Consider the following 556074-nt stretch of genomic DNA (forward strand, 5'->3'; position numbering starts at 1 on the left):
CACAAATAGGTATAAATGACTTTAATAAGCATATAAACCAATTTCGGGGAAAGAGTAGAAAAAATGGTCTTTGGCAACTTTGCAAGCTACTAAATAAAACGTAATCATTTTTGTCTTTGGAGGCATAATGGATATAAAAGTGTCTTCAAGCCTGTCAGTCTTATAAAACAAAAGAATATATTTTGAGCCCAATAAAGGAGCATTGCACATATATCTCTACTTGGCGCTAAATTATTTTACTTCTCACCTTTGCGTTACGAGTTTCTTGTTAAAACCTAGCTTTGGGTTGTAAATATAAATATCTGTAGTGGCTTTCAATTGTATTAGCATGTAAAAACAATGGTCTACATAAAAGCATCAAACTCTGATAAGACAACAACCAATGTATACAGCACCTCTTTCTAACTGGTCAGTAGACCTACAAAGATACGATTCAACATTGACCTTAGCGGACACCGTGGTTCCAGCTACTCAGAGGGGTAAGGCTGGAGGATCCCTTGAGCCTGGGAGTTCCAGCCTAGAGAACAATAGCGAGACTCCATCTCTTTAAAAAACTTTTGGTCTTCACGCTACTTTTGTTTTTTCAGATCTACAACACTAAATGATATGTATTATGTCTTGAAAAGAACCATGGGAAATGCCTGAAGAGAAGAACTCAAAATAATTACTCCTAATTTATTTTTTAATTGTGGAAAGAATAATTCTGTAAATTAAAAACCTTTTAGTTTAACATTCTGAAGATACTGTGTTAAGAACACTGGCTCCAGAATCAAGCGTGAGCTTGTACACAGGCTTTGAAACTTACTGGCAAGTCATTAATCTCTCTATAACTCAGTTTACTTATTTATAAAATCGATGTAAAAGTGTCTATACCACAGTATTATGGATAGTTAGATGAGATAATACATGTATACTTAGAACAACATCTGGTGCCTAGTAAGCACTCAGTAAATGTTAGCTCTTAGTATTGTTGGTGGCATTATTATTATCATTATTATTATTATTTTGAGACGGAGTCTCGCTCTGTCCCCCAGGTTCGAGGGAAGTGGTGCGATATCGGCTCACTGCAACTCCGTCTCCCAGCTTCAAGTGATTCTCCTGCCTCAGCCTCCCAAGTAGCTGGGATTACAGGCGCCCACCACCACACTCAGATAATTTTTGTATTTTTAGTAGAGACGGGGTTTCACCATGTTGGCCAGGCTGCTCTCGAACTCCTGACCTCAGGTGGTCCGCTCACCTGGGTTCCCAAAATGCTGGGATTACAGGCATGAGCCACAGTGCTGGCCTGTTATCATTATTATTGCCCTCAAATTTATTCCTCTGTTAACAGCAATTACTCGGGCTTCTCCTACAGTTTAGCCATTTTTAACTATCCAAGAATACCAATTATGTTAATATAAATCCACATATATTCTCTGTTTTCAACTTGGGAACTGCCCATCGTGTTCCCACCCTCATTTATGAGGATAGCTGCAGAGATCTTCAATCATTTCCCTTTTCATTATACTTATAGCAATTCTCTCTGGCCAGTGATTACAGTGTATAATGTTTGTGACATCAAAAGACAAGCATTTTGTAACAGTAACTCTAAGTCATTTAAAAATTTTTTGGATCATTTCAAAAGTTTAAAACACAGTGATAATTGGATCAGCAAAAAATATTTTTGAACATTCATTAAATTTGCCCTAAAGTTAATTTTCCTTTTCAAAAATGTATAAAATATATTTTTATGTATGTGTTCATATGTGTATACACAAATATAAATATGAAAATGGAAAGGAAAGTAGTATATGTGTATGTATATATGTGTATATACAAATATAAATATGAACATGGAAAGCAGTAATATTCAACCAACTAATTTTCATATAGTTACAAAGACACCAAATACTATCCCCTAATTCAAACAATCCTATTAAATAACAGACACCAAAAAGGAAAATTTCATATAGGATAAAATTTTAAATTCACCTGTTTACAACTACTTAACAAATGCATTTAGGTTATTACTATGTAAGTATATCTTAAACAGTCATTTAATCACTTTCTAACTGCAGAACTTTCTGAGTAGACTATAAGATTATTTGCAAATAACCCCATTGACCCATATTTAGTAGGAAATTGGGCAGTGAATCAGGAGGCTAGGTAAAACTTGAAATTTTGATTACTACTAAATAATATAGAGCATTGAGCCTTTTGAAAGTGAAATGCATCAGATGCACAGAGTTTATAGGGTATTAAACTCTGCAAGAAGACCTAGTATTCAGTAAATGATTCCTGGCCTATTATTACCCTTCGTTGTTTCTTTTTCTTTAAGCTATTCATAACAAGAACAATGGCAGCAAAAGGGTATTGTTTGGAAGGAAAGTGCTTAGACGATAAGAGGGATTAAAAATCTTTTTTTTTTTTTTCCTTTCAAGAATCAAAACACCAAGTATCTGTAATGCCAACACTTTGGGAGGCTGAGGCGGGAGGATCACTTGAGGCTAGGAGTTTGAGACCAGCCTGGGCAACAAAGTGAAACTCCCATCTCTACAAAAAATTTTAAGAGTTAGCTGGGCTTGGTGGTTAGTGCCTGTAGTCATAGCTACTCTGAAGGCTGAGGCGGGAGGATCACTTTCTCCCAGGAGTTCAAGGCTGCAGAGAGGTATGATTGTGCCACTGCACTCCACCCTTGACAGAGCAAGACCCTGTATCTTAAAAAACAACAACAACAAAACACACACATGCATGCAGACACACAAAATAAAATGTATATTTATCTGAGTTTAGGGGGAATATAAACAGACTGAAAATTTGATACTAGCACTTTTCAATTATGATAAATATTTCTAAGATGAGTTTACAAAGGAACACCAAGGGGCTTTCAGTTTCCTGTTCAACATGTAAAGAACTTGGAAGTTGTCGCTCCCATCCTCACAACAAGAAAAAAAAGCTAAACAAACTGAAATCAATAACTCTTCTTAGATCCACCAGAGAATTGAGGTCACAGGAAAAACTACTGCCCTAAAAACTAGAGAGACAGACAGATAGATACAGAGAATCCCAGCTTTTCAGAGAATCACAGTTTACCAGGAGCAAAGCCCAGGCACAGAAGCCAGAAGCTGAAGCTAGTTTCACAGCTGGAGCCAACATCAGTAGGAACACTTAACTGTAATTGGGAAATTGCTGGAGGCTCAGTGCAGACTAGCTTGAGAGTTAAAAACTCCAAGGGTTTTTAGAAGGGCTAAAGTCTGAGAGGGACCTTAATACTTACCTCAGTTTCACCTCTATGAATCCTGTCAGATTCTCACTATAAAGATCTGAGGAAAATCTGCTTTGCTTTTGCCAGGGAGAAGGGGTAAGTAACCATCGTGAAATACTCTCAGGACTCTCTGTTCTTCTTAACAAGACCTGGCCTCAAGGGAAACTCTCTATCAGAGCCTAACCAAGTGAATCTACCAAAGGCTAACCAATCTGGAGGAAGGGAAATTACCAACTCTAGTCAGCTGTAGCCTTCCACACGGGAGAAGGGAAATACTCAACTCAAGCTCACTAAAAGACTTGAGTCCTAATCATAGGACTGTAGAAAGCTCTCCTCTCCCCCTTACCTTACCACCACATCAGAAGAGCTCCTGTGTAACATCGGGGCATTACAGCTAAAAGAACTCAAACCTCAGACCCTATTTTAAGAGTCTCTGGGGACATCCAAAGACAACATAAGAAGCAAAAACAAGGACACAGTAGGAAATTTTAGCCTCTGACACCACGAACAGTAACAAAGCCTACCTCTTAGCCAGATAAACATGAAACCTCACACGAAAGGCCTAAGTTCCTTTTACCTGATACAGCATGTCTGGCTTTCAACAACAACAACGATGACAAAAACAATTACAAAATATGCTAAAAGGCAAAAAACACAGTCTGAAGAGACAAACCAAACATCAGAATCAGATTCACATATGGCAGAGATTTTTGAATTTGAGACCAAAAATTTTAAATAAATATGATTAATATGCCAAGGGTTCTAAGGAAACAGTGGGTAACATGCATGAACACATGGGTAATGTACACAGAGATATGGAAGCTCTAAGAAAGAATAAAAAGTTAATGCTAGAAATAAAAAACAATAGAACAAATGAAAAATGCCTTTAATGGGCTCATCAATAGACTGGATACAGCCAAGGAAAGAATAAGCAAGCTTGGAGATATGTCAGTATAAACTTCTAAAACTGAAATGCAAAGCAAAAAAAAGAAAAATGAAAAATATGGAACTGAATACCTATGTACTGTGGCTGCGAGACAATCACAAAAGTTATAACCTAACTGTAATGAAGGTAGCAAAAGAGAAGAGAGAGGGCAAGGAAAGAAGAAATAGTTAAATAATGACTGAGAATCTTCCAAAATCAATGACTAATACCGAACCACAGATCCAGGTATCTCAGAGAGCACTGACAGGATAAACGCAAAAAAAAATCTACACCTGGACTGGCCAGGGATGGTGACTTGTGCCTGTAATCCCAGTTCTTTTCAAGGCCAAAGTGGAAGGATCACTTGAGCCCAGGAGTTGGACAGTTAGAGACCAGCCTGGGCAACATAGGGATACTCTGTCTTTACAAAAAATAAAAAATTAGCCTGAGTGGGTGGCATGTGCCTGTAATCCCAGTTACTTGGGTGGCTGAGGCGGGAGGACTGCTTGAGCCCAGGAGTTCAAGGCTGCAGTGAGCTATGATGGCACCACTGTGCTCCAGCGTGGGCAGCAGAGCGGGACCCTGTCACTTGTGTGTGTGTGTGTGTGTGTGTGTGTGTGTGTGTGTGTGTGTGTGATGGAGTATGACTCTATCACCCAGGCTGGAGTGCAGTGGCACAATCTTGGCCCACTGCAACCTCCGCCTCCTGGTTTCAAGCGATTCTTCTGCCTCAGCCTCCCGAGTAGTTGGGATTACAGGTGCCTGCCACCAGGCCTGGCTAATTTTTGTATTTTTAGTACAGACGGGTTTCACCATGTTGGTCAGGCTGGTCTCGAACTCCTGACGTCAGGTGATCTGCTCGCCTTGGCATCCCAAAATGCTGGCATTACAGGCGTGAGCCACCGTGCCCAGCCTAACCCTGTCTCTTAAAGAAACAAATAAACAAAATCTTCAAAATCTACACTTAGGCATAGTATTTTCAAAACTGTGGAAAATCAAAGACAAAGAGAAAATCTTGAAAGAAGGGGCTAGGGGCAAGGGAGTATGGGAGTGAGAGAAAACACCTTACTTATAGAGGTGGAACAGTAAGAGTTACATCAAACTTCTTTTCAAAAACCATGCAAGCAAGAAAAGTGTGAGATGAAATACTTAAAGTGTTAAAAGAAAAAACTCACCAATCTAAAATTCTGTACTCAGTGAAATTAACCTTCCAAAGTATTGGAGTAAAAATTAAAGGAGTACATTATCCTTCTTTCTTCAAAAGAAAGTCTGACTTTCTCAGACAAATAAAATGGAGGAAATTTGTTGCCAGTTGAGCTGCCTTGCAAGAAATGTTAAAACAAGTTCCTCAGAAAGAAGAAAACTAATATAGATCAGAAAACTGAATCCACATAAGGAAAGGAAGAACATTATAAAAGGAATAAATAAAGGTAAAATAAAATATTTTCTTTTTCTTAATTGGTCTAACACATAATAGTTTGTTCAGAAAAAGAATAGTAAAAATGTATTCTGGATTATTTTATGGAAAATGGAAATGAATGACAGCATTGTTAAAAGGGATGGGACGGAGGAATTAAGAATACTGTTATAAGGTACTTGTACTACCAGTAAAGCTGTATAATCTTATTTGAAAGTGGATGTGGATTAGTCATAAATGTATATTTGCAAACTCTAGGGCAACCAGTAAAAATTTTTTTCTAAAGTATAATTGATATGCTAAGAGAGGAGAAAGAATGGAATTATGTAGACTGCTCAATTAAAACCAAAGAAGACAGAAAATGAGTGGAAGACAATACAGAAACAAAGGACAAGAGCAAAAAAGAGAATGCCAAAGAATTGACAAAACACAACCAAACAAAAAATCTCCTGAAACAAATAAGCTATTATAGCAAAGTTGCAGGATATAAGGTTAATGTACAAGAATCTATTTCTTTCCTGTATACAGCAAGGAACAGTTGGAATTTGAGTTAAAAACACAATACTGGCCGGGTGTGGTGGCTCATGCCTGTAATCTTAGCACTTTGGGAGGCCAAGACAGGAGGATCACCTCACGTTAGGAGTTCGAAACCAGCCTGGGCAACAAGGTGAAACCCCATCTCCACTAAAAAAACAAAAAAAACAAAAAAAAAAAAACAAAAATTAACCAGGTATGGTGGCAGGTACCTGTAATCCCAGCTACTCGGGAAGCTGAGGCAGGACAATTGCTTGAACCTGGGAGGCGGAGGTTTCAGTGAGCTGAGATCGCATCACTGCACTCCAGCCTGGATGACAAGAGCAAGACTCTGTCTCAAAAAAAAAAAAAAATTACCATTTATTTTAGCATCAAAAAACTGAAATACTTAGGTATAAATCTAAGAAAATGTGTATAAGATCTATATGAGGAAAACTATAAAACTCGAATGAAATAAAACAAAGGAATCTAAATAAATGGAGAAATAGTTCATGTTTATGGAAAGGAAGATTCAATACTAACAGGTCAGTTCTTTCTCCAGTTAACTTATAGATTTAATACAATCCAAATCAAAACCCCAGCAACTTATTTTGTGGATATCAACAAGCTGATTCTAATGTTTACATGGAAAGGCAAAACCAAATAACCAGAATGGTATTGAAGAAGAACAAATTCAGAGGACTGACACTACTACTACTTCAAGACTATAATATAAACCTACAGTAATCAAGACAGTGTAGTATTGGCAAAAGAATAGACAAACAGATCAGTGGAACAGAATTTAGAGCCCAGAAATAAGCCCACACAATAGCCACCAAAAATAGCCATTCATTTTTGACAGAGAAACAAAGGCAATTCAATAAAGAATTTTTTTTTTTTTTTAGCAAATAGTGCTGGAACAACTAGATATCCACATGCAAAGAAAATTAAATATAGACTCTGACCTTATTACACCTATCACAAAAATGAACTCAAAATGGATTCTAGACCTATATGTAAAATGGAAAACTGTAAAGTTTCTGGAAAATGACATAGGAAAATTTCTAGGTTGACCTTAAGTTTGTCAATGAATTTTTAGATACAACACCAAAATTACAATTCATGAAAGAAAAAATTGCTAAGTTGGACTTCATTAAATTTAGAAAACCTTTTCTCTGCAAAAGACACCACTAAGAGAATGAAAAGCCACACATTGGGAGAAAATATTTGCAAAACACATGTCTGATAAAGGATTTGTATCCAAAATATACAAAAAACTCTTAAAACTCAACAAAAGGAAAATAAATAACCAAGTTAAAAAGTGGGCATAAGATCTGAACAAACCTTGCTAAAGATGTACAGATGACAAACAAGCATACGTAAAGATGCTCTACATCATATGTCATTAGGGAATTGCAAATTTTAAATAACAATGAGATACCACTACATTCTTAAACTACTAAAATCCAAAACACTGGTAATACCATATGCTGATGAGGCTGTGGAGCAACTGGAACTCTCTTTTATTGCTGGTGAAATGCAAAATGGTACAGCCACTTTGAAAGACAGTTTGTTAGTTTATTACAATGCTAAACATAGTCTTACCATACAATCCAGCAATTGCACTCCTGGTTATTTGCCTGCATGGGTTGAAAACTCATATGTTACCTGAAAACAAATGTTATAGCAACTTTATTCATAATTGCCAAAAATTGTAGACAATCAAGATTTGCTAATAGGTGAATAGATAACAAATTGTGCTGCATCTATACAATGAAGTATTATTCAGCAATAAACAGAAATGAGCTATCAAGCCACCAAAAGACTTGGAGGAAATTTAGATGCTTATTGCTAAGTGAAAGAAGTCAATCCAGAAATCCTATATATTGTATGATTCCAACTTTATGGCATCCTGGAAAAGGCAAAACTATGGAGCTAGTAAAAAGATCAGTGGCTGCTAGAGATTAACAGGAAGAGGGGAGGGATGCATAGGTGGAACATAGGGGATTTTTTAGGACAGTGAAACTATTCTGTATAGTACTCTAATGGTAGATATGTGACATTATGCATTAGGCAAAACCCATAGAATTATACAGCATTAAGGGAGAACCTTAATACAAACTATGGACTTTAGTTAATAATCATGTATCAATATTGGTTCATAAATTGTAACAAGTGTACCAAACTAATGCAAGATGTCAATAATAGGGAAAACTATGAGTTTGGGGGTGGTGAGGAAAGAGAGAGTATATGGGAATTCTCTGTACCTCCTGTTCAATTTTTTCTTTAAACCTAAAACTGCTCTAAGAAATAAAGTCTATTAATTAAAAGGAAAAAAACCTGAATACTTTTTATTTTTTATTTTTTTTGAGACGGAGTCTCGCTCCATCACCAAGCTGGAGTGCAGTGGTGCGACCTCAGATCACTGCAACCTCCACCTCCTGGGTTCAAGCGATTCTCCTGCCCCAGCGTCCCAAGTAGCTGGGACTACAGGTGCATGCCACCATGCCCAGCTAATTTTTTTGTATTAGTAGAGATGGGGTTTCACCATGTTGGCCAGGATGATCTCTATCTCTTGTTGGCTGGAATGGTCTCTATCTCTCGACCTGGTGATCCACCCGCCTCGGCATCCCATAGTGCTGGGATTATAGGCGTGAGCCACTGAGCCACTGCGCCTGGCCTGAATACCTTTTTTAAAATTAATCCAAGACCACTTTAAAAATGAATACCCCCCTTTTTTTTTTTAACCAAAGTCATGTTTTCCTATCTTTCTGAATGAAGCAAAAGGGTTGATGTGTAAGAATAAACCTTAATAAAACATCCCATTCACTATATTCTGACTAGAAAGGAAAATGATATTAGGTATTTCTCCAACATCAAAGTCAATTGGAAGATTCTCAAAAGCCACAGTTCCATAAGATATTCCATTTCTAGAAAAAGAAGACATAACAGAGAACGGAGTTGCATTTTTGAAAATTAATGGTAATACTCTCCCCTGATTCAGACACTTACAGGATTTCAATATATTTCTTCACTCATAAAATTAATTTTAAATTGTTAAAATGATCAATATCAATAGCCAAACAGTAAATAGCATAGCTAGGTATAAGTTGGTATGTTAATAAATAGAAAAGGACAGGCATGGCGGGTCCTGCCTGTAATCTCAGCACTTTGGGAGGCCAAGGTGGGAGGATTGCTTGAGCCCAGGAGTTTGAAGCCAGTCTGGGCAACATAGTGCGACCCCATCTCTACAAAAAAATTTAAAAAATTAGTCAGGCATGGTAGTGTGTGCCTGTAGTCTCACCTATGTGGGAGGTTGAAGCAGGAGGATTGCTTGATCCCAGGAGGTTGAGGCTGCAGTGAGCCAGGCTCGTGCCACTTCACTCCAACCAGGGTGACAGAGTGAGACAGTGTCTCAAAATAAATAAATAAATAACCAGTAAAAGGATATTTATTAAGAATCTGCTTTGCAGGGCCGGGCACAATGGTTCATGGTTGTAATACCAGCACTTTGGGAGGCCGAGGCGGGTGGATCACGAGGTCAGGAGTTCAAGACGAGCCTGGCTAACATAGTGAAACCCCGTCTCTACTAAAAATACAAAAATTAGCCGGGCGTAGTGGCGTGTGCTTGTAATCCCAGCTACTTGGGAGGCTGAGGCAGGAGAATCGCTTGAATCTGGGAGGTAGAGGTTACAGTGAGCCGAGATCGCGCCACTGCACTCTAGTCTGGGCGACAGAGCAAGACTCCATCCTGAAAAAAAAAAAAAAAAAAAGAATCGGCTTTGCCTGCTTTCTATCTCCCATCCCAGACAATACAATGTGTAAACTTACTTAGATTATATCCTTTTATAATTCATTAATTCAATATATTGTGTCCATTCTACTGTGCGTCAGATATATATTTTGGTTTAATCTGTAGGTTTGTGTGCCACTGTAGATAGAGTGTGAGCTCCTTATGGCCTGGAACACTTTTATCTTGGCAGTCCCATAATCTAGGATCAGTGCCCAGCACACAAGGACAATCATTTCTTGAGCACCTGCTACATTCCAAACACTGTAATAAGCATTTTAGATACGCTCTTTCCTTTAAACGTCATGACAGCCCTATGAGGTAGGACTTCTAGTAATCACATTATGCATCAGTAAGTTAATGGTCAAAGAGGTATGGTCAAATACAAAGCCAGAAAGCTAGGAAGCAGTGGAAACAGGATTATAGACCATGTCGCTCCTTTATTCTACTCCAACTGCGATAATAGTGTGTAGGAAATGCTCACAGCCATGGAATGTGGAGGTGGGGGGAATTACTGCAGGGGAAAAAACATAGGTCATCTTCCTGGAGTGTCAATTTTAGAATGAGAGAAAATTGAGTGATAAAACTACATGTGTAATTTTTGGATATGTTTTACATTTTAGTTAAAAATTTTTCAAATACAGCAAATGAGCAAATACACAAAAGTTCTCCTGACTTCCTTAGACTCTTCCTTCTCTCTAGAGGTCACTGCTGCTATCAATTATTTGTGTACCTGTCTGGAGGTATTCATTTAGTATACCAAAATATCTGTGTTTAGTGTCCTTTCCTTTGTGTATAAATGATAGAATAGTATATGCTTTGTCTATCTGCTGAATGTATTTCATACTACAATATTGTTGGAGATTATTTCTTATAAATTCACACACATCTAATATTTTAAGTATTTTATATATCCTACATCTATTTATTTTTAAATGTTTATTTAAAGATTTTATATGTCATACATATCATATTAATAAACATAAAAGGACAGGCATAATGGCTCATGCCTGTAATCCCAGCAGTTTGGGAGACTGAGGTGGGAGGATTGCTGAAAACAAATGTTTAATGTTTTAAATATTATAAAATAAGCAGATGTATATGTAAAATATTTAAAATATTAAATATTTTAAATATAAATATTTTATATGATATAAAAATGTTTTTATAAAGTAAACAGATGTATGATAAAGTCAACAAAATCACAAGAACTTTAAAATTAATGTGGCATTAATATTTATAAACAAATATCTTTTAAATTTAATTGCAAATAAAATTAGGTTTCTCTAGGCAGATTAGCAAAGAGACATTTAATAGCTAGGAAGACAAACTTTTATAGAATGAGAACCTTAGATATTACGATTTGCTTCAGGAAAACCCCACCATATCAATTTCCTTATCTGTTTGTGAAAGCTATCAACCTTAAATGAGATGTAAATAGAGAAAATTACTTCCCACCTCTATTCACTATTCCAACCAGTTAGAAAATTAGGGGTTTTTTTTTCCTTTGTCCTTACTATCTACGGAGTGAGTACAATGATTCTGCATCTCATACATCATTTTTCAGCAGCAAGGACACTAAATCTCTTTATTCTAAATGACTAACAATTTCAAAATCCAGTTCAAACCAGCTTAGATGTATCTGATTTTTATGAAAGCGAAGGGTGAAAAATAGCCAATGAATCTAAGAATTCTTCTACTATGGAATTCACCTGCTAGATTTTGACCAAGCTACTGTGACATGAATTAATATTATATAGTTATGTTTGTATTTGGGGCAAAAATTTAAATGTATTTATATGTCTCTACAGGAGAAACATCTTCAAGTTCTATATACAGTCTGCTGAACTTCTGCCAAAACACTGCTGAACAATAACTCTTGTTAATTGGTGAATCTTCCAGAATTTTTGTGCATTTCCATCTGATTTTGTTTCAATGCTACGAAGAAAACTCTTTTTCTCATATAATAATAATACAGGCAGTCAGGTGATGGACAGTAGGTGAGAGAATCTCAAATAAATCTTAGGACACAAGTTTTTACTTCTATAAGCTATTGTGATACAGTCATTCTCCCCAAAACAACTGTGGTTTATATCAGGAAGAAAAACACTATCAAAACATTGAAAATGCCAGTGAACGTGGCATTTAAAAGTTATTTTTTTCCCCTAACTGTTAATTTTCACTACAAGTTGTATCTTTTTTATTTGGGGATTTTTACGATTTTAAAATGAAAAACTGTAATAGAAGACTTAAAGCAGAGAAGAAAGAAGGATCATACATAGCTTAATATTTATCCTAACTTGGTTTTCTTCCCATGTGCCCTAAGCCACTGGCAATTCATATTTTCCAAATTTTGGGTGGATAATGTTTTCCCTTTGATTTTTTTTTGTGGGTAATGAAGGAACATTAGCTCTTTGGCTCTTATATTGGAAAACTTATAAAATTTCCTTTGGTTAAGTGTGTCAGAACTTGTCTATGAAAAAGCAGAAGCAGTCACAAGAAGTTGATTAATTTTATACCTGGACTTGCAAAGACAGGTTAGCTACTCTCTTGTGTGAGTGTAAATTACATGGCAGTATCAAGTAAGTCAGAGCTTCGCAGGATTATCTTATTACAGGGATCATGATATTAAATACGTACTATGTGCCAAGTTTTGGGGTGGATCTTGGGAATTACAGACACCCTCTAACGTTACCTTGACCAACACTTTCTAGTCCTGACTATACCTCCATCTCTCACTTTTTGTCTGCTCTTCTAGGATCATAAGAGACAAAAGGAAGACCATCCAGTGGGTTGTATCTGTGTTTAGACAGAGAATCATCTGGATTCTTGAACTGACTGTCTCTACCACATCCCCCATGTGACCAGGCGAACAGAACATTTTCTGATTTTGCTGCACAGACATTCTCCAAACCCTGTTCCAGATCCTCTTAGCAAGATCTATCGCAACTAGGTTCAGGAACAAGAGTTTGCCTCAAGGTCTTGTTGCTATTGATATTTCATTGATACTTGTTGCTGGAGCAAAGACAAATCCCAGTGCTTGGCTATCTGAGGACCTGTGGGAGGAAATAAGCTGAGAAAACTATGTCTTGGAATAACAGAAGTCCACCCTAAAACACTATTATATTGGTGTAGTGGTGGATAGATGAATGTATGCGTATCTTAAAACAAATCAAGCTCACACAAAATGAGTTATTTTATTGTATGTAAATTATACCTCCATAAAGTTTGTTAGAAATGATACTGTCATAAAGAGGCTCACCACCTGTTCACTGTATTGCTCTTCTAATTTCTGTTCCTTTCCTTCGTGTGATCCTCACCAGACTACATTTCAACTGTCAATTGGTTGATCACCGGGATTTTATCTACACCTTAGCCTATGGTTGTTTATCTCGTCTCTGCCTGTGGCCTATTGACTCCTGGATCCCAGCTACATTTTTCAGTACTTTACACACTCTGCTTCCAGTACCCCAACTGGAAGAATATATATAGCAGTTAACTGTCATCTGGCAAAAGGGAGGAAAATTCAGGAGGGTAAAATAGCTGAATGAATTCTCCCTGCTCCAGAATGCAGAGGAAAAATGAAATGGCCAGACCCAGATGTTAAAAATTTGATCCTTGCTCTTCCCTGCCCCAGCAAGGGCTGTTCCATGTTTAGGGGATGAAATGCCACTGAGAGTATTAGCAAAAATACATGTGTCATTGAGTCTGAGGAAGATAACTGAGACATACATGTGTTTCTCATAATGCATGTGGGCATCCATAGACATATTCTTAAATGACTTAAGGACTTGGAAACTACCTCTAGGAAACCTGAAACTTGAATGTTGGTCCAATAGGGTGAAGAAATGTTCCATTGCCTTCCAACTAAAGAAATACACTATCAAGAAAAACATTAGCTGTGTGTTCTATAAGCTTGGGAGAATAACTTATTTTAATACATATGTTACTTTTAAGACCAGTATTTCAGTAAGATATATGCTCTATTATGGCAGTAATTTGTCTGTCTTATTACGTGCTATATCTGCAGTATCTTCTGTACATAACACAGCAAAGGAGCTCAATAAATATAATTTTGTTGCTGCCCTAAAAAGAGTTCCATGAGCACTGGTGTGTAGAAGCTCTGGAAATAAGGAATGGTGTGAATACATATCACATAGCTTACTTGGAAGCCCCGTGAAACCCATGTTGGATAATTGCTGTGTTAACTAATCCCAGAAAAGGGAGAATTAGTGTCCTTGAGAACACTCTTTTATGATGTGGTGAAGTGAATGCTAGTTATGGATCAAGACCTTGAGTTCTGTTCCTTGAGACCTTGAGTTCTGTTCCTTGAGTTCTGTTCCTCAACAGACCTTGAGATCTGTTCCACCATCCACAATTCTATAACATTTCCTTCTTTATGCCTCACTTTTTTCATCCTAAAAAAAGGGATTTGAGCATATGATCTCCAATTCTCTTCTAGCTCTAACATTTTATGACAAAGATCCTCTAAAATAATTTATTTACACAACCCTTAGAAAATTAAGACTGAGAGGCTAGGCATGGTGGCTCACATCTGTAATCCCAGCACTTTGGGAGGCTGAGGCGGGCGGATCACGAGGTCAGGAGATCAAGACCATCCTGGCTAACATGGTGAAACCCCGTTTCTACTAAAAATACAAAAAATTTGCCGGGCATGGTGGTGGACACCTGTAGTCCCAGCGACTCGGGACACTGAGGCAGGAGAATGGCGTGAACCCGGAAGGCGGAGCTTGCAGTGAGTCAAGATCGTGCCACTGCACTCCAGCCTGGGCAACAGAGCGAGACTCCACCTCAAAAAAAAAAAAAAAAAAAGGAAAAAGAAAATGAAGATTGAGAAACGTAGACTGAGTATCATAACGAAATAGGTGGACAATTAGAGTCAAACATGAAATTTTTGTTAAGTATTACAAAAATAAGAATTCTTCAGATTTGAATTGAACATTTAATATTTTCCAAGTGCATTTGCATCCATCAACTTATTTGATTTTCAAAGCCACCATGCAAAACTATTTAATACATGCACTAAGTAGGAGGTTTATGGCATGAGTTCACAAAGAAAATCAGTGATAGAGGTAAGACTAGGATTCAAATATCCAGAATCCTGTTTCAGTTTTTTTCCTTTTAAATATATATTAAGTTGCTGAGTAAATTATTTTACAAATATTTATTTTGAAAATGGAATAGGGCATTTCTGGGTTGGCTAAAGCTAAGATTCCAATACAGCTATGGGGACAGAAATAGGCACCTTCCTCTCCATGTACATCTATTCCATTTGATTTGATTTATAAGGTTGCTGATAAGCCTTTTCAGAAAATAATGGGGATAGCATCAATAATTGGATCTCAGGCATACATAGGAACTTATAGATTATGAAGAATCCAATGGGAGCAAAATATGATAAAAAAACAGCTGAATCTCACAGACAATTTGTCCTATGGGGAAAAAGCCTGGTGTGAACTGGATTTAGCAACAAAAGCTAAGGGATTGAAGAGCAGTTCTGGGTTTTTTGTTGGTTTTAAACACATTAAGTTTTAAGAAATGTTGCTTTGGAACCCTTTAGAGCAGTTTAATACAGAAGGGAGAAAACTTTCCTTTCTCACCTAGCAACTCACTGCTGCTGTGCTATTACAACTTAGCAAGGGTTGAGAGCACTGGTAGCTGGAGAGGCTAGTAAGGATCTGTACCTGGTATAAAACAGGAACATAGCAGAGGCCAGCAGGAGCATCTAAGCAGAGCTGCAACTGGCATTTAGCTGCACCAGAGCCCAAGCATGGCAGAGGCCAGCCACAGTTAGGAAAGTGAATGGCCTGGACTACTTAATTAATGCATGCAAGACATTCCTCCGGGATTCTCAAAAATCTTTAGGGAATTGGAATTTCTGCCTAAACAGGTGATGACTTCTACTAGCAAAATATCATGCAGGATTCCAAGACAATGAGTACTGTTTTCTGGATTTTGACTCCTCTCAAACCATGCTGTTCTGGCTTGCTTTGTGGTTAGAAGTTTGTCTTAAACTGTCTGAATAATTCTTTTTTTTTTTTTTTTGAGACAGGGTCTCACTCAGTCACCCAGGTTAGAGTGTGGTAGTGCAATCTTGGCTCACAGCAACCTCAGCCTTTTGGAACCAAGTGATCCTCTCACCTCAGCCTCCTGAGTAGTGTCAGGCCCACGCCACCACACATGGCTAATTTTTGTTCCTTTTTTGTAGAGACGTGTTTTCACCATGTTGCCCAGGCTGGTCTCCAACTCCTGAGCTCAAGTGATCACCCACCTTGGCCTCCCAAAGTGCTGGGATTACAGGCATGAGCCACCATGCCTGGCCTGTCTGAATAATTTCTAAGCTTATTCGTAGTGAGTGATCTTGATTTCAACTAACTCCTGTATACCATGCAATTATTTTTTCATTATATTGTTTTAAAATATTTCCAGTGAAGTCTGCTAATATGCAAATTAAACTTTGCCTGAAGTTGAAATGATACTTCATTAAGTTTCTGAAAAATCCAAACCATAAATAAAAGCTATTTTTTTGTGTTTGCAGATTTCCTTTGCTAAATTTGTGTCTCATTCACTTTCTAAAAAAAGAATTATATCAAAAAAGTTTACAAATTTTGTTGACAGTTTTCTTCAGAAAAATATCTGACTTTTGTACATAGAGACCTTATGTACATAAGTCAGAAAAGTCTGAAAAGGCAGAAAACGTGACTTACTATGTGACTATTTTATTGATGGTTTTAATTATTATAGTGAGAGAGTTATAAAGAACTGGGCTAACATTTTTGCAACTAGTTGATCTGGATGAACAATGCAGTTTAATGCAAGAGCATTAACGCATACTTCTTTTAGGTGAGCTATAAACCTTTGTGTCTTCCAGCCATGGAATTTGTGTCTTCCAGCCATGGAATTTGTGTCTTCCAGCCATGGAATTTGTGTCTTCCAGTCATGGAATTTGCTCCATCAGAAGCACAGGACACCTGATTCTCCAATGGCACTTGTCTTGTATCAAACAAAAACTTTATAGTAGCAAAAATCAATGTTCTAGTATAGTCAGTTTCCAAAGAACTTACGAACATACCTTCTTGTAATATACAATCATCATTGAGACAACAAACAATTGCCATTAGGAGTGTTTTATTGTCAGTAACTTTCATTAATCTGAATAGAAATTTTTTCTTGTTTTTAATGTGCCAATTAACTGCTTTTTAATGTTAACTAACAACTCATACACATGTCTTTGAATTGAATTATTGCCCAATGGCAGTTCTTTCAAAATACTGGATTTTGCTTCATCACTACTGAAATTGCAGTCTAGGCAAATGTATGAGCATGACCAGGTTTTATAAGGATTTCTGCATTTTTTTAAGGCCCATCGTCATTTGTTCATGTATTCTTAAGTAAGGAAGTAGCAGTGTTACATTGCTCAAAATTCTGTTTGAAACTTGTGAAATATCCTGTAAGTTTACCTTTTTTTTTTTTTTTAAGAATTATTACAATATAAGACACATAGACTGTCTTGAGTTTAAAGGGCTTTCAATAAATCATAGTCAGATATTCAGAAAGAGATTCTCAATATTTCTTTTCAGCAGTTGGCAAAATTAATGATGGGTTGAATGACTTTTGTAGAACTAAATAATAATGTATAAACTATTTTTACTTAATTCTCAAAGTCCAAGTCACACACAATAGCACTGAGGGTTGAACATAGACAATACCCACAAGGTAGCCAATGGTGGCCAATAAACACACACAGTCTCTCACCACACAACCTCAAGACAGAGGAATCTATCAGAAGAAAATCTGCCAATCACAGTCATCTATTCACCATAGTTTTGTAGCATTGATCTTTTTATATCTTTTGTGTATTTTCCATAAAGTCAATGTCAATATTGCTCATGTAATGCCCAAGAAAACCCAATAAGAGAAATGATAAAAGGAATAAGATATTGTCAGGTAGGATTGAGCTTTGGAGAACCACAAACCATTAAAATATTTAAGAGTTTTTTTCCACCCGAGAATCTATTTTTGCTCTTTTGTGGGCAATATTGCCACCATTCATGATGCATGTATTAGAGGTAGTTGTCATGGAAAAAAAATGTCATTTGAAGTTCATGGCAAGTCCCGAAAGGAAAATCACATTAGACCTCTGGAGGTTCTGGTACAAAGCCATGCTTTCTGCTGCAAAGAACTACAAACCATTTAAAAAGCAGCTCTGTGGGCTATTGGGCCGTGGTAGGGATACAGCATATGACTATGAGACATCAAGTAGCCACGTAGCTAGAGCTGCCCATTGTGAGCTGGACTCTTTCAGACTTTACCTAGGGATCCACTTTATAACAAAAGGGTGCAGCTGTGGCACAGGCCCATAGGGTCTGCTGGTTCTATCGTATACTATATCCCCAGAAGCCATCCAGCCTGATAGGATGGTGGAACAGACTCTTAAAAATGTATCTGAGGGCCGGGCGCGGTGGCTCAAGCCTGTAATCCCAGCACTTTGGGAGGCCGAGGCGGGCGGATCACAAGGTCAGGAGATCGAGACCACAGTGAAACCCCATCTCTACTAAAAATACAAAAAAATTAGCCGGGCGCGGTGGCGGGCGCCTGTAGTCCCAGCTACTCAGGAGGCTGAGGCAGGAGAATGGCGGGAACCCGGGAGGCGGAGCTTGCAGTGAGCCGAGATCGCGCCACTGCACTCCAGCCTGGGCAACAGCTTGAGACTCCGTCTCAAAAAAAAAAAAAAAAAAAAAAAAAAAAAAAAATATATATATATATATATATATATATATATATATATATGTATCTGAGCCTCTATCTTGGAGACGATACCCTGTGAGTTGGTACCACATCCCAGGATGTGAGATAACCCATTATATGGTACTTCTGTATCCCTAATAGAATACAAGGGTTTGGGAACCAAGGAATGGTATAGGAATGTCCCTTTATATCATCACTTCCAGGAAGCCATTTGAGAAATCTGTACTTTCCATCCTTGCTTTGGGTTTTGTGTGTCTGGAGGCCCTGTTACCAAAGCACATAATAAAAGTATTGCATTTCATGAGAACACATAGACACAGGGAGGGGCACAAGACATGCTGGGGCCTGTTGGGGTGAGGTGTAGTGGCAGGGGGAGGGAGAGCATCAGGATAAATAGCTAATGCATGCGGGGCTTAATACCTAGGTGATGGGTTGATAGGTGCATCAAACCACCATGCCATATGTTTACCTATGTAACAAACTTGCACATGTATCCTGGAACTTAATAAAATTTTTTAAAAAGTATTGCATTTTGAGCTCTAGCTGCTACCTGGTCACTTTGGGCTCCATTTTACAAGAGACTAGCAAGCAAGAAAAGGAATCACTATCCTGGCAAATGTAATTGTTCCTGATCATCAGAAGAAGGTAGGGCTACTGCTCCATAGTGGGGGCAGTAAAGAATGTGTTTGGCACTCAGGCGATCCATGGAGCCTCTCTTGGTTTTCCCATGCCCTTTTGTTACAAGTAAATGGATACCATCAACAGCCACCACCGGAGAAGGGTGATGGTAACTAGAGGCTCAGATTCTTCAGGAATGAAGGCTGGGGTTACCCCACCAGGCAAGCTGCCTAGACCAACAGAGGTGTTGAATGAGGGTGGACAGTGGAGGAGGATAATGAGTATCAGTTATGACCCTAAGATATTTTATGTCAGCCTCAGAGGCTGTACACCATCACACTAACCTTTTTAAGTTGTCCAGAAAACATGGGGGGTTTCCCAAACAAACTCCTGGAGAAGCTACTCCTAGATGGGACAAACTTGTAAGAAACAAGTGGAATTGTGAGGTGCAGTGGCAGGCTTTGGTGAATTCTGTGGTACTCGACAGAATCTCTTCAGGGTTGGATCATCTAACTCCAGCTGCTGGGCACATTAACTGATAGCTTACAGCTGTGTCTCTCTCTGCCCTTTGCCATAGAAAATAACCGTGCCAAACTCTATCTCCACCACGATGGGGTGACCTGCAACCAAAGCCCAGCTCATGTGCAGGTACAAACGCATAGCCAAATTACCTCAATCTGAGACAACTCAGAAGGGCCATCTCCATTCCAGAGCTCCCTGTTGAATTAGCTAAAGTCTCAGTTGCAAATGCACTGGGGACTGGCTTCTCCCTCTGCCCAATTTTGTTTTCCTTTCCTCTTTGCAAATTTATCTCCTTAGAGATCTCTCCAATAAATCCTCAGCATGCAACTTGGGGTTTCAAGTATGTTTCCAGGAAAGCCAATTGCAGACACTATACTAGAAAATAATTTAAAAATACCCCAACAAACCAACCGTAGTAACCTGGTTACCACCAACTGCAACCAGCTGGTTAAAATGGCAAACTTTTATGTTTATTATAGCACTATTTACAATAGCAAAGACTTGGAACCAACAGAAATGTCCATCAATGATAGACTTGATAAAGAAAATGTGACCTATATACTCCATGGAATACTATGCAGCTGTAAAAAAGAAGGAGTTCATGTCCTTTGCAGGGACATGGATGAAGCTGGAAACCATTATCGTCAGCAAACTAACACAAGAACAGAAAACCAAACACTTCATGTTCTCACTCGTAAGTGGGAATTGAACAGTGAGAACACATGAACACAGGGAGGGGAACATCACAGACTGGGGCCCGTCAGAAGGGTGGGGGGAAAGGAGCGGGAGAGCATTAGGACAAATACCTGATGCATGCGGGGCTTAAAACCTAGATGACGGCTTGATAAGTGCAGCAAATCACCATGGCACGTGTGTACCTATGTAACAAACCTACACGTTCTGCACATGTATCCCAGAACTTAAAGTAAAATAAAAATTTAAAAATGGCAAACTTTGCATATGACATTATTATTGTTAACTTCAGGTAAAATAAATGTTTGTTGTTGTTGTTGTTTTATTTGAGATGGAGTCTCACAATGTCCACCAAGGCTGGAGTGCAGTGGTGCGATCTCTGCTCACTGCAACTTCCACCTTCCCATTCAAACAATTCTCCTGCCTCAGCCTCTTGAGTAGTTGAGATTACAGGCATCCACCACCATACCTGGCTAATTTTTTTTTTTTTTTTTTTTTTGTCTTTTTAGCAGGGATGGGGTTTCACTATGTTGGCCAGGGTGGTCTTGAACTCCTGACTTCATTATCTGCCCGCCTCAGCCTCCCAAAGTGTTGGGATTACATGTGTGAGCCACCGTGCCTGGCCAATAAATGTTTACTGATTCATTCATGTCTTAATAAATCTCTTTTGTTTTTAAAAAATGTGGTTTGCGTGAACGAGCACAGCAAATATTTATAGTACAGTAGCAGAGATTTGCAGAAAAGTGTAATAAGTATTTATCACTAAGTAGAAAGTTGATGGAATTTTAGGGGAAATTAGGGTGAGGAGGTAGAGGTGAAAGGGCAGAAATCTGTTTTTTCTTCTGTTTATTTCATTTATTTTGTTTTAAAAATAAAACTTTGGTTGCTTATGGCTGAAGGTGTTCCTTGTGTAAGTCCTGTTAAAAAAAAAAAAAGAGAGAGATCTCCCTAGACTTACAGTAATCTTAAAACAATGTCGTCATTAAACACTTTTGCTAATGTTTAGATTTAAGGCTTATAGGTTTATTATTCATTCTCATAGAGTGAGCTTTTCAACTTTCTATCTCACAATTATTCATAAAATATAATTTATAGAAGAGACTGACCTAAATCCAATCTGACCTAAATTATATTCTGTGGTATTTTGGAGGAGATTACTGAAAGTCACATCGATGGATTCTTAGCCCAGGGAAACTTTGTGGCATCCTAAGTGGACGCTGTGCTAATTCAGGACATTCTTCGAATACTTCTTCAGAAAACATCCTCAAAAACACTGTTCTGAGACAAGAGCCTCCAGCACAATGCAACGGTGCCCTAAAGGCCCCTATCACACAGTAATCATAAGAATTGATAAGTGCTTTGGTTTGCACATGAGCATTTTGAGGCGTAGGAAGGTGTGACATAATAAAAATATATATATTTGGTCTCTGCTCTGGTTCCTGGCACAGAGCTCCTGACACCCTTGTAATTTCATGAGCCACTGGGGCACTACATGCATCTTTTGTTCTAATATTTGGTCACTGACCTGGTTCCTGACACAGAACTTCTAATCTCTTGGAATTCCTGGGTCATAGGAGCATCTTTTGCTCTACAAGGTGACACTTGGCAGGCTCCTGGGTGGGGACTGGCCACCAGAAAGACCAAGCCATGATTTGAAACTGGGAACTTTCAGCCCCACCTTCCAGCTTTTTGGAAGGAAACAGGAGCTGGAGATTCAGTTAATAATTAATCATATTTATGTGATGAAGCCTCCATAAAAACTATGGGCCAAGTGCGGTGGCTTGTGCCTGTAATCCCAGCACTGTGGGAGGCTAAGGTGGGCAGATCGCTTAAGCTCAGGAGTTTGAGACCAGGTCTAGCTAAAAATACAAAAATTAGCTAGGCGTGGTGGTGCACACCTGTAGTCCTAGCTACTTGGGAGGCTGAGGTGGAAGGATCAGTTGGTACAGGAGGTTGAGGCTGCAGTGAGCCAAGATCACACCACTGCACTCCACACTGAGTGACCCTGTCTCAAAAAGAAAAAAAAAAAAAAAAGAAAGAAACAAAAAAAACCTGAACTATGAGTTTGGAGAGCTTCTGGGTTGGTGAACACACGCACGTCATGATAGGGCAGCATACCCAAACTCCACAGGGACAGATGCTCCTGTCCTTGAGACCCTTCTGAACCTTGCCCTACATATCTTGTCATCTGGCTGTCCATTTGTGTGTGTGTGTGTGTGTGTGTGTGTGTGTGTATATGTACATATGTATATGTTATATATATATATATTTTTTTCTTTCTTTCTTTTGAGACAGAGTCTCACTCTGTTGCCCAGGCTGGAGTGCAGTGGCGTGATCTCAGCTCACTGCAACCTCCACCTCCCGGGTTCAAGGGATTCTTGTGCCCCAGCCTCCCGAGTAGCTGCGATGAGGTTTCTCTTCAAATAATCTGATCAATCTTTTATTCTTTAATTCATAGTACTCCTCCACCACCACCTTTTTTTCTCCTTTTTTCCTTTTTGCCTTTGTTAGATGCCCAAGCACACCACAGCACCAGGCATTATCAGTACCAGCTCACATTCCTTTCCTTATTTGGAAAGAGGACTCACTTTCTAGCTCATTACAGATACCCCTTCCCCTTCTTCTCCACTTTCTTTTACGTGCCCACCACCTTATCTAAAAAAATCAAATGTTTAGCCAACTGGGATTAGTTTAGATTGTACGACCTGACCCTGGCCAAGGGGGAAAGGGTACAGGGGCAGGACTTGCGTCAGGAATAAAGGTTATCGTGCCCCTGTTCGGGTGTGCTCTCATGGCAACTGGCCAAGGAGGCACCCCTCTGCCCAGAAGTAAAATTGTTTTGCTAAGAATCCTTTGTTCGAGTGTTCAATTTCCTCAGGATTTTGAGCGATATTCCTAACACTGGGGTTACAGGCGTGGGCCACCATGACCGGCTAATTTTTGTATTTTTAGTAGAGATGGAGTTTCGCCACTTTGGCCAGATTGGTCTCGTGATGGTCACTCCTGGCCTCAAGTGATCTGCCAGCCTCGGCCTCCCAAAGTGCTGGGATTACAGGCCTGAGCAACTGCCTCCATTTGTATATTTCAAAGCATCCTTTGAAATAAATAGGCAGTAGTAAGTAAACTGTTTTCCTGGGTTCTGTGAGCCACTACTGCAAATTATTGAACCCACGGAGGAAGTCAAAGGAACCTCCAATTTTTAGCCAAGTTGGACAGAAGTTGTGGGCAATCTGGAGACCTCTACTTGTGATTGGCATCTGAAGTGGGGGGCAGTCTTATGAGACTGAGCCCTTAACCTATGGGATCTGACACTATTTCCAGGTAAGTAGTGTCAGAATTGAGTTAAATTGAGTTAAATTCTGACACCAGCTGGTGTCAGAGAATTGGCTGGTATGGGAAAAACCCTACACATTTTGGTCACAGAAGTGTTCTGTAAAAGTGTGAGTACAGAGATGAAAAACTGTTTTCATTTTCCCTTACATGTGGTGTCAGAAATAGAGTTTTGAGAGTACAGTAGAAGAAAACAGTTTCTTTTTTTCCTATTATACAAGAGGATGTCTGTTTATGGTGAAACATTGTGAACTCTGTCAGCCAGAAGTTTCTATCAATCAGCACTTCCTCTCACACTTCTGTAAGCAGATTGTACTGTAATTATAATTGATATTTGTAAAAACAATCCTCAGGCAATGAAAACATTAAACAAAGATTAAATTATGTTGCATATAGTCTAGTGTAGTATTAATTACATTTTACCCTACAGTTCTCCAATCCCATGAAAATCGGTAAACTTGCACAGTATATATGGAAATTTTATTACCCTGGGGGTTCCATCCTCTTATCTTGCTGTTTGGATTGTCCCCTTCCCATTCCTATCAGCAACTATCCTGTCCAACATTTCATATAGAAACTGGAGGCAGTTGGACAAGAACTCACTTGACTTCCTGCATTCCTCTTAACAAATTTACCTGCATCTGCTCCCATCCTTATCTCTTTCGCTCTAGGAAGAGATGTCTCTCCTGCTGCCAGCAGCTCATCTCTGCTCTCGTCTCCCTTTCTTCAAGAACCCAGAACTCTCACTGATCTCCTCTCTCACCTGTATTACCAAAACTCCACTGATTCTTTCCCCTTTAGAGTACAAACAGGCTCGGATGGCTCCTATCTTAAAAAGAGGCTTTCAATTGGACAGTCCCCTCCAGGTGTCACTTTTTTTTTTTTTTTGAGGCAGTCTCATCCTGTCCTCTAGGCTGGAGTGCAGTGGTGTGATCATGGCTCACTGCAGCCTCGAATTCCTGGGCTAAGGAGATCCTCTCACCTCAGTCTCCTGAATAGCTAGGGCTGGGATTACAGGTATGAGCTACCCAGCCTCTCTGTCACTTAATACTGCCTTCCCTTCACAACTAAATCTCAAAAGAACAGCCTACACTCATTGCCTCTACTTTTTCACTTCCCAATCACTGCTTAGTCCCATTGTCTTTTTCCCATCACTCTAGGAAACTGCTTTTATCTAGGTTTTACTTTTTCTTTTCCTTTTTTTTTTTTTTTTTTTGAGATGGAGTCTTGCTCTGTCACCCAGGCTGGCGTATAGTGGCATGATCTGAGCTCACTGCAACCTCCACCTCCCAGGTTCAAGTGATCCTCCTGCCTCAGCCTCCCAAGTAGCTGGGACTACAGGCATGTGCCACCATGCCTGGCTACTTTTTTGTGTTTTAAATAAAGATGGGGTTTTGCTATGTTGGTCAGGCTGGTCTCAAACTCCTGACCTTAAGTGATCTGCCTGCCTTGGCCTCCCAAAGTGCTGGGATTACAGGTGTGAGCCACCACGCTTGGCCTAACTAGGTTTTAAATTGCTTAATTCACAACATGCTCTTATTTCACTTTAGCGATCTGCAAAATTTGACAATTTATTCTTCCTTGAAACACCTCCCTTGATTTCTAGGATACCATCCTTGGCTAGTTTTCCATATGCCTCCCGAATTGCTTCTTCTTAATTTTCTCCCTAGGCTTTTGGTACTTAGTATTTCATCATTAGCCTCTTCTCAACTTTTCCCTCTCAACATTTTATTATAAAAAAATCAAATTAGAGAATAGTTGGAAGACTTGTGTAGTGAACATCCATACACTTGCCCCTTTGTCACTTTACCTTATCACTCTCATTGTCACTCCTACCCCATGTATCTAGTTTAGAACATTTCTGGGTTCATACCTGTCTAGTTCAAATGGATATTTCTACCTGGACTCTGGTCCAGCACCAGAGGCCTTTCAAACTCAATATGGTGAAATTGACATCATAATTCTAGAGTCACCCTTTATTTTTCCCTTTCCCTTATCAGAGACTAAGTCCTGTCAATTCCATTTCTTTAACACCTCTTCCCTCTGACCAAGTTCAGGCCCTGATGATTTCTTGTCTCAACTGCTCTTCCTGCAGCCCGGCCTGCTCATCTCTAATTCACCCACCAGCAGCTGCCAGAGTGTTGTTTGCAGGTGCAAGTGTGATCATTTCAATTCCTTGTTTCATCTTTCAGGAATTTCAGGTTAAGCTCCTAACCTTTAGCACAGTCCTGCATGATCCCTAACGAGCTTCATCTTTCACCATCCTTTCTCTTGGACTTTAGGAACTAGCTATAGAAAGCTACTTAAAATTCTTGGAAAAATCCTCTGTGTTGGTATTATGCTAACTCTTCTCACTGGTGTGTTTTCCTTTACCTTTTCACCTAATTTTTGTCCTTCTAACTTCCAACAACTTTTCCAAGTTGCCCTTCAAAAAACAGTTTAGACACCACCTTCTCTGGGAAGACTCTGGGAAGAAACTTTCGTTCCTACCATTCTATCACCCCTAAGTGTGGGTGAGATGTCCCTCATAGGGCACCTTCCCATAGCATCTTGTGCTTATTAGTTAATTAATTGAGTAATTTAATAAATATTTGAAGGGTTACAATGTGCTCGACACTGTGTTAGGTGATGGGAATACAACAGTAAATAAAATAGGGCTGCTGGTCCCAAAGAATTTACACACTAGTTGGGGAGTTAGACCAGCAAAAGAAATAACTGTAATAAAGTGTGGCTAGCTCATGAAAAAAGTATCCACAAGGCACTCTGGGAACACTTAGAAGGGGCATAAGTAAGTCCAGGCTTGAAGAGCAAGGGATGGCTGCTTGGAGGAAGTCATCTAAGATATGAAGGAAGAAAAGGAGGAAGCTAGGGGATGGGATTGGGTAAAGGAGGAAGTGACTGGAAAAGATGAATAGAGAGGGAGTGTGGCTCAGACTGCTGGTTAGTGAGAGACTGACTCATTCAGGGTAAGGTGTGTCCCCAGTGTTTGGTCCAGTACTTGACATAGTGTAGGCATTCAACAAACACTTATTGAATGAAACAATGAGTGAGTGAATGAACAAGAAAATGAGGCTGAAGAAGGGGTGATATTAGAAGGACCTCATATGAAAAGAAGTTTGGATTTTATTTTGAGGACACTCTACTGGTACTCCATGAAAGAAAGACTTTAAGCAAGAGGTTGACATAATCAGATGTGTACTTTGTAAAGATTACTCTGGGTAAGATGAATTGAAAAAGAGTGAGAGGCAAGTCTAACAGCAGGAGATCAGTTAGGAGGCTGGTGTGGTAATCGATGTCAGAGGTGACGGTGACTTGAAAGCAGGTCATGTGGTTGAGATGGAGAACAGTGGACTGGTCTGAGAGATTAAGGAGACAGAGCTCAAAGGATTGATCATCAGAATGATGATGAGAAAGGCATTGAGGATGCTATAGAAGTTTCTGATTTGGACAATTGTTGGCAGCACTCATTGGGATAGGAAAAAAAGGCAGAGGTTTCTGGAGCTAGGGGTGGGCTGTGAGGGAGGTGAAAAGTACAGTTTTAGGCTGGGTGTGGTAGTTCACGCCTGTAATCCCACCTACTCAGGAGGCTGAGGTAGGAGGATCACCTGAGCCCAAGAAGTCAAGGCTGCAGCAAACCATGATAGCACCACTGCACTCCAGCCTGGGCAACAGAGTCAGACCCTGTCTCAGAAAAAAAAAAAAAAATTAAAAAAAGTCCAGTTTTGAACATTTTGAGTGAGTTTGAGTTTGAGGCACATAGTAGTCTGATGCATTTTTCTTATTCTTTCCTTCCTCTGTCATGCATGACTGGGAGATGATTTGCTGGCTAGAACTCCTAGGCTCCCATGTCAGTGGGCTTCTGGTGTGGTTTGGGCAATGGGAGGCACTGGTCAGGGATTAGAGGACAAGAGCAGGGGAAAAGTGAAATATTACTCCTCTTCTCTTTCCACCTCAGACAGGGTCTACAGTCATGGATGCATCTTCTCTGCAGCCCCAGCTCCCTCCCGACAGGCTCGCTCCAGCCTTCTTCAGCAATACCTAGCCTTGTGCTCTAGTGACACAGAGGCTTTCCTTTGTCCCTCAAGTCTAGGGGTGATAGTGGCTTCCTGCTGATGCCAGATTCGGGGATCCCCCAGAGTTTTCTGTTTGGCTTCTCAGTGCTCTGTCTTCCCTGTGCAGCATTAAACTTTCTCTTTTAAATATTCAGGGTGGTTTCTGACTTGCTGAGGAACATCCAAGTGGAGGTATCCAGAAAGATCCTGAGTATGTGAGACAAAGTTATAGGCTGAGAGTTATCAATACATAGATAGCTGGAGTTTCTACCATGGCACTTACTTCCCTGGAGGACAATTGTCTCCTTACCCGACCGTGTCTGGTACCAGTCTGGGAAATCCTTAAGTGCAGAAACAGTGTTTTATTTCCTTGTTCTTTTTTTTTGAAATGGAGTCTCGCTCTGTTGCCCAGGCTAGAGTGCAGTAGTGTGATCTTGGCTCACCACAACCTCTGCCTCCCAGGTTCAAGCGATTCTCCTGCCCCAGCCTCCAGAGTAGCTGGGACTATAAGCACTCGCCACCATGCCTGGCTAATTTTTGTATTTTTAGTAGAGACAGGTTTTCACTATGTTGGCCAGGCTGTTCTCGACTTCCTGACCTCATGATCCGCCTACTTTGGCCTCCCAAAGTGCTGGGATTACAGGCGTGAGCCACCTCGCCTGGCCATAGCATTTTATTTCTATCCATTTGCCTAGAGTCCACTCAGCACCTGGCACAAAGTAGGTGCTTGACAGTGTTTATTCACTGAAGAAATCAATGTATAAACTCTAAGCATTATTTTTAGGTGATATTAATTGGTGGATGCATTTTCACAATAAAACCGAACTCAATCAACCAGGGGAGTGCCCAATCTGAATTAAAACAAAATCCAAATCACTGGATATTTGCTAACATACGCAGTTTTACTACCTTCAGGATTGTCGTAATACAAATAAATGGACAGCAATAAGTCGCTCTCGTTATTAATTCACTTATTGAGTAGATAAGAGTAATTAGAAATTATTGCAGTTGTGAATATAACTGTGTATATAAAGGGCACTGCTAAATAAACTGAAGATAGCGGGCTTATTTAAATGGGTTAAACATTCCTCTGACTCTCCTGTCTTGGATACACAATGAATTTCCCTAGAAATGATCTGCAGAGGTAACCTCTGGCAAGGGCCTAGATTATTAAATCTGAGCTATGGCTAAATAAATCAGGTGGTACACACAGGGCATTAAGAAGTGTAGATGCTGGCCTTGGCCCAGAGGAGAATCATCAGTTCTGTTCCTGAGAGCTACAGATCATATATTTTGCTTCTGTCAGCAAGGTGAGGGGCCATGCTGGTTTCTAGGGTATCTGTATATGTTGGGTGGTGCTGACTCTATGGGTGGGAGGGAAAAATGAAGCTAATGATAGCTTCAGTTTGTCTTTTGTCTTCTGGTGGTTGAGAACCCATGAGAAACATATCCTTCTGTTCCCTACATCAAAAATGGAAATGGCATCAGGAAGGTGGAGAGAGGGAGTCCTTGATACCTTTCTTTGAATAGCAGTGACAAATGTTGTGTTTTAGAAACAATTTAACTTTGCAAAGAACAAACAAACATGGATTTGTCACAAAACTAAAAAATACATATAAGAAAAAAGGAAAACAACAAAATGAAATAACTGCAAATTCCACTATGTAGAGGCAATCTCCTTTCACAATTTGGAATAAATCCTTCTAAAACCATTCCCATGCAAATATGTATACTTAAAAGTATCTTCATATTAGACATATTGCTCTGTAACTCACCTTTTTAATGCAAAAAATATGTCATGAGGCCGGGTGCGGTGGCTCACGCCTGTAATCCCAGCACTTTGGGAGGCAAGGTGGGGGCAACATGAGGTCAAGAGATAGAGACCTTCTTGGCCAGCCTGGTGAAACCCCGTTTCTACTAAAAATACAAAAATTAGCTGGGCATGGTGGTGCGCACCTATAGTCCCAGCTACTCGGGATGCTGAGGCAGGAGAATCGCTTGAACCTGGGAGGCGGATGTTGCGGTGAGCTGAGATTGCGCCACAGCACTCCAGCCTGGTGACAGAGGGAGACTCCATCTCAAAAAAAAAAAAAAAAAAAAAAAAAACAGCCATGATCAACCTTCCATGTCAATAAATGGTTGCACTGTTAATAGTTGTATGGCATTCCATTTAATAAACCCACCGCAATTTATTTAATCAGTCTCCCACTGAGAAACATTTGGATCAGCTCAAATTTTTCACAATTTGCATACATCTGATGACCTGATTTTTAAGGTGACTCTTCAAGCATTTGTAAAAGATATTTTAGGGCAGACTGTGGGAAGAGTAGAGTAGGGATATGAGGGAGCCCCAGGGAGGGAAATATTTTATGAATTAATATTGTTGTTAGTACATAAAGGACATCAGTTAACAGGAATGAGGTGGGGAAGGGATAGTATGTAGCAAGAGAAAGTCAGAGAGGGTAAAATGACAGGCATGGATAAAGAAAGAGGAACCCAGAAAGACAAACAGAAGGAGAGAGAGGGAATGTGACAAGAACAGATATAGAGATTCAAATAATCCTCAAGGATGCTCAAAATAATAAAAAATAGTTTTGTGATGATTGCCAAAAAGGCCAGTAGCATTTACAGCATTCAGGTGATGATACATCATTGAAAGAAAGAAAAGGAGATTTTTATGTGAGACAAATTGCCCAAAACCTGAGGGGGAGTTTTGTCATCAGGATAGATAAGGAGTAACCTTTTAAAAATTCTGAAACAAAGAGCAAACAATATAAAGAAATCTCGGCCAAGCAAGGCGGTTCATGCTTATAATTCTAGCGCATTGAAAGTCTGAGGCAGGAGGATCGCTTGAGGCCAGGAGTTCAAGACCAGCCTGGGCAACATAGTAAGACTCCCCTCTAAAAAGCAAAAATAAAAAAATTAACTGGATGTAGGGGTGGGTGCCTATACTCCCAGCTACTCGGGAGGCTGAGGCAGGAGGATCACTTGAGTCCAGAAGTTTGAGGTTGCAGTGAGCCATGATCGTACCACTACACTCCAGCCTGGGTGACAGACTGACAGAGTGGGATGCTGTCTCAGAAAATAAAATTAAAAAAAAAAAAGAAAAGAAAAAGTAAAGAAATCTCATTCTACTTTACTTACCACACACATATGTTCATATCATGTGTTAAACATTGTCTTTTAAAAAATAGCTTAGGGCCACATGTGTTGTCTCAGGCCTGTAATCCCAGTACTTTGGGAGGCCAAGGTGGAAGAATTGCTTGAGATCAAGAGTTGGAGACCAGCCTGGACAACATAGCGAGACTCTGTCTCTATTTCGAAATAAGCCAACAGCTCAGAAAATCATTTTCTTTAACTCTTACCTGTGATACTTTTAATTATGTGTTCTCTTATGGTGATTGGCTGGGGTTAAAATATTCTGAAGCATTGCTTTGCATCACAGCCCCAGAGAAAATGAAAGGGGAAGGCGTTAGCTTCCCTTTTCCCCGCTGTTCTGCCTGCTTCCTGTTTTAGAAAAATTAAAATAAGGTGTGAGCAGTCACTTTCTCTTGAACATATTCTTCCATATATTCTGGGGTAGGGTGAAGTATGTATTTTTGGGGGCTGGAGTATGGCCTCTGTCACAAATTTTCCTCCCTTATCTACACTAGTGGGGAATAATGAAAATTACTTGTACAATGAACATCACTTATACAGGACACATATTATGGTATATTCCAATTTTTAAAAATATCAACTCATATAAAGAGGAGGCCAACCCTGACTTATCTCATGGGCAAGCTGTGTGGCACAAATGAAATTACTAATGTGAAAGCGTTTGGTCAACTCTAAAGGTCCTTACAAGTTTGCGCGTGTTTTTTTTTTTTTCTTCCAGACGGAGTTTCGCTCTTGTTGCCCAGGCTGGAATGTGATGGCATGATCTCGGCTCACCGCAACCTCCGCCTCCTGGGTTCAAGCGATTCTCCTGCCTCATCCTCCCAAGAAGCTGGGATTACAGACGACCACCACCACGCCCAGCTAATTTTGTATTTTTAGTGGAGACGGGGTTTCTCCATATTGGTCAGGGCGGTTTCGAACTCCTAACCTCAGGTGATCCGCCCACCTCGGCCTCCCAAAGTGCTGGAATTACAGGCATGAGCCACCGCACCTGGCCAAGTTTGAGGTCTTTTTAACAATTAGAAATTTATTCTACTCAGGGATCTGTAGAATCCATTCAAAGCCAGAAATTTCTGCTTCTTTCCCACACCTGGTGGGAGAAATGGAGGAATAGGCCCACAAATCGCCTTGGCTTTTGCGGTCTCCCAGTATGCACTTTTGCATGGACAGAAAAATGAGAGAAATGCTTTTACCTTCACCAAACCTGTTGGAAATGGTTAAGTTTCCCTTCTTTTGACTAAAACAAAACTAAAAACCACAAGAAACCTACTCGAGATTGGCTCATATGAATCACATCCTGTGTGGAACCCCGTCCTGTGTCAATGACATTGAGACACAGAACAAAGAAGGGAGAGGGCAGGTCAGTGCTTCTAAATGCAACTAAGGGCACTTTCATTAAAGAACTAAGGCTACAGGCTGAACAGGTTTAGCATGACTCAGCAAGGTGGGTCACTGAACACCATCCACCCAGGGGCAAATGAGCTTGTCCAATCACATGACCTACAAGATCAGAGGATAGCAAACCAGACCTTTGGTTTCCTGAACCGCATGCGCAAGTCAGTCCCGTTACACACAGAACAGTCAGAGGAGGAGGTCACCGCCAGGACAGTGGAGACCACTGTAGATCCTCTTCTCGACACTGCTCTACCATGTTACCTTGTGTCTGGTTGTGTGTGTGCCAACCACTTCTACAGCGGGTGCTGAGGCAAACCTCCTCAAGGGTTCTGATTTGGATCTTCCATTTGGAGAAGACTTTGATTCTGTCCATATTCATGGCTTTTCTTTCTTGCATTAGGGACTGATGCATTGCACACACAAATGAGCCCAATGTATTTTAAGTGAGAAAAAGTTCCAACCCTCACCACCAATTACACCCTATTTTGTCATTTTTTTCGTTCTAGTACCTACGTGTAATTTAGTACTTTCGAAGTCTTCCATTCTTTCTGAAAGCATGAGCACTAATATGTGTAATTTGCTTTCTTGTGATTCTGAAATCTTTTAATGCATACAGTTCAGACATCCTGTTTGTTTAATATGAGCAATGCCAACTTTATTTACTGTAATAAATATACTTCTTTATTCTTCTGGAAAAAAAGGGAAATTAATTGAAAAAGATACATTTAAGCTATTCCAGTGTGTAATACAGAGGCTGCTGCTGAAATACAATATAATATCAGGGAATTCCACAATCTTGTTTGCTTTTTGATTCATTTTCATATTTTTCTTAAATATGGCATTGCTGCAGTACAAAGTAGAACATATTTTAGTGTCTGATTCACAGTCTCTTTACTAACTTTGGAACTTTAAAAGTTGGCCAAATCTGATAGTGAGAGGGTTCAAGAAAATTGATATATGTGGTGAAATGTAGTTTTGTGGCCTAGCTTTGTGTTTCAGAGCTGTTACACAGTCAGATTGTTTTTAAAGGAATATCTGCAACTGTTCCAGCAATTCTGGTATAAGAAAATGTTGCTGGTTTTGCATGGGAACTTCATAACCTGTATGATATTACTCATGGGTATTTGTGGGTTTTGTTTTAGATGTAGAAAGGATGCCTCTTGGCAAAAATATTTTTTTCTTTTGCTTCTTAGAGGTTTTGTATTCAGCTCAAAAATCCCTAGTATCTGTTTCCTTAGGTTCATGGGCTCCTTTAAACTTTACATTTGTATTTCTTTTTTTTTTTTTTTTTTTCCAGTCAACTTCATGGACGTTTTGGAATGTCCTTTGTGCAAATTCACTTCCCAATGTTGCAAAGAGATTTTGCTTCCCTTTACCCTCTTCCAGTTGATTTTCTTCTCTTTTTTTTTTTTACCTTTTTTTTTCTTTTTTTCTTTGACAGAGTCTCACTGTCATCCAGGCTGGAGTGCAGTGACACGATCTCAGCTCACTGCAACCTCCGCCTCCCGAGTTCAAGCGATTCTCCTGCCTCAGTCTCCTGAGTAGCTGAGATTACAGGCATGCGCCACCACCATGCCCGGCTTATTTTTGGATTTTTAGTAGAGACGGGGTTTCACCATGTTGGCTAGGCTGATGTCGAACGTCTGACCTCAAGTGATTCGCCTGCCTTGGCCTCTGGAAGTTCTGGGATTACAGGCATGAGCCACCATGCCTGGCCGCTGATTTTCTTTAAACAGTCTAACAACTTTTCCTGTGACATGTTTAGGCCTCTGAGTGTAATCCCTGTGGTAGGCGGTACAGTGTCTGAAATTCTATTGACTTCTGACCTCTTTGAAAATGTGATCTGTAAGAAGGCCAAACAGGCTTTCAAATGCAAGATGATTTCAGATTCAACATGGTTTCCTTTGAGGTTGTTACTAGGAAATAATTTGAGCAACAAGGGTAGTCATCACCATATCCTGATATGCCAGTAGAAAGATAAATTACTGCCTGTAAGTTACAACATTTCACCTCCACCCATGGCAGTTTTTTTTATATTACCCATTTGTCCTCTCAGTAAATGATGTCTGTAAAAATAGTTGAAATAGTTGAAAGGAATTTAATTTAAAATATACTCACATGTATTCACCTAAGTACAAAGACACACAGCATTTAAAAATAAGTAAACGCAGCCTTTTCTCCCTTGAAATGTATCAAATACTAAAGCTTTTTATAACATCTTGATCCTAAAAAGAACTGCAGAAAGCCATTTAATCCATTCTCAGACATCTGGCCAGACTAGCCAGCATTATGCTAGTCTTCAACAAATGTGACCAAGGCTTCTTGTTCCAGTTTTGCTTTATTTGTAATACAGTTTCTTTTCTCTCTCAGGTGAATATATTGGTTCAGAGTATTGGGTCAAAGACAGGTCCCACTTAAAGGAGCAGTAAAAAGAAAGATTTGTCAGGATACATGGCGGCTCACACCTGTAATCCCAGCACTTTGGGAGGGTAAGGCAGGAGGGTCACTTGAGCCTAGGAGTTCAAGACCAGCCTGGGCAACATAATAAGATCTTATCTCAAAAAAAAAAAAAATTAGCTAGGTGTGGTGGCACATGCCTATAGTCCCAGCTACTCATGAGGCTGAGGGGGAAGGATCACTTGAGTCTAGGATATTGAGTCTGCAATGAACCCTGATTGTGCCACCACTGCATCTGGGTGACAGATCAAGATCTTGTCCCCCACCCCCCCCCCAAAAAAAAGAAGATCTGTCAGGATAAACTTAATGGGAACAATTACAATATTTTAATTTGGAAATTGTTCTTAGATCACACAATATACAAGCAGACAATAACATGTAAGTTATTATGAAATGATATAAGCATGGACCTATAAATACTTCCTAATGGTTTCATAAACTGGCTGTTGTTCTCTCTCCACCCTTCCAGAAGAAGAGCTCAGAGCTGGAGATTTCACAATTCCCTTCTAACAGCTATGCATTGATCCCATTTGCGAGAACCTGGCATTATATTCATATCACAATGATCCAGACAGTTGTGCATATTTTAGGAATGGAAAAGACAAATCATTTATTATATAGTAATTTTTTTCCTTCTTTGGTCCAACAAGTTGGGCAGGCCTATGGCTACATCACAACTGTTGTGTGCTTCTTATTTCATATATTTTATTTTTGTCTGCCTGAATCATTTCATGGCTTTTCAATGTCCAAATGTAATTTAGCACTTTCCTATAATTACACTTTTTCTAACAAGTGTATTTGTTTGTGCTTGCAGTTTTCTATAATTTAATTGCTTGGTCATTCAGAAAATCCTTTACATTTTTAATGCAGATATCCTATTTATGTAGTGCCAATTTATTAACTTTGGTAATTTTTTCTGTTGATGCTATTTTGTGAAAACACTGCATTTTTGTTTTGTTTTGTTTTGTTTTGTTTTGAGACAGAGTCTTGCTCTGTCCCCCAAGCTGCAGTGCAGTGGTGCGATCTCAGCTTACTGCAACCTCTACCTCCTGGGTTCAAGTGATTCTGCTGCCTCAGCCTCCCAAGTAGATGGGATTACAGTCGTGCACCACCATGCCCAGCCAATTTTTGTATTTTTAGTGGAGATGGGGTTTCGCCATGTTGGCCAGGCTGGTCTCGAACATCTGGCCTCAAGTAATTCACCTGCCTCAGCCTCGCAAAGTGCTGGGATTACAGATTCGTAAGCCACCGTACCAGGCCAAAACACTGCATTTTTATCCCAAAGGGAGTCTAATGTATTCCTCTCATTCTAGAGTTAAAAAATCTGAGCCTGCAGAAACTAAGTAGCTCTTCAAGGTTAATAGGTACTGGAGTAGTTGACAGAGTTGAGGCTAGACCTGGATCCTCCAGGGCTTTTTCTTTTCTTTCTGCGGGGGAAGAATTTTTCATCACTTCATGTGTTTTGTCACAGGGCTTACAAAAATCTTACCAGTAATTTAAATGAGTAACCAACTTCTCTTCTGATTGTTAAGATTATATCAACAGTTTTGTAATGATTGCAAATTTGGTACAAGGGAGGCTTTCTCCCATTTGAATGTAGGGGCAGTATTTTCCAGAATCACTCTTCTACAAGTCACTGAAAAACAAGCAAAATATTTACATTTAGATGAATATGGTGTTGGGCCATCTAACTTGCTAGTAATCAGTCTGCACCTGTACTTGCAACAGCTGTGTTCAGATTCAATTTTCTTTTTTCTGAGAACATCAGTAATACAAAGCAACTTCCATCCATCTCCTTGCTTAAATCTCATTAGAACTTTGGAAGGCCAAGATGGGAGGATTGCTTGAGTTCAGGAGTTTGAGACCAGCCTGGGTAACATAGTGAGACTTTGTCTCTACAAAAAAATAAAAGATTAGCTGGGTGGTGGCACTTACCTGTAGTCCCAGGTACTCAGGAGGCTGAGGCAGGAGGCTGAGGTGGGAGGCTGAGGCAAGAGGATCACTTGAGCCCAGGAATTTGAGGCTGCAGAGAGCCATGATTGTGCCACTGCACTCCAGGGTAGGCAACAGTGAGACATTGTCTCAAAAAAAAAAAAAAAAATCCACAAAAATCTCATTAGAAAGAATTTCAGGAAAAAGAAATCCAAATATTTCGTATTGAAGAATTCAAATTGCATCTGCAAAGTAGGTATTATAGAACACACTCTTGTAAGCCATCACTGCCAAAACTAATGTTTTTGTTTATGAAAGAAGTTCATTTAAGGACTTCCATTTCGATTAGTATCATATCAAAAACAAACTAGCAGGCAAATTAAGAAACAACTGAGGGCCGGGCGTGGTAGCTCAGGCCTGTAATCCCAGCACTTTGGGAGGCTGAGGTGGGTGGATTACCTGAGGTCAGAAGTTTGAGACCAGCCTGGCCAACGTGGTAAAACCCCGTCTCTGCTAAAAATACAAAAAATTAGCCAGATGTAGCCAGATGTGGTGGCAGGTGCCTGTAATCCCAGCTTCTCTGGAGGCTGAGGCAGGAGAATAGCTTGAACCCAGGAGGCGGAGGTTGCGGTGAGCTGAAGTCGCACCATTGCACTCCAGCCTGGGTGACAGAGTGGTACTCTGTCTAAAAAAAAACACAAACAAACAAAAAAAAAAGAGAAACAACTAGGGGAACAACCAGTAAAACCACCTAGATGATATAAATGGGAAATCATTGCCAGAATCTATGTGGTTAACAGGCAAGATATAGCTCTCTGACCAATCCTGGTACTAACCATTATACCTGTTATTTCTTCTAAACAGAATCTGAATTAAAGCTCTCAAAAAGCAGCCATTTTACTTGAGGGCGGGAGTATCACTGACTAGTGATCCAGATTAATTTATAACTAGATTAACTAGGTTGTGATCATCTTAGAAAGCAGGAATAAGTCTCTAATAGGTTTGGATTCGTCTTTAGGGTGTCCAGGTATAGGTGGGATGGATTAGAACTGTGTTTCCCAAACTTAAGTCATTTGCCAATTACTTTTAGGATTTTTGCCACTTCTGATCATGTACCACTTTTTTACATTTCTTATGTCATATTTTTCTTTAAGATGATTTAATTTGAAACTTAAATACATTTGTTTTAAAAAAGACTTTATCACTCCTGTAAATAGGAAACCAGCATCACTCGCTATAAACAGATAGTAATTGTGTGCTGATTGTGGTGGATCGTGTCTGTAATACCAGCACTTTGGGAAGCCAAGGTGGGAGGATCACTTGAGCCCAGAAGTATGAGACCAGCCTGGGCAACACAGCAAGACCCCATCTCTACAAAAAATAAAAAATTAGCCGATGTGGTGCTGTATGCCTACAGTCCCAGCTACTTGAGGAGCTGACGGGGGAGGATCCCACCTCCTGAGTCCAGGAGTTAGAGGCTGTACTGAGCTGTGATAGCGCCACTGCACTCAGCCTGGGCAACAGAGTGAGACACTACATCAAAAAAGAAAAGACAGTAATTGTGAAAATAAAGAAAATAAAGATCAATGCTATTATATTTTAGTTAAATACCATCATCTCAGAAGGCTGTGATCCCAAAATCTGCTATCTTTTTGTTGAAAAATAGAGTAGTGAACACCCGAAGTGTTAAATATGTGCTAACATCAAACTAAGACTTTTCTCCTGAGGCAATCAGAAGAACTGAAGAAAACTGGAAAAGGAAAAACCTGCCTCTGCCATGTCCCCTCCTGCCGTTCTCCATTGCCTCATCCTGTGTTAGCTCCCGGGGCCTCCATGCTGTTCTGTTCCACCAGTTCACTGAGTTCACTCCTGTCTCAGTACCTTCACACTTGCGGTTCCCTCCAACCGGATAGATAAGTTTTCCCCAGATCCTTACAGAGTTCCATTGCTCACTGGCCTCTACTCAAAGGCTGTTTTTCCTTTTCTTTTCTTTTCTTTCTTTCTTTCTTTCTCTCTCTCTCTCTCTCTCTCTCCTTCCTTCCTTCCTTCCTTCTTTCTTTTCTTTCTTTCTTTCTTTCTTTCTCTTTTCTTTTCTTTTCTTTTCTCTTTTCTTTTCTTTTCTTTTCTTTTCTTTTCTCTTCCTTCCTTCCTTCCTTCCTTCCTTCCTTCCTTCCTTCCTTCCTTCCTTCCTTCCTTCCTTCCTTCCTTCCTTCCTTCCTTTCTTTCTTTCTTTCTTTCTTTCTTTCTTTCTTTCTTTCTTTCTTTCTTTCTTTCTTTCCTTCCTTCCTTCCTTCCTTCCTTCCTTCCTTCTTTCTTTCTTTCTTTTTGAGACGGAGTCTGGCTCTGTTGACCAGGCTGGAGTGCAATGGTGCAATCTCACCTCACTGCAACCTCTGCCTCCTGGGTTCAAGCAATTCTCCTGCCTCAGCCTCTGGAGTAGCTGGGATTACAGGTGTGTGCCACCATACCTGGCTAATTTTTGTATTTTTAGTAGAGACGGGGTTTCACCATGTTGGCCAGGCTGGTCTCGAACTCCTGACCTCAGGTGATCTGCCCGCCTCAGCCTCCCAAAATGCTGGGATTACAGGTGTGAGCCACTGCGCCTGGCCAAATGCTGCTTTTTCTAATAGGTGTTCCCTGACTGACCACAGTCAGTAAAATAGCTCCTCATTCATTCATTCATTCATTCATTCATTCATTCATTCATTCTGGGTGAACTTCCATTGCAGCCCATCTATTTGGCTTCCTTCCTTGTCTTACCCTGTTTTTTTCTGAATGGCTGGATTCTCTTTGTTATATAGCCAACCAAAAATATAATTTATTCTTCTCTTGTTAGTTAAATAATATTGTTTGGTTTATAGGTAGGGTTAATTTTTATTTAAAAACATATATGTGTAAAAATTACAGAAGAATATATGAAACACTTTAACCATATAATCTTCGGGTAGTAGGAGTTGTGGTGATTTTTATTTCCTTTGTTATACTTTTCTGTATTGACTGATTTTATTCCCAGTAAATTCAGTTTAAGATGACAAAATCTCTGTTTTTTGTAGTCATAAACTTGTACTAGTCATAAACATGTGCTAGCTCCATGTGAAAAAATTAGTGCTGTTCAACATAAATTCTCAGGATATTATACTCGAAGGCAAGTAAGAATAAGGGCAAAGAAACAAGCGTTAAGGTGAATAAATTAGATGACGAGAGAAAACCTAGTCTACAAAGTTACCATTTAAATCCTTAACTCCAGGCAGCTATTTCATAAATGGTTTTGTTTGGTCATACAAGGTGACCATGGGTCACATAAGGTAATGTTAAAATCACAAGTCAGGGTTTCTGTCTGACTGCTGGTGGGCCAGATATCTTCCCCTCCCATGAAAGAAAAATCATTCTGTAGTGTTAAGAATCTTGTCAAGTCTGTAGTAATGAGCACTTCCTCTTCCCCCACCAAGACCCTCACCCCAAATTCTGCTTGGGGCATTATACTGCAGGCTAATGATCTAAACAAAATTAAGATTGGTTAAATTAATAATTCCATGTTCCCAATTAAGAATTTATTTTGCACTTAAGATATTGATCCATAGTCCTGTGTATATTTTTAATGCAAGCAAATATTAGTGAAGCAAATTTGTCATTTTCATTTGTGTATTTTGGACAAAGGTTTGTTTATACTCAGTGAAATGTTAATTTGTCTGGTTATTTCTCCTTTTCCCAGCAAAGAATATTTAATCTCCTTTCTGAAAATGATTCGATTTGGGCAGCAAATCTTATGCTGAGAATTCTTCCCAGATCTCAAGTTACATAACTGAACAGATGGCATTCGCATGGCTTTGACAGGTCAGGCTGCGATCACAGGACATCCTGAGGAAGCAGCTCGGAAGCCTTCCCAAGGAGAGTGGGAAGATCCCGTGAGTGAGCAGGCATGTGTGGCTGTGGGATTGGGTGAAGAAATGCACTCTGACTCAGCTTCCCATCTTCACGGCCCAGGAGCAAATTCTTCAGGATCCTGAAAGAGGTACAAATAATCCTGCAGAAACTAGTGGTACATTTGATTGAATCAGAAAAATAAACAAATCTTTCCTGTGGGAGAAAACAAAGTTTCTCAGGGAATGTGATACAGGGAGAGTGATTTGGTTTGTGGTCATGGTTGAAATGCCACAGGTAGATGGACAGTGAATTGGATGTGTTCTAATTGTATCTTGGGCTTGCAGCATGATGGGGCAAAAATGGGAAAAATATCCCTGTCTTCACAGAGTTTGCAGCTTACTGGGAGAGAAAAAAAATCAGTCGCTCAGTCAATAAATACATGAACAAATACACACATGACTGTGATAAGGGCCAAGGAGAAAACAAAATATGCCGGGAAGGGGGATACAGAGATGTGTGTATAAAATTTTAGATAGAAATCCTCTTTTAAAAAGTATGTCATTTGAGTAAAGAAAGACCTGACAGAAATGAGAGAGAAAACCATGTGTATAGCAGGGAAAGAGAACTCCAGTGAGCGGAGACAGCCAATGCAAATGCCCTGAGCCAAGGGAAATGCCCGGAGTGTCCAGGGACCCATAAAAATCCCAGTGCGGCAAAAGCAGAGTACACCGGGAAAGAAGTGTGCAAGATGAGGTTTGAAAGCCAATGTGAGGTCAGATCATACAGAGTCTTAAAGTTCACAGCCTGGAACTGCCATTTCTTCTGAGTGAGATGGAAAATATTAGAAGGGTTTGTAGCAGACAAATGACATGATTTGGATTATTGTTTACTGGGATCACTCTTTGGAGGAAATAGATTGTGGGGCAGCAAGGGCAGAGGCAAGGGGCAGAGCAGTGAGGGGCAGGGAAGAAGCATCTAGAAGGTTATTGAGATAACCCAGGCAAGAGAGGAAGGTGGATTGGACCAGGATGGTGGCAATCTAAGCAGCAAGAAGTGGGTAAATTCTGGATATATTTTGAAGGTAGAATCAACAGGTCTGGTTAATGGATTAGATGCATTGTATGAGAAAAAAAAAAGAGGAGTTCAGAGTTATTCCAAGGTTTGGGTGCTACACAACTGGAAAGACGGAGTAGATGTGAGAAGCTTAATAAGAAGGAGGAGAATGTGGGAAGGGCAGGTTTGGAGGATATCAGGACATCTGTTTGGAATATATTATGTTTGAGATGTTGAGTGGGCAATTTAATGCACAAGTCTGATGTGCTAAGGAGAGATTTGGGCTGAAAATATAAATGAGACAGTCATCAGTACAGACATGGCATTTAAAGCCGTGAGGCTCCGTGAGTTCACCTAGTGATGGATAGTGCGTACAGAAACTAAGAGAATATGCAGACAGTGATAGTCTGTATGGAATGCTGCTGGTAAGTCCAATGAGGCAAGCTGACCATTGAGTTTAGCCATATGCAAGTCATCACTGATCTTTATAAGACCAGCTTTTTAGAATCTAGAGCGAAAGGTTTGCTGGACTGGGTTCAAGAGAGAATGCAGACATTGGACACAGCAAACAAAGACACTCCATTCAAAAACATTTGCTTTACAGGGAAGAGGAGAGATAGTGGTAGTTGGATGGGAAGATGGGATCAAGAGAGGATTTTTAAATTTTTTTAATTGAAATACTATATATATGGTAAAGATGCTTACTGCTTGTGTATCGCTCCGTAATTTCCACAACCAAACACACCCAAGTAACTAGTACTCATTTCAAGAAAAATAATATTGCTAGTCCCCAAAGTCTCCTGCCTGCTCCCTCTCAATCACTGTCCCCACCCAAGGGCAACAACTATCTTGAACTGACTTCTAAAACCCAATTCATTTTCCTACTTTTGTACTTTGCATAAATGAAATCATACAGTTCATGCTTTTCTGCATCTGGTTTCTTTGCCTGTATGTTACATTTGTCATATTCATCTATATTGTTGCCTGTAGTGATGGTTTGATCATTCTTATTGCTATATAATAATCTATTGTGTGAGTATACCAAGATTTATTGATCCCTTCTACTGCTGCTGGACACATGGGTATTTTCCAGTTTTACAAATAGTGCTCCTATGAGCATTCTAGTACATGTCGTTTGGTGAGCGACATTTTATTGGGTATATTGCATACACATTTTATTGGGTATATTTCTGTGAGTGGAATTGCTGGGGCATAGAGAATGCGTATGTTCAGGTTTAGTTTTCCAAAATAGATATATCGATTTATGCTCCCACCAGCACTGTAAGAGAGACTTTATCAGTAATAGGGGTGATATTATAATATCTTCATCTGTTACTCCTTTGTCTTATATCTTAATTTTTTGAGAATGAAGGGGGTGAAGAGGGGTAGTGATTACTGGGCCCCCTCAAAATCTTAAGAAAGAGACTGCTGCTCATAGGGTTGTTGTGAGGAGTGACCCACTGTAAAATACCTGGCATCATCCGGGCCCAGGCGCATATGTTAGTTGTCACTCTAATTTTGTAGTCACCCTCTCAGCCTTGTCTCCAGGCAGAGGTCAAGGTAAAGCAGTGATAACTGCAGTTTCCTTCTCCTACAAATCACACTCATCCATCCAATTTGCTTTATAGCCCTGGGAAAGGGTGAGCGCTCAGGGTGCTTCACTGACCATATTGCAGGACCAAGAATAAGTAGCACAGAAGCTCACATACCCCTCTTCATAACTTTCTCTGCCTCCTTCTGTTAGACCAGGCGTTTCATCAGGTTCCTGAAGGGGTTAAAGAAGAGTCCTGTGTTCGATTTCATTGCAAGTCATCTAATAAACCATCTATAGAAAAAGCATACTCTAGAGATGGTTTATACCACCATTGAACTCTAATAGTAGCAATCCTAAGGAGGGCTGGTTAAATTATAGCTGGACATAATTCCTTGCCATTTGTCGCTATCTGGAGATGTTCATTGTTTATTAACGAATAAATTTAATATACTTCTGCATTAAAAAAAATTCTTTCCTTATAGCTATGTCCATCCAAAAGGAGCATATGTGATTAAAATCATCACCAAGGAGATGAATTGATTTTTACAGGATTGTGTCTGATTATATCTTTTATTCCCACATCAAAACATCTTTCAGTGATGTAATCTAGGTAAAACCAAAATCTTCTCTATAGTGTATTTATATATACTAAAAGGATATATATATACACTTTAATTTTTAGAACAGTTTGGACTTGCAAAAAATTATAAAGATAGTAAAGAGAGTTCCTATGTGCTCCATATCCAGTTTCTCCTATTATTAACAACTTATATTTGTATAGTACATTTGTTATAATTAGTGAATCACTACCTGTATATTATTAACAAGTCAATACTTTATTCAGATTTCCTTTGTATTTATCTAATGTCCTTCTTTATTTTTGTTTGAAACAGAGTTTTGCTCTTGTCACCCAGGCTGGAGTGCAATGGTGTGATCTTGGCTCCCTGCAACCTCTGCCTCCCGGGTTCAAGCGATTCTCCTGCCTCAGCCTCCCGAGTAGCTGGGATTACAGGTGCCCGCCACCATGCCCAGCCAATTTTTAAATTTTTAGTAGAGACGGGGTTTCACCCTGTTGACTAGGCTGGTCTCGAACTTCTGACCTCTGGTGATCCACCTGTCTTGACCTCCCAAAGTGCTGGGATTACAGGCATGAGCCACTGCACTCGGCCCCTAATGTCCTTCTATTTCAGAATCCCATCCAGGATACCATATTACATTAGTTGTTGTGTCTCCTTAGGCTCCTCTTGGCTGTGATGATTTTTCAGATTTACCTTGTTTTGGGGAATGAGTACTTTGAGGAATACTCATCAAATATTTTGTAGATTGCTCCTTAATTGGTATTTATTTGATTTTTTTTTTTGCATGATTAGACTGGATTATGGGTTTTTGGGTAGAAAACCACAAAGATAAAGAGGCTTTTTGTTGCATTGTATCATGGGTACATTCCATCAACATGACTTAGTACTGTTGATATTGATCTTGATTGCTCGGCTCAGGTAATTTGTCATGTTCTTCACCGTAAAGTTAAACCATGTCTATGCTGCACCCTTTGGAAAGAAGTTACTACATACAGCCCACATCAAAGGAGTAGGGGGTTATGTTCTACCTCTTTGAGTGTAGAATATCTACAGAAATTATTTGGAATTCTTCTGCATGGGAGATTTGTCATTTTCCTTGATTTATTTATTCAATTATTCATTTATAATAGTGTGAACTCATAGTTATTTAATACTTTCAGTTATAGTTTAATATTGCATTATTTTGTGGTTCAAATTGCTTCAGGTTTGGCCATGAGGAGCTCTTGTTGAAGCTGGCTCCTCTATCCCTTTGAGATCCTCCTATCATTTCGTGTGTGTGTGTGTGTGTGTGTGTGTGTGTGTGTGTGTGTGTTAGATACTTACTTTCCGGCACTACAAGATGCTCCAGGGCCAACTTGTATATATGCTAACTCAATCTTAGAATCAGCAGTTTCTCCAAGGAGCTCTAGTTTCTTTTACTGGAGAACAGTATTAAAGCCAATATCTGGGCACTAGAAGTTCTCCTTGCTACTGGGGTGTCATTGCTTTCTAGGCTCTCTTAGCTGACACAACAAGGAAATATGTACAGTAAACTCTGTATATATGTACAAATATCTGTAAATATTTCTATATGTAACCATAGGTATCTATGTTAAGCTAAACATGAGTGAATTCATACTGATAGCCCCAACTCTAATTCATTACCACATGGACCAACCCAGCCTATTCCCATTGCTTATCTGTGAACTCCATGAGAAATCTGGCTCCCACCATCTGCCATGCATTTACTTAATTGCTAATTCTTGTAAAAGTGCACAGCTGTATTAGAACCGTTAACTTGAAACCTTATGGGAAACAACTTTATTAAGTACAGTTTTATGGACATTTTCTTTCGCCTTTAGTCTTACAGACTCCTCTCATTTCCAAAATCACTTAGGTCAGCATCTTTTCCTCCCACCTCCTTCAGTGAAGCTGCTTTACAGATTTTTAATATAGTTAGATTGTTTTGTCACTGCAGTCCATTCTAGGACCCTTGACCTTCTAAATGATCTTGAAAATGTGCATACACTAATGTTTACTCTTTGTTCTATAAAGTTCCATGGGTTTTGATATATGCAGTGTCATATATCCATAACTACAGTATTACATAGACAGTTTTACCACTCTAAGAAATTTCTCCTGCTTAACCTATTTAATCCTTCCTCCCCTCTCCCTGAGCCCCTGGAAATCAATGCATTTTTTTTTTTTTTACTGTCTCCATAGTTTTGCCTTTTCCAGAATGTGATATAATTGTAAACATACAGTATGTAGCCTTTCAGATTGGGTTGTTTCACTCAAAACTATGCATTTAAGATTCATTCATGTCTTTTTGTGATTCGACAGCTCATTTATTTTTATCATCAAATAATATCCCATCAACTGGCTGTACCACAGTTTATTTATCCATTCACCTATTGAAGGATATCTTAGTTGCTCCCAGTTTTTGGTCATTATGAATACAGCTGCTATAAATATTTGTTTGCAGGGTTTTGTGTGGATATATATCTCAAATCAGTTGCATAAACACCTAAAGGTTCCAATGCTGAATCATATGGTAAGACTGTGTTTAGCTTCTCTGCCCTGTTTAGCTAGCACGTGCCACTCCTCAAAGCCAGGTGGTGACCACCCTACAATCATCAACAGTCATCATCACCAGTTATTTCACTATTTCTTCCAGCCTCATTCCAATTTTCAGTACATAAATACGTCTATTGAGTGTACCTCCTGTGTAAGAATAATCATTCTTTATACTTTTCAAAGTCCTTTCACATGCATTATCACAATACCTCTAAAATAGCAGTATAGGAGCCAACCTGTTCCAGGCAGAATCCTGGCTCTGATCCTAACCTATGGCCTGACACAGGGAAAGTATCTGAATCTTTTCACCTGTAAAAGGGGATACTGCAGCACCTATCTAAACTTACCTGTCCATGTTGTAAAGATTTAATGAGTGTTTAGGGTAGCACCACTTCTTGGACCATGTCACACACTGTTTGAAGGCTCAGCCAAGATTAGAATGCGAATCTTTTGATTCCTATTCCTATGCTTCTTATCCTAGAAATGAGATTATTCCCCCAACCTCTTTTCCCTGCAACTTCGGCCAATATGGGGGCCTCGGTGGCATCAAAGCAATTGACCTAACAATCAATTTAGGAAAGGCTCTGGTATTTTTTGTGCACATGCATGGTAGGTGAAGGATCTGTTTATAGTCAAGTAGGATGATCCAATAACCATTGACAGAAATAGTCTTTTCTTATCTTTAATGAATAAAAAGAATAGCAGACTTCATTTTAATATCTAGGCTGTTAGATCAATCAATGGGCTAAGTACTGAAATAGTTTAAAAATCCAGGAATTGAACTGCATGAACATGAATCTGTGCATTAAATTCTATGGACATAAAATGAATCTGTTCAAAAACAAGTTTGGGCAGTTCACATCTGGTATGTAGTGTTTTCAGAGTAAGGTTTAATTATTTTAAGAGGTTTTAAAACTCTGTATCCCAGCCAGAGAATGCTTATCTGCTTTATGCTAGTTTTTACCTGCAGAGTTTTTGTCTCTGTGACATCATATATTTATTTGCTGCTATATTTTAGAATGCATTGCACAACAGTGGGAACTGATCTAAGAAAGTTAATCATATTCTGGCAGTCGCTGAGCAGGCTGGCAATTAATGAGAAAGTCTGAAGAAAAATGTTATTTCAGAATACACCACAGCCTATTCTATATGGTCAAGTTGACTTTTTATGATCAGTTGGTTGCTTATGTTAACAGTGAAAGTGCAAAAATCCTCAAGGACTGACAAGCAAAGATTAATATTGTGTTTACAAAATAAGCAAACACAAAATATCCACAATGCTTTCACAGACACACAGACACACACGCACACACATATGCACATACATGCATGCACAAACACATCTTTGTTACAACCTGTTCGTCTTGGGCTAGAGGTATGTGTGGGACGTGACTAGAACTATCAGTGAGGATCATCAGGATTTCAAATAACTTGCAATGATTGATATCAGTTATAAAGACACTGAATTATCCAACTGATCATGGCTAGATTATAGTTTGGAAACCATTTATAAATAAAATTATATTCTAGTCACAACAATTTAACAATATAAATATATAGAGAAACTTAAACATACAAACATTTCAAGTAAATGCTAATTGTGACCTAATGCCTTTAGTAGAGAAGAATAATAAGAAAAGTCATCTAGTGTTCTGTTTATAACTCTAATGCAAAAGATAGTTCTCTATCAGTTGAGTCAAATGTTTGTATCTTGATTATGGGCGTCAGAATTTTGAGATCTTTACTGACCTACACTCCTACCAAGAAAAAAAAAAAAGGAAGAAGTGTGGCATTTATTTGTCCATTAGTTCACTTCATTCATTCATTCTGCAAATATTCAGCATTTACCATGTATGTGGCATTGAACTTGGCCTGAAGAACAGACAACCTAATGGTGTTTGGAGAATTGAAATAGTTATACTGCAAGTAATCTAATTGATTAAATGTTCTTATTTAAAGTTGAAGACTGAGGCAAATTAAAACAGCCAAACAATTCTGGCTAGTTTTACCTATGCACTCTTGTTATGTCCATACCCATCTTCCACTAAACTTCTCTTGTCATTCTTCCCTATTTTCTAACCACTATTAAAACTCTGACAGATATATTGTTATTCACATTAATATACAATTAAGTTGGTTAATGATCCTAATCCATTCACTTCAACTACGTAAGTACAATGTAAGTGAAATAAACACGTCATTTAAAAATGAGGTCTGATCAGTACCATAAGACAGGGCAAAAAGGAAAATAAAGAAAATGAGGTCTGAGATTAAAATTTTTCATTTAAAAACATCAAAACTGAACCCAGAAATGATCACAATAGAAGCAGACAGACATTCCTTAGAACCTCTTTCTACTTTCTATTTCCTAAAATGGTTTTTCTCTGTTTTATTTCATTTTGTATCACAGATGACTATTTGGTTTAGTGTGTCTAATTCCTCTGCAATTAGATTTGCAGAACATATTATTTAATTTTAATATAAAAGTTTTTGAATCACAGCCAAATTGCTGTAGGACAAGCAGATTTTGTTTTCTTACAATTTCATTAGTAAAAAAAATGAGGATACCAATATTGAAATGTCACAGATATGGAATTTTAAGTCAAACATCTGTGTTCCCTTAAAGGAGAATATATTTTCTGAAGCTTGGGAGCCTCTATTAGTGAACAAATTAGTTAAACAGACATTTGCAATGAAAAAAAAAAACCCCATCAGTTTTGTTGAATTATTTTTGTTTTATTATGGGTTTATTTCATTATTAAAAGTAGAAAAAAATACATAAAATAATAGAAGAATAAGAAATAAAACAATTACTTGAGGCTCTACTAGGCAAATGGTTCTGACGTGCTTCACTGAACACATGATGTAACCTGAGCCCCTGTCTCTGGCTTGACAGAGCATCTGTTTCTCACAGATGCCTGAAAAACACCCTGCTCCTCTGGATGCTGGGGCGCATTTCTGAGCATTGCACTACCTTTAGCAAAGAGTGCAAACACGTATTCTGTTTGTGAGCGATGGAAGAATGTAGACAGTTGTGTTGTGCATAACGTCTACCTCTTTCTATGTATATATGCTCCTGTACCCAAAAGAAAAGTCACACTTAATTCATGGTCCATGGCTGTAGAAACAATAAGAAGTACCACATCTCATACTGCAAAAAAGCAGGTAGAAGAACCAATATCTCTTATTTAGATATATTGTAGTAGTAAAAGAGCACATGCCCAGTACAAAGGAAGGGGCGTCTGCTTTTCTTAGTTCTGGGGATGGCTATGTTTAATAACTTCAGAGGAACACTGATGAGGTGGAAGACACGTGCATGTCTCCTTTTTCCCCCTATTGCAAAAAGAGCCCTGGTACAGAGCACTCAGTGGATACTCATAAATATTTGTTGAGTGAATGAAAAGAGAACAACGAGAACTGTGATGCATTTCTAAAACAGGACTAAAACAGGCCACATGGTTAAAGTTAATGAAGATACTTAGCCAGAGAGGAGGAGACTCAGGGAGCACAATAGTTCTCTTTGTATTTGAAATAAATTTTCACGTAGAGGAAGAGCTAGATTCAACCTGAGTGACCTAGGGAACAAAATAAGTGACTGTATAAAGAGGAACATGCAATTAGAGCTGCCCCAAATGGAAGAGTAACCACTGGAATAACTCTTGTTAAGTCTTGACCATTCTAATTCTTACCCAGTTTCTACAACTTTCTGTTACCAAAGTTGCTCATTCATTCACCCATTCATTCAAAAACACATAGTTACATGGGTGAACACTTATCTCCAAACTCATCAAATTGTATACATTAAATATGTACAGTGTTTTGTGTGACAATCATACCTCAAAAAAGTAGTTTTAAAAACAGCCACCATCACCAAAAATCCCCCACAAAAATACATCTTGAGCACCTTCAGCATACAGGTACTCTATCAGGTTCTGGGGAAATAACTGTGAACTCAACAAACATGGCCTCTTTTCTCATTCAGTTTAGAAGCTGGTGAAGGAAACAGACAAGGTAGTCAGACAAATCCCTTACCAATGATCATGCAACTTTGGTTTCAGTAAAGTCAGTTGCTTAAATCAGAGTTGCATGATCACTTGTAAAGGATAACAAAAAGGGAAATCCTGAATCATGTAAGGTCTAGATAGGATGATCTCACTAGTCTTTCCAACTTTTGAGATTCCTAGAATACTGTGCTTTCTCCCTGCATTCTCATCTCAGTAAATTGTCCCGTGATGACACCCAGAAGTCATTATGTTCACTGTCATCCTCCTCATCTCTACTGTGAAGTCACTACTGACTCTTGACCATTCTAATTCTAGTTCCCACACTCATCACAAGGGTGTCCTCAGGGTAGCTGGCTGACACCTCCTGAGTCCACATCTCCGGTCCAGCAGCGTGCGAATGATAAAGTACAGCATCCCATGAGATCCTAATGAGGTTGGTTTGCTGATAATAGGTTGAGAAATAAGATTCTTCTGTCTGACGGGTTGAATGGTGGTCCCCATAAAGATATATCCACGTCCAAATCCCTGGAAACTGTGAATGTTACCTTACTTGGAAAAAGTCTTTGCAGATGTAATTAAGTTAAGGATCTTGAGATGAGATCTTCCTGGATTCCCCAGTGGGCCTTAACTCCAGTCCCAAGTGTCCTTCTAAGAGACAGAAGAGGACACAACAAACACACAGAGAAGGAGGTAATATGAAGATGGAGTCAGAGAATGAATGGATGTGGCCACGAGCCAAGGAAGCCAAGGACTGGCAACAGTCACCAGAGGCTTGAAGAGGCAAGGAAGGATTCTCCCCTGTAGCCTCCAGGAGTGTGATGACACCTTTATTTCAGACTTCTGGCCTCTATAATGATGAGAAAATAATTCTTCTGTTGTTTTAAGCCACTTAGTTTGTGGCAATTTGTTTAGAAGCCCTAAAAACTAACCCATTATGCCTCCCACCATCCAATACAAACAGTTCATCACAGTGCTATCAGGGGGATCTTGCTAAACGTGAATCTGACCAACATATACCCCTGCTTTAAACCCCTTGTTTCTCTGCAACCAGTAGGCAGCATGCCCTTTCCTTGCTATGATGCCATGAAAGACTGTTCACTTGTATGACACACTTCCCTGGGGGGACACAGGTGATGCTCAACTCATAGCATGATGAAGTCAATGCCTCTGTCCCTCCCACTCAAGAATTCATATGAGAATAAAACTGATGAAACTTTTACAGGGATAGACACTCTAATTTAATTTAAACAAAATAAAAACAGAAAAGAAACCATCTTCAATCTGCTCCTGCTGTTAGGTGACTTGGAACACACCTCCACGGATCGTGCTCCGCTGATTGCTGCCTGCCTTCCTCTCCAGCTGCCTCCCGGAACACGTTTTGCTTCAGCAAACTGACTCGCATTCAGTGCCTAGGACACATGGCAGTCACTTGTGCCTCTTTGCCTTTGCACATCCTTTTCCCTTTGCTTGGAATGCCCTTACCACACATAGCCACCTCACAAACTCCTATTCATCTCATAAAGTCAAATTTGTAATCCATTTACTCCAGAAAGCCTCTCTGCCCACTTACAGTTTCATCATTCCCTTTCTTATGCAACGATCTTACTGTTTATAAAATATAACGTTTTATTTTATTACACCATATTGTAATTCTTTGTTTATGTATCCATTTCTTTGAAAGCCAGGCTATATTAAACTCATTTTATTCAGCCTTAATGAAAAGAAAAAAAGAAGATCCTGCCATTTGCCACAACATGGATGGGTGTGGAGGACATGCTGAGTGAAATATGCCAGACACAGAAAGAAAAATATTGCATGATCTCACGTATATGTGGATTATTTTTAAAAAGAGTCTTATATACAGAAAGAGTGAGTACAATAGCGGTTACTATGGGCAAGGGGAGGGGAGGAAATGCAGTGACATAGGTCAAAGGATACAAAGTAGCAGACACAAACAAGTCTAGAGATCTAATGTATAACATGGGGATTATAGTTAATAAAACTTGCATTGGGGTCAGGTGCGGAGCTCACCCAGCACTTTGGGAGGCCGAGGTGGGCGGATACTTCAGGCCAGGAGATTGAGACCAGCCTGGCCAACATGGTGAAACCCAGCCTCTACTAAAAATACAAAAATTAGCTTGGCTTAATCCCAGCTACTTGAGAGACTGAGGCACAAGAATCATTTGAACCCAGGAAGTGAGGTTGTAGTGAGCTGAGATCGCACTATTGCACTCCAGGCTGGGCGATGGCGTGAGACTCTGTCTCAACAAACAACAAACAAATAAACAAACAAAAAGCTCGTATTAGGGATTTTTGTTAAATAAGTGTATTTTAGCTGCTGTTGTCACACACACACAAAAGTAACTCTGTGAGATGATAGATATGTTAATCTGCTTTATCATAGTAACGACTTTCCCGTCTATGTGTAGCATAACATCATGTTATAAACCTCAAATGTACACAAGAAAATTTATTTTTAAAAAGATGAATAAATTCATCTTGGTATTCTGAGTGCTTAGCATATAGAGGAAACCCACCACCATTCTACTGAATGATATTGATCCAGAATTTATGCTCTGGAATTGGTGAGCACGTTTGAGGGCTGTGATACTTCTTTTGCAATAAACATAACATGAATATTAATATTTAATGAAAATTTTCATGATTTTAGGAGAGAGGCTTGTGAGAGGTTGGTAAAGAAGGTGAAAAAAATGCATTCATTTTTTAGGGAACTCAATTATTAGGCAGCCACACTGGGTTTCATAGAATCGATTTGAGAACTGGGAACATAATGATCTTCATCCAGTTCTGGTGATAAAATTGAAAGGGGATACTTTTATTCTCCACAAGGAGAAATACAGGTAGTTTCAAGAACAAGACAGCATTTCGTCTTCACTTTCACCTGCAGATATGTCCCGGGCCCTGGTCCTTCTAAGTTGTCACCTGCCAATGCCTCTTCACACAGCTTTCTCAGCCCTGCCAGCACAGTCCCTCTTCTTCAGCAACAGAGAAGGGCACTGTGGCTCAGGGTTCCTTTGGGAATGGATGTTTGGAATAAAAATAACGCCACAATACCATTTCCACAAGTGCTCTACATGGCTTTAAAGAAAGCCTCTTGGTAAAAGTGTTTCCATCCCTGTCCTGAAGCTGGGATTCTGCCTGAGCTATTTTCAGCCTTGTTTCCAGTTGCCGCTGGCCAGTGGCAGGATTTCACACTCGGCTGCCACATCTCATTACTGCCCATTGCGCCCTTTTTCGGGAAAGCTTCTCCTCCCAGGCTGACACACGTGGGAGGCAGGCGGGCGAGACACTGCCCCTCCTTGCTCCTGCTGGATGCTATGGCCCTCTGGTGTATTTGCCTTTGGCAAGGCAGGACCTGCGCCTCGTTTTCCTGAAAGATAGTCCCTTCTCTCCCTAGGCTGTGAGCACAAATTTAACCACTTTCTTGGGAAGTTGCAGTCAGAAATGTATCCAGATGAATCCAAATGTGGGAGACTTCTCTACCTTGCTCTCTGCCCTGGAAAGCTGAGCTGCAGGACAACATGGAGAGGTTTCCTTGCACACTGGCTTCTGGAGGGACTCAGCCAATGAGGAGCCCCAGGAGGACACTGAAGGGAGGGGACTGAGGTCAGGTTATATTCCCCTGACTTCCTCCCTGTGATGCTGCCTCTGTGAGGCTGTGGTCCTTGACTTCGGTCACTGCCCCTGTCAAGGCAGTATATATATCTCTGCACAGGACCCTTTCCTTCTGACTTCCAGTAACTACAGTTGAGTCTTGAACAATGCAGGGGTTAGAAGTGCTGAGCCCTATGGAGTCAAAAATCCATGTATAACTTTTGACTCTCCCAAAACTTAACCATGAATAGTCCACTGTTGACCGGAAGCCTTATCAATAACATAAACAGCCAATTAACACATATTTTGTATGGATTACATATTGCAAGTAAGCCAGAGAAAAGAAAATGTTAAGAAAATCATAAGGAAGGGAAAATACATTTATAGTACTGAACTGTATTCACTGACATGTAAGTTTATGTTGCCTGTTTTCAAGATGGACAACTGTCTGGAATGGTGAGGAACTGCAGCTGCAAACCTTGATGTATGGTGCATATCGAGCAATTAAACTTTTTCCTTTTTTTTTTGAGATGGAGTCTCACTGTCGCCCAGTCTGGAGTGCAGTGGCGTGATCTCGGCTCACTGCGAGCTCCACCTCCCAGGTTCATGCCATTCTCCTGCCTCAGCCTCCCAAGTAGCTGGGACTACAGGCGCCTGCCACCCCACCTGGCTAATTTTTTGTATTTTTAGTAGAGACGGGGTTTCACCGTGTTAGCCAAGATGGTCTCGATCTACTGACCTCGTGATCCACCTGCCTCAGCCTCCCAAAGTGCTGGGATTACAGGCGTGAGCCACTGCGCCTGGCCTAAACTTTTTCTTGTAATGTCATGACTTTTCTCTGCCTCTTGGGAGAACTTCCAGCATCACTAGTGGTACTTTGTTTGGGTACCACGGTGTTATTCAAGGTTTACAGTATTGCACTAAACAGGATGAAAGATACAGGAGAACCGCAAGATAACTTTTTACAACAAGAAATTTAGTAGAGAGATAAATTGCTTACTTGTAGACGATTAGCAACACATGCGTTTTAAGTGGATACTTGCAACACTTGAGCTCACCACAATGGCAACAGGAGATGGCTATAAAATGATGACAGTAGTACAGTATGTACTGCAGTTAATTTGATGCAGTTAGCAGTTACGATTAATGCTGCATTTTTATGTTTGTTTACATTTCTCAACTGGGAACAGAGCCATGTGTGGTCTGTAAGTGTGTACGTTTTGACACATTTTAACTTTGTATAATAGACTTGTGTATATTTTATGGTAGTAAATGATGAAATAGGCTAGTATCTATAGTATCTACATTTTTTTTTTGCATTCATGACATACCTTACTTTTTCTTTATTTTTTCCCTATTTCTAGTCTAAGTGATCTCTTTTTCAAATTGTTACAAATCTCCAAAATATTTGCATATAAATGGAACTGCTCAGTTCAAACATCTTGTTCAAGGGTCAACTGTATTACTTCCCTTTATCCTTTCAGGGCAAGGTGTGGTAACCTCTCTGCAGTTACTAACTTGGGTTATTGCACTGTTCCTGTGGCTCTATTGTATCTCACCCACACCTTTATAAACAGTACCATTGTAAATCTTATCCAAAGTTGAGTGTGCCAACTATTTGCTGTTGGAGCTTTTACTTTTAGATTCTAGACTGGAGAGACACAAAAGTTTAACTAACAGGGATCTTATAGATTTTGATAGATTATTTGGTTTCAAGGAACCAACTCAGACTTTCATTGAAGTGAGGGTCGACTGAAAGGACACAGTGGATTAAAAACACAAATGAAGTCCAATAAGAGTACATCAACCCCTTTGAGAACTCGAAAGACTATTTTTTGATTTCAGGTCTTGCAGTTTCTTATCTATATCAACTGTTCCGTTTCCTCTACAGAGCTTGTTCCCCTGTTTCTCTTGATTCTTCCTTCATATCTATACCTCACAACTTCAGCTGGTGTGTGATTTTGACTTGCCAAGACACAGACTTCCTTCTTCACCTCTGACCTGGTAGTTGCCCTTACTAATTAAGTAGATGTTGTTGGAGCATAAAGCAAATTAATAAGCAAACTAACAAGATTGTAGTTATCAATGAGGAGATAAAAACCAACTGAAATTCTTTTTGGAAGAGACAGTGTTTGTAAGTGTTTGTAAACGAGGTTTGTAAACGAGGTTCATTGCTTAAGAGATGTACCTACCTATTTCTATAGAATCAAAAATCATGATGTATGTCTATTTATGTACCCATATTTCTCAGAAGTAAGAATCAAGTCTTCTAGAGAGTTGAAGAGAACACTTTTGTTCTCAAACATGATACTTAGGGACAACCTGGGATGAGAGGCCCGAGTTTTTGGTACACAGCAGTTTAGTGGCTTTGCCTCCCTCAAGCTGGTCTGAATCTCTCTGGAACAGACTTGTTTAAAACTACAAATAGGGATAAAGAATCCACAGCAGCTTCAGTCATGAGTTCAGCCACTCACAATGGTTGAGTTTATTAGACTTCAAGAGATGCTTTGAGTAGGCCATGAGAGGACATCTGACCCTTCATTCTGGTATGCCCAAGCTCTAAACAGAACCTACTGACCAGGACTTTCTTGTCTCAGAGAAATCTGTTCCATAGGAGTGAACTGGTGAAAAGGGTAGAAGGTTAAACCTGGATTTATGTCAGCCAAAATGATATTTGTTGTTAAAAAGATCATTTACTTTAAAGTATGTGTTTTACATGAGGAAACAGAGACCCAGGAAATATAAGTGGCCTAATCCTGGTCACACAGAGAGTTGATGTATGCTATACCAACTGCTCATCTTTAATTGATTGCCTATAATACTGAAAGTATTTTCAAATCTAGGATGACCAGGATAGAGGAATAGTTCAGTGTTCATAGAAAACCCCTGGGAGAGTGACTTCCATAATAGGTTGATAAGAGGTGAGGGTAACCATATAACTTATTGTTCAAACTGAGACCGCAGTCAGAGTGAAAAGGAGTGTTGTTAATAATGAGGCTAGAACATCAGGCATAGTGTGGAAGTGTCTGCCTAAATAATAGGCCATTGCCAAGAAGTGGTAAAGAGGAATCTCTAGGCTAATCCAAGAACTCAGGGAGGCTGGGGAAATAGATGTCCATGTGACAAGGTCCTTGTCAGTGATATTTGCCAAGGTTCTGAGCCTCTGGCTACTGAAATATATAGATGATGAATTCCTCTAAAACATGGAGCCTTAGGCTGAGGTTCTTCATGTAATTGGAGGTTTACTGTTCCCTTTAACGGGAAAGGGGAACCATTTATCTCTCAAATTATAGACCACTGGTCTGTTGGACCGCTCTGACTTCTCAAATTATAGGGTCAAGTTTTTCAGTCTAGTACCTTGTATGAGGAACAAAGAAGTTGTGGTGTCAATTCCATACTTGCTCTGTTCTCTTTTATTTCATAAAAAAATAGGTAAGAGAAATGAGAAATGAAAGTTCTCTTAGAGTGCATATCAATGTCCTCATCTATCTTACTCCATAAGCAAGGGACCAAACTGTATAATCTGTTTCCAGATCACTGGCCATTAATGCTTCTTCTGTGTTTGTTATGGCACCACTGTCAAAATTTCGTGTTAATTAAAACTCCAACCCTAAATTGTAGGAAATAGGGTTGTGTTTAAGTTCTCTATCTCCTCTTTCCAAAATACATTTAAATAACTTGTTCCTGTTATGCAAAAAATAGGATCCATGCCTTCCAGTCAGAGCAAAAACAAAGGCAAGTTTTTACTGAGGATTTGTTTTTTTTTTAACAAAAGCAAATGAACCTACTGACTAATAATTTCCAGTAACAGCATTATGGCTAAAGCATAGCAAAACTAAAATCTCTCAATTGATAGTTACTCTTCCTTAATAAATTGAAACATGAAACAACTCCATCAAATAGATAATTTACTCATTCACCTGTTATTTCCTTCTATCAAGGACCCTTAATTTCCTGGCATCTGGCCCTGAACTTGATATTAGGGGTTAGGTTAATTTATGATGTTCATTTTGGATATTTTCTTCTTCTTCTTCCACTTCCTCTTCTTCTCCTTCTCCTCCATTTTCTTTCTTCTTTCTTTCTGGTGTTTTTTTTTTTGTTTTTTTTTTGTTTTTGAGACAGAGTCTGGCTCTGTCATCCAAGCTGGAGTGCAGTGGTGTGATCTCAGGATCTCAGCTCACTGCATCCTCCTCCTCCTGGGCTTAAGCCATCCTCCTACCTCAGCCTCATGAGTAGCTAGGACTACAGGCACATGGCACCATGCCCAGCTAACTTTTTCATTTTTTGTTGAGATGGGGTTTCACCATGTTGCCCAGGCCGGTCATGAACTTCTGGGCTCCAGTGATCCTCCTGCCTCAGCCTCCCAAATTGCTGGAATTACAGGCATGAGCCACCATGGTTGGCGTATATTTTTCTTCTAACCCATCCTTCCTAATCTAAAAAAGAATAGTATTATGGAAAATTAGATATTTTCTGGAAGACTTAGTGAAGTTCTTTCATAATCAAGACAGTCAATTGTTAACACCTATTCTTAATATTTTTTCATGTTGAAACCATATTTTCCATGTTGGCACAGAAATCTATATTGTCAACCAGATACTGATCTACATGCATGGATATACTCAAAAGTTGATTTTTGGAAAACTTTACCCTAACTACTAGGCACCCTCTAACTTATGCCAACATTCAAGGGGAATGACTTGTTCTCTGGCCAGCTCTGAAGGATAATTCTTCTTCCCTCATTCCCACTTTCTCAAGTGCCTGGCTAGATTTCCTTTCAGTCAAAAATGGTGTCTTTCCACTTTTCGGTGTCAGAAAATGTCCTCTGATATTTTCCAAGGCTTTCCCTTAGACGTCTGATATGTGAAAGCCACAAACCAAGAGATGTTACTTGGTTATTCTTGTGGCTTCCCTAAGTTTTCTCCCTGTGTTGAGTTGGAGCAGCTTCTCAGCCACAGTGTCTACCTATACCTATATGCCCTTTGAGAAACTCTCAGAATTATTCTGAGAGTCTGCATTTTTAATGACCTTATTTGATAATGCATGCTATAGACAGATGAAATTTAATGTTTAAATACAGAATCACGTTTATGCACAATGTTATATCCTCTATGTGAGAAAAGGAATCATATTTCTGTCATTTGCTTTTCTACTTAAGAAAAAGGCTTTACTCCCTCCTAATCCTCCCAAGTCTGACATGAAGTCAGGCTGTTTCATATTTGACACCACTGGGAAAATATCAGGAAGGTGGAAATCATGGTGAAGCCATGGATTTAGGATTTTTGGTCTGTGACTTTTGGTAAGTAAATTGTAGTATGTCTGAGTCATTCTCTCAAATCTTCTGAGTTTGGGGGAATGGGGCTATTGTTGGGCCACTGTTTGTGACTTAACCCCTAGAAAATTCAAGTAGAGGATTCTATAAATCTGTGATCTGCTATCAACTCTGCTGTTTATAGAGGATCAGGTACAGTTTAAGAAAAGAACATAATCAAGGTATGGAGTTTCTTGGAGATAACACTTTTCTATTTCCTTTTATGAGAAAACATAAGGGTTGTACTAAGAAATTAATATATTTTGAAACTTATGAATAGTAAAATTTCCCATTAAGTACATGTTCATTACTTAAAAATTAAATATGGACCCTTTAAATAATTCAATATTTAAGTTGAGAGGGATCATAAAAATAGAGGAAAGGAGAAGGACCATTTTGGCAGAGAGCCCATAGTGCAAATAATTTGATATTAATACTAGTTAGATGATTGAATTCTGTCAATGATTTACTTTATTTTCTAAATTAAAGCAGTTTTAAGATTATACACATACTAATGTCCCCTTGATTTGCATTCAGATGTGCTTTCTTGAATGGGAAAGAAGAGACATAACTGTGGAATTTTAGTGGCAATTTGTTAAACTTTTGAGCATACATGTATTTGTTTTGCTGAAACCACAGAATCGGATCATGAACAAATAAATTTCTTATACAATTTCACATAATGTCACCAATAAAATACCTTTACTGAGTTATAATTTTATACTTTCAGGCTTTATATAGGATCAACATAGAAAAGTTACCCAGAATACCTTCATAATTTTACAAAATTGCAGTTGAAGACATTGTTTTCCATTTTCTAAAGATCTTGTAGCAATTCATCCTTGAAACCAGATTGAAAATTTTTCATTTTAGAAAAATTTAGAAAAATTATAGTTTAGAAAAACTAAAAAATTAGAAAAATTGTATTTGCTCCGTCTAATTAGGCAAGAAGTCAAATATAACTTAATATATAGCCCAATATGTTTCTATTTTTGTCAAAGTCACTAAAAAAACTCAAATTAGATTCGCTGCCTTGCTGCACTAATTCATTTAGTTCAAGTACTTGGTGATTTTAGTTTTTCTTTTCTTCTTTTTTTTTTTTTTTTTTGAGATGGAGTCTCATTCTGTGGCCCAGGCTGAGTGCGTGGCACGGCTCACTGCAACCTCCACCTCCTGGGTTCAAGCGATTCTCCTACCTCAGCCTCCCTAGTAGCTGGGACTACAGGCACATGCCACCATACCTGGCCAATTTTTGTATTTTTAGTAGAGATGGGGTTTCACCATGTTGGCAAGGCTGGTCTTAAACTCCTGACCTCAAGTGATCCGCCCGTCTCGGCCTCCCAAAATGCTGGGATTACAGGCGTGGGCCACTGCACCTGGCCTATTTTTCTTATTTTAAAAATTAATCATTTATTTGTAAATGGCATATAACCATACTGAAATAAAAAAGGTATAAACATGAAATAGATTAAAGCAGGCATTTATATGCATAAATTCTGTGTGGTTGCTTTTTAAACATTCTCATTATCCAGAGTCATCTGTTTTTGTTTTGTTTTTGACAACATGGACATTATTTATAAGGTTGAAATATAACTTCATTGATTTTATAAATAGGGATGATTATAAATAGCAACTTTGTGAGAAGTATACATATACTTTTTTGACACAACAATTAGAGGTGATCATAAAATTAATTTCTAATCCTTTGCCAAATTGGCCAATGGTCAGGAATAAATATTGGCTGCTTTGTTAATGTGTTTATTTTCAGGTCTTTAACAGTATGATCTGCCTGGCCATTGGTCTCAAAAATAATTATGGATGTAGGTTTTGTTCCACACTTCAGAGTTCACCTTGGTAAATGAATATATTCTTTCCTTATCATGTCTTGTGGGGAAAATGAATATATTTACATGAAGCAAGTAGCATATTGCCTGGGGAGAGATGAGCCTTGGCTGAAAAGATGGAATTAGATTTATGTGACAGCAGCTGTTCTGCAATATGTGTAGCAATATCAACCAATTTCGATTCTTGAAATAAGTATGCTCATATTTCCTCCTAACTTCCAACCAAAGTTATGCTTAGGTAGGAACTATGGTTAATAAGGATACTCCATCAATATTAAATGTAATAATTACAACTAAAATATATGTGCTACTTTATGGTTTATAATATAAATGGATAGGCAGGGAGCCAAAAATGTCAAATTCTGCATCCGTTACGATTATATTTGGCTATGTAGACAAGAATAAGAAAAGAAAACACACACACATACACACGCACACATACACACAGTGCAAATATAGAAACAAAACACCCCTGGCTTAAACAGGTGGAAAAGCAGTTCTCTCTTATCTACAAAAAGAGCTGAGACAGGTTATCTCTGGTCCTTGTGGTGGCTCCACAATGTCTTGCTGCTCTGTCATCCTTAGTATTATCAATTTATGGGTCCACAGTAGCTACCTGCGCTCCAGCCTTCATGTCTATGTTCCAGGTAAGAGAAAGGAGGAGCAAGAGAAGGGCCCACCTCCTACCATTTTAAGAAAACCCCCTAGAAGTACCACCTAACAGTTCCACTCATACATAATTGGTCAAAACTGAGTCATGTAATCACATCTAACTGCAAGGGAGTTCTGAGAGCTGTAGTCATTTAGCTGGGTACGTTGCTACCTGAAATAAATGAGGGGTTCTGTTACTATGGAGGAGAGAAAGAATGGATGTTGTGCCAGGCACTGTTTTGTTCACTGAAGAGTACCATGTAATGGTTAAGGGCATAGGTTCGGAGTCAGACTGCCTGGTTCCCAATTCTGTTTCCTCATGTATTAGTTTTGCTACCTTGAACAAGTCATCTGGTTTGGTGCCTCAGTCTGTAAAATGAAGAAGACAATGGAACCTACCTCACAGGGTTATTGATTCTAAAAACATAAATCCCTCAATACAGTGCCCAACACATAGAAAATTATCAGTGATCTCTACTAATGTGCTTTTTGTGTATATTTTCCCATTGAATCTTCATAACAATTCTATGAAGTGCTTATTCTTACCCCCATTTTACAGATGAAGAATCTGAAAGTCATAGAGGTTAAATATTTTTTTCTATGGGCATTCAGTCAGTAAATGGCAGCGACTAGATCGAGCCCAAGTCCTTTGACTAAAAATCCTTACTCTTTTCCCATACAGAATGCTTCATTACTAGACGTCTGTTATATGATATCTTAGCCCGAGTTTTCCAGAAAGCAGAACCCAAGGCAAAATGTAGGCACCTCTAGGTATCAAATGCAATGGATTCCTTAATCCCCAAGACTGTCTTAAGAAAAGTCATATAAACTACTGCATCTCAGGACAGTCAGTGTTAGGGGAGGAAGAGAAAAACTATTCACCAGCTCCTGTCCCCCACTGATGAAAATTTTGCCCCATGTGTGGGGCGGCAAGTGGGCCTCACAGCATCACATGTCAGCAGCAGGAAAAAAGCTCCAGGGTGAACGGTGAGGTGGGTGTATTTTGGACACAAGGCAGGGCATTGTCAAGTTGTTCCTGTGCAAAACTGATTGAAGTGCATACAGAGTTGGTTCCATCGAAATAGCTGAAGCAGAAATAGTGTCCATGGGCCCTGAAAAGAGGTGAAGCCAAGAGGATATTAAGAGGGCATAAGAAGAGTTTAACAAATAAGGCAACTGATACTCCTTTAATAAATCTTTTATTGCCCTTAGCTTGCAGCAAGGTCAAACAGGATATTGCTTAGAGTAATTGTCTAGTTTATGTTTGCCCTTTTGGGTTTAATAGCAATTAAGTATAAACAACTGTAAAAGCACCATTGACTAAGGCACCATGTTGCTGGAGTTGCCAGGTAAAACAGTGACCACTCAGCTAAATTTGAACCTCAGAAAAACAATGTGTAAGTAAGTCTCAAATATTTCATGGGCATCATGTTAAGTTTGACTTTGCAGTAAACCACCGATAATTCTTTTAGTACAAATATGTCCTAAATATTGCATAGGACACATTTATATTTAAAAAGATGTTCATTATTTATCTGAAATTCAAATTAAACTGGATGTCCTTTATTTTTTTCCCTCAATCTGGCAACCCTAATGTTAGCTCATGTGGTCATTTAGTATTCTGGCTAAGCACCCAGAATTGGCTCTACACGAAAGTAAGCAGACACACACTAAATGAGATTGAAGTGATAACAGACATTTTCTACTTAAAAAATATTCCCCAGTGGGTTTGCAGTTATAGGAGCTGACATTTTATCACTTGAATCATTTATTTGTATTATGACATTTTATCTTCAGAGGTTTTAATTGAAATGCAAATAAAGTAACTCAGAAGGGTGCCTCGCATCTTACCTACTACCAAGTTAGAATGCCTTAGTTACTATCCTGTAGCTGTGCTGTCTGGAGCACGTGGACTTGTTGGGTGCTGTGCTTGGGGATGAGGGGCTAGAGAATCACGCCTAGGTTTTGCACTGCTTTTAGCTACAAGTCAGGTGGCCCCACAGAGGGAGGCAAAGCAGTACAGTCTTCCCGTGTCCAGGAGAGGAGAACTGGATATTTGTGAACACAATATAATGTCTTTTCATAGAGCCCTAAAGGATTAGGGAAAACCTTGAATTGTTAGATTTTGAGTAGAGAAAATACCAGTGACAATAATAATAAGCTTTTATATCATATGGCTCCATATTATATAATATTTTATTTGGTCATTGAAAAATCCTAGAAGTTATACAGATATAAGTAGCCTCATTTTACAGATTAAAAATTTGAGATTAAAATATTAGGAGACTTGCTTGAGGTCATAAAGCTGCCTAGAAACAGAATAGAGACTGAACATATATTTAGTGACTTGAGATTTTCTGCATGTTTTCCATCAATGGGGCTCAAATTTATTCAAATGACAGAGCCTCTAAGTGTTATGGTGTCCCTTGTGAAACATCTAACTAATTCATTAGGCTATAATATATGTATACAATATCAGAATCATATGTCCATGTCAAAAACTGTCTGCTAAAATAAATATGAGTTATTTATAAGTTTTTCCATGAATATAAATATAGGAACAACTTTGTGAGACAGACACTCGCATTACCTTCATTTTGCAGATAAGAAAATGTCATAAAGAAGTTAAGTCACTGGCCCAGTGTCACAGCAAGAAGTAAAAATTAGCCTCCAACCCAGACTGTCTGACTCCAGAACTCATGTTCTTTAAGCATTATGCCATCATTTTGCTAATGCAGAGGAACAAAACTATAAGAGGGATTCAAGATGAAAAGATTTTAAATGGAGCAAAGATTACACATTAATTCATGTGTGTGTCTGTGTGTGGCAAGAGGTCTTGCAGGACTCCGGTTTATTTGTGCTCATGTAGCTTTGGCAGGTTTTAGAGTTCAAACCATCCTAGAACATCACCCATTCATTTCTTCATTCATTCAACAAGCATCTCCTATCAGTAGGCACAGTTTTATGAAATCCTTAGGGATAGAGAGAAGACTAAGATCCAGTTCTTGCCTTGAGAAGAGAGACAGGCAAATAAATAATCACAGTACAGTGTGATCAGAGCTACTCCAGGAAAATGCAACAGTGCCACTAGCACACAGAGGGGTGGCAGGCACCTCACCTAATTTGGGGTCAGTGAAGAATAACTGAGGGAAGGTGACACCTGGCCAGGAGTTTGAGAGATGAACAGAAATTAGTTCTGTGAGGTAGGGGTCACTGGTGGAGGAACAGGACATTCCAAGTGTGCAGGATGGCATCTATAAGAACAAAGCATGACAATACAAAATGGTCCATCAGAGAGTGCCATTTCACTCAGCCGTGTTTAAACAATCGTATTAACCTGTAAAACCACTGTTTGCTACCAAAAAGTGTATGCAACATCCCCGACTCTTACGTCCATCCCCAGACCTCTCCCTCCCCAGCCCCTTGCTATCTAACCCCATAACCGAACATCTCCCATCACTGACTCCAATCCCTGGGGTCTGTATCAGACATGGAGTAAGTTTACATGTGTGTGAATTAGGTAAGGTTAACGTTATTCAGTTTTAGTGGTAAAACATATTAATCCTCCAGTGGTGCCCAGTGTTTAGAGGAAGGCTATTTTGGTCATTTTTGCATTGGAATACGGGAGAAAGGCATCTGATGAGGTCTGAGTGTAGAGAGTGCACTGGGATCTGCAGCAACGGCTTTTATTATCAAATATACTCCCAACGTTGTCTAAGGCTCTTCCCAAGCCTTCACAAAGAAGCAGAACCCTATTGCCCTGATGTGGGACACATATACCAAAAGCCCAGAAGCCAAGGGACACAGATAACATTTTGTTTAGCAAATGATGGGCAGAAATTCAGGGGTTGGTCGAGCTGCATGGGGAAATGATTACAAAAGAGAGTCAATGAGGCCATTTCAAACTTTCTACCTTTTCCTTCAAGAACAATTTCACTCCAGCTCTGACCCAAGAACACACATGTAGCCCAAGCAAATCTCCCAAGTTAGCGCAACCCACTCTCCTTAGAAACCAGTCTATCAAGCCACCTGCTATTACCATAGCATGGCTTTTGGAGTGGGAGGATGTCTCTCATCCTTTTTCCTCTCTCCATCCTACTTCAAATGACTCATCGAAATTCTTCTACCAACACATACAATGTTCGTCCTGCAAAGATTACTAGGTAATACTGTTTTCTCTGTCTTGTTGCATTTTCTGCCATGTTTGCTCTAGCCCAGTGATGTATCAATGCACCTTATTGATTGGCATCTGCCCCAGGGGCCCTTTCATCCAGCTTTAACCAGTTCCAAAGCATGTAACTGCCCACCTCTTAGGTAGTTGAGAACCATTATATTAGAATTACACAAACAGAGAGAGAACCAAAATTCTGCAGATGACCACCCCAAAATATTGTTGTGTTACTATAATTGGGAACTTTTCTGCCCATGGTGGATGAGGTTTGAGCAAACAAAGATGAAAGTTGTGGGCGATGGAGTAAATAGATTAATGCTTTTTGTCATCTCCCTAAGCATCCTGAGCATGTGTATTTGTTAGGGTCCCAGCAGGAAACATGTGGCACTCAAAGTGCATGATTAGAGAAAGGTTAATGAAGAGAATATATACAAGTGTAAGGGTAGAGTTGAGGGAAACCAAGAGAGGATAGTGAAACCCTCCTATGCTAGCACCAGCAGAGACTGTTACTACCTCTATGACCTCCAGGCCTAAGAGGCAAGAGGATGGAGAGGTTACAGGAACCTGGAGAATTTCACCCAACAGGAGCTGTGGCATTTGGCTGGGGAATGCAGCCATTGTCAAACCATGAACTGACAAGGAAGAAGTAACCTCTCTCTCTCTTCCCTTCTTCTAATCTTTTGCTGGTGGTGCTCACAGCCCAATCCCAATCAGAAACCCAGGAGATGGGCAGCCTAACTGATGTGGTCCATAAAGGTCAACCTCTTGGGGCACAGAACAGGGTACAGAATAGATCTGAATCAAGTAAATGCAGAAGAGTGAGTGCAACATCTACTTCAGTCAATGATTACCACATTTTAAAAATGGCTGGATCTGCTCACATTATGTTAAACACAGTGTGTACACTGAGCCTAACAATGATGGCTAGCAACTTATAACTGGATATCAGGGGCGCAGCATGACTAAAACCATCTCTCATGTCTATACATGTTGCAGATGCATTCCATAAAATTTCTGAATTCATCTCTTAAGAAAAACTATGCTTTTTACACAAGTTCCTTAAAAGAATCATAACTATATGAAAAACACTACAGTATGCTCACTAAAGGCTATAATTAATTTTGGACAACTTATAGACTTTGAAATGCCTTGTTGAAATGCCAAAATTTCTGACATTTTCTGAAAGAAAATTTGCCCAACAGGCAAGACAGTGGATTTTATTGTGGACTAATAGCTGTCCATGCAGCGTGATTCACCACAGTGCCTCCTCACTGGGTCCTGAGGTGGGACATCAAATAATTAGAAATTCCTTTTCATGGCTTAGTAGTTTTGTTGTTTTATTTTTGTAAAACGTAAATACCCTGAGAATTAAAACATCATTCATTCATTCACTTAATTCTTTCTTCTTGAAATGTTTATTGCTACTATCTGTTAGACTTGGAGTAAAAACATGAACGAGACAGTCTCTGTCCTCAAGGCGATCAGAGTCGAATGGAGATTGGACAATGTAGTCAAGGATTCCAGAATTGGTTGATACATGCTATGGTAGAGGCATGCACAAGATCCTATGGGGGGACTATCTAAGTCTTTCACGATGGATGGAGAAAGGGAAGGACGGTGATGAGAATAAAGAAAGACTCTTCACAGCTGACATAATGCCTCAACCAAAGATAAATGGGAGTGCGCCAGGTAGATTAAGTAGAGACAGTGTAGAAAGGAGATTGCAGGAAAAATAGACCCTTCCTCACTTGGCTTCAGATGATATGAAGCTAGAAGGAGACTCTAAAGTGTAATGAGGAAGGGACTTGAATGTTATTCTAAGGAATCGGTGAAAGGTTAAGTAGAGGAAAGGCCCTCTAATATTTGACTACAGAAAAATCATCTTGAGGCAATGCAAAGGATTGGATGAAGGAGTCAAAACTGGAAAATGAGTCAGTTAAGAAGGCCTTGCAATGGTTTTAGCACAAGGCAAAAAAGTGTAAACTAATGAGTAAGAGGAGAAAGAATGGAGAGATTCCAAAAAAATTTTAGTAGGTTACTGAGCATGACTATTTAATCAATTCACTGTGATAAAGACTAGGAGAGGGTGTGGATAATTAAAGGAGAAAGATTATTATGATGCCTGTGTTTTTGTCTTGGGAGACTGGGTAGAGAAGTTAGCATCGAATAAGATGAAGCATACAGGCAGAGGGGCATGTTCACAAAGGAAAGTGGTTGAGTTTTATCTCACATATCTTGAGAAAAAGCATAGGAGAGAAGTCCGAGAGGTGTGAATATGAGTGATAACTAAAGCAGTGGGCCAGGAAGAGCCCTCTTAGGAACTATGGGGGGCAAGCAGAGAAGAGGTTGGAAGGCTAGTCTTTCAGGAAGCACCCATATTTGAGGGTCATATTAAGGAAGCGTACATAGAGCACATAGAGATGAGAGTCAGAGATTTTAATGAAGCAGTGGTCTACAATATCACGTGCTACACAGACAGATCATTCTAATCAGGATGCATTTGGCTGCAAGTAACAGAATAAAAGTGGCTTCAGTCATTATAAATGACTCATCAAGTAGTCTGAGGTAGGTGGTGTCTTTCTGGGCTCTGTGACCCAGTGATGTCATGGAGGATCCACACATTTTCCATTCTTCTTCTCTGCCCACCTTCAGGGTATAAAAAATTTCACCTTCAGGGTCACAGGCTAGATATTACAAGCAAAAAGTTTGCATGTGAGAACTTGCCAAACAGAAATCAAGGGGAGTAGAGACAATAAGGCTTTCTCCTTGTGTGCCTCATTCTTTTTCAAGGAAGAAAATATTTTCCAGGGGATGGCATCAGATTTCCCCTTATGTCTCACTGATCAAGGGTCCTTGCCCTTCCTAGGTCAATAACTGACAAAATGAAAGGCGTTGCCATGACTGCCTGAGCTCAATCATGACTCATCTCTGAGGGCTGGGCAAATAAAATGGAGTCCTGTTAGCAATGTCTCTCTCCTACAGGAGCCCAGTTAGTATAAGGACCGGGGAGTGTCCACTGGATTTGGCAATTAGGAGCTTACGGGTGGCCGCAGTGAGAGAAGTTTTAATGGGGGCTGAGTTAGGAAGTGGCACTGAAACCAAATTATAGTAGGTTGAAGACTGCATAGTAGTAGGCTGTAGGCTGTTCTTCGACTAAATGGGAGTACGTTTATTAGCCCTTTGCTGAAAACAGATTTTTATGAATGGAGAGATAGCAAAGGTTATCTAAGAGTTCAGGGAAAGAAAAACCAAGAAAGAAGAAGTTGAAAGATGGAAGACAAACTGCCCAATTCATCATTTGAAAAAAAGTCCTCCTTTTGGCAAGGAGGAGGATTTTCTCCAAATTTTTCCAAATTTGAATTTCTTTTCATTGCTAGTCTCAGCCACAAATGTAATTTTTAGAAGTCTGAGTCAGCAACAAGAAAGGAAGGCTATTCTGAACTCTGAATAGAGCCTTACTATTCCACAGCTGTATACAACTAGGGGAGAAATGTGATTAGAATGTTTCTACAAAGAACCTAAATTAAATTAGCTCAGAAGAGATTCAATTTTGAACTCCTTCTAGGATTTTTGATAGATTATAGATTTCATTTTTAAAATAAGGATAAGGTGGAGAGTAGGGTGATACATCCCATTGAATAAGAGAATAGATTTTCTATTAAAGGCATGCACTGTACATTTTTCTTTGGCACTTAAGAATAGTCTGTGGGCTGGGTGCAGTGGCTTATGCCTGTAATCCCACACTTCGGGAGGCCAAGGTGGGATTACAGGTGAGGAGATCGCTTCAGTTCAAGACCAGTGTGGGCAACATGGTAAAACCCTGTCTGTACCAAAAAAAATTAGCTGGGCGTGGTGGTGCACACCTATAGTCCCATCTACTCACACTCACAAGGCTGAGGTGAGAGGATCACTTGAACCCACGAGGCAGAGGTTCCAGTTTGCTGAGATCATGTCACTGCACTCCAGCCTGGGCAATTTGGTAGGGCCCTGTCTCAAAAAAAAAAAAAAAAAAAAAAAAAAAGAACAGTTTGTGTGTGCCTCTATGAGCCTCAAAACGCATCTTTTCCTCTGTCCACCCATTACTGAGTAGAGTGGTAGATAGCCTCCTCTTCATATCGATAAACTCAAGAACAGACATTATCAGTAAGCTTTTTGTTGTTGTTGTTGATGAGTTGTCTCTTATGCAGCTGAGGTCATTGGAGTCTTAACTTTTGAGGTTAAGAAAATGTAAAGCAGCAGGAGAAAGGTTGTGTCTCGTACATAAATTTACTGATCAGAGTACACAGAGGACAGCTGATGATCTCTTTTCCTGGTTGTACAGCACTATCTCTAAACATGCATTTTACAGAAAGAGTCTTAAGTACAGGGAAGTTAAATACAGGGTAAGCCAGTCTGTATCTGCTGGCGCCTTTTTGAATTGCTTTAACCAATTTGGAACAAAATTCACTCTGGGTTTTACCAACTTAGAAGCACACAGTATCAGAGATGAAGGATTTAAGCAGTCCTCTGATTAATATGAGAAAACAGAGGTCTGGTAATCTCTGTCACATACAGCCCCAAACCAGAATCTGCAGCCTTTGCTCTGCTCTACCTGGTGGCCTCACTTTTACAATATCATATTTAATTAAGAGAAAATCCTAGGAAAATCCTAAAATCTCAATCATTGCCAAGCTCTCTTTAATTTTCAGGCATAAAAAGGCCTGTAGCTCTTCTTCTAGGCAGTGACCAGCAGCAAGCTCGGAAATGCTTTGTATGTGTGGAATTGCTAAAGGAACTTAAACTGCAATTTGCCTATTTATCCAATTCCTTGAATTTTGTTTTTTTATGGAAAGTTAAAGAGTGTTTCATCTAGTTCCTATACTTATACTTTCTTTTCTTTTCTTTCCTGTTTTTTTTCGAGACAGAGTTTTGCTCTTGTTGCCCAGGCTGGAGTGCAACAGTGCAATCTCGGCTCACTGCAACCACCGCCTCCCGGGTTCAAGCGATTCTCCTGTCTCAGCCTCCCAAGTAGCTGGGACTACAGGCTCCTGCCACCATGCCCAGCTAACTTTTTTTTGTATTTTTAGTAGAGACAGGGTTTCAGCATGTTGACCAGGTTGGTCTCAAACTCCTGACCTCAAGTGATCCACCCGCATCAGCCTCCAAAAGCCCTGGGATTACTGGCATGAGCCACTGCACCCGGCCCTATACTTATACTTTCTTTTAATAACAGGACAAAAACTTGTTAGGGTTCTTAGCTGTAAGCAACAGATACCAAACTCTGGCTAATTTAGGCAGGAAATGGAATTTAATGAAAGGATATTGGATAGTTCCTACACTCTCTGGAAGGGATAGGAATCAGGTTTAGAGGATACGCTGTCACACAGTGCTGAAATCATGCCATGGAACTAGTTCTATGAGCACCCACTGCTGCTACTGCTGCTGCATGATGGTCACTGCAGATGGCACTCCCAGCATGGCCAGTGTTGGCCCCTGGGCATGGCTGCTTTCCCTACTGACTCTGAAAATTGGACGTAGCTGTCACTCCGTTACCAGAAAGGATATGGTTTAGTCCCCTCTTGGATCTCTAGTTTCCAATTTCAAGTCTGGGGCAAGTGCATCTGATTGGCAGAATCTTGGTCATATGCCAATGTGCTAGCAGCAAAGGAGGCAGGAAAAGCAAATTTCTGGCATATTCAATTTCCTACAGTGGGAGGTTCAACTCTTCCTTATAATGTGAGTGGTTCAGACGCTACACAGCCAGTACAAAAGCCAAATGTGGATAATATCCTATCCAATGTACTGTGTATCACAGTAGTTTCATCTTATTGTTCTTACTATTATTTATTGTTTTGAGTAGGTAATATATTCATACATTGCAAGGTTCAAAAGATAAGAAAAGACAGTATATAAAAAAAAAACTTTCCTCTCTCCTGGCTCTGAGACATCCACATAGACTCCCTTGTATAATGAATTGGTTACTGTCACCAATATTCACTTTTGCTCCCTGGAGAAGCACTATTTTCCTCCACCCTTTCTAGGCAGACTTGATCATGTGATTTGACAATGAATTATAAGCATAGGTGATCTTATCACTTCTGGGCAGAAGTTTTAAAAGCCAATTTAGATTTTTGCCTCGTTCTCTTTCCTTCTGCCTTGTTGACTGGCAATGTTCCAGATGGTGCCAGACTGAGTTCCAGAGTGCACTATTTGATATTTTGCACCCTTTCCATGATGCTTTGTGGCCAGAGGGGCTGCCTTTCATGGACAACATCAACAAGTTTCCTTGTCCTCTGGCTTCTGTTTGGGTTCAACTAACGAGAGGTGCTGGTTAGATATCAGGGGGCAGAGGAGGGCGATGTTGAGATATTGATTCTCCTGCTCCCTCCCTTTCAGGTCTCCATGGGCTGGTTGCATTCCCGTACCAAAGATCTCCATCTTCTGTTCGGTGACATCTACTCTCTTTAGGTTCTGGTCACTGCTGTTGCTGGGCCTGGATGCTGTGCCATTTTTGTTGACTTCCGTGAACCTTACCCTCATCTTTACAAAGAGTACCTTTACTAAGCTCTCCTAAATTACTTGAGTATGTCATTTGTTTCCTACCAGGATCCTGACTAATACACAGAATGAAGACCAACTATCATGAGAAGACCTTTCCCCAACCTGCACCGGGCACACATCACAAACACTGAGATTTCAGAGTCATTTTTTACCACCACAAATCCTCGCCTATCCTGACTAACGTGCAACATTTCTAGTGTCTTATAATACAGTTATATTTTAACCAAGAATTGGTGTCCCAATCAGTATGAAGCTTTAATAAAAATATACCTACTCTGGTTCTATTCCTGGAGAGTCTAATTCGGTAAGACTTAGGTGGAACTCATAGTTTCTATTTTTAATAGGCTCCAAACCAAGGGTTTTGAGGATTTCCAATATGTAGAATATTCTTGTATTAGCCTATGTTTTTCAGATATGTTTTATGACTTGCAGAATATGGGGGTATATTACTCAGGGTTCTCCAGAGAAACAGAACCAATAGGGTGTGTGTGTGTGTGTGTGTGTGTGTATGTGTATAGACACACATGCATGTGTACACACACACACACACACACACACACACACACACACACACACAGATTTTAAAGAATTGGCTCATGTGATTATGGAGTTTGGCAAGTCCAAAATCTGCAGTTCAAGTTTGAAGGCAGTCTGCTAGCAGAATTTCTTCTTGCTTGGGGGAGGTCAGTCTTTTTCTGTTCAGACATTCAACTGATTAGAAGAGACCCACCCACATTATAGAGGACAGTCAGTTTTGCTCAAAGTCCACTGATGTAAATGTTAGTCTCATCTAAAAACACCCTCACAGAAACATGTTTGATCACATATCTAGGCACCATGACCCAGCCAAGTTGACACATACAAAAATTAACCATCGCAAGGGATTGTGCGGACCATGGGTAGGATTAAATGCAAAGTATGGAAGGGAATGGTAACATTCTTCCATTGACAGAAATGTAAAAAAAAAATCATATATATGTCAGTATCTGTATCTGTCAATGTCAGTCAGATTGACATCAGCTAAAATCTAAGTAAAATTCCTAGGTTCATTAGAGATATATATATAATATCCTTTATAATCCACATAGAATAATTATAACTGTATAGTTAAAATATGGGCTTTGGAATCAGATAGGCCCAGTTTTGAGCCCAATTTCCACCCCTTACTTGCTGTGTGAATTTAGACAAGCTCCTTGAATCCTTTGGTTTTCCTAACTATAAAATGTTTTCTTTAATGTTGGGATTCAATTTTAAAATGTATATGAAGCAGTTAGTACTTATTACATAGTAGATGTTCAATATGGTTATTAGTAAATGTATATCTTCAAAAATACTGTGTGTGCAAAATTGCATTTCAGTTCATAATAATATGAAAAGGGACCAACCACTGTGAAATCTTTTAGATATTTTTTTCTTCAAAGAATTGAGAAATAGTGGTAATGTAATTCATCACTTTCAGACTTTTATCTCACATGCATGTACCAGGAGAGGATGCCTGGAAGTGAGGCAGAACCAGGGGCTTGGCTAAGTGGAGGGAGAACAGCTCAGATGTCTTAGCACTCATAAACATTATGTCTGGGAACAGTTTCAGATTCAGAATAGTTGCATGGATATATTGGCAGAGAACCCTTCTCTTCTTTAACTAAGTACAAATGACTCATTTCTAACCTTAATGAGAAAAATGAGAAAGGAAGTGTGAGTCCCAGCATTGGCAGGAAAATCTACATACATCGTCTTCCACCCTTTGGCAATCAAACCTGGGATGTATTGTTCATATCTAAGCTTCTCCTTGAAGAGCAGAGAAAAATGCTGCTGTTGAACCAAGCATATATCCTGTCTAACCCGAGAAAGGGGCAGAGAGCTTAGCAGCAATCTTGTAGCTAACCAGAGCTATCCACAGGCCTCCCTGGATGCTGTTCTTGACCTTTGTTTCACCATTTTAGTTATTTGCAACATTTCCTCTGGGCAGCTACAAATACTTTGAGATCATTAGTCTGTAATTGTCACAAACTACATCTTTGTTAAATTGATTTAATCCCATACTGCTTAAAAGGTGATGGATCCAGAATAGCAGTCTTGAAACTTTTGGAGTAAAATTCCATAGCTTCCTACAATGCTCTGCTGCACCCAATAAACCTGTCTCCCATTGTGTAATGCTCTTTTTCTCTACATATCCCATTCTGCTTTGTTCTGCTTTATTACCTAAGTCCTGGGTTATGATATCAAAAGGTTCTAGTGAGAACTACTTTAGATCTTTTGAGTGTCTGGTAGTCTTCTAAACGGACCTACAAAAAGCAGGATTTTTCAGAAAACACTCCCGTTTCATGTCGTGCTATTCTTAAAAGTAAATACACAATACAATGATCACATGAATTTGGTGTAAGAGATGTCAGTTGGTTGTAAATATTTCACAACTGTATAATATTCTATTGTATTTTCAGAACTTAGCGTTATATTTTGAGAGAACTTCCTTCTAGAAGCCTCAACACTTCGTTTGCTCTTATCGTTTTCTGGGGTCTTCCTTCTGCTCCTTTGTTTTTTCCGCTATCCACTCCTTCAGCAAAGATAATATGGTGCAGAAAAAGGAAACACTGGTGGATGAATTATGAGGACAAGGAAATCAGTAGGACTCAGCTGTCATCACTCTCATGGTGTAACATTTGGACTCTGTTAACTATGGCGGACTCCGTGAGACACAACAGACTGGAAGTAGGTCATCTTTAAGTCTCTCAAGCTGTATGACTCTAAGAACTCCATGGAGTATGTAAACAAGGATGTTATCCTCTTCAAACGAGGACATGCCAGGATTATATAAAATACTGTTTCATCCAAGGTTTAGGGCTATCCCTTGGTGGAACATAATTATATCCTTATTTTGGATAACTGGGTATTTATTGACATTTTAAAAGCAAAGACTTTTAAAATATGTAAAAAATGTAACTGGTTAATTTCTTCTAGAGTCATCTTTTCTGCATTGTTTGTTGTAGTAAAAAATACGTAAAATTTACCATCTTAACCATTTTCCATAGTGTTAGGTAAATTCATGTTGTTGTGAACCAAATCTCCAGAACATTTTCATCTTGCAAAACTGAACCTCTATCCTCGTTAAATAACAACTCTTCTTTTCCCCTTCACTCATCCCCTGGCAACCACCATTCTACTTTTTGTTTTAATGGATTTGTCTACTTTTGATGCTTCTTATAAGTGGAATTATACAGTATTTGTCTTTTTCATGACTGGCTTATTTCACTTCACATAACTGCCTCAAGGTTCATCCATGGTGTAGCATGTGACCGGATTTCCTTTCTTTCTAAGGCTGAATAATATTCCATTGTCTGTGTATACTCCTTTTTTTTTTTTTTTTTTCATTCATCTGATGATGGACTTTTGGGTTGCTTCTACCTCTTGACTATTGTCATAGCCCCATTTAAAAAATATTGCAATTTAATTTAACAATTTAACTCTTACCTTCTCATTCCCTCTGGTGGATTTAATAAATGCAATATCATCTGTAAGGCACATGTTCCAATAAGGGACAGAACGTAGCATGAGAAGAGAGTTGAAGGCAGAATCCTAAGGAACCCAGTTCCTTTAAGATGCCAGGAAACTAACAAGAAGGAGGATGATAAGGAAGGATCAGTGGGAAAGAACAAGCCCCAGGGATGGGAGTGCTTCCAAGAGGAAGAAGACAAATGTCAGGAAGTATAAGGAGGCCAAGTAAGGTAAGTACAAAAGGGTGTTCACAATAGCAAGGCTGTTCGGATGGTTTGCAGTTTCAGAAGAGGCTGGAAGGCTGATTAAAGTGAATGAAGGAGTGAGTGGGAGGTGAGAAGGTATAGGACTCTGTTGGAGACCTCTCAAGAAGTTTAGATGTGACAAGAGGAAAGAGACTGGGTGGTAACTAGAGGAGGATGTAGTATTTTTGTTTTGTTATTGTTTCTTAACCTGAGAGAGACTTCAGGATGTTTAAATGTTTGTTTCAGTTTAACTACTGTTATATAAAAAACTACCCCAGCCAGGTGTGGTGGCTCACGCCTCTAGTCCAAACACTTTGGGAGGCCGAGGCAGGTGGATCACTTGAGGTCAGGAGTTCAAGACCAGCCTGGCCAACATGGTGAGACCCTGTCTCTAGTAAAAAATACAAAAATTAGCTGGGCATGGTGAAACTCTGTCTCAAAAACAGAACAACAAAACAAAAACTATCCCCAAACCAGATGGCTTAAAAGAAAACATTTTATTTTGCCCCATGATTTTGTGGGTCAGAAATTGAAAAAGGGCTTAGCTGGGTGGTTTGGCTTTGATCCACGTGGTGTCAGCAGCAGCGGTTGAGACTGGAGGGTCTGCTCTCCCAATGGCTGCTTCACCAGCACATGGGGTGCTTTGGTGCTCCTTGGCATCTCTCTCCTCTCCCAGGCTTCTTACAGAATGGCAGTCTCAGGATAATCACACTCATTCCATGGCAACTGACTTCCAAGAGACCCAGGTAGGAGCGGCAAGGTTTCTTTTGACCTAAACTTGAAAGCCAGAGAATATCACTTCTGTGGCTTTCTTTTGGTCATGCAAGTCATTAAGGCCTGCACTGATGGATTCAAAAGGAGTGAAGGAATAGACTCTATCGCTTGATGAGGGATGGCATGAAGCCAGAGGGAGGGAGGGACTTGATGGCAGCCATCTTGGAGACAAATAGAGCGAGAGATTGAAGTTGCTCAGGTAGCTGAGGTGGCAGGAGTTGATGAGACATTTGAGATTTGAAACCACAGATAGGTAGACTGAAAAATCTGTGGCAAGAGGAGGGAGCTCTTTTTATGACGCTACAACCCTCTATAAACCACATACTCGAAGGTAACCTGAGGACACTTTACAGAATGCTGCAAAGTCACAGAGCTCTACCTACTTTCTTCATGCACTTAGTACTCTCTAGGAGGAAATTAAGGGAGTTAGGGGACCGTTGCCAAGCCAAAGGGTACTATGGTTTCACAGATAAATACGCTAAGCTAAAGGGCCTACTACTGTTATATACTGGTCTTTAACTCTCCCATCTTAAGTACGAGCTGAGGCAATCACTGCAGTCAAAGGTCTCTCTTGTTATCTTTACCCACCTATCTTTACGAGTAATCAGTGATTAACACTTCCAATAAAACAATTGTTCTGCCACTTTGAGAGGAAGTGCAGTGAACAGCCCCTGGACTTAAGCTAACTACTCCAAACTACTCCATCTTCTAGCTATGTGACCCTGAAGGCCAGTTACTTGAGTTGAACATCAGTTTTCCCATCTGTAAAATAGGCACCAATAACCACGCAATAACCTCAAAGGGTTGTTGCAATAATAAAATAATTATCATAAAGTGGCACTTAGCAAGCTCTCAGTAAAGTTAAGGTATTTTTATTCTTAAAGCTGTTATATCTTCAAATGAGCTCCTCAGTTTCATCTTTGGGCAGGAAGCAGTTTAGACCCTTAACATCCATAAGCATTTGCTAGACACACTGGAAATCATCGTGACTCACTCTCCACAAATGAGGCCCTTTGTGCAGGAGTGGAATTTTACCTTGCGTGCTATCCAAACTTTATAAGCTTCTCCAAGGGCTAGCTAACAGGGAGAAAGTGTCTTGGCCACTTAAACAAGAAAATGAAGCTCACTGAATCAGAGGGCTAAGAAAGAGACTTTGAGCCTCTTTCTAGTTTGCTCCCACCTATACCATCCACACGTGAGAATCTGCCTTTCTGCAAACAGCCCATGGATCTTACCAATTCCATCTCCAGTTACCTTCTCTCCCAGTCAGCCCTGCCCTCCCTCCACCCAGCCAGGCTCCTGGAGCCCAGGCTGGCCGAAGTCAGAGCCCTGGGCCTCTTTCTTGCCCGGGAGCCAAGTTGGAACAATGGCATTTATCAGTCTTGTGCCGTATTTTAAAATGAGCTATGATAACAGAGCACTTTGACTAGCATTTTTATAAATACCATAAAAAAAATCTTCCTTGGGCCAGTTTCAAGAATGTGGGGCATTAGGTCAGTGAACAATGAAGCAGAACGGACTTGATCTCTTTGTTTGGCCAGCCGGATACCCATGACTGGTTATAATCACCTTAATGGTTTCTCAGCATTCCCCTTGCTCTTCACAATATTCAGCTTTCTGCAGAGAGGGTCATTTATACATATGACACTCTGAGCACTCCCATATCCCACCATAATACTCTGGATTCCAGGCTAAATAGAGTTTGACCACGAAGTTTCACCTGTGGCCTGCTCTCAACTCCTGCCCTTGATGTGCAAGTGCAAGTGGATCCTGGATGTCCTCCCTCCAGCCTGTGCAGGAGGTCTCTTCCTTGCCTACATGCTAGGAAGCATTTCCTGACCGATTCTTCATTCTCACACTCTCCACTCCCCACAGCACCTGCCCTCCCTTTTCCAGTTAACTCACTCTCATAGTAACTGAGTTCCCGTGTACCATTTACGGATTTTAACAATGGAGTTCTATGTAGGCTTAGAGTTTTCTGACTTTTTTTTCTCACTGAAAAAAGAAATGAAGGAACCCTGATACTAGCTCTTAATCCAAAATGATTCTACCCAGGGTATCAGGAAACAAAAGTGAAATGACGGTGGGGAGTCAGGGGTGAGGTGGGGAGAAGTGTGTAGGTGACTCTGGTAGCGGCGATGAAGTCGTGGGGACTCCATAATCAAGACATTGATGTTAGGTGTTTGTCTCGGGGCCAGAAATATCTTAGGGGCTGGGTCCATATCTGTTTTTTAAATTATTATTTTATTATTCTTGTACATACCACATAACTGAGGTAAAAAACTAGAGGTCAAAGTTCCTATTTGATCAGTCATTCTAACAGAGAAACTGCTTATATTTGTCTTACTTTGGGTTCTTTCGGGTTCACAGTGTTTTTCAACAGTTTTTTAAAAAAGCATGATTTCCCCTCCTAAGGACCCTTGGTAGATATTTTCTCCTAAATGAACCCCCATGAATTTTTAATCCCTCAGGTATACTGTAAATTTGTATAATATATGCATAGCTGTGCTTTATACATGAAAAGAGCAATATTGTTTTGTCACCCACGTAAGCAGTCCCCAATCTTTCTGGCACCAGGGACTGGTTTCATGGAAGACAATTTTTCCACAGACCATGGGGGAATGGTTTCAGGATGAAACTGTTCTACATCAGATCATCAGGCATCTGTTAGATTCTTATAAGGAGCGTGAAACCTACATCCTTCTCATGTGCGATTCACAATAGGTTTCGTCCTCCTACGAGAATCTAGTGCTGCTGTGGATCTGACAGGAGGCGGAGCTCAGGCGGTAACGTTTGCTCGCCTGCCGCTCACCTCCTGCTGTGCGGCCCAGTCCCTAACAGGCCACGGACTATACTGCTCCCTGGCCGGGGAGGGGTGGGGAAGGAACCCCTGCTCTATGTAACCAATTTTAGCCCCTTGGCGGCTATATCACCCCTGTTGAGAATATATGGCCCAGAACCAAAGCAAGACAAGGCAAGTAGTTTATGAAGAAAATGCTGGAAGAGGAGTGGGAAAGTGAGACAGGGATAGAAAGGAAGCCAAGATAGAGGAATTTGAGCAGGTTGCCACTGTAGGCAGCTGGAGTTCAGTCACACTGGGGTTCACTGGGAACCAGGATGAAACACCCACCTCCAGGACATCTTGCCTGAGGGGTCAGGTATCTACCCAGAAATTCCCATCAGTCATTGGGTGAGGGTTGTTCCCAGGGGAACAGGCATTCTCCAACCATTTTATTTTGTCCATGCTTGGGCAGAATGGGCCATAGAGGACAGAGAAAGCCCTCAGGCAGGGTCATGGGGGCTGGCAGCAGCCTGAGCTGTTAACTCCGGCACAAACAACGCTAAGTGCTGGAGATGTGGTGGGGGGCACTGACACTTGCTGCGCTATTTTTAATGTTTCCTTCCATTGCATGGCCCCGTGATATGCTGTTTTTACATAGCTATAATCACAACTATTACAGATAGGATTTTGTACTGTACTTTTTCACTTCAAGCATTTTTTCAGGTTGATCCAGTTTTCATAATTGTAAGTTTTAAAGGCTGCATAATTTCACCTCATATGCACATACCATAATTCCCATAACTATTTCCCCATTGCTAAACATTTTGTTAATTTCCATCTTTCCTGCTGTTATAAATAAATTGCTAGCGGAAAAAACCCTGGAAGGCACAAATTAAAATACAGCAAATTGTCTTTAAGTGATAGAATTATAGGTATTTTTTTTGTTCTGTCTACTTTCCTATAATTGCTTTTGCAGCAGGAAAAATAACAGTTTTATGCACTAATTTGGCTAGCCTAAATAGTACCCAGTTGTTCAATCAAACACCAATCTAGATGTTGCTGTGAAGGTATTTTATAGTTGTGATTAATGTCTACAATCAGTTAACTTTATGTAAAAGAGATTATCCTTGATAATGTGGGTGGGTTTGATCTAATCAGTTGAAAGGCTTTAAAAACAGAACTGAGGTTTACTTGAAGGAGAAGAAATTCCACCTTTGACTACAGCCTCAGATCTGACTTGAGCTTCCAGCCTGTCCTTCCTGATGACCTGCTTTATGAATTTTGGGCTTACCTAGCCATCTCCCACAATCACATAAGTGACCCTTGCAGTAAATCTTTTTTTATATATTATCTGGCAGAACACTTAATGATTCCATAAGTTCTCACTGCTCTCCATCAAGATACTGCAAAAAACATCTTAAAGCATACAGATGTTGTTTCTTATTTTGCATTTTTTTTTCTTTCCAGGATTGAGATTTCTAGAAGTGGCATGAACATATTTAATTAACATGTACATTCCTTATTATAAACCCCAAAGAGTTGATACAGGGAACCCAGAGCCAAATTAAAAGGTGAGCCAGATGGGGATGAAATGAGGTATCAATCTAAAATGGGTCTTGGAACATCTCTGAAGATATTTCAAGAAGATAGAGAAAACTGAGTTCAACAGGAGCCCTCTTAGAGAGAGTACTGTTTGTGATTAGAAGGATAATTTAGTAAATTCCTTGGGCTGGGGCAACGAGACTTCCAAAGAGAATACTTAAAAACAAACAAACAAACAAAAAGTTTCTGACTGGGTGTGGTGGCTCATACTTGTAATCCCAGCACTTTGGGAGGCCAAGGCGGGTGGATCACCAGAGGTCAGGAGTCCGAGACCAGCCTGGCCAACATGCTGAAACTCCGTCTCTACTAAAAACACAAAAATTAGCTGGGCGTGGTGGCACACTCCTGTAATCCCAGCTACTCGGGAGGCTGAGGCAGGAGAATTGCTTGAACCTGGGAGGTGGAGGTTGTAGTGAGCCGAGATTGTGCCACGGCACTCCAGCCTGAGCAACAGAGTAAGATTCTATCTTAAAAAAAAAAAAAAGGGGGGGGTGTTTCTAAACTCCCCTCTAAAAGTGGTGAATCCAATTAACTATAGGAGCTTTTTCTTGGTTGGAATGTTCCAGTTTGGGACCAGAGCTGAACTTCGAGGAACAACCAAGGAGAGGCAAACCTCTACTACAATGGTCAGTTTATCCCCATGAAGCCCTTTGCCTCCCCTCTAAGAAAAACTTTAAAAAATATTTAAACAAATGTCTGTTGAATGAAGTGTCAAAATAGTAATCTAGCTGGGTTGCCCACTTACCTAGGTCATGCCCACGGACCGCAAATTGATATCTGAATTAAATTTATTAACCACGTGAAGTGTATGTTTACTGTCTTGAAACAGTAAGGGGCAAATCTTATGACATTTTTAGAGTTTGGAGTAGAGACAGTTTGCATAATGGTGGGAATATGAGATGCCTAAATCCCAGAAGGTCCCATAAATGGTGTAGGGTTTCAAGAGCTGTTTTCCAATTATTCAAGCAATGTATTTTGAGTTCCAGGCATTATACCAAGTGCTATGGGTACAGAAGTGAGACAGTATAGACGGTCCTCCTGAGAGAGACTGGGGGAAAGTCAGCAGTAATCACATAGTGAGTACATGTATAATTACCTAATTATAAGCACAGTAAAGGAAACATATATGCTGCTATGAGGACATACAATAGAATGAATAGACTTAGACATGTCAGAATGGTAGAAGCAGCTTTGTAGAAGCAGGAGGTGCTCTGGTGGGACTGATGATGAAGCTGCCTTACCTAAGCTGTATGTGAGTCCCTGAATTAGGTTGGGCGTGTGTTTGTGAGCATGTGAGTAAGTGTGTGTGTGTGGAGGGGGTGGGAGGGAAGAGCAGATAGGAGATAGGCTGAAGAAGTTAGTGCCTGTGGCTATTCATCTTGGTATTTAGAGAGACGATCTAATCATCTCTTAGCAAAATAGCAGAAGGAAGACACAGCAAATACACTAAAAATATGAGTAGCTTTCCAGTGCCTCAAATAGTCCTGGGTCCTCAGTAGGTGCTTACTGAAGACTAAGTGAGGGAAAAATTGCCCAGGTGCTGCAGTATGTGCCAGGCACTATCATAAGGTGCTTTACACAAACTTGATCTTCCCATGATAAAGTCATTATCCCAGTAGAAATATGGGGAAGCCCCAGTCTAGAGATTTTGAAAAGCTGGCTCTAAGTCATAGAACCTAACATAAAAGCTAGATGTTTGCTAGAGCTACAATGGACATAAGAATGAAATCAGGCTGGGTGCAGTGGCTCATGCCTGTAATCCCAGCACTTTGGGAGGCTCAGGTGGGGGGATCACTTAAGGCTAGGAGTTCGAGACCAGCACAGATCACTGGAAGCCAGGAGTTTGAGATCAGCCTGGCCAACAGAGTGAAACCCTGTCTCTACCAAAAAAAATACAAAAATTAGCTGGGCGTGGTGGTGCACCCCTGTAGTCCCAGCTACTTGGGAGGCTGAGGCAGGAGAATGAATCACCTGAACCTGGGAGGTGGAGGCTGCAGTGAGCTGAGATCATACCACTACACCCCAGCCTGGGCAACAGAGTGAAACTCTGTCTCAAAACAAAAACAAAAACAAAACAAAGAGATCCTCTGGTTTTTGTCTTGCTGGATCTACTAAGATCTGGCCAGGCTGGTCATGACAGGTTAGTATGACATATGCTTTGACAAATTAGAAGATACGCTTGACATTTCCAGTAAGGCTGCGGTGCTACATGTTTAGTGCTTTTATTTGTCTGTGGTACACAATTATCTTGGGTTTCAGAATTCATCCTCAAAGTATTCCTCTGAATTAGGAATTCCAGTAAGAGTTACTGGCCGCAAATGACAGACACTGACTCTGGTTAACTTCAGCAGAGAAATTCACTAGAAGGATATCTGGGAGCCCAGATAATCAATGTCAAGCCCAGAGAATCAGGCTTGACAAATAGAAAACCAAGGTGGCTTGGTTTCCAACTTCCAGCCAAAATCACAGTACAGGAAGGGTCTGGTTAAACAATGCTGCTGCTGAACATCATAGAGCACTCCTGGCACCATCACCAGTCCCACAAGAATGGATTCCAAGATATCCTTGCACCTTCAAGTCACCTACTCCAGACTCACAATTCCAGGTGGAATTCTGCTGTGCCTGGTGGGCCACACTTAGGTCACCTGCTGGTGCTCTAGCTGTTCCTGCTTCCCAAGTAATAGGCACAGCTGGGAGTAGGGGAAGGCATAAAATGGAAAGAGGCACTCACTCTCAGGAACTTCTGTTTTTAAACAATGAACAATTGTTGTAAGAATAAATTTCAATTTTAAAGATATTCAAATTCAGTAAATATTTCATGTATGAACTAAAATTTACACACAACCAACAAAAATGTGACACCGTGCGGTTTGCAATCTGTTTCATTGTTTTAAATTTTACAATCAAATTAAAAACTCCTTATGGTCAAATAGGATGGAAATAACTCACATTTTGTGTACAAGAAGCAACAGTCCAGCTATTAAAGCATAGGCCATAGCATTGCTATGTTATTATTGCTTGTTTCGAAACTGTTTACGTGCAGGAATGTGTAGCATCCCACAGGATGGAAATAAAAAATGTGCTGAAGGGAGCTTGGATGAATCCCACCTGTCTCAAACTTACTTTCCAGAGGAATGCCTGTGGCTGGGTCCACCTATGTCAGTGGCAACAGCAACTTCAGCAATTGTTTAGAGCTTGCAGGGAAGAGTGTTTTATCAGTGACATTGTTTAAATTGTCAGCACTTGATGATAATAAGCAGCAGACTGACTTGGAGTCAGTTTTATTACTGTCTTTAAATTTTCACCCCATTACTGCCTGCACTCGCTCTCTCTCATCTCCCTGCCCATTATACAGCACTGTGGGTGCACCATTACAGGGGAAGCTGGTGATACACACTGACTCCAGGGACACTGTACCGGAGACACAGCAGAGGGAAGGGCGCGCGGGTATTATCTATCCAAAAGATCAATAAAGACGAAACAAGACAGCTTCCTACTAGGGAAGTCTTAGTGTGGCTCATTGTTATGCCAAAGTCCCGTGTTCAGGATCCAGCAGGAAGGTTGTGAGCCCAGGGCCCTGTGGCCCAGTTAATTGTCCCCGGCTCAGCCCTGGCCAGCTGCCTCGGAAGTGAACGCCTTTGGCCATGCTGGCAAGAGGGACAGGAGAGTCATCAGTTCAGATCACATTCATTGCTCTTGTGAGAAAGACAAGAAAAAATACACAGTCTGCCCATGATGTGTCCTCATCTCGTGAAAGATGGGACACTACTGACTAAAATCAGATTCCCATCCGAAAAGCACATCTTCCGCTAATTAGGCACATTAGCTTTGTGCAAAGTCGGGTGTAAAATAACTTTCATTTCACTCATTTCAGAAGACAGGGCAGATGAGGGCAAGAGGATATGCCCCACATAACAAGATCTATTGTTCGGTTTTTCAGGAAGCCGTGGCCTGAACAAGGCAGTGGGGTTTTCACAGCTGGACTCACCCCCAAAAGATGATTTTATAAATAGTGTTTTTGTTTTTCACCTTTTCAACTTCATTCAAAAATACAAGGTTTACCTAACCCTAACTCCCAGATGACAGACATAACGAATTCCCAGACATATAGACTTGGCAGTGACTGCTTCACCCCTGAACGGTTGCTTTGCACTAAGCGCTTCTGACACTAATGTTCATGCTTAAGCAAACACATAGGAGAGAAGAATAGCTCTGTCAGCCTGCCCGGGCCACTCAGCACAATGGGAGCTGCAGCTGTCCTGGATCTCATTAAAACAGGGGCAGGGAGACACGGTCCTGTAGACACACATGAGGATTCTCAGATTCACAGACCTTTGCTTACATATCACACACCATCAGCATCAAACAGCTGACGTCAAGAAGTTTCTAAGAAAGAAAACTTTACTGGTTATTAATAAGCCTGAAATATTTGTGTCTCTGGATTCTCTGCCATTCTTCTTTTTCTCTTTGGTTCTTTTCTCTTTACATGAAAATACTCACTTTTGCAAAATGAGGCGTGTTAGAGAATCAGATGATTTCTAGAGAGAGCTATGCTTGGGACCATTTCTTAATCTTTTCCATCATTGCTGGTCCCTTGGAGTGTCTGTGTTCACATTAGCATTTCTGTCTGGAGCTATGAATTATGCTGTCAAAAAGAATTTCAAACTAGGTTTGTTACCTGGATACCCACAAATATGCAAGGTCTGTTTGTATAAATCTGAAAAACCTTCCTTGTCCTTAGGAAACCAGGCCATTCTGCATATTAGGAAGCGGACAGTGAATCCAGGCTTCCGTTAGTTCTCTGGGCCAGTTGGGGAACAGTGCCTGGATAAATAACAGTAGAAGGAGTCCAGAGTCCGTTCTTGACTGGGGTGGCTGTAATCCATTCACAGGGAGGGAGACGTCTCTGGCTGGAGATGCAGGGCTGAGCATGCCATCAGACATCCCTAAAGGCAAGCTTAAGACCACATCCCATCTGCCTACAATCACAGCAGTCACTATCCCCTCCACATGGTGCACAATATGCCTCAGAACAGTCCAGCTGTTAAAGCACAGGCCAGAGGCAGGGACCAATGGAAGCAAGAGCAATGCAGACACTGGAGGGATGATGGGGTTCTGTGGGTCCTGAACCATCTGCACCCAGAGTCCACCAGATCTGCTAGGAGAAGGCTCAGCCGTGCTTCTCTCATCGGAACGGACTCAAGCATTGGCATCTGACAATGTCCCCCATATGTCATTCTCACTCTTTTCATAGCCCACCTACCCCCAACCCATAGCCCAACCTGGAGAAGCCCACTGTGAGTCAGGATGATCATGTCAAGCTTAGGACCCCTGGTGGCACTACGCCCAGCAGCATCCTCATGAAGAAAAAGCCCCCCAGTGGCTTCCTGTCTCCAGACACACTGCCCAGACGGCCGTTGTCAGTTTCCATCACCCAAATCCCTTCAGGCCAAGCCCACTGAGATTGGCTCACGAAAAAAGGGAGGGGAGAGAGGCAGCTGATGCTGACAGGGCCAGCTGCTTCAGCGTCATTTCCTTGCTGCCGGTGCTGGGCAGATGTTCTACTGTCATTTCCCTTGCTTCTCACTTCTGATCACTCTCCTGGTAACTTGACTTTACCTAGTTGAAGGTGTCTCCAAGTGCAGTCTGTGGTCCACTTATAGGAGAATCACCTGGGATGCACCTTTAAAGTGCAGGTTCAGAATCTGTGTGTGTGACCCTCAAATTTGTTCTTTTAACAGATACCTCAGATGACTCTCATGCACATAAAAATTTCAGAGCCACTGAAGTTCTTTGACCACTGGCTCTATGTATTTATATTTTATTTAATTTGGACCTCAGGAGAATAGAGTAAATCACTCAGTTCATGCACCATGGCCATCATCAATATGCTTTGGTGACCCATCCATGCTGCTATATGTAAATCTCCTTTCCTGCTTCTGGCTTGAATAGTGGCTCATCTTGTGTTTGTTTATGTTTAACTAAACCATTGCTTTATTAACAAACATCAGTCCTTGTTTACACGCACACACACACACACACGTGCGTGCGCCATGATGGACAGCTTTGCATGTATTCTTATGATCTGCACATTAGTGTTTTCTTGGGCACATACTCAGGGCCAAGATTGCATCCTTGATTTCTCTAGGGACTCCTAGATTGCTCTGCAGGATGGCTTCATTTATTTCCACCCCTCTAGCAGTGTGTCTTTTCTCTACTTGATTTTATCCAACTTTCTGTAAAGTAATCTCTCATCGATGTTTTAATTTGTATTTCTCTGATTGCTAGTAATGTTTGGCATCTTTGCATACACTTATTGGCCATTAAGCATTTTCCTCTTGTATATTTTGCCTGTTTTCCCTTTTTATTACTGTTTTGCAGGATTTTCTAGATCTACATCCTTTGGTTTGGGATGTCAATAACATCTTCTTCCAGTTTACCTGTTGACTTTGTAGTATTTGTTGGAACAAATCTTTAATTTTGTTTTGTAGACAAATCCGTATTTTTTTTCCTCCTTCTGGTTTGTACTTTTGGGTTTTCCTTAAGAAATGTCTCCACTCAAAAGTCACAGAGATATGCACGCATATTGTTTCCTATCACTATACACTTTTATATTAAACATTTGGGCCTTTAATCCATTGGGGTTTCTTTTAAAATTGTCTAAGGTGGGGCTGAATGGAGTCAATTTTTCCAACACCATGTACTACTTAATCTATTGCTTCTGTAGTGATTTGTGATGCCCCCCTCTATCATATAACATGTTCTCCTCTATAGCTGGGTCTAATTCTGGGTTCTCTATCTTGGTCAACTTGACTTTTTCCCCCTTTTCTTAATCATGGCTTTGTGATGTGCCTTAATACCTAGCAAGGCAAATTTCCTTTTTGCCTACATTTTAAAAATTAGCTGTCTGTGGATATTTATTCTTCATATGAATTTTAAAATTGTTTTTCAAAGTCCCAAAAACTTGGGGTGGGCATTTTACTTGAATTGCATTGGATCTACAGCTTCAGTTTGGGAAGAACTGATACTCTTAAAATGTTAAATTGTCCCACACAATCAGCATATCACTCCATTTATTCAAGTCTTTGCTTGTATCTATTATTGGAATTAAAATTTTCTCCAAAAAGTCTTGTGCATTATTGTCAGATTATTTCCTAGATTTAAATTTTTCCTTTCCCATTTCTTTTCTGGATCGCTCTATTGATGACTATTTGCTTGGACCTTTCCTCCACTCCAGTCTTGTTTTCCCTTGAGTTCTGATACCCTTTTGGGTCCTCTTTGCTTTCCTGGCTTCAGCCCTCACTACTCTGTCTTTACAGTTCTGCCTCCTCATCCCATTCCCTTGATCTGTAACTACCTGGTCACTAGGTGTGACCATTTAGATCTTCATTATTCAGAGTGCTTCAGAGATGTCACCTAAAGCCATATCTGACATGAAGCCCAGGATGTTAATGAGGCTTATGTCTGAGCATAGACTATAACTTATATGGAAGTAAAAACAGAACTAATGATCTGTGGCCCAGCTTTAGGTCATAAAATGCATGCAAAATTGGATTTGTTCCAAAGGATATCAGAAAAAAAAATGGCTCCTGGCAATATAAAGCTCAAATAACAGTAGCATAGATGATAAAGGCATCCGTGATCTCACATAACAAGAAAGCTGGGGTATAGTTCCAGGGTTGGTACAGGAGCTCAATGAGATCATTTTGGCATTTCTTCAGGTCTTTCCCTCATGGTTGCAAGATGGCTACTGTAGCTCCAAACATAATATCCTCATTCCACCACATTTTAAAAGTGAGGGGTTGAGGGCAGAGAAGACTGAAGAGAGCTCTACTTATATTCTTTATTTTCCATCAAGGACAAAAATCACCCCCCTCGACTTTTCTTTCTAGCTCATTAGATAGAAAAACATGGCATAACTACTCTGATCTATTGCTGGTATAGGGAACAGGATCGCCTGTTCATGGCAAATTCATGATTTATAAAGTCCCTGGGCTGGACATTTTGTCAACCAAACAAAATCAGTCTTCTGATAGGAAAGAACACAGGCAAATGGTGTTGAGTAGAAAACTAACAAGATTCCTGGTATGGATGGGAAAAGATTTAAGGCAAGTTCATCTGTGTTCTGAAATATCAGGGCCCTGAAGTTAAGAGTTTCTTATTTATTTATTTAGCAGTATTGATTGATCTAGGCACTGGGAACACAATAAAGAACGAAACTGGACAGGATTCCTAGCACCACCAAGATTGCAATGCTGTATGGGAGAAAATATCAAATTAATGTTCTTATACAAAAAAATAAAGTTACTAATTTAGTAAAGTGTTATAAAGGACAACAACAGGAAATTAGGGAAGTATATGATGAGGGTAACTGTCCTGAAGCAGTGTGAGTTCTTTCACATCCCTGGAAGGTGCTGAGAAGGTTGATGGTCCAGCAGAAGCCTGAAGCTGCCATGAAAGTCTATGGGACTAGGAGCAAGTGGCTGGGGCTCTGGAATCTAGTGGAATCTGTCCATTGAGCTCAAACAGACCAATGGGACCAAGTACACACACCTGTCTCCCAGGCCAAGGAGCAGAATTGTCCAGCTACTCCACAGCAGAGAGGAGAAAGGCTCAAGAGGACACTGGATGGGTTTAAGGATTCCATCTCTCCTCTGCTGCCACAGGGTCACTGACCCATAGACCTTCCCTCAAACCCCCAGATACCATCTTGGAGGAAAGAAGCAAAGGCCATCTTGAAGACTTAACATTTTTCCCCAGAGATCTTATATCCCTATAGAAATATTACAAGTATTACATCAGTATGAAATGAGTGCACTGGACAAAAATTAAGGTTGTTTCTGTACTACTCAGCAGATGGAGTTCGTGAGGAAAACTAGAGAAAAAATTCATTTTTATTGCAACTGAATGTTGTATGAATATATTTGAATTCTTCACAACAACCTTATGAGGAAAGTACTATATTGACTCTGTAAAAAGATAAACGTAGGCACATTAAAATATTAAAGAGTTAAGTTGATCAGACAGGGCTCACAAATTGAGCAGCTGCAAGCCACAGGTTATTTGGGGCTCCACTGAAGAGCATAAAGGGAAGGCCTTTTTATAGAGTGAATGCAGAAGCAAGGCAAATAAAATATTTGGTTAAAATGAAGCAATAGTCTTATTTAGATCATTCCAGTGAAAAGTCCCTAGCGAGAGGTTAGTTGGTGGTTTTTGATTGGCTAATCTTAGGTTTCATTTTACCTTTTACACTGAGCTGGATTTCAGTCTGTTTACCTAGGAACCCAAGGCACTGAATTATTTTAACAACTCCATTTTTTTTTTTTTTGAGTCAGAGTCTCACTGTCACCCAGGCTGGAGTGCAATGGCGTGATCTCAGCTCACTGCAACCTTCGCCTCCCAGATTCAAGTGATTCTCCTGCCTCAGCCTCCTGAGTAGCTGTGATTACAGGCTCATGCCACCACACCCAGCTAATTTTTGTATTTTTAGTAGAGATGGGGTTTCACCATGTTGGCCAGGCTGGTCTCAAACTCCTGACCTTGTGATCTGCCCACCTCAGCATCCCAAAGTGCTGAGATGCTGAGCTATCACACCCAGCCAACTACTCCATTTTATAGACAAGGAAATTGAGGCTCAGAGAAGATAAGTGACTTATCTAAGGTCACAAAGTTAACAGGTGGCTGGTCTTGAATTTTAACCCAATGTGACTTTAAAACCTCCATGCTTTTGATCACCGCAAGATACTACTTTCTACAGTGGTACATGCAATAAGAAGTATAGATACATTTTCAGGATAATATGGAGAAGGAAAAGATGATTTCTAGAAAGGGAGAACCAAAGAAAGCTCCTTGGAAGAGGTAACAATTGATTTTATCTTTCCACCAATGTTGTTCATCTTTTCCTCTTTAACATACAGTGGTAGGCAATTGTCGGTTTTGTCAACTAACTTGAACATCTGGATCACCTGTTTGTTTCTACTGTCTTCTTTCTCTCAGTTTTTCAGTTATGTGAGCCTGTCTTTTGTCGTACCTCGTACATTTTAATGGCAGGCCAGACATTACCTACGCAAAATTGTAGAGACTTCAGATGATAGCTTCTTTCAGAGAGGGGATACCCTCCCCCTGCTGTACAGACAGAATGGTGGCTGATCATGTTAATCCAATTAGTGATTTGCTGAGTCAAGGTTGAATTATAGCTCTCGTAAGTCTCAGCGCTCCACAGGTTCATCTCTGACCTCCTGGATTTCCAACAAAGGCCCTTTTGTATTCTGCAAGAACCCTCCCCCAGCCAGTAGTAAACTCTAATCTTAGTCTTACAAGAATGCTGAAAAACTGCACTCTGCTCTTTAGAGGCAGGTTTTCCACTTGCATTTTAGAATCCCTGCTCTGAAGCAACCCAGTAGGCAGCAACATTCCTCAGGTCAAAACAGGCTGTCTTGTTTGAGGCCCTTTCAAATCTTCCACTAACACTCTTATTTTCTCTATTCTGAGCAGTCTTTTGCCAGCCTTTGCACTGCATTTCGCACTGGGTTCTCAGCCTCCTGCAAAAGGCCCTACTGGTAAAAGCAGCTGCAGAAGCCAGCTCATTCTCCTCAAGTTTCTCTCTCCAGTGCATTAGCCCTTCCAGTGTTCCCTGTCTCAGCAGCTCTCACCTTCCCTCAAATAGGTAATTTCTGCATTGTATTTGGCTTTTCTAATTATTCTAGTTGAGGGTGCTGGTCTGCTGACCATTTACCCAGAAGAGGAAGTAAGTATAACTGGAAGGGTAGAGGGATAGGAATATGTCAAGTGACCTGCTTTAAGAAGCACCAGTGATCTCCCTGTCACCAAATCCAGTGGTGTTTTGCTTATCCTTAACCTCCCTGGTCTTTCTGTATTATCTGGTTTCTCTTCAGGGGCTCTGCATTCTTTATCTTTCTTTCTTCCAGAACTTTGCCCCTAGTTTCTCCTCTAGCTCCTCTTTCATGCATATTGTTACTGGTGTAACTTGAGACTCAGTGTCCATCACTCTTCTTCTACACATCCTTCCTTGTAAATCTCCAGTCGCTGGGCTTTAGCAGTCTCCCTGTGTGGATAATCCTGGCTCCTCTGCTAAGAGCCTGGAAACTCTAATCTCACACTGATAGCCATTTATATTTGCCCATCTGGACGGAAGCAATTTGCAATCTCTTCCTAAAGAGAAAGAAGAGGCACAGGTGATTCTACAAGTAGGGGTAATCTCTGAGAAAGCAGAAATGCTGATGCTAAGAATGGGAGAGAGGTTTAGAGGAGGCACTGGCCTGCAGGAGATAACACTTTACAAGCAAACGAGAGGGAAGAAAATTATGAAAATACGATTTTCCAGGGAATGTAAGAGACTTATATATAATCATTATGAGATGTGTAAAGAGGCTGGGTGCGGTGGCTCAGCCTGCAATCCCAGCACTTTGGAAGGCTGAGGTGGGTGGATCATGAGGTCAGGACTTTAAGACTAGCCTGGCCAAGATGGTAAAACCCTGTGTCTACTAAAAATACAAAAATTAGCCAGGCATGGTGGTGTGTGCCTGTAATCCTAGCTACTTGGGAGACTGAGGCAGATAATTGCTTGAACCCAGGAGGCAGAGGTTGCAGTGAGCTGAGATTGTGCCATTGCACTCCAGCCTGGGCAACAGAGCGAGACTCCATCTCAAAAAAAAAAAAAAAAAAAAGGAAAAATGAATATGTGTAAAGATTCTTGGAAATAGATGTTACAAGGTGAAAAAGTTTCATTATAAATTATAATATGCAAGTACCTTAATATGTAGACATTATATAGATAGTATTTCAAATTAGTAGGGAAAATAAAGATTATTTAATAAATAGTTTTGGAAATAACTGGTAAGCCATTTGGAAAAAAATAAAATTGTATCCAAACCTAAAACTTTAAACTTTAAATTAGAATAAATTTCAGACAGATTAAATATATAAAAGTAAAAAATAAACCTGGCTGGGTGCGGTGGCGCACACCTGTAATCCCAGCACTTGGGGAGGCCAAGGCGGGTGGATCACCTGAGGTCAGGAGTTTGAGACCAGCCTGGCCAACATGGCAAAACCCCATCTCTACTAAAACCACAAAAATTAGTTGGGCATGGTGGTGCCTGCCTGTAGTCCCAGCTACTCAGGAGGCTGAGGGACGAGAATTGCTTGACCAGGGAGGTGGAGGCTGCAGTGAGCCAAGATTGCACCATTGCACTCCAGCCTGGATGACAGAGCGAGACTCTGTTTCAAAACAAAACAAAACCCTAAATGAGTAAAAAGGAAGCCATAGGATAGATTTTTTTTATAATCTTAGACTGAGAAAGTCCTGACTGAAAACACAGAAGCCATAATAATAAATTTATTTTTTAAGACAGGTTCTGGTTCGGTCACCCAGGCTGGAGTGCAATGGTGTGATCATAGCTCACTGTAACCTTGAGAATTCCTGGGCTCGAGCAATCCTCTTACCTCAGCCTCCTGAGTAGCTAGGACTACAGGTGCACGCCACCACACCTGGCTTTTTTTTTTTTTTTTTTTTTGTAGAGATGAAATCTAACTATGTTGCCCAGGCTGACCTTAAACTCCTGGGCTCAAGAGATCCTTCTGCCTTGGCCTTCCAAAGTGCTGGGATTACAAGCACAAATAAATAAATAAATAAATAAATAAATAAGAATTTTAAAAATGCTAATAGTAAAGTTACAAGATTGGGAAAATATGTGCAACTGAAGTCACAGATAAATCACTAATTTTCCTCTTGTCTATGGAGCCCTTATGAAGCAATAAGGAAAAGACCAATAACATGCTCAATAAGAAAGACTAAGAGTTCAAACACTTTACAGAAATACAAATTACCTTCAAATATATGAATAGATTCTGAATCTCACTCGTAATACAAGAAATACAAATTAAAACTACACTGAGATACTATTATTTACCTAACACATTAAGGTAACAAAGGTTTACAAAAAAAGGTTGGCAACACACTGGATCAGCAAAGGTGTGAGGAAATTCGTACTTTCCACATTACTGAGAGGGTTTTAAATTGGTACAATCTCTAAGAGGGGAAATGTAGCAATTTCTGACAAAATTGCAAATGTTCATATCCTTGTATCCAGCATTTCCCATTCTAGGACTTTATTTTTGATGTAAATTTGCTGATATATAAAATAATACATTAATTGTAGCATTATTTGTAATAGCAAAATTTGGAACAACATGAATGTCCATCTATAGGGGAACTGGATAAATAAGGTATGCTTTATTCATGCAATAGAGTGTAGTGCAGTCATAACAAAGAATAAGGTAGTTCTTTATGTACGGATACAGAACATTCTTCAGATATTAAGTAAAAATATCAAGATGCAGAACAGTGTGTGTAGTATGCTACCCCTTCTGTAAAAATTTTCACAAAAGAATATCTGTATGTACTTATATATTTTAATATGTCTAAATAACTCTGGATGGGTTAATAAGAATGTAGAACTTGGTTTTCCCCAGGATGGGGAACTTGGTCACTGAGCACTGGATGGAAGGAAGTTTCCTTATCATATATCCTTTTGTACATCTGAATTTTAAACCATGTGACGATATTTTCTAATAAAAATGAATTAAACTATAAAATATCTTTAGGAAACTAAACATATTTTTAAAACGTCGGTGCCCTCAGATGGAAGGTTGTTTGCTAGCGAATGACTTTCCACGAGGTGGGAAAGATAAGAGAGAGCCTGGTTAGCTTTTAAAGAACGTAATTGGAGAGTTTTCCCAATAAAGAAAAGAAAACACACAACCCTTCTCCGATTATCAGTGCTTCCTCCCATGCCTTGGCTATAAAAAGCTTTTCTCCTTTGCTTTGCTCACAGAGCTACACATTTCCTGCCTCTCAGCTGTCTGTGCTTGCTGATGTCTGACCTAAATGACCTTAACATAGCCAACCAGGGTGACAGTGACACTACTGAGAAACGCCTGAAACTTTTTTTTGAAAGCTCAATGCTGGGTAAGCTACTACTACTGAAGCACATGTGCACTTGTGTGCTATTTAGTGTGTCTGTGCTCTTTCCTTTTTGTGAGTTTTCTGAGGACTCAGTCAGTTAACATCAAAGGGCTCCTGTACCTTTAACTTCCCTCTCAAACTGGTGCTCCAGAAACTGCTCATTTTCCCTTAAAGAAGTCAGATGCTGGAGATCTAGAACAGAGAGGACCATCCTTTTACTAATCCTGTGTTTGCCATCTTTGACAAACTCTCACTGTGACCATCTTCCTCCAGCATGGTTTTAGGGGTATATACCTTTGTTCTAGTCTCAGTTCTCTACTAAATAGTTTTGGTCTAGTCTTGGCTTAGTCTCAGCTCTGCTAGCTATGTTAACATTGAACAAGTCAATTTACACTTTTGGAACTCATCTGTGAAATTAGGAGATTAAAATAGAAAATGTGTAGGTCTATCCACATCTGAAACTCTAGGAGTTGGTGGGTGGGGGTGGGAGAATTCCCTTCTCTAGCACATCTCCAAAGTAAATAAAATGACATTGCTCTTTCTATTGAAAGTGGCAGTCATTATTCTAAAAACTTGAGGAGTCTTTGGAATGAGAACTTTCAATCTGCATAGTCAAAATAATACATAGTTCTAAAAGACTGACATATAAGGCTACAGTAAAAAGACAAGTGACAGAAGAGCTCAAGGATCTGTAAAAATTTAGAGTATGGCAAAGAAGGCATTTCAAATCATTAGAAAGACTATGTGGACTATCCAGTCCAAAGGTTATTGGGACAACTTGTTGACAAGTTAAGAAAAAGCTAGATTCCCTACCTCACTCCACACATCAAATAAATTCCAAATGGTTTAAAAATATAAATGTAGAAAACAAAAGATGATAAAAAAGTACAGATAAAAAAATTATATCATTTTGGAATTAGGAATTCCTTTCTAAGCATGATTTAGTAGTAAGAAATATTAAGGAAATCATTGAATACTGGCCACTTAAAACTTCTATGTGTCTAAACTACATACCATAAGTTATGAAAAACTGAAAAAAGAATTCACAACATATGACAGCAAAAGGTTAACATTTTTGAATTGTGAAGAACTCTTGGAAATCAATGAAAAGGTAAGATACAGTTAAAACATGGTCAGACGAGTTACACAAAAAAGGAGAAATGCAAATGGCCAACATGAAAGCTATTTCACCTCACTAGTATAAAGAAAATGCCAATAAAAATAAAAATGAAAATGCCTTTTAACCTATAAAACTGAAAAAGGTTTAAAAGAATGATAATAACTAGTGCTGACGAAGGCATGAGATAATAGGTACTTTCATACACTTTAAAGGGAATGTAAATTGAGTCACGCTTTCTGGAGGGCAATTTAGCAAATTTAAATAGTATTTTTAAATGTATATACTCACATTTAAATGTTCGACTCTAATAACTTATCCTAAGGAAATAGCAGGATAAATGCATAAAAATGCCTGTACAAGAATGTTCGTTAGCACATCATTTATCATAATAAAACATTGGCAAACCTAAAGATTTGTCAAACAGGAACAGAAAGCTATGAAATAATTTTAAAAGATGGACAGAGATGTCTTCAATATATTAAGTGAAACAAGAGATTACGTAATGAAATATACAGTATGATCATATTTACATATATTTTATGAAAACCAAATGTTAATAACTATGATCTCTGGATGTTCTGAATAATAGGCATTATTACTTTACTTTAGGCTTATGCTTACTTTTATTTTCTGATTAATCAAAAATAATGAGCATGTATTATTTTTATCATTAGGAGAAGCAATAAAACCATAACCCTCCTTCCAAAACTCATGAATGAGCCTTAGAGATGAAAAGAAAACAATTGTAAATGAGCAATGCAAATATTTCCATGACACAGTCACCATAGCAAAGTGACCATAGGAATAATGTTTAATACTAATCATCAGTGTCTGTCAAATGTCTCGGCAAGATTTGCTTCCTCTACTGCAGATGGAAAGCTGAATTTTCCAGTGACTGTCCCATGAAGTTGCCACTTCACAAGGTGGGTTCCAGCAATAATATTTTGAACAAGATCTGACATGGTCTTTGGTCTCCATTTTCCACAGAGAAAAGACACCCAAGTCAGAAGCAGCCTACGGTTGTCTTTCTGTCTATCTCACTCTCTTTATCCACCCACCTCCAATCTCATTCCCTCCTTTTCTTCCTTTACCTTTTTCTCTTTTTCTTCTCTCTTCACCCTCCTTCTTCTCTGCCTTTCTTTCTTTCTTTTCACGCGTTCTTTCATCAGACATTTCCTGAGAGCTTTTTAGGATAGCAAGCACTGTTCTGGGCACAGAAAGCAAGTTCAGGACCATCATGGGAGCGTGGGAAATAGTACTTTTCAAGGTCAAATAGTACCAGGATTTGGGGATTTACTTTACTTAATACTGAAATGCTTGGATTGATATTGTTATTACAGTTTTAAACATTCAGAATTCATAAACTTTAAAGCTTCATTAAAATGATATGTACAGTACTTTTCAAGAGCACACATTTATAGCACACATTAAAACCTGTTTCAAAACATGAAGCAAATGTGTGTGTTTATAAAGGTATAAGCATAACCATACAGTCTTATGCTATTACAAATCAGCAGACAAATGAAAAAGATAATATGAAAAATAGTACTCATAAAATGAAATTTTGATTAATTTGAAAAAAGCCATCATTGAAATACTAGAGTAGCAATATACATTTGACTGTTTTTAACAGCACAATTTTTAAAGCAAAGTGCTTCAGTGTATTGCCAGTGTAGTTTTATGCAAATTGTTCCAACTGTTGAAAATCCTCTTTCCAACTCTGTGCTAGTGAGTGAACAGTGAAGAGATAGTAAGGATTAACTGCAAATTATTTCCCTCTGGCTGGGCATGGTGGCTCACGCCCATAATCCCAGCACTTTGGGAGGCTGAGGAGAGTGGATCACCTGAGGTCAGGAGTTTGAGACCAGCCTGTCTAACGTGGTGAAACCCTGTCTCTACTAAAAATACAAAAATTAGCTGGGCATGGTGGAGGGGTGCCTGTAATCCCAGCTACTCGGGAGGCTGAGGCAGGAGAATCACTTGAACCTGGGAGGTGGAGGTTGCAGTGAGCCGAGATCACACCACTGCACTCCAGCCTGGGCGACAGAGTGAGTCAAAAAAAAAAAAAAAAAAAAAAAAAAAAGTATTTCCCTCTGACTCATTCACCTTCAAATTATGATTTCTTGCTTTATACCACAGGAGTTGTGGGGATTCTCAGGAGTTGTGTATGTGTGTGTGTTGTGGTATGTGTGTAGTGTATGGTGAGTGTGTGCGTATATGCATATAAGTGTGTGTGTGTGTAAAGTGTCTATGTGTATGTATGTACACATGGTATGGGTGAGGGTATTGACGTGGATAACTGTGTGGTATGTGTGAATGTTGAGGGAGCTGTGTATGTGTTTGTACATGGCATGTGTGGTGAGTAGGCGTGGATTACCATGTGTGGTCTATGTGCATGGGTGAGGCGTGTGTGGTCTTGGGTGGGATTCTTGCAGGGAATGGCCAAGCTCTCAAACTCTGCAGCTGGACTCTGAATGTGGATCTTTCTCCACCTAATTTTGGCTAACTGTGATCAGAAGGCTGAGTTCAGTGCTTTGTTTACACTTGCAGGGGCGAATTGCCCTAAGACCAACAGCACTAGTTGGTGAGGCCCAAGGACTGATAAAGAGGGTCTCCAAGTCACTCTTGCAGCTGCAGAAGGGGACCTGCCTTGCTGGAAAGAGGCCTCCAGGAGACTCTGGGAAGCCCCAGGGGATGTCAGAGAACCAGGACTGGAGGGTGCCTCAGAGAGTATCCAGACTAGCATTTGTCAATCTGAGGACTTTACATTTTAGTGGGTAGTAAAATCCATTTACTGGATATCTAAGAGCTATTTGGAAGAACAGAATGAAATGCAATAGAACAGACTAGAATGAAAATAGTGTACATTGTACTACTAAGAATAAGTATAGATTCTTGGAACTTCTGTTTCAATACTCTCTCTCTCACTTGTGTGTGTGTGTGTGTGCTGGGTTATGATGTAAGATGAATTTGTCATCATTGGTTGTAGTTATTTTACATTTTTATTTTACAGTGAGAAAACAGAGGGTACCTGAGGTAAAGTGACCTGCCTTCTAAGGTCACAGTGAATTACAGGAAGAGTCTTTCCATGACAGCACATGTTCCAAGAGCCAAAAATGAGTCACTAGAAAGGACCAGAATAAAGACTTCTCTTTCTACTAAAGAAAGAGTCTTTTTGAGGGAAATAGTATTGCTTCTCAAAATATTTAAACTTGTTGCAATTTCCAAAGGAGGGAATTAAATAAGTTGAGTGATGTTTAAAGTCCCCTTTGAGTTTGATCATTCTAAGTTCTATTATTTTAAGGAGGTCAGAGAGAGAGAGAGAGAAATAAAGAATGTAGGTGACTCAGTTGTGGTCTATGGGAAAAACCATTTTTATCTAGAAACAGTCAATATGAGTTCAAGGTTTCCCTTTGTCACTGTGGGTGCTGGGGCAAGTCATTGGCGATCTCCCCACAACTACTACATTCTTCCCATTTCACAGATGTCTTGCAGGAGTCCAATGTGCTCATGCATGTGAAATCCTTGGAAAAGCACAACAGTGAGGCAAGAACTGCTGTCAGTGATTCCCTCATGACCTGTTCTGGTCTTTGCATGCCACCTTGGAGCCAGTCTTTGCAGTGCCAGGTATGGACACCTAAGACCCACCTGGGCACCCTTCATTGACCTACACAGGGTGACTTAATGTGCTTCTTACCCAGGTGAGAATTTGAGTTAATTATTACATATTTAAGGGTTTTTTTTTCCGGTTAGAAACATGCAATGATAAGATTCTTCTAGGAGCATTAAAATCAAAACAAAACCTTGGGCTGAGTGAAACCTTATATCCTGACTTTGTCAGCCACTGTATCTGCCCACATAATGACGCCTGTAGCCAGAACTCCCCTGTCCATCTCTCCAGTCTATATCTTGACCACTGCCCCCATCACTCTGAGTCCAGATCCAGACACACTGGGCTTCTCAGAGGTCTTCCAATATTCCATGCTTCCTCTTTGCCTTTGCACACGCTGTTCCCTCAGCCTGGAAAGCTCTTCCCTCCTCCTCTTCCCTCTTAATACACGTGCTCAGCCATCAGATCTCAGCTGAATTGTTACCTCTCAGAGGCCAAGTTCTAAGCCCTGTGATAAGCTTCATAGCACGGTGCCTTTGAAGAGTTATAAATACAATTTTACATTCATTTGTGGATTGTTTGATTTCTGTTCATCTCCTCAATTAGACAATAAGCTCTATGAGGGCAGGGAGGTTTTCTGTGTTTATCTCCTGCTGTATCCCCAGAAGCAGGACAGTGTCTATCACGTTGTTAGGTGCTCAAAAACGGTATGCTGAATAATTAACATGTCTGTAGGTCTATAGCTCACACTCAGAAGGCACATATTTCCTGCCCATTTCTGCTCAAGTTACATGATAGGCACTGAATAAACAAGGCTGTTCTTGAGCAATTTATTTGAATGTCGTAAATATGACTACAGATGCTTCTTCTGGAGAAGGTCTGCCTCAATCTCAACCTCTTTATTGCAGGAAGATTCTGTATTCTCAGTAGGTATACTCTGCATTTTTCTGACTAACCAACCATTTGAGATGCTGCAGGCTCTTCCTGCTGCTCTGTAACCCCTCAGTAGCTGAGAGGGGAGGGAATGGGAGTGAACCCTGGTTTACTATCTTCTTTTCATTTCTCACTCACTGTATACAGTGGAGATTCCAAAACGGTTGGCATTGGTCTGATAGGTATCACCCTGTTACTTGGATTCATTAAGCATCTATCTAGGAAGAAGTGTTTGGGCACCTGGCTATGCAATATTTAATAAAGAACATTTGTGTAGCATTTCACACAGCACCCCAGCCTGTATTACTTGATTTTAACTTCACAATACTATTGTGAGAAGATAGCATTTTCCAAATTTTACACACAAAATCCAAAGACTTTTTAAGTTACTTGTCTAAGGTCACACAGCAAGTATTTTTAAGAGCAAACCTGGTTCTTTCAATTTCAGTGTTTTATGTTAATATATAACATGCCCTTGGTACCTATGTTTGGCAGGCTCCATAACACATCATAATTATTCCTTATATTTTACAGCATTTCTTTTTTTCCAAATGTGCTATGTTAATTCATGTGATACAATAACTTCCTGAGGTAGGTGGGGCAAGTACTCATCTCATTTTTACAGATAAGTGAGTAGGTTTCCAGTGGCTAAATGACACATCTCATTAGTAGAATGGCTCAAGATAAATTTCGGTTCTCTGCTGTCCAGGTGACTACCTGTGGTAGACAGAATGGCTCCCCAAAGATGTCCAAATCCTAACCCCCAAAACCTGTGAATATGTTACCTTACATGGCAAAAGGGACTTTGAAGATGTGGCTAATTTAAGAGCCTTGAGATAGGGAGATTATCCTGAATTATCTGGGCGGGGTCAATGTAATCACAAGCGTTCTTATAAGAAGGAGGCAGGTGGGTCAGAGTTGGGGAATGAGCTATGATGATGGAAGCAGGGGTCATAGTCAGAGAGAGAGTGGGCGAGCTTTGAAGATGCTATGCTACCAGCTTTGAAGGTGGAGGAAGGAGCCACAAGCCAAGGGATGGAGGTGGCCTCTAGAAGCTAGGAAAGGCAAGGAAACAGGTTCTTCCCTGCAACCTCTAGAAGGCAAAGGCCTCGCAGACGTCTTGATGCTAGAATTTCTGAGTTCCAGAACTATAAGATAGTACATTTGTGTTGCTTTAAGCTACTAAGTTGTGGTAATTTGTTACAACAGAAATAGGGATCTAATACACCACTCTGAACAATGACTGACCTCAGCAGGGAAGATAGTACATTTGTGTTGTTTTAAGCTACTAAGTTGTGGTAATTTGTTACAGCAGAAATAGGGATCTAATACACCACTCTGAACAATGACTGACCTCAGCAGGGAAGGAGACAATCAGACTACTTCCCGTTAACCCAAAACCCCAGGCCTGGAGGGAGGAGGGCAGGTCAGACCCGGGGCAGGTCAGAGACAGGCCTTGGGATGCTGAGAGGCCAGTACTCTGCAAGCCTCTGCTGTCACACAGGGAGATGTGGGCCTGCTGTTCTTCTTGCTAAAGTCTTCCAGTGGCCTCCCAGGGCATGGGGAGTAAACCCCAAACCCCCTAACACAGCCCACCTCTCTAGCCTCATCTCAGCCCATCTCTCCCTCAGTCACCACACTGCAGATGTTCCTGCCTTCTTCCTGTTGCTAGTCTTGCCTTAGAATCTCACAGGGAACCTTCTGATCACCTCCTCAGGGAGCATGTACCTGACCACTTCTCCAAAGTGTCCCCCAGTCATTCTCTGACAACTACTTTTGTTTTCTTTATAATGCCCGGTAATACCCGTGACTTTATTTTTTAATATATTTTTTAATTTTTAGTTCTGGGGTACATGTGCAGGATGTGCAGGTTTGTTACATAGGTAAACGTGCGCCATAGTGGTTTGCTGCACCTATCAACCCATCACCTAGGTATTAAGCCCAGCATTCATTACCTATCTTTTCTAATACTCTCCCTCCCCCTACCCCATCCCCCAACAGGCCCCAGTGTTGTTCACTCATATTGTCTGTGTCCCTCACTAAAATGTATACCCATGAGAACTATCCATGTCACAGCTCTGTCCCAAGTGCCTGAGTATGTTTCCCATTCAAAAAGTATTTGTTGAATGGATGAATAGACCTGAGGCAGCCTTCCAACAGGAGCACCTTTCTTCCAGCATCGTCTCTAGCCCTGCAAGAGGAGTTTCTGCTTAGATAATATGAATGCCGAGAACCATCAGAATCTTTTTCTCTGCAGGATTCCTGGCTGCCTTTAGACATAAGCCTGGCACTCACGTCTGGGCCATGGTGTGCTCTTGTTGAACATAATTTCCATAGAACAGCAACATCAGATACAGCCACTCTGTGACTGTAATGGAGCAAAAGAAAACAAGATGACCCTATAATCTGTCTAGACCCAGACAAAAATAAGAACATTGTCCAAACCACAAGAATGACCAAAGATGCTCCTTTCCTGGCTAATATGAGCCACTTCTGCTTCTTTATTAATTATACCTTTAGCCTCATCCCATTCCTTCTACCTTCTAGGTAAGAATTATTAAAAATCCCAGTCCTAAGATACCCAGTCCTAGAATTACCTCTGCTTCCTGATAACATCCAAAATCCAGAGCAATCTCTCCCTTCCCTGAATCCTCCCCAGTATCACCTAACCCAAGCCCAAATCCCCCAAGAAGTCCTTGATCACATCCTCTTACTGAGCTGCCTCATGGCTACCCATGCTATCTGTGTGTTATCCCTCATTGCAACAAGTCCATAAACCCAACATCGTCTGACTTCAGTTCTGTAGCGGGAGGACATTGGCAAAGTGGACTGGAAGGCAGGCCCAACTTTTTTGCTATCTGTGAGGGAGAAATTCTAGTTGGGCCAACAGGTCAGCTAGAAAAGCCTGAACTGCTTTGCCAATGAAACAATAATACTGGATGCATCTGGGTGCACATTACCCAACTGGCACAAGACAGAGGCTGGTGGGGTTCCTGGTGGAGCTGCTTCCTTACAGGTGCATGGCAGGAAGGGGCCCAGCAGGGGCAGATGTGGCCTGCCTGGCTGGCCTCAGAGGTGCCTCTGCCCAAGCCACAGCTGCTCCACACTGCTAACCTATCCAAGTCAATCTCCTCAACACAGTGCAAAAGCCCCTCCCGCTTCCACTGTTTTCCCTGCCCCATTTCCTGTGCTTCTACATTCCCCCTCAGACTCTTCTCCCTGCCTGAGCTAATCTTGTTGATTCCCCCACCGCCTCCCTCCTCCACGCCACCCCACAGCTGCACCTCTGTCACAGGTCTGTGCATCTGCACCAGCGGGGGTCTGGCCTCTGGCCTCCTTCTGCTTTTAAAGCCCTGCTTAATGATTAACTCACATCTTCCCCAAAGGCTTCTTGGTTGAGCCCAGTTGGCTGCCCAAGCTGATAGCAGCTGCTCTCAACATTTACAAAGGGAGCTCCAGTGATGGTAGCTGACCGGAGTGATTTACGGGGTTTGGCTGTGGTGGGAGTGGGGTTCACATAATTCAGCTCCATACCTAAAGCCTCAACTTCCCCAGGGCAGAGGTTTTTTTTTCCCCCTGGGTTTTTGACCACTTCCTCCCCAGTACCCAGAAGCTGACTAGCCAGTGCTCAGCACTCCGGAGGCTCAGTGCCCTATGAGAAGGTCAGTCAAGAGACCGTCTCCTACAGGACTGGGGAATGATCCTGCTTCTCAGGTGATCAATGCCTGCAGCTGGCAGGAATTTTCAGGGATTCTAGAAGCACGTCCATTATCTTGATGGGCCCAAGTTGTTCCTAACTCTGAGCTTCATGGCTTTCTATCCACAAAACCTTGATCCTGGGATATTTTTACTTCTCAATCTAGACATCTGCCAACCTGTCTGACTACCACAGGGCCCAGCTCAGTTTAGTGAGGGGTAGAGTTAATCTCTGATGTCTTTCTCATCAACCTCCTCAGGTAAACACTGATGACTCTTTAGAGAGCAAGGTTAAAATTACATCCAAACAAATTTGTATTAAAGGGGGGTATTGGGATAAAGGATGCTCTGCTACCTTACAGAAAACCAGGTTAATCTAAATGCACAGATGTGGGGAAATGCACAAGATAGGATGTTAAGTGAAAAAAGCAAAGGTTACAAAATAATATACACATCATGAGCTCATATTTATACTCATATAAATATGAGTATTTAAATATGAGTATAAGTATATAAATATGAGTATTTTTATGTACAGAAAGAGTTAAAAGGATATTTACCAAACTGTTCCATAGCAGGAGTTATGAAAGGGCTTTCAATATCTAACCTTTCTAAATAATTTCAATTCTTTTACAAAGTTATATTTGTTATTTTACAATGATTCAAAAATAATTTTTTAAAACAGATTTGGGATAGCAGCTCTTTCATCCCATTTAATTATATTTTTTGAATCTACAAAAAATACATAATTTTGCTTCACCATTTAAAACATACTGCTTAAATGAGGCTTTATGTATACCTTCTCTGTTTAAATTTTTATCATTTCCAATTTATTCTTTACTTTTTAAATATCTCAAAGCACTTTGGATTTGCCACAAGCTTCGTATTGATGCTGTCCTGTGGAAATTCGAGAAGGGATCATTCTGAACCCCTCAGAAAAACAGCTCCTTGGGGAAATGGTTGAGCGGCAGTTTTTCATTGTATTCTTTCAACATACATTATTGAGTGCTACTGAGTACCAGGCTGCGTGCTTGATGCCAGGGCCTAAATAGTTGACACAAAAGGAATTGCAATTTAAAGGAAACACTGTAGGCTCTTCTGGTGCCCTGGAGCCACAGGCTTGCCCCAACAGTGTAGGGTAATGAGAACCCAGTACCTCTGCCTAATGGCCTCAGGGGCTTATGCCAGTTAGGGATTGGGTCAGATGCTAATAACAATTGCCAAAAATAACACAGGCTTAAGTAAGATAGTTTATGTTTCTTTCATTTAAACAAGCAAGTCTGGAGCTCAGCAGTCCAAGGTTGCTACAGCAAGTCACGGTCACCAGGGACCAGACTCCCTTTGCCTTTCTCAAGGTCACAAGTTGGTGCTAGAGCCTTAGCCATCTTGTCTTCATTTCAGGCAAGAACCAGAAAGAAGAGGAAATAGCTAGAAACACCAAGTAAACATATATACCCCTTTTAAGAAGCTTTTCTGGAAGTCTGACCCAATGATCTCTGCTTCCATCTTATGGGCCATAGCTGCCTGCCAGGGAGGCTGGAAAATAGAGACTTTAAGCCAGCCACACTGCCTCGCCATATAAAGTAAAAAAGTGGCTTTTAAATACTGGGTGGGCAACCAGCAGTTCCTGCCCCAGGGTGATAGGTGAAAAGGTGACTTTTCAAAGATGGAGGCCTCAGACCTGGAGGGTATTTAGATTTGGAAGTAAAATGGCTCAAGTAGTGACATAAAGAAAGGAGGAGAGAGAAATTATTCAACAAAGACTGATTTGGAGTCTAGGGTCTTCAGGTACTCCAGGTAACAAAGGGAAAGAAGGCCCCACTCTTGGCCTCAAAGTCCAGTGGGGGTGGACATCTCACCAAATACTAAGGAATTAAATAAGATAATACTTGTAAAGCCTTCAGATGTCACCTCTCTTTTGAAGTCTTCCTCAAAGTTAGTCATTTTTTTTTTTTTTTTTTTTTTTTGCTTAAGAATTCAATAGCATAGTTTTCATACCTAAATCCTAACAACTGGCTGGGGTTCCTTGTAATTTTGTATGACTGTCACCCCCATTTCCCTTTGCTACCTGGAGTACCTGCACACTCTAGACTCTCAATCAGTCTTTGTTGAATAAATTTCTCTCTCCTTGTTTCTTTATGTCACTTCCTGAACAATTTTACTCCCAAATCTAAATACCCTCCAGGTCTGAGGCCTTCATCTTTGAAAAGTCACTTTCAGGCTCAGGTCTTCTCAGGCCCGAGACAGAGTGAAAAGAGCACATAGGACTGGCCTCAAGTAATCTGCTTCGTGCCTTATCTGCTGTGTGGTACTACAGTAATTGCTTACCCTCTCTGAACTGCAGTTTTCTTCTCTGGGAAGTGGGGATACTATTAGTGACTGTGTGTGTGATGTGAGGATTGAATGAATGATTTCAGCATGTATCTGGCATGGAGCAGCACTGAGTAGACAGTAGCATCTTTGGTTTTCTTTTCTTGTTATAGCTTCCTTCCTACTCTAATAGAGCACGTCCAGGCAAGTCAGAAGTAGCTAGCAATCTTTTGAGCTCTTCCTATGTGCCAGTCTTCTTCTTCATTTAGTCCTAGTAGTAGGACCTGAGGTAGTAGTACCTGAGGTAGGTACTACTATAACCGTCCCCATTCTACAGATGAGGATACTGAGGCTCAGAGAATCACCCAGCTAGAGGACAGAGGCAGGGCCGTAGTCTTCTGGCCACAGAGGTCATGCTTCTAACTGCTACACCACACTGCTTTTCATGTTGCACTTGGCAACTGTTAGCCTCTGCTTGTCTACAATTGCTTCTTCCACTGTCCGGTCATTGACAATTTCCCTGGGTGCTCCAGAGCCCACAACACTCCAGGGATAAGCCAGGAGGATTCTGGGTCAGTGTGAGAGCTTAAAATCCCCCACAGAACCCTGGCAGCTACATACTCCCCAGAGAACGTTATAAAAAGTTCAGCTTCTGAGTATGAGAACAACTGTGACCTCAGACCAGTTGTCATCATAAGAGGCGCCCCTACCTTATGAGAATCTAGCCTCTGAAAAATTCAAAATTTATATACATATATATATATATAATCAATGTGTGTGGGGGGAGGATGATGTACATTACATAAAGATAATTCACTTTATAAAGTGAGCCAGACTTCCTTTATTTAGCCATCTTTCCTTGTGCACTTACAGTGATTTAATTTTTTAAACATTCCATTTATATGAAACTTTACAGGAACATGTCTATTAAGCTAAGTGAGATACACCCATATAATTTCACGAGCTTTATATTGCAAGGAAACTGCTACAAACCCTGTCTGAGACGACCCTTTCCCTTTATTTTTCTCTTCCAAATTTCCCCCTGAGGAAAACTTTTTGAATCCTGTTATAGGAAGAACATCATTGAAAATCATTCAATTATCACGAAAGAAAGAAGTTAATTTTAGCTGTGCTGGGAGCTTCCACCAACCATTCCCATCCTTTTTTAGCACTGGAAAAGTACAGTTTCTTTTCCTAGAATTTTCAAACGTGGAGAGATCTGGGAATCAGTAGTTAAGGATCTGGCCGCCAGCCAGGGGCAGAATGCTGATGACATCATGGAACTTAGAGGCCAGTAAAGGAAGCGACTGTTCAGAGAGTTGGCCTCCCAAGCAAGGTTGGCCTTGGCTGTTCTGGGCACACTCTCCCAGTGGGTGGATTAATGAGGTGCCTTCCTGACCAGGCTGCCAGTGATAGGGCAGAAAATTGCCAGCAAGGCGAGGGCAGAAGGCAGAGAGGGAGGAAGGAGAGAAGGGGTGAGAGTCTTTAAAACCTTGGAGAGAAGAGTGAAACCTATACTTTCATTACATCTTGTAGTAATTTAAAATCATACTTGAATGTGAAACAGAATCTATAGGATGCCAATGATTAGAAGCTCCTCAATCACCAGCCTGAACTGAAAAAGAACAAGGAACCCAAGCATTTAAAGCTTTTTAGGAGTGGTCTTCTAGAGGAAACCAGAGCCTGCTGTAAGTTTACATTTCAGGAAAACCTGGCCTGGTGAAGCCTGCCCTGACTCATGCTTATGAGCTGGAGCTGATGTTCATTGCTGGGAAAGGTCGATTTTCCTTCTAAAGCAATGAAACACAGAGCTGGGACCCAGGACTGCTCAGAAATGTCCCGCAAGCTCTTCTGCACAACCCTGTACCTACCTACATCTGTTTCTTTAACTTATTTTTTTTTTCTTTTAGAGATGGGTCTCCTTACGTTGTCTAGGCTGGATTCAGATTCCTGGACTCAAGCAATCCCATCTTCCTCATAGTAGGGACTACAGGTGTGCTGGCTTACCTACGTCTTTAAATAGGGCCTTACTAGGGTGAGGCCAGCAGGTGTATAGGGCACAAGATTTAAGGAGGTTCTCACTCTCTAGGCTGCGCAAGTGCGGGGTTGGCTCCTGAGAGTGGCTGCCTCCTTAAATTTGCGTGCTATGCACTTGCCTCTCCTCACTCTCCCTGCCCTGCCTTTCTAACTCCCCATTCAGTAACCCCCAAATTCTAAGTTAATCGGTTAGGGATGGGGTATGGACATTTTAAAATGCTCCTCAGACAATTCTAACGGGTAGTCAGGATGGGGAGCCACTGCTTTAAGTGAACAAGGGTTGGTGGTAAATTGAAAGAATCCAATTGAAAGCCAAGAATCAATCTTGACTTTATCTTTTTCTATTGTGTTAACTGGGGGAAACAATTCTTATCAAATTCATTTTGGTTCCGTCTGTTCAATAGAAGTCACAAAGGGTCCTGTACAGGGTTGCCAGATAAAAAACAGGACACCCAGTTGAACTGAATTTCAGATAAACAACAAATAACTTTTTAGACTTATCTGAAATTCAAATTTAACTGGGGATCCTGTATTCTTGTTTGCTAAATCTGGCGACCCTCGTTTCTCATGACAAGTCAGACATGTGGATTTAACTGCATAGGGCAGCATTTCCTAGTTTGTAGTACGGAACACATGCTAAAGTAGATGTAATGTATATTATACCAAGAAAAAAAATTTGAGTTTGGCAAACATTGGGTGAAACAAAGTTAACTGGGATTTTTGACTGCAAAACTTCTCAGAGTGTTTGATATGCAAATATGCAAATGTTCAGTGACCCCTCAAGTTGGAGACTTGTGGAGTTCCCAAACTTACATAATGGGGGGCATCTTACATAACTAATGTTCCAGTAAACTTACTGCCGAAAACACTACTGGGAGAGGAGGGGGTGCTATTGAAGGGTTTTAAACAGGCAAGTGACAAGATCAGACTAATGATTGAGGTAGATAATTCCACCTTCAGAAGTACCAACTTGAAAGGAACAAGCACAGAGCCCAGGCAGAAGGCTGTGTTATTTTAAGAGGGCTGCCATGACTAAGTGCCACAGACTGGAGCTTGAACAACAGAAATGGATTGTCTCACAATCCTGGAGTCTGGACTTCTGAGATCAACGTTTGTCACAAGGGGTGGTTTCATTCTGAGGACTCCTTCCTAGGTTTGCAGATGGCCGGTTCCTCCCTGTCTTCACATGGTCTTCCCTCTGTGTGCATCTGTGTCCTACTTTCTTCTTATAAGGACATTGCGGTGGCTCATGCCTGTAATCCTAGCACTTTGGGAGGCTGAGGCGGGCGGATCACGAGGTCAAGAGACTCAGACCATCCTGGCCAACATGGTGAAACCCCGTCTTCACTAAAAATACAAAAATTAGCTGGATGTGGTGGCACATGCCTGTAGTCTCAGCTACTCGGGAGGCTGAGGCAAGAGAATCCAGGAGGTGGAGGTTGCAGTGAGCCGAGATTGTGCCACTGCACTCCAGCCTGGCGACAGAGCGAGACTCTGTCTCAGCAATAACAAAAAAGGACATCAGTCATATCAGATTAGGGCCCAGTCATATGACCTCATTTTGCCTTAAAGGCCCTGTCTCCCAAAACAGTCATATTCTAAGGTGTGGAGAGGTTGTTGAGGGGATATAATTCAGCCCATAACTGAGAGCTATTATAATAAATCTACTGAAAGATGATGGAGGTGGTGAATTAAGGCAGTGGGGATGGGGAGAAAGATTGAATCCCAGAAATATTAAAGAACTAGTAATGAAAGGACAGGGGAATTGATTAGACATGGTGAATGAGCAAAAGTAAAGCATAGTTTTGAGCAAAGAGTAGCACTCAAATATTTTTGTTTCCATCTCTTTGCTGTTTCCCAAGTCTAGAATAGAATCATATAACACAAATTCATGCTCATAATGCAGTGTTTGATTGAATTCATTTCTGGGATAGATGCATGAACAACACAATTATTAAATATTTCCTGGCTGGGTGTGGTGACTCATGCCTCTAATCCCAGAACTTTGGAAGGCGGAGGTGGGAGGATCAGTCGAACCTAGGAGTTCGAGACCAGCCTGAGGAACATAGTGAGACCTGTCTCTATTAAAAATGCAAAAAATTAACTGGGTGTGGTGGCACACACCTGTAGTCCCAGCTACTTGGGAAACTGAGGTGGGAGGATCACCTGAGCCCAGGAGGTTGAGGCTGCAGTGAGCCATGATCATGCCATTGCACTCCACCCTGGGTGACCGAGTGAGACTGTGTCTCAAAAAAAAAAAAAAACAAACAAAAACACCACATTTCCTATTTGCCAATATGTCCACTAATTTTTATATTGGGATGATTGACTAATCTCTGCATCATCTCTCTTCACTCTTGGAAAGAGATGTTGAGCATCATGGGTTTGCTGATCTGTGCCAGATTAATGCTGCTCCATTAGTCTCCAAGGAGAAAAAAGGCTTGGTGAAGAGTCTCTGACTTGGAAGCAATGCCTTGAACAGACCTGGCTCCCTTGGGGGCTGTGGTTTTCAGGGCCTAGTCCCTGTCTTCAATCTAAGAATTAGCCAGAATGCAGCCAATAACTTTTAGAAGTGGAAATCTTAGGCAAGTTTTGATAGTATTAAATCACTGGGTGGTTTTGATAGTAAAAAATCACTGGGTGGTTTAGACAAATGGAAATGTAGCCATAGGACATTTTGAGCAGCAGCCTTCAGTTTTACATATTCTACAAAACAAAAAGAAACTTTTGTTATCACTAGAGTTAGGACCAAAGACCCACAGGTCAAAATACCCTCCAAGCACCAGTCTTTGGGCTCTCTTTCTGGCCTCCTTTGACCTGGCACCAAGAACGTCAACAGCTGGACCGCCATGGTATGAAGCGGGTATATTGGTAACACTCTAAAAATCTGCCAAAACTACCACAAGGACCTATCTTTGCTGAAGTGGCCAGAATTCTTGTTGATACAAGTGTTCTTTCAGTTAAAAGCCATAAATTCCTTCTGGTTTAACTAAGGACAAAAAAATTAGTTGGGAGAACTTGGTTCTTTTCCTTTTTGTCTCCTGAGGATTGATGCATTGCTCAGCCTTTTGGCCTCTCCAACAAGTAAGGAAGGATGCTGGCCAAAGTGCAACCATTGTCTGTCATCTTTGACTCTTTGGAGTCTGTAATCTTCCATGGTTTCTTCCTCTCGGCCTACACTTGAAGTCTATCTCCTTCCAAAGAATTTCCCTTAACCAGTTATCTCATAGCACTTAGTATTTTGCCTCATTGTAGAACTGGAGGCTTGCCCTGAACTCCCTGTTCAAATACTATCTCCTTGAAAGGCAGAAAGGAATTCCTCTGTGATCTCCCGTGGCTCCTAGTACATTCCTTGATAATGGCGGACAGCACTGAACTGGTCCTGAATCGGATGCAGCATCTCTGCTCCAGCTGGGCCTGGTCTTAAAAACTACCCCTGGTATACACAATGCTCAAAAATTACAAACGTGCTCTAGAGTTGACATCTTTTCTCCTTCAATCTAATTTAAATTTATCCCATAACAATTTAAGTCCATTTCATACATTGTTTGCAAAAATGTCCAAAAATCATTCTCTTCCTTGCATCCATGCCCCTTTGCAATGTGGTTTTCTAGCTTGTCTCATCAAAGATAATTCTCCACCCCTTGAATGTGGGCTAACCATGATATCAGCTTTGATCATACATCGAAGCAGGAGTGATGTTGTGCCATTCCAAAGCCTAGGCCATAAGAGGCCTTGTGATTTTTCTGTTATCTCTATCAGAAATCTGCCCACTACCTACCATGTAAACAAGCTTAAGCTAGCCTGCTAGATAGTAAAGGACCACACAACCAAGTCAACCCTGTAACCCCTGTGGCCTCAGCCAACAGCCAGTTAATCCTCAGAAGCAGTGGTCCTTAGCTGGACTGTAGTTGACAATGGATGCATGAAAGCGCCCAGGATACCAGAAGAATGTGCAGCTGATCCACCCCAAGTTGCTGATTTGCAGAATCATGAGCTAAATAAATAGCTGCTGTTTTAAGCCACTAGTTATAGGGTTGTTTGTTCTGCAGCAATAGTTAACTAACACACCATCCGAAATGTTCAGATACTTGAAGAATGTAAGAAACTTCTAGTCAATTCACAGGCTTCTCAAATTTATGCTTTGGTGCTCTAAACTCACGGCAATAAGAGAGAAAATAGGAAAAAAAATAGTATGGATAAACACCTCTACAAACCAGAAATCTCCCGTGTTCCAAGATAAAAACAGGAAGGAATCAGTGGGAGTTTAGTCTCTGTAAAGGGAATGAAAGAGTTCCACCTGAGGCAGAGTATGAACGCCAATTACCACTTGAAGCCAAAGGTTGTGGGAATGGATGACATCCCCACTTTGCCAGCTCATGAAAAGAAGGCTTAAAAATCATTGTCAAGTATTACCACTCCAACCAGGCATTCTCCCCGACCTGACTGCTAAAACCGAAAATCAGTTCTCCGCCCTCATTTTACTAAGCAGAATTTGATAGTTGATCCTCTCAGATTTTCTTCTTTTCTGCATGGGGATACATAATGCTTTCCTGGTTTCCCTGCTACCTCACAAACCCCTTTTCTCAGTTTCCTTTTTAATGCTTTTTCCTTTTCATTACAAACTCTTAATGTTGGAGGACACATGGATCCAGTTCTCAGTTCTTTATCCATATGCACTCTTTTGGTGATCTTATCTATGCTCATGGTTTTAAATATTATCCAATTCCTACTTCCAATTTAAATCTTCAACTCAGACCTCTCTCCAAGCTCCAGGCCTCCTTTTTTTTTTTTTTTTTTTTAAAGAGGAAGATATGAAACACAAATAGGCTGAAATGAAATAATACTGTATAAATATGAAAATATACAATTTGAAATCTTTGAAATCAAAATTATAGTTATTTAGAAGTTCCATAGAACAAACTCTAGACTCATAGCAATTACACAGGGAATTAATGAATTGGAAAAGAGTACTGAGGAATTATCCTTACATAGCCAAAGACAGAGGGAGATTGAAAAATACGAAACAAGATAAGGAACATAATTTGAATAGCTACAATAAATGTTGAATGGGATTTCTGAAGAAGAAAATAAGGAAGAACAGTATTTGAAGAGACAAGTAGTAGAGACTTCCATGATTGAAAAGTGAGAGATGTCCTTGGGCTAAAGGAGCACTCTGGGGACTTAAGTTGAATAAATAAAGAAAACCCACACCTACCATACACACTGAAGTCAGATTGCAAGGCATCAACATGAAAGCGCTGAGAAATCTCCAGAGAGAATGACGTTGTTTATAAGGAAGTCATAATTGCACTGACAACAGATTTCTGATCACAAGTAACAGAGTTGGAAACTCTACTAAAAGAACTATTATAGGATGTTATTTATTAGGAAGAAAAGTGAGTCTAAGGCATGAACTATATATAAGAAATAATGATGCATGTAGAAAGTGGTAACATTTAACTTGCTAATTAACATTAAATTACTCAGATTAGTTTAATTAATTACTGACCATAAGGACATACATATCGACCACATGTTTAATAACTTTTTTTGTATTTAAAAGATGGTAAAATTAAAGCTCTGTACAGCAATAAGATTGGGGGAAAGGAGCATCACGTTCAATCTCTGAGGCATATGTGATATTAAACAGGACAGAAACTGAATAACTCTGGCCTTTGGTAGAAAAGTTTACGATTAAGTGTACATGTTTTAAAAATTAAGGGGAATTGGCCGGGTGCGGTGGCTCACGCCTGTAATCCCAGCACTCTGGGAGACTGAGGCAGGTGGCTCATCTGAGGTCAGGAGTTTGAGACCAGCCTGACCAACATGGAGAAACCCTGTTTCCACTTAAAAATACAAAAATTAGCCATGCATGGTAGTGGGCACCTGTAATCCCAGCTACTCAGGAGGCTGAGGCAGGAGAATCGCTTGAACTGGGAGGCGGAGGTTGCAGTAAGCCAAGATCGCGCCATTGCACTCCAGCCTGGGTGACAGAACAAGACACCATCTCATTAAAAAAAAAAGGTGGGGGGGAATCACTGAAATCAACAAATTTATATTTATTAAAATACTACATATGGAACTTTATTAATTCAGTGGAAGGCAGAAAAGGAGAAATTTACAAAGCAAGAAAAAATTATGGTAAGGAGAAAACCCAAAATAAGAAGGCATAAGTTCAAATAAAATAAATATAAGGAGATTATATTGATCTTCTAAAAATAGTATCGATTTGTTTTTTAAAAAAGTCCAGGTATATGTGCTTCTTATAAGACACACAATGAAAACAAAACCAAAGAGAAAATCTGAATGTAAAAAAATAAAAATAAAAAAGGGGTTTCATGCAAATAATAATAAAGAAGAATCTGGTATATCAATATTCATATCAGGCTAAATATAATTTAAGGCAAAAGCCTCTACATAATAATAGAAGCAACAATCCACCAAGACGTAATATTCATGAACTTGTCTGCAGCTAATAGCATAACTCTGAAAACCACAAAGTCAAAGCTGAGAGAATTAGGAGAAATCGCCAAACCTCCAATCGTAGTGTAGATTACTGAGATCAACTAAAATGAAAGTTTAGCAAGAACTTAAAAGGTTTAAACACAACAAATCTACCAGATATATATAAAAAAAAATTCCTTATACCCAACAGTAGATTCAAATACATTTTTACCTCTTACCTCCTATTAAAATCACAAAAGAAGTCTCCACAAGAGTGAAAGAACTGTCATAGAGACCATTGTTTTTTGACTACAGTGCAATGAAATTTGAAATCAACAATGAAAAGAAGTTAAAAATAATAATTACAACATGTTTGGAAACTAGTAAAAACAAAAATCCTTCTAAAACATGGATTAAAGAGGAATTCACAAAAGAAATGATAAAATATTTAGAAGTAAATGACAATGAGAGTTCCTCATATCACAACCTGCAAGATCTGGTCCAGAAAACAAAACAAAAAATGCTGTTAAGAGTATTTTTGAGGTAACTAACAAAATTTGAACAAGATCTGTAGATTAGATAATAGTATTATATTACATTTCCTGATTTTGGTAATTATATTTTATAGTAACAGAATGTCTTGTTCTTAGAAAATATACACAAAATATTTAGGGATAAATATTTTGAAACTTACTCTGAAATGGATCAGATGATGATGATGATGATGATGATGATGGTGATCATATCCAGAGAGAAGCAAAGTGAATGTGGTAAAAGTTATCCCAGAAATGGTGAATCTGGGTGAAGGGTATACAGGAGTTTTTCTTATACTATTTTTGTAATTTTTTCATAAGTTTGAAATTACTTCAAAATTAGAAGTTTAAAAACCTGTAAGGTGTAGTTAGTGCTAAAAGATTTTATTTTAAAATCTAAATAGTTCTGACCTTTAAAAGGATGCTGATTTACCAGTCATAATTTCCCTTCTGAAGGTTCTCTGTCTCACTGATTAGATAAAACAAAATCTGTAGTCTGAGAAAACGGGATGTTCTGCAAATTAGCACAGTTGACCATGATACCTGTTGTATACAAAACAGCGTCTTACAGTTGCCAGCACCATTCATTAGCAATTGCCTTGGGGATAAACATAGGCCAAGGACTAAACAGTGATGTCACACAATTGTTTTAAACAAATGAACCAAAAAGACAACTTGTGCCACATTCCAACTAGGTCACAAAAGCATATTTAAGGAGCTTCAGTCCTGGGATTTCTCTAAGCCTATTATAATACTCTGTTTTGACTTTTCTTTCCATGTGCCATAATTCAAAACAGAGACACTCAATCTCCTTTTAAATGTTTCCTGAGAAATCTGCCTCTTGACTTCATGAGAGTGCTAAAGTGACAACACATTACTGAGAGATTGTTTCCAGGCGCTCAGCATTATGTAGAAAGATTCTGTGATGGAGGATGAGAGCAGACATAGGGACAAACATTGTGGGATCACCAAAGAGGAAGAGAGAGGGTGGAGGGAGAAACAGAGAGATGAGAAAAGAGACAGAGTATCAACACGTGGTCTCGAGAAGAGCTTTAAGGATAGGTTCAGAAAAACCTACTAGTCCCAATGTGTTCACAAGATCTCTCTGTTGGACAAACCTTTTGAGTTTGGAGAGAGTTTTAGACTGGGGGCCTTAGGAGGGTTGCATGGTAGGGAATAATTGCTGGAGATGGAAGAAGTGAACATGGATTCTAGATGTGTGATGTCCCCACTTTCCCAGCAGACAATGGTGGGCAGAGTGGGGTAGGCCAGGGGGATTGTTTGAGGACCTTACCCATTTTGCAGCAGATTTCCTTTGGGGGCCTCCTATGGGATGCCACTCTCCCTGGCCCACCAAATTTAGTCTTGGTCCTTTGTTACCTGGCAAAGACACAGCAACATTTGGGTCAATGGCACTCACAGCTTATTGACAGCCAGAAGACTAAGCAAATTATGCCACTTTTAGAAGATAGGAGTTTAGGTTTTTAATGAATTGTCCATCTCTTCATTTATGTTGGTCTATTTTAATCAAGATTACTTCGGAAGACAGAACATAGGACCCATCCTAGAAGTACACATTTCATTACTGGCTAGTATAGAGGCTCAGGAGTTACTTGCAATTTTCTATCTTCTGCCTGTACTCTTTGGGAAGATGGCCAGGCTATGAGGGTTCCAGTCCTGGTTCCTATTTAACGTGACCAAAGCCCTCTTGTCACCACTTCCTATAGAAAATCTTGCCAGACTGAGTGGATCAAGTCGAGAATCCCTGATCTACCAGACATCAGGGCCATAACCTCTTTTTTTTCTTTTCTCCTTTTTCTTCTCCCCTCCCCTCCCCTCCCCTCCCCTCCCCTCCCCTCCCCTCCCCTCCCCTCCCCTCCCCTCCCCTTCTCTTCTCTTCTCTCTTTTTTTGAGGCAGAGTCCCGCTCTGTCGCCCAGGCTGGAGTGCAGTGGCGCGATCTCTGCTCACTGCAAGCTCCGCCTCCCGGGTTCACGCCATTCTCCTGCCTCAGCCTCCTGAGTAGCTGGGACTACAGGCGCCCACCACCACGCCCAGCTAATTTTTTTGTACTTTTAGTAGACACGGGGTTTCACTGTGTTAGCCAGGATGGTGGTGATCTCCTGACCTCGTGATCTGCGTGCCTTGGCCTCCCAAAGTGCTGGGATCACAGGCGTGAGCCACCGCGCCCGTCCGCCATAATCTCTTTCTAACCACTATTCCCCCACATTTATTAGCTTTTAAGGAAAAAGAAGAAAAATTTGGACTGGATGAAAATAAATATCTCATAAAGCAATCAGTGGGGGTTCTGGTAGAATTTTTGGAGCATTAGAGGATTAGTGCTGAAAGCAGCAGTGTTTAAACTTTTTCTATTAGCTCAAATTTATACAGATGCCAAAAATGCAAAAAATAAGAATAATAATAATACCTCTACCAAAGGGTTTCACCAAATGGTATTTGAATACCTCCAACTTAGAAAAATGAGGTCCAGAGAAATGGAGAACCACACCCCAGACATGCCAGCTATTTGGTGACAGCTGTGTAACCATAGCCCTTTGCCCTTAGAAGCATTTACTCACGTCTGGAAATCACTGCATCATTAAAAAAGAATGGCAGGGACTGGTTTCTGTCTTCAGTAATTTACAGTGTAAGAAAGACACTGTGCGAGTCAGTGCACACACAAAACTGTTTTTCAAGCCCTCCAAAAATTGGCAGCCAGGCCAAAATGTTTGGTGGAATTTATGCCAATATTCAACAGACTATGCCTCCAGGAATTGGTACTCCCCTATCCCCAACCTGAGGTACAGGCCATGGAGACAGTGCAAGGAAGCAAACACAAGGCAGAGATGCAGAGTGTGTTTATTCTTAGGGACCAGGGGATGCATCTCACGATAGTGCCAGCATTCTCCACTCTGGACAAGACGTAAATTAGGCCTGCCATCACAAATGCTTAGTTTGGCACGACTTTTGTTTGTTTGTCTTCCAGGGAGAATAGAGAGAATGGGTTGGAGAACACTATTTCACATAATAACATGATTATACTTCTATACTATATTTAAACTTTGCAAAGTTCATCCACATACTGCACATTAAAAATGTTTCACCAGAACTCTGTGAGCACATAAGAGTAGTATTATCATTTTCCTGCAAACAAAGAAAGTGAGGACAGAGCAGTCAGGTGGTTTGTCCAGGGCCACCGCATCAGTTGGTGACAGATGGGATGATCAGTCAGTAACTGAGGGAGGAGCACATCATTTTATTCCCATCAGACTCTAGACTGGATTTAGATTCTGCTTTTTGGCCAACATGGTCTTAGACCCAAACAGAGGGACTGGTCCAATTTGGAGGAATAAAACAGAAAAGATATTCCGATATGCATGGGTCAGAAAGAAAATTGCACAGCAAGGTGACTACAATTAATAATAATGTATATGTCAAAATTGCTAAAAGAATGGATTCTAATGTTTTCACTACAAGGAATTGAGAAGTATGTGAGGTGATGGATATGTGAAGAGCCTGATATGATCATTTCATAATGTATACATATATCCAAACATCACATTGTATGTTATAAGTATATACAATGATTGTCATTTTAAAATAAAACAAAATTTGAAAAATTACAGAAAGACGGTAACAGGCATCATGGAATTGCTTCTGACATCTGTGTTCTTCAGAATTGTTTACAGAACACTTATATCCAAATACAGATTTGAATTGGGTGGGGAAGTTCTAGCACCATAATTTACATATTCTTTGGAACCTATTTGCTGGTTGAAACTGTGCTTTTCTATGAAAAATTTTAAGGCCGTTTATTTCACCCCTGAAGTAAGGCTGAGCAACATTTTAAATGAAGAGTGGACTTTGAAAGAAGCATTCGTGAGAGTGCCAAAGCGAGCTCCAGGAATGAGAGGACTAATTTGGCAGCTGTCAGGACAGATCAGTTCATAGAGTGAGAAGTGGGTTGAAGGAGGAGCTCTGCCTGCAAGGACAAAGCTGGGCATGTAGGTCCAATTTTTCCAGCAGCCTCTCTTTCGGGGAGCCACCCCAACAACCCTGCGTGCCTTGCCACCTCACCTGATGGAAGTAGAATGCTACCTCTGGCACAAGGGCCATTTCTATTTTCATGGCATTACTGGGGCCTGAAACATCCATGCTCAGAAGTTGTCAAATAACAACAGTTTTTTTTTTTTTTTCAGCAGCTTGTCTGAGCACTCCTGGAATTCCTTTAAAATACAGAAGGATGAGTAATCCTGGTTCTCATTTCTGCAGAGGGGGCTGGGAAAGGCCCAGGCACAACCTGCCAATGTTGCAAAATTCATAAAGCAAATCAAGTGAACAAACCGCTCCTTTTCAGATCAAAACCTGTTAAGGATTGCGGTGTCTTTTTGGCAACCCAGGGGTTATTCATATGCCTGTTTCAACTGTTCCAGTAGCTTCAGGAAATAGCAAGGTGGAGCAGCCCGCAAGAAAGCCAGCATCATCCTCAAAGGATGCTCATAGCTATGGAAGAACCAACTTGGCTAAAAACACTTTTCAAGTAAGGAACCATTTCCCCCTCAAAGAGATTTTCTGATCACCCCAGAAAATGATCCTGGGAACTTCTGAGTCACAGAATAAACATGAATAGCAAAGAATAAGTTTACATGTTTTGGGAACATGGAACACTTTCTTTTTCTAAGCCTCTGACAGCCGTCCTGAGGAGTGCATCTGCCTTGAGTGCAGGGAATTGAAAATCTGTCCTTGGTGTGGCAGCTGACTAGCTCATTGACCTTGGGTTAATCATTTAATTTGGGATCGGCAATTCATAGTCAAAACCATGATTACTGTGATCCAACAGAAGCGAGCCTGCCTGGGCATGGGGACCCAAAGGTTATAATTTTAAGGATTTATTCCTTGGGAGTGGAGGCAAAATGCTGATAGTAATGAAGTGGCCCAGATTCAAAAGCCTGAACAGTGAGTTTTACCAGGGCCCCCATGCCATTCAGTAAGCTCTCTGGGATTTTCAGTGGGCCTGGGGAGGTATAACTCACTTTGGCTCAGAGCTATGAAAGCAGAACTTGGGTGGTTTATTAGAATATACAATGGAAGAGTTGGATGAGACCTGAGTAATGATGTTTTTGTTCACCGCTTGTCTCATCAGAGCAATCTCTGGACACATAAATTTAATGTTCTCATCCTCTGCTTAAAACGGCCTTCCACTGTTCCAAAATAAAAGCCAAAGTCCTCAATACTGTGTATGCATGTGATCCAGCCCCTGCCTACCTCTGTATATCTTGGTTTTCCCTGTTCCCTTTAATCCAGCCACAAGGACTTTACTCCACTTCCTCCAATGAACTAACTGTTTATATCCTGAGCACTCTCTAACTCCTCTTCACTTTTTTTTTTTTTGAGACAGAGTTTCACTGTTGCCTAGGCTGGAGTGCAGTGGTGCGATCTTGGCTCACTGAAACCTCCGCCTCCCGGGTTCAAGCAGTTATCCTGCCTCAGCCTCTCAAGTAGCTGGGATTACAGGCACCTGCCACCACACCCAGATAATTTTTCTGTATTTTTCGTAGAGATGGTGTTTCACCATTTTGGCCAGGATGGTTTCGAACTCCTGACCTCAAGTGATCCATCTGCCTCGGCCTCCCAAAGTGCTAGGATTACAGGTGTGAGCCACCGCACCTGGCCCCCTCTTTACTTTTTAATTTTTATTCTTCTTTCAATGCTCAGCTCAAATGTCACTTCCCCTGAGAAGCATTCCCTGAGGCTTCCCCTCCCCGTACACATTAGATCAGATAAAGCTCTTGAAATATTATTGCAGAACATCCTATTCTTTTGCTTCAGGGCCTTTATCACAATTGATAATTATATACTTACTTTTACTTATGGAATTAATTCCCAGTCTCTCTCAGTAGATTACATGCTGTGTCTGTTTCACTTGCCATTGTATCTCTAATGCCTACTACAAGTGCCTGGCAGGCGGCAGACATGACTGCTTGTGAATGAATGAATGTTCTCAGTGATTCTGTAAGGATGAAGGTGATGTAGAGTAGTAGATAGTAGCTCTGCTCTGGAAGTCCAGAGTCTGATTCACACCTGCAAGCCTTATTGGTCAATGACTACTGATATTCCAGCCACCCAAACAACTGCTTTCAGAGAAGCATTAATACCTGTGAATAAAACAAATCTACTCTTTTCGTATGTTTGGTTCAGAACACTAGGGGAATTTGAGAAGAAATGAGCCAGCCCCAAGCTGTCCTGGTTTCTTTTATTAAGAATAGGCCATGATTTGAGCACATTCTACTACTTGCCTCACTTCTGCCTATTGCTGGGGATTGCACAGGGAAAAGTGAGAGTCTGTGTGTTGGGACTCTGACTTGGTGTGAGATTTAACACAGAAAGACCCTGAAGAAATATGCTGACAGTGGGGTTTTATCTCTTCAATGCACTGGAGACAAAACCCCTGCTTTTAAAAACAACATTCATACAGAGCCAAGGATGTCCCAGTGTCAACAGTCCTAACCCTTTCTCAGTCTGCCTAAGAGGTCGTTGGTTTCAGATGGATGAACCAAGGACCTGCTACTTAGAGACTACTGTCTAGGTCAACCCAACTGGCATAAGTAAAGCACCTACTGTTTATAGTAGGAGGCTGCAAGATAACAGGAGATGCAGACTATTGAAGGCTACTGATCTATCTGTGTAGACAGGCAAGAAAAAAACAACTGGAGAAGAATTCCATGACTATACAAAAAGAAGAGTGTGATGGTATGGAGACTATTCCTGAACAGTGAATTTCCCCTGCATTAAGGATGAGATCCCTATGAACTGGGATCATTCAGGAAGTCTTCTTGGAGAAGAAAAGTGTGAGCATTTTGGGAAAAAAAGTTGGATTGGCAAAGAGAGCTGAGCTGTCAGTAGCTGGGCCCATAGTAAGTAGGCTGCCTGGAGCTGGGAGTTATGCTAAAGGAGTTGTAATTTGGGATGCCTCTAATTAACCATTTTGGGAAAAACATAATAAATCCCTTTGTAGCATCTATAATAAACTGCCCAATATCTAGGTCGTGGGGAAAAAGTTTTATTCTGCATTTCACGTGGATGGTGATAACACTAGACAATCTCAGCATCTTTCTGATTCTCTTGCTAATCCAGGATTCTAAGTAATAATCACTTTGTTCTACAACCTGAATCTAGCCCTTGTACTGTGCAGTTTTTTTTTTACAGTTATTTTTCCTGTTCTCTGAATCAATCTCCATGGAAACATAAGTTTTAACCAGCTGTGTCCACTGAGGTAAAGATGCAATAAAAGGCACAGGGCATACATACCACAGCAGCAGTTACTTCCCACAAGGAACCAGAGATTGGAAGTGAAGCTAAAACATTTTCACTTACAAGAGCATCTCTTTCAAGGTGAACCATTTCCCCAGGGAGAGTTTCCAGCTCTGAGCAAAGGCAGAACAATAAAACATCAAGGATGTCTTTCTAAGGCTACAAACAGAGTAGCTAACACCTTGAAGTTGATCTGCTTCTGAGTCCTTTAAAAGCCAGGACAGCAACAAAGTGCCCACATTACATTTTCTATAAGCTTGCTAAGCATCTCTTTTCTTAAACCACAAAACCCTAGGTATTTGTACAGAACAGGCAGAAAGGGAAGTCCTAGGAGATCAGGACCCTGTCTCAGCAGGCATCACTCCAGCCTATCTTTTCCTGAGTGGTTTTCTGTACTTGTCTTCTATCTTTTCCCTTCTGTCCCACTCTGGAAGTCACTAGTCTGTGCCTTCCTTACCTCCCATGGTTTCTGCACCTTCATTTCCAAAGGCAAGTGAAAACAGTGCCAGGCTGTGCACATGGGTAACTCCAGGGACTTCTCCTCCTCCCATTTCCCCTAAAGCATTTGACAGTTAGACCTTGGAACTGAGTCCAGCAGCACTAGGTCAGAGTGATGGCTAAAGCTAAAGGCAAACTGGATTCTGTTCAGGAGGTTCTCCTTTGTCATTTTCATCTCCAGATAGAAGACCTCTGTCTTCCCAGAAGATTAAATAATAGAAAAGAATAATAGCCCAAGGCGGGTGACTCTGCAAACAGGTGGGTGAGGTCTCTAGTTGAGTGAGGGGGTGTCTGTGGGTTGTGGGTTCTTCTTATGAGCAGGGCTTGGAGGAATTTGGTCTATTTGTTGTGGTTTTCCCAGGGGGAAGTGGGGAATGGCTGGGACTCTAATGATCATTATCAGAAGACTTTGGATTAGGCCTCTGAAACATTAAGATGTGAATCCTCTGGCAATCCTGCTAAAATGCAGATCTCCTTTCAATAGGTCTGGGACAGAGCCTGCCTTTCTATCAAGCTTCTGGTGATGGGATGTCGCTTGTCTCATCCACAATTTGAGTAGCAAGAGGTTAGCTTTTCTATTTACTGCCTTTATATCCGCAGTTGGGCTATGTCATTTTATCAAAACAATGTGGTAAGAGTGAGCGCCAATTACTAGCCTGTTGAATCATCTATTGTTAGAGCTGTTTCTTTTGGGTACATTTAAGAGTCCCCTCCCTGTGGTTTCCCATTGCACAAGAAGCCCATTTGCCAGGCAATACCTTGGGCAAGCAAGCTACTGTGCAAAATGGCATTGCCTCTTCCTGCTGCCAGCCAGGCGGCTGCTGGTTGACAGTGGAGTTGTACAGTTTATGTGATAGTGATGACAGCGCTGACTCTGAAGGGTACTGAAGATTCTGAAGGGGCACTTCGCTGCAGCAGCTTCACCTCCCACTTTGTTTTACCCACCCCCCAGGCTTGTGGGAGAGAAGGATCAGGCAGAGCTCTGCACATGCCACGCCAGGGGTGGGGGAATTATTTTTTTTGTTTTTTGCTTTCTCTGCTACAGGACATACCATGCCTTTTACAGATATTTATAGGACAATTTCCCCCCTGAGCATGCCCAAGCATGGGGGATGGTGAGGAAGATGACTGAAGGGAGGAAGCAGGAAAAGGGGGTGCCTGCAGGTATGAGGATTGGAAGGTGGGGAAAACCCTTCATGCTTGGTTCAGCCTTCAAGGAAAAAGAGGGGTTGACTAGATTACAGATGTTAAACCAGGGGTCTGTGGTTCAGACCAGCAGCTCTCTGCACTTGTAAGCTATATTTGGCTGGTGTGTTCATTTGTCTAGGGTAAGAGCCCCTAGATTTCAACAGATTCTCACAGAGTCAATGATAACACAAAAGGTTAATCAGCTCCATTTCCAATCAGGATCACCTGCAAGTTCCTCCCAGAGCAGATATTTGGAGCACTAGGCTTCTAGAAGCAGCAGACATCAAGTTCGGGCCATGGGATTAGGGTGGACAGGGCAGCCATTTGGAATCATTTTATACCAGAGGCAGAAGAGGCTCAGCCAACAACAGCCCCATTTTACATGGCAGAAGCCGAGCTGCAGTCAATTCAGTGATTCCTCCTAAAGTAGGGAGTCAGAAGCTGAGCCTGGACTGGAACCTAGGCCTCCTAGCAGACAGAGCGGAGGTCTACACTGGGGAAAACCCTTTAATTCTGGCAGTTGCCTGGAAAGAGCAAGACATTTATGGCCAGAGCGCCAGGAGCCCAGCTGGTTATTTCTAGCTTGCTGAATGTCAAAAATCCAGGCCGCTTCTCAAAGCAGCCTCTACTTGTCAGACCAAATCAAGGCATCAGCGCGTCAAGCAGGCGAATCCTCTGCCCCCGGCACCAGCCTGGGGGCGCACGCCCTGCCTCCGCCCCGCCCCGCACGGCGCACCTGACCGGTTCCCGCGGTGCGCCTGACCGCGGGCGGGCGAGCGCTGCACCCACGCATCCGGACGCCACTCCCACCTGCACCCCGGCGTCACGCCTGAGTGCAACCTGCAGCCTTCACCCACCTGGGCGGCTGCCTGGCTTTGCTCAGGGTTGGAGCCAGCTCGGCAGCCTGCCTTGGCCAAGTGTGACCAGGGAGCTGGTCTTTGACCCTAGCGGCAGATTGGGCATGACAATCTGGTCTCTTGTGGAATCTCCCACTTTCACCTTCTTTTCTTCTTAGCAAAACTCCCACCCCAGCCTCTACCCCAATTCCTCGATAGATCTAAATCAACGGGCATGTTGGTACCTCTGCAGAATCAATCCAGTTTTACAGGAACAAAAACGAACCCCAGTCCTGAGTGTCTGTTGGTTTCCCGTCCCAACTTCTGTTCATTCAGCAAACATGGGAGCATCTACTGGCTGGGTTTGGACACAACAGACTGACCTTTACCCCAGGGAACTGGCAGCCCCCGGGGAAAAGAGAAGCGGATGCTTTTAGGCTGTAATGTAATGGTCGCATGGGAATTTGCTAGGGGACATGGGGGCAGGGAATGAGCATTGTAGGCAGAGAGGACAGAGGCTGGTGACAGAACATGGCAGGCAGTAGGATCTGCAGGAAGGCAAGGTGGCCGGTGGGCACAGACAGATGAGGGCAAGTAGCAGTGATGGGCTGAGGAGGAGCCAGGACTCAGCCAGAGAAAGGAGCATTGACTTCATCCTGAGAACAATGCAGGGCCTTGGAAGGTCTAAACAGGGAAGTGACGGATCCAATTTGCTTTCTTAGGTGGGACTGGAGAGCAGAAGTCCTGTAAGTCCCAGCACAGGGGCAGCAAGCGGCAGCATCGCTGAAAGTAGCAGCATTTTCAAGGACATGGGTCATGTTCTCCCACTTGGGGATCAAATTAACTAAGTTTTCTTCTATTTCCACCCGCACACTGCTGCCTTATTCCTATCCCTGGCCCCACTGTGAGTGGTTTGGCCTTCTGCCTCCATTGGCCCTTAACTAGCCTTTAGGTAAGATGCTAGGTTGACCAGGGGTCCAGAAACAAATGACTGGATAAAGAAAACATGGGGGGTGTGTGTGTGTATTTAACAATGGAATACGACTCAGCCATAAAAAAGAATCAAATTCTATCATGCGGTTCTGTGCAGCAACATGGGTAGAATGGAGGGACACTATGTTGAATGAAATAACCAGGAAGGCAAAGTTAACCACTATATGTTCTTACATGTGGAAGCTAATAAAACCAGTTGATCTCATAGAAGTAAACAGTAGCACAGAGGACACTGGAGGCTGGGAAGGGATGAATAGGGAGAGATTTGTTAAAGTCAACACAATTACAGCTAGATAGGAAGAATAAGCTGTACTGTTCTATACCACTGTGGGATGATTATCTATATATTTGAATATAATTTCAAATAGCTAGGAGGAGGATATTGAACGTTTCCAACACAAAGAAATGATAAATGTTTGAGATAATGGATATGCCAATTACCCTGACCTACTGTACATGATACATATCAAAACTTCACTATGTACCCCATAAGTGTGTACAATTATTATTTGTCAATTTAAAAATTATTTTAAAAGATGCTAGGTTGACTGTACTCCCAATCCACCAACCTATTTTCAACCATCCATTTGCTCATTGACTCAATAACAATTTCTAAAGTGTTGCTGTGTGCCAGGTGCTGAGTTAGTCATTGTGGAATACAGAATGCGATACTCATACGTTTCCTGATCTCAGAGAGCTTAGAATTTATCCAATGTCCAAACTTGCCAGTGCATCAGAATCATCTATAAAGATTTAGAAAAAGATAGCCAATTGAGCTTCACCCCAGTCTGACTGAATCAGAATGTTTCCGGGTAAGTTCCAGGAAGCCATATTATTAAAATTCTCCTCCAGGTAATTTTGTTGAGCAGTCAGAATCTCTGATCCCTACAGGAATGCCAAACTGGAATTTCTCTGGTGACCTTTCCTCTACATAGTTGAACAGACCCAGAGTCTGGCTCCTGACCATAAGACAGAGAAATCACCAGAGAAGACGGGGCAACCGCAGTCCAACTGAGCTGTAAGCCTGGGAACTGCTCGCTCACCTTCAAAAAAGCAGGAGGGGCAGGTGGGATGGGTAAATGTAAGGAAAGAGAAGAATGTACTGGGACGGCAGGCTGGGTTGTGCATGCCTAGAGTGGAAGATGCCTCTCTATGTAAATTATATAAATTGTCCATTTAGAAAGCAGAAGACCAGTTCTCTGGCTTGTTGAAACACACATTCCTTCTTTCTCAGCCACGCCTTGATTACTATGGCCAAGTAGGGATGACTGTGCTGGCCAATTTCAAATGGTGGCCCTGATGAATAATAACAAATATTTCCAAGCGCTTTATACACAGACCCATGTCCCCACCAACTAAGTCTGAGTACTAGGGCAAATTGAAGCAAAGGGTGGTGGGGGGTGATCCTGTTAGCTTGCTGTCCTCAGAAATAACCTCTCCAAGGGACTCTAAAAAGCAGAGATTCTGTTGGATCATGCCTGGGAAACAGGTCTTCTTGGAGTTTGAGAGGATTAAAATTTTAGTTCCAGTTAACTTTCTGTCTCTTGGTGAAGACGGCTCCAAGAAATCTAATGGTGAAGTATTTACTTGTTGACAGCTAATGATGAGCCAGCTACTGTGATGCCTTAAACATAAATATACTTCCAATCTTCCTGGGAAGATAAGATACAGTTATATGTAAAAGTAAATAAACGTAAGACTTATTTCCAGACAACACTAGGAGAGACAGTTTTGTGGGTATCTGAGGTTCTGTATCCTGAAAGCTTATCTGAGCAGTACGTATTTGAGAGCAAAATACTCTGGGTGCCATACACACATGTAAGACATCATCTTTGTCCTCAGGAAGCTTACCATCTGATAGAAAAGACAGGACACATAAGTACATAATATAAAGAAAATAGTATAGGCTAGGCCAGGCACAGTGGCTCCTGCCTATAATCCAGCACTTTGGGAGGCTGAGGTGGTGGATCACTTGAGGTTAGGAATTCAAGGCCAGCCTGGCCAACATGGCGAAACCCTGTCTCTACCAAAAAATACAAAAATTAGCTGGATGTTGTGGTGGGTGCCTGTAGTCCTAGCTACTCGGGAGGCTGAGGTGGGAGAATCGCTTGAACCCAGGAGGCAGAGGTTTCAGTGAGTCAAGATCATGCCACTCCATCAACCCTGGGTGACAGGGTAAGACGCTGTCTGAAAAAATTAAAAAATAAAAAAAAAAAGTATAGGCTGGGATAAGTGAGTGATTCAGTGGTAGCTTTAGTGTCAATAGAACTTGCACTGAAATATTCAACTTTTTTCCCACAGCCCTGGACAACTTTCAGGAAGACAGTTCTGATCTGTAGCAATTAACACATGGTCATCCTCAGAAAAAGGCTAAGGAGGGTGCCACTTGACCTAACAGAATCTTACATGTGCCAATAATGTGAAGGCTCGATGGGTGTTTGTACTTAGTCCTCTCTATTATTTCCCAGAGATACCCAGAGCTTAAAATGCAGACACCAAGAGCTTTGAGCCTAGACATTTGGATGAAAAGTGATTTCCACCTGGAGAAAGTCATTGCCCTTCTGTGCAGAGGTAGGTGCCCTGATACTTGCCTGACAGCTGGAAAGGGTGGCTCAGAAGAGGTAGGCGGGAGAAGAGGCCACATAGTATCTCCCTGGGCCTCCTGGTGAAAAACTTGTGTGTGTTTTTTCAGGCCTGACCATAAACTCAGGGAAAGTTGACCCCTACACCAGACCTGGGGCGCAGCCCATGCGTGGCAGTCTCTGGAGGGAGCTTTCAAGGTCTCAGGTCTCTCTGGCTGGTCATAGTCATCACATGTTTGCATTCCTAGCCCCTGAGCCTTCATTCCTGGGTTCATTAGAAGCCTTGGGGAGAGGTGTTCTTTAGGCGCCTCTGCTGAGGCCTCCTTTGGGTGGGGCAGGGAAGGGAGAGAAACTTTGAAGTCACTTTTCCCCACAATGACTCAGAACCTAGTACTTCCACTCCTAGCCTTCCCGGTCCCTTGCTCTTGGCCCCAGAGTCCATACAACTTCCAGAGCCTTTTGTTCAGGGCCCTGTCAGCAGTGAGACCACCCCAAGCCCACATTCCCGCTGACCTGCTTGACCCTGGGCCCCTGTGTGTTCCACGGAGGAAATGGAACGGGGAGAGGCCACGCTTTCTCTGGTTTCAGATACTTGCTTATACCATTGCAGGACATGATTGAAAGCTTGATTCTTTTGTTTTGGGCTTGTTGCCTTAATTGACTATTGTGACACCTGGCAGCTCCCTCTCCCAGTTCAACTGAGTTCCTGACAGAGGGACTCCGCCTTCAACCCGCCAGGGGCAAACACTCAAAGGATGGGCTTCATTACTGTTGCGGGCTCTGGCTTCTCCTCCTATGTTTCTAATTCATTTCTAGATTCAATCTCTCCCTCTCCATATCGCACATTCACAAACATTAACTGCCCGAGGACCAGGAGAAGCACAGGGCCTGCCTCGTTATTCCTCCCTTGCATGCTGACTCTTCCACGGGGGCTGGGCAGAGTCAGCACACGCAGGAGGGGAATCATGAGCCAGGCCCTGGCCGGATCCAGATTTCTAGACATGAGAACTACCCAAATCCCAGAGACCCAGTTCTTCCATCTACTTTACTGAGGAGGAACCGGGGAGTCTGAGAAGTGACTTGGCCAAGGTCACCCAACTGGAACCCAGGTCCTAAGCCTTGGGTTTGAACTCTGATCATGACCAGACTGCCTCCTTGAATCTTCTTTCTACTTTCCTGGTACAGTTTCTGTGCAGAGCTGAGTCCTTGGGTGCCCAGGACTACACTAAGCCCTCTCAAGTCAGTACTTTCTAGGAGGCGGTAGCCTAACTGGAGAGAGAGGTGAGGCCAGGGGTTCCCAGACTTGAGCAGGCATTGGAATCAGCTGGTGGGCTAGTTAAAACACAGATCTGCTGGCCCCATCCGAGGGCTGCTGATTCAGTAGGCCCGGGATGGGGTCTGAGAATTTATACTTCTAACAAGTTTCCAGGTGTGGCTGATGAGAACCACTGGGCTTAACCATAAACAACCCAAAGTAACAGAGGCAGTGAATGGAAACTGAGCAAAGGCAGGCAGAGAAAGGAGAGGAATGAGGGTGACATTGTTTCTCAGGGGAGGAAATGAGCTCCAGGGGCTGGTCCCTGGGAGGTCCTTCTCTTCCCTCTACCTTCATTTACCCTGACTTCGGGTTTATCTAGAAGTTTCACAGTAGCATATAAATTCCCCCTCTCTGCTGGAGGGCTCTGGCCAACAGGTGAAGCCAAAACCATCACCTGTAGGAGGTTGCTTAGAGCTGGCTCCTGTCCCAACACCCTCCTCTCGGCTTCCCTGTTCACATTGCTGCAGCCTGCACAGCTGCCTGCCTCCCATGGAGCCTGGGGGCACCTGTCCTAAAGGCCTCGAGGATGAAGAGTCGAGGAGGGTGGTTGTGGTGATCTCACCCACCTCTCCCTTGATTCCTCCATGTACTCACACAAGCCCTGGAAGGCCAAGGACACTGACGCTCAGAGAAAGCTAAGGGAGTGGGTACATTACAAAAGGATTGGGAGAGGGGGAGTGGTAAAAACTCCACAGCTCACATTCATTGACTCAGCTCATCTTTCAAGGCCCCAGTTCTCCTGAGTCATCAGTGAGCATGGACTTGCTTCAGAGTCACTAAGGCTGAATGTGGGTCATTGGGATCTAAACTGGTGTTTAAACGTAACCGCACAGAGGTGAGTCAGACACACACACACACAGAAAAAGAGCAAAAGAGAGAAAGAAGAAAGAAGGAGATTTAGCTCTCTCTCAAGTGGGGGTGAAAATCCAGGAGCGAATCTGAAATGATCCACCTCTCCAAATCCATCCACTGTTTAATTAGCTCCATGTAGCTATAGGGAAATTGAGGCATAACTGCTGTGTCCAGTAGCCCAAAGTCGTTCCAGGGACAGCAGCAACCTCAGGAGGAAGCCAGAGATTGGCCAATGGAAAGGCAGAAAGCAGAGACTCTCCACCCAGGCGGAGGCACCAGAGGGCCCATGGAGGGAATGGACAGCTGGCGTTATGGTCCCCCTACGTTTTCCCAAGACTCTTCCAGCTGTCTAATGGCCTACTGAGGCTGCTCCTTGACCTTGAGTACAAATGGCCCTCATACCCAAACAGCCACCTGACCAGAGCCAACCGACAACCTCCGTGAGCTTCTCAGCCCCAGGCTGGCTCTGCAGGTAAGAGACAGATGTTATGTTGAGGCCAATGTAAGCCGTGCCAACCAGCATGTAGAGATTTCTACCTAGTTTTATTGTTGTGAACTCCAGACAAGAGACTTAGAAACGATGTATGATTTTCTACATCAAAAGCCTGAGTCTGAGGCTTAGGGGTCTGTCTTCCCTTTTCCAATTCCCTTTGTGTGGTGCGGGGCGTGGGGTGGGGCAGAATGGAGAATCGGCTATGGAGTTCCCATCTCTAGTCCCTTCCAGAACAGCCTGTATATGGCTAGTGGGCATTTCCCTTCCTGGAGGGGAGGTGGGGGAGGCCCTAGACGTGCTTCCTGGAGCCACAAGGAAAGGGGAGGCTGCTGATTCACCAGCAGCTGCTTCCTGGAATGGCAGTTCCGGGCTGGCAGGCGAACAGTATTTTTCCAAGGTGATCTAGGGCTGTTACAACATTCCCGCTCTGCCCCCATCAGACCTTCCTGTAAGTCAAACCAGAAAGTTACCCAGACCACACATTCCTGAGCAGTCAAGCACAAGATTCCAGAAACAGTGTTTCCAACATGTCTCGCTATCTCTCCTGGGACCTGGGATCCAGTCATCCCCGCAGAACTTGTGCTTCCTCAGCCAAGGCCATGCGTTTGTCGCGCTGGCCATGGAATCTGGAAGCTGCTGTGTGGCTCCAAGTCAGCTGGGACGGGAAGGCCTGCCCTGATTCCCCTGACGGATGGCCAGCTGAGAAAGAGCAGAGCCCTGAGCTAGCTTTGTCCCCACATTTCACAAAGCCACTTTCTCTGGTCCTGCCCAGCTTTCTGAGACAGAAAGCTACCATATCCCAGATTGAATCAGTGTTTTTTCTTTTTTCTCCCCAGAAATAAGGCACAGGTTTGGAAGTGTCTCTGTTTGACTCTGGTGTTTGGTTCTCTCCCTCACATACAGGGAACATGAAGGAGAACCCATCTCTGCTACTTTTGAAGTGCAGTGGCTTTCACTTGGAATGGAAATCTTTACAGGTGGCACCGGGGGCTGTGCAGAGACGACCAGGGAGAAATTCCGGACTTCTCATGTTCTGCCTCTGAGACAGACTGTGGTGGGAAACACAAACAATACAAATCCTTGGTTCCATTTTCCTCATCCCTTCCTGGCAAATGAAATCAAATGAGGGTGAGGGTGAGGGTGACTGGGGAATAAAGCAGGGGGAGTGAAGAGATGGGGGCCTGCTCTTAGAAGCAGGGTCTGAACTCCACCTGCTCTGGGATGAACTGGAAAGTGCTTCTTCTCCTCCCTTCCTTGTCTGATGGCTATGGGAACTTTAGATGGGGAAATACTGATACACTGATCTCTCAACCAAATATAATTTGTATTAAGAATTAAGAGTTCACAAGTTATTCTCTGTCTTTCTCTTTTTTTTTTTTTTTAAAGAAACAGCCTTGCCCTGCCGCCCGGGCTGGAGTGCAATGGTGTTATCATAGCTCACTGCAGCCTCAAAATCCTGGGCTTAAGTGATCCTCCCACCTCAGCCTCCCAAGTAGCTAGTACTACAGGCGCACACCACCATACCTGACCAGTTTTTCTATTTTCTGAAGAGATGAGGTTTTGCTGTGTTGACTAGGCTGATGTCAAATTCTTGGCCTAACACGATTTTCTCCCTGGGCCTCCCAAAGTGCTGGGATTAAAAGGAGTGTGAACCAATGCACCCAGCCAACTTATCCTTTTTTATCTTCATCACAATCTTATGAGGTGGGTATGGTTATTAGTATTGTCATTTAATAGAGGTAGAGAACAAGGATTGGGAGTGTTTAACAGCCGGCCCAGGATGAATGCATCAAGTTTCAAATCCATGTCTCCTGATTCCAAGTCCGTATTTCTCACAGTCCACATTATATACTCAGCAGATGGTGTTGACAAGTTCTCCGAATCCAGGAGGCAGCTCTGAGCCTCAGGAAATAAGCTGCTAGAATCCCAGTTAGGGTCCTAATATTCTAAGAGATACAGACCTAACAGAGAAGTGTGCTGTGCCTGTGGCTTTGTGGCAGGGTTTGTCTACAATAAGCACATGTGGTGTTCACAGGGCTTAACTCACGGCTGTAACAGGAGCTTCAGAACGGACAGGGCAAACAGTCCTCTTCAGTAAGTACTGCTGGCCATGTCTTACCCTCTCAGATAAATTGCAAAAGCTTTTTAAACTCTCTCCCTCCCACCCCTTATTATAGAACCATTTCTCAAAGCTTAATTCAATACTTTATTTCTGCTTTCCAACAGTTATACACCTTATCTCTAAGAATAACCATTTTTAATGCCTTTGATTTTTCCCACTGAGCTCTTTGCCCCACGATTGTCCAGTAGCTGGGAATGGAGACTGAGTCTGCACTTTCCATTACCTGGTAAACAGCGATCCTTCCTCCTCCCCGACCCCACACTCCCGGAACCCTGACTTGGTTCTCTATCCTTGTCCTTCAGGAGAGAATGAACCTCTCTCCAGCCCCCGGGGGCTAGGGTTTTGTCCGAGACTTCGACTCTCAGCCATTGGTTTGGTATTCTGACTGCGCACTGGAACCATCTAGGGGGCTTTAAAAATCCCACTAAGGCCAACAGGGGCTCCAGGGCTCCCTCAGGAGCTGTGGCTTGGCTCTCATTTTTCCCTTGCCAAGTGATTGGCGTTAGGGATGGTCATGTGACGCTAAACTGGCCAATAGCGTATGAGGACGCGAGGCTGTGAAGCGTCTGGGAATATTTTCCACAGCTAAAAGCAAAAAGCTGAAATTCAGGCCTGTTTTCTTTTTCTCCCTGGAAGTTGTTCTCTATGTGCCCCAAGGGAAGGAGCTTAATTTAGTTAGCAATCTACGGACATCACCTCATTTGATCCTCACACTACCCTTTGAGGTAGTTAATATTTTGGTTTTAGTTATTAATTTACCAACAAGGAAACTAAAATTTCTTACTTTTACAGACAAGGAAACTAAGGTTCACAGAAGTTTCAGTATCTCCAAAATATATCCCTTTCAATGATAACAGCTGAGCAGAGTCAGGGTGAACTTGGTCCTGCCTGGTTCCAAAGACCATGATTTTCTCACTATCTCCCTATTTGCAAGGTTGTGCTGGTAAGCTGTCTAAATAATAAAACTAATAAAAGGCATGGCCAGCTGCAGTGGCTCATGCCTGTAATCCCAGCACTTTGGGAGGCCCAGGTAAGAAGGATCGCTTGAGGCTAAGAGTTCAAGACCAGCCTAAGTTGATAGCAATAACTCATCTCTACAAAAGTTGAAAAAAAAAAATTAGCTGGGCATAGTGCGGGAGCCTGTAGTCCCAGCTACTCAGGAGGCTGAGGTGTGAGGATCACTTGAGTCCAGGAAATCCGGGACTTTGAGGCTACATTGAGCTAGGCTCACACCACTGCACTCCAGCCTAGGCAACACAGTGAGACCCAGTCTCAAAAAAAAAAAAAAAAAAAAAAAAAGTCCTAACTTTTAGCACTTACCAATTTCCATGGTGTAAATATTCCCACAATAACCAATAACCAATTTTAAGCTACCATTGTGAGCTCTCCAAGCACTAACTTGAAAGAGATGTGCACAATCAGCTCTCATAAGCCAGTGTGATCCAGCTCCAGCCAACAACTGGAAAAGGGGGCAAGTGCTCAAACCTGGTCTTTGACGCTAAAACCATGTTTTCCTTCATCCCCTTACCAGGGCTTTCTCTGAACACACACCTCCCCAGAGCAGATCTTTACACTGGCATTCTGCATTGTTAAGAAAGGTGCTTAGCTCTAGTTCCTAGAAGGCAGAATAAGGATAATGAGGGACAAATCAGTAGGGGTGAACTTCAGAGGCTTCCTAATGCCTCCAGGATGCTAATGATGCAAGCAGGAGCCCCAGAGGACTACTTATCATTCTGCATGAAAGCGGGCCAAAAGAACCCTTGCCATTCGTTTGATCTTGTTGCCATCTGAGCTGCTGTGCCTTTTGTACACCCTGCTGAGCCCCTAGCAATGCTGTGCACAGATTCATGACTGTGTGGTACAGTGAGAGCAGCAGGGGCCTGGGCATGTGGCCAGTGGAAACATGATGGTGAGCCAACTCAGGACTGCCCCAGTGGGCCCCCTAGGGCAAACACCACAATAATAGTGTGCTTGCTAAGCCCATTCCACACTGTGGTACGCCAGCCTCTCAGGGTTGGGAGAGCCCTCAGGTCCAGGTCCATCATCCCCACCGAGGGTTGTAGACTGAAGATGTCCAGTGATCTTCCCTCCGAAGGAAGTCTATTACATATTTAGGGACCTTGGTGGAAAAGTTCATATTTATGCTATTCCGTAACAAATTCAGTAACTCCTGCTGCAGCCTGAGGTGCTCCTAGTTCTAACCCTGGGAGCCATATGTTGCCAGACTAGTCCCTCCATACATGGCACACATATCAGTCAGGATAGGCTAGGTTATGCTGCAGGGACAAACACCGATCATAATCTCAATGGCATGAAACAGCAGTAATAAAAACCATAACAGCAACTAGTATTTCTTGCTCATTCAAAATGTCCATTGAGGGTAAGCTAAGGATCCTATTCATGTTAATCACTCAGGGGCCCAGGCTGTCAGAGCCCAGCCACCACCTCTCATCATTGCCGTTCACTGGAAGAGAAAGAGTGTCTCACCAGCACTGAAATGTTCTGGCTTGCAAGTACTATACACCATTCTGCGCTGGACTTGTTAGCTAGAATTATTCATATGACCTCACCTGTCTGTGCTCAGGAGGCAGAGAGCTGGAAATAGTTGGGAAGCAAAAATACTAACTATCACATTAGCTTTTCACATATTTGAAGGTGGTTATGCTGCCCACTTGCCTTTTCTCCAGAGACTCACCCATTACCTCCTCACTTGCTGTGCTACATGTTTCTGCTCCCTTCATCACTCAGTTCACTCTCCCCTGAACATGATCCAGCTTTGTATCTCTCTGTGGTGGTATCTAGAGCTGAGTTCAGTTTTCTAGGCATAGCCTAACCATGGCAAAGCTCAGTGGAGTTCATCCTTCCCCATATCTGAGACATCACACTCATAATCCTTGAGGCTAAGATTGCATTTTATATTTTTTTGGCAGCCACAGCACCATTGTGTATTTGCTAGATTCTAAGCCCCAGAATGGTAGGCGCTATGACTTCCTTGCTCATTGTTCTGGCCCTATCACTTGGAAAAAGGTCTGATAAATCCTAATATTTGTCAGATGAATAACTATATTGAATTTATTCTCTTTGCCTCTGCCTAATTTTCACTCATGCTGTCAAGACCTATTGTCTCCATCTCATCCCGATATAATGAGCTTTTTCAGACCCAAGTACAGTTTATTTCTTCAATTTGTTCTGGCATACAGCTATGAAAGAGTGTTATCTTTGGAGTCAAAAAGTGTGTGTGTGACACCCAGCTCTGATTTTATCATTCAACAACATATATGTCTTAAGCACCTACAATATGCCAGGTGCCATGGATACAGTTATGAAGAAGACAGACCACAGGGCTGCCTTACCACTTGGTTAATTTGGGTAAACAATATAACATGTCTTGATTAGGATGTAAATTCCATGAATGCAGGGATCTTTGGCTGTCTTTTTCACTCTAGTTTTTCCAGCAACCACAATATGCCTGAAATATAATAGGTGCTCAATAAATATTAGTTTAATGAATGACTGACTCTCTAAACTCATGTGCTCTTCTATATCGGAATCTTCTGGGAGGGCACGAGTAGCCTGAAAACAAAGTAGCCCTTTGTCCCTGTTTGATTTTTGTGTTTAGTCATAATGTTGATGGTATGAAATCTCAAATAGGATTAATGTAAGACTTGAAATTTGTCTGTTAATCCAATGGGAACAGGGGTTATGCAAGGTTGCAGAACCACTATTCCAGACGGACACTTAATCTATTAATCGCCACATTTTCGGTATCATTGTGTCTTGAATACAGCTTGGCCACAAGGAAATGGGGTGAGACTTTGTCATGTATGTCACTGAAGTTCAGCTATGCAAAAACGTTCACCTATCCTTGATCGACCAGTCCAGGAACCATCAGAGAAGAAAATGAGATTTGACTGTAAGACCTGTTCTTTATAAACCCCTGCACAGCCCTAATGATCAACACCACTTCCAGTGCTCATAAATTACTGCTTCAATAATTGTTCTGCAATTCTGCCTATTCTCATTGAATGCTTTGTATAATCCCTTTATCTACTTTGGGCTACAATTCATTTTTATCAGTGAGTATTGTACTTGTTTCATCTCAAAAATCATTCTCCTTGAGAAAAAAAAAAGAACGGAGTTGAGGAATCCTGCTTTCTCTTTCATCCACATATCCTCTATTATCAGAAGGGGGCTTATACTTCTTGTGAACTTCTTGTGCTGATTTTAACTTTAGAAAGCTCTCCTGTTTTCCATGTATGAACAAGCATGAGAAATGTGAAGGGCAATCAGGTATGAGATATTGTCAAGTATGTGACGTGAGGGACAAGTGATCTATGTGAGCCTGAAGGGAATCCTGGGATTGAGAGAGCACGCAGAGAAGGCACATAGGTGTGCTAGGGCATGGAGGTTGTACAGAGATGGATAGGGAGAAAATTTGAGTGATAGAGGTTTTCTATATGGTGGGAGTAGTGTGGGTTGGCGTCTATCAGGGGAGACCAACTGACCATATCCCCCTGTTCACTTTTAGCCACAAGTACAAGGCTATAAGAACTCAAGAGGTCATCTAAGTTATTTCTGGCTCTGTCAGGTCAAATGACTACTAGACTATCCTGGTTTCTAATTTGAAATGTATCCAAAGAAGATTCCTGTCTCACCCTCTGCAATCCACTTGCATGTCTGACCACACTCAATACCTACACAATCTTCACTTTGTCTAGCCTAAATTCTTCTAACTGTGGTCTAAGGCCTTGGAAGAATGACGCCTCTGTGGGGTAAGAACTGCCTTGGTGGCATGAGAAAGGCAGCCCTGAGCAATCTGGAAGGGCTGTTGCAAGGGGATAGGAGTACTGAGACCTTTTCCAGTAAGAATACACAGGACTATGGAGACTCTTGTTTTACTAGAAACCTTCTTCACAGATACCTTAATCTAGGAAGAAAATGCCTTTGGTTCTTGGTTCTACTATTGGCTTCAAATTCTTGGGCATGCCAGACCCTACTGAACATCTTGACACATGTCCTTTCTTCTCTGAACTGGCCCACAGGCATGATGAGTAACCAGAGGGGGCCCAGCAGGTACTGATGATGGGTGTGGTCCCTGTGTTATTCGGTCAAAGCAGCAGAATCTCAAACTTAAGACTGATCCTGCATGCCAGTTGGGGCAGGATGAACTCAAAACATCCTAGGAGAAGAAGAAGGTCTCCTGAGGAGGTTCTGCAACCAGTTAGAAAAGTGAAATCCCTCCAAATTAGAGTGGCACGGCGTTGGCATCCAAAGGAATGGGCATCATGGAGAGCACAAGTGTCCCACTCTGTCCATTTTCAGATGGACATCACAAGCAACCCTCCCTTAGCCCTCTGTGGGAGAGCTGACAATAATAGCCAACATCGATTGAGCATTTCTGTGTCCCAGTCCTGTAGCGAATGCTTGACATACATTATCACAGTTAATCCCTGCAGTATTAACAGAAGGCAGGCAGGCGCTATTCTCACTCCCATTTCACAAATGAGAAAGTTGAAATGGAGAAAGAACTACCTTTTCTCAGGAACATTCAGTAAGTGTGGATTCAGCCCCCAGGGCTGCCCACTACTCTTACCAGCCAGGGCTCTTACCCATGTGACATCTTGCCCCCTAGACGGCATGGGCAGCATAGGGTAGGGTGGCTCACCTAGGCACTCAGTGCTGCTGACACAGGGTGATGCCAAAGACGCAGAAACACATGGGAAAAGTGACTGCCATTTCTAGGCTCTAAAAGAGCCTATAAAATAAATAGGCAAATCAAAATTGTATGCCATCTTCGTGGTCAGAAAACCTTGCTATATAACAATTGGGCTCTAAGAATCAAGTGGTGCAGGGAGAGAGTGCAGAACCAATTTACTCCACTAGGGAGTAAAGGGTCAGGAAGCAGGAGGAGGGAAAGAACAGTTGGCAGGGCAATGGAGGTAAAGAGACAGGGATAAAGCCCAGGGTGGTTCCCTTAGCTTTGGTTCCAATTCAACACAGGAACAGAAGGAGACTACAAAGCTCCCTTTACAGCTGCACTCTGGCCAGCTTTGACCAACTTGCAACTCAATTCAGAGGAACATCTCAGCAAAGGGCTCATTTTCATCGCAAACATCTACTACGGTTGTACTGGAGTCTTATCCTTGGATGACGTAAAATGAGAAGTTACAGGGCCCAGTGTGACCCTGAGCCAGGGGCAATCACTGTGGGCTGTCTAGTCATTTTAAGTCAACATTGCTAGATTAAGCAACCAGGATGACCAAACCTGGGAACAATGAACAGCTTTATCATGTTGGCATGTGAAATGGTCAAATCTGTGGCTGGAATATTTTCAAGGCAATCTGCACTCAATTAAGATCCGGGGTGTGGTGGCTCATGCCTGTAATCCCAGCACTTTGGGAAGCCGAGGCGGGCAGATCATCTTATGTCAGGATTCGATTAAGATCAATAAATGATAAATGAGATACTTTTATTTTTGCTTTTATTTATTTTTTTGAGACAGGGTCTCCCTCTGTCGCCCAGGCTGGAGTGCAGTGGCGCAATCTCAGCTCACACTGCAGCCTCCACCTCCAGGGTTCAAACTATTCTCCTGTCTCAGCCTCCTGAGTAGTAGGGATTACAGGCGCCCACCACCATGCCCGGCTAACTTTTGTTATTTTTTAGTAGAGATGGGGTTTCACCACGTTGGCCAGGCTGGTCTTGAGCTCCCGACCTCAAGTGATCCACCTACCTCGGCCTCCCAAAGTACTGAGATTCCAGGTGTGAGCCACCATGCCTGGCCTATTTTTGCTCTTTTCTTTGCTAACAAGTTACACCAGCTCAGCTCCATAGCTGTAAACATGCAGCTGCCAAGGTAGGTTCCAGGCCGCGCACCTTCTTCTTGATGCTGCTTCATGAGCCGGTGGGGTGGGTGATGAAGAGTTACTAAAACATGAAGTGGCTCCTCTAGGAGGGAGAAAGGACTGGAAACTCCACCAAGGCTCAGGAGTGACCTTAAGGGTTCAGATGGGACTCACGGGCTTCAGAGCAAGCCAGACTATTTCCTCTTCCCCTGCCTCAGGGAGGTTGAAGGCCCCATTGCATCACCCTGGCCTGCCCCAGTTCCAAGAACTGGGGTTAGCAGCTCCAGCCCCTTGATATGCAAATCATACAGTCCCATTGCTGATAAACTCTTCTACCCATAGGAAGACTAATATTGTCCTGCCCAGCTGGCAGTTTATCTTGGTGCTTCCTGCCAACCCCACAAAGGTGGAAAAATAGAATTTGCTTTCATAGAAAAACTCCACTGAAGTGGGCTAAAAGTAGGGACCCTGGAGTTAAACTGCTTGATCCAAATTCTGCTTTAGTTGTGTGACTTTAGACAAGTGACTTAATCTCTTTGTACTTCACTTTCCCCCATATGTACAATGAAACTGAGAGTACCCACCTCATGGGGGGTACTGAATAAGTGAATACATTTAAAGTATTTAGAACAGGGCTTCACATATCATACACATGCAACATGTTAGCCATTAAGTGAAAGCACCTTTTGCAGTCAAAGCCTGATCCACATCCCAAAGCAAAGGCTTGAAGTTATTGTCCTTTCAAACACTGAAGACCATGTGTCTAATTCAGTTAGGTCAGTGTGGAATAGCTTGGGAGAGTAGGAGCAAATGGATGAGGACTGGCTGGGAAGGACAGTGGGATGATAAGGCCTGAGGATGTCTTAAGATGGACCTGAGGGAGTGAAAGTTCCCAATGTGACCTCGTCTTGACCTCCATGCTGCCCACTGTGCTGAGGGAAGCCAGCAGCCCCAGCGGACTCTGGCCCAGCTGCTTGAAAGGCTCACTACCCGTTCCGTGCCAGCCTTCTTCAGGAAGTGTGGGCAAGACAGCCTTGTGATCCCTTGGAAGTGGATGCCAGGTCTAGCAGAACGGAAGAAAGATGTGAAGTAGAATTATAACCAGGAATTGAAGACTCGTTTGAGCTTTAGGTAAATATCCTGTATATCTTCTCTCTTCTCAGATATAAACATTAGCTGTTGAATAACCTGATAGGCATGGAATGAATAGCCTCAAAAGAATGGACTCAACTCAACTGGGGAACCCAGGTAGTGGGCTTGAGAATCAATTATGAAGAAGGAAGTTGCTGAGTGATCACAGACTTACCAAAGACAGTGTTTTGGCTCTGTGTGGCTATGATAATGAGTTTTGTGAATGAAACAGGAGGCATGCTTTATTTTTTGTGGTTCTTTACTAGAGTGGAGTTAACCATACCAAAAAGCTAATCAATCCCACAGAGCAATAGAAGAGCCAAAGTAGAGGAGCTCTGAAGGCCAAAAACGTCCCAAAGTCAGAGTGATCTCTCCCTTTCCCAGACTAGAGCATCAAAGATTTAGACCCTAGACCTGGGTCTACTCTTTATCAAGCCCGAACCCTTTGGGAAACCAATGAACTCAACTTCTCTGAGCCTTTCTTCCCATTTGTAGTATGTACTGCAGTACTCACACTATCATCAGTGGGAATAGTGGGCATGTCATGAAGATCTAGTGGCATGATGTGGGTGAGAGTGATGACTATGAGTGCTAAGTGCTACACAAATGGAAAGGGAAACTCCTAGCTACTCTATTCATTCAAAAGTAAGTGTTCACATTGGAATGCAAAAAAAGAACCTATGACAGAGAAGAGACTGTCGGTACTAGCCAGCTACTCCTCAGCTGCTCTGTAATTCCCCATCCTATCTGTAGTTAGAGGGAAGCCGTGTTTTAGCCAGTCAGTGTGAGAAGAGGTGAGGTGTGTCCCTCCTAGGAGAGGTAGGCAGGCAGCTGGTGCCCCCTCCATGTCTCTTCCTTGCTCTGGAGACTTTGGAAAGCTACATTTTCCAGATGGTGTAGTTATAAGATGGAGGAGGATTGTTGAACTTACATGCTACTTTATGTGAATGAGGAATCAACATTTATGATGTCTAGCCCTGAGATCTTGAAGGTTGGTCTGTTACAGCTATGCCTAGCAGTCATCACCCTCATTCAGGACAGAAATTTTGGTAAGAGACAGGCCACATCTACTTCAGAGAATCACAGAAGCTTACATCATTCTCTCCTCTCAGGAATTTTCTGTGAGTTGAGTTCTACCCATTCTGCTCGAGGTTTTATTTTGATTGGAAATCTACTGTCTTAGTGGGAAGGAGACAAATCATTCTAGTCAAAAAACTGCCTTTTGCTACAAAATGCATTTATTTCCAGTCAGACAAAATTCTTGAACTGTATATTCGGGTACATATTATAAGGTCATCTTTGATATATGCCCTGTTTACAAGATCCATTTCTAATTATTAAAGTGAATATCAAACACACATCTTTGCATCTTAAAACATAAATAAACTGCTAATGTTTATAAGCCATAAATCTGGTCACTGACATGAGTGGCCTGCAATTCTTCAGTGATGAGCACACAGTGATACAGACATGATCAGATTCCCCAGGTAGGCAGGCAGCAGGCACCTGTAATTCGCCCGCTGACTGTGCTGCTGTGGCAGTGACCCTTCTTGTGAAAAAAGAGTTATGTGCAGACAAAAGTGTGACATATGCAATGTGGAGAGGCATTTCACAGAATGCAAACACCATTCAGGTAAATTAGTAGATTCCAGAATGAATGAAAGCTTAATGAATGCAAACCTGTTGTTTACAATACTGGGTATTGTGGCACCTTTTCACTGGACACTTTAATAAATATCTATTAAAGAAAGTAAGGATAAGAGAAGAAGCTGAAGCAGTTGTCTTGGTGCACAACATATTTTCAAGATTGGGCTTTAGGTTGTGAGTTTCAGAGATACCATTTTTTCTTTCTTCAGAGTAAATCATTCTATTTGGAAAGCCCTTCATTTTCTTAAAAAGACCTTTAAATTCTTCATTAGCATTAAGAGACTTCTTGTAGACTGCCAGGAATTGGGGTTCATTGGCTTAAAGAAGAGCACAGCACAGTTGACAGAAAGTCTTGGTTTGTGTCTTGAATTAAGAAGCCTGATTGGCTCAGAATTTCTCAGATCTACTTTATTCTTCACACTTTCCCTCCTTTTGGCTCCTGTTAACATCCCAAGCCCATAGCCACAGATGCTCATAGGTGGAGCAGTATACTTCATAAAATCTCATTTCAGTATCAACGATTTCTACTGCCACGGCTCCCTCTGGACTCGAAATAGTTGATATCTTAAAGTTCCATCCTTCACAGAGTTCTCCACTTGCTCCTTGAAGGTAAGGTTCTTGTTCTAAGGCTGATGCTGGGAAGGTCCCATAGAGGAAATTCCTAGAAAATCTCTATTCCCTTCGGGTTCTTGTGCCCTCTCTCTCACTCCCCATAAGGCTACGGTTGCAATTCTGAAGACACGTAGGAAAAGTTTCTAAACTCATCCTGGTTAATCATTGGAAGATGTCCCTCATCAATTGGAGTTAAAACTGGCTCTTCCTTTATGAAGTCAGGGTCAAAATTACTGACATCTTCTCGGGATTTCTGCCAAAAAAAGGGAAACAAGGGTCAGATTTTATGCGCTTGAGGCTTACTCATCTTGCATGGGACATAGCCCATTCCAGTGAGTTCAGAGGAGTGCTCTGTAGCTTGTTCAGTAGCATTATTTACACTTATTGTTATGATTAAACCGTGCTTTACAGCAAGTCTACTGCATGGTGCATTATTATGGCATTTGGCAACCACCAATTCACTAATTCCATGAAAATCTTGCTGAGCAGGCCTGTCTTAATAGGAGGCTAAGGATTAATTTGGTCATCCAAAAGCAGCTGGCTCACTCACCCTTTATTCTCATTTCACCAAGGTGGCGTTTCCCAGCAGGTCTCGCTGAGGGGTGTGCAGCTGTATTTGTCAACAGAGGTTGGTAGGTTCACATTTGTCCTACCTATTGTTTGCACAGAGTTCTATACATTTGAAGAGATCTTCCCAAAAGGCTTCTTGGAAGTGCTGAGCTTAGGGAGTAACTGTCGGTCGTTTTACTCTCTAGGTAGATGCGTTACGCCCTGCTGGACCAGCTGTGCAGTCAGGACTACAGGCTCCAGGCTCTGAAGGCCATGCTCTCCCTAATCCCAGGGGGGCTGGCAGAGGGCTGACCACTGAAGGAACGGCTTTACCTCTGGGTGCCTGGCATCCAACAGCCTAGTAGGCTGTTAGTGATTAAGTGCACTGTATGTTTTTAAAAGTTGAGTATTTTATATTTGTATAAACAAATGCTGCAAAGATCATTTCTAAGTGAGTATTACACATTTCACTGCTCTTACCTGGATCAATGATATTTCTTTATCACTCTTTTTTTTTTCTTTTGAGACAAAGTCTCACTCAGTTACCCAGGCTGGAGTGCATGACGCAATCTCGGCTCACTGCAATCTCCACCTCCTAGGTTCAAGCAATCCTTCTACTTCAGTTTCCTGAGTAGCAGCGATTAGAGGCGTGCATCACCACACCAGGCTTTTTTCTTTCTTTTTTTTTTTTTTTTTTTTGTATTTTTAGTAGAGACGGGGTTTTGCCATGTTGGCCAGGCTAGTCTCAAACTCCTGACCTCAAGTGATCCGCCTGCCTCGGCCTCCCAAAGTGCTGGGATTATAGGCGTGAGCCACCATGCCAGGCCTCCCAATCACTCTTGATCTATCGCTAGCCTGGCTTCTCTGCCTTCCCACTGTGGAGCTCCTGACCCACAGATGAGCACGAGCTCAGCTCTCAGACCACAAGCGGGACCACCCTCTGGAAGCCCACCCCCTCAGCTGCAGAGCTTGGAGAGGAGCCCCTGGAGCTCCCAGTATTTCTTTGGTCAAAGGGAGCCTGGCCTGGGTTCTGCGCTGCAGCAGCTATTCCAGACCCAGGCTCTCCCAAGCCAACAGGCCAGGCTCAGTGAAGTAAGCAACATCTCACACCCTCTCTGCTTTCTCAGGGGCTTAGAAAAGGCATAAAAAGTGCCCCAAGGAGCATGAGGAAATTGGCTAGAAAATGACTTTCTCAATTAGCCAAACTCTTTTGGGGAAACCTGCAAAGTTTCAGGCCTCTTCTACCCTACAAGATTTTAATTTAGGTTAAGGGAAGTTGGAGATTGGGTAAACGAGAGGTGAAACTTCGTAAGAATTAACCTGGGCACATGAAGACATGTTGTCCCATGGACAAGGAGCCCAGGTTCCCCCCAGGGGAGGCTGCCCTGTGCAGTGACCGGCTGAATTTCTGGTCTGTCACCCACAGGGGCTATCTAGCTCTTCTATGGACTTTGGTGGAATGCTGTGACATCTGAAGAAAGGAAAATCTCTGTGACAGCCTGGGACACTTACGATTCTGGGTCTGAAAGGTGGTTCCAGTTGGCGATGGTTCAGCTGGGCCCAGTCGATTTCCTTAAAAAACGGATGTCTCAAGATGGCGTGCTCACCTCCCTGAGTCAGGCTGCCCAAGCGCATGGTGGGGTTCTTGGTCATGAACTGAGTGAGAGAGACAGAAAGTGTCAATCATTCATTCACATACAACCAGCATGTCACAAGACAGCAGGCATCAGCCATGGCAGAGGAGCTGTGCGAGACTTTCTGGCAGGTCTTGCTTAACTAGCTGGGTTTTCCATCACAGGCAGCACAGTCAGTATGAATCATGCCTTAAAGGCGCGATTGCCTGTGTGGATTTATGGCTTTTCCCACTTCCATTTCAGACATGGCCACTAAAAGAAAGCAGGAGGGGCCAGTTTTCTTTTCTGTAAACACCATGTATTTTTCTTTCCTCTTTAAAGAAAAGAAGCTCTTTATAACAGTGTGCCTTTCCCCAGCACTGCAGTTGTGGGCAGCAGACATCTTCTGAATGGGGCTACTTTCAGAAACAGCTGTGCCATTTTTCTGAGTGACCTGACCAGCTGGCCAGCATTCCCGCTCTCTGACGAGACCACAGAGAGGAGAGAGAGTCGTTATTTTTGAAGATCTGTGTGCAGAAGCAGCAAAGGTGACATACTGAAAAGGTCTGTGTCCTGGCTCTAGAAAAAACCAAGTTGGCCACTTTTCTTTATGCAGTGAAGATATCATAGCTCTAGATGAAAGGCTTTTCTTCAAGATGCTCCCCCCACCGCCGCTGTTTTCAAGTAGGTTCAATGACTGAGATTCCATTGCTCCATAGACCAAAAACTAAAATGAGCACTGCCACACAGCTAAGCAATGTGTGCATACAGCTTCTCCGTATTTCCATCAGTTGGGAAACTTCCTTACTGCCGGGTTCCTATCAAAATATGCTGGGCTAAATCTGCTTTCACAAAATAGCCAGGAAAGATGTTCTGATCACTTCCTGAGCAAGGACTAGTACAGGATAATTCACTTTTCATGGCCGGAGTGTGGTTCTCAATTTCAAAGACATTGAAACTAATTTCCCATATTGAAAGAAAATTGTCTTGGATAAAAAGTTTTGTTTTTGTTTTTATTTAAATCAAGCTATCTTTAAATAGACTTATGACAGTCCCCAAGCACCTCTTTCCAAATCTGATTTGTGAACAAGACAAAAGTAATGCTGTGTTTATAGAAATTGTTTTGGAGCAGAATTTACAGAGAAAATCTTGTTGAAGGTGCAGACACGGAAAGACGGTATTTGGAGGTGGCCCCACCTGCCATGCCAGGTGTCCAGAGGTGTCAAGCTGCCAGTGTCAATTCAAATGAAAATGATAATGTTGAAGGAGGCTGCAAAAGTTCCTAAGCAACCTGATGGGATATAACCTTGTAAAATGCTTTCAAAAAAGCTTCAAAGGGCAGCTAATAAATGAATATACTGACAGGGTTCAATTGCTTCTCCTCTCTCCTAGTAACAGGGATTAAAGGCCACAGGTGGTTCTGGGTTGAAGGCAGGACCCAAAAGTAAAAGCAGCATTCAGAGCGGCACAGGCCCAATCAGAGCAGCTGCCATTCGAGGCACTTACAGTGGTCACTGGGGATTCAGGAGATGCATATCTTATAAGTAACTCAGTTCTGTAAGAGATAGTAGTTAGTTCACACTACGTGGGCTCTCACTGAGTAAGCCTGTGCAACGCAGGCAGGAAGGGGGAAAATGCTTACAAAAAAGAAATGAGCAGATTCTTGTGTTAGGAAAGTCAACGGGATACAATTCCTGATGGAAGAGCAGTTGCTATTCTAAGAGCCAGTTAACAAAAAATAATGCTGCAAAAAACTCGGGAGACAGGACGGCAGAACACACCCAGATGGCCTGTGGGAAATTCCCAGGCCTGCCAATGATGTGAGAGAGGACATCTTGTGAATGGGTGGGTACAGCTTGTTCTTCTGGGCAAGACAAACAGTGCGGGACTCTATATGCCAGGGTGGCTGAAGCCCCAGTGTCCAAGAGGCTTGCCCATTCCTCCCTGCCCCTGGCACTGAACCCAAGCTTCCATGGGGCACTGTGGAAGAGGCCTTGCCTGATGACAAGTAGACCAAACACGACCGTCCGTCCTCTAAAAATTGCACCCTTGGAATTGGGGAAAGGCAGAATAACCCTTTCACTAGCTTGATACTTAGCCTCTTGGGCTTCTGATAAATCCTTTTGAATAACCAAGCAGTTTTGTTTTTATTTTTAATACCTTGGCCTGAGCCCTTTAGATGCAGCCATTCTCAACTTACAAACACACACACACACACACACACACACACACACTCTTTGATTCAATTGACAAAGGTTTTTAGGGAGTCTACTATATGTAAGGCAGCACACTAGGGGTTTCTTGGGGACATGCGGATGACAAAGACAGTGTCTCTCCACCCAGGAGCTAATCGAGAGAAGGGGAAGAGTCAAGCAAACTTCATAATACGCAGCCGGATGAAATGAAAAGAGACTTAGATCAAGTGCTGTGAGAGTTTGGAAGAGGGACGGGGCAAACAACATTGGGGCTGGTGGTGGGAAGGCAAGTGACAGCCTCATGGAAGAGGTGGCATTTGACCAGAGATGAGGATGAACAGAATTAACATAGTAGGCATGAAGGAAGAAAATGTGCCTGAGGACACAGCCAGCACAAATGCAGAGGCATACAAGTGCCTGGTACAGCTGGCATGCAGGGATGGCTGAGGAACCGCGGGGGCAGCCAGTGGGATCCATCAGAGCTGAGTGATGAGAGCTGCACGGCAATTTAGGGGATGACTCTAGCCACAGTGTGATGAGTAAATCTTAAATGGAGAGGCAGCGCCTGGTGCTAGCAGTTCGAGGCTGAGACAATAGCTGAGAACACACGAGAAGTTCAGCAACTAGGAGAGTTTCTAGTTAATCGGAAGGAAGAGTTGGAAGCACATTCTAGAAGGCTGTGGAAGAATGAACACAATCCACCAACTGCCTGGAAGGGGAGTGAAGAGTCCAAGATCATAGGTTCTCCCTGGCTGCCTGATGGGGCAGTGGTGTTGAGTAACAGAAACAGGGAACAAAAGAGGAACAAGAGATTATTCTTTGTAGCATGAGTATTAGTAGCAGTGTTAGTAGTAGTAGTAGTTTTGTTAGTGGAACAAAGACAAAAACAGCTCACACTTAATGAGATCCTATAGTCTGCCAAATCTGGGAGGTTGATGGGCTCAGCTTTGCATTGGAGGTGTGTGGGCACCCATGTGCAGATGAATTCTAGGGTAAATCTGGGGTGCAGGCCAGGGCTGGCCATCTAACGCTCAGAGACATTGAAATTTGAGTAACCACTAAAGCTGGGAGGATAGGTTAGAGTGGAAAGGGACAGAGACAGACCAGAACTGAGACCAGCCCTAGGTCTCAGACACATTTTATTCGGTCTACATAATGCATTTTGAAATAATTTTAATTACTTCTCAAACATTTAAACACCAGGAAATGTCATATCACATGAAAAGTCAGGTTTTCCAGCTTCTCATGGAAAATGAGATGCTCAGGAACACGGCGCCTGCACTCCTCTTCCATAGAAATGGCCTGGAGTGGAGCAGGGGCTGCTGCTTCTCATGGGGCATCAGAGGCCCAGTCAGCCACATGCTCCACCACTCCCTATCGCCTCCCACCTGGCTGGCATCACTCATGGACTTTCATGGCTCCTGACCCCTGGCATAGAGTGGGAAGCAGCCAGGGTGGCAGCTGGAGGAGCTCATGAAGAGGCCAGAGGAGGATGAATACCATGAAACAGAAACCAGGACTGGAAGGAGAAGGGTCCGGGGTGATGCTAAGGGGGTGGAAGCTTTGTGTGTCATGGTGGTGGTGGGGTGGCCCTTCTACCACTACCCCCCTCCAATGATGTGAAGATGAGCAGGTAAGGGAACACTCAACATTAGTCCCAGGGCTGAAATCTTTCACAGTTCACGTTGGTGCAGATGTGTGGAGTTGGAGGTGGATAGCTTCCCATCCTAGGCTGGGCACGGGCCTTTCCCTAAACACTCTGTTTCTACTGCTGTCGATGGTGACAGCATAATCCTTTTGCAGAAAACTTTCATTATTTGCTTATGTCCCTAATGGGACCCAAAGGCCAGTAAGTTAACAACTGTGCTGCTCAGGGCCATCACTTTCATCCACATCTAAGGTCACACTGAAAAGTTGCCTCACCTCAGCTGACCTTCTCCCTGACTGTGATCCAAGAGGGAAAGTCGGCCAAAGAGGAAAATAATGTGACTTCATGAAATATTCTGCACACGTTTACTGAAGGAAGCAGAATGTTTTCCAGGGCCAAGAAAAGCACTTTACAGGCTGCAGAGAGTGAGGGGACCAGGGTGGAAAATCTGGATTCTCCCCCAAATGTAAGTCTCAGACTCACCGCAGAGCAGCAGAAAGAGAAGGGTCAAGAACTCGGGGAGTCATTGTGTGCTCCCCTTCCTGCTGTGGCCCTCATTACAGTGGAACTGAACTAGAGGATGCTCAACGACTCAGAGGCACACCTGGCCCTGAGAATGAGACACTTAACAGTTTTTTTCCCAGACTACAGAGTAGGTGTGGCTGCAGGGGAAAGCAAGCAGACATGCTCCCTCCTGAGGCTAGCTCTAACGGGACACGTAAGGGATTGGGGCCAGGTTTGTATAAGAATGTCCTGGGAGGCCTCCTGCAAGCCAGGGAAGGCTGAAAGATATAACAGCTTCTCTGACATGGAGGGTTGGTCAGGATCTGCAGCATCACTGCTTGTGTTTGTGTAATTTTTCACCACTGAGTTACTGTGTGACCTTGGACAAATTTCTTAGCTTCTCTGGGCCTCAGATTTCTCAACTCTAAGATGAAGACTTTCCTATATTTCAAAAAGTTATGATGAGTCCATGAGAGAATTAACATAAAGCGCCTGGCACAAAGAAAGCCCTCAAGAAATGCTAGTATTGTGACTATCTTGTTGCTGTCCTATGCTCGAATACACTGTCCCTAAACACTCTGTTCCCACTGCTGTGAACAGTGGCAGCACAATTCTTTTGCGGAAAACTTCCGTGATTTGCTTATGTCCCTAATGGGACCCAAATGCCAAACTCGTAAGTCCATCCTGTTCTACTTAAAGGCAGCGGCACAGATAGAAAGCTGCCGAAAGACCATACTCTTTGGTCAGCCTTGACCCTGAGGCTCAACTGGCTCTCCCTGTTCCTCGACAGCCAGGAAAGAGAGAACAAGTTCTCTTTCTGCCTTCACTGTCCTAGGCTCCAGTAGTGCAGTGGGAGGAATGGTTTTTGGAAAACAATGTTTTTTTTCTTGCTTTTTAAAAAATTTTCTGAAATAGGATCTTCCTATGTTGTTCAGGCTGGTCTCAAACTCTTAAGCTCAAGTGATTCTCCTGCCTCAGCCTCCTGAGTAGCTGGGATTATAGGTGCGCGTCACCACGCCCAGCTAATTTTTGTATTTTTGGTAGAGACGAAGTTTCACCATGTTGGCCAGCTTAGTTTCGAACTCCTGACCTCAAGTGATTCGCCTGCCTTGGCCTCCCAAAGTGCTGGGATTACAGGTGTGAGCCACTGAACCCGGCCTACAAACAATAGTTTTAATGTGCAACTGTATCTGTATTAACAACAGAACAGAGATACTAAATGCAGCAAGATGGGTGCAATGGAGCAGCTTCTTTACAAATCTGGTGTCAGGTATGGTGCTTATCACATCTTGTGGGCTGTGCTACACATGAGGCAGCTTCAGTTTTGAGTTGTTGGTTGTTCCAGATTATAGAGTTTAAACTAATGCTGTGTCATTATGAGTCTTGAAATAACCGGGCCTAAATGTACTTTGAAACTCACTAAAATATAAGAAATGGCTAAAAGTATTTTTTTTCTCTTTCAAAATCTGTCTGATTTCATAGGAAGAGGACAAGTTATATAAATAAAGCAATTAGTCTAATAAGATTTTCTTCCAGGAGCCAGAGAACACTGTATTTTCTACCCAATGGCTGGATTTGGCTGTTGGGCAAACAAAATGACCTTCTCCATTCATTCAATTTCAGACCTTAAACAAAGGGCAGAGAGAGAGAGAGTTAGCAGCTAATGCTGGCAAGTTAGAAGGGAAGGAAATCATGCCACAGAACCTTCCTGCCAATATTCCAGAGCGATGATCCTAAATGGGGAAAAGGCATTTTATGGCTCTAAAGAGGGTCCTGGGGAGAAAGGGCAGAGAAAGAGCACAGGACACAGAATAGAGTATGGCTCACAGCCATGACGCCCTACCTCGCTATGGCCATAGACCCTAATGGCCACCTGGGGCTGGCGAGAAGCATATCATGCATGCGTGTTGCAGGCGCGTGTCCGTCTGAAGGATGCTGCTGGCACACACAGAGTCCGACCCAGTTATGAAGACCAACCTTCTCCTTTCATACCCATCCTGCCGGCTGTTGGGGAGATCTGGAGACACCCCTGTGCTAGCAGCACCCTCCAGTTCAGGGCAGTGGTCATTCAGGAATGTGGCTGCACAGTATAAGAAAGACACCAGGCTTGGACCTGGCATTGATAAGTCACTTTTCCATAGGAGAAGGCAGTGACAGACATTTAAATGTAAGATGGGGCTGATGCCAGTCCACTGGGGGTGGGATGGGGCTTGATAGGGTGGAAAGGACAGACAAGAGACTTCCGGAATCACTCTGGGGAAACTGTGATCTTCCCAAGTTCAGGTTCTTATACAGAATGGTGCTGCTATGGAATACTGGACGAGCCAAGAGAAGGAGAAGTGCTCTAGCCTGCTCAGATTGGAACTGGATGGAATTTGCTGGGGAGGGCTGGAACTAGTAACCTGCACACTCATAGCAATGGCCCACCCTGCCAGGTATCCAGACTAGTTTGAGAAAGGGGAAGCTACAGGAGTGGAGAGAGTAGAGAATGATACAATTTGATACAAGTTACCGCTTAAGAAGTGGTAGCCATTACTACTATATATGTATGCTGCATACTCTTTTGTTGCACTAGGCATTACGTATTCCAAATTTGTTGGATTTAATCCTTACAGCAACTGTGGTTATTACTCCCATTTTAAAGATTAGGAAACTGAGAAACGGACCCATCTGTAACCTGTCACATAGTTTGGAAGTGCTACAGTCAGGATTTGAACTCAGACCTTTGCTCTCAGTCCCTGTGCTAGACTTCCTCTCAAGGCTACCAATCTTCTTATTTGGATTCTGGGTTAAGATACTTGGACCTACAGGTGAGGAGAATCACTACACAGTTTACTTTATTTTCTCCTAATAAATGACACTCAGGACTTCGCCGGATGAGAATTCACAGCACTCTGTGTGTTTCCTTATGTTGTACTTTTTGCTGGCTCATGTGACATTCTTTTTCCTCTGATTCTATGGAAGGAGAAGGGCTGAGAAGTACATACAGTGCAGGTGCTAAGTGAAGGAAGAGAAAAGTACCAGGGCTGGAAAAAATCCCAGGCATCCTTCCGCCTGAACACCTGGTTTTATTTCAAACTACTGAGGGTCTTTATGCTGGAAAAGATAGAAGGACACTTAAAATTTTCAATACTCAAAGAGCTGTTGGCCAGAAGAGGGGTTAGACGAGAAGTAATTTCAGGGAGAAATAAGTTCAGGGAGTGGAAGTTAAAGGAAGCATATCTAAGCATATCATAAGAAAAATGAAAACACATAATGTGGTTGTAATACTCAATACCATTAAGTGATGAGAGGGCTTCCTGGCAGGAACAGGATTGTGTCATTGAAAACATCTGAAGCAGAGCCGGACTGGCCTGTCCGGCGTCAGGTCGGTGGCCACACCAGCGGCCTCCACAGTCTGTGCCCATATCAAGGGACTCTTTTCTTTCTTCTCTTTTTGCATTTATCACTAAAAACTCTGGGAGGAGAAAAAAAGCTGGCATTTTGAAGACTGTCCTTCCCTCAGCTACAGATGCTTTGTTTTCCTTGAGTCTGAAATAGGCTTTTCTTTATAAAAAATAAAGTGAAATAAACTTGCTCAAGCTGATCTCCCTGAGCCAGTGAAGGAGGAAGTGGGCATGCTTGTATATTTGAGAATGCCGGCGGGTCAGTGCCTTACCTGGCAGGTTGTAACTGACCGGCATCAGAATATTCTGTGCGATATCTCCAGAGACACACTACACAGTGTACATTATTTTCTCTTGATGAAACTCAGTACGGTAAATGCCCTATACCATTCCTGCAGCGGGGCAGGGGCAGTGCTCAGATCTGTGGTGGGCTTGCTGGCTGTGTTTTCCATGCTGTCTGTGACTGGAATCCAGCAGCCCTTCATGAGCACGTACTCAATTCCTTTCCAAGGCTCCCAACACCCCACCTTTCCTGTGTTTTATAATCATGATTGCTTCCCTGTATCTTCATTCCTGTCATGGGACAATGCTGATTAACGGTAGGTAAAGGTTAGAGGCGAGTCTCGGAGATGGAAACCCAAGGCCATGCGGTTGCGCCAATGCCCACTGTTAGACAACATGCTTTTATTCCTGACAAACCAGTCTCAAGCAGCTCTGACTGATGGGGCGGATTTCACTGCTCTCCAATGACTTCCAAGTGTTAAGAAAAAGCTGCTGCTACCCTACATGCCCAAGCTATACAAACTACTTTTTTCCAGGTATGATTCCCCAAATGTAGCTACTGAAGAGAAGTGAGTGCTAAACAAAGATTCCCTAGTGGGGACTATACAATATCCTTTATTCTTCTCTGATGAAATCGAGGCCAGTACCCTCCTTTATGCTGGATATACATTATCTTTGGCATCCAAACCAAATCTAATGATCAACTGCCCAAAATTATTGACCTTTGATAGTTGGCAAGGACAAACAAACAAAAAACAACAAAGTCAAATACTTTTGTTTGCAAGAGGTTTTCTAACTTGAAACAAAAAGCTTTTCTGACCCACAGACACTGGTTAGCAAATCTCCACACAGGAAAAGTTTCCAGGGTCATTTTACAAAAGCTTTGACATCTTTATCTTCCTGCCAGAGATGGAGAGAAATGAGACATGCAGCATGAGTACTCTATTTAAAATAAAGAAAAAAAATCCTTCACACAGCTATCAAAATGTAAGGACCTCCCACCTTAGGAAACTTACAATCTAATGAGGGAAAAAGAAGTAGAGAACAAGAACTTAAACAAAATTATATGACTTAAAAAGACCCAAATACAAAATCTCTGGGAAGAGCAGTGTTTTTCTGTTTTCTGCAGACACTGGCCTTGATCTGTAAGCAAATGGTTCCTTTTCTGAAGGGTGTTAACCTCACTAGGGGTTTCGGTAAGAGGCCTGTGGGGCAGCTTCCTTTCCTCAGACAGGCATTCCAGTCCTGACTGCCAGGCTGCATGTTAACCACTCCTCTTCCTCAAGGATCTTTTGATAACTTTCTTTTGGATTTCACCTAACAGTGTTTGAAAAACCAGCCCTAATGATCCGGGATTGGATCCTCTGCGTTATTCAGGTCCCATTTTTCCTTCCTCTTCCCCAGCCTTCTCCTGGCTGACCACCTTTGCTGGCTTCCTTGAGCATTCCAGCCTCTCCCAGGAGGGGAGTAGGGAAATGGAGAGGAAGACAGTCAATGCTCCTGGAATTCACTGCCTGGCGACAGATGTGGGACACACTCAGGGCTAAAAGAGGATCCCTGAATTAACTGTGGTTCCCCCTCCTTTGTGCATAGAGGCAAGCAGGATTCCTGCAGACAATGCTCGGATGACGAAATCTGAGAGGCTGGATGACAGAGAAATCCACACGCATACATACACACTTTAATTTCTATAAAGCTTAGGAACAAAAGCACTTTATAATCTCCTTCTGAGGCCAAGTTTACAGTGCTTCCAGAGTCGACAAAGGTGACTCAGGAGAATGCACCCAGCTCCTTTCAGCACTTGTTTAGCCCAGGCACCTGTGTGAGCTCAAAGACAAAGGTGCCGATTTCACCTGAGTGGAGCCTGAGCCACGTGATTTCTTCCTGGCGATGATTCAGCAAAGGAGTACTAACCTCTGAGACAAGGCTTCGGCTTCCTGAGCTCTGCTGACTCGCCTGGGACTTCCCTAAACCTTTCTGGACCTAGACGAGGGCAAACCTCAGCGGAACCTCAGAAGCCCTAAGTAAATGACAGACTTTCTTTTGCCTCATCATTATCAGCATTTTGGTATAATTTACTGCCAGCCTAAGAAACCTGATGGCATGGTGACACCAGAAAACAGGTAGTGTATATTCCCAAACCAAGTAAAAAAAAGAAAAAAAAAAGGAAATAACAGCTGGAATGCCCTTTATTTTTTCTTTACACAAATGTGTGTGTCATCATATGCCTTTGTTCTGTTAGCTTCTGAGGACCCTGCCAGTGTGAATACTCCATTCTCTGCGAGTCGCAGGCGAGGCTGCTTTTGAGGCACGCACATGTTAAGTATTAAACAGAAACATTTGAAACAAAGATGAGAAAAACAGAAGTGGAAGCAAGAAAAATAGTCTTTCCAGTGTGCTTATTTGGGTGCATATAAAATTACTTTTAGATGTGCGATTACTGGTTAATGATTTAGGGAATTCTTTTCAAGTAGAAATCCTGGGCTAAAAACTGTGTGTGCTCTAACTAACCCCGTGCCCACTGATTCTGCACTCCATGGGAAAAGTTCTCACAAGCAAGTCCTTTGTCCACTACCCACATCTATAGGAAATGTTTGAACAGCTACACACAAAGAACTCACAAGTCCACAACCTTGGGGGTGTTGTGGGTGGAGAGGGCAGTGGTAAAGGTGATGACAGGGAGGGCCTGTTGGGACATTAATATTAGATTAGGGGTGAAGAAGATGCTGGACCCTGCCTTGCCAATCACACAGTTTTAGAGGAATGCTGGACAGTACACACCCTCCCCAATCCTGAATGTAGGCACTCGCTGACATCACGCCACATGAAGCCCTGAGGTCTTTAACATCTGTAACTCTATGGTATGTAACATAAACAGGTGTCTGAACAGTTTCCCCAGATACAGAAAAACAATAATACCTTTCATTTAAAAAGGTAAGAGGGAGTTCAACAAGCTTTCCTTCTTAAATAAATCTCCATCTCAGGAAGCCATGGAAAGATGCCCCTCCCACACTGAGATGGCAGAGAGAGGCACTGTGAAGGGTGGCTTGGAGATCTCAGCTCTTCCTGCCTCCCAGTGGGAAAGGGCAGATCCAGCCGGGAAAGGATCTCCCAGGGCCCCAAGGAGGCAGCATGGGGCAAAGTCCAACAATGAGGATTCTCTCCTCCTCTGGTCTCTTTTCTGTTACAAATGCTTCTTTGGGGTACCCTTTGTTACTACCCTGGGGGTTGAAGGACACTTCTTGAGAAGGCATAGAGTTTCTCAAGGGATGCTGAAGAAATGAGTCGTGCTAAAACCACCAGGTGGTTTTGTCTGTGGCAAAAAATCATCAGGGTGACATAGACTCCCAGGCCAGGAACCTGAGACTCTTACATGGATTTAAGAGATGTGGCCAGGATCCACAGGGCAGCTTGTATGTGGCTCACATCATCTGCTCTTTCTGTATATTTGTATTGTAAACCATTTCCCCTCATTTGTGAAGATGGAGATCACTTTTTCTATACAGGTTAGAAATGTTTCTTCATACACACATGCTGAGCTTGTTTGTATAAGATATTCATTTATGTGGTGGTTTTAAAAACTTTTCCATTGTGGAAATTTTAGACAACAGTAACACAGACCCTCATGTATACTCATCACTCAGTCTTGATGGTTACTGACACATGCCCAGTCTTGTTTCATCTGTTCCTCCCCACAACTCTTGAATTATTTTGAAAGAAATCCTGGAAGTCACTTAATCAGTAAATACTTCAGTCTGTTGGTCCACTCTTTATACAATAGCCAGGGTGATCTTTTGCACATGAAGTAGTGATTGCATCATTCATGCTTGCTTGGAATTCTTCAAAGACTTACGTTGGCACTTCAGATAAAGTCCAGTCTCCTTCGTGTGGCCTAGGATATCCTTTGGGCTCTCACTGTTCCCTCAGCCTCCTTCCCTGAAGCTCTCACTGCCCCACCCCTTCGCTCATCACACTCTAACCAGCCTACCACTGAGCTACTCAAATGGACTGCTCCTTTCTCAAGACCTCTGCACACTTTCAAGCCTAACTTCTCTTCAGTCTTTTTTAAATGTCACATCCTCCAGATGGCCTCCTTTGGTGGCCCAGGTCATGTTAGATCTGCCTGTTAAATAAATGCTTTCAAAGAACTTTGGATTTTAATTTTTTTTCTCATTCAATTGTAAGTATACAGTTAAGGTACAATTGCTCTTTAAAATTTCTTTCTCCCTCCCCACCCCAACTGGACTGTGAATTCCACAAGAGCAGGATCATATTTGCCTTGCTCATCACTGGATTTCTAGCACCTCGCACAGAACCTGAGTATTGCAGAACCCATGCCTGCTATGCACGTATACGTTGATATAAGCCTATTATATAAATAAACAGATCAATATCTATTTGGCTATTTACACCCCACCTATGCGTCTTTGGTCAAGATTTAAAAGCTCCTGGAAAAACAAAAATACAATTTCCTTAGGAATAAAAGCCTACCGCAGCCTTGTGTAAAATAAAGCACGTAATAACCTTGATGATGTTGCTGAATTGTTCAAGGAGAAGATGAGGATAATAACACCTCAAAGTGTGTTGTGAAATTACTACTCACAAGTTAGCAATACTAATCACTTACTCTTGTATTGTGCATTCCACTTGGAAAACGCTTTCATGTATACTGAGTTATTTGAAGTGCGCACCGTAGGTGTTATTATCACACCTTTACAGACTGAAAACCAGTGGCAGGAGTCAAATGAGGTCTAGGGTGTGTTCTTTCCGTTCTAATATGTAAAGTCCCTTCATCTCTCTGGGCCTCAGTTTCCTAATCCACAGATGAGGAAATGTGGACAAAATATTTTTAAACTATTTCTAGCTCTACAATTCTGTGTTTATGCTTCTAATGATCACACAAAACTATAAAATTAAGGGCAAAGACAAATAATTACAGTTCACAACTTAGCACTCATGATTTCCCTACTGTTTTTAGAACTATGCAAAACACCATCCGATGGATTCAACTATTCACATCAGGAACTCTTGAAGTCACCAGGCTTCCAGAATGTCTGATCTTAGGTGGACACAAAATTCTGGAAAAAGGCGTCAAGTCAATAGTGGTAAAGAACACAGTATACCTTGATCTGGCCCTGTGCAACCAAATGAATGCTTGTTCAGAGTGCACGTACCACATCTTATTATCTATTCATCTGTTGATGGACACTTGGGTTGCTTCTACCTTTGGGCTATTGTACGTAATGCTGCTATGAACATGGGTGTACAAATACCTATTAGAATTCCCACTTTCAATTCTTTTGAGCAAATACCCAGAAGTAGAAGTGCTAGATCATATGGTAATTCTGTTTAATTTTCTGAAGAACCTCCCACCATACCATTATCCACGCCAGTTTACATCCTCATCAGCAGTGCACAAAGGCCCCAACTGATTTAAGTAATGTGTTAAATGGCCTTTGATGAGTCACAATTTCTCAGTGCTTCATGGTTTCCTCCTCTATAAAACGAGGGGGTGGGAATGGACAATCTCTAAGTTTTCTTCTGGTAGTAAAATAACTATATTGGCCTAATTAAATCAAGTTGCAATTAGAGCCAGAAAGCAGCCTGAGTGGTTGGCATAGCACGCCTTGCTATCTCAAACCCTCCTCCTAATATGACAAATACTTTTGCAGAGATAAGGACAGAGTGTAAAAAACTCATTTCATGCATGCAGCTCTCAGCGGTAACAGTGCAGGACACTTTCTGGTAGGTACCCTGTGCCAAGCACTGCTTCAGGCACCCATACATGTTACCTCATGCCAACCACGCAGTAGCCCTGTGGGCTGGATACCCCACCTGCTGAGGCATGGAAGAATTATGCCATTTGCCCAAGGAAATGGAGAGGAAACTAAGGCATGCAAGACTTATGCCATTTGCCCAATGTCACACAGCCTATTAGTCAAAGGGCCAAGATCTGCCCCCAGGCAGCTCTGCTCTGGAGGCAGGTTCTTAACCAACCCAATTCTGATGCCTTTCCCTCCTCAGTGTGTCTCCTCAAGTCTAGTCTTGAGTGCTCTGAATATTTCTTTCTTCTCTTTGATCACATTTCTATTTAAATGTCTCAGTCCCCTGCAAAGACTAGCTGAATGTTCTCATCTATACCATTTAAGCTTCTTGTTTTTAGGCATGGAGAGTAAAATGTACAAAAAAAAAAAAAAAAAAAAAAGAAAGAAAAAGAAAAAGAAAAAAAAATCCCAGAAATCCTCTTAGTGATTTTTTTTTTTTTTTTTTTTTTTAGTAATTTTATCTGACAATATTTAAGTGTTTTTAAGAAAATTACATTGAAGGTACATGCCTTGAAGGAGGAAAACACGGAATGCTTATTGTGTGCCCGGGAAGTTTACCTATATTATTTCATATAATCCGGACAATCACCCTTTGGTATGGATTTTATTACCTCTATTTTACAAGCAAGGACGCTAAGATTCAGAGAGGCACAGAGGCTCGCCAAGGTCACTCAGTCGGAAGGTAACAGGAGTGGGAGGCAGGGCTTGCGCTGTGAGCCCAGAGCCCCTGCTCCTTCCTATGTGGAAGACGCCCAGAGAGAGTGTCAAGTGTCACTTAGGAAAATGAGTGCTAGACACATGATATTTAACAGTCGCAGCTGCTGCCTCCATCAGTGGAGCAGCTGGCATGAGAAAGGAGCTGAAATAAAGAGAAGTGAAGGGACTTGTAATTTCCCAAAAGTGAACCTGCAAGGAGAGAGAACAACTCAGTCTCCACTGTATGCGATTCTTCTTAGGCACCAGAGGCTGTTTCCTCTTGGAGGAAAGACCATGAGGCTATTACTGGATAATATATTTGCTCGTTACCAAAAATATCCATATTTACATAAAAGATATAGCTTGAAGTAACTGAGCTCACCTGGTTAAAAAGAAACAGTCTTAGAAATTCCATATGAATCTTAACCTTGCTTAGTACTTGTCCTAGGTTCTAGGCTAAGGGAATGATACCTAATTTCATATTTAGTTGGAAAGAACTCTCTCAAGAGGACTCTGAAACACGAGAATAAGGTTGAGGACTTCTAAAAATGTAAAGACAAAAAATTAGGAATATCCAACCCAAATGGTGATGTGGCCTCTTAAGATTTCTACTAGACCTAGATTCAAAAGGCATATGGTATCTATCAGAGAAACACTGATCTGGATTGCTAATCCAGTGTTTATACCACATTAGTTGAGTTCTAAATACAAAAATTTCTTGAGGCATGGACTGACTTTTATTTCCTACCCTTCATGGTACCAAGCCTAGTGACCAATGCTGACAACAGGCATTTCTTTATGGCTTGAACCAGTATTTTCATGTGAATTATGAACTCTGGGATCCTTCATCTAAATATTAAAAACTACTAAATCAGCTACAGTAATTGGACTAAATATGTGGGGTATGGAAAACCGTTAGCATGATGAAGGTGGCTGTTGCCGGCCACAGAAGGCTGGCATGCTTTTTCGCAGAAAGCCCGGTTCTGGGCCATGGAAGTAGGAAAATGATCATGCAAAGTCCGCCTCCCTCTGCAGCATGATGAGGCTGTGTTATTGTGGTTTACGTTATCAAAATTGGCTGCAGCCAACCCAGGTGAGTACATTTCCCTTCAGGAAGTTAAGAAACTTCATGGCACAAATCCACGAAGACAAGCCTTTCTCTATGACTTTTTTTTTTTCATAAAATTACAAAAGCCATGTTTATGGTTTCCTCTAAAATTTCCACTAATATAAAAATGAACTGTTCTTACAAAAACATGTTAGATAGGAGACATTTGGTAGAATCCCAAAGTACTGTGAGATTTTTATTTCTGTGAGATTAATGCTTTCTCAATTTCAGGAGGGTACTGGCACCTCAGCTTGAGAATCGAGCCATGTGTTATGATTCACTTCGGTAATATTTGCCTCAGAAGGATTTCTGTGATTATTCCTCTTTTAGTGATGTAGAGAATTCTCAGGGACAATCAAGCCTTCAGCCCCAGTACACAGTGACCCACATAAAAAATGTCCTTGAAATGGCACTGATTATAGGGCTAGAAGTTTCTAAAGAGAAACAAGTCTTTCAACATGATAGCAAATACTTCTCACATTTCGCTTTTGCCTCAAATTACTGAAAGGATATAACTTAAGGATAGTAATTCTTATGCCATAGATACTATCCAACAAAATATAGATTGTTCTGATTTATCCCTTCTCGAACAACTGATCTTTTATTTGCCTTTATATCCCCCCTCTGCATATAGTAGGTGAAAAAACATGATTTTAGAACTCAACTAATGTGGTTACAGAATTGATCCAAATTACATGTACTTTATTTTCAACATAAAGGCGTCCAATACATGTTTTTCCTCAATTCAAAGGCGTCCAGCACGTGCCTTAAATGCACACACAGAAAAGACTTTCTCAACATGATCCATTACAACACTGCACCTGCAGGCTGGGCGTGGCACCTGGCTTGCCTAAGAATAATTTGGAGGCAAAAGAGATCTGCAGAGGTTTGGAAAACCTTCCTTCTCCTCTCCCAGCCCTAAGAGAAAGGCCCTTCATCCTGCTCCTTGAAGATGCCAACAGAAACACAACTGATATAATAACAGGCTGGGAATGGCATTCGCTTGACCCAAAACTCTGGCGTGGCCTGACTGTATGAAGGGGAAACATCACCTCCCCTCAACTAAAGTTTGAAGTGCTAGAAATACTTGCTATTTGGCAAACAAAGTTATCAAGGACTATCAAAATTGGCCCCAAAATAACTATTGCATAAGAGAGGGTGTATTGCATAAGAGAGGGTAACAGCCTGAGAGAACTCTGGTTCTTTGCTTCTTTAGATTAGAACACAAATTTTAGTTAGAGCTAGTGGTTTACTGGTGGGAGGCACTGAAAAGACACCAGAAGCACATAAAACAAGCTGGTCTGCAATAGATCAGAAGCTAGCTGGGTAAGCCAAACTTACAGATTTGAGGATCCCTGTGGCATCTTCATGGAGCCAGGTAGGGTAGACCACCTCGTCATTCAGTATGGCCTCAAAGAGGTCATCTTCGTTCTCTGCCTCAAAGGGCGCGTGACCGCAGAGCATCTCATAGAGCAACACGCCCATTGCCCACCAGTCTACTGCAGGCCCGTACAGCATTTCCTGGAGGATCTGTGCAAAGGGGGCAGCGGGAGAAGGTGGTTCATACATCAGATTAACAAATGTGTTCTTCATAACTAGGGAAATTGATGCACTAGGAAATATCAAAGTTTTTTTTTTTTTTTTTTTTTTTTTTTAAAGTCTCCTGTGCTAGCATGCATATTTCATTCCACTTCTACAGAGTGGTCTGTTTTCCCTGTGGTCAACTCAGAGATGCCTTCTCTGGTATGGTGAGCAAATATTTATGATTGGGCCACAGTGATGGGCTCGTGCAGATCCCGAACAGAAAGGGTTCTGGAAATGTATCAGTGAGGAAAAAAAAGGAGACTGGGTTCACTCACTCATATGGGAAGGATTCAAGAGCCTTTCTTTAGTTCTGCCAAATGATGCTGAAATTAAATCACTAAGTAGAGACAAAGAGGAAAATAAATATAAATAGCCATGAGTGGCGTTCACTTTGTCTTCATTTAGTGCTAAAGCCCAAAGCAACTGCAAAATCTACAAATTTTTTTTTTTAAACTCAAATTCTTATTAGAGTGACTTAGGCCATTTTCAGCCATCATTCGCCCAATGAGCCATAAACGAGTCTAGAGGTGTCGGCTTTCAACACTGCCCCCAACGCTGCAGCACATAAAAGCAGCCAGTGGCATTTCTGGTCAGTTCCTGGAGAGCTCAGATTTCAGAGCTGCATCAAGCAGCTGCACTCACCTCTGGAGCGATATAGTCTGGCGTGCCACAGAATGTGGCCGTGGTGACGCCATTGCAAATCCCCTCCTTGCACATTCCGAAGTCTGCCAGTTTACAGTGACCCTCGTGGTCCAACAGGACGTTGTCCAGTTTCAGATCTCTGAAAGATACAAAGAGCAGCATGAGATAGGGCAGCCGGACCCCAAACCATCCACCTCTCAGAATGGGCACTCACACACACACACACCCCCCCCCCACCCACACACACACACACACAAGTGTGGCCACATGCGGCCATGTGAGCCTCTCTGTGCTATCTGGATGACAAATTTAGATCAAGTCTCAGAACTTGCCTCATGGCTCCAAGATGATGGGCCCATTAAGAATGGGCTAACCACAGGAAAATGTGGGCTGTCCTTTAAAAACGGAGGGCAGAATGTGGCTTTTCTAGGCTTTCCACTTACCTTGTACTCAGCCTATCCCCCACCCTCCACTCTAGCACCCATCTCTACCCATCAGAGTCAGAGTGAACACCCATAGGGGAGGTGGCCACTGTGTGCCAGGGGTGGTGACAGGCACTAGGAGCACAGCTGATCTTCATCTGCAAGGAACTCACAGTGTAATGGGAGACAAATATTTCCTAGGCTAGAAGCTCCATGACGGCCGGGATTGTGTTTATGTGGTTCGCCATTATGCGTGGCATAATGTACTTAAGAAATACTTGTCAGCCGGGTGCCTGTAATCCCAACACTTTGGGAGGCTGAGGCAGGTAGATTGCTTGAGTTCAGGAGTTTGAGATGAGCCTGGGCAACATGGTGAAATCCCATCTCTACAAAAAATACAAAAATTAGTTGCGCATGGTGGCATGCACCTGTAGTCCCACCTACTTGGGAGGCTGAGGTGGGAGGATCACTTGAGCCCAGGAGGTTGAGGCTGCAGTGAGCTGAGAGTGCACCACTGCACTCCAGCCTGGGCGACAGGGTGAGACCCTGTCTCCAAAATGAAAAGAGAGAAAAAGAAAGAAATGTGTGTGTGTGTGTGTGTGTGTGTGTAAAACAAATATATATCTTATATACAGACACACACACACACATATGGACAGGACAGACAGGGGAGGGGCAGGGGAGGGGCAACACACCAATTGCTGTATCATCCTAGTGGCATGATGAAGGTATGAACCAAGTGCTACGAGAGAAACATAAGAGAGAACAATTCCTTCCAGTGGGAGGAGAGAGAGACAGCCTCACAGCAGAAGTAGAAGTTGAGCTGGGTCTGAAAGCATGAGTCAGAGTCTCCCAGGCAGAGAAGGGGGAGTGAGAAGGCCGCCATGGAGAGGCGGATGGGGCGGGGACATGGCAACAAGCCCAGTGGTGTGGCTGTGCAGGTGGACTCAGAGAACCCTGGGTATGGTGGAGGAGGCTGAGGGGCGGGCAGCACAGGACACAGGAGTGCTGGGGCCATGAAAAATCTCAGGGCTACAAGGAAAGTTAAGTCCTTCAAACGATGAAGGGTCCTGAATGTCACACTAAGGAATTTTGATTTTCAGATATTAGGCAAAAAGAACTTCCTGATGCTCCCTAATTAAGGGAGTAACTGATTCCTGGCTGGACAAGAAAAGATCAGTTAGGGGAGGCTGAAACCGTCCAGGGAAGAGATGTTAAGACCTGAACCAGAACAGTGATGAATGGAATGGAAAATAAGGAGTCAGTCAGGAGAAAGGAAGCAGGGCTTTGGTGAAAGCAAAATCAGTAATAAGGCTTGATAATCACTTAGAGATGGGCAGAGAGAAGCAGCAGAAACGACTCCTGGGTTTCTGTCTTAAATCCAGTAGGTTTGTGGGGATGTTAACCAGGAAAAGGAAAACCAGAGTGAGAAGAGGGTTTGTTTGTGGGTACCCCAGGTGCACAAGAAGCCTAATAGATTATGGAGACTCTGGTTCAAGGCATTTTCCACTCCTCCTCCAATCCCTAAGAGCAAATTCACGTGGAAGGAAGTGAATACTCAGCAGCAGGATTGTTTAGTAAAGAGTCCTCAAGGTCAGCAGGAACATGGCCGTGTACTGATAAAGCTGTCTATAAATAAAAGGCAGTGCTCTCTTAAAACAACCCGCTTCCCAGCACAGGCACAGGGTTCTCCTGTTGCCAACCATTCCCCAGGGCACTGTTACAGAGGGAAGGTGGCACTGCTAGCCTCCCAGGCACAGTCTAGACCGGACAGAGCAGCAGCTTGGCCTTTTGGGTGAGACATTTACACTTTGGTTTTTAAAGGAACAATATGCTCAGAGGCAACCCACATAGGCTGATCAGTGACGAGGAGGCTGCAGGTCCCTAGGGTGGCCTGGAGCTTTGTGGTTAACTGCCATTGTGGGAGGCTGCCATGGCCTTGGGCCGCCTGGAGCCCCCCTCGCTGTGGCATCTTCACAGTGGCTGCAGCTGACTGCTCTTTCTGGAGTGTCACATTCACTGTGGGTTGTATCAGGGCACTTGAGGTTCTATTTTCCTGCCTCAGTGTGAGAATCAAGGTCTGTTGGCCTGCATGGCCCAAGGCAAAAGGTTGGTGTCTGTCCAGCCTGGATCACGTTGCTGGCTTGGAGGAGGTAGGTGATGACAGAACTGGCATGACTGGTTTCCACACAGTGTCCTGTGAGTTGATACAGCCTGGCCATGCAGGTCTTACAGAAAATGGCCACTAGAAAATGCCCAGGAATGGAAAGCAAGTCTGGTATTCCAGGAATCCCCAGTAAGTGTGGTTAAAGCAGCACAGCTTTCATGGCACAAATCAATGGAACGTAGAACAGACTTCTCTGCTCTTAGCAGCAGCCTCCTCAGGTGTCAGGGGCATAAGGCAAAGGCATGCTGAGTACCTGTGCACCCACTTCAGCGAAGCAAGCTTTCTGTGTCTCTAACCCAAACCCAGTCCTGGCTCCAAATCAGCCCTTCTCCATGCAGAATCCCATGTCCCATATAAGTGAGTGTTTTCAGTGGGCTGATTTGTGGAAGCCGCTTCCTCCCCTTGTCCCACCACACGCACACAATATGAGCACAGCCAATTTAACCTACAAGAGGTTGCGATCACAGCAGCGCAGGTCGGGAGCAGGGGTGAGGATGACTGGGGTCCTGTCCAGTAAAGGAGGCCAACACTCTCAGTTCTTCCACAAGTGTTTTCTGACTTGGGAGGCACTGTAAGGCCTGGGTGCCTGGCTCTTCTGGGGCTGAGGGCACACAGTAGAGAGGCACCTGGCTGAGGTTGGACACACTAGTCTGCAGCCCCAGGAGAGAGCACAGCCGGGGGGACAAAGCCCATGAGCCCAGCTTTATCGACACTGTGTCCTAGCCTGACAAGCCAGGCCTGTGTGGACCTGAGCCCAGAACACTCTCACTCACATTTCCAAACAAGGTCACTGAGTTTCAGAATTTTCCCGAAGCCAGTATGCCTGCTGAGGTCTTGGAAAGGATCTTCTTGGGCAACAGAAACAAGTGCTAACAGAAATCCACAATGGTCTCAACAGTTGACCCGCAGTTGCTTAAGAGTTTGTGACTAATGTCCCAGGTAAGAGGTCTGACTGCTTATTACTCAGCTGCTGTCATGGGCAGCAGGAATTGCGCAGGGAGGGAAAGTGCTGGGCCATCAGTTTTGTCCGTCAACTATTACAATCAGCTCTGCATGGGGAAGTCTTGGGACGCAGCTCTCAGAAGACACCAGTGGGCAAGACAAGAATGTGACTCATCCTGGTCACAGGATGCCCGAGGCCACAAAGGCAGGTTAGACACCTTAATCCTGATTTCAATCTAATTTTAGGCATTCTCAGAACTGTATGAGCCGTAAAGGAAACGCCATGGCTGTTCTCACACCAGGTGCTATCTAGTAAGACAGATCACTCAAACTGGGATCCCAAGAGGGTTCAATAAAGAGCATAATGTAATTCCCGGTTACCAGTTCTGCCTTCAGCAAAAGTATCTCATACCTGCTCTGTGAAGTCTGTTCTGATGTCCCCAGAGAGTCATAGTAATATCAACTCTGCTTCTAGGGTGCCCAGTTTATACTTCTATGACAGCACACCCTGCACTGTATTCCAGAAGGCTCTGTCTGTGCACCTGTCTTCCTTCTTAGCAGCTCCAGCATGGTCCTGGCAGGAGGTGCTGACCAAAGGGATACACAGAAGCATTTCAGGTGGACCCCAATATGACTGCCCTGGCTAACTCGGAGCCTATCTTATTTTTAGGGGATGGAAGGACACTCCATAAACTTTGCTCCAAAGTACTTAAACTTATAAAAAGCCACATGTTTTACCCCTTAGAGACAGACTCGAGAGGGAAAAGAAGAAACCTGAAATCAAAATTTAAATTCTTCTCTTTGGTGAAGCTGGAGAAAGAAAGAGATTTTGAAGGGTCAATTATTAAACAACGAGGATCAAGCAGAACGCTTATCCTTGTGCTGGCTTGCATCCAAACAGAAGAGCAGAACATGGAGGGGGTGACTCAAACAAAGCCAAAGATTACGGAGCCATTTACAGTCATGGTCAGCTTCCACTCTAAAGGGAAATCGTGCCTTTATTTTTTTTTTTAAAGCAAAAGAAGTCACCCTAAGCCTCCTGACTTTAGTTTGAAATATGCAGAGGTCAGTTTTTGGCTTAGGAGTGCCTCAGCTTCCTATGCCAACATGTAACTCAGCAGCTGAACTTAACAAGGCTACACAATGAAGATTACAAGTTCATACAGGGCAGAGGCTCAAATCCTAAAATGCCAAAACCACAATTACCGGCTCGCCATTCATTAGCTCATTGAGCACCGGTATTTAATAGCTACAGCTTTTGTCATGCAAGCATAGAAGGGTAGAAAGAGTTATTCTATCCTCTGTGCTTGTCTGAAAGCTACATTGTTCTTGCTGGGTAATCAGGGTTACTTAAAATGCCCACAGTAGTTTCAGAGAGAATTCCCAAGTGATTGAAGACAAAGGAGATTCAGAAATTGGATTTATTTTGTTTCCACCATAAGCTATCCCGAGAGTAATAAAACAGATTGACATGAGTCTTACTGCTTAGATCACTAGAATCAGTTACTCTTCCAAAAGAAATAAAGGAAAGCGAGCTGAGAGCTGGCTCCTTGAACAAGAATGAATCTAGGAGGCTATTTATATGAACTATTTTTAACATATTTTTCAACTTTTATCATGGGAAATTTCAAAATAGACAAAAGTAGGGAGAATGACACAACTCTCCTATCGATCAAACAGCCTCGGCGGCTGCCACTGCACATTCAAACATGTTCCCTCTCTACATCGACTCCCTCCCTCCCTGATCCATCTTTTATCAGATTATTCTGAAACAAATCCAAGACATGAACTATATCATCTATAAACATTTAAATATCTGAATCTAAAAGATAATATTTAATAAAGTACAACTTTGATACCCGTTATCATAAAATACACAGTCAATTTATGATTGTCAGCATACTGCCATTTGTCTGTTGCTCCTTTGGGGGTGGTGAGTCTGTGGGTCTGTCCAGAAAACCTGGAAAAAAGCTTTTGTGAATAACAACAATAACAGTGTCTTCAGTGGTGAACATACACTGAATGTTCATCAAATGCTAAGTGCTTTATCCATATTATTTTATCCTCAAAATAACCCTATGAAGTAGGCTCTATCTCAAGATCATATAGGTAGACAGGGGTAAAATCAGGATTCAGATTTACTTCTGCTCACCTCCAAGGCCTGGGCTTGTAACTTACTACACCAGGCCCAATCCCTTCTATGTAGTGGTGTCACTGGCCAATCCTCCTGACAGACTGTTTCCCGAAAGGACTTTAATTGAAACAAGAACCACCTGAGAGAATCAATAAATATCCTAAGATGGCACTATGATAAAGGGATGTTTTATGCATATTACTATGAAATGCATAATCGAAATACTGCAAAGCAAGGTTCTTTTCTTCTTCTTCTTCTTTTTTGCTTTGCTTCTTAGCTTGTGCATAAATAAATAGTTCAATGGATTTTACAGTCCTTGAGGATACAGGAATAGGGGAGTGCACAGCAAATCTCTCAAGTGGTCAAATGTGCAGATCATTTGCTGCCTTCCCCTGAGGAGGAGGAACTAGCATGTAGGTAAGTGTGAAAAGGGGGCATCTGCCAAGTGAGTGAATGTGGGTTATGATCTTTTTTTTTTTTTTTGAGACGGAGTCTCGCTCTGTCGCCCAGGCTGGAGTGCAGTGGCGCGATCTCGGCTCACTGCAAGCTCCGCCTCCCGGGTTCACGCCATTCTCCTGCCTCAGCCTCCCGAGTAGCTGGGACTACAGGCGCCCACAACCGCGCCCGGCTAATTTTTTGTATTTTTAGTAGAGACGGGGTTTCACCGTGGTCTCGATCTCCTGACCTTGTGATCCGCCCGCCTCGGACTCCCAAAGTGCTGGGATTACAGGCGTGAGCCACCGCGCCCGGCCGTGGGTTATGATCTTAATTTCAGAATAAAACTACTTAGGACTGGCTTGTGTTTCAAGTGTCTCGGTTTATACTTAAAATTGTTTCAAAGCAAGACTGATTGTATTAAATTGGCAAAAGACTTTTGAAAAGTCACGGAATTAGCAAAAGTGTAACATTTGGTTTCATTTTGAGTCAGACAGTAGTGCCATTCAAGTTTCACCTGACATGAGATATCCATCCCTTCACCCACCCAACCGTTCTTTGAGTATCGTCCATGAGCCTGCCATATGCCAGGATCTTGGGATACAATAGTAAGCAAAGGGGGCACCATCTCTACCCACAAAGGGGTTAATATATGGTGGGAGAAGCAGACAGATCACCATACAAGTAAATTTACAATTATCAACTGTGATGAGTGCAATGAGGAGAAAACATGGGAATAGATCAAGGGATAGCCTGACCTAGCACTGGGGGAAGATTTCCCAGGAAAGTGACATTTGAACTGAGCTGTGAAGATTATTAACCAAATGAAGAGAGAGAAAGAAGGGAAAGTGAGGGTAAGGAGAATTTCAGAAGGAAGGAACAGAGGTGAAGGGGTTCAGTCAAGAAATGAAGACTAGTGTGGTTGGAGTCCTGGGTGGCGAGAGAAGGGAGCATGGAGACAGGAGAGAGCAGGGACCAGATGAGGCAGGGGCCAGTGAGGATTTCAGTCTTTAGCCCAATAAACCATGGAAAACTCTGAGTCAGGAGAGGGGTGACATTAGATTTTCATTTTACAAGACTCCAGATCAGAGGAGTTGAGAATGAACACGAGGAGATCATTTGGGAAACTACTAGAGTATCCAGGAGATAAATGATGGTAGCCTGGTATAGGGAGGGCGGTAAGGTAAAGAGAACTAGATGTGTCAAGAACTATTGGGGGAAAGCAACGGAATTTAGTAATGGAAGGATGTAGGGGATAAAGGGAAGGAGGTATCAGCAGGTTCTCGATCACAGAATTTATTTTGGACAGATTGAGCTACTTTTTTTAGACATACAAGTGGAGACATTTAATAAGCAGCTGAATACACATGGCTAGATGTCAAAGGGAAGGCTGGATCAGAGCTACAAATCTGAGTCATTACCTGGGTGTGGATGAGTTCACCTCGGGAGAAGGAATGAAATGAGGAGAGAGCCTGGGACTGAGCCTTGGGAAGAGGATCTCCTGAGGCCAAGATCTCTGGTCTTCTTTACACTGAGACTACAAAAACTAGTGATGAATTATACTCACAGTAGGGTAGTGGAGCTGTGTACCTAGAGAGTGGGGCCCAAATCTTTTGCCTCCATATGGGCTATCTATAGTCCAGGTAAGCTTTAAAAAGATTAAGGCCGGGCACAGTGGCTTATGCCTGAATCCCAGCACTTTGGGAGGCCAAAGTGGGAAGATCACTTGAGCCTGGGAGGTCAAGGCTGCAGTCAGCCATGATCACACCACTGTACTCCAGCCTGGGTGACAGAGTGAAACTCTATCTTAAAAAAAAAGTAATTAATAAAATAAAAAGATTAGAAAAACATCAACCTTGTACATTCAGAATAACTCAATGAATTATTTTCAGGTTAAATTCTCAATCTCTGCTATGTGATGTGATACTCTTGTGAGTGTAAAATTAAGAATCTTATTTTACAAAGATATTGGCTGCTGCATCCTATGTAATTAGCAAAAAAGCTAAATTATGTATCAATCGTGGAATGGCTAAATTATGGTATTTCTATGACAGAATCTTATGAAAGCTGCCAAAATTTTATGAAGGACTAAAAATGTAAGGAAATTTTTATAACAGAATCTTTAAATGTTATTTGAAAATGTTTTTTTTATTATAAAAGGTAATATTTTCATTATATAAAATTGATCATTCCTGAAAAAAGTACAGAGAAAATGATGATGGGTTCAAAGTCTTCCAATCTTTTCTTCTCAATGCTACACTAACACAATATTATACAGCAACATACTTTTCTCACTTAACAATTGTCTTGGACATATTTATACCTCCTATGCCTCTGGCTCATTCTCTATAATGGTTACATACAATTCCATTATAAAAATGTACCACAATTTAACCAGTTCCTCTCCATAAACATTTGGGTTATTTTAAATTTTTTGCACCTTCAAACAATGGAGTAATGAACATGATTTGCACACTTGTAGGAGTGTTTATTTAGGATACATTTTTTTAGATGTGGAAATGCCACATCAAAGGGCATAAATATTTAAAATTTAAACAGATGTAGAGATATTGTCTTCCAAAAGGGTTGCATCAATTTATATTCCCACCAGTAGCACATGAAAGTGTCAATGTTTTGGCTTCCTTGTTCAGGCTAGATGGAATCATCCTTATAATTCTTGCCAAACTGCCAGTGAAAAATGAGCTCATTGTTTCAACTTCATTTTTTGACTATTAATGCAATTAAGCTTTAAGTAGAATATATGTTTAAGGGCCATTTGTATTTTTTCTTGCCTATTCACATGGTTTAACCATTTAAAAACTTGAGTTGTTTATCTTTTTGATTATTTTTTAAGAAGCTCATATTACGGAATAGTAATAATTTGTTATATTGGTTGTATGGGTTGCAAATATTATTGCCTGGTTGAAGTTTTGTTTTGATATAGTCCAGTTATCGATCTTTCCTTCATAGCTTCTGGGTTTCATGACTTACTTATATAGGCTGATACAATGCTAAGTGAAAGAACAGGATACAAAGTTATATTTTCAATATTCTCTTTTTGTTACAATTGTGAGGGAGAGGGATAAAGAAAAGGAGAAAAGACAGGAGGAAAAAGGAGATGAGGAAACACATAAATGTCTATTTCCAAGTGATATGCTTATGAGTGATTTTTGTTTTCTGTTTTGGATTTTCTAAATTTCCTACAGGAATCATGTGTTACTTTGTTAACCAGGAAAAAAATCATTAAAATGTGTTTACATATTCTAGCTTTAATCCTTTTTTTGTTTGTTTGTTTCTGTAGTATTTAAGGCCATAATTCCCAAGGAAGATGTGCAGGGAAAAGGACTCACTGGTCAGAGTGGAAAGGATTTCTTTTGGAACCCAGGCTCCAAGGGAATGTTGGAAAAAAACATCTTATTTGCTTAGAGAACCTGCACATTTGTAGACTTAGAATTGAACTTGTTGCCATCAGTTCATTTTTTTTTTTTTTTACCACAGAAATTACTTAGTGTCTACTAAGTGTCTATGATTGTTGTGGATGGCATTTATATTTTCAATAGCTCCACAATGTGTCCCTGAAGTCTGAATGAACTTAAGTATGAAAATGAATTTCCTACTAAAAGCAGCAGCATTCCTAATTATTAAATGAGGTCCCTATGCCATTTCTCCTCACAGACACTTAATCTGGTGTTCCTGAGACTGACCTATTGGAATATCTGCTGAAGACCATGTATATGAGATGTGAACACTCATCATTATGAGGCTGAATGCAAAATAATTCATTTTATAATGAAGCAAGTCAGTAAAACAATATCCAGCCAGTAAGTGTCACCAAGGCTCTTCTGAGGCTCTTCCCCACTACCCCCTCATACCTCCTCCCAGCAGCTACTTGGGATGAGAAATGACAAAAATGACTCTTATTTGAATCTGGTTATTTTACCCTCTTTAAAACAGAGCCAGGGCAGGAGAATTGCTTCAGTCTAGGAGATTGGGACCATCCTGGGCAACATAGTGAGACCCTGTCTCTACAAAAATTTTATTTATTTATTTATTTATTTATTTATTTATTTATTTATGTATTTATTTATTTATTTATAGTCTCATTCTGTAGCCCAGGCTACAGTGCAGAAGCGTGATCACAGCTCACTGTAACCAGGACCTTCTGGGCCCAAGCGATCCTCTCACCAGCTATCCGAGTAGCTGATATTCCACGCATATACCACCGGCTAATTTTTTAATTTTTTGGAGAGATAGGGTCTCGCTGTATTGCCCAGGCTAGTCCCAAACTCTTAGGCTCAAGTGATCTTCCCTCCTCAGTCTTCCAAAGTGCTGGGATTGCAGGTATGAGCCATTGTGCCCAGCTATACAAAATTTTTAAAAAAACTTAGCCAGGTATGGTGGCACACTCCTGTAGGTCCAGCTACTTGGGAGGCTGGGGTGAGAGGATTGCTTGAGCCCAGAGGTTGGAGGGTACACTGAGCTATAATTGTGCTACTGAACTCCAGCATGGGCAACAGAGCAAGATCCTGTCTCAAAAAACAATAATGAAACAAAGAAACAAACAGGGCACAGACTCACAAACTAATTCCCATAGACTAGGTGTTGGTCTTCATCCTGTTCTGAGTGTTCGATGCCCTTGACATGTAGGCAGTATGTTCCCACCGTCAGCACTGCAGATACACAGGACCAACTTAACTTGAGCAAAGGGACTGAGAGATTTCCCCTCACTTTGTCTCATGGTAGAAAAAATAGACCAAAAAACCCCCATTTGCTAACTCTCTGGACAAATACAAGAGGAAATGAGTTTGATAAACATCCTCAGTGTACCAAACATACATGTCCTTAGGACCATCAAACAAATGAGCCATCGAGCTGACAGCTGAGCCTCATAATTTTTTTTTTGTTTTTTTTTTTGCATTCCACATCCCCTATCACCATCCCACCCAGGAGAGCTGAAATTCCCTGGCTAAAGCGGTGCAAATTTATTTAGCAGCTCCTTACAGTACTTTTATTTTATGGTTGCCAAGAAAACCTCTCTCACGGACTCTCCTTGCCAAAATGCTCAGACATGATACCTGGCAGTGGGTCAGCTTATAGATGCACTCAATGATGAAAAGTAGGAAGGCCAGAGGACTTCAGGCAAAGACACCAGGAGACAACAGACCCTTGGCGGCTAAGGGTCTCCTGACCATAGGGCCTTGCTCTGATAACACAGACTGGATGCTGTGGCCAACGGTACACTTGGACCTGACAGTCCAAGGGGCATAAAACGGCCAACAAGCCAAATATCTTCCCCAGTGCAGACTGCCAAGTGCAGCTGACCCACAGAAACCACTGGGTCGGCTTTGCTTCCTGGAGGCAGAATCCAACAAGGAAATGAAGGTTTTCTGACAGCCAGTCACCCAAGGGCAGGAGGACAAACAGCATCCAAGAGCCATGGCAGATTCTGAGAGCCACCAGCCAGGAACAGGATAGGTATGAAGGACCCCTTACTGGCTGGCTGCCTGCAGGGCATGCGCATGAAGATGACAGAGTGGTTTGGAAGATGAGTAATCAGAACTCAGTTCCCTCTTTAACATTAATATCTTAATCACAACCAGGGGTGGTTGTGGCACAGAATAAGGATGGGCAAGGACAGATGGGTCCTGCTAGCCTTATGTTGGACACATGGCACCAAGACCAACAAACGAGTTCATAGAGTGAAACTATTAAATGTTCCAGGGCACACAGTGCTAGGTAAATGCTAGCCATTATCAGCACTGTCACTGTGGCTGTTATTAAATGGATAAAGCTATGGCTCTCATCCTCAGGAAGGTAAGCCAGACACCTGAGCTGTCATACAAATACACAGAGCAAAGAGTAATGAGACGTCTTAGCCTGTCTACCCATCCTGGTCCCCTCTAATGGAAACAGTGCTATTCTTACTAGAGGAATATAGACCCCTATCAGCACTGAGGCCAGTTCCCTGAAGACACTCAATTGTCAGAAAATAGCGATGTCCTTGCTTTGCCAGCATTGGAATTTTTCTTCGACTTGGGAAAAGCAAGCAGTGAAAGTTGCAGCCATTTGCTATCCCAATGCAAGGCTTTGCACAAAGTGTGAAAAGGGAGGTGATGATGAGGAATGCTTTACGACAGGAAAGAGTAGAATTTACGGGACCAACCTCAGGAGGGATGTGCAGGCTGCTTTTGGCAATTGGCTAAACGCAAACCGTTGCCAGCATCAGTAACGCCTCACGCAGTATCAGGGGGGAGGCAGCCTGCCCACTAGAATCAGAACTGTGGCCACCTCAGCAGGTCTCATCTGGTTCCCTGCTATCCCCAGGAGAGATTAAACCTGAGCCATCTAAACAGAAACCTCTGAAAAACCCAAGAAGACGCCTGTAGTTCAGAATCACTCACAGGCTCTTGGAATTAAAAACATACCTCACATTTTACTTCTGCATTACAGATGATATTGCTTGGTTCTCTAATTATGTTTTGCATAAAAAGCTTTGCTTCTCCCAGTTGGATTACAAACTCTAAGGTCAGGTCTGGAATATTTCTCATATCATCTCTAGAATATCAATCACGGGCTAAACACAAGATGGCAACACACACAGTAAAGTGCTGGGAACTTTACTGATTTCCTACCAATACTGGACTCACACCATAGTAACATGTGCAAAAGGCATCACATTTTCCCCTAAGAAATCTCCCTTGGGAGAACTCACTGGTACTTCTTCAGCACTTACTCTGGCCCCAGCACTTGGTTTTGCAACCAAAAGGCCCAGTTTTCCCAAATAGCCATTTAGTTGTTTTCTTTAAATATCTAAGTACTTACATGTGGAGACACTGTCTGAAGAATGTTTCTAATTTTGTGTCATAGCATTCTTAATAAAAGTCATTATTAAATGTGCAAGTGTGAGTCATTATAACTTCCTAAGATCTTAAAAGTAAACAGAATTCAAAAATCAGGGAAAATTTATTTTTTAGCCTATGTGTGTTATTTTTACTTTAGAAAGTGCCACCACCATACATGCTACCAAAAGTAGCAGATGACTGGACTAACATTCTTCTTGCCTAAATGCTGGACTAATCTTGACCCAATAAATAGTGGCTATTTCAGTTTGGAGCCCTGTGCCACATAGAGAGATGAGCCAAGGGCAACTTCCCAACCATGCTTTTACGGTGGCCTCCCTCAATCTGCTTACCTCCCCTACTCAGGTGGACTTGGGGAGGTTATACAACATCTCATCTGTCTGTCTGATTTCAATGGGCAGCATATTGTGAGTCTGTGCTATGGGCACAGACTTTGGAGCCTGATTAGCAGAATTTAGTTTTAGTTTTACCAGCTGTGTGATCTTGGGCAAGTTACTTAACCACTCTGGGCTTATTTCCTCATCAAGAAATGTAGATAACAACAGTTTCTGCCTCATAGAAATTATGAGTTATTTAATGCAAACGGCTTAGCATAGTGCCTGGAATGCATTAAGTGCTAAGGAGCCCTTGGCTATTATTTATTCATCAACAAGAAAGATAATATCTACATGGCCTATTGTCATGATTTTTATCAGAATCGATATTGATAAAGAGTAAAAACAAGCTTTGTAAATTCTAGATAACTACTGCAAGCTTTTGCATTTTGGGCAGGTAGGCCTACTATTAAGTGACACATCTGGCTTATAAACTACTTTCTGGGTAATAAAGCCAGGAGCCAAGGCCAGATGGGTCATACAGTGTCATGGTCTGTCACCAGGACCTTGGGGCAACAAGCAAAATGCCTCCAGAACTGGTTAAACCCCACCCGCCACAACACCCCTGTCTATTGACATCTCTGCTAAGACCAAATTCTGATGCATTAAGGTACAGGAATTAAGATCTCTGTTTAGTGTCAAATGCCTAGACCGGTACAATGACAAAAAGCAGGTTTAAGTTGAGGTTCATTTGGTTCATCCTAGACTATCAAATGCCACTGAGTTCACCACAGGTGACTGGTTCTGGCGGGTAGAATAAGTTGAAGGAGGATGAGGGAAGTCACTGAATCCTGTTGCTATCCATTCCACCACTGTGGCTGGAGAACTTTATTTCCATTCTGGAGAATTTCGAATCTCCAGAAATAAAACACAAAATTCCTAGGAAGTGAAACAGTATCTGTACTTCACAATGTAATCAAATAAAATTCAACTGTACAGCCAGTCCTTGTTCTTCACCCTCTCCCTGTCTAATTGCTTAGGACCTATACCCAATGGCAGATGCTGGTTTGACACACTCAGTGGTGTGATAACACCCAGATCATGCAAGGCTACCTGCAGACTTTTCTTTTAAAATGTTCACTGTTATAAACAATTCTGTGATAAATGAAGGAATCTTTTTGACATGTCTAAATCTATGAATATTTTTATCATGTATTTTCACAAATAAGCAATCAACTCCAAGTGCCGTGTTCACATTTAAGAATTTAAATCAATGCCACTGCACTGGTGTTTGCCTTCCTTGGTCATGGGGACCAAAGGAGGCAGGCAGAGAGAACAAATTTCAAAATCCTGCCTGGGCTGTTATATGACTTATTTCTCCACCTAAAATGTAGTCTCCATGAGGAGAGGTGACTCATTGCATTCATTTCTATATCTTCATATTTCGGAGTGACCTTCGGTGCCTAACACAGTGCTTTGCAAATAGCAGGCCCATAATAAACGGCTGTTAATCTGAACAGCAACTCCCTCCCCGAACATTGGGTTTGGCTAGGTTCCGAGGAGACCGCAGTGAGGAAGGATTAGGGAGGATGTGGGGGGACTAATTGGGAGCTGGGTGGATTCTGGTTTGTGCTGGGACCCTGGTACCCATCTGGGACCTCTAGGGCCAACATGAAGCTGCTATTGCCTGCAGAGGTCCCCTGTCTTGGGGATGACCTAAGACCAGGACAGCACACTTTGTGGCTCTGTGGCTCTCAAATCCACCCCAGACCAGGTGTCAATCCGTCAAGACCAGTCTAGAACCAAACCGATTCCAAGAGATAACAATGTGCCCTGCTTGGTGACTGCCACTCATGTTTGGCTTATAGATGAGAAAAACCTTTGTTCCTTTTTTTTTTTTTTTTTTTAAAGGAGAGGAGTACTAAAAATTCCACTGACTGCCCAAACAGGATTTACATGAATTTAACTGGCTACTGAAGGACACAGTGAACTCTTGGAGTGGCTTCTGTCATTAAGACAGGGTCTGTGAGCAGACAGGTCAGCCAGGTTGGGCAGCAGGCTGGTGTCCTGGTATCCCCAGCACTTTCTGATAGACACAGATTCTTCCCTTTCTTCAGAGGCAGTAGGCGTGGGTGAAGCGGGGCAGGCATGCTGGAACGCTCGTGCTATCTGGTGACTGTTCAGGTGAGTTAGTCAAAGGACAAGAAGAACTGTCTTGAGTTAGAAAGCACAGAGTCTGGTCTTAGTTCTGTCACCTTTCTGGGCCTCAGTTTCCTCATCTGTAAACTAATGGGATGGGACACGATGATATTCCCTCCATATTTCTCACATCAGTCAATCACTATATCCATATGTCCTCCTCTGCCCAGGGCAATGCTACTCAAAGTGTGGTCCACAAACTGCTGCTCATCTACAAACTGGCACTGACCCACGGTGAGGTAAGAGTAGAGGCACAGAGTTTTTAGGAACTTTTATAACTATTTGACAGTATGACAAACTATCATACTGTCATACTATATGACAATATATGTCTGCTGAATCTAATAATAAACATGTGGGCTTCAGATTTATATGTATTTTGAAATTTCATTTTTCTAGTAATTTACTTTTAATATATTTTATAAAAAGTATTGGTCCTAATTGGACGGAAAAAGGAAAAATTAAAACACATTGGTTTACCACCACAGATAAATGGAAGAGACCATTTCTCTCCTGGGCTGACTTCTGCACTCTCAACTGAAGCGTCTCTGTCTCCAAAGCCTCTGCATCCCTTCCTTGGCCAAGTTTGGTGTCTCTCTGCCTGTGCTCCAATGGTGTTCGGTACATACATCTAACGACAGCATTTCTCGCACTGACTGTATCTGTTGGTTTCCCTGCAGATCTTCTCCAGGCTTATTTCAGCTCTCTAGCCCCAGAACAAGGTATCTAGCACAAGGCTGGGTAGCCAATTAAGTACTAACTGAACTGAACAAACTCTGAGTTTCTTACCTTAAACTTTGGTTGTATTCCCTTTATCCATACACTCCTTGAGTGTAAAGTGTAAGGTTCTGTGCATGGTGGATGCTGAGGAAATGAGGAAGCAATGGTGAGAACTGCTTTCTGCATCTGGTGGTAAATCTTTTATGCTACCAATCCCATTGCGCTGTTCCTTTTCCAGCTCTCAGTCTGATTCTACTGTTACTGTAAGTGTCAGCTTGGGCAACACAGTGAGACCCTGTCTCCATAAATTTTTTTTTAAAACTAGCTGGGTGTGGTGGTGTGTACCCGTAGTCCCAGCTACTTGGGAGACTGAGGTGGAAGGATCACATGAACCCAGGAGTTTGAGGATATGATCATGCCGCTGCACTCCAGCCTGGGTGACAGAACAAGACCCTGTCTCCAAATAAATGAACAAACAAACTTATTTCAAAAAACCCAAAACCAAGAAAATTGGGCTTGTAGGTACAAAAGTCAGTGACTAATGTGTGTGGTTGGTAATTAAAAATCCTTACAAACCAGACAAGACAAATCACTCCTGTACATCTTGCATAAAATTAAAAGGTCGGTCAGGAAGAAAAGGAATGATGAAATTTCTTAAGTTCATCAAGCTGAAAAGCTCATTTGATGCTTTGGGTTTTTTAAAAAAGGCATTTCATGGAAAACTCCCAAACCAGAAGAGATGGAATATTACATAGGAAACCATTTAAAAGCTCAGAAAATCCTTTAAGCCCAAATCAAAGAATGCAATTCCCATCATATGGAACTCATTTCTTTTTGAAAGTCAGTAAGTCAAAATTTTTTTACCAGGAATCGGCTGGTTCCCTCTGCGTTTTTTCCAGAGAAGGCAGTTTGGGAACACAGTTCCAGAACCTCAGCCTCATGAGTTCTACTCCTGGATTTTCCTGGATTTTCTCTCTGAGGCTGTGGAAAAATTCTCTTTCCCTCTCTGCTTCTGAGCCCTACTTTAAACAACAAAAAAGAAACAAACAAGCAAAAAAAAAAAAAAAAAAGGGCATGTGATCATCTGCCCAGTTTCTGGATGTAGTGTATGAAATCTTGTCCCCCGAGCTCCCTGAGTGCTTCTGATCCCCAGAGCCAGACAGCCTATGCTCACGTAGAGTTTGTAAAACACAAGCAAGCACCACAGACACGACGAATTTTCCCATTAGAAAAGGAACTCTATTCCTCAAATTAAGAAACACAGAATCAACTGACGAAAAAAATTTACCAAGATTCAAGATCTGAAAAACATGAATTATTTGAAAGTAGAACATTTCAACTGTCTGATCTAGGTTTAAATAAGCTAGAGTGCCAGCCACTCTGATAAAAACTGCAGTTTCACTCTGAGTTTTACAGCCTTTCCATACAATGTTCTATCTGCCCACAGAGCCTGGATCCCGTCGACACAGAAGTGAACTTGAAGTTTTTGATCTGGGTTGCGTGACACGTTCCTGACTAGGAAGGTGGTGCTATCTCTCCTCCTGTAACTTTCCACTGATGCAAAGGAGGTCACAAGCGCCAGGAAGCAGCAATGACAAGTGTGTGTGGGCAGAGGATCATGTGCCAAGGTGGGGCACAAGCTTTCTCTTTCGCAAGAAGCATTTGTGCCATCTTATTGGCACACATTGGGGAGGCTGTGTGCCTTTGTAGTTTATGCCATAAAAGAGCCAAGCCTCCAAGCTATGGCTCTGGGAATGCCTTTTCTTTCTTATGTGGTTCAGGAGGCAAGGAGCTTCCTTCACCCTGCCAGGCCCTCAGAGGTGAGGACTTGGAGCCATCCGAGAGGCTCTGGCAGTTCTGGGTCGGGGGCTGCCTCTAGCAGGCTGGAGCCAGGTGTGACAGGTGAGTGGCCTGGAAGGGTGCCCTTTGCCCTCCTAGGAGCCCCCCAGGCAGGCTCTGCAGTGGGCCTTCTAAAGGAGGCTCTGCAACATGTATTCGCCCTGGACCACGGTCACCTGCCAGGCATTGGCTCTCAAGAGCAGAACCACAGGTTTAATAATTCTACATCCCAACCAAATGGAGACAGTTAATTATCCCACTTGCTAGTGCCAAGGAAAACTCACCGGCTATATGAAAAGGAAGAACTGATGGATAATACGAGCAGAGGCTCTACTTGAGTCATTAAACCAAAGTAAGATTAGAATTCACTGTGTGGTGACTCTATTTTCAGGCAAATTGGAGGCAACTACAAACTTAAATCCTACCTAAGTCTCTCACCACTCTTAAGTGTCTCCTCTGGAGGCTCCTCCTCCTCCACCCTCCCTAAGGATAGGTGGTTCCCTAAGGTTCTGTTCTTGGCTCCTGCCTGGGTTTAATTCCAGCATTCCTGCCACACCATATGGTACCTTTGTGCAATTAGAAAAAGGTGCCCCTTTCTCAAGACATCTGACTGCCATCTGCCAGAAAATTCATTGTCATTACACAAATCTACGATGACTAGGATGCAGTGGCACTCCCTAGAGTTGTTTAGGGCCCGATCTGCCCAGTTGTGCACAGTTGCCCTGCCTGGCACTCTACCTGTGCAGTTGAATCCCATGAGTTCAAGTATTCCCCTAGACAGATGGCTCCCCAATCTAAATCTCTATCCCGACACCTCTCTCTGGAGTGCCAGGCCTACATCTCTAACTGCTTTATGGGCAAAACTACCAGAAGTGTTTCTTCAAACACAAAAAAATAAAAACTAAACTGTACTCTGTTGCTGTCCCTACTCAGTTAAAAGTTCCTTCACTGGAAATCTTGGAGTCATCTTTAATGCCTACTCCTTGGTCCCCCATTCACATCACTGGACTCCCTTCGATGTGAATCGCTCCCCCTCTTTTCCTTTCTCTTCCCACCATTACTGGCTTGCCCCAAGCTGTGACTGTTTCTTGCCTGACCTATGAGAAGACCTCCTACTTGAACTTCTGGCTTCCAGGCTCACTCCTCTGTACTCTAACACACTGCATTTATTTCCTGTTAGTCTCTTTCTCAAAAACCTCTGATGGCTTCTGTTGAAAGGCAAATAAAGCCCACACTTCCTAGCCCAACATTCAAAACCTTCCAGGTTCTCACCCCCACCTAACTCAGTTGCCACCTCTGCCCTGCTCCTTCCCAGGCTCTGGCCCTCTGGTCATACGGAGTCCTCATGATTCCTTAGCACAGGATGCTTTTCTGCCTCCATGCCTCTGTCCCTATTGCTATGTCTACCTAGCATGGACTTCCCTGTTTCACTGTTAATGGAAAACTTGCATATCAGGCTCAAGTGTCATCTCTTCAAAGCCTCCACTGAATCTCTCCGTCAGCATCCATAGTTTGTTTTGTTTTCTTTTGTTTTGAGATGGAGCCTCACTCTGTCACCTAGGCTGGAGTGCAGTGACGCAAGCTTGGCTTACTGCAACCTCTGCCTGCCAGTTTCAAGTGATCCTCCTGCCTCAGCCTCCCAAGTAGCTGGGATTACAGGAACCCACCACCATGCCTGGCTAGTTTTTATTTCATTTATTTATTTTTGTATTTTTAGTAGAGACAGAGTCTCACCATGTTGGCTGGGCTGGTTTCGAACTCCTGACCTCAAGTGATCTGCCCACCTTGGCCTCCCAAAGTATTGGGATTACAGGCATGAGCCACCACTCCCATCAACATTCATAGTTGCCTTTTCTAAGCTCTCATTGTATTCTGTTTGCATTTCACTCTGAGCATTTATGGTACCATATCTTACACTGTCAATTTATATGTGTTTGGAATTACCAGTAGTCTAAATCCTGAGAGCAAAGATCCTGATTTATCTTTTGATCTTCAGAGGCAAACAGCACAAAGCAGGTGCTCAGGACCTGTTGAACCTGGTAACTTAATGGTGGAGAAATATCCCTCATGGTCAGACAAAGCCCATGGATGGCTTAACAATGGTCTCTGAGCCTGCATGTTTTCAAAGTGTCAGTCAACAAAGGGCTAATGAGTGTGTTGGAGTATGCCAGTCATAGGATGAAGGGCATTGTCCAAACTAAAAACGTCATTTAAGACACAAATACATATTTATGCTGTAATTTACAATCTGCATCAAATGCAATTCCTGGAAACTGCAAACTCTGGTACCTTGGAGAGGGAATGGCAGGATTCAGGGGCCTCTTTCTGGAGTCCACTTCTGTCTCTGCATAGCTCTCCAGACCTTGGACTGGCTCAGACCCAGCACTCAATGCTAATAATGCATTACAGGAATATGAACATTAATCAGAATAATGGTCACCTTGGGGAAAGTGAGAACATGGATGGGAATCAAGTGAGGACAAATGGGATGCATACAAATCTAATTGGTAGCATTGTCTTGAGAAAGTAACAGAAAAAAACTTGACTCTAGGTTCTGACCGAGTAAAACAGTGTCCTCATGTTTCACTCTTCAAGATACATCTACAGAGTCAAGAAAGTTAGCAAGGAAAGACCATTTACAACACATGGCCTCATATGCAAGATAAACTCAACCATCTTATTCATGTTTTTCATCTTTACCATTTGTGATATTGGGACATCCAAACCCACTCCTCTAATCTGAGACCATATCCCCCAGTTTCTGGGAAAGAAATGACCAGGAGCACAAAGATACCCAGACGGAAACTGGGGAGGGGTAGACTGACTGCTTTTCTGACACAGTGGACTTCATACATCCTCCTCCTGCAGACCAGAATATACAAAAGGAAGTACTTTCAAATTTAACTGATCATTTTACCCAACTATCAAGGCTCTGTCTTGTTTCCCTTTTGCTGTCAGTAAGATGGCCTTAATAATACTGTTAACAAAGCCACCCTCTGTCACTGTGCCTAGAGAGGAAACAATTCCTCTGTCACTACCTAGAGAGGAACACAACTCTAATCCCTGCATCGCTTTGATTCATGAGCTGTGCTGCTCCCTCCCCTTTGATGCTTCTGAAACAGGAATGTTCCTTAAAACTAATGGCCAAAAAAAAAAAAAAAAAAACACTTGCCAGCTGCTAGTATAGTCGTTTTAATCAAATCAGCAATCATGGGCATTTTGTGATCTGTGGTTTTTTTGAATCAAGGAAATACAGTAGCTTTTATCATGTCAACTGCCATGTCAATTGCCATGTTAAAGGTTGGGGGACCAAAAGGAAGAGGATTTTAAAAAATAACTGCTTTGACATACAAAAAGCTGTAGATATTTTATGAATGCAACTTGATGTGTTTGGAGAGGTGTATACCTCTAAAGTCATCACTACTGTCAGTGCAATAAACCTATACATCATCTTCAAAGGTTTCCTCCTGCCTCCTTTGTGTTTTTTCTTGGTGATAAAAGCACTTAAGACGTACTCTCTTAGCAAAATTTTAAGTATACAGTACAGCATTGTTAATCATAGGCCCTATGTGGTACATTAGATTTCCAGAGCTTATTTATCTTGCATAACTGAAATTTTGTACCCTTTGACCGACATCTTCCCATTTTTCTGTCCCCCAACCACCCTTGGCAACCACCATTCTACTCCCCGCTTCTATGAATTTGACTATTTTAGATTTCATACATGAGTGAGATCATGCAGTATCTGTCTTTCTGGGTCTGCCTTATTTCACTTGGCATAATCTCCTCCAGGCCCATCCACACTGTCTGGAATGATAGGATTTCCTTCTTTTTTTAAGGCTGAATAATATTCCATAGCAAGTTTTCTTTATCTATTTGTCTGCAGAAGGACATTTAGATTGTTGCCATATTTTGACTATCATCAATAACGCTGCAATGATCATGAGAGTGCAGAGATCTCTGAGATCCAGATTCCAGTTCCTTTGGTTATAGATTCAGGAGTGGGATTGCTGGGTCATATGATAGTTCTATTTGTAATTTTTTCGAGGAGCCTCCATATTTTTCTGCTTAGTGGCTGCACCAATTTACATTTCCACCAACAGTGCATAGGGTTTCCTTTTCTTCACACCCTTGCCAACACTTGTCCTCTGGTTTTTTGATAACCATCCTAACACGTATAAGGTGATATTTCATTGTGGTTTTCATTTGCATTTCCCAGATGGTTAGTGATGTTGAGCACCTTTTCATAAACCTACTGGCCATGTGCATATCTTCTTTGGAGAAATGTCTATTCAGGTCCTTTGTCCATTTTAATCAGGTTATTATTACTATTATTATTTTTTGCTATTGGGTTGTACAAGTTGCTTATATGCTAGGGATACTAATCCCTTATCAGATCTGCAACTATTTTCTCCTATTTCATAGCTTGCCTTTTCATTTTGTCAGGTGTTTCCTGTCCTATGCAGCAGCTTTTTAGTTTTATATACTCCCTCTCACTTATTTTTGCTTTTGTTGGCTGTGCTTTTGGTGTCCAAGTGAAGATGATTTTAGCAGGGAAGTTTAGGGCTTAGACATGTGCATTCACCTTCAGAGAAAACAGTCTGTGGTCGTTCCATTTGAAGACCCCACTGCCTTAGAAGAGGCTTCGTGGAGGGCCCCTGCCTGTAGGAGCTTTCTTACTGTTCCACACTATTTCATTAAATGCCGGTTCAGGAAGAGCCACTTTGTGACCATAGGGAAGATCAGGCAGCTGGGTCCCTGCTTCTTAGGGTTTTTTTCTCTACTTGGGAGCCTGAGAATAAAGAGCCCCAGGGCAGCTGGTTCAGGGCTGCTTCCATCCTTCATGGAAGTCTGAAGAGAAACTTTCTGGAAGAGTGGCAGGGGGAGGGGTTGGCTAAAGAAGAAGAGAAGATGAGCTTTCCAGAGAAACTCATGGGAGAGCCTGGGGGGTTCACATTTGGTTCAGGAAGGCCAGCACTGCACACTAGAAATAGCCCCCATCCCTGGACTGGCCGGGACACCACTTACCTACCCCCCGACTTCAATCAGAGCTGGGACGTGCAGCCCCACTGACGTGAGGCCTGCTTGGTGCACCGAAGTTCCTCCTGCTGACTCACACTGAAGTACTGCCGCAATACGGAGAAATTCCATGACCAAAGACAGTATTCCTGACATTTTCCCAAGCACTCAGATTTTCCAGTAGATTACACTGAGCACAGTAGTTCTGTCATCCAAACTGCGTAGGAATAGCTCAATGTTTCCAAAGTGAAGTGGAAAAACTCACCGTGGTAGTAAAATTCTAACGCTGCTCTCTTTTTCTCTGAGACCCACAAGGGGACCTATTGAAATGTAGGACTGAACCAGGCCTAGCAGGCGCTGATGTGGAACTAAAGTATACCTGAGGACTCTGGAAAAAGTGAATGCATGACCAGAGCCAAATGCAACCTGAGGACACTTCCTGCGGGTCTGGCCTGGGGCTCCTCACCTTTCTTAACTGAGCTTTAGGTGAATGGATATGCCAGTCCCCTCTGCTTAGAACCGTGAGACAGGAGTGTCCTCATTGGCCTCCACTCTGAAGGTATTTGAGTTTGAAACCCCAGAAAAAATACTGTTATAGATTGAATGTTTATGTATCCCCAAAATTGGTATGTTGAAACTTAACCTTCAATGTGACTGTATTTGGAGGTGGGTCCTTTGGGAGGTGGCTAGGTCATGAAAGTAAAGCCCTTGTGAATGGGATTAGTGCCCTTAGAAAAGAAATCCGGCTGGGTGAGGTGGCTCATGCTCGTAATCCCAGCACTTAAGGAGGCCGAGGTGGGTGGATCACCTGAGGTCAGGAGTTCGAGACCAGCCTGACCAACATGGAGAAACCCCGTCTCTACTAAAAATACAAAATTAGCCAGGCGTGGTGGCGCATGCCTGTAATCCCAGCTACTCAGGAGGCTGAGGCAGGAGAATCACTTGAACTTAGCAGGTGGAGGTTGCAGTGAGCCGAGATCATACCATTGCACTCCAACCTGGGTGACAGAGCAAGACTCTATCTCAGGAAAAAAAAAAAAAAAAAGAAAAGAAAAGAAATCAAATTCTAGGGAGCTCTCTCACTGCTTCCACCATGTGAAGACACAGCGAGAAGGCAGCTATCCACGAACCAAGAAGCAGGCCCTCACCTGACACCAAATCTGCTGGTACCTTGACCTTGCATTTTCCAGCCTCTAGAGCAGTGAGAAATAATCTTCTGTTGTTTACAAGCCACTCAATCTATAGTGTTCTGTCACAGTAGTCCAAATGGAGTAAGAAACACTTTAGACATTCAACAGTGAAAGAAGTGGGGAGAAAGGTATCTGTCTCTTCACTTCCTTCAGCTCTATGAAATAAAACCACAAATAAAAGCTCACTTATTTCCTTCCATGTAACTTTCACAATTGGTAATTACTTTTACTTGTTTATGTGCTTACGCTAGAATGCCTCCTTCCTGTGGGCAGTGAGCGGCCTATTGTGGTCACTGCTATATCCCTACGCAAAAAATAGGTCTCAATGAACATTTGTTGAATGAGTAAATAAATGACTGAATGCATGGATGGATTAATAAATGAATGCAAACCCATGAAGTTATGGCTACAGACAAATTTATACCTCATGTAAATATATTAATGTCATACATAAAGGACATAAAACAAGAGGCATAAAGGAAAGGCAATTTCCCCCAATGTGTCTTTGAAACTAAGGTAGTGACTGATGTTAAAAAAAAAAAATCTGTTCCTAATGCTTTAGTTACTAAATTTCCAATTTCTGAATGAGAGGAGAATACTCCATCAAAGGAAAATGCTGGAGAAATTCCCGTCCTACAGAGGGACCCCTCTCAATTTGTAAAAACACCCTTTTTGGTTTGGTTCTACCATCTTAAAGAAAAAAAAGTAGAAATGCAGATACCCCTTTGTAGGATGACCATGCAGTGTACCGTCCAAAATGGGCCTCAGATGGCCAGGTGCGGTGGCTCATGCCTCTACTCCCAGCACTTGCGAAGGCCGAGGTGAGTAGATGACTGGAATTCAGGAGTTTAAGACCAGCCTGGCCAAAACGGTGAGACCCCCCATCTCTACTAAAAATAACAAAAATTAGCCGGGCATGGTGGTGAGCACCTGTAATCCCAGCTACCTGGGAGGCTGAGGCAGGAAAATGGCTTGAACCCAGGAGGTGGAGGTTGCAGTGGAGTACCACTGCACTCCAGTCTGGGCAACAGAGCATGACTGTCTCAAGAAAAAAAAAAAACAAAACACCCCAATTAAAAAAAAGGGCCTCTGAGAGTAAAAGGGGTCATGAAGGGGGATTATGGGAGCAAATTTGGACTTTTCTGGGCAAATGATGACATGGGGTCTGACCTACCTCTGCACCAGGTAAGTTAATCTAAGCTCATTCAAAGTTAAAACAATTTTAAAAATAATTCTTCCATTTAAAATGTGTTGTTTATTGAACTCTTCTTATCTTGAACTCTGATGAGTTTTTATATTGAGAATTAATTCTTGCAAAGTAAAGTATCTTGAGCTTCTCCGGTAAGTTTTTGATTCTAGAGTTAAATCTTAAAACACAAAGTATAACACAGGTCACTTTCCCTGGATGATATATCAAGTGAGATATTGTGAAAATACTCTGCATGGTAAGCCCTCGACTCTACCTCCTTCTTTTTATGAAAACAGAATATATGGCACAAAGCACAGCTGCCCCTGAGCCATGCTTCAGAGGTAAAGCGCTTTGTAACAGACTCACTTCCTTTCCTAGCGCCACAGAACAAAGATTACACTCAGCCTTCCTGGCCATAAAACCTTCAGTTTTTCCCATTCCTGCTGCCAAAGCTGAAATGCCGAGAAATGCTGGGAACCTGGCCTGTGATTATACACACTTCATATTTTACATTCTGAAACCCCAAGGAATAAGCTGTCGAGAACAGAGTCCTATTTCTTAAATGGCAGTTGAACAGATACAACGCTCAAGCTCTGTTGAGTGCGGCTTAGTATTTGCACAGGCAGAAGCAGACAAAGACTGCACAGATTCTGCCAGTCTGTGGGCACCTTCCCGGCATATGTGGCAGACCTCAGTTAACTTTTCTCACTTATTTCTGTTTTGTTGTTTTTTAACCTTCTGAATTACTCAACCAGATTCTTACAGGAAAAAAAAAAAAAACCAAACCACTAACACACATACAAATCAGTCACAAGGAAACTCAGTTACGGCTTCTGACGAGTTTGAACCTGTCTGTTTGCAAATGAGAAAACAAAATTTCAGTGTTCTTTAGGCCAAAATAGTATCTACCCTGCTCCCTGGTGCAGCAATAAAATGGACAGCCCCACAGTAATCAGATTTTGGGTTTGCTTTTGTCAAAATTTTCCTCCTCAGTTTTGTAAGTTGATTTCACTGCCACAGTGTATTTTTCTCAATTCCATCTTCTGTGTAGGAGTCAAAAAAAATAAAATAAAATAAAATTAAAAAAAATAAAAATTTAAAAATAAATAAATAAATAAATGAATAAATACATAAAAGCCTGCTTCCCTTCCTCTCCTTCATTCATCCCTTTCCTTCAAGAATCAACCCAAGAGCCACAGATCCCCCAGGAAGGGCTCGAAAGGGTGAATTTCATGACTCGGTGTCACCTGCCTTCCTCTGCTGCTCGGCCCCATTTCTTTGTCAAAGGAATGTTAAAATCCTCACTGGGTGAACTTGGGAGAGGCAAGCTTCTAGCTGCTTGGATTAAAGACTGAATACCCCCTCTTGCTTCATTTGCAAGATTTGGGGCTGCTCCCACCTGCTCTTAGAGGGCAGGAGCTCATTTTTAATTTTTTCTCTCTTGACAGCATTTGGGACAGTGCCTATAGAGAAAGGTGTTTGAGAACTCCCTGGTGAATAAGCACTCCACTCTGCACAACAGAAGGCACTCTATAACCACGGTAGAAGTATGTGCTGCTACTCTTTAATCCAGTTATAAATAATGACCGGTGCAACTGCTCTACCTGGAGCAGTAGTACCGGAAAAAATCTTTCTTTGTAGCTTGTAACTGCAATAAACATTTATAAGACTGTTGCATGATCTGAAAAAACTAGCAGTTTCTCCAACAAGAGATAGCAGAATTATTTACAGGACTTGAACTGTCACCCACAGGCCCTTCTGATAAAAGAAAAGATTGGCTGGGCGTGGTGGCTCATGTCTGTAATTCCAGCACTTTGGAAGACTGAGGCATGCAGATCACGAGGTCAGGAGTTAGAGACTACCCTGGCCAACATAGTGAAACCCATCTCTACTAAAAATGCAAAAATTAGCCGGGTGTGGTGGCATGTGCCTGTAGTCCCAGCTACTCAGGAGGCTGAGGTAGGAGAATCACTTGAACCCGGGAGGCAGAGGTTGCAGTGAGTGAAGACCATGCCATTGCACTCCAGCCTGAGTGACAGAGTGAGACTCCATCTCAAAAAAAAAAAAAAAAGAAAAAGAAAAAGAAAAAAAGAAAAGATTGCCTACCTATTACTTTTTTTTAAGGGTTTAGATTTCATCTCTCTAAAGACTTAGGGAAAAAAATCTCTGTTCTTCAAGTAGATAATATACCACCATTTGTTTTTCAACAGGAGACATTCAAATGCAGAGCTTGCATATGCATAGACCATTTCTGGAAGGACATGTAAGGACATGTCTCGAGGAAGAGGAATTGAGAGGCTGGGTACAAGGGTATGAAGAGGATTTAGCATTCACTGTAATCATTTTAGAAGAGCTAAAAATGTCCTTTTTATGTATATGCATTAATTTACATTTTACAATTAAAGTGACATTGCTCTTTAGTCAATAAATGATACTGTGTTTCCACCCATCTTCTTATCATTTATCTCCCCACCATGAATTCCTGCAGACAAATGTTGGCTCAGTTGCTAGAAATAAAACAGAAATGAAGACAAGAAAAAAGAAATATTGCCATGCCCTGTGCCAGAAATTGAGGGATAACAAATGAAACGAACAAGAAGAGCTCAAGATATAAGCCCTTACGTAGCCGTGACAAATGAGGAAACGTATGAGATGCTTGGTGTTTAATGCTGTACTGTCCTGCATACGTCTCTTCCCTGCCCATCTACTGCCTCTCACACCTCGCTGGCTGATTTCTCTTCTTCCACGACCCACCACTCAGTCCTTTGGCTTATTTCCTTTTAAAAATTTTATCCTCAAAAAAGTTAACACATTCTCACCACAATCAGACAATATAAGATACATAATGAAAAATTAATAACCACTCAACCCATCTCAAACTTTTGTTTCTGTTCTACAACTTTCCCCACATACATGTCTTTGTTCAGATGGCTTTTGCTACTACTTTTAATGGGATTAAAATAAGCACACACCCCTCTTTCTTTTTTTCATTTATTTGTCTATCAGGGACAAACCATCCAGGTCAATATATGTAGATCTAATGTATTATTTCTTTTAATTGTTGCAAAATATTCCACAGTATGGGTATAACCATAATTTATTCAACAATTTCCTTATGGAATCTGTCTTTCAAGTAAATTCATTGTTTAATTTCCTCCCCTGGATCACTCTTCTTCTTAACAACTGATAATGTATATGGAGGATTCACTGATGTCAGACACTGGAATAAGCAAGCCACATGAATTAATTTTCACAGTAACCCCATGGAATAGATAGTACTGTCATCCTCATGTAGATGAAGAAACTGAGACTTAGAGAATTAAAGAGTTTGTACAGTATCACAGAATTATAGTACACTGTAGGGGTAAGTTTTAAATCTAAGCATGACTTCAAAGCCTTGTTCTTAACTGTAAGCCAATACTGTCTCATTTTCATGCTATTCCATGCAATCAACCTGAGTCTGTGGCCACAATCTTAAATATTAGCTGGGTATTTACAACTTTGAGATGGACCATTTGAAGGAGTTCCAGAGGTACCTCTACTTTGACATATCCAAAAGTGATGTCCTTGTCTCCCCCATTCCCACCCCTGTGCTCAGCCCGTGTTTCATCTTTGGTAATTCACCCTTGGGCAAGTCACAGATTGACCTGAGAGGAAAATATCCACTTTGCAGAGCGGGCTGTGCACAGAGATCCTTAGTTCCGGGATTTATGACTACCTTCTCTATTTTCATGTGCATGTAGAGGCTGAAGCTATACTCTCAGATAGATGCAGGGATTAAATTCCTGAAATCCTCACAACAGGAAACTTTAAATACGCTTTTTTGAGATCACCACACCAATTAACTTTCTACCATGCTTGCTATTCTATAGTCAGCATCAACAATATCCAATTAAAGACCAAGGACAGGCATGGTGGCTCACGCTGCAATCTCAGCACTTTAGGAGGCCCCTGTTGGAGGGGTGCTTGAGCCCAGGAGTTCCAGACCAGCCTGGGCAACACAGTGAGACCCCATCTCTAAAAATATTACAAAAATTAGCTGGATGTGCTGGCACGCACTTGTAGTCCCAGATACTTGGGAGGCTGAGGTGGGAGGATGGTTTGAGTCCAGGAGGTCCAGGCTGCAGTGAGCTGTGATTGCACCACTGCACTCCAGCCTGGGCAACAGAGGGAGACCCTGTCTCAAAAAAAAGACCAAGTCTTACCCAAAAGAAGTAACATGAGCTATAATAACATAACTCAGTTCAGTTAGCCAACTGCTAGTTCAGATAGTTCTGATTTCATAAGAGAAGAATGTGACAAGTCAACTGGATACTGACCCAAGCATCTAGAATGCATAACATGGATGGTTTATGGATTACTGAGAAAACAGTAATCCTGAAGAAACAGCCAGAATGAGCAACTATCAGGCTAATAGCATTTCCTTCGTTGACAGGTAAACTAGATTGGGAGGCCCAGACTGACGTCACGTATCTCCACAGCTTTCTTGTAAGAGAGTTGTATTTTTTAAGTCTACCCCTTATAGGTGGTCCAGAACCAGTGAACTGAAGCTACCGGGAAACACTGTTTGAGTCAACAGAAAGGTGAAATTTCCAAAAGTCGTAGATCCCTGAAAATGGAGGAAGCAAGTTCCTCTTTGCCCATAGGCATTTAAGTACAGAAAAAAAATGACTGTATGGCAGATGTTAGATATTCACGCTTTGAAAGAAGAGGGGTATACAACTTTGAACTCCATTCCAACTTCAAGATTCTAGAATTTTGTCAGTGGAACACAGTAAATTTTGATGCAAATGCCAAGAGCAGGGTAGACCAGCAACTCTGTACACGAAAGTGCAGGCTTACATGGCTACTCCAGAGGTCTGAGGAGCAGTAAAAACGGAGGAGCAAGATGCGAGAGGCCAGGCAGTCAAACCGCCACCTTCCCATTGCTGCACCAGCCACACATCTAGCAAACCAGACACCCCCAGGACACTGTTCTCCAGGGTGTGGGGTAGTTTGCCTGTCAGGTTTCACTAACTTCTCTTTGCAACTCAGCTGAGAAATTCATCATGTGGGAGCATTTTCACCAAAGAGCAACAGGGCACTTGTACCTCTTTACATTTGTACTTAGGAAGTTTACAGAAAAGTACAATTTGACATTTGCAAGACAAAGGAAAAAATTCCCCTTTCAGGGACATGCTGCAAACTATTTATTATCAAAAAGTACACTCTAAAACCACAGTGCACTCAGCTTTTTTTCCTGCCAGGCTTAAGTACTGGGATCTAGGAGAAGGATTTGGTCACAACACACCTCAAAATAGAGCTCCAAGACTAACATGCATGGCTTAATGAGCCAAATGCATGACAACGCCTCGGTCTAATCCGTGGCTCTTCTCTCGTGCCCGTCTACTGTGTGTTCCACTGTAGCAGGAGCAGTTTTCCTGAGGGCTAAAATCATTTCCAGGTAGATTTTGCACTATCAAACCAAATAGCTTCAAAACACATTGCTTAATGTAACAGAAAACACTGAACACATGTATGAATGAATGACTGTGATGGACTGAATGTTTTGTGTCCTGCCAGAATTCATATGTTGAAGCCCTAAGCTGTAATGTGATCGTATTTGGAGGTAGGGCCTTTGGGAAATAACTGGGGCTAGATGAGGCCACAAAGGTGAGGTCTCATGATGGAATTTGTGACCTTATAAGAAGAGACACCAGAAAGTTTGTACTCTCTCCATCCCCTCACCACATGAGAACACAGCAAGATGGCAGCCACCTAAAAGTTAGGAAGAGAGCCCTCACGAGGAACCAAATTGGCCAGCACCCAGATCTTGGAATTCCCAGTCTCCAGAGCTGTGAGAAATACATTTCTGTTCAAGGAATCCAGTCTATAGTATTTATTATGGCAGCCTGAGCAGACTAAAACAATGACTTTGTGACTTCCATAGAACTGGGTTTTACAGACAAGCAGTGGTCACAGCATGAGGTTGGGGCTTGACAGAACTTAACTGATAAAACAGCAGGTTACCAATTTCTGACATCATGTTGAAAAACATAGTATCACATGAGATCACTTCTAAAATAGCATTTTCGCCCAGGTGCAGTGGCTCACGCCTGTAACCCCAGCACTTTGTGAAGCCCAGGTAGGGGATCATTTAAGGTCAGGAGTTTAAGACTAGCCTGGCCAACATGGTGAAACCCCATCTCTACTAAAAATACAAAAATTAACTGAGTGTGGTGGTGCACACCTGCAATCCCAGGCACTTGGGAGGCTGAGGCAGGAGAATCGCTTGAGCCCAGGAGGAGAGGTTGCAGTGAGCTGAGATCAAGCCATTATACTCCAGCCTGGGTGACAGAGTGAGACTCCATCTCTAAACAAACAAACAAACAAACAAACAAATAAATAAGATAGCATTTTTTTTAATGATAAAAAGACAACATTTGTTCAATACAGAACATTTGAAAACCATCAAAAAGAAAATAAAAATCACCTATATTACCTCAGACAACCACTGTTGATGTGCTTGGTATTTATCCTCCTGTAATTATTTTTCTCTACAGAAAGTAAAACTGACTGATGGGATGAAATCTTTCTTTGGGTAGTCTCTTCTGATCACAACTGCCATTACACTCATGTAGTCAGTTTAAAGAACCCATCCTCTCATACTGAAAAGGACACTCCTGAGAACAATTCTACTTTCAAGACACTCAATAGTTCAATAGTTTCAATGTGGATATCCACAGTCTACAATATCAACACAGAATCACTGGGTGCCTATGGGGGTGTTTGGGGACTAACTGAAAGGGGTACTAAGAAACTTTCTAGGATGACAGAAATGTTCTGTATAGTATTTGGAGTATGGATTACACAATGTGTACATATGTCAAAATGTATCCAATTGTGCACTTAAGATCTATGAGGGGAACTAGAAAGACAGCACCAATACCTGTCACTGGAACATGTGTTTGATGCTTTTTCCAAAAGTGGTAGCAGACAGAATCTTTAAAAAGTGAACATCACTGAGCATGTACTACATACCAGGCCCTGGGCTAAAGGCTTTACATGCACCTCCACACCACAAACTTAATTCTAACAACTACTCTCAGGTATTTCCAGGACTTCCATTTTACCATTGAAGAAACTGAGGCTTAGAGAGGTAAAGTAACCTGATCAAGATCCCACAACTGAGAAGTGGCAGAACCAAGACTGAAAACACCAAGGTCCATTCTACTCAGGAGCCCCAGCTCTTATCCACAATGCCAGCTCTAAAAGTCATTAATGTGTGTGCCTTTCCAGGAATCTGTTCTAAGGAGAGAATCAAAGATGGATCCAAATAAATACATATGAGGATGCAAATGCATCACTACTACAGATGTGCAAACATGCTTTTCAGTCAATCAGAGAAACTTTTCAGAAGGCTTTATTTTAAAAAGACTGCTCTGAGTTCTGAGAAAATCATGGGTTTGGGCCAGAATAAGACAATCAATGGGCAGCTCTCCCCAAGCTGAGTGTCATGTCATAGCTCTGTCATGAGGAGCAGGTGGGTTAATGCAGAGAGCTCAGAACAGAGCCTGGCTCATAGTAGGTGCTCAATAAATGGTAGCAATCATAATGTACTCTCAGTCCTAACCTGTCATCTTAAAATAGAAAAAGCATAGACTTTGAGGCGTTGGTCAATTCCATGAACACCTAAGAACATCTAACACTCCTGTCATTGTCCTACGGGGTGGGCTTGGACAGTCACAGTCCCTGCCCTCATGAGCCCACGTGCTGAGGGGAACAGCCTATGGAAAGCACTAAGGGAAGGGTTCCACAGGATGCCATGGGGGCAGAGGGGGCACCTAACCTAGATGGAATCCGGAGGGTAGGGGAGTCCAGGAAAGGCTTCTCAGAGGAGGTGATGACTAAGCTGAGACTGCAAGGATTAGTAGCTGGAAGCTTGGCAAAGAGATGGGGCAGCATTCTAAGCAGAGGAAAATGCGTGGGGAAAGGCCTGATGGGTGAGGGCACTCAGCACCTGCATGGATTCAAAAGGATATCACGGAGTGGCATTGTAGATTCCACCACATACTGTGTTACCTTGAACAAGTCCTTTCATTTCCCAGAGCCTCAAATATAGGATAATGTCACTTACCTTTGTCTGTAAAATAAGGATACAGTTGTCATACAGAAGCTACAATTGAACAGAGGAATCTATCCTTACAGGACAAATGCTCAACACATGTGGTTAGCATTCTGTGTTGTGGAAAGGAAAAAAAAAAAGGTTTGGGCCCTCGACCCCCATGACACCCGAATTCATCTGCTCCAGCCCACTGGTTCCTCTGCTGCTCCTTGATCCCCCTGCACACTCTCCCTCCAAGGACTCGGCCTAGAACACTCTTCTCCCAGATGTTCACATGGAGCTGTCTCCTCCCATCCTTAGGTCTTTGTTCATCTGCTCAAATGTCCCTTATCAGAGAAGCTTTTAAAAATCTCTATGTCAAACAGTAAATCTTTGTTCCTGAATTTTATATTGCTCTTACCAAGCTTTTATCCACATGCTGAATCACCCTAACATTCAATATATTTTCTTCTTTTGTCCTACTTTTGTCTTCTTTCTATATTTTGTCCAACTACTTGTGCTAGAAGTTAAGCTCCCTGAGAGGAGGGGGTTTTGTCTGTTTTATTTCCTGTATTTTTCCAGAGCTCACAGCAGTGTCTGGCACACAGTGAGTGCCCAACAACAAAAAAAATGATTTGTTAACGGAAAGAACAAACACCCCAAGCTCGAGGGCAGGACCTGCCTTTATTTTTCTTTTACTCCCTGAGAGCCTGACAAAGCTTTGCGTTGGGTCGACTTTTCATAAACATTTGTTTAACTGTACAATTCAATTACTTTTTACAAATGGTTGTGTTCACTTAATATATAAAGATTAAATGACTGTATTTTTCTTGCTCAGCAAATAAATCCAAGATTGTCTGTAATTATAATGAAGCAATTCGTTGCTTGGTCAATTTGGTGGGAAGAAGAGGAAAACTGGTGGCCTGGTTTCATTAGCTGGTGAAAGCCACTAACACATTTATCAATTAGTTCCAAATAGCCTTCACTGATGAAAAGGCCAAACCCTGATGATGCCAAACCAGGATGAGCATTCTGGTTTAATATATGAAGTACAGAAAAATGATCAAGGTGTCCCAGGGCTTAAATTTCTCTCTGTTATAAAGTTGGGTCCTTTGAGAAACTGCATTACTGGGATTACACCCTCAGGATGTTCACCCCACTAATGGTCTGAAAAAGTTCTTGAATCTCCTCTTAAATTAACCATCAAACATCTGCTTTAATACCAGAAGGCGTAAACTCAAAATGAGGTCAACTGCTTCCCCTAAACATTAGAAACTGTTGAAATTGAAACAAAATGCCAGAGTCTAGTCTTCAGGTTGTACAAACTGTCACATATGCCCTAGGACTTCCTAAAAAAATTATCTCAAGGGTTTACGGTAAGTACGTGGTAAGTATATCAATCACTTGCCATTTCAAAATATTGTGGAAATACAGAGAAAATGATTTGGTTTCAAAGAAAAGCATGACCAGAGTTAGTTTACTACAGAGACTAGTCTTCAAAAGGTTGATTTTTACAAGCTAAAACTCCAATTTCTATGAAGAATTACCTGTTATTCAGGCAGTGTCTTGAGGATAATTGCTGCCTATGCCTATGGATACAAAGAAATCCCAAATCAGGTGACAGCACATATGCAAAGATAACCTCTTACATTGACATGGCATGTTCCAAAAAGCATTTGCATTTGCACTTCCATCTGATTTGAGTTTTACAAGGACCCTGCTGGGAAGCTATGTCAATGGCACCCCCACTGTACAGATGGGCCAAAGGGCTAGGGGCATTCAGCAACCTGTCCACATCCCCAGGACCAGGGCTGGGTCTAGCATGCCGGGCTTCTGAAAACCACGTCCAGCATTCTTTCAGTAGGAAGAATACATGCAGCATCACACACATACTTTAAAGTAAGTGATCTTTTTCTACACTTTTATGGAATTATATTTCTAATAGACTGGCACTTTGGGGATACTTACTCTAAATGATGAACATACCAATTGTTTCTATAACCCTGGAGCCAAATTTAGGCAGATTTCTAATGGAGTCTGGTTCCCCAGGGTTCTGTCCTTGACTCGCACTGTTCCATTTAAGAGACTCCTATTGGGTGATCTCATCCAGTCTCGTGGTCTCAACTAACAGCTATGTCCTGATGACTTACAAATATTTAATTTCAGTCCATCCTCTTCACTGAGCTTCAGACTCCTATCCCCCTGCCCACGGAGCATCTCCACTGGAGAATGCCTCAGGTAGCTGTCATACAACCTTTCTAAAACTTCTTCCTCTTTTGCCTAGACTTCTTCCCAGGCACATGATCTCTCCTAGCTAATGGTACTGCCATCCACTCAACCTTCTAGCTAAACACCTGGAAATGATTTCCGGTTTCTTTTTTACCCTGAATCCACCCAAATATTAAGTCCTATCAGCTTTACTTGCTATTATCTCTTATGCCTTTCTCATCAGCTGTACCATCACTGTCTTAGTTCAGGTCCTCATTATCTTGTTACTTGGAACACAGAAACTGCCTCAAAATGAACCTCTCGCCTGCAACCTGGCTGCTACTTACCATGCATATGTCCACACATGCCATGCCCCCTGCCCGCACATAAATGTAAAATATAAGCCCACTCATGTCATAAAACCTGCCGAGAATTCTTCAAAGGTTACCTGCTCCATAAAGCCCAGACTCCCTGGCATGGAATTTGTGTCTGACACGGCAAGTTTTCTATCAAATAATGATTCTCTCCCTTCTTAATAATGGAATGCTGATTTTTAGCTGGAACATGGCCACTTGCAATACTGTATTTCTTGGCCTTCACTGGAGCTAGATGCAGCCATATGATCAAGTTCTGGCCAATTCCATGGTCAGTACTGTGTGGAATTCCAGGAGACCCCTTAAAGGGAGCTGACTCAGTTAGGAGGAATGCCTCTGGCCCTTCTTACTACATGGAACTGGAATAGAGAGATGATTCCTAGTTCTTCAGCAACCATTTAGACAAGGAGGTGACCCTGTCTTCAGCAGAACAGAAAGCACAGAAATCTGGGTTGCAAAATGAATCCATGGAGCTTCCATGGCGGGGCTGGACTACCTACCTCCAGACTCTTCACATGAGAGAGTACTGTTCATCTGGCTTACGCCACTGTCATTTTTATGTTTCCTGTGATAGGCAACGGAGCCAAGTCCTAAGTGACCCAGAATTCAAACATCTCAAGAACAGTAAGTCTTAACACTTCATTTCTGCTGCCTCCTCTAGCCTGCCCTTTTCCCATGCCTCAAACTTCAGGCTCTAGTGCTACCAAAGTTCCTGCTGTTTTCCACTTTAACTACACATTCACCACACTTCTCTGCTTTGCTCAAACTGGCTCCCCTACCTAAACACCCTCCTTATCTTTGTTTAACTTTTAACTCTTCACACTCAGCTCAGGCCTCACCTCCTCCAGGAAGTTTGCCTGAACATCCATCTCAGGGCAAGTGGCCATTCTCTCTGCTCCTAAAATACCCTGGGCAAGCTCCAGTTTTGGAACCCAGCTGCCATGACTTATTAATGGTTATCTCTCTTACCCCACAGAAAGCGCCTCAAAGCGCAGACATCACATCTACTCATCTTGTATCTACACCTCCTAACGCAACATCTGGCACTAAGTGGCAGCTCAGGAGATACGTTCTGATCTCGACTGGATTTTCCTCACTGCAATGGAGTAAACAGGGTTGAATGCCTCAAAATGTCTTGATTCGCTCTTCATGTCAGCTCTAAGTTGAAGGCTGAAACAAAATTTTCTAGCCATACTTTTGTTTTCCTGGAGATGGAGAGCAAACAGCAGATGAGTCATCCGAAGAGAATATCCACTACGAGAAACAATTTTTGGACATTTCAGATCTGAAGTTCCTCATCTGTAAAAGAGAGCTTGGCCCTTAGCAACCTTTGAGGTCTCCTCTGGCTCTAATATTTTATAAACCCATTGTTGAGTATAAATGCACAGACCTAGACACAGGGAACTCACTGTAAATAGATGGCTCCTCCAGGGACTGGTAACATGACCGGCCTTACCTAACCTTCAAATAAATTATTTACAAGGAGTGTCTAATAAAATCTTGGAGTGATCAGCTGACTGAACACTGTAGGATAATAAAATGCCAAGTGAGGTAAGATGGGCTTCCTAGACTCCAGCCAGGCTGGCCTGCTCTAAAAACCCCTGACCTTGCCACACTCCTTCCTGTTACTGGGCATCTATCTGCGTTTGCTGTTTCTTCTGTCTCAAATGCTCCTTCCTTCCCTCTTTACTGTGACCTCAGCTCAAGAGTCACTTCCTTATAAAAATCTTCCGTCTTTCCCTAACTGGGTAGAATCACCCTATTCTACGTTCTCATTCATTGCATTGTATTTCTCCTCTTCATAGCACTGGTCATGGTTGCTACTTTTTATTGGTATAATCATTTGATCGACATCTTTCTCCCTCACTGGATCATACCCTCCACTGGCGAGTATTTTTGTTTTTGCTCATCAGTACATCCATATCCTTGGCAGAGGTTTGACGCTCAACAAATACTTGTTAAAAGATCTCCAGAGGCCGTGCAAGGGCGCAGAACAGTGGCGGATGAGTTTCACTATGGGGAAAGGGAAGACTCCATTTGAGGGAAACGCTGAGCTACTCTAATCAGCTGGAAAGCTCTGAGCTCTCCATCATACCCTTGAAGAAGGATCTTGGGAGTCAGGAATGGTGGTCACTTTCTGGTGAGAGTTGAAGAGCAGTCACTGAAGGAGGCCATCATGGCACAGCAAGGCATGACAAGCTAAGTAAGAGAGGAGACAAGCATATGACTAAAAAGCTCAAAGAGCCAGTATCAGTCCCAGGTGACGGCTCACAGCCAAAGTCTGATGTGAAAGTGACTAACATGCTGAGCATTCCCATGGCTGGCATGTACTGAATAAACAAGGACTGTACAAACGACAAATGACAATTTGTAGCAGTCTCTGCGGTATGCAGATCAACAGAGAAGAGACCTACTTCTTGCAGCAGAAGGAGTAACGTTAGCAGATGACAAAGGGAAACCAGAGTTGTTAAATTGTACTTTCATCTTTATCTAAAAAGATTTTCCTCACTGGAATGAGTAGAATGAATACAAATACAGAACTGAATTCCAACAGAGGTGAGGTGACAGTAAGAGCCCAAAATTTCAGGCTCAAATGAAAGACATCTGGGGGACTCAAAGTCTGCTGATAAGAAATACTGAGGAGTAAGAGAGGCCCCAGGAGGTGGGAATCAGAGAGAGATTGCCGCAGTTTTCCAGAGGGGAAGAAATGCAGAGAGAGAGAGAGAGAGAGCGTACACTAACTCGTGCATGTAAAATCCATCACTGGCCACAATTTTTTGTTTTGTTTGTTTGTTTTTTTGAGACAGGGTCTCACTCTGACACCCAGGCTGGAGTGCAATGGCGCAATTTCAGCTCACTGCAACCTACACCTCCTGGGCTCAAGTGATCCTCCCATCTTAGCCTCCCGAGTAGCTGGGACTACACAGGTGTGCACCACCACGCCCACCTAATTTTTGTATTTTTTATAGAGACAGGGTCTCCTCATGTTTCCCAGGCTGGTCTTGAACTCCTAGACTCAACAGATCTGCCCACCTTGGCCTCACAAAGTGCTGGGATTATAGGCATAGGCCACTGTGCCTGGCCCCAACACACAAATTCATTTGGAAACAGATCACTTGTGAATTCTTAGACCAGGAAGTGATGCTCAGAGACAAGGCCACTTGCCAAGCAAGGCTACGCCAAGCTGAGTTATCCGGAGTCAGCGAGGCACCTGTGGACCCTCATGAACCTTGAGAAACAAGAGCTAGATGATGTTGGCAATTGGTATATTCACCGATACCTCAACTATGTTCAGAGACTAGCTTAACAGGGCTTAATCTTGGGAATGAGATTGTTACTCTTCCCAAATTCTGAATTTTTAAAAGAGTCAAATTAAGTAGACATTTTTCTCTCAATTTGAGGAGAAATCAGCAGCTCAAAGTTGAAAAGTTAATGTGCCATGTAATCATGGGAGTAGAATGCAGCATGTTAGGGTTGGCAGTCAGCCTCTGTGGGGCAAAAGCTTCCTCTGTGGGCCACATCTGCAAAATGGGATGGCGAAATACCACGGGAAGCATTTGCAGCTTTTGGGGTAAACACTAATTACCACGAACCCAGCATGCCAACAACTGCATAAGGCACAAAGCAGTCAGACTCACGAGTTGAAAAGCCTGTGCTGGAAAGTGCTATGTGCCCAAGCATAACATGGTGAGGAGGAAGTGAAATTTAAACTGTGCCCTTCTATAAACTATTCCTCACCCAACATATTTCAGATACAGTATTCCACACTTCGTCAAAAACAGCAAATCAAATGTGTGCTGGCTGGCTTTAGGAGTTTGGGGTTGAAATGTCAATGACAGCTGAGTTTCCCTTTAATACAGTTGATGAAACACGCTGAAAGATGTTTGGTCAATGGGATGCATGCCCCTTTGTTTCTCTAACTTTTTTTTTTTTTTTTTTTTGAGGCGGAGTCTCACTCTGTCGCCCAGGCTGGAGTGCAGTGGCCGGATCTCAGCTCACTGCAAGCTCCACCTCCCGGGTTCACGCCATTCTCCTGCCTCAGACTCCCGAGTAGCTGGGACTATAGGTGCCCGCCACCTCGCCCGCCTAGTTTTTTGTATTTTTTAGTAGAGACGGGGTTTCACCGTGTTAGCCAGGATGGTCTCGATCTCCTGACCTCGTGATCCGCCCGTCTCGGCCTCCCAAAGTGCTGGGATTACAGGCTTGAGCCACCGCGCCCGGCCTGTTTCCCTAACTTTTCTGTAGGGCTTGACTCTGGAAAAAAGTCAACACCACGAGTAAATTATTCATGAGCGCTGTCTGGCCTCCCAATTGGCCAAGAAGCCCAGGACAAAAGAATGAATAGTCTTTTTTTCCCCTTAGGAGAACTGACTTGGTGACTGCCTCCTTCCCAGCCTACTCTTCTTGGTTTCTGGGCCACAGCAGGTTCCAGACCTTCCAACCAAAGGCAGAGGGGCAGGCCCTTCCCTTGCTGAGTCTCCCAGGAACTGGGCTTTTGTTCCTCCACAAGATACAAGTGAATACATCTGAGAATCAGGGTCACAACACAAGTCGGAACGCATGCAAACATTACTGGTCTGTGTCCTCTTGCATAGGCACAGGCAGCTAAAGAAGAAATTTATGTCAGAGGAGCCTAAGGTACTACCTTCTGAAGCCTTCTTTAACAGTGACTTGCACATAGTATTATCTTTTATTTGCTGGAAAATAAACACCTCTCTCCCTCCCTTCCCTCAAAGAACCCAAACAAACAAACAACAGCTCTATTTGGATAGGTCAGAGGCATCTTCTGAGGAGATTATTTTTTAGCTCTGATAAAGGGCTTTCTGGGACACGTATGATAAATGAGGCTGTCTGATACTCCCAGGTTTCTCACTGGGCTCTTGTATCAAATCCACACCCTCTGTGACCTAAATGTGCCCTTTACTGTGTGTAAAGCCAAGGACTTGGCTTTCAAAGTCTTATCCTTAAGACTGTGTTCCCAGCCAGTATACTGAATGGAATTAAATTATCCTGTGAAATAAATCCACGGGATAAAAATAGCATTTGAATCTATCCTAATTAAATGTGTTCCCTTCAAAGTCAACCATATCAGTTAGAGCCTGAACATGGGATTCCAGTCCAAGAGTAAATTAAAATCAATTCTCAGAATCGAATCCCAGATACCATGAATTGAAATAAAATTTGTCAAGATGGGGGCTGACACTGCTTCACCAGAAACCACATCAAGTTACAGTGTCTACCCACCCTATTTTGAGACAAATGAGACAAGGAGACTGAGGGGCAGTAACATCCAATGCAGGAAAGCAAGCTCGCTGCTCGGCCCAACTCAAAGCCTCTGAGGATTCAAGAAAACTTGAGATAAGACTGAATTGCTTTTGCCCCCTCTACCTTATTTTCAGGAACTGAAGTGGTCCTATCACCAAAAAGGACTAAGAGGCTGACTCTGTAGTGTACGCTAAATCCTCAAGTCTCCCCTGAGGAGACAGCGGAGCCCAGTGGTTAGGACGATGGTTTGAATTCTGACTTCACTACCAGTTACCAGTCTGGTGATGAAGTCTTTGGAAGACCTAACTATTCATCTGAACAATGTGGATACTATTACTGTTATAAAATAATATTGTTAGAAGAATTAACAGAGGAATGCAAGGGAAGAGCTGCTCCTGTAACAAGTGTTCGTTTTATTGATTTATTGATTGATCAACACACAGGGTCCGCTCTGTCACCCAGGCTGGAATGCAATGGCACAATTACAGCGCACTGCAGCCTCAACCTCCTGGGCTCAAGCAATTCTCCCACCTCAGCCTCCCAAGCAGCTACGACCACAGGTGCTTGCCACCATGCCTGGCTAATTTGTTTAATACATATGTGTATATATATATATTTTTTATAGAGATAGGGGTCTCCTCATGTTGCTCCGGCTGGCCTCAAACTTCCGGGCTCAAGTGATCCTCCCCACTCAGCGTTCCAAAGTGCTGGGACTAGAGGTGTGAGTCACCACACCCAGCCCAAGTGTTCAGTTTAGGTCTTGTTGTTAATATTATTTTGATCTGCAAGAGAAGTCCCTGTCAAGTAGGGGAGTCATTACTTATATGCAGTTTTTAAACTACATGTGGAAACGTCTCTCTTTGGGGCAAGCGGAGTGGAGATGGCTGGATTAGCCGCAGAGAGGAGCACAAAAATGGAACTCACTGCCCAGAGTCTGATAGCACAAGGAGGACGCTTAATTCCTTTCACCATCAGAGATCATACCAGCAACCTCCACAAATCATACACTGGGAAGAAAGTGGAGAGTGGGAAAAAAATGCTCTCATCTCCACAGCCTGGTCAAGAAAGCTCAAAACAGGCTGCCTAATCAACCTGCAGCAGCCCCGTGACCTAAGAACGAGCAGAGATCCTGGACTGCATTCAAACAGGTGGCTCCGACTGCCCTTATCCAGGCTGGTTCCCAGCTCTGCACCCTCCTCCCTCCTGCACGGTGCCATGAGGCTGTGATAAATGCACTGTACGAAGTTGAGGTCTGGGGGATCTGCACTGAGAATGAATTAGAGGAAGTGCCTCTGTGGTGCCTGCCACGCCTGCTGTGCAGTGCTTGCCTTCCCACTTCACTCCAGCACCAACCACCAGTCCTACTGCATTCTCTCTACAAGACTTACTACTTGTTCTCTTCCTGTTTTGACTCCCACAGTATTTAAGAATATTCACTGTTTTTAAAGCTCTTATAATTTAATAATGATGTTAATACTATCATGAGTTTATGAAAGGAACTGCATTTAACAAGGTTAATAAATAGCAAATTTCAATCAGGAAATCCTTTACTTTGGCATTAATGCCCCTAATATATGAAAATTTTTCTCTAAGGAAAGCAACAATTGCATCTTAAGAGAAAAAGAGTTTATGTGAGCTGGGTGCAGTGGCTCACACTTTAGGAGGCCAAGGTGGGAGGATTGCTTGAGGCCAGGAGTTCAAGACCGACCTAGCCAACATAGTGAGACCCTGTCTTAAAAAAAAAAAAAAAGAAAAAAAAATAAAACAATAAAAAAGAAAAAAAGAGCATATGTGGCAATTAGGTTATATGATTTAAAGAGTAGAAGGACACTGACAGCAGAAAAAAAAACCAGGAAAATTTAAGAATAAAAATTGTCTAACATTCACTATTACATTTCTCACTGTCTCTGACCTTCTCTCTGACTAAAGTTACATTTGATATCTGTTGAATTCTATGACTTAACAACATCAAGCAGATTTGGAGCCCATTCAAAGTATGGTATATTATGATCAAAAGATTGTGTGTCACAAAATGGAGAATCAAATAATATTTGGGAGGGGGCTACACACGGAAGATATTATCATGCAGGACACTGCTCACGAGCGGCTCACCTACTTCCTGACTGGTGAGCCATGCTCCACATGACTGTGATTCTTCTTATAGCAACTTAGAGCAGGTTAGCCACACCCTTTAGTTAAGGTGTAGATTCTTAAAATGGAATAGAATCATGGTTAAGGGATTCACTTCAAATCTTAAAATGAAAAAAAAGAGAACAACACTGTGTTTAGCATCTTGCAGGGCTTGGCTATGACAGGTCCTTAATAAACTCTGGCTGAACCAATTGATGAATAAATAGTCTCTTCTGAGCCTCTTGGGCCTATTTTATGAATACCAAGTGGGGCAAATTTTAGTTTGGAGGCAGTGTTTATTACTGTCATTCATTTATCCTAATGGATCCTTGGAACCTTTGTGAGGCCTGGGCAACATAGCAAGACCTCTGTCTCTACAAAAAAATTAAAAATTAGCCAGGTGTAGTGGTGCATGCCTGTAGTCCCAGCTATCTACTTGGGAGGCCAAGATGGGAGGACTGCTTAGCCCAGGAGGTCAAGGCTGCAGTGAACCATGATTGCGCCACTGCACTCCAGCTCAGGCTACGGAGTGAGACCTTGCCTCAAAAACAAAAACAAAAACAAAAACAAAACTTCTGTGAATTTAATTCCAAAAAAGGTTTCAACTGATTATCATGAGAAGTGGAAGGATGGATCATGCCAGGAGAGTGGAGGAGGCAGCGAATTAGAAGTGAGGGCAGCAACCAAAACTCACCTATAGATGATTCCTTTATCATGGAGGAACATGAGAGCCGAAATGATTTCTGCAGCATAGAAGCGAGCTCGTGCTTCATCAAAACGACGAGACTTCTGAATGTGGAACATCAAGTCACCCCCATTCACAAACTCCATCACAAAAAACAGACGATCCTGGATACAAACACAAGAGAGGGTCCAATGTGGTGTAGCAATTAACCTAGAGCTCCATCAGCATCATATTGCCCAGGGCTGTGGCACAGAGAGGAGACTGTCAAGTGGATGTATTCCAGGAAACATCCTGACCATGGGTCAGAGTGCAGTGCAACAGGTCTGGTGGGATTAGAGCCCTGGGGCGGAGCAGCACCTGGATATCCTGTAGTTAGTTCCACACAGCCTTGAATTGCTACATGAAATCAAAAGTACAGAAGGCATCAGAAACCTTTGATTCGAGTTCCAGCTCTGTTCCTTAAAGGTCAGGTACCTGGAGAGAGAATGCAAATCGAAAGGTATATGCCTTTAATCTGGAACATGTGGGGTTAATTATCCAAAGTAAAGGACACCTAGTAGGTGCTCTAGTTCTCACAAGTGGGCAGAGAACAATCGCAGAAAAACAACACCCCTTTAGACAAGTCAGTCAAACGGATGTGGAGGCCGGGTGCAGTGGCTCAGGCCTGTAATCCTAGCAATTTGGGAGTCCTATGTGGGTGGATCCCTTGAGCCCAGGGGTTCAAGACCAGCCTGGGCCACATAGTGAGACCTTGTCTGTAGGAAAAAAAAAAAAAAAATTAGGCAGGAGGATCACCTGAGCCTGGGAAGTAAAGGCTGCAATGAGCTGTGGTTGTGCCACGGCACTCCCACCTGGGCGACAGGGGTAAGACTCCTTCCTCCAAAAAAAAAAAAAAAAGGCAAATGACAGCCTCATGGTAGCATCCACATTGGAAATACCACTCAGTCCTTCAAAAGACTGAGTCAAGAGTGGGAGTGTAGAAATGAGCGAGATGCCATCTCCCCTTTAAGTGACTCTCAACCTAGCAGGTAAAGTGGACTCTTAAAATAAAAGTCACTATGGAGTGTACTAAGTACTATGCAAGTGGTGTGAATAAAGTGCTATGGAAATCACGACTGCTTCATGAAAGAAATGTGTAGGTCTCATTTAAAAAGTGATCCAAGATTTATCTAAGTGTAAAACGTTTTGCTTCAAGCACCTCTAAGATCAATGGGTTTCCTCACTCCTTCCTGTGACATTTATGAAATTCCTAATTAGCTGGTGCTGAGTTCAGATGCGAGATCCAATAGACAGTAGAGCAGACACAGCCTCTCCCCATACAGAGTTTGGTGTGAGAAACACATTACTCCAAAAAGAAAAAAAAAAAAAAGTGACACAAGCAAATCGACAAATTCTGGTAAATCCTGTGAAGGAAAAGTGGAGGAAGTGTGACATCTGGTCACCTGCCTGGGGGTCAGACAACGTCTCTGAGCAAGTGAAACGTGAGCTAAGGCCCACAGGATGAGTGCCATTGACTTGGGACCCGTGATACCATTTTGTGGGATTGGAGATTATTTTGTGAGGAAATTGGTATTTTACCAAAGGATGCAGATATGCATAACCTATCTTTATTTTGAGGGGAGACAGGGTCTTATTCTTTCACCCAAGCTGAAGTGCAGTGGCGCGATCTCGGCTCACTGCAGCCTTGACCTCCAGGACTCAAGCAATCCTCCCACCTCAGCCTCTTGAGTAGCTGGGACTACAGGCATGTGCCACCACGCCCAGCTCATTTTTTTGATTTTTAGTAGAGATGGGGTCTCACTACATTGCCCAGGCTGGGCTCGAACCCCTGAGCTCAAGCAATACTCCCACCTCAACCTCCCCAAGTGCTGGGATTACAGGCGTGAGCCACCACACCCAGTCTTGAACCTGTCTTTATTTGTGGTTGTCAGTGCCACTGGCTTTGCACAGGGTGTTTCCACACATTCACAGCTGAACAATGGGCAGAGCATGGTGCGTGCTCCTGCTTAGCTCCCACTGCATCCCTGGTGTAACCACGCAGATCCCTATCAGAAGGAAGCACGGCTTGTGACCTCATATGCCCTATTTTAACTAACGCTTTAATTAGAAGGAAAAAAAAATCCCCTGAATTTATTAAACACTTCTTTCTGCTAAAAGTGAAGCAAGAATTTAATAGTGAAGAAGGAATGGCAAGATTCACAAAACAAAAACCACCACCACCAAGACAACTCTTCAGGTTGGCCAATCTAAGCCAACAGGCAAACTATGTAAATACAGCAAGCCATCTGACTAAGCTGCTGGCATTCATTTGAGGGTGACTGACAAGGGGAGAGGCAGAATTGGGTGGGACAAGCTTTGATGAGCAATGGCTGTCCTGTATTTTCTAAATGGGAAGGATTAAGGTGGAATTAGCAGGTTAGCAATGGGGTGGGCAGGGGATATACACACACAGGAAACATCCCAAAAAGCTGCATCTGCATAGTAAGTTTTTATGCCAATGCTGTGGCTGTCCATTTGGAGGGATGGCCACAGACGGCCTGAGGTAAAAACTAAGGTGAAAAGCCACCCTGAACCATCTCTGGGCAAGGAGGTCAGTCTTACATGTTTTTGTTAACCAGCCTGTTCATCTTCCTCGTGGATCTGAGTGGCAGTCACATGAATTCCAATTGCTCTGAACACCTGGCTACTGGAACTGGGTCAGTGGGGGAAGTGGCCACTCCTTAGGCTGCTATAAGTGGTGCACTTGGCAAGAGTTTTAAGGCAGCCGGCATCGAAAGCCTAAAGTCTAAAAGCCAGGGTGTGGGCTAAATTCCAGATCTGGGGGGAAAAAATCCTGCCCTCTAGGCTTGCTTCAGCCCAGCCCCATCCACAATCCTGGAGGCAGATTCTCAGATAATACACAGACTCCGGCAGATTCACCTCTGCTACACAGTGAGGGACCATAAGCTTTAGAATTCCGGAAAGATGGGTTCTGCTGTACCTGTTTCTTTTCATTCAGAGTCTCATTTCTAACCTCCCGTCTGGCACCACCTGGAACACAGGGTGTAATTCACAGCCCTCAGGCTATGAGCAACTCTTGAAGCAGACAGGAGACATAGGCCAGCTGAGACACGACAACAACTTAATGCAGAGTACTGGTCCATCCTATCAAAGACCTCAAATAATGTCACCAGGCATAAAAACAAAGATATGTTTATCAACAAGCAAAATGTTTTTGCTGTGAGGAAACCCTATGTTGACCTGCACTTCTGTTCACTCCATTTTAAAATGTTTGCTGCAGAGAGGGAAAGATTTGGCAGCAATTTCTCCAAGATTACTTTTGAAGAGAAGGAGATAAATGACAAAAAATCTCTAGTGTTTAGAAAAGAAGATGCAGGCCAGGCGCGGTGGTTCATGCCTGTAATCCCAGCACTTTGGGAGGCTGAGGCGGGCGGATCACTTGAGGTCAGAAGTTCAAAACCAGCCTGGCCAATGTGGTGAAACCCTGTCTCTACTAAAAGCACAAAAAAATCAGCTGGGCGTGGTGGCATGCGCCTCTAATTCCAGTTACTCGGAGGCTGAGGCAGGAGAATCACTTGAACCCTGGATGCAGAGGTTGCAGTGAGCTAAGATTGCACCATGCACTCCAGCCTAGGAGACAGAGGAAGACTATCTCAAAAAAAAAAAAAAAAAAAAAAGGAAAGAAAAGAAGACCCATACATCATCAGGTGGTGATGGGGTGAGGAGTCATCATCAGAAATAAAATTATATTAAGTATGTCCTATTTTTATTTTTAGTAGAGACGAGGTCTCACTACATTGCCCAGGCTGATCTCGAACTCCCTTCGGGCAAGTGTGCAATAAGTGATAGCTGCTGCTGAAGCTGCCGATGCTTGTGCTCTCACGTAGGTATTTTTCAGTTTAAAAAAAGATCATAAATGTGAATGTGCAGAGTGATTTTAGTTATAGCCAAAAATGCAGATAGATGCATAGAAAGGACAAAAAAGATGGCTACAGAGTGACAGAAGTCAGTTTTTTGTTGTGGGATCGGGGGTGACATTTCTTCTTTATACTTTTCAGTATCTTTCAAGGTTTCTATGATGAGTGTGTATTACATGTGCTTCCTCCATGTGTTTCTTATTTTCATCTGAAAGACGGAAGATAAGACATGGGAAAGACACAGTTGTGAGGCTGTTTGAGAGAGCCCTTGTTTAGGCAATGGGAGTTGGAAAGCAGCTACAAAAAGAAACTGTTGCATCCCCGCTGCCCATTATAAGGGAAACGAGTAACCACCCATGTCCCATAATGGCCTTTCTGCTGCCTGAAGTAACCAGGCCATTGGGCTTGTTGGAACGGCATCCACATTGAGAATCGGCTGGCTCTGGTTCGGGTCCCAGCGGCTCCACTTGGAGCCTGGTGCGCAGGCTTTACAGCATATACTACAGATTGCAGAGATCGTCTGTGGTTCCTTTAAGGTTCTGAACAAGACAAATGTTTACTAAACACACACATGGTATGCTAGGGCCTGGGTAAGGACCCAGCCTCCTAAAACTAATACGACTCCACACTGCTCTCAGGAAGCTCACGGACATGCAGGCACAGCATATCACCACAGTGTGTTAAGTGCAGTGGAGGGGAACAGAAGGTGTTATGGGGACACCGAGCAGGGCATCTGAGCAGCCTGGAGGTGGAATTTGGCAGGTGGGGTTTGTGGGGGAAGCTTCTAAGAGGAGCCAATTCCCCAGCCTAGAAGGATGAGGGCATGCAAGTCAGGCTGGAGTGGGGACTGAGGCGGGAGGTGTCAGGAAGACTGTGCCGCTGAAGTGTAAGATGTCAGGCAGATGGGAGGGACTGCAAAGGCAGGCAGGTTGTCAAGCGCTGGAGTGCGTGAGTGTGAGGCTTCGCTGTAACTGTACTGCTATTTTCAAAATGAAATGCAGAAAAAGCAAAAAGCTACTTAGGGGTGCTTTGTTTCACTCCATCTCAGGTCACCCACAAATGAGACGTGCAGGGTCTCAGCTGCCATTAATAAACATGATCACTCACTACTGGTCTGTACTAGAATTATAAGCCCAGTGCCTGGAGTAAAACAGGTGCAGCTATGGTGCTTGGCTTGAAAAAGACTCCAGTAATGTTGGAGCTTGCCACATAGAATAAAACAACATCAGCCACAAAAGCAAATCACTCCAGCAAAATTTTACCCCTTTGGAATTAATTCCAAAGGAGTAAAACTTTTCACATTTAGTGAATGCCCTTTACAAAGCTAAGACCTGTATTTGAAGTTCTGAAAGGAGGCAAAAGAAAACCTCTCACCTCCAGCTCTACTCTCAGTCTGTGCTATTTAAGAATTAGTATCACTGATGACTCGACAAACACCAAATCATGCTTCACAAATTCAACTGTGAAGCAACTAGGTGAAGCATTTTTTGGAAATCCTGCATTTAGGGAGGTACTGGAAGATGGATTATGGTTGTAGTGAGTCACTCCTATGGCAGAGAGGAGTTTCCCAAATCCCACTCTAGACAGAGATGGCAAAGATGACTGTTTCAGTATTTAAATCTGTGCATAGAACCATTTTGGTTTTTCTAAAGTCCAATTTCCTAGAAACTGAGCCTGCACATCTGTACAGCCTTACCTGAGGCTTTTGGTTCTGTCAGGTAAAGTCTGCCCTGACTTGTGTGGTAGGAAATCTCAGGGTCAGGAAACCGGTTTAACATCACTTCTAAAACCCTTTGTCCCTGCTCCTCTCTTTTGTCCCTGATTCAGCCAACCACAAATACAAGTCATTAACATGGGGTGATGAACACCTGTGGGAGTGAAAGCAACTCAGAAATCCCTTTGTCCCATACCCAGTGTGGGAGGCCAAGGAGCTGCTGCCTGGTAAATACAGAATTCCTGTCATCACTTGCTCTGATGACACTGACCTGCTGCAGTCTGGGTCCACTCTCTGTCCTCGCTATCAGTTCAGAACTATTCCTTCCCCAGGCCCAAGGGGCTAAAAATATCCCCTGAATAATGGTTGTCAGTATAAGTAGGGTGCATTCCCTAAGGTTCCCTCATTAAGGGCTGTTGGATAGAAGTTAAAGCTGATGGGCAATTTGTATGAACCAGAGACATAATACCTGGGTGGATGAAAGTGCTATGCCAGGATGATACAAGTGACAAGATAATGCTACCTAAGGAAAGTGACTGGAGAGCAAGCATGGACCAGGGCAAGATCCTGCAGGGTCACTGGGGCAAACATCTTTGGAGGCATCTGTTCAGCTCATGGCGATCCCTTCCTCAGCATTTACCCACTCTCCAGCCCAGCCACATGGGTAAACGCAAGCATCTGTGCACAACCAGTTAGATAGAGCGGCGCCTGTCCAGAGTCTCTTTTCCAGAAAACTGAAACTGAGATAAAAAGCTTTTAATTTAGTCTGGGTTGTGTGCAGGAACTGAGGAAACACAGGTTAGGAAATGGAAACTGCTTTTGCAGTGTAAATGTGGGAAATGTCTAGGTATAACAGAGTGGAGAAAAACTGGGTGGATGGATGAATGGACAGGTGGATGCATGAAGGAGAAGAATGAAGCAGAAACATAGAGTGAGGCAGAGACAAGAGATCAGGGAGGGTGAGTGAGCCAAGAGCAAAACTGCCAGGGCTCCTCATGTCCTTCCGGTTTCAGATCAGCCGAGACCTGGCCAATTCCTGCCCTTGGGTTGCATGAGACATCCGTTGTACCTCCGAATCTTTATTTTTAGTTTTTTTTTTTTTTGCATAGCCTTAAGTAAGTTTTCTTACTACCTGAAGTAAATTTTCTGCTACCAGGAGAATTTCAGCTAAAATACAATTTTTGCTTTTCTTTTTGAGACAGGGTCTCACTCTGTCACCCAGGCTGGAGGGCAGTGGCAGGATCATGGCTCACTGCAGCGCTGAACTTCTGGGCTTAAGTGATCCTTCCAACCTCAGCCTCCTGTGCAGCTGGGACCACAGGTGTGTGCCACCACACCTGGCAAATTTTTTGTATAGACTGGGTATCTCTGTGTTGCACAGGCTGGTCTTGAACTCCTAGGCTCAATCAATCCTATCTCGGCCTCCCAAAGTGCTGGGATTACAGGTGTGAGCCACCATGCCTGGCACACACACCAATTTTTTTTTTTTTTTTTTATACTTTAAGTTCTAGGGTACATGTGCACAACATGCAGGCTTGTTACATATGTATGCATGTGCCATGTTGGTGTGCTGCACCCATTAACTCATCATTTACATTAGGTAGATCTCCTAAAGCTATCCCTCTCCCCTCCCCCTCCCCACAATAGGACCTGGTGTGTGATGTTCCCCTTCCTGTGTCCAAGTGATCTCATTGTTCAATTCCCACCTATGAGTGAGAACATGCAGTATTTGGTTTTCTGTTCTTGCGATAGTTTGCTGAGAATGATTGTTTCCAGCTGCATCCATGTCCCTACAAAGGACACGAACTCATCCTCTTTAATGGCTGCATAGTATTCCATGGTGTATATGTGCCACCTTTTCTTAATCCAGTCTGTCACTGATGGACATTTGGGTTGATTCTAAGTCTTTGCTATTGTGAATAGTGCCACAATAATGTGTGCATGTGTCTTTATAGCAGCATGACTTATAATCCTTTGGGTATATCCCCAGTAATGGGATGGCTGGGTCAAATGGTATTTCTAGTTCTAGATCCTTGAGGAATCACCACACTGTTTTCCACAATGGTTGAACTAGTTTACAGTCCCACCAACAGTGTAAAAGTGTTCCTATTTCTCCACATCCTCTCCAGCACCTGTTGTTTCCTGACTTTTTAATGATTGCCACTCTAACTGGTGTGAGATGGTATCTCATTGTGGTTTTGATCTGCATTTCTCTGATAGCGAGTGATGATGAGCATTTTTTCATGTCTGTTGGCTGCATAAATGTCTTCTTTTGAGAAGTGTCTGTTAATATCCTTTGCCCACTTTTTGATGGGGTTTTTTTTTTTCTTGTAAATTTGTTTGAGTTCTTTGTAGGTTCTGGATATTAGTCCTTTGTAAGATGAGTAGATTGCAAAAATTTTCTCCCATTCTGTAGGTTGCCTGTTCATTCTGATGGTAGTTTCTTTTGCTGTGCAGAAGTTCTTTAGTTTAATTAGATCCCATTTGTCAATTTTGGCTTTTACTGCTGTTGCTTTTGGTGTTTTAGACATGAAGTCCTTGCCCATGCCTATGTCCTGAATGGTATTACCTAGGTTTTCTTCTAGGATTTTTATGGTTTTAGGTCTAACATTTAAGTCTCTAACCCATCTTGAATTGATTTTCATATAAGGAGTAAGGAAAGGATCCAGTTTCAGCTTTCTACTTATGGCTAGCCAATTTTCCCAGCACCACTTATTAAATAGGGAATCCTTTCCCCATTTCTTGTTTTTGTCAGGTTTGTCAAAGATCAGATGGCTGTAGATGACACACACCAATTTTTAAGGTGTAAGAAGTTTCCTTATTTATTTCTAAATCTGGGATAATAACACCTATAGCTACAGTGATCATGTAAAGATTAAACCAGAAGCCAAGTGCCTCACACAGTGCCAAGCCCAGAAAAGGATCTCAATCAATAGAAGCTATTGGTACCACTACATTATATAAAGAGGAGACTTTGTGCCCAGTGCCCAAGTCCCGGTATGACTAAGAGGAAGCCCAGGGCAGCAGTGACACCTGGACTCTGGGGCCAGGATGCTTGAGGTCCAAGAGCAACTCCTGCTGTGCTATATTTAGCTTCTCTCTGACAAAACTCACATCTGCAAAATGGGGATAATAAGACAACCCAACTCACAGGTTTGTGAGGATTAAATGATTTAAGCTAAGAGCTTCGAATAGTGTCTGGCATACCATAAATGAAATGCTCAAGAGATGTTAGCAACTATTATTATCCTCATCATCATTAGTGCATCTGCTGCAGCTTCAGCCCCCATGGCCAACTGCTACCAGGGCTCCAAAGGGCCTGCTGTATGAGGCATAGGAAGGCCCCTTGGCTGTGGCTGTGGCACACGTGGCAGTGAGCTACATGCCCTGGGTCTAGAGGTGATGCCTCCCTCATGGACCTCCAAGACTGGCAGAGGTGCACACACACTCACAAGTGGACAGGAATGAAACAGCAGCCGAAACAGCAGCTGCAGTAGCTCCCCCAACCCTCAGTGTGGGACAGGGGTATAGCGGGTCGAAGGAGGTGGAAGGAGTCCTGGCCCAGCTGCTGGGACACAGGGACGTTTCCTGATGCTATATGGTAATGGCCTTGACCGGATAAGGACTTTTCTTTCTGGGAAATGCTTGCTGAGCAAGGGGTTACAAACCTAGATTTGATAACCAAAACATACTAACCAAGGTTTCAGTTCTGATAAGTTTTCTAACACTGATTGGTAATTCATATTTTCTATTTTAAGGGGTTTATAATAATTATTATTGCAAAACAAATGCCCTCCTATGTACTACAAACATATTACTGTAAGCAAGACTTTTTATAGTAGTTATTCTCCCTTTCTATAAAGTTGATTCAATCTCAGAACCAGATTGCAAAAGATTTTTCTCCATTTAAAGTAAAAATCTGTTGTCTCTATGATTTAAAGACTGCATTTGAAGATGTATTATTCCAGAAACCGAGGCAGCAGGAAAGAGTCACCATACTCAGAATTTTCGTGAGGATGCAGATTACCTTTTGGAAATAATTCAAAGATAGACATAACATGTAAGTTATGAAAAATGTAGCTATTGCTTTAAGGCAATGTGAAGCTGGGAGCCACATCTATTCTTACTTACCCAAGCTCTAAGAACTGCCTTGGAGTATATCTATATGAATAACAAGCCCATGCTGTGCGAAAAGCTGCAGAGTGCTACTGACGGCTGGGGGGAAGGAGAAGGAAATCTCCATAACAGATAGCAGTGTTGAACTTCTCCTAAATACCATTGCTTTATTATTTTTCTCAGACAAAGTCATCTACGGGGTGAGTAGGGAGTTCAAATCAACAGGAAACAGTTACTGACGTCAAAGAGGTCACAGTGGAAAAGCACCCTCATGAGGAAATCTGATTGCACCATGTCTGAACTGGAAACAACTTGAATTTAACCACATTAAGAAAGATTACACAGCCTTCAAGGAAGAAACAATGAGAAGGAGTCTAATGGCTGCATTTTTTTTTTGACTTATCATTTTGCACAGCCCAGAAGATGTCAAAGGTTAATTCAATCACCCAGCAACCCCTGTGTCAAGCCCACAGGCAAGACACATCCTGTCTGAGCTCAGAGACTAGTCTTTGGGAAGGTGAAATATGTCCTGAATACAACAAACCCTTAGGGCCTTGCATTTCAAACCTGGAAGGACACACAGCTCTTTTCAAAGACCAAGTGTTTTCCTGGTAATCTGGATGCATTATAGCCATCTCTCATAATGAAACCCGACAAGCCTTACTGGCATATATATACTAGACTACGGAAACAAAGAGGAAATCTAGCTTGCAGTTTAACACACTGTGAAACATCCAGGCCAGGATGTTCTTTAAAGCATAAATAAGCGGTAACATATGATAGGGGGCATAGCAGAGTCACAGCACAAGTCCACCCTTCCTGATGGAACCTCCTTTGGCATTTCTGGTCCACATACAGCTTTCCAGTACCATGGTGTAGGGCTGGGCTGGATCTGTGCACTTGGTCTTGTTCTCCACGGGGGACCTGAAACCCTTGAAGGCAGAGCCCAGATGCTAAGTGAAATATCTTTAATAGCACTAAGCACAGTGCCTTGCCAATTGTGAGGGTTAATAAATGCTTCAGGAGTGAATATAACAGGAACCATTTTTGTCTCCTGGTACAATTAAACTGGCACTTTAGAAGAGCTGGAACAAACTGACAAGATTAGTTTCACCCAACCATTTTACAGAAGCAAAGGGCAAAGAAGTGAAGTACCTTGCCCATAGTTAAAACAGTTTGTAGAAGAGTTAGGTAGGAGAACAAGGTCTGCTGATGCTGTATTTTCCTTTATAGAGCTTTTATTTTTCTACTTATAAAACTAATTATATATCCATAGTTCAAATGTAATTACAAAGTAAATAGATAGAAAATTGAGAAGAAAATAAAGAAAATGAAAATAAAATCACCCTAATCCTGACAATCAGATATAGAAGTCTCAAACTTTTAGCTTCAAAGAACTGGAGATTTCAGGGCAAATAAGAAATTTTCAAGGTAATGTTAACAATATTTAATTTTTCCTTTGTGTCCTAATCATACTTAACATTCTATAGCATGTTTTAAAAACAGAAAGGAAAAAGTAAAAAACATACGCTTCTCTTTTCATTTACATTGCATATTATTTCCTGATATAATTAGTCATCAAGAACATGATTTTTTTTAAACAGTTGCATACTATTCCCAATGCCAGTTCTATGAAGTCCTACAATTAGCTTGACTTCTAATTAGGTTAATGAATATATGAGGACATGATAGCCTTTATGCCATGATAAAGATCATTTTTTTTAGCCTGGTAAAGCAGGCATTTCTGAGTGGAGATGATTGCTAACTGGGCACGGTGTTTTAATTGATTGGGCAATCATTTAGACATCATTAATCTTTAGAGCACCCCCTAGTGGTTGACAAGAACGTCTGAACAAACCTCCTAGTCAAAACTACCCACATTTGAAATACACTAAGAGTCACAAAGAAGATATCCTGGAAGACTATCTACTTTTAAAAAAAGGTTTAGCAACTTAACAAAAGCATCCACAATAGGATTTCTTTAAGTCACCATTTCACATAGTGAAATTTTCTTTATAAAGATTTTGGTTTAAGCATCAAATAGGATATTTAAGGGCTTAGTTTGTTCTAAGGGCCTATAGGATAAAGAGTAAAAATACCATTTCATTTATTTAGATCATTTTTCATGACAGAGATCCCTAAACTGTAAACTTTTAAGACAACCACAATTTCACTTCTCCCTCTGATCTATGTATGAATTTGACACTTTTGCCATGTGGGAAGATACTAGGGTTATAGTTGATTAGACACTTTGTCCAGTTAGAGAAGTAGAGATTATGGCCAAGAATATGCCGTATCTGCCTCAAGGTGATGCCTGGGAATCTACTGGCTGAGAATTCATTTCCTCTCCCCATCTGCAGTGTTGATGCACGGGCTGAAGTTTCCGTGTGGAATGTGCCTTTCACGTGTTATTTTGAGTTTGATTCCTCCACCATAGCCATGACAAACTCTTCTCTGGTTCTCTTTTGTTGGGGAACAAAATCTGTTCAAGCAAATGACGTGCCCACGACCTCCTCCTAAACCATTAAAAATTTTTTTTTAAATTATAGTTTAAGTTCTAGGATATATGTACACAATGTGCAGGCTTGTTACATAGGTATATATGTGCCATGTGGTTTGCTGCCCCCATCAACTTGTCATCTACATTAGGTATTTCTCCTAATGCTATCCCTTCCCTAGTCCCCCACCTGCCAACAGGCCCCAGTGTGTGATGTTCCCCTCCCTGTGTCCATGTGTTCTCATTGTTCAACTCCCACCTATGAGTGAGAACATGCAGTGTTCCCAAACCATTTTTGCAATCTGGATTACATATTGATCTCCACTGTCCATTAAGGAAGAAAGTTGCAGACCTTACTCTAAAGATACAGAGGTTAAATTAAAAAGAGGTGGAGCTCTAACAGGAAGAGAAGTAGTCACCAGAAACAGCTTAAAAGGTTTATATGGGAGAAAGCACATTGTGTTAACTTTGAAGAGAAGCTTCAGTTGGCTAAGTGGAGTTCAGATGGGTTGTTAAAACCCCCAAAATGAGCAGATCCTAAGATGGTGACACCAAGAACCTCATGCCATATCCAATAGAACTCTGAGTCTGTTAGTGAACTGACTTCATCTCAGCACTTGATTTATCCTACTATGAAACCACTTCCTTCTGATTCTTCTTCTTTTTCCACTCAACCTTAACCCTTACTTAGAATTCCTTCTTCAAGTCTCCTCTCTTCACTCTCTCTATAAACATCTACTGAAAGATTTTTGATTTTTTTTTTTAAGACAGAGTCTCGCTCTGTTGCCCAGGCTGAAGTGCACTGGTGCAATCTTGATTCACTGCAGCCTTTGCCTCCCAGGTTCAAGCGATTCTCCTTGCTTCAGCCTCCCGAGTAGCTGGGATTATGGGTGTGCGCCACCATGCCTGGCTAAATTTTGTATTTTTAGTAGAGACGGGGTTTTGCCATGTTGACCACGCTGGTCTCGAACTCCTGACTTCAGGTGATCCACTCGCCTCAGCCTCCCAAAGTGCTGGGATTACAGGTGTGAGCCACTGTGCCTGGCCTGAAAGATTTTATATTATAGTTTCTAGTTACCAAGAGGACATGGATGACACCAAACTGATCTCCCATCTCAACTGTGTTTCTGACAAACGAGCATCTTACCACTAAATTTCCCCCAAACTGAACTCAGGCTCTTCCATTCTCTCCAGGCTTCCAACTGGCCAGAGCCCTGGCTATTCCCACTTAAAAAGTCCTATCAAGTCTACCTCCTTAGTGTTTCCTTGACTCCACTCTATGATTGCTTCCCTGGGGTAGGCAAGTCTCCAGGTTGCGGGCCCAGCATCCTCACCAGATCTGCTGCCATTAGCCTCCCTCTGTAGATAGCAGCCAGAGAGAGCCTTCTAACATGCAAATCTTATGTTACTTCCTCCCTTAAAGATTTTGCTGGCTCCTTTTACCTAAACATTTTAGTCTAAGCTCCTCAGCAAAGGACATCAGACACATTATGACTTTGCTGCTTCATCACCACCCTCCCCCCACCACCACCATTTCCCCTCTTACAAATCTGCCTCATCTAGTCATTTGGGGTTTCCTGGGCATGTCCTACAATTTTAAGCCTCTGTACCTTTGCACTGCTGTTACCTCTGTCTGGGAGTCTATGCCCTCCTCCTGTGACTACAGGGTTCCTATTCATCTTCAAAACACAGTTCAGACAGCCCCTCCTCTGGGAAGTCTTTCCAACCTCCACGAGGATCAACCATGACTTTCTTCTCTCTATCACATGGTGTTATCATGACCTTTGACTGTAAGCAATTAAAGGGCAGGTCCACATTTTGTTCTTTTGTCTTCATCCCTGGCACATAATGTATGCTCCATAAACATTTACAGAATTGAATTTAAAATGCAAGATAAGTACACTATTACCATTCATTATAGTACACAAACAGCTAATGTCTCTGTTGGCCAGGGTCCACCTTCAATATTTAGAGACCATTCAGCCTTAAGATAGCATTTAAGGTGTCTACTTTTTGTTTTGTTGTTTTTCTTTTTTTGTGGGTTGTAAAAAATTGAGACAGGGGTCTCACTTTGTCATCCAGGCTGGAATGCAGTGGTGCAATCCCAGTTCACTAATGTAGCCTCAACCTCCCGGGCTCAAGCAATCCTCTGGTAAGGTATCCACATTTCAAGTTGAAGTGGCATTTCCACGTACGGGAAACAGAACAAAAAAAGCCAGCAAGTGGCTCTCCCTCAAAGCACAATCATATTGCTTTCAGCACGTTTTTCCATGCTGGTTGGGAACCGTTTTGTAAAACTCTGATTATCTGTTTGTACAATTCAGCCACATGTACCACACACAGGATGGGAATCTGACTCACAAAGTTCAGGGTGGGGAGGATGCTTTTCATAAAACGCCACTGACTCAATGCCTTGATGGTAAAGTGAAAGTGTAATTATTAAATGCTAAAACAAGACAAGCTGCAGTATTTCTACTGCTTGCTTTTAAAAAATAACCCATTTTAGATATATGCTCAGTCAGCTAATCTTTTGCTCCCTAGATGCCCCCAGGCTCTGATAATAATGCCTTATCGAGCAGCAGGCTTCACTGTTGAGAGCTGCCAGCAGCATGCCAGCCCTCACTCACATTAAACAGACACTGCACGCTTCCGCTGTCTCCCCCGAGCTCAGAGGCTCCATCCCTAACAGTGCCACTGTCAGTGCAGGCACCGACAGCTGTAATGAGCCCCCGACAGGAACTCTGCCTTTCTACAAACTCAGACAAAAAATAATGCTTATATTTTCATAAAGAAGGTCTGACACAGTTGGGCGTTGGCCTCTATAAAAAGAAAAGTGATAACCCATTTGATTTTTCACATCAAGGCTAATCACCTTGACAGTCATGTAAGGGAGCCAGGGGAGATTCTTCCCCCTGGGAACCAATGTCTGGAGACATGTTTGGTTGTTACAACTGGAGAGGTGCTGCTGGTATTTGGTGAGCTGCTGGTATTCTGGGATGCTGCTCAACATCCACAATGAACAGGACAGCCCCCACCCCCAACAAAGTAGGCAAATGGCATTGCACTATGCAAATCAGTGATTTTTTTTTTTTTTATTGCAAAGGATGAAAACTTACCAGCCACTAGATTATTAAAACAACCTGACCTGTTGGTGAGGGTCAAGATGGTGAGAGCAAAGTTCTGAGCAACGTGGAAGGGCACTTTTTTTGTTTTAAATCACTTACGACTGGTGATAAAGATCATTGTTTTAGCCTGGTAAAGCAGACAGCTCCGAGAGGCGATGATGGCTAACTGGGCATGGTGTTTTAATTGCGATTGGCCACAGATGTGTCCTGAAGCCCAAATAAGAGGCACAAATCAAGTGAATGAGCAGATCCTATATCTATGAGCTTCCAGAAGAGAAACTAGAAACCAGTCTTACCACTGAACTTCCCCAAAACTGAACTCATGCCATTCCATTCTCTCCAGGCTCCCAACCGGCCAGAACCCTGGCCACTCCTCCTTAAAAAGTCCTATCAGGTCTACCTCCTTAGTGTTTCCTTGACCCCACTCCTATGATTGCTGCCTTGGGGCAGGCAGGTCCACGGGCCACTGGCCCAGCGTTCTCACCAGGTCTGCTGCTATTAGCCTCCTTCTGTAGACAGTAGCCAGAGAGGAGCTCTGCCATATTTGTTCCCTATTTTTCTTGGTCGTGTCCAACTCATCTTGAACCGACTTTCACCACTGGTAGACATGATTGTAGAAGGTCTGGGCTTGCTGCAGGCACAGGTTAGTTTCCACTTCACATGCCCTCAGAGCAAACCGTGCAGTCTGTGGCTTGGTGGTCCCTGGGGAGTAAGGAGCCAGGAGAACAAGGAAGCTGACTGACAAACACTTCCCAGGGTTCACTGCACAGTGATAGAAGAATGTGTATGGAGAGGAGGGAGGAATTTGGCTGGCAGGGCTCTCCTCTTTTGTTTTGGTTGGAAATTATATATTACATCATTTTAATGTTTAGAACGTCATATACCACAAGAATGGAATTAAGAGACTCTGGGAAGAGTTCCAGGACTCCCATTTGTAACACCTAAGCCATAAATCATTCTAGACCAGAAGTGGGCAGGAGTGAGCTAAAAAATACAGGCTCTTCTGCTGTAACTAAGAATTGGAAACCTCCCACAGAAAGGAAACAGGAACTCCCTGGGTGGCCCCAGAGAAGAGACAGGGCATGCCAAAGCCCTCCAGCAAAAAGGGGAGGGTCTGCTGGCAAGACTGAGCCAAGCTATTAGCTTAGAGGGAAGGAAGGAAAAGGAACCTTGCAAAGAAAGAGTCAGTCGCTTTTGATGGCACATGGGTTAGTATAGAGATGGAGACAGGAGGTAGACAGGGTGTCCTCATAGCCTGATGCAGGGGCTGCCGGTGAACAAACTAGTCTAGCCAGCGGGATGAGAAAGATCATGCAAGTGGCACTGGGAGCAAATGCAGCCTATTGGGGCTGCTACTCTTGCCATTCTGCCTCCTGCTTTAAACCTCCCAACCCCTATAGTGACCCAGAATCCACTGCTAACCAGAGACAGTACCAAGGACCAAGGACTTGAGCTAACCCTCTCCCCAGTAATTTCACTGCATCCTACAAAAAATATAAGGGAGCACTTGATCTGCAAATGTAGCTTCAGACAAACCCCCCAGACTCTTCAAGCAGATGACTGCTCTGAGCCTGCCTGAAAGGAAAATCCAGGAATTGCCACAGGGAGCAGCCTGCATAGAGGGTCACCAGCTGAGACTACAAGATGAACAACCTGTTCACGAGCTTCAGCCTTATAAGCTTCCCAAAGAATGTCAGTTTCATGAGGGCAGGGACTCTTTTCTGTTTTGCTCACTGCTTCGTCCTCAAGGCTTGAAGGCGAGCCCTACACCTCGCAGATACTCAGTGCATATCTGCTGAATGAATGAACACATTCCCCGCTAACCTGCCAGTGCACAACTCTACGTGACAAGTCTGCTAACTTTCTGTTGACAGGGCTGTTTCTGTTCATGAGACGCTGTGGATAATTCTGGACCTAGAAGAGATGGATGCAGCTGGGCTCTCAGCAGAGATTAAGTAATTAAGGAAAACCCAAGTAGTTAAAAACTAGAATATATTACAGGGTATGATTTTGATCCAAAGCAGTCAGGCTTTCAGACTGCATGATTTTCTCTTCACGGTGGGGTGGCAGCCCCTTGGCAGCTACTTCAGGTCCTACCTGGCAGTCCCAGCTGGTCACAGCAGGAGTCAACCCAGCTTCCTAGGGAACCATCTGCAGCCCACACCCGAGGGGCTGCTGAAAGCTATTAGTTGGCTTTAGTCTCACAGCCAATCAGGTTGTACTTCTGAGCAAAGACTGGCACATACTTAAGAGTTTCCCCTAGAACCCAATGTTCATTTTCAACTACCTTTCCTTTTGTAGCATAAAGACTATGTTTACTACATGCTATCTACTGTATACTTTTCTTTCATGTGTATTAGTCTTCTCTTCCCAACTAGAATGAGTTTTTAAAAAACTGTTTCTAGCCAGGCACGGTGGCTCATGCCTGTAATCCCAACACTTTGGGAGGCCAAGGCAGTAGGATTGCTTGAGGTCAGGAGTTCAAGACCAGTGTGGGCAACATAGTAAGACCTCCAACTCTGCAAAAAATGAAAACAAATAAAAGAACTGTTTCTTTTGCCTAGCATTCAGTCAGTGTGATCCTGGATTGACTGATTTTTCACTAAACTACCTGGCAGAACACCCATCTCATTTTCACCCTTGGAGCAGTCCTGGCACTTGGTATTTCAATAAAGGGCCCTACTGAAGCCAGAGTATCTATAACGTGGCAGGCTTTAAGGGTTCCAAGTTGGGTCCAGGAAAACCACAACCAAGCAATCACCACCCTAAAAGCTTTCGGTCATGATGAGACACAGGGACAAATTGTGACCTGAGTTGTGTTCTGGTTACATCAAATATTTTAATTACACAAAACTCCATATACCATCTTACCAGACATGGAGGTGGCGGTCTACTCAGTCTCTAGGTTGTCAACGATAATGTCGGCTACCAAAATCGAGACCAGTTACAACGGAACAACCTCAAACTGAAAAAACAAGCCGACTATTTCAAATCCTTTTGTCACACCAAGTATCTTGGCAGTCCCATCCAAAGAGACAGAGCCAAAGACACAGCTTGAACTTCAGGTTCTCTTATTCCTATTCATTTTTGTGGCCCTATTTAGCAACAGAAGGTTAGAAAGCCTGGTAGCCTGAGAGGACAGAAGCAAAGGTCCCAAATAATCCCCCCAAAATCCAGATCCTGGAGACAGCCTATGCACATTTGGTCTTCAGAGAATCTTCAGCAGAGAAGGAGGCGGGTCCAACATATGTTGGCCCCAAAGTCAGATCTTGTCTGACTATGGAAATAAATCCGCAATTAATAACCTAAAAGAAAGATGGAACACTATGAATAAGGTAGGAACATGCAGAGACAGGACACACCATGCTCTGGCTCATTTTCTATTTTGATCGGAGCCAAAGGCAAACTGCAACCAATGACCCGTAGCAGACCAGATTGTATGTGTAGCAGCCAGTGCTCAGGGAGAGGGGGAAACCTAGTTCCAAACAGATCAGAGGAAATATCCTCAGGTATTTCACAAAAGGCCAAAAACCACCTACTGTGGAAAACTGCCTCTATTCCTGTCTAATGACAGTATTCTCAGCTGTACATATTAGAGACTCAAAACTTCTATTTGTGATATAATGGAAATGGCTTGTATACTATTTAGCAGGACAGTCAGGTCAGGAATCCATGCACTGACTCTGGCTTGCTACGTGATCTGGGGCAAGTCGTTTAACTTCTCTGGATCTCAGTTGCTAGGCCTTTAAAATGAGGATGATACTCTTTCCTGGATGCTTTGGGTATTAAATGAGATATTTTGTTCAATGGATATTTATGGAATGCCAATGTGCAGTTCAGTTTCATAGACACTGGTAATGAATATGAGCACCTAGGACATATGCTAGGGTCTCATGAACTGCCCTTTCCTTCTTTGCTCATCCCCTCCTGCAAAGTGGGTACCATCCAGTCCCCAGGAATCAACCAACTACCCCAAGGCATGAATAGAGGCTTCTTCAGAATCCCCATGCCTGTGAAGGGGAAAGTCTCCCAGCCTTTCGGCTATACGTTCCCTTCTCGTCTAACCCTCTGTCACGGGGCCTCTTCCCCTTGCGCTGCGCGTCACAGTAACACAGAGCACACGCAGTAAAGCCACTGCAGGGGCCGAGCATGCCTCCTCCTCCCCACATCCAGCAGCTGGCAGGGGCTCAGCCAAATACTCAGTGAGCCCGCGGGAAGGGAAAGGTGAGCTGGAGGCGCTGGGAAGCATCACAGCTGGACAGCGCAGGCTGCAGCCCCGCTACATCCCCACATGTTGAAGCCAGCTGGAGAGGCACTCCCTAAAAGTACGCTGGCCAACAGGTCCAGGAGTAAGGAACACACCTTTAGGTGGAGAGGCTTATCTCAAAATAAAAGGCAGGGGACCTTCTTAAAGACAAGTGGGCCAGCTAAGCCAGAATTAGAACTCAGAGCTCTTGTGCTGAAGGTCACGGTGCAGTTGTCTGCCTGGGGAAAGATTAATTCCAGGGCCACATGACTGCCTTGCTGCCTGGCTGCTCTCTGCCTCTCCCACTTCTTTGCTAATATTTAATACAACAACAATGGAGAAAGTAATACAAAGAAAAGAATGTTCCTTTGTACTCATGCTGCCAGGTACACCGAGCACACTGAGATCATTTTGCACCAGCACGTATGCAGCGATGGCATTTATTTCACAAGATTCCAAGATATTCTGACCTTCAAACACCAGGATTTCAACTTTGTTGGCCATTTGTTGGTTTCTTATGGAAGGCTATGGTCCTGCCAGGAACTCCATCCTTGCAGGCTGATGTCGTCAGGACGCCCCAGCAGGCAGAGGAGCGGGAGGAGGCAAAAGTGCTGGGCATCAGAGCATCCTGTGGCCACCTGAAAGCGGTGGATCCTAAACATAAACTTAAGTCATTCCCAAAACAATGAGGGGTACTTGGCTCAGCCCTCTCACCCAGTCCCAGGGCCTGCTCGTGAGAGGCTGTTTTGGGCACTGGCCACAAAGTGTCTTCCGTTTTCCAAATGGAAACCTTTGCTTCCATAAACTGGGTCTCTGAACAAAGCCTGAAGCCTCAGACCAATATTTACTTTGTCGCTCCCCCTTCCTGTGATGGCTCCCCTCCACCCCCAACCCCCTAGTCTTTGTTCCTCTCTCTCCAGGAGGAGAACCGAAGGGGAGGCCCCTGGGAGCTGGGGATGGGGGATGGGAGGCCTGGATTCCAGGACATCCAAGCCAGGGACTCAGCTGCTGACACAACCCTCACTGATTCAGATAAAAGGAGTGTGATGTGAATTTCGCCAGAAATGGGTCAGGGAGGCAGCATGTACTAGGCTGTATCCCAGGTCCTGAGAGACCAGGAGTCTGGACCCTGACTTAATAACGGCTTATTCCTCCTACCCCCATTGTTAAAGAAATGTAATCCGATTACCAAATTTGGTAAATAGGAAAAAAAATCATTCATAATTCCACTACCTTAATCCAGTCCCTGATAGCTTATTGGCATAATTTCCTGGCAGTCTTTTTTGGGGCGGGGGAGGGGAACGGGTCTGCTAATTCACTACCTTGGGCAGAACCCGACATGGATACAGACTGTTCATCATCATAACCTCTGTATTATTTCCTGGATTCTAACCTCCTATTTTTACCATTTTCAGTGACAGATTTTAGGCAAATGACTTAACTCCTCAATGTCTCACTTCTCCATTTGACATAATGAAGATAATAATTGTACCTATCTTATAAGGCTGTTATAGGAATCATGTGCAATAAACAATACATGTTAGGTGCTTATGACAGTGCCTTGCAATTTAACTACTTAACATAAAATTATCTCTTGACTGGCTGAAAAATCTCATCAAATAGTATATTATTGAAGTGTACCCCCATTGCTAAATGCTGAAGTTGTTTCTAATATTTTCCTATTATAAATAATGCATGACACCAAAGCAATCTTGACCAAAAAGAAAAAGCTGGAGGCATTATACTATCTGATTTCAAAATCTACTACAAAGCTACAGTAATCAAAACACTATGGTACTGGCACAAAAACAGACATATAGACCAATGGAACAGAATACAGAGCTCAGAAATAAATCCACACTTTTACAATCAATTATCAACAAAGATCCCGAGGACACACAACAAAGGACTGTCTCTTCAAAAAATGATGTTGAAAAAACTGGATATCTACATAGAGAAGAATAAAAATAGACCCTCATCTCACATCACATAAAAAAATCACTGAAAAATGGACTAAAGACTTAAACGTAAGACCTGAAACTGTAAAATTACCAAATGACGACTTAGGGGAAGAAATCTGTGACACTGGCATAGGCAATGACTTTTTAAAATATGACCTTAAAAGCACAGGCAACAAAAGCAAAAACAGACAAATGGAATTATATCAAACTAAAAAGCTTCTGCAAAGTTTCTACAACCAACAGAATGAAGAGACAACCTGTGGAATGGGAGAAAATGTTTGCAAAACACGTATCTGGATAAGGAGTTAATATCCAAAATATAGAGGAAACTCAAACAACTTAATAGTAAGAAACAACCCAATCTTAAAATGGTTAATGGACCTGAATAGACATTTCTCAAAAGAAGACATACAAATGGACAACAGGTGGTGGGAGTGTAAATTAGTTCAACCATTGTGGAAAACCATGTGGCGACTCCTCAAGGATCTAGAACCAGAAATACCATTTGACCCAGCAATCCCATTACTGGGTACATACCCAAAGGATTATAAATCATTCTACTCTAAAGACACATGCACATGTATGTTTACTGCAGCACTATTTACAATACCAAAGACTTGGAACCAACACCATGGCCATCAATGATAGACTAGATAAAGAAAATGTGGCACATATACATCATGGAATACTATGCAGCCATAAAAAAGAATGAGTTCATGTCCTTTGCGGGGACATGGATGAAGCTGGAAACCATCATTCTCAGCAAACTAACACAGGAACAGAAAACCAAACATCACATGTTCTCACTCATAAGTTGAACAATGAGAACACAGGGAGGGGAACATCACACACCGGAAGCTGTTGGGTGGGAGGACAAGGGGAAGGAGAGCATTAGGACAAATACCTAATGCATTTGGGGCTTAAAACCTGGATGACCAGTTCATAGGTGCAGCAAACCACCATGGCACATGTGTACCTACGTAACAAACCTGCATGTTCAGCACATGTATCCCAGAACTTAAAGTAAAATAAAAATAAATAAAAAGTAAAAAAAAAAAAAAACAAAAAACACACCACACACGCAAATAGCCAACAGGTATATTAAAAATGCTCAACATCACTAATAATCGGGAATATGCAGATTAAAACCACAATGAGATATTCTGTCATACTTGTCAGAACAGCTATTATTGAAAAGATGAAAAACAGGTATTGGCAAGGATGTGGAGAAAAGGGAACCCCTGTATACTGTTGGTGGGAATGTAAATTAGTATAGCCATTTGGAAAATGGTATGGAGGCTTCTCAAAAAATTAAAATAGAACTACCATATGCTCCAGCAATTCCAATACTGGATATACATCCAAAGAAAATGAAATCAGCATGTCGAAAAGAGATGACTGCACTCTTATGGAATAAACCTAAGTGTTCACCAGTGGATGAATGGACAAAGAAACAATGGAATATATACACAATAGAATACTGTTCAGCTTTTAAAAAGAAAGATATCTTGTCATTTGCAACATGGATCAACCTGGAGGACACTGTATTATGTGAAATAAGCCAGGCACAGAAAGACAAATGCCGCTTAATCTCACTGATATGTGGAATCAAAAAAAGCCAAACTCATAGAAACAAAATACAATAGTGGTTACCAGAGGCTGAAGGATTAGAGAGATGTTGACCAAAAAAGAAAACATAAATAAAGCACTGAAAATTAAACATCTTTATGAATAACATTTTATTCATTACATTATTTTTATAGTCTAGATTATCAGAAAAACAGATCCAAGAGTAAACATTTTGTGAGTTTTAGTTCAGGTTATCAAATTAGTCACAAACTATTAGCATTTGCAGTGCTATCAGAAACATATAAGGATGCCCATTTATACACCTGTAAGCAGTGTATATGATTATTAAAAAATAGGGGAAATAATCTATGGGTTCATAAACCTTTGTAGCAACCTTGATAAATTATCAAATATTTGAAATTTGCTTACTATTTCCTTTTTGCCAAGAACAAAAGGACCTATAAAATACTTACTTTCTCAGTGTTTGCTGTCCCCTCCATGTGGGTGTCCGGGCTGGCCACTGGGAAGCCCTGGGACCTTTTTTCTTTGGTGTGAGGAGGGAGGGGGTCATCACCACAATTGAACTGACTCACTTTTGAACAGCAATTCACACTGTACAAAATATTCTGCATTCTCTCATTTGACCCTCACAGCGATCCTGTTTTCATTTTAACGACGAGAACTTTAAGGCTCAAAGGAGTTTTAGGACAGACTCAAGCCATTTAGATGGTGGAAAACAAAGCTAAAACAGAGTTCAGGTTTTCTGTTCCCAAGGGCGATGCCATTTCCATATTGTCAGCTTGGACGGGGGCCAAGACAGACAGGAGGTGTTTAAGCCCAGGCTGAATCAACCAACTAAATGCAGAATAAGACAACATATGGAGTCAGAGTCAGCCTGACCTAAACTTGAACCTTGTCTCTGCCACTTACAATCTAAGGGATCCTCGGCTAGTTACTGCCCTGCTCTGGGCTTCAGAGAGACTGAGTCCACGGGGCTGCATGAGGGAAGTGCTGTTTTTACAAAGGCCCTCACAATGAAATGCTCTGCAGATCGAGTGGCTCCAACACCTCCTCTCACTCCTAAATTCTCCAGGGGAGACTGTCACAGTTCAGCATTACGCACTGATTAGCATCTCACTTCAGAAGCCAGGGCCTGCAACAGTGGGCAGCTAAAAAGTAAGCATCTTTCTGCTGTAATTTCTCATAGCAAGTAACACTTTCTGTTCTTCATAGTTTTACAACAGTAAATGGGAATTGTCACTGAGGACTTCTGACAGATGAATGCACAGCGAACAAATGCCATGTGTATTGTGGAGTCCGATACCTTGCAAACCTCAAAGAAGGCATCAGCGAGAGCAAAATTAAAATTGTATACCTCTATCTCAGCATGAGAAAAACTCCCTTGCTGCTATTTTTTTTTTCTTCTTTTTCTTTTTTGAGACAAAGTCTCGCTCTGTCGCCCAGGCTGGAGTGCAGTGGCATGATCTCAGCTCACTGTAACCTCTGCCTACCAGGTTCCAGCGATCCTCCTGTCTCAGCCTCTGGAGTAGGTGGAATTGCAGGCATGCACCACCACACCAAGCTAATTTTTATATTTTTAGTAGACGGGGTTTCATCACGTTGGCCAGGCTGGTCTCAAACTCCTAGGCTCAAGTGATCGGCCCACCTCGGTCTCCCAAAGTGCTGCCTGCGCTCAGCCTCACTTGCTTCTTTGAAGTGGGTTCCCACTACTTCTTTATGATTTAGCCTAAAGCAGGGGAACATTTCCTTTATCCTTTGCTTTGGAGACATCTACTACAATACACACATCTTAAACCGCAATGGCAGTTCCATGCATTTGGTTTCTCTGGAGGAGAAATAAAAACTTTGCGGTAATGACTGCCACCTTGTGGTCAAACATAAAACTTCCACTAGGAAAAATAGACTTCAATTCTAGTAAAGGCTTCACCCGCTAAACACTGGGAATCCCGTGTGGCCGCTAAAATTTTGGTATATTGTATAATTTATATATTTTCCTGGAACATTTTGATTGTATATGCTATATTGATTGGGTTCGCAATCTGTTCCAGGTTAATTTCTCATTTTACTCTACCATAACATGATCTAATTGCTGATGAGATCTTTGCTTATACTCACCAGAATTTCCTTTTACAGATCAAATTCCCCTGAGTTAGGTATGAGATACTTCTTTATTTGCTTCGGCAGTAGTAACTTGGAACCACTGCTGCTGCAAGACCAGGCTAAGCTCACTAAATACCAGTTGACTGCTTGACTCAAAGGTTACCAGCTGGTGAAGATGACCTAACCTCATGTCATAGGAAACCATGTGATCTTTGGCTCAGGCCCTAGGAAGGAGATCTGAGCGGTCACCCGGCTCTGCGGCTTGACCCGTGGTGTTCATGGTGGTGTTCAGGAGGCTGGCACTTGAAACCTTGGCGGGCAACCAGTATCAGCTACCAGCTATTCCTCTCAAGCCTGTAGCTGTAACTCCACTCCTCTATTCCAAGAAAAGAGCCCAACAAGGGGGTGAGGGCAGGGGAGGGGCTGTATGCTGGCAAAGTGCCCAGCAAAGGAAGGGCTTCAAGGCTACCCCAGGGAGCAGTGTGGGGCAGGGAGAATGGAGCTCCAGGGGAACCAAGGACCGGCCCAGCAGAGGGAAAGAAGAGGATGGGGGCAGGAGCAGCATGGGCACCAGGGCCATCAGGAGTCACTGAGGACCAATGAGGAGCAGAGGGGAAGGGAGAGGAGTGCAGGGGAGTCGAGGCCCATGAAGCCATTAGCTGCCTCCCCAGTTTTTTTTCTCTTGATAACGCTGGAGTGGCGTGGGAGTCCACGCCATGTATCTCCTTCAGTGCATCCTGTCACCAAGCTCCCAGACTTCTCTGCTCCACCCATTCTCCAGGCTGCACGTGTCCCTCCCAACACAGATTTGAATACAAGTGATCCTAAAACACACGAAAACGCCCAGCTTCAGTCACAGCTAGAGGAATGCAAGTTAGAACTTCAAATATACCATTTTTCTAACCTCTCAGATGACCCAAATGACAGATAGCATGCCGTGATGGGAAGGCGGGGGAAATGCATCTTCTCACTCAAGCTTTGGGAGTGTGAATTTAGAGACACAGCCCAGCAAGTAGGGAAGAGCCTGCCTGTACTCTGCCGTCAGACCACCTGGCTTCAAACCCTCTCTGCCACTTCGGAACTAAGCTTCTTTGTACCTACGTTTTCTCCTTGTGAAATGGGGTGATAATAACAGAACTTATTTCAGAGGGTTACTGTAAGAATTAAATGAGATAACAGACATAAAGCACTTAGAACAATGTGTGGCATATGAACAATAAAATGTTCACTATCTTTAACCACAATGGAGGAGAGGGGCAATTGGACTCAATCAAAATGTGAAATGCATATACCCTTTGACCAAGCAATACTACTACTAATAACGTGTCATACAGAAACACCAGCATAAGCACACAAAGACAAAAGTATAAGGGGACTCACTGCAACAGTGACTGAAATAAAAGACTAGGAACATAATACATAGCAACAGAGGAGGACAAGTTAAATTAATTATGTCATGTTCTAAAATGGAGTACTATGCAACCATTAAAAATGAGGCAGCTTGGTATATAGAAATACAAAACAATTTCCAATGTATACTATTAATATTATGTCTTTAAAAAAAAAAAAGTGGCCAGGTACAGTGGCTCATGCCTGTAATCCCAGAACTTTGAGAGACTGAGGTGGATGGATTGCTTTAGCCCAGGAGTTTGAGAGCAGCCTGGGAAACATGGCAAAACCCCATCTCTACAAAAAATACAAAAATTAGCCAGGTGTGGTGGCATGTGCCTGTAAGTCCCAGTTTCTCAGGGGGATGAGGTGGGAGAATCGCTTTAGCCTGGGAGCTTGACGCTGCAGTGAGCCATAACCATCACAGCACTCCAGCCTGGGTGACGAAGTGAGACCCTGTCTCAAAAAATAGATTAATTAAATTTTAAAAATACAGAATCATGGGCAAAGTATACTATTATTTGTGTTTTTTAAAGATAAATATGTATGCATATTGTGCTGTTATATATGCTTTTGTGTACAGAAAATTCTCTCAAAGGCTATAAATAAAACAAGCAATAATTGTTTCTTTCAGAGAAAGGATATGAATATTTGGAGGATACTTATATTACCTATTGCAAGAAATTAGATTTTCATAATTAAAACATACAACCTGATATGTCATTCCTCTGCTTCAACTTCTTCCATGACTTTCCATTGCTCTCAGGACTAAACTTAAACCCCTTAACGCAGCCTGCAAGGATCTTCATGGCCTGGCCCTGGCCCAGGCCCACCTCGGCTGCCTCAGTTCTCACCAGGCCCCTCTTCAACCTCAATATGCTGCGTGTGCTGAGCCTCCTTCACACCGGATGCTCTGTCTCACCAGCAGACCTATGGCGTGCTGTTGACGCTGTATGACATATTCGCCTTCATTCTCTGCCTAACTAATTCTAACTCATTCACCTGGTCCCAGCATGGCTTTACCTTCCCTAGAGGTGTATTGCCAGCCTCCCTGACCGGGTCAGATGCCCCTATCCCGCTCCCATGGAATCCCCTACTTCCTTGATGGTGGCACAGGTCAGGAACATGCCCAGAATTCACTCTCCCAGAATGTTTTTTGACAGCAAGATTCTGACACCTCTGTACAGACCCTCCCTCTCCAAGACCATTTTCCCTCTTCATTGATACCAGAAGCCCAATTTTGAGCCTGATTCTAAATAGAAGCAGAATGTCCTGCGCCAGGGGCTGAATCAAGGTTTGCGTGAACCAGTCATGGTCTGCCAGCTTGTCTTGGCCTGGTATTTGCTCTTGCAGCCTCCTTGCTAAGGGCATGATATGGTTTGGCTGTGTGTCCCCACCCAAATCTCATGTTGAACTGGAATCTCTAATGTTGAGGGAAGGGCCTGGTGGCAGGTGACCGGATCACGAGGCAGATTTCCCTCTTGCTGTTCTCATGATAGCGAGGTCTCATGAGATCCGGCTGTTTAAAAGCGTGTAGCATTTCCCCTTTGCTCTCTCTCTCCTGCTGTCATGTGAAGCCCTGCTTGCTTCTCCTTCACCCTTCCGCTATGATTCCGTTTCTTGAGGCCTCCCCAGCCATGCCTCCTGTATGGCCTGTGGAACCGTGAGTCAATTAAACATTTTTTTCTTCATAAGTTACCCAGTCTCAGGTAGTTCTTTGTAGCAATGTGAGAACAGACATACAGGGCAGTTGACCCAAGTCTAGGAAAGATCTTCCCTCCCTGAAAAAAGGAGACTGGCCATGAAGCCCTTCGGCCCCTGCCCTTGTGCTTTCTGCTTTGCTATCATGCCAAGGTGTGGCATCTAGGGCTGCAACAAATACCTTGGGACCCCAAGGGAAAGACATGCCCAATGTCACTGAGCAACAAATCCAACCACAGTACTGTTATCATCAGACTTCTCATTATGTGAAACAAGTAAAAAGTTTACTAATGGACCAAACCCATCTTTTCTATTTATTGTTTAATCCACCGCTGGTCAAGTGTTCCATTAACTATAGCCAGAAACATTCCTAAATGCATACCCTTATAGGGCAGACAGATTCAATTCCTAAGACCAGTCCATGGTTTCAGGCAAAGGGACACTGCTAAAGCCAGGAGCAATGCCCTGGGATGTTCCTAATCAAGGTACCTCTCTGGGTCCTCTCAGACCCCTCTTCTAAACTCCTGTGCCCAGGTCAGAACCAGCCCAGCATTTAGGAGCAGAGTCACAGCCAAATTCATCAAGATAATCAGCCCATGGCATTTTCTCTGTTCTTAGATTTCTGTAACCTTCACTCACCTAGAGAAGATGTATGTATGACGACCTTTCCGATCCTGGGACACACAACCCTCACATGCTCCTTCCCCAGACAGCGCAAAGGAAGGGGTGAACTCATAAGCTTCCATTTTTCCTCCAGAGGTTGTCAGAAGCCACCAATACCTCCATATGACCCTGCCTTGGGAGCCCATCCCCCCAAATTTCTGATACTCAACTTTACGAAATCTCCAGTATCTTATTGGCTCAGCTCTTTAAGAAAAGAGGCTGTGGGTGCAGTGAATGTGATTCATACTTACAGGGGTCTGAAAGCAGCAGAACAACTGAGTGAGAAAGGGGTGATTGCGGGCCAGAGACAGGATCCTTTTCTCGGTCATGGTGCATTCCACATCATCATCCTGCAGAATCACGTCCTTCTTTAGCACCTTCACAGCATAGAGGTCTCCTGTTTCTTTTATTCTTGCAAGCATCACCTATGGCAAAGCAAAAGGAGGGAGCATGAGAGAGTCCTCTTGGGGATCTTAGGGTGTGTGCAAACAAGGGGAAGAAAGAATGGCACATGTGAAATGTGAGTATGTGTGTGTGCGTGCATACAGAACATGCTTACTTCAACCCAAACAGTTAAAGCCAAGACTCACCTTCCCAAAACTCCCCTTCCCCAACACTCGGATGAACTCAAAGTTGTCGATACCAAGTCGGCTGGAAGAATTAACCCCAATCCCATTTCCTTCTTTGCTGCTCTCCTTTCCCTGTCGTCTTAGGGTCGATCTGGAAACGAGTTTCTGAAAGAGTAAGAACACAAAATTGCAGCAGGAGCATGGAGCACCCATGCACAAAGAAGACCTTACTGGCTGGGAGCAGTCTCACCCCCAGTATAATGCGGGAGAAAGATCAATTCAGCTTGACGGATGATTGGTTCTGCCACTCGAAGCTCCCTCGGTATCAGCTTCTGAATCTGTGCTTACTGCTTTGTGTGAAAGGTCAATTAAAAATACATCTAAGCCATGGAGTTACAGTTAGCGCTCAAGTGGAAGTGCATGGGAACACCAATGCCTTGCGTGGTCCCTCGGGTGCGTTCTGCGGTGGCTTTCCATAGGAAGGTCCGATTCCATGAGCGCCACCTAGTGTCCACTTTTTACAGAGAGCAGTTTTCATGTCTGCTCAGAGATTCAAGCATCATTCAGCACCAGGACACGAATGAAGCAAGGTTTTTAATCAATATTTTAAATTATATAGGAGAAATAAAAGTTCAGTGTGAATAGAACAATGATCAAAAGCATGAAGAATAAAAATTTAAATACCTAAAATCTCACCAGCCCCCTGCCAAAGATATCTATATCTATGTATAAATAACACACACACACGTTTTTATACTTGGTTAATTTTTAAAAACGTAATAAAATTATTGTTTCATAACATACGTTTGTATTTAAAAATTTGTCATGGGTATTTTTCATGCCTTTAAATATCTTTCAAGCACATGAGTTCTAATGGCTATTCAATATCCATTTCATGGATATCTCACAATGTATTAATTCCTCTGCTATTAGAAAGATGAGGCATCTCCCATTTTTCACCATAATAAATAACACCGTAGTGAATACACTTCATGCAAATCTTCAAAACAGAGTAATTAAGGGTCTAGCTCTCAAGCAAGCTGCCTGGATTCAATAACAGCTCTGCAACCTAACCTGTGACCCTGAGCAAGTTACCTACCCAGCCTATCCCTGCCTCAGTTTCCTCTTCTGACAAAGAGAAGGTTAAAGCATCTGCCACATGAGTCATTAGGAGGCCTAAATGAACAAATGCATATAAAGCACTTAGATTGGTGCCTGGCACATTTAATAAACTTAAGCTGTACTGTCATTATCATCATCCAGTTTCTTAAGATAACTTCCTGCAAATGGAATTCCTTGTGCCAAAGTGCTAATTTTGAAGACTTCTGATACACAGCCAACTTGCCATCTACAAAGACTGAACAATCTACAGTCCTACCAGCATGAGAATTCTAGTTTCAACACAATGAATGGAAAGTAAGTGTGGCTGCCTCAGTTGGCTTTCCAATTCCATGCTACTGAGTACCTGAGGATGTTGCTACCTAAAGGCAAGGTGACTTTTGCAGGTGGCCCACCTTGAGACATTTATAAGATAAGCTACCACTAGACAACAGATCAAAAGTCTAACATCCAGCCAGGTGCCAGATATCATGGATTAAGGATAGTTGATTCAAATGACAAGTGCATTGTCCATTCCTGAAGATCGTGCTGCACGGCCTTATCTTATTCCGACTGTATCTTAGAAGCCCTAGTTCAGGCTGACATCTTTAATCTCTGCTCTTCAGGGATAACTGCGCCATGCATTAGCAATCCCCGCACAATACTGGCATCCTGCCTGCCTACCCACAAGACAGACAGACCAGATTTCAAATACATTTTTTTTTACCATGATTTGATGAAACTCATTCATCTAAATCACATGTAACAGTCATTGCTGACTTAGTATGATCTAATATAAAGATTAAAATGTTTATCATAGTGGCAATTTATAAATTGTCAATAAAAGTCCCTGATCTACCAGGCAGGAGTCTTTCAGTAAAAAGGAAATGAGGTGCTTGGTGCTGACATTTTCAGGATTACCAAGAATCTCACAGTGATGGCACTTCCCTTCCTCAGTACCCAGAGATTAGTTAGTTAAGTTGATAATTTTCCTGAACTGGACACCAAGCTACACCGTTCAGATGTTACAGCCATGGCTATCTCCCATCTCTAGACACTGACCAGGAAGGCAGCAGTAAGACATGGGCTTGGGAAGCAGCCAAGGCTCAACTGGATGACAGCAGGTGGAGGTCATTCAGGGAGAGTGCTGACAAAAACATGTGCACTGCAACTGACACAACTCCACCCACTCCTGAGAGTCCAGAGGGAGGGACTCCTGTCTCTTGCTGAATGTGAGTGATAAATTCATAATCCATAAACAAAACCTGCAGAACTGCTGGACTCCAGGGCTGTGCAGAGCCTCAGAGATCTTCAAGTTGAACCCCTTTAGAGGTGAGGATGCTGACGCCCATAGTTACTGGTCACCTGTCCTGCCTGGTCATCAGCCAAGAGCATAACCCAGGATCCTGCGTTTTAGGCTTTCACCAGACCACAGTGACAGGAAGCTGACTTTAAAAAAGAAAAGAGAGGCCAGGCGTGGCAGCTCATGCCTGTAATCCCAGCACTTTGGGAAGCCAAGGCGGGCGGATCACTTGAGATCAGAAGTTCGAGACCAGCCTGGTCAACATGGAGAAACCCCCTCTCTAGTAAAAATACAAAAATTAGCTGGGCGTGGTAGTGGGCACCTGTAATCCCAGCTACTCGGGAGGCTGAGGCAGAAGAATTGCTTGAACCTGGGAGGTGGAGGTTGCAGTGAGCCAAGATCACTGCACTCCAGGCTGGGTGACAAAGCGAGACTCTATCTCAAAGAATAAGTAGAAAAAAGAAAAAAGGGGAAAAAAAAGGAAAAGAAAGAAAAAAGTCCTCCTTCTACTTTCTATTACTTGTTGCCCATGCTCATTATTTCTTGTCATATAACTGTAACTACAATCTTATCTGTGAAACAAATTGCTATTAAAAATGTGATTTTAGCCAGACACAGTGGTTCACACCTGTGTAATCCCAACACTTTGGGAGGCCAAAGCGGGAGGATCACTTGAGCCCAGGAATTTGAGACCAGCCTGCACAATAAAGTGAAACTCCATCTCTACAAAAAAAAATTAAAAATTAGCCTGACATACTGGCGCACACCTGCAGTCCCAGCTACTCGGAAGGCTGAGGTAGAAGGATCACTTGAGCCTGGGCAGTCGAGGCTGCACAGAACCATAATTGTGCCACTGCACTGCAGTCTGGGTGACAGAGGAAGACCCCATCTCAAAAAGGAAGGAAGGCGGGCAGGAAGGCAGGAAGGCAGGAAGGCAGGAAGGCAGGAAGGAAGGAGGGAGGGAGGGAGGGAGGGAGGGAGAAAGGAGAGAGAGAGAGAGAGAGAGAAGAGGGGAGGGGAGGGGAGGGAAGGGGAGGGGAGAGGAGGGGAGGGGAGAGGAGAAGAGGGGAGGGGAGGGGAGGGAAGGGGAGGGGAGAGGAGAAGAGAGGAGAGGAGAGGAGAGAGAAAGAGGAGAGAGAAAGAAAGAGAGAGAGGGAAAGAGAGAAAAAGAAAGGGAGAGAGAAAGAAAGAAAGAAAGAAAAAGGAAAAGAAAAGAAAAGAAAGGAAAAGAAAAGAAAAGGAAAAGGAAAAGAAAAAGAAAGGCAGGCAGAAAGGCAGTAAGTCTGTTGATTGTATTTGCTTAGATTAGGAACTTTGATGAGACCACATGCTCTCATTTGGGCTCACCACATCTGAACAACTTCTAAATTACGATACATGGAAAAAAAGTCTCACCGAGGTTGGAGAAATATTTCCGGGTTGGAGACCCATCCCCGCCAGGGTCTTGGCGAGCTCCACCGCATTTACCCCACAGTTAGGGGCCACGTTCGCTTGACATCGAATGTGCACATTCATTTTACATACTAGAGGGAAGAGGAAAACAGAATCCATGTTCAGAAAGGAACCAAGTCAACACGTGCTGCAACAGAGAACTTTAATAGCCTGAAAGATTATGACAGAGGAATTATACCAGCTGAACAGTATCATTTTCTCATAAAATTAAGCTCACACTAATAACAGTTCCTGACGTTTTATCTGTTTCTGTTTTCTGGAGAAGCAGAAAGCCAGGCATACTAAAGAATAATAGATTTTAAATACATTTTTTTCACCATGATTTGATGAAACCCATTCATCTAAATCACATGTAACAGTCATTGCTGACTTAGTAAGTTCTAATATAAAGATTAAAATGTTTATCACAGCGTCAATTCGCAGGCAATTAAATAACAAAGAATCATGTCAACTGTATTTTTTTCTGTCTCTCAATAGTGAAATAAAAGGTAGCAGTTTGAATGCCACATGTAGATCACTGTTCAAACAGGATGGAAATGGTGTTTCTACCAGAAAAACCTCTATCTGCAGCTTTCTTTCTCAGTATTGTGGTTGGGCAGCCCTCACAGCACAGAGATGGGCATCCTGTGAGCCTGTGGTTCTCAGCATTTGCAGCGTGTGGTTCTAACTGCTTCACAGTGGGGAAACGCAACTTTTAAAACTTTTTGAAGGTCAGAGTACAAATGGCAGTTGAAGAGGCGAGCAAAGCAAGCTAAGCTCCCGGGGCACAGGAAGCTGCCTGGGGACGATGAAGGATCTGAGGCGTTGTCAGCTGGAATAAATTCTGAGACAGTTTTTTGACATGGGCCCCGCTGATGGGAGGTGAAACTGAAGCGACAAGCGACACATTCCTGTTTTATGGAGTCAGTCCATCTTGGAAGCAGAGCCAGGTTTTGTGGGGCCTGAATTTACGTAATTTAGGAAGCCCTCTTTAAGAAAAAGAACACCAAATCAAGTAGAGGGCTTTGGAAGGTGCCCTTGAGAGAGAGGAGCCCTGAGACTTCATTAGCTTCATGGGAAACCCCCCCGCTCAGGAAGACAGGTGTAAGACACACGAGCCCACAGAAGCCTTTCAAAACCACCACGTGACCATAAAAGCAAAAATCACAGGGGCCGGATCGCCGCAGGTGTGCTACCCTCAGGCCACCAGGGAAGAGGACAATGTAGACGAGCCCTGTGCGTGGCTCTGCATATTAGCAACAACCATGCAAGGCAGAGGGACTTCCCACTGGGCATCTAGACCCAGGTGAGATCATCACGCTAAGATCAAGCTGCACCTGGACCAACGCCCTACAAGTTATCCACGAGCTGGCTACTGTTTGGTTTTATGAGAAAAAAATTATTAAATGGTGTTCTCCAGAGATAGAAGAATGTACCCTTCTTAAAGACAAGTGACTGGTCCCTTTTTGTTGACAGAAGCAGGCTGCATAAGTCCAAGCAGTCAATGGAAGTTGTCTGGCTATACTCAATGCCAATTCTACCTCCCCATTGCTCTCCTCAACTGGCAACTTGGGGTGTGTCTGATAAGGAAGGCGTCAGGTGCACCCCACGGCAGACAGATCATTACATTTCCACGCGAGACGGCTCAAGGCCAACAGCTCCCTAACTCCTAGCAGGACAGGGATCAGCTCTCACCTGCTCAGAGCCTTTGCTAGGGCCAATGCTCCAAACTCTCACTCCACTGGGCACAGCTGGTCAGATCCAAGCTCACAAGCAAGGCTTTATCTTCCTTCATTCTACCCCTGTCTCCAATCTCTATCAGAGTCCTCTTTCACAAGACCCAGGGCAGCTCTTTTTATTCTGTGACAACTCAATTCCTGCTGATTTCTGGTGAGATCATCAGATCCATTCTCCTGCCATTTCTTACTCTTAATCCAACCTTCTCATCTGGCCATCTTACCTCCTTACCTCCTCCTACCTTCCATTTCTTTGAAATTTTTATTTATTTATTTTCTTTTTAGTGTCTCACCTCACTCAATCATCTTCCATTTCTGACTAAGATCCCATCTTTTTCTCTTCCAGACACCTACTAAAATACAGTGTCTGGCCTGTATTTGTCAGCTAGCGAGCTAGATCATTGAATGTAACATTTGACTTCATGTCCTGTGGTTAGAAAATGTTGGCATCATATGAAGTTCTCTTTACATGCCTGACAAGAAACATGTAAGTTTAAAATGACTAAGATGTTAATTTACAACATATCTAAAATCATCGGTTCTAGGACACATTCTGAGCCCACAGAATTCTGAAAGCTTGGGGCACAGTGTTCCCATGAAGAGGTGGGTACCCAGCACCTCAGCATCTCACTTTTACACTGAAGTCCTTGTCGCATTATTCCCCAGAGCAGTGAGCCACAGTGATCGCAGAATGTTGGCACTTTGTAGTTGTGGATGCTGAACTTGTGTGGGATGTTGATCCCAAACCTCTGTTCTGCAATCTGTAAAAAAGGAAATAAAGGGACAAGTGCTAAAATGTCATACCAACATCTTTTGTAAAAACTGTAATAGGAGCCCATCAAATGCAAAGTGTTACTATGACACCTGAGCTAGGTATATTATTTTACTGTACTCGGCCCTGATTAATTACTCAGGTCTTACTAACCAGACTAAACACATTTTCTGATGAACAGGACAAGACAGAAATGTGGGAAACACATTTTAGATCATTCGCCATTTTGAGAAATAGAAATTAATATTTTCACTTCATCTTTCATATTCAGGCCATATTTCTCTCCTTGCCAATTCCCTAACACCCCCATCTATTTTCCAGAACCCTTTAACTTCAGGATTAAATGGGTCTTTTACGCACTATATATACTTGCTATCACTATAAGTTCTTCCAGACATTGTGTCATGGGGGGAAAAATAAAGAGACTCAGAAGCCATGGAACCACAGAAGGAATTTATTCCAAAGTGACATTAAAGTAACTACTTATTCAGTCCTTCCAGCCTTTCTTTGCCTGGCATTTGCAATCTGACAATCTGAGTTAAATCTCAGTTTCCAGCAAATAATTCCACTAGGCATGTACTCTGCAGTTCATACCACAATTTGATGCTATAACAACAGACCCATGCATGACAAGGAGTAGGGTAATCATTACTCCTCTTGAAACTTCTCTGGCCTCTTTCTTGGAAAAGCTGTGGTTTATAGCTCTAGGTATACTCTTTAGCAATCCTATATGTGTACTGTAAAGAACCATTGTGTTCCAGAGTCATTCTTCCAATGCCTCTGCAAACCTACTGCTAAGTGTCAGCAACACTCCATTTGCTTTTACCTCCAGAATTTAAAATGTATGCCTGTTGCAGATGAATGCAATATGAGTGGCAAGAATGATGCTGAAGCTTAAACACACACACACACACACACACACACACACACACACACACACACACACAGAGAGAGAGAGAGAGAGACAGACATCTTCCCTGAAATTTCTTAAGAGGCTGGAGAAAGCCAGCAATCTTTTTACTTAAGAAGTGTAATTTACAGTTATTAACATATGTGTCACATCAATTTTATGTTGTTTAACTTACAAAAACTGTGTGAGGGTAACACTGATCCTGTTTTAAGACTGAGGCAAAGAGAGATTGTAGGCCTTGCCTCAGCTCATAGAGAAGATGGCTAACAGAGGCTGGATTCAGCATTCAAATCCAGGCTGTCAGATGCCAAGTTCAGGGCTCCTTTCACTCTGCCAAAAGTCTCTCTAAATGAGTAGAATCAATCCATATAGCTTATACCCAGCCAACCACTAATGGGGTCCTCGCAAAGGAGGGATGATGCCACATAAGTACAGAAATACAAATGCCATAATTTAAAAAAAGAGAGAGAGAGAAATTTCTATTCTAATACCACCCTTGGCTTCAAAGAAGGTGGAAGGGAAATGGCAGGGGGAGGAAAGCAGAGGCTGGGGGACGGGGAGAAGGAAAGAGGGGGAGGAAAGGAGGGAGGGAGGGAGGGAGATGGCGGCACACAGCACACACAATATACATACACACTTAATCAGCAAACTGCTATCCTCTTACCTTTGAATCCACTTTGTTAATATTGTTTTGGCAAGTACAGGCTGTAACAATTAGATGATGGCAGCGTTTATGGACGACACAGGTGCACACTAGGAAATTAAATCCAGCAATTATACATTGATCAGAAGCTCACAGTCCAGCCAGTTACAGCAGAGTCAACCAGGGTTGCACCGTGCCAACAAGACTAGACTCGTCTGGCCCACATGACAGCAGCTGGTATGCCCATCCTTCCTATCGCCTTTGCCACCATCCTAACACAGACCTTTGCTCAGGCTCAAACTATCCATTATCAAGTCCTGGACTTATTTCTTCCTTCCTGACTTTATTCCATCCTGCACCCACCACCAGAGGACTCTTCTAACACTCTAGTCCCGTCCCCATAATCAAAAACCTTCCATGGTAATTCACTGCTGATCAACAAAGTTCAAATATCCCACCCAGGTTCCAGGCCCTCCAGAGGCTGCCCCAAGCTGCCTGTCACCTTTCTTCTATGGGATCTACCTGTTCCAGTAAAAACGACATGGGTTGCTCTTCCTGGAGCACATCTGCACCCTTCCAACAAACTATCAATGCCCTTTCCTCTCCCTGGGATATCTTTTTTGCCTATCAACTAACTAAATCTTAAGTTTAGGACAAGATGTAACTCAAAAAATGTCTCTTCCATGAAAATACTCTACCCCTACCCGCACTTCTAGACTGAAACTACCTGCCCTCCTCTGATCTCCCACAACCCTTAGCCTGCCCCCTCATTTCAAACCTTCCACCCAGCCTTGTAATGCCCTCCGAATTCCCTGCATGATGCCTTGAACAGAGGAGGCATTCAGTAAATGTTTGCTGAATGGCTTAATCAACTGTTGAAATATTTAGAACTTTCTGAATAACGTTTTTTTCATTCACATCTAGGTAAGTGATACAGCACAGATAGTCGAGCTTGTCATCAAAGGATAAACACACGCAATGAAGCAGTATAAAAATATACATCATCTTAAGATCTTTCAAGACATGTGGAAGGTTTTAGGATTAACTACATAAGGAGAGGTGACATGTCAGCAAATAGCATTATACCTTAAAACAAATTTAGCTTTCATCAGATTCAGTTCTCAGGAGAACCAAATTGAAAGTGTCCAGAGAACTGGTTTTTTTATATGAGGGGATCTCAAAACCATCCTTTACACAGAAAGACTTTATTTTTTGAGGTATTTGGTTTTTTCCTGGTTAGCTTGGTAAAGGCTTACCAATTAATCTTTTCAAAGAATCAGCATTTGATTTCATGGATTTTTTTCTGTTGTTTTCCTATTTTCAACTTCACTGATGTCTGTTCTAATTGTATTATTTCTTTTCTTATGCTCACTTGAGGCTTAAATTTATCTTCCTTCTTTAGTTTCCTAAGTGGAAATTTCAAATCTTGGTTTTAGATCTTTCTTCTTTCCTACTTTATGCATTTAATGATATACATTCCCATCTGAGCACTGCTTTTGCTGTATCACACATATTTTTATAAGTTATATTTTCATTTTCACTTGACTCAAAATATTTTTTATGTTCTCTTGAGTCTTCTTCTTTGACCCATGTGTTACTTAGAATGTGACGTTTAACCTTCAAATATTTGGGGGTTTTCCAGCTATCTTACAGTTATTGATTTCTAGTTTAATTCCATTGTGGTCTAAGAAGATACTGTTTATGGTTTCTCTTGTTTTAAATTTGGTAAGGTATGTTTTATGGCCCAGAATGTGGTCTATGTTGGTAAATGTTCCTTGTGAGCCCGAGAAGAATGTGAAAACTGCTGTTTTTGGACGGAGTATTCTATAAATGTCAATTTCACCTAGTTGTGATAATGCTGTTTAGATCACCTATATCCCTATTGATTTTCTGCCTGCTGGATCTATCAGTTACTGAGATATCGAAGTCTCCAACTATAGAAGTGGATTTGTTCATGTCTCCTTGTGATTCTATCAGTTTGTCTCATGTATTTTGATGCCTGTTGTTAGGTACATACATACATGTTAAAAATTGTTATGTACTACTACACTGGTCTTTAAATAAAACAAAACTTAAATAAAAACATTAAGTTTTCTTGGAAAACTGACCCTTTTGTTGCTGCCCCCTCTTTATTCCTGATAATTTTCCTTGTTCTGAAGTCTGCTCTGTCTGAAATACCTATGCCAGTTTGCTTTTGATCAGCGTTAGAATGGCATACCTCTCTCCAACCAGGCATTTGGTTTTATATGCCTTAGGGAGATATCACCAAAGTAGTGTCTGCATGTCTCCTAACTAATAGTCTTTACTGCTCTTTACATAGCAGGTGACCCACTGAAAATCAGGCCATCAAATATCCAGGCACTATACGCCAAAGTGAAAAAGAAAATAACAATAGAGATGTATCATACATCCCATGTTTTAAACTCAAAACCATAATCTTGTTTATTCAGAGCTTCTCAACTTATCTTGGTGTGCATAAGATGGGCTACCACGCACTGCAGGGCATATTCCTGTGCTCACAGGCCCACGCCACAAAGGGATAGTGATTCCGGCTTGTGAACTGTCTTTTCACTTGGGACTGAGATTAACAGCATACAGGTCAATTACTGCTGTCATATTGATTATACATTTGTTTTTTTCCGAACTTTGAAAGTTCAGTGGAATTGTTCATACATAGTAAAGTCAAAATTAGATCCAACAGCATGTCTTATTCAGTTCATCCAAGGGAAGTAATGTTTTACCTCACCTCTTCCAGAAGAGAAGGTGAGATTTTCTTATCCACATGTAGGCTACTGCTCTAGGATATGTGGTGCCATTCTATCAATCATCCACATAGTGAAACGGGTCCCATGTGTATAAGCTATGTGATGATACTCATGCCAAAGGTTAAGGGGGACCCAAATGACAGGTAAGCCTGATTGGTCTGGCCACATCACCGGACTGAGGGCTCTTCATCCATTCCTGCCATTGTATTTCATTCCAATTATGCTAGAAACAGTAGTACATTGGTTTCGTCTTAGATTGTGAAAAATAAATGTAACATGTAGTAACTTACAAGATCACTGACAGCTTAACTTTGAACATTTCTTACTTTTTTTTTGAAATCATAAAATTTCAAAAAACAACTTGGAAAATAGCTTATGTTCCCGGAAAAAGAGAAAACAATCGTGTGCTACTTTTCACCCCTAACAATTATCAATAGGATTGTAAAAAACAAAAGTGTATCTTCAAAATTTAAGAGTATGCTCACAAAATCACATTACCGTTTAGTACTCTCATGTTATTGCAGAGACAAAACTTTAAACAATGAAACTTTATTAGGTAGCCTGGCTTTAGAAATAAAAACATCCTCTCTACATTGTATAAAATATGGCCAAGATCTAACCAAACTGTATCTACTAGGGGGCTTCCTTTGACCTACAGAGAGTTATTTATCACAAAACTAAGGGAAGAGACTCTGTTTTTTCTTGGTATAATCATTTTTTAAACACAGGAACAAAATGAAACATGGTTTTAAAAACGTTTCCTTACCTTGGCACTGATAACCCTGTTTCCCAAATACTCCCCTGTTGAAGAGAAGAAAACTACCATCAGTCAAATATTTCAGCAATAAGCCTCTTATAGTCCTTAAGGAAAACAAATTTCATCCTCTCCTCCTTTATGAAAACTACAATTTCAGGGAAGAAGCAAAGACGACGTGCTTTCTGAGCCATTGTTTGTTACTATGAGACACAAAGAAAAAATCATGTGATGGATTAGAATGTGCTGTATGATACAAATGGGTGGATCACAACCATTCCCATTCCATCTGCCTCCACGGCAATTTCCTAAGTCCTCAGTGGCAATAAATCCTCATCTGTACGTGTGATTAAGCCTTGGCCTGAGGAGTTCCCACCTTATTCTCTCTCACATAAAGATGTACAGATGCTGAAGTAAACAGACACAGATACACTGTGGAAATGCACAGATGAGTCTACTGCAGCTTCCTGTCCCAGGGGACCTGCCCTTGTCCCTGTGTCCATATCACCCCTGGAGTCCACAGGTGAGCAGAGGTGCCGCCACAATATACCCTTCAGGCTCACCACTTCCATCTTTGTCTCTCCTGAATATATTCTACGGGTGATGGTGATGGTAATATTGGGAGTATTATCATTCTCATGAACAAAGACCACAGTAACTAAGCCCATAGGATGTGCCAGGCACTGAGCCAAGCGGCTGATATATACTGTTTCATTTAATCCTCACAAAAAGCCATGGGAGGCAGCACACAAAATAACATGGTTAAGAGCACAGACTCTGAAGCCAGAAGGCCTGATCCTTTGAGCCACAGTTTCCTCATCCATAAATGGGACTAATGATAACAGTTCCTACTGCACAGGGCTCTAATGAAGATTAAAAGTTGTAATATAAAATGCTCAGAATAGTGCCTGGCCCTTTAAGTACTATATGAAAGTTTATTATACAAGTAAAATAAGATTGTTGTCTCTATTTTGCAAATGAAGAGACATTGACAGGCTACATAACTTGCCTAAGTCACACACCCAGTTGGTGATGAGACTGGATGTCAGAGTCCATACTCTTAACCATATATATTAATATATACACCAATATTTTAAGTGTATGTGAGAGAGAGAGTATGAGTGTGAGGGTGTGTGGGTATGGGGGAGGGAGGCGTTAAAGGTTAGTTGGGTGCAGTTAATGTTTCTTTGGTGGAAAAAAGTCAGTGAAATGATCAAATAAGTTTCCATTACAAATGTCAGTTCAGGTCAGGGGCCATCACCACTAATGCCGACAGGGGCCTAGCACGTCATGTAAAAGAAACAGAAAGGTGTGACATGAAATACACTGCAACACGCAAGCACCCTTAGGTCACAAGTGAGAGAACCATGGAGAGGTGGGGCTGCGGCTAAGTCGAGCGCAGCCTGATGCAAAGAGGAAACATGAGCTCAAAAACACCAGGGCTGCTAATTCCCCCCTCCCCCCCAAAAAAAGTAATAGAATTTTTTTCCTAAATACAATAAATGTTATGACACATTTGTTGGCTTCATATCTATAGCCAGTTTAGGGTCTCAAAACTTGTTTCTTGATTAAAAATGTCTGAAGTATTAACTAGCCCTAGGTTCTGACTGTTGAAGATACAAAATCCAAAGTAATCACAGAAACCAAAATACAAAGTAATTGATCAACATTCAGAAACTGCTCTGACCCAAGGGCTTCTGCCTTCATTAAACAAAATAATTAAAGCTGACAACAAAAACATACTTCTCCTTTCATGCTACCAAACTGTTTTCTCCTTCTGAGATGGGTGTCTGAGGGCATCTTGCTTTCTTCCCTTTCCAAATAAATATGCTTAATTTATCATTAAAGATAACTACTGCTTAAATTTATTTTACATTTGCCACTGCGACTGAGACTTAAGCTTCAGTTGCATATCTAGTAAGATATTGCCCCAAATCTCTAGAATTTCTTAATGTTGAATCATCTTAGTTACTAATTGCCAGGGATTAGATTATAGTATATGATCACTGAAGGCTATTATCTTCTGCTACATACCAAGAAGCTGAAGACTACTTTGTGTTTAGTTTTCTTGCAACCATGAATTTCCATAAGTCATTATGTGACTCATGCCTTCTTAAAGCAATACTGTTGATTATTCTTTGGTCCTTAGGGGCTGATTATCCAATTTACTGATTGTCTATTTATTGACTTATTAGCTTTTTTCTCTGATTTATGCTTTTTGACCAGTTTAGGATTCATTAGCATCTTTACCAAGATGATTTTAAAAAGAAATAATATCTAAAACTTGGATCTGTAAATTATTTAGATGTTTTTGCAATGGAGATTTAAATTACTGGATCAACATATTAGAGTAAGAGGCAAAAATCAGATCCCAAAAGAACTCTTAAATAATCATGCATTCTGCTGAAGTCATACATCATCAGAGGAAGCCTATTAGAGAGAAGCTCTGAGGAGGACGGAAGTCAGGGAACTCCTTACCAGATAAACTCCCTGCAGTGAGAGCAGTAGGTGGGCTGCCTCAGATAGGTGGCCATGAACTTGTGTCCATTGATCTGGTGGACTCGCCTTCGCATAGCCCTTTGGCGCTTCCTGGTAAAATGTTTGAAGATCCGGTCTCTCTGGAGAGTAGCTATATATTAAAAGGAAGGAAAAAAAGAATACGATGTAAGGAACCTAACGCACCTAATAGATGAGAAAGTTTGATAGTTCAAGTACTCCCCAAATTATTTTTTCTTTCTTCAAGATCTAAAACATACCCCCCAAAATCATTATGGTTTCCTAATAGGACTCTTGTTTTTGTTTTTTTTTAAGACAGGATCTCATATTGTCACCCAAGTTGGAGTGCAGTGGGGCTCAATCACGGCTTACTGCAGCCTCGAACTCTCAGGCCCAAGTGATGCTCCTACCTCAGCATCTCAAGGTGCTGGGACTTCAGGCATGCACCACCATACCCAGCTAATTAAAAAAAATCTTTTTTTATAGAGATGGAGGTCTCACTATGATGCCACAGCTGATCTACAACTCCCAGGTTCAGGTGATCCTTCTGTCTTGGCCTCCCAAAGTTCTGGGATTACAAGTCTGTGTCACCACACCCAGTCATGTGGCTTTTTAAGGTTAGACCTATGCAAACCCCTGAGATGCCCACTGCCGGGTTATAACTGGCTATCATGGGCCAATCTCTTGCAGCACAGACCAAGGGTTTCCCAGGGTTCTGACAGGGCAGTATGTGACATCAACATGGTCTCCTAGCTCCAGTCTGGCTGTCTGTGACCTCACGTCTATCTATGGGCTGTAAGCATTTCTCATTATTCTTCTTTAATTCTGGTATCCTCGCACACTGAATGGGGGAATCGCCCACAGCACAGACTATGAGAGCTCTGTCCAAAAGCCATTGGTAAAGGACCACCTCTGCTAACCTGGAATAGGTAGCAATTAGCCTGGAATAGGTGCAAAATTCTTTTTCTAACCTCATGCCTTTAAAACAGTGGTTTCTAATCTGAGGACTCTGAAACTGCATCATTATGTCTTCCAAATAATTATACTAGAAGTTTTATAGTGTATGCAGAGACTTGTGATTAATAAAATATAGCTTATTTCCTCAATAATGCTTTAATCATTGAAACAAAGGAAATTTAAGAAATCATGAAAGAATAATTTGCTAAAAAAATTTTAAACCCTGGAAGAGACAGAATATTTCAAAGATAATCTCAGATACCTGTTAAAAAGGAAATTATAGAACAATAAGAAAACACAGAAAAATATTATACTCCTAGGATAAGATAAGGATAATAAAATTTGGCCGGGTACAGTGGCTCATGTCTATAATACCAACACCTTGGGAGGCTGAGGCAGGAGGACTGCTTCAGTCCAGGAGTTCAAGGCCACCCTGGACAATATAGTGGCCTGTCTCTTAAAAAAAATTTAAAAAGGGATAATAAACTCTAAAGCCATCAAAAGTTCACAGATTTGCAATTTAAGAAATTTAAACTTCTATCTGGCAAAAAAATACAAAGCAGAAAGTTGAAAGAAATAAACTGAGGAGAGGACTTATAACACATGACAAAGGGTTACTATTTATAATACACAGACATCAATTAAAAAAAAGATGAACAATCCAGTAAAAATGGGGCAGAGGATGTGAAGCGGCAATTCCTAAAACTGTAAGTGCAAACAGCCAATAACCATGCCAAGATGTCCAATCCTACCCAAGACGGACACATAAGAACCAGAAACTAAATCACATTTTTACCTCTTAGGTTGGCAAATACTTAAAAGGATTGCTAAAGTGTCCTTTTTCACAAGGATGAAGTGAAACAGGCACCCCCATCCTGTTGGTAGGAGTATAAACCGGGCTCCAGTCCTGGCCCTACCACACCGGCTCTCTTTTTCTTGCTAAGCCTCAGGGTTCCCATCTAGAAACCAGGTGGCCCCTTCCTCCTAGGGTTTTCCCAAGGACTGAATCAGGTAACACATTCAAAGAGCTTAGCACAAAGCTAGGCACATCGCAGCATTCAAAAAAAAAAAAAAAAAAAAAATGCAGTTATTTAGGGCAAGCGCAGTGGCTTACATCTTTAATTCCAGAAATTTGGGAGGCTGAGGTGGGAGATCACTTGAGCCTAGGAGCTGGAGACCAGTCTGGGCAACATAGTGAAACTCTTTTTCTCCCAAAAAAAAAAAAAAGCCAGGTATGTGCCTGTGGTCTCAGCTACTAGGGAGAAGCACTTGAGCCCAGGAGGTTGAGGCTACAGTGAGCCATGATTGCACCTCTGCACTTCAGCTGGGCAACAGAGCAAGACCTTCTCTCAAAAAAAAAAAAAAAAAAAAAAGAAAAAAAGAAAAGAAAAGCAAGAAAAAAAGTAATTATTTCAATAATAATTTTTGTGGAGACCAATGTGACAACACCTGTCAAAGAAATTGGAGTCTACTCAATAGATCTCAAAGAGTGAAATGCAGAAAGAGTCAAAATGAATTTGGCTAAGACACCAACATCTTCAGAGATTTCAGCACAGTTAAAATCATACCTGCCTCACTTTTTGTTTGGAGGTAGGTGTAATCTTTGGCAAACGGCCTAGTTACTTTCCTTCTTAAGTTTCCCATATGTCTCAAGAAGATAAAGATGCCCCCGTCATCCACCCTGTGGGAACAGTGTCATAACCAATATCCTGACAGGTTCTAAGGACTGCATAAGAACAGAAGTTACTACACTACACTGCCTTCTTCCATGCACGATACTTCTAGAAGTCATTTAGAAACCACGAAGTGAACAGATTTTAACATTCCTTTGCTTGCAGATGACAAAATTAGGCTAATGGTATCACTCTCTCTCTAGCCTCTGTTTTCACCAGCCTGAGACCCAGCTCAATACTGGCCAAAGCAAAACTTGTATTGAATTATTAATAGTAAACACTTATCATACATAGATGCAAATTAAGTTCTCCCTGAGGATCTAATTACCAAGAATTAACTTTTTTAATCCCTTAATACTACAAAGATTCGTTAAAATGCCAGTTCACTTACATGTTTAATATTTCATGAATTGAATCCTATTTTTTTTCTTAACAGCTATTGCCACTGCAATTTTCCAGTTGATTCCTTATAACCAGAGGAGGATTCAGGAAAAAACTGCATGCCAATCATTTCTTGCTGCCTTCACTCCTGATTTTTCACCTTCTTAAACTGTCCTTCCCTCTTTTCTTCCAACCATTAAGAGTTAAATTAGACTTAACCTATCTGCCTCGGAGCTTGAGCAACCTCCCCCAAATCCTAAAGCTGGGTGACATGCTAACCCACTGTTCCCACAGCAGCCTGGGAGCGCACCTCAATCTGTTCTCTCACAACCTGGGGCCGTGTCTCTTTCACTCCTGCCCCAGGCACGTCCCATGCACTTTTATACAGCGACATGGACAAACTTCACTCTGCCCTTTTACATTATTTTGCACGTGTGCCTCTTTGTTTAGAAAACAAGCATACACACTCACGCACCTACACACACACCTGGGAGTTTGCAAGACATTTAGTCACATAAAGAAATCTGGGGCCCCCATGGCTTCCAATAACTTTCAGTCACCATGTTCTAGACTGCTGCCATGAACAAAAGGAAACAGCTCTCCTCTTGCACTCCTTCTGCCTACAGACTCCAACCCCACTTCACCATCGGAATGCAGAGGGAACTTCCTCATTGTTTGCACTGCCTCCTGTTTATTTAGGACTGAGTTAAAAGGACTCAAAACACGCTACTGAATACTATGGTGCTTAAATCAACCAGGGCTTTGAGAAATCTCTCAGATCATATTTTAGTTAGACACGTCAGGCAACCCTAACATGCTCTGCAGCAAAAACTTGCATCACAACTTCTGTTCGGCTCCTTAGGTGCTCAATGGCTCTAAATAAATAGGAAGCTGGCTCTGTGCCCCGGCACAAAAATTCACATTCCAGTCTCCAGAGGGGTGCTGGCCTGGAGCCCTGATCTGCCTCACCAGGAGTGGGTTTTGAAAAGCCACCCATCCACAGGGTACAGAGTAATTATGTCAAATATAATGAAGATTAACTATTCTAAACTGAAACTCCATCTCTTCTGAACTAAAATTATATTTCCTAAAACTGGACTGTCATCCCATGCTCGTTTTGAGAACTTTAGAAAGCGCAAGTGACAAGGAGTCTCCAAACAACCCCAGGGTAAGTTTTCATTTGCAAAAAGTTGCACTGGACTGAAACTTGTGTTGGTCATGTGAGGCCTCTGTGGAGGAGGAGTTTGTCTCTGAGAATTCCTATTCTCTTGCTGGGATTCTGTAAACTGTTTCAACTTTATCTCAAAAACAGTAAATACATCACACTCTTTGGCCTTTTGTTCTATCTGCCTGAATTTATGGTTTTATATTCCAGCAGCAGAAATATATATTTGAAAGTACTTCTAAAACATGCCAACATGGGGCAAACGCGTGGATCACAGCTCCTCATTTTTAAAATGATTGTAAGCAAATTAAATCAGAGAAAATTTCTGGCATGGCACTTTTCAGTTTCCAGAATTACTGGCATAAAATGCACAGAGAATATAACTTCAATTCAGTGTAAAATACGATTTAACTCAAGTTTAGTTTGCCTAATAGCAAAAGCGCTGTGGTTTACTAAGACCTGCGGCTTATCTTTAAGGGGGCTACACTGAGAAGACAGAACAGCCTTCTATATGACGACAGACAAGAGAGTTTGGTGGTTGAGTCTGTGGAATCTGGAGCCTGGGGTGTAAAGACTGCTTCTCCTCTTATAAGCTCGGTGGCCCTGGGCAAGTTGTTTAACATCCTATGCTTCAGTTTCCTCATCTATAGAACATAAACAGTGTGTTCCTCATAGGGCCACTGGAGGACTCGGTAAGTTAATAAGTACAGCATGATTAGAGAAGTACCCGACAGGTAGTAACTTACCCAGTATAACTGTGAAAACCCTTACTTCACACTACCCTAGAGTTGTAGGAATAGAAAGGATTTTTTTTTTTTTTTTTAAGAGACAGGGTCTTGCTATGTTGTTCAGGCTGGTGTCGAACTCCTGGGCTCAAGTGATCCTCCTGCTTCGGCCTCCCAAACTGCTGGGATTATAGGTGTGAGCCACTGCACCTGGCCGATAGAAAGGATTTTTAATTCAAGTGTCTATTGTCTAGAAGAAGAATGAATACCTAGGATTGAGGCCTAGAGAAGTTAATGTACCCGAGAGACATTTAGCTAGCTTGTGCTAGAACTGAAATTAAAATCTTCCACACACCCTGCACTGTGCCCTTTATTAACACCAGGTCTCCTGGTATCCCTGGAAAGTAATAAATTTTCTAGTGAGGAAACTGAAACTAACAGGAAGGTTAAGTGAGGTCAAGCAGTCAATGACAGAAGTGAGGATGCCAGACTCTGTTGACTATTGTTGAACTACTGGATATACTACCAAATGTCTTTTTTCTTCTTCCTGAGATATTTGTTTTATCATTTGTACATATGGGAGAAAACAACTGTGAGAAAAACAAACAGAAAAATCTTAGAGTTAACCAAAAGCTACTAATCAAGAAAGAACCAGAAAATATTATGCGGTTTATATCCCCGGAAGGTAATGAGGTAAGGTAGCAAGAGAATTTTGCTTAACATCATCAAAAAAACTGAATAAGCAACTACCTGCATAAAAAATGATGCATAAAAATGTAAACAGAGATGATGATGATACCTGAGACAATAATGACATAAACAGAGATTAGGACATGTGTTAAACAAATGCCTGACTTAAGTTAACTAACTTAAGTTGTAAATATCCATTTAAATGGGTATTTGCAACAAACACACACCACCAGTGGGTGACAGTGACATGGGCACTGAGCGAAGAAATTACAGGAGTTGCAGATCTAGTCCTCTAACTAATTAAGGAAGACTTCTAGGTTAGCAATCTTTGGAAAAGAGGAAGGAGAACTTGGTGAATTAGAACAGGGAGAAGGTACCAGGAATTTTGTGCCAGCACCTGTGATAAAGACTGCAACAAAAGGTTTTGGTATTTAAAAACAGCAGCAAGGCCGGGTGTGGTGGCTCATGCCTGTAATCCCAGCACTTTAGGAGGCTGAGGTGGGCAGACAACCTGAGGTCAGGAGTTCAAGACCATCTGGCTAACATGGTGAAACCCAATCTCTATTAAAACTACAAAAATTAGCCAGGCGTGGTTGCGGGCGCCTGTAATCCTAGCTACTCAGGAGGCTGAGGCAGGAGGACTGCTTGAACCTGGGAGGCAGAGGTTGCTATGAGCTGAGATCACACCATTACACTCCAACCTGGGCGACACAGTGAGACTCCATCTCAAAAAAATAAGTTGAAAAAAAAATGGCAGCAAAAGCCCCCTCAATGTCACTAGCAGTACAGAATCCTCTGTGTTTTTTGAAAACAGCTTAACTATGTAACTCATAGTTATTTCCAAACTCAGATAAAGTGATTGGCCTCACTGTATTAGACCCACATCTCACTGTGGAGACCCAAATCAACGGGTGCTACACATTTCTCGGGGCTTTGGTTCCCTCCGAGGAATCTCAGCCCACACAAACACCAACCATCCTGCAAACTAAATAGGATGGCAAAAGAAGGAGAGGAAAATAATTTGTTACTAGACTGACTCTCTTGAGTAGGACGTACAGCTCATAGCACCCACACAAGCTGAACCCATGCTCACTCATCACTCAGCCTCCTCTGCCAGCAGAACAGTGATTAGAACAGAATGTTGTATGTGAGCATCTGCAACAGGGCCCAAGTTCCATCCAGAACCACGAGAAAAGCCTCTCACCACATCAGGATGGGAGAAGAGTCCTGACCTCCCATTTTCCTCTCATCATCATCTTTCCTTTTTCATGTGTGTGATCTGTGCAAACTCCAAAGTATAAACTCTCCCCTTCTCAGTCCTTGAAGAAAGAGGACTTGGCTCCAATAACAGCTCTGGTTCCTTTCTCTACAATCCTCTTTCTTAGTCTCGTTCACTGGCTTTTCTCTTCCACCCCGTTTTTAAATATGTGTATGCCCCAAGGTTCCCTGCATACCATGCTTCTAGTCTTTCTGGATGTTCATTCATCAACTGCCTGTACACTGAGGATTCCCAAATATACAGCTATAACTCTGGTTTCATTCATTCATTCATTTATATTGAGATGAGGTTTGTTGATATATATATATATATAATGATATATATATATCAACAAATGATAGATCTATGATATATAGATCTACATCATATATGTGTGTGTGTGTGTGTGTGTGTGTATATATATATATATATATATATATATATAGAGAGAGAGAGAGAGAGAGAGAGAGAGAGAGAGAGAGAGAGAGATGAGGTCTCATTATATTGCCCAGGCTGACCTCAAACAGCTTCTGGACTCAAGCCATCCTCCCACCTGAGCCTCCAGAGTAGCTGGGACTACAGGTGCATACCACTGTGCCTGGCCAGCTCTGGCTTCTAGCTAATAACCTTATTTCTAAGCAGCTTCTCAGCATCTCTTCAAGGTATCCTCAAGCTACCTAAAACTTGGCATTTGTTGGGCTGAACCCTCTTCTCAGCCTCCTCCACCCTCTCTTTCTCCTAGCTAATTGTGCCACTATCCTTGGAGTCACCCAATCAACCTTAGAGATGTCTTCAGATCTCTCTCCTGCTTTGCTCATCCTTGTTCTACTCTGTCTGCACCTGTCCTCGTTTGGATTCCCCCAGGAGCAGAGTTGAAGATGGGGACTTAAGTTGCAAGTACTTTATTCAGGAATAAACCCCAGATGCACCAGGGGATTACAGAAGTGAGACAGGGAAGGGAAGGAAACCAACGATAAAGGTATTACTGAGCAGGTTTCCAGGGCAGGCAACTGAGGCTCGATTCCTGTCGAGAATTTCAAGGACCTGATTGAACACCCTCAGCGGGTGAGGAAGTTGGGTTATTTATCCTCTGGCTCCTATTCATCACTGGCTGATGGCTGCTTCAGGGCAGGGGGCTATTAATTTTTCAGCATTTCCAGCTTTCTTTTGTGCGATGAGAGGGACTATGGGTGGGGCATCCATATTTATTTATATGCTATAGTAATGTATTTATATTTACCCTGGTCCTGATTTCTCACTGAAATTTTACTGCTATATATGCTTTTTAAAAATCTTAAGTAGGGTTGGAGACTTACTATGTTGCCCCAGCTGGTCTCAAACTCCTGGGCTTAGGTGATCCTCTCCCTTTGGCCTTGCAAAGTGCTAGGATTACAGGCATGAGCCACTGTGCCCAGCTGTGCCATATATGCTTTCTGTAGACTTCTTCAAGGTGAAGTGAAGTAGAAAATGTTTACGATAATAATCTTCAACTTTCGGTGTCTACTCCTTTCTGCACACATAATGATGGAAATTCCCTCCTGTCCTATTATCAACTGCAAGAATCCTACAGTTCCCTTCTGCAAAAATGTTCAGAATTCCTATTCTCTTGCTGTGATTCTACAAATATTTCGTTTTCCTCTATTGATATTATCCATAAAATGGCTTTTAGCTGTCACCTCTTCACTTTTCCTTTTTGGTGTTATTTTTTTTTCATTAATAGTAGGTCAGACATTCTTCATGTTTTAATACATGAAAATTAAACATTCCTCAATGGATCATCGCCACTCGGTTTCAGGATGATGAGGAAAAATGTTTCTGTTCTATCACATTTGGGTTGCATAATGTGAAGGTGCAACCCCACTGTGACTCTCACTGTCATCCTATCTGAAAAACATCTCAAAATGGCATTCTTGTCAACTCCAAGCTTAAAAGAGATGATGTATCCTGGTTTTATATACTTGAAAATGTAAACATTTTCAAATTATCTGGAGATGTTTTCTCTGATTCTTCATTACTAAATTCAACTGGAGAGAACATGTCTCATTCACGAGCCTCTGTCCTCCTGATAACATTTTAAATGTAATGTAAATGCAATGTAAGGGAACAACGTAGCTATGATGTGGTCTCCGCTGTCAGAGAACAGGCACCACAGAAGATCTCTCTTTTTGATTTACTTTTGTCCTTGTTTATAAAGACAACATGATAATCACTGTGGAAAATGTAAGTGGTACAGAAAACTATCATGAAGAGTTTCTTTTTAAAAATCATAAATCTTATTACATTGATAATCACTGAAAATCCTGGTGTACATGCCAAATATATACTCTACATCTACAGTCTTAAATTAATGATGTATGTCATACTCTATGTGTTGCACAGCCAACTACTTTTCACCCAAAACATCTTTCCATATCTTTTTAAAAGTTGCTGTTTCTGTTCTTGTAGCCACTAATACTAAAGTTACCATTTAATCATATTTTGTAAAGTATGTACACATCATCACAACTTAAAAGTAACCTGATAGCATGATCATATGATCCCCATGAAAGCAGGGCTCGTCTGTTTAAAATCTATGTATTTTTCTCATTTACTTGAAGCTCAGGGACTGTTCTCTCTACCCCCACCCCAGCCTGCAAGCCCAGGTTGATCTTCCTTCCTCACAAAAAAGATTCTTATACAAACAACCTGTCCAACCAAAATCTTTTCCAGATAAACATATGTTTCCTGCTGAGAACTAAAAGAATCCTGCCCTTTAGTTTGGCTTATTCCATTTCCCTTTTGATTTTTTTTTTTTTCTCTCTTATCCACTGGTAGACTTCTAAAGTCGCTTTTAAGCTCTCAAGTTCTGGTTTCATGATTTTGGAGAAATCTTAAAGGATATTAGCCATGAGGAGTATGCTGCCGAGTCATTTCCTTCTCCAAGTGCATGGCGGAGAGAAAGCTCTGCTGCCTTCCTCGTGTTTCTGATTCAACATGATTTTTAAAACTGCTGTACTGTTGCTCACTGTAAACAGACTAATTTGAAATCCAACACCAAAGATTAACCACCTTTATTACAAAACCGAGGTGAGAGCTTTGAACCTCGGCCACCATTTTTTGATAGCTTTTTTTTTTTTTTAAAAAGAGGTAGGGGGAGGTGAGGGGACGGGAGGGAACTTAAAGGACAGGTCAATAGGTGCAGTAAACCACCATGGTACATGTATACTTATGTAACAAATCTGTACACTCTGCACATGTATCCCCCCCGCCCCCGTTTTTTCTTATTAAGGAGAAATAAAGGAAAAAAAAGAAAAAGGTAAAAGGGGTCATGGTGGCTCATGCCTATAATCTCAGGACTTTGAGAGGCTAAGGTGGGAGGATCGCTTGAGGCCAGGAGTACAAAACCAGTCTGGACAACGTAGTGAGACCTTGTCTCTGCAAATAATAAAAAAAATAGCCAGGTCTGATGGCACATGCCTGTGGTCTCAGCTACTTGGGAGACTGAAGTGGGAGAATCGCCTGAGCCCAGACAATCAAGATGGCAGTAAGCTGTGATCATGCCACTGCTCTCCAGCCTAGGTGACAGAACAGGACCCTGTCTCAGAAAGAAAAAAGAAGAAAAAAAGATTATTAAAATAATAATTAAAAAATTAAAATGCCAAGCATGGTAGCACACATCTGTAATCCCAGCACTTTGGGAGGTTGAGGTGGGAGAACTGCTTGAGGTCGGGAGTTTAAGACCAGCCTGGGCAACATAGCAAGACCACATCTTTAAAAACATCTTCGAAAAAATCAGCCAGACATGGTGGGATGCACCCGTAGTTCTGGCTACTAAGATGGCTGAGGCAAGAGGATCACTTGAGCCCAGGAATTCAAGGCTGCAGTGAGCCATGATCATGCCACTAGCCTGGGTGACAGAAGCAAAAAAAAAAAAAAAAAAAAAAAGATAGGCAAGAAGACAACTGCTTTAATCAAATGTCATTTACCTTATATGGTTACTCCTCGTCAGAAGCTAACAATTTAGAAGCATATTATCCTAGCTACTAGGTTGGTTTTACTTGTTTTTTCACAGTTCTATTATGCTTATAGAGGAACAAAATAAAACTTAAAAGAGATGGAAAAATTAACTTTGTTTTTAAAACAGTATAAACAAAGGTTTGGTAGTGATGGGGATTGAAACCTCTAATGAAAGCAGATTTTTGGATTTGCAATAAACTCCCTCCTCTATAATCCAGTGTTGTTATCTCTTTGCTACCAGAAAGAGAACATTCCACTAGACAAGGATAAATGGATTCTCTTTTCTTAAAATTCATTCAAAGGGTTTTTTCTCTATTACTGTAATAATCCAGTGTTATCCTTGGGTAAGTGTTTGTAATTTTCTAGGAAAAGTAAAAATGTATGTAAGAATATTTGAAATAGCTGGGTAAAAACCACGAACAATGCCTTCATCTTCTGGAAATTTTGGTACCAGTGCAATAAACCATATTATCATTAAGTCTGGATATTTCAGTTTCAATTCAGAGGCCTATCATAATCTAGTACACAGTCTAAATACACAACAGTTCAACAAACTGTGAGGGTTCCCACTGAAAAATAAGAAACAACAGACCTCTCAACCCTAGGTTGTCATTCAATTCACAAGCCACTTCTGGGGCAATCAGGTATTTTGCCCCATTTGGGGCACCAAGTGGCAGACCATCTTTTGCTATAACTGTGGTCTCAATATAGGCTGAAAGGACACCTAACCACTTCCTTCCATCTCCATCATATGCTTCTTCAATTGACGGTTTTTCAACACTGACTAAGTTCAGGATACTGGTGGGATGTAGGGGTACAATGGTGAACAAGATACAGTAATGCCTTCAACTGACCATCTGTCTAATGCTGGAGCTAGACTGTGCATGGCTATCACTATGTGCAGTAAACGTTTCCATGGGAGTGTGGAAGGGCAGAACCTTAACCAGATATGGGAGAATCAGAGGATAGCTTCTCTGAGGAATGACAATAAAACTATAAGCTAGTGAAGGTTTCAGAACAAGGCAAAGGGATCTGAAGCAGGAAAAATGGGGAAGGGTGTTGCAAGAAGAGTAAACATTATGCAACAATGTCCAGAGTTAAGAGAAAATAAAGTTCAAGGAATTCTTGATATTCACCTTCTGACCTAGTCACCTTAACACCTAGTACCTGTGTCATCAACCTCCAATATGGTACTTACAGAATGTCTACTATTATTAGGGCTAACACCACCAAGCAGTACAGGGAAGAGTACTCCAGGGTTCTCAGATCACTATGCTGGGCTGCAGAAAGAACTACTGGATCCATTTATTTGTTTCTCATCTTCTTCACTAAAATTTTGTGTATATTTTATGATGTTTATAACAGTACTATATAAATATAACATTTATAATGAAATATATTTGGAGTACATGCTCAACTATTGTTCACAGATGGGTGTGTGATCAAGAAGGTTTTGAAACTACTGATCTAGATGCACTGCATTCTACTTGGAGAAATAAGCTATAAAGAGATAAGCATCAAGCACCCAAGCTAAGTGCCATCTACAGGGTAAGAAGCAGGAAAAGACCCCCATCAGCTGGGGTAGTCAGGAAAGGCTCCACGACAGAAGAGGAGAGCTTATACTAAGGTAAGTAGAGAAGTTTGGAGAGGACCCTCTTCCTGGGAGGAATGACATAGCCCAGGGGAACTATGTTGGGGAACAACTAGAAAACCAACTTCTCTAAATACAAAGGGTTCTCACAGGGTAATGTGACAGATGTTGAAGATCCTAGCTTGGGGACAAAAGGAATCAGGACAAGGGGGTATCTTCAGTGTCAGGCTAAGAAATCATTATCAGCAGGGACTCTGGAAGTCATATATTCTTTCTGTGCCTGGTGGCAGGCTTTTCTGGAAATGGAAAAGGCTGAGTCAAAAATGAGTGAAGTTCCTTCTAGATCTTAACAGTCCATGATTTCAGTGAAACTAGGGTTATTGCTGGGCACAGTGGCTCGTGCCTGTAATCCCAGCACTTTGAGAAGTCAAGGCAGGAGGACCGCTTGAAGCCAGAGGTTTAAGACCAGACTGGGCAAGAAAGCAAGACCCTGTATCTATTAAAAAAATAAAATGAAGTAAGAAACTAGCTTTCCAGAATGAGGGCAAAATAAAGATATTTCAGAAAACTGAGATTGTTCACTACCAAATACCTTCACTAAAGAAAGAATGTACTTGAAGAGAATGTACTTGAAGAAGGAGGGAAATGTTCCTAAAGGGAACTATACAAGAAAATGGTATGTTAAAAAGTTATAAACATGTAGGTAAATATAAACAAAGAATGATGGAATAAGTAATAACATCTAGTTAATGGAGCTTCAAAAGAAACAAAAAGACATCGAAAATATCAAGGAATTGCACATAAGCCAGGAGTAAAGTGATTGGAGTTAAAAACATTCTAACATCCTTAGATTGCTCAGTAGGAGGGTAAAGTGGTAGGTAACTTCGTTACATAGACATGTTAAAATTCCAAGTATAATCACTTAAAAAAAAAAGATTCTATCTTCCAAACCAATAGAGGGTGGGAAAAAATGGAATTGGTAGAGACAGCGGTAGAGGGAGAATCTCAATAAACTTCTAAAAATAGGAAATCTAACCACCTGTTGTTTATAAGGCACAAACCTAAGACATGGGTAGAAAAAGTAGAAAGTAAATGAATGAAAGAAGATGCAAAGCAGGGCAAACACTAACCAAAAGACATGCAATGCAGCCACATTAATGTCAGATAAAATACACTGTAAGAGAAAGAATTGCTAGAAATAGAAAGAAGTGATTGTATAATAAAAGGTTTTACCAGGAAAATATAATAGTAAATCAGTAGCAGAGCTTTAAAATAAACTAACAAACAGCATTTACTCATTACTGCAGAGCTATATTGTTGCAGAGCTGAGTGGTGTGGTAGGATTACATTCCCTTCTCTAAGCATGCATTCTGGAACACTCTAAAAAAAAAAAAAAAAAAAAAATCCAAATGGCAACATTAGCAGCAGCGAATCCATATGGGTCTGCAACAACTCGATTCTTGCTTCCTTGCAGGAAAGAATTTGGCGAGAGAGGATAAGGTAGAATGAAACCAAGGCAAATTTTAGAGCAGAAGTTAAAGTTTATCAAAAAGTTTGAGAACAGGAATGAAAGGAAGCAAAGTACACATGGAAGAGGGCCAAGTGGGCAACTTGAGAGATCCAAGGACCCCGTCCAAAGCTTGACTTGGGATTTTTAGACAATGGCATGGTGCTGAGGTTTGCATCTCCTCTCTTGATTTTTCCTTGGGGTGGACTGTCCGCATGTGCAATGACCTGCCAGCACTTGGGAGGGGCCGCATGTGCAGTGTGTTTACTGAAGTTGTGCACATGCTCATTTTAGGCATTTTTCCCTTACCAATTAAGTGTTCCTAGAGGAAGGTCATACACCAGTTAAACTCCACCATTTTGTCTCTTAGCATGCAGTCTGAGTCCACTCATTCAACACCTGAGATCCTAATGAGGAAGCTGGATGATTTGCTGGGCGCGGTGGCTCATGCCTGTAATCCCAGCATTTTGGGAGGCTGAGGTGAGCGGATCACGAGGTCAGGAGATGAAGACCATCCTGGGCAACATGGCGAAACCCCACTCTACTAAAAATATAAAAAATTAGCCGGGCGTGGTGGCACGCGCCTGTAGTCCCAGCTACTCGGGGGGCTAAGGCAGGAGAATTGCTTGAACCCAGGAGGCAGCCGTTGCAGTGAGCTGAGATCGCGACACTGCATTCCAGCCTGGGCAACAGAGCAAGACTCCATCTCAAAAAAAAAAAAAAAAAAAAAAAAAAAGAAAGAAAGAAAGGAAGCTGCTGCTTAAGAGTTTAAGGTGTTTTCTATCTATTGGGAGTCTGCTTTCCCTGGTGCAAGCTGTGACCAACTAGTGTGTTAGAGAGACAGTTTAACAACCACCTGACCATCACCTGATGGTCGGCTGACATTCCTGTAGGGGTAGGGGGGCCTCTCCTGCCCTGCTCATATCTGCCTAACTACTCTAACAGCAACATCAGATACAGTCCCTATTCTTTTATTCCACTAGCTGTTCAAAATCATACCACAGCTGGCATCTGCTTTTCTATTCATGGACATATGCTTTGTTTCTCTTGGGTAAATGCCTAAGATAAGAACTGCTGGGTCACAGGGTAGTGATCTGTTTAGTTCTGTAAGAAACTGCTAGATCATTTTTCAAAGCAGTTGTACCATTTTGAACTCCCACTAAAAATATGAAAAGTTCTAGTGCTCCACAGTCTCACCAACATTTAGTGTTGTTGGTCTTTTTTATTTTAGCCTTTCTAGTGGTATCTCATTGGGGTCTTAATTTGCATTTCCCTAAAGCCTAAAATTGCTGAGCATGTTTTTATGTGTGTATTGCCCATTCACATTTCTTTTGAGAAAATGTCTGTTCAAATCTTTTGCTCATTTTTTAAAAATTGGGTTGTTTGCCTTTTCATTGAATCATGACTTTCTTGTATAGCTATTTATTTAGGGGGACACAGTCATGGCTTTTCCTATTGAGAAAAGCAACATATGCCTCTACTCTTGATTCCATGGAACGTACCTAAGAACTCTTTGCCTAAGACTGTGTATGTGTAGACTGAAGGTAAAGAAGGTTTCAGAAAGGTTAGGGATCATGTTTACTTTTTCTACATACATATTGGAAGACGGGGGGCGGGGGGAGGTAGAGAGAATGAAATCTACAAAATCCCATCTATATAGTATTATTCTGGCCAGCAGATAGACAAAAATCACACTTCTGCCAAGTTTTTATACCATCTCTAGCTGAGTAAGATAAACAAATTTTAATATTTTTAAATTTTAATAAGATAATTCAAATTACATTGTTTCTGCTTCCTCTCTATTTACAATTCCTAATACATATGGGCTTTTATTTTATTTTCCTGGCCTCTTTAGAATGAGTATGAGTCTTGTTACTTTCATTGTCAAGTTCTTTATTAATTGAAACAGATTTGATTTTAGTAACTACCACTGTAAGTAGCCAACTATGACACAGTCCACAGGACACACATTCTAGGATTCCCTGAGGCCCTGAAAACAATGAGTGTGACTATTCTCCATTATTTCAAAGTAACGTACTCAGTTACTGTACAGACTGATTTTTAAAAGAAATTCCTCAAATCCTTCTTTGATCACAAAGACAAAAAACAGTGGACAAGCACATGTTCTCTAACTGTAAAGCATTTATAAATGTTTCTTCACCATCTGTCTTTGAGAAACAGAAGGTTCTATAGTTTTCTATTTAAGCTGTTACCCAAAACTTATAAATTGGTTCCATAACATGAACATAGTAATCCTGATGAAAACGGTATAAAAATCTGTGCCCTTTCTGGTCTTCCAGTCTACTTTTTCTTGGTTTCATATTTGTATTGAAGAAGAGGGTAGAAGCCAGTTTCACCTGATTTGCAAGGAATGAAACCTTTCATGCTTCCTTCTGTTCTCCAGACCAACAAAAACTCATGTAAAATGCTAGTAGTCTCTAAAACAATTTAGAGGTAATTCCCTCTTGCTTTAATTTTGCTTCCTTTAAGAACTTATTTTTAACCTTTGGCCTTGACTATGGAACACAGGAAAATGGTGGAATGTCAACTATGGCATGCAGAATTCTTTAAACCATCTAAGCAAAAAAAGAAAAAACTATAGTTACACATATCTAGACCCACCTCTCCTCCAAAAAAAAAAAAGGGGGGGGGGTATTTTAAAGAGACAGAGTAAAAGCTAGCTAGAGGGGAAAAAAAAATGTTTTTAACTTTTATAAGGCAATGATTGAATTTCAGAATCAAACCAGTGGGGAATACTTTCTGTGACTGATAGACACAGAAATTTTTCATTTTCCCAAAACAAGAGCTCCCACTAAAGCATTTTTGGTGTTTAAGGGCCAGGTTACAGCTTTACTCAGACACAGAAGTAAAGAGGATCAATTATCAAAAAAACCTATTTTGATAAGGGCCTACAACAAACTGCCCCAGGCTCAAATAAGACAATAAGCAAGTTTAAGCTATTCTCAGCATCTGGTAGAGACTGGTTATACGGTGAGGACTTAAAGAGGAAAGCCTCTTCACTTTGTAAACCAAAAATAAAATTTTAAGCTCCCCCTACTGACTGAATGGACCCCTTCTCAACCAACGGGATTAAAAAATCCTGAAAAACTAGTTAAGGCCATGACGCAAAGAGGGAGTCAGACATGCCTCATTATATCCTCTTCCTTCTGGAGTTTAGACTCAACTGACCAGCATTAACATGAAAATAGAGATCCTAAAACCGACAGAACAGACCCTTATTGTTACGAAGGCTAGAGTGCAGAGCACCTATAATCCCAGCACTTTGGGAGGCTGAGGCAGGTAGATTGCTTGATCCCAGGAGTTTGAGACCAGCCTGGCCAACATGGTGAAACTCTGTCTCTACATAAATACCTACTCAACCTGACTCTGGTATAGCATCATGTGAGATACATATATATATATATTTGTGGAGATGAGGTTTCACCATGTTGCCCAGGTTGGTCTCAAATTCCTGGTTTTAAGTGATCCACCTGCCTCAGTCTCCCAAAGTGCTAGGATTATAGGTGTGAGTCACCACACCCGGCTAGCATCACATGATAGATAAAGGTAACAGCTGGGTGAAGTGGCTCATGCCTGTAATTGCAGCACTCTGGGAGGCTGAGGCAGGTGAATCACTTGAGTCCAGGAGTTTGAGACCAGCCTGGGTAACATGATGAAACCCTGTCTCTACAAAAATACAAAAATTAGCTGGGCATGGTGGTGCACGCCTGTAGTCCCAGCTACTCGGGCAGCTGAGGCAGAAGGATCACTTAAGCCCAGGAGATTGAAGCTGCAATGAGCCATCATCATGCCACTGCACTCCAGCCTGGAAGACAGAGTGAGACCCTGTCTCAAAAACAAACAAAACATCCAAAGAAGAAAATCAAAATATTTTATCCCAAAATATGTTTCTCTGCCATATTTTGAAATGACCCTGCAAAGACATCTTTTGTGGAGGAAAATTTGCATCTGTAAAGAATCTCTTTAACATAACTAGATCTTTCCTCTTCCAGGTCCTCCCAATCCTAAAGAGATTAACTGTTGAGTCTAGCACCTTTCCTAGGTCTATATAGGAAACATTTGCCATCTATTGTCTCTAAGGGCTGACACCTATGAGACTTCATCTATGTAATAAGAATCTCAGTCTCCACAACCTCTTAGCTTAACCCAGACACTCCTTTCTATTGATTCTAAGTCTTTGGGTAATAACTAATTTACCTCTTTCAACCAATTACCAATAAGAAAATCTTTGAATCCACCTGTAACCTGTAAGCACCCTCCCCCATACAACTCCCTGCCCCTTGTTTCAAGTTGTCCTGCCTTTCCAGACCAAACCAATGTATACCTCACATGTACTGATTGATGTCTTATGTTCCTCTGAAATGTATAAAATCAAGCTGTTACCCAAACACCCTAGGCACATGTTCTCAGGATCTCTTGAGACTGTGCCTTGGGCTGTGGTCACTCATATTTGGCTCAGAATAAACCTCTTTAAATATTTAAGAGTTTGACTTTTTGTCAACAACTGCTTTCAAAGAGTGCACGTATTTCCCCATTACAAACAGTTTCTAATCCACTTTGGTAAACTGAATTCCTGAAGCAGTAAATTACAAGAGATGAAAAAGCTGAATTCTCTCAGACAAAACTTTCCACATTTTCTTGTAGTTGTATGAGAAAATTCCTCTGTGAACACAAGGCAAGGCACTTTATACTATAATTGTAGGTGAAAATTTTTTGAACATAAACCATTTTAAAATAAGCCATAGCTTTCTAACATAAAGCTGTATAAATTACAGAAAACTTTCTCCTTCCAGTATTTGTGGCAAACTCTAAACAAAACAGAAATCTTCACATAAGACTGCCTGGACTTTCCTGGGGCAAAATTACCATCCAAAACTAAAGAGAAATTACCCTATATCAAAGCATTATTAAGAAGTAATACTTGTGATGAAAACATTCCTACCGAATTTTGTCCATACTTGTGAAAGAGCTAAGAGTCTTGCTTCAGCAATGACAAGCTCAGTGTGAACTGAAAACTTTATTCTGGATCATGTTTCTGGTGTCTGTGTTTGGGATTAATAACTAAGAAAATAATTCTGACATTTAAAAAATTGTTTTCATTGAAGGTGATGGCAAACACATTGCACAACAGGGAATGTGACAGCTTGGCAGTGTGTGTAGGCCATGGGTAGAAGGAACAAGCAGGGACATGTAAATACTCCTCTACATGAAAAAGCCAAATGAAAGTGTTCCAGGTTGCACCTTGGACTGCTTCCCACTGACCTAGAAGTCAAATGTGGCTGGGGATCTCCAGAAAGAAGAGAACATGGTTATTGTATTAGTCTGTTCTCACACTGCTATAAAGACATACCTGAGACTGGATAATTTATAAAGAAAAGAGGATTAATTGTCTCACAGTTCCACATGGCTGGGGAGGCCTCAAGAAACTTACAATCATGACAGAAGGGGAAGCAGGCATGTCTTACATGGCAGCAGGCAAGAGAGAGTGTGTGTGGAAGTGAAGGGGGAAGAGCCCCTTGTAAAACCAACAGATCTCATGAGAACTCAATATACAAGAAGAGCATGGGGGAAACCACCCACCATGATCTAATCACCTCCCACCAGGTCTCTAGTCAACACTTGGGGATTAGAATGCAAAATGAGGTTTAGGTGGGGACACAAAGCCTAATCACATCATTCCACCCAAATCTCATATCTTTTCACATTTCAAAACCAATCATGCCTTCCCAGTAGTCTGCCAAAGTCTTAACTCATTTCAGCATTAACTCAAAAGTCCACAGTTCAAAGTCTCATCTGAGACAAGGCAAGTCCCTTCTGCCTATAAGCCTGTAAAATCAAAATCAAGTTAGTTGCTTCCAAGATACAATGGTGGTACAGGCATTAGATAAGAACACCCATTCCAAATGGGAGAAATTGGTCAAAACAAAGGGGCTACAGGTTGATGCAAGTCAAAAATCCAGTGGGGCACAGTCATTAAATCTTAAAGCTCCAAAATGATCTCATTTGACTCCATGTCTCATATCCAGGTCATGTAAATACAAGGGGTGTGCTCCTACAGCCTTGGGCAGCTCCACCACTGTGGCTCTGCGGGTTATATCCCCCTCCTGGCTGCTTTCACAGGCTGGTGTTGAGTGCTTCTGGCTTCATCAGGTGCCCAGTGAAAGCTCTCAGTGGATTTATTACCTGCTGGGGTCTGGAGGATGGTGGCCCTCTTCTCACAGCTCCACTAGGCAGTGCCCCAGTGGGGTCTCTGTGTGGGGGCTCCAATCCCACACTTTCCCTTTGCACTGCCCTAATAGAGGTTCTCTATGAAGGCTTCGCCCCTGCGCAGACTTCTGCCTGGACATCCAAGTGTTTCCATACATCGTCTGAAATGTTGGCTGTTTCCCAAACCTCAATTCTTGACTTTTGTATACCCGCAGGCCCAACACCACGTGGAAGCTGCCAAGGATTGGGACTTGCACCCTCTGAAACAAACAGCCTGAGCTGACTTCTTAAAAATTTGCCCCTTTTAGCCATGATGGGAGTGGCCGGGAAGCAGGGCACTAAGTCCTAGGCTGCACAGAACAGCAGGCCCCTGGGCACAGCCCATGAAACCATTTTTTCCCTTCTAGGCCTCTGGGCCTATACTGGGAGGGGCTGCTGCAAAGGTCCTTCACATGCCCTGGGAACATTTTCCCCATTGTCTTGGTAATTAACGTTTGGCTCCTTGTTACTTACGCAAATTTCTGCAGCCAGCTTTAATTTCTCCCCAGAAAATGGGTTTTTCTTTTCTACTGCATTGTCAGGCTGCAAATTTTCCAGACTTCTATGTTCTGCTTCCCTTTTAAATAAGTTCCAATTTCAGATCATCTCTCTCAAGTTCAAAGTTCCATAGATCTCTAGGGTGTGGGCAAATTCTGTCAGTCTCTTTGCTAAAGCATAGCAAGAGTCACCTTTACTCCAGTTCCCAAGAAGTTCCTCATCTCCATCTGAAACTACTTCTCCCTGGACTCCATTGTCCATATCACTATGAGCATTTTCGTCAAAGCCATTCAACAAGTCTCTAGGAAGTTCCAAACTTTCCCACATCTTTCTACCTTCTTCTGAGCTCTCCAAACTGTTCCAACCTCTGCCTGTTATCCAGCTCCAAAGTTGCTTCCATATTTTGGGGTATCTTTACAGCAGTACCCCACTCTACCAGTACCAATTTACTGTATTAGTCCATTCTCACATTGCTATAAAGACATACTGAAACTGGGTAATCTATAAAGAAAACAGGTTTAACTGACTCACAGTTCCACATGGCTAGGGAGGCCTCAGGAAACTTACAATCATGGCATAAAGGGAAGCAGATATGTCTTACATGACAGCAGGTGAGAGAGAGTATATGGGAGAAGTGAAAGGGGAAGAGCCCCTTATAAATCCATCAGATCTCGTGAGAACTCCCTCACTATCACAAGAACGGCAAAGAGGAAACCACTCCCATGATCCAATCACCTCCCACCAGGTCTCCCCTCAACACTTGGGGATTATGATTCAAGATGAGATTCGGGTGGGGACACAAAACTTAGCCATATCAGTTATTATATTAAAAATTAATGACCTTCATTAGTAAGGTGAATGGATCTGGGGTCGAGGACAACAGACTTTTACATTGCTGAATGTGCCACACATCCCCAACAGTATTATAGCCCCACCTATCATTTAAGGCCCTCCCATTCCCGAACCAGCACTCCCTTCTAGGTATCAACCACCACTCCCCTACACAAACGAACCTATGTTCCTGTCAAACTAATGCCCTCACCATTCATGGCCCATCTGCTGCCAGGATTCTACTCATGTCACTCCTCCCGCTTGGAATGGCTTCTCACTTTTCTAAAGCCAAACCTCACAAAAGTGCTTCCTCACCTAAAGGTATCTGCAGACCACTCCAGCTAATGGTGTGCTCTTTCTTACTCAGTCACTGCATCATTCTATTGCCCTTCTGTGCATAGTACTTCAGGTAACCGTCACAATCTGACACATTCAACTCTCTGTGTATTTCTGCCTTTTACCCTCAAGTAGACCAAAAATTTCTTGGAGATCAGAGCTAGATTTTACAGTGTTGCATCCTCCAGGGTCTGTCATAATGAGTGTCCAATACCCATCCTATTAGTGTATCCTTGCAGATTACACTGATGTGCCACTGAAAATTACAAAATGCAAGTTAAAGATCTCTTGTCCCCATTTCTTAGTCTGTAGGATACTGTGGTTCAGTGGGACTGCCTGCTTTTCAAAGGCCATCTCAGTGTAGCAACCGTGGTGTAGGAGTGATGCTGTGAAAGGGCCTGGCCTCAGAATCACCTATGAATTTTAACTTAGGCTCCAACACATCTTCACATATAAATTTGGGCAACTTCATTCATTCATTCATTCAATCAAACATCTGTAGCATAGCAAATTTATACCAGACATTCTTAAGAAATACAGATATTTGAATGACAGGATCAAAGGAAACACACAAAAGAAAATAAAATAAAAGAAATACAGACATAAGCATGAATGAGATCAAGTATGTGGGTGTGTGTGCATGTGGGTGTGTGTGCATGCACACACGTAATATATAAACCAGGCCCTCAATAAGATTAGCCTACTGCAATGTTTCTGCTTGTTTTTTTTTTTTTTTTCTTTTAAATGGGGATGCCTAGACCCTATTCCAAAGTAAGTAGGAATATCTGGGGTGGGAACCAAGAATCTATACTTTTAAATCCTGAGAACCAGTGGTCTAGGAGGAAGGACACACAACTAGATAGTTAAAATACAAAAGCAATTGTATTTTAACTTTTTAAAATACAAATTGTTGCTTTATCTCCAGTATGCATGTCCAGGGTGCTATGGGACAGAGGGATCCCTGATGGTGCCTGGGGAATCTGGTGCACATATAGAGACGGTGATGCCTGAATTGGACCTAAAGCTTAAGCAGCAGAGTACTAGAGGAAGAATGAGGGGAACAGGGCATATACTAGAAAGTACTAGAGGGAGAATGAGGCGAACAGGATATATTCTAGAAAAGTGCTTTGTAGTAATCTGCACCCTGCTATGCTCCTACTTAAAAAGCATTTAATTGGCCGGGTGCTATGGCTCACGCCTATAATCCTAGCACTTTGGAAGGCCATGGCAGGAGGGGAGGGTCGCTTGAGGCCAGGAGTTCGAGGCCAGCCTGGGCAACACAGAAAGACCCTGTCTCTACAAACAACAAAACATTTAGCCGGGCATGGTAGTACATGCCTATAGCCCCAGCTACTTGTGAGGCTAAGGTGGGAGGATCACTTGAGCCCAGGAGTTCGAGGTTGCAGTGATCCATAATTGTGGCACCGCACTCCAGCCTGGGTGACAGAGTGAGACCCTGTCTCAAAAAAACAAAAAACAAAAAACAAAAACAAAAACGTTGAATGGCTCCCTTCAGGCCTTAGGGCAAAGTCCTTAAAACTATATACCTGCATCTGGCACTACCCACTACTAAGACCTTATCACTCATCCATCCCTGTCTAGCCTGGGATGCATACCTGCCCTAATCTCTTTCTTCCTCTCCTCTCCTAACTCTCCCATCCACCTCACACTAAAATGACTTACTTTGGAGGTGCCTTACCGGAGAAGCCTCCCTAATCCCTTCAAGTCAAGGCCTGGTGCCCTCCTTACAGCTCCTCTAGCACCAAGACCAAAGCTCTTATCATACAGCACCACCTTTGCCTGCTTAGACCGAGGACCAGGGGGTTAGAGGATGTCACCAGTGCCTAGCATGTAAGTAGCAGTGAATGAATGAATGGGTGGATTGGTGTTTTCATAAATTAGTAAGAAGTAGAAAAGAGCTTGCCACATTCAGGTACCTACAAGTAGTACACTACTGCTAGGACTATAATGAATATGAAGGACTGGTAGGAGATGAGATTTAAAAAACAGCCCAGGAAGGGAAGGAGGAGTATAGGCCTTCACAGATCATAGGAAGGCACTGAAAAGTTTTCCTGCGGCGCTGCAATGTTATCAGATTCCATAAATTCTCTCAAGATAAGGCCAAGAGAGAGCTTAAGTCACAAGGCTGACTTGTGATAATTATGCAAGAGTATGCACATAAGAGCAATTTGTACATTATAAAAGCTATGTATACATGTAGGAATATTTTCTGCAACTCCTAGCTATTAAGTCCATTCAATCTTACAGTGTTTAGTTTTCACATCCCTATCAATATTGCCTGAAACTGGTTGTATATATTGATGACAAAAGGTGACAAAACTGCAGAGAGCTCAGGAAATACAGTTACTTATAGGGGAACTATGGGGGACAAAAAGCATCCTGGGAACTCCACTCCTCTTTCAAAACAAACCAATTATACACCTGGGGCACTGATAAAAGCACTACTAGATAATGGCTACTATAAACTAACATTAGCAATGGCAACCTGTGTTGAGGCTGTTTTCAGTTCAATGGTCTGTGTATTTATCTGATAGCAATAATTCACACCAGAGATTTACATAAATCAAAATAATTTCAAATATTTAGCAAGGTTTTGTTTTATTCTTATAGCCTATCTAGAGCCAGAGTGGGTAGGGAGCTTCAGGTCCCTTACCCAAGTTCCTAAGCAAGTCACCCACTCCTCCAGCCCATGGCGGTGGCACTGGGGGAGAGCGGGGTGATAGAGGGATATTGCAACTGACGCTTAGCCTCTTCTGGGAACTCTAAGCAAACTTCTGCAGGACTCCTGAAACATTTCTGGAAGTGAGTTTCTTAGAAGGGCTGGAGATCTGCAGATAGATCAAATGAGTTGTGCTTACTCAATTTGTTCCCAAGGCTAACTGTAGTGGTCATGTGATCTTTTGGGAAAATAAAACATTGCTGTATGTGGCCAGAGATCTTCACAAGCAGCCAAACAAACAAAACACAGAGAGAGTCCTTTAGCTAGGCACAGGCTGCCTGCTGATTCACACTGCACTTGAGCTGTGGAATGAGGTTAGGATGAGTCTGCTGGGGAGACAGACTGAAGCTAAGACCCTCTGGCAGCAAATTCCCTCCCTGAGCCTGCGCGTCTCCCCGCAGGTGAGGGTGACTCACATAGTGGTATTGTTCTTGTGTATACTGATGCCCGCATAAATGAGGTACAGTTTCTGGCTGTGGGACAGGCTCCAACAACACTTTCATCATCCTAAGTGAGGGAGGAAAAAGTAGGAGTAGCATGTGCCAAGCTCCCAGCATCCCCCACACAACCAATGCTCAGAGTGGCCAGGCATAGAGTGGCTCTGGGCTTCAGAAAGGAGAAGAGCAGACACAGACGTGTACACATACACACACACACGTACAGAGGCACATGTGACCCGCTTAGTACAAAGGGCAGAAGGATAAAAATCTCCCTTGGAACAACCATGGTCCATGGTCCAAGGTCCAACCAGCCAGTCTGGTTGAAAGAGGCTGCAGGTGCTGGCCCACTCACCACGGAGTGCCCCTGAGCAGGGTCAGTGCCACTGAGTCCCACAGAAGCTGAGTATTTTGTACAGTGAGGGTGATTCTATCACTAGGCTGTGAGTCACAGGCCTTCAGCTGGCATCTCTGGCAAAACAGGGCAAATTGTGGTAGCCAAACCTCAACACATAAGGAGCAAGGCAGACACCACACTTTTACTCTTCCCTTATGCTACACATCCAAGTATACAATGTATACATAATACATAGAAATGTTTAGTGTACATGTGGGTTCAAAGTACTTGTCGATTTGTCTAATTTCAGCTCTTTTGGTTTGTTTATAACAAGTTCTCTATGTCCCAGGTTTTTAAAATGACAACTTACCCTCTAAGATAGTGCATCTATATAGCCCAGAACGCCCCACCAGGTCTCAAACTGCCAGTCAGAGACCCTGGGCAGAGTTCTGAAGGAGGAGCTTAATTAAACGTCTGTTTTCTATATTGTATTGCACTGATTCTCAATTGGAGGTGATCTTGCTCCCCAGTGGACATTTTGCAATGTCTGGAGACATTTTTGTTGTCACAACTAGAGAATGTGGGGTGCTGCTTATGTCATCTAGAGGGTAGAAGCCAGGGATGCTGCTAAACATCTTACAACACACACAGCAGCTTCTACAACAAGAATTATCTGGCCCAAAATAGCAAGCATGCCGGGGTTGAGAAATCCTTCAGTATTTGGATTCTGCAGGAGATTTCATTTGGGAAAGAAAGAATTTTGTTGCTTAAAAATAAATGAAAACTTCTGCTCTAGGACACCTGCCTGGACCCAAACTATTCAACAAAGTGATACTCTTTTGTGTTGTGCTTCAAAGTCCTAAAATAGCACAGATTCTCACATCAGACATTTGCTTTTAAATTCCTATAATAGGTCTTTGGGAGAACAACTAGCTGCCCTAAAGCGCTAAGACTCTGTCTTTATTTCTATTAAACATGGGTAGGGAATCAAGGGCCCTGTCACCACCTAGTAGGACATAACGGCAGGCAAGCCTCCTACTGAGCTAGTGTAGGATCTAAATAACTTCAACCCGAGAAGGAAATCAGATGGAAGCAGAGTGTTTCTCTTGATAGGAAGCCACGGGTGTTGGCTTCAGAGAGATCAACTCGCCATCAGTCGGCAAAGAGCCAGAAGTTAAATATATTGCTTCTTTTAGGAAGGAAAGTGAACAATGGCCTCTTCATTTGAAACCACAATGGGAATTTAGGAAGGGGCAGAGTATAATTCCCAGGATGGAAAATGGCCCAGGCTTCAGAATTAACATCCTTGCTCTCATGGGACAGACTCCAAGATGCTTTTCAGTCATTGCTGATGAACTATCTATTTACTAATTCCAACGCAAAACCCAGAGTCCAACCGGCACTTGTCGACGCTGAAGGGTCAGGGAAATAAAAATGGTGGCCGATCTATCACAAAGGCTTCCTGCTACTCTGAGGTTCTCTGAGACATTTCTCAGCAACAGAAACCAGCACCCACCCCATGCTTAGGCTAACCTTTCCAGGTATAAAGACAGATCCACATGATACATCTCTCTAAGTCTACTTCATCTTCCATCCCAACCTTCATCCAGAGGTTGTCAGGCCTTCTTCCTAGAGACTCCAAAGATCCTCTGTGCATTAATCATTACACATCATGCTAAAATTTATTTTGATGATCGCCTTCCTCTCCAGACTGTGAGTTTATTGAAAATAGGAATTCTGTCACATTCACCTCCTTATCACCAGGACACAGGCTAGAGCCTGGCCCACGAGGGACTTAATACTGAATGAATGAGCTCGACCTGTCAGATGCAAAACATGCTTCAGAGCATAATATAATATAGTTTTGATAAAACTCTACATGACAAGTACACTTACATTGTGCGTGCAGTTTGCAGTGCGTGAATGTAAGTGCAGAACTCACTGTAGTAAACACAGCCACAGAACAGGATAGGCCTGTGCAGATGTTAGATCTTTCTCCAGGAACTATTCCATATGTAAAACAACTGCAGGGTGGAGAAATTCAATAAACAGCTGGCCTTTCAGATGGCAAAAGACACACTCTCCCTTTTCAAGTTTAATCAGTGGGTCAGATGACCTGGCCCCTACCCTTTCAGCAGAGAAATAACCCGTGTGTGGCTTCCTCATCAGTCCTTGAAAACATCCACAAAAAACCCTCATACACAAATATACTGCAAACACAAACATGCTTTCAACCTAGATGTTTTCATTTAGACTGTTAAGTCTTGTCAGATAGAAATTCAATCACACTACAGGCTCTCCTTTTTTTTTTTTTTTTTTTAAAGGAAAACAGTCTACTAGGACCATTCCCAAGCTGTGGGTCTAGGACTTCAAAGACAGAGGGAGGACTCCCTAATAAGGCACCATAACATCTACAATGCACCAAGCACTGTCTCTGAATGAAAAATAAGTCTAACATATGCACAAGTACTGATATGCTTTCATAAATTAAAAATAAGCCCAATTAAAGGCTTCACTAATTTACCAAATTTTTGTCATTAAGTATATGATTAGTCAAGAGACACAAAGTACAATACTTATATGAGGCTCTGGGAAATTTAGCAGTGGCATTCGTAATCAAAAGGGTTAGAAACCACTAAGCCAGACCATTTAAAGAGCAGCCTCTGCTGTGCTGCACTGACAGCCCTAGAAACCAGGCGCTTTCAGTTAGACCAATAATGAAAGCTCAAAAAAGACTGCCAAAAAGAGGGAAAGTAAAGACAGTTCTATGCAGTAAAGCAATTGGGTCCAGACAACAGGAAGGAAGCCCTTTCAAAGATGTCTATCCTTAAGGAGCAGTCTCGCCTCTGGAAATAATGATTAATAAAGGGACTTTAAAACCCCATTCTATACTGGACCCCAACCCCTCCTCTTCAAGTATGAAGGATACTGAAAAAGGGATGAAGAGAGGAAGACAGAATTTCAGGGCCCCTGTGTACAGCCCTTACAAATATCAATCTAGGTCCCCTTTAATTTTTTAAGTGTTAAAACAACGTTGGGTGGCAATTTTTCTGTTGTCCCAGAATTTCACCTGAGGACAAAGACACAAAGTACCCCACAATCTAAGTTCCGAGAGCATCCTCCCATCAGGGCTTCCTGGAGACAGGACTGCTAAGCCCTTCCACCACTTCCTCAAAGTCAGAATGAGTCTGAGAAAGGAAGGGGGTGTTGGCCTTAGAGGGCAAACAGTGTTTCAGGTGAGAGACTATTCCCTCCCCAACAGAAAGCCAAGGGCAGGAGGCTCCAAGGGGTTTTGCCACAATGTGAGTTTACTTACTATCACTCTTGGGGGAGGGGGAAAGGGAGAGGAGAGAGAAGCAGGAGTGGGGAGAGGAAAAAGAGAGGAGGGAGAGCTGGGAAGAAGTTAGGAGGTGCTGTATCTCACGACAAGGCCTCATCATCTTCTTCACGCCCAGCAGCTGAGCCAAGCTGGGAGCTATATGCCAAGGAGATCTCAACTGAGTTTGAGACTAAAGGTTTCAACATAAACAAGATCCAATCTTAAATACTACAAGAGATTGTTTTAAAACTGAAGGTGAATAACCCAAGCACCCACTGATGGAAGAATAAACAAACAACATGTGATCTATTCTAACAATGGGATATTATTCAGCCTTTAAAAGGGAGGAAATTGACTGGGCATGGTGGCCCACACCTGTAATCCCCGCACTTTGGGAGGCAGAGGCCAGTGGATCACTTGAGCCCAGGAGTTCAAGACTAGCCTGAGGAAACAGCGAAATCCTGTCTCTACAAAAAATACAAAAATTAGTTGGGCTTGGTGGTGCACGCCTGTAATCCCAGCTACTCAGGAAGCTGGGTGGGAGGGTGGCTCGAGCCCGGGGCGGGGGTGGCGCAGAGGCTGCAGTGAGCCAAGATCATGCCACTGCACCAGCCAGGGTGACAGCGACACACTGTCTCAAAAAAAGAAAAAAGCAGCAAGGGTGGGGAATTTTGACACATGCTACAACACGGGTGAACCTTGAAGACATTATGCAAAGCAAAACAAGCCAATCACAAAAGGATAAAGACTGTATGATTCCACTTATAGGAGGTACTTAGAGTAGTGAAACCTATAGGACAGAAAGCAGAATGGTGGTTGCCAAGGGCTGGAGGGAGAGGGAATGGAGAATTAGTATTCAATGAGTATACAGTTTCAGTTTTGCAATATGAAAAGAATTCTGGAGATGGATGGTGGTGATGGTTTTACAACAATGTGAGTGTACCTAATACCACTGGACTATACACTTACAAATGGTTAAGACAGTAGATTTTTATGTTATGTGCATTTTATCACAATTTTTTAACAAACTGAAGGTGACAGGAAAGTTATGGAACCAGCCGAATATGGCATTAAGCGATCCACTACCCAAAGGAAAACAAAGATTCCACATAGTGTAGCCTAAAGTAAATGCTGTCAAAAAGTACTGTAAACAGCCCCAAATGACAGTCCTCATTAAACTGATGACATATCTTCATCCTTCAATGGCTAACCCTCTTCCTCAGCTCTCCTAAGGAAATGGAAGTGTGGGTGAAACCTCTTCCACAAATACCACCCCTGAAGTGATCACTTAATGTCAAAGTTGCTGTGGGAGATGGGGGGTAGGGGGGCCCTCTGCAACTCTTGTTAAAATGGGAAATGACAGGAACTTCTTCTTTTTGCCTTTTCTTTGCCTCACTTTATACCCTCACATATCACCATGTTGGGGAGGGAGAGGTGCAGAGGTACACAATAGAACACACACTTCAAATTGCTTTTAAGTCAGCAGGAAAGACAAAATGTGTAGGTGGGGAAAATGTGTGCATTCATGCTTCAGTGTTCAGAAGCAGGCAATGACAGAAATGGAGTGAAGAGAGTGCTGATATGGGAGGAAAATGACGACTGGGGTCTGAACCACAGGAGTTTGAAAGACAGCACAGAACCAGAGCTCACAGGAAAAATGGGGCTTGAAGGTAACCACTGAGAGTGTCCCTGCAGATGAAAGGCCCTATGAGGATGGGTGCCCACTTCTAAGATACTGAAGAACATAAACCCAGGAAGGAAACAGAGGAAGGACAAAGAGATAGAAACAGAATCAGGATAGTATGGTACTTGGCAGAGGGGGAATGCCTTTATTCATTATATTCAACATTTCATATTCAAGAATGTGAGGACAGAAGATGTATGTTTGCTATCCAAAAGATTAAACAGGCCAGGTGCAGTGGCTCAGGCCTGTAATCCCAGCACTTTGGGAGGCCAAGGCAGGTGGATCACAAGGTCAGGAGTTCGAGATCAGCCCAGCCAGCATGGTGAAACCCCGTCTCTACTAAATATACAAAAAAATTAGCCAGTCCAGCCTGGGCAACAGAGTGAGACTCCATCTAAAAAAAAAAAAAAAAAGGAAAAGAAAGATTAAATGAAGCCCAGGCCGGGTACAGTGGCTCATGCCTGTAATCCTAGCACTTTGGGAGGCTGAAGCAGGCAGATCACCTGGGGCCAGGAGTTTAAGACCAGCCTGACCAATCTGGTGAAACCTCAACTCTATCAAAAATACAAAAATTAGCTGGCCATGAGGGCAGGCACCTGTAATCGCAGCTACTAGGGAGGCTGAGACAAAAGAGTCGCTTGAACCTGGGAGGCGGAGGCTGCAGTGAGCCAAGGTTGTACCACTGCACTCCAGCCTGGGTGACAGAGTGAGACTCCATTTCAGGAAAAAAAAAAAAAAAAGATTAAATGAAGCCCATTGGGAGTGCCCAGCACATGACTGGACACAGGAAGCTGGAACTCAGGAGAGAGATCTGGGCTGCAGATATAGATAGAGGGGTTGAGAGCAACAGGCAGAGTGAAATCCCAGACTGAAACAGATGACCAGAGATGTGAATGGGGACAGCAGCGGGCTGAAGATGGATCCCTCAAGAATATAAACTGCAGAGGGTGGTAGAGAAGCCCAAAGATATGAGAAAGGAAGAGTCAGGGAAGAATAGGATGATCCACAGCCTTCAGAGTTGCAGAAGTCAAAAAGTGTGGGCTCTGAGGTGGAAGAGTGATGAGCAATGTCAAACACAACAGAGATGTCCAATAAGATGGGGCCTGGAAACTGCTGACTGGATTTGGCAATATTGATGCCCTCAGTGACCCTATCAAGTGCTACTTGAGCAGAATAGTGGTGAGGGAAGCCGGAGAGCTTAAGTAGCAGCTGGAGGAGAAAATAGAAGGCAATGAAGTAAAGAATTAGTATGTAATTCTGTACTCTCAACACATCTGGATGGAAAAGAGGAGACAAATTAGAAAGTAGCCAAGGAGATTTTTAGGAGGAGGAGGCACAGCCATGTTTATAGATCAGAGAAAGAAAACAAGAGAGAAGGAAATGGAGAAGTTAAAGAAAGGGAAGCAAAGTTCGTGAGGAAGCACAGGTCTTTAGCAAAAGCAAGGACAACTATCCTCTGGAACAGAGGCTAAGGACTGAGGATGGGTGGGAATGCAGATAAAGTCAGCGTAGTTGACGGAAGTCACACCTGATGAAATTTTCCTGATTAAGCAGGATCTAAGCCACCTGCTTAGAATATAGGCACATGGTACATGGGTGGCTTAAAAAGAATGATGAAGGTTGAGTCATCACTGAAGGGAATGGGAGAAAGAGCTGGGGGTGCTAGGGACCACCACTCAGAATAGAGGCCTAGGGTTTGTAGTCGTTTGAGGCGCCCAAAGGGAGAACATGAAACAGAACCAAATTCAGCAGCATGGTCACACGAAAGATTGCACAGAAAGGAGAGGTACATTTTGTAATTAGGAAGTGTCTGGGCAAGAGAGAAGCAGGGGCTGATTATAAAGTTGGTGGTGAGATGCAGATACAAAATGTTTGTCAAGATAGTTGGCTGTAAAGGGGAGAAAGAAATAGGATGGTAGCTAAGGATACTACAATCAGGTGAAGAATTTTTTTTTTTTTTTTTTTTTTCTGTCTTAAAATCACCACAGGAGAAGCAGCCAAAGGAGAGCAAGGGACTAAACAAAGTGTGGTCAGACCAGGTAAATGAACATGCAAGAAGGTGTTAAGAGGCCAGAGAGGATGGATCCACCCAGGAAAACGGGTAGCTTCTGTAGGAAGAGAGGTTCCCTGGCAGCCAGGAGAAAGGAAGAAAAGAGATGGCCACCCTGAGGGACTGCGGGCACATAAAGATGGCAGATCTTGCAGGATTTTCTCAGCGGAGTAAGAGAAAGAGAATGTGAGTGGGAAAAAAAGTGAGAAGGGGCATTCAGGTGTAAAAGTTTTGCTGAGAAACCAACACAAGAAGATTGCTTCCATTTTTGGTAAGTATCTGCTTAATACCAAGAATTTATATGCCATGGGTCCAGACAGCACCATCCAATCATCTGTGAGATGACTGCTCAGGTCAGGCATTGGCACAGCAGGCATGAAGGAAGATTAAAGGGTCAAGTGACCCCTGGGCATCACTGAGTTAGCACTGCAGGGATGACCCCACAGTCTGGGCTAGAGAGAGCACTGAGTAGATAAGTAGGAGCTTATGGTTCAGATAAATTAGCAGGGGCCAGGTTCAGGTCATATGGGTTTTATTGAAGTAACATAAGGATGGAGTCATAGAAAAGCAATCTATGTTTGAAATCCAATTTGGGTCTTTTTGTTTATTTTCTCTATTTTCATTTTTCTACTTGTCTTTTTAAAAATTTTCCATGTTTGTACTTAACATATGGAATATAGTTATAACAGTTTTAATGTCCTTATCTGCTAATTGTAACATCTGCGTTAGTTCTGGGTCAGTTTTGATTGCTTGATTTGCTCCCATTATGGGTTGTACTTTCTTGCTTCTTTGTACATCTGGTAATTTTTGCTTGGATGCCGGACATTGTGGTTTTTGCCTATTGAGTGATAGTGTTGTATTTCTATAAAATCAGCTTTAATCTTGGACACAGTTAAGTTGGTTGGAAATAGTTCCGCCCTATCAGATCTTGCTTTTTAGATTTAAAGCCAAGCTCAGTTGAGTTAGCTAGTCCCCACTAAGGAGGCAAGGCCCTTCTATGTACTCTACTCTACCCAATGCTCCATGACTCTTGAAGTCTTCCAGTCTGGTTGGTGGCAGAAGCACTATTCCTGGCCCCATGTGACCACTAGAAACAGTTATCTTTGCTCCTTTTGAATGGTGCTTTCCCCAGACTCAGGCAGCTTCTTTACACTGATCGGTTCTCAGAACTTTGTAAATCTCCAGAGTTATCTCTTGGTGCAGCTGTCTCTTCTCTAGTACTGTATCCCATGATCTCCAGTGGCCTTAGTCTCTCTGGACTCTCAGATCCATGTCTTCAACTCGGGGAGTCTGGTGGGCTCCACATGGTTCCCTTTTCCTGTACTATGGCTTGGAAACTCTTTTAAGTCAGTTTGAAAAAACTCATAGGTCTCACCTCATTTGTTTTCTCTCTCTCAGGAATCACTGGCCTTTGTTGTCTGATGTATCTAGTGTCTTACAAATCATTGTTTCATTTATTTTGTCTGTATTTCGTTTTTCACATGGGAAGACAAATCCAATACTTATTTCAGCATCTTGGCCAAAAGTCAAGTCTCCCTATAGATTTTAAACTGAAAAATCCGAACTATCCCATCTGTTTAAGGCCTAATAAATACACGTGTGGCTGACTGGAACAGGTGTCCTCAAGTGTTAGGTGCCTGCCCTGTCCACTCTTTTATGCGAAGAGTTACCCTATGTCACGCCATAATCATCCATTGACACCATTCCTATCTTGGTCACCGAGGACAAGGGACTGGGACATGAACCAAAGAGGCATGTAAAGGATGGGCATGAAGGTGGTGTCCTCTGAGGTGGCTCAAAGGTCTGCACAGTGAAGACAGCCTCTGTTGGACAGGATGGTCTCTTGGAAGTTGCCGGGGCTCAATCCTTGCTGAGTTCTGATGTACTTTCCCCAGAGGCCCACTGCATACCCAGGCTTGGAAGTCCTGACATTCAAATGACTGAAGGCGTAAAGAAAAGACAGCATCCACGACATCTCATACTTTCTGTCCCTTTGCAATCATCCTCATTTTCAAAATTCATCTGTGCACAGCTCTTCCTGGCAGGCTTCATGAGCCCAAGCGATACAGCTGTTGACATGGTTTGGAATTAGCCAGGCACACTGGTCAGTGTTGATAGTGAAAGGTCATCATAACAGTAGGAAATGTGACCAACCAAGGGACCTGGCCGTGATGGCTATGTTTATGTGTAGCTACCACAACAGGGATAGAGGTCGGGTGCGTTGCCTACAGGTAACGCTTATCTTTGAAATTAGAAGATAAGGAAAGCTCTGGGAGAGAGGAAAAGTGCATCCAATAATATGCTGGGTACTGCAGAAGGAGTAATTTAGCCACACCAGTGCTCTTTGCCTCACTCCATGGGCCACAATTGGTGCTGGAAGCAAGAAGCAAATACACAGTTAGACTCCATTCACCAGGATCACCCCAACACCCCTAGAATCTAGGGCCTAGAGAAAAAGAGCCATTAACAGGATGAAACCTGTCAGACTACCCAGAAGCAGCTGAGCCTAGCAACAGCCCATCAGATTTATATTACCCTACAGGCAGGCAGCATGGAGCAGAGTAAAAAGATTAACCAAAATCCACTCAAGTTAATCAACTGTTTGTCAACACATGTTCCCATTTCACATGCAATGACATTGTAATTTTACCTTCAAAACACATAAGATATATTTTAATTAATAATCAAATACTAGATTTAAAGTGGATTTAACATATTACCATTTTTAAGAACGGAGTGGTGGTGAAGTCCTAAGGGAAACAATCTAACGAGCAAACAAAACATGCTTACGGACTCAAGAGATGCCATCTGGTCATTCAAAGACAACCAAGCCAGTACAATTAAAACCGTAACAGTCAACACACACTTTAACTTATAACTGAGAAGCTAATTTAATAAACTAAGGCGAATATTTGGGAAAAGGCCAAATGTTGTGAAAATACACAGAGTGAACCAACTCAATTTATTGGTGAATAAATAAAACAAACAACCACAGCCACTCCAAGTTGATAGGCAGCATTTGATCAGGTCATGAGGCTGGTGACCAAACCTAACAAGCTCCTAGTAACAGGAGGAAAAGGCAGATGACAGGGGCCAACGCTGCCTGACAATGTACAATGCTGGCCCTGGCACTTACCATTCAATCTCTAGAGATAAGAAATTAATAACAAGTAGCATATACAATCTGCTTTTAAAACATTTCTTTTTCCTGGGACCTAGAAACACCTTATAAACATTAACTCATTTTTTTTTTTTTTTTGGAGACAGGGTCTCACTCTGTCACTCAGGTTGGAGCACAGTGCCACAATCATGGCTCACCGCAGCCTCAAACCTCAGGGTTCAGGCAATCCTCCTGCCTCCCAAGTAACTGAGAATACAGGGGCACACCACACACCACCATGCCTGGATATATATATATATAATTTTTTTTTTTTTGGTGGAAATGGCTGGCATCTCACTATGTTGCCCAGGCTGGTCTTGAACTCCTGGGCTCAAGCAATCCTCTTGCCTCAGCCTCCCAGAGTATTGGGATGACAGGTGTGAGCCACTACCACTCATTTATCTTAACAGAACTACAGGGAGAAGGTTCTCATTGCATTTCTATATCTGTACTAAAAGAATCAGCCAGAGTAGGGATGGGTTTCAAACATATCCCAAAGAGCAATTCCTTGAACCCATGGGTGGGTTGGGCTATACTGGAGAGTAGAACTCCTGATCTGTGTTCTGCTATCTACCAGCATTCCCATGGAGCACCCGTGGCAGTGTGCATGCCCATGAACAGGGCTGTCTACGCCCACAGCCACCACCCCCATGGCACAGTTGGTCTTCGCCAGGAGAGGCAATGTGGCGACATCAATTAGCTGGACCCTCAAGGAGTGGCTTGGGAAAAGGTATGACATTGGCTCTGGTGGGCGGATTCAGAAATAGGCCAACATATTCCCTGTGGCCCAGTGAACAGGAAACTGACAAAGCAGCACACACTCTCCTCAGAGTTAGTGAATCCCTCCCACACCTTCCCCATCCAGCCCTGGAATTCTCTCTTACCCACAGCTTTATGGATGATAGCTCCTACAAAAGGCATCTAGAAACACAGACCTGTAAGTACATGACACCCTCCTAGAATATGACATCTATTCAGTGACGTTCAATAGCTGTCTCGGATTTTTGAAGCAGTGGCTGAGAAAGGGGGCTTCTGTAATCACATTTTTCCAGTATCTTTTAGATGATTCACCACCAAGTACATGGAAGAAAATGGGGCACCAATTTCCTTCCCGAGTGGGTGGGAACATAGTCTGCATCAGGTCCTAATGCTATACTTTCTGGGAGTGTGCTTGTGTGTATAAGCTCATGTAACCTTCACAGCAACCCTGGGTGTAGGTGTCATTAGCCCCTTGTTTTACACATAAGGCAACCACTGCTTAAGGTCATGCAGCAAGGAAGGACAGGCAGCAGAACCAGGTCCATCTGATACAAAACTGATGGTCCTCCCCTACCCACGCCTCTATCTCCAGCACAGCTACAGATTCCCAACAGCAATTCCCAGGAAATTTTGACTGTAAGGACTAACACTGACACCAGAAATTAACTTTTGGGGGGCATTCAGGGAACTGCAGGCATCATTAAAAGTAGACCTATTACCTGAAAGTAGGCTAATCTTCTGATCCAAACAAATTGAAAAAATGAAGAGATTTCTCTCTCCACCATGCCCCCGAAAGCTCCCCAAAGCAGTGAGACTCTGTACTACCCAAAACCTAGAGTGGGAGTGCCACTGAGTAGGATGGGATGCTGAACAGTGCAAGAGAGACACCTGTACGGTATTCCACAAAGGGAAAGTATTTTCAGTTTTGACTCCAGTAAAGAAGTGATCTTTCTCACTAAAACATGTTTCCAAGTCCCCCCCCAAGGCACTGTACACTGCCCAGTAACCACATGGGACAAATGCTCAGATTCAGGATTGCAAACTGAGGCCAGAGAAGGAGGCAAAGAGGTGTGAAGTCAGAGGAAATTCAGACAACAGGAGATGTGGGACACTGGAGAACCCTGCCCTGTCTGAAGAGTTCAAGTTGGAAAACCTCAAAAGCATTATTCTATGCTGCATACAAAGCAAAACTGGTCTGCAGGCTGATTTCAGCCTATGGGCAGTCTGTAATCCCTGGTTAGAGAAAGACAGAGGCACAGACAGACAGACAGACACAGCCAGCATGCAGTCGATATTCTGCATATTGAACAAAAGGTTCTATAAAGGCTGTACTTAAGCATGTCCTTCAAGCATTCAGAAAGGCTAAGACCAAGCATGTAAGAATTAAAAGTCTCAAATGAGGACATCCAACACCTGAGCAAGAGGCATGGAAAAAGTAACAGCTCCCAGACACATTTGAGCAGGGCCCTGAAGCTGTTCCTTTCACACTCTGGCTGAGTGTCCCCACCAGTGAGGCTGAGTGTCCTCACTGAGGAGGGGCTGGAAGGGGACAGCAGAGTCTTACTGAATTGCCATTCCTTAATATGTTTAACAAAATCAATACGGTTCCCTCCCAGAGTTAAGCTTCGGTCTTTGTCGATGAATTCCTTCTGAAGTCCTACGTTAGAGCCCCTCCAAGCATTGTTATGTTCTCCTGTGCCTGGGTGGATCCCAAGGAACCTTTAGATAAGATGGTGGTATTAGACATGTGATCCCGCCTTCAGAATGGTAGGGTATTTGGACTTACATATAAGAGCTACTATACCTTTCATAATAAATGCATTATTCATTTTACAGAGACACCTGAACTCATCATCTGAGTATTAATTACTAAAATCCCTATAATCTTAAGATTTAGATAGGTAAACTAAATGGTCAGAGCATGAGAATAGTCTCTGATGAACAGAATGACCACTTTTAAATGAGTCCCTACTCTAACACCCCTCCTTGCTTAAAACTACCCTATTCCTGCCCACCATGTAAAGGGTGGTTGTTCTCCCTTTCTGAGTAGCAGATACATCCCATAGTACAAACTGTGCCATAAACATCAGCCCCAGATCAAAAAGTGAGATCTTGTAGTGGATGCAGAAGGTCATGAAATTGACTAATACACTGCTCCAATCACAGCAAACCCCTGACAGAGTAAATCTCGGATGTCGAGTTCATCACCAACAAAGAGGAGACCAACTCTGGTGGAGTCATGCCTGTCTACTGGAAAAACTGATGAAATCTTCAAATCTTTTTGCAAAAATAACCCTGCTCGGCACAATGCTGAGAAAGTCAGCATGAAGTGGAAGCTGTTATCATGCTTTCAAATCAGTCAGAGAAACACACACACACTGAGTTATGTGATCCATTCTTGGTTCTAAGAATTAGCACACAGGTGCCACTGGAACACAAACACTGATAAATATAAGATGAATGAAATTTCCTTTCACAATTGTTGTCATTTTAAGAACAGTATTAATCAAATCTTTTTAAAGATATACACTATGAAAAAAATTGTGGCTCCCATTTTAACTGGAACCACTTTCAATTGCCTTTTCCTGGTCTCAGTTACCCCACGAAAAAGGAAATGCCTGTAACTTGTCTCCAGTCTAACTGTTGATGGGCGGCAAAGCCAACATTCCCATCCTGATTTTATCACTTTCAAGCCTGGCTTGAGTCTCCACATTAGCACTGAGTGTTTGCAGACATTAACAAGGCCTGTAGCTGCTGAGTCTCATGTGCCCCCCTAACAATGCAAAAACTGTAACCTGACCCTTGTTACAGCATTTCAAAAGGTTCTTAAAATAATACATTTGGGGTTTTTGTCAACTCTTAAAAGACTACTCCAAAGCAATACACTCCCCTACACATTTTTTTTCCTATGTGTGTTTTTCAACTAGCAAATCTCCCAGCCACCAAAACTTTAACCAAATTAGGTATAATTTAGGACACAACAGGGGTATCCAAATTGGCCAACCACTGGAATCAGCCAAGGTGCTTATCTGAATCCTGTTTCCTTGGCCTCTTCCCCAGAGATTCTCATTCAGACTGGGTCCTGAGAATCTGTATTTTTCAAAATTCTCAAATAATTCCATTGCTTTAAAACAGATCCTCTTGGCATTTCATATTTTTTGAAGGTCCTATTCTCAGTACTTGGTAAATCCCAAATCTTAGGACTCATATAATGGAAGCATCCACATTTACATGAAACAAGAATTATCATCAAAATTCAGTAAGAATTAACCTTCCAAAAGCTATATACTAAGTCCCTATAAGGTACCCAGGATGGGCTCCAACCTACTTACCTCTCCAGTTATTTAGTAGAGATGTATCACTAACACTTATTAAAACTCCTCAACAAATGATAGTTCACCACAAGTTCAAGAACAGAAGATCTGGCCAGGCATGGTGGCTCACACCTGTAATCCCAGCACTCTGGGAGGCCAAGGGGTACGGATCACCTGAGGTCAGGAGTTCGAGACCAGCCTGGCCAACATGGTGAAGCCCCGTTTCTACTAAAACTAGAAAAATTAGCCAGGCGTGGTGCTGTGCGCCTGTAATCCCAGCTACTCAGAAGGCTGAGGCAGCAGAATCGCTTGAACCCAGGAGGTGGAGGTTGCAGTGAGCTGAGATCGCACCACTGAACTCCAGCCTGGGTGACAAGAGTGAGACTCTGCCTCCAAAAAAAAAAAAAAAAAAAAAAAGAACAGAAGATTCCAGCTGCACCTAAATTTTTTTACTTTATTTTTGATGGGTGAGGTGCTCAAATAAGAATAATTTCTTAATAACCCATAACTAGAACTGAATTACAGCTAATTATATTTAGCAGTGCATGGACTTGTTATAGATTCCCAGACAGTCAGTTTGAACTTTTAATGCTTATTAAGCTGGAGATTGGCTCCTAATTTAGCTTAGAACAAAAAGAAACCATGAGGGAATTCACAGAACTGGAGAAAGTCGTTATCATGAATTTGGAATGATTTCAGTATTAGCAAAATACATCAAGTCATAAATAGGTATGATGCTTTGCTCTTCAAGCCCCTAACCAATGGGGAAAAGATGCTCAGTGAGCCATATGGTAAGCCAGGACCAAACATAAGTGAACATCACTTAAGTGACAACGGTATGCTCTTGAAGAGGGAAGTGATATTAGCAGGGTACCAAAGTTGTGATAACAACCATGTGGGCACCTCCCCTGACCTCAAGGCCCAGCTACACTCCTCTCCCTGCTGTAACCCTTACAGTTTTTGTACTTCCTGTTCCCTATCCCAACAGACAGACTCAAGGTCCACTCCCTCCCTTTCTTTAGACCACTGGCTCAAATGATACCTCATCAGAGGGGCCTTCCCTGACCATCGTTTGAACAAAACAGCATACACATAGGACTCATCTCTGTCCCCTTACTCTGTTTTATTTTCTCCACAGGATGTACCACCTGTGGAGGTACATATTATGTTAACCTTTCGAATTGTTTATGTCTCCACATACACACCAAATTCTGAGTTCTGTGAAAATAAACCAGTGTCATTACTAAGTACATACATACACACATGCATGAATATATACATCCATTACATAGTTTTCCACATAAATACTCTGTTGATGGGCAGGTGGGTGGGTGGGTGGGTGGATGGATGGATGGATGGATGGATGGATGGATGGATGGATGAATGGATAGATCGATCCACTAAACCTAAGTAGTGATAACATACAAGTATTGCTTGACCCAGGACATTTTGTAAACAAATGAAAATTCCTAGAGGTGGCAACTGATTTTCTCCAAAATCCTATGAGAACTAAGTTTCCACTTACAAAATCTAAGGCAGTCTCTTACATATATAAAGAATGTATCTGCAACCTCAGACCACTGTTGTCCACGCCCCACACTCCCCGTCAACTTCACGCAGTGGGTCATCCACTGCTGACTTGAGACCAGAACAGAACTCTCAGACATCAGGATGAAAGAATGATGCTGAAGATGAGTATCATGGAAGAAGGGAAGAAACAGGTCTTCCTACCTCCTACCTGTCCACTGGAAATTAGGGAAAGCTTAGGAAAAGGGTTACCAATGCAAGTGGCCTGGAAAACAGAAACTCTACTGTCTTGTTCATTTGAAACAAAGAGAGCAGGGAGATAAGGGGTTGCTGGAAATAAAATGGAAGTATAATGAAAACAGACGCTTGAGCAATTAACTTTTCTATCAAAAAATTAAATCATTCTTGTTTTACCCAAACCTCAGTTCCACAGAGAGAATACCACATCACTACAATTTCAAGGAAAAAACAATAAAGCTTGAAAAAAATTAACAAACGAGTCAGCCTCTGTTTTTCAAGAACCTTGATTACAAAAGGAGAATGCTAGTCAGTAAGTGAGTGCCATAGAAATGTCTCCTGAGGTTCTGTCCATGGATCTTGAGCTGTTTTTGAGGTTCAGCTTTTAGTGCTTACAGCACTGACCACTTGCTCAGAAGTATCGTGACTACCTTGTTCAGCTCAAATCAAGCAAAGGTTTAGCATGAAGCTATTTGTGACCGGCAGCTCTAAAGTTAGAAACCACCATAGGCTTCTGAGTTGTTTTGGTGTCACTTACTGACCTTATTTTTATGAGAACAGGCGTATAACAAAAACTGGCTGAAAAAGTACAATGCACAGTAGAAATAATCAGAAACAAAAAGAAAGTTTCAAAAAAGTGACAATTCTGTCACCTGTATCACCTAATTGCATATATTTTTTCTGATTATAACATACACAACTATGTGTCAGTTCCTTCTCCCGGTGGTCATTAAAATTTAAAGCACTGGGCTTTTGAAAGAACATAAGAAAAAATTAACCTAGAAATTGTAAAATTTTTTGGTCTGAGTACCCCTTTATAGTCTTAAAAAATATTATGACTCAAAGAGTTTTGCTTTGAATGGATTCTATTGATATTTGTCAAATTAGAAATTTAAATGGAGAATTTAAAAATATTTATTAATTTATCAAAAACAATAACAATTCCATTACATATTAGTATAAATATTTTAATAAAAGATAACTACATTTTCAAATATTCCCCCAACGATGAAGAGAGGGGCATTATTTTACAATTTGCAAATCTCTTTAATGTCTGCCTTAAAAGAAGACGGCTAGATTTTTTTTGAGAGTGCAGTGGCGCGATCTTGGCTCACTGCAACCTCCGACTCCCTTGTCGAAGCGATTCTCCTGCCTCAGCCTCCCGAGTAACTGGGATTACAGGCACACACCACCACACCCAGCTAATTTTTTTTTTTGTATTTTTAGTAGAGACAGGGTTTCACCATGTTGGCCAGGATGGTCTCGATCTCCTGACCTTGTGATCTGCCCTTCTTGGCCTCCCAAAGTGCTGGGATTACAGGCGTGAGCCACCGCACCGGGCCTGACAACTAGATTCTCATATCTGCTCTGTATTCAGTCCATTGCAAAGTTGTTCTAGTTGAAGTGCATGAATACAGTCCAGCCTCACACCGAGTAATTTAAAAATATAATTTTAATAGATTTTTCAGATAATTGCAGATATTCTTCTTTAATACCACATAAAATTAAACAAGCAGTAGTTTCTCAAAAGTTGGTTGCAATGTAAAACTGTATCAATGAACTTTTCATACTTTAAATTAATATCCATTAGTCTACCTTATGCTTTCAAGAGATCCTTGACCCATACATGATTTTATAACATCTCGTACTGGCCATTGTGAAAACATGTGTTCACTGAATCATTGGAAGTCGTCTTCTAAATGTTAATATATCTCATAACACAATTTTTAAAAATTACAATTGTTAATAAACTCACGAGAAAAGAATAAGTACTGGGATGTTGTCAAGCTCACAATGGTGGATATAAACTTTCCAAAATTCTAATTATGTTTTGAAGGCTCTAATTTTATCACTGGCAGCAAATACTTGCAGTTGTTTTCCTTGAAGTAACAGGTGCAGTTCACTCGTTTTTTAGAAAACGTCTGACAAATTTGCCAGTTCCATAGTATGGTTTGTCTGTCTTTCTTTCAAAGGAAAAATGGTGTTCCATGCAAAAATTGGCTAGCTCAGCTAACAACTCAATCACACAACTGCTTTTCCTTGAGACACAACAGTATTTCGTATGAAGCAGGAATGCTTTTAGCATATTTCCCATTTTGTCACACACAATGTTACAAAGATATACAGTCAAGGATTGACCTTCAATAACATGAATAATGTTTACTGTTCCATCAAAGACATTCTTAAGTGAAACTAGATTTTTTCCTCCTGCAATTGTGTGGCCATCAAGAATACAATGATGACTTTATAGTTTGGTGCCATGGTTTTACCCACCATTTCTCTTTTGCACTATTGGGGCAAATGTCAACACAGTGTGGGGGAAAAAGGATGAATAAAATGTTCGTATTATAAGGAAAACAGTTTTGAACTGCAGACTTCCTGAAAATGCCTCTGGAACTCTCAGAAGTCTGCAGGATCACACTTTGAGAATGAATTTTAAAATTTCCAACAAAGCCACTACCTAGTTTTTTCATTCATAGTCAAAATAAGAGAAGTAGGTACGGTGAAGCCAATGATGACTGGGGTATAGAAAGGCAAATAGAGCTATCATACCTATGCTGAACTCACTGATTTTAATCTTCTGAGTTGTAGCTTAAGATGTACATTAAGAGAAGCTACTGACAACAAAACTTGAACAAATCTTAAACTCAATCTGCCTAGAGCTTTCTGGCCCATCCATGCCTGATGTCTGAGAACACTGCACCTTTCCTGGGTGAATGTCGGTCCTCAGGTTTAAGGAGGAGGAACCCAAGGGAAGCCTTGCAAAAAGACATCATCCCAAAAGACAAGACTCTCCAGAGGGTGGGACTTTGCTACCCTGAGGACAGTTTTCCTCTAAGATGGAATAAAGAAAAAAACTAAAATGCTGCCCCCCAATCCCCAACTCCCCAGATAGCTGGATGGTGTAGAAAGATCCTGGACCTCAGCATTGCAATCTGAGCTTGTGTCCGGGCTCTGACACTTACTATCCAGGAAAGACCATAGCAAATTAGCGTTTCTGAGTCTGGTTCACTATTTGCGTACTGAGAATTACATCAGCCTCAGAAATTTGTTATAGAGAGAAAATGGAATAATGTATAGCATGGTATGAACATGTAGAGGTACTCAATTACTAGGTAAGAGGCTATCCTGCTACCAGGAAATAAAATGAGGGCTCCTATTGCTATTTGCTAAATTACAAGCCAACTCCAGTGTTTGGTCCTCAGAAGGCATTCAACGAATGAGCTAGATATTATGGAGGAGAGAGCATCTATGACAAGGGACAATTAGTCTCGATTTAAAAATATCGTTCGTCCCTTTCCAGTTCCTATTCTTCCATTCACTCGATTCCTTTCTTTCTCTCCTACCCTGTCTTCAACCTGATAGCCACAACTGCTTAGACCAGCAAAAAACAAGCACAAAAACTAAAGTGGTCACTCATTCTTCAAGCTAATATGCCAAAAGAATAAATTTTTTAAAAGCAACATTTAAAAAAAATTAAATCAACAACTTGTCACCAGGCTTGAAACCTGAGAAAGGAATGCTATAAATCAACTACCACCAGAGATCACTTTTTCTCTTTAAAAATGACATGCATCTGAAGTGTTGATACAGTGGGTAACTGTGGGCTGCAGCTTCAAAACAGTAACACATGCTTTATCTGCCTTGTTGGTCCATGTGCCACAATGACTTAGCAGAGAACATAATTCTTTGTAAACCACTGGGCTTGAGACAAGAAATGTGAGCTGAAAACTGAGGCAATGGGACAAAAAGAAAAAGATCAGACTTATTCTGCACCATTGTGCACTGCCTTACTAGAGAGAAAAAGCAGATGCCAAACTTTAAGTGTCTTTCCATCGTCTCCCCAGGAGAAATGTGTATCTGTTCCGAGTTATGTATCAAATGTCTCAAATAAGGAACAATTCAAGGTTTTAGCAGAAGTAAAAGGTCTTTTTTATTTTTTCTAAACAAGCTTCAAATTCACAAATAACAGGTTTTTTGTCAGGGTTTTGTTTTTGAGGAAGTTTTTCTTCCCCCAAAACTGGTACAAAATAGAATACCTTTATGTTTGCTTTGGGAACTCTGGGGAAGAAACAAGTACACTAAGAACCTTTGTTGTACTATCTTTATAAAGATACTTCTACCATTAATCCTTCTGATTTACCTTATTCTTTCAGGAAACTATCTTAAAATTAAACTTTGCAACTGCAAAATGTTATGTAATTGTTAGGAGGAGATGATCTACTTGTCATTCACTGTGAGTGAGAACTTGACGATGGAACAAAAGGAATGATCTTCCTCACCTCTTCCTGCCTGCAGTTTTTGACTCACAGCTTATTATTTATTTAGCACTTAAAAAAACCTTTCTGAAGCACAGTACTTTAGTCATTTAGAATTTTTAACTTACCTTTTCATAATACACAAAAACTGAGAATTATGGATAAAATATATACATTAAAAAACCCTCCAGCTTTAATCTGTAAGTGAAAAGAGGTATCATGTTCAAGTACAAGCATCATTTTGATGTCATAACCCAGATTCTTGTTCTTGTTTAAGAGGCAGATATTCTTAAAATTTGTCATTTTATTTTACTTTTTAACTCATTAATGAGAATTTCAAATACATGCAAAAGTAGAATAGTATAATAAACCACATGCAACATATAATCATCACCCAGCTTCAGTAAACAACTCATGGCTAATGGGTTTCAATTCTATCCCATTTCCTCTGCCCACCTCTGCATTATTCTGAAGTAAAGCCCAGATGTCATATCATATCATCCATAAATATTTTTAAGTGTATTTCCAATGGATGTTCTTTTTGTTTTAAGCAACCACAATACCACAGTCACACCTAAATAACATAAACAATTCTGTAACATCCTCACAGATCCAGGCACTGTTTCCATTTCTTCACTTACCTCCTGGGAGTTAATGTTTCTTTTATAATTTGTGTTTGAATTGGGATAAAACGTGGCCCATATATTGCAAATGATTAATATGCCTCTCTCTTGTTATTTTGGTTCTCTTTCCTTTACTTTTTTCTTCCAATGTATGGTAGAAGAAACCAAGTCTCTTCTCCTGTAAAATTTTTCCACAGTCTGGATTTTGCTGATTACATCCCATGGTGTAATTCAAAATGCTCCTCTGTCCCCTGTATTTCCTCTTAACTGGTGGTTGGATCTGGAAGGCTGACTGGACTCAGGCTTGATTTTTGGGCAAAACTACCTCTACTTTTTGGTAAGATCACAGTGTTGTGTGGGCTTCCATCAGGAGACACATCATGTCTGGTTTTTGCTTTGTGGGCCAACCATTTAAGTTTGAGGTTCCCTGAGTCCAAACAAACTTCATTTACTGCACACTATGTTCTCTTCAAATCGTAAAATCTTACACCATATTTCTTAGGAGCATAATAATCCAGCTACATCTTTTTGTTCTCACATAAGATGATGTCATACTTTAATTTCTTTCTGTTGTTTCTCTTCCAATTAAAGCAGTTATGAATTTAGTTTAATGCATTTTCTTGTTTCCATCGTTTCAATCTATTCTTCTTTTTGCCACTCCACTCTTCCAGATAAAAATTAGTCCAACATAGTGACAATCATACAAATGGCAACAATGATGGCATCTAAAGGCTGTATTAAAAATCCAGGGCTGTTTCATCACTATAATAAATTTCAATTTGATCAGACTTCAGATCCAGTTCTTAGCTCCAGGAATGCTTAGTTAGAATACAGATTGACATTAGACAGCTTTTTCAAAATAATAAATCACTTCTACTTCTGCCTCAGTGCCTAGGGGAATTCTGCACACGATGGAGAGTGACCCCTTTAACAAGATGAACAACAGTGAGGGGTTTCTGATCCAGTTGATAACTTTACACCTTAGGCTCTGTCAGGACTTCCACAAAGCAATGATTGTAAAAGAGTTTTTCTTGTTCTATATAAGTTCAATGAAGACCCCTCACTGTAGGTTTTGAGTAGGTTCATCTGTTCTTTTTACCCCAGCATTAAGCGTAAACCTGAACACAGCACACTGTATCATCAAACTTGGAAGAAACCACTGTTACCACCAATGCAAACATTACTTTTCAAAGCCGTTTGTGTTCTGTTCTTTCTTCTAACTTCATTATCAAACAGTTTGGTGCCCATTTGGAAGACGGTAAACCATCTGGTGAAACAGTCCTGGCATACAGCAAGCACTCAGGTACTACTGCACATAATATCTTAGCAAAATGGGTGTTCATTAAGTAAACCTTCAACAGAGTTTGGTTGGTTTGATAAATTATAATCCATGAGCCAAAGTCCTTAAATGTTAATGCTCCACAGAGTTCTGCTGCTGGTAAGCTTTGCTTTTCTTGCTAAATCTTCTCATTGGGCCTCTTTATCCACGTGCCTGTCTTCCACCTGGCACTGGACCAACACCTCAGGCCCAGGCATCTTGCCAAACTCTGGAATCTTATTTCCAATTTCTCCTAGACATTGCAACTTAAATTTCCCACAAGCACCCCAAACTCCACTTGTCCAAAGCTGAATTCATCATCTTCTCCCAGTTTCTACCCTGGTAAATGACTCTGAGGCACCATCTGAGCATCACCTGAGACTTCTCTTTCCCCATCCCCCACATCCAGTGGATTGCTAATTCCTATTGATTTTACTACACAGACATCTCTCAAAGCTGTCCCCCTCCTCTCCACCCCTACATATTCCAACCTAATTCAGGCCCTAATAATCTTACCCTGAGACTATCTTTCAAGTCTTTATAATGGTTCTCCACACCTTAGATCTACTCTTATGAACTAACACCCCTTCTCCACCCTTGAACCTACGGCCACCAAATCAGATCTCTGCTTAAAACCTTTCACTGGTATCTTATCATTTCTATTAGCCTAGAAGTGGTGTGAACATGCAATCTGTTGTCTGACCTGGCACCCTTTTGAAAGGGAACAGTGGCATTGTTGTATAATCATTCTGGTATAACCAACAAACTGAGCCTGTCCTGGGCAAGCCCACACATAAGCCCCACCCCCAAATCTCTGGCCACATCCCCCCATCCCACTCCCCAATCTTTAGCACCTCCACACTCCCCACCTTTAGCACCTCCACACCCCTTTTCGTTTCTTGTACAAACTGTCTCCCTCTCTTGAACTCTGTTCCCCTCTAGGCACAGTCCTATTTATCATTCAGACTTGCTTTAAACATCACCTCCCCTGAAAAGCTTTCTCTAAACCCTCCTGGCCAAACTGATTACATAGTCCCATGTGCCAACACCGGGACATGAACTGGGCTTATTCCTGCCATGGTACCTGGCTCCCTGCAGTGCGTACATAATATGCATCTGCCTTCCCTCCTAGGAGCTCCTGTGAGAGTGTCTATGTCTTGTTCATCTTTATCTCTCCACCATCTATGATGTGATTACAGGTCTGCACCCAGCAGGTTTTTCTCATGTCATTTCTCAATCATGCCTTACATTTAACAAAAATGTTTTTGCCTGAGCTAATTCAGTATAATTAATGAAAAATTTAAAAATGAGACAGAATGAGGTAAGTAGCAGTCAGTAGCCCCAGTGCCAGTCCTGTATATCACAGACCACAGTCCAATTTAAGTACTTTCTTTTTAAAAGGAGAGCTTTGAGATTATAGAATCTGAGCTTATGGCAGAACCCCCATAGGAGATCATGAAAACAGGCATGGAGATAAACCAACATTATGCCAGTTCCACGAAATTCTTGAGGCTTCTTGTATAAAATAAAGTCTTTTTTTTTTTTTTTTTTTTTTTTTTTTTTCTGAGACAAGGTTTCACTCTGTCACCCAAGCTGGAGTGCAGTGGCATCATTTCAGCTCACTGCAACCTGCACTTCCCGGGCTCAGGCAATCCTCCCACCTCAGCCTCCCAAGTAGCTGACACTACAAGTGTGTGCCACCACACCTGGTTAAGTTTTGTATTTTTTGTAGAGATGATGTTTCACCATGTTAACCAGGCTGGTCTCAAACTCCTGAGCTCAAGTGATCAGCCTGCCTCAGCCTCCCAAATTGCTGGGATTACAGGTGTGAGACACCACGCCTGGCCATAAAATCAATGTTAAGATCAAACAAACCTGCTAAGTATATAAGATGGTCCTGGGGCAGGGGTAGGGGAAATGACTGGTATCTTCTTGCTGTGACAATAGGAACATGGAAATGAAAATCCCACTAACATACCTTCATATAGTACTTTATAGTTTGCAAAGTACTTCCCTATATATTATATCATCTGACCTTCAAGACAACCCCATGAGACAGACTGAGGATCAGCCAACATTTCCTGAGCTTTGACAATGCCTCCAGGATCCCAGGACAATGCCCTTTTCACAGTCCAAAACACACTGCGCAGGCCTGACCTTATGCCGCTTTTCCATGAAGGCTTTCAGCATCCAAGATGGGAACCAGAGCTCCAAATGTTCCACCAGCCAACCTGTCATTTTATGGCTGGGCATAATCTAACGTGGCTTCCAGGAGTGAGGCCAACCTAGGGACATGCTCGCAGTGCCAGGCCCAGGTTGCTGTCACAGCTGTGGCAGGCACATGGCGGGGGTGGTGGGGGGTGGTGGGGCGGCAGGCTCCATTTCCTTCTTTCTTATCACAAACAGAGAGGCAGCCATCACGTCCTCTGCATGTGACAAGGGAGCTGTGTTTTAAAGGCAGCAGCAACGTGCAAGCTCAAGCTGAGCCCTAGTCTAGGAGCCAAACTGAAAAAACAATGCACCCACAGAGACACAGAGAACAGATCTGGGGTTCCTAAAATATATCCCACCCATAGATTTCAACATTAAAATTTCAGCATTAAAAGTCTATTTCTCATGGATAAAGCAGCTCTTCCAGCATCTTTTAAAATATGCAAACACACCTAAGAGGAGTAGAGTACTATGACATCAATCTCTATCACTTTAGTGTGAATTAGCCTATGAATTCACTGTCTTCCTTATCAGCAACTCTTTCTGGACAGGGACCACTGGGCTTCTTGCTGCAGTAAGAGACAACTGTCAGCAGACAGAAAGGACTAGCTTAAAGCAAAGATGGAATTACCAAAGATAAACTCAATTCATCTCACAATTTCACCCAGGGTCAGCTCTGAAAGAAACAATTGCAATGACCTAGTAAGAACTCAGCCCCAGTATGACTTACCATTTCATTCTTCTTATCACTGAAACTAATAAATAAATACAATGAGAAAAACCAGATGTATTTGGTAAGCATTTAGTCCTAGAGAGTTGGCACGGCTCTAAAAAAAGTCATGTAATGATTATGGCACAATCCGACCTGGTCTAACATGCATCTCCTTACTTCACTGGCCCCTTGTAACTTAATGCAGAGAGGTGATTCAGCTCATTCAGAATCTTACCCACTCCTCCTCCTGGCCTCTTTCTCACTGTTGTGTTTCTTTCTACCATAGTTGATCCATGTTCTATGTGCATGATGAGAATGTTTTATCAACAATGTTCCATGATACTACATTCATTTTATTTGACTAGGCTAGGAACAAACTCATTTTTCTCTGTACATAAAAGATACCAAGCAAAGCAAAAAGACCTTAGAGCAGGCAGAACACCCCCCAAACTGTAACCTGGACAGACAAGTATTTCAGGTTTCTGCTAAATCCAGGTTTGTGCAAAAAGACAAGATTTAATCATGGAGACAATATATTGAAAACCTTTAACATTAAAACAATTCACCCACATGAATGGGAATGGTTGGCTGAAAGGAACGGAGAAAACTATTTATCAAAGAAAGTGTAACCCAATTTTGCAAAATGCCTATACCAAACATACAAACCATTAAGCCACATGCTTAAAAATCTTCATGAGGTTTGAGTAATAGCGAAGTAGCTTGATATGGACCAACCCTCCAAACAAACTATTAAAATACCTGGAAAATATATTTTAAAACAACTAGTTGATATGAGAGAACGACCAAAAACATGCACAAACAGAGAGAATTTGAACGTGAAAGAGGGAAACTGCGTTAGGTGAGACCCACATTTGTAGGGCTTTTCTCCAGATTATTCCCCAGGGTGTGCAGGGTTGGGTAAATAGAACTCAATATGGAACTACAGTTTTATTGGCTTGAAAACAGAATAGACAAAATTCAAGACTACCAGATGACTGGATATTGAGGAAAGAAAGCCTGGAAAGATGGGGCCACAGAAAGAAGAACCTCCACATACGTAAACTCTTCAAGTCCTCACATGTTCCTAAACTGTGCATGTGCAAGGGAAACTCTAAGAGGTCCAGATAGGAGCAAGAGCTAGAATGCTGAAAGATAAGAACGAGATTTCAGCTGTTTCCCACCCATAGGAGAAAGAGAAGTTTGAGTGCCATAAAATTAAAGGGCTTAAAACATCTTGGGATTTCTACCAAAACCTCATACTGGCTATGCCTTATGAGCAAAGACTATGTCCAAGGACAATAACTGACTAATGTGACTATAGATGAGTTTAAAGATACTTAGGATTATCAAGTGTCGATTCCCCTTTAACTGATCTATAGGTCCAACACTACTTCAATTCAAAATACAGCAGGATTTTGTCTGGAAATATATAAGCTGATTCTAAAACTGACATCAAAATGCAAAATACCAAGAATAGCTAAAATAACCTTAAACATACAAAAAAGAACAAAGTTAGAGGGCTCATACTATGTAACCACAAGACTCACTATAAGGCAACAGTAATGAGAAACAGCGTAATACTGGCATAACGATGGACAAATAGATCAACAGAACAGAACAGATAATCCAGAAACAGACCCACATTATATGGTCAACTGATTTTCAACAAAGGTTCCAGGGTGATTCAAGTGGTTGGGGGAGACTTTCCAATAAATGGTGCTAGAACAACTGCATTAGTGTATTGAAAATAAAATGTTTCAACTCCTCTGTCACATCACACACAAATATTAAGAAGGCACACAGACCTAAACAGAAAACCTAAAACTATTTGCTTCTTTAAAAAAAAAAAAAAAAGAATATCTTTGTGACCCTACGGCAGAGCGATCTCTTAGGACATATAACATACGAACTACAAAAGATGAGATTAATAAATTGAACTTCCTAGAAACTTAAAACTTTTGCTCAAAGACACCATTAAGAAAATGAAAAGGCAAGCCACAGACTGGGAATAAGTAATCACAACACATATTTCTCACAAAGGGCTCATATCCAGAAAACAAGAACTCTTCTAAATCGATAATAAAAAGACAAATCCAATTTTATAAAATAGGACAAAAGACTGGAACTGAAAATCATCAAAAAAACAAACAAATGGCCAATAAGCACATGAGAAAGTGCTCAACATCAGGGAAATGCAAATTTAACCCACAGGATATAATTTCATACCCACTAGAATGTCTACGATGAAAAGCAACAGCCATAGAAAGTGTTAATGAGGATATGGAGTAATTGAAACTCTCATACATTGCTGGTGGGAGTGTAATAAAACCACTTTGGAAACCATGTGGAAATTTCTTCTGAAGTTACACATACACCTACTTTATTATCCAGCAATTCGACTCCTATATAATCACCCAAGAGAAATGAAAGTGTTATGTCCAGGAAAATTTATGTGTAAGAAGGTTAATAAAGGTATTATTCATAATAGACAACAATAGGAAAAACCCCAAAAGTCCACTAAGAGGAGAATGGGTAAACAAATGGGTGCTACATTTATATAATGGAATACTACTCAGAAATAAAATGAAAAAAATACTGATGTACACAATGATATGAATCTTCTAGAAAGTATGCTTAGTGAAAGAAACCAGACATAAAAGAGAACATACTGTATAATTCCATGTATATGAACTTCTAGAGTAGGTAAAACTAACCTGTGGTGAAATAAAGCACTTTACATATTGCCTTTGGTAGCCGGGGATTGAAAAAGGGTACAGGGAAATGTTCACAATAATGGAAATGTCCTGTATCTTGGATTGGGGTGCTGATTATGCAGTTGTATGCATTTGTCAAAATTCAAATTGTTCACTTCTGACCTATCAGTTCACCCCCATATAAATTTTACCTCAATTAAAAAAAAAAAATTGGATGGGGGAGTAGGGAGTATGGTAGCCACAGATGAGGAACAGAATCCCCTACAGGTCACAAATGAGATAGAGATTAAAAAGAAGATAACTGGATCCCTAAATTTCTTTCATAGACATTCACGGGCAAACTAAAAGGTTGGCACAAAACCAAAGATGTAAAGTAGAGTTCCACAGTCATGAACCAAAAAGACGCAAAAACCATTCAGCTACAATGACACTGAATAAAAACAAAAACTCAGTGAGTGTGTTGAATGAAATGTGAGATTGCCAGATTTAGCGAATATATTTAATTTGGCAACCTGAACCAACAGATCACTGGGCAACAAAATACTAGCCAGCCCAGCTTAAGAAAGTGATTTTTTTTAAGCATCTCTTACAACATGCTCTTTTTTATAATTTCCATGATAGAAATTCCTACTGAGTATAAACCAGGATTACGTATTACATATATTCTGGAAACTACCCAAAACTCATTCTTACCTTCAGTGAAACTCCCTGTAAGGGTTATTACCACGAATACTTTGCCTTCTGGCTCGAGATCCACCTAGAAAGAGAAAAAAAAAATTATATTTTAGTATTAAAATATTTTTTGTGGGCCTTAAACAATTAATCAAAGAGAGACCTAATGTGTAAATCACAGCTACAAATCAAATAAATCTAAGTCTTTCATTAAACAGTAGTGGGGCAGGGAAACAAGTGAAAGCTCAAAAAACTGTAAAGATTAAAAAGCAAATCTAAAAGAAACCACATTTTTTCAGAGTTTCCTTCCTCTTAAATTTTATTTTCTCCCATTTTTGGCTTGTCATAATACAGAGCGGTACATCCATATACTTGGTAATTGTTTTTGAGACCTCCATATCTTATGCATATGGCTTATAAGAGCAGCATTTTACTAAACCACATGGCAAGAATATGAAATAGAGAAATAATGGTAACATAAAAGGTAATGAACACATGTGGCTTGGTCAACTGCAAATCTTTAGTTTTATGGAATAAAATGTATAAAGAGTCTCTGCTACATTTTTCCACCAAAGTCTAGTCAATCTTAAGGAAGCACTGGGGAAGGAAGTTTAGGAGCCTTGCACTCACTACTTTTTTTTTTTTTTTTTTTTTTTTTGAGAGAGGTAATTTCACTTTGTTGCCCAGGTTGGAGTGCAGCAGCATGATCTCAGCTCACTGCAACCTCCGCCTCCTGGGTTCAAGAAATTCTCCTGCCTCAGCCTCCCGAGTAGCTGGGATTACAGGTGTGTGCCACCACACCTCATCAGTTTTTGTATTTTTTAGTAGAGATGGGGTTTTACCATGTTGGCCAGGCTGGTCTCGAACTCCTGACTTCAACTGATCCTCCTGCCTCAGCCTCCCAAAGTGCTGGGATTACAGGCGTGAGACACTGCGTCGGGGCTGCTACTCTTGACTAGTCACGAGGGTATCAACATACCTTGAAGTTACCTATCAGCTGAAATATCAAGACATGCATTCTGCAAGCAATGCAGCTTGAAGTCTTTTCATGTGGTCTCGTCCTCTGCATATAGTCCAGTTTCCTGAAGACCCCATGCAGCATGGTGCCCAGGATGAACAGCACCCTCTGGCTCTGTTCTGATCACCACTAGCTGAGGTGGATGGACTCTCCTCTTCCTACCAGATGCTAACTTCACTATCCATGAACACCTCTAGGCCTTGCATTGTGAGGCTCTTGTGGACCCAAATACATGAATTTACAATTGTCCTTAAATAAATCTTTCCAGATTCTGCCCATGGCTCCATTTTTATTTTATTTTTCTCTTTTTTTGGCTGTGGTTCCATTTCTGCCTTTCACCTTCCATCTGAAGAGAAGCCTGACATATAGAGAAGCTTGAGTAGAGATACGAGTGATCATTTTTGGTCGAATATTAAATTTAAATAAGCTGCAAATAAGTCACCTGGTACAGTGGAAAGCGCCCCCTACTAGACCAGGCCAAGAACTCTAGTCTGATTCTGTCACAGCTGGTTCTGGACCCTGAGCAAGGTCCTTTACCACACTGAGCCTCACTCTTCCAATCTGAAAAGTCCATGGCATCATTAGTTAGCATTTCTTCTCTTTTCTTTTTTTTTTGAGCCAGGGTCTCACTGTCTCCCTCCCAGGCTGGAGTGCAGTGGCACAATCATAGCTCACTGCAGCCTCAAACTCCTGGCCTCAAGTGATCTTCCTGCCTCAGCCTCCCAGGTAGCTAGGACTATAGACATATGCCACCATGCCCAGCTTGCTTGCTTATCTAGGTATGTATATATGTATGTATGTATGTATGTATGTATGGAAGTATGTATGTATGTAGAGACAAGGTCTCACTATGCTGCCCAGTCTAAACTCTTAGGCTCAAGCAATCCTCCCACCTCAGTCTCCCAAAGCACTGGGATTACAGGTGTGAGCCACTGCAGTTGGTGTTGGCCTAGCATTTCTAACACAGCCTCCACATATGATCTCAAAGATTTTGTTTTTTGTTTTTTGTTTTTTTGTTTCTTCGTTTTTAAGACAGAGTCTCCCTCTGTCATCCAGGCTGGACTGCAATGATGCGATCATGACTCATTGTACCATTGACCTCCCAGGCTCAATTGATCTTCTTGCTTCAGCCTCTCAAGTAGCTGGGACCACAGGCACATGCCATCAAGCCTGGTTTAGAGAGGCATGTTGCTCAGGCTGGTCTCGAACTCCTGAGACCAGGCAACCTGCCCGCCTCGGCCTCCCAGAGTGCTGGGATTACAGGCAAGAGCCACCATGCCGAGCCGATCTCAAAGATTCTTAACAGTACTACTTACTTTTTTTTTTTTTTAATTGTATCTACCCATGACAAAGCCCCCCAAAATGCACTGGACTTACCCCAGGTCACCACCACACCCTGATTATATACTTTTTCAAAATAAAAGATGCCTGCTTTGTTCAGATTCAGAAAGCTTAACCTGCATAACAACCTATTCTTACAACCCTCCCTTTTGCTGCATAAAACCTGTTACCAATGTGACTACCACACTATAAATCACCTCCCTGTTCAAATCAGCTACTTGCATCATGACTACTGTTAACAATATCCTCTTAACTATCTTAACACAACTTGTGAACTTTTATAGAACAGCTCTGAAAATAGAGCTCTCAAGAGAGATGACTAAACAGGATATCAGCCTCTAATTGTCTCCACTCTCTGCCTTGACTTGTTTCAAGTCAAAAATACGTTATTTTTAAAAGCCACTCCCTCATCTTCAATATAAAGGCCTGCCAGAGAATACACACACACACATACATTTGATCTCACAACATAAACTACTGCTGGCACAGGCACAGTTGCTGCCTGGCCGTCTCCGCCATCCTGCAGCCCACAGCCAGCCTGTAAACTCCCTTCAACTCTTCCCCGAGGGCCCACAAAGGCCTTTCCATCTCAAGATGGGTCAGGAGCTACTCTGACAGACAGCAGGAGATTCCACCAGTTAGAAGCAGGAGTTCTCACAAGTAGAACAGGTTTCCTTCCGCATTTTTGACCCAAGCCACCCATTGTGGTGGAAAAGCCAGATTTAAACACGGTCTTCAAGTGTTGTCCACTTAGGGCAGATGTGGTAAGACACTGGACCTCAGAACAGGGTTTTACAAACTGCAGGTTGAAACTTTTTAAAGACACATGAAAGCAACTTAGTGGGTTGCTTTCATTAGGGAATTCTTTTTTTTTTTTTTTTGAGACAAAGTCTCGCTCTGTTGCCTAGGCTGGTGTGCAGTGGCATCATCTCAGCTCACTGCAACCTCTGCCTCCCGGGTTCAAGTGATTCTCCTGTCTCAGCCTCCCATGTAGCTGGAACTACAGGCATGTGCCACCACACCTGGCTAATTTTTGTAATTTTAGTACAGATGTGGTTTCGTTGTGTTGGTCAGGCTGGTCTCAAACTTCTGACCTCAAATGATCTGTCCATCTCAGCCTCCCAAACTGCTGGGATTACAGGTGTGAGCCACCACAACCAGCCCACAACAGGGATTTTAAAGTAGAATAAAAACAGAACAGAAAATATGAACATGCTACAGGTAGTAAGGAAAAGTACTGCTTCATGCAACTTTTGTGTGTAGTTTTGTATACATATAAAAGGGTATACTGGGTTTTAATGTAAAGATGTATTCCTTACTGTGTCACAGAGAAACAGTTTGAAAAATGTGGCGTTAGAGGTTATTCGTTCCTTCTATACACTGCTGATGGGCTGTTATCATTTATTCATGGCGGATGCTTAGATACCTCCCAGTGGTAACCAACTCATTACCTTAACAGCTGGCCTATTCCATTCCTGTATATCATAGACAGATCTTTCTCTATGAATACAAATGCAGCAAGACCAATAATTTCCACTGATTTACCTTAGTTTCGCCCTCTACAGCTCCAGTGGACACTGTCTCTAGCTAGTACCTCCATCCCAGTTTCTGGGAATAACACTTGAGCTTTATTTGAGAACTACCCCTCCCTCACATGTAGTCCAAATTGCTCATCTGGGATTCTGCCCCTAGCTCCAGAGTGGACATGTGACCAGGCCTAGCCGATTACAGCACTGACTGAACTCTGCACAGCTGGCCTGGGGCAGGCACATTCCTTCTCTCTGGCTAGCAGTATAATTACAACTCCCTACCCGGTATCAGCATCTACTGGTTCAGGTTTGGGCACAAAAATCCAAGTAGGTCCAACTAGGAATCCTGGATCTACAAAGAAGGGACAAGATCTCGCTTCTGCTAAACTTCAATCTGGAAGGACACAAACTTGGGAGTGTCTGGCACCCGTGTTTGTCCCCCCACTGAGCTACAGAATGAAGCCAACAAAGAGGGGAGAGCTGAGGGACAGAAAGAGAACCGCTCTTCATAACATCATTTAAACCCTTAGATCAAGCCTTGCTTGATTCTTTGGGATTTTTTTTGTTATTTGAGCCTACAAATTCCTTTTGTCTTAGCCAGTTTGAGTAGGGGTTTCTATCACTTGCACTCAAAAAACATATCTGAATTGTCAGCCAAAGAGAATAGGTCAAATATTTGACAACAATTATCACATCCCTCTATGCCTTCTAACATCTGTGCTATCTCCTGCAGTCTGCCTCCCTGCCTCCCACCAGCATTGAAACAGCTCCAGCAACTTTTATGACGTCCTACTGTCAGATACAAAGATATGTCTGTCTTCATCTCAGTTGATCTCTCTGTCTTCCTCTTCATGAATCTCTCGTCCCTTACTTCCAGGGCACTACCCTTTCCTGGCCCTCCTCTCACTCCTGAGCCCTGTATTTACCCAGCAGTCCACACCAGAAGCCCAGCTCCTCAGCAGGTACATGCAATCGCTCTCAGATCCCAACACGTCCACTCTCGAAGTCTCTCCTGGATCCACCCCCACTCCACTCCTACTGCCGTGGTTCATCTGGCCTCCCTGAACGGGCTTCTAGCTGCCTTCTATCTCCAGACTACTGTCCTCCAGCTGCTGCCAGTGATATGTTTCAAAAATTAAAATCTGACCATGTGGCTTCCTAACTTAGAAACCGTCAGTGTTTCCTCTCCTGTCCATGATGAGGTCCAAATTCTTTAGCACAGCACATAGCCCTAGACACTATACCCCTTCTTACCTTTCAGCCTAAGCTCTTCCCACCACTACAGTTGCATACACCAGCATCCTCATCTCTTAATTCCTGTACACTCTCCAGGGAGGTATGTTATTTATTCTGAGAGAGTAACCAAACGCATTATGGGTCAAGCAGCACACTGGGGAATATAGTCAAAATTATGAAAATTACACATTACTCATCTGTAGCTTATTGCCTAGTGATTTGGGGTATGTGATCTTCCTGGCTGGAAACTCCTTTCTTCCTTTTCATACTTGTCAGACTCCAATTTGTCCATCAATTCAAGACCCACCTGTATAGGGGGACCTTCCCAGACCTCTTTCAGACAGGTGGGCAACTCCACACCTGTTATGAAGACTACTGCTAGAACCCACATCATGTTGTAGTCATTATGCCCTGTCCCCAAAGGAGAGACCCTACCTTGCATATAAGGGGACACAAAATGGTTTGTGGAACAAATGAGTAAACAAGATAGACCTGGGTATCTCAAACTCTCAGCAACTTCATGTAGGACATGATTTTCTCCTCCTTCACCATTCTGGTCAATTTCCTCCTGACATGCCCCAATTTCTCCACACCCCCATTAAAGGGTGAAATCAGCCTGAGTGTGAAATCAACCTGACCTTCACGAGTGAGAGCAAGATTATCACTAATGTTGATCTTCACAGCGACAGTGCCCTTTACCGACGCAGCGAGAATACACGGGCGCTCTGAGAAGCCCCAGTGGCCCAGGCTGAGCTTACAATGAACTAAAACCTCTGCATGTTTTCTAGGTGCTATAAGGCTTTGCTTCCCACATCCTGTGCTTGTGCAGTGGTTAGGCTCAAAACCTTCACAAAAACCTAAGTGCTTCATTTTTTTTTCTGCAATATTTTGGCTTGTTCCAGGTCACAGGGTTCACTGGATGGCAAATCCAGTCAGTTCATTCACTCCCCTTCTCAGTTTTATGGCTCCCCAAATCAGGGCCTCAGGAGACCTATGTCATTGGCTAATGTACTGACAGAGTGTCTAATAGGACAGAGCTGAGGTCAGAGTCTAGGGTAGCCCCACATAGAAATGAACACACTTAGCATTCTTACTCTAACAGTCACATTCAAGGAGCAATAAATACACAATACCCCCTCCCCTACAGACGACTTCTCTTGGTAAAAAGAACAACTCCTGGGCCCTTGTTGAAACCCAGATAACAGTAGTCTTTTAAAAAAATGTGATTCTTATACACAAACAGACAAATGAACAAAAGTATAAAAACTCAGTGTCAACAAATGGTGCTAGAACAATTGGACATCCATACCCAAAATAATGAATTTCAACCCATACGTTGTAACTTATACCTAAATTTACTCAAAACAGCTCAGAGAACAAAACACAAACACAGTTTCAGCCTTTAGGGTTCTCTATGTTGTTTCTACCACTCTGCTCTACACTTTAGAGTCCCCGAAGCTCTATCCTGTGCCTGGTTCGCAGCAGCCACTCAGGAAAGCATTTCTTAGCTGAATGATTCCCAACATGCACCCTCACAGCCATCTAACCCTTGAGTTCTCATGCCAAGTAACCCCTTCCTCAAAGAGTCATCAGTGTTGAACTCACATGAATCAGCGCTGCCTCAAATACTACACCTCCCTGGCTGAACTTATCCCCTATCTCCCACAATGTGGCTGAGTAATAGCAAAGACAGAGAAGACCTGGATCCTGGTGCTCTGTCCTGACCAGTTTGTGACATCAGGAAGGCTATTCAACCTCTTTTGCCAAAGAACCACAGACAGGGATTAAATATAAGATTCCCAGGCCCCACAGGTGATCTACTGATTTTAAATTTTCTGGGGCAAGGGAATGGGGTCTAGGCATCTGCTGTTTTTAAAAGTTCTGTGGGTGACTGTGATATAGCCAGACCACGGACCAACATCTGGGAAGCCGGAGCTAGATACTAAGGGGCCAATTCCTGCTTTAAAGGGCTCCAATCCCATGTTTTCTCCTAAAGCTTCCAGTGGTCATCACTGAATCACTAGAACCATGTTCTTCTGCATTCCCAGGCTTAAAATCCCGGAGCCACTCCGACTCGAGGCACCGTGACCATCTGTTTTTCCTTTTGTTCCCTCCATCCCTCTAGGATCCCTGTCACTGCAGGCCTCCTCCCCTCATCCTTTCTCCTGCAGTCATGGGACACCCCACCAGAAACAAACAGCCTTTTCTAAAGTGCTATTCTCATCAACTTCCCCCTCCAAAGCCTCCGCTGGCTTCCCAGAGTCTTCAGAATAAAACACCCTGCTCCACGTGGCTTTCAGGACCACTTGGGCTCCCCTTTTGCTGCCTTCCCACTAATCTGTCCAAACTTTGTTTTCAAAATTCCCTTCCTTCCATTGTCACTTTAGAAAGTTAAAATATAAAAAGAAGAAAAAAATCCCTTTTTAAAACCTGCTCTCCTAGTCAGGCCCGCCTCCTGGCTCTATCACTCAGCCACGCGTTTGCTTATGCCATGTTCTCTGCCTGGAAAGCCTGTCTCTCTTCACTGCATCTATCCATCCATTCATTTGAACCTTTACTGAATGACTCCCAGGGCCGGGACAATTGCCAGGTACTCAAGACTCCCCAGAGGAGCTCCCAGGGCTGCAGGTTGGATGGGTAACCGAGCACAGAAGATGACACAGCTTCAGGAGCAGAAGGAAGAAACTGGTGCCAGGATTTGATATTCACACTGATCCCTCCAGTCTCAAAATTCACATCTCAACTATTATTATCTTAACACTTATCCATACCTTGAACAATTACTTACATTTTCATACATGTATCTCATCACTTGCAATAAGTCTGTAACCTCCATTCCAGCAGGATCTGGTACTATGTTCCCAAGGAGCCTAGCAGAGTTCCTTGAACCAAGTAAACACTCAATACATATCTGTTGAGTTGACCTAAGAACTAAATAAGGTCATCTGACCACCTCAATTTCCTCACCTATAAAAATAGGAATGGTAATATTTACTACAGAATAGTCTTACATGATAGCACTTTGTAAAAAACAAAAGCACTCCAAGATGGCTCCAAGGAATACTGGTGACATATGGATGACAAGGGCTCACTGCTTAGAAATTATACTCTGTTAGCTTGATGTACCCACCGGATCCCCAGCACAGCCACTCCTACACCCTCAGCCAAAGTTTGCTTTTCCTTGGCATCGCTTTGCAGGAGTTGGGCAAGTACTTATATCGCTGGCTAAGTCTCCTTGTCCATGAAACAAGAGTTGTCTAAAAATATTCTAGCTCTAATGTTCCATGATTCTAAACAGGCTTGGATAAAAGCCTGCACAAAGGACTCAAGAGAAACATTCATTTAATTAACTGGTAATAATTTACAACCATTTCCCTTCACAAAAGCCATTAGAATTGATCACAGACAGGAAACTTCTAGCTACATAACATTCATTTCAGCCTGGAATAAGCAGAGGGATCTAGCATATTAAAAGAAAAAAACAATTTTGGGGGCAAAGGTAGAAGGTTCATCTAGACTCTATGGGCTTTGAGCAAACCTCTGTTAATAAAGAACTTGACAAAATTCAATTCTTGGCTGGATGGCTCTTTTCTATGGCTTTCCTAAGTCTTACTCTAGGGATAAATAATGAACCTAAAAACATGACAAAGCATTTCATGATTCTCTTCCACCTGAAATTATCAAGCTTAAAAATGAGCATTCAAATTCCTAAAGAAAAAAAATTCTAACAGGATTATACCAATAACCTAACAGGAAAAATAAGGCTGTATTGGTTTTTCTTGTTTTTTGTTTGTTTGTCTGTTTTGAGACAGAGTCTGGTTCTGTTACCCAGGCTGGAGTGCAGTGGCATAATCACAGCTCCCTGAAACCTCCGTCTCCTGGGCTCAAGTCAACCTCCCAACTCAGTCTCCAGTGTAGCTGGAATTATGGGTGCACACCACCACGCCCAGCTAATTTTTGTATTTTTTATAGAGATGGGTCTCATTATGTTGCCCAGGCTGGTCTGGAACTCCTGAGCTCAAGTGATCCACCTGCCTCGGCCTCCCAAAGTGCTAAAATTACTGGTGTGAGCCACTGTGCCTGGCTTAGGCTGTGTTTCCAATAATAAAAACAACAGCTATGTCTTTAGCTTGGTCAACTGCTAAGTGTTTGACATATATTATCTCTCACCTTCACCGCTTGCAGTGTTAAGTATTATAACCACCATTGCACAGATGGAAAAATGGAGGCTCAGGAAGGTTACTGAATTGGGTGAGGTCACACAAACAGTGAACACCAACATTCAGACGCTGGGAAGATGCCACACTGGTGCCGCACCAGCCTCCCCTGAGGCTGCTCTGACTGCATCTGCCTGAGGTCCATCTGTTGCTCTCTCAGCCTGAAGCATGCCTGCCCTGGCTTCTGGCACATGAGGTCATCACATCACTCATTCCCCTGGGAACCTAGGCAAGACGTGTGCTATCAGCACCTGAGGGTGCTCCCGCCTCACCGCCTCACTGCCAAGGCCACTGGAAGTGGCACCAGCCTGATGTGCCGCTGGATGATTCTCAATGAGGGCCCAAGGCAGGAGCTGCTAAGCAAGTCTGTGCTGGGGCAGGGAAAATGCAGCAGGCAGTTTAGGTGCCATTAGTCAGCTGCTCAGAGAGTCCGAGTCAGCGTCACATGCTGTAGACACACAATGTGTCCCCCCGATGTGGGAAGGGGTTTAAAGGAAAAGAAGTTGCATAAGGCAAATACTACATCTCTGTTAATTGTCTACTTTCACCTCTATAACAATCAGACTAGGTGTTATGTGTCAAAGCATACTAAGAGAAATCACAGATTAAAAACTTCCAGAAAACAATGATGGCAAAAACTGAACAGAAAAGTAGGGCTTGTCAAATCTGACTGGTTTCAAATGAAAGAAAACACTGTCATTACTTTACTGATTAAAGCTTTGGTCCACCCTTCACCTGTTCAATCTGGATCCCACGTGAGGTCAGAGAGCAGGTTGGAAAAGAGCCCTAGGCCATGATCACAACTCCGACATTGCCTACCTGCCACTAGGGGAGGTCACCTGGCTTCAGTTTCTCAAAAAGAGTAGACTAAGCCTATCAATCCTTTTCTATCTAATATTCTAAGGTTCCAAGTCCTAAACAGTTTCTGAACTTTACAGAGCAAGTAGACATCTGAAGACTACTAAAGAAACTCTCTAAAATACATCCTTAAGGCTCACAATAATTCTTCCCCCTCCCAGCTAAACATACTCACATGGTTGCTACAAATTTAAACGTAGAATTACTTCAACTCAGATCCCATTACCCCCAGGTTCTAGCATAGGAAGTGTTATCTTCTGGAAAAAGACATTTTACATTAAAATTAATTTTTCAAAATTTTTCTGCCCATAGCAAAAATCATAAATAGTCAAGTTGGATACCTCTGAGGACAAAACTTTTTTTTTTTTTTCTAACAAGGAGATGGCTAAAGGTAGAAATGGTCTACTGTGTGCTATGGTGTTGTGTGTGTGTCTCAATCTTTGATTCCAATATCTGAAGAATCGAAAATGTAAATTAAATGAAGGATGCCTTAGGCTCTTCAAAATACTCCACTGCAATTCCTCCCACTTAAATTCCCAGGTAATGTAATTCTGTGCTGGAAGGCCTACCTGATACCTCCTCTGTGAATGAGGACAGAGGCTCTGAAGAGACCAAGCCCAGCCCATCAGGTTCAAAGCTTCTGGTGCTCCTAATAGACCAAAAGGAGTGGGGTGAGTTCTCCTGAAGAAGTCAAATGTCCTCTCTGGAAATCAGGAGAGGACTCTTGGTATAGGACCACAGGCAAGACTGCGCTCTCCAGAACTAAGAAAGGGTTGGTTGCGGTGGCTCACACCTGAAATCCCAACACTTTGGGAGGCCAAGGCAGGAGGATCACTTGAGTCCAGGAGTTCAAGATCAGTCTGGGTAACACAGGGAGATTTCATCTCTACAAAAAATAAAAAAGAGCCAGGTGTGGTGGCATGCACCTGTAGTCCCAGCTACTTGGGAGGCTGAGGTGGGAGGATCACTTGAGGTTGGGAGGTCGAGGCTACAATGAACCACGATTGCACCACTGCACTCCAGCCCAGGTGACAAAGTGAAACCGCATCATAAAACAAAACAAAACAAAAAAGAACTAAGAAGGTACTTTTCTTCTTCTCTGATAAGGCGTCCCTAGGGACCTCATGGCAAAGGAGACCCTGGAGTAAGAAACGGGAACCACAGAAGAGTAATTGTGCATCCCCTCCATACCGTGTGTCCCCTACATAAAAGAACACTTCAAAAAGGCACTTTCCACATGAGCTTGCCCCTCCTCGTTTCTGCTAAGTAGACCCTTCCAGAAAGGGAGCATACACTGTCCTTACTAGGAAGAGGTACTAAACAGAAGCGACAGGTGTGACCCTGGCTGGAGATGGGGAATATACTCCCTGCAGCCTCACAGCCCCCTTTTTTCTTTCACACCTCTCTGGGTTGCCTACAGACAGTGGTCATCGGCCCCACAAGTGAGCCTCCTTCTTTGCAGGGGAACCCCCACAATAAGGGAAGAATGTCTTAACAAACTGAAGATACCAGGTTAAAACAAGACATAAACTAACCCAGAAGAATTCTACATTGTTGATCCTCATCATCCATTGTAATGGAGGAAGAAGGCAAAAGCTCCAGCAAAACCAAAACAAGAACTCAAAACTACATATTTAGCATACACAAGCATTTCAAGATGTTTTAAAGACTTGTTTGCTTAATTATTCATTGCTCAGTCTCCAGGCCAACTTTGGAAGACTCTGAATCTGAGGGGGCATTAGAAAATAGATCGAGCCTATGTCTCTATCCCAACAGTTACTCTATGATAACACCTTTATTCCTCTTGGTCTTCTGGAGGGAAGGAGATGAAAGTTCCACAAAAGAGGGAATGTTTGTACAATGCCTAGAAATTCAGGTGATGGTTTTCCTGGTGGACCTGGGGAGGGGAGGCATCTACACAGAGAGGGGGAATGTGCAAATGCACATCTGTAACAGGGGCTACAGATGATCAAATGTAAGCTATGTAAATGAGACAAGTCAGAAATAGGGCTGCAGAGGAAAGTGCATCCAATCAATAATGGACTCACGACATGCTGGCAGGCTGGTCCTTATCCCAGGGCAATGGGGAGCCACTGAGGGGTTTCAATCAGCAAAGTTACAAGGTCATACCTACATGTCAGATTCCAATACATGACTGTTGGGATTACAAGGGGAGAGAAACTGGTGGTGGCAATTCATGTTCAAAGGCTATTCCAATGGTCTGAGTGAAAGACAGTGGTGACCTGAGCTAAGTCAGCAGCAGAAGCGATAGAGAGGAGGGGGCAGACAGGAGAAAGACATAGGAGGGAGCAGCAGCTGGATTTTTTTTTTTGTAACTGACGCAGGTAGGGTGGAGGTGAAAGAGAAGGAGTCAGAATCACGAGGCAATGATGATCCTTGGTGCCATTAACTGAGACAGGGACTCCAAGGGGGAAGCAGAACTGGAGGAAAGACAAAGAGTTCGATATATGACCTTTACCTATGACATCTGAGCATCTACAGGGCTGTCCTTAACAGCTTCTGAAAATTCAGATGTGGGGGCTGGGCGCAGTGGCTCACGCCTGCAATCCCAGCACTTTAGGAGGCCGAGGCAGGCGGATCACGAGGTCAGGAGATGGATATCATCCTGGCTAACACGGTGAAACCCCGTCTCTACTAAAAATACAAAAAATTAGCCAGGCGTGGTAGTGGGCGCCTGTAGTCCCAGTTACTTGGGAGGCTGAGGCAGGAGAATGGCGTGAACCTGGGAGGCGGAGCTTGCAGTGAGCTGAGATTGTGCCACTGCACTCCAGCCTGGGCAACAGAGCAAGACTCTGTCTCAAAAAAAAAAAAAAAAAAAAAATTCAGACAGAGAGGGAGGAACACCACAAATTACAACCCAATGTGGTCTCAATTGAACAGGTCAGTGGCAACATCAAAAGCACTATTCAGTGCTGGGTGTGGTGGCTCACATCTGTAATCTCAGTATTTTGGGAGGCCAAGATAGGAAGATCACTTGAGGCCAGAGCTCCAGAACAGCCTAAGCAACATAATAAGACCCCATCTCTACAAAAAAATTTAAAAATTCGCCAGATGTGGTGGTACATGCTTGTAATCCCAGCTACTTAGGAGGCTGAAGCAGGAGGATAACCTGAGTCCAGCCTAAGTGAGAGAGAGAGAGATGCTGTCTCAAAAGAACAAAAACAAAAACAAAAAAAAAACAAACAAAAAAAACAAGCCCTATATAGATCAAGAGGAGGAGCAATCACTGGGCTAGGGCAAAGCTTTACCCAGGAAGTGGGACCCTGAATTGAGGCCTGAAGGCAAGTTTCAATTAGTGGGAAGTGAGACCATTCTGAGTCAGGAACGCCTTGTGAAAAGAGATAGAACCAATATCAGAACACAAACTTGATCAGTGTCATTGGAGGAATGTCCATACAGGAGTAAGAGAGAAGGCTGGAGGCAAAACATGGAAACAGCTACACCCAGAGAACTGTAACCTTAGGTTGTGGGCCAAGGGGAGCCACTAGAGGTTTTTGATTATGTAAAATGATAGAGATTAACATGTAAAAGGAACATTTTGTCTGCCAGATCAATGAACAGAGAGACAGCTATGGTCCTGAAGTATGAACCATTTGCTAAGGGTAAAATCAGTGAAAATTAATAATCATGGGAAGAGAGCAAAGAAAAGCAGTGGAAAGCCCAAAGGAGTATGGAGTTTGGGGCCTGGGTATCCTAGATTGGGGTCAGCAAGCCTGGGTATCCTAGATTGGGGTCAGCAAACAGCAGCCCAAAGGCCGATGCCAGCTGCTGCCTATTTTTGTAAGTAAAGTTTTACTGAAACACAGTGACAACCCTTTAGTTACATATTATCTACAAGATGAGTAGTTGTGATTGAGACCTTATGGCCCATGAAGACAAAAATATTACTCTCTGGCCCTTTACAGAAAGATCTGCCAATCTCTGTTGCCACTAATCAGCCAGGGAACTCAGGGAAAGAACATATTTTAAAGGGAAGGAAATGAGTTTAAATTTGGACACAAAAGTACTCAAATAGAAATATCTGGCAAGAAGTTGGAAATAAAGACAAATCATGTAGTTAAACATAGGGCTGGGGTTATGATTCTCAAAAGGTAAACACTAAGTCTAAGAGCTGTAAAACTTTTCAAGAAAGAGCACAGGAAAAGAAGAAAAGAAAAAACAAATTCACTTACAGAGTGAAAGAAAGAACCAGAGAAAATACAATCTGAGAGGTGGGAGGAGTCCCCAAGTTTAACGTCATGGGACATGGAAACAAGCAGCTTCAAAAGAGAGGAGAAGTCAAATGTGCAGATATGGAAGATGAGGTCTTTAAAGGGGAGATGACAGCAGATGACCTGGGAGATAACAGGTAGACTTCTTCCATGATACCCACCCCATCATTCGCAGTTCTGTTGGAAAGGTCATCCTTACATTAAGCTAAAACCAATCCATATCCCCTTAACTTCCACCTGCAAATTTCATTCCACCTCTAAAATTTACCCTGCCAAGATGGAGAAAGAGAGAGATGTGGAAAACAGCACAGAAGCTGCAAGGAATACGTGGTTTGATTAAATTGTATCTCATTTAAGTGAATTAGAAGGTAAAGCTAGAAATTAGAAGGTAAAGCTAGAAATGCAATGGATGAAAGATTTGGATGCCAAGTTAAGAACAGAAATTTCATTTCAAATAATTAGGCTAGCAACAGTCCTAAAACAACAGGCTGGAGGACAAACTAGAGGGGTGTAGACTGGGCTGGAAGTGCTGGGCAGAATTAAGAGACTATCTCAGTGGTACAAGTGTGCGGTGGAGGAGGCAGGAGAGAAATATCACGAAAGAAGCTCAGCAGGACTTGGTGGGTAAGGATTAGGGACGACGAAAAGCCCAAAGGCGGCTCTAGCATCTGGAATACTGTAAGACTAAAACTGTAAGAAGTAAGGCAATCCAGAGGGTCAGTTGGTTTGGGATGACTCTGGTTTTTAAAAATATTGATTTGTAGGGAGATTAGAAATGTTTGACAAAAAGACAAATGGGACCTGAAACTTAAAATAAAGGGCTGGGCTGCAGGTAGAGTCATCCACACAGGAATAACTGAACCACAAGACAGCTGACTGACCCCCAAGGAGCAATTGTACAGTTCAAAGAGCAAAGAATCAAGGATCAAAGTCATGTTTACAGAATGAGAGAAAGCAGAACTGGCAAAAGAGAAAGAAGAGTGCTGGGAAAGGCACCCTGGCTACCCTGAGCAGACCTCCTTCTGAGTAAGGAAAAGTAAAGCGGCATTATCTCCATTATATTGCAGTCATCTGGGACTGAATTAGGTTTGGATTACTAAAATCCCATTAAAGGCCTTGAGTACCATACCCACCACACTGTGAATAAAATCTTAATGTATTTATGAGGTTTTTTTTCTTTTTTTTTTGAGATGGAATTTCGCTCTTGTTGCTCAGGCTGGAGTGCAGTGGTGTAATCTCGGTTCACTGCAACCTCTGCCTCCCGGGTTCAAGTGATTCTCCTGCCTCAGCCTCCCAAGTAGCTGAGTTTTTAATAAACTTGGCTAATTAAAATTTGCCACACAAGGCTTCAAAATGTTCACCTGTCTCATTCTCTCACTTCTCATAAAATCAACTTTTGCCCATGGTATGGTTTGGCTCTGTGTTCCCACCTAAATCTCATCTCGAATTGTAATCCCCTCGTATTGGGAAGGGGCCTGCTGGGAGGTGACTGAATCATGGAAGCAGACTTCCCCTTTGCTGTTCTCATGATAGTCAGTGAGTTCTCAAGAGATCTGGTTGTTTGAAAGTGTGTGGCACTTCCCCCTTCACTCTGTCTGTCCTGCTCTGCCATAAGATGTGCTTGCTTCCCCCTCACCTCCTAGCATGCTGTTGTATAGGCCACAGAACTATGAGTCAATTAAATCTATTTTCTTCATAAATTACCCAGTCTCAGGTAGTTCTGTATAACAGTGTGAGAACAGACTAACACAGAAAATTTTTACCAAGAGTGGGGTATTGCTATAAAGATACCTGAAAAGTATGGTAGCAACTTTGGAACTGGGTAACAGGTAGAGGTTGGAACAGTGTGGAGGGCTCAGAAGAAGACAGGGAGCTGTGGGAAAGCTTGTAACTTCCTAGTATTTGTTCAATGGTTGAAACCAAAATGCTGATAGTGATATGGGCAATGAAGTCCAAGCTGAGGTGGTCTCAGATGGAGACTGAGTAACTTATTGGGAACTGGAGTAAAGGTCACTCTTCCTATGCTTTAGCAAAGAGACTGGTGGCATTTGGCCCTGCCCTAGAGATCTGTGGAACTCTGAACTTGAGAGAGATAATTCTGGGTAACTGGCAGAAGATATTTCTAACCAGGAAAGAGTTCAAGATGTAGCCTGGCTGTTTCTAAAAGTATACACTCATATGAGTGAAGAAAGAAATGGTGTGAAATTGGAACTTACATTTAAAAGGGAAGCACAGCATAAAAGTTTGGAAAATTTGCAGTCCAACCATGCAGTAGAAAACAAAAACCCATTTTCTGGGGAGAAATTAAAGCCAGCTGCAGGAATTTGCATCAGCAACAAGGAGCCAAATGTTTATAGCCAAGATAATGGGGAAAATATATCCAGGGCATTTCAGAGATCTGCACAGTAGCCCTTCTCATCACAGACTGGGAGGCCTAGAAGAGGAAAATGGTTTCAGGGGCCAAGCCTAAGGCCCTCACTGCTCTGTACAGCCTTGGGACCTGGCAACCTGTGTCCCAGCCACTCCAGCTCCAACCACGGCTAAAAGGGGCCAATGTATAGCTTGGGCTGTGGCTTCAGAGGGTACAAGTCCCAAGCCTTGGCAACTTCTATATGGTGTTGGGCCTGTGGGTGTAGAGAAGGCAAGAGCTGAGGTTTGGGAGCCTTCACCTAGATTTCAGAAGAGGTATGGAAATGTCTGGATATCAAGGCAGAAGTCTGTTGCAGGGATGGAGCCCTCATGGTGAACCTCTATGAGGGCACTGCAAAGGGGAAATGTGGGGTTGAAACCCCCACACAGAGTCCCCATTGGGGCACTGCCTAGAGGAGCTGTGGGAAGACAGACACTGTCCTCCAGACCCCAGAATGGTAGATCCGACAGCTTGCATCTTGCACCTGGAAAAGCCACAGGCACTCAATGCCAGCCCATGAAAGCAGTCACAGGGGCTGTACCTTGTATAGGCACAGAGTGGAGCTGCCCAAGACTTTGGGGGCCCATCCCTTGCATTAGTGTGCCCTGGATGTGAGACAGGGAGTCAAAGGAGATACTTTGGAGCTTTAAGATTTAATGACTGCCCTGCTGGGTTTTGGACTTGCATGGGGCCTGTAGCCCCATTGTTTTGGCCAATTTCTCCCTTTTGCAATGGGAGTATTTACCCAATGCCTGTGCCCCCATTGCATCTTAGAAGTAACTAACTTGTTTTTGATTTTACAGGCTCATAGGTGGAAGGGACTTGCCTTTGTCTCAGATGAGACATTGGACTGTGGAATCATTAATGCTGGAATGAGTTCGTACTTTGGGGGACAGGCCAAGCATGGTGGCTCATGCCTGTAATCCCAGCACTTTGGGAGGCCAAGGCAGGCAGATCACTTGAGGTCAGGAGTTTGAGACCAGCCTGGCCAACATGGCAAAACCCCATCTCTACTAAAAATACAAAAAAATTAGCTGGGCGTGGTGGTGCATGCCTGTAGTCCCAACTACTCAGGAGGCTGAGGCAGAAGAATTGCTTGAACCTGGGAGGTGGAGGTTTCAGTGAGCCAAGATCACACCACTGCACTCCAGCCTGGGTGACAGACTGATGCTCTGTCTCAAAAACAAAAACAAAGACTTTGGGGGACTGTTGGGAAGGGCATAATTGGTTGAGAAGGACATGCGATTTGGGAGGGGCCAGGGCGGAATGATATGGTCTGGTTCTGTGTTCCCCCTCATCTCAAATTGTAATCTCCACCTGTCAGGGGACGGGCCTGCTGGGAGGTGACTGAATCATGGAAGCAGACTTCCCCGCTGCTGTTCTCATGACAGTGAGTTCTCATGACATTAGGTTGGTTGAAAGTGTGTGGCACTTTCCCCTTCACTCTCCCTCTCTCTTTCCCCCCTGCTCCGCCATGCTGCTTGCTTCCCCTTTGCCTTCCACCATGATTTTAAGTTTCCTGAGGCCTCCCAGTCATGCTTCTGTACAACCTGTGGAATGTGAGTCCATTAAACCTCTTTCTTCATAAATTACCCAGTCTCAAGTAGTTCTTTACAGCAGTGTGAGAACAGACTAATACAGCCAGTTATTGGCAACTAGATTCACAGCCATAGCTACAACCCAACTAGTTCTTCAGCCTGGTGACAGCCTGAGAGCATTTTCTGAACATCAGGTAAAATCAAAGACCAGACTGGTTTCAGATGCAACTGAAGGACTCTCTCAGCAGGTGCAACTGGCAGGACTGTCTCTCAGACGCAACTGGCAGGACTCTCTCAGCAGGACTGTTAAACCAAATGGTGAGTTGAGGCCCATGAGATAATTTTTTTAAGGCAGGGAAATTGTTCTCTATGATACTATAATGGTAGACAGAGAACACTAAGCATTTGTTACAACCCATAGAACTTCATAGCACGTAGAACTTGAATATATGCAATTTAAAAAGTTAGGGTATCAAGAGATCCTGGGGTGGAATATGAAATGCAGACTATGACATGAGAATCAACTGTATCAAAATGCATGAAATAACCTCAATGAAAGAAGTGAGGGAAAAGGTGCTGACTTAAGCACCTCTAGAAATGAGTATGGACTCTAGATCTAAGGGCAAAATGAATTTCACATAATAAATTTCACATAACCACTGAACTCTAGCCAAAAAAGTTCTTTTTCATAAGGGGTACAAGTTAACAATTCTGAAACCACTATGCATGTAAGTAAATGGATGGTGGGTGGTAGGAACCAGTTTTCCACTGTTGGAGCAGGAGTTTGCAGACAAGGGGGAAAGGCCAGAATTATCCCTGTAACACTGTATTGGAGTTGAAAACATTAGCATGAACTCATGTTCAACTTAATATAGATACAGATGGATACATATAGCAATATTTATAGATATGTGTAAATACAAGGGTGAGTATGCACCTATTTCTCTGTTCTGTCAGCTGAGCAGACCTAAAAGCAATGACACCTCAATGGCAACAAGGACACGCAGTGCCCAGAACTTGGTTTCTAAAACCATTCTCCAACAAAAGGAACCAGGGTCCCTGGAGAAATAACTGATTCTAGGGATGGGGCAAAGAATATACAAAGTGAGCCAGGAGCATCTCGTAGTGCCAGAAAGAGTAAGGATGTGATTTTAAAAAGCACATGCAACAACAAAAACCCACCAGGATGGGGGGCATGTCACAAAGAGACACAGGAGCCAATTGAAACAGCTCCCAAAAACCAAATCTGAAACAATTTGAGCAACACAATCATGTGATATTAGATTATAACCTAAAATATAAAATATGCAGGAGTCCATACTGATACAAATAAATGATAGAATAAATAAATAAATGGGGGAGAACAGACAAATCTCCCAAGCAGAGGAATTCCCAATAATTTCTCCAAATACTACCTCCCTCAGGGAGGTGGAGCATAATTCTCCACAACTAAAGTGTGAGCTATACACAGTGACTTCCTTCACAAGAGTACAGTATGGAAAGATAGGGAAGAGGAACTTTATGGGAGAAATATGACAAACATAATTTTAGCCACGAAACCAAGGTTCACATCAACAGTGATAGGTCGTTTGGATAGCATGTATGCATGTAAAAGCTAATTATGCAATTGATACGACATGATGGAATGAAATATGGTACTATGCCCATGTGGTCTTCCTCCCAAAACCCTTGTCTAACCACAGGAAAAACATTAGACAAACCCAATTTGAAGGACATTCTATAAAATATCTGACTAGGACTTCTCAAGCTGTCAAGCTCACCAAAACCAAGGAAAGTCTAAGAAACTGTCACAGACTAGAGGAACCTAAGCAGACATATAAACATGATGTGGTATCTTGAATGGGATCCTAACACAGAAATGGGACACTAGGTAAAATCTAAGGAAATCTGATAAATTATGAAGTTTAATTAGTAATAATGTATCATTATTGATTCATTAGCTGTGACAATGTAGGATACTAACGTAAGACATTAATAATACAGAAAATTGACTGTGGGGTATATGGGAATTCTCTGTACTATCTTCACAGTTTCTCTGTAATCCTAAAACTGTTCTAAAATAAAATGTTTATTCAAGAAAAATGCTTTTAAATAAAAACTGCCTTCACTGAGCCCTAAATCCAAGTAACTCTTAGAGAAATTAAATTCTAAATTAGTAACTGATTACTACAGGTGATAAATTTGGTTATTCACTAAATAGATGAAAAGAGAGCCTGAGGCAGCAGTGCAAAAGAACACCTGGCCTTTCTAGACTGTGAATGTAACATTCCCATGTTAACGTTAAGTCATCCCCTGTCCCAACTGTCTCCAGGTGGCCAGTGTCACAGCACATTCCGCTCTGCGCCAGTTTCCATACTGCAGTGTTTGGTGTTATCCACACCCCTGGAGAAGACCCACAGTGAGAACCCCAAGAGTTTTCTATGAGTACTCCTATCTCCAAATTGTTTTCAGACAAGTTGTTGGTAAAATGTCTTCTCTCCAACTAAAAATAGAAGTAGAAGAGAGAAATACAGACAGAGAGAGAAGAAAGAAAAAAATCAGCTACAAACTACTTCCAATGAACATCTAACATAATGAGTACTTTTTGGAGCTAAGACTAATATGAATGATATTGTGCCCATTACACTCTTCGATTTCATGAAAAGTTGCAGAAAATCTGAACAGGAACTCCCTATCCAAAAATGGATACAAAGATTTGGAGCAGGTTTAAAGCAGATAGGGTCTTTCTTTTTTCTACCCAGTGCTAAACCTCTCCCAGCTCTCATGGGCCAGAATTTCCTGACACACTTATTACAAATGCAGGCCCCACCCCCAGGCCTAGCAAACCGGCATCACACTTAAACTCCAGGTGACTCCAGTAAAGTTGGGCAACCACTGTAGTTTGCCTTCACTGTTCTCATCACCGCCTCATCCCTTCTCTTTTTCTCCAACAACCAAAGAAAGTATATTTTGTATGTATTAGGGTTCTCAGTTTTTAAAAGAACACACACAGCCAGGCACGATGGCTCACACCTATAATTCCAACGCTTTGGGAGGCTGAGGCAGGTGGATCACTTGAGGTCAGGAGTTCGAGGCAGCCTGACCAACATGGTGAAACCCTGTCTCTACTAAAAATACAAAAATTAGCCAGGTGTGGTGATGGGCGCCTGTAATCCCAACTACTTGGGAGGTTGAGACAGGAGAATCACTTGAACCTGGGAGGCAGAGATCACGCCACTGCACTCCAACCTCGGTAACAGAGCAAGACTCCGTCTCAAAAAGAAATAAAAATAAAAATTAAAAAACCATACACATACACACATATATATATACACATAAACATACAGATATATGCATATGTGTTACTGCTTGCAGATATTATCTATGCATCAATAGTTTAAAAGTAAAGTTCTATTTTTTACCAAGAACTTTCTGTCACCTTCTTCCCAATTTTTTCTTTCCAATCCTTTGGTTAGTTGCTATTAATAATCTAATTCTTCTGGGGAAACTACTCCCATAACTAACGCATTAAACAGTCAAAACATATACTTTAGAGTTGATTCAAAAGACAAATGTCCAAGAAAAGAACAATGACTGCAATCAGATTTATTAATATATACTACATTCCACAAAACAGTCAGTACAGGAACTTATATTGTATCAACATGTAAAATCAGAATGGGGAAAATGAAATAGGAAATCAAGACTGGGAAAAGTTAAGATGTAAACTGTTAAAATTCTTAAAGTTGAGCTACAAATTTGAATCTGAATTTCTGAAACAAAGCAAACAAAAAGAAAACCAGGTTCACAAACAAGATTCATGATAAACCCTCATGAAACCACACCAATTTCTCGGGAGAAGAGACTTTAAAGCCCTTAGGTCTAAAGAAATGTGTCTAATGCAGAGGTTCTCAAAGTGTGATCCCCAAGACGAGCAGCATGAGTATCCCCGGTGAACTTGTTAGAAATGCAGTCAGGGACTGAATCAGAATCTGGGCATGGGGGTCCAGCCAGCTGTTTTAACAAACCTTCCCGGTGATGCTGATGCAAGCCACACCTTGAGAACCACTGCTTTAGTGGGTCTTCACTCAGCGTACACTGAAAGTGGTTACAAACCTGCTCGAAAGCATCCCAACAATCAGCCAATGGCGTATTTTGCATACCAAGTTCTAGTAACGTTCTTCAGGGCAAAGAGGGTAAAGCAGATTTACAAAGCTTCAAACCACAGGACCAAGTACACAACTTGGGTGTAGAATGGAAATATGAACAGCAGGATCACTGTTTCCCAGTGTCTGGCACACATTAGACTTCCATACCTTTCTGAATAAGTGAATAATGAAAAAACTGTATGCATGAATGAACATCCTTTAAACAATTCCCCAAAAATAACAATTATTGTCAACTGCACTTTGAGGGCCTATAATTAAATGTCATTTTCAAAGGCTACAAAAATTTTAAATGATTTTAGAAGGGAAAAGTCACTATTTATAATCAAACATCTACTTCAAATTCAAAAAATAAAATAAAATTTGCAAAAACATTCAAACTTTCACAGTACACTCCAACCATCGGCCCATTTTAGCTCCGCGGTCTATAAGAGAGGAGGTGATTGGTGCCAGCTCTGTTTTCACTGACGGGGAAGATCGACAGGAGGATCACTCACGTGGCCCAAGGCACGTATCATGAAGTCTGCTGACCCCTGGCCTATTGAGCAGCAACTCTGCAGAGCCTGTTCTGCCTGTAAAGCCTTTCCTTACAGTTCAGTCTGGAGGAGTCTCCTTGTGTCAGGTATTAGACAGAACATCCGGCATGAAGCAGCCAGAGGGGTGGACATGGCAGTCCAGTGCCTTTTCCCTGTCAGGAAACACACAAGGCTCAAAGGCAAGATCATCTTGGGGACACACTTCTCTTTTTTTTTTTTTTCATGACTAGGGATAATGAGGAAGTACTGGTAACAGCCAGAGAAGAGGTGAAGAGTAGGCTGTGAGTGTCAGAAATCTACAGCAGATGTTGGAAATAGAGGCTGCTGTAACACAGCCCAGCAGGCAACATGGGAGGATGAACCTTAGTTAAGAAAGGGCTTAGCAGCCTGCTGGGAGTCAGAGGTTGCTCTGACTTTCTCCTTAGAAATTCCTAACTTTGCATCCCATTTCGTGAGGCTCTCAGACACTTGGAAGCTCCTCCAAGGCCCTCATACTAAGCTTCACCCCCAGATGAAGAGCTCTCCAGATTAAGACCCTGGGGAGCATATTCATTGTAGTTACCACCAAGAAAGTCACAACCAGGACACAAATCCACTCTGGGCAGTCTCTTTCCTTCTAGAATGATTTCAGGTCACAGAACATCCAACACAGGCCAGAGTTAGGGGGCTGGCCCCAGCACCCATTCCTCCAACAAACATTTATTGAGCACCTGCCTACTGGGTGCTGAAAATAGGGAAATCACAGGACGAGAACAGCACCAAAAGACAGCTCAGGTGTGCCTCTTACACTGTAACCTCACCCACAATGACCTCATCCACGGTGACCTCGGTGGCAATTACATCAGGGCTGACCTCTGACACACACACACACACACACTTATTTGCAATACCTGAGTAGTATCATCTCACACTTGTTTTCCAGGGTTCATGTCCTCTGAGGACATTGAGTCAGGCATTTAGATTAGGTTAGGGGCAAATGCACATCCCTTTGAGAATTACCCACTGACTCTACCCTTTCTGATGGTAGTTCATGCTTTCTTCATCTGCCTGTCTCTCGTCACTTTTCCTATTGTTCTTTATCACACTTGCTGCCTTCTCTGAGCTCTGTGTCTCCAGTCTGCCAAAGTAAGGAAAAGTCCTTTATATAACCCTTGGGTCATCACTTCCAGAAGCAATGGTCTCAGGACCCCTCTATGTTCTTAAAAATTAAGAACCACAAAGAGCTTTTATGTGGGTTTTATCAATATTTGAATAAATACTATAAAACAGCAGGTCTCAAATACTATAAAACAGCATCTATTCAGGAAAACAGACTTTCCTACTCATCAAAGTATTTGTTTTAGAAATCTCATGTTTAGTGCATCTTACTGCTATCTTAGAGAAGGGAAGAAGCCAGCAGAAGGAGCCATATCCCTAGACAGAGAGCTCCTCTCAGTGGATTTAAGGCTGGGGAGGTCCAAAGTTCTAGGGTCCAATTTTCATTCCATTATAATAAGAGCTCCCAGAGCCCTGAATGCCTCAAAGCCTCTGACTACCGAAGCAAGCCTAAGTATACACATAAACATGAAGTACAGAGATGCTGAAGAGCCACTGGCTGCATGAAAAGGTTTCACATTAATTACAGAGCTGGGCACAAGCTTCCTTGCCTAATGAATACCATTCATATTCCCAAAGCAATTAACAGTACAGTTGAAATGACCGACACCATTTCCTGATACCCAGGAAACCTGTGAACTCCGAGACTATCGTCTCCAAAATGCTGAGTGTCAGGCTGGGTTCACCCAAAGTGGTCATCAGCCAACCTGCAACCTCCACTGAACTTCCATCAGTGACAAAATATTTTCCTCCTAAGTTTGGATCTGGCTCCTTTCTAGTTTTACTTCCTTATCAATCATTACCTTTGCTCAAGGAAATAAAGAAACAGAAAAGGATGCCTGGCCATAAAAGCAATTTTCCCAAAGTAATAATGTGTCTAATTGCTTGCCTAAAGTTTTTTCAGTCTTATAAATCTCTCCTTACTGGGAAAAAGAAGAAAGTCAAACTTTTGGCAATATGCTAATTTAAAAAATCTTACTTGGCAAACTTGAACGACAGAAATTATACCCCAGTAACCTACCTTTTCAAATACTTTCAAAAAGTGTATGATTTTTACTGTCTACACATTATGGAGGGACCAGGCCTTATTTGCAAAGAGCTTTTTGCAATCACTGTCTTATCTTTTGACAGTCTGGGAGGTAACACATCATCATTATCTTATACAGATCGGGAAATTGAGGCACAAGATAAGGCATAAGTAGTAGAACAAGGTTTCAGTCATTCCCAAGTTTCAGTTCCTCTACATGAGCCTTTTCTCTTTTCTCTTTTTAAGTCTTTACACCCTTCCTTTACTGTCACAGCCTAAAATGATCTCTTTCTTCTGAACTCCTGTAGGAATTACTGCCTAAACAATGCATCTCCCCATTAGTCATGTCATGCCTTGCTATTTAAACCCTGCATGATTAGCTAACTTTTCCTGTGTTTATGTCTTGTTTCTTCAGCTAAATGTGAAGCTCTCTAGGGGCAAGAATCTTATCTTATGCCTCTTTATGTCCTCATACCACCTGGTACATAGTAGGAGGCCAGAAAATACATGATATGTTTTGCTTTTTCTCACCTTAGAAGACACAGATGCCTGCAGTTTTTAAAAAAAATCAAATACAGAAATATACAATTCAGCATAAATCTATTGTGTCCCTCAGCACTAGAAACTGCTTAAATTTATTTTAGATTTCAGTTCTTGCTAATAATCCATTCTCATGCCCAGTGTAATATGTGAAATACATATTCCCTCTACACTTGTAGTCTACAGAAACTAACAAACTTAAAATTGACTTTAGATAGATTACCCAGAGCCACTAAACTAAACTGAATAGCAAACATTATGAAATGACTTTGAAAAGTGTAAATACATAAAAGTATTATCAGAAGTTATACTCATTGTCAAAACTTTCCCTTAAAGAGACACAAAGTCAAACTTTTTACCACATCATAAATAAATGACAATAGAATCCCAACAGCATCTTCAGATACACTATCCTATACCTGCCCCTGCATATGACTCAAACATTTAGGACACACATCTATCTACTGTGTTCTTAAACACCCAAATGAAGTTTCTTATTCTATACATCCAATGCTATAATTCAGTGTGAATCTTACAAGTGGAATAAAAGTCCCGTATCTACAAAGGTTTCCCTGTGGGCTATCCTCTACCTCACTGGCCTTCACTGCCAGGCCACTTCTCCCAGCCATTCCCATGGCCACTCCTTCAAACTGCTCTACCTTGGAGACTACATCACCCTACAGCCTCCTGCGCTTCTCCTATTACATCTGCTTTTTAACCATACAAGCCATCCAGGTCTACGAACTGCTTCCTTTCATCTTCTTAGGCCCCTCCTAGCCACACTCCTTCCTGTTCCTTATTTTTATTTTTAATTGTTTTTTGAGACGAGGTCTCACCCTGTTGTCCAGGCTTGAGTGCAGTGATGCAATCATGGCTCACCGCAGCCTCGACCTCCCTGGGCTCAGGTGATTCTCCCACTTCATCCTCCCTAGTATGTGGGACTACAGGCATGCACCACCATACCTGGCTAAGTTTTTGTACTTTTTGGTAGAGATGGCGTTTCACCAAACTGGTCGCGAGACCAGTTTGCCCAGGCTGGTCTCGCGAACTCCTAAGGCTCGAGCAATTCACCAGCCACAGCCCCCAAAGTGCTGGGATTGCAGGTGTGAACCACACCTGGCCATTCCTATTCTTAAAAGTACCCCCTGCACACACATACACACGTCCTCACACCTTCTCTTCTGCTACATCTGACTGGTAAAAATCCACCCTGGACCAGTCTCACCATCTGCTGCCTCTGACACACAGGCTGGGGAGCCACATATGCTTGGGCCACTGTGAATTCAGTTTCTAATCTCAGCTGAGCCTCAGCATCTCTTCACACTTCTTTTACTTTTCCTCAATCATCTCATCTCCCATTTCCTTCAGTGACTGGGATATTCCAAACGGTCTCCATTCTCTTCAAGTTCCCAATCCCATTCTACCTTGCCTGCTACTTCATCAAATACTAAGGGTGACTTGGGTTAGCTATCTCAGCTATAAACCTCTTAAAAGTGTCTCCAGACCAGGTCTGGTAGTTCACACCTGTAATCCCAGCACTTTGGGAGGCCAAGGCAGGAGGATCGCCTGAGACCAGGAGTTCAAAATCAGCCTGAGCAATTTATATATTCACATATTTTTTACATATATATGTAAAAAATTTTTCATTAAAAATAAAACTGTCCCCTGTCCCTGCTTCTGTGACACCACAGATTCTACCTCCAGACCCATTCTTCTGAGTCTTTTCTAGAAATTTCCTCTTCCCTCCATCCCTCCACTTCTATCTGGTGTTCCCTTGGACTCCATCCCCTGCCTGTTGCCTTCTTCATCCTCAGAGTTCTCCTTGGGCACCAACCTACTCACATGGCTCTAACTACCACCTCTAGGTGATGACTCCCAGATTCCTGTCTCCAGACACCATCTTCCCAGAGCGTCAGACTCACATTCAGTTGCCAGATGGACACTTTTTAAAATCAGTGTGTCACCTTGGCCCTTACATACCAATTCTTCCTCCTATATTCCCCAGGTCCAAAATGGCCACCAGAACTTCAAGTGTCATTCTGGTGTCTTCCATCTCATCCACTCCCCGTAGCCAGTTGATCAAAGTTGTATCAACTCCAAATCTTGTGTACTTCTCAAACCCATCTTCTCTCCAGCCCTCACTTTCACTGCTTTCTTATACATATTCATCCTCTCACATTGAGCCGGCTTATCATGATAGGTTCCTGCCATCCAGCACCAAATCTATGACTCAATGAGCTGCCATAGCAAACCAGGCTAATCTGACCATTTACACCCCTGCTTAAAATTTTTCAACAGTTCCCCATCAGCTAGAAGCATATGCTCTAAGCCCTCAGAGAGTATACTTGGCTCTTCATGGCTGGGTCCCCAACTACACCTTTATGGTCCTTGATTCCCACCCTTATGCTTTATATGCTATTGACATGGAAAGGTTTGCCTTTGCAAGCATACACAGACTGCTTAATGCACTGACACTCATGCTGTTCCCTTAGTCTACAATGCCTTTCTCCTTCTCTCTTACCCGTTCATCATCTAAGTCCTATCCATTGTTCAAGACTCGATCCAGGTGACTTCTCCAGAAAGCCTTGCCCTAACCTCCCTTCTCACATGAGGGAAGAGGCTGTTTTCTATGATCTCCCAGCTGCCTGTTATAACACCCATCATTTGATACTAGCATCCCCTGTGCCAATGTCCATATCCCCCCCTTCAGGATAACCTCATCTTCAAGACAGATGCCATCCCTGACTTGTCTTTGTACCTCTGGGGATTAACCCAGCCTCAGATGCAAAGAGGGTCATCCACACATTACGAAGTTTCAACAGAACACACATCTTCAGGAATGCTGGCCTGAGCAACACAGGCATTAGGGAAAAAGGAACCTTCATTTCCTTTCCTTATGATCACTGCACAGTATTCTAGAGAGGAACATTCGATTATTCCACCTCCTCTGTGTCAGAGTCACATGAAACCCAACTTTTACAAATATGTAATAATGTATGTGAACAGTCAAAACTGAGTGGTCTAGTCTCAAAAACTCTTTGGATGACAGATTTGTTATTTCTCAGACTGCACTGTAATCAGTAAATAATATTACTCAAAACAGCAAAATGTTCAAATAATCAAGGGTTTTGTTTGCCAATAAATAATCCTTTGAATTTCCCAGTCTCCCCATTTCCTTTGGCCCCTTGTTTCTTTCTTTTTCTTTCTTTCTTTCTTTTTTTTTTTTTTTTAAGACAAGATCCCACTCTGTCGCCCAGGCTGGTGTGCAGTGGTACAACGTTGGCTCACTGCAACCTCGAATTCCTGGGCTCAAAGCTATCCTCCCTCCTCTGCCTCCCAACTAGCTGGGACTACAGGTACATACCACCACATTTAGCTATTTTTTAATATAAAAAAATGGAGATAAAGTATCACTATGATGACCAGGGTGGTCTCAAACTCCTGAGCTCAAGCAATCCTCCCGCCTCAGCCTCCCGAAGTGTTTGGATTATAGGTATGGGCCACTGCACTTGGCTTTTTCCTTTTAGATAGTACAGCAATTAGTCTTAAAAAGGAATTTGCTATTAAAACAGATCATTTTGATCAGATTTAATTTTTTTATTAATTTCCTAAGAGCACAGACTCTGAGATTATCTCACTGATTTTACCAAGAGTCCTTCCTCCTTACAGTTTGATAACACTAAGTAGATATGCATGGTAAAACTTAAATAAGCTAAATGTAATCATAAATAGGATTAAGGAATATGGCATGTTTATTAATTTTTAAAGATCTTTCTGAAAATGAGTCAGCTTACTTTCCTTTTTTTATTCCACACATAGAAACTGTCCCCTTGCTTGTAAGGTAAGCATTATTATCACTCCCATTTTACAGACTAAGAAATTAAGGTTCAGAAGTTTAAACAATTTGTCCAAGTGTCAGGCATGGATTTCTATTCCCAGTCTATCCGCTCCCAAGCCCATGTTCCTATCTACCTATACTGCCTCTTCTCAAACGAGGACAATAAAGGTTATATAATGAGCCTCACTGTAACTAAACAGAGAGTTGAAAGTTTCAGAAAGACCATGAACAAAGTTCGCAAACAATTAACTCGCTGAAATTCTAATGCTTCATTGGTAAATAAAAGGTTTCACTAGCAAAATAAACTTGTAATGTTGGTTAGGAAGCTGCTCTGCCTACACTCTAACAACACTGTGATAATTACCTATGATAAACACCCTTTGTTCTTAAGTCTCTCACAAACCTTTCCACACTATACCCCAACTTATAGTTCCTCTACTCTGTTCCTCAGTAAGGAGGCACCACATGAAGAAGAGAAACAGGATGGTGAAAATAGGATTCACACCCTCCACCCTCATCCTCACATCTCTTCTCTCAGAAAAGGTTAATATATTAGAACTTACTCAGGCACTAATCTGAACAAGGCTGAGGGAAGAACCCACTGATGTGAAATGAAACAGCTCTCCATAATCCAAAAAATACCCCACCTGCTGCAGACTCTGAACTGAGTTCCCGAAGCCACCCAGGTGGGAGTCACCTATGGTCCACTGGGGTTGTCAATCACGGAATGACTCACACCCTACTTTCCGTGCGTAGCCACTGTAGGTAACTTGAACAGCATATGTGAGAGGGACTGCAGAAGTCCATCACCCCCGACCTGAATGATCCTTCCAGTCCCTCCCACCATCTAGGGTACTGGTATCCAAGTGTAAAAAGTAGCTGCTCCATGATGAAAGATTCTGGTGAGTTCCATGCTATTACCAGATAGCTAGAACTTCCTAGAATGGTAACACCTGAACTAAACCTCTATTTACTTCTTCAACTTCTCAGGCTCCTAAAAGCCAAGTGGGTTGGGTAACTGGGGAGGAAAATAAAGGAAAGTAGAAGATCATGCCTTTCTTTCAATTTTAACTTTCAAAGTGTTTTTATATTATCCAACAATACAAATCATTTGTTATCCTTTCATCCAAAGAAAACACACATGGCTTTCTTTAAGAAATGTAAATATTTAGTTCCAGGATACGTTTTAGCCAATTCGAGTTTTTTTCTTTTCCTTCTTTCTTTCTTTTTTTTTTTTTTTGAGACAGAGTCTCACTCTGAAACGCAGGCTGGAGTACAGTGGCACGATCTCGGCTCACTGCAACCTCCACCATCCTGGTTCAAGTGATTCTCGTGGCTCAGCCTCCCGAGTAGCTTGGATTACAGGAGTCCACCACTATGCCGGTCTAATTTTTATATTTTTAGTAGAGATGGGGGTTTCACCATGTTGACCAGGCTGGTCTCGATCTCCTGACCTCAAGTGATCCACCCGCCTCGGCCTCCCAAAGCGCTGGGATTACAGGTGTGAGCCACTGCACCCACCCTCTTCGAGTTTTTATAATGATGTGGTGCAGAGAAAAATAATTCCATTTACTCATGACATATTCCTCTCTTTCCTTTAAGTTGTATAAGAAAACATTTCCAGACAGACAATATAACATTATTTGGTGTCTGAATGCTATTGTCCATAAAGATACAGGGCATGCTCTAATGATAAGGTGACAGAATGCCACATACACTATTTAAAATGGTATAGTAATTATCTGGTGTTCCCAGTAAGAATTATTTCATAGCTCTGTAAAACTCTGTCTGTGGTAAGGTGGCTTTGATATTATCCATCAGGACTTCCAAATCCAAAACAGCATTGTCCAGTAGAATAATGTGCAATAATAGAAATGTTCTATATATGGTAGGTAGCCACTAGTCATCAGTTACATGTGGCTAATATAACTGATGAACTTAATTTTTTCCACTTCATTTTATTTTAATTCGATTTAACGTAAGTAGCCACATATGGCTAGTGGCCACCATATTGGACAGCACAGTTCTAAAATGTCCCGAGCTTTTCAGTGTTCAGCCATCATCCTTTTAAAATAGAAAATTAGGATACAGGCAGCCTCTAAAGTAGGTCAGTCTATTTTACATCTCAAAGAAGTTCTCAGAGTACACAAGTTCCCTATCTCCAGATCAACGGAAAACAGTTCCACGGTGGTGTGACACTCCTCAGAAAAATTTACACCTGCAGTATCTCCCATCAGGGAAGTTCTTATGCAAATAGAAAGTGTTAACATTACCATACGTTTTAAAATATTAAAGCCTTCTCTGGGAAAAATAACATAAAAATGAGGCCTGCAATGTGAAATATTTTATTTTTCACAGGAATAATTTTCAGACACACTCTGACACTTCAGAGTTGACAGCCTCACTCCAGGATGTAGAACTAGGAACTCAGTGGGAAGGATATTAGGGTGTCTACTTTAGGGGTGGCTGCTCCAGCCGTGGCTTGAACCTCTGATACCCAGCCCTGCCTCAGAGCATTGTGGTTCACAAAACAGGAAACTAGGGTCATCCAGAGGTCTACTGATGCTTGAATTCAGTCCATTCAATGAACAAACATTTAATGAGCACTTACTACATGTCAAGCATCCAGCTAGGCACAAAAATATGAAGTGGAATGATACATGGTTTCTGCCCTTCAGGACTGAGGTTGGGAGGAAAGACACATAAATAGATTATGATCCAATGTGGTAAATGCATCATGGGCACACAGAATGACAGGACTCTATGGAAGATGACCTAACCTATCCTGGAAGGGTCAGGGAATGCTTCCTGGAGGAGGTGACACCTGAGCTGAGTCCTCAGGATGAGAAGGAGTTACTAAGGCAAAAGCAGGGAAGGGGGCATTCCAAGCAGGGTGGCTAACAAAGGTGGGAAAGAGCCTAAAGAATATGGCATGTGCAGGGAACACGGCAAGACTGTGTTGCTCAAGGATGAAGCTGGAGTCAGGGAGTGGTGAGAGGGAGGTTAGAATGCCACCAAGGGCCAGGAGGACAGCCAGGAATACCATGTTAAGGAACTTGGCCTTTGATTTGCATATAATGGAGCATCACGAGAGGGCTTCAACCATGGTGGAAACCCTGTTAGACACAGAGAGGCAGCCCGGTAACACAGTGGAGGGAGGATCACAGGAACATAAAGAAGGCAGGAGGCCGTGGCTCCATCTTGGAAAGTAAGAATAAAGGCCTCACACAGGTAGTGGTAACGGGAATCAAGAGAAAGGAAAACTGAGAAATGTCCAGAAGGAAGAAGTAAACAGTGATTAGAAATCAGCCACTCTGGATGACTGGGTAGGTATAGAAGCTAAAGAAAACAGGCATTAAGGAGCTAAAGGAAAATGGCATTAAGGATGACTCCCAGGTTTCTGGCTTGGATGTCTCCATGGATGAGGGAAACTGAAAGAGAACAGTAGCAGCTAACATTTATTCCAGTCTTATTCTGAGCCAGGCACTGTACAAATGCATTACAATCTACCTCATACGAATTTCTGAGATGGATACTATTTTTACCCCCATTTTAAAAAGAGACACTAAGGCTCAGGGAATTAAGTGACTTGTTCAAGTTCAAACATCCAGGAAGTACCAGAGCCCCAATTCAAATTCAGATCTGATTCCAGAGCCCCAGTCTTAACCACCATATATAACATGGTCTCTAAATACAGAAAAAAAGGGGAGGTTTAGGAGAAATGGTTGTGCATTCAGCTCCTGGAAAATTTAAGAAGCCTTTCAGATACACACATGACAACTAGCAGAACCTGGTCACCAGGCAGTGCAAGTCAGAGACATGGGATCACTGGCAAATACAGGGTGAAAACCCAGAGAGCAGATGAAGTCCCAAAGCCAGAGTATGTATGAGGAGAGAAGAGCAACACTCCTAGAACTAAACTCCAACAGTAACAGGTGGGCAAAGGAAGAGAAGCCCACCAAGGAGATACAAGACACAGAGGCAGCAGGAGAACAGAAGCATGGACCGTTGTAGAAGCTAAAAACTCTTCAAGAGAGAAGAGTGGATACACTGGGTTAAATACAATAAGAAGCTCCAGAAAGATAAGGACTATAGCGTGTCCACTGGAGGTGACAAATAGGTAAGTCATTAGTAGGTATGAGAAACACAAAAATGGGAAACACAGAACATTTGGCAGCCAAGAAGAAAGAGACAGCAAAGAAACGTGGCTGAAAATTAGAAAGAGAGGGAGGGACAACGACTAATAGAGCAAGGCCAAGGAGGATGCAGGAGCAGATGGGATACCCCTGGAGAAAACCAGATGAAGATAACTGTGACTGCACATAAGTTTGCAGGCATCAGGACAGGAAACGGAGGAGCTCATTCTAGGAAGTTTCAAGTTGCTTAGTAAAGTCAGATACAAAGTCATGTGTTAAGAGTGAGGCGGGAGGAGAGGCCTTAAGAAGAACAGTAACTGCATGGAGTAATTGTTCAATAGCATGGGAGAAATGGGCAACACCAACCTGCCCAGTACAGCTTGGAAGTTCAGGCACAGGTGTAAAGAAGGCAGTCCTGGAGGGTTGCTGACCAAAGATGGCAGACGTGCAGATACGCCACAGAATTGGGAGTACTGACCAGTGTTCCGATGACCCACCATTCTCTAAAAAGTGAACTCACCACTGGTTGTCCACTGAAGTCTTTATTTTACTCTTGGGAGGGTTCTAGCCATAGTAAGAAATAACTAAATAAGGCCAGGCGCGGTGGTTCATGCCTATAATCCCAGCACTTTGGGAGCCTGAGGTAGGCAGATCACCTGAAGTCAGGAGTTCAAGACAAGCCTGGCTAACATGGCGAAACCCTCTCTCAACTAAAAATACAAAAATTAGCCAGGCGTGGTGGTGGGTACCTGTAATCCCAGCTACTTGGGAGGCTGAGGCAGGAGAATCGCCTGAACCTGGGAGGCAGAAGTTGCAGTGAGCTGCGATCATGCCACCACACAGGAGACTCCATCTCAAAAACAAAAAAACCAAAATTTCCTATAAGAAAGAACTAAACAAGATAACTGTTTTTCCCGCCACAAGATATCCCAAGACAACACTTAATAAATTATCAAAATAACACTACTGCTGCAGTTAAATCCCTTGACTCTTACTACTTAAGCCAATAAACTGAGACAAAAATCAACTGACACTCAAAATACGCCATTGTCAAAGCCAGAGATAGCCGGGAAAAATACGTCGGTCTGTTGGCTCTCAGATTTCACAGAAATTTGGCATAGTAGAATCCCAGTTCTTAAAATGATACCAGAATTCTAACTGGTAGAGTCCAGGGCTAAGCGTGAAAGAAATATCAGATCACAAACCATCTGGATTACAAAGGAGCACAAGGATAAAATGGGTACAAGCTCCCCTCCTTGGCAACTTAGCACAGGACATCCACTCTGGACAACAACAATAGAAGTACATGATTCCAGTTCCTCCCAACCCCCAAACAACCCACTGCACTCGACCAGGCAGCCTGCAAAACAATGGAAATGTAAGGTCACCCTCCTGTTCTCTGCCACCCCCCTCTACTTCCTCTTTCACCCTGAATGAGTTGTCATCTTTCCATGAAAGAATGCCAAGCGCTCAGTCAGTCTGACAGGCAGTTCCTGCTCTTCCGGTTCTCTGGATGCTTCAAAGGGGTGGTGATGTGTTACCAGAAAGACTACCCTCCTCGGTAGGCTGTTTTCCAGGCTTCCACCCCTGATGAGTCACCTGCCAGTTTCTACCAAGTATAAGAAGATCTATCATGGAAGGAGACTTCATTTGAGTCCGGTGGGTCTGACGTTGCTGCCTCTCGTGAAAGTGACACTTCTAAATTCAGACTGGACTATACAGGTCTTTTGGTGGAGATCTTCCAGATTGGCTAGAATGCATAAGTGGCAAAAAATTAAAGCATGACGTAGCAATACTAACAAAGTTGGCCCTGAATAGTAACATTCCAAGAAATGAATTCAGAAGCCACCCATGAAACAACCAATAAAGTTAGGGCAATAGTAATCAAGAAATGTCCATGTTGAATATAAGACTATAAAATCTTCCCTTAAAATTATTTAGTGTATATTTTTAGTAAAAAGGTAAGAAGATAAATTTTGGTCAGATTACTTAAATATTTATTTGATGATCATCCTTTAAAAAAAAAATCCTCCATTTGACCCAAGGGATACACTAAAATATAAGGAAGTGGATCTTTAAAGTCTCCTACCAAAAGATCACACTATCAGTTCCCTCAAGGAGCTAACAGTTTTTAAAAGGTCATAAAAAGCAGAATAGGTATAGCGATCAGATAAGACCAGGAAAAGGGGGATGCTGAAGAAACAGAATTTTTTAATAATAATAATAATAAAAAAGATAGCCAACATGTCAAAAAAAAAAAGGGAAAAAGGTGAATGATAATGGTGTTCAGTGCAATGAGAAATAAAGTAGGCTTTGCATAGAAAAGCAACAGTTTTAGCAGAAAAGAAGTTAAGATGAGCCCATTTCTACTGCATAATATGGACAAAAGGAAGACATTAAATGACATGTTGGAATTGAATCCTCTTCCAAGGAATTCACTGTAAAGGAAGAAAAGATAATAGCTAGGAAAAGGTTTATTTTCTATTTTCTATAAAGCACTTATACATCATCAAAATTATCCATTGAATCCATTTTTCAGTTCTAATCTAAATTTCTCAAGGCAAGAATCATATTCAAATATTTGTTCATCTAATTCATTTACACAAGTACTCACTTGAATTTCTGTGCCTGGTATATGCCAGTCATAATGTCCTAGGTATTGAGGGTACCAAGGAAAACAAATCAGACATAAGATCTGTTCTCAGAGTTCACTGTTTAATAGTCTAATGAGGAAGGCAGAAATGAAGTAATCTTAGTTATTCTGAGATGTACAGAGAATATATAACTGTGACTAAATGAGAAGAAAAAGTATAGAAAAGCCTAAAATACTCTGGGGAACACATAAAGGCCTCATTGGGAAAGTGGAATTTAAATGGAGAATTTGCCAGGTGAAGGGAGAGGAAGGAAAAGAGTCCAGGAAATGGACACAGCTTGTGCATAGGTTCTAAAATTCATCTTTGTGTCTGCAGGGCCCTGTACACAGTAGATGCTGAATAAATGCTTATAGAATAAACTTTAAGTTCCTCATGCATTCAGAAAAAGTCTTCCCTAAGAAAACAATCCCTAAATATAGGGGGAAAAAAAGGAAAAAGAAAAAGAAACAGCTACAGGTACAGACATGTTATTTGTAACACACACACACACAAATAGAAACAGCAATAAGATGGTAAATTATGTAAACCAGTGACTGAAATATTATGCACCTATTATAAGCAACATAGAAATTGCAATTATACAATTAAGTGGGAAAAGGTAACAAATGAGTATATTAGGATTAGAAATATGGAAAAGTGGGCCGGGCGCGGTGGCTCAAGCCTGTAATCCCAGCACTTTGGGAGGCCGAGACGGGCGGATCACGAGGTCAGGAGATCGAGACCATCCTGGCTAACACGGTGAAACCCCGTCTCTACTAAAAAATACAAAAAACTAGCCGGGCGAGGTGGCAGGCGCCTGTAGTCCCAGCTACTCGGGAGGCTGAGGCAGGAGAATGGCGTGAACCCGGGAGGCAGAGCTTGCAGTGAGCTGAGATCCGGCCACTGAACTCTAGCCTAGGCGACAGAGCGAGACTCCGTCTCAAAAAAAAAAAAGAAAAAAAAGAAAAAAAAAAGACTGGAAAAGTGTGAAAATTAAGAAGAATGTATCATTTTATACTGACTGATAACATTAAACAATCAAATACCAACCATCTCATCCATATTCCATATATGAAATTCCAAATGTCTTCTGTTTGGAAGCAATTATTCCAGCCAATTTTCAGACAAAATCCCATTAAGACCAAACCATTTGTTTTGGTCCGCTTAGGAATTGCAATGTTACTTCAAAAACACCTTAAATTATTGTAGAGCCTTACATCTTTATAAAGTGATCTCCTATACATTATATTTTGGTTATCATCATTTGCTTCATCCATGTGATTCTTCTTCTTCTTCTTCTTCTTATTTTTTCAGAGGTAGGGTCTCACTCTATTAACCCTGCTGGAGTGTACCAGTACAATCATAGCCCACTGTAACCATAAACTCCTGGGTTCAAGCAGTCCTTCTATCTCAGTGTCCCATGTAGCTAGGACCACAGTCATGTGCCACCACGTCTGGCTAATTTATATATATATATAAATATATATATATATATTTTTTGTAGAGACCAGGTCTTGCTATGTTGCCCATGCTGGTCCAGAACTCCTGGCCTCATGTGATCCTCCCACCTCAGCCTCCCAAAGTGCTGGGGTTACAGATATGAGCCACCATGCCCAGCCTGATTCTTATTATTTAATAGGTCAGTATAATGTGCTATATAAAGCATCCAGGAGGAAGTGACTCCTAATTTCCCACAGGGTACTCCAAGGGCCTTATTTTTTTCCACTGACATTTTAATTACTATCACATATTCCTTTTTGTTTTTCCCAATACTATCACCTATAAAAAAATTTTAAGTGTATATGAAATATAATCACATTACAAAAGTTTGAAAAATTGAGAAAACAAGTCTTAATTGTCCTAATATAAATAAGTCTCAAACAGCTACAGATTGGTTAAATGTTTCCAGCTACTTTATGTTAATCTTTATATCTCATATGTATCTTTAATCATTTTTTTCTGATTATAAAATTATACACGCTTACTAGGAAAAGAATATAACTTGGGAAATTAAAGTCCCCCAGAAACCCACCCCACTTCTCCACTCGAGAAAAGTACTGCTAAGTGCTTGATGCTTCATTTTCCAGATTTTTCCCCCCTTTGGCTAAACAGGTCCACACCTCTTATCTAAAATCCCAATATTCAAAAAGTTTCAAAACCCAAACAAATTTTATAACATTTGTTGTCAAAATCTTACCTGAACTGACACAAGGCAATGTGTAATCTTTATTTACCCCACTTAGTATGAATATCCATGTTTTGCCACAGGAGTATTAACGTTTTTGATTACAGATGCCACCCCAGCCCCCACTGGAGGTGTTATTTAATAGTAAATGTATTTAATACATTGTCCTATGTAAAACTGAAAAAATCCTGAATTCAGAAACACATCTGACTTAAACTGCTTCAAATTAACGATGCAGACTTATACTGATATTACTATCATTCTCATTTCAGAAATAGGTCATATCAGGCATGCCTCTCTATTAGTATATTTTTTCACTCAACAATATATCTAGGACATCTTTCTTCTTTTTTTTTTTTTTTTTTTTTTTGAGATAGAGTCTCGCTCTGTCGATCTCGGCTCACTGCAACCTCCGCCTCCCAGGTTCAAGCAATTCTCCTGTCTCAGCTTCCTAAGTAGCTGGGACTACAAGTGCACACCACCACGCCTGGCTAATTTCTTGTATTTTTAGTAAAGACAGTGTTTCACCATATTGGTCAGTTTGGTCTTGAACCCCTGACCTCAAATGATCCATCTGCCTTGGCCTCCCAAAGTGCTGGGATCACAGGTATGAGCCACTGCACCCAGCCTATATCTGGGACATCTTTCTACATGAATTCACTGTGTTCTTTAACAACCATGTGGATGTGGGTGGGACCAGAAGAATGAGAACAAATCTGATTTTAAGGAAAGGATAAATAAGGGAAATAGCTCAAAAAGCAGACCTATAGAAATTATTTAGGGAGGAAATCGACAAGAGTAGAGATCACAGAATTCAGAGGTGGAAAAGACGTGATTAATCGTCTTATTCTTTTGTCAAAAGATGATCTCATTGGATGACCTGAGTTCACACACGAGTTAGCAGCTGACCTGGGACTAGAACCCAGGGGTTCAAGTTGCCACCCCTTTGTGCTGCTACTCTTGAGATTCCACACTCCTGATGGTGAGGGCCACCCAGGTTGACTGTGAAAAACGTGAAAGCAACTTATCCGTGAGGGAGCACAGATGCTTCCCAGGGTTAGTCTGAGTTGTTAATATAAAAGTCTGTTCACCTAGCCTTGTGAGTAGCAGCCTTCTAAGTTAACAGCAGCATTTTATAGTTTTATAGCCAAGCAGAAAGCGATACAAGGAGCCATTGCCAATTACTAAGAACTGAAGCTGGATGTTCAAATTTAGGTCACTTTTTCCTCAATAGAAGCCACAGCATGCCAAGTGCATGTCACTTTCCTGACTAATCGTGTCTTTTTGGGCCCGAAGAGCTAAACCTATAATTGGAGAAGAGAACATGACACTATGATACCAACCGGAAAACCACCAACACCCAACGACCCAACGTGCATCCCTCAGAATCTCTCAAATCCTCACTGCGCCTCTGAACACCACTTAGTTCCCTCAAATATGTCCTTCTAACAAGCAAGCGTGCTTTCATGTATTTAGAACAAATCTTACATGTACACATGCATCCAAATCCTAAAATTCAGAATACAGAAAAGTAGAGAAGGAGAGAAGAAAGACTAATGCTACCAAAAATCAGTCTGCCTTTTCCTGCCCGCCTCCTTGACATGCCAGCACGTGGCAACACCACCTGCACTCCTCGCCCACCTCTCAGGCTCCAGGAAGGGTGGCAGAATGCAACTCTGCAGGACCTTAGCTGGAAGCGCCATCTGGGAGAATGAAGACTTATAAACACATTCTTTCAGAAGCCTGTGTCCTCCATCCCCTCACACAGACAGCAGAAATAAATCACAACGATGTGGTTCTGTATCAGCACACCTGATGCTATGGTCCAATCAATTATTTTTGGGAATCAATAGCTCTCTTAAAGGTTTTTAGTAGAGTATCTTTTTATGAAACTTCTGCAATTTCCTAAATGAGTTCTACTTACGTTACATGAAATGACTGATAGATTAAAAATACACGTACCCATGTATCCTGCACCCTAATATGCAAAGTAAAGTAAGTGATGCTTCATCAAAAGGATGCCATAAAGAGGAAGCAACTGAACTACCTGTTTCCTTGACTCAGGCCACGTAAGACAGACTAGCTCTTACAAGGAGAGACAAAATAACCTACAATCCCTCTACAGAAATGTTTGCCAACCATGGATATTAAAGGGCCAATCTCTGAGCACTGTAAGATCTAAACAGCAAAGTTACTGGGGAATTTTTATTAGTAGTTTGGATTAGATGAGGGTCTAAACTAAGAGAAGACCTTTTAAGGGGTTGGCAGAGTAAACATCTACGTGCACCGATCCTGCCCCCAGGGATGCTGGGTAAAGCATTGTAAAGCACTCCAGCTTCCTGGAATAGACAGACACAAAGTGTTATTATCCCTCCATGGGGGAGGGGGGACATTCTTTCAGTGACTTTAAGAGACAAGGGACGCTGATGAAGAGGTGAGGAGAGAGCCTCTATTGTAGTTTCTAGCCTCAGTTTCAGAAATCATTCTGAGAAGCAATGAGGTGCTTTAGTCTCTAGAGGAGTATGGAGTGAGCAGACAAAGTGTAAACACTGACTTTACAGAAGAAAAGTAATTCTTATTTTCTAAAAAAGCCCATACATCTAAATATCTGTCAGTTCTCTTCTCTATGTTTTGTATGCTGTTTCTATACAAAGAAACAGGTGGGGCAACGGCAAATGCTAGTGTTCCTCTGGGGCCCAGTGGTCAACAGGCTTTGGACAGGTAAATACAAGCAAGTGTGCTTTCATGTATTTAGAACAAATATTAAATGTACACATGCATCCAAATCCTAAAATTCAGGAGAGGGGAGGAGACGTGGAGGAAAGGAGAGAGAGAAAGAGAATACAATGGGGGCAAATATAAAAGCAAGAGACAGCATATAAAGCACTATATAAATGATGGTTATTTTCCCAGCTCTACATTCCCGCAGCACCTTCCATAAACCTTCTTTGGGGCATTTAAAACATACTCTTGTCATATTTCTCTGTATGGCTGCCTCATTCACCTATATATCCAAGTTATGCCAAGCACAGTGTTGGCATAACTTGCCATTGAGTACTTGCTAAATACAGCTTTTGTAAAACAACCATGAACATAAGAATGAACACAGATTCGGACATACCAGTATTTCTTTCTTTTTTTTTTTCCTGAGACGGAGTCTTGCTCTGTTGCCCAGGTTGGAGTGCAGCGGCATGATGTCAGCTTACTGCAAGCTCTGCCTCCCAGGTTCAAGCAATTCTCCTGCCTCAGCCTCCTGAGTAGCTAGGATTACATGTGTACACTACCATGCCTGGCTAATTTTTGTATTTTTAGTAGAGACGGGGTTTTAATATGTTGGCCAGGCTGGTCTTGAACTCCTGACCTCGTCATCCACCCGCCTCGGCCTCCCAAAGTGCTGGGATTACAGGTGTGAGCCACCGCAATCAGCATTTCTAAGGTGGCAAGCATTCCTCCCCATTCCCTATCAAAAGAGTCAAAAAGGTGTCATCTGGCATGCTCTACAGACAGCAGCTGTACCCCTAGCACCGAAGAACTGGGTTTGAACTCAGACTCTTCCTTTCCCTTTTATTGGCTGTATGTTCCTAGAAATTATCTAATTTCTCAGAACCTTGATTTCCTCATCTGTAAAATGGGGATAACAATATCTAACTCAACAGGACTGATGGGACATAAACTGGAATAATAAATGTTAAGGATTGGTACATAGTAGGTACTCAATAAATGTGAGGTAGGGAGCACAGGATAGTGGAAGATCTGTCATCAAGTCCCAGACATGCCCCTAAAGTGATCTCAACTGAAATGGAAACAATGATCTACTTGCTTCCAAGAATTACTGTGCGAGGGGCAAAGCAGAAAATGCATACAAAAGGAAACAAGATAAACACATGAACCCTGGAAAGGGTTAAGCAAATAAACATCTACTTAGAGGTCTCATGTGCATACTTTTAAGAGCATAAACGGATAGCCATCATCATTTTATCAAATTCTCTGGATGATTCCATTTAACCCGAATCCCTTCTCCAGCAGGGAACACTTCTGTGTCAGTCACTCAGGCAACAGACACTGACAAGTACAACAAATACTAAGGGAGTGCCTACCGTGTGCTAAGTGCTGTGCTGGAAGCGGAAGCTGCTGGTGGGCTGTGGACCTTGCCCTCGTGGTGCTTACAGTCTAGGAGGGTGACTCACTGATTATAAATAATTACGTGCAAGTGCCACCAGGCAGAGTGCCAGTGGCTGCGAAGGCATAAAATAGGGGGGTGGAAAGATGGAGGGAGACCTTAACCGAGCCTGGAGGACTCCTAATAAAGGTGATATTAACGAATGGCTACCCATAGTGGCTTTTGGTGACTGTGACAGGAGAGAAGGAAGAGGAAAGGGTCACCCGAAATTACATACCAAGGTGGGTGTAAACCCAGCTCAGCATGGCTAACTAAAATTAAGAATGCAAGTAATAAAAGTTCTGCCTTTCACTGCACCTGATAAAGAACTAAAGAAGCTTCCCTCCATCTAAACACAGTCTAAATAGAAAAGTGCCTTGTTTCATCCCAGCCCAAGCTTCAGAGGTGGAGGCAAAGCTTCTGTTTCCCCAAGCAAACTTTGTCAGTTTTGTCAGACCACCTGTCTCTCCAAACACCACACACGGTTCAAATGGCTCATGTTTTTCACCCACCAGCTTTTTCCTTCTATTCATTCAAAATCCACTTCATGGCCACACACCCCTGGAGCATTTTAAAACTGGGTGCACCACTGATGACTCGCCTGAAACATACGGGCAATCAGTCCTCTCTCTGGCCCGCTGCTCTCTGGCTGTGACAGACCACAGGGAGAAACACCCTCCCTGGAAGACACCAACTGTACTCATCCGTCTGGAGTTTGTACATTTGGGAAGTTGTACAAAGAGATCGGTGCTGATAAAACTGGAAGGCTGACCGTCAAATAAATTGATCTAAACCCTTACCAGAAAGAAGGATGGAAAGGAACCGGGGCATTCCCCTGTGGGTTTCCACAGCTCTCCTGGCACCCAGATGAATCAGCTTGGAGAAACCAGTAAGATTCTCTCCTCCCTGGGCCTATTAACTTCCTTTCCTCACCCCACTGCCTCCACCAAGCTCGTTAAAGTGCTATTTAATTCTGTTCCCTGGGTCCTCTCTTCCTTCCTATTTTGGCAAAGGTGGTTGCATCCTCCCTCACTGACTGAATGAAGTCAATGCTCATGGTGTAAAACAGTTTTAATGTGTGATACCTCACATCTGCCAATACAAATTATTAATGAGGTTCATTACGAGTTATATCAGGCTTTAGTGTATAAAACGGAGAGAGGCATTATTAGCCAAACTCTGATTAAAAGGGCCTAGCACCTCCAAGGGGCCTACATTAAGTGTCTTGTCTCATACAGCCTCTAGTTAACACAGGCCACTACTTAGGAGTAATTGAATCAAAGCCAGAACACAAACCTCCACAAAATTGGGATTAGGAAATAAACTACAGATATTCCAATTGCCTTAGGCCCAGAAACACCACTGTTAAGTCCAGCAAGGCAGGAGTTACTCCAACTGACCACACCTGGGTATGGGTACCAATGCCCAGAGAAAGCAGAGGAAGGCAGGTAAAGGAGGAATGAAAGCATGAATAGACCTGCGGTAACACTGTCCAGGGAGCCTTGAAGATAATAATAATAAAAAAAATGATCAGCACAACCAAACTGCTTTAAACCACAATACCTCATCCCCACAACTCCAGGGAAAACAATTAAATAAAAATTAATTTCATTTTTAAAAAGTAATTCAATCAATATTCCCTCCTTTAGCTTGGCACAAACCAAACCACCTTAAATAAGTGGAGTTATAACAGTCCCTCCTGAATTTTCACTTCATAGCTTTAGGAGTATCTATTCTGGATTTCTTTCCCCACTAGTCCCCACCCGTCAACATGCAACTTCAAAGGGACTCAAAGAAACAACTGAATCACCGGTGAACAGATTACAAAGCAAGGGGCAGCAGACAAGCCAAAGTAAACACACGGTAAAATTCCTAAGCCATTCCTAAACAATGCTTATAAGGACATCAACATCATTAGCTAATGCGGGAATGAAAAGATGGATGTGAAAAACTATAATGCTTTGGAAAAATAACTCATTTAAATGTTCATTACTATAATGGCTGTTTGGTTGAAGTCCAGGACTGCAGGTCGACTTTAAACCAAGCCCACATTAAACAGAATGGGCTCGCAAAACACAGGCAGAAAGATGTGAAACATTTTCTCATGCTTGCTTTGGTCATGAAAGCTTTATTCCTTTACAGAATTCTGCATTAACACCATAGTACACACATACACGAAAATCTCTGTGCCCTAGAAATGTTTATGTATTTGTTTCCCCTATAAGACAAGCTCCTTGAGGGCAGGGAAACTATCTTTTTATTTCTGCACATCCCATGTGTTGCATAACCCCAGACATGTAATAATTGCTCCAATAAAATGTTAAAATTATTGGCAAAATAACAGTTAATTTTGAAAAAAATCAAAAGGGAAAAATAAGGCCATTGGTGTAGGCCACAGTCTTAAGAACTGGGAAATGACACACTATCTCAAGTCACTGTTTGCGGAATGTACAACACAATGCAGTATGCTTGTGCTGATAAATTCAGTTGTGAGTTTACCTAGGAGTTCACTGTCAGGAGTAAAGAGGATAAAATCAAAGGTATTATAGAAATGGATAATGTAGCCAGCACGATGTTTAAGGGGAGACATATCCCAAAGAAGATCAATCAAATTTGCATTATGTGATAATTTGATACCTCATTCATTAAATTGCTAAAAAAAAAAAATTGGTGCCACCCTGATAAGCTTTCTTGAACAAGGGAGGCATGTCCGTTTGGGGAGTTGTCATCTGCTGCAGACGCACACGCAACACATGTAAAGTGTCCCTGCTATCCAGGGCCCCTATCAACTCTCAAACCTTTATCATTTCTCTACCACTTGACATCAGAATTAAAAGGCATATAGCCTTAAAAGGCAAATACCCAGAGTCCATCTGAAAAATTATTATTTTTCCTCATATCAACCACCTGAGGCAGGTGTAATGCAGCCTCGTGGTTCCATGCAGGTGCTCAAACTCTAGCTCCACAACTTTAAAAAAAAAAAGAGGTGGGGTCTTGCCGTGTTGTCCAGGCTGGTCTCAAACTCCTGGGCTCAAGCAATCCTCCTGTCTTGGCCTCCCAAAGTGCTGGGCCGCCGTGCCCAGCCTTCACCACTTATTTGGGGCAAGTATCTTAACCTCTCTGAGCCTCAGTTGCCTCACAAAGAGGAAGATAATAAAAGAATCTGAATATCTTGAAGGTATTCTGAGGATTAGTTAATGCACATGAAGTACTTAGCCTGACACCTAATTAATCCTTATTGTGTATCTCCTATTATTGTACATTATCCCACCTGCTACTCTATTCATCACTCCTCTGCTCGCCTTCCCTGCTCCAACACTGCAGCAGAATTTAAGAGAGAAGGAACAAGTTAATGCACAGTTCACAGCTATTTCAGCCACCATGAAATTACTGCTGTGGCTGTCAGCCTGGTCTCCATATACAGATATTGAAAGTTAAAGCCTCTGGATGGAGAAAAAATACAATTTTGTTGTAGCTGTTTTGTTTTCTGTTGCTGCATAACAATGTATTCTCTTTTCACTTGAAATCTAAAACCTACATAGTCTGGAAAACTAAGTACGTTTATAAACATGAAGATGATGACAAAAGACTTCACGACAATCTGCTCTTTCTAGCCTCAAAGGGACCACAGTGACAGAAGATCCTGGTACGACACTGTCCTCCCAGAAAGTGCTTGCTAGAAAAGGGTTTGAGAAAGAAGAGCCATTTATATGTAAATATCTTAGACTTGTTACCCCTAAAAATAGTGGAAAGAGGGAAATAATTTGTTAAGAAATATACCAGAAAAGGGAACTGAGGCTGAATGAGTATACAGCCTAGTACTGTGACAGGAACAGAAAGAAGCCTTCTTGGCCAGCCTAATGATAAGGTCATTCTCCCAAAGTGGAAACTGGAAAACTAGCATGTGAAGCAGGGCACGCTCAAGACCAGCCTCAATCAATCAACTGGCGGGTTCACAGTGACCACTGGGTTAAAAATAAATAAATCTTTTGTTTCAGATGAACTTTAAGGTTCTTCGAGCTTTAAGGGGCTAGCAATCTGGATCTGGTGAAAACAGGTCACATAGGCAAGCGTTGGGAGGAACTTCTAGAAATAGCACACAAACAGCCATCACCCAAGCAAAGATCGGCAGGGTCAGGATTCATCAGTGCAAGGGACCACTGTGCCACTCTCAGTCACAGGCAACCCTGCTGACTACAGACCCAAGTGCCACCCAAGGCGTACCTGCAGCTGCTGGACTGATCATTCCACAGCTGGCTCCAGAGGCCTGAAAAGAACAGGTCTGGTCACAAGGCAACCATCCAGCACTTTCCACTGCCTTGCTTGTGGCTCTTTTCCTCTCAAATAAGTTACTGAGATACATGAGGCACTTCATTCAAGTGCCTAAAAATCACAAGAAAAAGATTAAGTTTTGCCCCCCAAATCCCTGTTTGCAGCTGCCACACCTGGCACTCAACAGCTTATTTTCATGGAAATACCTGGCATACAATGGACTCCCCCCACAGCCTGCCTCCCTTCATACCACAGGACACTTCTGTACTAGTGTGGCTGGGAAATGCCAGTCACTGTCTAACCCTACTTCCTCGGTGGTGCTAGGCGTTTTACATTTATTTTCCTTTCTTGTTATGCATCCAGTGTCATGAAGCAGCAACTCTGGCAGCTTAGTTAAGTGCATGACATCAGAATTCTCAGAGCTAAGGGAACTGGCAGAGATCACTGGGCTCATCACTGACCTGAAACCATGCTAAACCTCTTTTTCCCAAGCACACAAGCAAGCTGTGTCCCTCAAATGACAAGCTCCATGGTGTTCTGATGATATACTGGTATCATTTCAGTATGATGAGGGGGATTACTGGAAGTTTCACCATCAAGGAAGTCATCATCCAAAAGAGCCACCATTACAAAATACAGGCCCTGTGCAGCATAAACATGAAATTCTGGAGGCACAGAGCTTAAGAACTGTCAGGATCCTGGACCAGGGAAAAGGCTAAGATGTCTGGCTGTACTTCCACATAGAAGATTCAAACCTGGAAAACATTTGTTCTAAATAATCCAGATCCATTTCCTGGTGCCAAACGTAATTCCACTCATTTCAGTCTAACAAAGTTATAGACAAAACTCTTCTGAAATGTCTTTGTACTTAAAATTGTTAAGCCAATTTTACTCTTTCACAGTGTGTCACGGGCTGTTGTGCAATGAATTATTACTCAAAATATTACTTGATTACAAAAAGGCCAGGTCTTACATCGGCACATTAGAGATATATATATATATTTTCTGTTTAAAAGTGCTACATAAAAAAATCTGTCATCGTGCCCTGCACTCTCCAGTCCTGGTTCTATCACAGCTCCAGAACAAATGGAAATATCACCAATGAAATTGAAGACCCTCATTTCCTTAGAGACCAATCCTTTTATAGTTCCATAAGAGAAATCAGTCAACATGTAAGTCTTTTCTATCCAGTCTAGTGTCTTTTTTTTTTAGGGAACTGGTCATTATTTCTCTAAAGGGATATTCTTTTGGAAAATCTCTTCCTTGGGTTACAACTATTTCAGATTCATTAATTTCCTAACTGAAGTTACATTAAGTCCCTTCTCCAGACAGGACACTAGCCTCCAAGCCAGTCCTTTGATTTATCAGTTCCAAAACGAGATGACTCAGGCAACTGCTATACTGGAAATGCCAATTGGGCCTTGAAAGTCAAGTTCAGTTAAGCGGCGATTATATTCCAGCCCACCCTGTCAGCAGTCAGATAAAAGTAAAGGCAAGAAGTCTGTGCGAGAGGAATCAGTAAAACCACCTCCTTCAGAAAAATATCTGATCCATGGAGAAACTGAAAGAGACAGAACTGCCTTCTCCAGAGGTGACCCTTCCTTGGCTATCTTGAGAATGAGGTGACACAGTTCTCAAACCCTAAGAGAAGCTTCTACATGGCACTGTCTAATGTTAGCTGGTAGAGAGAAACACTAAGGGCAATCTTTTTGGATGCTGGTCTTCAACAGATCACTTAAGACACCCCACTGTCATTTCTCATGTGGTAGTTAGTGAGCCTGGTTTTAAGATACCAAGGTAGACCAGAACACACTGGAAAATTTGCAGCAAGAGATGTTAAGATCTGTTGCATTTCAATGAGGGCTGAAACACCTCCGCCCTGTGGGTTCTGCTGCACAGCCACAACAGTGACACTGGCAAAGGGCAGAGTTCCTGTGGAAACACTTACAGTGCAAACCCGCTGGTGAAAATGGGTCTCTGAAAAAACAAAGGCTTCACACCCATAGAACATAGTGATGAAGCCCAATGGAATGGCAGGTTTGAGCCAACAATACAGAGTCTGAACCAAGTCAATCATTGACTTCACATATATGGAGATAAAAATCCATAATTAATTGAAGGATAAAGCCTACAGAGATGACATATTCTAGGATTTTTCAGATCTTTAAGCAGCTGCTCACTGACTAACTCACAATCCAGGGCAGCTCTCCAAGCCTTTTCTGCTGCCAGGAAAAGACAAACCAAGATAATCTACATTTATATGAGTTAGGTTGATCATATTATATGCTAATAAATGAATTAGCTCCACCTTCACCATCCTTCTGCTTGAATTTAATTAGTAGTTGAGGCTTTAAAAGGGCACTCCCTTCCCCTCCAAATGAGTTTGGCACTCCTGTTCAGAACACAGAGTTGGCCATCTAGAAAAGGCCCTGCCCTTTCCATGAGACAGCCCAGTTACACTGCAGAGGCAGGTCACCAGGCTTAGGACCTCACAAGGTCAGCCCCATGCAAGTCTCAACTGTCACACCTATCTTTGCCACCTTCAGGGGGAGGAAGAGAACCCTTTCTCATGCCTCACCTCAAGGCATCCAATTCAACCAACATTACTCAGCACCTACCAGGGGCCATGCACTGGCAATACAACGCGAACCAAGACAAAGCCTCTGACCTCATGAAAAAAGTTTCTACCAATGGGATAAACCAGGCACAGTTTGCTTTTAAAAAGCACTTGAGCATTGTTAGTCCAGTGTAAAACAGGTAAAATTCCATGGGAAAAATACAAATCTGAAAGAGGAAAAAGGAGAAAAGGAATTTATACTATCTTCAACCTGGTTACTACTGACTTTCCCTGAAGACTGAACTTGTGCATCACCTCCTCCAAGAAGTTCTCCCTGAATACTCAGGTTCACAATCCCCTACTATCCGGTACCCATTTCCATTTCTAAACTCAACTATCCAGTGATGAAATTGTGGGTTTCTGCTGTCTCCCTCACTACAGGGAGAGCTCCTTGAGCTTTTCACCCCCAGCATCTACGGTGGTCTCTGGCCACAGCAGGTGGCTCGGTGAATGCTGTGAAGTGAAACATGGAAGGGTGTGCTGACATGCACATGTGGCATGCTCAGGCCTGTTTATGGATGTCTTTGTAGTTACACGGAGAGTGACGTATTTTTTCTATGTAACTTCTTCACCCCTATCTTTTCTAATGTAATACAAGTCCTTCTGTACAAATTACAAAGGAATACCTTCCGTCCTCCTTCAATATTTATTGTAAATAAGGTGAATTAGACATGAGCAGAGGCAAGAAAACCTAGTCTGTCCATTAGTACTTAGCTCAGAAACTGGGAGGCAAGGAGAGTTGGAAAATGGAATGGGGAAGGCAGGCAAGGGCCAGCCAATTGGGAACCCTCCCCAGGAGCCTGAACTTTATAGGGCACAGGAAGCCTTTAAACGACTTCTGGCAGGAGGGAGGTTAGGGCTGAGTTTTAGACAGCTCATCCAGGCAGTTTGTAGAGGATGGATTTGAGTGAATACAACTAGATTCACGGAAACCAGTTCCAAGGCCATCACAATAATCCACATGTACGATATAAACAAGTGTGGTAATTGGGGGAAAAGAAGAAATTGACTCAGGAAGTATTTACCAAGCCAATCTGGCATGATTTGGCAATCAACTGAGGTGGGCAAAGAGGTGAAGGAGAAAGAAAAGTCTAGAATGGTGGCCAGGTGACTGAACAATGGTGAGGCCAGTTCTGACCGGGAAAATGGGAGGAGGAGCAGGTCAGGGGGAAAAATGGGATATTTAATTGTGAACATGTTGACTAGGAGATGCCTAAAATCCTTTAGTCCAAGCAGGTCTGTCCGGCAAGCATATCAGACATGGGACCTTGGACCTGATATTGGGCCAGTCTAAGCCACAGTTTCCTCGGGTGGGAAATGCAGGTGCTACAGTGCTCCTCCTCTCTCACAGACTACTGTGAAGATTAAAGACGACGGAGTATAAAGTAGTTTGTCCTAAGCCTGCCCCAGTTCCAGAAGCAGTAATTGGGCTCAGGGGGGAAGACAGGAGACAGAGCTTTGGAAGTCCTTGGCATATGGGCAATATTGTAGAGACTTAAAAGTTGACAAGACCATGTACCGTGACAAAGAAAACAAAGACAAGACAAACCACCTCCCACCCGCCCCACCGGCCCACCCCACACCTCCACCCCCCCACCCTGGGAACACCAGTGGAACACCCATATTTAGGGAGGTCGAGGCATGAGGAAAGAGATAAAAAAAAAAAAAAAAAACTTAAAAACACCTCAGTAAGCATTGGAAAAACACATAAACGGGGAGCAATGAATCTGAAGGATAAGGTAGCAGCCAACAAGACAAAGAACTGACCTGACTACACTGTCACTCCTGGGCTTTGCTAGCGCAGTCTCCTGGGGACGGGCACCGGGAAGAACCACCAACAGGGCCGGGAAGGGCATTTGCAGACAGCTGTCGGGAAAAGGCTGAGAAGGGAAAGAAAAACACTGTGCCCCACCTCAAAAGGAAAGTGGAAAAGGCCAACAGGGACTGAGAGGCTGAGTTCTCAAGAGAGATTTGGGTATGTTTTTAAAATGAAGGTTTTGCCAGGCACAGTGGCTCATGCCTGTAATCCCAGCGCTTTGGGAGGCCAAGGCAAGAGGATCGCTTGAGCCCCACAGTTGGAGACCAGCCCGGGCAAGCTAGTGGACCCCGTCTCTACGAAAAATTTTAAAATTAGCTGGGGCATGGTGGCGCATGCCTGTAATCCCAGCTACACAGGAGGCTGGGGTAAGAGGATGGCTAGCGCCTAGGAGTTAAGGTGGCAGTGAGCTGAGATTGCGCCACTGCACTCCGGCCTGGATGACAGAGTGAGACCCAGGCTGGAGTGCAGTACAGTGGCTCAATCTCAGTTCACTGCAACCCTAACTTTAATTAAAAAAAAAAAAAAAAAAAAAGTTAAAATTAAATGAAGGCGTCAGGAGGACACGAGAGGATGAAAACACAGAAGGGAAGGCCTGGCCCAGGGAGAACACAGAGGGGACCCAGGCAGAGCAGGTGGAGGGCTAAGCCTGAACAGGAGGTCAGCTCATCCCAAGACTCAGACCTTTCTATACAATGGCCCAAGCAGAAGAAAAGTAAGGGGACCTACTTAAGTCTAGCGGATGGAGGAGTAGGAGGTGGGTGAGGGGCTTAAAAAGGAGAGTGGTGGGGAGGCCTCATTAGCATTTCTTCCAATTCTCAGACAGTTTCTTCCTTTTAATGTTAAGTATCCTTCAGGCAGAGAGCTGTCACTATGTAATTTGACTTCAAAATATTAATGGCAATAATATTAATGGGAACACTCATTTAATATCTTGACAGGCACAATTTTTCAGAATCATGATTTTTCCTATTTTAAAATAAAATTCTACATACACAAGTTTGGTCCTACAGGACCAAATGACAACAGAGGGAGTCAACACCCATCAGAAACAGTTTAGAGAGAAAAATGCATACTGAAGTTCTAATGAGGCAACTTCAGGAGCCACTTATTTTGTCAGAAAATGACAGTTTGAGGAAAATGAGTTTAAATGGCGACTTAAACTCAAGGTCACTTCAAGGTCACAGTTGCACCTAGATCTTGTTTATGCCCCCTGTCGGTGTCCTGTTCTTATCAAGGGCAGGCTTTCATTAATACATTCCTGACATAGTGTGTGCTGGATGATGGTTTCAGTCTCTCGCTTTTTCCTATTTTGAAATCCATCTCTTATCACCCAAACAAAACTTAACATTTTGTTTGAGGAACCTGGGATTCAGCTAATCTTTTCACACACCTTTAATACTTATTTAAGTCTTCAAGGGAATAAAAACCGTACTGGTATATTCATTCTCTCTAAACTACTCCTGAGGCTGCTCTTAAACTCACACACACCAAAAAAAGTATTAATATCTATATCTGAAGTATGAATTTTTCAAGGGAAAACCTTTTAGCAAAAGTGTTTGAATTGTGATTCAGACTCAAGACAGAGAATAAGGAATGATAAGGAATTTTTTCTTTCTACAAACATTTCCTGAATCCCAAGCATGTGCAGGGCACTTTACCAGGTGGTGGGAGGAGGCTGGGGGTCCCTAATGTTCATGCAGATGGCAGTACTTCAGGGTTGAAAGCAGGTCAGTGGCCAAGGTGAGGGCAGACACCCACAAACACATTCTCATTCACTCCAGACATTTGCAACAGCAGCGCCCCAGCAAATCAATACAACCACAACCCAGGTACAGGATGTGCATGACAAGAAGGCGAGGAGGCCCAGCAAGGAGACTCAAAAACAATATATTCTTGGCACAGCCAAAGAGCTAACAAAGGCTTCCGAACGACCAAAACCAAGGCTATGCTAAACATCAAATGCAAACACTGTTGTGCCGTACTATGAAGCAAAGGAAACTTTTGTTCTGAAATATCGTATATATACAGTTCAGAAACCTTTAACTTAAAATCAACTGTGAAAGATCTACATTCCAGAACAAGTGTCCAGTAAACAAATAAAAGTAGAAATGATCACCTTCAAAATGAGTCCCCAGGTGGGGCACGGTGGCTCATGCCTGTAATCCCAGCACTTTGGAAGGCCTGGAGGGTCGCATCACTAGAAGCCAGGAATTAGAGAGCAGCCTGGGCAACACAGTGAGACCCCATCTCTACAAGAAAAAAAGTTTTCTAATTAACCAACCACAGTGGTGCACAACTGTAGTCCTAGCTACTCAGGTGGCTGAGGCAAGAGGATCACTTGAGCCCAGGAGGTCGAGGTTACAGTGAGTTAAGATTGTACCACCGTACTCCAGACTGGGCAACAGAGTAAGATCCTATCTCTGTAAAATAAAATGTTTAATTGAGTCCACATAGGAAAAAAAGTACTTCATATTTTCTGCAGGCCAAATCAAATGTTCAGCCTGAGCAACACGGCAAGACTCTGTCTCTACATTAAAAAATTAGCCGAGCTTAGTGGCAGTTACTCAGGAGACTGAGGCAGGAGGATCACTTGAGCCCAGGAGGTTGAGACTGCAGTGAATCATGTTCATGCCACTACATTCCAGCCTGGGGGACACAGTGAGACTCTGTCTTTAAAAAAAAAAAAAAAAAAAATTGTTGGTGTCCTTGATCACATCTATAAATCCATATTCAAATAATGCACTTCTTTTTTGTTTTTTTTTTGAGACAGATTGTCACTCCATAACCCAGGCTGGAGTCCACGATCTCGACTCACTGCAACCTCCGCCTCGCCTCCTGGGTTCAAGCAATTCTCATGCCTCAGCCTCCCAAGTAGCTGGAATTACAGGTGCGTACCACCAAGTCCAGCTAATTTTTGTATTTTTAGTAGACAGGGTTTCACCATGCTGGCTAGGTTGGTCTCGAACTCCAGGCCTCAAGCAATCCTCCCACCTCAGCTTCCCATAGTGCTGGAATTACAGGCATGAGCCACCACACCCGCCCCAAATGACGCACTTTTAAAACTGCAGTTTTCCTCCTTGAAAGCATGACAGAACAATTCACATCCACCAACTTGTATTGGATATTCAAACTAATCAAGGAAAATATATTTTAATGCCAATTGAAAGAGCCTGTTTACCATTATTTACCTTAATTACAACAATAAAAGCACTCACTTCAGCTTTTCAAAGGCCTCTTTCTGTCCTTTGCAGCTAAATATTGCAACTTGAATTATTTCTGGTTTGTTGGTTCTCACTAACTCAGACCCTCTGCTGTCCAATATTGAATAAGCAAACCAACAGACTTAATTTCAAGGTTTTCCATGAACCAACTTTGGCCAACATTGTAACTACAATAATTCCAGCTTCATTTTCCCATATTCCTTGCAAGATCTTTCAAAGAGGACCTATGTACAGAATTTACCCCCAATCCCTGTGATTCCAGGATAAGGAGCCCTCTTCTGTTCCACCAGGAACTAGAAAGCTCCCACTGATTTACATTCCAGAATCCTACATAAAAAGCAAAACCATTGAGGAAGTGGCACTCAAAAATCCCTTCTCTTAAATTCTATGTAAATAAATGTATTACTGCTTTCAAAGGTAACTTCAGAAAAGGGCTGGGTCCATCACTTCACATTGAAGTGCTGAGGATAGAGTGGTGGTGATGATGGTGACACTGACAATCATTTTTCTGTGGTGGTATATGTCATGCCCTATGTAGATGGTTTACATAAGTCCTCACTGTGTTCTGATGAAACCCTGTGAGGCAGGTACTGTATTGCAGATGAGAAAACAGGCTTGCAGGAGTTAAATTATCCCTGCTAATAAGAGGCAGAATGAATAGCTGAACCCCAATCTGGCTGACACCCAACCATCACACTATGATGCACTGATAATTACGGTAATTGTCCAATAAATATTACTCAGAGCCTGTATTTGTGTATTATTAGTCCATAATTATAGATTTTACATCCTAATTCATGTGACGTAGGCAAATGTTAATGCGTCTTCTTTAAACACAGACCAAATAAATGTTGATCAGGGAGATGCCAAAATAGGCATTATCTAAAACTATTCAAACTAGGCAAAATTATGCAGAGTTAATCCACAAAATTACAATCAAAAAAGTAAATGAGCTTTCAGAAGTAAGCAAGAATCAATTATATCTAGTTTTGGGGGGGGTTGCCTTTTTTTTTTTTTTTTTTGCAATGGCTGAGGTTTTATTTCCTTTATGATTACTGTTAGTATGTTTATTAATTCTCAGCCATAAATGTACAGTTTTGTAACAAATAAAAACAATTTGGGGCCCTATCAGTTATATCACTACAATGCAATTATCCTGTCCATCTAAATTATTGAAACTTTCCATTCATATTTACGAGTCCATAGAAAACGAATACACGTTTCAGAAACAAAAATCTGGAAAAAACTTCAGAGTCTTGGTTTCCTTTCCCCATCCTCTCTTTAGAAAACATGTTACTGAAGGCAGTAGAGATAACCAGATGCTTCTGTGATGTCATTGGAGGGCACCAACAAGACTATACCCTATCCCACCCCTAAGAAACTTTCACACCACCACCCCGTTTTCTTTTTTTTTTTTTTTTTCAATTTCTTGTTATTGTTTCTTTCTTTTTTTTTTTTTTTATTATACTTTAAGTTCTAGGGTACATGTGCATAACGTGCAGGTTTGCTATATATGTATACTTGTGCCATGTTGGTGTGCTGCAACCATCAACTCGTCAGCACCCATCAACTCGTCTTTTACATCAGGTATAAATCCCAATGCAATCCCTCCCCCCTCCCTCCTCCCCATGATAGGCCCCGGTGTGTGATGTTCCCCTTCCTGAGTCCAAGTGATCTCATTGTTCAGTTCCCACCTATAAGTGAGAACAAACACCACCCCGTTTTCTAACAGGCAACCCTGCGGGTGTCTTTCCTAAACCAGTACGATTCTTTTCAGAAGGCCCTTGTCAAAATATTCATTTCCTCAGGAAATTAAAAGCAACCAAAGCTTCGCCTACCAAGATTAGAGAAAATAAATAAATAAATAATTTTGTTAAGGATTAAAATAAAAAAAGAAACCAGGCTAGGAGTGGTGGCTCTTGCCTATAATCCCAGCATTTTGGGAGGCTGAAGCAGGATAGTCTGAGCCCAGGAGTTCAAGACCAGCCTGGGTAACATGGCGAGCCCGTCTCTAAAAAAAAAATTAAATTAATTAATTTAAAAAGCAACCAAAGCTAGCATTTCTCCAGTGCCTATCTTGTGCTGGGCATGTTTAATGTAGTTAATCTAATCTTCACACCCAGCCTATGAGGTAGCAAACATTAGCACCATTTTCCAGAAGAGAAAACTAACCATCAGAGATGAAGGGACTTGCTTATCATTCACACTCCTAGGAAGTGACAGATCTAGGACAATGCCCCGAGCTTGCTGACACCAAGCCAACCCTCTTTCTACCACCCTCCACGGTTTTTCCACCCGCCAAGCTTGTTCCCACCACAGGGCCTTTGTTGCCTCTGCTTGGAATGCTCTTTCTTTAATCTCCACAGGGCTGTGTGCTTCTTGTCAGTCAGGCCTCAGCCAAATTGTCGCAGAGCTGCTGCACAGTGCATCACCTGTCCTTTGCAGACAGTGACCACTCCAGGTAAAGCAGCCACCTTGTCACACTGAATCATGTCACCCTGCTTTGATGCTCCACTTGGTACCTACCCAGCATTTGTCATTTTCTTCATTGTGCGTTTGCCGGCTTGTTATCCACCTCCCTGTGCTAGGGCAGCAGTGCTGGAAAGCCGAGATGCTGGGTCTTGCGTTCTCTGCCCTATCTGTAACACCTAGAACAGGCTCGGACACAAGGTAGGTACTTAATAAACACCTATGAATGACTGACTGGATGGTTTCCCTGCTGCCTCCACCATACACTGAGGTGGAGTAGGGAAAGAATCTTGGCCTGAAGTCTAGAGAGCTGGCTTCTCACTTTACCTTTAGCTAGGGGGCTGCTCTGTGGACAATCTCCATTCAGCTCAATTTCCACCAACATCAGGTTGTCTGTAAGATGCTGGCCGAGTGAACTGGAATTCCAGAGAGGACCAAAAAACCTGTTGGGTCACGGGGACTCAGACCATAGGAGACTGGGGCTCAAAGGGTAGGAGGATCAGGTAGGCCTCACCAATCTCATCATTTTGTCTTAGACTAACACGGCAGAGCACCATAATGCCCACTGCAGCTCAAAAAGAGGGTGAATGTTTTAAGAAAAAGTATATGAAAAAGATGAATCCTATTTCTTTTTACAAGGGAAAAGTTTATATTAACAAAAGATACTAAGCCAGGGTCACTCAAACTGTCCTAGTTTTGTTTTTTTAAGTTTTCACCTACTGCAAACCTCAAAGAAACTCTTTCAAAAAATAGAGGCTTTTGAAAATGCCTAAATAACACAACCAAATAGGTCCTAAAATGGGTCATCATCTAGTATATTTCACCAGGAGCCATAAGTGAGAACACATTTTTAAGAACATCTTTTTCTCTAAAATGTGTAGCTCCTAGCTCCTATTTTCTACTAAGTAACTATTTTCTATAATTAATTGAAGTGAAAATGTCCTCAAATACAAAGGAAACACCAGAACCACACCCTGAATGTTAGGAATTAATAAAAGCCTTATTTTAACTGACGTTTCTCAACCTGAGGTCCTGTGTCCTTTAGGTTTAGGAAAGGCTTTAGGAGGGTTACTAATCTGATGACATTGTTCCCAGAATATCATCAATATGCACATACGTGCATTTTTGCAGAAACAGGCTCCACAGCTCTCATCATCACTAAAAGGGTCTAGGGCTCAACAACAGTTTCAAAAGCACTGCTTTAGATGGAATCTGCTCTCAACTCTTCTGTACCATAATTAAACAACAGTAATCTACATTAAAGCATCTAAGAGGCCCACAGCTTGCAAATAAATAAATGTATTCTGTTTATGGAATTAGGCTAATACACGTGTGACTTTTGGGTGCGCTTCCCAAAATAATTTCAGAGCCCAGAACAAATCTGAGTATCAGAAGTCCAGAAGTCTCCTGAATATATTTCAGAAGGGAGCAGAATTTCCATTGTCCAATGGAACCATTACCAGAACCACAAAACTCTGACACCGGAAGGACCAGAGAGCTCAAGGGGTCCAGCCCTCCAACATCACAGATGCAAAAACCAAAGCCCATTGTAAGGAAAGAGGGCACTGTATCATATTTAAGTGCTTGTGACATGAGAAGTGGAGAGACAGAGCTATACAAGTACAAGGGACAGCTGTGACTTACTAATAAATATGCAGCTTTGCGGTTTTTAAGTGCCTGGAGAACAGAGGCTAGGTCTGAAATGGGAAATACAGGACAAGGTATAGAATATGCTCACTCTGGCCTATATGACTTATTTTATTAATGCAATTATGACAGGGCTCATGTTGACCAAGGTTTTATGCTCTGGCAAATTCCTTAATTTTTTACCACAAGCACAAACTAAACATCTTTGGTAACTTTTAAGCATTTCTCTCCCTGTGAGGTCAAAGATGTGCAAGGGTAAAACTTACATGGAATCAAAGGAACTTTTGGGAAGGCAGTACATAATAAAAGCATTGCTGGTAAGCTTCTTATTAAGTGGGCTTTCTACTACAAAAGTCCTATGTGCTTTGACAGATACTGCTCTAATTTACTGGTGCTACAGAAGCATACTAACATAATAATCTTGATAAATATCTCCAGATAGGACCATGATTCTCAACAAAAATTTCCTGTCTCATAAAATTCTTTAACATAGCACTTAAACACTACCGTAGTCAATACCCTTGGGCTCATTCCTCCCTCTAATTAAAACGTCTGTCCTACAGTGATTTGTAGTATTTGTCATCACCTTGGGTGGATACACAGACTGGGGGCTACAGACGCTTTGGGACAATAATGTTGTAATTGCCATACTAGTGAGAATGGCTTCTAGCAAAACAGTGGGATTCTCAGTCTCTCTCTGACTTGACGTAACAGGGACATAACTTACAACTATCCCATAGAGCAAGGAATGCCTTAGCGTCAACCAAGAAATACAACTGCATGGCTTGAAATGTATTTCCTTAAGGCTGATTCTAAACCAAGAAAATAATACCAACATCACTAGCAATGCTATACAAGTCACTTAGATGTGAGCTAAATCCTCTCCAACTCTGAGCAATGTAGATTTGGACCAATTTAGTTCTTAGGAGTTACTAACTTTGATAACACATTATTCGTTTTGACAGTTTAAACCAAACCAATTACTCCAAAAGGGAAGGAATTATGTAATTGCCTAATACATGGAAGCAGAGGCTTTAGAGATGTAAAGGCCTTTAGAGATCACTCAGTGCGGCCCCCTCACAATAAAATCGGGAAAGGAGACTCAGCCCCCTCACAATATAACCGGGAAAGGAGACCCTGATAAGTAGGGGCTTGCCTAAGGTCACAGCTTGAACCCAGTTCTCCTGACTCCCATTAAAGTACAGCATTCCCATATTGCTGGGAGTTGCATACTGAAATAAAAAGAGGGGTTTTTTGTTGTTTTTTTTCTTTTTTTGAGACAAGGTCTCACTCTGTTGCCCAGGCTGAAGAGCAGCAGCTCGATTATAGCTCTCACTGCAGCCTTGAACTCCTAGGCTCAAGCAATCCTCCTGCCTCAGCCTCCCCAGTAGACGGGACACAGATGCACACCATCACACCAGCCTGGCAGTTTGCTTTCTTTTTAAATTGTATAGTTAACACAATAGTAATTTGCGGTAAAAGTTAACTCCCCATATATTTACTAGTAAGCTAGCTTTCTCTGAAATACTAGGGCACAAATATTTATGTAAGAAAAATCTAAGTAAATATACATCTAATGTATTTTATAAATTAATAAATATTCCATATCTAAATAAATCTAAGTAAGCATATCTATATTTTTGTAGATATAGATTAGATAGATATTAACACATATTAAATGTATGTATATGACACTTCTCATGAGCTAGGGCAAGCTTGTTCAACCCACAGCCCATGGGCTGCAATGCATGCAGCTCAGAACAGCTTTGAACGCAGCCTAACACAGATTCGTAAACTTTCTTACAACATTATGAGACTTTTTTGAGGATTTTTTTTTTTTTTAGCTCATCAGCTATCATTAGCGTTAGCATATTTTAGGTGTGGTCCAAAACAATTCTTCTTCCAACGTGGCCCAGGGAAGCCAAAAGACTGGACACCCCTGTTAGGGCAACGGTAATGCTTTGGCTAGAACTTTGGTTCCCACATTCTGAAAACAAAGGCTTGAGCTATAGTGTCACAAAATTAAAAATGTCCCAGGTCCAAGCAAGTAATGAGTCAAGAGAGCTGGCTTCATAACAGGGAGTGGTGGGGTCTGTGGCAAACTGGAGCACCACAGCACTAAATGCCTTCAGTTTCAATGTTAAAAACATCTGTGCCAAATGAATATACCTACAGGCTGCCTGCAGGTCTAAGAGCTATCAGGCTTTTTTTGTTGTTCCAAATTAGATGATGATCCTGCTTCAACATCTATGATTATTTTATGATCTATACAAAACTTAAGGTATGTGATCGTTCAAATATAGTGTTCCCACTTTCTGCCTTTGCGGAGTCAAAAGTTGTTTTGCAGGTCATCTGTTCACAAGCATGGAAACAGTTCCCTCCCAAACTTCCCAAAGATGGAAACATTTCTGTGGGTCAGGAACATTTACCTTCCAAAAGGGCATCTGAGATGTCCCTCTGGAAAACATTCTCAGGTCAGAAGTTCCTTTTCTTCTTTTGAGCAGACTGTTTACAGTCATTTAACTGAAGCAGGCTGTGGCTCTCTATGCTGGGTCCTTAAAAGCCAGCTCTTTGTTTTTCTTCCAGGAAGATGTTCCTGACCTCCCCAAACCAGGGGCTTACCTGCCTGTAAGTACTTCTGTAATTCACTAGTTGCTTTTGTTTGTTTTTTACCCCAATCTCCCTCGCTCTTGGAATTACAAGACCTATGAAAGAATGGGTCATGTGTGTCCCGTCCACTTGACTTTACAGGATAGAGCACAATGCCTGGTACTTTGTACATGCTCAGTGGTGGCTGGATGCTCACCTAGGGCTTGGCATTTCAAATAGAAACATGTAATAGTCTGTCAGAGTCAGTACCACAAGAGCCAAGCAGATGAATCTTAGTCAATCACTCAAACGACTACACCCCGAACTCCCTGTGACCAGTGTCACGCGCTTCCATTAGAGGCCAATCCATTCATACGTCCGTTCTTTCAGGTTGGAGGAGACAGCGGCAAAGGAGATCTCAGGATACTGAGGGAACACTAGGAGGAGGACCAAACCCAGACTGGCACATCAGGGACAGTTGTCTGGGTAATTAATGTCCACAATGAGACCTGAAGCACAAGTAAGAATCAGCAAAGCAAAGAGTTCCTCCTTTTGAGGAACTGAAAGATGCTCATGGTAATTTGGGGAAATATAAGAGAAAAGGCTCAAGAGGAAAACAGGAGACAGATCATGGAGAACATCCTATACCACTTAAAGACTCTGGACTTTGGCTGGGCGTGGTGGCTCATGCCTGTATCCCAGTACTTTGGGAGGCTGAAGCGGGCAGATAACCTGAAGTCAGGAGTTTGAGACCAGCCTATCCAACATGGCAAAACCCTGTCTCTACCAAAAATATAAAAATTAACCAGGCGCAGTGGTGCGTGCCTGTAATCCCAGCTACTGAGAGGCTGAGGCAGGAGAATCGCTTGAACCTGGGAGGCAGAAGTTGAAGTGAGCCGAGATTGTGCCACCACACTCCAGCCTGGGCAACAGAGAGAGATTTGTCTCAAAAACAAAAAACAAAAACAAACAAACAAACAAACAAACAAAAAAGACTCTGGACTTTATCTAAGAGCAGTGGAGAACCACAGAGGAATTTTAAGTAAAGAAATGACTGTTGGTTTGGCAACTGAGAAAGACTATTTTGGATAGAGTAATGATAAGAGTGAAAAACAACGGACAGGGATTGAGTTTCCACTTAGGCCTCATTTTTATCACATTCTAATAAAGTGGAGCTAAGAAGTCAACACAAAAGGGGAACACAATCTAGTTGACTGTTTTTTCAGCTTTTTTTTTTTTTGAGACAGGGTTTTGCTCTGTCATTTAAGCTAGAGTGCAGTGACATGATCATGGCTCATTGCAGCCTCAACCTCCCAGGCTCAAGTGATCCTCCCACCTCAGCTTCCCAAATAGCTGGGACTACAGGCATGTGCTACCGTGCCTAGCTAATTTTATTTTTTGTAGAGATGGGGTCTCACTATTTTACCTAGGCTGGTCTCAAACTCCTGGGCCCAAGGGATCCTATTGCCTTGGCCTCCCAAAGTGCTGGGATTACAGATGCGAGCCATAGCACCTGGCCTCAGTTGCTTTATTAAATAAAAAAGGACTATCAAAAATCCCAGGCACCTCTATTATTCTACACAAATGCTACTCTTCTCATAAAAATGCAGCACACTTTTACCATCACCACTAATCACCATTCTAAACACTTGCTACATACCAAAACTTCACTAAGAGTTGCATAAGATAAAATGATTCACGTTCCACCCACCAACCTCATTCCTCTCCAAGGCTGAGGCACAACCTTTTAATGTTGATGTCTTTGCTTCTGCCCTGACTTTAACATTTTGGGTATGAAAATTACAAGTGAAAAACGTTATAATGTATTACAAGTTTTAAAATCATAGTCTTTTAAAATGACGTAAGAGCAGGGAATTTTTCATACACAAGGTTTTCAATCCATTACCATATTCAAAGAACTCAGCAGTTAGGCCCAGTCTTTCAAGCACATATTGGTATGTCACTGATAGATTTAATAGAGGAATACCGTTCATCCAGTCACTCCTCAACTATTTTCATTTATTTCTTTTAGAAAGATGGCAAGATGCTCCCAAAGTACTTATACTTTACTTGTCCCCCAATCACATAAAATTTGGTTTAACAAATATTTAATGTTTACTGTGTATGAGACATTGTCCCAGGGTTAGGACAGTGAATAAGAGAGGTGGGTCCCTGCTCTCAAGCCATTTGTAATCTGGAGAAAGTATAATAAGCAAATTCATTAACAAAATGATCTGAGAGAGGAATGAGTACAATGAAAGACAACAAAATAATAATGTGGCCAGGAAAATGCTCTCCAAAGGGGAAAATATCTGAGCCACAACCTGTTTGTGATGAGAAGCAGCTGGTCCCACTGCAGCAAACTTCTTCTTACAATGAAAATGAAGATGCTACATAGCCAATACAATTCACATACACTGAAATAAAACTCCCTCAAGATTCTAAAATATGTTTTTCCCCTTAAACACAGTGGGTTGATCAGTCAGTGTTAGACACTCCTTCCAATTGGCTCAGAAAAAAATCAATCATGAGAATAACTGCACTACAAAGTACAAAACAGAATGAACCACTAAATAGAAAATCTGGAAGAATTTTGGTGCTATAAATTCAGACCCCTGGATCCAGGAAGGAAGGGAAAAGATAATCCATGATTGTCCAGTAGTAACCTGGCTGCTTCACCTGACAGGACTGATTACAAAACAGGTACCTCACTGAGAAATTGAGAGAAAGCGGCCCTCCAAGGCTGCCGAGAACACAATGTCTTCAAGAGGGTTGAACCAGGAAAACAGCCTGGGATCCTGCCAAGCCGGTCCTTCCTTCCTGAGGGGGCGCCAAGGTCTTTCCATGACGCAGCCTCTAGCTCCTCCTGCCTCCCCATGTCCCCAGCACTCTGCATTAAGCATTAGATGCTGGTCCCCACTTAGAAGGTCAGCAAATCGAGAGCAAATACACGAAAGAAGAAAATAGGGTTTAAATAGAGGCAATTCTTCAGTTTTTGGAAGCCAGAGAAATTATGCAAAATAAACGTGTTCTAGAAGCAACAGAAAAAAAAACTGACAGTGATAATTTAGAAAATCAGACTGTGTCCAAAAATTAGAAACTAATTTGTTTTATTGTGATTTCGTTTTTTCTACGCTCCTATTCTCATAAATATTTTCTGCACTAAAGATAAAATATAGTTTTCAAGAGTCAGACTTGGCTCAACTGAAATTCTGTCATTTACTAGCATCTTAACACCTTCAGTAAAATATGGATAAGTCCTTATTGGTTTTTTTTCCCCACAGCTTTATTCAGGTATAACTGTCATACAGTAACATGCACATACTTAAGGTGAACTATTTAATAAGCTTTGACATATGTTTATAACTGTGAAACCATTGCTACAATCAGAATAATACAAATATTCATCTCCCCTAAAAGTTTCTGCCTCCTCTGTAATCCACCTCCCTCACCTCCACTCTCCATTTTTAGGCACCCACTGATCTGCTTCTGTCACTATAAACTCGTTTTCATTTCTAGAATTTTGCATAAATGAAATCGTACTTTTTTGTCTAGCTTCTTTCACTCAGCATAATTATTTTGAGATTCATTCCTGTTGTTACATGTATAACAGTTCATCTTTTTTATTGCTGAGTAATATTCCATTGTATGGATAAATTACAATTGTTTAAACATTCATCTGTTGACATTTGAGTTGTTTCCAGTTTGGGGGTTATTACAAATAAAGGTGCTATGAACATTCGTGGACAAGCCTTTGTATGAATGGTTTCATTTCTTTTAGTAAATACTAAAGAGTAAGTTATACGGTAGGCATATGTTTGATAGTTTACGAAACTGCCAAACTATTTTCCAACATGATTGTACCATTTTACATTCCTCACAGTAGCATATGAGAGTTCCAGGTGCTCCACTTCCTCACCAACACTTGGTATGGTCAGTCTTATTAATTTTAACCTTTCTAGTGGGTGCATATTGAGATCTCATTTTGATTTTAATTTGCATTTCCTTAATGACTCATGATTTTGAGCACCTTTTAATGTGCTATTTGGCATGAAGGTGAGTGCCTATTCAAACATTTGACAAGTTACAAGTCATTTGTTGGATTTTAAATTAGGTATTTTTCTTATTATTACTGTGCTGTTAGAGTTCCTTTATATATTCATGTTACACATCTTTCATTTACATGTTGCAGTTATTTTCTCCCATTTGTGGCTTGGGTTTTCATTTTCTTAAACATTCCCTGGGAAGCAACAGTTTTTCATTTTGATAAAGTCCAACTTACTGATTTTTTTTTATAGTTGGTGCCTTTTGTACGCTATCCAAAAAATTTTTGCTGAACCCAAGGTCACTACAATTTTGTTTTCTTATAGAAGTTTCACAGTTAAACTCTTACATTTAGGTTTATAATCCATTTTGAAATAATGTCTTTGTATGATGTGAGGTAAGCGTCAAGGCTCATATTTCTGCATGTGGCTATCCAGTTGTTCAAGCACCATTAGTTGAAAAGATTATCATTTCCCCCACTGAGTTGCCTTCTTGGCAGCTTTATCAGAAATCAGTGGATCATATATGTGTGAATCTATTTCTAGACTCTCTTCTATTCATTCCACTGATCTGTATGACTCTCTTTACTCCAATACCACATTATCTTGATTACGGTCATGTTATAGTTAGCCTTGAAATCAGAGAGTGTAAGTCCCCCAACTTGTTCTTTTTCAAAACTATTCTTAGACTGGTCTCAGTACTTTCCATTTCCATATAAATTTTAAAGTCAGTCTGTCAATTTCTACAACAAACTTAGAAAGATTTTGGTTGAGATTATATTGAATCTATTGAATACTTTAGGAAGAATTGAGATCTTAACCATATCGAATCCTCTCATCCATAATCGACAGCTAAAAGCTTCTCATGATCTAGCAAAAACTAAGTCCCTAGGTTTTTGGGGGTTTTTTGAACCTGCTACTTCAAGAGTTTGTTTTGTTTTTGTTTTAAGTCAGTAATCTGTAGTTCCACTTGCAACACATAAATTTATTATGGAGTAAATTCAATTATTCCACATGTAACTCTCTGAATAAACTAGACATGTCAATTTAAAATACTAAAGATAAGTATTTCTGCAATCCTGAACTTCAAAAGCACCTTTGGGCCAGATGTAGTGGCTCACACCTGTAATCCCAGCACTTTGGGAGGGTGAAGTGGGAGGACGGTTTGAGGCCAGGAGATCAAGACCAGCCTGGTCAACAAGGGAGCAAGACCCCATCTCTATTTTTTAAAGCATTTTTGAACCTATAAAGGATAATTTTTTAAAAAACAAGCATGCATTCCATACATTTCCAAATATTTACTTAACAAGATTTTCTTAAAAAGAAAAGAAAAGAAACAACACTCTGCCCATCCTACCTACCATATCCTCAGAGTTCCAAAATACCCAAAATCTTTTTAAAAAACAACATAAAAAAAAAATCTGCCCTCTGATGCATACAAATGCATGAAAACCCATTGGTTTCAAGGTCATTTAAATGCTGACCCTCCTTACCAACCAAACACTCACGTTTTCCAAAACACCACCAGTGGATTAAACATCTAAGTGTAATTATTTCAGACCATCATAAATACTGAAATCTGATTTACACCGAATCCTTTATTCATCCAGTGGAACAATAAGCAGCTCGGTACATGCCACCTAGTCAGATAACCTGGATCTTCCTACATTTATGACACCAAGAAGTCCTCATCTTTTGGCCTTCATGTAGGCCTCAGGTTCTCCACCTTGACTGCATGCTGGAATCACCTGGGAAGCCTAAAAGCATGGGTGATGGGGTCCCATAGCCCAGAGATTCCTATCTAGAATCTTTAAAAGTGGGGATTTTTGAAAGGTCCCTGGGTGATTCAAGTGGGTAGATTATGATGATTGAGAAGGACCAGTCTAGGCTCTCTCCAGGAAGAGATGCTTCTCATGGCCATTGGCCAATCTGCACCACCATACTTCAGAACCTAGTGAGCTCCTCTAGAGCTTTGCCCAACCTAACTCCTAATCAGACAATAATAGAACTCAACAATTCCATCTGGATGCCTACACTCACTTCTATTTCATATCCAGAAATTCACAGGATAAATGTAAATAGCTAACTGTATTTTAGCAATTCCTCTCTAGTCCCCACTTCTAAATGCCACAAAGTAAATCAGGCTCAAGGGAAATTAACTCAATATAATTTGACGATTAAGGTTAAACAGTCATTACGGTTTTTGTACTTCTATTTAAAAGAAAGGAATAGCTCCACAAGCCATCTTTAATTTCAGAAAATATACGGTAAAATTACCAATTCCACAAAGTATAAAATAAATACCTAAATGAGCCTTCATCACCATCCATCTGATTTCACCACTTGTAAATTTCAAACAGATTTTCAATACTGATATTGGGTTCAAAACTGACTCCCTCCAGAACTTAAACTATTAAACTCCTGAGAGTCTTCAAATAACGTACTCCATTTGGCTAAACCAGACTACTTTATTATAATTATCATTCCATCATCTCAAAGTGGGAACGACACCACCTGCATCACAAAGACAGCGTGAGGATTAGGCAGTAAAAGCATGTTAGCACCGTGTAGAGTGCTCTAGAAGTTTTAATTTATTTACAGCAGAAATTTTGCCTCATGGGAACTATGTGAAAAGCAGAGGCAAGTGGGAAGTTGCGGGTAGCTACACGTCAACACCCAGGAACACAGGCTGGTGATGTGGGGAGGGAAGGCGGTTAACAACCTCCTGAGGAGTCCTTGCAGCTCTTCTCAGACCAACAGCAGCAGAAACCCATACCTCAGGACTCCCACCTCGGACTGACTGAGTTACTTGCAAGTATATGTAAATCTCATCTCCTTGGAAAACTGCTAAATAATGAAACTGCCAACGTGCAGACCCAGGCGCTCAAATCCCTGCCAGTGTAGCTCATGTACCTTTGGGATGTGCAAGCCGAAACACGTGTGCACGTCTGAGCGGCTGAACCAACATGTATCCATAAACATTATGAATAATACTCGCGAGAATGCACGGCTTTCTCCTAAGTTAGCGCTTGAAGCACTTTACCCAAATCAAGTCCCTTTCGTATCACTCCTTCCCTGCCTTTCCTACGTATCCACTCGAATGCTCAAAGTTGGAGCTCCTTACCCATAGACTGGGCGGAAGGGGTGACCGCCCTGGACCCCTGCCCGACTTCCCGTTAGGCCAAGCCGCTGTCCTGAAAGGGGATCGTGTCCAGGCTGGCTTCCTGGAGACACACCTGCGCCTGCACACACCCACCGCGGTCGCGTCACCAGTGCCGCGGCCACCTGGACGAGGACCAAAGTCTGGAGGGAATTCCCTCAGCCATAGAGCGATGGGAAAGCGGGACCCGGGTGAGTTTTGAAAAACGTAAGGGGAACGGGAGTTGGGTGGACACAAAGGGAAAGGGTCACCGCTACTCACCCAACCCTCGAAGGTGTCCGAGGCGCCGGTCGTGCGCAGCAGCTCCTGGAATTGCAGGGTGCAGTTGGCCACGAAGTGGTCGTAGCCCAGGGGCGTCTCGTGGAAGACGGCCAACTCGAGGTGGCCGCCGTCGGTGACGTTAGCGCAAAACTCCTCGTTGTACGTGGGTTTGTTGGTCTTCTGCTTGGTGCTGGTCTGGCCCACGCGCACCTGGTCCACGCTCACCGTCAGATAGGGATCCAGCAGCTGGTGGCCCTTCTTGAAGAGCGAGTGGCGCAGGGACCAGCGGGTGGGCTGTAGCCCCACCGCCTCACCGATGCGGACCCTCAAATAGCCATTGAACTTCATGGTGCCAGACGACATGCCGGCGCCGCTGCCCCGGCCCCGGGGGGCCGCGCTGGTTCGCAGCGGGAGAACGCGGAGTCCCGTCTCAGGCCAGCCCTCGGGACAGCTGCAGGAGTCGAGGCAGCCCTGGGGAAAGGCAGCGCCCAAGCGCCCCTCGACTGGCCATTCTGCCTCCTCCGTGGGACTTTTTCCTCCCCTCCTTCCCTCCCTCCCGAGGTGGAAAGGAGGGGAGCCCGCCGCCGAGCCCTCAGCGGGCCGGGGAGGCCCGACCGTCCCTTCCAAGCGCGCTGCGCTTCCCGGGGGCTCGCGCGGGACTCGCCCCTTCTCCAGGGCCGGGCAGCTCCTCTCCCCGGAGAGCCGGAGCTACCCGTCCGGTGAGCTCCAGCCCCAAGCGTCTCTTCCCCCGCCTCCTCCTGCTTCTCCTCCTGCCCCCGCCTCCGAAGGCTCACGCTCTCCCCCACTCGGCGAGCTTCAAACCAGGAAGCAACTGCCGCCGCCGCCGCATCCCCGGCGAGAACCTCGCGCCGCCAGGTTCCAAGTTCACAGAACCCCTGCGCCCGCTCCCGCGCCTTCCGGACCCCGGGGGCGTGGCGCGCGGCCCGCGGCCCGCGGCCCGGCCTTGCGGTGGGTGGATCCCCGCGCAAGCCCCTGGGAGTCCAGTGCCCGCTTGCACCGCCCTGCGCGCCCTCTTTGTAGCGCTGGGTCTGGCCGTGCGCTGCGCGTTAGGGGCCACCCCGGGCGCAGGCCAAAAAGGAAGGGGTTCGTGGCCCAGGCTGAGCAAACACCTGAGGCGTGGGAGACTGGCCTGGGGAGGGATGGAAGGTTGGGAGGACGCAGAGGAGGGCGCTCCAGCCAGGAACCCGCGCAGCGAGGAGTCGCCCGCCCCCTCTCTCCCAACCTCCCCGGTGGGCTGGTGACCTTGTAGGGCCGTCCCCAAGAGGCCCTGGCCGGAGGCGGGCGAACGGCGGGGAGGTTCTTTTTCCTAATCTTTACAGGGATGGCTCATACCGGGGTCAGCTCGAACGCATCCTGTTTGTGCGCCTTTCCTGCAGAGGCTAATTACAGTTATGTGTATGTGTGTGTTTTAATAAGGCAGTAGTAATGATGGAAATCCTGTTCTCCTCCTTCCTCGGAAGGTGTGCCTCGTTCGTTGCACAAAGAGCAGGAAAGGTCGGTTCTTCTGGAGACAGACATGGCCAAGAGGTAGTAAGTCTTTTCCTCTGCTGGTGGTTCCTGGTCCACCCAGCCCTGCGAGGCAAGGGCAGAAAATGTTCACACACAGGCTGTCCCCAACACACACGTGGAAGAAATTGCCTCTTCTAGGAACACTCCATGTTGTATTTGCAATCAGAGTGGCGGGCGTTCTGATGCTTCCCACCCCGTAGTCCCTGCAGATTTTGTCTCCGAGGAGGGCCTTTTGGCCTACTCTGCTATGCCGCAAAGCTTGCTCTCTGAGGGCCAGCCACAACCAATTTGTTTCCCATAAAGCCTAGGCCACTTTTTGTTGTTGTCGTTGCTGTTGTAGTTGAGACGGAGTTTCGCTTTTGTTGCCCAGGCTGGAGTGCAATGGCGCAATCTCGGCTCACCGCAACCTCTGCCTCCCAGATTCAAGCGATTCTCCTGCCTCAGCCTCCCTAGTAGCTGGGATTAAAGGCACCTGCCACCACGCCCGGTTAATTTTGTATTTTTAGTAGAGAGAGGGTTTCTCCATGTTGGTCAGGCTGGTCTTGAACTCCCAACCTCAGGTGATCCGCCTGCCTCGGCCTCCCAAAGTGCTGGGATTACAGGCGTGAGCCACAGCGCCCAGCCAAGCCTAGGCCACTCGTAAGATACTTGATTACATTCTGTCTTGCTGTACTGGTTCCCTTGGCGCAGATTCAGCTTGCTTGCCTGCCTGCCTGCCTTCCTGCCTGCCTTCCTTCCTTCCTTCCTTCCTTCCTTCCTTCCTTCCTTCCTTCCTTCCTTCCTTCCTTCCTTCCTTCCTTCCTTCCTTCCTCCCTCCCTCCCTTCCTTCCTCCCTTCCTCCCTCCCTCCTTCCCTCCCTCCTTCCCTCCTTCCCTCCTTTCTTTTATGTTTTAGAGACTGGGTTTTGCGTTGTCATCCAGGCTGGAATACAGCGGTGTGATCATGGCTCACTATAACCTCCAGCTCCCAGGCTCAAGTGATCTTCCAGCCCCCGCCTCCTAAAGTGTTAAGATTACAGGCATAAGCGCCCGTGCCTGGCCCCAGGTTCATCTTTCTAGCCCCCATTCCTCTAAGGCCCTTTTCAGAACTTTCTAATTGAGTAGGTTCTCAACGATTTCACATGAGTGCAAGGAGGCCTGACCCGTAATAACAGCACTATACAGAATGAAAACAAATAAGGACAATGGGCCAAGGTGGAGAGGGCCTGTCTTAAAAACACCAAAGCTTCCTTAGAGAACAAGGCAGGGATGCAACACGTCACTCTAATGACACCTTAGCTTTAGGCAGGGCTTGTGAAGCATGCTCCCAAACGTCCAGGGGGCTCCCGTTTGGCCTTAGTGCTCCAGGGGAAGATGTCACATCTACCATGTGGGTCAACTCTGTCGCCCTTTCCTCCAAACAGCTGGACTCTAGCTTTAAGAGACACTAAAGGATTTGCTGCTGTTGGACTTTGGGGCTAAAAGAAAACAGTCCCCATATAGAATCATGGGGTGTTGACTTTAATTTTTTTTTTAATTTTAAAAAAGAAAACAGTCCCCAAATGGTAGGTGGCCACACGGCTGTCCTAGGACTGGGATATGAGGACACCAGACACTCCATCTTCACCCTATCAGTACCCATCAAGACTGGCAATGGTGTCAGAGCAGTGAGTCAGATGGCCATGGTGCCTGCCCTCCTGGGGATTATAGTCCCACAAGGAGGAAAAACAACAAATAGAAGAGGATGTATGTGGAGGGTGCAGTGAAGGAAAAGCCTACAGTGCCAAGAGGTGATGTATTACAACTGGATGGGTGGTCAGGGAAGGCTTCCTTGAAGAAGCAAATAGAGAGATCAGCTCATTCAGAGCTCCCGAGAAGACAGATGGGTTGGCCTGTTTGGGAACTAAAAGCAGCGTATGTGGCTGGAGCTGAGGAAGGTAAGGGGAAAGTGGCTGAAATCAGCTTGCAAAAGTGGTCACACTGACCAGACTGGTAGATCATAGGAAAGTTTTTGGACATTTATCTATGGGTCACTGGATGCCTCTGAAGGCTGTTAAGCAGAGCCAGGGCAAGATGAGGATTTGTGTTTTAAAATATCTCTCTAGGGACAAGCAAGGTGGCTCACACCTATAAACCAAACACTTTGGGAGGCCAAGGCAGGAGTACTGCTTGAGCCCAGGAGTTCAAGACCAGCCTGGGCAACATGGCAAGACTGTCTCTACAAAAAAATAAAACTAAAAACTTAGCTGGATGTGGTGGCATGTGCCTGTAGTCCCATTATATTTTTTTAGTAAAATAAAATCTCTCTCTAGGGGGTGGACTGGAAGAAACAGCCTGAGTGTGGGGAGACCACTTATGAAGCTGTTGCCAAAGTCCAGATGTGAGAAGATGGTGGCCAGGACTCAGGTGGTAGTGATGGAGATGAAGATAAATAGATGAATTCAAGAAGCATTTCAGAAGTAGAACTGAGAGGTCTTGATGACAGATCGAAGGGAATGAGGAAGAGGACAGTATCAAGGATGACTTGCAGAATCTGGCTTGAGCAACTGTGTGGACTAGGGAGCTATTAGGGAATTAAGAAACAGCATGAGACAAGGCGCGGTAGCTCATGCCTGTAATCCCAGCACTTTGGGAGGACAAGGCTGGGGGGATGGCTTAAGCCCAGGAGGTTGAGACCAGCCTGTGCAACATAGGAAGACTCTCATCTCTACAAAAAAAAAAAAAAAAACTTTTTAAAATTAGCCAGGGCACGTGCCTGTGGTCGCAGGGGAAGCCAAGGCAGGAGGATCAGTTGAGCCTAGAGACCAGCCTGAGCAACATAGTGAGGCCTCATCTCTACAAAAAAATATATATATATAAATTAGCCAGACATGGTGGCGGGTGCCTGTAGTCTCAGCTACTCGGGAGCTGAGGCAGGAGGATCACTTGAGCCTGGGAGGCTGAGGCTGTAGTGACCCATGACCATGCTACTGCACTCCAGCCTGGGTGACAGAGTGAGATCCTGTCTCAAAAAAAGAAAGAAACATGGCAAGAGGAGATTGGGGCAGAGGTAAAGAGTTGGGGGTAGGAGGGGAGGATGAAGAGTTCAATTCAAAACTTGTCAAGTTTGATATATCTTGATACATCTAAGCAGAAATCTGAAGTGGGGAATTGGTTATGTGGTTGTGACACTCAGAGGGGCAGTCTCTTCGCTAAAGACAAAATTGAGAGCCATTGGTGTACAGATAGTAACTGAAGCTAGAATAGTGGATCAGACTCTTCATGGGAAGACAGGAAGAAAATGCAACTTGAGAAGAGGACCCAGGACAGAGCCCTCCAGCAACTTCAGCATTTATAGGTGGAGGAGAAGCAGGCAAGCAGGTTGACAAGCAGTAGCCAGGGAGGTAAAAGAAAAGCAGTAGCCAGGAAGATGTGGTGTCCAGGTATTATGGAAACCAACCAAAAAGTTTTCAAGCACGGAGGAATCGTCAGCTAGGTCAAATGATGTCAAGAGATTAAGTAGGCAAGGACTAAAGAATGCCACATGGGCTTGCCACTGTGGCTCATGCCTGTAGTCCCAGCAATTTGGGGGGATGAGGCAAGAGGACCACTTGAGCCCAGGAGTTCAAGACCAGCCTGGGCAACAAAGTGAGACCCTGTCTCTACAAAATATAAAAATAAATTTAAAAAGAATGGCATGTGGAGTTGGCATGGACAAGTCCTTAGTAATCTTTCAACAGTTTCAGTAGGGGGTTGTGAATGGAAGCCTGTTGGGGTAGGTTGAGGTGAAAAGGACGTGAGAGAATGAATGTAGACACCCTTTCAAGAGGTTTGACTGGAATGGAAAGGAGAGTGAGAGCTGAGAAAGGAGATGGAATCACTAGAAGAAGGGCTTGTTTAGAATGGGTAAGCAACACTGAGGAGAGAGATCACAGGGTTCTGAGGTGGCAGGAGGGAATGACACCCAAGACATGGCAAGAGCATGGGCCTTAGTTAAAAAGAAACACCTATGTTGTGGCTCTCAGCCTGCTGCCCAAAATTGCCTGACTGAAGTCACACATTTGACGTGAAGTATTTAAACCCCAAAAGAACTACAGGCAAAATGCAGGCTACCATGGTAATTGTCAAGCTACCCTCTCACTGTCTCGCTCAAACACTTTTTCTCTCCTTCCTTCCCCCTCTCATCATCTGTTGGTTTTGCTCCCCTCTCCCTGTTCCTCATTTTCTCTTCCTGCAACTGGCTCCCTAAATACAGCCAGGGAAGATGGTCATCAACAGCCCCAACTTCCTACATTCCCAGCTTAATAGCCCTGGCAGAATGAGGATCTTTGCTATCAGCATCTCAAAATTAATCTCCAGGAAAACTCTTGTCTCTAGCCTATGTTATGTGACATAAGGTCAGGTAGGAAGCAGCACACAGTACAAGGTCTCCGTAAGAAGGAACTATCTGCCAACACCAACTTCTCCTATGTAACAACTTCTATCCAGAGCTGGCCCTGACCCTGAAAACAGGGAAGCAAGGGGTCCCCTCTCTCTACACATCCCATGCTAATCACTAATGGCTTGTATGTGATATAATACAGCAACTATTGCAATACAGATATATCTGTATTATAGGTCCTTTTATAGACTAGAGGGTTTTATTCCATGATCACTATTACTGTTTCTTTTCTTAGTCACACTATAACTTTAGACTTCTCTGTATATAATTCCTAGTACATTATCAAAATGCTTTTTAAATTGATTGGTTGCTTGATTGAATCACTGCCATTTTTCTGATTTCTTAAGGAACATTTCACACAACTCCCATTCCATTTAATAGAATTAGATAATTTAGAGAATAGCATAGCCAGGTCAAATGTGACCCCATGTTACTATAAAATGGCACAGGCTTTGAGGGGCAGTTTGACAGTGTACATCAGAAGCTTCAAAGTAAAATGAGTTCTATGCCTGAAGAACCAGTTCAGCCATAGTGGAATGGCTGAGTAAATTATAGAATAGCAACTTAATGGAATATTATGTAATTACTAAAATTATATATGATAAACAACATAGAAAAAAACAGTAAATAGGCTGGGCACGGTGGCTCACACCTGTAATCCCAGCACTTTGGAAGGCTGAGGTGGGTGGATCACCAGAGGTCAGGAGTTTGAGACCAGCCTGACCAACATGTTGAAAGCCCGTCTCTACTAAAAATAACAAAAATTAGCCACGGGTGGTGGTGCGTGCCTGTAATCCCAGCTACCCAGGAGGCTGAGGCAGGAAAATAGCTGGAACCTGGGAGGCAGGAGCTGCAGTGAGCCAATATTGCGCCATCGCACTCCAGCCTGGGCAACAGAGCAAGACTCTGTCTCAAAAAAAAAAAAAAATTCCAGTAAATAACATTTGAAAACTAGAATAAGAAATATAAATATGCTAAGAAGTACAAAAATATGTATATCAAAGGATAAAGAAAGGAATGCAGCCGGGCGCGGTGGCTCAAGCCTGTAATCCCAGCACTTTGGGAGGCTGAGACAGGCGGATCACAAGGTCAGGAGATCGAGACCATCCTGGCTAACACGGTGAAACCCCGTCTCTACTAAAAAATACAAAAAACTAGCCGGGCGAGGTGGCGGGCGCCTGTGGTCCCAGCTACTCCGGAGGCTGAGGCAGGAGAATGGCGTAAACCCGGGAGGCGGAGCTTGCAGTGAGCTGAGATCCGGCCACTGCACTCCAGCCTGGGCGACAGAGCCAGACTCAGTCTCAAAAAAAAAAAAAAAAAAGAAAGAAAGAAAGGAATGCAACACAGGTAAATGAAAACAATTTTTAGAGCATTGTACAAATAATAAATGTTCTTACTTTAAAGGACTCTGAAGATAAAATAATTCACATAAGGCATTTGATACCTTGCCAGGCACATGGTACACTTCAGTTGTTACCTTGGCTTCTATATTATAATTCCCTGAGCATCCACCAGCCAACAAGGCACTTTAGAAACATTATTCATTTGATCCTCATGACAACCAAATGAAATGTTGTCATTATCTCTATTTCACAAATAAGGAAACCGAGAGTTGAAAGGTTAACTGAATTGGATCACATAGCTAATACATGGTAGAGCTGATATTTGACCAATTTTTGGAAAAACAAATGCCTAAGCTCCATCCCAGCATGATTTTAATGGATAGTAGGATTGAAAACTACCGCTATTATACACTGAGTACAAAGGGGAAGAAGACTAAGACTCTCAGCAAGCAGGAGAGAATGGTTTGCAGGGCAGCAGTCCTAGAAGTGCCTGTCTATATCCATTTCTGAGTATGCAAAGGCACATCTAAATAAGTGGGGCCACAATGTCCTCCTCATGGGACAAAAAGAGCAGAAAAGGTAAGATATTTCAAAGATATAGTAACATTTCTCAGAATGAAAGAAAGACACTGGTCTCATAGTGAAAATGATGCAGTGTATTGGGAAGAATGAGTAAAGAAAGACCCACAACTAGAAACATCACTGTGAAGTTTCTGGACTTCATGATGGATAAAGGAAAGATCTTCAACGACTTGGAGGAAGAAACAGAGGCAAAGTCAGGGCAGGGTGGCACAGGGGGATGAGATCAGAGAGTGAGGACTTCAGCTAGCCAAAGGGTCCTGACAGCCAGTCTGTTAGGGTGTCAGTGGATGGACAGCTCATGATGAGAGAGAAAATAAAGGGAAGGAAGCCCAAAGGTGAAGAGTCCTAAGAGGACAGGCAGATCCAGGAGACAGGCAGAGCTTCTCGCCCTTCCTCAGGTTTCACCAAAAGAAGGGCCTTCGATTACTATTTGCTTCAAAAGCCCACTTAAGTAAGACAGATTCCAGGGATTGAGATCAGAACAGAAAAGCACAAATAAAAGTAATCCTCCCATAAAAAGCAGTAAAGTTAGTAACACTTTGTACTGACAGCTGCCCAGGCAGCCTGGTGATCAAGAGCAACGACTTTATAATACATTTTTGCTACTGTTTTCTAGCAGGAAAATCTAGTGAGGTTAAATATTTTATGTATGTAAACAAAACAAATACAAATCTCTCCTATGGCTAATTTATTTTTGACATCTCACCTACTTGAATCTACCCATATTAGAATATTTTCATTTGAAATCCTTTATATTACCTAAGTGCCTTTCTAGCAATTGTGTGAACCCTGGAAAACCTTGCTGCCATTCTATTAAGAAACAGATTTATAAGAGCCCAAATATAGTTTTGTAGATTCATACACAATAAAAAAAACTTCATACACAATAAAAAAGACTTCATACACAATAAAAAAGAAGAGATATAATTATTTAGGGGAGCCAAATCTAACTGCATTTAGTCACTGCAAACATTTCTTTGTATCCACTTCTAACACGTAAAACTAGCATGTCACCAAATGAGGCAAAAATATCTTTCCAAACTAAAATAGTGTAAGCTGGGGCAACATCGCAAGAACCTGACTCTACAAGAAATTTTAAAAATTAGCTGGGTGTGTGGCGCATGCCTATCGTCCCAGCTACTCAGGAGGCTAAAACAGAAGGATTGTGATGTGGTTTGGCTGTGTACCCACCCAAATCTTATCTTGAATTCCCACGTGTTATAGGAGGGACCCAGTGGGAGGTGGTTGAATCATGGGGACAGGTCTTTCCCATGCTGTTCTCATAATAGTGAGTGGGTCTCAGGGATCTGATGGTTATATAAGGGGGAGTTTCCCTACACAAGCTCTCTTTGCCTGCCGCCATTCACATAAGATGTGACTTGCTTCTCCTTGCCTTCCACCATGATCGTGAGGCCCCCTCAGCCACATGGAACTGTGAGTCCAATTAAACCTCTCTTTTTTTTTTTTTTGTAAATTGCCCAGTCTCAGGTATGTCTTTACCAACAGCATGAGAACAGACTAATACAGATTGGTTGAGTCTAGGAGGTTGAGGCTGATCACCAACCATGATTATACTAATGTATTCCAGCCTGGGCAACAGAGCAAGACCCTGTCTCAAAATAAAATGGTTTAAAATTCTTTAATTCTGAATGCAGTACTTAGTATCTCTGACATTTTAAAAAAGGATTAGTGATAGAAGCATGTGAATATGGTTTAAAATAGTAATCATTTTCTCTAAAGCTATTATTAATATAGCTAATGGTCAGGTTGTTCCATTAACGTTTCTCATTTGGTTCTTGTCCATTAACAAGCCAAGTAGTTATTAACTACAAGTCATAACCAAATTATTAAACTGTATGGCTTGTGTAAGAAACCTGTGAAAGGAAAATGACTATTTTGCTGTAATAGCATCATTCTCTTTACCCTTTACTGGGTTTTCTGTAGGTATTGATGGCATTCTCTGGTATACTCAGTGACCATCCGGTCAGTAATTTCATTCTGGTCATTGGGCATCATACTTGGATTTTTCAAAATCCTTTGGAATTGCCTTTAAGTCATTTGTGAAAACCTCTACACACTCTTTTAGCCTTTGAACTAAATAGTTTTTATAGTGATAAAATTTAATGCACAAAATGTTTATTATCAGTTCAAATGATCTTAATGTTAAGGTCACTCAGGCCTTCTTAGTTTGTTTTTCGTAGCTGTGGGAGGTGGGGGGAGAGTGATATGGTTTGGCTGTGTGCCACCCAGATCTCATCTTGAATTGTAGCTCCCATAATCCCCACATGTTGTGGGAGGGAGGTAGTGGGAGGTAATCAAATCATGGGGGCAGGTTTTCCCATGCTGTTATTGTGATGGTGAATAATCTCAGAAAATCTGATGGTTTTATAAAGGGCAGTTCCCCTGCACACACTCTCTTGCCTGCCATCATGTAAGACATGCCTTTGCTCTTCTTTCACCTTCTGCCATGATTGTGAGGCCTCCCCAGCCATGTGGAACTGTGAGTCCATTAAACCTCTTTTTTAAAAAAATTACCCATTCTCGGGTATCACTTCATAGCCATATGAAAATGGACGAATACAGAGAGCTTCACTTTAAATTGACTATTTTACCAGGATGTAGCCATAACTATTTACTATAGTAGCCACTGAAGACTTTCTCAATATATTGTTAGTGAAAAAAGCAGGCTATCATACTGTAATTCATCATGATCCTATTTGGTGTAAGATATATATGTGCCAGACTGGCCAACATGGTGAAACTCCATCTCTACTAAAAATACAAAAATTAGGTGGCACATGCCTGTAATCCCAGCTACCTAGGAAGCTGAAGCACAAGAATCGTTTGTTTTGAACACAGAAATTTAGCAAATGTTCATTCAAAATGCTGGACAAGTAAAGTAGGTAAATTAAGGTACTGCTTCTTTTCAGTACTAATTTAATAAAATCCTACTATGTAGTTGATATGGTTTGGCTCTGTGTCCCCACTCAAATCTCATCTTGAATTATAATCCTTACATGTCAAGGGAGGGACCTGTAATCCCCACTTGTCAACCACCCTGGATCATAGCGGCAGTTTCCCTCATGTTGTTCTCATGATAGTGAGTGAGTTCTTGCAAGTTCTGATTATTTTATAAGGGGCTCTTTCTCCTTTGCACACTCTCTTCACCTGCCGCCATGTAGGATGAACATGCCTGCTTCCTCTTCCACCATAATTGTATTAGATTGGTGCAAAAATAATTGTGGTTTTTGCCATTAAAGGTAAACACAATTATGTTTACAAAAACTACGATTACTTTGCACCAACCTAAATAAGTTTCCTGAGGTCTCCCCAGCCATGTGGAACTGTGAGTCAATTAAACCTCTTTTCTTTGTAAATTACCCAGTGTCAGGCAGTTCTTTATAGCAGTGTGAAAACAGACTAATACAGTAAATTGGTACCAGGAGTGGGGCACTGCTGTAGATACCTGAAAATGTGAAAGTCACTTTGGAACTGGGTAACAGGCAGATGTTGGAACAGTTTGGAGGGCTCAGCAGAAAACAGGAAGATGTGGGATAGTTTGGAGTTTCCTAGAGACTTGTTGAATGGTTTGGGCCAAAATGCTGATAGTGATATGGACAATGAAGCCCAGGCTGAGGTGGTCTCAGATGGAGATGAGGAACTTATTCAACACTGGAGCAAAGGTGATTCTTGCTATCCTTTTGCCAAGAGACAGATGGCATTTTGCCCCTGTCCTAGAGATCTGTGGAACTTTGAACTTGAGAGAGACGATCTGAAATTGGAATTTATGTTTAGAAGGGAAGCCGAGCATGCAACTTTGAAAAAGTTGTAGACTGACAATGCAATAGAAAAGAAAAATCCATTTTCTGGCGAGAAATTCAAACTGGTTGCAGAAATTTGCACAAGTAACAAGGAGCCAAATGTTAATTGCCAAGACAATGGGGAAAATGTCTCCAGGGCATGACACAGAGATCTTGGCAGCAGCCCCTCCCACCACAGATCAGGAGGCCTAGGAGGAAAACATGGTTTTGTGGGCCAGGCCCGGGGCCCTGCTGCTCTGTACACCCTTGGAACATGGGACGCTGAGTCTCATGCACTGCTGCTCCAGCTCCAGCTGTGGCTAAAAGGGGCCAATGTACAGCTCAGGCTGTTGCTTCAGAAGGTGCAAGCCCCAAGCCTTGGCAGCTTCCACTTGGTGTTGGACCTGCAGGTACACAGAAGTCAGTAATTGAGGTTGGAGAACCTCCACCTAGATTTCAGAAGATGTATGGAAATGCCTGGATGTCCAGGCAGAAGTTTGCTGCTGGGGCAGAGTCCTTATGGAGAACCTCTGCTAGGGCAGTGAAAGGGGAAATGTGGGGTTGGAGCCCCCACACAGAGTCCCCACTGGGAGACTGCCTAGTGGAGCTGTGAGAAGAGGGTTACCATCCTCCAGACCTCAGAATGGCAGATCTACCTACAGCTTGCACCAGGTGCCTGGAAAAGCCACAGGCACTCAACACCAACACCTGGAAAGCAACCGGGAAAGGGGCTGTACCTTGAAGACCCACAGGGGTGGAGCTACCCAAAGCCATGGGAGCCCACTCCTTGTATTAGTGTGCCCTGGATGTGAGACATGGAGTCAAAGGAGACCATTTTGGAGCTTTAAGATTTAATGACTTCCCCGCTGGATTTTGGACTTGCATGGGGCCTGTAGCCCCTTTGTTTTGAATGGGTGTTTTCCCATTTGGAATGGGTGTACTTAACCAATGCCTGTACCCCATTTTATCTTGGAAGGAACTAACTTGTTTTTTATTTTACAGGTTCATAGGCGGAAGGGACTTTCTTTGTCTCAAATGAAACTTTGGACTGTGGACTTCTGAGTTAATGCTGAAATGAGTTAAGACTTTGGAGGACTGTTGGGAAGGCATGATTGGTTTTGAAATGTGAAAAGATATGAGATTTGGGAGGGGCCAGGGATGGAATGATATGGTGTGGCTCTGTGCCCCACCCAAATCTCATCTTGAATTCTTATCTCCATGCGTTTTGTTGAGGGAGAGAGGTGATTGGATCATGCGGGGCAGTGCCCTCCATGCTATTCTTGTGATAGTGAGTGAGTTCTCATGAGATCTGATGGTTTTATAAGGAGTTCTTTCCCTTTTGCACTCTCTCTCTTGCCTGCCACTATGTAAGATTGTGCCTGCTTCCCCTTCCGCCATGATTGTAAGTTTCCTGAGGCCTCCTCAGACATACAGAACTGTGAGTCAATTAAACCTCTTTTCTTTATGCATTTTCCAGTCTCGGGCAGTTCTTTATAGCAGTGTGAAGATGGACTAATACAGTAGTCAACATAATTTTAGTTCTAGAAGCCAGTAGGTAATAGCAAGTTAATTCAGATCTTCGATTCATGACCTTTTGGGGTGGCATGGGGAGTTAGATGGCCCAAATATTGGGATTTGACAAATTTGGGTGATTTTTCTGAACTCTAGGCATATAAGACAACAGCTTTCAAAGACTTTGGTTTACATCCTCAAAAAATTGCTAGATGGCCTTGGACAAATCATATAATTGCACAGAATTAAATGAGAAACTGAATTTAAAGCACATTGCAAAGCCCTACAGCATTGTATTAATGTTATCAGTTCTGCCTCATCCTGCTGCTCACTTTCCCCTCCATTCGCTTCATCCTTCCTGCCTGCCACAGATCCCCTCTCATTCGCCTCATCCTTTGGCCCCTGCCACAGATCCATGACAATACAGGGGGCTCAACCCTGCCACTTGCAGAGAACCTTCAAATCAGAGGTAATATTTTTTGAGACAAGGTCTCACTCCTGTCACCCATGTTGGAGTGCACTGGCACGATCACGGCTCACTGCAGCCTCGACCTCCCAGGCTCAAGTGATCCTCCCAACTCACTTCCCAAATAGCTGAAACTGTAGGCTGTACCACCACACCCAGCTAATTTTGTATTTTTCTGTAGTGGCAGGGTCTCAATATGTTGCCCAGGATGGTCCTGAACTCCTGATGTTAAGTGATCCTCCCACCTTGGCCTCCTAAAGTGCTAGGATTACAGGCATGAGACATGGTGCCCATCTCAGAGGTAGACTTTTTGACACATTGTTTTAGTCCAAATATAATCACTTAAACTGAGACTCTATATATGCAGGAGGCTGGACATGATGGCTTATGCCTGAAATCCCAGCATTGTGGGAGGCTGAGGCAGGAGGATTGCTTGAGGCCAGGAGTTCAAGACCAGCCTGGGCAACATAGTGAGACTCTGTCTCTACAAAAAATCTAAAACTAGGGCCAGTGTGGTGGCACATGCCTGTAGACCTAGCTTCTCGGGAGGCTGAGGTGGAAGGATCACTTGAGCCCAGCAGTTCGAGGCTGCAATAAACCATGTTTGTACCACTGCACTAGAGCCTGGGCAGTGGAGTGAGACTCTGTCTCAAAAAGTAAATAAAAAATAATATAACACACACACACACACACACACACACACACGTGGAGGAACACTTGAAAAATAACACAAGCAGCAAGAAACACAAAAGTGCTCTGGTGAGTATAACAAAAATAAAGGCAGATGATAAGCTCATGGGTACAATGGTACAAAAACCACATTGAGTACTAAGATGAAACTTGGTCTTGATACAGGAGAAAGGAAGTCAACAAAGGAATTTTACACATTTCCCTGAGTTACTCATTTTAAGAGTCCGAACAACTGAAATCAGGAAACACCTGTACTTGTTAACATTACTGAGGAAATGACTTTAAAAACTTGGACTCCATTTTAGATAACTGATGGCAGGCAGTGATATCATTCTAGCATCTATATTTCCATGTAAATGTACAAGCTATGTTTCTTAGTTTTGGTCCATTTATGTAATAGCAATCAGAGACTCAATGCATTATATTTATGGGATAATTGTTACACATTTTAACTTTTAAAATTACCTGGGGCCAGACACAGTGGCTCATGCCTGTAATCCCAGCACTGTGGGAGACCAAGGCAGGAGGATAACTTGAAGCCAGGAGTTCAAGACAAGCCTGGGCAACATAGTGAGATCCCCATCTCTATGAAAAAATATTTAAAAATTAGCCAGGTGTGCTGATGTGTACCTGTGGTCCTGACTGTTCAGGAGGCTGAGGTGGGAGGATTGCTTGGGCTCAGGAGTTCAAGGTCACAGCTCTGATTGCACCACTGCATTCCTGGGTGACAGAACGAGACCCTGTCTCACTCAAAAAAAATAAAGTAAAATTACCTGGCATTTAGCTGCATGTTTGCTTTTGTTCCCATTTATAGTTATTTGAAGATTGTTATAATCACACAGAAACATGGCCATCATTACTTTAAGATGAAAATAAATGTATAGAATGAATGTTTTATGATAAAAAACAAAAACCAGCATTGTAATAAGATAGGCCAGAAGAACACAGGAAAAATGGGTCCATTTGAAGATGTGCTAGGGAACTCTAGACCAAACCTTATTTTACAGATGAGGAGCCAGAATAAGAGCTGAGTATCTGCATGTTGTTTATTACACATTCTCTGGGTCTTCAGAATGTTAGGCTAGAGGTTCCCAGGGCAGGTCGTATTCTCAAGAAAATTACTGACTCAATAGGTCTTATCTGATTGATTGATTTAAATAGCATTATTGTTTAGATTGCTTTGATATGGTTTGTTAAACAGTAAAGTAAAACATATAAATTATGATGCTGTTGATGATGTATATCAGCTTTCTTAGAAATACAATGTCTGTGGCAAGTTTGTTTCTGATATTTGCTTTGATGTGCCCATGAAATTATCACCAGTAGGAGAAAAAAAAAGTTATTTATTGTTGTTGTTTTTATAGTGGAGACTGGAGTCTTGCTATGCTTTCCAGGCTGGTTTTGAACTCCTAACCTCAAGCGATTTTCCTGCCTCAGCCTCCCAAAGTGCTGGGATTACAGGCATGATCCACCCGGCCCTGTTGTTTTTAAGAAAATTACAAGTTAAATCTTGTATCAGTGAACAAGGTTTGTACAGATGATTTTATTGTCTTGAAATGTTATTGTATCTCACTTTAGAAAATAGAAGCATATTAGAATATACTTTGTTCTATACCCAGATCTTGTGTTAAACTCTTTAAAAATGTCTTTTCAATGTTTGGTAAAAACTGCAATGAGTCTTACAGATGTATTTTTCATATTAATTATTAATCATTATAATTTAGAAAAATTAATTATATAATCATTTAAAGGAACTTCAACAAACTAATGGTTATTGAAGTTAGATTAAGAATACCTATAATCATGAAGAGTAGTGGCCTGACACAGTAATGAAAGACAGATCTTTACATTTAAAAAGGAAAAATGTGATTGTGTATTTTCATACATTATTAAGTTGTAGACAATACACCAAAACATACATAAGAGGACATCCACTTCTGCCCATAGATAGTAGCTAATGCTAGTCACATCCTCCCACTAGAAACAACTAGAAATACACAAGATAACGGATTCCAGGCACTTGACAAACATTGCAGGGCAGTGATTCTTGAGAGAAAGGAAACACGAAGTGATCTACATGTCCTCTTCAGCTTTCTGTCTGGGGACACCGACTAGACTGAAAGGAAGTGGAATCCAAGGAAATACGGAAGTCTTGCTGAGCTGAAGAGATCTAGATAAAAGTTTAGAGTGGTTGTCATCCTTGAAATTTGTAAGACAGAATACCAGAAAGAAAGGAGTGTGCAGAAGAGGACAAAGAAGATTTCACAATGGTTCCTGTGTAGCCCATGTGCAGGATGGGACTTAATGGGGCCTAGAAGAGAATGGTTGCTATGAACAAGAGAACTGGGCCAAGATATCACAGTCCGTGCAGTACTGCAAACACTGGAATATTGTCCCAACCTAAATGGAGAGACCTTACTAAGCACCTCTTGCGTTCAATTGAAATTCTAAAGAGGCCACACCTTAGGAGTAAATACCATGACCCAGACAAAGGGCCATGTTTCAGGACAAATGATAAAACTGACATAGAATAAATAATAATAATACATAACAAAACAAAGCCTAACAAGATCAAGAGGATTTTTTTAGTAGTTTAATAGCCTGATAGAATAAACCTCAACACCATTTAAAAGAAGATAACATAATCCAGACTCTGTATAACTCCTTTGTAACAATATTCAACAGTAGGTTAAAATATATGACACCTGTAAAGAAGCAGAAATATGTGACTCATAATCAAAATAAGACATAGTCAATAGAAACAGAACCCAAGATGACCCAAATATTGGAATTAGCAGATGAGATCTTTAAAACAGCTATTATAAATATATGTAAGGATGCATGGGAAAAGATGAATACATGATTAAACAGATGAGATGGATCGGCAAAGAAATAAACCAAATGGGTATATTAGAAATAAAAAGCAAATATCTGAAATGTAAAATTTATCTGATGGTTGGAGCAGTTTGGAGGTGGCAAAAGGATGGGTCAATTATCTCTAAGAGAGCAATGGAAATTATATAATTTAATAACAGTAAGGAAAACATTGGAAAAAATATATAAACAGCCTCAGTGAACTCGGGAACAACCCTACAAAGTTAGTATATATATAATTGGAGTCCCAAGGCTAAGCATGGTGGCTCACACCTGTAATCCCAACACTTTGGGAGGCTGAGGCAGGAAGATCACTTGAGCCCAGGAGTTCAAGACCAGCCTGAGCAACATAGTGAGAACCCCCCATCTCTACCAAAAAAAAAAAAAAAAATAGCTGGGCATGGTGGCGCATGCCTATAGTCCTAGCTACTTGGGAGGTTGAGGTGGGAGGATCACTTAAGCCCTGAAGTCAAGGCTGCAGTAAGCTCCGATTGTACCACTGTGCTCCAGCCCAGGCAACAGAACGAGACCCCATCTCTAAAATAAAATAAAATAAAATAAAATAAAATAGAATCTCAGTAAAAGAAAGGAAAAGAAAATGGGGTAGAGTGAAATTTAAAAAAAAAAATTGGCTGAAATTTCTCTAATTTGGTGGAAAACATCAGCCTACAGATTGAAGAATCAACAAACTCCAAGCAGAATAAATACAAAAAATAAAATAAGATAAAGAAAGAAAACACACCAGCTACACTGTAGTCAAAAGGTTAAAAACCAAAAATATAGAATAAATGTTGAAACAGAAAAAAAAGTCAAAGACATAAGGGGAACAATGCTATGAATCACATACTAGAAACAGTGTAGGCCAAAAGAAATGGAATGATGTCATTAAGGTACTGAAAGAATAGATCAACCCAGCTTTTTTTTTTGAGGCCATGTCTGGCTCAGTCGCCCAGAGTGATAAAATCACAGCTCACTGCAGCTTCTACCTCCTAAGCTCAAGTGATCCTCTCACCTCAGCCTCCCAATTAGCTAGGACTACAAGTATATACCACTATGTCCAACTAATTTTTTTTTTTTTTTTGTAGAGACAGGGTCTCAACTACATTGTCCAAACTGTTCTTGAACTCCTGAGCTCAAGCAATCCTCCTGCCTTAGCCTTCCAAAGTGCTGGGATTACAAGTGTGAGCCACCACACCTGGCCAGAATTCTAACATTTTCTCAAAAATGAAAACAAAAAAAGACATTTTCTGATAAACAAATGCTGGGAGGATTCATTGTAAAGTATATGAAATACTAACAGAAGAATTTGGGGGGGATGATGGAAAATGATAGCAGAGGGAAATCTAAACTACAGAAAGTAATAAATAGCACCAGAAATGGTAAGTAGATGTGTAAATATAAAGAACTTTTTTTCTTCTCTTTTTTTTAAACAACAGACTATTTAAAGACAAATATATTGTAGGACTCTCAATTCATGTAGAAGTAAAATACATGACAACAATTACAAAAAAGGACAGAGGGTTTTGTTTGCGTGTTTTTTTTTTTTATTTTAAGCAATGCTTTTGGAGAAAGAAGAAAAGGACAGAGTTAACAAAATTGTACTATTGTAAGATTCTTACATTTCACATGAAATAGTACAATATTAACTCTAAATAGACTGTTAAGGTTGTGCTGACTACTATGGTAGTCACTAGCCACAAGTGACTAAATTTAAACTTAAATTAATTAAAAATAAATAAAATTTAAATTTCAGTCTTCAGTTGTACTAGCCATATTTCAAGGTATCAATAGTCACATGTAGCCAGCGTCTACTATACTGGAAAGACACAGAACATTTTCACTACTAAAGAACATTCAGTTGGAGAGTGCTGCCCTAGAGCCACCATGAAAAAATAAAAATATACAGACATATAACTTTAAAATCAATAGATGAATTAAAATAGAATACTAAAAATATTGTATAAACCAAAATAAAGAGCCATGGAGGAAATGAGAAACAAAAAATGAGACAAACAGAAAACAAATAGCAAGATGATAGACTTAAATCCTACCAAATCAATAATTATATTAAATATAAATGAACTAAACAATCCAAAGAAAAGGAAAAGATTGCAAGGATGAATAAAAAGCAAGATTCAAGTAAGTGCTTTGGCATGAGATGCAATGCATTTTAAAGATCCAGATAGGTTGAAAGTAAAAGGAAGCGAAAACATAGACCAAGCAAATCTAAGAAACCTGGTATTGATATACTATTATTATACAAAATAAACTTCAAGTCAAAAAGAATTATCAAAGTTGAAGAGTGACATTCCTTAATAAAAAATTGTCATCTCATCATGAAAACATAAAAAATATAAACATTTATGTGACTAAAAAGCTTCAAGTATAAGAAGCAAGATATGAAAATTAAAGGAACAGGCTCAGCACAGTGGCTCATGCCTGTAATCCCAGAAATTTGGGAGGCCAAAGTGGGAGGAACGCTCAAGCCCAGGAGTTCAAGACCAGCCTGGGCAACATAGTGAGATCCTGTCTCTATAAAAAAAATTTAAAATTAGGTGGGCATGGTGGTAGGCATCTGTAGCTGTGGCATCTATAGCTACTCAAGAGGCTGGGGCAGGAGGATTGTTTGAGCCCAGAAGGTCAAGGCTGCAGTGAGCTGTGATCACGCCACTGCACTCCAGCCTGGATGACAGAGTGAGACCCTGTCTCCAAAAAAAAAAAAAAAAAATTGAAGGAACAAATACACAATCTATAATCATAGTTGAACATTTTTAATTCACCTATGTGTACTTTGTAGAACTAGACATAAATATATTAATATAAATGATTTGAACACTATCAACCAACTTAACCTAATTGATATATAGAGAATACTTCACCTAGTATCTGCAGAATAGACACGATTTTCAAGTGCACATGGACTAGTTGCCAAGATAGATCACGTGCTGAAATATAAAATGTGGCTTAATAAATTTCAAAGGATTGAAAAATACAGAATATGCTCTCTAAACATAACAGAATGAAATTAGAAATCAATAACAATATCTTAAAACTCCCAAATATTTGGAAGTCACACAACATACTTCTAAATAACTGAGTTAAAGAAGAAATCACAGTAAATGTAGATGATATTTTAGCCTGAACAATAATTTTAAAAATCAAAATTTGTGGATGTTCCACAGAGAGCAGGTCTATGCAAACCTACCCCCCCTAAAATTAAGGTAGCTGAGATGTTGAAGAAAGAGGCTGACAAATCCATTTTCTCAGAAAGAAACCTTTAATAGGAACTTAGGAACAGAAGCCATGTCTAGGGCAGCCATGAGATGAGGTGGTGGATCCCCACACTTTCCCCCAACCCCAACCCAGGGCTTATATGCCATAAAGAAAGGGTATACTGCTTCAGAAGGAATGTGTAAAACAACTGAAGTGGACCCCTCTGGGAAAGGCAAGAATGCTATATGCTTCACAGCCTATAATTTGCTTAAGGCAGGATTTATCATAAGTATATGCTTACGTTTTATGCCACAGATCATATAGTTATTAATAGAATAGTAAGGAAATAGTGTGCATAACATTATGCCAATAAATTCAACAACTTAGATAAATTGGACACATTTCTTGAAAAACACAACACATACAAATCTGACATAAGAAGAAATGGAAAATATGAATAGCCCTTTCTCTGTTAAAGAAATAGAACAGGGAAAACTCTGTGGTGATAGAAACCAGGTCAGTGGTTGCCTATGTAGAATGTCAACTGAAAGAGAACATGAGAGAACTCTTGGGAATGATGAAAAAAATTCTGTATCATAAACTTTTTGTGGTAGTTACAAGGGTGTATCATTTGGTAAATCCATAAAATTTTGCCTTTAAGATATGTACTTTCTTTTGAGACAGGATCTCATTCTGTCACCAAGGCTGGAGTGCACTGGAACCAGCTCACTGCAGCCTTGAACTCCCAGACTCACGTGATCCTCCCACCTCAGTCTCCTGAGTAGCTGGGACTATAGGCACACACTACCACACCCAGCTAATTTTGTATTTTTTGTAGAGAGAGGGTCTCACCATGTTGACCAGGCTGGTCTCCAACTCCTGGACTCAAGCAATCCTCCTGCCTTAGCCTCCCAAAGTATTCGGGTTACAGGCATGAGCCACAGTACCTGAACAGATGTGTACATTTCACTGTATGCACATTTCACCTTAATTGAGCATAAGTTGCATGCCAAAAACTATGACATAAACACAAAATGTGAAACATTCTGACATTTTAAATCTTAAATATAATTGAAGTAAAAAAGTCCCAAGAGATATCTTAGGTAAGATATATGCAAAAATGCAAAAAATACCCTATAACTTTATTTGAAAAATGTTTCTTTTCCTTCTGAATAAAAGTTCCAAAGTTCAAACCCAATCATATTTATTTCAGTGATGATAATAATGGCTGTGCTGATTCATCCTTCCAGATTTAGCTTGTGACCCTTCTTCAGTGTAATTTTTCTGGAACCACCATGATGAAGTAGAGTCATTGTCTGTCTGGGGTAAATACTTGAGGTTCATTCTCTCACGCCAGGAAATCGAGGACACGGACACACAAGAAGTGGGTTTAAGAGCAGAAGTTTAATAGGCGAAAGAAAGAGAAAAGAGAATCTCTCTCCTGCAGAGAGAGAGGGGCGCCTGAAGTACACAGGTTTTATAGACTGGCTTGAGGAGGTGGTGTCTGATTTACATAGGGCCCAAAGATTGGTTGGACCAGGTGTGATGCTTACATAACAGGAGAAGAAACTGACCACCCCACCCTACTCTTTTATTATACAAATGGATTTTCTACCTTGCTAGTGCCACGTTTTCTGTTCTTTACCATTCACGAGGTTGACAAAGAAAAGGGAAGATGGAACTGCCATGCTGAACATGCCTAGCCCCCAGGTAGCCTTTCCCTATTGTCACAGCTGCCAGCCATTCACCCGTGCAAGCTTCCAGCCTGCTTATCTATGTCTGCAGCTCGATTTTTCAGGCTGCTTTTTGTTAGAAAATAAATGATTTTGGGGTTGCTTTTCATTAAAAGGAAAACCTTACCAAAGACTTCCTTACTCTCACTATCTGCCTATTTCTTTTTAACTCCTGTATCAATGAGGATTTAAATTTTCCCACTCTGTTCCCTTGTCTCCCAGTATACATCTCCCTTACACCACCTGTATACTGTGTTCTGATGGTCTAAAATATAGTTATTCTCCTCTACCCCACATTATGTGATCTTTGAACATAAGACTGTGCTTTTATCTCATTTTCCCAGTGCCCATCGTATTATTGCCAGGCTTAGTGGTGCTCAATAAATGCTGTTTGATCAAGTGGTTGAATGATATTCATATGGAGATTCTTTCAGTCAGAATATACTATTGGTCTTGAGAAGATGATTTAAACATTTTTCCCTTTAAATTTGATTCCCTTCCTGTTACATGTTATCTAAGAAAACATATCCTACAGAAGTATTCCAAAACCTCTGACAAAAAAGTAAAACATACAACAAAACAAAAAGATTACATAGCAGATACTGAATGAAATGCTAAAAAATGCTCCAGTTCAATATTAAATGAAAAATGGAAAAGATAAAGGAAAACTATATTATGAGATAAAGTAAAGTAGAGAAATGAGACTTTGGACATATACTCACAGGCTTTGGATTATAAGAGAAAGAAAAACTTACATATGGGGAAAGGATCTTTGCAATGGTATTACTTCTGAAAAGGTGAGACAGTATTCAAACTGTTGAAAAATGTTATTTGTCCTTTGAAATGTTTATTTAAAAATAGGTTTTATAATAATGCATATGTTTGTAATCACATTTTCTTATATCAAATAACAATACAGTTTGTTAACTTCTGTAGCTATGTTCCAATTGCAGAGCTCTAGTTTGATTTTAGGTTGGGAGGGTGAATTCAAAAATTTATAAGCTGAACTGAGAGGCTTTGCTTGTCTCAAAAAAAGGTGTCATGGGAGATGAAAGTGGAGGTGAAAACCTGAAAGGCAAAAGGTTGCAAGTTTACTGCAAGGTTTTGAGACAAGGATGCTGTGGTACTGTTATGGTAGATAGCTAGTCAGGTATGAGCAGGGCAGAAGAGGGCTCCTCTTGCCCCACCAGGAATGCCAGGCCACCATCAAGTGATGGTCAGGTGGTTGTTACACTGTTTCTCTAAAATAATAATTGGTCACAGGTGGCCCCAGGGGAAGGCAGTCTCCCAGTAGAAAAAAACCTGAAAGTTTTGATCCGCAGCTTCCCAATAAGATCTCAGGAGCTGAGTGAGTGGGCTCAAGCATGAGGATTGAGAGGCAACATGGCAGACTTTAACTGGTATATATGACCTTCTAGGAACTTTTGCCTGGTAAGGGAAGAATGCCTCAGTTGAGCATGCATACAACTCCAATAAACAAACTGAGCATACAGCCCCTCCCAGGCACTGGCTGGTCATTGCACATGTGGACCCTTCTTCAGTATAATCTTTCTGGAACCACCATGAGGATTTAAATTCTCCCTCCCTGTACCCATGTGCCCCAGTATACATCTCCCTCACGGCACCTATACACTGTGTTCTGATGGTATAAATATAGTTATTCTCCTTTACCCTACATTACATGGTCTTTGAACATAAGATAGTGCTTTTATCTCAGCCCAACCCAAGGGAAGAATCAAGGGAGAAGGGACACCAGACCCCAGAAGCATGCCAACAAGTCAAAAGGTAAAACCACTAACGTTATCTCGCAGGTCGCCCGCTTGGCCCTCTTCCAAGTGTACTTCCTTTCATTCTTGCTTTAAAGCTTTTTAATAAACTTTCACTCCTCTTCTAAAACTTGCCTTGCACCATCTTTCTGCTTTATGCCCCGTGGTCAAATTCTTTCTTCTGAGGAGGCAAGAACTGAGTTTGCTGCAGACCCAGAGGGATTCGCCGCTGGTAACAGTAAAAAGCAGGAAGAAAGAGTTTTGGTAAAAACAAAAACAAAAAATCTACCCTCTTACTCTCAGATATCTACATACTGAAACAGGGCCACATGACAAAGTTTTATTAAATAGATACTAGTGTCCTCAATTAAAATAATGAAAATGTGTTTCACATTCCTAGAGTTAAGGCTAGCACCTCAGATAATTTGTAATTTGTAAATGAATTTGTATCTTATTTCTCTATCATGTTGTAGATAAGGGATGGTGATGTGGAGCTGCAATTCCTGGTTCCAAATCCTGGCTCCTCCCCTCATCCCTGGGTAAGTTGAGGGATGAGAGCAAGAGAAGGTTAATCCTGACTCTCAGATCTCTGCATGGGGCATGTCACTGATGATGGTGGCATTCCCTGAGAGAGGAAACACTAAGTTTGCAGTTGGTCATAGTGAGTACTATTTTGGATGAGTTAAGTTTAGAAGTGCCTGAAGACATCCAAGTGGAAGAAGTGGCTACATGGACTGAAGATACAGACTGGGAAACATTAATACCATCAAGGAACTGGAGTCCTGGGCACAAGTGAGACTGCTCCAGGGGAGTTGTAGAAGGCCTCAGGCAGAGCTCTGGAGTGAAGGGAGTGTACAGCAAGAGAGAAGGCTGGAGATTAAGGGCAACAAAGAGATTGTTGGTGTATCAAGGACTGTGCTATGTAGGGGACGAAGTCTGGGGATGAAATGTCAGTAACATCATCTTCCATTAGCTGATTAAAGATGAGAGTAATACAGCTAGCTTCTGGGATTGAAAGCCAATTAATTGTATTCTTTTCTAGAGTTCAGACTAGCACCTCAGATGATTTGTAATTTGTAAATGAATTTGCGTCCTATTTGTAAGCACATGCTTCTGGTGATAAGGACCTACAAATGAGAGAACACACTAGACCAGGGGTCCCCAACCCCCAGGCCACGAATGGGTAACAGTCCCAAGGCCTGTTAGGAACCCAGCCACACAGCAGGAGGTGAACAGCGGGCAAGCGAGCATTACCCCCTGAACTCCACTTCCCGTCAGATCAGTGGCAGCACTACATTCTCACAGGAGCACAAACCCTATCCTGAACTGCGCGTTCAAGGGATCTAGGTCGCACATTCCTTAAGAGAATCTAATCTCTGATTATCTGAGGTAGAACAGTTTCATCCTGAAATCATCCCCTCCCCTTCCATGAAAAAAATTGTGCCAAAAAGGTTGGAGACCACTGCAGCAAATATACCAGTTCACCAACATTCTTAGAAAATCAGCAGCACAATGATCTGAAGTGGAGGTGAAGGAGTTGTATTCTCTCATTTGACTCAGGAGCCCCAGGCCCAAGTCTAAGTTTGAAAGGGATTATTCTTGTGTCATATAGAAAGGAACAGTTTCTGTATGCAAGGTAAGTTTCATATGAGACTGTGGAATTACATTCCAGATTTCTCTTTATGTTATAATAAACTATAACATTGGCAAATTTTTTATGAAAAATAAAATGTTTCTACCCGGATTTAAACCATAACATGAAAATATTAACTAATGCATGTTACTTTCTTCTGCATAGCCTAGCATTTGAATTCCAAGTGCTTTCCATATTTGAGATGCACAGTGCCATCTAATGGTCACAAACCATAAACCAAAAGGGCATCAGAACTGAAATAATAATAAAATAGTAAAATCTAATACATTACAATAATAATAAAATAGTAAAATCTAATAGAAGTTTCAAAATTGCATAGTTAACTGCTCCTGCTACAAAAATTTTATCTTTGCCTTAGTCATTGTCACGTGAGTTACAATCGCATGAGTTACAAATGATCATATTGCATAGATAACTACAGATCACATTTTAAATTAAAATAATTCATGACAAACCTGAAACTATAACTTATGTGCACTTTACAACTTTCTACTTTCACTCTTCAATCACCTGAAACTATAATACATAGGGTTCCTCATGTATATACACTATTCCCACAGAAACAAAATCATTAGAAATACCTTGGATGAAATAATATGTTTAGGATAATTTTGTAAAGGGAGGGTAAGATTAAGGAGATAGATAAAAGGATATTATCTTGATGTCTACAAGTTTAGCAGATGGCCAGTCTTCCGCATGGAGAATGACTATTCTAACCATTCTCCCTGCAGCCCTTCAAGACAGAGGAGATTATGGGGCTACTGAATGTATCTTGGACTTTAGAGAAAGAAAGTGAAGCTGAGCTGAGATCCATTGGTTCTATTTTGAAAAGATGCATCCCTTGGCATGACCTTCACAGCTCAGTTCTGGGGTCAAAGGAATTTTCCATTGCTCACACTGCCACTGAACTCTGGGGCCATAAGAGCGGAAGAGGTACAGCACACATGGAGAAGGGATGGGAGGGGCAGGGGTGTGTATCAGCTTAGCCGATCCCCGCTGAGGAGCTGCCAAGCTTGCTACCCCAAGAACAATGCCTCCCAGACAATGCCTCCAGGTTCTGTGACCTCTTCAAGATTAAGTCTCTTTGATCTCAGCCTTTCTGAAGTGGTTTGAACCATGTTCTATACAAAATTGGTAACTCCCCCATAAGAATTGCTTTTTAAATATCCTGCTGTATTTGAAAAAGGAATTTTAAAAATTAAGTTTACTCTTTTACTCTCTCCCAGCAAGTGAGATATTCAGAACAACAAAAATTCCTCTAAAATGTTATGATGTGGAAACTTCTATTTTACTGATTTGTCTTTTCCACTTGGCTTCAAGTTCTTTGGGGAATGAAGACCATATCAATACCTAGCAGCCTGCTTCAGGCACAACTGCAAATGTTTCTTGAATGAACTTCTGGGCTTACCTGAATTCTAAGGGGGATTTCCACCACAATGGGAAAGCCACAAAAAAAGAAGCAAAGGGTTTTTTTTAAAAGGGTGAAAATATAAGTCATTTATCAGGGGGTTATCACTTTATATGGAGAGCATTTGAAACAATGATTTCCACAAATTGGCAGCAACGGTAACATCCATACTAAGCCACTGCTTACTTTACTTCCTCTTGGTCTAGAATATGCTGCAAAGGGAGAAGGAAGACCTGTGGCATGGAATGACCTATGGATACGGTTGAGAACCATGGGCTAGATGCTATGGAGACCAACATATCATTTACTAGGCTTTACTGTGTGCCAGCACTGGATTAGGCATTACTCCATTTAAGCCTTGCTACCATCCTTCAGGATTGGTGTTAATATTGCATGTTGTCGCTCAAGAGAAACAAATTTTTTTTTCTTAAATTCAAGTAACCTGAGGTCCCACATTTAGTAAGAGGCAGAAGAGTTAGATGTGTCAATAGCTAAATTAGGTGGCTCTGTCCTTTAGCTGGCTAGGGACCGACAACATCAGTATCACCTGGTGACTCTCCCAGGGGAGATGTTTTAAAAAATCTTTTCTGGTAATTCTGTGCAACATGGCAGTCTGAAACCAGTCTTTCAGACCTGGAAGGCCTTTAAAAACCACAGGACTCTCTTTGATATTTTTTCTTTTGAATTTTTTTAAATATAGAATCCTTTTTCATGTTCTCTGTTTATGAAACAACTGCATATCAATTATATTATTTTTTAGAAGATAGGTACAGGAGCCAGGCATGGTGGCTCACACCTGTAATCATAGCACTTTGGGAGGCTGAGGCAGGCAGATCACTTGAGGCTGGGAGTTTGAGACTAGCCTGGCCAACATGGCAAAACCTGTGTATACTAAAAATACAAAAAATTAGCCGGGAATGGTGGTACATGTCCCAGCTACTCGGGAGGCTGAGGCATGAAAATCACTTGAACCCGGGAGGTGCAGGTTGCAGTGAGCCGAGATCACACCACTGCACTCCAACCTGGGCAACAGAGCAACAAAAAAAGAAGATAGGTACAGGAATTAAAAAGAAAGCAAATAATTACTGGTAGCCTGACCACTAAGAGATATATACTGATACGATTTTTTGTGGGGGTGCATCTCCTTGCAGGCCTTTTTCTATGTTTATGTTCAAACACATTTGTAACAACAATAGAATAAAAAATGCATAATATTCAATGATTTTTTATTCAGTCTTCACTTTATTATTGATATCTTATTATGACAGTAAACAGGTCTACAATATATTCAATGCTCATCTTATATTCCATCACAGTTAAAAGATTTTTATTCATGACTTGGATGAAGGGTTATATTGATCACATGCTTGGGTGACACAAGGCTAATATACTAGATATAAAGAATCAGAATATAACAATATTAATAAATGGGAATTATGATCCTAAATCAACATAAAATTTAATTAAAAATCTAAAACTTCAAGGCCAGGCACAGAGGCTCACGCCTGTAATCCCAGCACTTTGGGAGGTCGAGGCAGGCGGATCACGAGGTCAGGAGATGGGAGACCATCCTGGCTAACATGGTGAAACCCCATCTCTTCTAAAAATAGGAAAAATTAGCTGGGCATGGTGGCGGGCACCTGTAGTCCCAGCTACTCGGGAGGCTGGGGTAGGAGAATGGCCTGAACCCAGGAGGCAGAGCTTGCAGTGAGCCGAGATCACACCACTGCACTCTAGCCTGGGCGACAGAGCGAGACTCTGTCTCAAAAAAAAAAATCTAAAATTTCAAACAATGTCCATCTAGTGTCTCTCTGTTAAATCCCACATCTCTGGGAGTGGAGAGCACACCGCCTGAGAGGGGCAGGCAATTTGACTGACCTGAACTGTCAGGCATCAGCAAACAAATATGTGTAGCCACATTAGTGGGATGACATATGCAATGAAAATGGCCACCTCGGAACATGGAAAATATAAAACTCAATATAAACCTACTGTTACCTTTAAGGAGCTTGGTTATTAGCTCTGTTAATAGACAGATTCTGAGGCAGTTTTCCTGGTAAGATTTTCCTTGGAGAAGTACTGAAGTTCAGACCACAGGTGCTGTCTAGGAAACTAACTTTTCAGTTTGCAAGCAGAGGCTGAATGCTCTAAGTTTGCAGACTGGTCAGAGATGGTGCTGGCAGTACCTTCTATTATTTAGCACATTAAAAAAATCTAACTAAATAAAGCTCTAAAAGCAGATTTATTATCACCCACAGATTGCTTCTAATAAAGAGCTCTGATGTTTAACAATTTTTAAAAAATCTTCAGGTGTTTTGGGAACTGAGTGATTTGTCTCTGGTTGAGTATTCTGTTTGTACAAGGTGGACAGAAGAAACGCTGTCATTTTAGTCCTGGGATAAGATTCCGTATCTACTTGAATGTAAGGTCAGCCAGAGGTGGGCTGTGTGGACCTTCAGGGGAGGGGACAATGGGAAGTCCTTTCTCTGCTCCTGGAACACCTGGGACCAGTCCTTCAGAAGCCTGTTCTTTGTTGCTGTCACACTCGCTGCCTAGCCCGCCAGGCTTCTAAGCTCTAGCGTGTTGCCCTTGCCATGGTCATTTGAGATGAAGCTAAAAGGGCCAGGTGCTTCTTTTGCACCAGCTGACAGGCCCTCTGTGAAAATGGAAGGTCTATCTGTCCATGCAGTTGTAGTCAATCAGGCATTTTAGGGTTTTGCCCTAACAGACAGTTGGTACCCACCTGTACCTCTCCTGTTGCCCTCTTGGGAGGTTAATGAAGATTAGCTTATGTTTTATTAATGTTATAACTTTCCACTTTCACTCTTTAATCATGTGCCACTATATTATGGAGGGCTTCTGGTGCATATACACTATTCCCACAGAACTCTTGAAATAAAGGTTGAATCAGTACCTGGTTTTGTGAGCAGACAGGTAACATCCCTTCTTGGTGGTATTTTTCTTTTTTGTTTTAGAGATGGGGGTCTCACAATGTTGCCCAGGCTTGTCTTGAACTCCTGGCTTCAAGTGATTCTCCTGCCTCAGCCTCCTTAGTATCTGAGATTACAGGTGCAAGCCACAGCACCCAGCTTGGTGGTTTTGTTTTGTCTTTTTTTTTTTTTGGAGACGGAGTCTCACTCTGTTGCCCAGGCTGGAGTGCAGTGGCTCAATCTTAGCTCACTGCAACCTTCACCTCCTGGGTTCAAGTGATTCTCCTGCCTTAGCCTCCTGAGTAGTTGGGACTACCGGTGCGCACCACTACACCTGGCTAATTTTTGTATTTTTAGTAGAGATGGGGTTTCACCATATTAGTCAGGCTGGTCTTGAACTCCTGACCTCAGGTGATCCACCCGCCTCAGCCTCCAAAAGTGCTGGGATTACAGGTGTGAGCCACCGCACCCGGCTTGTCTTTTTTTGAGACAGGGTCTCACTGCCCAGGCTAGAGTGTACTGGTGTGATCACAGCTCACTGCAGTCATGATCTCCTGGGCTTAAGCAATCTTCCCACTTCAGCCTTCCTAGTAGCTAGGACCACAGGTGTGCACTACCACACACGACTAATTAAAATTTTTTTGTAGAGACAGGGTTTCTTATGTTTCCTAGGCTGATCTTGAACTCCTGGGCTCAAGTGATCCTCCCATCTCAGCCTCCTAAAGTGCTGGGATTATAAGCATGAGCCACCGTGCCTGGCCCTTGGTGATATTTTTAATGAGAAAATTTTCCTTATTGGACCAGAGTTTGGTCTGTCACATTTTTCCCAAAGGTAATTTTTAAGCTCTCCTCCTAATTTACTAGGTGGTTCATCTAAAATACATGCCACTTCCTGACTGATAAAATGTGAGTTCTGGGACTTTTGGGCCAATGTTCTACACAAGGTTCTAGAGGCCCACCTATTTCACCACTGATCATTATTAAATTCTTTATCAATTTTGTGGAGCAATCTGATAAGAACCTAAGAGTGCTCACAGTTTTTATTGACCTTTCCATAATCTTTGACTCAGATGACTGAAATCAGTTATCGGCCGAAATATGCAAGCTCAGTATTGATTCCCCATCCCCACTCTCACCCTCAGCCACAAAAACTTGTAGGAAACCTGCACTTAATACCACTGTGTTTCAAGATCAAGAGTAATAGTCCATTGAGGATTAGATACAGTGTTTACTACAATTACAAAAAATACACAGACCTTCCTCTGGTTCATCAGAAGCTTTCTCCGGTTCATCAGTGCTATGGTTTTATTATCAAGAACCAGGGGGCAGCTGGGGACGGTGGCGCACGCCTGTAATCCCAGCACTTTGGGAGGCCGAGGTGGGTGGATCACCTGAGGTCAGGAGTTTGAGACCATCCTGGCCAACATGGTGAAACCTCGTCTCTACTAAAAATACAAAAATTAGCTGGGCATGGTGGCACACACCTGTAGTCCCAGTTACTGGGGAGGCTGAGGCAGGAAAATTGCTTGAACCCGGGAGGTGGAGGTAGGAGTGAGCCAAGATTGCACCACTGCACTCCAGCCCGGTGACAGGGCGAGACTCTGTCTCAAAAAAAAAGAAGAACCAGAGGGCATTAATAGACAATTGATCTTAGCTATTGTTATCACAAAGAAGGGCTGGTTTCTCTAAATCCAAAACCAACTTTCTAATTTATATATATTTTATTTTAAAACATATGCACATATACCCTTCTCAGTATAAAAAGCTACATGTTCTATAAGGGACTTACTGAGATTTGTTTATGGATAAAACTGACATTGGTTATAAGAAATTTAAATTTTTTTCAGGCTAAAATCACTGACGCCATACTTGGTATATTGTCTTGTTGGAGCAAACACTAAATTATTTCTTAAGGAGAATCTGAGCACAGACAGACAGTCCTTTCTTAGCCTACCTCCAAGCTGAGGTGCAGTGGCCTTCTGTCTACCATATGTCCCTGCTATGTACCTCAGTTTTAATAAGAAGTTGTCAATCCCTCCCTAGCTTGCTGGCTTATTAAAACATATGGCTCTGTATTTAACTGGCAACATGGATGCTCTGTGTGCCGGGAACTTATCAGGATATTTAATCTTTTTTTTTTTTTTTTTCCAAGAAATCCTATTAACTGAAGGATGTTTAATCTTGTAACTCACTGCTACTCCTTAACTACTGAACTTTGGGAAATGAGCGATATTTGCAGAGGATTATGTGAAGGAGAGCAATGCACTCATTTCTTTTAGGTCCGTTTCAAACTCTCTAAACCACAGAATCCTTGTTCAAACCTTGTCTTTCTTAGAAGTCCAAGGACAGGAGAACGGGATGTTGGGAAGCTGCCCCTCAGAGGACATCTTGGAAACACTGTTAGGTCCTCTAACCCATCCTTAGACATCAGGGCAGAATGGCACACCCAGACTGGATCATGGGGCCTCTGAATTGTGCTTTGACCGAGCACCATTCTGTCTCACTCTGGCAGATGTTACAGGAAACAATCCTAAGAACTGAGGTATTTACCGTAAGTATGTTGTTAAAGATGTTATTTTTCCCTGATTTCACAACATCTCCGGGAGAATCCCAAGGAGAACAGAACATATTTTTCTTATTTATTTATTTATTTATTTATTTATTTGTAAATGGAGTCTTGCTCTGTCGCCCAGGCTGTAGTGCACTGGTGCGATCTCGGCTCACTGCAACCTCTGCTTCCTGGGTTCAAGCAATTCTCCTGCCTCAGCCTTCTGAGTAGCTGGGATTACAGGTGCCCGCAACCACGCCCAACTAACTTTTGTATTTTTAGTAGAGACGAGGTTTCACCATATTGGACAGGCTGGTCTCGATCTACTGACCTTGTGATCCGCCTGCCTCGGCCTCCCCAAGTGCTAGGATTACAGGCGTGAGCCTCTGTTCCTGGCCACATTTTTCCTATTCTTTGAGGCAGAAATCTTTAAAGTTCTTCTGAGCTAAGGGCTTCTTTTCTCTCACAGATGCAATGACTTATCCTTTCCCTTCTCTGGCCATAGGAAACTTGAGGCAGCCCTGCAGATAACCACCAGCAAGGCCACAGGATTTCATGGCAGATGCTTCACAAACCAGCTTCTCACTCAGCTCCATTCTATTTTACAAAATATATTCCTTCTGCCTTCACTCTTATGCTGTGAAGTATTTTTTGTATGTTGTTCTATTGTGTAAAGTCACCCTCAATACTTATTTTATTTTTGAGACAGGGTCTCACTCTGTCACCCAGGCTGGAGTGCAGTGGCATGATCATAGCTCACTGCAGCCTCCACCTCCTGGACCCAAGTGATCCTCCCACCTCAGCCTCCCGAGTAGGTGGGACCACAGGCACACGCCACCATGCCTAACTAATTTTGGTATTTTTTATAAAGACAAGATTTTGCCATGTTGCCCAGGCTGGTCTCAAATTCCTATGCTCAAGCAATCCTTTTGCCTTGGCCTCCCAAAGTGCTGGGATTACAGGTGTGAGCCACTGCACCTGGCCTTGGCAGTTTCCTTGGTAATGACCCTCATGTATTCTAGGTTCATTTTCTGGAGTAATACAGAATAAAATCACTCCTTGCCTTTTAAGGATGCTGAAGATGGCTACTATGTTCACCTCAAGATTTTTATGCCCAGCCTATACATGCTTAGTTCCCTGAACTGGTCCTCTTTGGATCTAGATCCTCATCAAGCTGGTACCTTTCCTTTACACATGACTTGGGTTTATAGATGTTCTTATTAAGGAATCTGCTTACCCAGTAATGTTTTAAAAGTGGGGCTGAGTGTGGTGGTTCATGCCTGTATCACCTGTAAGGTGATATAGCACTGGTGCCAGAGTTAAAGCTACGGCAACCAAAAGCCATAGAAACTAAACTTTGGAGGTGCAAAAACCAAGAGCCTTGCTGAAGATGGCCTGCCTGAGCTGCAGAGAGAAGCAGAGGCAACAGACAATGCAGAGAGAAGGGAGCTGCCTGATGACGTTCTACTCCTGTGACAGCCAGATCTGCTTCCTTCAATTCTTCCTTCTGTGACATCCCTCATCTCTAAACAATAACAACCTCTTTATCAAAGCTGACTTGAATAAGTTTCCATTCCTTGCATCCCAGAAATTTCCGACTAAGTCAAAGAGAATCGCCAGATGAAATATCGAGCTGAAGTAGGTAAGTGGCTCCCAGAGCTCTTATCATCACATCAGAGCCTGCTCTGAGTGAACTTCCTGGTATCATCTACAGTCTGGGTTCCATTAAGATTCCCAAACTTTGGCTTAGAAGTGACACAATGCAGCCATCCTCACAGAACTTTTCCTACAGAAAGAAAACTAAAAATTTAAACACAACCATTATGAATTCAGAGTTAGCATTCAGAGAAAAAGTCAGGGGCCCCTGCAACCCTCCATGGGTATACGATCTCCAGATTGAATATTAACGAGTCAGTATTGATCAGCGCACATGACATAGGTTCCTAGGGTGCTGGACTAAGAGGTGTTTTTGCCTTTGAATCAGTGACCTAGGTAATGGAATTGAAAGTATGTTTATTAAGGCTGGGCACTGCAGCTCATGCCTGTAATCCCAGCACTTTGGGAGGCTGAAGCAGGAGGATCGCTTGAGCTCAGAAGTTCAAGACCAGCCTGGGCAACAGAGCTAGACTCTCTTTCTACAAAAAATTAAAATTTAATTTTTATTTATTCATTTTTCCTGGTGGTTCTGGGGGAAAAGTGAAAAAAAGAGTGCATGCATATTTGGCTTATTGATGATCTCACACAGGGAAGGACATCTAAGCATGTCTTTGTTGGACACCTCGGTTTTCCTAGAGGATGTCACCCCTCCCTTCCTAATTTATGGCTGTTATATATGGCTTTGCTCTGATGTAGCAACAGATATTTGTTCAATTTTAAAATCTGATAACTTTCTGAAATTTTTGAAATGTTTAATTATTTACCTAATAAATAAGAAATTTCCAAAGTTTCAAATAGATATAGTCACTATGCAGAGGATAAAGCCAGTCTGAAGTCGCTGAGGTGAAGACTTCCCCAAACCAGTGAGTTTCACTACATTGGGGACAGAGGATGGCAGAGGAGGTGGCTTCTAGCCTAAAAAGATTGGCAGGCTCCAAGACACTGTCATGGTGTCCCCGTCCCTCTTCCAGTCCTCACTTTGGGTATAAACCCTTCTCACTGGCCACACTGGGCAGTCTAATTCAGTTTCTCTTTTTTTTTTTTTTTTCCTTGAGACAGAATCTCACTCTGTCGCCCAGGCTGGAATGCAATGGCATGATCTCAGCTCACTGCAACCTCCACCTCCCAGGTTCAAGCAATTCTCATGCCTCGGCTTCCCGAGTAGGTGGGATTACAGGTGTGCACTACCATGCCTAGGTAATTTTGTATTTTTAGTAGAGATGGAGTCTCGCTATGTTGGCCAGGCTGGTCTCAAACTCCTGGCTTCAAGTGACCTGCCTGCCTTGGCCTCTCAAAGTGCTAGGATTACAGGCGTGAGCCATCGGGCGTGGTCCTAATTCACTTTTGAGTCAACCCCCTCTCTTCTTACCAGTATGGAGCTCTTCCTTTCCCTCTATCTCAATTCTGTCACCTAACTTGTCCTCTGCCTATTCTGGTGTTGCTCTCCTGCCAACTCACCAAGCACAACCCCTACAGCCAAACTCTACCAACGCAATTCAAGTCCAACCCTATCCTTGCTGGTTTATCCTTTTTTTTTTTTTCTTTTCTTCTTTTTTTTTTTTTTTTGAGATGGAGTCTTGCACTGTTGCCCAGGCTGAAGTGCAGTGGTGTGATCTCAGCTCATTGCAACCTCTGCTTCCCAGGTCCAAGCGATTCTCCTGCCTCAGCTTCCCGAGTAGCTGGGATCACAGGTGCATGCCACCACGCCTGGCTAATTTTTGTATTTTTAGTAGAGACAGGGTTTCTCCATATTGGCCAGGCTGGTCTCTAACTCCTGACTCAAGTGATCCACCTGCCGTGGCCTCCCAAAGTGCTGGGATTACAGGTGTGAGTCACTGCACCCTGCCAACTGTCTTTTAATCTGGCCATCCCATACCTAACGCCTCTGCTGTTTAAGACCTTGTTACCCATCTCAGTCCCATTTTTCACTTTATACTGCCCCCTGCAACTCAACTCAACCCACCCAACTGTGCTCACAGTTCGCCCCCTTTTTTTTTTTGATATGGAGTTTTGCTCTTGTCACCCAGGCTGGAGTGCAATGACACGATCTCAGCTCACTGCAACCTCTGCCTCCCGAGTTCAAGCGATTCTCCTGCCTCAGCCTCCCGAATAACTGGGATTACAGGCATGTGCCACCACGCCCGGCTAATTTTGTATTTTTGGTAGAGATGGAGTTTCTCCATGTTGGTCAGACTGGTCTCGAATTCCCGACCTCAGGTGATCTACCTGCCTCAGCCTCCCAAAGTGCTGGGATTACAGGTGTGAGTTCACCCTCTCCTTGACCACTGTTTTGCAGTAAGTTAGTGACAAAGAACCAACACACCGCGGCAGGGAGTGGAGAGAATTCGCTTCTGTCTTTTGTGCCTCTGAAGCTTACGGTGCTAGTTAACTAAAGTTTCTCTGCATCTTCCACTAGGGGGTACCACTCCATAACTTTTGAAACAGGAAGTCTGCTGAATGCAGTTCTTAATAAAAAATGAAGTCCAGGCACACTGAATTTTTTTAAAACTTTTCTGAGCACATGCTGTAATTTTATGAAGCAATTTAATTTGATTCTTTTTAAATAAAAGCTGCCCCATGGGCAGAGTAATAGGCAACAATCTTGAGCAGTATAAACCTATATAAGGGAATGCCAATTAAAATCCCAGGTTCTGTTACAGTAAGATAAATAGTCATGAATTAAATGAACTAAATGCAAAAGCTGAGAACAGCCAGACAAGTGAAGTTATTTTTATTTTAGCAAGAGAAATGAGCATGCTAAACAAAAGTTGGCTTTAAAACAAAAGCTTTTGTAAAAACAAAAATACAAGCAACTCAGCTGTTCCTGGGACTCTGTGTAAATGGAACAGAATTTGCTTATCTTTGGGGTGTTAAGAGAAGATCTGCAACAATAAACATTGGTTCAAGGTTAACATTTTTGGGGTTTTTTGAGAAGGAAATATGCCAAGGCCTTACAGTGTAGCGTGGTTGAAGATGCAGGACGTTGGAATTAAGCTGACCTTTGAATCCCTCATCTCCCCATTACAACTATGAGAACTCAGGCAGCCTCCATTGCACTGGCTTTAATCTTAGTTTTGCATCAGTTCATTGAGTATGATAATTGTACCGAATGCCCCCATTTGTGTATGAATTAGACAGGACAATGTACATAACATGCTTACACAGTGACTCTAAGCTCTGGCTCACAGAGGGCACTCAATAAATGATAGCTATTATTCAGTGAGTCATTGTAAGGAAGACGAGGAACAGAAATCTTTGCTTAAAAAAAGACACACTAACAATCATTTTGCAGATATGATTGCCGATAAGCAATTATGAGAACAGAGAAGTTAAGCAAATTGACCAAGGTCACATAGTTATATCCTAAGGAACTTCCAGGGTAGAATCTGAACTTCCTTAAGGTTGGGCCAGCATTCTTTCCCCTATCCTATACTATTCTCCTAATATCTGAGAGTTTATTGGCATAGACTAAATATATTCTGTGGTTAGCTCTTCGTTTTGTTGGCAAATTTTTGGTGAAAGTATCAAAGTATATACATTGGTGTGGCAGTGTAAATATGACTCTAGCAATATGTATTTTTAAAGAGTTTGACCTTTAAGTCCCTTTCCTACTTTTAGAAATTTATCCTAAAGAAAAAAATCTGAAAGAAAACGTTAGGGGGAAAGGGAGACACAAAGTTTTTTTTAAAAAGTGTTATATGTAAAAAAGATGGTCACTATCATATTCTTTGGAATACTGAAAAACTGGATATAACCTACATGTCCAACAACAGTTAAATATGATAGACCTATGAATTATGGCACCATTAAGGAACATAGAAAATATTTATTTCAATCTTCATCTCATTCCAAAATGAGGTAATTTGACAACTAGAATAATTGTGTATATATCTTAATTACAACCTATTAAAAATTACATATTTACATGGATAAAGTCTGGGAGATAAAATGAAAAAAATGAAGTAATTTTAGCAGTATTTGGACTAGAAATGCCTTTTCTCTTTTCCTTTGAGTTCTTAATAATACTGATACAAAAAAAAGAATTGTTTAGAGTGAACTTGTTTCTTATTTTACTGGTATTAAAGAGTTTACATGATCCAAGTGTCCTTTAATACATCACAACATGTGTAATAAAATGAGAGACATGAGATCTGAACCTTCCTTACATAGTGAACTCTGAGGAACGTGACAACATATATCTGTATCAGTCTTCCACCTCTCGGAACTTATGAGCTGGAAGGGGAAATATAGTGTATATGTGGACCTTGGTACAGCTTCACCTTCAAAATCTTTAACACCCCATCTCATACCAGTACTTTTTCCTCCCAGTTTTCACGGCACTTGCCAATTAACATCATTAGGACTGCCAATCTACCAGTATCTTATTTTTCTTTTGATCCACAGGATTGGTTTCATTTTCTTCGCCATTCAGATTAACTACTAAGGCGCATCACTTTAGCCACCCCTCCACAAGGACTGCAATACCTTGAATTTTTTATCTTTCAAATTCATCTGCCCTGAAAACCACCATATGCTGGTCACACTCAGTCATTTCTTTCTCCCAGCCTGAGGTGCGGGAGCCCAATGCCCAGTTGCATTCTGCAGAGGGCATTTTTATAACCCTGCCCTCTCGTTTCAGAGGTGAGATAACCCTGCACCTGTTATCTGAAACCAGTGGGTCTGGCTGGTGGATCAGCATCTCCAGCCTGCTCCTGCCTTTGAACCATCACTGAACTTGCCACCCCTCTTTTCATCCTCATCTGCACGATTATCTTTTTCTCTCAGAATAAACACTTCTCTGACCTCTATAAAAGAAGCCTTTCCTTTAGGATACATGCTCTTGTAGACAGTTATCACTTGCCTTTCTCCTTCCCTTTCCACAGATTTCTAAAAATGGGCTTTCTCCTTTTGAACCTCAGCCTCTTTTTTTTTTTTTTTTTTTTTTTTGAGACAGGGTCTTGTTCTGTTGTCCAGGCTGGAGTACAGTGGTGCAATCAGAACTCACTGCAGCCTTGACATCCCTGGTTAAAGCGATCCTCCCACCTCAGCCTCTTGAGTAGCTGGGGCCTCAGGCACATGCCACCACACCCAGATCATTTTTTAAATTTCTTGTAGCGACAACATCTCCTTATATTGCCCAGGCTAGTCTCAAACTGCTGGGCTCAAGTGATCCTCCTGCCTTGGCCTCCCGAAGTGCTGGAATTATAGGCGAGCCACCATGCCCAGCAAGACCTCATCTCTAAAAAAAAAAAAAAAGAGTGTCTTCCTATCTTGCTATCTACTTCCCCTTCCCTGCACCTGATGATAACTTGATTCCTGCCACACAAACCACCCAAAGTGCTCCCACAAAAGTCAAACCCCCTAGTTCCTTTTCATTTATCTCACTTGAACCCTCAGCTGTGTTTAACTCTGTTGACCATTCCTTGTCTTTAAACATTCTCTTTTGACTTTGAAAATCTGTCATGGAATGAATAAACTAGTACCTTTAGGTCATCCAAGGATAGGAGAAAAGGAGGAAAGGCTCTGAGCTCAAGAATGGGGCTTGCACTTTTAGGGTGTGGTGGTGATCTACTAGAAAAAGACTTAAGATTTACCAGATAGGCTTGGTGTGATGGCTCACACCTATGATCCCAACAATTTGGGAAGCTGAGGCAGAAGGATCTCTTGGGCTCAAGAGTTTGAGACAAGCCTGGACAACTGAGGGAGACAACTCTCTCTCAAAAAAAAAAAAAAAAAAAAAAAATCTACTAAAGTTGTGAAAACTGAATTCCTTCCTAGAGGCTAGTTTTGTGGACTAGTGATTCAATGATACAGGGGTGGGTGGAACTCAACCATAATGATACAAAGAACTATTTATTCTTTATTGAAAAAAATGGTGAATGGAGACTGAATCACACTATGGGAACTTGTTGAGAATTTTGGAACTTCCTCTCTTGGGGTATGATAAGAAGTGAGGGAATTGAAATTCAAGTCACTTGAATTTCCCTCAGTCTTCTCTAATACCTAAAGTTTCCAACTTGCATTCATTTAACAACATGGAATCAATGTTCCAGTATTAAAACAATATTACTTTTTAATTTTAGTGTGACTTATAGAGTGCAATTTGATACTTAATTACACCCTATGATAAATAGATATTATTGGCTATTTTGCTTCTTACTCCTAATATGTCCCCTATCAGACTGCAAATGCCTTGAGGTCAAAGGTCCTTTTTTGTCTAATTAGCATAGGACTGAATACCTGGAAGATGCTAACAAAATTCCTCTGTTCAATTTAATACGCATTTTAACTTTCCAAGTTTCAGTGGGTTTTGAATGACTTCTGAATACACTATATTATGCTAGGTGTAGTGTAATAGAGAAAACATTTGTATTACTTGCATTTTACAAGCTGGAGGAGAAGCAAGAACACAATACCTAGGGAAGATTTAGTAAGAAATCAGAATGTCCCAATACCCCCTTGGTATATGTTATACCAACCTAGATTTTTAAAAAAGCAAGCCAGAATCCCACACAACCTAGGGAGCTAATTTGAGTTCTTTTTATAATAAATCCTGTAAATTCTTGTAGTTCACCTCCTTAGGCCAGACACTCCAGATTTCTTTGTGGATAGCAGCTAGGTCTCCTGGGACCTTGGATTGGGCCTTTCTCTAGTCAGGCAAATAATCTGAAAAGAAAACAAAATCACATGTAGTCCAGCACATTTCTTCCTTTCTTGGTTTCTCCACCAGCTAGAGAGTTATTTAAAGGCTCTGAACCTCTCCAGCCTTTGATTCTTTTTAAGGATCATTTTATTTTTAGAGAACTTTCCACATTTCCTAGTTATACAGCCAGACTGGGTGATCTGGCCAGAAAATCATTTTCCCTTAAAAAAAAAAAAAAAAAAAAAAAGCTAAAATTTGAACACAGGCGTTGAATTCGAAACAGATTTATCACAACGTAATTCCCCGGACACTCCCAACTTGAGACTGAAAGCTGGGCGAAAGGGTTTTCTGAAGCTAACCTAAAAGACAAAATGGTCTAGAGTCACCTTTTCCCCGCAAATAACAGGGGATTAACAACCTGAAATCTTCAAGCCTCCCGGACATGGTGCAAGCCCTCAGGAGAGGAGGCCGGAGCGCCTTTTGATTTCGGGAGACTGGCCCAGGAAATCCAGTCACTTGGAAGGCGAAAGAGAAGGTGGTACCTGAGCCAGGTATGAGCCACTCAGAGGCAGTCCGGGGCCGCCACTCACCTTGGAGAGGAGGAGCTGGAGTCCCATGACCCGGACTGAGAGGAAAGGCGAGACTGAGTCTACCAGGTGAGGTAAAAAACACCCACCTGCTCACCTCGGAAGGGGCGAGCGAGGTGCGGCTCCCGGTGACCCGCGACGGTGGAGCGCACCTGGGCGGAGGCGGAACTGGGGGGTGTGGGCACTGCTTGTAGGGCCTGGAACTAAACTCACCTGTGAGGGAGGCAGAGGCGGGGCCCGGGCAAAAACCCACCTGAGCCGGCTGGAAACCCGACCCGCGAGCAGTCCCCAGGCTCGCGCGGCGGGGCCCCCCTCGGTCAGCCCACGCGTCGGTCCCCGCACGGCCGCCATGACCTGGAGCGCCACGGCCCGGGGCGCCCACCAGCCCGACAACACCGCCTTCACGCAGCAGCGCCTCCCAGCCTGGCAGCCGCTGCTGTCGGCCAGCATCGCGCTGCCGCTCTTCTTCTGCGCGGGCCTGGCCTTCATTGGCCTGGGCCTGGGCCTCTACTACTCCTCCAACGGCATCAAGGAGCTGGAGTACGACTACACCGGCGACTCGGGCACCAGCAACTGCTCGGTGTGCGCCGAGGCTGGCCAGGGCCGCGCGCCGCCGCCCCCCTGCTCGTGCGCCTGGTCCTTCTCGCTGCCCGAGCTCTTCCAGGGCCCCGTGTACCTCTACTACGAGCTGACCAACTTCTACCAGAACAACCGGCGCTACGGCGTGTCCCGCGACGACGAGCAGCTGAGCGGGCTGCCCAGCGCGCTGCGCCACCCGGTCAACGAGTGCGCCCCCTACCAGCTCAGCGCGGCCGGCCTGCCCATCGCGCCCTGCGGCGCCATCGCCAACAGTCTCTTCAACGACTCCTTCTCGCTTTGGCACCAGCGCCTGCCAGGCGGGCTCTACGTCGAGGTGCCGCTCGACCGCTCCGGCATCGCCTGGTGGACCGACTACCACGTCAAGTTCCGCAACCCGCCGCTGGTCAACGGCAGCCTGGCGCTGGCCTTCCAGGGCACGGCGCCCCCGCCCAACTGGCGCCGGCCGGTCTACGAGCTCAGCCCCGACCCCAACAACACCGGTTTCATCAACCAGGACTTCGTGGTGTGGATGCGCACGGCGGCGCTGCCCACGTTCCGCAAGCTGTATGCGCGCATCCGCCAGGGCAACTATTCGGCCGGGCTGCCGCGGGGCGCCTACCGCGTCAACATCACCTACAACTACCCGGTGCGCGCGTTCGGCGGCCACAAGCTCCTCATCTTCAGCAGCATCTCGTGGATGGGTGGCAAGAACCCTTTCCTCGGCATCGCCTACCTGGTCGTCGGCTCCCTCTGCATCCTCACCGGCTTTGTCATGCTGATCGTCTACATTCGCTACCAGGACCAGGACGACGACGACGAGGAGTGATTCCAGCTTTCCAGGGATCCTTCCTGCTTCTTGCCAAAACTCTTCCGAGCTTCTTCTGGCATCTCCTCCTCGCCCCTGGCTCAATTCCAACCTCTCCTCGCTTTTCCTCCCTTTGTGAATGAGGGGATCAGAGAAGGGAATTACCCCCTTGCTCTTGGGGGGCTCGCTAGACTGTCTTGCCGCGGGGAGGGATGTTGACTGCAGAGTGAAACATCTTTGCAAACTCTTCCCACCTCCTTCACGACACCGAGTTGCCATGTGAGGTTCTTCAAGTCTGAGAATGGAAGGGATCCCTATGGAGACTCCTGTTCAACCCCTATCAGAGGAAGAGATTGAGAGACCTAGCAATGTGAAGTAACTAAGATCAGGCAGCTGCAAGTGACTCCTGACTCTTGAGTCTAGAGCTCTTGCCACTACAATACTGTGGTTTTCTTTTCTTTGGTGAGGGGAGTGGGTTGGAATGGAGAGTGAGGCCCACAAATTACCTGCAGAGATGTGGAAGCGTGAGGGAGAACATGCTTGTTAAATATGCAGGTAGATTAGGAGACACCAACCAGAGATTCAGTCACAGTAAGGCTGGGATGAGACCCTCGAAGCTGTGTTTTAACAAACTCCTCTGGAGAGTCCCATACTCCCTCAAATTTGGGAATCACGACCCTGAACCAGGTTGGGCCTGAAGCAGTCAACTGAGTTCACTTTTTTGGATAGTAATTTGTTCCCGGGGGCAGTGACAACCATGATGTTCCAGGTTTGGTCTGGCACTCTGCCTTGAACGTAGGAAGCTCTTGATGACTTGTGGAATGAATTTTTAAAAAATCACTATCTCGGGAAAACTAGTTGGCATACAGAGTTGTAGGACAGGGTTTATGTTATTCATTTAATATTTTAGTATTTTGGTATAAAAGCAAACAGGCAAACTTTGCCAGGTACTGTGTAGAAACTCGAAAATGTGAGGCCAGTTTGTACAGTTCAGAGGAAATGCTTTAACGTAGAATCAGACAGCTGGAAGAGATCTTCGAGGGAAAGTAAGTTCCCTAAAGTCACATCTATGTCTCCTAGCTCAATCTTCTTTATCATTTAGTGTGCGTGTGTGTGTTTAGAAAGGGCTTCATACCTTTTCCCTTGCATCTGGAAAAAAATTTATCTTTTCAAATGAAATCTGTTGATTCCTAGTAATCATATTTGAATCAGTGCTAAGGCATATATAGTCTTTTATGTAAACTAGAATCTTAAGATTATTTGAACCTTTGAGATGACGTTAAAACTCAACTAAAATAATTCAATTGATTTTGATTGACTAACATCAATCAATATGTTTAAAGTTATTCTAAGAAGCAATCGTTTTATTTTTTAAAAACCTTGTATGGCAAAATAACTTTAAAAAAACCCCTTCGTGATATCATCTTACCAGTTTATTTGTAAACGCAAACAGTTATTTGGTATTTGTCAGAATTCTTCAGTGCCTGCTATTAAGCTATTTTCCAATTATTAATTTGATTATACTCATTCACTTAAGGCAGTGCAAGATCTTGAAGTATTTTTTTAGCAGTTAAGTAATATTGAATTGTATTGAATAGTTTACATAGTTTATTCTAGTCTTTGAAAATTACTGAACAATGAACAATGTGCATGTCATTGACATCTGCCTTAGAACTTCTGGGACAATCCTGAGTCAAGATATTCTATCCCATTATTTGCATATACCAAAAACACTTTGTTAATTCAATGTGTTGGCCTCCCAACTCCTGAACACGACACAATTTTATTATTAGATTTTGTATGGTGATTTTAGGCTATGAAAATATGATCATTATATGTACATAGAGAAATTTTTATTTGTTACAAATGTTTGAGCAGCTCACTAGCCCAGCCCTCCTCTATTTTGGGTAGGAGAATTTACTACATTTTTTACTATGTAGCTGAGAGCAACATGTATTTTGTTATTTTTAGAATGATCAGTATATTGCTATAAAATGTTAAATGAGGCTATGAAAGTTAAAGTATTCTGATTCTGATTAAATTAATGAATGTGGTTCCAGGCCCTGTTCTCCGGGTTTTTGAGAGAGAATAAAGGTTATGTTTGTCTTACCTTTGTTATCGACTTTGCTTGATTCTTTTGAACTATGCTCTTAAAGGCACAAACAGCACTAGCCACTTTGCTAATTTCTTAATAGCAGATTTACACTGCAGCAAGAAAACCATCTTTTATAATAACATTCAGTTAAAATGAACTCAATTCATTGTTGACTTCCTAAAACAGAATTTGAACTTTATCAACCTCAACATGTATATAAACTAGATAGTCCTCAAATACTGTTTGAATTTAATAAATGTCAATTTAAAATTTTTTGTAGTGTGTTAAAAGTTATTAAAGAATGTGATCATAGTAGTCTTCTGCATTTTACTTGAATTATAAATTGCAATTATTTATTGGATATTTTGGACTTCAAAGCAGCAGAAACTTTAAAACTGAAGTGGGATACATTTTCCTGCAATGATCCCTTGTGCTGTAGCCTTTTGTCTGGTGTCTCAGGCTTCTTGTTGGCCTGAATTCCCTTGTTGCCCAGTAAATGTTCCCTGGCTGGAGGTATCTTCGGGAAGTGAGATAGAAAAGAGTGAACCTCAACAATTGGACTGGAAATGAGCTTTGACCTAACTTTGTAAAATAAAAGCACAAAAGAGAAAGTAAAGTAGTTGGTGAGAGCTCCTAAAACAGTAATATGTCACTGTATTTCCTCAGATGGTTAAAAAAATTAAAACAGTAATATGACACGAAAGATTTTCCGGGTATCTCCACAATCAAATCAACTAACCAATTTGCTCAGTATAAAATTATTATTGTTATTATTTTTGAGACAGAGTCTCACTGTGTTGCCCAGGCTGGAGTGCTATAATGTGACCTTGGCTGACTGCAACCTCCGTTTCCCGGGTTCAAGAGATTCTCATGTCTCAGCCTCCCAAATAGCTGAGATTACAGGTACACACCACCATGCCCAGCTAATTTTTTTGTACTTTTAGTAGAGATGGGGTTTCACCATGTTGGTCAGGCTGGTCTTGAACTTCTGACCTCAAATGATCTGCCCTCCTTGGCCTCCCAAAGTACTGGGATTACAGGTATGAGCCACCAAACCTGGCCTATGTAATTATTAAAATTCAGAGACAGACTAAAAGTCTGGAATTTCCTTTAGAGCAAATACCACTTCATAATATATAATCAAAACCCTTTCTACCTTACTTAAAATCTGTTGCCATCTTCCTGTCATGGGAGATCTCAACAATCTTGAGTTAACTCTCAGAGTTGCTGGCAGAGCTGCAAGGTCATCAACTAGTTCCCTATATGCCCTTGGATATAAGAAGTCCAAGGGCATATACGTAATTAAAAAGTAAATTCCCGGCCAGGCGTGGTGGCTCATGCCTGTAATCCCAGCACTTTGGGAGGCCGAGGTGGATGGATCATTTGAGGTCAGGAGTTCGAGACCAGCCTGGCCAACATGGTAAAACCCCGCCTCTACTAAAAATACAAAAATCAGCCAGGCGTGGTGGTGGGCGCCTGTAGTGACTGCTATTCAGGAGGGTGAGGCAGGAGAATTGCTTGAACCTGAGAGCCAGAGGTTGCAGTAAGCCGAGATCATGCCACTGCACTCCAGCCTGGGTGACAGAGTGAGACTCTGTCTTAAAAAAAAAAAAAAAAAAAAAAAATTCCCTCTTCTGTTATTTTTATTGGACATTTCTTTGTGTTCCAGATTTTTTTCTCTCTACCTAAAACAGAGCTGGCTGACTTTAGATGGCAATTTTTTTAAAAAAATTAACTTTAACTTTTTTCCCCAAGAGAATGTCTCTTAAGTCTCCTCCAACCAAAACAGAGTAGTTTTAAAAGAGTCATTAAGAAGGTCTTCATGAGCCTGAAGTATATTAAGGTCCCAAAGAGATTCTTATATCAGAGCAGCAGTTCGTCAGGAATTTGCCAATTTTTCTAATAGTGTTGATGCTATGTACACAGGCATCCTCCATTATTTACCTGATTGTTAGCAATACAATACACTGACAACGCGTATTCAGGAAAAAATGTGTCCCCACTGCTTTGCCACCTTGCATTAAGATTGCCGTCATTAGCGGTACTCATGTCAATTAGGTTACCAGAGCACACCAGCATTCCTTTATTTAATGTACTTTGTTGTCCAAGTTCACTTAGGACAGAGAAAAATCCTGTGGCAATGAAACCCAACATAAACTTTGGGGGTTGTAGGGAGACAGGAGAGGAGAATAAAGGGAAAGATGAGGTCTGAAGCATGAGGCATTTTTCTGGAGAAGCAGGATACCTAGAAGGCAAGGGATTGGCAGCAAAGGAAACCCATGATGAGGGCAGGGCTCACCACCAGGACTCATTGATGACAAGGCCTTTGAGAAATTTAGTAAGCGAATGGTGGCTCACCTCTTTCTGAACCCCTTGGCTTGTCTTTTTGATCAATTTGAGTGTGATTTATCTTTTTCTTTAGAAGCAAAAGGTATTACTGTCAAGAACCTTAGCTAATAGCCTTGCCCTCTACATTGAGCTCTTAACTAAGTTCCTATTATAGTGGCTGAAACCTTACATTACCGATGAAAACTGTAAATGATGTGTCATTAATAATGATACTATGTTCTTCTAAAAGGCCTTTGTTCTGAAAGTCCGAGGTGCTTAACACTACGTGATCTCATTAATCTTATCCATCCAAATGCATGAAGTGTTAGAAAGTCATCAAGACCAATGAGGTAGAAATACATTCCTTTGTATTTTGCTCAGTTTTGTACAGAACTCTATAAAAGTAAGTAATGTTCTAAAAAAAATAGGAAGCATAACTTCTGGATGAGGCAATGACAATCATTGGAATGGACTATGAGTATTTTCAAAGGAAGACCTGATTAATTCTTATTATTTTAATAAGCAAAAGACATTTCCAATTTTTGTTAAAGAATCCAAAATGGGAAAGGAAACATTTCCTATTCATGCTAAGTGACAGCATGTAAAACAGTTTCTACTCTTTTTGTTTTTTCCTACAGGTCTTGAAGGATGAAGGCTTATCTGTTATTTCAATGTAGTTTACAAACAACTGAATTGTGGTCTTAAGTTTTACTTAGATGAGCTAATTAGCTCGTATATTCCCTTTCATGTATCTTTAAGAACATTACTGAACATCATACATATAAGTGGCATAATCTGTGTCTCCAACCCTAACTTCTTTCCAAACTCACATTTCCAAAAACCTCTTGAACACATTGGAATGCCCTCCCTATAGGTACCAAAACTTCTGTGTGGGCCATACTAACTTCATCGGCCACTTCTCCAAACCCATCCTTCCAAGAATAGCATCAGATGCTGAAAATGACTCCTGTATCCACTCAAGGACTCCTGAATTGCCTCCCTGACTTCTTCCTTTCTGTTTCCTCTTAGAATCAACCTAGTTATCAGATCCTGTTGCTTCTATATTCCAAATGCACTTTCAGTCAATTCTCTTATCACTTCCCTGGCCCAGGGCTTTGCTATTTCTCTTCTGAAAGTTGGAGAAGCCTCCTTCCCGGGCTCCAGTTTATTTTCCACATCACAGCCACAATGAGCTACACAAAACAAGTCTCATCATGTTACCCCTCAATGCAAAATCACTCATGTCTACCTACAGCCTACAGGAGAAAGTAAACTCCTCAGCAGGACATACACACCTTCATGGTTGGCCTCGTTCTAAGTCTTCATCCACTTTTCCTCCAACACCCCACCGAATTCCAGCCATATTGAATGATTTGAAGAGGCCCTAACCTCTGTGTCTTTGCTTATGCTGGTCTTGCTCCTCCACCTGACCACCAGAATCTACTCATTCATTCTTCCTTAAGACTTGACTCTGTATTTTCATCCTCTGTGAAGTTCTTTGCAAGTCTTCTTTGCCTCTCCCACACCCTGTCCTTATGCTAGTCCTCTCTTGGTACTCACTCCATTTCTTTCTGGAGCATTTGCCATGTGCCTAGAAGCTGATTATTCATTTATCTATCTCCATATTCAGGCTGCTAGTCCCACGAGAGCTGATAATTTTTTTCTCATTCATCCTTATTATTGCCAGTGCCAAGTACCATAACCAGCATATGATGGGTCCTCAAACATGTGTTGAATGACAACTAGGAAACCAATGACTCCACTACTTTCTTACCACTGAACATTTTATTTCCTACAATATAGATGAATCCATAGAAAATAATTCAGGAAATTATTGGATGCAGAGCTGCATCTAATAATGTAAGATGCAGAGATGGCACTCTAAACATTGAAAATCTTAAAGAGAGCTGAGAATGCACATACATTCTTAACAGCATGGAAATGCTCAGCGTATCCCATCTGGATGACTTAAACATACAGTCAGGTTTTCCTCCATAAATTAATTTGCAGAAATGAATAGCAGATGGGTTACATTAGTTCATTGATAGTGAGGATAGTTACTTTATGCTCAAAAGTAATCAATATCTTTCCTATTAAACTCCAGTATGTTAATGAATGTTCACATTTTTGTGGTGCTTCTTTGTGAAAGAGAATTTTTTACTTACTGTAATATTCTATAATAAAAGGTAAATAAACATTGCTTTCCCCTGCCAGGTAATTACCCCAGAATCCATTTAAATGAAAGTAGTATTTGCAGAGAAATACCCAGAAAGGAAGGAAGAAAATAAATGGAATAGTAGTTGTCCCATTTGCTGGCTGGTGTTTGGTTTATAACATTTGGCACATCTTGATATCTACATAATAGTAGTTTTAAAGCCATAAATAATATTTTACAGAGGTCACACCATAGTTATTTAAGTTCAGGGGTTTATTTCCCTGAGCACTAAGTAGCTATGAATGAGTTATGTTTGGTCTGATCTGCCACAGAAGGGCCATAAACCTCCAACTCATAGCAAACCGCGGAATATTACTTCAATACGTCAGGAAAAATGTACATGTAAAAGAATAATGCATGATAAGGGAAAGGTTTTTTTTTTAAAGTAATATATGTTACTGGGCAGGAGCTATAAAATTTTGTTATGTTAAACTTTCCTCTGATTCTGGAAAACAAGTTAAGACATGGCTTTGCATTGTCTGCCCTCAGCCAGTAAAGCAGGCTGTGGAACCACAGGAGGGACCCAGGAAAGAGAATCCAGCCCTGAGTAAGGAACAGTTTCTCCTCCCTGCACCTCCGATAGCTGAAAACAAAGAAAAGTTGCAAGATCACAAGAGGTGATTTTATCAACTTTTTGTTACTGCCAGCATTCTTTTTCAATGACTCCCAGGCAAGTGTTTTTGTAGATACTCAGAAGCAAGGGTGCAGACCATTTTTAGCCTTAAGATGCAATTCACTTTAAAAATGAAATCTATGGGCCAGGCGTGATGGCTCATGCCTGTAATCCCAGCACTTTGGGAGGCCGAGGAGGGTGGATCACCTGAGGTCAGAAGATCGAGACCAGCCTGGCCGACATGGTGAAAACCTGTCTCTACTGAAAATACAAAAACTAGCCGGCTGTGATGGCGCATGCCTGTAGTCCCAGCTACTCAGGAGTCTGAGGCAGAAGAATCGCTTGAACCTGGGAGGTGGAGGTTGCAGTGAGCCTAGACCACGCCATTGCACACTAGCCTGGTTAACAGACTGAGACACTGAGACTCTGTCTCAAAAAAAAAAAAAAAAAAAAAAAAAGGAAGAAGAAAGAAACCTACTTAAAATTCTGTTGAGCACATACAGCTTACCAGACATCACACTAAGTGATTTCCCTTGGTTTACTCATGTCATCTTTAAACACCCCTAATATTATCCCCATTACGCAAATTCAGAAACAGAGGTTTGGAGAGAGAAAGAAATTGGTCCAGTGTTATGCAGCTGGTTGGGGACAGCCAGGATTCCAGCTGAGGGCAGTGTGACTTCAGAAGCTCCCTGGCTATTCAAGTCAGCAATGACAAAACAAATAGCTGCCATTTGTTGAGCACTTTCCAGGCAATGTTCTAAGTGCTTTGCCTATCACATTGTATTCCTCACAACAATCCTATGAAGTAGGTACTAATATTAACTGCATTTCACAGATGAGGAAGCCAACTTCAGAGAGGTTAAATTACTAGTCTAAGGCAGCACAGGTAGTAAGGAGAGCCAGAATTTAAACCAGGTTAGGCGACTGAGACGCTCGCTAAAGGAGTCAACTTCTCATCCTCTAGTTTTCTTTTAGTTTTTATGCAAATAATGATTAATCATGAATGTTAAGACTAAATCTGTGAAGGAACAAGAATAGTCAAGATAGCCCTGAAAAAGAACTGGAGTTGAAGGTGTGAGAAGGTGGAGGGGGATTTCACTTGACCTACCAGAAATGAAGACTTAATTGGAAAGCTTTAGTGACTTGGACAGGGTGATTTTAGTGTAGGGTAGACAAGTAGACCAATGGAACAGAATAGAGAGAAATTCATACTATAATGAAAAACACAGAAAAGATAACAATTTAGGAGAGTGGTTACCCCTGGGAGAGAAGGGGTGAGTGGCGGCAGGGAGAGCAAACAGGTGTATCAAAGTACTGGTAATACTGTGGGAGGTGGGTACACTAGTGTCCATCTTGCTATTATTCCTTAAGTTGTGCATACATTGTTATACACCCTTCAGCACTGATAAAATAATAACAGTCTGGGGGATTTACTCTGTGCTGATGAAAATGTGGGCAGGGAGTCTAAGACTTACACTTTCATGACACCTTTACTTGTTTGTGTTTTTGTTTTTTGAGACAGGGTCTTGCTCTGCCACCCAGGCTGCAGTGCGGTGATGCAATCACAGCTCACTGCAGCCATGACCTCCTGGGCCCAAGTGATCCTGCCACCTCAGCCTCCCGAGTAGCATGAACTACATGCATGTGACATCACACCCAGCTAATTTTTAAATTTTTTTGTAGAGACAGGGTCTTGCTATGTGGGCCTCATTGGCCTTCAACTCCTTATGCAGTCCTCCCTCCTCAGTCTCCCTAAGTGCTAGGATTACAGGTGTGAGTCATCACATCATGATACCTTTAGAATCTACTTTTTTCTGTGTTGCATCCAGTGCTTCTATGGACTCAAGTAATGCACAAGGTTAGAATAATTCATTCCTAAGCATTTGCGACCTCATTAAGAAATTTGGATAATTTTAAAATGTGTTTTCTTTAAGTTGAAAAACAAAAATGACATTAGGTGAACTACTGCCCAGTGCACTTCATTTTAATGGAAAGTTCAAAAGAACACAGGCGCCCCTGCAGGTAAGTCTCCTTGCAGTTTTGATGAGTATAGACATTGTATGAAGGAGGGAAAACCCTGGCCACTGCTAGTGTGGAGAGATGGCTTTTGTATCACTGGATACCCATAGCACCAAAGCCATGACATCTCCTCATTGTCTTTTTTCTTTTTAAAAAATGTTTGTGGAGACAGGGGTCTTACTACGTTGGCCGAGCTGGTCTCGAATCCCTGGCCTCAAGTGATCCTCCTGCCTTGGCCTCCCAAAGTGCTGGGATTACAGGTGTGAGCCACCGTGCCCAACCTCATTGTCTTTCATCAGAGCAGAAAGCGGGAGGCCATGCAATCTAAGTAGAAATTAACCCCAAGACAGAAATCTTGGGAAAGGAATAAGTATATTTTAGTCACATTTCCTCAAATTTACTACCAAAGGTAAACTCAGCAGCAAGCAGTAGGCTCCGTGCCAGCCCCCTTGCATGTCATAGAGTCTTGCATTTTTCCTGCGCTGTACACCCGGGTGCTGGGGAAGGACGTTCTACAGAACTGAGAAAAGGATTCAACTCTTGCCACCTGGCCCCCTGAAGTCACCTCTCCGTGGCCTTGCTGCTCCTGACGGGGCCTGTGACCGGAGCCTGACTGCAGAGACACGGAACGCAGTGTATGATTTCTCAGGTTGATGTCGGTCCAATCTGTAATGAGAATCCCGTTTCTAAAGATGTGCGCTACTGCCCTCCACTGGACATAGACAGAATCACCAGCATTTAATTACCTTTCGGTCTAATGCAAATAACAGTAAAAAAAAAAAAAAAAAAATCTGCTCTTAAGTGATTGTATACGTGCATGTGAAATAGTAGCTATAAAAATTAAAGCTCCTCAGAAACCAAATACTGCACGTTCTCACTTATAAGTGAAAGCTAAAGGATGAGAACACATGGACGCATAGAGGGTAACAACACACACTGGGGCCCATCAGAGGGTGGAGGGTGGGAGGAGTGAGAAGATCAGGAAAAATAACTAACGGGTACTAGGCTTAATACCTGGGTGATGAAATAATCTGTAAAACAAACCCCCATAACGTGAGTTTACCTATGTAACAAACCTGCACGTGCACCCCTGAACTTAAAACTTAAATAAAAATTAATTACTTAATTAAAGTTCCTGAGAGTAAAGTTTGGATGTTTATAAATTTTATGATAATTATGTGACTTTCTATACATTCCGATTAAGTGATCAAAAAAATTTAATTTTTATTCAAATAACAATATTTTCTGCAATATAATTCTAGTGGTTACTACAAATTTCCCTTTTTTCTCCAAAAACCTTTTTCACAAATGTGTTAGTTTTACCACTATGTCATAAAGAAAAAATTCTTGGCTCTAACGTTGGAAAAGTACACGTCATTTACTTTGTCATAAGCATAGGCACAAAAAATGGAAAAGACTGCCACTTTTCTTCTTGCCACCAAATGGCTTTGCCAAATACAAAGAATATGTCTTTTTACTTTTGAAACTGTATTTTTCTTTTTAAGCGGAAGACCGATAAATATTGGCAGATGCCTTTCCCAGGAACTGTATGAAACTGACTCACAGCTTAATGGACTGACTGATACACTCACAATAGTCACTTCTTTCTGGAGCAGAAAGCCTCCAGAGTATTTCTAGAAGTGAAATTAAGTATGCCCAGTTAGCAGTCTATGAATTGCTTTGAATTGCTTATACTGGAACGTCATTCAATCAAAGCAAAAAGCTTTAGGTGGGAATGATTTAAACTTTGCCTACTTTTCTGAGGTTGATATTGAACCTAAGAAATAAAATTTTTTTGGTGGGGGGCAGAGTCTTGCCCTGTCACCCAGGTTGGAGTGCAATGGTATGATCTCGGCTCTCTGTAACCTCCGCCTCCTGGGTTCAAGCGAGTCTTCTGCCTCATCTCCCAAGTGGCTGGGATTACAGGCATGCACCACCATGCCCACCTAATTTTTTGTGTTTTTAGTAAAGCCGAGGTTTCACCATGTTGGCCAGGCTGGTCTCGAACTCCTGACCTCAGGTGACCCGCCCGCCTCAGCCCCCCAAAGTGCTGGGGTTACAGGTGTGAGCCATCGCACCTCTCCAGAAATACAAATTTTTGTAAACTATTTTTAAATTGTGTGTAAGCGAATCTGGCACCATTCTTCAATACCAAAACAAATATTTCTTCCATTCTAAGCTGCACTTTCCCCCCTACATTTTAACATTTCTAAAATCAGGATGTATCTTAAAGTCTTGGCTTCTCACAATCCATGGCATTTTACAATTGCTGGCACTTAGACTCGCTGTCAGCCAGGTAATGGTCAGGATGTAGTTGTCATTGTGCAATGACTACAAAACTACAAAAATATGACAAGTATTGTCATATTTTGGGGTAAAACACTGCAATGTGCACAATAACATAGACATTGAAGATTCTGTCTCTAAGGGATTCTGAAGAGTTGGACTCTGAACATGAAGGAATTTTAGGAAAATCTTAGCTAAAATAAACCTTAGTTTATTTTAAATATATTTTTCTTGTCATGTCAGCAGAAGCATGATACATAAGAAAAATCTATCTAAACAAATATAAAAGAACCCTTTTAATAAGGATAAAGTACAAAAAACTTAAATGTAAAAAATTATTAGGTGATATTTTAATTGGCAGCATTTTCTTTCTTAGTGGTACATTAAGTAATGGTGCATCTTATGATTCTAGACGTCTTAAATTCAATAAATTATACAGTATAACAACAGGACGGTGGAAAAAATGCTTTTGAATTCAAAACCAGATGACATAAGATGGCATTAACTGAAAAGGTGTATTCACTCAATTTCCACTGCCTGCGCTATCAATCCATTCTGAGAAGAAAATGTAATTTTTAAAATGCTCTCACTCCTCTGATGTAAACGAATACTGAAAGAATAAAACAGTGTACTGGATGCCAACATGAATCAGCTCGTCAGCCTTCAGCATCTCGCTATAATTATTGGATTCAGTCCAACCAACCTTCAGGATCACAAGAAGGGTAGGTGAGGGGCTCAGAGATCAAAGCTGACATGTAGTTCATCTGAAGCCCATATAATATACCTCACTGGAAGGATGCACTTGGGGATAGAGTGTCAGAAGAGTGAGAATATTAAAGAGTCTTTCTCAGTCCCCGAGGTCTCCTTGGACCGGGAAGCTTTGCTGGATAGGCATACATCACGGCTCCGAGCATTACATCTCGCTGTACTCTCTCAATCTGAATTGTCTGTGAGTGTGTAAAGTTGATGACCACATATAAATCACAGTTATTTCTGTTGACAGGAAATAAAGTTAGACTATCAGACATACTCAGAGCCAATATCTGCTTTCATGTTTTTCAAAGTTATAGGGAAAAGATGTCTTCCATTATTGTGAACGTATTGTCAGAGTGAAGACTGAGCCAGTTCTGTAGCCTCCAGGTCCTTTTCTCCGCCAAGAATGGAAACCATGCTGTGATAAAACGTTGCCAAAGGAGAGTTCCAAATAAAAGCCTCCCAGTCTGTTTAGACTTCGCGTGGTTGAAGACTCCCTTCAACTCCACCCTCTACCATTCCGCCCAAGGAATGAAGTTTTTGCTTTTCCTTCAAAAACTGTGTTTCTTGTTCCCCATCACTCATCCCCATCTCCTCATCTCCCTCCCTAGGCTCTGTTTCAGCAAAGCTTGGGGAATCAGAATTTTTTTTGGTGTACACAGATTCTTACATCAGTTTTAGGGCCTCTATTAGCATAAAATGTACACAAATAAGTGCAGTAGCAGGCATATAGATAAATCAGGCATATAAAGCCATTTCTAGCTACACATTCTTATAAGACAATTCCTCTCTTGGTCCTTTGTAAAACAAGTTTCCATCTGTCTTTGCTGAAGGTCCATGTTGCAGTGCCGAGTCAAGCCACTGATGCGGAGGCTCATGAATGATTTTCCTATGGTTCCCTGCAATGCACTTTACTTTTTATGCACCTTCAGAAGTTCCTTGCTTTTAAAAATGTTCTTACTTTCTTGCTTTATGCAGCTTCAGGGGCTATTTATCACTGCATACTTTCTGAACCTATAATTTTTATTTATTTATTTATTTGTTTGTTTTTGGAGATGGAGTCTCACTCTGTTGCCCAGGCTGGAGTTCAGTGGCACAATCTCAGCTCACTGCAACCTCTGCCTCCCAGGTTCAAGCAACTCTCCTGCCTCAGTCTCCTGAGTAGCTGGGATTACAGGCGCACGCCACCACACCCGGCTAATTTTTGTATTTTTAGTAGAGTCAGGGTTTCACCACATTGGCCAGGCTAGTCTCGAACCCCTGACCTCAATTTATCCACCCACCTCAGCCTCCCGGAGTGCTGGGATTACAAGCATGAGCCACCGTGTCCAGCCAAGGACCTATAATTTTTCTAAAAGCTTCAGTAGTCTTTAAAACTCTTTCTCCCTCTTGGAGAATCCCTTTTCACATTCTTGGGGGTAATCTCAGCTCACTGCAACCTCTGCCTCCCAGGTTCAAGTGATTCTCCTGCCTCAGCCTCCGGAGTAGCTAGGATTACAGGTGCACACCACCATGCTTGGCTAATTTTTGTATACTTAGTAGAGATGGGGTTTTGCTATGTTGACCAGACTGGTCTCGAACTCCTCACCTCAAGTGATCCTCCTACCTCATCCTTCCAGAGTGCTGGGATTATAGGTATGAGCCACTGCACCTGGCTGGGGGCTCTTATTTGGAGCTCTCCCTAGATCTTATTCTCCTAGCCCAGTCTCACCCTAAGCAAACATTAGCACTGTACAGTAATGTAGCAATATTTCAGTTTTATGTTTTCAAGCCCAGACTAAAATGACTCTAACTTCAAAGACGATTTGGTGTAGGGCTTATTAAAGGTGCTCTTAGTGGCAGAGGGGTGACAGAGAGAAGCACTGGCTTGGAAGGTGGTGATCCTGAGTGATGGTCCATTTTCTGCCAATACCTAAGTATGTGACCTGGAAAAGTTATTTCATGTTCTGTGTCTCCTCTGTAAAGTGAGGGTTTTTGTTTTTTGAGACAAGGTCATGCTCTGTCACGCAGGCTGGAGTGCAATGGCATGATCTTGGCTCACTGCAGCTTCCGCCTTCCAGGCTCAAGAGATTCTCCCACCACAACCTCCCAAGTAACTAGGACTGCAGCTGCTCACCACCATGCCTGGCTAATTTTTGTATTTTTTGTAGAGACAGGGTTTCAATATGTTGCCCAAGCTGGTCTTGAACTCCTGGGTTCCAGCAATCCGCTGACCTTGGCTTCTCAAAGTGCTGGGATTACAGACATGAGCCACCGCACCCGCCTGGGATGGTTTCTTGAGGAGAAATGCAATTGTCAAAATTGCAAGGGTTCGTAACAGAGGATAACCCTGTTATTTTCCACTGAGAATTTGAAAAAGGTTATGTTGAGGATTGTTTTGGATTTGTTTCCTTCTAATGTCAACTTCTAACCTTTAAAATAAAATGTAATGACATGCTTATGCTAGTCCCCAACACGTGGTAGGGAAGGAACACTGGGTGACTGTGTTTTAAGATCACTTAAACATCTTTCTATTTCAAACCCAGCCCAACACACCATTCCCCGTCCCTCCTTACTCTCCTCACTAACAGCATAGACGCTTCTAAAAAACAAACTCAAACTGCGTCATGGACCACAGTAGCCAAAATCTAAGGAATTCAACCCTCTCTGTTTCACTGCCAAGCACTATCCCAAAAAGGTCACTGATCTTTGAAATCAGTGAGCCCTGAAGCCCGCTGAAGGGGGTCAAAAGAGTTAAAAGATTCCAGATGGGGCCAGAGTAGCCTCTCCAATTTCTTCTGCCTGTGTTGCTCATTCAGGGTGACCTGTACAGGTCACTAAATCTCTATGTGCTTTCAACTCCCCATTTATAAAATTTGGCTGATACTGATTTCTAAGATATTTGGAGATAGTTGAATTAGGGTTACCACAAAGAGCAAATTCCCTAGCTGATTTTTGTGTTACTACTAGTGAAGGCCCTAGGCTCAATTCAACAGTCAGAAAGCGGCAATGAACGAGAAATTGCTGAAATTGGCCAAATCAAGCTTTCTTAGCTCTGGAGCCCTGCTGCCCAATTAAATCTGCACATTCACATTGGACAACATCTAGTTTATAACGGCAAATATTTAATTAGTGGAACCTTAGGACTGGCAATGCTACTTCCAACCCATGTAACAAGATACCCTAAGCTTGAAAAGCAAACCCTGTAAACTTAAACTACTGTAAAATTATAAAGTTTAACATAAAAATGGAAAATCTTTAAATAGCCGTTTTGTGCAATGTTCTTAACAGACAAGACTGCCACACAATGGAACTGTGTAACTGCTAGCAGCAGGCACTCCAGGAAGATAAAATAAACTGGCTTTATGGACCCGAGGAATTGATTTTTAATGAGATTCTGCTTGGCTGTAACGGCATCCTGAGAGGGCGATCCAGTTTCCATGGCCTCTGGTATACAGTTATAAGGTGCAGAGCAAGGACTCAGTTAAACAATGCCCATGCATTTGCCCTTTTAGCATATGAGATTAAATAAAATAAGGATGTTGCTCTTAGACATTCTCCAGAAACTGCATGTGCGCGTGCGTACACACACACACACACTGCTCTGACTTCAGATGCTTTTCCTTAGACATTACCTGCTTGTATATCCTAAATTTTAGAGGACTTGACCCTTGAAGTTATAGGCATGTGTTCATATTTCTCTACCAGGGTATAACAATGCATAATTAGATGAACTTGGCTGATTATTTTGTATTCCATTACCTGGAGACATTTATGCTTATATATAAATATGTACAGCAATGGATATGGATACAAATAGGTATAGATAGATATATGGCTATAGATAATTGGCAACAGAATTGAGAAGGCAGTGTAGTATATTGGTTAAGAGATCCAGCTTTGAATCTTGCCTCTGCCCCTTCCTTGCTGTGTGTTCTTAGGCATATTAATCAACTTCTCTGAGCCTCAACTTTATCTTCCATAAATGTGGACAGTAACACCAATTTTACAAGGTTGTAGTAAAGATTAAATGATACAGAAACACACAATAATATAAATGAATCTTAGCAATATAATATTAAAGGAAAAAATTAATCTCCAAAGATTATATATAGCATATTTTTTCATAAAGTTAAAGCTAAATAACATTGAAGTCTATATGTTTACGAGTTCATACAGCAGCAATAGAATCATATGCAAAAAAGAAAAAGAATGATAAACACAAGGTCCAGGGTGATGATTACTTTGAATGAGAGGGAATAAGGGAGAATGGGAGGGAGAGAGGATCAAATAGGGAGATAACTGGTTATAGTCAACGTGCTAGTTTGTGATGGAGCGGCGGGCTTGTAAACACATATAATGAACAAAAATAAGTAGTCAACTAAATAAAACTAGTAAACTAGCCACAAATGGACTAATGATGAGAATATGTCATGAACCAATGAATATGATTAATCCAATTCTGTGCACTGGATGGTCAAAGAAAAAGAAGATTAAATGAGATAATGTATATTTAAGTGATTAACACAATATTAGGCCTTTAGTAAGCACTCGAGAAAATCTTAGGTAGATGGCTGGGTATTTCTACATACATTCATATGTATCCTTATCCTTAATTAATTTGGTTTTCCCCAGCATCATCCACTTCCCCCCCCCATTTTCCCTATTTTTTGATTTCCTCATTTTTTTTTTTCTGTTGCATCATCTGGGTTTAGAAAAATCCTTCGCTTTTCAATTTTTAAAAACCTTGAGACATGATTTACATACAATGCCATGTACAGATCTTAGGTGTTCAGCTCCATGCATTTTGTCTGCTGTATTCACAAATGTAATCATGATTCAAAACAAGATATAGACTATTCCCATCACCCCAAAAATTTCTTTGTGTCCCTTCCCACTCAATTATCCCCTTGCCAAAGGCAACTTCTTTCTGACTTCTGTCATCTCTCACTGTAGATTAATTTTGCGCATTTGTAGACTTCATATAAATGAATCATACTGCTTGTATTCGTTTATATCCAGCTTCTTTTGATCACCACGAGGCGTTTGAGATTCTGTATCATGCTGTGTATCTGTAGTTCATTCCTTTTTATTGCTGAGTAGTGTTTTGTCATATGAATATGCAACTTGGTTATCCTTCCTTTCTACTGTGAATGGACGTCTGGGCTGTTTCCAGTTTGGAGCTATTATGAGTAATGCTGCTAATGCTGCCCTGAATGTTCTTTTTTTTTTTTTTTTTTTTTTAGACAGAGTCTCACTCTGTCACTGGGCTGGAGTGCAGTAGTGCCGATCTTGGCTCACTGCAACCTCCACTTCCCAGGTTCAAGCGATTCTCCTGCCTCAGCCTCCCGAGTAGCTGGTATTAAAGGCGCCCGCCGCGACGCCCAGCTTGTATTTTTAGTAGAGACGGGTTTCACTATGTTGGCCAGGCTGGTCATATACTCCTGACCTCATGATTCACCTGCCTCGGCCTCCCAAAGTGCTGGCATTATAGGCGTGAGCTACCATGCCCAGTGCTGGTCTGAATATTCTTAAATGATTATTTCTGTGGACATATCTTTTGATTTCTCTCAGGTAATACCTAGGACTGGAATTGCTGAGTTGTAGGGTGGATGCCTGTTTATCTTTATGAGAAACTGCCGGTTTTCCAAAGGAGTTGAATCATTCAAAATCCTTAACTCTGTAACCCCTAACTCTACACCAGCAAGAATCCTTTTGTGTCAGGTCCGTGTCTTGTACCAACTCTAAAAGGATTCCTAGGCCAAGAAAAATAAATTTTTTAAAAAAGATATGGATGTAAATGGCAACGGATGAATTTAGACTTGTCTGATGGTAGAATGTGCCAAGTCAGAACAGCAAGAGAGCCCTTCCCTGCTGATTCAGACCTCGAAATAAATCATATTTAAGAATATGACTTGGGTGAAGTGTGAGCCCAAATCATATGTTCTCCAGCTGGGTGGATGCCCCTTTCTGCTCTTGGCCTCAGCAGCCACACCAAATAATCTTTTTGGGAATGGGTGGGTGACCGATGGTAGGGACATTAATTGCCTTCTATTGGCTGGTTGATTTGGCTGTAAAGAGAAATGCCTGCCCAATTCCCAGAGAGCTTACATCTGTTTCTCATACAGCTCAGCCACCCATGCTGCTTCAACTATTCCCTACTGCTGGCCAGGCCACCACTTTATTGATTTTTTCCCTTGCCCTTTTAAAAAGATGAAAGTTCCTAAAAGCTTTTTGCATGTGCATGTGTGTGTTGGTGACGGCAATGGTTTAGTTTAGCAAACTAAGCAGCAGCCAGGTAAGTCATCCCTGGGTTTGTTGGTTTGTTTGGTTTTTTTGTTGGTGGTGGTGGTATTGTTTTTGGAACTGATTACTCTAGGATTGTGTACCCCCAGTGGTGGAGCTGACAGGAGCATAACAATTAGAATGTGCTGACAACAACTTAAAGATAATTAGTTGACAATGAGTTGAGACCTCATGAACCCCTTTAACACCTCAAGGTTTGTGATTAAAATGAAATACTTGGAAATCCCTTAAAGTACATCTTGTCTTCCTACCAGAAGTTATTTAGGTACAGCCAGAATATTTGATATTTCTTTGACATGTCTTTCATTTCATGTTTTGTGAATATCCACAAAGGTTAGCATTATTTCTGTGGAAATCAATAGATTAAAGGATTTGTGGTTTTACTCACGAACCTATTATTTTGCTTCTTTCCCCAACAATCATCTCCCACTCTCATCCAGCCTTTTAACTAAGTGATGTTCAAACATTTTTTAAGAAAAAAAATCATCCTTTTGTTCTTACAGTTTACATGGATTGATAAAGTTAACTGTGATTTACTGAAATTATTCCAACTGAAAGTTTAATGGCTACAGAATGCCACCATAACAATTCACAGGTGTGCATATGTTTAGATGAACCTGGGATATTTCACAAATCTGCTAGCCTCAGCTTCCAATAAACGTATGATAGTTTTTATTTTTCTTGATGGGTCCTCAATAAATGTTTAATAGATGGAAGAACTGATGCTGAGATTCCACGATTTTCTAGAATTTATTCAGTTTCACTCTGCCTCCAAAATAGACTCCATTTAAACCCATAGAGGTAAAACCTAGTGATTCTGTCCTTTGCTCCTAAATGTTTCTTAGGAGAGTAGTTTCAGTGCTTCTGGGACAATGCAATTACACTACATATTAAACTTCAAATATCAAACAACATTCTAATATTTCAGAAGGGTTGAAATTAGCTTTATTTTCATTGTAAAATGTTAATCACCTGTAAAGCTAGAACCTTAATATCAGTTATATTATTTAGACATGTAATCAGTTATACCATTTAGACATTGAAACCATTTATTTGATACAGAAGTTTTGCATGAATGAGGCCAAATTTGTTCACTTCCAGGATACTGGTCCTTAATCTTTTCTGGGTCACAGACCCATTTGGGAATATGGTGAAATCTGTGAACTCCCTGGTCCAGATAAAGGCTTGGTCACTTATACACCAAATTTACTGGATTTCTGGGGATTGATGGATTTCAGATTAATATTCTCACATCATCTGTAACGGATGATTTTAACCTTTCAGACATGTTGGTTATTCATCTGTAAAACAAATAAGGGAAAATGGACCAACTGTGAACAGATCATATTCAAATTGGAACTAGGATTTGAGTGAACTACCCTAGTTAGAAATCCAAGCAGGAAAAAAAAATGCTTTGTTATAAAATAAAGGTCAAGTGTGCAGTGGAGATTTATTGAAAAGATTAATTGACCAGAGCTCTAGGCTAGTGCTTCTCATAGTGTAATGTGTGTGACTGCTTCAACAGATTTAGCAGAGATGCTTGTTTAAAATGCTTATTCCTAGGTCCCACCTCAGCAGACTCAACGGGTATCTTCTTTGATGGGAGCTGAGCCCCTGAATTTCAGTTTAACAAGATTTCCAGGTGATTCTTATGTGCAGCCAGGTTTGAGAATCTGTCTCTTCCACTCTTATTCTTAACATGACCTCTTCTGCAAAGCATTTTATTTATATTGGTATCGTTAGTCAGTCAGTGTGAATGGAGATCTTCCATAAATGCCCAGAAAATGCTTTTGATAACTCCAATTTGGGTAGTGAATGTCATCAGAGAGCCCTCTGGAAAGCAGCTGCAAACAATTGTCACTCCGCTCCGCTTACCATCAGAGGAAGGCCACTTTAGATCGGCCCATCACATTGTTTCATTTTTTGGTACTTAGTCATTTGTTACAATAAAAATTAAGTTACAGGAAAGGAACACTCTGACAGGATAATGGACTCCCACTCAGAAGAAACCAGTCTGCCTCCAATTCATCACGGCATTTATAGTGCATTAGAAGACATCACAGTGACATCATTCCTTTGGGGCAGGAAGAAAAGCCAGATTGAGTGGGAAAGAGGGAATTTACTTTGTGAACTTGGCAAAAGTGAAATAAAAATAGAATCCAGGGGTGGTTTAAATTGCCATGTTCAGCAAAGGATGAGGAAAGAGCTAACAATCACTGAGACTAACATTCCAATATGTTAAAAAATTAGCTTATTTCACCTTGCATCACATGAGTAGTTTGTGGGTTAAAACGAAATGGTTGCCTGAGCAATAACAGAGAGGCATGTAGAAAATGGGAAAAGTTAAGGCCATTTAAAACGATTAAAGCCCATAAAATAGTTTGCAAATATAAAGTCCTGGAGGGAACTTTAATAATAATATTTGTCCAATAGACTGGGCCAAAGATATCTATATTGTCTTGGCATTTTAATTGGAGGATTGAAGTATAATTATAAAATCATAAAAAATCTATGTCTGTGTTCTCGTAAAAGTAAAAATGATTACTCGATGTTGGAAAGTAATGTTTTGGAACATAGGCGCTGAAGGACTGTGGCGCTGGGTGGGTATGTCTGCCAACTTAGACCCAGGAACTTAATAACTTTATAGTATTTTTACTATTATACCCTACATCATGTTAAACCTGGGAAAAAAAATAAAAGGGGGTACCAGGCAACTTTGTACAATGAAAGTGATGTCTTAATTTTTTAAGGTAACTCTTTTTAAAACTTCACTTTTTATTAAAATAACATCATTTCATAGATCCTGGATACTTTTTTTTTTTTGGTCCAGGTTTCCCCTTAATAAAATATTTAATTCACTTAAGAGTCTCTTTGAACAAAAACCTGTGTGGTCTCATTTTCTTTCCCTGTCAATCTGTGTTATTTCCAGGGTGAAAGGTAATTTTGACCATAAACATGGTTTCCATCACACATTTCTAATTTTAACCTATTTGTCTCAGTTTGATTTACATTGGGGTCCAGAGCAAATTAACTATTGCGAGTTTTTATTGAAAATTAATTAGGTGGCTAAAGCGCCCATGGCAGAATCTCTGCCAGTACGTTTCTCTCTCAGTCGCCAGTCTTCTCCAGTTAAAACACCTAGCAACTTAAAAAAAATCCATAAAACGAATGATATAATTAGTTCCAGAGTGGAACTCAATCTCTTTGAAATCAGATGCTTTCTTCTAATGCTGAAGTGCCATGCTATAGCAAGCATTTTATAGTATCAGGGGATGGTCCTGGGAGTGAAGAGTGCTCGTTCTAGCTGAATCACCTCACATGACTTACAAAAGGTGTCCTTGTGGTACTAAATATAGCTGCATCTCTGATCTGATTCCTAAGTCAAGGCAAGAAGAGACAGGAAGCTAGGTTTACAATATTGTAAGGTGAAAAATAAGCTACCCTGGTTGGGAAATAGACTCCATGAATGTGTGTTGCTTGTGTGTGTGTGTGTGTGTGTGTGTGTGTCTGTGACAGACAGAGAGAGAGAGAGATCTTATACTTATGAAAAGGCAGGATGTAAATGTGATTTATTGTAAATAGTTCTACAACATTAAAATGAGTTTTTATTTTCTATGTATGCTGTTTCAAAGAAGAGCTCTGTGGGCTCATAAAAATGCAGAGAACAAATAGGGGCCTCTAAGTCCAATTTATATGCCATGCCCACTGTGCACTGAGACACATATAATCTGTAAAATGTCAGCTTCAAAGTTCCACCGAGATCGGTGTTAACCCTGACCTCTGACCTCGCCGCCTCTGGCTGGGCCTGCGTGCTTTCTTTACCAGCTGTTTTAGATAAATGTGTTCCATTTTTAAGAGATTGTCTCAGCATTTTTTTACATGAATAGTGGTAATATTATTAACTCTCACTGGAGAAACCACCTTTTCTAAGAGGGCTTTACAAAAGAACCAATCATTTCATGCCCCATGCAGAGAGTAGTGGATTAATAAATATGTCATTGTACTGAAAATATTTAAACAACATTGGGAGAAAGGAGAAAGGCACACAACAAAAGGAAAGCATATTAGTAGTGTTTCCTGTCAAAATACACAGAGGAAGCACTTTATTTGGACCATTTTCTCCTTAAAGAGACATGGCGGGCCAAGATAAACACAGTGAAGGAATCTGGTTTATCCCACTTTGGAGATTGGAGACCATCAGCTCAACCAAAGCTATGAGACCAAAACCAGGTTTTCTCTCTTGAGGCTGCTAAGTGAAGCCATTGACAGAGGCAAGCAGATAGATTTAGCGGATCAATACTGCACGGTTAAGTGGTATATAAGGTTTCTTCCATGATCAAGTGGACCAATTCACAAACTAGGATCAATTAGTAAAAAATTCGGAGCAACAAATACAATTTTAAAATAGAGGATTTACCCAACCAAGACAATAAACAATGGTTTCAGCCAGAGTCTGGGGATGTTTTTACACTTCAACAAAACAAAGAAAATCCTGAATTAATGTTTACTGAGGGCTTCCTGGATGCAAGGTAATTTTGATGCGGGGCGAGTTTAGGATAGAAAAAGTATAATTTCTATTAACCCGAATAATTAATTTTTCAGGATCAAGAAGCCAGTACAATTTTGCATAGACGAGCATTGTCTTCAGGAAAAATAAGCACAGATGGAATCAAAGCTATGACAGGACATAGCCCACATGCAGTGGGCTTCACTGACGGTGCTGTGCTCAGAAATCAGCTCTGAGGAATTCAGGTTAGCAACTGGAAAATGGAATACTATTCTATTTGCTAAGGGAGGTCATGACAGGAGACAAAGGAAGAAAAGGATACCAAATAAAAATAGACCACCTTTTTGTATGATTCATTCAGGAGCCAATTTCATGCATTCCCGGTCAGCTTTTACTCGGTCTTGGTATTTTTCATCTTTGGTGATGAGACAGAAGTTCTGGCTGGTACCCATTTTGACAAGTCATGGAGCTGTGTTTTGTGACATGCTCAAAATTTAAATCGATGAGTAAAAACATAAAACCTTGAAATTGTCACAACCCCTTCAAGTGCAAATACATTTGAAATAGAATCCCAGACTCTCACCACTAAACTTTATGCACTAGGACAGTTTAGAATCCTTTCATGTATAGATTGACATCGTTTTGAGTGAACAACCCGCAATTAGAATTTTTTAACATAAAAAGTTCCTTCAAATAGATAAGACTGCCTTAAACCACTAGAGACATCACTTTGAAAGGATATATATGTTCACTCCAGGATATCGTATTATTAGGAAATCTGGCACTCCCAAATGTGTTACCCAAAATTATTAAGTCTAGACCAGGTGAGAAGGCTGTTTCTGAAACTAATCCTGTAGTATTGTCCCTTTTAAGTGGTTGCTTTCATGAACCAGCCAGTATTTATATATTATTATAAAGATAATACCCCTACTCACCTCATAAGGCTGTTTTGAGAATTAATTAATGTTTGCCAAGTACTTTGAGCTCTGTAGATGAAAGGTGGGGTGGAAATGCTAAGTATTATTATTATTTTAATCTGTATTTGAACTTGCCTCTTATAAGACTGTCTTTTTTTAAAGATAATAATCGCTTCTTCGGACAGAAAGAGGAAAAATTGCCTCATCCACAATTGGACTTTTATAAGGAGGACAGGTGTGATTATTAGGATTTGGCCTAAAGAATAGATTGAAGCGGATGACACACTTCAAAAGAATGTGTTCCCAATCTCAAGAACTCTCTGGGAAGTCTCACAAGTGTCAAGTTCATCCTGTGATCCCTGCTGAGATATGGCCAAATGTAAAGGCCAGGACCAGCTGGGTGTTTACATGGCATATAAATAACAACACAAACCTGGTCAATTAACCTCTTTGCTGCTTGGTTTAAGTGAGTCCCACAACCTGCCTAATGACCAGAAAGAAACTCCCTCAATCCTGCTAAGAGGTTAAAGGATGATGTTGAGAAACTGATTTGAGAGGAATTGAATTTGCTGTTCTAGGTTCACAACTCCAGCACTAATCCTGATAGTGCAGCAATAAGGGCTGCCACAATCTTGAAGGGTCCATTTGAGAGAGTGTGGGACTGCAGTGAGGATGGAGCAGCACAGCTCTCCCAGGCAGGGGATGGTGTCTTGGTTACTCACGGATCTGCATCAGCACCCTTCTTGGCACCTGGCAGGCGGCAGTACAGAGCTGGTGAAGGAGGAATGAAAGAGGAAGCCATGTTGCACTGATGATGGTTCCGGGGTGCCAGTCTATACCAGAAGAACCGGACTCTCCCTAGAAAAGAGGTTTGAAATTCCCTGGAGATTTCTGACCATGTCCTTTGGAAGAAATGTTCATACAGCCAGAGAAACCTTAAAATCAACTTGCTTTTATTCTTGCCCAAAATTAAAGGTTTGCCTACCAACAATTTTCCTCTCAAAAACTGACATCTATGATTGGCAATCTTTTAGTGGGTTTTTTTGTTTGTTTTGTTTTTTAAACGGGGTCTGTCACCCGGGCTGGAGTGCAGTGGTGTAATCACAGCTCACTGCAGCCTCTACCTCCCGAGCTCAAGTGATTCTCCTGTCTCAGCCTCTCAAGTAGCTGGGACTACAGGCTCACACCACCACACCCAGCTAATTAAAAAAATTTTTTTTGTAGAGATGGAAGTCTCCCTATGTTGCCCAGGCTGGTCTCAAACTCCTGAGCTCAAGCAGTCCTTCTACCTTGGCCTCCCAAAGTGCTAAGATTACAAGCATGAGCCACTGCACCTGGTCTAGCATGATTTTTATCACGACTTTTTCTGTCTTTTAAGATTTGAAAGGCATAAGTTAATATTTCAAGTAAAAGCTACTTATTTATTTTCTTGAAAATTTGGGGAATTTTCTTCTAAGGCCATTCTGTGATGTTAGCAAACAGCTTTTAGAATCACTGATCTATATCCAAATGATAAAACATCAGAGAGACTGAAAGCTCCCTGAGAATAGAAACATAACTTTTTCAGCTTCTTATACTCCTCAATGTCCCACACGGAGTTTGGACATGGTAGAAACTCTATAAATATTTGTTGAAAGAAGAAAGAAGGAAGGAAGGAAAGAAGGAAGGAAGGAAGGAAAGAAGGAAGGAAGGAAGGAAGGAAGGAGGGAGGGAGGGAGGGAGGGAGGGAGGGAGGGAGGGAAGAAGGAAGGAGACATGTACACAAACATTTGTGTACGTGTTTACCTCACCTTTAATAATTATATCTGTGTTCATTGAACATTTACTATAGGCCAGCCACTACTATGCTAAGCATTGAACATATATTATCTCATCAAACTCTCCTAGTAACACTTTGCAGTGGACACTACAACCAATCCAGTTTTGCAGATGAGGAAACCGAGGCTTAGGAAATTTGGAAAACTTGCTCAAAGTTGCCTAATTAGGCAGAGTCAGATTAGAAACCAGTATAATGAGGCACTATATGAGAGGCAGAGAGTTGAAGCACTAAGCTCTGCCTTTGCTGTGCCCCTGAAACACAGTGTGGAAAGAGGACACTGCAAAGTTGAGCATATTTTAATGCATCAGGATATATACTGTGTGCAAGGGAACTTCCTCTTTTCAAAAGCAGTCACTCTCCCCGCCCCCAACCCCCATTAAGGACCTAAGGATTCTGAAAATATGCAGCCAAGGTGAAAAGTTTGGCAAGGTGTGTCAAGTTTTCTTTCAATGCTTTTGTCCCCCGCTGACCTATCTCAAACACATCTCCTTTCCCTAGGAGTTCTGAAAACTCAGTCTTGAAGTCCATCCTGTGATTTCGGGTCTATGAGAATCATGACCCACACATCCCTGCCTGTGCACAGAAAATGCGGAATACTGGCAGGCAATTAGATAGAAAAGAAACAGTTCAGCTATTAGGCAGTTAAGGTGCTTTTAGAAACTGTGTGCAGAATATATGGAGCTCTTAAAAAATTGCTTAACATAAATATTAAAGTGCTGTAGAAATGGCACAGTCCACAAACGGTGTTTCTAGAAACCTTAAAAAACATATCTTATGGGGTTGGTTTTTAATCTCATAGAGTTTAAAAGGTGATTTTAAAACAAAAACAATTTTTCTTCTCCTCCAAAAGCACCACTGTAAAAAATGTTTCTTCTATTTTTCTGTGTTAGTGCAGAGCAGCGCTTGTTTGCCATCATTCATCCAGCAGAGGTCTCTCTTGCCCACCGTATGCTCATGAGAGACCCTTGCTTGTGTGTGTGTGTGTGTGTATTCAGTACCAGGGGCGTGACCGTCAGGCTGCAGAATGAAGAAATATGGACAAAGACTTTCAGGCCTGAGAGACTAAGGAGAAAAGAATCTGTGGCTTTGGAGGTGGGATTGCAATGTTTGAGAAATGTATACTTTAATAATGACTATGTATGAACAGTAGGCTTCAAGCCTGTACTTTAAACTTCTCAAATTTTGAATAAATTGGTCACTTCTTATTGGAAAATTATTAGTTTTACTTGTGCTGTTAAACTTGCATATACACTGTGTCTCCTTTCTGTGTGTCATTATCAAGCTGGGCAAATAGGGAAAGGGGAAGTCACGTTGCTTCTGTTTCCATTTGTCCAGGCCACTCTCAGCCAGATATCTCATCCCAGAGTTGAGCCTGGCCTCAGTGAGAGCTCTGACCTCGGCAGAGCAACAGTGGTCCAACCCTTGGTGCATCTCAAGTGATTGTCCACTAAGGGTGGAAGTTAGTTCTTCACTTTAGCAGCTTCCTCTGTCAGGAACTCAGAGCAAGTTTACATGGGTTGTTGGGACCAGATCCCAAATCTGTGGGTGTATGGGAAAGGTGTGCTGGAGAAAGTCATGGTCTTCCTTCCTCTCCATAGAGCAGGGCCTTCTCCTGAAGCCACAGGACAGACCAAGGAGGACTCATGCTGCCCCATGGCCAAGTTCCGATATGACACCAAGGAAGGCAGGCATCAGGTTTTCATACTGAGGAAAGCAATCTGGTAAGGATGGAGCTGGATCAAAAAAGACATGTTAAAAATAAGACCCTCGGCCGGGTGCGATGGCTCACGCCTGTAATCCCAGCACTTTGGGAGGCTGAGGCAGGCAGATCACGAGGTTAGTAGTTCGAGACCAGCCTGACAAACATGGTGAAACTCCATGTCTACTAAAAATACAAAAATTAGCCAGACGTGGTGGCGTGCACCTGTAATCCCAGCTACTCAGGAGGCTGAGGCAGAAGATTCGCTTGAATCCAGGAGGTGAAGGTTGCTGTGAGCTGAGATTGCGCCATTGCACTCCAGCCTAGAGACAGAGATTCCATCTCAAAAAAATAAATAATAATAATAATAATAATAATAATAAAAATTTGCCATTGGTGGAGCAAATGGTAATCTCTATACCTGTTTATCATGGTCTTTACACTCATGTCAGCACTTCACTTTTTTTTTGGAAAGCTTTGCATTACAAATTTGCATATCATACTTGTACAAGAACCATGCATGCTAATCTTCTCTGTATGACTCCAACTTATTTTTAATGTATACATGCTGTCAAAGTGAGTGTGTACAAAACAGACACCTTCTTACATTCAGAACTTGCATTTGGATAGACTGACTCCTCCCGTGCTCCCTGGCTCTAGTGCTCATTTCTAGAGAAGGGCGCTGTGTCCCGGCCATAATTGTTAGAGGAGAAGCAACTATACAGATGAAGCTGCAGTCACTGTTAAATCTTCTTTAACTGGAGACCTAAGTGGAAGATAGGTGGTTTTATAAGTGGTTTGTCCAGAATTAGACCACACCATACACAATAAAATATGCTGCTTATAATGTCAGGGTTTCCAGTTGCTTGAACCATGGAGGCCAGGCACAGTGGCTCATGCTTGTAATCCTAACATTTTGGGAGGCCGAGGCAGGTGGATTACCTGAGGTCAGGAGTTTCAGACCAGTCAGGTAAACATAGCAAAACCCCGTCTCTACTGAAAATACAAAAATTAATTGGGAACAGTAGTGCATGTGTGTAATCCCAGCTACTTGGGAGGCTGAGGCATGAGAATTGCTTGAATTCAGGAGACCGAGGTTGCAGTGAGCCGAGATCAAGCCACTGCACTCAGCCTGGGCAACAGAGTGGGACGCTGTCTCTAAATACACACATACATACATACATACATACATACATACATACATACAACCATTGAATTAGGTGAGTTTTAACGTCACATTCTGAGGGGAAAAAGGAAAGAAAATATTTGCGTTGCAGTGGTGAGACAGGGGCTTTATTGGATAATTTTGTTAATTTTGATTCCCAGCACTGGACACTCTTCAAGAGGAGTTGGAATTTCTGAAGCATCTCCTTGCCCCTTTTGACCACATGAGCTTTCCTTGTTTAGGCCCCCTCAGATGGTGTTGATAGTTACGGCACTGGTAAGCTGGTATGAAGTCTGAGGGCCAAAAAGCACCCCCTCCATCTGCCCTTCCTCAGGTTGAGTGGTTGGCTGCCAGTATCTTAGCTTTTTTTATACTGCTCTGGTTTCTCTGTCATTAACATCCTTTTTCTGACTAATGATTTTTTGACTTGCAGCAAATAGTTTTCCAAAGCATAAACCAACTCCAGATTATTTTGATGGTTGAGGTAACATGCCAAATGTGAAATGCAAGTTTTCCAGTAACTCTAGGTGGGTGAGTTCCAGTTGAATGGATGAGGTTGCATTTTAGATATGGTTCAAGCCACCGGGACAGGAGTGCTAGGGAACACCAAGAAGATAAAGACATCTAGAGGATATTGATTTTAGGTGATAAATAATGTTGTCAGAGGATATAGCCCATGAGAACTGGGGTATGTTTGACTCATTTCGTTTAGCACTCCAATTTCTTAGAAACACACTCCCAGACCATACAAGGAAGTCTTACAGCTGCACCATTGTGAAATGACACTGGATGATTACATCTCCAAGTTGATAGAGTAGCCTGTATTTGAAAGTCATTTTAGAATTATAGAAAGATAAGGCCCGTGGGGACATGGAGGTCAGCCTATCATTGCCAGTATTTCCAGATGATCTCTACTGTTGTCTTCAGGTATCTGTGTAACTTTACCTCTTCTACTGCAGGGTGTTTTAAAGCCTCCATAAGTCAGATGCTTTATGGCTTATTTTTTCTGTTCAATTCCTTTTCTTTCTTTTTCTCTTTCTTTCTTTCTTTCTTTCTTCCTTTCTTCTTTCTCTCTCTTTCTCTTTCCTTCTTTCTTTCTTTCTTCTTTCTCTCTCTCTTTCTTTCTTTCTTCTTTCTCTCTCTTTCTCTTTCCTTCTTTCTTTCTTTCTTCTTTCTCTCTCTCTCTTTCTCTCTTTCTTTCTTTCTTTCTTTCTTTCTTTCTTTCTTTCTTTCTTTCTTTCTTTCTTTCTTTCTTTCTTTCTTTCTTTCTTTCTTTCTGTTTTTGATGGCATCTCACTCTGTCACCCAGGCCGGAATGCAGTGGTGCAATCTCGGGTCACTGCAACCTCCGCCTCCTGGGTTCAAGCAATCCTCCTGCCTCAGCCTCCTGAGTAGCTGGGATTACAGGCACATGCCACCATGCCTGACTAAATTTTGTATTTTTAGTAGAGATGGGGTTTCACCATGTTGGCCAGGCTGGTCTCAAACTCCTGACCTCGGGTGATCTGCCCACCTCGGCCTCCCAAAGTTCTGGGATTACAGGCATGAGCCACCATGCTCGGCCAACTTTCGATTCCTTTCATTCATTCTACCAAACATCATTTAACCAATCAGTTTTCAAAACATTTTGGCTTTTCATTTAAACCAATTCTTAAGGGTTGAGGTATACATGAACATACAGAGAAACCTAGTAACAGTTGTGTTCCTACAGAATTGGAAAAAAAAAAAATCTAATGTCCTAGGGAACTTTGCTTTAAGGGAACACTTTCTTTTTGGGAAGTCATCATTTAGTTTAGTTCATCATGTACTTTTGACTGCCAACTTTTACCATATACTATATTGGGGAGGATTATTGATTATTCAATGAATAGGACATAGTTCCTGCCTTTAGGGTGTTCCCAGTGAAGGTGGGAGATGAGGCATTTGAATATAATGCAGGGAATTCTGTGTTGAAGAAGAGTCAGGGCTAGAGAGCATCTCAGCATGGCAGCCTGGAGTTGTTACCCTGAGCTGTTTCTCAAAATAACCATTGAGAGACAGGCAGGCCAACAATGGGGGCCAAAGAGGGTCTCATGGGCCTGGAAAGACAGGAGAGAAAGTGCTGACATGGCCGGGCACAGTGGCTCACACCTGTAATCCCAGCACATTAGGAGGCTGAGGTGAGAGGATTGCTTGAGCCCAGGAGTTTAGCACTAATCTGTGCAAAATAGGGAGACTCTATCTCTATAAAAATAGCAAATAAATAAATACACACATAAATAAAAGTGCCAACATGGTTGTTATTTAAAGGGCAAAGAGGAGAGTAGAGAAGAAATGAGGCTGCAGAGGTACCTGGGAGTCCATTGTTGGGGTCTGGACTTGATGCTATAGATAATGGGGAGCCAGGGCAGGGTTTTAAGCAGGGATTTATTTTTCTGGATAGAATAATCTGATGGTTCTGTGGGAGATATGATTTGAAGGGAGAATGGCCAGAGGAATAGAAATTTTGGGGAAGGCTCTGTCAAAAGTTCAAGACCGAAATGAGGGGCATGGATTCATGATGATTAAACAAACTTAATAAGAAAATTCTCTTTTTTTTTTTTCTTTGAGACACAGTCTCACTCTGTTGCCCAGGCTGGAGTACAGTGGGTCAATCTTGGCTCACTGCAGTCTCCACCTCCCAGGTTCAAGTGATTCTCCTGCCTCAACCTCCCAAGTAGCTAGGATTACAGGCGTGTGCCACCACACCTGTCTAATTTTTTTTTTTTTTTCTTTTCAGTAGAGATGGGGTTTTGCCATGTTCATCAGGCTGGTCTTGAACTCCTGACCTCAGGTGATCCACTCGCCTCAGCCTCCCAAAATGCTAGGATTATAGATGTGAGCCATCGTGCCTGGCCTAGAAAATTCTTTAACTTGCAAAATGTTGCAAGTGGACACTACATTGGATTCAATATTTGTCCAATGAATAGCAGCACTTGGGGAGGGTGAAAGACCCTCCCAAAGAGGGTCTTATATCAGGCCTCACCTGGAAGCTCTCCCTCATGTCACTGATCATTCGAACGACCAATGACCATTACCTTTTGGATGTGATTGGGAAACAGAAATAGGTCGTTCTTTCCACCCTCCCAGATCTGCTCACTGATGGTTGGAAACTTTTTAGTGCAAGGATTAAAAATAAAATACCAGCATGATTCCTAACTTTTCTTTCACACCTATTAGGTTTTGGATACGAATGAACCTGAACACAGTAACAGATTGAATAATCTAATGCTAGGCTCTGTGCTGGTTATTTTCTGTTTGCCCCTTCAGATGGGCTCTCTGTCCTTCTACGGCCAACTTCTGTGCCTTAGGAGGCTGACCACTGTAAGGCTGCCCCACCAGCTTCCTTTACTAAAATGACTACTTGGTTCTCATAAGGACTCTTTCACCCTTGGCCCCTTTGGTGTGGAGGAACAGCTCCTTGCTGGTAATAGTCCTTGGGTGCTCCTCTGTCTCTCGTTGGTTTCCATTACCTGCCCACATCTCACGAAATAACTCCCTCGTTTAATTCCCTGCATTTAACTCTTTTGAGAGTTTCCTGCCATTCCTCTGCTGATACAGATCCTTTCCTGCATTTACATCATGATAAGAGTAGGATACTGAGTTCCCGAGTATGAGGGTAGCGGTGGGGAAAGGAAGAGATCAAGAAAGAGGATTCTGGGGTCACAGGAGACCTCCTTCCCACTATCTTAGGGCTACCTGACTGCCTGTCTGCTCGGGCACTTCTTTTGCCTCATGCTTATACTGTCTGTGGAGAAGCTGGCCTCACAGATCTGGTTTGAATTTATTTTTTTAAAATTCCAAATTGATTTGCAAGCTCCAATCTGTAATTCATAACCACTCCATCAACAAGTATTTCTTGTCTAAGCATGTAACTTAGTAAACTACTCACATGGAGGAAAACAAGAAACATACAGATGTCATCTGAAGTTGGGTACATAACAGAGTCTTCAAGGGTTAAGAAACAGCCACATGCTGTGCCTCAGGTATAGTAGGTTTACCAAAGTTTTGCTTTTGTGTTTAAACAATAAAGTAGTTGGTGGTCTGCTGGCTACAGTCTGTTACACATTCCTTTGTTTTATTAGGATAACCATAAGCCTCAAAGACCCGCCCTGATGTCAGTAGCAGATTTTATAGAACATTCACAAGTTTCTTCTTGCTGTATTCGGGGGTATATAAAGTGTGAGGCATAATAGGTAACAGGTTGGGAGACCAGTTGAGGGAGGACTAAAGCCTCAATCCCTGATGTGAATATTTAATAACTCCTCATTTCAGGAAAAGGTTGACTACCAGATGCCCAGTACTGTGGCTCCAGAGCCCACTAAACCTCGAGTTACTCCAGGAGCAGAGGTGTGTTTTGGCAGTTACCGCTGCCACTCAAATCACCTGGATGTCAGGACACGCCCAGTTGATTTAAGAGCACTAGAGAGGGGCACTTGCTGGAAACCTCTCATCTGTTATTTAGCAGCCACATGGCTAATTACTTATGATACAATGATTTCCTAAGATGATAGAGCAGGGTAGGTTTAAAATAAAAATGTAAAGCAAACTCAAAAGCATTGTAACAAATGTAACTTCGTGTTGGCATGTGAGGATTACTCATATACCATTTCAGGATGGGGTCCCTGAGATCATCACTTAAGCTTGAACTACAGTTAATCGGCATGACAGTGACCCAGCTTTGCACTCCTCAGCTGAAAAAACCCTCCCAATTTGTCAGGTTCTAGCTGTTGTCATTTGTCCAGCTGTGTTTTGACCACAGCTGGTCTGGGAATCAAATTGTTTTGCATTTCCATGGCACATGGAATTTCATGACAGAATGCTCATGTGGTGGTCCATGCCTCAACTCCCTGGTGTACACCAGAGGGTCTCTTGCCGCTCAGCCTTCTACTCTATGCTCCTGTCTTTTCCAGCATGCTCCATTGCCCCAAACTGATGATGGGAGAGCCAGGCTGCAGTGATGTGCAGCTCTCAAAATCCAAGGCTCCCTGTATAGAGAAATCTAAAGTGTTATTTGTGTTGCTGTATTTTTTTTTTTTAATTAAGATGAAGTCTTGCCATCTTGCCAAGGCTGGTCTCAAGCTCCTGGGCTCAGGCAAACCTCCCACCTTGGCCTCCCAAAGTGCCGGGATTATAGGCGTGAACCACTGTGCCTGGCCAGAGGAAGCTAACATTCTAAGAAAAAAAGGCTTTTTATAAAACACTTTTATGCATATATAGGATGAGTCCTTTGAATTGGTCTTAAAAATCCAAATCCAAGAACTCCTTACAGATAACAAATGATTTGAAATTAAAAATAAAATATGAAATGGACATAGCTTTCTGTTACTATATTCTGTTTAAAACCTTGGTTTTCAATTCCTCTTAAAATAAAATGCAAAAACCATTAATAAGATCTATAAGGCCATGCTTGCTCTGGTCTTGCCATATCTGAACACCCTCCATTCCCCAGACTGTAGCTACTCTGGCCTGCTCTTGATTTCTTAAATACACCGTATGCCTCAGGCTCTTTGCACATGTTATTTTCTCCACCTAGAATATCTTCCTCTTTCTCTCCTCCTTTAAATTTCAACTTTTTTTTTTTTTTTTTTTGAGACAGAGTCTCTGTCGCCCAGGCTCAATCTCTACTCATTACAATCTCCACCTCCTGAGTTCAAGCAACGCCCCTACCTCAGCCTCCTGAGTACAAGCAATGCCCCTACCTCAGCCTCCTGAGTAACTGGGACTACAGGTGCACACAACCACACCTGGCGAATTTTATTTGTATTTTTAGTAGAGATGGGGTTTTGCCATATTGGCGAGGCTGGTCTCGAAATCTGGACCTCAAGTGATTCACCCACCTCGACCTCCCAAAGTGCTGAGATAATAGGCGTGAACTGTGCCTAGTCAGATTTCAGCTTTAAATTTTTTTTTTTTTCAGAAGCCTTCCCAGAACCAGGTCTAGGTCAAATCCCTCTTGACTTCATAATCTTCTAGACTTCTCTGTAGAGAAAGCAATTAATTATTCGTGTATTTATTTATTAAATGTCTTATTCCCTTTTAGGCTGTAAACAGCAGTAATAATGGATGCTGCATTCTCAATGCCAAGCGAAGTGCCTGGCATATAGACTAATGTCTAATTGTTGAATTATTTAGACAATACATGGTTATTACAAAACAAATTATTGAAAGTGCAGAAAAATACAAAGAATTAAAATTATGAATTAAATTATAAATAAAATTATAACTTACAATTATAAAATTATTAAAATAATCTATAACCCTATCTCCCAAGGATAACAACCATTAACATTTTGTTGTTTCCTAGTGGCCTTTAAAAAATATATATGGTTGGGCATGGTGGTCCACGCCTGTAATCCCAGCACTTTAGGAGGCCGAGGAGGGGGGGATCACCTGAGGTCAGGAGTTCGAGACCAGCCTGGCCAACATGGTGAAATCTTGTCTCTCCAAAAAATGCAAAAAATTAGCTGGGCTGGTGGCAGACACCTGTAATCCCAGCTACTGAGGCAGGAGAATCGATTGAACCTGGGAGGCGGAGGTTGTGGTGAGCTGAGATCGCGCCACTGCACTTCAGCCTGGGCAACAGTGAAACTCCGTCTCAGAAAACAAACAAACATGTGCAGTATATAAATAAGCATTGCCTGCTGAAAGTCAGACCCTGTGGCCATTTAGAAGAGTTTTCTTAAAATGTACTAGGCTCCAGGTGTCCCAAACTGATGTCACTGGGGGAGAGTTTTGAGCTACGGTATGACCATTCACTGTCTCTAACGCTGGTGAGGCATGGGAGGTGCGGATTGAAATCCAGCTCCCCAGAGCAAATCTGGGACTCTTCCTGCTCCATTGTCACTCTAAGAGTATTTATCCAGGCTCTTTTAGTCAAGTAACAATTTCTTAAATATTTAGAAATACGTCACCTCACTATTTAACTTTTGTTGCTGCTACTGTTGTTATTCTTTCCCCTAATTCATATTACAGGGGATTTTTAAAGAACTTTGGTATTAGATTCCCAATTCTTAGTTCTTTTGTAATGGGGAGGTGGCTAGAAATGCACTGGGAACAATGGGTTAATCTCCCTCCATTCCCAAACAGTGGTATGATTTCCCTGTACCAAGTGCCTAACGTGGTTTATCTCAAAAAACATGCTTCTATCAAGGGGCTAAGTCCACAGAGTAGATACTGTTCTTATTCCCATTTTGTACATGAGGAGATGTGGCTCAAAGAAGTCATGGAACTTGCCCACGGCCACACAGTTAGAGTCAGCCTGAGTCCAAAACCTAGACTCTGAACCACTATTCCACACTTGCCAAAGTGGCTCCCTCTAGGTTTCAACAAGTAGATCAGGAATATGAGTAGATTTCAAGCAGCCTTGAAAATCCATTGTGCTACAGTAAAATACATATTTGGTCTTCATCCTATTTTCTGGCCTATGACTCCTAAAATCTCCAAAGTAATGTCTTTTTGTATGCTAATGAGATGACTGATGGTTGGAAGTCTCCAGGTAGCTTCAGGATGGGGGATGATCACAGGAAAGTCCAAGCCATGAGTAGAGGGTTGGGACTTTCAGCCCATCCCACAACCTCTGGGGAGTGGAGAGGGGATGAAGGTTAAGTTGATTACCAATGACCAGTGATTTAATCAATCACGTCTATGTAATAAGGCTTCCGTAAAACCCCCCAAAAGACTGGGTTCAGAGGACTTCTGGATAGCTGGACATGTGAAGGGTCCTGGAAGGTGGTGTACCCAGAGAGGACGTGGAAGTTCTGTGCCCCTTCCTCACATAACCTTATCCTATACACTTCTTTATTTGTGTCCTTTGTAATATCCCTTATAATAAACCAGTAAATATAAGTAAGTGTTTCCTGAGTTCTGTGAGTCACTTTGGCAAATTAATTGAATTCGAGGAGGAGGTTGTGGGAATCCTGACTTATTCCAGAGACCCAGACTTGCAACTGGCATCTGAAGTGAAGGGCAGTCTTCTAGAACTGAGTTCTCAACCTGTGGGATCCGATGGTACCTCCAGGTACCTAGTGTCAGAATTAAATTGAATTAGAGCTGTAGAATTGATGCTTGCTTGGTGTGTGGGGAAAAATCCTCACACATTTAGTTATGGAAGTGTTCTGTGTTGTGAGAGTATAGTAGGAGAAACTGAGTTTGTTTTTCCTCAATAGCCTCAGATTTGGTGTCAGAAGTGGGATTTACTAAACTGGCCTCTGGCTCACAGGAACATGTGATTTTGGGTAAAAAAGGACAAACGGGTAGAGGGTGATAAATTTGATTCTTAGGTGACCATGTGACCACCTATTAATACAAGAGTTATTAAGAAATAATTTTTAGGCAGCTAGAAAGGATGAAGGTTCTCAGTGGAACTTTCCTTTAATAAAAAGCAACCCCTGAACCATTTCCTTTCTAACTGAAAGCGGCTTGAAAAACCAGACTGGCAAGCATTGATATGCAAATGCAGGTGGCTAGAAACCAGGTCCACCCAACATGGCAGTTCCTGACCTCTTATCCTTGTCACCATGTGTGGCAGGTGTCATGACCACCTCCAGATACCACCACATGTGCAGTACTTCATGGCCACCCACATTTGCATATTAAAAGACAAGGGTGGGAGGATCAGTTTTTTCAAGGGCTACGTGAATGACACACCTGGTTAAATGAATCCCCCGAGCCCTGTGCAAATCAGACACTGCCTCCTCCAACCTCCCAATATAACCAACTGCTTTCTGCGGCATGTGGGGTTGCTCTGTTTGGAGCCTCCCTCCCTCCCTCTGTATAGGGGAGCTGTTTTCTTCTTTCTTCTTTCTTGCCTATTAAACTTTTCACTCCTTAAAATCACTCCACATGTGTCCATGTCATTAATCTTATCGGTGTGAGACAAAGGACCCATGTTGTTTCTGTAGTCATTGGAGCCATATCACCATGGTATGAAACAGTAGCTGTGTTGCACTCAGTTACTAAAGGCAAAACCTCCAATGAAATTTAGAGATGCATGCAACTCCTGGAGAGTTGGTTTGAAGGATTCATAAAGAAATGCAAACTTATAACAAACAACAAAAAGTAAAATATACAATTATGTAGTTATTGCTATCTGGAATAGCTAAAATGAAATTAAAAGACAGTGCTGGGTCAGACCTCAATGCTACACTCAGTGCAGATTTCAGTGAGTTAGAACTTCAGTCATTAGCCTCAGAGATATCTCCTAGAAAAAAATTATGCCAGGACTACAGAAAGTGCCTCTAAGACCTGTGTTTACCAAGAAGGTAGTCAGTGTGTGGAAAGGGCAAAACAAAGAAGCTACTGAAACCAGAGGGTATAGTGTGAACGAATTGTTTCGTTTTGTAGACTGGCATCTGAAAGATTCTCCCCGCAACCCGAAGGCTTACGGGAATGAATAACTCCTCTCTTCTCAGGCCCAATCCCAAGGCAAGACCAGTTGTGCCAGCAGCGTGCTTCAGCAAGATAGCAGAAGCAGGAAGAGAGCTGGCCAGAAAACACGTACCCCTGAAGATGGAGAGAGAAGCCATCTGGGTAACTCGAAGCAGTTACATCATATTGAGACACTTCCTGTTTATAGGAGACTATAAAATCCCTGCCTGTCCTCATTTGGTGCTGACACCATCTTAGGCCTCAGCCCACATGCACCCAGGCGCTCATTGAAACAGCGTGTTGGCTCATACCACCTTGTCTTGTTTGTTGGTGCGCTCTTGGGGTTTGAACCAATACAAGAACCTTGCAGTATCATCAGCTTCCTGAACAACCTTTACTAAAATGGATAGTGAGAATAACTAATTTACGGGCAGTATCTTTGGTTTTAAATGCTGCAGGGTGGAAGAGACATGTTTGAGTTGATGCAATATCCACAGCTCACTGTGGAACAGTCATGGACCGGAGGTGATTCCTGAGGGAACAGCCAGCCTGGTGAACTGGATAAAAGTCATTTTAAGGTCTGTTTACTCTGAGGATGGAGATTGCCCGACTCCACCTAGAAATGCTAAGTGGAACACTCCAGTTACAGCAGCTGATATGCTTCATATGCAAGCCATGTGGGACCAGCTTTGTAATGACTGGGATAGTCACCTGCTGAATTATGTAAATTCTGTTATTAAGGGGGCACCTTTAATGTAGATCCCCATATAAGCTTACTGTTTTGCAAACCCAAAATAAAGTTCGAGAAGCTTTATCTAGCTTGTTGTCACAGCTTCCCCTCATGGGTCTTACAGATGCTAATTAAAACATTAGATTAATTAACAAGAGAATGGGAAAAGACAGAGAAGAGAGTGAAACTGAAAGAACTTTCCAGGAAGGTGGACATTTTTAAATGGTTATTAAGAAATAAGGTGAATAAAGAAAACATTGATAAAGGTGAAACTAAAAGGAAAAAGAGGAGAGTCATGGGATTTGTCCGAGCAGGGTGGAAATCTTTATATGGTTATCAAGAAATGAGGTGAATAAAATGGAAATGTATGGGGTCGAAACAAAACTCTTAAGGTTGGATGGACCAATATTAAAGGGCTCCAGACAGGTTTGCTGTATTTACCCTCGTTTGGAGAAATACGAAAAGTCAGGAGGCAAAGATTATAATGAGAAAAATGATGTAAAATTGTCTAAAGCAAGAGACAGGCAGATTAATCAAGATAAAGATTGACAAAAGGGCTGGGGTCCCTTGGCTCAACCTCCTGTCAGGGACCCAGAGGCCCTTTGCACAAGAGTGGGTAAAATGGTCAGGGGTGGAGAATTTCCAGGGCTCCTTGTCACAGGAACCCGATGTACTGTGATTTCAAAACCTGTCTGTAAAGTCCTAATGGAGGCTGTAGTTAGGAAAGTAAGAGTTGACGGAATTAGGATGTTAAATTAATTTAGTCTAAAGCTGCCTCCTTACATAGTTTAGGTTTCTCCATACATAGTGACCCTAACCTAACTGGATGTATAAACAGACTGTTACTACTTTGCAACAAGTTGCTGAATCTCAGCCAGTCACAGGCAGCCAACTCTTCAAGCCTTATTTCAACAAGGCAAATGCCAAGCTGTAACCAATACAGTTGTTTCTGTACCTCTGTAACCAAAAAGTATCTGAGACAAGTCTCAATCAATTTAGAAATTTATTTTGCCAAGGTTAAGGACATGCCACAGGAGGGCCTGACCACAAGTGCCCAAGATGGTTGGGTTACAGCTTGGTTTTATACATTTTAGGGAGACATAGGACACTAAGACATGAATCAATACATGTAAGATGTACATTGGTTTGGTCAGGAAAGGGGGGACAACTGGAGGTAGGACCCAGGTTTCTGGGTCATAGGTGGATTCAAAGATTTTCCGATTGGCAATTGATTGAATTTATCTTTTAAAGCCCTGAATCCACAGAAAGGGGTGTCTGGGTTAAGATAAGGGTTTGTGGAGACCAAGATTCTTATTATGCAGATGAAGCCTCCAGGTAACAGGATTCAGAGAGAATAGATTGTAAATGTTTCTTATCAGACTTAAAAAGCTGTCAGACTCTTAGTTAATTCTCTCCTGATCAGGATGAAGAGCTGGAAAGGGAAAGGAATTCTCTACAGAATGTAGATTTTTTTCACAAGAGACGGCTTTGCAAGGCCATTTCAAAATATGTCAAAGAAATATATTTTAGGGTAAAATACTTCGATTTCTTTTAGAACCTGCTATCTGTCATGTGATGCTATACTAGAGTCAGGCTGGAATTTTGTTTGTTTGTTTGTTTTTTTTTTTGGAGACGGAGTCTTGGTCTGTCACCCAGGCTGGAGTGCAGTGGCATGATCTCAGCTTACTGCAACCTCCACCTCCTGGGTTCAAGCGATTCTCCTGCCTCAGCCTCCCGAGTAGCTGGGACCACAGGCGCTTGCCACTGTTACAGGAAGGGGGTCCGTATCCAGACCCCAAAAAAGGTTTCTTGGATTTCACGCAAAAAAGAATTCAGGGCAATGCCATAGAGTAAAGTGAAAGCAAGTTTATTAAGAAAGTAAAGCAATAAAGGAATGTCTACTCCATAGACAGAGCAGCCCCAAGAGCTGCTGGTTGCCCATTTTCATGGTTGTTTCTTGATGATAAACAAGGGGTGGATTATTCATGCATCCCCTTTTTAGACCATATAAGGTAACTTCCTGACGTTGCCATGACATTTCTAAACTGTTATGGCGCTGATGGGAGTGTAGTAGTGAGGACACCAGAGGAGGTCACCCTCGTGGCCCTCTTGGTTTTGGTGGGATTGAGCCAGCTTCTTTACTGCAACCTGTTTTATCAGCAAGGTCTTTATGACCTTTATCTTGTGCCGACCTCCTAGCTCATCCTGTGACTTAGAATGCCTTAACCATCTGGGAATGCAGTCCAGTAGGTTTCAGCCTTATTTTACCTATCTCCTATTTAAGATGGAGTTGCTCTGGTTCACATGCCTCTGACGCCACCATGCCAGGCTAATTTTTGTATTTTTAGTAGAGACAGGGTTTCACCATGTTGGCCAGGCTGGTCTCAAACTCCTGACCTCATGGCATCTGCCCGCCTCGGCCTTCCAAAGTGCTGGAATTAGAGGAGTGAGTCACTGGAATTTGGTGTCTTATTGCTACAAAAAGTTTAAGATCTCTGTTTTAATATTAATGCTGGTCAGTTAAGCCTGAATTCCAAAAAAAGGAGAGTATCACAAGGCAAGTCCGACCCCTGCTTCCTATCAAGGCCTGAACTACTTAACTTTGGAATACCCTTGGCCAAGAGGAAGGGTCCATTTAGCTGGTTGGGGGTGCTTAGAATTTTATTTTTAGTTTACACTCCTGTTTGCTGTATGTCACTTTCTTTTTTCTGTCCATACATGTTATCTGACCGTGTGGCAGCCCCAGAGTCATCTGAACCTAATCTCATTCTGGGGCTGCCCGATTTGTGAATCATTCTTTGCTCAATTAGACTATTAAATTTAATTTGTCTAAAGTTTATCTTTTAGGCTGGGCACGGTGGCTCAAGCCTGTAATCCCAGCACTTTGGGAGGCCGAGACGGGCGGATCACGAGGTCAGGAGATCGAGACCATCCTGGCTAACCCGGTGAAACCCCGTCTCTACTAAAAAATACAAAAAAAAAAAAAAAAAAAAAAACTAGCCGGGCGAGGTGGCGGGCGCCTGTAGTCCCAGCTACTCGGGAGGCTGAGGCAGGAGAATGTCATGAACCCGGGAGGCGGAGCTTGTAGTGAGCTGAGATCCGGCCACTGCACTCCAGCCTGGGCGACAGAGCGAGACTCCGTCTCAAAAAAAAAAAAAAAAAAGTTTGTCTTTTAACAAACATAAAAGTTCATAGGAGGATTAGTATATTTAAACATGCTTTATGTAAAGTGGTTGCATCTCTTTTGCCTGATTGCATTTTGGAGATGGACATTGTATCTGACTGGGAAATGTTTCCCATACCTACTACTGTAAAACAGAAGGGAAAATCTGCCCTTCAATCACTATTAATTGGGCAGGTTAATTGGGAACTAGTAAGATTGTCTGAGCCCACACAGTGTAGTATAGAAGCTCAAGTGCTGGTAGGGGCAAATTCTTTGTTTGATAGTCCTATATGGAACATAGACCAGGGCTTACGGCTTAAAAGTGAACACCTCCCAGTGACAACTGTGAAACGTTTGAACCAGAGTGACTCCATCTTGAATAGGGGCTGGGTAAAAAATAAGGCTGAGACCTACTGGGCTACCTTCCCAGGTGGTTAGGCGTTCTTTTTTTTTTTTTTTTTTTTTATTATACTTTAAGTTCTAGGGTACATGTGCACAACATGCAGGTTTGTTACATATGTATACTTGTGCCATGTTGGTGTGCTGCACACATCAACTCGTCAGCACCCATCAACTCGTCATTTACATCAGCTATAACATTCAGTGCAATCCCTCCCCCCTCCCCCCTCCCCATGATAGGCCCCGGTGTGTGATGTTCCCCTTCCTGAGTCCAAGTGATCTCATTGTTCAGTTCCCACCTATGAGTGAGAACATGCGGTGTTTGGTTTTCTGTTCTTGCGATAGTTTGCTCAGAATGATGGTTTCCAGCTGCATCCATGTCCCTACAAAGGACACGAACTCATCCTTTTTTATGGCTGCATAGTATTCCATGGTGTATATGTGCCGCATTTTCTTAATCCAGTCTGTCACTGATGGACATTTGGGTTGATTCCAAGTCTTTGCTATTGTGAATAGTGCCGCAATGAACATATGTGTGCATGTGTCTTTATAGCAGCATGATTTATAATCCTTTGGGTATATACCCAGTAATGGGATGGCTGGGTCATATGGTACTTCTAGTTCTAGATCCTTGAGGAATCGCCATACTGTTTTCCATAATGGTTGAACTAGTTTACAGTCCCACCAACAGTGTAAAAGTGTTCCTATTTCTCCACATCCTCTCCAGCACCTGTTGTTTCCTGACTTTTTAATGATTGCCATTCTAACTGGTATGAGATGGTATCTCGTTGTGGTTTTGATTTGCATTTCTCTGATGGCCAGTGATGACGAGCATTTTTTCATGTGTCTGTTGGCTGTATGCATGTCTTCTTTTGAGAAATGTCTGTTCATATCCTTTGCCCACTTTTCGATGGGGTTGTTTGTTTTTTTCTTGTAAATTTGTTTGAGTTCTTTGTAGGTCCTGTATATTAGCCCTTCTTAGTCATAGGATCAGATAGACGGTCAGCACAAGATATAGGTCACAAAGACCCTTGTGATAAAACAGGATATGGTAAAGAAGCCAGTCAAAACCCACCACAACCAAGATGGCAATGAAAGTGACCTCTGGTCTTCTTTGCTGCTCGTTGTATTAATATATTATAATTATAATGCATTAGCATACTAAAAGACACTCCTACCAGCTCCACAACAATTTACAAATGCCATGGCAATGTCAGGAAGTTATCCTATATAGCCTAAAAAGGGGAAGAACCCTCACTTCCATGAATTGCCCACCTCTTTCCAGGAAAACTCATGAATAATCCATCCCTTGCTTAGCATATAATCAAGAAATAGCTGTAAGTATACACAGTCGAGCAGCCGTGCTGCTGCTCTGCCTATGGAGTAGCCATTCTTTATTCTTTTACTTTCATTTTTTTTTTGAGATGGAGTCTCGCTTTTTTGCAAAAGCTGGAGTGCAGTGGCGTGATCTCGGCTCACTGTAACCTCTGCCTCCTGGGTTCAAGCGATTCTTCTGCATCAGCCTCCTGAGTAGCTGGGATTACAGGTGTGCGCCACCATGCCCGGCTAATTTTTGTATTTTTTTAGAGACGGGGTTTCACCATGTTGGTCAGGCTGATCTCAAACTCCTGACCTCGTGATCCCCCTGCCTTGGCCTCCCAAAGTGCTGGGATTATAGGCATGAGCCACCATGTCCAGCCTATTCCTTTACTTTCTTAATAAACTTGCTTTCACTTTACTCTGTGGACTCGCCTGAATTCTTTCTTGCGCGAGCTCCGAGAACCATCTCTTGAGGTCTGAATTGGGACCTTTTTCCAGTAACACAACTACTAGGGCTTTGAACTAGAGAATTTCCATTTGAGGGGCATTTACCTTGCTATGGGACATTAATGTAAGGTACTCTTATGACTGAAGCATATAAAATGATCCTGAAACCCGAAACACCCATGATGTCTTGGGTGTTAGAGAATCACTCTAGTGTGGACAGCAGTGCCCAGAAGAGTTGCTAATAAAAGGGAAAGTTTTATACAGGGTCATGCTACCTGAGGAATTCGAGGAGATTCTCACAAGCAAGGAGCTGTTTTTCCCCTCGGACTGACTCTGGAACTCTGTGAGGGGCTGCTGGACTCCGTCACTTGACTGAAAAAGAGCTGCTTGGTTTGTGGATGGCAGTTCCACGGTGAATGGACAACATACCACTGGGAATGATGCCACTCTCTGACTGAAGAAGGTAAAAACAAATTAGCATGGTGAGCTGAATTGCACGCTGTTTTCCTAGCAGTGATGGAAAATATTGAACAGTGCTAAAAGCCTCTAGGTTTGGGTTTCTACTGACTCACAACCAGTGACCAAAGGCCGGATGGTATAGGAGGGCAAAGGAAATCTGGCCTCTTAAACGAATTCCCATATGGAGCATGGTCCTTTGGAAATTACTATGGAAATGTAAGGGGTGCCTTAAGGTAGGCATCTCAATGCCCATCAGAATAACTCCCTCCAGGTGTCTGGAATCAACAAGTAGATATCCCCATGTGCTTGCTCAAGGGGGCCACTTGGGTCCATAACATGAGTGGATATGGGGGTTGTGCAGCACTGCAGAGATGAGCTTATCTAGACATGTTCCTCCAGCATCTTCTGGGACACAAAATGCCAGCAAAAACTGTTCTGTTTGTCAGCAAAAGAGACAGAGACTGCCTATGGCTATGTGGCAGATTCCCTGGTTGGAATGCCCTGAACATAGCTGGCAAGTGAGACTGATGCTGATGGCCCTGAGGGGCTACGAATGGGTCTTGACAGAAATAGACACTGACTCTGGATTTGGCTTTGCTTACACAGTGGAAGATGCAAACGCTCAGAGTGCTATAAAAAACCAGAACAGATGATATTGCGTGAATTTGGACAGCTGACCTTCATTTCTTTAGACCAAGGAACACACTGTACAGCAATGGGCAGAGAGTTATCCTTCTCAGAGTTATAGTTTAACAGAGAAGCGGAACATGCAATTAAAATATTGGTTGTCTAAGATGGGAGAGATAAATGCAGGAAGGGCTGGTTTGCACACCTTCATGAGTGTGTGCTCATGCTCAACATGAGTGAGACTAAAGGAGTGTCCCCCGCTAGAGTTTCCTCTGCTTTCCGGTGGAGGTGGGGAAGAGTGGGTAAGGCGGGATGCCGGGATGACTATGCAATTCTTACCAAGGGAGCAGCACACTGGTATAATGACTACACTTTGTTTTCCTCTCTTCCCCACATCAGCTCAATTTCCCCGCCTTACCTAAGGCAGTAGTTACAGGACCAGGGCTGTAATAACAAGTACTGGAAACAGGGATGATTCCTAAGCAAGAAATGGTAACTATGTTTTTAAACCTTATGTCAGAATGTCTAAGGGCCTAATAGGGGTGGGTTATGCCTTCATCCCATCTGGCAAAATTGGGGTTAACAGTGAATGCAGCTGTATTGCCTGGTGGTAAAAATAGCTCACTAATTCTGCACCTGAGTAATGCTACCTTATCTGAATAGGAATGGATTGAGGGAGAGGTATTTGCTAAACTAGTATTACACCTGTGGTGTAGACCAGCACAATGTTCCTTCCCAAGGTGGAAAAGTTTGGGTACAAATGCAGAGAAAGAGAAATAGTAGCCGAGGGTAAAAGAATAAATAAATGGGTTATGGAATAAGGGAAAACCAATGTATTAGCCCATTCTCATGCTGCTAAAAAAGACATACCTGAGACTGGGTAATTTATAAAGGAAAGAGGTTTAATTGACTCTCAGTTCAGCATGGCTGGGGACGCCTCAGGAAACTTATAATCATAGTGAAACTTTACATGGCATGGCAGCAGCAAGGAGAAGTGCCAAGCAAAAGGGGGAAAAGCCCCTTATAAAACCATCCAGATCTCGTGATAACTAACTCACTATTATGAGAACAGCATGAGGGTAACTGCCCTCATGATTAAATTACATCACAGGAGGTGTCTCCCACCACACATGAGCATTATGGGAACTACAATTCAAGATGAGATTTGGGTGGGAACACAGCCAAACCATATCATCATATTGTATTAATACCTTGAGAGAGGCTCAGAGAAAGAGATGACATTGTCTCTTAGCTCAATTATATCAGATCCTGAAAGGGTAAAACTATATGTTTGCTGAGGTCACTCTGACTTTTTTTTCTTTTTCTTTTTCTTTTTTTAGACAAGGTCTCACTCCACCCAGAGTGGAATGCAGTGGCTTGATTACAGCTCACTGCAGCCTCAACCTGCTTGGGCTCAAGCAGTCCTTCTGCCTCAGCCTCCTGAGTAGCTGGGGTTACAGGTGTGCACCACTACACTTAGCTAATTTTTAAATTATTTGTAGAGACAAGGTCTCACTATGTTGCCCAGGTTGGCACTCTGGCTTTTGGAGCCTGAAAAGATCAAATTGAAGTCTGCAAACCTGAGTGGCCTCACCCTGGGAGACATATTCATACCATATGATGGACTAGACCAACTGTTAATAATTGAATTGGTTTCTGGTAATATGGCAGTATCTTTTGAGTTTTTATGTCCTTTTGATGTAAGGGATCAGTGTTTGAAGAGTAGAGGTGGACAATGATACTATGAAATATATATTTAGTCTCTGTTTCCTGGCACATATAACTTTTAAAATCCTTGGAATTGCCAAAGCCTTTTTCTGTGCTAATGAGTTGACTGATGGTTGGCAACCCCTGGGTTGGGATGTGGTCACATGAACACCAAGGCATGATTAGAGGGTTGGGACTTTCAGCCCCATCCCCTAATCTCAAGGGAAGGGAGAGGGCTTAAAGTTAAATTGAACACCAATGGTCAATGATTTAATCAATTAGGCCTATGTAATGAAGCTTTCAGAAAAACCCAAAAAGACTGGGTTTATGGGAGGAGGAGCATTCAAGAAGGGGAACAGAACACCTCTACATACTGGGGATTCATTTCCCAACTCAAAGGGGACAGAAGCTCCAGTATTAGGGACACTTCTAAACCTTACCATATGTATCTCTTCATCTGGCTGTTCATTTGTATCATTTAAAATACTCTGGCCAGACACGGCGGCTCACCCTTGTAATCCCACCATTTTGGGAGGCTGAAGCCGGTGGATGGCTTAAGCCCAGGAGTTTGAGACCAGCCTGGCCAATGTGGTGAAACCCTGTCTCTATTAAAAATAAAAAAATTAACTGGGCATGGTGGCACAAGCCTGTAATCCCAGCTACTCAGTAGGCTGAGGCACAAGAATTGTTTGAACCCAGGAGGCATAGGTTGCGGTGAGCCGAGATCATTCTACTGTATTCCAGCCTGGGCGACAGAGCAAGACTCGGTCTCAAAAAAATAAAATAAAATATCCTTTATAATAAGCTGGTAAACATAAGTGTTTCCCTGTGTTCTGTGAGCCATTCTAACATATTAATCAAACCATAGGAGGGGATTGTGGGAACCCCCATTTATAGCAGATGGGTCAGAAGCACAAGCGAAACAACCCGTGGCTTGTGATTGGCATCTGAAGTTGGGCAGTGGGGGAGGTGGCTGTCTTGGGGACTGAACCCTCAACCTGTGGGATCTGACGCTGTGTCCAGGTAGAGAGTGTCAGGTTGAATTGAATTAGAGGACATCCAGCTGGTGTCTGTTGCTGGAGGATTACTTGCTTGGTGTGTGGGGAAACACATCTGGTGTTAGCAGTGTTGTGTGACTATGTTGTGTGATTGTGGTTAGCAGGAAGAAGGGGAGTTTTTTTCAACGTCATTGCACCCATGAACCTATTTTGTGTGTCTAAACAGATTTAGATTTTGTGGGGAGGGGAGAGAAGATATCCACATTTCATCAGATTTGTATGGAATTAGAAAAAAATATTTTTCACACACTGCCAAGTTTCAGGAATAAGAAAAATAAAGATTTGGCCAGGCGCGGTGGCTCACACCTGCAATCCCAGCACTTTGGGAGGCCGAGGTGGGCGGATCACGAGGTCAGGAGACTGAGACCATCCTGGCTAACATGGTGAAACCCCGTCTCTACTAAAAATACAAAAACAAAATTAACCGGGCGTGGTGGCGGGTGCCTGTAGTCCCAGCCACTCGGGAGGCTGAGGTGGGAGAATGGCGTGAATCCGGGAGGTGGAGCTTGCAGTGAGCCGAGACTGCGCTATTGCACTCCAGCCTGGGTGACAGAGTGAGACTCCATCCCCCTCCTCCCAAAAAGAAACAAAACAGATTCACTTGGACTAGCAATTCTTAAATGTAATGATCAGTTACCAAGCACTGTTCTAAGCACTTTGTGTATTGAATTGTTTAGTTCTTGCAATAACCTTGTAAGAGAAATACTATTATCTTGGCTTCATGGTTGAAGAAATGAGGCACAGAGAAGTTGTCACTTGCCCAAGGTCACACAGCTAGCTATTCAGTGTTGGAGAGATCTCATCCAGGCAATCTGTTCCAGAGTCTGCGTTTTCTTAACCACAGTAGACAAATGATAATGTCCATTTTCCTGCCCTTGAACTTGGAATGTATCTCCCTGTTAATGAATATAATCAATGTAGTAGTCTTCCCTTCCTCTAGGAAAGACAAAGCTATTACTATATTAAACTGATGGTGGACCTTATAACAGAGGACATCCTGGAGTAGAAGAAATAAGCACCTCTCCTCTCCAGGATCAACCACACTAAGTAATTCACACCTTTGTTACTATTTTAACAAGACTGTAGTTCCTCTGGTATGAAATTTGGACAACAAAATTCTTCCTGAGGGCAGAGTTCCCAATTAGAAGGGGGCCTTCTTGGTGAGGGCAGGGATTGGCAAGTAGCAGAAGTGAGAGGGGATCCCACAGAAAACCATTGCATGTGTTGGGGGACAGTGGTCAGAGTTTGCATACAGCTTCTCTGTAATGTGCGCATTTTTGAATAAACACTTCTATCATACATAGAGATGGAAACACATTTGATTTGTACATATGAAGATGCATGCGGTTTAAATGATCTGATACATTCTCTACACCTTTTCAGAGAATGAGACACAACCTAAGTTGCTCCCAAATGGCTCTCGGGTATTACTGCATTTGAGGACTAAACACACATTACAGTTTTTCCCTTTACAGATGGAAAATTAAAGGTAAGGAGTTGGGCTACTTGCTGAGGGGCTCCTAGGAGATTTTAATATAAACCTACAAAGAGAGTCATGACTTTATTCTCCCTCCTGAGGAATTAGCATTTTCCTGATTAAGTGACATTAAGACCAAAAACTGAAATAACAGATTCTAAAGATGAGAACTGAATCTACCCCAGGGTCCAAATGAGGTGAAAGACAAAACAGGAAGCGTATGCATTGGAAGCAGGAGGCTTTGGCCAGCACCCACACAGCCTCTAAGGTGTAAGCTGAGTGGGTGTGGGAGAAAGACCTGGAAAAGGCACCCGAGGCTGCCTTTGCAGAGAGAGGAAGGTCCTGTACCTTTTTTCGTTGAATGTTAAAATCCTGGCAGACTCCTACTTAAGAGCCCATTAAAATTCAGGAAGGAAAAAAGGGGATAAAATTTTTAAAGAGGAAAAAAGACAACAAACACACCCACTCTTACAAAAATAAAATCCCACCCCAAAAAACCTTTCTGAAAATGTTTTTTGTGCTTTAAAAAGCAGGGAGGGTTGGAATGTTGATGGAGCCCATGCCGTCGACATTGCATTCTGACTGGCTTCTGTGCACATGTGTGTTAACCTGGCTTGATCCTTGGAAAGAAACAGATCTGTTCTCCCCCTGGAAGAAGGAATAAAGCCCATTTCTATCGATGGGCTAGATCCCGCTGTGTGTTAATGTGGTTAGGTGGGGGTGTTGGGGACAATTTGTTCCACATCAGTGCCTCAAAATAAGAGCCTCTCACTCTGGAAAAGTTTCCTTTCCAATCCACCCTCCAATGCAATCAACAGTCCCCGCCAAATCTTCCCTTCGGTCTCAGATTTCAGTTATATAAACTGTGCTAATCAAACAGACTCCTTCCAATTCAGCAAAGGGTAAAACAGCCATTTACACAAACGGCTAGTGGCTTATGTAATCAGAGCTCAGTACACAAATTATGAGAAATCTGCTCATTCATTCAGGTGCCTCAGGTGAACAATGGCAGGCAGATTCCGTAGCTAGCTTTGGTCTCGTTGGCAGAATTTTATTCAGGCAGCTAAAAGCCTTCTTGCCTTTTTTACCCCGAGAGATCAGTCCTTCCTGCAATCTATCTCCAGGTTCCGGAGTCCATCGTACAGTACACTTAGCGCCGCCCACCAACCCTCAATGAATCTTAAACACTGCTTTATATTTCAATGCTATTAAAAACTTCTCTAAAGAAGGTGTTCAGTGGCTGCTTGGCATTCCCACTGTATTATACATAACACATCCTCTATTTTGGAGTCTTTTGATTTTTCCATTTGGGGAGTTATTATAAATTATACTATGAGAATGTTCTCTTATCTAAATATTTATGCTACTGTCCTCATAGTATAAAGTCCTACCAGTGGAACTTCTGGGTTGAGGATATTTTGATGGTTTGTTGTTACATACTGTCAAATTGCCTTCCAGAAAGGTGAAATGCATTTACATTCCTACCAGCCACTGCCCCAATACTCTAATTAAAGTCGTTTTATAATTTTATTTATATATTTTTAAATGAAAAAAAGTGTTTTAAAGAGACGGGATCTCACTATGTTGCCCGGGCTGGTCTTGAACTATTGGGCTCAAACAATCCTCCCGCCTTGGCCTCCCAAAGTGTTGGGATTAGTGGCATGAGCCATGGTACCTGACACATTTTGTAACCTTAGAAACATGATTAAAAAGGAAAGAAAAACTCTTTCCCAAATTGCTTTCCTTAGGAAAGCAAAATACGTATAGAAAAGGTTTGATGATCTCTTATTCATCTATCCTTTCATTTGCTACTAGAAAAAAAAATCTTGGGAGGCTAAAATACAACTGTGAGCTGCTACCAGACTGATGGGATAGATTCACCTTCTGGCCAATGTTCCTCAGGATGTGCTTCCCTTTCCTGCTTCCCTTTGTTCTGCAGACACCAAGTACAAGCTCTGATCGCCAGTCCTCCAAGGATTGAGAAGAGGTGGCTTCTATTGACACAGCAGAAGGGAACTTGCTATGAGGAGAGAGGAGGGCTCAGGTTCTGTGCTGTCAGCAAAAAGCTCCTGTAAACAGAGTACAACACATTAAGCCCTTGCTGTTAATATGCTGTCTAGACTTTAAAAATTGCTTTTCTCTCTGTCTTCTACACTTCAACTTTTGACCTTGTTTCTGTCCTTGTATTTGTATAAATGACTGGACTCAAGCATTTCTTCTCTCCTGGGGATTCAATGGCCAAGTTACTTGTCACCCAAGCTACTGTAGTGACCCAGGGTGGACATGATCCTAGCTACTGTAGTGACCCAGGGTGGACATGATCCTAGCCTCTTCTCTACTGTTTAATGAATGAAAAACTTGACAACATTTGACCCATGACTCAGAAAACGTGAGTCCTTCCTTTGGGACAATGTAAGTGGATACTCCTTGCAGAAACTGGAGCAGGCAATCCCTTTGTTGATTGTTGATGGAAACCTGGAAAGTATTTAGGGAGTGTTAAGAAGAAAAGTTTGTGGGTGCCACATGTAGGGTAGAAACAAATTGCTAGCAAAACGATTATGAGCCTTTGTTTTCAAATATATTTTACCCAGGAATGTTTCTCTACCCTCTGCACATGATTAAAATCCCCAGGGCCCTCATGCTAACATCTAGCTACTCAGGTCTCTCTTCAAGATGTCGTATTTATCAAGCACTTACTATTAGGTTGCTGCAAAAATAATCACACTTTTTGCCATTTAAAAGTAATGACAAAAACCGTGATCACTTTTGCACCAACCTAATATATGCCAGGCATTACTATGCAGTAACATAAAAATGTTCTCATTTAACCCTCACAACTGCAATCTTTCTATTTTATTCATTTATTTATTTTTGAGACGAGTCTTGTTCTGTCCCCAGGCTGGAGTCCAGTGGCACGATCTCTGCTCATTGCAAGCTCTGCCTCCCGGGTTCGCACCATTCTCCTGTCTCAGCCTCTCGAGTAGCTGGGACTACAGGCACTCGCCACCATGCCCGGCTAATTTTTTGTGTTTTTAGTAGAGACGGGGTTTCACCGTGTTAGCCAGGATGGTCTCGATCTTCTGATCTCGTGATCCCCCCGCCTCGGCCTCCCAAAAGGCTGGGATTACAGGCATGAGTCACTGCGCCCGGCCACAACAGCAATCTTACGAGGCAGGTACTCTTATTATTGTCATTCCTGTTGTACAAATGCAGGAAAAACAGTTAAGAAACTTCTTGGAGATGACAGAGTGAATAAGCAAGGAAAGCAGTCTGACTTTGAGAACCACATGAATAGCTGCTGTTCTATACTGCCAATTTATTTAGATTCTTTTGTTCTAGGTTTTTCTTCTCTGCCACCAAAAATCAATAAATCACTTGTCCTCTTATTCTCTCCGGGCCTTGCAAAGTGGCTAAGTTAATCTGATAAACAAATTTAGGTGGTTAATGGCTGACAATGGACCAAGGCATTACCCATCTCAGTAGATGTATTGTACACTAGGACTTTCACTGTGAAAAGCCTAGGGGTGGCAGCCAAGGAGATCTGAGAGAGATTTGGTAGTGGGAAGGGAAGGCAAGGAATGAATGGTGGTAATGGGAAGTGGAAGAGGGTGAGGGGTAGAATATTTGGGGGTAGAGGAGCCTCTTCTATCATCAGCCAATGGCTCGCTTAGCACATAGGACAAGACAAGCCCTGGATATAATAATATTTAGGCCTTTGTTAGGATTGACTGAATGCCCAAATGTTTGCCTTCATGTTTAAGAGAACCCAGAATCTTTAGAGAACAACCATTGTCTCCCAACCACCGCCAAATACAATGCTTTGTGGAAACCACATAATTCCATGGTCTATCTACAACATCCAGTTTTCTGCCACATTTTTGTGATTAAGGAATGCAAAAAGAGTAGGACACAGTTGCCCCACATAAATCTATCTGTCACCCCTGCCTGGTATAAGCCAATTGAAATATCACAAACCCACATCACGTTGTCACATTCTTTTAATGTGATCGACCCACAACATCCCACACATACTTTCCTCTCCTGACTTTCTCTGGGGCCAGGGTAGTTTGTGTTAGAGAAATGATGACTTGCTGGAAGGTGTGGCCAAGGAATAATATAATCTTTGGCTTGAAGATGTATATTTTGGTCCTGGATAAATGTATTTAAAAGATTTTAATGAGTCATGAAGGTAGTGCTGACACTTAGAACAATATTTTTCATGCTCTTTAGGATGAATAACTAACACAGTGCCTGGCTCAGAGTGGAGGCCAATAAATGCTTACTGGTTGAAAGAATGAGTGAGTACCGAGAATTTAACATGGTATGATTCGCCTGCAGTGAAGACTGTGCTGTAACAGAGGTGAGTTCAGCAGAGTCTTGAAGGGGCTGCCAGATTTCGGTAAAATGAATTTCCATTTTGTCAGTTCTACAAGCCATATCAGTTGACCTGATATTTTTACTTCTCATTAAAAACATTCTCACTCCCGAGATTATATTTATGTTTTCCTAGTCTTGGCAACAGGTTTTTGTAAAACCTCGGCTTTACAAAAAAATAAAAAAATTAGCTGAGTGTTGGTGGCGCACACCTGTAATTCCAGCTATATGGGAGGATGCGGCTGGAGAATCGCTTGAGCCTGCAAAGCAGAGGTTTCAGTGAGCCGAGAGATTGTGCCACTGCACTCCAGCCTGCACAACACAGCAAGATCCTGTCTCTAAAAAAAAAAAAAAAAGTATGTCTTCCAAGAATGTTTATACTCTTTCATCAGAATAGGTTGTTTTCTCTCTTATTTTTATAAACTGATAGTGGAAGAAATTTGGTGTTACTGCTACAATAACAGAGCAGACAACACTTACTCACGTGTGGGTGGAGCACTTTGGCATATTACCATGCACTCCCTGCTGCGTGGCCTGTGAGCCCCTCACAGAGGACAGAGTGGGCATTCTGTGCTCAGTGTCTTCACAGCACACCACCTTTAACATCGGGAGCTGTCTGCTTGGGTCCATCCAGTCCAGCACAGAGCGCTTGGGAGGATATGCAGCCCGGACCTGATATGCAGCCCGGTCCTGATGCTGTCATCTCCACTTGGCAGGAAGGAACTCTGAGACTGGGAGGCAAAATGAATTTCCCAAGCCTACAGTGCAGGAGTCTGTGGTAACATAGAAATAGATTAAAAGATGTTTATTTCCCCACAGAAAGTTCCAGAGCTAGAACTGAAAAACAGACATGTTTAATTTTAAACCTGTGTGCAAGTATCCAAATAACCATCCACTCTTTGGATACTCTATTGTATCCAAATAGCCACACACTCTTTTTCAGGGCTCAGATCAAAAAATCCAACGCAAAGCCACTGAAACTTAATGGAGAGAGCATTGTCCTAGTGTAGACTAGAGGGTATGGAGCTCACACCAGCCAAAGCTGCTTTTGATACAGAGGGCTTAGGTAGGAAACATAATTAAAATGGCAGAGCAAAAGCCCAGTATCCTGGGAAGTGCATGAACTGCTTCTGACAATGTGTGAGTCCTCTTGGGAGACGAGATCCTGCTAGGAAAGTACCACTTGGAGGAATAGTCTTAGGACAGATTTGGCACTCCTAAGGGCCCTGCCAATTTTCCACCCACAGATGAAGAAACACTGTAGACCCTCCTGAGTGCAGCTGCTCTCAGAAACTTGCTTCCAAAGAGTGGAACATGAAAAGAGAGGGTGGGGGAAGTAGCTTCATGATGGAGGAACCTGGCAGACACTACGTTGGCCAGGTGATCAAGGTTCACATCAAGGATAATAAGTCTTGTGGACACATGGATCTCTGGATATGATGTGATGGAAGTAGTAATATACCTCTGTGGTCTCCCCTCCCAAATCCATAACCCCAGTCTCATCATGAGAAAAACATCAGACAAACCCCAACTGAGGGACGTTCTACAAAATACCCAGCACAGTGCTCCTCAGGGCTGTCAAGGTCGTCAAAACCAAGCAAAATGTGAGCAACTATCACAGCAAAAAGAAGCCAAAGAAGACAAGACAACCAATGCATGATCTCAGATGGGGTCCTAGACCAGAGAAAGGACATCCATGGAAAAACTAGTGAAATATGAATAAAACGCAGAGTTAATAGTAACATACCAGTCAGTGCTTCCTTCTTAGTTGTGACAAATGCACAATGACCATGTAAGATAATAACAATAGAGGAGATGGGATGAGGGCATACAAGAACTTTCTCTACTGTCTTTGCAATGTTTCTGTAAATCTAAAAATAATTACATTAGTTTTGAGACAGAGTCTCGCTCTGTCGCCCAGGCTGGAGTGCAGTGGCACGATCTGCGCTCACTGCAAGCTCCGCCTCCCGGGTTTGCACCATTCTCCTGCCTCAGCCTCTGGAGTAGCTAGGACTACAGGCACTCACCACCACACCTGGCTCTAAAATAAAAAAATTTATTTTTATTCTAAAATAAAAAAATTTATTTTTATTCTAAAATAAAAAATTCTAAAATAAAAAATTTTATTTAAAAAACATGGAAAAGTAAAAATAAAAAGATGCACTGCAAGGATAGATAAGAAACTTATAGAAGTGCTTACATACAGGGGAGTGGGAATGGGTGCCCAGGGTCAGGGCTGGGAGCGATACTTCTCAGTGCACGCTGTTAAAATGTCATTTTGAGTTATGAAACATATGACTGTATTACCTGCTTAAAGAAAAATACACCCTGGCTCTGTAGCCTGCTTGGACATGTTGAACGAGAGCAACAATGACAAAGAGGAGGCTTATTAGGCAAAATGTTAATTTTTTAAAAATATAGCTAGCATACTAAATGAGGGCCAGACATGTGGGTGTAAGGTTGCCAGTTGCAAATGCAGTCCCCCACAAGGAACTGTTTATGGCTGCCTGTCTGGACCGCTGGATCGTGAGGGTGAAGTTTTGAGAAAGCCATTTGGCTCTGAGGGGCCTCCTGAGGGTTAGCTCTTTTGCAAGTCTCTGGCCATGACAGTTCCATGGCAAGCAGAGCCTCTCATTCTCTCTGTTACATAGATACAGCATCATACAGGAAGGGTACCATTGTATATTACAGATCTGAGTCCTAATAAATAAATGCAGAGGCAGATATGATGCTGTATAATGGAGTGTGGGAAAAGAAAATAAAGATCAGGCAACAGAGTCTTCCCAGGGAGGAGGGAGGGGTTAGAGAGAAGTTGACTTTGGGCCAAATGGTAGGAGCCAAAGATGAGGTTGTGGGCTGCAGGCAGTGGAAATTGTACTGGGCTCATCTCAGCTATGGTCTCAAAGGAAAGACACTTTAGTCTACCTAGAAGTTAAAGAAATTGATTATAGGGAAACACGGTCACTTCATTTTAAACCCAAACTGAAAGTCAAACCTTTAGGTCCCACCCGCACTTCTTGTCCCTTTGATGTCAGGAGTCGATGGTGAAAGATGTCTGGAGTCTGAAAGTGGAAATGATCTTTTCTTTCTGTGTGAAGTCTCTCCTGGTGTTGTGGGATTCCTTCTCCTTCTACCTGGATCCTTTCCTGGGTTGAAGCCATTTAAATGGGTAAGACCGAATGTCCTCCAAGTCTCTTCCACTTCTAAAAGCCTATGAAATATCTTTGCTTATGGAGAATTGGATTTCATCATTCCCCTGCAAGGATCTGAAAAGACTAAGAGATGGGCTACTTGGTGCAAAAATTACGAGTGAGAGTCAATAGCTCCTTTTTAAAAGTCAAAGGAAGGCGGGGAAGAAAAGGCGTCCTGACAGGCTGAAAATATCTCCCAGGTTTTCCAAGTCTCTTAAATGTTATGGGTGTGAAACTGGCCACTGGGAATAAAATGTGGAAACCGAAATAGATCAATTAGACGAATCTTTGAGGTTCAAATTTCATGAGCTCATGAGAGCTCTTTGGTCTCCCGAGAAGACAGAATATATGCAAGAAACTGAAAGCTTTTTGTCCATGCAGAGTTTATTTTCTTAAACACTGCTTATCCATTGTAGAACTAACAGTCTTTGTTGAAAGACTACCTCATGATACATTTCAGGTAGAAGTTGAATATTTTATGCAATCATATCTCCCCATGAGGAAGCCCATTCAAAGCTCAAATGATTCACACACAAAAAAAGTTCATGGAGTTCTTCATGTCTGAACACACAATTCTCAGGAGACACATTAGCTTGTTTGACAAGTCAGAAAGTATAGGGTTTTTGTGCAAATATTTTAATACAGGAAATATAAGTCTAGTCTGTATCTTTCTAAGTCCATGCATGTGAGAGAGTTTTGAAGTAAAATGCCATTTATTGTCTTAAAAACATAAAGAGGTGCAAATGAGGATACTGCCAGTGAAAATGCTTCTCTGATCTGCACAACACCAAATAAATAACAAAAACGCACACTAGCAAGTAAGGATAACAGAAGTAAAGTAAGACACTGAGCAACCAGGAATCATTTTGAAAGATTTCCTTATGAAAATCATTTTTAATGATCCTGGATGCACTAGTTTCATGATTAAAACACAGTAACACACATCAAATTGTGCAGCAAAGAGCAGTGCGTCTGGGAGGCTCAGAACCAGTCTGACAACTTTTCTGCTATTAGAAAGGGACAAATATCACTTTACAGACTCTGTTTTTCAGAAGGCAGGTGTCAGCACTCTTTGGAGACAAGGCAAGAGCAGGCAGTGTGTGGGAGGGGGCACTGTGGGCTGCCTTCTACCTCCCCCCATCTCAGACCCCAGAGAACCCTTAGGTGATGAGGGTCACACAGGATGGCAATCTCTGTGGACCATTTGGATTATAAATATTCTCCCAGGCTGCCTTTTAGCAAAAAGTTACTTAGGGAAATATGCACCTGAAACCCTTCCTTCTCCCATTGGGCAAATGTTTTAGAAAATGATCTGACAGGCCAGGTGCGGTGGCTCATGCCTGTAATCCCAGCACTTTGGGAGGCCGAGGTGGGTGGATCACCTGAGGTCAGGAGTTCGAGACTACCCTGGCCAACATAGTGAAATCCCGTCTCTACTAAATATACAAAAAATTAGCTGGGCGTGTTGGCAGGCACCTGTAATCCCAGCTACAAGAGAAGCTGAGGCAGGAGAAATGCTTGAACCTGGGAGGCGGAGGTTGCAGTGAGCGGAGATTGTGCCATTGCACTCCAGCCTGGGCAACAAGAGCAAAACTCCATCTCAAAAAAAAAGAAAAAAAAGAAAAAAAGAAAAGAAAAGAAAAGAAAATGATTTGCCAAAGCTGCAGCAGGAAGGAAGAGGAAGGGAAGATGCTCCAGAGGCCGAGGAGACGGGGGCAAGGCAGGGGAGGCCCTGACTTGGGTGGAGGATGCCACCCTTCCAAAGAATCTTAGAAGCTGCTATGAAGGCCACTATGCATGGGCTAGGGAGGTTCTCTAAGTGGGGAGCCAGGTCCTATCCCTGGGGAGCAGAGCGCCAGCTACAGAATCTGTGCAGGAAGAATGTGGGCAGCAGCAGTTCTCGGACAGGCATCACTTTAATATGCCCCCATTGCTGTCATGACAAAGAGAAGCAAAGGAGAGAAAAGAATGGGGAGGAGGCACATGGAGGGAAGGAGACATGTCAATATTTTCCCAAGCAGAAGATGAGAGTAAACCAAAAAAGAAAATGGGAGATGAAGATGAGAGAAAAGAAAAAGCAGGGCTAATAGATATATCCACCATCCAAACACAATTCCAGTGATTTTGTGTACGCTTGTAACCCATAATGTTAATTTAATGGGAAATCTCTAGAGAAGCAAGGATCCGAAGACAAGTTCCATGAAGCAAATGTCTCTGGCTCATCAGGGATCTGGCAGGTGGGTTCTTCTCATTCTCAGTAACCCGTGGGCTCTCCAGCTCCCTCTGAACTGATTGCTGCCGGCGGGCTCCCCACCTTCTCAACGCCTTTGTCCCATTTTCTTTCATTTCTTTTAAACTAATCTGAAACCCTCACCTTTGTCCTAAATTTTCAGCTCCAGATTCATTTTTTTAAAAAAATGAACTGCCACCACAGCATGTAATTTTTATAAATGTCTGCCCAACACTAACGGCACCATGTAATAAGATTCAAATCCCAACAGTGACATTATTCTGCCAACCCCTCCCCTTCCCCGAGACTTACCAGAACGTGGGCTGTCTGCCAGGGAAATACAATAAAATGTGAGAACAGGAATAAATAAAAATTAAACTTTAAATTCTGTATCTTTGCCTGTTTCGTTTTCTTCTTTTTTCTTTTAATCCTTTCCTTTCCCCCTTTTCTCTTATCATCATGTTAATTTTTAGCTAGCTCTGCTTTTGTCTCCCTTTGTTGATGATGTGAGTATATCTACTCTTTCCTTATGACTTTCTGGGTGAGCAGACTAGACTGCCGTATGCACCATGCTAACAATTTTCCTCTCGTCGTTTCTTACTATATCCTCCTGTGCGGAGTTGGTGCTTCCTAGCTAAGCTCTTCATTGTCCTTTATGTTCAGTGCCATGATTCTTGTCTTGGTCTTCTTCTGGTTGGCTCTTGCAAATCTTATCTGGTTTTTCATTGTCCCAGTGTATCCTTCTGGTCACTGTTTGTAAGGCCTCACCTCATTTCCTGTTGTGTTTCTTGAGAAATCTCTTTAATCCTAAATGCCCTGTTTTTCCTAACTAGCATGAGGGATGATTTGGGGCTTCCTTTCCTTTGTCCAATCTAATAAGCTTCTATTGTTGTTTTTCCTCCCATTTTGTCCAATAGCTATAGCTCTGGCCTACATGATCAAAAAAGTTGCCCTCTTGGGTGTACATCTGCTAGGAAGACTCTGCTCCCTGATAGAGAAGGTGTCCTTGGATGAAGGCGATCAGGAGCCTTCACCTCTCACAACCATTTCAGGGGTGTGGCATATTTGGTAGGAATTGGAATTTGTTGTAGGAGCCCTTTGGTTTGGGAGAAAGCAGGGATGGTGAGGCCCTGGGACTATCTGCCTTCCCAGGGCTTCTCCAGTACTGTGGTAGCGTCTCCCATGAACCACTGAGCTTGAAGATATTGAGACCCTGCACCAATGCATTCCTTAGTCCTTTAGTGAAAAGAATATACCAGAGGCCTCCCAAGGAACGTAGTTAGTGACAGGTTCTCTAGTCTTACATGTAAATTCATTTGAGCATTGCAACCTCCTTGAGCCTTCTGACCCTTTCTCAATATTATACCAAAGCAGCTCTGCCGTCTCCACCTCATTTCTCATGAGTCATTTTCCATGCAGGCCTTAAACAATAATGATGAAATAAGATTTATAAAGAAGCTTTGTTATAAAGCTGAAAAACTTGACACAATGCTCTTAATGATTACAGTTAGGGAAAACTATAACAACTCAAATGTTGTATGTTTTTTTACGTTTCTATTTTTTATTTAATGATGAGTAATACAACTAGTAGTTAACAAAACTCTAAGATACAAAGGAACTGATCTATATAATGATAACATTTTAAGCATTCAGCCTCTGGCTTATGGGGTGGTACACATTGACAGCTGTCACCCTGCTTACTCATGAAGCTAACCAACTCCTCACCTGGTCAAAGTGACAGAAGACTGGTATTAAAGAGAAATCATGAACCAATAGAAACAGAAATGACCCAAGGCTTACAGATGGAGCCTTACAGGAGCTGACCCCCCTTGCCTCAGTGGGAAGGAGGTAACACAAAGAACAGACTGGCTTTTTCACTTCTGAAGTATCAATTACAACATGGTTGCCATTCCATATTTGGAACATTTATACTAAAAGATTACTTGTTATTTATATGAAACTCAAATTTAACTGGGCATCATATTTTATCTGGTAACTCTAATAATACACACCTACCACGTGATATACTTCACTCCTCCAGAGGTCCAAGGACAGCTATCTGCTAATGAGACCCTAGAACACACCTATAGAGATCCAAATTCATTCTCAGCTTCAGAGTCAAAGGAGGTTGATGAAGTCCAATGTCGGGTCATTTCCAGCCACAGCTTGGACTGTTTACTTCAGGGACACTGATTAAGTCATATATTACAAGGAAGCCTCCCATTGCCCCTAATTCAAAACAGCTGGGCCAGTTTCTCCTGCCAGCCAAGCCTTGCGGTGGAAGCCTCAGGAGGGGACTGTGTTTGGAAGGAGGGCAGTCGGGGGACAGGTTTAATATTGAGCAAGGACATCTCTTGATGCTCCTGTGGAAAGCTCTTTACAGAGCATCGGGTTACAAAGCCTCAGTTAGGTGGGGGGTGAAGAGGGACAGAGCGTCGGGGGAGCACTGGAGAAATCACTGAAACATTTGAGGATCAAAGAATTCAGCCTGTCAAATGCCGTGATATTTTTTCAATGAGGAAACAAGCTCACATTTTTCCCCTGAGGGCTTAGAGACAAAAGCCAAGGTTCAACTAAAATTTTTAAAGACTTTTTTTTAAGCTGCCAAACTGTCTGTATATGCTTTGCTTCCACTTAAGCTCTTTTTCCCTTGAAATATGGGGGGGCAGGAGAACATTTTATTTTGGTGAATCTGGCCAGTGTGGAATGTACAAAAGCATGCATTTGTGCCCATAAATCTGGTTCATTTACTTAGCAAAGCTTATTCATTTCCTTACCAAAGCTTCTTATCCCAACAATGAAGGAGGATGTTTTACTAAACCTATAAGGTGAGAAAGGGTGTAGCTCAGTCATGCTTCCTGTTTCTTGTTTGCTTTCTTCCCAGAAGCTTACCTGCACCACACAGTGTTGAAGAGGGCATGGGGTTGAAAGGTGACGAGAGAGAGACAGAGAGAGGGAGAGAGGAAGAAAGGCCGACAGCATGGGAAGAAGATTGTGATGAGTAGGGCAGATGTATTTTCCCTCCCTTTAAGAAACATTTCAAGTTTTGCTTTTTTTGGAGAGAACCCAGCTTGTTTTAACTTCATTTTCCAGTAAATAATGCTTCTATGAATTTGGTTGAACTAGAGAATATAAATGAAAGAGAAGTCAAGGTAAGCATGCTGGGGAATGAAACGCACCAGGTCCGAGTAGTTCCACATTCATGTCTATTGGCCATGAACATAACATCAGCTCTGCCAGAGAAATAAACAGAAGATAAAATCAAAACTCAATCTTCATATGGTTCCAAAACAGGCCCTGTATTTGCCTTTGCATGAGATTTAGAATATCTGTTCTAGCCTGATAGAAGTTTAAAAGAACAGGAGTTCTTTTAAAAAGTAGAAGGGGGGTTTTCAAAGAGCAGAAGTTGCTTGTCAAAGATCCTGGCTGACATCTGAGCCAGCCCTGTGGATGCTGAGTGCACATCTGTGTATCACAGGACAATGTTTTCATTCTTTCAAATGCCAGAATAACCTTCCTCCCTGGCCTGGCCCCAACTGCTTCTGGTACACATCAGGAAGGTTCTGGTGGCATTCCCATTAGCTAGTGAGGGGGGAGAAGTTGGTGATGTTCCTGTTGAGACTGAGGTGATCATATGGAGAGGTTGGGAAGATGTGGACACAGGAAGTAGAGGAGGCTGGACTAAGGAGACCCAGAGCTGCTCCTCTAAGTGCAAATGGAGACTCAGAAGAGGAACTCAGCACTAATCTGCCCTCTACACTATGAGTTCCTTTTTTTGTTTCTCTTTTACTTTTTATTTTATTTATTTAGTTTTTGAGACAGGGTCTTGCTCCGTCACCTAGGCTGGAGTGTAGTGGCATGAACATGACGCACTGCAGCCTCAACTTCCTGGGCCCCAAGTGATCCTCCTGCCTCAGCCTCCCCTGTAGCTGGGACTACAGGCATGTGCCACCAAACCAAGCTAATTTTTAAAATCTTTTGTAGAGATGGGAGAGACTCACCATCTTGTCCAGGCTGGTCTCGAACTCCTGGCTCAAGTGATCTTCATGCCTTGATCTCCCAAAGCATTGGGATTACAGACATGAGCCACCACCAGTCTCTCTCTCTCTCTCTCTCTCTCTCTCTCTCTTAAAAATGGAAACAGCTCACTTTTAGTAAAGGGTGCAAATCTAAAGTGTAGAGCTTGATGAATTTTTACAGATGTATATGCCGATCTAGCTACCTCCAGATTAAGGTATAGATCAAGGGTTCTAGAAAGAGTTCCAGAAAGACACAGCCCTGACCATGATATTCCGCAGTATGCAACAGTTTTATATATATATATATATATATATTTTTTTTTTTTTTTTTTGAGACGGAGTCTCGCTCTGTCGCCCAGGCTGGAGTGCAGTGACCGGATCTCAGCTCACTGCAAGCTCCACTCCGCCTCCCGGGTTCACGCCATTCTCCTGCCTCAGCTTCCCAAGTAGCTGGGACTACAGGCGCCCGCCACCACGCCCGGCTAATTTTTTTTGTAATTTTAGTAGAGACGGGGTTTCACCATGTTAGCCAGGATGGCAGTTTTATATTTTTAAATGCCAGAATAACTTTGTTCCCTAACCTGGCTCCAAGTTTTTCTCATAAAGAAACAGCCATATTAGATTAACTATACTTTTTAAAAATTACCTTACTTTTATACACCAAGCTACACAATGTAACTGAAAGCTCTTTCTCTTATGTTCAAGCCGAGTCAAAACCATCCATATGGCAACATCTCAAGAACCAGCCCTTCGGCAGCCCAGCTTCTCTTAAGCCTAGAAAGTTGCAAAGGGGTTGCCAGGGAAATGAGGTAAGTGTGAAGTGTAAGCTTGGAAAAGTAGAGGTGAAATTTGCTGTGCTCCCCATCCTTCAGAAGTTCTGCAAACATCTCCATCTTTCTGTCCACCACTGCTTCTCATTTCTTTGCAGCCTTTGAATTTTCTGGTTTTTAAATTTTTTGTTTGTTTGTTTTTTGAGACAGAGTCTTGCTCATCACCCAGGCTGGAGTGCAGTGGCCCAATCTCAGTTCACTGCAACCCCCCAACCCTGCCCTGGTTCAAGCAATTCTTGTGCATCAGCCTCCCGAGTAGCTGGGATTACAGGCGTGCACCACCACACCCAGCTAATTTTGTATTTTGAGTAGAGACAGAATTTCACCATGTTGGCCAGGCTGGTCTTGAACTCTCAACCTTAGGTGATCTGCCCTCCTCGGCCTCCCAAAGTGCTGGGATTATAGGCATGAACCACCGTGCCTGGCCCCAATTTTAAAATTTTTTTTATCCCCAGGCCATTTATCAGCCCGACAGCAAAGGGTGTCTAGGATCTGAATAACAAAATAAATGTAGACAGAAATGCCCCAGAAATGCTGCAAACCCCAAGCAACACATTTTATTAGCCAGCGGATTGTATAAAATTTGCAAACAATTTTTATGCTGCAACCTTGGGCAGAGTAGACTGTGGAATCCCAGAAGCCCTTGTGGTTCTCCTGATGCGTCTTAAAACCCAGACCAGTTCTAAGCAACAGTCTCAATTCTGCGACTGGCACAAGGGTATTCTATATTACACAAAATTGAATACAGGTTGAAGAATGGGACCCATTCTTTGGCAGATATTTAGAAAGCTTTGGCACATATTTCTTAATATCTGCCAACGCTTTATTGCAACATACGAAGTGGAACATAGCTAAAGCAGGGTCGTGCTCTTCCATCAAAAAATGGCAAGTCCTGAAAGGGAGGCAGACCTCAGGACAGAGGCTTCAAAAAGTCACATAATTAAATAACAAGCACTTATCAAATACCTATTGTTCATAAGTATTTTATTTAACAAATAAATATAAATATTTATTGAGCATCTGTATTAGGGTTTTCTAAGGAAACAGACCAATTGGATATTTTTATATGTGGAGAGGGTGAGAGAGAGATTTATTTTAAGAAATTGAGTCATAACTGTGGGTGGCAAATTTGAAGGTTACAAGGCTGGCTGGCAGACCAGAAATTTAGGTAAGAGTTGACGTTGCAGTCTTGAGTCTGAAATCCACAGGGCAGGCTAGCATTCTGGAAACTTAGGCAGGGTTTCTCTGATGCAATCTTAAGGCAGGATTCCTTCTTTGGGAAGCCTCAGTCTTTGCTCTAAGGCCTTTGGTCAGCTGGATGTGACCCAGACCCACCTACATGAAGAGTACTCTCCTTTACTTAAAGTCTACTGGTTGTAAATGTTCAGCACATCTAAAAAAGAGACCTTCACAACAACATCTAGACTGTTGTTGGAGCAAAGAACTTGGCACCACAGCCAAGCAAAACTGACAGATGCAATGAACCACCACAGCATCTAATTGTTTAATCACTGTGCTAGGGTCTATGGATAATGCCCAGGGAAAATAAGAAACAAGGGTTAATAAGATTAATGCAATCAATCTTTAATTGGCACAGAGATTAATAGTCCCTCCTCAGAAAGCTTTTCACCTAGTAATGTGGAGAAGATATAAATGCCTTCCTTTCTCCTTCCAGAAATACGCTCAACTAGATCATCTGAAAACCCCTTCTGATAAAGTATGAAATATATGATTTAAACAATGATTTTAAAATGATGTGCTGGACAAAAAGAAATTAATGAATCTGCACAGGCCAAAAATGCATTGAAAGCAGGAATTCTAGGAAGCGATCTATCAAACCCTAGAGACCTTGGGTATTGCAATGACTTATCAGGACATGAGATAGAAGAGAAAGCTCACTACCAGGTGATAAAGAGGGGTCAGATGGGGAAGGGTGAGGTGGGGAGGAGGCTGGATAAAACTACCCCCCATGAAGAGGGTCCTCACCAGGTACCTGACTATACTGGCACCAAGATCTTGGATTCCGGTCTCCAGAACTGTGAGAAATAAATGTCTCTTGTTTAAGTCACCTAGTCTATGGTATTTTATCATAGCATCCCGAGCTGATAGACAACCACCAAGAGTAACTATCATGAAGCAATGGGTAGGGGCAAGCTTCATTTTAGGATATTGTAAGGGGTCTTCATACAGCTTCAAATTATAGAATGACAGACATAGACTGGACCATGATAATCATATGATCCAGCAATTTCGAAACTCTTAACCCTGACCTTGGGCCTGGGCCCTTTACTTCTTCTACTGTCCTGCTCCCTCCCCACCTAACTCTTTACATTGTTTGGAGAAGTCATTCACTTAACACACATTTCTTAAGGCCCTGCCAGGTACAAGGCATTGAGATGGCTGATGAAAAATACGGTGGTTAAACAGACATTCTTAAGCTTTCAGCACAAAGGCCACTTCCTCGGTACACCCACCCACAGTGTGACTCACGTGGGCTGCTTTGAGCTCCCACAGCACCTACACCAACCATGATATTCTATGCTGTCTCATGTGTGCGTGAACAATTCCAAGAATTCCCGATTATGTGGATTCTATGCTGACTTGTTTAATGTGTGCCTCTAAGTTGTCTCTAAACTATACGTTCCCAGAGAGCAGGGTCTGGGTCTGGCTTGTTTCCTGTAATATCCCCAGATCATAGCATAATAGCTGGCTTATAGTAGGTGCTTAATAAACCATTGTTAAATGAATACATTTCTCCAGTTTTTCAATTCCAACAATGATGGTTACATGGTCAGCCCATTTTGCTCCAGGTTCATTTGCCGTAGACCCAGGTGCAGGGAGAAGCAGTAGAGCAGCTGCTGGGCCCCTTCTTAAATCACTGCTGTAGACAGTTGGGGTTCAGGAATAACCCAGAATGCCTTTGGCCAGAAGATATTTTTGCCCACTAGTTTTCATAACCCTGTTTGTTTGAGAGGAAATTTGATCCAGATGTTCCAGATTCATTTACATTAAACTCATCACCACGTGACACCGTAACAGCTTTTGATGGCCATGAAGTCCTTTTTCACAAACTAGGCAGTTGCCTTTTGCCAGTTATAAATGAATACAGAACCCCAGTTCTTTGCATTTGGGTCCAAATTTAGACTCAGCAAGGATTGGGAGAGTGTGAAGTTTGGCAGCTCTGCATTGTCCTCTCCCTGCTGAGGCATGGATGGGATTTTATAGGCCTTGGAATGTAGATTTCCTAATGACTCAGACAAATGTCACAATGTGATTGGGTTAGTCCACCAAAAGGACAAAAACCAAGACTCTCCCTTGATTTTGTGATTTCTGCTGACCATTTTAAAAAGAAGTCGGAGACAGAAGAGAGGGTAACGAGGGAGTTTCAGAAGGGGAGACAAACACATACATCCAAAATTTGTAACAACCTAATGATTCACTAACAGCACCAAGGAATTTAAATGTGCTAGTCCCTTGGCAGACAAAGAGACAAGGGCCCTCCTCCCCTCCTGCCTGTTGCTGTGTTTTTCTCTACCCACCCCTCTTTCCCTGACATAAGACTAGGCCTTGGCAGAGAAAGACAACCCCTCATTCCACTGAACTAGCTCAACCCTGAAAAACTAACTCAAAATGATCTGTAAGGATATTTTATGGCTCAGGAAATGTGTGCATGAGAGTGATTCTCTGAGACAACTGGAAAATGTTATCTCAGTGCAGTGAGTTGCTCCCTCCTCTGCTCACGGAGCACTCAATGCTGTCTTAGATCTTAGCATCTTGCAATTTACCTGTTTAAAAGGCTGTTCCCACCAACAGACTGGTAAGATCCAAGGACAGGAATTGCAACTTATTTACCCTTGTATACTCAGCACTTAGTGCAGTCCTTGCCAAATAGTGGTTGCTCATAAAATGTCTGATAAACGAGTGAATGACTTACTACTTCTACATTAACCAGGGCTTCCAGAAGACTGGATCACCACATAGATACAGAAAGATAAATACTTAGATGGATATAAGGAGACAGACAGACATAAGACAGAATGAAGAGGAATCATAGAAAAGAAAAACCTCCTATTGAAAATCCTGTGAGTGGAACTAGAGAATTTTAGATAACTCAGGCAGGTATCAGCAATACGCAGATGTGAGCATGTCTACGTATTACTCTGATTATACTTTCTGTTCCATTTTCTGTGGGTTTTTTAGGGTGACAAATCTCTGAAAATTGATACTTCTCAGCCTTCCAATGATACCGTAGTTACAACCTCTCTGCAACAGGAAAGTGCATCCCTTTGACAATATTGAAAAGCGCTCTGCAATTCCTTCAGTGATCTAGAACAGTTATGCCCTTGCTTGATCCAAAGTTAATGACATCTGTTTATAAAGGAGGAAAAGAGACCATAATGTTTTATATTGTGTTTTTCCATGTGCGATTGGATTTTCTAAGCCAGCCTGAAAGCCACAGGCTTGCTAGACCACAGCAGTGCCCTAAAGCAGAAGTGGTGAGCCTCTGTCTGAAATGAAGGAAAGGATGACTTCATCCTCAGCAGTTAAGGACGGAGGGATTATGAGATTTGAAGTGGGATTTGGAAAAAATCTCTGGTGCTGTGGATATGGGGGCTGCTGGCGGCCTCTTCACCTGGGCTGAATCGCCTCGCTCCCTCCTCTCCAGTTATAATAACTGCCCTCTTGGCTAGGACTGTGGCAGGTTATTTTCTATCATTTTTTCCACTCCCGGTTTCTAGGGATTTTACTGTGGATCTTAATTTCCCACTTTTGTTCAAATCTTCTTGACACGATTTCAGATCATGAGCAATCTGAAGTGTGGAAGGATATTAAATGCATGGTGCACTTGGCAGTTTAGGAGCCACAGTGGAGAAGCAATTAAGGGGGTGAGGAGTGGGCTGCAGTCATTAGAGGTCACTTCTGCTCTCTGATGGCGGCACAGCTGTGTTTGGCTTGCCTACTCATGTGTGACTGCAAACCAACAAGACTAAGATTTAGGTTATTTCATCCAAATGGAACAGATTTACGGAGTACCTACTATATGCAAAGCATCCTACTAGATGTTGTGTAGAATTGTAACAATTAACAGAACTTTCTTGGCACTTTCAATCCAGTAAAAGCTATGCAAGAACACGTGGTGGTTTTGTACTGTGTTAATTTAGCCAGGCCGGAACTGTCTTTCTAAGCATTTCTTTCTCTGCTTGTTTCTGGGTTGGGATGGTCATGAGAGAAGTTTGTAGAAGTGATGAAGTGTCCACGTTGAGGCTCTGAAAGTTGGTGTAGGTGCCACGCACTGCGGCACTGTGCACGCTGTCACTGCTCTTCTAGCTTACCTCACACAGGGGCATATCACTGCAACCCAGAGTTCCTGGAGCTCTTCCTTCAGCTTCTCCAAGTCCTGGGCCATGTATCAGGGCCACTCCCTGGCAACAGTCACCAGCTGCTTCTGCAGGGCAATTCAGCATCAAGGTTGGAAGTATTGAGAGACAAAGACAGGTTCCAGTTTGTCCTCATGGGCTCCAGTTGTCCAGGTGGGCTCCAGTTTGCCTTTTTCCATGTTCAACTTTCATTCCCAACTGCTGCCCCAACACAAGATGCAGAGACAGAGGCGTGGCATTTACTTGGACTTTTGTGTTAACGCTAGATTCCTCCTCTCACTCCCACAATTGCATGTGGTCTAATCCCTATGTGCAATGGTTCCTTCCATATCATTCATAGTACCTCTGCTTCTCTAACTCAACCCAGGCGATATGGAATGCACACACACACACACACACACACACACACACACAGAGAGAGAGAGAGAGAAAGGACTCTTGGCCTATTAAATGTGATCACTTGGGACTCCTATACATTTATTCCAATGATGTTCACTGACTCATTATGGGACTTGGAAAGTCACTTTATCCCCCTTGACCTCATCTGTAAAATGAGGGCTGGGTATAAATGTTTTTCATTTTGTCTGGTTATTAAATCTTGAAGGTTATCATGATAAGTACAGAATCCCAAAGTCACAGTTCAGAGCCACTGAATCAAAATCTTCAGGGGAGTGATCAGCAAATCTTTATTTTACACCAGGGCCCCAGGTAATTCGTATCATCAGGCAAAGTTGGGGCAAGGCTGATAGGTATGGGTGGGTAGTTGGTGGCCAAGAGGGAAAGTGGAAGCTGGAATGCAATATGTGCTTTACTCACCAAGCTGTACGTCCTGGTGACCAAGAGGCATTTAATTTAATTTATTTATTTTTTCCGAGACAGAGTCTAGCTCTGTCACCCATGTTGGAGTGCAGTGGCACCATCTCGGCTCACTGCAACCTCCACCTCCTGGGTTCAAGCAGTTCTCCTGCCTCAGCCTCCTGAATTGCTGGGATTACAGGCGCCTGCCACTATGCCACTGTGCCCAGTTAATTTTTTTTTTCTTAAGTAAAGACAGGGTTTCACTGTGTTGGCCAGGCTGTCTTTGAACTCCTGACCTCGTGATCCACCCACCTCGGCCTCCCAAATTGCTGGGATTATAAGCGTGAGCCACCACGCCTGTCCCCAAGAGACATTGTAAACATTTGTAGTGAACTAACTCAGAAAATCAAATACTGCATGTTCTCATTTATAAGTGGGTGCAAAACAATGGACATAAAGATGGAAATAATAGACACTTGGGAGTCCAAAAGGAGGGAGGGAAGGAGGGGGATGAGGGCTCAAAATTACTTGTTAGGTACAATGTTCAACATTTGGGTGATGGGTATAGTAGAAGCCCAACCCCCACCATTGCTCAATATACCCATGTAACAAATCCCCTGCATCTAAAAGCAAAAAGGAAAAGTTTGCACAAAGGCTTATGACACCCTGAGTTTGGAAATTGCTGGGTCATATGACCACCATAGTCCAGTCTATGTCTGACATTCCATAATTTGAAGCTATATGAGGATCTTTTACAGTGTCCTAAAATGAGGCTTGCCCCTACTCATTGCTTCGTGATAGTTACTCTTGGTGGTTGTCTCAGTCAGCTCGGGATGCCATGATAAAATACCGTAGACTAGGTGACTTAAAGAACAGGCATTTATTTCTCACTGTTCTGGAGGCTGGAATCCAAGATCTTAGTGTCAGTATAGTCGAGATCCTGGTGAGGGCCTTCTTCCCGGGTAGATGAGTAGCTTTTTTAAAATTTATTTTTATTTTTTAAATAAGGGCACTGTCTTAGTCTGTTTTGTATTGCTGTAACAGAATACCACAGGCTGGGTAATTTATAAAGAAAAGAAATTCATTTCTTATAGTTTTTGAGGCTGAGAAGTCCAAGAGCATGGCACCAGCATCTGGTGAGGGCCTTTGGGCTACATCATCCCATGGCAGAAGATGGAAGGGCAAGAGAGCATGAGAGAGCAAGAGGAGGGTTTTATAACAAACCTACTCTCTCAATAGCAAAGCCATTCCCTTGATAATGACATTAATCCATTCATGAGGGCCGAGCACGCATGATTTAATCAACTCTTAAAGATCTCACCTCTCAATGCTGCTGCATTGGGAATTAAGCTTCCAACATATGACTTTAGGGGACACATTCAAACCATAGCAGGTACTAATCCCCTCTAATGACCTAATTATCTCCCAAAGGCCACAACTACAAATATAATCATATTGGGGTTAGGTCTTCAACAAATGAATTTTGTAGGGACACAATTCAGATTATATCAATGGTAATTGAACTTTGGGTATTGTTAATGAACAAAAGGCTGTTATAAAGTCAATAGTGCTTTTAAGATTATTGTTTGTTTTATCAATAATTGTTGTTAAAAATATGGCTACGTATGTATGTGAAATCTTGTTTAAGCTATAGAAAATGCCTGGTTCTCATAAAGACGCGCTCTTCAGGACTCTATGACTATGGGAATCATTGAGAATGTTAAGACTTTCACCTTTAAAATTATATTCAGAACTAGTCAAGGAATTCAATCTCATAACTTGGGGGTTGTGTCTCATCTTTGATAGAAAATGGTAATATCCAGCTTGGATTCTCACCTCATTTACTCAAACACGTTGCTGAATAATTTTTAGTTGCTTACAAAAAGTTAAGCATACTTTCAAAATTAAACAATTATTACAAAGTCATTGAGAACTGCCTGAATGCGAAGACAGTCTTATAATGTTTTTTGTCCCTTATAGTACTTTCTCCAGTGCCACAAATCTGGAAAATGTCAATAAATATTTACTGAATAAAAAAATAAATACATACCACTACTGAATCATACACTTAAAAATGGTTTTAAAATTAAAATTTAAGTGAAAGGGATCATCACAGTATTTAAAGGCAATTCTTTTAAAAAAGAGAATTCAGTAAATACTTTGTGATTGAATACTGATTAAATCAAACATCTCATCTATCCAGGTAACATTTCAAAGAAGGGACATTTCAAAAAAAAATCGGTTGTCGCTTCATAATCACATTTGATTTGCACTTGGTTTCCGTGCTTCTAATGTAAACCCCATTTTACATTCAAACAGCCAGACATTTGGTATTTGCTTGTTCTTTACCTGACTAATGTCCTTGCCATGTTGAGGACAACACATAAATCAAAGGCTGGAGCTGTCCTCGCTGCCAGGCCAGGCAGAGTTCCATGGGAAGAAACATGAGAGGCACATCTTTAGTCCGTCACCAGTGAGTTTGAATTCTGGCTCTGCCACTAAACAAGCTATGTGACCTGGAGCAAATAGCTTCATCTCACCTTCCTTACCTGTGTTGATAATGCCTACTTTTTCAAGTGTAGAGAGGATTAAGTTAGATCATGTTGATGCATGAATAAAGCAATATTATAAAGAAAACTTAGCATAGCCCTTAGCAGACACTAGGTACCCAATAAATAGTAGCTCTTAATGGATCCGTGATTATTATGTTAAAAGAGAGGTTTACGTTCATCACTTGTAAATTGAAAACATCTATCTGCTGTAAGAATTCAAGAGTTAGGCAAAATAAGAAAGTGCAGCTAAGAACCTGGGCCTAGGGAATTGGGTGGTATGGGCAGAAAACATCGAAAGCATAAACCAAAGGGGACTTCATGACCAGGAGATCATGTGTAAGTGAATTGAGTCTTCCAAATAGATTGGGGTGTGCCAATCCAGACATGCACAAGGAAACAAGGAGAAACCAGAGCAGGGACAGGAAGTGGAAAGCAGCATGCTCCATCTTGGACAGGGTCAGGCTTCCACATAGTGTGCAAACCCAGTCTGACCTCAGATGCCAGGGCAGTTCTCGCCCCTCCCTCCCACCCTGCCATATAAGCATCCTTCCTATTGTGGGCAGGTAGTGCTACCCCAGGAAGATGCAGAATCTCATGGGCCCTTAGGGGATGTCAGTACATCTTTTTTATTTTATTTTATTTTTTTTAAGATGGATTTTCGCTCTTGTTGCCCAGGCTGGAGTGCAATGGCATGATCTCGGCTCACTGCAACTTGCACCTCCCGGGTTCAAGCGATTCTCCTGCCTCAGCCTCCTGAGTAGCTGGTATTAAAGGCATGCACCACCATGCCTGGCTACTTTTGTATTTTTAGTAGAGATGGGGTTTCTTCATATTGGTCAGGCTGGTCTCAAACTCCCGACCTCAGGTGATCCACCTGCCTTGGCCTCCTAAAATGCTGGGATTGCAGGCATGAGCCACTGTGCCCTGCCAACATCTTTTTTTTTTTTTTTTTAATCACAGGAGAAATAAAGCCTTTGCAAAAAGAGGCAGGTTACTCCCCATGTCCTTCCCTCCAGGTCACCTTCATCTTTCTCTGGACCCCAGGATGCTGGACCTGGATATTGCATATCCCAATCTCATTTGCCCTCTTGCTTCTAATTGGGTTTATTCTCTTGAAAGAGATTGTTGGATGGAAAGACATGGAAGTCTAGGTACTCCCCTATCTTTTTCCATGTTGCCTCCTATAGTGGGTTCATTAGTCTCCCCTAAAATTCATATCTACCTGGAAACTCAGAATGTGACCTTATTTGGAGATAGGGTCTTTGCGGAAGTAATTAGTTAAGATGAAGTCATAGTGAATTTGGGCGGGCCCTAAATCCAATGACTAGTTTCCTATAAGAAGAGGAGAGGGCACACAGAGAAAAAGGCAATGTCAAGATGGAGGCAGGGATTAGAGTGAAGCAGCCAGAAGCCAAGGACTGCTGGGAGCTAGGAAGAGGCAAGGAAGCCTTCTTCCCTAGAGCCTTCAGAGGAACTGCAGTCCGGATGACACCTTGATTTCAGACTTCTGGCTTCTAGAACTGTGAGAAGATAAATTCAGTTGTTTTAAGCTAAGCTACCAAGTTTGTCATAATTTGTTACAGCAGCTATAGAAGTAAACTGAACTTGACCTTCCTATCTTAACTATAGAAATAAACCAATAAACTGAACTTGACCTTGCTATCTTAACTCCTCCCTGCTCCCTCCAATTACAGCCTCTTATGGGCAGCCTCCTTTTCATGGTGTCATTATTTGGTACCTTTTCCCCAAAAGTGGATGCTGAGAAAAGTGCTTGGCTGACGATGATTGATTGGAGAGGTGATGCCAGGAAGCACATGTGAGGAAAAGGAGAAATGAGACAGAGAAGGAAGAAAACCCAAAAGAGGGAGCTTTGATGAGCACTTGCCACTGTGGGCATCAGAGGCTCAGTCCTACTGGGCTCTGAAGAATAGTGCAGAATTCCTCTCAGAATCTCCCAACCAAGGAATGTTGTGTATTCACCACTGACTACCATTCCTAGTTAGTTTGTTGCCTCTGGGGGTGTTTTACCTGTATTTTAGCTCTGTCCTGTGCAAGGGCCGAACCAGTTCCCTGGAACTGGGGAAAGCCCTCAGGTAAGGTAGCAGAGAGGAGAGGCACCTGGGAAAGGTGAGGAGGTGGGAAGCTGTCAGCATGGCAGGAAGTGCTCACCTCACGCGGGTCAACCCAAATATGGGCTAAGGGAATTCATGCTAAAGCAACAATCACATCTGCTACACAAGGCGCAGCTCCCACTGGGCTTCCTTGCTTCTCCCCTGGAAGCCCAGGAGTGGTAATGGGACTTCCAAGGTTGCTAGTCCCTGGTTGCTCAGCATCCCCTGTGGCTTGCCTACCCTGCCCATGCCTCAGTAACTCATCATTTTGTGGAAATGTCCTCAGAATCTCAACTGCTTCTATTTCCTGTCAGAATCCTGACTGAGAGTGGCGCAGGGCCAGGCCTCTCTTGAAGGCCTTCGGTCCTCTATGAGGAAACCCATGGGCTCTTTAAACACAAAGAAGCCCGTCTGTCACTGTTGGCCATGGAAGTAATTATTCCAGGTGCAGGAGGACCTCCAGGCTCACTGACTGAGCTGCTTTCCTCTTGAAGATCACGTGCTTAGACTTCACTGTTGCTCCAACATTGGTAACGCTGGTCATGAGTGTTGCTTATCTTTTAAAGCGCTGGTCCCAAGGAGAACCTAGGACTTTTTAAATACCTATATTAAGCTTAAATTAGAATTAAAATGTCATCAAAATAATACAAAGCACATGGTAAGAAATAAAATAATATGGAAGAGCTTACTCAGTATAGAAGAGCTTACTCAGTAACAAATAATACAAAGCACATGGTAACAAATAAAATAGTATGGAAAAGCTTACTCAGTTTCATTCTCTAGAGATAATTCATTTAAAATTGTTTTTAGTTCTTTTGATGGTAACCTCCATGATTCTAGATAGGATGTCCTATACCTCTATTTATTTTCCTTCCTTCCTTCCTTCCTTCCTTCCTTCCTTCCTTCCTTCCTTCCTTCCTTCCTTCCTTCCTTCCTTCCTTCCTTCCTTCCTTCTTTCCTTCCTTCCTCTCTTTCTCTTTCTTTGTTTCTTTCTTTCTCTCTCTCTCTCTCTCTTTTTTCTTGAGACAGGGTCTCACTCTATTGCCCAGGCTACAGTGCAGTGGCATGATCATGACTCACTGCAGCCTTGACCTCCCATGCTCAAGTGATCCTCCTATTTCAGCCTCCTGAGTAGCTGGGACCACAGACATGTGCCAGCATGCCTGACTAATATTTTTGTTTTTTTATTTTTGTAGAGACGTGGTATCCCTATGATTCCCAGACTGGTCTCTAACTCCTGAGCTCGAGCAATCCTCCTGCCTTGGCCTCCCAAAGTTCTGGGATTATAGACGTGAGCCATTGTACCCGGCCTGTTGACCATTTTCTATCCCTTATACACTTCCTGCTCTTGTTCTTTCCCTTTTGTATTTTTATACTTTTATTTCTCCATTTATTAGTTATGTGACCTGGGAAAGTTATTTAAACTTTCTATCCCTCAATTTCCTCATACATAAAATGCAAAATAATGGAATTTACCTTATTAAAGTAACAAAGAGGATTAAGAGTTAATAGAAGTAAGGCATTAGAACAGGTCTTGGCACATGGTTAGCTTGATAATACAAGTAAGTTATTAGTTTTAGTTATTATGTGGCGAGGTTTTTAGAGGTATGGAAAACAGAATCCCAACCTGCAGTATTTAGACAATTTATAAAGGGCTCAGGTTGCCAAGGGAGGAAACTTACGGAGTGAGATTAACTAATGTACTTAACATTAGTTAAATACATTATAGTTTAGTCATCTTTAGTTTGGGGCCCCCTGAAGCAGTTTCTTAAACTTTTCTATGCATCATAATTACTTGGGAATCTTATTAAAATGCAGATTCTGATTATTGCTAGCCTTTCTAGTAAGTTCCCAGCTAATGCTGAAAGTGTGTGGGTCTTTGTGTGTGCATCACATGTGTGCACTAGATGCCAATATGAAATACATTATTATTATTATTTTGAGACAGGATCTCTCTTTGTTACCCAGGCTGGAGTGCAGTGGTGTGAACATGGTTTACTGCAGCCTCAAACTCCTGGGATCAAGTGATTCTCCTGCCTCAGCCTCCCATATTACATATGTGAGCCATCGTACTCAACCTGAAATATATTCTTACCATCGGTCACGGTAAAAAAATTTGAAAAACACTTCCTAGAAAAGTATCTCCCAACCTCACTCTGAGCTGTCTCCGCAAGAGATGTCCCCAGTGCCAACCTTGGGAGTCAAGCTTTGATTTTTTCCAGGAAGCAGGAGAGCTCCCTAGTGCTCATAATCACTCTGCAATTTTTGAGTGCCTCACAAATCCTCACAAATCTTCAGTCCTGTCATTTGAGTCCCCCCAAGCCCCTCCACCATGCCTGAGATGTTTCCTGGCATTGTCTGCTTCTCTGTGCTGGTTTTCCCAGCACTTTGGGGCTTCTGGCTTGGCACCTCTTTCGCAGACCACCGGGGGACCTAACGTCCCCCACTCCTTCCCTGGGATATCTGGTTTCACTCTTTAGCTTCTGGTTTAGGGTTTCTCTTCCTTGGAAGACAGGGACAGCTGGGAATGTGGATCTCATCCTGTCTCGGTTTTCCCCTGACAAGTGGCGGTAGTGGCAGGATATGAGGTGCTTGAAGACCACTCATGCTACTATTATCACAGGCAGCAGTCAGTAACTGAAGGAACAGGTGCAGTGGACCAGGTTTCACTTCGTGGGCAAGAGGGAAATGCATGCAGGGCAAGCAGGACAATCATGGATTTTTAAAAAATCAATTAGGGGGAGAGACGAACAGGTGGAGTGCAGGGAGTCTTAGGGAGGTGAAACTATTCTGTATGATACTGTCATGGTGGATGCATGACATTGTGCATTTGTCAAAACCCATAGGATGTACAGCACCAAGAATGAAACCTGGTGTAAACCATGAACTTTGGGTCATAATAATGTAACATTGGCTCATCAATATAACAAATGTATGACATTAATGCAAAGTGTTAATAATAGGAGAAATTGGGGAGGAGGATGTGAGGCTAAGTATATAGGAACTCTCTATACTTCCCATATGATTTTTCTGTAAACCTAAAACTATTCAAAGAATAGTCTATTAATTTTTTTAAACTGGAGATAAAAACTAACCTCACTTGGCTATTGTGATGATTAAAATGGGTTAAACATAGAAAAGCAGTAAATAAATGTCCATAGCACCAAAAAACCCCACAATTACCTGTGTCCTACATGAATACATCCTCCCCTCCCCCACTGCTCTCCCTAGAGGTACCAACTGCTCTTGAAGTGGCCTGTATCCTTGCAGGCTATTTTCCATGCATCTATGTATGTAAAGGAGACAATACCTTTCAAATACCTCCCAAAATTGTGTACCCTTTTTTGTAAGCTACTTTTCCTTCATGTACCCCATCCACCATTAAGGCCAAACCTTGAGGCTTTTTGTGCCCTGGGATTAGAATGGTAAGACACAGACTGGAAGAGGAAGTGGAACTCCCACCTGGGACTATGTAAAAGAGAAGAGTGAGTGAAAAGTTCAGAAGTGTCCTTGTTTTCTCCCATCTCTGGGCTGAACCTTGGGATGGGTGGACATGTAATGGCATTCAGATAGGTACAAAAGAACCCAAGACCACGGGGGCTAGTGATGTTTAACCAGAGCCCCCTGGGGGGTTGTGGTTCCAGCCTTTGGAAGAAGCTCCTCATCTCACTTGGTGCCACTTACATGTATATGATGTGCATTTCTCGGAGATGGAAACCTAGATGTAGATTTACTGAAGTGAATAGTATGGGCATGGTTCCTATTATAAAAAGTAATGTGTGCACATGGAAATAATCACTTAAATGGCAAGAAATAAAGACTAAAAATCTCACTCCATAATCAGCACCCCAGGCTCACTTTTTGTAGGTAACTGGTTTTCACTTGTTTATAGTTTTTTTTTCCTGGTAGTCATCTACATAATTCAAATAACAGCTTATACTGTTTCTTGGTTTATCAACTTCAAGGATTTCTTGAGTAGTGCTTTAAAAAATTACAAATTTGACTCACATATATTAACCACCCTTCCAACTTTTGTTAACCTGTTTTTATTTTGAGTTCTATTGGCTATGTATATAACTTTAAAAATACAGCTTTTTTGATGTAGTAATGCTAAATAATATCTCTTTTACTGAGAAATATGAGGAAGTCAATGCTTTTTTCCTTTTGTTCCCCTCTTTCCCCTAACTTTATATTACTATTTTTATGTGGTCAAGGTTGATAATGTTTATATTCTCTTTTGTTATTATAATCAAGTCTTACATGCTTTATTTATAGAATAATTCTTTAAAAAAATCAAAAAAGCATTTATAATACTGATTGTGTAAATAGAATTTATTGCTGATTGGATAACATAGCTTAGTCAGAAGCAATATATCACAGAAGTAAATCATGCGGCTTAGAATAGCTCTGCCACTGAAGAGCCGTGTGACTTGGTAGAGTTACTCAATCTCTCTAGGCCTCAATTTTTCATCTGAAAAAAAATGAGATAATACCTACCCTCAAATAATTGTTTGAAGATTAAATAATCTATAAAGCACTTAGCACAGTGCCTGACACATAGTAAAATGTCAATAAGAGTTCATTATTATTGTTATTATTATTAGGTCATGTGAATGAATCCATTAGGAAGGTGTTGTAATTCTTGTTATTAAACTTGCATCATGCTAAGAATATTCCGAGTACCACAGTTAAATCGATTCTCTCTCTTGACACTTCATCAGTTCACAATAATTCCATAGATTAGTTTGCTTCATTTTTAAACCAGGATTTTTTGTATTTTCTGACTTTTCTAATTGTCTTTCTATTTTCTTGTTGAGTGAAAAAACATACACTAGTCCCCTCTTCTAAGTGGGAAATATGTTTCATGACATTCAATGGATACCCGAAACCTCTGGTAGTATTGAATCCTACATTTACTATGTTTTCTCCTGTACATACATACCTATGATGAAGTTTACTTTATAAATTAGTCACAGTAAGAGATTAACAATAATAATAATAAAATAGAACAATTATAACAATATACTGCAGTAAAAGTTGTATGAATATAGTTTCTCTGTCCTCAAAATATCTTATTGTATGTAATGTTTTCAAACCATGGTTAATCGTGGGTAACTAAAACCACAAAAAAATTAAGCCCTGGATAAGGAGGGACTATTGTAATAAGGCTATCTTCCACTGCGAGCTGAGTGGTTGATTTTGAGGAGAAGAAAGACTCTGTAGTCCCTGACAAATGGAAAGAGATAGAATCCTGTCGGTTTCCGACTTTCCAGTCCTGGTTCCCATGTGACCTGGCTTTTTTCTATTCCTCAGATACCTGGAAGATTCCCTATTCTATTCTTATAATATCCTGTAACACACACACACACACACACACACACGCACGCACTGACTCACTCACTTAAACAGTAGCATGTGAGCGTTCCTGCTTTCCTGAAACCCAGTGGACTGGTAGAGGGAATTATAATGAATGAAAAGTCTGGGGACTCTGTCCAACCCTAACATTTTTTCTATGGTTTTAAGCTCTTATGGTAGTCTTCATATCCAGGTTTTTTTTTTTTTTTTTTTTTTTTTTTTTTTTTTTTTTTGAGACGGAGTCTCGCTCAGTCACCCAGGCTGGAGTGCAGTGGCGTGATCTCTGCTCGCTGCAAGCTCCACCTCCCGGGTTCACGCCATTCTCCTGCCTCAGCCTCCCGAGTAGCTGGGACTATAGGCGCCCGCCGCCACGCCCGGCTAATTTTTGCATTTTTAGTAGAGACGGGGTTTCACCGTGTTAGCCAGGATGGTCTCGATCTCCTGACCTCGTGATCCACCCGCCTCAGCCTCCCAAAGTGCTGGGATTACAGGCGTGAGCCACCGCGCCTGGCCGGTATCCAGGTTTTCATTCTGGGGAAACTCATCCTATTTTCGCTCCCTCTCTCCATATCTGTCACTTCCTATAGAAAAAAGAGAAAAATGCCCTCCACTTGCAGAAAGGGTCGATCTTGCCCTTTAGTCATGACTCATCCTTAGGGATTCATAATGTACAGTTCCCAGACTGTACTCGTTAATACATTTAAAGGGATACAATATGAAATTCACATTTTAATATACCGGATATGCAATCATTAAAGGGTAAGAGGAAGGAACATTTCTGTTTCCTGATAAGGAAAACTAGCTTGTGTATCATAACTAGCTTTAGATGTATCATTCTGTACATCTTGGCAGATACAAAATCAAAACTGGGGGATGTAATCCAATCCAAAAATACTGAAATGTTCTAGGAATGAATACTCTTTGGGTGCAGCTTAAGTTTAATGCCAAACTTTCCTGAAGACCAAAGGGGAGGGGGAGATACAATAATAGAAGTAAGCGCTCCATAGGGAACTAGCGCCTGATGTTTCATGATGCTTTCCAACAATGCAAATGGTGTCAGTTCCCCTACATTGACTGTGGTATTTTAATAAATCAAATTATCAAAGCCTCATAAATGTAAAAAAAATGAAACAAAAACAAGTGAAGCAAGCATAGTTTGCTGCTCTAACATCAAAGAATCCCAAACCATAAATCCATAACATTCACTTTCAAAAGCAGATGATGAAAAATATGGAATGAGTTTCTTAGATTTAATTTTAAAGCAGCAAAAGTATGTGAAAACAGAAGAGAAATGCTGAAAAGCAGAAACCAGAGCAGAGGGCACTTCATTTTAGAATTTTTAGCTTCTCCGGGGAGCAAAAGAGCTTAGTTTCTTGATGTCTGGAAAACCATGGGCGAAGTTTGCAAACTCTTTTTATTTGTATTGAGTCCAATCATTCAGCTCAAGTCAGTAAATCAGACACCCAGGGGGTACATAACACATTATTAAATCTGTGCAAGAGTTCTGAGTTCATCAAGGAAAAGAAAGAAAGGTGCTAAATGTCATGGGTGATTTTGCTGGTAATCAAACCATCCAACGTTAAATTGATTTTTAAATCATAGTCTCTTTTTGTTGGAAAGTTTCAGTTATTAGTAGCAGACATTGGTCATTTTTTGGAGTTAAACACATTTCTTTCCCCTACTGATGACATCCCTGCTTCCTTTCAGATAATTGCTTTTCCCCCATTGTGTGTAATCTTGATGGGAAGTAGTATCTGCCCCCATCCGTCAGCCTTGCAAGCTTGACGGGGTAGGTCAACCTTATCCCAGTTTGTCCATGAGTGACACAGGCTGTCAATAAAACTCCTTCCCCAGCCTGAGGATCCCATGGGAATGATGCACAAATATAAGATGGTAGTGAAAATCTGTTTATTTCTGCTGATTGGCCTCCTTAGTTTCCTTGCATCCTGTCCATTTTCCAAACATAGCCTTCCAGCCTTTTGATCTGTCCCCAGTAGCTACTTAGCAAATCCTTTACTTTTTCTTGAGATCATTTGAGTCTGTTTCAGTAACTCCTAACTAGGAAGTCTGACCAATGTACTCATTCATTCAAGGAAAAAACTTTCTTGAACATCTACTATGTTTTGATCTGGGAATATAGAGACATGGTTTGTGCCCACACACTAACTGTGGGGAGATTATTATGTAAACAAATAGTCACAATACAATATAATATGCACTATCATAGAAATGAACAAAGGTCAAGAAGGAAGAGGTCAATAATTCCACTTAGGGGACATAAGGAAGGAGGGGAGGTAAAGCACCAGTCTAGTTTTAAAGGACAAGTAGGAGTTTGCTTGACGAGTCAAGCCTTCCAGCAGAGGGAACAGTGCACACAAGGCATGGAGGATGGAAGAACAGGTCATGTTTGGGGAACTTCCAGTAATTAGGCTGGGGTAGAGCATACATGGGCGAATGAGTTTGAAGGCTGAGGCTACATCATGAAGGACTATGTATTCAGTGCAATGGGATTGTTGTTAAATAAATAGCCAGTGGATGGCTAATGCAGAGAAAATAAAAAGCATGCTCTTAAATACATGAGGTCTCAGAAACTAGTTGTCCAGAAATAAAACTTAAAATGGACAACAGAGGCTTCAGACCAGTCAGGAATAACTTTTTTAAAAAAGATCAATTCAGAAAAATAAAAATATTTGCAGGATATATTTTACAAACAAAACAATTACTTTAAACCTCATGGGATTCCAGTTTTGATGACCTACTGTATTGATCAGAAGAATGTCAAAGATTTGATTGGCAATACTGATTAACTGGTAAAATGTTAACACAGGAATATTTGAGAATTATCTACAGTTGGAAGACAATTCTCCGTGGGTCTCTCATATCTCTACACACCTCACAAGTGGAGGCACTGACTGTTCTTTATTTCTGATCACCTTTTCAATCAAGTGTGCATAGTCAATAGCCTTGGAAGACAAAGATATAGTGTTGGTTTGAGTGTTTCTTCCCTCCAAAACTCATGTTGAAACTTAATCCCCAACGTGGCAATATTGAGAGATGGGGCCTTTAAAAGATGATATGGTCATCAGGACTCTGCTCTCATGAATGGATTAATTCATCCATGGATTAATGGACTAATGGGTTAATGGATTAATGTGTTATCATGGGAGGGGAACTGGTGGCTCTAGAAACACAAGAAGAGAGACCTGAGTACATGTTAGCATGCTTAGCCCCCTCACCATGTGATGGCCTGCAATGCCTCGGGACTCTGCAGAGTCCTCATCAGCCAGAAGGCCCTCACCAGACATGGCTCCTCAACCTTGGACTTCTCAGCCTTCATAACTGTAAGAAACAAATTCCTGTTCTTTGTAAATTACCCAGATTTAACTATTCTACTGTAAACGACGGAAAACAGACTTAAGATACCCTTACAGAGCAAAGGGCATAATACCAAATACCTGTTCAGTGCTTAGCACTGGGCTAAGCCCTGTGGGACACAAGAAAAAAGAATAAAACATAACCCCAACTCTCATTATATGTAGGGAGAGGTGACCAACACATCTAAAACTAGAGCAAACACCACAAAATAATATATCAGCAAGTATTACATTTTCATGGCAAAATATGTCCTTTTATTTATATTATTTTGAACATTGTCAAATTTCAAAGGAGACCAAAATCAGTCAGGGCTCGATGAGGCAGAGGAAGCCTCTGTAGAGGGAACTTAAGCTGGGCTCTGAAGGGTGGGAGGATTGCTATGAGAGGAGAACAGAAAAGAAAACATTTATCATGTAAGTCAGGAGTGAGATGGCTGAGCAAGTTGTTGAACGTCAGTTGCCCAAACTGTCTCCTGTATTTATCCTCTAGGTGTCCTAGTCTCCCTGTCTGTGAAATCTGGGCAGTAATGTCCCAAGTCTGAGAGAAGTCATAGGGATGCAATAAGGCAGCAGGTGTGAAAAATCTTTTGAAGTGATAGCACTAATACAAAAGATAAACAGACTGATGAAATGGACAATGATCTTCTTATTGCTGAATCTTCTTTTCTCCAGTTTAAATGTCCCTGGGAGTCTATGTTCACGTGTCACATAGCAAAGCATGAGTCCTGTCTGTCGTTCTGTGTAACTGTAGCATAGTTTATCTGTGTTCTTAATGTGTACTGGTCAGAATTCTCCAGTTATAACGTGACAGGCACAGATCGGAGAGGGGTGTTCACCTTCTTTGGTATAGATATTGTACTTAAGCAGCCAAAAAGGCATTTAGCAGCACTAACTTTTATAGTCCTGTCAACTAAAATTCCTTTTAGTTTTAATGTAATCTGCTACTTTATTGTTCCCTACCCTGTACTTCTGGACTTAAAGGTAAGATTTTAAACTCAAATTTCAATTTGCTGTCTTCAGATGAGAGCTGTTGCAAAATGGTAGTGATGACCGAGCAGATTAGCAACCTCAAAGATATGTAAAGCAATTACCTAAACTGGTATCATCATCCAAAGGGGGAAACTGGGCCATTATCAATCCATGGTCTCTTGGTCCAGCTGTCCCTTCAGCAATCACATTTCCACCTTTTCCCCCAAGCTCCTTACTCCTGACCATCACCACATTCCCAGATGGCTTTGCTTCTTAACACTGGGTAGCAATTTCCTCCCAGAACACCTATAGATGTCTTACTGGCACCAATTCCTTTCTCCTTCCCTCTGGGATCCAATGTTATGCTTTGGCATTTTTTTTTAATAGGCTATTTTAAGGACTTTATGCATGGGCTTTTTGTGGCCATCATTTCAACAACCCATGTTGTCTCTCTCTCCTGTATCTTTAATATTGCCCTTCTTATTGCCTCTTCTACTTCAGCACAAAAATAGCTTTTCTGTCTTTTTCATAAAACCCATCTATCTATAAAGGGTCAAATGTTTCCAGGCCCCCAAAATTTATATGCTGAAGCCCTAACCCCCAGTGTGCTTCTACAGAAGTAATTAAGATTAAATGTGGTCATAGAGTGGGGCCTTGGTCCTATAGGATTAGTGTCCTTATAAAAGAGACACCAGAAGCATGCTCTCTCTCTCTCTCTCTCTCTCTCCCTGTCTCTCTCTCTCTCTCCTCCATGTCCACTGAGGGAAGTCCATGTGACAATATAGTAAGAAGGTGGCCATCTACAAGCCAGGAAGCAACCCCTCACCAAACTCTTAACTGATACATGGGTCTTCAACAACTCCTGCTCCTTTAAAATTCAATCCAAGGTGTCTTCCTGGGAGAAACTCCCTGATTCTTAATTATACTTCGGATGTTCTTCCTTTGGTTCCTAAAATATCCTATGCATAATTCTTATCACATTTAATGTAACCATTTACTCATCTGTCTCCCCCACTAGTCTATGCTCATTGGATTTTATGAAGAACATGCCTCACTTAATTTTACAGTCCCAGTGACTAGCACATTGCCTGACACAGAGTAGGCCTTGAAAACCTAACACGTGATAGGTCTTCAGTTATAAAATGCACTTTGAATCCTCTCTTTTTGGTAAAAGATACATGTTTAAACCATACACTATAAAAACTCATCATAATTATGGTAATCTGTCCTTGAAGGTGGGAAACCAATTATTTGCATAAATGTGGGCACAGAAAGTACCAATAATAGAAAATAAACTCATTGAGAGACCACAGAGTAGAGTTCAAAACAAAGACTCTTAGATAAAAACAGAAGGTGTTGATAGCAGATATCTATGTAAAAGATATACTAAAGGAAGTTATTTAGGCAAAAGAAAAATGATCCTAAATGGAAACATGGTAATACCAGGAAGAATATAGAGAAATGGAACAGGTAAATATGCAGGTAAAACGTAATGAATATTGACTGTTTAAAATGACAATGATGGCCAGGCACAGTGGCTCACACCTGTAATCCCAGCACTTTAAGAGGCAAAGGCAGGCGGATCACCTGAGGTCAGGAGTTCGAGACCAGCCTGGCCAACATGGTGAAACCCTGTCTCTACTAAAAATACAAAAATTATCCGGGCATGGTGGCGCATGCGTGTAATCCAAGTTACTCAGGAGAGTGAAGCAGGAGAAACACTTGAACCTGGGAGGTGGAGGTTGCAGTGAGCTGAGGTTGCGCCATTGCATTCCAGCCTGGGTAACAAGAGCAAGACTCCGTCTCTAAACAAATGAATAAATAAAACGATAATGATAATGTTTTATGGGAATACAACTATGTAGAAATGAAACATATGACAACAATAACAATAGCCAAAATAGGGTAAATGGGTGTCTTAGTCTGTTTGGGCTGCTATAACAATATATAATAAACTAGGTGGCTTATAAACAATAAAAATTTATGTCTCATAGTTCTGGAGATTGGGATGTCCAAGATCAAGGCAAATTTGGTGTCTGGTGAGGGCCTGTTTTCTGGCTTATAGATGATACCTTCTTGCTGTGTCTTCACATGGTAGAAGGGGTGCAGTATCTCTCTAGGGGTCTCTTTTATAACAGTATTAAGCCCATTCATGAGGGTGCTATCACCCTGACCTAATTGCCCCCAAAGGTCCCATCTCCAAATGTCATGCCTTTGAAGATGAGGATTTCAACATACAAATTTGAAGATGATGTAAATATTCATATATTCAAACCATAGCAATGGGCTTAAATGCTGGAAGTTTCTTTCATTGTCCTAGAAGTATTAATGATACTAATTTATAGTAGATTCTAATAAATCAAGCATGCATATTTATAATCTCTGTGGTAACCACAAAAGAATAACTAAAGAATGTATAACAAAAAGGAAATAGAGAGTAGGAAATGTAATACTTTTTTAAAAACTAAATTAATTTAAGAAAGGACAGAGGACAAGAAAGGAGAGAAAGAGGGATAAAAGACAGATGGGACACACAGTAAATGAAGAGAACAGTGGTAGATCTAAACGCAAATAGACAGCCACGGTGGGCCTATTGTTCAGAGCACTAATTTCAGAAAAGCAGGAAAAGTCAGCCTGGGAAAGCAACGTGTTTATCCTAGAGCAGGTGTGCAGAGGAAGATAGAAAGAAGATCCTTTGTGCCTTAAGAGAAACAGGAGGGATGTATTATCAGGTGAACTTTCTGGCCCAATATATCCCCTGAATATGGATTCTCTGAGTGTGAAAGTCTCTTGTATCCCTACAATAAACCCTCCTTTTTGAGTTGATTTCAGGCTGTTCTGTTCCAACCTTCTGTTGCAAACAAATGACCCCTGACTGAGACAGTGGTCATGGTCAATAAGAGCCAAGAAATATGGTCTCATTAGGCCAGCCTCTGGGGAGAAAGAACTAGTGTCTTGGTCATGAAACATTTATCACAAGAATGCTTTCATATTCTAGGTTTTGATCATGATGATTTCTGGGTTTTTAAAAAAATATTCTAAAACAACAGATAGTCACTCTTTACATTAATCTTAATACAACGGTGATGTTGTTTATAATTAACAGAAGATTGAAATTTGCAAAGTAAAAATTTTCCATGCTAAGAAAGCAAAAGAAAAACAAAGGCCTCTTGGTTGATTTTTCTACCATGACCATCTGGTTTTGTAATTAATGTCTTGCCAATATACTAAAATATTTTTAATGTAAATCTTTTACATTCTTGCTGCATTTTCAATTAAAGTCTCTGAATTAAAACTTTGTACCATGAGTCAGCAGTTAAGGCAAACATGTTTTTTCCATTTATCTTCCTTTGGGAAAGCCTAGTCCCAAATGCAGAATGTCTGCCATCCTTTAGTTCTTTTCATCAATCCAGATGTCCATAATTACTTCTAGAGGTTACCACAGTGGTTTGCCCTGCCATCTGACACCATCTTTCCCATGATCGCCTAGGATGGCTTTCTTTGCCTTTAATTATTCCCTCTAAATACTCCCTCTTAACAGAAAAAAAACATAACCTGTGGTCTGTAGATCCTAGAACCTGGAGATACCTCATGTTCATGGTGACTTCGTGCACATTTTAGATGCATGCTGGGACAAAGAGACTGTGGTTGTGGACAAAGAGAAGTGGTTGCTCTGTTCACAGAACTGCATACCAGAAAGCCAATATTTTAAAAAGAAAGGGAAGGTGAAGTCCCAAAAGTCATGAAGTCCAACAGATATTATTTAGGACAATGTCTTCCAAAATGTGGCCCCAAACCCATTGTGACCCTTATTAACATTTGGTTGGCCTTAGGCAAATGGCCAATTGACCATCTACTACAGATGCTAAGCTCAGTAGTGTCTGGTTGCCTGAACATGTAGGTCAGAAAGCTCTGCTTCTCCTGAAGAAGCCCTTCTGAAAGCACCCTACCAAGGACACTATCTTGACCACTTCGCCATACTGCTGTCGTTCCTTTTTGCACACTCCTCTACACACACATACCTGACAACCAACTTTGGTGATAATAGTGTAAAACTTCATAAAATGTTACTAAGCCTGGATTTTTCAGACCATTTAGTATTTGTTAAAATTGTAGTACAGGTCATATGTTATTCTAGGAGATTTACCTGCACCATCTCTAATTCTTGCAATAACTTTTCAGATTGAACACCTTTATCTCTATTTAACAGATGAAGAAACCTAGGCTCAGAGTTGTTAACTTGCCCCAAATCACATGGCTATTTTATCTTTCTGACCTGGCTTTTCATACAGGAAAATTAATCTAGTCTGGGAGTATCTGCTCAGGAATTGAATAGAGAGGGAAGATCCAGAAACGACAACAGGAAAATAGAAATAACTTCTTTTTAAAAATTAAATTTGAATAATATGCACCTGTATCATCTACTGCTTAAAACCTTCCTATTTCACACATCAGAGTAATACCTAACTGATGGAGTTGCCTATTTAGGGTTCTGAGCCAATATGTCATTGTTTCAGGCACACACACACACACACACACACACAAAATGTTTTAGGAAACACTTCTTATTCTTCATATGCTTTGAATATCCATCTCCCTGCCAATGACTCTGGGATGAGCTGAGTGTACATGAATTTAAACATGTGGATTACATTCTTCTGGAATACATATGAGCTTGTAAACTAAGCGAGAAAGAACTTAGGAAAAAGTTTATTTGGGGATTTGATCAAAACCAAATTACTCAAGGAAAAAGCACACAAAATCTGCAATAGTTCAACAAACTCCCAAAGCCATCAAAGCCAAAGGTTCTAAACAATACAAGCCAGGCAATTCAGAAAGAGTAAGTTGAGACGTGAAAAATTCTGACCCAATTGCTTAGTATACGTTGTTTCTAGATTTTTTTTTTTTTTTTTTTTTTTGAGACAGGGCTGGAGTGCAGTGGCTCCATCTCAGCTTACTGCAACCTCTGCCTCCCAGCTTCAAGTGATTCCCCTGCCTCAGCCTCCTGAGTAGCTAGGACTACAGGTGTGCACCACCATACTCAGCTAACTTTTTAATTTTAATAGAGATGGGATTTCGCCATGTTGGCCAGGCTGGTCTCCAATTCCTGGCCTCAAGTGATCTGCCCACCTCAGCCTCCTAAAATGCTGGGATTACAGGTGTTAGCCACTGTACCCAGCCTAGAATTTCCTCCACAGAAGCCAAAATTTTATTTTAAGTCAAGAAAACAGGCCTTTCAGGAGAGCCTGAGAAAAAAATAGGTTAGCAAAATCTGGTTACCTTAACAAACTCAGTCAGTGTATAAGTGTGAGTTTGTAAGTAGGAGACTGTCATACCTACAATAATAAACCCATTCCCTTCTCTCACTTCCACTGAAGCTGCTTGGAGAAAATGTTTCCACCTTCTTCAGGCTGAGAGAAGTCACATTTTCTCTCTCTTGTGCAGAATTATATTCACCCAAGTCCTGACTACAGGCCACAGAATCAGACTTCTTATCAATAATAATCTTTTTCATTGTTTTGATTTTAGAAATTAGTTAATCCTGTGACTCTCCTTTCATTGAAAGCTATTACTGCATTTGTTTCTATGGTCTTTTGGCTTGAGCTGGTTGTTTACAAGTTATTTTTTTCACCCTAAATTGTGGGTTCATTCATTTGATCAACAGAAGAATAAATAATTTTGGCGTTATGGAAATAAGGTAAAGTAAATAGCAAGTAACTGCGGGTGGGATGTGGGTACTCCTGTAGATCAGGTAGTGGGATGGCATCTCTGAGGAAGTGACATATGAGGTGGGAGTCCATGGGTCAGAGGAAGAGAGTTTCAGGCCAGGAACAGTGAGCGCAGAGCCTCAGAGCGGGGAGCGCCCTGCCTTCAAGAGAATAGAAAGGTGGGAGAGTGGTCTTAGAGTGGAAACACAGCAAGGGGCAGAATGGTGGGAGACAGGCTGGGGTGGGCCCACACAGGCAAGCCGTCGTCTTGAAGAACACGGTTTAGATTTCACATTAAGCACGAAAGAGAAACCACTGAAGGATTTCCAGAAAGGGAATGACATAATCTGGAATTTCTGGGGTTTTTGTTTACTTGTTTTCTCTTGAATTTTTGCTTTTAAAAGACCATATTGACTGCTGTTTAGAGAATGGACTAAAGTAGGGCATGAGTAGAGGCAGAGAGACTAGAAGGTTGATACAGATGTTCAGGTGGGAAGCAACTACTTTGGTCTCTCTTTTGGGGCAATGATATGAATATTTAAGTTGAAGGGCTGTGAAGACCTGACTAACCTAAGATCCCAGAGCCTGGAACCTGTTAACTAAACTTTTCTTAAAGGGTTGGGGGTGAAGGTGGGGGGTGAGGATGAGAAAACTTGTTTTATTCAGAAGAGCAGCACCATAACTTATTATTATAACAGTTCCCATTGAGTGTATTCTATGTGGAGAGTATGTTATGATATGTAGTATATTTTATCAGCCCAATGACCCTATAGGTTGGACATTATTAACTCTATTTTGCAGATAAAGAAATGGAGGCGTAGAATGGCTAAATGATTTCTCCAAGGTCACAAAGCTAGCAATTGATGAAGATGAGATTGAACAAGTCCTTGTGCTGTCCCAGAAAGAAAAAGAGAGAGAGAGAAGGAAGGAGAAAATGAAAGGCAGAGAGAAAGAAATAAGCTTATCAGGTAGAAAACTCATAGTACTATTACATTAAAGATTATATAAAAAATATATCAGTGGTTTCACTGACCTGGCTTGGGAGGAGGACTCTGCCCATATATTAGAAATTAATTTTGAACATTTACTTTACATTTTGACTGACTGCGAGTGATAAGAGAGAAAAAAAAAAGGTCAAACTTTCTAAAAGAAAGCAACAGATTAAAAAGTGTGGTCATTATCAGAAAAAATAAAAATCAAGCAACATATACTCAACCAAAAAGAAAGGAAGGTAGGAAGATAGAGAGAAAGGGAGGAAGAAAAGAAGGGAAGGGAAGGAGGGAGGGACGGAGGAGGAAGGAAAATGTACCTCCCCTACTCTCAGGAAGAAACAGAAACCCGAGGGAGAGACAGGCAACATTTCAGTGCAGTCTCTTAGTCATCAAGGAAGCATCTCTAGGCAGGCAGACAGGGGAAAGGCCCTGCACTGGAGACAACTCCGAGAAGGAATATCTTACAGAGTCGGTGCACACTTCATCCCCTTTTTGCCTTTGTCCTAAACTTGAGAATTTTGCAAAAAGAAAATTACGGACTTTGCCTCGTTTCTGTTACTCTGTTTTCTTAACAAACAGTGACCTAGTGAGAAATCTCAGTAAGGTCAGGGCTGGGAGACCGGCTAGCTGGGGACCCCGCTGGGATTCCCAAACACTGGCGGGCCTCCCTCTGTAGGGAGCGCGGACGTTGCCCGGGCCTCGCGGGGGCGCTGGGGCGCGGGGAGCGCTGCGAGTCGCCGCCGCACCCTGGGTTTTCTTCCGAAGGAGCAGATCATCTTTCGATGCCATTCTCCTCGGCTGCTGTCCTTTTGTTTTATGTAGTGTTGGTTTTTCTGTTCAAATACAGCAACAGGCTGGGCGCGGTGGCTCACGACTGTAATCTCAGCATTTTGGGAGCCTGAGGCAGGTGGATCATCTGAGGTCAGTAGTTCGAGACCAGCCTAACCAACATGGTGAAACCCCGTCTCCACTAAAAATACAAAAATTAGCCGGGCGTGGTGGCAGGCGCCTGTAATCCCAGTTGCTCTGGAGGCTGAGGCAGGAGAATCGCTTGAACCCAGGAGGCGGAGATTGCAGTGAGTAGATTGCTGCCACTGCACTCCAGCGTGGGCAACAAGAGCGAAACTCCATCACACACACACACACACACACACACACGCACGCACACACACACACACCAGCAACGTCTAGGGGTGAGGAGGTCCCAGAGGCAGCAGGGCCCCGGAGCCGGAGGAAGCCGGAGGGGAAAAAGTTGGGTTGCGGAGCCACAAAGTCGCCTGCCGGACCGCTCCCTGTGAGCCGGAGCCGGAGCCGGAGCCGGAGCCGGAGCCAGAGCTGCCTGAGAGCCGCAGGCCAGCCTTCCTCGGTTTGCAGGCTGGGGGCGGGGGCAGAAGCTGAGCCTGCATCCTCCTCCTAGCCCGCAGCTGCCCAGCCCTGCTCTGACAGGCACAGAAAGTTGGGCCGCCTCCCCTCCCCTCTGCCCTCCTTCCTTAACCTGCAAAGGCAGAGGTAAAACCAGCGCTTGCCTCTCAAGACAGGACAGTTATGGGTGCCCCGGGGGCACATCCAATGGGGACCATACTTTATGCTTAGATATATACTATTCCCTATTAATAGAGACCACATGTATAATATATAGCATGCGTTATCTCACTTAATCCTCCCAACAAATTAACCTGAAACTCAGAAGTGTTGTCGTATCTGTCCAAGGTCATACAGTGAGTTAGTGGGATGCTAAGAGTCAAACTGAGATCTTGACTTCAAAGCCCCTGCTTTTAGTTTGTAGTATTCATGAACTGATTGGATAAATGTATTAAGCACCCACTATGTGCCAGAGAAGGATAAAGACCACTGGGGGGCCCGAGGCTCTGAAAAGATAAGGATATCCTCTTGTCATCGCGCACACAGTGTGGAATTCAAAATGAAATGTGATTTTGTTAAGGTTACAATATTTATGTCTGCTAAAACTAAGGCAGCACACTCCGTTCTTAAGTTATATTTTTCTGATCGAAAAACTCTGAACAAGATTGCTGATGCTACATTTTTCTTTTTGTGTACTCAAGAACATGCGTAGTTAACCCAGACCCTGATACCATCCTGGACCAGACAGAAGCAGCGTCCTTCTCCTGGAGGAGCTTGGAGCCACAGCAAGAGCCAGGCATTACACCCCGATAAGCATGCAGAGTTCTGAAGAACAAGCTCGCAGCCTCACTCACTCCAGGCTTTTCCTCTGGACCTGAGCTCTGATACCCGCTGAATTGTCAGAATCAGAGCAAATCTGGAGGTCAAAAAGCAAGGCCAGTGAAGCCGGGATCCCTGGGGTAATTAGGCCCACCTTGCCCACAGGTGCTACACAGGTGGTCTCAGCTCCCAGCGATGACCCCGGAGAAGCCCACGGGAGCCCTCAGCTGCAACCAATCCTCCAGGCTGCTGGCCTGCCTGCCTTCCTGAAATAGTCCAGATTTCACTTATTAAACATATTAATCTGAAGTTAACAATTTGTGCTTGTTTCACTAAATGGCTTGAAGAGAAGAATGCAGGGGAAAAGAATTTGATTTGATGGGAAGGCTTAACCCGGATGGACTAAGCGTCCTTCATATTCTGACTTTAAAACAACTGGAAATCGAGGGACTATTCACAGAAGTGGAGAGTCAGAGGGTAAACCTAACTGGAGTTAAGGAAGCACAAACAAAACCCATCCCCTTCTCGGCCCCAACCTGCCATGTGACTCTAAGGACATTGCTTACTGCAGTGACAGCATTTTAAACAGCTGCCCAGAGGGGTTTTAAATAGACTTGATGTAATTCAAGGATTTATAGAGCACAGGTTACGAAAATATTAAAGTTCTGAAATATCCCTAAACCAAGACCACGGCCCTAGCATTACCCACTCTGAACCGAATCATTCTCTGCCGTTGGAGTGTGGTGCATGTGGCTTCTTCAGAAAACTGTGGCTGCTCTAAATGAGTGGCCAGAAAAAGATATACAGCCTCTGATGAATAGATGCGACCTTCCGTGTAAAAACACACTCTCCCGGTCTTCGGCAACTCAGTCCATGGAAAGCACTAATCTTCAGAAAATAAACCAGACAGTTATTTTTTAATTGCTTATCAAATCTAAGTATTCAAGGAAATTACAGTGGGGTGGGGTAGAGGTGGGAATACACAAAATCATGAATCTGGGTAACGAAGTGCCCCTGGACCTCTACTCTGTAAAATAAACCACAATTATGCAAACATTTTACAGCCTTAATCAGTAGCGCCTTCGAATGCAATGGTCTAAAAGTGCACACTAGTCTGGAATTAGAGATCATTTCCAAACTTCCATTACATTCTTTTCATTATGTTGGAGCAACTCTCCTTTTTGTAATCCTTTTATATCCCCCGGCCTCAAAGAGAACACCCTGAACCAAAGACAGGTCTCAGAGAATTCTGACAGTTTTGTTTATGTCAAAAATAATGAAAGATGACAAGCTATCACATTTAGGATTGTAACATGATAATTTGCTTTAGGACTCCCTGCTAAGATTAATTTGGAGACAGAGAAGAAGGAGGAAAAAGAGAAGGATGACAAAGAGGAGAAGGAAGTGGGGGTGGAGAAGGAGAAAAAAAAAAGAGGAGCTATCAGAAGCTCTCCTGGAAAGTAAGGGAGAGGGACTGGCAACTTGGTAGGTGATTTTTACTTAGCCAAGGGGCAGGAGAAAATCGAGTGAATCTGTGTGTGGGGGTTTTCATCTCATGTTCTTTATACTCTAAAGTCATATTTTGCTGAGGTGCATTGCAGTGAGAAACAATAGAACCTGTTGGTGATAATGCCTCAGGTATGGAAGATGTGGTGAGAAAAACTACCCTCTACTATATGCACAATGTCACCACCACCACTATCACCACTACTTCCACCACCACCAACACCAACACCGCCATTATCATCACTACCTCCACCACCACCACAACCACCACCATCACTATCACCACTACCTCCACCACCACCACTATCACCACCACTACCTCCACCACCATCACCACCACCACCACAGCCACTATCACCACTACCCCCACCACCACCACCAATACCAACACCACCACTATCATCACTACCTCCACCACCACCACCACCACCACCACTATCACCACCACCACTATCACCACTACCTCCACCACCACCACCACTATCACCACTACCTCCACCACCACCACCACCACCACCACCACTATCACTACCACCTCCACCACCACCACCACCACTATCACCACTACCTCCACCACCACCACCACCACTATCACCACTACCCCCACCACCACCACCAATACCAACACCACCACTATCATCACTACCTCCACCACCACCACCATCACCACTACCTCCACCACCACCACCACCACCACCACCACTATCACCACTACCTCCACCACCACCACCACCACCACCACCACTATCACTACCACCTCCACCACCACCACCACCACTATCACCACTACCTCCACCACCACCACCACCACCACCACCACTATCACTACCACCACCACCACCACCACCACCACCACCATCACCACCACCACTATCACCACTACCTCCACCACCACCACCACCACCACCACCACTATCACTACCACCTCCACCACCACCACCACCACTATCACCACTACCTCCACCACCACCACTATCACCACCACCACCACCATCACCACCACCACCACAGCCACTATCACCACTACCCCCACCACCACCACCAATACCAACACCACCACTATCATCACTACCTCCACCACCACCACCATCACCACTACCTCCACCACCACCACCATCACTATCACCACTACCTCCACCACCACCACCACCACCACTATCACCACTACCTCCACCACCACCACCACCACTATCACCACTACCTCCACCACCACCACTATCACCACCACTACCTCCACCACCATCACCACCACCACCACAGCCACTATCACCACTACCCCCACCACCACCACCAATACCAACACCACCACTATCATCACTACCTCCACCACCACCACCACCACCACCACCACCACCACTATCACCACTACCTCCACCACCACCACCACCACTATCACCACTACCTCCACCACCACCACCACCACCACCACTATCACTACCACCTCCACCACCACCACCACCACTATCACCACTACCTCCACCACCACCACTATCACCACTACCTCCACCACCACCACTATCACCACCACTACCTCCACCACCATCACCACCACCACCACAGCCACTATCATCACTACCCCCACCACCACCACCAATACCAACACCACCACTATCATCACTACCTCCACCACCACCACCACTATCACCACTACCTCCACCACCACCACCACCACCACCACCACCACTATCACCACCTCCACCACCACCACCACCACTATCACCACCACCTCCACCACCACCACCACCACCACTATCATCACCACCTCCACCACCACCACCACCACCTCCACCACCACCACCACCACCACCACCACCATTACCACCACTACCACCACCACTACCTCCACCACTACCCCCACCACCACCACCACCACCACCATCACCACTACCTCCACCACCACCACCACCACCACCACCACCACCACCACCACCACTATCACCACTACCCCCACCACCACCACCACTACCTCCACCACCACCTCCACCACCACCACCACCACCACTACCTCCACCACCACCACCACCACTATCACCACTACCCCCCCACCACCACCACTACCTCCACCACCACCACCACCACCACCACTATCACCACTACCCCCACCACCACCACCACTACCTCCACCACCACCACCACCACACCATCACCACTACCTCCACCACCACCACCACCACCACCACCACCACCACTATCACCACTACCTCCACCACCACCACCACTACCTCCACCACCACCACCACCACACCATCACCACTACCTCCACCACCACCACCACTACCACCATCACCACTACCTTTACCACCACTATCATCACTACCTTCACCACAACCACCACCAACACCAACCACTACCAATAACATCACCACCACAACCAGCACTACCAACGAAAACACCACTGCCACCAACACCAGCAACATCACTACCATTATTATTGCCATTATTACCACCACTACTATGTCCATCATCACTACCATTTCTACTATCACCAGTACTACCATTACCACCACTACCACCACTCCAAGTAAGGAAACATAATTTCTCTGGGTTAAACTTGTATACCTGAAGTAGTTACTTGCTTTCTTTCTCTCAATCCAAACCAATCAGACTGTAGACTTCAACTTTTCTATTTTGCAGGGATTTCTTCTCATCCTCAAGCTAAGGTCCTGACACACCAAAGGGAAACTGAGTCTCAAGGACAGGGATTCTTTTGTGAAATGGCCCTTGGTGCTGCAGTTGATAGTTTGAAGAAGCCAAGACAAGATGGCAAGCAAGCAACTTCTCTCTTAGATGGACGTGGGGAAAGTCATACAAGATTTTCTGCCAACAGACCTGGGTACAGAAGAAAAAACACTTACAACTTTTAGCTTCAAGTAGAAACCAGCACACGCAGACCTTTATTTTGAAACACAAAAGGAATGAACCTAAGCCTTCCACCCTCACCAGCCTTAGATGGGATGGAAAGAAAGCTTCATATAAAAAGTTAATTTCCATCTATTGGCGGTGGCTTCCTAGGACTCTGTACTGAAAGTTTTCTTAGGCTTAACAAAAGAAAGGAATACAAAGACCACATGTGCGCGCACACACACACATACGAACAGTGATCAGTTGTTCCTGCATGCCCATGGGGGAATGGGAGAGAAATGAAGACCTTTCCACCAATTATTTTTCATCTCCAACTCCCCACTCCCTCTCCCAGGTAGCTGTGTGTCTGATAATTCCACATTTCCACATGATCACATCCTAATGCGCTAGCCTCAGAGGCTAGCGAAATGGTTAGCCTCAGAGGCTAACTCAGAGGTTACCAAGAAATGCATTGCTAACATTGATTACTGGTTCACCTGACTAAACCATACAAAACCAGAGCTGACTGGAGTCAAGGCCTTGAACACCAGCAGAACCGGAGCAGGGGTCAGTGCTTGCCTCATAATCATTATGCCACTCACTGAGCACTTACCAGGTACACTTCATGCTAAAGTCGTCCATAACACAGCAGAGAGGAAAACCCTAGTTCTTTACTCACATTCTTGAGGACAACCTCAGAACACAAGTATTTTCTCTGTTTTACAGAGGAGGAATGTGAGCATCAGAAAGTTTATCAACTTTCCCAGAATCATGCAGATGTGAAGAGAGAGAGTTGGGATTCCGTTCCATCTGGTACCAAAGCTCTTAACCACTAAGCCAAACTTTGCAAAAAAAATGACTCAGATAACTAGTCACACCCCCACCTTAACCATGTCACTCTAGGAACAAACTTCTAAGTTGCTAACAGAGTTGTGTTTTCCTTAGGTTTGGGTAAAGGGTTAAAAATGCAAGGCCCTGTCCAAACCACACTACTAACTTTTCCCTTTTGTTGCATTCCAAGCACACATGTACTTTCCGCCTGCTCCAGGGGTTGTAACATCCTTGCAGAGGCTGTGGCTTATGACCTATCATCACCTTCAAGATCAGCCTGGAAAGAAAGAAAAATATTATGTGAGAGGTTTTCTCTCCCAAAGCCAGTCTTAGGGAACTAGCCATTTTCAGAGGAAAAGCAGGATTGTGGAAGAGCCAATACACAGTGGGTTTATTTTAGCCCCATGTGATGCAATAATAACAATAATTATATATATGTATATGTATACGTATGTATATAAAGTGTTTTAAAGAAAAGACTGTGAAGAATTAGGAGCCGGCTGGCTAGGGTTTTAAGAACTGGTATGCAGCAAAACAGCCAGAAATAGTTCTTTAGAGGAAAAGAAATCTCAAAAGAAAAGAAAGCTCCCTAGGTTTGGGAAAGGGCAATAAAGCATAAGAAGGCATGTGCACGGTGCCAAAAGCAAAAGAATCTTCTACTAAAACCACAGCTCCAGTCATATGTTATTACTTACACTATAGTTGACAATGACTGGCACAGGGCATGAAACAATAATGTCTGGTGGATTTGGCATTGCTGTATGTTAACAGGAAACTGTGTTCTTTTGATTCCATTGATTGGTTTCCTGTTGAAGGCCATTCATGGCAGAGCAGAGAGTATACAAGACTATTGTCCAATTTCCATTTTTCCCAGTGCCTCTTGCTTCTGCCAGGGGAAGCTGGCAGCCTTCATTTGAGGTGATCAGGCCCCAGTCGGGGGCAAATAATGCCTGCGAGGCTGGTTGTAAATGTTGCATTTAGCAGATTGGTTAGGGAAGGAAGAAGCCATTGAAATGCAAAAGCATACACATGTACAAACAACCACAGATGAAGCTCCATTTGTTCGGTGGCAAATGCATAAACTTGATTCATTCACTGCCATCAAATCAAGGGGCCAAGACACAGTGTAGCAGCTCTGCCTCCCAAGGAGAACCTTGGACATGTTTCAAAGGGGTAGACTGGCACATGGGAGAGGAAGAATGAGAATAGATGGAGTTCGGCTGAGCTTTGGGTTTCCTTCCTTCATGGTTGCAAAGCCACAGCATCTTGATAAGTGTCTGAAAACCTGGTGGAGAATAGGATGGGTAGGCTCGAGCCTGAGAAAACCCACAGTGATGTGCTGGTATCACCTGTCCGGGCATGTCCACATGCATGCTTGGTATTCTCAATAACATCATGGACAGAATTTTATATTTGATGTATATCATGCATACTTGCCATTGATTTGATTTCAGGATGGGATTGGGAATATTTTTGTTTTGGTTTTCCGTTATTTTAATATCATTTCTGAAATAAAACAATTAATTTTAAAATGATAAAGAAATGCAATTCATGTTGATAATAGACTTCCGCTGGTCCCTGGTAAGGCTAGACCACCACTGCTGGGACATTTCCATCCTAGGCATTCCCCTCTGTCTTCCATCAATCATCAGGCTGCCAGCCAGGATACAGATTCTCTTCATTTCTTTAACCAGAGACATGATCATCTCAGAGGTTCACCCTGAATGTCTCTCATAATGCCCCTCACTCATTTAAGTCAGCAGCAGATCACATGCTATCTCCTTTTTCAGGAAAGAATAATAGTAACAACAATAATAGTAATTTATCTCATTTCCAGGTAAGGAATTGTAGAGCACACGGCATATACGGGCGTACATTATGGGTATTTACTCAATCTCAGATTCTGCTGGATCTAGCTTAATTCATATTGTTGGATGGCAACCAAGCTAAGAGAGACCCTTTGTAGCCAGTGACCTATGAAACACAAATCCCTTTTCTTGAAGCTATAGGTACAACATCTACATTTCTCCTACACACACACACACACACACACACACACACACACACACACACACACACACATCAAAATCATATTCTCTGCCACCACCAAAGCTTTGATCTGGTCACTTCTTTGATTGACTTTGGTGAGTGGCCTGGGGCCAGGTGGATAGAAAGAGGCCTTAGGGGCCAAGCACGGTGGCTCACGCTGTAATCCCAGCACTTTGGAAGGCTGAGGCAGGAGGATTACCTGAAGTCAGGAGTTCAAGACCAGCCTGGCCAACATGATGAAACCCCATCTCTACTAAAAATACAAAAATTAGCCAGGCGTGGTGGTGCACAGCTATAATCCCAGCTACTTGGGAGGCTGAGGCAGGAGAATAGGCTGAAGCTAGGAGGTAGAGGTTGCAGTGAGCCAAGATCACACCACTGCGCTCCAGCCTGGGCGACAGAGTGGGAGTCTGTCTCAATAAAAGAAGAAAGGAAAGAGAAAGAGAGAGAGAGAAAGAAAGAAAGAAAGGAAGAAAGAAAGAAAGGAGAGAAAGAAAGAGAAAGAGAAAGAAAGAAATAAAGAAAGAAAGAAAAAGAAAGAAAGAAAGAAAAGAAAGAAAGAAAGAGAAAGAAAGAAAGAAAGAAAGAAAGAAAGAAAGAAAGAAAGAAAGAAAGAAAGAAAGAAAGAAAGAAAGAAAGAAAGAAAGAAAGAAAGAAAGAAAAGAAAAGAAAAGAAAGAAAGAAAGAAAAAGAGAGAGAGAGTTAGGGAGGGAGGGAAAGAAAGAGAAAGAGGCTTTACAAGGAGTAGCTGAGGCCTCTCCGGCAGGATGAGGCTTCTTGGGAATGTGTAGAAACAGGAGGCAGAATCTGAGCTGAGCTCCCTCCTGTCTCTTGCTGAGTGGGGGATTGGGTGCGGGGAGTAAGAGCAGAACTCTGAGAACCAAACTAGAGGGATGACAGTGATTAAGAAGATAGTTGCAGCCAGGCGCGGTGGCTCATGCTTGTAATCCCAGCACTTTGGGAGGCCAAGGCGGGCAGATCACGAGGTCAGGAGTTTGAGACCAGCCTGACCAACATGGTGAAACCCTGTCTCTACCAAAAATACAAAAATTAGCTGGGCATGGTGGCATGCACCTGTAATCCCAGCTACTCAGGAGGCTGAGGCAGGAGAATCACTTGAACCCACGAGATGGAGGTTGCAATGAGCTGAGACCATGCCACCACACTCCAGCCTGATGACAGAGTGAGATTCTCTGTCTCAAAAAAAAAAAAAAAAAAAAAAAGGAAGAGAGTTGCTGGGGAGAGGGAGCTGCATGTTGGTGGTCTCTGGAGATTATCAGGAAACACTGGGCTGGTTCCAACTCTCTCTTTGGTTAGCGTTACCCACTCTCACCTGCTGCTGGCTCCTCTGGCTCCAGCCTCAGTCAATCTTTAGCCGAAGCCTGCCCATGGCTGTCTCTCTCCTTCCACATTTCCTTTTCTCCCCTTCCCCTTCATTCCCACCTCTCCTCTTTCCTCTCTCTCTCTTTACCTCTCTTTCTCTCCCTCCCTCTCTCATTATTGTCATGTTTTGTTACTGGCTTTTTTTTTTTTTTTTTTTAGACGGTGTCTCTCTCTCTGTCGCCCAGGCTGGAGTGCAGTGGCGTGATCTCGGCTCACTGCAAGCTCCGCCTCCCAGGTTCATGCCATTCTCCTGCCTCAGCCTCTCAAGTAGCTGGGACTACAGGCGCCTGCCACCACGCCTGGTTAATTTTTTTTTTTTTTTTGTATTTTTAGTAGAGACGGGGTTTCACCGTGGTCTCGATCTCCTGACCTCGTGATCCACCTGCCTCGGCCTCCCAAAGTTGTTACTGGCTTTACTAAAGACTTCACTCTGAGGCTGCCTGTCCTGGACGAATTGCTGTGTAGCAGTTCCTAGGAGGTCAGTTGGGAGGACAGAGCCTTGAAGGGTGAGCCAGAAGGTAGGGTCAAGAGAGCAGCCAGATGGCCAGAGAGGGTGTGTGGCCCAAGGATGTCAGGGAGATCTGCCCTGGGTTTAGAGGATACAGGCACCAGTAAGGCAAAACCGCCTTCCTCTCGGCAGCAGGGTAGCCAGGCAGCCTTCAGCTCTTCCTCTAGACCAAGCTTGTCCAACCCGCAGCCTGACACAAACTCATAAACTTTCTTAAAACATTATGAGATTATGCTTGAGGGTTTTTTTGGTTTTGTTTTGTTTTGCTCATCAGCTATTGTTAGTGTATCTTATGTGTGGCCCAAGACAATTCTTCCAGTGTGGCCCAGGGAAGCCAAAAGATTGGACACCCCTGCACCCTCCCAGCCCTCCCTAAATCCAGGTCACTCAGGTTCTGGAAGCATTTCAGTCTTTGTCCTTCCCTCTGGCTTCTTGGAGGTTTGGGAGATGCTGGGGTCCCAGCCTCTCACTGCAGCTCTTGATGTTGGTCCAGTTGATCTCGTCTTCTCGGGTGTCCACCCTCTTTCTAGCCGTGCCTGTTCCCATCCTGGTTGAGTCCTTCCCTGGGTCTCTTGATGTTCTGTTTTCCATCCACCCAGCTTGCAGGACTCCCTCCGGGGGCCAGTGAGTGGCAAGCCTACATGGGAACCCAGATCTTTGATAACTGATGCTTGACGTGTTCTACTCCTCAATATTGCTTTCCTTTGCTTTGCAAATTCCTGCCTGTTGGCCACAAATAGTGCTTTGTAAGAAATAGCCTGAGATGTATTACTCCAAGTCAAGCAGAAGTGATGCTAATCTGGTGAAAAGTGTTTTCTGTTTGTTTTGTTTTTCTGTTGATGGTTTAAGATCCTACTGGAGGGCTGGACACAGTGGCTCATGCCTATAATCCTGACACTTTGGGAGGCCAAGGTGGGAGGATTGAGACCAGCCTGGGCAACAAAGTGAGACCCTGTCTGAAAAAAAAAAAAAAAAGTAAAATCTTACTGGACTTGGGACATTGCTTTCTTGTTTTCAGACACACTTCTGTAGTTCATGGTTTAACTGACATCTACATTTACATTAAGAGGGCTTTTAACCTTGGATGAGGCTTAGGACACACATAATAGGAGGATCAGGGACACCCTCTATTTTTCCCCTTCCAAGCAGGCCCACACCCCTGCCTATTCTTCCAGGCAAAGGGAGAGTCAGGACTCCAAGACAACCCTTTGAACTGATAAAGTTCAGTGCCATTAACAAATTCCATCCGTTTGTCCTCCCCCGGTGCAGCAAAGTGTGCGTGTTCTCGCCATCCTGGATCTGATGCTTTTCTGTTAATAAGTCAAAAGGGTTGAATTAAAATGTACCATTTGATTGGCCGTTCCTTTGTTGTCTTTCTCTTCCACTGAGATAAATGCCACCAGGGCAGGACTTTACAGTGTTCCCCACTCTATCTCCCATGCCTAGAATGTGGAACACCAAAGGTGCTCAACAAATACTTGCGAAATAAATGTGTGAGTGATGGCCCCAACTCTTACATTCTAAATTTCTGTCGTTAAAAGAGACAAAAGGGCAGACTCCATTTGGGCTGCCCCCATCTCTTCATCCCCAGTTATGAAACTACAAATCCTGAGACCTCAATTCTCCTCATTCCACTTGGAGATGATTCCCACCTCTTAATGTCCTTTCTTTTTTGCCTTGTTTTTCTTTCCATTCTTGCATGTCTTTAACTCTTCTACTAATAACACAAGTGACCCCATTTCCTCTGTTGTCTCCAAACCACTATCCATGCCATTTTCCCTTCAGTTTGCCTTTGGTGAGAAAAAAAAATATTCTCCCAGAAATGTGACTCAGAAGTAATCAACGTAAATGTCATCCAAGGCCATGGGGAATTTCTTGGCCATGAATCACATCCCCTGTGCTGAGAACCTGGGTTACAGTCAAGGCAGAAAGTCTCAAAACCAACACCCAGAGACACCCCCTTCCTCCCCAGCCCCATGCCCATTGGATGCAAGAAATTCTCTTCGTCCTTTTTTGTTGTGGCTGTCCTTGGGCACATTGGATGAAGGCCCATGCAGGCTCGTTTCCCTTCCCAGCTTGGTTCTGTGACTGTTGCAATGGACTTCAGCGCCTGGCAGGAAGTGCCTGGCTCACCTCCGCTCCAGCAACTGTGGCTGCCACTGCCGATGGAGGACTGAGAGACACAACCCACGGCCAGGTTTCAGCACAGGCTCAGGGCCAGGGCACCTCAGATGTTCCACACCAGCTGGAAACAGGACATGAAAGGTACGGGTTAGGAAGGAGCTATGGCTGGTGAGTTCAAAGGCCCCATTCATGAAGTTCAAAAAAAAAAAAACAAAACCTTTCAGTATTTAGATTGCTCTGCCTTCTTTGCTCTTTCACTTTTTCTCTCAAGTTTGTAGAGCAGGCCCCAGTGCATGAATTTGAAAATAAGAAAGACAGACAGGAAGGGGTGGGGGGAGGAAGGGAGCCTAAAGCTCATCAAAACATACACAAAGGTGACACTCATGCATATGCTATCAAAGTGGAAGGGAACTACATCTGTCCCCACACATAGCAGGCAGTGACAAGTTGAGAAATTGTTATCCAGGTCATGGGAAGGTCATTGACAAGTTTTTCAGGTCTCCATTAAGTAGGAAAATGATTGGGGCAGACTGAGTGTCTAGCAACCTTGAATGAGAGAAGAAGGAAGGCACAGGGGTAAGCGCATGGGCTTAGAGCCAGTCTGTTTGGGCATTCCAATTGTAGGAAGTAAATGAAATAAACCACACAAAAAGGAATCATCCTGGCACATGATGGGCTCTCAACAAATACCGGAGAAAGTAATGAATGAATATGTGAAGTGTTTCTCAGAGGCCTGGGGCACGGAAGAGTGCTCACTGAATAGCAGAAGCAGGAGTAGTCATGCTTGAGCCCAATGTTGGAATCCCTTCCTGTCACTCTGCTGGGTTTGACTGGGAGCAGTCGGGACACCGCAGGACTAGGAGAAAGAGGAGGATCCACTACACCCAGAGCATCTGCTCTGCCGGTGAGCAAGGCTGATGACACAGATCACAATGGCAGTGACAGGAACAGAGAAGGGTCACAGTCTTCAGAAAAGGCCATGTCTAAATGGGTGCAAACCTAGCTGATCCCCTCCAAAAGAAGGTCCCCAACTTTTCTGACCGGGGACCTTCTCCTCCAGCACCCAGGGGATGAAGGAACAATTTTCCTTTATCCTGTGCCTGCAGCACAGCATGGCACAGACAGAGCCTCCTGTTTCAAAGGCAAACATTGAAATTTAGAGTGCCCTCTACCTGAAGAGAGTTAGTTTAAAAATCAAAGTAAGAGCAGGTAGAGAATTTGAACATTACCCAGGTAACCCCATATTCACTGAGGCTCTGCATTACTCAAAAAACCCACCTGGAGTCCAGGTGCAGTGGCTCATGCCTGTAATTCCAGCACTTTGGGAGGCCAAGGTGGGTCGATTACCTGAGGTCAGGAGTTTGAGACTAGCCTGGCCAATATGGTGAAACCCTGTCTCTACTAAAAATACAAAAATCAGCCTGGTGTGGTGGCAGGCACCTGTAATACCAGCTACTTGGGAGGCTGAGGCAGGAGAATCACTTGAACCCGGGAGGTAGAGGTTGCAGTGAGCCAAGATAGTGCCACTGTACTCCAGCCTGGGTGACAAGAGTGAAACTCTGTCTCAAAGCAAAACAAAACAAAAAACCCACTTCAAACTATTTTAAGCAAAAGAAGAAAATTCCTTGGCTCACAACACCCAGCTTGCAGAAGACAGTGAGTTGAACTGGCTTTAGGAACTAGTAGGATCAGGGACTTAAACGTGCTCAGAACTCTTATCTTAACTTCTGATATTTCAGGACTCATTTCCAAGCTATGGGCCATTCCTCAGATTCCGTTTTTTTCATCTGTGTAATGGGAATATTAACTTTCCTATCTACCTCCCAGAATTATTAACATGATCAAATGAGAAAATACATGAACAGAGGTACATATACAGTTGCCTATAACACTTGTTTTTAAAATGTGAACTTATTCTGATTGAATTAAAGTGTTGGGGACAATGTGAACATAATTCAAGTTTCTCACAGACAATTTTATCTGCAAGAGCAAACTAGATTAACATAGAAGACCGCACCCAGCTGAACTGAGCCTTGTCAGAATTCACAAAATGCCACATGCACACTTTCTGCGCATCTGCCCTACTACCTTGCAGATGTGTTATTCTAACTAATCTACTTATCCCAACCAACTGGGTCATCCGACGAGGTTATATTTTCCTATTCTTTCACATTTGTAAACTGTTGTGTATTAAAAAGAATTCATTCAACGTCTCCAACATGTCTAAGCATCCCAAGCAGGGCATGGGAAAGAAAAGCTTTGTGTATTGAGGGGGGAAATTGAAGTAAAAAAGGATTTTGAGAGAATCAAGAGAACTAATCCTATCTCCCAAGCAACAGTCCGTGGAAATAAAAGAAATGTCTATGGATGGAATAAGTTCAAGTGCTGAGCAATCAATAAGAATAAGGCATGATCCACCTGCCTTGGACTCCCAAAGTGCGGGGATTACAGGCGAGGTCAAGAGATCGAGACCATCCTGGCCAACATGGTGAAACCCCGTCTCTACTAAAATTACAAAAATTAGCTGAGCGTGGTGGCACATGCCTGTAGTCCTAGCTACTTGGGGAGGCTGAGGCAGGAGAATAGCTTGAACCCGGGAGGTGGAGGTTGCAGTGAGCCGAGATCACGCCACTGTACTCCAGCCTGGTAACAGCTAGACTCCGTCTTAAAAAAAAAAAAAAAAAAAAAAAAAAGGCATGAAGACATAGAAGAGATGGAAAGATGAGCATTGTTGAAACTGAAAACCAAATGGTGAAAAATAAGGGCAACCTCGCTCACAAAGAGAGAGCACTATCTACACGCAAAGACCTTAATGGAAATTGCCAAATTCTGCAGAAATGACACCTTTTGTTCTATGAAGTCCTGATTTGGTGATTTCAAATATCACCACAATTTCCAAAGACTTCAGCGATTAAGTGAAGTCCCCAAGTGTGGATGAGAAAACTGCAAAGGAATTTCCAGCAGAAAATCACAAAGGGAATTTCTTCTTTAGTTAATTTCTGTTAACTAAGCATTCTGTTAACTAAGCATGTAGAAAAATGCTACATTTTCAAATTTTCAATTTTGATGAAACAGATATCCATTATAAATGCATGCTTCAAATGGCCTATATTTCAGAATTTTAAGGCTGCAAAAAATCAAAAATGTTGATAATCTTTCTTCTACCACTTCATCCTAACACAAGCAGCAACCCTCCCAGCACCCTCTTCCATCAGCAAATATCAGGTCTTTTTAAAGATAAAGTGCCATATTTATTGTAGTATTTACATTTTTTTTCATTATTTAATATGAACAAAACTGTGCTACCATTTTTATTAAGTTCCTATCTTTTTTATATTACCAGCAAAGTGTTTAGGTACTGTGCCCCTGACCCTGTCTTTTCTCTAAGCCCTGTGGTTTTTATTGTGCAATTTTGCATAACACAGTGAGTTTTAGGAATGCATGTATCATGTTATAGCAGAACTGACTGTACTGTAAGGCAATATATAAAAGTATGAGAATGTTACTATCTGGATCTTTTAATTCCCACATGTCTCTCCCTCAGCCATGGTTTGGTGACCACAGGCTACAGGTGTGAACCCATAAATTAAATCTGCCACTCCCCTCTGGGCTCCAGGACCAGAAACTCTCAAACTCCTCTTCGCCCCTGCAGGCCCTCAGGGCCGAATCAAATTTCTTGACAACTCTACACTGTGCAGCTACTTTTGATGGACCCTTCAGAAATCCCTTGTCTTTTTTAATCTTCAACTCCATTGATCTTATCCTTTCTTACTTGAGGCTACCTGCTAGGCCTTGTATCTCTGTTATGGTTCCTAGTGTTTGCTTTCCATTGAGCAAGTACCTCCTCCCTTTCCCCTCCTCAGATAGTGCTGACTGAGCTGACACGACTTAATTGAAGCTGGCACTGTTTCTGGTGAGAGCAGCCATTGAAAGCTAGCATAGCTCTTGTGTGGCACAGACACACACTCTCAAAAGGAGACTCAGCGGTATGCTGGAGAGCCTGTGAGCTATCATTGGGCTGTTCAGGAAGGCTCGGCTCTCCTGCAAGACTCCATAGGTCTGTCTCTGCAAAAGCAACGTAAGACCAGCCCTGCATGAGGTAAGAAGAATGGGATGGAAATCAGGCCCACAGCTACCTAGACAACCACATTTTAACAGCTGCCATTTATGGAACGCTTTTCCTGGGGAATTTTATTATTCTTTCCTGACTACCTAACACATGTCAGAATTTGGAAAGTTAAGGAAATACCCCACTGGGTAAGCTTTAAAATGCGAGTTTCTAGCTCTTCCTGTTTCTAAACTCCAGTAGCTTTGTCTACATAAGAACACCACTGTGTGGCTCAGTACAGACAACCCCAGAATGAAAGGTGTAAATTATGTCACTCAGTGAAGCAGAAACTTCCAAAATGTTTTTGTACTAAAGAGTCTAAAAGTTGAGATCAACAGAATTCTCCTGAAATCTGACAGACGCCCTTTAACCCTTTAAGTTCAGCTGAATTGTGCATGGCTTAGGAATGGTTTTTAAGGGGATAATATTGAATTTGATTAGCTATTAGGAGACTTGCACTTGATTCCAAATTCATCTCCTGACATGTTGGCATCTGGATATTTCAGCTCTAAATCACAAACCTCAATAACATAATGCTAAACAGAATCTACCACCAAAGTGAAAAGACACTGTGTTTCAGTCATTTTCTGTTGGAGTAACAATTCCACAGACTGAGTTAAGAAAATAGTTTATTCAGCTCATGATTGTGGAGGCTGGAAAATCCAAAAACATGGTGTCAGCGTCTGGGGAGAGTCATCCCACGGTGGAAGAGCAGAAGGCAGAAGCAAGCCTATGAGACAAAGAGAGGAAGGGGACTGACCTTGTCAGGAACCCACTCCCATGGTAACTAACCCATTCATTCAAAACTGGCATTGATCCATTCATTGCCAACTGTCTACCAAAGTCCCCACCTCTGAACTCTGCTACAGTGGCAACCAAGTTTCCAACACATAACACATTCCAACCATAGTACACTGTTTGTACCCTGAAGAATGTGTGTGTGTTAGGAAGGGTGATTGTGGAGACACATTTAAGTAAGAAGTGCAATCTTTTAAAATGAGGCCAGACATCCACATCAAAGGTTAGAGATTTGCCTAGTATATTAGTCCATTCTTACGTTGCTGTAAAGAACTACCTGAGACTGGGTAATTAATTAAAAAAAAAAAAGAGGTTTAATTGGCTCATGGTTCTGCAGGCTGTACAGGCTTCTGCTTCTGGGGAGACCTCAGGAAACTTACAATCATGGTAGATGGTGAAGGGAAAGTGAAGAGGAGCAGGTACCTATCCACATAGCCATCAGAGAGCAAAGGGGAAGGTGCTTTCAAACAACCAGATCTCATGAGAACTCTATCACAAGACAGCACTAGAGGGATGGTGCTAAACCATCAGAAACCAGCCCTATAATCTAATCATCTCTTACCAGGCCCCACCTGCAACACTCAGGATCACAATTTAACATGAGATTTGGGTGGGGACACAGCCAAAACATATCACCTAGTAATGTTCTTCCTTGGAAAAGTAGTGGAGTCCTATATGTAAGAGTGAGCTTTGCTGCCGGGCTGCCTGGGTTTGATTTTTGGCCTTGACATCAACAAATCTGTCATGACGTCACTTTCCGTCCTCTCTTTCCTTAACTGTAAAATAAACATAGTAACATCTGACTCATAGATCACTATAAAAATCCAATGGACAGTTCATAAAAACACCAGGTATATAGTACGCACTCAATGAATGTCAGCTATTTTTTACCATATCAAACTGCCTTTTGAATAGTCTAGAATGAGATATAGTTTGATTCAAAATATTCACCAATATTTTCAAATATTTCAAAATATTGATGAATATTTTGAATGAAACTATACATCATTATTATTATTATAGACATGCTGAATCCCTTCTTATTTGTTTAAAAGGTACAGTACTCCTAATAATAGTACCTTCCTAATAGAGTTATAAAGATAAAATGAGTTAATACATTGATCTCGTACATAGTGGGCGCTCAATAAGTGGTACCTGTTATCGGCCATCTCAAACTGTTTGTGGCTAGAATAATGTGGGAAAACACTAAAAGATGTTTGCCGTTCTTATTTTATGAAAGGTGCAGCCCTCAGCCTTTTCTTCCTCTTTGGATCCAAGTACAGGTTTTGGTTCTGGTAAATGACTTATTTTAGCCTGAGTTCATGAGGTCATACTTCAAAGAATCACAGCTAAATGCTGGTTGATTGTGTTAAAAGAGGAGAAAAAAACACACAGAGTGCACAAAATTCTAGAAAATACACCAGAACCTCCAAGAATTTGCTGGTCCCCTCCCTCCCTTCTGCAAGGGGCCAACACCCCTCACTCATGGGGACAAGAATGTGCTACAGTCTGCTCCTAGCAGCCTGACACAGTTGATTTTGCAACATTTCTTCCCAACTCCTCTTTCAGTGACATCTTTTACAGGTCAGTAGCCTGAAACGGGTAATGGTAGGAGTATTTACTCGATGAAAACTGGCCAAAGCTATGAATCAGGAATTTTTTTGAAGCCATTTATAAAAGATTTTTTAGCACATACTGCATGATGGTGTCAGAAAATTTGTTTCTTCTTGAACAAATCCTTTTTCCAGAGATCCTCTACAGACTAGGAACTGTCTGCCTCCTTAGCTGCTGGCTTCTCTGTGGGAGCTTATTATCATCTGGTCCTCTGCAGTGCTGTGGTCCTCCCGATGGGCTGTCCACCTTTTCTCCAGGAGAGGAGGCAGGAGGACCCGCTCCCTTTTGCCACTTTACCCCCTCAGCCACCACAATGTCATCACACAAACTGCAAAGACACAGGCAGATTTCTTTACTGGTGAGTTGGTATACTTTCAGAAAGAAACTATGGCACAGGAGGGACAAAGGCTGAAACTGAAGTAAATTTGTACTTTATGGGTCCAGAACCCATTCCCAGAGAGAAAATGACATCCTTTCCTCTGGGAAAACTCTACACCTACCTGTACTCAAGGGAAGAGTTCTCACTCCTGGAATGCTTACTGAGAGCTGCAGTTTAATGAATCCCTCCCCCGCAATCTTTAGCAGGGTGAACATGAGCGTTTATCAACACTTTTAGCTTGGGAGACAATTAGAACATGAAAGAGTATCTGTAATTTCATGGATGAGGGTGGACATGGATCCTTGAGTTCAAGTTTATTTTGCACCATTCTCAATTTCTGTACTAGTTGACCTCTTAAAGTAAGTATACCTCCACAAGACAAACATTAATTTTCTCAGATTGCACCAACCTAGTAATACAATCTAAACCAATGATTCTTAACTCTGATTGTACCTAAGAATCAACCAGGGAGTTTGGTTTTTTGTTTTGTTTTGTTTTAACGCTGATGCCTGGGCTCCATTCAGTGCTGGGTTTGGGCCTAGCCATTGTTATTTTTTAAGGTTTCTCAGGTGAATCTAATGTGCAGCCAGGTTTGGAAACCAGCAGTCTAAATCCACGGTGGGGAAGGAGTAGTTCCCTAATCAGTAGGCTTGGTCTCAGAATTGGGCCTCTGTTCTCATGTCAAAGAATTGGTCTTTTAAAAATTCCTTTGATTCAGTAGTCCTCCTCTGATTGAAGTATCAGGTGGGAAAGAGAAGAGGTAAATTACCAGTCCTTCCAACATGCACAGTTTACTTGGTCATTAATCTTTCCACTTTACCTAGTGATTCAGACATAAACTCAAACTTTTTAACTGCTAAAAGGTAACACAGCTGATCAGTTTGAGTTTTATCTCTTTTCTTGACTTTTCTCTCTTTGAGGTCCTAATTATCAAAATTACAAAGAGAACCAGTAGATAAGTATGAGAGGAGTCTAAGAAAAAACAAACAAACAAACAAACAAAAACAGAAAGAACCAGTAGAAAAGAGTAGAAAAAAATTTTGAAGACCCAATTAATTGACTGTTTGAATCATTGCCTTGTAACTGTCCTTCACTGCCTGCCCTTGGCTGGACAGACAGAGGGATTTTCATACTTACCAATACCCTTCCCAGTAACTGACATGTCACTGGATCAGGGCACCCCAAACCAAATTTTACCTGTCCTATTTCCATTGACAACTGCCTCTGCCATTCATCCCAAATCAGTAGGAATTTCTCCTCCTAAGACCTTGGCCTTACATTCATTGAGCTCTTCACTGAGTTCACTGAGGTCCTCCGGTGGCCTCCATCCCCTTCTGTGACCAGAACTGTCCAGACTCAGAGAGATGCTTCCCTTCATAGGGAGCTGCATGAGGAGAGAGAAAGAGTTGGTCCCAAAAAGCCTGTATTAGGGTGGAGATAGCCTACTGAGGTGGCCCAGAGTAGAAAGAGCCAGAGAGTTGAGTTGGAGCAGAATCCAGAGACAGGACAGAAATTGAAGATGAGAACCCTGAGGTCTAGAAGAATAAGTGGAGCTGAAAAGGGATCCATTTGCTACATTCAAGAATGGGATTCATTCACAATGGTGTCAAGCAGAAGTTCCTAATTCAGCTAGAGGACAATGGGCTTGGCTGGGGGGCGGAAGAGAACCAGATGTCAGAAAGAGGCTTGGAGACTTGCCCACGTAGATTTGGACTACTCTTAGCTCAACAGAATCTCTCATCGCTCTGAAAATTGATTTCATTTCCAGGAAAAAAATTATGAAAACTTTTCTGTCAGTGTGACAGGTGAGGTATAAATACTGAAAACAGATTCATATTTGTAGAGATAAATCCAAGTGTTTTGTTTCCCATGTAAAATTTAAACAAAACACCCAAACAGAAAAAAAAATTCCATTTGGAATGCAGTCTGAGTTCCCCAGATGTTTTGAAATGCTTTGCCAGATATTTAAACAGAACCCAAAGTATGTTTGGCTAGTACTTCCTTATTAAAATTTTGGGTAAATTTGAGGGAAGGTGTATCTATATATTTCTGATTCATTTGCATTCAACTCATCAAACCAATATTTAGATGCCACTTCATTTCAAAAAATCTTTACAGAATTAAAAACCAGGAAGTTCTATTTTACAAAGCGTAAACAAATTTGAACATCAAACTGTTCTTATTGATGGGATTTGCCAAGACTGAAGAGACTGAATGAATTCTAAACTTGGCAAAATACAACCCCCCCACCTCTGTACCAGACTTATTCTGTCATTTGCAGAAGGTCACAAAGTTGTGCTCTTGGGAGAATATATGTATACTTTTTTTTTTTTTTTTGAGATGGAGTTTCACTCTTGTTGCCCAGGTTGAAGTGCAATGGCACAATCTCAGCTCACCGCAACCTCTGCCTCCCGAGTTCAAGTGATTCTCCTGCCTCAGCCTCCTGAGTAGCTGAGATTACAGGCATGCACCATCACACCTGGCTAATTTTGTATTTTTGGTAGAGACAGGGTTTCTCCATGTTGGTCAGGCTGGTCTCAAACTCCCAACCTCAGATGATCCACCTGCCTCGGCCTCCCAAAGTGCTGGGATTACAGGCATGAACCACGGCACCCCACAGGAGAATATGTTTTAATGTGTTCTTGATTTGCATACAAAGCTTTGTTCATACCAAACTGGAGAAGAAACTTTAAAAGTATGAAAATTTTCTGTTCTCTGTGTCGTGGTTCCAATCTCAATTTCTCATGGGATTCTATGGCACAGAACCAATTTTCTCATTACTAGAGCTCAGGTCTCTTGAGGAAGAGATAGTCATAGCATATGCCGCTCTCAGAGGAATAGGGTGAAGGGTTTTATTCATTGACTGCAGTGCCTGCAATGGCAATAATTTACTTTTCCATAAATTGTAGTGATCATGTGAATGGCTTGTTACATTTAAAGAGAAAGTGTATAAAATCCCTAAATGGTTTTTCATGATAGCTTATTAAAAATGTTTGTCTTCAGTCATTCAGCTTTTCTACTGAGAAAGAATAATATAAGAAATGCTGGCATTGCAAATACCCAGGAGTTTAAGTAAAGATCACCTAAGATTGACCAGATGGCCAAAACTTTTAAATTCTTAGTCTCTTAGTCACCACAAGGGATCCAAGCACAAAAACATTAGACTTAAGTTCAAGAGGTAATATGAAATGACATCAGAGTACCAGCCAAACGTTGGGAACAAAAGGCAACATAAATGTGGGTATGAAGTAACAAATTCTTTATTGAAGGAATTCTTTTTAGCTACAACAATTGATAGGTTCTATTATAATCAAACCCTTTATAGCAGATTGATTTCATAAATCTTAATCGCTCAAATTCTTCACATTTCCCTGCATCCACAAAGTGTCATGTCATGTGATTTGCAGGGCCTTACCACTCTGGCAATGAAGTCCCATACCCATTTTTTTTTTTCATGAGTTATAAAAATTTATAATTTTGTTGAGTTATAATTTCTATACAATAAAATCCACCCATTTTTAAATGCATAGTTTGATGAGTGTATACAGTTGTATAATCACCACCACAATCAAGATATAGAACATTTCTGTCACTCAAAAAGGTATTCATATGGCCCTGTGCAGCTAATCTAATTTCATCATCTCCAGCCTCAGGCAAAGACTAATTTGGTTTCTGTTACTATAGCTTTGCTTTTCCTAGAATTTCATAAAAATTGAAACATACAGCATGCAGTCTTCCATATCTGGCTTCTTTTTCATTTAACATAATGCCTTTGAGATTCACCATGTTATTACATGTATCAGTAGTTTACTTCTTTTTGTTATTGAGAAGTATTCCATTATAAGGAAATACTATAATTTGTGTATACATTAATAAACAAATTGTTATTTGAATTGTTTTCAGCTTATAGCTACTGGAAACGAAATTGCTAAGAACATGTATGTACATATCTTTGGGTGAACACCTGTTTTTATTTCTCTAATGTAAACATCTAAGAATTGAATTACTGGGTCATATGATAAGTGTATATTAAATTTTGTAAAAAGCTTTTAAACTGTTTTTCAAAGGACTGCACCATTTCACATTTCCCATTAGTAATGCAAGAGAGTTCCAGGTGCTCCATGTCCTCGCTAATGTGTAGTATTATAAATATTTTTAATTTTAGCCATTCTAATGTATGTAATGGTACCTCATTGTGTTTTTAATTTGTGTTTCCCTAATGATGAATGAGCATTTTTCATGTCCTTATTTAGCATTTGGATATCTTCTTTGGTGAACTGGCAGTTCAAATCTTTTGCCCATTTGTTTCTCATTTATTATTTGAACCTTATTCAAAATGAAATAGATAGTAATCCATTATCAGTTAAAGAAATTAGATTTGTCCTTATACTTCTCACAAAGAAGGATCTGATGGCTTCAGTGGTGAACTTAATATTAAGGTATAACTATTACCAATTCAACTAGGAATACTTCCCAATTCATTTTATGAGTCCAGCTTTACCTGATACCAAAATCAAAGACATTACAGAAAAAGAAAACTAAAAATCAATTTCCCTCATGACATAGCCCCCCACCCCACCCAAATTTAACAGATTTGAACAAATCAAATCCAATAATATATAAAAAAGGTAATACATCATGACCAAGTGGTTGGTATTTTTCTCAGAATGTAAAGTCGGTTTAATATTAAAAACGATTAGTGTAATTCACCATATTAGCAGACTGAAAAAGTAAAATTGACTATCTCAATAGATGCACATAAAGCATTTGACAAAATTCAATATCCATTCATGATAAAAGCTCAGCAAACTAGGAATAGATGGGAATTTCTCCATTCTGATCAAAAGTCAGGCATGGAAGACCTACAGGTAACATTACAGTTAGTGGTAAAAGACTGAATGCTTTCCTTTAGGATTATGTCCTGTCTTACTACTCTTACTACTTGTATTCATCACTGTACTGGAGATCCTGGAAATGGGGCAGAGGTGGGGTATGGTGGAGGCAGGGGGTAGAGAAAGCATGGCGAGTGGACAAGAGGAAGTAAAACTTTCTGCATTTGCAGGCAACATTATTATCTACATGGAAAATCCTAAAGAATTCTCAAAAAGGTTACAAGAATGAATAAGTGAGATTAGAAAAGTTGAAGTATGCAAGTTTATTAAACAAAGATCAATTGTATCCTTTTTAGTCACTAAATTAGGATTCTCTAGAGGGACAGAACTAACAGGATAGATGTGTATATAAAGGGGAGTTTATTAAGGAGTATTGACTTACACGATCACAAGGTCCCACAACAAGCCATCTGCAAGCTGAGGAGCAAGGAAGCCAGTTCGAGTCCCAATGCTGAAGAACTTGGAGTCCAATGTTCAAGGGCAGGAAGCATCTGGCACGGGAGAAAGGTGTAGTCTGGGAGGCTAAGCCAGTCTAATGTTTTCACGTTCTTCTGCCTGCTTTTATTCTGGCCACACTGGCAGCTGATTAGATTGTTACCACCCAGATTAAGGGTGGATCTGCCTTTCCCAGTCCACTGACTCAAATATTAATCTCCTCTGGCAACACCCTCACAGACACACCCAGGAACAATACTGTGCATCCTTCAATCCAACAAGTTGACACTCAGTATTAACCATCACAGTCACAAAGAATTAGGACTTGAGAATTTAAAATATAACATTTGGGCTGGGTGTGGTGGCTCACACCTGTAAGCCTAGCACTTTGGGAGGCTGAGGTGAGTGAATCACAAGGTCAGGAGATCGAGACCATCCTGGCGAACACGATGAAACCCTATCTCTACTAAAAATACAAAAAATTAGCCGGGCGTGGTGGCGGATGCCTGTAGTCCCAGCTACTCGGGAGGCTGAGGCAGGAGAATGGCATGAAACTGGGAGGCAGAGGTTGCAGTGAGCCAAGATCACGCCACTGCACTCCAGCCTGGGCGACAGAACGAGACTCTGTCTCAAAATAAAAATAAAAATAAAATAAAATAAAATAAAATAAAGTGTAACACTTACAATGGCATCTAAAAACATGAAAATACCTAGGTATAAATTTAACAAAATGTGTGCAACACCTCGATACTAAAGCATAAAACTTCATAGAACGAAATTAAAGAAAGACTTAGGTTAATAGAGAGATATTCCATATTTATGGGCCAGAAAACTCAATAATGTTAAAATCTTAGTTATTCCCAAATTATAGACTCAACACAATCCAAATCAATATTATAACAGATTTTTTGTAGAAATCAATAGTTATTTAAACATTTTTATTAAAATGCAAAAGAACTAAAATTCTCAAAATTATTTTGAAAAAGAAAAAAGTTGGAGGAATTACATTGTCTGATTTTAAGGTTTCACAAAGCTGCATAATTAGGGCAATGAGGTGTTGGATAGACAGATAGATCCATGAAACAGAATGGTGGCTTAGAAATAGATCCACACATATATTGTCAATTGATTTTCAGTGAAGGTGTCAATGTAATTCCACAGGGAAAAGACAGTATTTTCAAAAAGCCACTGGATGTCCATAAGAAAATAAAACGATTCTTTACCCTGATCTCACACCTTATACACAATTTATTTACATAAATGGATAATAGAGCTAACTGTAAGAGCTAAACTATAAAGCTTCTAGAAGAAAATATGTTTTTAAAAAATTGAACTGGGTTAATGCAAAGACTTTATTATACAGGATACAAAAAGCACAAACCTTGAAAGATAAAAATTAACTAGACTTCTTTAAAATTATAAACTTTAGCTCTTCAAAAATCACTGTTAAGAAAATGAAAAGGCAAGCCACAGAGTTGGAGAAAATACTTGTAAAACATATATATTATAAAAGATTGTAGCCAGAATATATAAAGAACTCTTTAAGCCATTTAAACAGGTGTGTAATAGTATCTGATTGGGGTTTTAATTTGTTTTTTCCTAATGATGAATGATAGTATTTTTTGTTTTTTGGTCTGTTTCTGTTTTGTTCTGTTCCGTTTTTAACCACCCATATCTCACCTTTGGTAAAGTGTTTGTTCAAATCATTGCCTATTCTTTTCTTTGTATTGGGGTGTTTCCCCTTATATTTATTTTCTTTTTTTTTTCTTTTTTTTTTTTTTTTTGAGACAGGGTCTCGCTCTGTCACCCAGGCTGGAGTGCAGCTACAATGTTGTGATCTCAACTCGCTGCAACCTCTGCCTCTCAGTTCAAGCAATTCTCATGTCTCAGCCTCTTGAGTAGCTGGGATCACAGGCATGCACCACCATCCCCAGCTAATTTTTTGTATTTTTAGTAGAGATGAGGTTTCGCCATGTTGGCCAGGTTGGTCTCGAACTCCTGGCCTCAGGCAATTCACCCACCTCAGTCTCCCAAAGTGCTGGGATTACAGGTATGAGCCTCCACACCTGGCTCTCCTGTATTTATTTTAATGTCTGTTTGATCTGTAGTGCTGTCTTCTCATTCATGCCAGATATTGGTGATTTTGGTCTTTTATGTTTTAAAATTAGTCTCACTAGAGGGTAGATTCATTTTATTAATTCTGTCAAAGCTTTTAGTTTTAATATCTCTCTTTTTCTTCCATTTTGTTTCATTTATTTATGCTCTCATTTTTATTATTTCTTTCATTTTTATTTTTTAGGGGTTTGGTTTGCTTTTCTTTTTGTAGTTTCATAAGGAGGAAACTGAGATCATTGATGTGAGATCTTCCTTCTTTTCTAATTTAAGCATCAAATATTACAAATTTCTCTTGAATCATTGTACTGGTTGATTTCACAAGTTTTGATACATTGTGTTTTCATTACCATTCATTTAAAAATATTTCCTAACTTTCCTTACAATTTCTTCTTGGATCCATGAAATATTTAGAAATGAGCGGAGTTTTGTTTTGTTTTGTTTCTTGTTTGTTTGTTTGTTTTTGAGACAGGGTCTCCCTCTGTCAACCAAGCTAGATGGCAGTGGTGTGATCATAGCTCACTATAGCCTCAATCTGATGGGCTCAAGTGATCCTCCCACCTCAGCCTCCTGAGTAGCTGAGACCACAGGCATGCATCACCACACCTGGCTATTTAAGAAATTTATTTATTTATTTTTTGTAGAGATGAGTTTTCACTATGTTGCCCAAATTGTCTCGAACTCCTGGACTCAAGCAATCCTCCCACCTCAGCCTCACAAAGTACTCATTACAGGCCTGAGTCACTTCCCCTGGCCAGAAGTGAGCTTTTAAATTTCCAAATATTTGGGAATTTTCCAATATCTTTTTGTTTAGAGCTTAATTTTTGTGGTCAGAGAATAATACACAGTATATGGTTTAAATCTTTTAAAACTTATTGAGATGTTTTACAGCCTATGATGTGGTCTATCTTTGTAGATATTTCATGTTCTCTTGAAAAGAGTACGTATTTCGCTCTTGTTGGATAGAGTGTTCTCTAAATGTCAATTAGGTCTATTGATGAATAGTGTTGGGCAAGGCTGCTATATTTTTACTAATTTTTGTCTACTTATTCTGTCAGCTTATTCAGAGATAAATATTGAAATCTCCTATATTTGTCTTTTTCCTTTTAATTCTGATTCTTTATTCTTATTTTAAGAATAGTTTTGGGTTTACAAAGATAGTACAGAGCATTCCCATATGAACTGAACCCAGTTTCGCCTGCTGTTAATATCTTACATTACTATAGTTCATTTGTTGCATGAAGGAAACAACATGGCTTTTAACCAGACCATATAGTTTATTCAATGTCATTATTTCTTTCTTAGTATCCTTTTTCTGTTCCAAGATCTAATCCAGTATATTGCATACCATTTAGTCATTAAATCTCAGCCTTTTCTTGTCTATGACAGTTTCTCCAGACTCTCCTTATTTTTAATACCTTGACAGTTTTGAGGAGTTCTGGTCCAATATTGTGTACACTGTTCCTCAATGTGGGGTTGTCTGATGTTTTTCTAATGGTTAGATTGATGCTATGGGTTTGGAGGAGGAAGATCACAGAGGTGAAGTGCCATTCTCATCACATCATATCAAAGGTACATGCTGTCAATGACTTCTCATTGATGAAGTTAACCTTGACTAGTAGGCCAAGGTGGCATTTGCCAGGTTTCTGCATGGTAAAGTTACTTTTTCTCTCCTTTCCATACTTCACTCTTTGCAAGCAAGTCAGTAAGCACAGCCACACTCAAGGGGAGGGTGAAATATATATTATTTGGGATACTTCTACAAGGAGATTTGTGTCTTCTTTTTTATCCATTCTATCATTTTTACATCCGTGTTGATTTAAGGGCATGTATTTTATACTTTAGGATATAATCCAATACCACATTATTTATTTTGTTGCTCAGAATGTTCCAACTTTGGCCATTGGGAGCTTTTTCAGCTTGGCTCCGGTTCTGTCAGGTTTTGCTTCATGTTTTTTGAAGTTCTCTTATGAGGTGCATACATGTTTAGGACTGTTATTTTCTCCTACTGAATTTATTCCTCTCCCATTAAGAAATGTCTCTGTTTGTCTCTGGTATTGTTTCTTCTGTGTGCATCAATATATTGAGTTCATGGATAGTCTGATTAAAAAAAAAAAAAAAACCCCAGGAGGCTTCTGGAAGATCTTTTGCTCTGATCAGGATTATCCTGGTTATTTCAGTCTAGGGCTACAAAGCAATGCTTGAATCACCATCAGATCAGATCTATCAAGGAGAAATCCAGTTGGCAAGAAGGAGCTGGATTGCCTAAAAGTATTTTCAAACATCACAGTCTTGAATTTTCTCAAACCAACAGGAAATTAAAATTTATTGCAAACTCCTGTATCAAGGCTCACAAACCAGAATGAGTCAAAAAATGAGATGATGAAATGTCAGCACTGATTTATGAGGTTTTGGTTTGTGAACTCTTTGGTTACTCCCTATCTGTCTTTTTCTGTCTGTCTCAGTTTCTTGAAAACTTTTCCTAAATTATGTAAATCATGCCTGGTGGGGCCCATGATTTCTGCTCATATTGGGAACAGAAAACTGTCCTAATGCCCTTCTGTCATTCCTTCATCTGTTCCTCCCTGCCTCTTTCTTTTCCTCTTTTCTCAATCTCTCTTTGCTTTCCTCCTTGTTACTAAACATTTATTTATCAAGTGCCCACTATGCATAAAGTCTGGTAGTACAGTTGCTCTCAAACCTTTTTGATCATGATTAATACTAAGAAACACATTTTTATATCAAAACCCAAAGCCCAGTTCTCTCTCATAGACACACACACACACACACACACACAACCACACACATTTCACTAAACAACTCTCCTGTAGACACATTAGTCTGCTCAGGCTGTCATAACAAAATATCATAGACTGGGTGGCTTAAACAGAAATGTATTATCTCACAGTTCTGGAGGCTAGAAGTCCAAGATCCAGATCCTTCAGGGTAGGTTTCTGGTGAGGGCTCTCTTCTGGCTTGCAGACGGCCACCTTCTCACTCTTTTCACATGTGTGTATATAAGAGGGAAAGAGAGCATGCTCTCTGGTATCTCTTCTTAGAATGACTCTAATCCTATCAGATCCACCCCTATGATTTCATTTAATCTTAATTACTTCCTTACTCCAAATAGAGCTACACTGGGGGTTAGGGCTTCAAATTATGAATTTGGGGGTGAGGGAAATATACATGCAGTTCATAAAATTAGATATTTTGCAATCAGACATTTTCTGTTCTATTTCATTCTGATTATTTTAATTTAATGTTGGTGACACCCACTAAACTAATTTCATGATCTGCTACTGGGTCAGGGCCTATATTTGAAAAATGCTGCTGGGAAGAATATAAGAAGTTAAAAGGCGAAGGTCTTACCTTCTAGAGGCTTACATTCTAATTGGGAGAGTAGGGCATGGCCTTCAATTGCAGCAACCTGTGGCACTATGAGACGTGTGTTTATCAAAAGCAGAGCAGAGTTTGCCTGGAGTGACATGGAGATACTGAGTGGAGGAAGTGGGGTTTGAGTCAAGACCTGGTGGGTGGATAGACCAGGACCCACATCAATACCATGTCCTTCGGACAGTTTGCCATGGGATGCACGTCTTCAGGATGCCTGCTCCACATCTGCAGACCCTCAGAGCCCTGCAAAAATGTGAAAGGAGGCCAGGCGCGGTGACTCACGCCTGTAATCCCAGCACTTTGGGAGGCTGAGGTGGGCAGATCATGCCTGAGTTTGAGACCAGCCTGACCAACATGGTGAAACCCCGTCTCCACTAAAAATACAAAAATTAGCTGGGCATGGTGGCACACACCTGTAATGCCAGCTACTCAGGAGGCTGAGGCAGGAGAATTGCTTGAACCTGGGAGGCGGAGGTTGCACTGAGCCGAGATCATGCCATTGCACTCCAGCCTAGGCAACAGAGCAAGACTCCGTCTCAAAAATAGTAATAATAATAATGTGAAAGAAGTGGATGTTGGGCTTCTTACCTCAGTAAGCAGTGTGTCCCCTGCCTGGAGACAGCTACCTGAGTGGTGGGAATCAGATAGCCCTGCCAACCTGGCCAGCCTGCGGGGGAGCCTGTCAGAGCCTCATAACTGTCCAATGGAGTGGTGTTCAAAAGTTCCTATGACTTTCATCTCAGGAGACTGAAGTTATGCTGCCAGGGCTACAAGTGGGGCAAGTGAATTTATGGGCCTCATCTTTGCCTACTTGTGGACATTGCCAGGCCAGAGCCTCAGATCACCCTCCAATTTAGGACCATTTTGACATGAGTAACAGGTTTGGGCTGAGAATAGCCCCACTTGGAAAGTATATGGGGTCAAAAATAGTAAGATCAACAACTATGGGTTTGAATCGCAACTCCAGCAATGTTGAGAGACTTTGGGCAAGACGCTCTCTCATTCCTCATTTCTCATCTGTAAGATAGGGTAGTATTAGCCCCAGCCTCATAGGGTCATTTGAAAATGGGCTGAATTAACATCTGTAAGGTGGTTAGAACAGTGTCTGGCATAATACACACTATGAAATAGTATGTTAACTAAAGCCATTACTACTGTTTATTAAATCCTTTTTATATTGGCTACCGTGCTAATTGCCTGAGATATGTTATTTGATTTGATCCTCACATCAACACTATGAGGCAGTATTATTATCTTAAAGAAAAACAAACTAGGATCTAGAAAATGTAAATAACTTCCCAACAGCAAGCAGCTGGTAAATGACAAAGTTGGGTTTGAAAAGTGATGGTGATTATTTTAACCATTATAAATGCAGATGGTTTTGTTTTATGGTTATATAAAATATTCACATGGTTCCAGAGTCAACTGTCCACAAATTTAGCTTCTGTACCTGTCTCTTCCATCCTACTCTTGTCCTTCCTATATAGATAACTGATTTTTTAAAATTGTTTTTCAGGCCAGGTGCAGTGGCTCATGCCTGTAATTCTAGCACTTTGAGAGGTTGAGGCAGGTGGATTGCTTGAGCTCAACAGCTTGAGACCAGCCTGGGCAATATGGTGAAACCCCATCACTACCAAAAAATACAAAAAATTATCCAGGTGTGGTGGCATGTGTCTGTGGTCCCAGCTACTAGGCAGGTTGAGGTGGGAAGATCACTTGAACCTGGGAAGTTGCTGTGAGCAAGGATGGCGCCACTGCACTCCAGCCTGGATGACAAAGTGAGACTCTGTCTCAAAATAAATAAATAAATAAATAAATAAATACACAAATAAAATAAAATAAGACTGTCTCTCTTTTTCTTTTAAAAAACTAGAAGCAAGGCCAAGCACAGCGTCTCATGTCTGTAATTCCAGCTCTTTGGGAGGCCGAGGTGGGAGGATCATGAGGTCAGGAGATTGAGACCATCCTGGCTAACACGGTGAAACCCTGTCTCCACTAAAAATACAAAACAATTAGCCGGGCGTGGTGGCGAGTGCCTGTAGTCCCAGCTACTTGGGATGCTGAGGCAGGAGAACGGCGTGAACCCGGGAGGCAGAGCTTGCAGTGAGCCGAGATCGCGCCACTGCACTCCAGCCTGGGAGACAGAGCGAGACTCGGTCTCAAAAAAAAAAACACAAAAAACAAACAAACAAAAACTATAAACATGTATTGTATGTATAGGTATATGTGTTTATATATATATACGTATATAGTATGATCGTTCTATGGTAGGGAGTTTGGTTCTATGAGAGAGTTTGGTTCCAGGGCCCCCACAGATACCAAAAGTGGAGGATGCTCAAGTCCCCGATATCAAATGGCATATAACCTATGCACATCCTCCTATGTACTTCAGATCATCTCTAGATTACTTATAATACCTAAGACAATATAAATACTATGTAAATAGTTGTTATACTGTGTTGTTTATGGAGTAATAAGGCAGAAAAGTCTGTACATGTTCCATACAGTTGCAGCCAAACATTTCTTTTCCTGAATATTTTTGTTCCTCAGTTGTTTGAATGTAGGGATGCAAAACCCATGAATAAAGAGGGCCGACTGTACTCCCATTCTTAAACAGTGGCAGGCTGTTTATCTAAAAAATATATATGGATTTTTTTCCCACTTTGCTTTTTTTGTTTTTTACTTACCAGTATTTACCCCCTGAGATCATACCCAAATCCCCATTACTTGCTTCTGTTGCGGAGTACTCCATCGTGTACCTGTACCGTAGTTTATTCAATTCATTCCCATTGATGGACATATAGGGGGTTCCAGTCTTTGCTTTACAGATGTTGCTGCAGTGAATAGCTTTGTGCATACAACTTTTCATATATTTTCCAGTGTATTTTGGGATAGCTCCCTGAAAGTAGGCCTGCCAGGTCAAGAGGGAAATGTAGACATGTTTTTGCTCGATCTTGCCAATGCCCCTTCCATGGAAGTTGTAGCATTTTGCACTACTATGTCCCCACAGTCTTCCCAAGAAACATGTTTTCAAATTTTTGTCAAGAAAAATTTTAAAATAATTTTTTCCTTCTTAGAGAAACAATATGTGTTATTTTAAGATATTTTTTGGGGAAAACGCACACTCTGAAATTCTCAGCAATCCCTTTTCCTAGAATTGCTTTGCCATTAAGTATTTAATGGCTAGTCCTCATGTGGGAAATTCAGGATCCTTCCTTCCCAGTATCTCCAGGTAATCGTGGGAGGGTTTGGCCAACTCTTTTGGTCATGCCAGGCTTTGAGTTACTATTCCAGTTGAATCCATGGTGCCTGCCTGTGCCCCTGCCCTCCATGAGTCATCTCCTTCGCTCTGATCATATCCATCTCTTTCTGCTCTAAATAACCACAATCCAAAGCTGTGTATGGAGCTGACGTTACTGAAGGCTGTGGCAGTAGAGGAGTCACGTTCACACAGCAACAGCCCACAAGCTTCAGGGGAATAGCAGACAACAGCAGCCCCTGGCCCCCAGCCCCCAGCAAGGAATTCTCAGTGCCAGAGCCCCAGCCTCCAGATGCCCTGGGCTTGCTGTGCTCCTTCCTCAACTACCCACATCTCTTCCTTCCCACTCGCAAACCCAAGCTTCTTACTTTACTATGCAAAGAATCTTAGCTTCCATTTTCACACCAGCTCCCTCTAGTTTAGAGTTTCCATCATTTTTGCTCATAAAATGACTCATCTCAGCGTTTTGATGATGAAAACAGCTTTTATCCATAAAAGAAATTCTACCAGCATATAAACTCATTTTCCTCCCAAGTAAATTTTAAAAATACAAAGAATAAAACCCAAATCATCCATAATCCTTTCACCTAGACAGAGATGAACACTGTCAACAGGTTCGTATAATTCATTCAGGACTGCCCCCTAGGTTGTGTGGGACACTAGGTAAAGACTTTCTGCAAAACTCCTGTCTATAAGAAATATCTGAGTCACCTCAAATCAGCAGGTCAGCACCATCCTAGCTGCCCAGTGTTGAATAATCCCACGAAAAAATCCTTGCCAGGCAGCAGGAACACTCCTAAACCTGGAGACCAACCGAGATAACCCCACAAACCCAAGGCTGCAGCTCCCTGGAGCATCTGGTTGACTCCCAGCGCCCAGAATAGGGAGTGGCACAGGGTCAGGGTATCCCAAAAAAAGAAGAAACATGGGCCGAGCACCGCACTTGGGCATCCCTGCTGGTTTTGTCTGGTCCTGGACACCAAAGAAGGACTTCCTTGGAGAAAGGCACGTAAAGCTGGGGAGCGGGGCAAGAACGAGGCGCGGGGCCCAATATAGGGCACTGTTTGTCAGTCTAAGGATGGTACCATATCTGCTAACAAAGCTGTGTAAACCAATGTCAGGATCTCATACCCCACAATGCTAATCAAATTGGTATGGAGCAAAGCACACATATCGCTTTTATTATTATTTTATTTGTTAACAGTGGCCAAGCTTACAGGATTTTATTTAATTTTTAGTTTTTAATTTTTGTGGGTACATAGTAGTTGTATCTATTTATGGGGTACATAAGATGTTTTGATACAGGCCTGCAATGTGTAACAATCACATCATGGTAAATGGGGTATCCATCCCCTCAGGCATTTATCCTTTGTGTACAAACAATCCAATTATACTCTTTTAGTTGTTTTTCAGTGTATAATTAAATTATTATTGACTATTGTCACCCTGTTGTGCTATCAGATACTAGGCCTTATTCATTCTAACTATTATTCTTATTTTTTTAATCCATTAGCCATTCCTGCCTCCCCCTCACCTCTCCACAACCCCATACCTCTTTTAGAAGCTGTCCAGGGATTTTTTACCACGGAGTCAGAATTGAGAGTATTCAACTTAATAGTGCTTAAAATCCTTGCTTCTTCCCTTCCTGGGAAATTGAGATTATAATATTGAAGGAACTGGGCCCAAGCCACCCAGTGGGCCAAGACCAGAGCCCTGATATGCTGCGTGTGCCCACACCCTACTCCCCACTTGTCTTAAGAGGCTGAGTGTCTAGGCTGCTCAGTTCCTTCCACCTAGCATGACTTGAGAACTCCCTTCTTCTCTCTCTCTCTTTTTTTTTTTTTTTTTGAGATGGAGTCTTGTCGTGTTGCCCAGGCTGGAGTGCAATGGCGTGATTTTGGCTCACTGTAAGCTCTACCTGCCTGGTTCAAGCAATTCTCCTGCCTCAGCCTCCCGGAGTAGCTGGGATTACAGGTGCGCACCACAACGCCCAGCTGGTTTTTGTATTTTTAGTAAAGACGGGGTTTCACCATGTTGGCCAGGCTGGTCTCGAACTGCTCACTTTAGGTGATCCACCTGCCTCGGCCTCTCAAAGTGCTGGGATTACAGGTGTGAGCCACTGCACCTGGCACTTTCTTCTCTTTTGATGTAGTTTTTAAGTACTGTAGCTGCCAATAACATCTCTGCTGTTACTGCCCTTACTAATCTTTATGCTGTCGAGCTAAACGTGTGCTCATTAATAGATGGGAAGGGTCTTAAGAAAGACACAGCCTTTTTCAACTAATCGGCATTAATCATTTCCTTTGGTTAAACTGGCTGAGACAAAAGCCAGAGGGGCGCTTGTTCTTTTTTGTAATCAGTGCGACTCCATAAGGAAGTGCAGGTGATGTGACTTCCAGGCCTATTCCCCATGGCGCAGGAACAGGCTGAGAGCAGAGAGGAGCTGAGAGCACACATTTCCCTCTGCTGATGTTCAATTACAGGGCTGGCCTGCTGACAGATGACAGGTCTGGTTCAGACATTGTAGCCCAAGCTGGGGTTTGGATTCTTTCAAACCATCTACACATAAGGAAGGGAAAACACCAACATGATTTTCTCTGACACTTTCCCTGAGTTCCTTTTCCTTTATTATTGTTAGAAATTCCAGAAAGAAAAACACTGAATTAAGCATTACATACATTCCTCTCTGGAGGAGAACTGGGTGTGTGGATTCTTGGGTTTATGATTGAAATTCTTGTATACCAAGTACTTGGTAGCCCAGGAAAGGCCAGAAAATCCTCATGCCTACCTTTCTTTGACTATAAAATGGGTTCAACATATTGGCTTCAAAGGCCAAGCTACTCACTCTAGCCTTGTTGGAATTTTCCTGATAGCTTGTTGGGATGGTTGAGAAGGATGTGTCCTCTCCTAAGCAGAAGCTAACCTGAGCTGGAATGTCAGTCAGGTCCTGGCAGGAGTAGATGGCGCACTCGGAAGAGAGTTTTTGAGTAGATGATTCACAGAGGTGTGGGTAAACCTATGAGAAATGAGGAAGTGCCCTGGGGCTAATGACAGCACTGTGGCCTTCCCATCCCCAGGCCTGAAAGGACAGGAAGAGAAAGTGGTTTTAGGACTCTGGTGAGACCTGTCATTGGAGGAGCTGTGGTCTTCAGTAGAGATGCAGCCCCTGCCAACCCACCACCCAGCAGGGAGGGGTTGGGGAGTAAATATCCCAAAGTCACTCAACCCCACCCTCTGATCCCCTACTGTGCCTCCCTTTGGCTGAACCCAGCAGGAAACCAGAAGGCAAGAGAGCCCAGCTGCTGCAGCCCAAAGAGGTCAGCCTCTGAGGCACAGAACAGGGTGGAGAAAGAGAGTGAATCCCATAGGGCAAAAGGAGAGTATCCCCTAGAGCTGGGCAAACAGTCCCATAGCTCCCCATCCCAATAACAAGTCTCCAGATATGCATCTCCAATGTACACACCTCCTTCAAGATTGTGTCCTGATGCTCACTGTTAACACAATCATGTACACAAAATCACACAATCAACTGTAAAGACCTACACAGATTCCAATTTATTCCTATGGTTGCTATTGGAATTAGAAACCTAGCCATTAGATGTCAGGGACCAAGCAAATAGAACAATGTAGCAACTGTCAGCCCCCGAGGCTATTATCAGGCTCCCTCCAACTCTGTGCTTTGGTGCCTGTGCTCCATCTGTGACCAGGTGGCCCCACTGGAAATTCCAACAGCATAAGCTACAGTCATTCTGCCTGCTCAGTGTTGATTTTCCTCTCTCCTCAGCTCCTGCAGGGTGGAATGTCAGCTAAGTGGCAGGGAGCCTGCTCACCAAGGGGCTGGCTGATTGCTTAGGAAACCCATCCCTCTACTGGAATTTAATAAAAACCACCCACTAGACACAGGGTGGGGGCACTGGCTCTTTAAATGATGCTTTTCTTTAAGGGGGGAAAATCGATCTGTGTCAGTAAAAGAAAGAAGAGAAAGAATCTAGTTATTCAAAGATGGAAGAAAAAATGTTTTTAATTTGTAACTTTGCTAATTTCATTCTCCTTCTCAAACTCTTTGATGGCTATCATTGCCTAGGGAATACATTTTAAATGCTTTAGCCTGAGATCTGGCCTCAGCTTTTGCTACCACACCTTTCATTACTCTCCTTCAATTATCCTTCTTCCATCAAATTGTGTGACTCAGAGCATTTTCTGGGCAGTTCCAGGTATCCTCCCACACACAGCTTTTTCATGCTGTAGACCAGTGATTCCCAACACACGGTGTTCTTGCCCCTAAGGGAGGGACATTTGGCAGTGTCTAGAGCCATTTTTGGTTATTACACTGGGACAGGGGTGCTACTAGTATCTGGTAGGTAGAGAGTCCAGGGATATCACTAAACATCATACAATGCACAGGCCAGGCCCTGACAACAAAGAGCAGCATGGCAGCAGGTCTGAGACTATGCTCGGCTGTCTCCCCACTCTCTCCATCTTGGGTATTCATCAATTCATTGATGAACCTTGCGTATTCACCATAGTGAAACCTGCATTGTCCAGGACACTAGCCACTTATCACATGTGGCTGTTGAGCACTTGAAATGTAGTTTGTCCAAACTTGGATGTGTTGTGTCAAATGTTAATCAGATTTCAAAGACTTCGTAAGAGAAATGGAATGTTATTGTTCCATTGATAATTTTTATGTTGATGACATGCTGAGATTATAATATTTTGGATATTCTGGGTTAAATAAAATACACCATTAAAATTAATTTTACCTTTTTTTACTTTATTAAAGTAGCTACTAGAAGATTGTAAATTATAGGTATAGCAGAATTGTAATGTTATTAACACTGGTCCAGAACAGGGATTGACAAACTTTTTCTGTAAAGGGTCAGATAGGAAATAATTTAGGCTTTGTGGGTCTCTGTCACATTTCTCCTCCTCTTCCTCTTTCTCCTCCACCTTTTAAAAATATAAACTTTTTTTTTTTTGAAACAGTGTCTCGCTACATTGCCCAGTCTGGTCTTGAACTCTTGGCCTCAAGCAATCCTCCCAACTCGGCTTCCCAAAGTGCTGGAGTTACAGTCATGAGCCACTGTGCCTGGCCAAAATATAAATCTTTTAAAAAATACAAAACTCTCTTAAACTTTTTAAAAATATAAAACCTTTTAAAAACACAAAAGAAACATTCTCAGTTTGAGGGCCATATGAAAAATAGGCCTTGGCCCCAGATTCAGATGGTGGGTCACAGTTCATAGCTCGTGGCCCTGTGGAGGTCAGTGAGCTCCTGAAGCAACCCTTCTCTCCTGTCCTTTCACAGAGGGCTTCTTGGACTTCACTGCATCCTTCCTCTCATCAAGTCTGGTATCTGCATCTCAGCCCTTTCTTAATCCATGGCTCCTAGAAGTTGATATAGTCTTTCCCAATGTGGATCCTCCAGAGAGACTGGCATGATGCCTCACACCAAGCATGGCCTGATGAGGGAGGTGGTAGCATACAGGGGTGAGGTGCCCAAGGTGTGGCTGAGTCTTGACCTTGCCCTCCATGACCTTCCATTTTCCTTACTTCTAAGTGGAGCAAATGACAGAGTCTCAATCAGACAGTGAGTGTGAAGATGAATGCAAAAATAGACAAATGGAGCACTTAGCACTTTGCTTTGAACATGGTGTGCTTCTCATTATTATTGTTAACATTTTTATATGAGTCATTATTGTAATTTTTGAAACTTACATGTTTGTTGAGTTACAGAGATGAAAGAAATGTGAAAATGATTCTTGTTATTCTTCTTATTAATGGTTACTTTTAAAAACCGAGTTTTTATTGAATTGCATTTTAAAGTCTATAGAACTATGGTCTACTACTTTCAAAAATTTGACTGTTTTTCCAGTGAGTTACATACATGCATAAATGTGTATATGTTGGCAGCTCAGAATTAACAGAGTATTTTTTTAAGTTCTAAATTCCTCTCAAATGGGAACGAAGTGTTCTCCTGACCCTTTCTACACTCCTTATTACTGTCGACATCTGCAACTAATTGTTGATCTATAAGTCAAAACTGTGACCAATGCAAAAAACCTTTAGCAAAGCCTGCCTGGGCTTGGGTGACCCTTCTTAATGTATTTCAGATTAAGACTGAAACAAGCCACCTTTTAACTGTCCAACTGAGCACCAAACAGTAGCGGTGAGTATTTATCAAACATCAAATAATAACATGATCAGATGACATGCTTACCAGCGAAAATCTAATTTAAAGCTTTAAAAATGTTTCATTTGAATTTTCAAAACCCGACTTTTTGATAGGTACAAAGAAATATATTTTCAGTGTGCAATTTGATTGACTAAAGTAACTATATGTCAACAAAATCAAATTTTGACCATCTGAATATCTTTGTAGTAAATGAATGGCATTTTAAGAAACCAGAGGAAAAGGCAACATCCCATTTTGGTGAAGAATTCGGGTTCTGGAATAAACAGACACAAGTTTATGCCTCGGCTCTGCCATTTACTAACTGGGTGATGCGGGGCAAGTTACCCAACTTCCTTGAGCCTCATCTGTGAAATGGGGGCAACAGAAGCTTCCTTGTAGAAGAATCCTTGTGATAATTAAATGTGATGCATTTGAAGGGAAGCATTTGGCACACGGCAGACTATGTGTTTCAAACACTAGTAAAAGAAAGGCTACAAAATGTATAGTCTAGACGAGCAATAATATCTTTTTAAAAATTAAACTAGGCTGGTGGCTCACACCTGCAATCCCAGCACCTTTGGGAGGATCCCAAGCACTTGCTGAGGATAGCAAGACCCTCATCTCTACAGAAAGAAAAGACCCTCAGCTCAACAGAAAGAAAAGAAAAGAAAAGGAAAGGAAAGGAAACGAAAGGAAAGAAGGAAGGAAGGAAGGAGAGAGAGAGGAAGGAAGGAAGGAAGGAAGGAGAAAGAAGAAAGAAAGAAAGAAAGAAAGAAAGAAAGAAAGAAAGAAAGAAAGAAAGAAAGAAAGAAAGAAAGAAAGAAAGAAGGAAGGAAGGAAGGAAGGAAGGAAGGAAGGAAAGAAAGAAAGAAAGAAAGAAAGAAAGAAAGAAAGAAAGAAAGAAAGAAAGAAAGAAAGAAAGAAAGAAAAAGAAAGAAGGAAAGAAAGAAAGAAAGAAAGAAGGAAAGAAAGAAAGAAAGAAGGAAAGAAAGAAAGAAAGAAAGAAAGAAAGAAAGAAAGAAGGAAGTAAAGAAAGAAAGAAAGAAAGAAGGAAAAGAAAGAAAGAAAGAAGGAAAGAAAGAAAGAAAGAAAGAAAGAAAGAAAGAAAGAGGAAGGAAAGGAGGGGGAAGGAAAGAAGGAAGGAAGGAAACTAAACAAACCAAGTAAAGGTAATGGACATTATAGAATTATAGGCTATTTGTGTGTACTAACTGGTTTAGTTTGTATTCTTCAGAATAGTTAAACGAATGAATCTGTTTTCCTCACTTTGCAGCTGACTACCCAGAGTTGCTCTGTAGGAAGCAGCTTGTTGCAAATCAACAACCCGCTACCTGTCACTAGATTTCAGTTTCATTCCCTCCGGTGGATGATTACTTACCTCTTCTAGCTCTCTCCCAGGGCAGAGCCTACATTTTCTGTCACTCTCATCACACCCTCCAAAACTAGTAAAAATCTATCCAGCCATTTTCACGAGATGTGGTAAAGTCAAAGAAACAGAAACTTCACATCTAAAATACAATTTTGTTTATTTATACTCCATGGGATTCCAAAGTCAGATTTTATGTGATCAATATTCATGAATTTTTAAATTATGGATAACCCTGAGAATGAGGATTTGATTTTCAATTTTTTTCTTGACATCTCCTCCATGTCTTGAGCTCTGGGCCAGTCATCTGTGTAACTGCAGACATCATTTTCCACTTCAGCTGCTACTTCTTAGCCTTGGACCACTTTCCTGCGAAATGAGAGGGCAGAGGCAGGATCCCTGGAGCCAAGGACGCAGAGGCAGTGGCCATATTCCCTTCAAATGGACAAGCTCCCTGGGCTGGAGCTTGGGTGCGCTTTAGCCTCCTTCCACCTATAGGGTTCTGAACCTGTCTGGGGTGCAGGGGAGTTCACCAACCACAGGTCCACACCAAAGCCCTCAGCCCCTTTAGACAGCTACAGCCACCCCCGGCCAAAGGCCAGGCCACTAAGGAGCCCTGAACACCACATCCTCTGGGGCCACACTTAGGAGGAAAGTTGTCTTCCCACAGCTGAAGCCATTGATAGGCTGAGCTAGCCCCTCTTCTATGATCAAAACAGTGTGTGTCTATCGGGCAATCGAATATCAACAGTGACTGAAACTCCCATTTCCCCTCCAGCCCAAGCATGCTCTGCAACAGGGGAGGAAAGGGTGGCTATTGACTAAGTGTCTCCAAGGTGCTTTCACAAGATGCTTGGTGCTTTGTATATATTATCTCATTTAATTCACAGCCACCACTGGAATAATGCATTTTAATCCCCATTTCATGGCTGAGAAAGTTGAGGTTCAGAAAGGTTAAGTCACTTGACTGAGGTCCTGTGGATCACAAGTGGCAGGGTCCAACCCAAGAATGACTAGTGTGTTCATAATCGGACTGCCACAGCAGGTCACGACGGGGTGGGCAGAAGGGGTGCTAACACTGCTCCATAATCCCACCACTGATGAATGGACAGCCACCAATGTTAGGGTCACCGTGACTGGGTCTTTGTTCCAGTGCTGAATGCATGCACACACACCCACACACATGCACACACACACTCACATGCACCACAGGGTGCCGGATTAATGTGGCTGTTTTGATCTGCTCTGAGGTTCCTAACTCAAGCACTGAAATCCTGGGCTCGGCTTGAATTCAACCTGAGCCGAGAGCTGGCCAGGCCTCAGAAACGCAGGGCCGTCCATCACTTACGTCTCAGGTCTGCTCCTCAGAGAGCTGGAGTTGACCACAACTGCCTTGGCACAGTTCCACTGTGAGGGAGTCACAAAACTGGCATTTAAGTCCGGAGCGGAAAAAACACCCCAAGCTTGTTCGTTTTTCTGACAGGTGCTGGAGCCCATGAAAGGTCAGATTCCAGCTCGTAGTCACATCCTGGCTTAGCCGGCTCCAGGCACACAAAGGCCTGTCTGTCTCGCACCAGCGCGGGGAGTGGGGATGGAGGCCAAGGGCTTAAAATGGCCGCCTGATGGCCCGCTCCTGCTGATCCATTCCTTCACGCACATTGGCCTCAATGAAGCATTGGGAAACCCAGCTGCCAGGGATGTGTGAAACGGGAGGAATGAAGAATGCAGGCTTTTTTCTTATTTGGAATTGCAAGAGATATTAACCCCCCGGCAGCCCATGAATCCATGCCCTGACATCAGCCTGCTGTGGCTCATTTTGTAAGAGCCCCGGGGACACTTCTGTTTCATGTTCAAAGCCTTACCAGGCTGGAAAATTGAGTGAGAGCTGTCCCTCCAAGCCCTCAGCAAGGATGTTGGGAAATGAAGGAGTTTAATCTCTTCCTTGCTGGTGCATCAGGGATAGCTCACAATCGCGGTGTTATTGGAACAGAGGGTGTGTGTTTAAATGCACGTAGCCACATGCTTTCATCCAGGAAGGTTTATTTTTGCAGCCTTTATGAAAACATCCTCCAATTCAAAATGGCTCCAAGGACCCACAGTCCTGTATTTTAAGTTCCTCACCAGCAGCTGTAGGCTGAGGTTCTTTACTGTTTCTAACTTCTTCAAAAGATCTCACCACCCTCTCTTGTCACATGACTCCTTCCCCTGCCTCTCTGTCACCTCCCCATAACTTTACGCCAAATTATAATGCTGACAAGAAGCCAAAAGTTGCAGCGGCTGCTGCACATCATCTTTGTAAAGAAACCTGAGTGATATTGATCATTTAATAAAAACTTCAATTGACAGCTTCTTTTAAAATAACAAGCTCAGAGTACCAATACAATTCTTTAATTAAAAAAAAAAAAAAAAAAAAACAACCTCGCCTTTGAAATTAAAAAACAGTGGTTTTGGAATGTTTCCCCCGCCAGTTGAAAATCTCACCCTGACAAGAAACTTTCTCAGTAAAATAAGCTGTAGACTGGAAACTGGAGGCCTGGCTTCTTGTCCCAGCTGTATCATGGAGTTATTTTGCGTCAAATATGTTGATATTCAGATGATGGGGAAGCCCCAGCTTTCTGAAGGGGTGATCACCTGCAAAAGACTGACTGCGAGCTCTCCTGTGTGTCCTGAATGTGTCCCCAATCCCTAAAAACCCTGTCCTTGCCGCCTTCCGTTAAGATTCCACCCCATCACCTCCACCAATGATTGACTCAATGAGCTTTTGCTCGCAGCCTATGTGAAAAGGTGCAGTGTCCTTGGGGTCTGTCCCACAGCCACTCTGTAATTTCATGTCTCTGTCTCTCAACAGGGAACACACTCATTCCCCTAGGAAGCATATTGACGGTCACACCTACTATGCACATACATTGTGCTAAGGTCTTTTTCAGGCAAGGTTGTGTAATTTTTCCACCATTTTATGAAGTAGGTATGTTATATCCTATTTTGTAGAATGTATCCCATTTTATAGAAAAGGTGCCTGAGGCTCAGAAAGGCCCCCTGATATGGTGGAACCAGCACACAAGTCCATATCAATCTGACTCCAAAGATTGTACTCTTAGCCACCCAGCAGTGCCTCCTACCATAACTAGGGCTATGAGGAATAAATACTCTCCAATAATTTTTTAAAGAGCACAGTAGAAATGCCTTCGTCAAAATAACTACCATTCACTGGGCCTTCAGTACATGGTGGGAGCTGCTAGGAGCTTTGTGTAAATCTCTTATAACATTCTCATAGGGTAGGTATTCATGTCCCCATTTTACATGTTAGTAGCTTGATGATACAAAAGACAAAACAAAATCCCGGGCTCAATCCAGGAGTAAGAGACCTTGGCAATTCAGCTGGACTATGTACAGTGTAAATTTGGCAGCATTCAAAGGTCTTACTGCTACATCTCTGTTATTTATTATTATCAGAAATAATAACTATGGTGTTTATTGAGCCTGGAATGCCAAATGCTTTAGAGCTCCCTTCCTGGTAGGCTGTGGTCATGCTTCAGGGATGTCAGCTTTCCAAAAATGTGGTTCCTGTGATTTCCAGACTGCTTAGAGCTCCGTGTGTGTGTGTGTGTGTGTGTGTGTTGGCACACACCCCACGATGTGTGTCTGTCACACTGCAGGGAGCTTTCCTTCATTTAAACAGCCAATTAAAACCCACTTTGGCACTTAACGCATGTCACTGCTTCTCGGCACTCAGCTGGCTTCCCAGCAGGCCTTTAATTTGATAAAGAGCTTCTAATAACGACTAACAGAGGGCCCAGTAAGTTAATTAAACCTTGCCCTTTATTTTGCTTTCAAGGTGTGCCTCCTCGTAAAAGCCCAAGGTTTGTGCTTGCAAATGACTTTAGACAATGTTCCATGCTTCAATGAGAAAAGTATGTCTGTCATGTCCTGGCAAGTTACTCTTAAAGTCTCAATTTCAGCATCATGTCAGGCTTTCACGGAGGCCAGAAGCAGATGGAAAAAAACCTCTGCACCCAATTGTAGGGAGGCCAGAGTTAGCAATGGAAGATGAGTTTCCTCTGAGAGTACAACGCTGAAAGATGAGCTGGCTGTCATATCGAACTCCATTTATCCCATTTCTTTAAAGTAATCTGAGAGTCCAGATGGGTTGTATAAACAGAAGAGGAGGTTCCTGGGAGTTCACTAGCTTAATGAAGCCCGTATGTTTGACTCATGTAATAAGTATTTAATCATGCTGATGAAATTCATTTAAACTCCAGCCACACACACTGTTGCTGAAGCCCTGATAATACCCTGCATCACTTGTGCTGGCAGTACTGGAGCGAGACAGGTGACAAAGAAAATGGTGGCATTTCACAGGGTAAATGGGCTTTGGAGAGTCTACAGGGGAAAGATAATGAGCCACGGGGGGCTGACTTGTTGAGCCATTGCCTCTGAGTCCTTGGAGCGCCCCTCTGTACCTGGCCATGGTGAGGTGCTAATGGTAGGGTAATAACTCACACACGCTTGCTTCTTCCTTTCTGAGTGATCAGTTCAGAGAAGGTATCCCCGTCAGGAAGCTTTCTGCTGCAAGTAACAGAAACCTTAACTCCCCCAGCTTGAACAATCTGGAATTTTTCTGAATACATATTACCAGAAGTCCTAATATAAAGTGCTGTGAGACCTGGTTATTTCAGCAGCTTGAGCATATCCTGAAGGCCTCTGGTCCTTTCCCTATCTCTGTGCTGTACTTCATGATGTGGTCAGTTGTGGTCCCAGTCCAGAATATTTTCTGCTCATAGGCCAATGACTGGCAGTGAGACTGTGATATGGTTTGGGTGTGTCCCCACCCAAATCTCATCTTGAATTCCCATGTGTTGTGGGAAGGACACAGTGGAAGGTAATTGAATTATGGGGCCAAGTCTTTCCTGTGCTTTTCTTGTGATAGTGAGTAAGCTTCATGAGATCTGATGGTTTTGAAATCTCTCTCTTTGCCTGCTGCCATCCATGTAAGACATGACTTGCCTTGCCTTATGCTATGATTATGAGGCTTCCTCAGCCACGTGGAACTGTAAATCCAATTAAACTTCTTTCCTT

General features: G+C 42.1%; 2 protein-coding genes and 4 long non-coding RNA genes across 8 annotated transcripts; 4 read left to right on the forward strand and 2 right to left on the reverse strand.

The window, feature by feature from the left end:
- Nucleotides 1–39734: 39734 nt before the first annotated feature.
- Nucleotides 39735–117909, reverse strand: LOC105473668 (uncharacterized). 2 transcript variants are annotated; one of them, XR_982381.3, is made up of 2 exons: nt 117397–117909; nt 39735–40819 (listed from the first exon to the last, which is right to left on the reverse strand). It is a non-coding gene; the product is annotated as an uncharacterized lncRNA (long non-coding RNA). The 2 variants fall into 2 exon arrangements; XR_011625821.1 differs by lacking the exon at nt 117397–117909 and adding an exon at nt 43443–43808.
- Nucleotides 40742–73092, forward strand: LOC112425188 (uncharacterized). Its single transcript, XR_003016253.2, has 3 exons — nt 40742–40828; nt 61100–61185; nt 72373–73092. It is a non-coding gene; the product is annotated as an uncharacterized lncRNA (long non-coding RNA).
- Nucleotides 99667–133303, forward strand: LOC112425189 (uncharacterized). The gene is made up of 3 exons (XR_011625820.1): nt 99667–100237; nt 129395–129497; nt 133075–133303. It is a non-coding gene; the product is annotated as an uncharacterized lncRNA (long non-coding RNA).
- A 10179-nt stretch (nt 133304–143482) lies between these two features.
- Nucleotides 143483–375858, reverse strand: LOC105473667 (protein kinase C eta). Of its 2 annotated transcripts, none has more exons than XM_011727582.3 (14): nt 374969–375858; nt 306198–306261; nt 252211–252361; nt 249745–249779; nt 246235–246323; nt 244520–244649; nt 242117–242244; nt 238342–238485; nt 238003–238176; nt 208742–208896; nt 164558–164696; nt 163673–163861; nt 146587–146730; nt 143483–144778 (listed from the first exon to the last, which is right to left on the reverse strand). In XM_011727582.3, exons 1-14 carry the CDS (start codon nt 375329–375331, stop codon nt 144632–144634), a joined length of 2052 nt encoding a protein of 683 aa, XP_011725884.1. In that variant the 5' UTR covers nt 375332–375858; the 3' UTR covers nt 143483–144631. The 2 variants fall into 2 exon arrangements, with proteins under 2 accessions (XP_011725884.1, XP_011725885.1); XM_011727583.3 differs by lacking the exon at nt 374969–375858 and adding an exon at nt 316945–317016.
- On the forward strand, nt 374616–403618 carry LOC139364277 (uncharacterized). Its single transcript, XR_011625822.1, has 3 exons — nt 374616–374898; nt 387624–390816; nt 399349–403618. It is a non-coding gene; the product is annotated as an uncharacterized lncRNA (long non-coding RNA).
- A 12390-nt stretch (nt 403619–416008) lies between these two features.
- LOC105473665 (transmembrane protein 30B) lies at nt 416009–419794 on the forward strand. The gene has a single exon (XM_011727580.3). The coding sequence runs from the start codon at nt 416651–416653 to the stop codon at nt 417704–417706; it is 1056 nt and encodes a 351-aa protein (XP_011725882.2). The 5' UTR covers nt 416009–416650; the 3' UTR covers nt 417707–419794.
- Nucleotides 419795–556074: the final 136280 nt, after the last annotated feature.

Source organism: Macaca nemestrina, chromosome 7 (genome assembly GCF_043159975.1).
Source record: "Macaca nemestrina isolate mMacNem1 chromosome 7, mMacNem.hap1, whole genome shotgun sequence".
Lineage (NCBI taxonomy): Eukaryota > Metazoa > Chordata > Mammalia > Primates > Cercopithecidae > Macaca > Macaca nemestrina.

Excerpts from the sequence above, each read along its gene's own strand:
- LOC105473667 (XM_011727582.3), bottom strand. The coding sequence starts at position 375,331 with ATGTCGTCTGGCACCATGAAGTTCAATGGCTATTTGAGGGTCCGCATC. Across the intron at positions 244,650-246,234 it reads TTAACAAAGTGGATTCAAAG|ATTGCAGAACAGAGGTTTGG; the intron begins GTAAGAGGATAG and ends CCTTTTTTACAG. Across the intron at positions 238,177-238,341 it reads GGAAGGGGAGTTTTGGGAAG|GTGATGCTTGCAAGAATAAA; the intron begins GTGAGTCTTGGC and ends GCTTTGCCATAG.
- LOC105473665 (XM_011727580.3), top strand. The coding sequence starts at position 416,651 with ATGACCTGGAGCGCCACGGCCCGGGGCGCCCACCAGCCCGACAACACC.